Source organism: Amphiprion ocellaris, chromosome 22, assembly GCF_022539595.1.
Source record: "Amphiprion ocellaris isolate individual 3 ecotype Okinawa chromosome 22, ASM2253959v1, whole genome shotgun sequence".
Taxonomy (NCBI): Eukaryota; Metazoa; Chordata; class Actinopteri; family Pomacentridae; genus Amphiprion; species Amphiprion ocellaris.
The window spans coordinates 10,763,982-11,273,981 of record NC_072787.1 but is presented as its reverse complement, the minus strand read 5'-3'; the positions used below and the strand labels follow the sequence as shown (position 1 = coordinate 11,273,981).

Here is a 510,000-nt window from a genome sequence, read left to right as displayed (position 1 = left end):
TTCTGCAAAGGACGTGTAAGTTTGTATGGAAACAATGTGCAATTATTGCACGTACTGAATCTAACTCAGGGGCAAGCTGCAATGATTTATTGATCAGTCGATTAGTGGTCAATTATTAATTTAATGGCCAACTATTTTGATAACTGATGGGTTTGAGTAATTTTGAAGAAAAAACTAATCTTAATAGTCTGATTCCATCTTAAATATGAATTATTTGCAGGTTTCTTTACTCTTCTATGACAGCAAACTGAATATCTTTGGACAAAAAAAGACGTGAGGATTTCATCATGGTCTTTGGCAAACACTGACTGACAGTTTCACCGTTTTCTGACATCTTAGAGAGCAAACAACTAATCAATTTATCCAGAAAACAATCGACAGATTAATCAACAGCACTCCTACTTGTTATTGGGATTGGGCATTAAGACAGATAATAAATGTCTAGACAGACAGACAGGCAGGAGTGATGGCATAAGCCTGTCAGAGAGACAAGTATTTAACTCAAAAGTGCCGAGATACATAAACAAACAAAATGAGAGTGCAAGCTTTTCACCTGACTGGCTAAACACATAGATACTGTAAGGTCACAAGCTCCAGACAGACAAACACAAATGACAGGTTTTAGCCACGCTTGATAAACAGACAACAGACATTCAGTTTGAGACTTTTTAATCATGGATTAGCAAAAATTGCACTAAAACCCTGCTCTAAATACCACACAAAAGCATGATCCTTCAGATGATGCCACTGATACCCCCCCTCCCCAACTTATGGTTAAAAGGAAAGAGGGTAGACAGAGGGAGAGGCCAAACATCTCTCCTGTGGTTTTGTGCATCCAGGAGGAGTGAGGCTGTGTTTCTAGAGAGTCTGCAGGGGGCAGTAGAGAGCTGTACGGAATCCCAGAGAGGAGTCGCTTTGTGCCAGGAGATGGGTAGAGTTACAGGAAAGAAGGACAAAAAGAAAGGAAAACAGTGACGGAGAGAGAAAAAGCTAATTGTAACTAATAAATCAAATGGTGATGTGTACATTAACTCATCCGTGAGGTGTCTCCTTCCCTGTGCTCAGCTATAAAGCCACTAGCTACCACTACCCCACCCATCTCTCTGTGCTTCAGCAGAGCAGGAAGTTTGTTACCGTGGGCGAGGTGCTGGTTGCCATAGAAACTGATGCCTGTTGCCTGTCTCCCCTCCTCCACCTCCTCCTCCTTTCTCTCTTCGATCTCAACTTTTCACCACGAGCTGTCAGCTTACTGCACATTTCACCACGGTTCCTACGTATCAAGTGTGTGCATGCAGCGATTTAGTCAAGCATACACGCAGCACCACCCGCCTTTTTCTTTCTTTCTTTCTTTCTTTCCTCCAAGTCTCTGGGACATATCCACCTCTCACCAGAATATGTAGGAGAGGTAATAGTGCAGCCGACACAAAGCCTGCGATCACCTTGTGTGCATTTTTTTCTTTGCATTCAGCTGACAGTCTATCATCCAAACGATGTGGGAGCTATTCCTAAACTGTGTCTTTACTTTTAACAGGCGTTGTGCAACAATGAAACCGCACGCTCGCCTATTTATCTCTTTTGCTATATGTCTTTTCCTAATGCTTCCCTAACTCTTGTTTTCCACACAGATAAAGATACTCTACCTGGATCTTCAGCAGATTTGCTCCTGATGCATTTCAAAAACAGATTCACCTGACAGTTTGTGGGCAAAAAGCCTCTGCTGGGTCACCAGTTTTCTCTGGCTTATGTCTCCCTTCCTTCCTTGACTGTATCTCATTCTTTGCAACCCTCTATCCCTTACCTGTCCTTTTTCATATCTTCATATTGCCACTGCTTCCCTAATAATCCTCTCCTCCTCGCCATAATCCCAGCCACCTATCTCTCCCTCTCTCCCTCTCTCTTTGCCCCATCTGTCCATCTCGGCTAGATTGGGTACGGCAGGTGTTCCCCTGACTACAACGCTTCACTGGCTGCTACTAATGCGAAATTTACCCAGTAGCCACCTGCTAGACGTCCATCAGCGTGACACGGAGAGGGACGGACAGAGTGTGCGTGAGTGAGCGATTTTCACCGACTGTATTTACTGATGGAGCGCAGTTAGTCAGCCTCTCTCTGTGGATACGCTGAGCAGGTCATTTTTAGTTAAAAGATAAACATTTCACAGGGGGAAGGTAAAAGTGCGTTTACACAGCAAGGCCAAGAGAAGTTTATCAAGCCAAAGGCAGATTCAAAGTGGGTCTTCTCTGTGATTAAAATGCACTTTTTGTCTCATTTATTTACACAGCCCCGGTAATGATTCCTCTTTTTGGACTGCAACCTCTAAAAGGAAATATGTGGGAAGAAACTAAATGAAATAAATTCTATTGCAACTATTAAACCCTAGATGACCTGAATGAAGCAGTTTACACATAAAGAATTACAAGTTGTCTTTACCTGTGCCGCTTAAAACACATTATGTATTTCAGTAAGGCCATGACCAAGCAGATAGTACAAAAAGTAGAAGGTTTTATGTTATATTTATTTTCTGAATGTTAAATCACCAGGGTTCTGCCCTTTGCACCACTCTAATAACTGAAGGTTTGTTTTATCTATTAGAGTGTTAATGTAATTTACAGTTTGCTACAAGTTTGAAAGTTTACATTCTCTAGTTCCAGCATAACAAACTGGAAGAAAAGCTATGTTTCCCTGTTTATATCAGTGTTGACTCTATATATTTGGGTTTTGGACTCTAAAAATAAATGTCACATTTGACTCTAAGAACATGTGATGGGTATTTTGAACCATTTTCAGACATGAAACAATACACTGATTGTTTGAAACTTAAGTCAATGGAAATTATTGCTGCACTCGAGTTGTTTTTTTTAGGATATAAAATATGACTCCACATCCCCTGAAAAACACAAAATAAGGAAGTACATATCTGAAAGCCTGGAATAGAAGTCACACCCTGATCTGTGTCTTTTTATGTCTTTATTTGTCTTGAGTGTTCTTTCTTTCTGAAGCAGGACTTCATCCTTAAAAGTAAGAGCCAAGCCTGCATGGTATTTTTGTTGCTCTGTTATCTACTTGATCTCGCTTTTCACTGTTGTGTTCTGCCCATTACTACCACTCATTTTGATACCATGGAAAGGGGAACAAAAGGCAATGATTTATTGCCATAGACAGGCTTGATACTATTCCTGCTAACAGCAAAAAACTCCAAGAACAAGCATCTGAGATATAATTCAGCATCTGTTTAAAGCTGCGTGTGTAAAGTACATGCATAAAAAAAAACTTCCAACAGTTGGCGATGTTCTTCAACCCCGCTCACTGCTCTATACTGCATGTCACTTCCCATTTATCACCTCTCATTAACACACACACACAGAGACATACACAGAAACTGCTGGATCGTGTGAATATGCCACCTGTACTGATATGCACATAGCTGACGGGTCTTCATGAATATTGAGCAGACATACGAGGAAGCTGACACCACACACAAAATTACATTGAAAATAAGCAACAACGTGCGCCACCTCTGTCGTCGAACGGAGTGACCTCAGTACAAACAATGCATTCAAGCGACAAAAGCCGAACATGCTAATGTGGAAACAGAACAATTATTGTCGCCGGGAAACAGAGCCACTGTGATGTAAAACATGCAAACCAATGCTGTTTATAGCAAACAATAGTGACTGCTGAATAGGCTGTTCAAGTTAATGCTGTAATTATGCAGTAATTATGTTGTTTACTGAATTAGCTGGCGGAAGTACACAAAAAGTGTGCTGCAAAACTGCCTACAGTACGGCCTTACAGAAAAGTGAAAGCTGCTAAATTGCTTGGTTGGCAATTTGCAGGGTGTTTGCTCGTGATTACCAACTTACAAATGGCCACGGTTCTGTGTTGAACTGACAGTTTCTCCATCTAACTGTTATGTATTTACTTTAGTCTTGTAAAAAAAAAAGACAGTAGAGACTTGACAAGGCCCCATCTCTCCGACACCGGTACATCTTTATGTTGTTTTTCTATTCAGCTGAATTGTGCCTCGTTGCATTTATTTTGTCTCTCGTTGTTTTCATCTCTTTGTGTCCCTGTGGTCATTCTGAATCTATCTGCTGTCATTTATGTCTCTGTCTGTTGTTCAGAGTTTCTTTGTGGTTGGTTTTTTATCTCTTTGTGGTCTGTTGATTGACTTTCCAACCAGAAATGTTAACAGCTACTTCAAACAGAGGCTCAAACCGAGAGACGTCTTGACCAGTCCAGTCTCCACTAGGTTTGTACAGTAAACCCTTCCAGGAATCTGAGAGCGTTACCTGCTGCTGACGTACTCCTCGTCCTTGTCATCTTTCTGCGGCGGCTCTGGGACAGGAGCTGGCTGATGCTTCTGCACTATCCTCATACCTCCTGCCTTTACTGCAACACACACACAGGGACACACATGTAGTGATTAACACAGCAACTAAGGCAGTTTGTTCAAAGACCTCAGAAATTGGCAAAGTCAATATGGAAATTTTGAAAAAGCTAGAATATGCTAAAATCACAAAAATTGATATAAAGCAAAACACTTGAGCAATTTTTGGAGAGTTTGTAGAAAGACATTCCTTGCAGCCAAGGTTATAGTTTGGGACTTGAACTCAAGAAGCTCTTCTGCAGCTGCTGGGATTGTTACACTGAAAGATGTGCTGGATGGATGGTGCAGGGCGGACTCAGATCGAATACTGACGTGTCATGAACAAAACAGACAATTCTAAGTAGGAGGAAACATGTCTTCTACTTCACCTTAATTGGAATATTCTCAACCAAACAAATTTCTATATTTTGGCATAACATTTTCCCACATCTTGGCAACCATCATGCTTCGCAAGCAGACAATAAAATCAGGCATAGATAGCTTTTACTGGCATCATCTTGGTCAAGACAAATAAAAATTAGTAAAACACAGACTGTGCAGTATGCAGGGAGGATGATGGTAATTATTTGCTGTACACGTGCCCATTCTCCTCCCTTTTTGCTTTCCAAATCTGCGTCTTTTTGAAAGATTTCTTAAAAAGTACTTTTAAGCAGTAGATGGAAATGGTGCAGTTTTATTTATTTTTTTGCTTAGAAAAGAAAAATACCTGAATTGTAATTTGATGAATATTGACTTTAGCCAGACACATACCATCCTTGTCAAGGAGCTTTGCTCTGTGTGAGAATGAGATGGTGTATATGTGGAATTTGAAGGATAGTTTCCTTGCTGGTAGTGTATAAGATCTGAAGAAGGTGTTCACTGACAACGCCAAACTTATAAGTATTTATGACAAAAGAAGACTTCAAAAAAATGATTTTCCTTATGTCCCTTTCTGGCTTCCATTAATGCATGAAGCCTTTTTTGTACCAATACATGTATTTATTTCTGTATTTTTTGATAATAAAGAAAAAAAATGTATTTATTGATTTAAGAAGAAAATAAGACTTTCACATAAAAAAATACTGAAACAAAACCAGATCCTGGACTTGCAAAGTAGGTTGTCTGCCCATCAACTGAAAGGCCAAGGTTATGATGACGGTGTCAGCAGCTGCCCAGCCTAAATGTCCTTCAGTAAGACTTGCATTTCTTGGTAGCTGCAGGACAGCTGTAGTGTTGTGTTTAACTGCTGAGGGGCTGCTAAGGAAAGAAGCTCCTCTGCAGGAACATACCTGGATGTTTGCTACAGACCGTAGGCCTCCCACTGATTACAGGTTGGGTGCGAGGGCCATTTGTTATCTGACTGTGCTATCAGTCCAGCTGCTGCTGTGGCCCAGTTCCACACTGCTCATGTCCACGTACACTTTAGTGTTTTCTCCTCAGTCCACATCCACAGGACTGGAGCCTGTGACCTCCACGTCACCATTCAGCAGCCATCCACTGCCACACTGTTACTAAAAGCTTTACATTGGTCTGCGATCATTATTAAGGCTCACATTATGACCAGGTTTTATGATGTTGCAACATCTCACCCCAATCAGGAAGTAAGGAAATGTGCGAAACTGACAAATATGGCTGATTATACTACATGCAGTATGGATAGCGAAAACACGTTATAGTCGCTGGCATCTTCCAGGGTATGGGTTACATAAGTATTAATCATCATCATCATGTGATGTGTTCTTTTGCTATGAGACACTACAGAAAACAAAGGCCTCCAGGTTTACAAGGAGCTCCACAAAAGGCACAGCAGCTCAGTGAGCTTTACCTGCAGGAGGATGTCCGCCTTTGGTTTCCATTTTCTCCTTCGGCGGCGACGACATGTCGGCTCTGAGTTGGATTCTGCAGCGAGAAGGAACCGGAGCGTCTAACAAACAAAATCCTGCTATGTTGTGCCTCAAACTGTGGGCTACACTTCAGTCTGGATCGTCAACGTGGCTTTTTCCTGAGCATTGTTTGGAAACGGTGCGTGATGACGTCACGGGGAACCGTAAGAAGCGCGCTGACGTCAGTCGTATAGTTGAATTTAAAAAAAATAGTAATGTCATATTTCTAATTTAAAACCGCGTAAACACTGCAATATATAACTATATATCTTACATAAAATACATAAAGATTATTATATTTATTTAGAATACGTATAAAGATGTAATCAGAAGAACTAGTGTAATAATGCTAATAATGATTGTAAGAATGATATTAACACTAACAATAACAAAAATAATAATTTAGGATTTTTTTCTGAATTATCACAATCTATCTATCTATCTATCTATCTATCTATCTATCTATCTATCTATCTATCTATCTATCTATCTATCTATCTATCTATCTATCTATCTATCTATCTATCTATCCATCTATCATGTATGTAACCCACTGCAATATTAAAAAGTTAAGCGCCTTGTGACCACAAATGACAAATCTAAAGAGCTAACTGAGCTCATGGACTAATGTCTAACCTAATTATTGTTTTATATGCTAATTGTGTGAATAAACACTATAGCTTTCCAAATATCACTAAAAGCACAGATGACAAAAGCCAAACAGCACCAGATAAGTGCCTATAGTATCCATCCACCTACACAGCCTATAAAACACAAGCATTTATTAAGCGGAGATCTCTTCTAATGAAGCAGCCTGGTTCCATCTCTCATCACTGTTGTGCCAAAGAAACAGCAGCAGGGTGAGCAATAAAAGGCAAAAGAGACAATCCAACAGACAAAAAGAAAACTGCAGCAAGCGTTTGTGTGTGACAGCGATGACCTCAGTGACCGCCTACTTTCTGTTTTCACACCATAAGCCTGCAGTTGTTCATTAATTGGCTGACATGACAGTGTGGGTAGAGCTAAGATTTGCAGGCACAGCAAGTCTTCCAGGGAACAACTAAAAAATGAAATAAGAATGAAAATAAGGATTATTGTTTCAACTGATCTGTCTGCTTCTGATTCTATTCATGCACAACTGTGCTGCAAAATGTAAACTGAGAACAGCATCTGTGTAAGGTACTATGTGTGTGTTCAGCTGTTCATTTACAATTCAACAGGTTCCAGGTATGAAAGTTGAAAGTGAATTAGTTTTGCACTATTTTTCACACATTTTTTTCTGTTGTGTGCACTATATGTCTCTCTCTCTCTGTGTGTGTGTGCATGTGGCCACAGCGCTGCATGCAGGCCAGTTGTAAACTCTGTAATGGTATAATTGCTGTGTGAAGTGGCAGCTGCGTTCTTCAGAAAAGTGATGTTCACTGCACATTCGACACACATGAATTTTAATCATTTATTTAAAAATACACCACAGGAGAAAAAAAATAGAATACAGATGCAACCAAAAATTTGCAAGACATGTTACATATATTAGATGACAAATGATGTCACACTACACCCACTAGTTTTATTTTACACACACACACACACACACACACACACACACACACACACACACACACACACACACACACACACACACACACACACACACACACGCATATGTCTGATGAGGAATGGCTTTTGGCAGTGGAGAGGCGGTCAGCATCACATTTGTCCTCAAAGTGAAAGAATCTGTTGCCAGGACATGAGTCCCTGAGGAGGGTGCTGACAACCAATCAAAGGGCCAGGAGTTCACAGGCTGGTCAGGATGCAGCCTGCTTAAAATAAAAGATGAATTATGATTAAAATGTTTGGACTTCACTCTTATTTAACTAGACAAGTTGATTAATGTGTCATTCTGATTGACAGCAGCAGCCGAGGGAGTTTCTCTATATTCTCAAAATTGCGCTGACAGTAAGCTCTTGCTGTGGCATCACACCTGTCTCTGAAAGCCTGGATTGTCACCATTTTATGTAATCTTCCTGCTGTGTGTGATGTGTGCATTTGAACTGTCTGATTGAAGCCAAAGAAAGAAAGCATTTGATTTAGAGCTTAATGAAATATGCACAAGAAGAGAGTTCTGAGACTCACAGGACTCAACCTTACTTACCTGGTAGCAAACACTTTGCAAGAGGAACCGCTTTACTGTTGATTCTTCAGCAGTGATGATATGATATGATATAAAAAGACAAGTTAAAGCGAACTCCAGTGCACCTCTTTAAAGTCAAAGTATTTGTGATATACACAGATTAACAAAAGAAGAATGGCAAAAATCAAATCAACTCAGGCTAATGTGTTTGAGAGATTTAGCTTCGTAATGGGGTGATGATAAAGAGCTGACATTTCCTGTTTTTTATTCTGAAATCAAAAAGTATTCCTAATATTGTGATATTCATGTCCAAGTACAACCCAGTCCTGCATGTGTATGAGCATATGTGGTTCTGCTTGTCACTGCACTCAACCACGAATGCATGAGTGTGTGTACATATGTGGCCACTAGATGGAAGAATACAGCTTCACTACATTAGAGACGTGTCTCCAGTTGTGTATGTGGGAGTTTGTGTCCTGCAAGATTCAGCATCACTGTCACTCCAACAAAGCTCAGCCAGCGATGTCCCAGAAAAACGGAAGAGTCACTGATAGAAACTGAACAACTCTGAAGTAAAAAGCAAATAGAGAGCTCCACATGCAGCTCATTTTCCCCTCCCTATAACACTTTTGTGACACTCCTTCCACCCCTATTTCTTTTCCTTTGCGTTTTTCTCTCTCTGATATACATACATACGGAGACTGAGCATGAGGGATAGCATTCATTGCTTTGGGTGAAAATACATGGCGCACATTCAAACTGCCATAGGTGCAATCCTCTTCAGAAGTCAGTGATCTCAACACCTGCCCATGGCTGATATGACTGTGTGTGCATGTGTGTGTGGGTTTGTGTGTGTGCATGTGTGTGTGTGTGTGTGTGTGTGTGTGTGCGTGTTGCCCGGGCCTTAGAGAAGAGCACTCTCAGTGACGGCTTACAGAGAGACAGAATGAGGACGTCACAGGTGAGTGAATTTGTTCAAACTGACAGGTGTACATGCACACACACACACGCACGCACACACTCTCTCTTTCTCTCTAACACACACACACACACACACACACACACACACATTCTTGTATGGGCACCAAAGTGAGATCCGAGTATATTAACCTAGGAAGTGAGGACCACCCTTTCTGCTATACTTAGAGAGAAATGAATGTTACATTTCGACAGTAGGTGGCTCCCTGATTCCAGTTATCACCTCAGATTCCTCAAAAAACAAAGAATAAAAATCAGTATAGTCAATCACAGATTACCACTGAAGTGAGAACTTTTTTGTAGGGTGTGCTATGGGGTTCGCCCAGCAGGGGGTGCAGTTGGGGTCATTTCTTATTAGAGCATAGAACTACATTATGACTTTGGCTATCATAATCATACTTTGCTACTATTTAAATTTTACAGTGCAGACAAATAATTGAATAATATGTAAGTTTAAATGTTGTAGACAAGAGTTGTACAGTTTGAGGAGAATAGACAAGCAGAATACTAACTCTACATACTAATTTTGTCACCATAAACAGTGCACAAAGACACAATGTACTTGTGCCAATTCCAGTGACCAGCACCGTATTTATTTATTTCAGCCAGTTCAAACTCAGCTGCTGCTTTAATTCATCCCATGCCATTAAACTTTGACAAAATAAATCCAAAGATATCGCCTTGGAAATACTTTCTTCATTAAGCATTTGTTGTATAATATGTGTGAACATTTTGAAATTGCCTGACTAAATAAATGTTAATTGCACATTCAAGCACCTTAGTGCCATGAACTACAACAATGCAGAACAATCCAAACAGCATCAACAAGCATGAAAGTGCTAATTATTAAATTGATAACTAGAAGATGTATTGTACTGTACATTGAAGATCTTCAAAGTGCAAGTTGCTTCCGAGCAGACCTGCAGTTCAAAGCGACTATTGTGTTGTACACAAAGTTCTTTATGTCCTTCCAGGATCTTCCATCCAAGGCGCTCTCCTTTTTAAGACATTGTAGACAGGGCTCTTTCCCTGGAACTCGTCGCACTCCTTTCAGCGTCACTCCATGGTCTCTTCACCTTTAAAACAGGTTTCTCTATAAACAGCAAAGACAGAAAAGACAAAGAATGGCTTCAAAATTAGTCACAGAGAACACATAACTGTAGTTTTGAAGTACAGTGCAGTCACACAGTTATTGATGTATAGAAGCAGATAGATGGTCCTCTATTTTAATGTTTGCTGAATTTATATGTAGTCTGAGTGTTTTGAAAAGTGTCAGAAATAAAATGTATTATTATTATTATTATTATTATTATTATTATTATCAATAATGATAATAATAATGATAATAATAATAATAATAATAATAATAATAATAATAATAATAATAATAATAATAAACAGTATTATTCTTATTATTATTATTATTATTATTATTATTATTATTATTATTATTATTATTAATAATAATAATAATAATAATAATAATAATAATAATAATAATAATAATAAATTAATTAATTGTAGCTTGGCACTTAAAGAGTAGTAGTAGTAGTAACTGATGCTTCATTTCAAATTAAATGAGCACAGAGCATGGACACAAAAAAGCTAACTGCTCAATTCATTACACTCTGGACTGTTTATGTTTTTGAAGAACTTACTCAGCACACCCTCTTCCACAGTCTTATTCTGTTTCCCTCTCTTCTTCTTCTTCTGTGAGCGTTTCTGTCTTGTTCCTGGACTCTGATCTACTGCAACAACTGTAACAGACAAACATTAGCACCTGTTAATAAAATCTCAGGGACAATGTGTGTTCAGTTAACTGTTCACATGCTAAAATTCAGAGGCAGCAGCTCTTCACAGGGATATTACTTTAATAGACAGCTATTAAAAATGACAGAATATATTTTCTGTAATGGAACATTCATCTCATAATTATAATAAGCTGCATGGATAAACGGGAAGAAATTGTGTTTCCTAATTAATAAACTTGAGAGGAAAGTAGTGCTCTTCTTTTTATTAACAGAGAATCACAAGAAAATTGTTTGTGTATTTCATGATGAACACTATTTCACTCACCATCCAATTCTGATGAGAGGTCTGAGCCACCATCTGGAAAACAAGAGCAAAGATAAAGTGAGACCTCATCCTCCGCAGTGTATAAAAAGAAGACAGCTGAAGCATAAAACTGTGTAAAGAGGCCTACAATTTCAGATTCATGATACATCACAAGGCATGAGCTGATGTCACTTCCAGGTGACACCAAGCCCTTACAACCACAGAGTAGTCAGACAAACCTGCTATTCCTACAATGAATGTGCAGCTTTATTGATATATTTGATCTTTGCTGAAAGAGGAATAAAATAATTCAGTAACACATAAATCAACTTTCATGTCTGTGTACATACACAATCTGACTGAAGGGCAAACTCCAGAATTCCTCATATTAAAATTCTAAGGGACATGAATGCAATTTCTGTTGCAAGCCTTTTGCACATATAGTCACAGAAAGCTCTTAAGACAGCTTTGAAGGTTTAAAGAACTTACCTGTAGCTTCCACAGTCTTGGTCTGTTTTCCTCTCTTTTTCTTCCTCTTCTTCTTTTGTGGGGTTCTGTTAACCAGATGTGTTCCTGGACGCTGATCTACAACAGGTGACAGACAATAGCACCTATTAGAGAAGTCTCAGGTGTGGTGGATATTCAGGGTCCATGTGTAATCAGGTGCTGACTGTAAAATCTGATTACCACCACCTGACAGTTGGCTGTTAACATTTACTTTCTTTGGTCAAAACTGCAAGCAGCAGGACAGGATGATGATTTAACATTAAAAGGCATACTAGATAATTACTGTGATGGAACATCACTCACATAACTGTATATGAGTATCAAACTGTGCTGACAAAATGGATGAAATTTGTACTTCATACACTTGAGAAAACTAGTGCGATTCTTTTAACTGAAGTATAGAAACATCAAACAGGGTCCTTTGCCAAAGAAAATTGTTTTTTGTATACATCATAATGAAGCCATTTCACTCACCATCTAAAACTGAACTCCCGTCCTCACTGCAGGGCTCACATCTCATCTGAAGGGATGAGAGTTCTGAACCACCATCTGGAAAACAAGCAAAAAAATGTAACTATCTGTAGCATTTATGACCTCTATTTTAGTATTTATGACCTTTATCTGTCTTCATGGTGTTGACCTCTGTTAATTTTAACATCTTTTGTCAGCCTGCATGAACCCATTTAGTTTGCCTGCACTCACTAATCATCTACATTGTCATGCTCAGCTTAATGAAATGATTACTAGACAATAAAATGGTGGGCAGAGCTGTGATATAGACTACAGACTATAAACTCCATGTCACTCACCATCTGAATGTGAATTCCCATTCTCACTGCAGGGCTCATGTCTTTTTGGGGGATGAGAGGTCAGAAACTCCATCTGAAAAACAACAGAACACAAAGTGACCCCTCGTCCTCTGCAGTGAATGAAAGGTCAATAATGTATGTATGTTCTGTTGCTTAGTGACAGAACTGAGCTGTAGCTTGTCTTGCCAGGATATTAAATCTAGGCCTAAATGGTGTCAGGGCCATTCTCATGCACGTCTGGAGCCCATTGATGAAACTGGAACCATATTTAGTCTGAATTATGTTCGCGGCCTAACTTTCATGCAGTTGGTCTGTGTGTTTCCTGAGGGCTGAATTATGAAGTGAGATTAATAGGCTAGCAGGTATGTTTGAGCATTAAGTCTTCAGTGAAAGTGGCTCTGTTTAAACCTGCTAGATCTCCATGGTAACTGATGCTGTGGAGCTACATCTCCATGGTTACTGATGCCATGGAGCTAGATCTCCATGGTTACTGATGTGTTGGAACTAACCTGGTCCAGATCAGGTTATGTTCAGTTGTTAGTTTACTAAGTGTTTCCTGACAATTTTTTATGAGCGATACAAATTCTCAGCTGATGAAATAGGTCTTATCTGTAAACTTGCTAATCTGTACATTGCTAAAACCACTGAGTGAAGCTGTTGCAGTATGACACATTGGATGAATCACGTTGCCGTGGGAACTGACATGTATGCGGTTGGTAATGCAGAAAACGCATAAATGTGTTTCATTCTGATTTGTTGTCAAGTCTGTTTACTCTGCTGGTACTGCAGCGGATAGAACACTGGTTAGAACATTGATTATTTATCAGTATTCATTACAGAGAATATTAATCAGTAACTTCAGTTTCACTTTGATTTAGTTCAAATTAAAGTGATTTCCTTCATTATGATACAGTGTCCGATCTACATGCACTTCAGTACAATATCATGTTTAAATATCTGCTGCTGTCGGGTAGAAATATTTGGCTGCATTCATCAATAAAATAAATTCATTACACACATTTATCAGTTTTCTACCAGCATTCCTATCACATTTTCAATAGTATCTTTTTACCATCATAAATTAGGTATGTTCCTCATAGTTCTCCATTAAAACAACCTGTTGACTGAAGCATCTGAACAACATTGACTCATTTAGTGCAGAAAACAAGTCAAATGATGCCTTAAACTCTCCTATTTGTGTGACAAGTTCATAACCACCTTCATACCTGTTAACTGACAGGTTTTAGTTTTTGTCGAGCTGAATTCTACAAATAAAGCCTGACTGTGATAAACTGCCTTCATAGTTCAGTCCTCTGGCCTGCTAAATACTGTAAACAGTAGAAAAGCTGCACCAGTTAAAATAGAAGCATCTCGTCAAATTTAAAATCCCCTTCTACTATATTGATTATAGCTCTGGGTCAGTTCAATCTTGCTTAAAATTCACATTATTATACAAAAAAAATCTACATTACACTAGTAGTTATAAGTGACTACAACTTAACTGAAGTTAACAACCCTGTTTTACAATAAAAACTCAAATGTGATAAGTTTCTTTTTTGCACAATAGTTTAACATAAACAGCAGTAACAGACTAGAAAAAACAGAAATCTGAGGTTTCAGTCTTACCTTTACATGCTGTTTGCTAAAATCGCCTTCCACTGATGATTCAAAGTTTAAATCCCACAACTCTGCTCTTCAGCGTTAGTCCTGCTTGTTGCTGTTCAGCCTCGCCCTGCAGTGTGGAGGAGGGGAGCCTGACCCTGAAGGGAGGGGAGCCTGACCCTGAAGGGAGGGGAGCCTGGTCCTGAAGGTGGAGGAGGGGAGCCTCACCCTGAAACCAGCAGTGAAGGTGCAGGGGGGGGAGCCCCTCCCCTTGATGGGCCATCAGCCACCACTTAAGGAGCAGCAGAAACTGCTCACAATATTCACCCTAAACAGCAGCATTCACCTCAGCATGTATACACTGTTTACTGGCTGCAGAGCTGGAAACTCACTGAATTAACTGTCAAATCTGAATGTTAACAGTAAAGTCCCTCTCTTGAAGTTTAACAGTAGTTAACACCCATTATCACTGTTGGAAATTCTTTGGTGAAGTAACAGTAACAACACTGCAGAATAAACATACTTAGCAATGAGTTAAAGCTGTGCATTCAAAAGTTTTACTTTTTTAAACAAAAAAACTAAATCAAACATGTTAAACTGAAAGGTGGGGGAAGGGCAGGTTCCTGCAGAAAAGTGAAGAAGTGAAGACTGGAGAGGCAGCAGCAGTGAAGGTGCAGGGGGGGACCCCTCCCCATGATGGGCCATCAGTGAAGGCTGAGCTAGAGAAACACAAAACTCTCTGACCCACGGTATTCAGCCTAAACTATAGTATTCACCCTAAACTATAATATTCAGCCTAAACTACAGTATTCAGCCTAAACTACAGTATTCAGCCTAAACTATAATATTCAGCCTAAACTACAGTATTCAGCCTAAACTACAGTATTCAGCCTAAACTATAATATTCACCCTAAACTACAGTATTCACCCTAAACTACAGTATTCACCCTAACCTATAGTATTCAGCCTAAACTACAGCCTAAACTACAGTATTAACCCTAAACCACAGTATTCAGCCTAAACTATAGTATTCACCGTAAACTATAATATTCAGCCTAAACTACAGTATTCAGCCTAAACTACAGTATTCAGCCTAAACAACAATATTCACCCTAAACTATAATATTCAGCCTAAACTACAGTATTCAGCCTAAACAACAAAATTCACCCTAAACTATAATATTCAGCCTAAACTACAGTATTAAGCCTAACCTATAATATTCAGCCCTAAACTACAGTATTCAGCCTAAACTACAGTATTCACCCTAAACTATAATATTCAGCTTAAACTACAGTATTCAGCCTAAACTACAGTATTCAGCCTAAACTACAGTATTCAGCCTAAACAACAATATTCAGCCTAAACAACAATATTCAGCCTAAACTGCAATAATACAGCATTAACCTTGCTGCTGTCATACATACATACATACATACATACATACGTTCTTACATACACATACATAGTCATTTATAAATTCATTCATTCATTCATTCATTCACATGAAGGGTAATATTTTGATGACTCCATTTTTCACTATATTTGATAAAAAGCAAGCCTAAAAAATACTTTACATTCCAAAATGTACCGAAAGCTACTAAATAGCACTGGTGAATGTTTGATTATATTAACTTTATCAATGATACAAACATTGGGCAGAATTTTAGGAAAATGTTCCATAATTTCTGGAAGGCCAATAATTTTTGCTTCAACTGTACAGGTGGAGTTGCCACTCACTCCACTGATCCCTGAGCAACACACACTGAGACCATGTGCTATACATAGAACAGTGTTCCTGCCCTGTAGCTGCTGTACATTCTTTCAACATTCAATTCATATGTGTTTAATGATAAGCAGGCTAGTCTAAGGGAGAAAACTGGATTTTCAATATCGTAGCAACAAGCAGTCCAAGCACTGTTCTTCAGATGCATGTCAGTGTAAATAATCTGTAGGTAGAAAGCCTTATTATCTCTCAGTTCTGTCCAGCTGTGTTTGTGCTAGATTATGTGAGCAAAGCGGAAACAATTAGGAGGTTATGGGTTTAGACACAGATATAAATATGGATTTTACTGCTGATGGTAAAACATGTTTTGTTTGAAATGTTTTATAGCTTCATCTGCACAACCACAAAATATAACATTTCTCTAAAAATGCAGAAAAGCTAAGTGAAGGCACCAGGTTTTTACTCTGGATGCTATCAATGTCATTATCAGTATCTTGACATTGTTATTACTAAAATGCTGTGGTCTTCAGTTCTTTAAATGAATAAGAGTAATCACACTGTACTGTGGAGAAAATATAGGGCACTCTCTCCACAGTAGTTACAACAGAAGGGCCTTCCAGGTTTATAGACTTTCAATCTGCACTCAAATGATCATTAAACTTACTGTACTTCATCCTGAGTATTACCTGTATGTTTGTGATATGTTTTATGCCAATCCATCTAATAGGTGAAGATATTTCACTCTCAATAAAACCTCTGTATACAAGGCATCCTCTGAAGACCTTGCAACATTCAGAGCAATCCAGCAGATAGTTTTTGAAATGTATCTCAAATAGTGTCCATATATCTCAATAGTGACATAGAGAGAGAGAGAGAGAGAGAGAGAGATAAGAGATGCAGAGAACCCAACCTTTATTTTTAGTTTCCCTGTCAGGCATCAGGACAGCCAAAGTCAAGTTTGTCTTTTTTCCATGAGCAAAGTAAAGTTAATGAATGAAGCTCAACACTTCAAATGGTCACATTAAATGTGCAATTTTGCTCAAGAGTAGGAAAAAAACTGAAGTGACCAGTGAAGAACACAAAGATATTATTCTCATTAAGGAGATATAGCAGTCTGAACAGAGGTCATTGTACTGATGACATCATGCAACAAAATAGACACACTGAATTTACCATGGAAGCTGTTGTAGTTAGCATGGCTAGCATTTATGTTAGCCATGCTAACTACATTATCAAGTTTCATTATCTCTGAACAACCTTCTCAATAAAGAACTCTGAACCAACAGAGATGTCCATTGGGGTCTGATTAAAAAACTTGTTCCATATATACTGTGTAAGAGTTAATATTGTTGCAGTTTAAATCTCAGTAAGTCATGTATGAACACCTAAACATACATGTTTAGGTGCTCATTTGGAACTGATTCTGCAAGGCTTGACATATTAATGTTGACACATTTCTCATCTTCATTTTTATGGAAATCAGCTTCTAATGCATTCATAGCTGTCACATGTAAAGAACATACACCTAAAACTATACATCTTTAATATCTGTTATCTTTACCTCAGCATATGTAAAATCCTCTTTTAACACCTGTTTACTTGCTCAGCAGTTTAGACCACAATTACAGTTGTGCTCATAAGTTTACATACCCACAATTTATAAATATGTACTGTTCTTTAATGAAAACATGAATGATCAGAGCAAATACATTTTCATGATAGTAAATAACTTTTATCTGACCACTAACCCTAACTGAAAGAAATGTTTTTCCATGATCAAACATATTTTCTGAAAAAATGTACAATATTTCACAAATTTGCCAATGTATGCTAACTTATGAGCACAATTGTAATAGTACATGCTCATACTGTAAATAAATAATAGAAGTGCTGTGTAAATATTCTAAAAGGGAAAGCTACTTCAGGGTGCACCAGAGTCAGAAACACCAGCCACTTAGTGACAATGGTAGTGTAATGTGATCACAAATTATTTAAATTCCTTATATGTATTTCATACTGTCACACACTTTTAATTTCATGCTTAAATTCTGTAATTTATTTGAAAAATACCAGTAATAAGTACATTATATTGAGTATAGTGACAATAAACAGATTCTTTCTGAACTGTACACCCTTCTCTTGTGCACCGACTGTGCTGAGAAGTAAAAGAGAATGAAACCTCCTTAATATGCTGTCTGATAGGCCGTAAGGTCACAGACATTTCTCACAGGCAGCCTACACATGAAGAAGAAACACAAGTCGAACACAAGTCATGTGAGGTTTACACTGAAAGAGGTTTTAGGTTATGAGACTCATTATCATGAATGTAAGTCAATTAAATTCAAACTCTTTTTTTAATTATTTGTAAAGTGAGACATAAATATTAAACTACCATGCCATTCCATATAATGTACTTCATTGAACTCAATCCTCTGTCTCCTTCTATTGTTATGGTCGCATGGGTGCAGTAACTGCAATGACCAAAGAGGGAGCCAGAGAGCAAAACATATTTTTCTGGCTCAGGCCATTGCAGTAACTGCAATGACCAAAGAGGGAGCCAGAGAGCAAAATATATTTTTCTGGCTCAGGCCTTTAGAGGCCGCTAGAGAGTGGGAAAACGAGTTTTCTCACTTGGGTACAGTACAGTAGGGGGCAATAGAGAGTAAAAAGTGTGTGTACTCAGAATATATACACACACCAAAGTGTGTGTATTTTTTTAGGGTTTACTATTTTTGTGAGGACCAGTCTGAAACTTTGTCAGAAGCCTAGATATGACCTCTGGAAGCCATTGCAGTGAAAATAAAGTGAGGACCGGCCTAAATGTCCTCACTTTGTAGTTTGGTCCTCACTCCAAGGGTTAAAAATTCACACTGGTCCTCACCATGATAGCCGTACAAACACACACACACACACACACACACATGAAGCCATGTCTCTGACATACATATTCTCTCCCTCTCTGTCTCTCACACACACACACACACACACATGAAGCCATGTCTCTGACATACATATTCTCTCCCTCTCTGTCTCTCTCTCTCTGTCTCTCTCTCTCTCTCTCACTCACTCTCTCACACACACACACACACACACACACACACACACACACACACACACACACACACACACACACACACACACACACACACACACACACACACACACACACTGACGTAGCTCTGTGGGAGCCAGCTGGGTCTTCTGCAGCAGCACTATCACACATGAATAACCAAGGCTTCTGCTCTGCTCTGCAGCACTGACTATTCAATACCTGACAGGGTGCCTTATGGTGTGTGTGTGTGTGTGTGTGTGTGTGTGTGTGTGTGTGTGTGTGTGTGTGTGTGTGTGTGTGTGTGTGTGTGTGTGTGTGTGACTGAGAACCATCCATATGAGCATACAGTTAGTTGCATGTGTCTCTGTCAATCACTGTCAAACTGAAACAGGGTTTAAAAAAAGTGAGGAAAAGCAAAGCAAGAAGAACCAGTGTAACATGCAGATCGATTAGCGATCCTGTGATGCTCTATTGAACACCACAGCTTTACTCTTTTAGCTCTTGATCTCCTCTACATTAAAGCTGTGCTCAAGTTTTGTTAGGAACAAGCAAATCAGTTTTTCTCACAAAAGTCAGCTGCCTCATACCTGGATGTATCTAAAGCAGCTGTATTTTAATGGCAAATGAGTGTATGTTTTGACAGATTCTCTTCCACATAATAAAAGGTTGCAGTTTGTTGTGCATGCTGGAGTGAATTCAGGGACTGTAGAGTTAATAAAGTGAAAAACTACTTGTTTTTATGTGTTTTCCTGTGCACAGGTTTATGTTGAGACATGTTCAGTCGTGATTAGGAGTAGTTTGTTCAATGTGGAATGGCCACCTATCTCAGGTATTGATTTTTAGCCATGCCAACAGCGGTCTGCGGGCTGATCAGTCCACCACTTTGGACAAGACTGAAATATCTCAACAATTACTGGATGGACTGCGGTAAAATATGGTGCAAGTGCAAAGGCTGTTTCCAGAGGAAGGAACTTTATGTCTAGTGGCTTTTGTGAGTTTCTCATTCTTGTTTTTAATTAAATATCTCAAGGATCACATGTCATATAATCTAATTTAATAAATTTTTAAAAATTTTAAAAAATTTTTAAAAAATTTAATTTAATAATATAATTTAAAATTTACATTTAAAATTTAATTTAATAATATAATTAAGATGAAATCTATTTCTTTGGTCTTTTTGTGGCATCCAACTTTTCATCCAGTGCATCAGGTCAAATTTGACTGTGCAATACTTTGGTTAATGACAGAATTTTACGGATTTTTGCCCTTTAATGGTACAAATTTAAAATAGTAATATTTTTTTTAAACTCATTTTACAAAGTGAGATAACATATGTGATATAAAACTGCTACAACAAACAGCAGGACACATACAAGCTAAGATTTGTTTTTAGATTTCTTCAAACATGCAAGATGCCTCAGAGAGCTTCCGGCCTTTTCCTTTTCAGACTATATTTACTGGCCTGTTTATTTCATTTTTTTTAATAAGACTTTAAAGATCACATACCCAAAGTGTTTGCATGGGTTAGCGCACTATTAGAATTTTGTATGCATTTTTCTTACAGTCAGCCATTATTTATGCCCATTTCTATATGGTAGCTGTGAAAATCATTTGACAGACTCATAAATACTTTCATTATTTGTATATTCCATTGCTATGAACCAGTCTGCAGTACTTTCTCATCAGTGTAACATGAATGCAAATACATTTGAAAAGCATACTAACCACCAAACAGCTTGTGTCTCTACACTGCAATGCAGTAGCACTGCTTGTAATTCTCTGATGAAATGCAGAGGGTCATGTAGGTCTGTATTTAGAAGGAATATGCAGGCAATCAAAACAAACTCTGTGCCAAATTAGCTTGTGTGAATTGGTCCATAAGGCAATCTTCCACATAATAATAACAATAAGCAAAACAATTTAGCACAACTACACATCAACCACTGACCTCTTCATTCACTCCAAAGCACATTTTTTATTTATTTTTTTTTTAACTTAACTGTGATGTTTTGTTTGGCATTTTTATTCCCCACGGTTTTCCATCACTACTGATTTGTGGCTATCTTTAGCTGTATTAATCAGCACTGTTCAGCCCAAGTGCCCAGCAAATGAATTCTTGGCAAGGATAAAATTGCAACATCCCGTCACTTCTCACAGGTGTAAATGAACCATGATAACACCCATGTCAAGCGGAAGTGAACGTCTTGCTGTGGGGAGGGTTCCTGACATTTTTTTAAATTATTATTTCTGCTGCTCAGCTGGGCGATGCAGCAGAATTCATGACAGCAAGGAAAATGAAAAATGCGAGGTACACATACTTGATTCAAATAAGTGGGGATTTGGGAGAACTGCTCTTCAGACTTTTTTGTCTGCAAAAGCCTGTTTTTCTACCGTCTCCTCTCCTGTCCTGTACTCGTCTTAGTACCCTGTAATTTTGCCTCCATAATAACACTCCATTCTTCTCTTTACCACCGGTGCAGCTATTTGGTCATGTCTACCTAAAAAAGAAAGAAAGCCAGTATGCACTATTGACCAGTAAAATACAAACCCAGGATTTCAGCACGTCTTAGCCATTATTGTTTCACATATAATGTAGTATACAACAGGGTTTCTTTGAAAAACTGTTGTATAAATTTTGAATGATGTTAGATTCTGGATATTTGTACAGGTCAGGCTGTGCCTGCTGTGTTGCAAGGTGATATAGTGCATGATTTCAACTCTAAATGTTTATATAATCGTGGATGCTGCATTAAAAGAAATTGTGACTAACAAGCTCCTCCAAAATACAACCAAGCAAGGTTTTTCTAAAAGCCACTACAATTAATATTTTTAAAATAACTATGTATCAGATGAGTATTTGGTTAAAAGGGTCACTAGTAGCGATTATCATCTGACTCTGAAATTACCCATGGCTCTGTAGAGCTTCACAGAATCCTTTTGTTCGCTATTTTGGTTTTCCAGCCTGTAGCCTTTGTGTTTTAGTTCACTCTCACTCCTCTCCTCATTTACTGGAAAAGCAGTGAGCAACTAGTGAGTGAACATCCAGAATTTAGCAGGTGAAGAGCCAGTTATTTCCATTATGTGATGGTAGAGAGAAAAAAAAGCAAGCCGGATGACTAAATACTTGTCTTACAATTATTAGTTGGCCAGATACACTGCTCCAAATTAATGCTACTGTTTCTCCGTTATTTAAAAAAAAAATCCTTGTTGTGTTGACAGCCAGTTTCTGATGCCCCAATGTGCGAAAAAGTCATGTATTGTACGTTTAATGGGAGAGTACTCAATGTAAAGTTCTTTTCAAAGCAACAGAAATATTCTCATTTTAACAGTGACTGTTTAACTTGGAACTTTACTTATTTATTATTATGCTACACCAGAAGGTGTCTTAGGGTAAATGCAAATTGCCGATCCTTTGAGTTGTGACATATTCAGAGTTTTTTAAAAAAACTATTGAGCTGCCATAAGATTTGGACTTTAGCTTCTGAACAGAGCCCTCATTTGAACTGCCAGCTGTTGCAGCCACATTTGACAAGCTGCTCTTAGTAAATGGAAAGTTTAAGATTTACAGTTTTGTAGCTTTTCTAAGAAATAGTTTCAAGTCGTTCTACTGCTGCTGACACGACTTTACATTGTTGCTACTGTGGTATGCCTGAAATGAATCCATTATTTCCTTTCAATCATCTTGTCAAATGTCCATCCTACCATCTTGTTCTTATCCTTTGCTTTCATTTCTCCAGGTCTGCCTATGGAACACAGTGGATCTGTGTAGCCTCACTTCTCCTTAAACACAAATTGATTTCACGCTTAAATCCTCAAAGTATAAATCACAGCCTCTGCACGTGCTCCCCACTATGTCTGTTTCCTTCTTTTCCCCCTACATCTCATTTTGTGTCTAACCTTCTCCCCCCCACCTCCATGTCCACCCAGGCTCTCTGCTGACACGCACATGCATGTGCGCACACACACACACACACACACACACACACACACACACACACACACACACACACACACACACACACACACACACCTCTGAGACAGAGGTGTGTCACGACTGAATGGGCAGGGATGCTCTGAGAGAAGGGAGAGAGCGCTGGGAGAGAGAGGGAGTGAAACAGTGAAGGCCGGAGGCATCTGCAGGGTGGAACAGGGCAGTTTCTAGAAAGGCTGTGCGTAGGAAAATTGAGGAGCAATTTTCATGCCACATTAAGTTACACCAGCCTTCCACTATGGGACTATGCTCAGACAGAGGAGGCTTGCCTCTATTGCGAAGGCTAATAATCAACGCAATGGAGTTATTACCCAACACTGCATTTCACAGGCCTAACCTAGACAGCATCAAAGAACGGCAAGAGAGGGAAGGAGGGGGAGACATGAATTCCAATGGATTGTAACAATTGCGGCTACCTCCAGCTCAGCCTCATTCATGTTATATGCTTCAAGCTCAATTCAATCCAAATGCATATCTGGATTAATGGGATCAAAGTCGCGGGGGCAGCACAAGAAGTGAACGAAACAATTAGCCAAACATAAAAGTGGAATTCCATTACTGCATCTTTGATGTCTGTTCACTGTCAATAACATGACAATAGTGGCTGGTGTTTGTAAGCGCCTGAGCATCTCCCACTCTAGATCTTGCTGTTATTAACACCACTCTAACCGCTTCGCTGTATAAGTACATTAACTGTATGGCATCTGAAAAGGGTCATTATCAGTGGAAGTTTGAATAGGACTGATATCTGAAGACTTATCATAGAACATGTTCCCACATGCCTGTCAACCATGTCCCCAGAGAATATGTTTGTGTGAACAGACGACGGTATCAAGATGTTAACAGTGTCGCTTGTCAGAGACAACAGTGGGAAATGGTCTGTGTAATAGCAATTTGAATTTATTGACTGTATTGTGTTGTGTTGCTACTGTCTGTAGACTACTCACAATACTCCAAGTTTAATATGCCCTTAAAAGATACAGAATGATGCATACAATCAAGTATATTTTCTTCACTTCAGTAATGTTCATTCTTAATGTATGCAAATGTACAAATATGCAAACGTGAATGAATTTATGACTAAAACTTATTGTGAGTTTAGCAGCTGAAGTGTGGTTTGGATGAGTTAAGTGACTCCTATTATATCTCCGCCCAGATTAAGTTCAAAATGTCCCAATTATCGAATGCCTAAACACATGTAAGATAACTTTCACAAGGAAAATTAAAATGGTCAAAAATACAGTACTTCCAGAAGATGTTCAAACTAATGAAATTTTGCAAAATTGACAGTGATTGTCTCTGTACTGATTTTTCTTCTTCTAAATTTGTAATAAACTGGTGACAGAACTGCATTTTAGGTTCTTGTTAAGCTGAATTATTGGAAAAACATTTGGGAACAACATATAAATAGTTTCAGAGTATCCAGTCTGCACGGAGGCCGATGAAATACAACAACGGGTCTGGCTAACTGCCTCACATACTCAAACAAACTGTCATATGCAGGGTACTGAGTCAATTGGCAAAGCTGCCCTGGATGTAGATCCCGTTGTTATAATAAAAGGCTATATTCTGTGCTTACCTCTAGACTGAGATACAAGCAAATAAAATGATTCATCCATTTTATGTTTATTTGGAAAGGTGTTGAGGGCTTGGGCTGCTTGTCCCAATACATATTATTTTGAGTGAGTCTTCATTTTCTCAAACCTTGAGAAAAGTGCAAAGTTAGTACAACCCATAGAACCACAACAGACACATCTACTGGAAATGTGTCAGGTTGATTTCAGCTTGTATTATCCTTGTGCTGCCATAAAATTAATCAATATATTTTTAGTATACAGGTGTAGTGACAATGATATGAAAATCTATCAGTTATAGTACAATCCAGTGCAATGGCGCTGAAAATGCAACTTTTTGTGAAGCCTGAAATGTTAAGATTTGCTGAGGATTAAAGTTCATTATCAGAGCAGAGATGCAAGTTGCATCATTACATTTTGTGTCAGTTTGTGAAAGAAACTACTTCTGAAAGCAGTCATTTAAAGTTTTTCAATAAATCACAGACATTCATATTAATGTGTGCTGTCCCCATTTGTACAGTTGCAGTATTTACTCTCTTGGTTTTACCTGACTGGTTATGCAACCAACTTCTGTTCTTCTACAGAACTCTTCTTAAAAGTCTTCCTCAGAAACCAAAGTGGGGCTGTGGGAAGAAAAATTTCCTACATTATGCTGTTACCTCAGTGAGATCTTCAAAGGCACCTGAAGCCCTTTTGAGCAAGAGACAGACTGAAAGAAAGATCACAAACATGTGAATTAATCTAAAACACATCAAAGTGTGTCAGACTAACTCACACTGTACAGCACATAATCAATTTTGCCTTGTGAGAAAAACACAAAATGTGTGAGGGAAATATCTAACAGCGATTAATTCAAGAAAGAATTGGACGTGTGTGTAAAAATTCACCTGTTGTAATGATCAAGAGTAGTGGAGACCATAGCGTTTGATTGCAAAGAGTCTTTTTATTTTTCCTTGTGTTCAAGTACGGTCCTCTCTCAGCAGGGTCATCTAAGAAGCATGGACACACAATAACACACAACTCGCACCAGAGCCTGAGCATCTTCAGGTGGGGTTTCTCTTTTCTCTCGATTGGGGTAGGGTGGGGGGGTCCCGATCAGCAGTTTCCATGTTTAGGTCAAGTGAACAAGAGTCCTGTTGTACACCACATAATCATTTTTTCTCTGCGAACATTTGTTGCATTTAGTGACACTGACATCAGCACATAAAAATTATATATATATATATTTATATTTATATTCATATATTTATAGATTTGTCATTCTATATCAACAATTCATTCTAGTGATTTTTACCTTGGTTTTTCATGTAAAACTGGACAAACTGTCAGTAGGAATGCCTTGTTTGGACATTGATTTATACAGGAACGCTCACGCACATACACGCAACAGAGGCATACACACACTACTACACACATGCATGCATAGATACGCTCGCTCAAGTTTACGTGTACACACACAGGCCACACATTCAGTCACATACATGCACATCTACACAAACGCACGCACTCATACACACACACACTTGTGTCCACATACCCCCCCTCCCCCCCGGCACACACACACACACACACACACACACACACACACACACGCCCACACATGCTCAGCCAACACAGAGAGGCAGGTCTGTACATCTATGGGAGGGAGACGTTACCCATGATCGCCAGCAATAAGTACGGCTTCACCTGATCAAAACACAAGAAAATAAAAGTTGCAAACAGCAGAGGGAGTCATCCAGTCATTGTCTGTAAACTTCAACAAAATTTCCCTTTAAAGTCCTCTAGGACTGGTCCACGATGTGTCAAAGTTTGGCACAATGTCAAGTCTCTCTCTTTTTCTTTGTCTCTACTGTACACTGACATGTACAATATTCATGGTGGCTTTTGCTGAACAGACCAGTCTTTATGCACAAGTGATGATGAGAAACCACTGAAAGTTGACACTGTCAAACATATCAGAGTGAAAAGACAACCCTTTCCAAAGACAGAGAGAGTGCTTTAAACATACACATATTTCTTAGGCAGTGAAAAAGCACTTTTGTTGATGGGGAATCGGGAGCGATGCTGCTCTGCCAATCTGATGGCCCGGCAGCCTTGAACTGCTCTTCACGTTTGATCAAGTCCACAATGAAATTCACTTGATGGAGAGAGAAAAACACAAATATTGCAGGGCTTCCTCTCTGGCTGGAAAAGGGACAGAAACAAAAGTGTCCACTGACATTCATCCTGATGATGTCTGTCTTTTCTGATTCTTGTGTTTCACGTTTCACTTATTTTTGTTGCTTTTGTTGTTTCAGTCAGTAGTCAGTCATGGAAAATAAATCATGTTTTCATAAGTGGCCCATCAAAAACGTGTAATATACACACTATATCATCTTTGAACTGTACACAGAAAATAAAAATGCTTTTTTAAAAGTGAAAATTTAGAAAAGTACAAATAAAAAAAGATGTAAAAGAATGATGACAAAAAAGAAGTCTCTTGGAACATGACATTCCTTGAAAACAAATTCAGAAGCCTCTGGAGGCAGCAAGGCCATCGCAACAAAAAGGGGGGATAAAAGCAGTGCTACGTTTGTCACTTGGGTGAAATGGTAAACATCCACTTCTTGCCTTGTGCCTGATGTGCTTTCATCTTTCTCTGTGCTTTTATTCTTCCTGACCTCCTCAAGAACCTTCATGCCATCTTTGTCTCTCATCCCTTCCTCTCTTTGACGTTGACAGAAGGTCAGGTCACTTTCTGCTCCTACAGAGTAAAATCTCTCCCTCATATACTCCCCATTATCTCCCTCTCCTCCCCTATAGGTATCTGCATACTCTCTCCACCTGGTCATTTTCTCTCTTTTCATATTCCTTTTCCCACTCTTCGCTCACCCTGTCAAACACACTTCTTCATATCTACTTCAACTAGCTCCACTCAACGGTGAAATGGAGCTGACTTTAAAGAAATAAAGTGGTCTGGAAAAAAAGGAAAATGTTCGCATGCACATGCACAGTCTTTCTTTGTCATTCGACCTGACTTCATGTCTTTAATCCATCTAGCTCCATCTTCCTGCTTATTTTAGAGAACGCGTATTTCCTGCCACTGGCTACAAGGTCCCTTTTCAAAATGCCACTTATAGTTACCTTGTGTTAATCTGCTGTTGCAAAAATAATCCCTTTCACACAAGCACACACAGACTCTCTATTGCCCCCCCCCCCCATGATTATAGTCTAACTAGACCCAGGAGTCGGGTGAGGCCGGGTAGTGGCTGGTCTCGTAGTTCAGTTCGCTGTATGGCCGAGAGGCCGAGTAGAAGTCTACGTAGTTGCCAGTGGACTTCAGGCCCAGATGCATACGCAGATCTTCCCGCGGGTCCCGGGGTGGTCCAGTGGCGCTTGGAGGCTGCTGGGGTTGGGCCTGAGGCTGGGCCTGTGCCTGAACCTGAGGCTGTGGCTGGGATGGTGGAGGTGGTGGTCCCTGGTCCTCGTAGTAGGCCTCATCGAAGCTTCGACTCTGGCTGTGAGGCGGAGGCTGCGGTGGCTGAGGCTGAGGGAAGGAAGGAGGGGGAGGGTAGGGGTCGTAGTCTTTTAGCACGGCTGCTGATGGGCTGTCCTGCTGGGGCTGGGGGGGCACGACGCAGGGCTGGACCGGACCCTGGTGAGGGGGGAAGTGGTGGAGTGGTAGGTGGGGGTGAGGTGCAGCAAGCAAGAGAGTGGCACAGAAAATGAGAGTAGTGGGAGGAAAGTGGAAAAAAAGGGAAGGGAGATAAAAATGGAGAAATGGAAAGGAAAGTGGCAGGTAGAGAGTGAACACACGGGGCAAAAAGGGTTTGAAAAGCAGGCTAGTATGGGTAAAAAAAGCTCAGATAGGAATCAGTTGGGAAGGGGCTCATGCTGTGAATTCTCTATTACATGCAGGCATTGAAGGGGGCAATTCATCTCTAACACTATAACTCTCAGCTGTGTGTTTGTGTGTCTGTGTACAGGTGTGTGGTAAAATTGCAGCCATATGTGTAAAAATACTTTGCTCACACACTAAATATTGAGTGAAGCAAGTTTGAATTCATACAAATGATTTCTGCTCATTTATAAATGTAAAACAGATGAAAAAATGCAACCAAATTTTAATCTTCCAAGTCAAAGGCTGTGATGCTTCCTGCTATCCCTCCCTTTTTACCGGGCGAGTTATTAAACACAATCAACCGGGGAAATGATTTTAATTGCCATCGGGTGTGGTTTCAGGTTGCAGTGGTTTGACGCTGTCTGAGCTGAGGGTGTGCCGGCATCACACACTCTGCCAGAGCGTCTCTTATCACAGTGGAACACCTTTTGTGTGAATGTGTGCATGCCTTTCACTGTCTGCTGCTATCGCTCCTAATAACCAGCTTGTCATGACAGCATATGCCAATTTAAGAGAGCGCTGGTGACATGCATGCTACAGTGTTGGTCTGTGGCTGTGTGTACAAATAAGAAAGGTACATTCATACAGCACTATAAACTCACCTGATTTTGCTTAATATCATCGCTGGCAGTCAGGTAGGAGTTTCGAAACAACGTAGATGTCCCACAGGACACTTGGACTTGAAACAGAGGAGAAGGACAACATGTTTTTGTGAATGAAAGATAAAAATAACTACCTTCACTACTGCTAATAATACTAATTCAAAGATCAACAAAACTGCAGGAAACTCCACAATTGGCTTACTCAAAAATAAGCTAATTTAACACCAAAACTGTATGCAGTTTCTCAGATAGTCTGGTAATTAGTTTGTCCCACATGACCTCAAGAGAACATTGTAAGAGAAAGACAAGAAAGAATAGACAGAAATAAAAGTGCAGAAAGCAGACCAATAGACATAAAAGAGGAATACACACAATGGAAGAGAAAAAGCAGGAAAACAAAACTAACTCAGAGGAGAGATAATGGGAAGGCAAAGGTAGAGGGATACTAGAAAGAAAGACAGGCAAGAATAGAGAAAAATCATAGTGTGTGAATGAGAGGAAAAACAGTGTGAGGTCAAAAAGAAGACAGATAAGTGAAAGGAGAAATAGGGAATGAAATAGAGGAAAAAGAAAGATAAAAAGGGGGAATAATAGAATAATTTAACATTACTCTGTCTCTCCTTTACACATATAGACACGCACACACCTGCCATGCCATCTTTCCGGGATGTGTGCTCTCCTTTGTTGCTATGGAAACCAGCGTTGGTTGCCGTGGAATCATAGTCCATCTTGCGTTCCTTCAGACTCATCATCTCTCTGGGGGAGGCTGGAGCGCTCGCTACACACATGCACACACACACACACGCACACACACACACGCACACACACACACACACACACACACACACACACACACACACACACACACACACACACACACACACACACACACACACACACACACAGACACAAAATAATGAGCAATAAACCTAGAACAGCATGAGCCTTCACACTCTGCGTGCTTAAATTTGCGTGTCTGTGTGTCTTGGTTTCAAGGTGCACAGTCATTATTCATCATTTAACTTGTCAACAGAAAGGGTCACCTCCAGCATGTTAAAGGACTTTTGGGAATTCACACATACACATAGACATACATACACACCAGTTTTGGACACATTATTTGAATAGCAAGTTTCATATCTGGTATTTGTTGTCTCAATTTAAGCAGCACTTTCCTTTTTCTCCCCTCCTTTTTTATGTGTTTAAAGATCCTGTAACATAGCCAGGTCTGAAACTGGCAAGCTACACCTTAGGAAACACAGACTGAGCAGCAGCCAGCTCAGTTATTTTTGCAGTGATCTACACAACTGAACATTAGACATGATACCATCTTAACAAGTTAACCAATGTAATGACTAGTCAAACTGACAAATCATGGATACAATCTGACGGTGAGCGTATCCCAGCTGACTTGGGGCGAAGGCAGGGTTCACTCTGGACAGGGAACCAGTCTATCACAGGGCTACACACAGAGAGACAATCAAGCACTCACAAATTCACACCTATGGACAATTTAGAATCACCAGTTAACCTCAGCATGGTTTTGGACTGTGGGAGGAAGCCGGAGAACCTGGAGAAAATCCACGCATGCACAGGGAGAACATGTAAAAGTCAAGTCTGTCCAGTGTTTACTTCATGGTACGTTGTCATGTAGTTGATGAAAATGCTAAAAAGTATTAAACAATGTCCCTATCTTTTCCAGTCATGTCACTCTTTTGTATTGAACTGGCTTGCTCTATTACCTAGATAGCAAAGCATGCATCTACTTTCATAGCTTGTCATATGAGTGCAAGCTAATGTGTTAGCATCAAAACTCATTTTCCGGCTTTGTTATAACCTTAATAGAATAAAATTAACAACAGTTTGATAAAGCTTTCAAACCAAACAATTCCAGAAACTGCATTTACAAATGCTGAAACCATCTTTTTTTACAACATATGTAGAAAGTTTTCCCTGAACATTTATAGGAGAGGCGCTATTTGTGTCCTGACATGGCAGTCAGGAACCACGAGTTACTGTTTGTGACTGTTATAGATTAAAAGCAATATTTCAATTGAGATGACTTTTTTAAATTCAAGAAAAGTGTGTTATATTGCATTTTATTACAAATATATTGCATTACTTAAATATCTTGTTATGTCAAGTGTTTGTTAACCAAACTTGATGAATATATATAAAACTGGTTGATAGATTCATATCAGAACTTTTATTACCATCTAAAATAGGTATTGATGTCATCCCATAAATCCAGCATCAGTTGGGCTCTACAAATCAGTTACTGTGAAATTGGTAATATTTTCACTGCCTGCTTACTAAATAGTTTTCACACACTATCAATCTCAGCAGTGCTAAAATGCAAATTACAACTGAAGGGTGGAGGAGTGAACTGCTAGTTTACTGGTTATTGTGACAACAAATACACGTAAAAGTAGACTTAAGCTATTTTGCAGTCCAATGCAAAATGCAATAACAGACCTGGCACACATAATGTACATGTCCCAACCTCACCATCCCTCTTTCCACACACACTCAGCATATCACCATGTAATCCCTTATAGCATATTTTAAGTGCTTACTCAGTCCCTCTTATCTTGACACAGCGAATTGCCAGAATCCTGCCTACCTGTGTATCAGCCCCTTCAGTCTGCTTAGCTAAACATTCCTGAAACTAATCACCATACACACAGCATAGATATGCAGTATATATATAATCTATACCCTCAAAAGTGAAGGACATTCTGAGAGTAAGCTCTGGACCACTTTTTTTGCCACCACCCTCCTGGTGGATAAATATCTGGTACTCCCCACCAGGCTTTCAGAACTGAAGAAGCCTCTTGGATGAGAGGTGAAACGTTTTCGACTCACACGAGGTTAGTCCAGTTGCCATAACTTATGCTTGCTTGAGACTCTGGACCTATTCAACCCAACTTTGAGACTGATGGATAGCTCTAGGACCGTAGCTACTCCTCTATGTGTGAACACACAATACACAAACATAGTTAGTGGAGAGCGCCATTGTCCATTGCGTAAGCAGTAACATTTCCCATGAAGGCACTTTGAAAATGAGTAGAAAAACTCTTTGTTCTCTTTTTCTGTTTTTCTGAGCCCTGATAATAGACTATAGAAGAACAAACTGGGGCAAAAACACTTACAAATATGACTAGCTTAATAAAATGAAGGCTTTTAAAGTGTTTTTTTGAGAGCCTTGGAAAAGCAATTTATCTATTTGAATACTAAAGGACCACTCTTTTATTCAACCCTTCAATAATGCCATTAAAAGGAAAGCAGTATTGTAACCTCTTATCTGTTTCCCAGCCTGTTCTGCATTTTAACAAGACATTGTATTACACACACACACACACACACACAGGCACACAAATGGCAGTGGAAAAGGCACATACACATGATTAGTAACTATTTGGTTGTAGTGGGTAAGTCTTTTATAATGTTTTTTACATATTTGACATTTAATTTCATCAGTTGACACCTTTGCAGTAGATTCCATTAAAGTAGAAGCTCAAACCTGTCACAGACACCTCCAGAGGCAGTGCCATCACTACTGGTTACAGTTACCGTGGGGACCTGCCAGATATGACAGCCTGAGAGACTCATTCTATCAATGTGAAACACAGCAGGACCCTGTGGGGGCTTCCCTCTGTATTGCTCTCTGTCTTCTGTCTTGCAGCCTCTAACCTCCCCTTTGCTTTCGCGGCTTCACCATTCTCCCCTCACACCAACTCGTTCAGTCCTCCTCTCCCAATGTGCTTGCACGCCATCATTACTCCTTCTGCTTTGATCCATCTCTAAGGAGCTGGATTGCAGTCTGGAGCGTATGTAGAGAGGAGATACAGATGCATGTGGGTGTGTGCAAGAGTGTTTGTGTGCACTGAGGTGGCCTGTGAGGAGTGAGAGATCAGAAGGGAGAGGTGAGAAGAAAGTCGGATTACTGCAAAGAGGAGGAGGAGGAGAAGAAGAATGAAACGGATGAATGAGAAGGGGCGGGCATGTGCGAAGGCAAAGATAGAGACGTGGAGTGAGGAGAGGGGAGGAGCAGGGGAGAAGATGGGAGTCATTTCCAACCATTTCCCATTTTACCCCCGCACCCCTCCACTGTACTACAGGCATCCACAAATTTCTCTACGCTCTATGATCTCAAAACTCCCTATTTTCAATGTCGCTGGCCAAAGTCAAATCCTCAGCCTTCACTTTCTCCTCCCTGCATTAACCATCCCTCAATCCCTAATTCTTCTTGCCTCCTTGCTTTCTCTTTATCTTTCTCTCTGTTTATCTCATCCCTCACTCTTTCTCTGTCTACACACACGCACGCACACACGCACACACACACACACACACACACACACACACACACACACACACACACACACACACACACACACACACACACACACACACACACATTCTCCCTCTCTCTCTCTTAGCTGGGTCCTTGAAGACCTCTCTAAGCCAGGAGGAAGGAAAAGTACTTTTCTGCCTCATCAGCTTGCTAAGCCCGGTGTGGAGAAAGAACAGCTAAAGGCTCTTCTACTCCTGATGCTAACAGCTAATGCTAATGCGCCCTTTGCAAAGCATGAAGGCCAGTGGGCTCAGGCTAAAGGCTAACAATAATCATACTTTATAGCATGAAAGCCTGTGGGCGGCGAACAGTGATGCTAAGAGCTATTTAGCCCCGCCATAAAGACTGATCGACTGGTTAATGTTTATGCTACTAGCTAATGTCTAAATCATAGAATTAATGTGCCCTTTACCTTCTGGCTGTACATATGTCAGATATATATATCGAACATACATGTGCACATTGGTCCTCCTTGTGTGGGGTCAAGAATTTCTAACTGGATCCAAACTGGAATGAAATAAGTTTTAAAATAGAAGTAGGGAAGCCAATAGGAAATCATCCTTCCTCTTAAAGAAATAACTGAAAAATATGCTCATTGCTTTCTTACCAAGAGAGGCATGAGTTAAATATGAATCTAGAGTCAACAAGCTTAATTTAGCTGAAAGCAGGGGAAACAGCAAGCCTTTTAAAATACCCAAATTTAAAATTATTTGCTCTAACCTTAACCTTATTGATCTAGGCCTTCATCCATGCAGCTGATTTTCTGTGAGAAGATGCTCCAAGAATCGTCTATGAATACTTTCTTTGTTTGACAAGAAGGAGTTTTTTTCAGTTCAATCTTATATACTTAATTTGTGAGACATTTAGTATGATGGTAGTCCACCCGTGCTCTGTTTATAACCAACTTTTGCCACCTAACATCCATCCATCCATTATCTATACACCGCTTATTCCTCACTAGGGTCGCGGGGGGTGCTGGAGCCTATCCCAGCTGACTCGGGCGAAGGCAGGGGACACCCTAGACAGGTCGCCAGTCTGTCGCAGGGCTACATATATAGACAAACAAGCACTCTCACATTCACACCTACGGGCAATTTAGAGTAATCAATTAACCTCAGCATATTTTTGGACTGTGGGAGGAAGCCGGAGTACCCGGAGAAAACCCACGCATGCACAGGGAGAACATGCAAACTCCATGCAGAAAGATCCCGGGAAAGCCGGGACGCGAACCAGGGATCTTCTCGCTGCAAGGCGAAAGTGCTAACCACTACGCCACTGTGCAGCCCCGCCACCTAACATCTCAGTCTTAAATTAAAACTGGAAGAAACAGGGAAGAAAGAAGAAGAAACACATACATGCACATATTCACAGTAACATATGTACAGTATCTGTTCTGAAAGTACCATGTGTTCCTCACCTGAGCGGTTATTTGGTGAAGTCCTCACAGGAGAGACAGAGGGAGTTCGTGAGGAGGAGTATGGCCTCTGTCTGTCTCTTTCTATTGTTGAAGCAGAGCCAACAAAGTGATACTGGGAGTAACCATCCTGTAAGATGAACACAGAAACAAAGGAGAAACTGGTTACCATGCTGTGATAAGTAACTGCACAAACTCAGAATCCAACATTAACTAACCATCATTATAATAAAATATCCATCTATCCATTATCTATACACCACTTAATCCTCATTAGGATCGCAGGGGGTTGGAGCCTATCCTAGCTAACTTGGGGCGAAGGCAGGAGACACCCTGGACAGGTCGCCAGTCTGTCGCAGGGCTACATATACAGACAAACAATCACACTCACATTCTCACCTACGGGCAATTTAGAATAATCAGTTAACCTCAGCATATTTTTGGACTATGGGAGGAAGCCGGAATACCCAGAGAAAACCCACACATGCACAGGGAGAACATACAATCTCCATGAGAACATACAAACTCCATGCAGAAAGATCCTGGGAAGGCCGGGACGCGAACCGGTATCTTCTAGCTGCAAGGCGAAAGTGCTAACCACCAAGCCACTGTGCAGCCATAATAAAATATATCAACAAAAAAATACAACAAACAAAGAAAGCACTTATGACATCTGCATATTTACGAGAGCTATGGCATATTTGAAAGATATGACTTTGAATTTCACCAGTTATGCAAAAGCTCCTACTAAGTGATGTAAACATGTACATAGACATTTTAGTAATATGTATTTTTTTTTATTCTGCTCATGTATGATGACACTCAGCTGTGTAGATCTATAACTTCCAGTGGACAAAAAGGGAAACTAGAATAACTATGTCAAACATTCCAATGCTCGGAGCAATACAAGAGCACCAGCACGAGCACGCCACAGGAAGTGGCACTTCACACTGATTCACCATTGATGAATCACAGAATTATATTTATGGTGTAGTGGTTTGGAGATGAAGGCCTCCATGTACCCTTGCCGCTGCTCTTCAGAAACGCAGAACTGTTTAAGGTCACGAACTGTTCAGGAACCCTTGTTGGCCAAATCACACACAATTTTGTACATACAAAATGATAAATTAAATGGTTGGAATTTAGTGATCACAAACCAATTTCCAGCATATCATAAAAGGTCACGGTGACGGTGAAACATTCAAAGGGAGAAACTTTGTCCTTGCTCTTCTTGGTTTTCACATAAAAAATGTGTGTGAGAACTTCTGCAAATGCTTGACCTGAATCACTGAGAATTTTTCCATCAAAACACTTTTTTCATAAACTTTTTCAATATTGGATTCCTTGAGGTTGTCAACCTGTGGTAGATGATTTAAAAATGTATTCTTGACACTGCAGGACACTGACAAATATAGAACACTCATGTGCACATTCAAGTGTCCACACACCACAATTTAGCACACTTGCATCAAGTCTGAGCTTAGTAAATATCCCATTGTCCTTGTGGAAAAAATTAACAACTCCACAAGCATAATTACTGCCAAGCCGATGGCTTTGTATCTGCATTAGTTTAGCAGTGATTGGAGCAAAGCCTTTTCATAAAAATGGATTATGAGAGTCAACAACAATCACAGAGCTGGAACCAAATTCAATTTAGCATTAAGATAATTGGGTACCTCTGAAAGCAAAGCACAAGCAGATGATAAAAGATAATGGAGACATGTTCCATCATAGCTATACTGTCTGGGGGCCTCGGCGGAGCAGTGGGACACTGGTTGTTAAGAGGCTGAGCACATGGAGGAGGTGAATAACTTCAGTACAATGAGCACAGAAGAGGAGGACACAGAGGGGAGGAGAATGAGATGACTCCGAGACGAAGGAGATGAGGCAGAAAGAGAGAGAGATGGGACAGACAGAGTGGTAGACGAGAAAGACAAAAGATGACAGAAAGTAATGAGAGCAAGGGGGAGGAGGGAGATGGCAGGAGAGACTAATGACAGGAGGGTAAAGATAGCGAGAAGAGGAGAGAGGTAACAAGAGGGAGAGGTAGACACAACCAGAGAGAAGTAGGCTGGAGTGAGTTCAGCCCCATGTCCTCCCCTGACTCTTATTTCTGGGCACAGCACTGGGAACTAATAGAAAACTGGATCCTCTGACACACAGTAGTTCAAAGGTAGCTCACTTCTAGTCTCCACCATCCCTCTCTCTCTCATTTGCTCTTCATCTCACTCACCTTGTTTCATATACTGCTTCTCCGTCTACTCCCCTCCAACAAATCTCATTATAAACAATGTAACCTCCCTTATGGTACATTGGACTGCTGTGGAATTGGACACCGTCAAACTGTCATAGTGCTGAAGTGAACACAGTCTCAGAATGTTGAGAGATACAGTGGGTACGGAAAGTATTCAGACCCCTTTAAATTTTTCACTCTTTGTTTCATTGCAGCCATTTGCTAAAATCAAAAAAGTTCATTTTATTTCTCATTAATGTACACTCAGCACCCTATCTTGACAGAAAAAAACAGAAATGTAGATTTTTTTGCAAATTTATTAAAAAAGAAAAACTGAAATATTACACAGTCATAAGTATTCAGACCCTTTACTGTGACACTCATATTTAACTCACCTGTGGTCCATTTGTTTTGATCCTCCTTGAGATGGTTCTACTTCTTCATTGGAGTCCAGCTGTGTTCAATTAAACTGATTGGACTTGATTAGGAAAGGCACACACCTGTCTATATAAAACCTTACAGCTCACAGTGCATGTCAGAGCAAATGAGAATCATGAGGTCGAAGGAACTGCCCAAGGAGCTCAGAGACAGAATTGTGGCAAGGCACAGATCTGGCCAAGGTTACAAAAGAATTTCTGCAGCACTCAAGGTTCCTAAGAGCACAGTGGCCTCCATAATCCTTAAATGGAAGAAGTCTGGGATGACCAGAACTCTTCCTAGACCTGGCCGTCCAGCCAAACTGAGCAATTGTGGGAGAAGAGCCTTGGTGAGAGAGGTAAAGAAGAACCCAAAGATCACCGTGGCTGAGCTCCAGAGATGCAGCAGGGAGATGGGAGAAAGTTCCACAGTCAACTATCACTGTAGCCCTCCACCAGTCGGGCCTTTATGGCAGAGTGGCCTGACAGAAGCCTCTCCTCAGTGCAAGACATATGAAAGCCCACATAGAGTTTGCCAAAAAACACATGAAGGACTCCCAGACTATGAGAAATAAGATTCTCTGGTCTGATGAGACCAAGATTGAAGTTTTTGGCGTTAATTCTAAGTGGTATGTGTGGAGGAAACCAGGCACTGCTCATCACCTGCCCAATACCATGCCAAGAGTGAAACATGGTGGTGGCAGCATCATGCTATGGGGGTGTTTTTCAGCTGCAGGGACAGGACGACTGGTTGCAATTGAAGGAAAGATGAATGCGGTCAAGTACAGAGATATCCTGGAAGAAAACCTCTTCCAGAGTGCTCTGGACCTCAGACTGGGCCGAAGGTTCACCTTCCAACAAGACAATGACCCTAAGCACACAGCTAAAATAACAAAGGAGTGGCTTCGGAACAACTCTGTGACCATTCGTGACTGGCCCAGCCAGAGCCCTGACCTAAACCCAATTGAGCATCTCTGGAGAGATCTGAAAATGGCTGTCCACCAACGTTCACCATCCAACCTGACAGAACTGGAGAGGATCTGAAAGGAAGAATGGCAGAGGATCCCCAAATCCAGGTGTGGAAAACTTGTTGCATCATTCCCAAGAAGACTCATGGCTGTACTAGCTCAAAAGGGTGCTTCTACTCAATACTGAGCAAAGGGTCTGAATACTTATGACTGTGTGATATTTCAGTTTTTCTTTTTTAATAAATTTGCAAAAATTTCTACATTTCTGTTTTTTTCTGTCAAGATAGGGTGCTGAGTGTACATTAATGAGAAATAAAATGAACTTTTTTGATTTTAGCAAATGGCTGCAATGAAACAGAGTGAAAAATTTAAAGGGGTCTGAATACTTTCCGTACCCACTGTAAATGTATTCAACAGACTGGTATGTACAGTGTGCTGTCTATAGATGTAGCTCATAAATGGGGGCACACAGGAAGGATCCACAGGGGTCCTTGAGGGCTTTCCCAAGCAAAATGAGCAACAATTAAATTTAGCAATAATTGGATTCACAATGATGAGGAGGGTGTAAATGAGAATATATAAAAATGTATTAAAATGGCTGTCGCATTCACATTATAACATGAATTAATAAACTTTAATACATTTTATTCCCTGAAGGTTAAAGGATGGACAAGTCATTATATTCCACACTGACAATATTATATAGTGTGTATACTATACCAGCTTGCTACGGCATTTCATTGATTTTATGATGTTTACAGTGTAAAATATTCAAACCCACCATTCTCTATGATTTAGCCTGGCAAACTCTCCTCCTTGGAAACTTTTTGGGAGATCTGCTAGATTTCAAAAACATTTATGTGACTTTAATCACTGATTGCTGGCTGCACAGCATTAGTATGTGTGTGACCCACAATGGTTTAACTGGTTAAATAATGCATGGATCATGGATCTCACTGATGACTCCAGTACGTGAGGCTGCAGGACTGTGTGTCTGATATGGTGGTCTACAGCACAGGTGTCCCCCCAGGGTACAGTACTCTCCCCTTTCCTCTTCACTCTGTGCACATCAGATTTTAGGTACTTCACGGACAGTTGTCATCTCCAGAAGTTCTCCGATGACACTGCCATCATATGATGCAAGCTGGGGAGGACAACTGTGAGTACAGGAAGGTCATCATGGACTTTGTCGACTGGTATGAGCAGAACCACCTTCAAATGAACGCCAGCAAGACAAAGGAGATGGTGATCGATTTCCACAGGAAACCTTCAAACACTCCACCGCTGAACATCCAGTGACTTGACATCAAGAGAGTGAGGACATACAAGTACCTGGGTGTTCACCTAAATTACAAACTGGTCTGGACAGATAACACTGTCTCTCTTTATAAGAAGGGTCAGTATCGTTTATACCTTCTGAGGAGGTTTGCATCTTTTGGTGTGTTCAGGCCACTGCTGATGACCTTCTACAATACTGTGGTGGCATCTGTGGTCTCCAATGCAGTGGTGTGCTAGGGAAGGGGATGCTCTGAGCGGGATAAGAACAGACTTAACAGACTGAATAAAAAAGAGCTAGTTCAGTCTGTGGCTACCCTTTGAATTCCACTGAGGTGGTGGGAAAGAGGAGGGCTCTGGCCAAACTGTCCACTGTCATAGACCTCCCACCCTCTGAATCAGTCTGTGAACTCCTTAAGCAGTGCCTTCAGTGGCAGACTGTTACACCCTAAATGTAAGAAGGAGCATTTCTGCAAGTCCTTCATCCCTACATCAGTCACACTGTACAGTGTTGCATTATAACTTCACTGGTCTACCACATTTACTGCAGCACTTTTTTTCTTCTTCCATACACATTCTACTGACTAATGGTGCAATAATTTGTTACAACCTCACCCTTTCATATAGTGTTCTTGAAAATTTCACCTTGTGTATATAACGATTCTCTGCAATTTTTGCAATGTCTTTTTAATATATCCTTATACTGTCCTTACACCCCTGTCTTTTGAGCTGCTATAATGGTGAACCTTCCAAACTGTGGGATCAATAAAGTTCATCTTATCTTATAAATATCAAATCAACATCAAAAATGCATAAGGGACCATTTACACGTTGCTTTTGAGGTTTGAACCCCGTCTACTGTCATTTTTCAACCAATCTGCACTATAACCAAGGTTTTGTTTTGTTGTATCAGCGTGTACTGTGAAACCTTCCACTGTATTGGTAGCAGTGTAACGGTACCCAGCGTCTACAGACATTAGCCACGACAGCTCAGTTCAAAGGACCTGGGGCCTCATTTATAAAACATTGCGTAGGAGCCACACTAAAAGTTTGACTACGCCGAAAACCTGAATTAGGCGTACGCCAAAAAATATCCTGATTTATAAAACCCTGCGTACGCACAACTGCACGCAATTTCCCATTTATAAATCACACTCCAGCTGGAAGATTGCGCAGGTGGATCCACCTCACATCCCGCCCACGACACACCCACATTTTACCATGAATGGTCAATGCAAAGTAACTCATGAATGTATTTCCATATAAACAAGCTGCTGATCCACGGCATTTTACGCTCAGTCACGGCAGAAAAAAGAAAAGGAAATTTTTCGGAGACCAAGACAGAGGTGCTTGTGGATGAGATGGAGGCCAGGAAGAGTATCTTGTTTGGTGGTCATAGTAGTGGCATCACTAACAAAAGAAAAGGCACTGAGCGGCAGCACGTTGTCACCTCTGTCAACAGTGAGTGCCACAGAGAGAACTGTGGCAGAGGTGAAAAAGAAGTGGTCTGATTTGAAGGTGGAGGCCAAGAAGAGAGTGACATGCCATCGCCAAATCGTGTCTGCTACAGGTGGGGGTTGGGGCAAACCCGAGCCCACACCTCTGGACAGCAGGATAGCATCCATCCTCGGGACGGCCAGCGTGTGTGGAATCATGTCAGAGAAGGAAGGAGACACCAATTTGGCAGAGCCCACAGAGGAGACCGGTAAAGTACAGTTTTATCTGTTTATTAAATATTTAAATGGACTTGTAAAAAGGCAGTGGACTTATGCTTTTTGTCCTCCGTCACTCTAGAGTTGGAAATGCTGGCTGACGAGGAGGTTCCGACCACAGCGTGTCCTGTCAGCGTGGATGAAGCCTGGCTGTCCCCAGTACATTCCGAGACCATGGCACACCTAGAAGTGGTCGGATCCTGACAGAGTCCTACAATCACAAAGGGACACCATCGGTGCCATAAATGAAATACGGGATGAGCTCCAGCAAATACGCACCGTAATGAACAACATGTGTGAGGTCCTGTCTGACATTGCCGCCTCTATTAAAGAGCTTGTTAAAAAAAATGAAACGTACTTTCGGTCTTTTTGCAAACGCTGCATAACACCCCGGCTCTACAAGTGTAATATGTGATGACAATAAAGGTTTGGGATAAATCTGGCTTCAATTCACCACCTCACCGTCTGGCACTGCCGTTCCCTCTGTCTGCAAAATGTCCGTAAGCAAGCATCAATTTTGGCGCAGCGGTGCGCAAATTCTCACGCCAAGTTTATTTTTATAAATCACAACCTTTGCGTTGGAAGTGGCGTACGTAACTTTCTAGCCCCGTTTTGTGCGTACGCAAGCTTTATAAATGAGGCCCCAGGTCGTTCTGATTCTCACCTATTCTCCTCATCTTACCTGCTTTTTCTTCTCTGTCCACCCACCTCCTCTTTCTCTCTCACCCTCTCCTCTCCAAACACTCCCTACAGCTCCTACTGTAAGAATGAGAGGGAAAAAAAAACAGGTTGCTAGGCAACCAGTCTGCCTGTTGCTCTCATCATCAATAGATGGTTAGTTGAAGGTCGCAGGACTCCGAGGTAAAAAGCGATTACTGCCCCAACAAATGAGGTGTGTGTACGTGCAGGTCTGCTGGCACTCATGCCAGACAGCAATTATGGCAAAAATTGTAAAAGGTTACACATGATGAGTGGCGGGTCCCCTCTGGGTCTCACCGACCACTGTCATTTTTCAGTTCTTCAATCCATGTCTCTTTCTCACTCATTTCACGCTCAGATTTTGAGATTTACAGTCGTGAGCGCTTCACTCACACACAATCCATCAGTCTTCACAAGAATAATGTGCCTCTGACCTTTGCATCCTTTATCTTGGTGGCTTGAGGTTCTGCTGATTTAGACACTGACCTTTATGCTACCGTTGCATTTATTGTATACAGCCCAGAATACTGCAGGTGCATGCCGCAGTTCTGCCTATATGTCTTCCTTAAATACTGTTGTTAGCCTTTACCCCAAGACAGGCTAGCTCTACAAGACTCCATCTCCTCTCTTTCTATCTCTGCCTGGCTCATGCAGGTGAACATCAGAGAGAAACCAAGCAAAACCCAGAGGAAGCTTCTGAGGCCCGAGGTTGGTTTGATGTGTGCTGAAGTTTATCAAATACACTTCTCTTTCTCACTGTCTTTTCCAGTTTACGCTGTGTAGCAGTGGATGATGGATTTATTTTAGCTGTCTCAAAGAAAAATCATTTCATCATATTTTTTGCAGAAAACCTTTGAAAATTGAAGAAATAATAATGATCCAAGACTCTTACTTTAAACTGACACAATAATGCAAAAATTTAAAAATCCAAAAGGGTAAAATGTCATTAAAAAATGAAACATTCAAAAGTAACTCACTTGGTGTACCTTGGGTTAATGCTTGAGCCATACAGTCACATGGTTAAACTGTACTTTGACAGCAAATGATGGCACCTGTTGTGTAAATTTTATAGCACATTGTAAGTTATTCATTTATTTTTGCAGGAACATCCGACTCATGCTGGTTGCAATGATCCTGTGAATGACTAGGTTGCACAGTCAGTGACCTCACACACACTCATCACACTCATTTCTCCCTCCTTTTGCATCACACAAACACACCCACATAGTGAATTACACATCCCTGGAACATATTGTAAATCTGTCACATGTGTGACAAACACAGCATCTCTCTGACCCTGAACTCCATCTGTCATACGTGTGTGTATCTGTTTTGGTGATTTGTGTGTGCTGATGATGTATATGTGTGAGATATGTGTGTGTGTGCGTGTGTGTGTGTGTGTGTGTGTGTGCGGGAGAGAGAATGTGTCTGATTAAGTGCCCAAGACAGATCATTTATCAAGAAATGAGGCACGGCAGCCCAACAGAAGTTATGCACTGAACGGGGACATGACAAAGTGTATCTGTGTGTATATGAAATTCAGTGTTTAGCTTGGTGTGTGTGAGAAGAGAGAGTGCATATGTTTGTATGAGTAAGTCTGAGAATTTTCAGTCCTTCTGGTCCTATTAAGAATAGGTTTATTTACAAAGTGACCATGTTTCAGTTCCTCGTTTTCTATAGAAATCCCCTGTTGGAACAGTGTTGCACATTTGTTGTTTACTTAAAAGATGACCTGTGGTTACACTCCAAGGAGCTGTAGATGAAACACTACATACACTGCCTCACTAACACACACACACAGTGAATGAGGACACATCTTGTCAAATAATCCAAATAAACTCGGTAAAAGTAGAGTTTTACTGCACTCTAGAGACTATTATACATGATTTATCCTAAAGTCAGTGCTAGTGTTGGGTACAAACAGATTTTGGCTTTGGTTTATTAATGGCTACTGCATCACAGATCTTTCAAGTCATCTCAGATGCTATGTTCATACAGAGTTACTGTTTATTCATGGGCTTGCAAAGTTTCGTTTTGGTATGCTCAAAAACTGTTGGGCAGCCCTGCCCTCTGTTCTGTTGCAATTCTCTTTTCTTTCTCCCTCTCTCCCAGACTAGACTGCTCCCATGGCACTGCTGTAGGAAGTGATTAACTCTTCTTACCGCAGTTTGACAAAAACACGCATTTTCAAAGACACACCCTCACGCAGAAACAAACAAACATACATGTGTACCCACACCCATAACTTCTACACAGTTGGGAAGTGTGTTTCAAAATGCTCTCATTACTTCAAGACTTCAAAGCAAACAACTCTTTGCCAACACAGCTCAAACTGACTCATTATTGACCCTACATTTTTCTCTTCTTCCCAAAACTACAAGCACACAAACTCGAGCATGCTTATTTTTGAACTACAGAACTTTCACAAATTCACCTCACCTTCTTTCCTCACTTTACTCTTTCTTTCTTCTCTTATGCCACTGTGCCTTTTTTTCCCCCTTTGCTTTTGCTCACAAACACTTCGCAGTGACACCCTACTCCACTCTCGTCTAAATTGTATGCTAATCCATGTTTGGATTGGAGGCTAACAGGATTTTTGCAGCACCTAACACCCATGACCTAATATGTCATGCAGGGATACTGGCAGTAAAGTCACTTATTTTGAGCTCTGGACTTTGGTGATAAAGTCAAAGTGTGAATTCTCTAACGCAACAATTTCCACAGTTATAAAATTGGGCTGCTTTGTCACTAACCATGCAATTTAGAAAGTAAATAGTAAGGTAACTCTTTGAAAGTAATTTCTAGAGACTGCATATAGCATAAGACAGCAGCTTAACTAACTGAAGTGCAATTTAGAGAATTCAGACTGGTTGTGGTGCATTTAATCAAAGTCGTCCTGATAGTAGCAACATTTAAATTGTATTACAATATATTAATCACTCAAGTATTATGAGAGGTGGATGATTTAGTAGGAAACTGAGGATGTTACAACAGGACAAACTGCAAATAATGTCTTGTTTCAGTTTATTGATGACAAAAATAGAAATGCTTTATCTTTTTTTGTCTGTTGAATTAATGTTTACATGTAGAGTAAAATAAGACGGATGCAAAATCCATTTTGTTGTGTGCAGCATCAGTCCTGAGAAAACTGTCTCTTTGTCTTTATTTAATCAGAGTCAGGCAAAAAGAAGAAGGAAGGAAGAAAGAAAGAAAGAAAGAAACAAAGAAAGAAAGAAAGAAAGAAAGAAAGAAAGAAAGAAAGAAAGAAAGAAAGAAAGAAAGAAAGAAAGAAAGAAAGAAAGAAAGAAAGAAAAAGCCCAGTGAGGCAAAGATGGTTGGGGGAAAAAATGTACAAACAAATAATACGAAAAATGAAGCGACCTTTGTCGGGCCCGGCTGCCATGTAAGGGCAGCATCCTTCATGTCTCATCACTGGCCTGTTATGCCATCCAGTCAACTGTAATGCTATCCACTGGCAATGATTAGAGAAGTGTGAAGCAGATGAGGCTCCAATGGGCCACATGGGGATACTGCTCTGTGTAATACAGGGGAATGAGAGGATGACGGATGAAGAGAGCGACACAATCATCAGGATGAGGCAAGGACATACTGATGCCATGAGGCAGCCAGGCTTGAAGTGACTGACTTGGACAGAAATCCCATGACAAAACAATCATGCAAGGGAGTTATTGGGTTAGATACTTAGTCAAATACCTTTTGTTTTTCTTTTAAAAGCGATACAATAAAATGGGTAGTGAGGATTTTCAGTAGTTTCTAATGCAACTCCTTAAAAGATGTTCCTTCATATGCATTGCATTCAGAAAGTGTACAAACCCTCTTAAGCAAATTTTTAATAAATCAATTTCTTCAGCCTCATCAATCTACACTTACTACCCCATAATGACAAGCAAAAAAATTATTAAATCTATGAAGAAAGAAATACTGAAATATCATACCAACAAAAGCATTCAGATCCTCTTTGCTGTGCTTAGCTGAACCATCTTTGGCAGAGATTACAACCTGGAGATTTGCACACCTGAATTTGGCAATTTTCTACCATTGTTCCCTCAAGATCCTTTAAAGCTCTGTAAGGGTGGATGGAGCCCTTCTGGACAGCCATTTTCAGCTTTCTCCAGAGATATTCAATTAGGTTCAAGTCAGGGCTCTGGCTGAGCCATTCAAGGACTTATATGGAATTGTTCTTAAGTCTGTGTGAAAAAAAAAAGAGAAAAAAAAGGAAAAGAAAAAAAAAGTCTGTGTGCTTAGGATCATTGTCCTGGTGGAAGGTAAACCTTTGGCTCAGTCTAAGATCTGGAGCAGGTTTTCATTAAAGATATCACTGTACATTGCTCCTTTCAAATTTCCCTCCATCTTGACCTGTTTAACATCCTGGTGAAAAACACTGAAGCAGCATGATGCTGCCACCACCATGCTTGGGATGATATTGGACAGGTGATGAGGGGTCATGATCAAACAAGGCTAAATAGGTCAATCTTTGTTTCATCAGACCAGACAAATATGTGTCTTGCAGTTTGACAGTCCTCTAGGTTCATTTCTTGCTAATACCAAGTGGGTTGCTGTGTGTATTTCACTGAGGAGAGATTTCCATCTGGTCACCCTTTCACAAAGCCAAAATAGGTGGAGTGTTGTAGTGATGGTTGTCTTCCTGGATGGTTAACACAGGATTTCTGGACCATCAGTTTCTTGGTCACCTCTTTACCTTTTTTTGTTATTTCTTCCATTTACAGAGGCCACTATACACATGAGGAACCTTCAACACAGATTTTTTTTTGTAGTCTTCCCCAGATATGTGCCTCTACACAGTCCTGTCTGAGCTCTGAGGGTACTTCCTCCACTCTCATTGCTTGCTTTTCCCTTTAATTTGTACTGTCAGCTGTGAGATTTTACACACTTAGACAGACCTTTCCCAATTATCGCCAATCAACTGAATTTAGCATTGGTGGGCTCCCATCAAAGTATCAATCCAATTTCACGCAAAGGGCCTGAATACTGTGAATGTGAGATTCAAAATTTTCATTTTTATTAAGTTGTCTTTTTATTAAATTTGCAAACACTTCTTAAATCCTGTTTTTGCTTTGTCAGTTTGGGGTTAAGAGTGTACACAGCTTAAGATGGAAAAAGATGATTTTAACAGGTCTGAATACTTTCTGAATGCACTCTATGTTCCACTACTTTAAATAGCAATATCTTGCTATTGTTTCAGTTCTTTTGAAAGTCTGACAACATCTTTGAAAGTTTTTGCGGTTCAGGTACTTAAAATTCAAGTGCCACTACAGCTAATCATCAGAGAAATATAAGACAAGATGAAATGACTTTTAGAGGCGAATGATGTTGAAATGCCTAAATAATCTTTCTTGATGACCTGGAAAACTTCTTTCAACGAAGATTCCACATTAAACGCTGACGGTACTCAGTAAAAATATTTGCAGATAAGATGGAACAAATGAGATGAACTTTACTATGCTTCACATTGTGCTGAAATACAATAATCCTACATTACAGACATCATAAAAGTATGTTGTTGCAAGGTTGGTGGAGTGTAACACATTAGGATATATATGTGCTCTTGGTAATGTGCCCACACGTAGCACACACAATTGCGCATAAAATCAAACAGCTCAACTTAGCTTCGATTTTTTTCAGTATTCAAAGATGACAAAGATACTGTCAAAGCCAAGGACACCTTCTTGGAATGTGTGATTGAAAATTTCTAAAAGTGTACTGACACTCGATGATTACGCCTCTAAAGTTTTACTGCTCTGAATGGCAGATAACCTTGGTGGCAGATATTCACTCAACCACACTCGTTGCTGAGAAGTGAAAGGAATCGAACATCTGTTATTACTTTTAATCAAGTTGCAGGTTTGTGCACAAGTTTCTGATTTGAAAAGAAACAAACAAAAAATATAGAAAGAGAAAGATGTTTTTTACTAGTGTTTGTGTGTTTGCCTCAAACAAAAATGTCCGTCCTCTTGAGAGCAACACAAACAACAATCATCATTTCCCTAGACCCTATATGTTTTTTTTTTTTTTTTTTTTAAAGTTTTTGTTTGTTTGTGCCATTCTTTATGAGCCACTGTATTAATGAGGGACACAGTTTCCTGGCAAGCAGCAATAACACCACTCAGTCCTCATGATGGGCTAAATAACCATTAACATCGATGTTGCGTGTAAGTGAATGAGCGTGTGTGTGTGTGTGCATTGAAAAAAATAAAACAATAGGCTAGAGGCTAACACAAAGCTATTGATCCTCCTGCCTCTGTAAACACTGTTGCTCAGCTGTGATGGTGCCCAGCAGAACCCCATTATTCTTTTGTTTGGATGTGGTTATGACTAACCTCAAGGCGAACGCACATACACTCACACGCACAGATATGTGCAACACGCACACAAACAGTGTCTATCTACAGACTTGCACAACCCATACACACAAAAGCACTTAGTTAGACAAACATATGCACAGGATAAGCATTTATGAAGGCACATAAACAAAGTGTAACAACACAGATTACAGTGGACAGTCTCCAAGACCAGCATCTGTTGAATAATCTTAAGGTTGTTTAGAAAGAAATCATTTAATTCTCTGCCAGTCATTTTATGTTTCCCTATTTGTGAGCAACACAAGTGCTCATACAATGTCAAGCTTCTGAAGGCTCGATGAATTCAACCAGCACCTTGTTTATGGAGCTACAGCTGGTTTCAAATATCATGCTGCATCAAATTTTACATGAAATACATCTGAATCACCTATTAATCAAAATCATGAAATCAATATCAATAACCAAGAAAACTGCTGACTAATAGGGGTGGCCTTTAGGAAGTACCGACAATGTCTGGTTGTACACAGTGACCTAAGCTGAGCAGTGACACTGCCTGTGGAAGACAACAGCAAAGACTGACCAGCAGAAAAATCTCAAATCTCCCAGTGAGGTAACATCTAGTTATCCATAAACATGGATGGAAATCTTCAGCTGACCAAATATATAAAAAAGCAGAATGTATGTGCATCAAGTTTATTTTTTAATTGCTTCATTAGACTGTTCAAACAGAGAATCAATCTTACCACCTGCTTCAGTGAAAGTGAAATGCCCTCATCCTAACGCAGTTCCTCCACAGACATTTCAAGGCCAATTTGCCAAAGATAGAAAAGACTTTTTTTAATTACGGAGATGCTGTTTGAGAAAACCTAATACAATTAATACAAGTGCTGCTGCCACCTAATTAGATGCCTGACTCTTTTTTTTTAAACCAGAGCTTGATACTTTCTTCCTCCTTCACAGTTTTTTTTTTACCACTATTTTCGCAGTTGATTCACACCACATCATTTGCACTATATCACATCCCTTATAAGAGCAGATTTGCAAAACACAAAGGAATTAAGACATAGAGTAAATTTTTGGATTAAAATACATTTTTGCCAAGACATATGATATGTATATGAATGCCAATATGGGGGTAACTACAATGCTTTAAAATAATGTTTTAGCTTTATGTAAAATTATAATCACAGCTTTTGATTAAATATTTACTGGATGGCTTAACAGTGTAAAATCCGTTCCACAACAAACTAAATTGTGATTAATCAATTATGCAGAATGAACACAGTCCACCTATCACATACAGAGCATGTCCTTGCAGAGAGGTACTAAATCTAGGGCTTATATTTTCATCCAGCAGCCATAATTGATCATACACAACATTGGTACGTATCGTGCTGACTTTGGAGTTACTGTGTGTGGATGGCAATAGGCAGCAAAGTTAAAAATCCTTGAAAACTTTGAGGGAGTGTTGTATGGCATGCAAAAATAATTTCTTATGCACCAAATAGTACCGCATTCTGCAGAGAGTGACAGGAAATATGATCTGTAAACAGAGCACAAATACTGCAACATGAATAGAAATCATCTTCAAAAGTACCTGAACACGGTTTGTAATACACCTACCTTCTTGTAGAGGGAGCGCAGGTCTCTGTACTGCCACATACTGCTGAGGACTTGAGAGGCTGCCTTTACCACCTTTGCTGAGTGTCTGAAGATAGATAGTAAAAAAAGTGAGAGTTATTTCTCCTGGACCCCATTCCTTTAGATAATGTTTCTATGTTATTCTGTCCTCTGTCTTTACCAGCTGCACAAGACGTGTGCGGACGAGTGGCACTTGTGATGGCTTTAAGAATGAGGTGACCAAGCGCATTTCAACAGAGAATGATTTTCCTTGCAGAAACATGGAGAGTTTTCAGATGAGTTTCAAATGACCCACTCTGCCATGCTAATGTTGCCATCCTGGCTGAAAAATGGCTGTAATAGGAGTCAGTTGGTAATTCCTGCCCTTTAAACAGCTACAGAGGCAAGCAGAGATAGAAGCTCATTTTCCATTTGTTCATAACGAAAAATCTTCATGATAACAGGCTTCGCTCTCAGTTTAATTGTCTCCCACTGAAAAGATTAGAAGGAGTTTGTAAGATTGAACCATGCAACTATGGCACTTAACCACCACAAATACAATGTTCACTGTTACCTGTCGAAATTATTTAAACAGTGAGTGAAGTCAGTGTTTTTTTATATTGCAAACAGATCTTAATGGATACGGGAGGTGCCATTACTTCAAACAGCATTGTGAAATTGATTATATCCTTGCCAGATCATGTTTACAGACCTTTTTTACAGCAGACATTTTGACATGTTTTGGGATGAAAAACACAGGTGTACTATTGCTGTCTGCGTACTACTATTGTGCATGTTTCTTCAATGCCATGGCTTACTGGGACATCTAATAGAACTGAGTCATTAAGACCCAAGTTATTCATTCCACCTTTGCTTTTCTGCTGTTAAAAAGTCTCAATGTCTGTCTTTGACTGCAGCAATAAATTACACTGAGGGTGGAAAATATAAATCTTTGGAGAATTTAATTTCTGGAACTGTCAAATCATTTTGCTGTTCATATGACAAGTGCTTTTAGAATCTACTCTTTCAAAGCTGTAGGCTATTCAGTTTGAAAGAAAAAAAAGTATTTTCAGTTCTTGTTTAAACAGTGGTTATATGCTGTATAGTTGCACTGCAACAGGCATTTTCCTCATCCAGTAGTGTGTAATTGTGTGAATGTAGCATAGCACTGCTGCTAATAAGCATTTATCCTCTGTGTACCTATCCTAAGTAAATGAAGATGAGTGGGCTGTTAGCTGATAACTACACTCACTGTGAAATTTGCGTTTATGGAGGTTCCTTTCAGTACCTCATCTCTCTCTTTAATGGTGCCCTTGAGCACAGTTCCCTAAATAGACTGAGTCTCTCCATAACAATAAATCAACGTTTGACCTCCGTCTGATAACACTCTGGGTGTCATGGCAACCCCTGACCTGCTGGTTGCCATAGCAGCTGTGCAGAACACCCTGCTCGGTCTCCCATGGCGACAGGAGTTATATTTCGGCTGCATCTTCCTTGTTGTTCTCCAGCTGTCTTTATGCGGATGAATGGTCACAGGGAAGGCAGATGCAGTTATGAATGATGGATGTGTGACCATATTGAGGCGCTGGTCACTACTGACAGTATGAGATGGGCTGAATGATGCTGTGACAGGTATCACACTATACAGTAATAACTGATTTAATAATAATTAATTCATCATTCATGTCCTTTACAGTACATTTTAGGACTCAAGTTTCTGAGTTTCTGGTTATTAGGGGCTTATTAATTGTATTTGCTTAATGTGGGTGATAAAACATCATTGTCTTTCTGAGGCATATATTAAAATCTAACATCCTCTTCTACAGCAGGCGTATCTGTTTAGTGTTTTAAAATGTACATAGGACAATATTTCATAAACTGTCATAATGCATTATTAATCTCAGACTTTTAATAGCACCCTTTGAGGATTTCTGCTGAACCCAACTTGGGATTCATGGAATTGCATTTCAAGGAGATGTTAAGTAGAAGCATGAACTTTGTAGTGCTTCAGTAGTTCAGTAGAAGAATGCCAAAAACACTGCAAGTGTAACAGTTTTTATTCTCACTGGAATAACCCACGTAAAGAGACACTCCAAGTGCTGTGAGGCATTTTGGATTAAGGAACCTACCCAAATTTTTAGTAATGGCAGTATTTGTGGAAGATGTTTATTTCTTTTCAAACTAAATCTAACTTGAAAAATTCAGAACAAAGCTTTGACATGCTGTTTTTATGTTTGCTGTCTTGTGCTTCAGGAAAGAAACAAAAAAAAACCCAACAAAAAACATGTTTTGTCAGTGTCTAAGCCCTGAGCCAATATGCTATCTGCAAAAAAACATCATTCATCACTAAAGGTTGCTTTTCTACAGAGCATAAAGAGAAGCTAGTTTGAATGTGTGACACTAAAGCAACAGATTTGTAGAAATCCATTCTACAAATTAAATTTTGTGCCGAAAGAACCTTGGTAAGTAACACAAATAACTCATTTAGCAGTTAATATTTTTCATATTGCACATCTGCCTAGCTGCCTTTTGGAGAAATTGGTCTAAAATGATGCACAAAACAAACAGAATTTTCCCATTTCATGTGATGAAGCAGATACACAAAAAATGGCATTGTGAGTTTCAATATTTCAGTCAGTGAAAACAACACATTCAGCACAGTGATGAAGTAATATATTGCCTTGCAGCAATATATGTCCTCAAACTAAGATGAACATGTGGAATCTGGGGTTAACATCGCAAAGTTACAAATACTTAATACTCATTTTACTACTACAGACAAAATGAACACAGTTCCTGACTTAAGCTTACTCACTTGTCTCCTTTGCTGCGGGCGATGCCAATGAGTTTTTCGATGCCACCAGCATCACGTAGAGCTTTTGCATTCTCCATATTTTTGGTGATCACTTCATGCAGCGCGCAGCAGATGGCAGTTACCGTATCGTCTGACATGGCCTTGCTGGGAGGGCCTGTGGTCCCAGAGTTCCCACTGCTGGTGGCGTTATTGTTGCTGCTGCTACTACTGCCTGGTAACCGATGGATCAAATCTCTCATGGCATATTTACCTGGTGTGTGAAGAGAAAAGAACAAAAGGGACAAAAAATATTGGTTGAATTTTAGTTTGCACACTGTTTTGTTTGATACGAAGGAAGGAAAAGAGGTTCAAAGGATGGTCATTGGATGGAATTTTGAGAACAGAAGGGAAACAGCAAACAGAATTTGAGGCTACTGGACTGAGTCCTGGTAACATGAACACACGAGTCTGTGGGGGTTGATGGTTTATATTTTCTATGATGGTAATTATAGCCATGCTAAGGGATGATAATGAATAAGTATTTAGGTTAAGTGTAGCTGTGGATTACAGGTACGATGTAAATGTATGATCATACATCAATATCATATTTGGCAGATACAAGCCTCAGAAAATAAACTAACATCCTACTATTTTTATTGCAAACTTATTGTAAAGGTAAATGGTTTGAAAAATTAAGTGGCCAATCCTCTGATGTAGACACAATTACGTAGACATGCTGAGAATTCAATAAAAGAGTTGTCTCTTGATATTTTGGTGAAAAGGTTGGCATATAAAAAAAAAAATGACATTCAAAAAATGGGTTATTTGAGGGATCAAAGCATAGAGAGAGGGAGTAATTAAGAAGTACAGGAGACGGTGTCAGATATGAAGCCCACAAACCCAGACACAGATTGAAGTAATATATGAAGGGAAAGGGTGTGAGTATGTATTTCAAAGAGGCAATGATGGAAGCTATGGGATAAAATCTCCTACAAGACATGTAATGTGAGTTTACCCATGCAGTAAAGTAGTTAAAATCATGCTGGTGTTAAATAAATCCCACAGGTTTAGGAAAATACATAAACTAACCCACTGAGCACCAAGCTGTTTCTGGGTGTTTCTTTGCTCCTGCCACATTTTTACTCAGTCTGGGCACATTTTTCACTGCAATACAAAGTCCTGCCCCTCTATGGAAACAGCACAACCACGGCTGGAAGTAGAAATATCTCAAAAACGTCTTCCTTCTGTACAGTATGACATAGTGACAATGCTACAAAGCAAGAAAAAAAGTTGAATTTCTTTGTGTTCATTTGATTGTTAAAAAGTGAAATAAGCTGAAATCAACAGGTTCAGTATTTACCAAGTGCCCACCAAAATTGGCAACTCCACATACTACAAATATTTTAGTACTTCTACTTTGAATTTGTTTCCATACTTGTTCCTGTCTGCATTATATTAACACAGCCTGCAGTTCAATCTAGTTCAACCAAAAAAGTCCCTGAATTTTTATCATGCTTGCACAGAATAGCGCAAAATATTTTAGTTATATACAGATTCTAGTTCATTTTTTTGCAATTTTTAAAAATGAGACATGTAGAATAAGGATTGGATGAAATATCACCATTTGATTTGGATGACATATCACAATTTTAGCCTTAGATTGGGTCAGATTTTCAGATGGAAGGACACACCACCGATAAATAGTTCAAAGACCATCATAAAGTTGAATATGCAATGATTCTTTCTGTTTTTATAGTTTGTAGCTATGACAAACTGTATAATTCTGACATTTTTCTGAAGATAAAATGCCTTACAAACCAGCCAGTGGGTTCAGGGCGTTAATGATGTACCTTAAATCCAGATTGTTTTTGTTGACATGAGAGCAGTTTGCCATCATACATTTAGATGTCAACATTTGTGTATATGAAAATAATTTTCTCTTAAGTGTTACTGTCGTAACACTTTGAATCATCAGATTAGCAGGGACATATGGACCCTAATCAGGCGACAAGTGACTGTTTTCCAGAGATGTTTCTGAGTCATCTACTTAGAAACTTACTTGGGATTTTCCCACAGGAGTAAAAACATAAAGATGGCTGAGGAGAGAGGCCAGTAACAGAGAGATCAGATGGGCGACAGGCAGGAAATAAAAGAAGACAGTGGAGGAATTGAACAGCTGAGAGGAAAGAAGTGATTGGGCTGACTAAGGTGGTGTGTGGAAATGAATCAAACATGAGTGCTAGTCAAAGGGTAGGAAATGCTTTGACCATCATAAAACCTGTCAGTTAAACTTGAATCATCTTGAACTCCTGGATGCAGAACCCATGGGTCATGTTTCTGGTAAAGAACAATCAATTTGGACACTGAGGTGGATGTTGAATAATGAACCATGGCTGAAATGTGGTTAATTTTTTAACAAAGCCTAATCAGTGGAAAGACAAGGATGAGATTGTTGCTCTCATGCAGACACTTAAATCAACTGAGCATCTCCACAATCAGTTTACTCTCTCTGTAGCATGTGCTGCTGGGAGTGACAAAGCATGCCAGTTTTTGTGTATTAAGATCAGATGGACGAATGGATGCAGATCAGATGAAGAAAAAGACACTCCTGTAAATGGTTGCATCCACTGTTGTATCATCTTCAAATGGACCATTACATTCTGTCCGACAGCAGAGAATACTGATACCAAAATACTCAGTTTGCAATAAAATACTTTTCGATTTTACCACAGGTTTTTTCAGCAGTTGTGAAATAACATTTCTAAACAACTCTTTGGCGTAGCAGAGTACAGAAATATGTATACAACTGCCATTTTGTATCAGAGGTCCAAGCTTCTGCAGCCCACTACTCTGGATTTGTTCAGTTGCAGTGTAAAATAAAAGCAAGAATAAACCATCCTAGAAATGCAGTCAAAACCAAGTCTAAGCCTACAATCTTTCTTCTCACAGTTTTTCAAAAATCCCATATTATGCTGAATGGTTTTCCCCACAGTAAATCCCTCACTCTTATTAGTCTGAGTGATCTGGGAGGGGCTGAAAACAGCAAGGCAATACCCAGAACAGAAAAAATGACATTACATTACCAACCTTTATATAACAAGGGGGCACTCGAACACAAGAATAATGTGTGATTTTACACATGCTGTAGCACAGCAAAATGCTTTTGAATTCGCTAACGCACGCATGTGACACTCATGAGCACCGGCGCTTAAAACCCGCACTCACATACATGCCCAGTTACAGACACACTCACAAAGACACACCATCTATAAGCGTGAAGTTGTGAGTTAATTGGCCAAGTGTTATCACAGGCTGGCAGGCTGAACAGAGGTTAAGCGGTCATTGTCTTTTGGCTGAGAAGACAAAGTTAAGCTGCATCCTAAAGAGGAAGACTGATTATTTGACTGACTTGAATCAGACGGACTAATTTCCTGACTGATTTACTGGCTGATGGCTGATTAATTTACTTTGCTTTATTTAATGATCTGACAAATTTCTGAGTGAGTGACTGAGCTATTTACTGATTGACTGGATGACTTATTTACTGACTGGCTTATTTAGCGACTGACGGATAATTTAGTCTTTGAGTGACTGACTGGCTGATGAAGTGAGTGACTAATTTTTCAACCGACTGATTGCAGGTACTGACAGTAATAACAAAAAAGCAGTATACAGAAAAGGCACAATAAAATGACTAGAGGGATATTTGAGTGGGTTTGCCTAAATATTTTCTGCTTTTCTGCTATTTATGCTTGTGGAACTGTGTGCACGTGTGTGTACACTGGTGTTTCTCAATGTCTGTAACATAATCACATTTATGCCACAGGGAGCGAATGTAGACAGGAGAAGATGATATGGAAGAAAGGCTCTACAAGTAGGGAAACAGCACATAGTCACCTATGTTTGGAAGAGAGGAAAGAAGATAAGCAGGAATAACAACTAAAAAACAGATAAACTTGAGAAAGAAAAGAGGATGTTTAGTCTACATACACTTTATCTTATGTTGTATGAAAAATGCAATGTGAAATAACTTCGCTGCAGAGTCAGAAGAAGGTCTCGTTATTTCCAACACTTTTAATAACAATCTTGTTAGAGAAAGATGCTGCCTCCTAATAATCACTCCTTGGTGCTAAGAAGCATGACTGAAAGTCTCACACACACACACCTCACCTTGATGATACACACACATATAGTTATGCATGCACATCAACACGCATTTCACCTCAACATGACACGCTGCTCATTATCTGTCTTTCTGTTTGCTTTTGAATTATTTGTTCTCTTTTTGGGATGCTTCATACAAGGTTTTTGTTTTGATGTGAAATGTTTTCTTATCTTAACTTCATCATGTAATTCTTTGGTCTCTTTGTATATTTCATCAGCTCACAATATTTATCATACAATAAATGTTTAATATCAACATAAATACTAAAAACTAAACTAATCTAAAGCAAAGCTGTGCTCAGATGCCACTATAGCCAAAAAAAAGCTGGCCTCTTTCCTACATCCAAACACTATGGTACCCAGAGCCTGCAAGAATCTTATTGATGAATTATGGATTAATATAAATGAGAAGCAGTTGCTGCACTTTCCTAACATCAGTACAAAATTCAACACATTTTATAGCTTAATCTTTTGATATGCTGATTACTCTGCTGAGCCATTATTTCTTAAAATTTTGGGATTTGATTACTACTAAATATACAATCTATCTCCCAGAAGGCCTAGCTTTTTAGCTGACAAATGACAAATCTGAGTTAGATTAAGCAGAGATACAAACAAGTCTAATGACTCGCCATATTGCAGTGCATGCAACCAGAGTGTCTGAGCCATGAACTTCATTTAACAATTATTTCTGTAACCTCGCAGTGATTGTAAGTAGTTACACACAAGTAGAGCTGAGGCGCAAATTAAGAAGGATATTTTATGAGTGGGTGGTGACTCATTCCACTTTAAAGTCCTACTGTGACACAGACAGCACCTCTACATATTGGAGTGCAATCTACTCTTTACTCTTACATCTACTTATTCTGTCACTGAAATGTGAGCTACACCTGGAACATGTCCTCAAGGAGAGAAACAAGCCCTGTGCTGATCACGGCACAGTCTAATAAACCTGTATTACACAACTCCTCCAATATAGCTATCTTCACCTGAGAGGCAGAGCTGGTAATATATTCCTGTGCTGCATTCCCTCATGTGTCGCTAACTCCCGCTGAGGAGGGCGTGCTTCATCAGGGCCATAATGGCTGATTTGATTTAAAGAGATCCAATTACCCTCAACAATGGAGTGATTTGATTGTTTACTGACGAAGAAGGGAGAGTGTTATTGAAGCGAAATTGGAGGTAATTGTCTCAGGGAGATGTGGGGAAAGATGAAACGGCTTGATTGGTTGTGGCGTCCGACTGTCTGAGAATAAAGGACGGTTAATACACAGTTATCAGTGGATGGGTTGGGGTCCCTGAGGTGGGCTTCAGTATGCTCAGACACTTCTGGATATGTTACGTTTCTAAAGCTCTTCTAGATTCTCCGGGCTGAATAAAAGCTGGTAATACATTGGTTCAGTAGCTAAATATGAACAAATTAGTGTGACATCTGCTTTGATCTGTGATAACTACTGTCTTAAAATCATGTCAGGACTTTTAAACTACATAACAGATATATTCAGATGTATAATTGAAGAGTTTCATATATACATGGAAAGCTAAGCTGCCTAGAAAGAGCTTACATGAGATATTCATGCAACAGATAGTTTAATCTAAGCAGGAAATAGTAACCTCAAAAAGTACAACTATTCATGCTGTTATTCCAGTGTGTTGATTTAATAGTCGATAGCCAGTAAAATTCAAGCTAAATTTGAAAAATGGTCAGATCATTGGGAGCTATAGCTACTATTAAAATATATCACTAATGTGTCATTGCTCTACTGATGAGGGTGCCAGATTTATAGGTGTTGCTTGCTATTTAGGTTGAATATTACTTTGCTATAGGTAATCTCAAGCTAAATATACAACTACACAACAGCGCTACATCAACACATAAACCCTGGTACATTCTTGGATGTTAATTTTGTGATTCAAAGATGAGGGAGAGGCATTTTATGGACTTCAAATGTACTTGTTTTCCTATTTTTACATTAAAATAAAAAATATATATGCATGTCTAATGAATTCTGGAATATGGGATCATTTGGAAAACATATTTAGCTACTTTCTGTGTGAACGCATCCACACTGAAGTGAAAATAAAAATCACATACTATATGCACACAAACTCATCCTCCTGTCAACAAGTATCAACATCTTCATCAAACAGAAGTACATACGAATGACCTCCAAAGACAGTCTGATCCCCCACTGCAATGCTTTCAATGTATAAATAAATAAATAAGATGCACCGGAAACATGAAACATAGTAAGTGTAAAAGAGGTCAGAAATGGAGCCAAATTGGAAAGTTGCATGCCGTCAATTCCCGGTTTTCAAATATTCTGCCTTCTTGTGTTTGGTGCTTTTCACACCAGTTATACATCGCCCTCTGCATCTGTCTTTGATGTCTGTAGGTGACAGGTTTATGTAGTAAACTGCAGAAGACAGAGAGCGAGTGGGAAAGGGGGAGAGAGAGGAAAGACAGGGATGTTTTTAAGCTTGTGAGGAACCTGTGGCTTCATTAAAGACACTCTAGACACATAAAGAAGATGCCTGCTTAGGAGGAGATATAGATGTATGTGAACACACTGTATTCATGTACATTCACAGTGACTTAGACAAAGCTCAGTAGGGATAAGTAGGGTTCTTAGGAAATGTTTTCTTGAAACTATGCCATTTAAGGATGCTAAGTAAAACTGAATGCATCTTTTGCACCTCCAACGATGACCTGAACATGAGCCAAATCCTGCAGGAATAGCTGTAAAACCAAAAAAATCCCATAACCACACAATGGCACTTTCTTTCCCCCCTTTATTTGTCTTTATTGTTCTCCATTTCTATTTCTCTGTCTGTCATGCTCCCAGTCTGGCACAGTGGAGCAGAGGACAGGGAATGCCAGAGAGAACAAAGTGTGCTGATAAAAGACATGCCAGACCCTCACACACGAGAGATTTATCCCGAAGGCGACAGAGAAATTTCATAAAGTGCTGCTGCAACAGGGACAGAGAAGTGTGTGTCAACTTTGTGAGTCAGTGGACACAGCCACACTGTCTTTCAGCCTGCTAGCCTTGCAAAGTTGTTTATGCTTGCCGTTGTGCAGTCTGTTGACAGCAGGGATGGCAAAATATGTACAAATAAATAAATAAATAAAAAATTGGCGTGGGTGAGGAAAACACAAAATGGTCATTCTCTGGTGATCTAAAAATATTTGGTTTGGCTGGGAATGGACAAAGTGGAAGGAAGCATGTAATTAAATTTTTTTCCCCCTGCTTAGCGCAATCTTGTAATGTACTACAATGTGAGCGTATGCGTCTGAATAACATATTTAGATCAAAGGTTTGAAATCTGTGAGTTTTCTACAACCTTGCATTTGTGTATTAGTGGAGCTGACCCCTAACACACACACACACACATGCACATGCACACACGCACGCACACACACACGCAATCTTGCAATTAGTGACATCCCTGTGGCGCACTACTTTGGTTTCCACAGTAACACTCCCCGAACACTGATGTCATCAACGCGAGACACAAAGAGTGAGAAGCTGCAATAGAGGCAAGGTGAGGCGTTATGAGCTCATGTCTGAAACAACACGGAAAGGAGACGGCGGGGGAGGCGTGGGAGTGGGATAAACGAATGAGAGGAGAAGAAAGGGGAGGGAAGAGAAATAACGGAGCAGACTGAGATAGAGAATAAGGAGTGTAAGATTCATGTTAAAGACAAGAAGGAGGCCACAAAATTGTAAAGTGGAAATGAGTGGAACAGAGTGGGAGGTGAGGCTTAAACCAATAAAAGGCGTGGTGGGGCGAGAGAGGGAAGACAAAGAAACAGAAACAGAACTGGTGACAGGAGGATGAAGAGGAGAGATTAGGAAATTCAGACAAGGTGGAAATGAACAAGTTATTTTCTGTGACTGTTAAATTAAATCATTGTCACATATCTTAGGCAGTGACACAGTGCTGGATCTTGATATGCACAGAAGGTGGAAGTGAGCATGTAATTTGTTGTGACCATCACATTACATCAGTTCCATATTTCATACACTAATACAGTGCCGTTTAATGTCATTTTGCTTAAAATTTTGGTTTTCACAAAAAAAGTAATACATAATTTCAGAAAACAAGATTACAAATACTGATTGTGGTACCACAGTCAAAAGAATCAAAGGTCCAACAAGCAAAATTTTGAACATAAATACAGCAATACAGCAGCTAATTAAAGATATAGAGGAGCAAAGTAAAGTCCCACTCTGTGTTTGTCACAATCCAAGTTTCTCTGTTCTACTTTTCGGCATCTAGTTAGGCCTTGCTTGCATACTAGTACATGTTAGTGCAAGTGAGTCCCTCCCATTGAAACTGGTGGCCTTTCCTGTATTTCTAAGCCTCCCACACCGCATTTTAAAAGCAAATGTGCAGCTGAGAGCATTCAGCCAGTGCCTCGAAAACCAAAGTATTGAAAAACAAAGAATTCTATTATTATTTTTGTTGACCTAATTTATGTGCACTTGCTTTTCTTTTTCAACTCTGTTCTGCTACAACAACTCATTAGGGCCATTCATGAATTTTACAATACTTATGGCTGGATTGTTTTTTGTAGGCTTTGTTGGTTGGTACTCAACTTTTCTGCTTCCAAATAAAATGGGAAGGGAAGGAGGAAGTGTGAACTATGCATTAATTTGTTGTAGTAGGAGATGCTGGTACTCATGCAACATCCACTTGCTCTGAATGTCGCAGACAGAACATTTAAGTATAGGGTATCTTCTGCAACCATGAAGCAATCAGAAAAAAAGAATGTGCTATCAGTATTCTGAAAATGTTTTCAATGGATATGATTCAAACAGAGGTCAGGAGCTTCTACCCCAATCAGACAAGAAAACATCCTGATTAAAACCATGATGTGCACCCAAACAAGCACCCCCTGATTCACATGAAAGGGTTGGTCTTCAGCCACTTTCACGTGGAGGGCTTTGTTTGATGTTGGAGGTAAATTACTGGAGTCCAGATGCAGGTTAGCCAGCAAATCAAGCATTCAGAAGCTGACTAGTTTCCTTTTCTCTAGGTCTCTGTATCCAGCTAATGTCCTTTCTGTAAATTCTTCTTGAATGTATGTGCACATCATGAGTATCAGCCCCAAAAATGCCATAAAGTCTCAATGCATTTAAGTATCAACATTGTTTTAAAAGTATTATTTTTTAAAAGAAAAGTATTACATGAAAGTTTAAAATCCAACAATGTACTTTTTAAGTCGCAGATTTACTGCAATCCTCAATACAGGACATCACATTAGGAATTCATGTTTGGAATTAAATTGAATTAACCCTTACCAGACAATCTAGAGACTCAATTAGCTTTAGCAGTGGGAGCAAGTCACTTCGTACAAAAACACATTAATTCATCATCTTAAATTAATACAGATTTTTGAATTAATCACATTTTCATTAAACACCAATCTTGGTTTGAATTTGGTTGCAAGCACAGCATGTGTGTAAATGGTAGCTGTATTTGGAAACAAAAATACAGTGTGTTTTTGGCATTCAAGTACTGTTCCCAATTCATGTGTGTCAAATTACCATCTGTAAGTAAATGGGGAAGAATTGCACTGACAGACGGTGTAGCAGTGAATGGGACTCATTTATTGCTACACAGGCGTACAGTACATTATGCAAATCAAAAACTATGAAGGAGGTGAAATCAGGAGAGAGACAAAAACGTTGACAGATGAGAAGAATGATTCTCTACGACATCAATATGCCACTAAATCACATTACAGAGGGATTGGAATATAAGCATACATATGCGGTGAGGTCTTAGCTGTCACTGCTCTCTCTTTTTCTTTCTCTTCTATTTCATCTTCCATCCTCGTATACCCAGACTCCTTAGCCTGATTTGGCCTCTGTCTGCTTTTTGCTTCTATCCTTCTATAGTCTTGTGCCTCTCTTGCTCCTTCCGTCTTGCTTGTCTCACTGCTATCCAATCATGCAGTACTTTCCAGAGGATTTGACACTGAGGTTATTGTGTGCGAAAGATGATTCTCATCTCCGCTCACTCTACTGAACTCTCATGCAAACTACCGTTTCCCCACAGTGATGCTGCCAAACATGCCGGCACTAACAACTTATGACACACTATTGCATGAGTTTTAGGAGAGGAAGATTGGGTTTTTGCCTCTCAGAAAGAGTTGATTTTCTTTAGATTAACCATGCAAAATGATATCATAATAAGGTGTAACTTTGATCTTACAAAGACGCACAAACTTCTCTGTGTAATTGCTTTGTCGCTTTGGGTTAAACTTTCATCTGGCAGCAGTGCATGGTGTAAAGACAAAGGTGTTTGATTCAGAAGTCAGAGTCACTGTGGTGAATAAAGGATGGGAACATGGGCCAAATGGGGCTCGTCTCTTTGGAGTGCCTGGCCTCTGCCTCTTTTCCATTGATACGTATCAGCTCATACCTTGCCAAAAGCAAAGGCTCAACCCTCACTGATCCCTTTCACTTTTATCTTCCTCTCTCTCTATTTCTGAGAATTTTTGTTTTTCTGTGTCACTGAGTGCTATCGACACTCACTGTCACTTTTAACCTTATTTACCCTTTGATTGTTTAAAGTTTCTTTGTTTACAATTTTACAGAAAATTTAGATTATATTTATGTGACTACGTAATATTAGTTAGCAAAACAGAGCCAACTCACCATCACTGTCTTATTAGATGTAGACAGCCTTTCAGTATGAAAGAAATGAAATCATGTAGGACAATTCCACTGAAAATTAACATCCTGCAGCTCCATATAGTTTCCAGCACAATATAATCATTTGCCAGACAGTGTTAACTAGGTGACCATCAAAATTACAACAATCTTTCTTAAAATTTCAGTTTTCGTGCTGTTCATTTATTTTTATCTGCACACTGATAGTTTCATCTTTAATGGTTTTAGCCATGGCTAATACGAGAGAATAAGGATCTGCAATACCCTGAATTTATCTCTATTATACATCTTGATTTTCCTTTATCACCCTGTTTCTGCCTTATTGTCTGTCTCCTAAATCTCTAAAGATGACATGGAGAAAGCTAATCATATGCAAGACTTAATCCGTGTATTACTGCAGTTGAATAAGTCAAGCAAATTCTAAAATGCAAATGCAAAACAAATTAGAATTTATTTTCTCTATGAATTTCCAAATAACAGTATTATTGAATCAGCCTCTGTTTTGTCTTTCTCTCTATGCAGTGTGTTGCGTGTCTACCTCTCCTACTGAGACATTCCTGTTTAACTTTCTCTGCTTAGGAAGCTAATGGCTATAGAAAATTGAAGCCAAAATGGACCTATTACCAGTAATATTTATGAATCATAAAATGTTAATGAAATGAAGAGGAAAAACATAAACTGCTCTCGTTGTAAAAGCTCAATTGGATGAAACAGCATTTTCACTTTCCTTGACTAAGTTTATTCAAATGACGCAGTTTTTGATGATGTAAGAGCAGATTTAATGTAAAGGTAAAAGAAAACAGCAAGCCTGTTGACTTTTGTAATGTTTAAAATCGAGAATATTATACATTACACATTATTAAACCATACCTGTTTTTGAGAAACACTAACATGTACCAGAAACAAGAGATATGGGTCCATGCTAGAAATCTGATCAGTGTCTATTTAATAAGATAGTCCACTTAGATAATTACTGCTTCCATATTTCATCATCAAGTTCGCTTGCTGTATGTTGTTGCAGTCATTGTAGATTTCAAAGGTAAGCCCACAAATCTCAGATAGCTGAGCAGGTGAGCACCTACATTCTTATGCTGAAAAAAATAAATGTAAATATCCTTTATAAAGACTAAAACTTTTATTTTGCTGATAAGAGTTTATTTTTACTTTTTGCTGTTACTGTCTGATAATACTGCTATTATTGAACAACTGAAAGTGGAAAGTCACGTAAAGAATGACATGCAATGGCTCTCCTTTTTTGAAGGGAAAAAAATAACAGAAACAAATGTAACTGTAAGGATTTTATATCACTTAACCTTCTATCTAACTTGCTGATGCTGCACATTTGCAGGCATACTGAGGAAGAAAATATATAAAACAAAAAACCCTGTTGAAACAACTGCTGAAGCATCCCTGTGCAAAGATTTCAGTTATTCTGTAACTTGTTGCTGAGCGCCAATTCAGACCATCACAGTAGGGGGCGTGTTGAGCTTTGCCTGCAGCATTCCTTGTTGTTCTTACAACACTCTACATAAACCCCAAGAGACTCCAGAAGCCCTTTGCCTGAGACTGGGGGTAGTAGGGTTGCTATAGAAACCACATAGACCACCAGGAAGCTGAGATTATCAGAGAGACTAGAACGAAAGGGAGGTGATGTCACACATATACACACAAACATATGCATATATGAGGTGTCTGTTTATTCAGTCACAGAGGATAACAGTGCCACACATATACACACTTATGGACACAGAAAGAAAGCACTCTTACACAGTCACATTTATTACTCTTACTATGCATTACACTGGCGCCATTTACTTCCTGGAGACTTACTCTAACTTAACCATATTTGCCTAGCTCTAAATTTACCCTAACCTTAAACTATGTCTTTACCTTAAAATGTAATGATTTAGGCTATGTGGGATCGCTTTTGTCCCCATAAGGCAGAGACGTCGCCATGATGTGAATATGAAAGCAACTTTAGGTCCCCACAAGAAAAGGAATACCTGGATCTCTCTCTCTAACATACACAGACACACGCGCACAAATTATATATAAGTCTCTCTGTGTGTCAGGTTAACTAGTGACCCCTGGTCTCTAGATGTGTTGATGCTGCCAGACTGACTGAGGCTCACTCATTATCACAGTGTACTTTTCAAAGCTCAACGCAGACCTTTGATCTGATAGTCTCTTCTGCTACAGTGTTTCTCTTCAACTCTCCAGCTTTCCTCAGCCTTCCTTTATCAAAATAGATCAGACTGGTTTATTTTTTTAACTTCAACTCGGCATCAGACTTCATGACTGTAATTCTCTCACATGCCAACAAACATACCTTTGATTCAGTTGAATATATATAATTACTTTAAACAATTTACTCAGTAGTCCAAACAGAAAAACAAACCCAACTGTCTCTACAACTAACATACCTCCACATCATGCTACACCTAATTTATGATAGCTAGAGAGCACTTATAGTTTCAGATCACACAAGCCTGAGTTTAAATTGCAGCTCATTATATAGACTTGATCATGGTCGGTGATTACCAATTTACAGTCAATCAATAAAATTATGTAATGTGTCAAAATCACACAGCAGACTCAAAGTTCTCCATCTGGCTAACGTACGCCAAACCAGGTAAGCCAGAGGTGATTACAGATGGGTGGAAGTGGTAAATTATATATATTGACAGGAACAGGCCACAGTAGAGCAGCTATTAGAGAATGTAATTAGAGATGGAATGAATGAATGACTGGCTTTAGGTTGCCACAGAGACTTTAACTGATCATTGCAGTCCAGGTGGCCAAAATTCATGTGACTTGAAAGGGATTAAAAATGGCGGTGAACCATGTAAATATTTAACCTAAAATCATCTCTTGGAAAGTCTAAAAAGTTTTTTTTAAGTACTCACCAATGAGCTCCTTGTTCCTGATGTCCAAAGCCATATTTCTGAGAGCAGTGGCTACAGCACACACTACTTTGTCATTGTCTATCCTCAGTAACTCCACCAAGATGGGAAGGCCTTTCTCCTTACGGACAGCAGCTCGAATGTACACTGACCACTGACAGGGAGAAAATAGCGAGAAGATAGTAAAACAGATTTAACCTGAACTTATCACAGCGAGAGAAAGGTATATTTACAGGTTAAAATCTTACACTGGACATGTTAAATGAAAGTGATGCCAACATGTTTTGTACACAGTTTTATGTGACAATTGCAATTGTTTATATTTCAGCCTATTAGAAAGAAAAAGGAGACAGACAGAGCTCAATGGTAGAGTTCAGAAGGGAGATGCTATATATAAGGGCAATATGCTCAGGCATTACACTGGCTCACAACTGATATACTGTGAGAGGGAGAATTATATGAACCAGAGAAGAGTTTTGAACTTTGAGACCACTATATCCTCCCTCAATAACTATCAAGGTACGCTAAATGGACCACTCGACCCTGAGCAGCTCAAATGGTACTGCGTTATAGGTCAAGTGCCGAAGATTAGGAGGTGTGAAACAACACCCAAGAATGGGTATTAGGAGGCAAAGTTTCTGACAAATTAATAATTTATCTTCCCAGGATGTGTGAAAAGGTTAAAAGACAGTATTGTTTATCTTACAGACTAAAATTGACAAATTATGGCTCATAGCAGAAGGGCTCCCAGAATGCACATCATCTACACACATCAGCTTTAATGAAAGGGGTCTGAATCTGCACCAATATTTCATGGCTTCTTCCTGTGCCAGCGCTCCAACTCTCCACCCAGTTTTGTAAACTTTGTTGCATAGTCATACTGACTGAAAGACAAACAGCACAGATCCCATCCTGATCACATTAGCGCTGTTTATCATTTAAAGAAACCTCGGAGGGAAATAGTTATACACGTCTAGCCACAACATTAAAACCACCTGCCTAATATTATGTAGGTTCCTTGTGATGCTAAATCAGCACGGACTTGTCAAGGCATGAATTCCACAGACCTCTGAGGTGTTATCAGCAACCAGCAGGGTTAACCCTTTGATGCGCAACATGGATCAAAAGTGACCCAAATCCAATGGAAAATGGGTATCTCCTGACCCACACTGCACATCAAAGGGTTAACAGTAGATCCCTTTGAATCCTCTAAGTTCCGTGGTGGAGGTCAGCACCTTGGACATTGTGTCATGTTCCTCAAACAACACAATCAATTCTGCAGTGAGGCAAGCGCTGTCTTGCTAAAGGGGACCAGTGTAATTACGGAATACCATTGTCATCAAGGAGTATACATGGTCTGCAGCAGTGTTCAGGTAGGTGGTGGGTGTCAAAGTAGCATCCACATGAATGCCAGAACTCAAGGTTTCCCAGCAGAACATTGCCCAGAGCATAACTCTGCCTCCATCGGCTTAACATCTACCCATAGTGCATCCCGCTGCTATCTTTTCTCTATGCAGATCCTTACGCAGCCCATTTTTCCTGCTGTAAACACCTTCAAGAGCTAACTGTTCACTTACTCTCTCCCCTTAACAGGTGCCACTGTAACAATATAAGCTGTCAGTGTTTCTTTTTCTTGAAAGAAAACTTGATTCCAGCAATTTTTGGATACAAGCCACATTGGTATATGATTGCAATCTTGTTTTTCTATTCTACTTTCAATAACATGATTTTAGTGGCATAAAATAACCTAAAATTATAATTATTTGCTGGATTTTACACACTTTAATTAGAAAAGAAACTTAAAAGCAAGGCTAAAATTAGAAAATGAGCACAAAGCAAGAGAGCAAAAGCAGAGGAAGAAAAGTCTACAAAACAAATTTGTAAACATCTTTAGAACTGTTAAAGGACAACTGTCATTATTGCAGATCATTCTTCCCGCAGCTTCCCTCTCCTTCAGATCCATTAAAGGTCTCAACACTAGTCACCTTATCAAATACTCTGCTTTCATGTAGTCTGGAATCTATACTCCTCCAAATGGAAAATCTTGCCCAACTTTCTCAGTCACATCTCAAATGAAGACACAGCATCAGAATTCCACAATTACAGGATATTTATCATTTATCCCTACCCCCTGCCAGTGGTTGTAATGTTATGGCTGATCAGTGTATGTCTCAGCCAGGACTTAAGTAATTAAAGTAGTGTGCCACTAGTATGGCAACACTGTTTCTTCAGAAACTGTTAGAAACGCTATTCTCAAAGGAGAGGGAGTACACACACGCATGCAGTCAGACCCCGAAATAGAAAATGTGATTTCCTGAACACCACCTGCCCCCACCATTTCCTCCTTCCCCCTTAATTTTTCTAGAACCCCTCCTCCTAATCTCTCTCATGCTCTGACTCTCTCTCAGTCCACTGTCAGTGAAAATCCAAATTAGTTACAAACACATCCCACAGGCATCTACAGGACGACTGCAACAGACGGCGTGCTTCACCGCCTGTCACTCCCCCTTGAGTTTAAGTTTTGTCATTTAGCAAAAAACTAACAAATAAACGTAGATTTTTAAACACATTAACATTTTTATTAACTTCCCCAGATAGTCCATTTACAACCAACAATGTCTAATGCAGTTTTATTTTTAAGGCCATTCCAATGTTATACCCTCACATTTTCTACCTCTTACCCTTATACAAACCCCCCTCAGGGCTAAGGCTGCCCCCACCAGCACTCTCCAGTATGACACCATGACTCATACATTATTACCATCTAGCTGCTTCCACCAGTCTGCTGCTGTTGAACCCTAACTCTATTCCTTGGTGTGTTAAAGTTTGGAACCTTTACATTATTACACTAATTGTATTGCAACCAAGCAATTTTATATTCTATAAAACACATAAAAAAACATGATTGAGCTCAAAATATTTAGTCAGCAGAATGCCATACAGAGCAAAATAGAACTTTATTTTAGCAGACTGTCTTCTGAGTGAATGTGAAGTGTTTATCCTCTGCTCTGGGGAATATCCTGGAGCCAAATAAGTCTTTGAATTAAAAAAAAAAAAAGAATATATCCAACCTGCCCTACTGTCCTCGTTGATACTTAACCTCTTTTCAACAGATTCGCTACTCTGCAAGGCCGTTGTAATTCTGATTTCAAAATGGTAAAATTACCATCCCTCACTACTAATTTATCCACAACCCATTATATTTTAATAAACAGATATAAACCAGCATTATGTTGTTGACTAAATTCATTTTTGGAATTGCATGGCACCTATTAAGGGTACGAAAGCAAAAGACTTCACAAGTATTGCCACATTTAACAGCCTCGGTGTGGAGAGGTTATAGCTACAGACACACATAATCCCACACCTGCCTGCAAACATTAACGTACATACTTAAGTAGTTTGTATTGCATATAATGTGAATTAACACTGGTCCATCAGCACCAATCAATTCTGTGCACTGTGCCTTGGACTCTTACAATTTATATGTGACAGAGTTACAAAGTTTCAAGGAAACAAAAAAAAGTCAAACAGTTTGGGAATCATCTTAATCCTAGCCGTTACCTTCCAGCTGCCTGCAGCCAGGTTCTGCAAAGCCCCAGCTGCACCCTCCAGTGTGTCGGGATTCGAGCATTCAGACAGCAGAGTGAGGTAGGGCTTGACGATGGTGGGGTGCCACAGCATCTGAACCCCTTTGGGGGGCTCTGCTGTGTCTGGAAAGGGGCCCACGCCATCCCACTGTGGGAACAGGGTGGAAGAGATTTTTTAATCTAACTTTTATTCATAAACAGATCACCATTCATTCTTTTCCTGCATGTAATATATTTTTTGTACTTTACCTAAAGAACAAAGGAACACCAGCCAAAAACCAATGTGCCACTGGTCTCTTTAGTTTAAAGTTTTATGTGTGTAACCATATCAAGCAGCTCTGATTGATCTCTGTCATGTCAAAGGCTGCTGAAGTACAGCTGTGAATCACTGCCGCAAGGCGTGGAGATACTCCAATATGCCATTTGCTCTGTTTCCCTGCCCTTTAATGTACAGGGTACCACTGATCTACAGAGACCTGCATTTACTCTAACATTCATCAAAGAGAGAGAGAATCAGGGGCTCATCATGTATATTTTTGAGTGTGCAAGTGCATGTTTTGTGACAGAATGACTGAATGCATATCTGAAAACAAACCACATCTACACCTTGAACACTGGCCTATTAAATACGCCAAAGAGATACTGAGTAAATCACTCCCTGTCAACCTGTTATGCAGGAGAGAATAGCGATGAAGGGGAGAGGTGGGAAAGAGATGAATATGAAAAGCGATAGAGACAATGAGAGAATGTTTCACTCCTACTTTGCTTTGAGCAATAAACCTAAAGCTGCACACCTCTCTTTCACTTTACCTCCATCCTTTTCCACTACAATCGACTCTCTTGATGTTTGAACCTCTTTGTTGAGTGGCATGCCCACACCTCTTTCACATAGGCATAAATCCACAACTACATCTCTTCCTCTCTACCTTCTTTATTTATATTTCTTTTCTCTCCTGCTTGTCATTTATAGCTCGCTGTGATTCTGCTTTTCTATCCCTCCCTTGATTCCCCTCTCTCTTTCTTGACTCCCTCTTTCCCTATTTTCTCATTCTATTTCCATCCTTCTCTCTCCAGTTCTGTTTTTCCTCTCCCTATCGACCTTCTCTGTTTCGCTCTACTGCTTCCCCCCCTCCCCTTGTCTCAAGGTAAACTAGGCTAGTGTGTGTCTTGAGAGAGGTGCTTTGCATTGTGTGTGTGTGAGAGACTGAGCCTGCATGTTTTAATCTATACATAGATTCTCTGATCATGAAAATCAAAGGTTTCTTATAGTTTGAAGTGTATGGAGCCACAGCAACAAGAAGCATCAACTCATTCTCAGTACATTCTGTCGCCTGGAGACATTCTACATACTAAATATGAGTGTATAACATTAATTTATGCATCTGAAATCCTCTAAAATATACTATTGAGTATATTAAATAATTTTCACAAATGTTTGTTTCACTACAGGAGACTTCTTATGCAGCATTCAAATCTTATTATTTTACGGGTGAATTCCATCTTGCCTCTTTATAGTATATATACAAACATAGTTATATCTTATATCTGCATGGCAAAGAATCTTAAATTACTTAGGTTATCATATTTACTGCAGTTAAATCTTTACCTAGTCTGTTACAGAGCAACTGGCATACAAACAATGCCAGTTAACTAAAAAGTACATTCACATTTAAATAATCTGGTGTCAGGCCTGGCTCTGCAGGCTCTGGCTAGGGCCCCTCCTTCCCCTTGTGTGTGTTTCCTTTTTAGGGATGGGTGACGTTGAGACGGCTGCGGCAGGTGTGGGTGATCTCATCAGGGCAATCAGCAGAAGTAGGAGCAGATGTTGCAGAGCCAATCACTTCACTACGCCTTCACAATATAACCTGACCCTTCTCTTCAATCGATGCTGGATTGTAAAGAGCTACTAGTCATTGCATACTCAGTAGTTCTTACCTTTTGTTATTTTTGGTGAACTTCAGTAACATGTTTCTGATCTCCTCTCAGCTTGGACCGCCTTTGATTGTGCGCATCTGGCTTCTGGATTTGGACCCACCAACCTCACCTGCCTACCAGTTTTCCTCATCCCCTGGACAGGACATCTAGCTTATCTCCGACCATCCTTCCCCTCCGTCACTCACCAACGTATGCCGGCACCAGTCCTCACCTGCCGCCTCAGCCACAGATGCAAGTGCTAGCCACCGTTCCACCCTCGAGCCTCTGCCTCCCCTAGTTGCCAGCTGAGTGCCAGCCCAAGCGGGCTCCGTTTAGAGTTTATTGTTATAGCTCCTGTAGTGAGCCTCAGTTATAGAATTCCTTGTATTGTGATTGAATTCGCAGTTATTGCTATAATAACAGTAGTTTACTTAGTTCTAGTTTGTCGAAGATACTGACCTCGTATTTTGAAAATCGTAGTTTCGTATTAAGTTTTATTGTGGCTTGCAGAATTGAGCTTCTTAGTTTTAGAACACGAGAGTTGGTGTGTGCGAGTGTAAGGGCTCATTGTTGGCTTAATTGTAGTCCAAGTACTTATTTGTTCTTAGAGAAGACTTTCTTAGTTCCGAGTAACCTTCATTTCCTAGTATAGTTCTCCTGCCCAGGGATTACCTGCTGTGAGTTAGCTCTAGTTACTTCAGTTCTTGTTATCCACTAGCCACGACAGGTGCTGCAGGTTTGTAGTTAAAGTTACTGCCTTGTAGTTCTGATACTTCCAGGTTTAGAGTTCCATTGGGATTTGTAGTTTTGTAATTTTTCTTTGTTGTGAATAAATGATTATTGCTGCATCTATTTTGACTCGATCTCTTTCCCGCATCTGAGCTCCAGAGAAAATCCCAACATCTGGTCAGATAACTGGGTGAGAACAGTAGATGCTCCGCTCTTGAGGGCAACACACTGAAATGATAGTGATTGTACCTTTGAAAAGCACTGCAGCTGTATTGCTTGCAGAACATCTATGAAAATCAAATTCCATAGAATATCCATTATGGCAAGAAATAGGCACACTCGGGCGCTGGCCTGAGTGTGTTCAGGTAGTCCATTAGGAATGTTTAGGTCCAGTTCAGGCTCCTACACTGCTCTGGGGCTTTGCTATCTTAACCTCTAATAAGTGATTAAGGGGACTGCATTACAGTTTAACAGCCTGTGTCTGTCTAGAGCACTCTCTTTTTCTCTCTATCCATCTCTCTCCACCCTTGCCCGCTTTGTGTTCACATCATTGTATCTCTCCAAATTTCAGTGTTTTTCTGCCCGTCTCTTACTAACAACTACTCACTGTCACTTTTGTGGCAAAGTGTATATCTCTGGATTGTGCTCAGTTGGTGTTAGCCTATACCTGTCTCTGCATCCATCACTGTGCATTCCTCAATGTGTACCAAAGAAATTATACAGTAAATGCAAACACATATCGACAACAGAGTTTCATTATCTGACACCAATCAGACATATTCTGACAGGACCATATAGTTTGTAGCCAATGTGTAAGATTTGCGTGGAGAATAAAATTAAGCTAGAACACAGGGTTTCCAGTTTGGTTTTGTTCTCACCTATCAGCCCTGCCCTCCAGTCCAGCTGGGTTGGGTCTAAAAGACACATGTAGGGTCTGTGTTTGTGTCTAACTGTTGGACACAATTGTGCACAATTCTAACATGCTAACATCCAAGCTTAAATGTTCTAAAAGGAAAGCCAGATGGTCTTTTTTACTTCATAACAATATATTTGATTCATTTAAGGAAAGTCCTTTAACCTGAAAAAATGAAAGAACCAGCTAAGGAGGAATCTGTCTTCTGGGATGGACAGACATGAAATTAATGTTGAGAAGCAGAATAACAATATAGACAATTGAGAAGACAAAATTACAGAATAGAGCAGACAGTGCAGGGAGTGGGAGAAAACAGAGAATGATGAAGCTTTTGATGAGAAAAGTTTTCAATTATGTACAATATGATAAGAAACAGCAAAAACTGGCTTATGAGCCAATGCATTATAAAAGAGGCTAATGCGTTTCAACTCAGCTTGTAGAGTACTCTGTGATTTTTATTCCTGTTTTCCATTATTTACCACACATCCCTGTTCACCACTCACACAAAGTCCTTGCTTCATTATAAAAGCTGTCTTTTACTTTTTGCACCCATGTGTAAATATACATCTAAATTAAGACAGAAGGGTGGGGGGTTGGTGGGGTGAAGCGAATCACGTGACACGGCTAGCCAACAACCTAATCTCAACCCAGTTAAAGCATGTACACATTAGGGAGAACTATATACAACATTACAAGAGCTCTCTGATTCATTTGAATTAAAGTTGCTCAGTGACACATAAGATGAGCAAAGTTTTTCAAGTTTCCTCTATGAGGTGCTCATGCTTTCACAATTTTGGGCCAATGGGTGATGTGCATTAGCATCCCACTCAGTTCTCTGCCCATGGAGACCATAAGATTCCTGCTGGTTGAGTCAGCTGACCTTCCTTTGGATCCCTGTACAAATGAATGAGATGAAATAAATTTCCCATACGACTCAGTTAGACTTTTCAAATGTTATCGGATCAAATGGATGAAATTGTGATAATAAAAGGAGTCTTTTTGTTGATTTTGTAATGCTCAGAAAACCTCATTAACCACTTCACAGCAGCTCTCTTTCCAGCGATTGTGCAGGGAGAATGAATTTTGGTCACCCGATGAACGTAGAAGTTGTAGTAACATAGTTCGGCCACTAGTGCAAAATTCCTGGACAGTGCTGCCTCTGCAGCTTTAGATGTGGGCTGGTGTTTTTCAGCATTGTGCACCAGGGAAAATGAGAAAACATCTTTTTTGGAGTCCCTGCCAAGACGTAAAAGTATTTTATCCTCAATGGCAAGTGTTTATTTTTTTCCCGTTTTTTCCACTTTTCTCAACTTATCAATTCATCTCTTATTGTGTTTGCCCCTACCTGGTCCCCTCCCTTCTTTTTCTTCTTCTTCTTGCCCCAGCAGCCGGAGCTCTCTCCCTCACGTCCGTTGGCGTCACAAAGCAAGCCATCCAGCTCCTCCAACCCCCCCTGCTGGCCGTGGGACGTCTCAGCAGCCAGTCGGTATGACAGGTTCCTCAGGATGCAAACACAGTTCTCTACAGTCTGGAGATAAAGCAAGATGGGAGAGATAAAAGGTGAAGTGAGGTGGGAGGAAGAGAAGGTGGGGAGAAGGAAGATGAGATGGAAAAAAAAAGGAGACATATAAAGGGGAAAAAAAGTGAGAGAGCTGGGGTAGGAGATTTGCGTTTGATGCCATTTAATGAAACATCTCGCTTGAAAACACAGAGCAAACTCAAAGTCAAAGCACGCTAATAAAAACCGCCCACTCTCACACTTCTACACTATCGGCCTTCCGAGCCAGACTGATGGAGAGAGTGAGAGACAGAGAGAAAGGAAAAGAGCAACGATAATCTCACAGGTAATATGCTTCTGCTTTTTGTTTGTGCTGACTTTGAAATGAAATTAAAAGAAACTCGGGTAAATGAAGAAAAATGACAATCCCAATATATTGCATCGCACCCCATTAAACATCAAGTTTAGAGGCGAACCCAGCAGCAAGAGAACATGTGACTGTGTGTGTTTCAAAAGCAAACTATGTCTTGCATTGTATGTTGTCTATTCTTCAGTGTGTACTTTCACTGACTGTGTGTACTTGCATGTGTGTGTGTGTGAGTGTGTGTGTGTGTGTGTGTGTGTGTGTGTGTGTGTGTGTGTATGTGTGGATCACAGAGAAAGGGGAGACATCGAGTCAACAGAGTGGAAATTAACAAAGACAAATCATCAATCTTCTCTCAGTCTGACCGTTGGTTTACACAAAAACAACTAAGGAGTGTAATTGAACAGCCTCAAGAGATGCAACAAACAAAACAATGTCTCACTCCAGTGAGCTGCACTCATGTCTGAAATTCTATTCACATGCTATTATAGAATGATGTCGGAGAAGTTACATTTTATTTACAATTTACTGTGACATTTCTTACTTCGATCTGCTATTTCGCATTTATTCAGTACCCTTTTATTTCCGGCTGCATGGTTCGGAGAGTAAAAAGACTGTGTGATCTTGGTTTTAAATCATTATGTTTTACTTGTGGTCAGCACAGAAAGGTCAGAGGTCAGGGTCAGTTACAGATTTGTAGTCGTGCACCTCGGCGGGACTGCAGCGTTTCTTAGGAACTCAGAAATCCGACTCTTTAAAAAACTAATGCAAGACCATTGTTCTTATTTTGTCTGTGTGACCTTGTGCTGCTTGCCACTATGGGCTTTTAGAATCTGCTAGTCCAAGCACTCTTCTCGGATGCAACATTACATGGGCTTGTAGTAAACTGCTCCCTGCAGTAATAATAACCACACTCAAAGCAAGCTGCTAAATATCAATATCATATTATGTATTATTGGTTGTGTATGAAGAATGATGTACTCAGTCCTTTTGATCTTGCACCATCAATTTTAATGACTGTATCTGCTAAGTTAATTGAAAAAATAGTTAAGAGACCTCAGCTGTGCACTTCTTTACAGCTTTAATAGCAGCAATCTGTACATTATGCTTAATGTTTCGGATATGAAAATGTTACTTTGCATATAGTGACTGTTCCTCAGATCTTTGATGTAGCTTGCCTGCATTTATGAATATGAAAGGATTAGAGGGGAGAGACTGTCTTGATGATCAAAATGCACATCTTGAAAAATCCTGAGAATCTGACGGTCAGAGGGAAGTTTTGTGAGAGCACTAATAATGAGGGAACTGATTATACGAGTGCAGTATAAAGGCATATGAAGAGGCAGGTAATCAGTTGCAATGTAGCTTGGACAATCAGAGCTTCAGTTTTTCGACTATTTCCGGTGTTTAAGAAGATTGATGTGACAAATACATGTTTTCTAACTAATCTGCACAAGTGGTGAAGTGGTACAGCTACATGATAATTATATGTTTTAGACTCATTAAGAGCTATTGTTTAGTCAGCATTAACCCATATGAAATCCAGCAGTGAAACAGCGCGATGAGCAGATAGTCTGGGCATAGTAGGTGAGAAAAAAAGAAAAAAAGGGAGACCGAGTACAAAATGAGCACATGGCTAATGTGCATCGCTTTTGCAACAGTGACCACTTGGTGGTTTTTCTGCCAATCAGTCATTGTTACTGTAGCGACAACAGTCCTCCTCTGGTGACTGCAGGCAAACGGTGGAGAGGGGCGGGCGGTTAAACAGTGATTAAGGATGGCCATTTAGAAAAGCTGGGAGACTGGAAGACCTTGAGAAGTCAGCCATCCACAACACTGTTTACGTAGTATTGACCGGCCCACACATGCTGTGACATGAACGCCACATATCGACTGCACGCCGACGTTAACACATCTTCACACAGCAAAATGCAAAGTGAACATAAACCCACTCAACTTTGACTACTGCAGCTAATTTGGCAGAAAAATATACTGCAACACTTTAATTTGCCCTAAATAATATATGCTGATGATGAGCGCTCCTTGAAAACTAAAATTCCTCTTGTGGCTGCAGTTTTTCTTGTCTCCTCCTGTGTGCTAAAATGAGTTTGGATGTGATTAAGACAGGGTATGAGGCGCTACTTGATTTCGTTTGAAACTACACGTTTAAACAAACTCAGAGGTTTACAGTCACACACGTGCACGCACCTTGCTGTCGATCTCACTGCTGCCCAGAGAGGTCTGGATAACATACAGCAGAGCATCTGTCAGGCCGTCACACTCCCTCATCCTTCGTCTTGCCTCCTCACCTGCTGAGCTTACATTCCTGCAACACACATACAAAAAACACTGGTCGGAGAGTGTGCGTGTATGTGTATGTGTATGTGTTTATAGCTGCGTGTTTGCCAAACACAAAGACACAACAAATGGGGGAAAAAGGAGAGCTGGTTGGGGAGGAAAGATAAGACATGAAGACAGATGAAAGAAAAAGCTGTTAATAAGAGGTGTAGAGAGACAGAGGCAGAGGGAGAGAAAGTGAGAAACAGATACTGGAGAACCTGGCAGCTCTCCCTAAACTAAACAATTGAAAAGGGAGCATTAAAATTCTGGATACATCTCAATCTATGCCCCGAAGGCTCACTTCAATTTAAAGTACTTGACTTGAGTCCAAAAAAAGGAAAGGGGGGGAAAAAAGCCGCTTCAGTCAGACAGTTGGTGCCTGAACTTCACAGCCAATACTCACACCAACGCTGCTTTGATAATTTGACAATATTGTTCCATTTATTATTAGCAGCTTTGCCAATATGATGCACAGAAATAATGAACTGAATTTTTATTGAATTGGAGGTACAGGTGGGTGGCAATGGGTTGGATTTGTTTGGGTTTCACCAGGGAGCTGCCTGGGATATAGATACACTAAGTACCAGACAGTGACTCTTTTGCATGTGCCAATAAAATAAAAATGAAGCTGAGGTGTGTAACATGAGCTAGAATGCATATTATGAGGAGTTACCTAGAAATTTTGGCACTGTGCAGTAAACATTTCAATTTAAACTTGGCCACTTTGAAACAGTCTTCATGTGTAGTGATCACTGCTCCCAGTGCTCCTGCCACACTTCTAAGACTGTGAGGGAGTCTGATTCTGACTACTTGCGTTTTTAAATGTGCAAATTGATCATGGACATCGAACAGACAGCAAACTTAGAAAACCTTCATTTCGAGAATCATAACTGGTGATAAGAGTCTGTTGTAGTCAGAATTCCAAACAGCAGTGCAATCAAGAGCAAGCTCGTCAATAAGTTCACCCTTCACTGGGTTGTGCAGCATAAATCCATCCTTCAGAGTCCTACTGTCAATGCAAAGTTGTACAGTAACATCATGAGGTGTCAGAGAGAAAAACATTTGGCGACAACAACCTCAACCATTGCAAGTATCATCATGCTAAAGTTCTTCTGTTCTATCAAGTTCTTTGGCCACACCAACATAACAAAACAATTGTCATCTCATCTGGCCTGCACATAGGACATAGCTTCCTACAAATACTTCCCCTTCCCCAAAATAAGTGAAATACATTGAGGGGTTGTTTCCAGAGTTGTCTAGAGTGCTTTATTGCCTTTACAAAGACCTCAGTTTGATGCATTATGAACAACACAAGGCAAGAATGCAGAGACAGACGCATTTGAATGTTTGCATGACTTCATGAAATGCACTGACCAAAGCATAGCAATAAATACAATGCAGTGAGTAAATGAATTACAGCTGAATCAGTTATTCTGTATGATATTATATAAATGTATTACAATACATAGACACAAACTGGACATAGACACAATTAATACTATCCATACTCATAATCCAAAATCACAGTGCTAACGCAAAACAAATGCTAAAAATAGGCAAGTGCACTTTAAACTGATTAACAGCCTGGAGGGAAGCTGTGCCAGATATAGGGGAAGAGCTAATTTTGATGTACGGTATATTATATATTTTACAAAGTAACAGGCAGCTTTGTACTAACACCAAAGGCAACTTTTCCCGCAGCCTTTTTCTTAGAAATCCTGAAAATTCATTTTCCAAAGAAAGCTTCATGAATTCCCTCAGTCAATCTGTTGCTCAAAAATAGCATTCACAGAAATATGAAAGCAAGAAATGTGTCTAACTGAGTCTAGAGTGTGCCTGTTTGTGCATCATGCAGCAGACTGCCTTTAGGGAAATCAGTGTTAGGGCCATAACAAGCATAGTGTGGCATGTGTGAGAGTGCATGTGTTTAAACACCCAAGAAGCAAATGTCTAAGAGTAGTCTTAAAATCTCATTGTCACAACCAGTCAGTGTAGTTCTTTAGCGTAGTTGTATTCGGCAGAATCAATTCAATTAAGCTCAATAGTACCAATGGAAGGGGACAGTGTTGTCCTCTAAAATTAAAATCAGTGGGAAGATACAAAGCACTCAGGTGGACGAGTGTTTAGAAGTTTTGAGAGTATATACTTGAGTACATCCACTGGTAGCCAGATTGAAGGGCTACAAATGAGCATAACTACGAACAGCTGATAGCGTTTTTGTACTCAACTATCTGAGTATTCATTTCTGTGCTGCTTTCAACAAAGAATGGTTCACTTTATCACTGAGAGACTCAATCTGGCTGCATTTAGATAATGTCTACTACTACAGTGTAATGGCTACACATTAAGTGAAATTTGAAAAAAATGTCAGTGTCATCACACCATTACATTATGGCTTTTAGCTTTAGTAAGTGAATGTACAGTTCTAGCTTTTATGGCTTTTTATATCTCTATATTCATTGGCTGGTTGTGACAGACTGAACCTTTATTTGAGGACAATGCTGCAATGAACTTCCATTACGCTGCCTCACTGATAAGGGTTTTGAGGTGCAGACAACTGGCAAAACAGAGAGCAAGCACTGAAAAGTAAGAACAAACCAATTACTGAAGTTTGGTAACATGAGTTTAATTACCATTCTTTGAAGGTGAAATGTCAGAAAGCAGATGAGGAGACAATTGTGGTGCAAACAATGAGACAATGTGATGGTATGAGTGAATAAGTCCATCCATCACCCTGGCATGGCAAAGAGATCACAGCTGTTTCACCAGTCTATGAGATGAGGTCATTCATAAATTGTACTGATGAGAAAGAAAAGAGAGAAGAAGAAGACACGAGAACTCAATTAAAACTTCACGTTCACAGCTCCCTGCCTCCAAGAGAAGGTCAAGTCATTTTCACCCGCTTTGAATGCTAATGTGCAAACAAGTACACGGTGGAAATGCCGCTTAGCAGAGACACAATTCTCTGTCAAGTCGATATAAAGCAACAGAACAGTAAAAACACTTCACCTTGACTAATGTTTAAGCACCGAAGACAGGAGGTGGGTGGGTGAGAAAGCGAGAGGGTGAATTATTTACCGCTTTAACGCTCAGCCTTGAATATGCTGACTTCTACTGAGATTTCCATCAAGTTTTTTTTTTATCTGATAGCTTATCACAGATGGGGGTAGAAGGTACTTGGCTCTGCAACACAAATGTTTAACTGAGAGAAGTTGCACAAAGCTATGATCTTTGCCTCTATTGTTATCACGAGGACAGAATCGGCACCTTTGACTTAACAGGTAGGATTTTATGTCAAGATACAAAAAAAAAATAAAAAATAAAAAATCTGATTCAGTGATGAACCTTGTGGCAAATTGGGAAAACAATAATTTCACTTGTGGGATAAAATTTGGTATGCTTCTGTTTCTCCTTCTAAACCTTCGCTCTTGACAACGATCTCACAGACAGAACCTTGACTAAAGAGTGTATGACTTTATTGCGTTCTTGTTCAGGAGATAAAGATAAGACTATGGGGTAGGCGGAAGACTTCCAAAGATTTTTTTTTTTTTAATTATGTTATAGCTTACGAGCCAGATCACATCATGCAAGCTCAATTTTTCAAAGACTGTGACTGTAATGAAAATACCGCCATGACTCTTATCACCTCAAAAATAAAACAAACACTTCATGGATTGGTCGGTAAATTTATTCCATTGCAATGGGCAGTGAGACAATATCTGTCCAGCATCTCTCTCAAAGAGAAAAACAACAGTGACAGCTTATTTATAGCATGACAGCGAACATGAAACTCTTTTCTGCTGGCTTGTGGTAAACAGCTCTTATGATAAGGTTTCTATAATATGCAAGAAAGGTTGAGAACTGCTTTCCAAAGACAAGACGGATTTAAGATGAGAAATTAGCTTCCGTAGACTTTAACCCCATGCCTCATGAACAATTAAATCTCTATTTCTAACATTAGTCATACAACAACACCTGTCCCATCATTTAAAACACTGGTCAGCCTACAACCCTGGACACAGAAGCATGTTCTTTTTCTAAAAATGAGTAAATACATAAGCAGATGAATATGAGCAGCAAAATTAACAGATGACTAATTAGATATGTGTGTATGACTAAAGACAAAATAAATGATAACCTTAGAGCTAAAAATGTAGCTTTTTGCTTGGTTGCACATGACATACTGTACTAATTCTTCCCAGATGAATAGAAATTCTGTTCTTTATTCATCCTATTTCATCTACAACTAACCTAGCTTACCATTTTCACATACTTGTTAAATTCTGCTCTTAAGAAAAAAACCTCTCATCTCAACCTGATCTCACTTTAAAGACCTTAAATGCTCTTTTTTTCTCTTACTGCCCTGATCTTTCTCTGAAATGATCAGTTCTTAAGTTACCAGTAAGGCACAAAAGTAAACTTGACTGGCTTATAAGTGAGCCTACACAATATGAGAAATTTGTCACAGTGATCAAATTCTAATCTCAACTCTGTGTATTTTATCAGTTCTCAGAGTTGTCTCACTTCTGTGATATACATATGAGCTTCAGTTTTTAACTGAATTGTTGAAAATATATTTGAAGCTGAAGGGAAAGTCAGGGTAAAGTAAAATTGTCAGGTCTCATGCCAACATAAATGTCACAACTTGTAATAGTGAGCCAACAAAACTATATTTAGAAATACACTGCTTTGGACCTATAGCTGAGCACTGCAAAATCTCACAATTTTCCAGTAATAAACACAAATATTCAATATATTCTAATTGCATGATTTTTATTTAAAATTCTTAATGGCTTATACCCGTTTCTCCATTTTGGCATTTTGACAGGTACTGAGGATGAAAACTCAGGGCATGTTGATATGTTTAGCACATACTTTTATTTTTCTTTTCAGTGCACATCTGCTTGGATGGAAGCTTAATTTGTATTTATTTTAAATTTGCTATAAGATGTTGTGCATTATGGATTCATTGGCAGCACTGTGTAGCAGTGGTTTGTACTGTCGCCTCACAGTAAGAAGGGTCTCGGTTCATACTTGCTGGTCAGCTAGGGCCTTTCTGTGTGCATCACCTGTCCAGAGTGGACCCTGCAAATCAATCAGTGCTAGCTGAGATAGGCTCCCCCCATAATGATTTACAGAACAAAATCTGTACAGCTAATGGGGGAATGATTGTATCTTCTATATCTCTGCACATTTCCCTATGTGTTTCTTAAATTATTGCCTCTTAACGCCTAAGCAGACATACATGAAGAGTATCTGAATCCAAAATGACACAATACTGACATCAAAATCATGCAAGCCTTTTTCTCCCTTTTATTTACTTCTCTACATGGTTATTAAGAGAGAAAATTCTGAGAAGGCTACAAGCACAGCAAAATAACTCCTGCTTTTCCTAGATTTCCCCTGTTACTCTCAAACTGGACAGGATAATTTGTCTTAGATTGATTTATTCTTTTGCTCCTTGTTTCTCTTCAGGGGATGGTGGGGTTTAGGAGGAACAGGTCAGAATTCAGTAATCTCCAAATAAGAAGATGATTTATTTCTGATGAGACTATTGTGAGCTGCACAATAATTTTCCTCTGGGTGGACACAAGTGCTCAAGAAGTGGTTGTTGGTAATTTCAGAGCAGATCTCTCAGAAGCAAAATTCTGCAACTGCAAGTCTTTCATTTAATACAATAAATAAAAAAAGCAGAGTTCCAGCAAATAATTTTTAAAAAATAGAAGCACAGAGCAATGAAGGGAGTTTTCATCCAATTAGGATATGTTTGTTTTAATGAGTGATTTATTTATTCATTAATGCCAGGCTACAGAGAATGAAGCCAGGAGAATGTGGAATCCATTCTCTATGGTAACTTTGAAATAAATCTCTATACATCTTTTCAACATTAGAAACCACTGAGAGAATAGGAGAGGTGAAATAAACTACTGTTAATATCTCAATAACGCTAAAGTTGTTCGTAATAGCAGGGAAATTCTTGTGAAATGGAGATTATTTTGATGCTGGTTTAATACTATGTCATGCCCGTAACTACTGCAGTTACCTGTTATACACTTTAATAGCTTATGTGCGTGTGTGCTCTCTGAAGGCCTGTGTAAAGCCTCCCCATGGGCCCCAAAAAGAGGTTGCTACGTGTATGCGTTTGTGTATAAACTGTATTTGTGTGCGCTGGTGTCTGTGCACACATGCTTGTTAGTCTAGTAGTTCTGACATGAAGCATGACATATTGTGCTTTTCTGCAACACACCTTTCCTTCTGTGCTAGTTACTGAGGAACACCATGAGGGCAGAATTTCTTATGCAGAAAAAAGCCAGTTTTTTTTTGTTATTTATTTATTTACCTTTTTCTTTCTCAGGTGTAATGTGTCCTCAGGCGTTTCACATCTTGCCATGTTGCATCATGGAATATTTAGATAATGCAAGGCTGCTTGCTTGAGTCAGCTACCTCACATTAACAAAAGGGATTCCTAGACCCTGATAACATAGTCTGTGCACATGGTTATCGCTGTGAGAGAGCGCGTTAGATGGCATATTTTACTAAAAGATGGAGAATGAGTATAGAAGGGGAAATTTTAAAGACATCCTCGGGTGACGATCAGATTTTTCACCTTGTTAACATGTCCTTATGGCGTTTTTTTTTTTTTTTTTATATATGTTACAAGACAAACCATGAGAAAAACAAGCAGTCGGCTTCATGGCTGAATATTTGCACTATTTATTTATATATATTTAATGCAGTGTAACAAAGACAGTGTAAAAAACACAGATTCACAGATTCACAGTTCCATATACAACAAACCTAAAGAACCAATTACTTCTACTCCCAGGTTGAAGCTTTTAGTATCAGGATTCTTCTTCAGTTTCCTGTTTGAACATGTATGGTTGAAATACTCCGTCTTGCCATCATGCATTGCACAGTAGTGTTCCAGTGTTTGAGTCATAGGTGAGCTGGTGTGCTAGAGCTGCAGCGAGTGGGGGAGGATGCATGCAGACAGAAGCAGGGACTTTATAGTGCTGCACATCCTGAGGGAAGCAATAGTGCACAGTTATATGTAAGCTATTTTAAGGCAGTAAAGGATTCTTTTCAAGGAGGGCATAAATATGTAATGTTTACGTAAAACTGTAAGGGTTCAATCAGTGACTGGTAATGGCCTTTAAGCAATGTGCGTATGTATATGAACGGTTAAAAGTGGGCACATAAAGGTCTCAATTATTCAGTTACTTGTGTATGTGTGTGTGTGTGTGCGTGTGTGTGTGTGTGTGTGTGTAAATGATGGTGTCTGCACATCATCTTAAATTTAACTAGTAATCTCTACTATTTAACGAGTCCATTACAGACTTAAACTTTCTCCTATCTGATGTCACTCCTCATTAATTCAGTGTAACTCATTAACCTGCATCTTTAAATAATTACCTTCTGAGCAAAAAGACACAGAACTTGATTAAGCATCCCATTCAGAATTTAATAGTTGTTATTTTAGCTGCAGTTAAGTAACAGGGAAGTGCAATTGGTGCTGGTGGTAAAGAGCAAACCGTTTCCCGGCTATAGCTCAGAATTATTGAAAACAAAAATCATTATATTCTAGTGCTGGTGACGGTAGCACGTCCATTAAATGGTAATGTTAGTGTCTGCTCTGCTAAAGTGTAAAAAAAAAAACATTTGGCTTATTCTCGTTGGAAATTTAGAAAGGAATCATCGGAGAGAAATGTGGCAGTGTTGCAGCATGAACCTGCTTTCTGGGAAACAAATTAAAGAAGAAACATTTGATTGCTGCTGTGTCAACATCATTAAAGTAAAAGAAAAAAAACAGAGACATGTTTTTCTCAGCACCAATAACAACAAAAAATAGGGTAATTAATATACTGTATAAAATCCATGTTTATGACAACTCAGCTACAGTTAATCAAATATAAGGTGCATCAGAGGTTGCAAAGGTCAGCCTTGGTTCTTGAGGTGTGATTAAAACCCAGTACAGTAAAAGGCTTCAGTACGATTATATTCTAGCATTAAAACATAACACCTCAGCCAAATATACATTGTAATGTCCTAAGTTTGACTCCAGCTGTAGATCTTTGTTGTGCCTCCTTGTAGTTTCTCCCTACTCTAAATATACCTTTTTATAGTCAACAGTCAACAGTAGAATCTCTTCAAAAGAATACACACATTTTTACTTTAGAGCTGGCCAAGCCACTGCTTTATAGAAATCAACTTATGTACAAGGGTTAAAGGGCCACTATGCAGCACCCCCCACCTGCTTTATCTGATTATCATCCACTCTAACAACCTCTCACATTTTTTTCAACATTCTTTGCACTAAAATCATAAATAGGATATATCATTGCTTTGGTTTGTACAAAGTCTCTTCTCAAAGAAACTTATGAGGTTTTCTTTCTATTTTAAAATTAAGTTAGTTTACACAAACAATGCTATTGCTACCATCACTGTACATCAGTCCTGTACCTGGATTGCAAAAAGTACAGTTAACCAGCCTTGAAGGTATAATGACTTACAGCATATTTTCAACAATATTTTCTGAAGAGCAGCATCCACACAAAAGCAAGAAAAAGTTCACTAACAAGGTCCCTGGTATGTGCAGAAAACTGGCTTTTCAGTCATTAAAGTACTGCATAGTCCAACAAGTTTTTCACCAATTACACTGTTTAAAAGATACTACACAGGTTGTGCACTTTAGATTTTACCATTGATTTTCTTTTCCAGGGTGCAACAGTGTACATCAGGACGTGAGCTGCCAGTCCCAGAGCAAATCATGTCACTCACTGTCTGCAGTTGTTATAGGATTTGTGTTGCATTCATAGGAAAGATGTGAACATGAGAGAATCTCAGACAGATGGCTCTCTAATGTTGCTCAAGGAACAAATGACTACTGAGTGACTTTGTCTCAAACAGCTGGTGTGTGTGGTGGCTCTGCACAAGCGTCTGACCGTGTGTGTGAGTGTGAATGAGGACACAGGCAGCAGAGGGTCATCACCAGATGGCACACACATGCATATAAACCTATTAATATCAATGGAATAAATATGGAAACAACCACTTTCGTGACCACAGATTTCAGTCTTGATTCATCCAAAAACTAACCCTACTGGACACATACATCTGTGGATGTCTAAAAGAAAACAAGCTGAATGTATTTAAGGAATGTGTGATCCTGATAAGTAAAGAAACACACACATGTACTAAGAGTATGTACAGCTCTGAGACAGCGGGTAGCCTTTTTTTCCACCCTTGCTTGGCTGCAAACCAACAACCTGCAGGGAGTTAAACAGCCTCTGAATGGAGGATATGGAAACCCCTCAACAGAAGACCTTGTGTCTGGCCAGATAACACTGAACCAAGGCCAAAACTGTGCTGGGTTTTGAAGTGACTTTGGTATAGTGGACAACCAGGTGATTTCAATGTCCTTGTTCATTTTCTCGTTCGTCTTGTAAAGCACACTGACCAAAGAGGCCGTTTTTGCCATTGCCAATCAGGGAAAACGAGCAGCTGTAAAACAGTGAATAAAAGAGCTGCATGGTTATTTCAATTTATCATATTCAAGTCAGGAAGCATTCAAAGGGCATACTCTCAGTTGGACTCAGAAACAGAAGTGTTAAATATGGCGCTTTACAGAATATGTACCAAGTGAGCAGCTTGCACAAGAATGAATGGAGCACCACCTTTGAATGCTGTTTCTACCTTTACCAAATAAATCAGTGCACTGGTTGTCTGCATGTGTGCATGGTCATACGTGTGCAAAGGAAGGGGCAATACCCACAACTCAATTAGACACCATATGGGTCCATCAGCATCATTAACTGTTTGGCTCATATGCAATACATGCATGAATGAACACCCGAACAAACCAGAAAATACACATGAACACACATTCACACACTAGCGCACGCCCATTATAGAACCACCTGATGCCCTGACACCAGTTCATTCCCATTATCCGCGACTCACCCTCAGCAGGGCTGTGATTTCAGAGATTGATTTAACACCTTTGTTTCTCAGTGGGTACAAATGTGTGAGCTCACGTGTGGATACACAGACATATAGTTAGACATATATACATACATTTCCACAAGCTCACATGCAGAACACACAAAAACAAATACACACGGCCATAAAGGTGCACAGAAAGGCATATACACACTCGGGCATTACACAGCTGCACAAGGGATAATGAGAGAGGTTAGAGGTCTGAAATTGAGCTGAAGGTACACTGGGACCCGAACATTGTGGTCTCGTGTTACTTTAACCCCAAGAAAAAGATAGTGAGATCGAAAACAGCCCTGGAGAGCAGCAAAAACGCTTTCATTTGTCTGTGTTAGTTTCTCCTTCTTCATTGTTCACCACTTCTACAGTCACTGTTCTAATTTTTCTAACTTCTGCCCTTCTCTGCTCCCCTGCCTTCCCTCTCCTTTACCAGCTTTTACAATTAGATCTGTAACTTCACAGTGTGGAACAATGCAGTGACAGCATCATTTATCTTCTCCTGCATCTTTAGGTACCTACACACACATGCACTAAAGTCGTATAAACAGTTTAGTGAGTGGGGGGTGGGGGGGTGGGGGTAAACGACAAAAAAGTTTGAAATCTACAGATGTCGCTAGCGAAAACTGATAACTTAGCTGTAGGCAATACATCTTTATTAGGGACAAACAAGCAACTAAAAGAACACAGAGAACCACGGATAAACCAATTCCTACAGCTACACAACTTTTGAAAAATAACCGCTGAAAGAACTCAACAGCAACACTCCAGCTCACTCTTTTCAATCTGCATCAATAGACACCATGTCTACTGATGTAGACTCAAAACCTAAGAGGGATTTAATAGCAACCATTTGTAAGTTGGATGAAATAACCTGATTCACCTCTTTTCTGGTGTCACAATTTACACACAATGGACACTGAGACAATTCTCAAATACTTGCCAGATTTTTAGCTCTGCACTGTAGGGAAATGGCAGGCATGATATGTAATGAAGAACTGTTTCAGCTCATCTGGCCTTTAAAAAAAAAAACATCTAAAGAAATTTCAGTTAATGTGTTTATTTTAGATGTTTACAAAGTATAGCTCCCAGGATACATAGCCCATTAAATCTATCTAAATTATCTGTGGCGCACAAGCGGCTACATTTTCTAACTGCAAATTAGGATAAATTTAATAGAAATTACACCGAAGAATAACTTTATAATCACAACTACCTACTGTATATTCTGCACCCTTGCAAGTATGCAGTTATATATTCCCATATTTATTTATTTATTATTGCTTTCTTCCTTAACATCTTTATGTTCTTTCTGACTTTTAATTTGGTTTTGTCACCACCATCCACAAAAAGGTGGACAAAATATATTTTTTTCTTTTCAATTAACAGTGTAAGGTAAACATAGTTATGCAGAACATCCTAAAAAAATACCAAAGTTAAATCAGCACTGCTCTGACTCCTTCTACCCAAAAAACAACAGCATAATACTTTCACAGAGCTATTAGTGGGCTGAATTAGATTTGTTCAGGTGTTTGTGATATTGCGATATTGTGTGCAATCATCTTGTCCTGCAGACCAGCAGCAGAATACTAATGACAAAACGCAGAGAACCGAGAAAAAACAAAAAAAAACAACTAGGCAGGACTTTATCTCCCAAATGTTTATTCATGCTATACTGTGTCTAACTGAATCCAAGCAATGCACCTGACACCAAAATCTGAAGAACAGAAATCAAAGGCGGTTTACCTCAGAATACAGCAGATCCTTTGAGGTAAAGTAAAAAGTTTACCAAAAAGAAGCACATATGTGATATGGCCTCAGTGTTGTGCTATTGAAAGATATTCTCCTACTGAAGTCAATGACAACTCATATAGCATATTTCTTCTGTAAAACAAGTGTCCATGTTGGTATGCATATGTAAAGACAGCATCTGTACAGACCTAATACACAGAAGGGATTCGAGAGAATGCAGAGACCTTTGCCAGCACAGTGCAACATCACCCTTCATACAACTCTGGAAAGAATGATTAGGCCACCTGTTGTTTTCTTTTACAAAGTCTAGACATCCGGTCTACAGCCCTGATCATTTTGTTAGAATTGTTTCAAACTAGTTAAAAAAATTACAGCACTTTATAAAAGGTATTCAATAAGTCATGTAATAATTCAATAAAATTCAATAAATTTGGTTCAAGAACATGATGTATTAAAACTAAAAATTCCCACTAGACAGCTGAAAACATTTTGGACTCACAGATATTTTATGCATAAGCTGCACATGTAAAGTCAACAAATAATCAAAACTGAATTATCACTCAACAATGCCGAAAAGAAGAAAACTGCAGGATGACGAGAAGTTGAGGGATACAAGACAGCAAACGAGCGACTACAACCTTGAGGAGAAAACACTGTATGACTCCACCAAGAACAACAAAGGAAAAGGCAGAAAACAGTGGTCTAGTAATTATCTCCAAAGGTGTATATAAGGGTGGAGCTTTGTCTTGTTCCATGATAGTTACAGAATATGAAGATATACAGGACATACAATTAAGCTAAAAGTCCACGTTAATTTGTAGCATCACCCAATAAGCTATTTCCTAATTGTAATTTCTCATCTGATCTGTGAAAAGCCCTGCAATTGGCTAAAATCTTCTGTCACAGGTTAGATTTTCATAAGATTGAAAATAAAGCCAAGGGGAAGTGCAACAGTCTAATTTGCTCTTTAAATAATCATATACTGTATAGTAAGAATTGGATTTTTTGCAAAATGACACTGAAAGAAAAACTGCCTACCCTTACTTTATGCTATTATTTATATATTTTTTTAATGTATACATCACTGTAAAACTAAAATTTGTAAATTAAATATATTTATTAAGACAAAAGGGTCAGTGTTGGTTTGGTTTCTCGGCACTGACTGGCAGGAGATGTACATTTGTTTGCCAGCCAGCAATCACAGAACTCCGTCTGAAAAGCATTCATAACTAGATGTACTTAGTGAGTTAGTATTCATATGCTTGGGCGTTTTGCCTTAATTAGAGAGTGACAGTGGAGAGAGACAGGAAATGTGAGGAAAGAGAGCAGGGGAATGTCTGCATTAAGTGTCCAGCTGGCTGAGTATCGAACTGGGGACTCGCTGCTGACAGCATTTGCACCCATGTGTCATGCGTCCTAACCACTTGCTTTGCCCCTGTTAGTGTTCATATTTAAATGTTTAAATCCCTCCTAAGTGGAAGGATGACTGCAGGAACTGGAGTCTTTGCTTTCATATGAACCTGACACACGTGAATATGTACAAAAACCTGTTTGTAACATCTTACGGATGGCTTTGACATGCTTTGGAGAGACATTCGGCAGCTGGAGATAACTGTTGAAACAGCTTGAGAGGAGCTCTGCAAAGCAACTGGGGTGAGGTTTAATCCACAGGCAGCTGGAGGTTGATTGAGTACACAGCTCAAAGAGAGATGGCCAAGTGGACATGGAGTTTTTTTCTTTCTGTTTTCTTTTTTTTTTTTTTTTTTTGGGTTAGTTTCTTTGTTGTTTAGTTTTTTTTCTCAGCCCTCTGCAGAGTTGGAGTGAGTACACAGTGTGTGTACATAGATGAACAAATGTTGTTTATGGGATCAAGGACCAGAGCTCATTTTCTGTGCTAACAGCATACAATCCTCTAATAGTCATACATCAAATACAGATAGCTGAATTCAAAAAAATTATCTGAACTACAGGAGTGTGTTTGTGCCATGTACAAAGGTTTCAGCATTATCACTAACTTCAAGATCAGACCAAAGTCAAAATATCCAAGATGTTAACCAATAGTTTTTCTTTGATCATTTTCTGAAATTAACAATGTTTGTTCTATAATGAAGCTTATTTGCAAGAAAGACAAATTTGAAAATGTGTTAACTTTTCGTTTCGTGATATGCAGGGTTAGAACAATAATTTACTCAACCTTGATAAAAGTTATGGGAACTCAATTACACTTGCGAGCAAATATATGAATAAATAAATAAAAAACATTACATTAGTTACATGTCTGTTGCTTGCACTCAAATTTCTAGATTGATGAAATAAGCAAACAGAAAAATCTCATGTACAAGTTGGAATGAAGTATTTGCCTCCACAATTGAATGCTCAGTTTACTGTATGAAATTAAAACATGAACATAGGATGTAGTTTTAAATAACACAAAGAACTGTGTTATCATCAAAGACAAAACCGTATGGGCACAGTAAAACTTTTCCAAAATATATCATTGGCAATTGGTTAAACTAGCCTGGTAAATAGCCCTGGAGTACATTTTCAAGTTTGTATGCATCTGTATATGAATGAACACTGTAAAAAAAAAAAAAAAAATTTAACATTAACATATTTAAAAATCATAACATATTTCCATCATTTTTAGAACCTTGGTGACCATCTTGGTATTTTGGTTTGGTCAAATCAATAATATAGGTAAGCTCAAACACGTTCATTCAAATCAGTTAATTACATCAGACTTGACTGTACTGAGTGTGACTGAAGAGAAGATTCTGGAAAAAATTGCATTGCATCAACTGTAAAAGTCAATTTTGACCATCTTTTTGCTTATATATACCGAATCAAATATATAGCAAATAAATTGTCCACTGACAGAGCATTTAAACTTTTTTGTATTAGTGTAAGCACATGTTCTTACACGTTCAATTTCAAATACTGTGATATTTGGCAGTGTTTTTTGTGTTCAGAAAATGTAGCTTTTTTACATGGCAAATCCAGTTCAGTGTGTGCAAAACATTTGATAAGTCATGACTAACTTTCTCATAATGAAGTTCGAATAAACTCCGTGATCCTCAAGTTGGCCTTCAGTATTTCAAGCTTTTAAAAACTAAGAAACATCTTATCAGCACAATGCACCAAAAAGAAAGTCAACACACAAAGGACAAGTGGAGGAGTTGTTGCTATGGTGACGAGCACAAGTTAGTGAGAGAGAGCAAGAGTGAATGAGCAAGAAGGATAAAGAGAAACAACTATGAAGTATGTATGGTTTATAGTTGTGACTATATGCATCTGCTGTACAACCATACAGAGGTGAAGATTCAGCAAAGACAAGATTCATTCTCACACGTGAACTGTGACATGACATATTACATGACATTTATGACATTAAGCTCTATAGACATTATTAAATGAACCGTGCTTTTGCAAACACACAAACAAAGACACATCTACGCACTGCAGAGTTTAATAAAATCATGGTGAATTATGCATACCACTCGTATATAATGAACTTTCGAGAGAATGGCAAGTGGAAATGCACACAGTAAGTGTAAACAGCATGTTGTTGTAACCTCATGAATGTGAGTAAAATATGAGCGAAAATGAGGAAAAAGTGCCCACACCTTCATAGCACTGTTTGCAGATATATATGTGTGTGTTTCTGCTGCTTTTACCTGAGACAGCCTGTAGCGTTGCGCAGCACCTGGGAGGTATGAAGGTGGAGCTTGCGGTCATCATGGTGATTTGGGGAGGAATCCCAGTTAGAGTGGGGTATGATGACGCTATTGGTCAGAACGGCCAGAGCATCCTGGATGATTGGCATCTTCAGTGCATCACATGACGACAGGTTCCACAACACACCTGCACAAACACACATGCAGAAGGAAATAGACACTCAGAGATAAGTCTATATTTTATATTATTTAGTAAACAGTAATGGGTTGTTTTTCCAAATACTTCACTTTTTTTATGCGTGCTAGGAAGCTATAGCTATTAAGCATGTAAAATTCACACAAAAATACCCTAAAAACATCAAATTCCAATAAAAGCCCCAGAAAAAAACAAAAACAGCAGCTTTATTTAACATGATGACTGTAATTAGGTATTGTGCATTCTCACTCATTGGCGTGGCTTACTGAGAATGTAGCCCTTGTTAATGTAGTATTTATATCTGTGCTTTTACTGCTTATCAGTCAACATGCCTGAAGGAAGTCTATACTAATGCTAATAATGTTCATCAATCATAATGTGGCTTGATTTCAGGACAGCATCAAAGAATGTATACAATATAAATGATTATTCTAAACATTTAAATGGCTTGTGCTCTTTAATTAAAATTAGCTGGATTAAAACGCAAAATAAGTATCTCTCTTTGTAGCATTTCCCACAGTGCACAGTGTGATTCATGCATTTTTAAAAGTGTTTCTCTTAATGCTCCTGTCAAAGCCAGAGCACAAGCTTAGTGCTAAGCGAGGACAGAAAATACAGAACACAGAACTCAACAACACATCCAAAACACTATAAGAAGCAATGCACAAGGCACAAAATATGATACAATAAAAGCACCATAAAACTAGAAGAGCACTCAGCGAGTGCATCCTTGACCAAGGCCAATGGCCCATCTCGCAATTTTAATGAAAATAGTCCGATAATGCAGTAGGTTCTTCTTTGCCCGTGCCTGACCTCCAAACCAAGTTTCATCAACTTCCTCTAAAATGGATTTTGTATAGCCTCAGTGATAGACTAATAAATAACAAAAGATACACCAGATCACTGATGACTACATGACTGACATATTTACTCCGCCAAGGAATGCGGCAGAGGTATGTGACCATCGGCGTACGTTTGTCTGTTAATCTGTGAATCTGTCTGTCTGTTACTTAAAAACAGACAAACGGATTTGGATGAAATTTTCAGGAAAATGACATAAGGACCACCTCATTACATTTTGGCAGTGATGCGGCTTATAGTCTGGATCCACAGATTTGTTAAAGATTTCCGTATCATTGCGAGATAGCGGTACAGCGTCACTGTGACTATGACAACAATGATTGCGATCCTACGACAAATCCACCGCTGTGGACGTATTGGGACTTATCAGTCGGAAAATATACAATGACTGAGCAGCCTTGGTGGAGTACTGCGCTCTCTGACAGCTTTTCCTGTTTTTAGCTGTTTCAGTTTTAAGGTAAAATGAAGATTTCAGCACGGTCCCCTTACAATTGCTGTTGGACACATCTCATGTTACTCAACCAAAAAGTCTGCCTGGTCAATGAAAACTGGAGGAGCAGGTCACCTTCTATAAAGTTTAGGAGTGTAAGGTGAACAAAAATACTTAACATATTTAATTCCTTAAAGAGCATGGAAGTTGTATGCTCTCTTCAGCTTTCTGTCCTGGATTTTATGAGTATCATTTCGATCAGATACCATAATAGAAGTTTTGGCTGTTGCAGACATTGCTTGTGAACAGATATTTTAGGGTATGCAAAACCTGATATGTGAAAATATCCTATTATGTACAAAACTATTTCCCACATAGAATGGTAACAATCTCTAATTATCCTACATGTTTTCTTCTAAAGTTGAGACTTTTTTTCCTTTAGGAAACTTGTTCCATATGTTTTCCAACAAGCTTTTAATTTTACTACCCAGCTTCTGTCTAGGAGATGTGGGCTTCTCAAAGTTGCTAGTATGGCATCAGTTTTTAAACTACTGTTCTGTGGACTGTCTATTATCTGTATACAGCTGAAAAAACCTGCTCCAATACCTAACTGTGGTAAGACATTTATATAAAAACTGAGAAGTGGCAGACTAAGACCAGCACTCTGTGGAATTACAGTTTTAGACTTTAAAAATAAGAGGATTTCTCATTATTAATAACACGCTGTTCAGGGTTGGTGCGCTAAGTACGATCTGAACTACTGCAGAGTTTTAAGAGCGAAATAAAAATTTAAAGTTTAGACATAAGACTCTTGTGTAAAAAAGCAATTAGCAGTCTCTTCAGAGTGTTTCAGATGGAAGCCAAACTCTAATGGATGTAAATAATTATTTGATTCAACATACTTCATTACCTGCTGAGCTACAACTTCCATTATGTGTTTGGAGATGTCTATGGGAAACACAATTGGTTGTATTTTGGGAGTCGGTGCAGTTTATTTCTGTCCTTCTCGTTGGTGTTTCAATTAAAACGACCAAAATCCTGTCCAGCCTTTGTTTCCCCCACACATCACTGAAGTGGAGCATTGCCCTTCCTGGCTCATAATAGGGAATTCTAATAAAGAATGTCAGCTTAGCTTTCTGGGAGGGCTGGTGATGGTCACACACATGCACTAAATATTAAAATATTTGGCTGCAAGACTAAAATATGCATCAATCTCATAAAATGTTGACACCCCTTGTCTTCAGTTAAACAATGAGAATAAGTGCAGACAAATTAGAAAGAAGAAAAAAAACGACCAAATTTTATTTATTTATTTATTTTTTTAATCTACTGCGTAATGATGGTGATCTCAATTGGACCTTTCTACAGCACTGGAACATCACGAATGAAGTGCGGGGGTACTTCAGGACTGGCAATGTGTGATGAAAATGCTTCTCTATTTTTATCACTTTTAGATGCCACCCACTCTTTTATTCTGGAATGTATCCTGTGAAGAAGAGCTGACTGTCCAAGTAGAGCATCACTTATGTGTCGGCGAGAACACATACAGACACACACACACACACACACACACACACACACACACACATATACCCAAATACACTAAAGAAATGCAGAGATATGCAGTTGACGCGCAGAGACACAGGTTGGCACAAAAACTTGCAAGTTTGTATGTACACAAGGATACAACTGCAGCGACACACATATTTGCGCCTAGTTGAATTCATGCTACTGTAACACTTAATCACATACAATATGGGTACACAAATACATGCGCACACACACATGAACACAAACACACATTTTTTTTTCTTCTGCTTGTCAGATGGAATACCAAATGCCTCTTCACAGACGGGTGACACCACTAGCCTTGTTGGTCAGCTGTGACACATTCATGCACATGGGACACACACACACACACACACACACACACACAGGTTCTCATCGCATCCTAAATTTGTTAGTTAGTCCCTCATGATTCCACTGATCATCCCTGCTGAGACAGCCAGAGACAAACAAACAATAAGATAAAAATGTGTAAAAACAGAGAGTGACATGGATGAAAGACCAAAATAAAACAAATAATGAGAAAGTAAGAGCCCTGGAGGAGCTGAGTGATGGTTTTAAGAGATTGGATTAGATTGAGACAACAGAAGGCAAATCTAATACCTTTAAGTATGACAAACTATAAAAAGCTGCGGTGCTGAAGGTCACCATCTCTCAAGTGTTTGGTGTCAGACTCCAGATGTTGCAGGTTCCAGGTAACGGATGTCATTTATAGACAGAGCACACAAATAAAATATGGGCCACACTTATGCTGACATGCTTTACTTCATACATAATGGAATGTGTTCATAGATACTCAGGATGTGTTCATAGATACTCAGGATACACAATGCCATTTTTATTCAGGTTTTGTTAGATTGAATGTAAATGAAACCTAACGTTATAGGTGCTATCTGTTCTATAAAATGCCAGCAATACCGAAATCCTCCATGGAGGCTCCACTGTAGCGAAACCTGACCTTTGATCTCCATGTGTTAGGAGCCAATAAATGACAAAACAATGTGTATATAAAAGCAATAAAATCCAATGGTGTGCACTTATGTGAAGTATATATGAGAACGAAGAAAAAAGGAAACTTAGCTATACGAAAAAGATGAAAAATGGTGAAAAAGACCAGGACAAACTGTGTCAAAAGTAATGGATAGCAATTGAATATTGCAAAGGGTGGCAGTGAACTCAACTTCAAATCTCAAAAAAACATATTGGGTGCACGGTCGTGACTAGAAACAAAAGAAAAAATGTCGACACTTGATAATAAACAGGCAAACCGCTCTAAGCCACCATCAGCGACACTGAAATGCGTTCGTCGTTGTCCCAAAATAAACAAGATGAGTATTTATTAGTAAGCGCCAGCATTCTGTTTTTGATCTATGGCTGTGAATTAAGCCTCACTCCACCAAAACGCTGCACACAAATTGCGGCGGAGTGTTGACTAGCAGCCAGTTTTGCATTCCCAAAAGCAATGCCAGTCTTGATGTCTCACACTATACTGCACTGGTGTCAGCCATAATGACAATCTCAGACAAAGGGATGGGGAGAAAACGAGGCCAAGAATAAAAGCAGGGAGGAGAATAAGAGAAATAGAATAGAATTGAAGAATAACAGAAATCACAAAAGGAGGAACAAAAAAGCAATTTTCAGATTCAAGGAAAACAAAGCGAAGTAAACGAGCCGCTCTTAATTAAAATAGCTATAGCCAAATTCATTTACAAATATCAGAGACACCACTGCTTTTATAAAAGGCAAATCTGTGGAAACTAAACAATTACCAAAATTTAATTCAGGGAAAGAAACAGTAAAAGAAGAAGTCAGTGAATATTAATGAGTCAAAAAGGAGAGACGATCCAGATTAGAAAAAATACGTATAAAACTATGCAAATAAAAACACAGATAAAATAAATTTAAATATGAGAAAAGTTGAGAAGAAAAAATGAAGGCGAGGGAGAGGATGAAAGAGAATGAACATGTGTGTGTGTTTGACAGCTTGAGAGAACAAGAAGAGAAGAGTGATAATAACAAAATTACCTTGTATGCTGTTTGGCAGCAATCAAGTGCTTGCATTGAAGCTGTATATGTGTGTGCGAGTGTGGCAGCATTTCCTTTCACTTTCACCTACTAAGCCTCTTGTTTCACATCTCAAGTCTTTCCTTTCAGTGTGTCTCTATCTGCTCACACAGGCTCTATTTAAACTGGAGGAAAAGCTGAAACATGCACAAGCACACATGCAGATACACTCTGTGGCCCGTCAGCAAAGGATGAAGACATGTTGGGCAAAACACTTCACTTATAAACCTCAGTGCTTTCAAACATCTCTTTATTTTTGTCTTTCTCTCTGTGTCGGTCCATTTCTCAAGTGCTCGGTGTTGTCAGCGTATGACTGCAATCACGTTAAAACAGTGTTATCTCTGATGAGCTGACAAGAACCTGTCTGCCGCCTTGCAAAAAAAAAAGAAAGGAAAAAAAAAAAAAAGCATACCCAGCTGCCTTTCTTTGGCTTCTCTAGCCAAAATTTTGGAACAAATATAAACACACTAAGGATGCTACAGGGTGATGTTATGATGTACGTGTTCTTTTAGAAAGAAATAAGAGACAAAGAAGAAAAAAGAATATACACAAAGAGACAGTTTTTCTGGAGCAAGGACATTGTGTCAGCCATCGTCCAATTTTCAGCAAATTCAAGGCTGAGACACACCCACTCACACTCCTAACACACTCGCCTGCTCTAGAAACATAGATCGGCAATGCTTCGCTAAACCCAGTGTCCTGACGGGTATAACATCAGGTGGCCAGCAGACAATGACACCATACTGGAGGCCCATGCATGTTTTCTACTGTTCTCTCTCCTTGTCTTTATCTCTGTCGCTCCCTCCTCTGACTAATTCCCCACAGACGTTTGATGGACAGTTTCCTAGGAGCTGGGTGGTTTGGGGAAAAGGGGAGATGATTGCATGAATTCATGAATAAATGAGAGTGTGACTTGTAAGGGGAGAGTGAGACCTGATAGGCCTCAAGTGGCGATGTTTTATTAAACAGCCTTCATCTTTGCGGCTCAGTGTGAATTAGTTAGCCGCTGGGTCAGAACCCGGTGATGAGTAAAGCCGGAGATGACAAATTGCATAGCCAGTGTCTTCAAAAAACTGTGAATGAGAAAATAAGAGAGAAAAAAAGAGAATGATTTTGGAGCACATTTCGGGTGACAGCAGGTTAACAATTGCTGACTTGACCCCGGGGTCATACAACTTTCATTGCTGCAGTAGGTTTGTGGAAAACATCTGTCAGCACAAGGTAAAACCCTGTATTGTGGGTAAACTGCCCCTGCCAGTATTGGAAGTTTCATTTTCACCAGAGGCTCCCACAGCGAAAATACTGCAGTGAAATTTCTGCAGGACACTAACAATTTTACAACAACATATGGGGCATGAAGATTTGGACATCTACACTGGAAAGTGTTTCATGCCTTGAAGTAACAGAACAGAAAACAAGCCCATGAAAAAATAGCAGTATAACGTAGCGTGACTCTTTTATTGTACACATATGCAGTTTTCTTGTGTTAAGATTTGACACCCAGTCCTCTATTCTCACTGTAAAACCGACTAGGAGAAATGAGTGCTTGCTTGAGCAGTGCAATATAACACTGCAAATAGGGAAAGTTCTAAAGCAGCAAATATTGCTCAAGACTACTGCTATCATTTCTAACAGTATTTCAACAATGTAAATTTCTCATAAAGTAAAGACTAAGCAGCAAAAAATGCTTGAATCATACTATCAATCATAATATACTGAGGAGATTCATTGCACTTTGTTTTTGTTTAATGGTTATTTTCCCACACTTGCCTCTCAGCTAAACAACCATTTGAGAGCAGCAGCAACTGCAGCTGAGTAACGCCATGGTCCACTGCACCAAGGTGAGCCCATGAGTAAGGATAGCATCTCCTATTGACACCCAAAGCCTCTGCATCGACCGGACTTTGACTGACAGGCCCGGAAGCCTTGACTCCGTCCTATCTACCTCACGCTGAGACCCAGGAAGCCAATAAAGCTTGTCTAAATTTAAACTTCAGAACGTGGAGATAGGGTAAATTGTTGAGGGAAGGTTTTTCCGGTCACCGAGAGAACATATGCCCTGCCTCATTTCCTCGGCCCTGAACAGATTCCTCTGTCGCAGAGAAGAGGGAAGTGCTTTGATGAAGCTGACAACACAGATGCAGTAATGAGGAGGTTGATTTGTTATGACTCAACCACTGTTTTTGAGTCCAGCAATTGAGGACTGCGTCTGATGGTGTCCCGATAAACCTCTGCTAGTCACTGCCATCGCTTGCTTTCACATCATTTAGCCACCAAGTGAAGCTCAGATTTGCAGTAAAATATAATTTGGCAGAGAAATAAATCCAGTGCCTTCCTGCTTAAAAACAGCAGTGCTCATTTGCGCTTTTTTAAACATATTGCTATGTTGTTTGCAGCGCTGACCTCAGGAAGAGGTCTGTACACATTTACTCAGATTCATCTGGTAGCTGCCCATTACGACTGTAGTCCAAAGCAGGGAGAGGTTCTATCCAACAGCACTTGGACTAAAGATGATTGAAGACAACAACGTTACTTCAAGAAAGTCTGTTCAGTTTTCTGGCTTTGACACGAAACTCAGCCAATTATCTTCCAAGTTCAAATCTGTGCTTTTGCAACTTTTAAAATAAGCTGTCTGGAGACCTGTCTTTTGTCTGGCTTTTGTTTTCTCCTGTTTGCTACCTCTTGTCTGAAGCTGCAAACATTAATTTTGACAATGTTCTGAATGTTCTGTGCATCTTGTCTGGTCATGTTTATTTCCAAGGTTTATTCCTCAGTTAATTTTAGAACCTGTGCTTGAGACTTAAATAATTCACATCAGCATTATATCACTGTGTCAAACTGGACACAGTTATTTTCAAGTATTTCAAAAGAGTTGTGTCAAGGGTCAGTGCAGCATGAAACAACATTTACAGAATTAACTGATTGTGCTAATTCCCTCCTTTTGTGACAGAAAACACTTACAACACAAACCTAATCGAATTACTGAGTAATTACGCAACAGTTTCAAGTGGCGAATTACAGCACCAGCAGGGTGTTCCACGAGGCAAATGAAGATAGACTTCAAAATATGGTTGTGCTGGCATGAAAGTATTTAAAATGTGGAGTTACCGGAGTAAACAGACAACAGTGTAGAGTCATGCATGACACTGAATCACTCTGCCAGCAGCAGGATAGAGCCAGACAGAGAAGGGCAAAGACAGGAAGAGTCAGGGAAAGGGAGAGGGGAAGATAGAATTTCACACTGTGTCTGTTCGTGTGAGATGACTATTTATAAAAGTCAGAGCTCAAAATATGATCCAGTATGACTTGCGGTACATTTAATTCATTTGTTAATCTGCTTACAGACCGCCCCACAAATACACACATACTCCATCCTCAAGCTGTGTTTTTGATCTCCAGCAATTTTGTGATATTCTTCAAGGTGCCAGGCCATCCTATAGGGAGAGTGCACTGACTGTCACAATTGACCTGTATATCTTATCACAAAACAGGCTTTTTTTTACATTAAATATGGTGAGCATTCTTAGGTTTTTGTCTACAAAAAAGCAATCTTGTCATACAGAACACCAGAAGTGGACAGAGATGATGTTAACAATTTGGTAAACTAACATTTGCTGCTGAATTTCAGTCATCTAACCACTTATTTAAGAACCTATCCTTACCATTTGTCTTTCCTATCATAGTTTTTCCTCCCATCATTTAGTCAGTCCACCTTCCCTTTCTTTTCATACTAATGATCATTCTCCCATTTGTTGTTCACTGCTGTCCTCACTCCCTCTCTGCCAACTGTATTTCAACATACAGAATCAATAGTTTGCTTATGGAGAAGCGATAAAAGCCTGTATCTTTTAATCTTTTCTGTTTCTGCTCAACATTTCTTACTTCTCCCTGCACCTGCATATCTTTAATTGTCCCTCCCTGTCAAGCTGTATTTCCTGCCTCCATGCAACCAGTTACAGCGGCACTAATAGCAGTAAAAATGTTTGAAAAATATAACACTTCCTTCCTTCCTCTCCTACATCCTTAATTTTTTCCTCTCCAGCATTCTCCAGTGGGCTGTTATCGATATGTGTGAGGATTGTAAAGAGAGAGGGAAAACTCAGCGCTGGCTCACTGGCTGTCATTGTTGTGATCCTTCAGGTTCCCTTCCCTTCAGAGAGCAGGTGAGCTGCGAGGATGCATCTAAGGACGGATGCTTGTGCGTACGCTTGAAGATGAGGTTCGTGCCGCAGAGGAACAATGGGGTCAGAGGTTAAATTGAACATGAGGGGCCCCACCGACTTTATCTCAGTGAATGTGGGCAGGTGGTTTTGTGTGGTTTGTGTGCATTTGTGTGTCTGTCTGCGTGCATGAGTGAATGAGTGTGCTTGTACTTTATCTTTGGAAATGTCCAATCCTCTTGTATGAGCCTGAACATTTCTGTCTTATCTCAGGACTAACCTGGTATAACAAAGAGGGCAAAGACAGAGAAACAATGATGATACAAGCGCAGAAACACACAGCGATGTGAGACAGTGAATCACTGTCAACACCGGCATGCACACGGAGAAAGGAAAACAAAAAAGGAAAAAAAAGGTGTGAAAAGGAGTGGGAACAACATATAGGTGGAGGAGAGAAGAAACAAAAAAGGGACTATGAACCTGCCAGAGAGAACTGCTAACATTCAGGTCACCACCCATCACAGTTAACAGCTCCTCCACTTGGTAAAAAGCTCTTGTTTTAGCCTAGCTGCCAGCTGTGTGTGTCTTAGCAGTACATTATTAATTGCTGAATTTCATTAGTATCAGAGATGTTAACCTTTAGAGATTCAATCCTGTGGCACATAAGCGCAAACACATTTCACACACGGAGACACGCACACCGTGGTTCATCAGTATTACCTGTCCCGAGGCTTTAGAACCAATGTCATGCTGGAAAATAACTGCAGCTGCGCAGTGAGATTACATATTTACTTGACGTAGTGTATGTGTGTGAGTGTGAGCATCTGTGCGTCTTTGTTAAGCAAAGAGGGATGCGGTGCTGTGCTGGTCTTTTCGACTCCTCTTCAAGAATATTAAATTCTTAGTGGGAGGCATATTGCAAAAATATTTCAGGAGAAATGGAGATAAAATTATATCAGCTCATGTAATGTGTGTGGGTGTTAAAATTTAATCTATACATCTTTTGCCTACGCGTATTTGGAAGTGTGTTCACGTGAGTGTATATGCAGTTAGAAGTTTGTGTGTGTGGGTGTGTGCGCTGCTGCAGTGTGCGTGTGTTTCCACTGCAGAGGGTAACTTGTACTGCTTATGCCCTCAAGGTTAAAACTGAACTGACCAGCAACTGTAAAACACCACACTTATCAGTAGGGAATTGAATGTGAGGTGGACTCGCTCACACCAGCACAAAAATCACTTTTAAAAATGTATACTGCCTTACAATTTAACCATTGGAAAAAATAAGTGAAAACAAAAATCACATTAAAAAAATAAAACATGGAAGCAGAGGACATGTAACAAAAAAAATCCTCTAAGGATAAGTGATGTTCACAAACATCATTGGCTGCCTTGCTGCCTCCTCTGCAGTCTTTCTTGAAGTCATGCCTTTGAGTCCTATTAATCTGTTGAGGAGAACTGTGACTGAATATTCGGGTGAACACTGAATTGTTTGACATCTGAAGAAGCTCAAGATGAACAACCTTGGTTTCTGGTGTGTGAATAGTAACCTATTCTGAAGAATATTCGCTCAGTGAAAGTTGAATGTATTAATTCCCTGAGAAGTAAAATCGCCCAGCTGAAACAAGCACTGTCAAGGCCAAATGAGATTTGAAAACACTATTTCTGTGTAAGTGTGTGTTTATTTCTACAGTAGGATTGTGTGCATGAGACCTATATATGTGTGTGTGTGTACAAGAAAATTATATGTTCAGAATGGAACAAATCTACATAATTGAATGAGTCAGAAAAATAGTCACACTGTAGTCTGCCAAAACCACAAAATACAGAGTATAAAAACAATTACATTAAAAAATGAAACAAACAAAAGTAAAAGAGAGAAGGAAAGAATAATAATCTTATACAGAGTGATAAGAATTGTCTGAAACATTAAGCTGATTTGGAGTCCCTACGATGTAAAGCAACATCTCCACAATTTAATTCTATCCACACATTCATACACTTACTCCTATGACCTCTCCTGAGGCCATTTACATACAGTCATGCTGATATATGTGCTACAAGGTCAGGTATATGTTTATTGCACACAGCATACCTGTGACCAGCTCTCTGATTTCCACATCTCCAGTCTTCCTCAGCAGACGCACCAAGGCGGGAATCCCTCCACAGTTCTTCAGCGTCACTTTGTTCTCATCATTGGCTTTGCCATACACCAGGTTCCTCAAGGCACCACAGGCACTGCGGTGAACCTCAGTCATCCTGTGGTCAAGCAGGTCAACCAGCAGCTGGATGCCTCCCTGTCTACGGATCTGAAAATTAAAAAAATAAAAAAAAGAATCAATGAACATCACTTGTGCTTCCCTCCGAAATTAATAATATGTTATAAACAAACATAAACAAATCCTCTCATCAATAAGTAACAAGTAGTGCACACTCAAATCAATGAGCACTCATGCTTGGGTACTTTATAAAGTCACTATTATTCTCCAAAGCTGAAACAGAAATGATTGTGATTAGTGCTATGAAAGACAATGTTATTAGTCAACACTTGGCAAATTTCAAATTTGTCTGTGCGGGTATTACTCTGTGTGCTGTATATACTGTGTATTTGTGTGCGTGTGTGTAACCTTCAGTATCTGTCAGTCCTGCCAATCAGATTAACAACCCAAACATACTATGACACAGCTAATGACTCTGCTTTCGGAAAGATGACAATTAAACTGATGAGGCAAGGGAAAAAAAAGCATATAATCTAACAAAAATACAATATTTTTCTGCCTCTCTTGTGCATTTCAGCTGTAGTATCTGTCTCTTGCCCTGCTTCTCAACGTTTCCTATTTTCACATGTCCATTTCTTAGTTGTAAATTATCTGATTGCAGTTATCCTTCACAGCTGTTTGGTTTACATTTCCTTACATGATCATGCATATGCTTTTTTGGAATCTGCGAACGGAAAAGAAAAAAAAGATCTATGCAGAATGTTGAAAACTTTTATTGAAAAAAGTCTTTAATCTAACAAAGTGTTAATAAATCCCCAAGCAGAGCAAAGCACTAAATTTCAACTGTCTATATACAACTGTATTATACAGTACTAACATAAAGGTATTGTCAGTCAAAACTGGTGCCTTCATTTTGTCATGAAGACCAAAATACACCTTTTGTAGCACCGTTCAATCCTCTGCTCCTTTACTAATACAATTTAAAATCTGGCTAATATAATATTATTCAGTTTGAATAATTTCACACCATAACATCTCAGTATGTCATTTTAGCATATAATCAAATAATAATTATACACTGGCTTTGTAAAAGGGTTTCCATCAGTACAGGTACAAAATTTAAAAACTAGATTTCCGACTATGAAATAATGAAGTAAAACACAACATAGGCAATAGGGTTATTTTTAAACAAAACTAATATAAGAGGAAACAGTGAAACTTTATTAATATGTTGGGAAAAAAGCAGAGCTAGTATAACTACCCAGAAAAGTCAAGAAGTTTTGTCAAGGAAAGTGCCAACATTCTGTCATGGCAGATTCAGCAGGTTCAGTGACTATTCATTCCTGCACATAATGCATCTTCCTACGTGTTGTGTCTTCAGCTTTGACCTGTTTTGAGCTGTTTTTGAGCCTGCCACCAAAACAGCAAGCACAGGAGGAAAAAAGGAGGAATTTTGAACGGTGGCCACAGTTTTTGGTCAGTGGTAGAAAGGGGGTCTTTCTTTCTGATCCCAAAACTGCTCAGTATGCCTGTAGCCGGTTACTTAGTCATGTTGTGTGTGTCTATATTTACCTATTTATGTAAATACACAAAAAAAGGAACAGATACTTACACCAAATAAGTCAAATAAACAAGCCAATCAGTGTAGATTTATGATTATATCCTGATTTGTTAAGAGGGTGAAGCACTCAGGACTATTAGCCCAGTAGGCATCACAATGAGGGCATTGTGGCGTTACACATAATGCCTTCCCCCCATGGTGCTACACATATTGCCATCGCACTATGGTGCTATACATATTGCCATCGCACTATGGTGCTAAACATATTGTTACCTCCCTATGCTTGTGCTTTTTAAACCCTCCCACACCGCTCCTTCACTGCAGGGATCTTCATCGGCCCTTAGGGGGCCAAAGAGCTTAAATCAGGCTATGTTTGGTCCAGTCAAAAGGGTTGTAGCACTAATCACTAGAAACAGGCTGCTGTGATCATCAGGAGACCAGTAGGAACATGAACAGAGCAACTGGTGTGTCAGACAGAATTAGAGGGAGCATGTATTTCACGCATCCACTTTTATTTAATCTCTAAAGTACAGCAACGGGCAGACTTACTCAGCCAGATAACTCACAGTTTTTCACAGTTAACTGCACAATCAGATTTCTTGAAACCCTTTTATTTTTCTGCACATTTTCCTCCAAACTCGGCACATTAAGTATAGAAGACAATTCTCTGTTTCATTGTGCAGCCCCAGGTGGATGAACGTCACCATACAAAGTAACTGACAGGAACTATTAGGTTCCATCGATGGGCTTCAAGGACCATTTCTGTGATTATCTCTGGAAGTGAAACTTTTGACATGACTATGTGTGAAGTTGAACGTGTGAAGGTGAAGAGCAACTTAAGTTTGACTTCTTTATAGCAAAAACTCAAGTGTGAGAGAGAATGGAGTGAAAAGAGAAAAAGAAAGCATGGGAAAGTGATGGAGGGCAGGAAAGGATGGAGGTGTTTCATGACACAGCAGGAGTTTATCGAGCAAAATGACTTTGCTTATCTATTCAATTAAAATGGATTAAGAAATGCAATGAATGGCAAACTAACCTTGCTCAATTGGCCACACAATTTCCTCAGCCTGATTTGCTGCCCCTGTCATGCCCCACAGTCTTCACCTCTGCTCCTCTCCTCCCTCGGCTCCCCTTCCCTTCTCTAGTGCTGATCTCTGCACCTCTCCCCTCTCCCTCTTTATGTTTGTGTCACGGTTAATCTGTTATTCCATGAAAGCCATAGTGCTATTACTTTGTATTGCCTCTGAGCTACCTACAAGGCTTGCCAATACCTCTGCGCCTATTCCTCTATTCCATGTAAAGAAGATTAGAAGCGCAGATTGATTTGTCTTTGTCTCTCGCTGTTCCGTGGCGGCCACGGCTTTTGGTAACCCATAGCGACAGCATTTCCTTGGTAACAGTTAGCACTGGTGACAGCTGGGATTGTGGGAATCAGAAGTGCTGCCGGCGTAAAAGCTGGTAGCAGGACACACGTGTGACACACACCTGGGATGGTGGCATGTGACGCTTACCATGCGTGCATGAGTCCTCACATATGGAACATCAACAATAATCAGCAGCAGCATGCAGACAGTTTACTGCTTGCATGTGAGAGTGGTGATGGAGTGAAGATGCATCACACCTTTCAACCTTTCCTGCATGTCCACACACAGATACACAGCAGCATCTACAGATTCAAGGGTTTTTGTTTTTACCTGACACTTAGCCAAAGGCTAACTGCATTTTAGTCTTTCAACCTTGAGCTAATTGAGTTCCTGGCCCTAGGCTAACATTTCCCTCTGGAGTATTCTAAACTGGGCCAAACAAGGCATTAACCTCCGGTCACCTAATATTGTTCAGAGGCAGGGACATAGCTAATTCTTGCAGAATTATCAACAGTAAGAGTTACAGCTCCGAAAATCTTCCTTAATAATACACTGAGAAAGTTAAGCAACAAAGAAAACACGAACCCAACTTGTCTTCATAGCAGCTAATAAGTAAAGCCCTGAATGATTCCAATAGTCGTCGTAATCAAGTAGGTGGTCCCCAGAAATTGACTAGAGATCTATAATGATTCATACAGGTTCAGTTTAAAAGGTATTTGTAACCTTTTTTATCCTCAGTAATGGAGGGTAAGAGGTTGGAGAGTGGAAAGTGATGGGTAAGTAAGTAAAACTTTGCACTTTGTACTACACCACTAAACAAAAAGAACAACCCAAACACAGTTTCTAAAAGTTAAGTGGAGTATAGCAAAATCCTGAGTTTTAAGTGATCCTTGACTGAGGTCAGGTTAGGTTAAGCTAAAAAAAATATTTAAGGATAAATAAAGCATTTTCAATAAACACTCATAAATGAGCGTCACTTCAGTGGTGGTGCAATACTTGCATAACTGTCATATGAAAAAAATTTTACTGCTACAGCAGACAAAACATTACACAGTAATCAGATGGGAACATGTGCACACAGAGAACCCACAAAATAGAACCGGAGTCCTATTCCATTATTCCTAGCTGCGGTATTCAGGCGACTGTGTTTCAGTATCTTCTATGAATCACACGCTGTCTTTCACGCTGATGTCTGTTGAACATTGTTATTTGCCATATTGCTTGGCTTTTGTGTGAACAGTGAGAATGTACTTAATTCTAACAATGTTGACTACCTGTAAGATCAATGTATTTATACTGCACTGGAAAATCAAGCTGTACTGCTTTAAAAAAAAAAAAAAAAAGATATATTTTTGCTTCTTTTTATAAAGGAAAGAAAAAATCATGAAAAAGTGGGCAAAGGATAAATTAAGGTAACTGATATCAAAGCAAAGTGGGGGAGGCATATATGTGAAGTCTATGCAGAAAGAAACAATACTGATATGTTTAACAGAGATGGGGGAGGGGGTTTGAGGGAGACAAATGACACAGAGTCAGGGGGAACATTCCTCCCCCGACAACCGGTCTGTTGGATAAATGGATATCGACATGGCTGCTACCCAGAATGAATTACTGATGTAAGTGAACTTTAGTCTAACACTGTGTGTGCACGCTTTCTTCGTTTTGGTGCACATAAAGGGGGATACATGAGCTACGATGTTCACGGTTGTGTGTGTATTTACTGTTTGTGTGCAGTATGTTGCAGGGGATTCATGTGTGTGTGCTTTGACTGTACTATATGTGTGCAGAGCTGCTATAAATGATGCTGAAGACGAATTTGCCAAGCTGTCTCTGTGGTCTATGCTGTGGCCAGACTTCCATCAGCCCCGCCACACAAGCACACACTCTCTATTTTTCTTTCTTTTAGTACATCTGTTTAGACAAGAGTATATGTAACGGCATAAAACATCACATTTTGTCTTTTATGCTCAAGTGCACACACCTGTATTGAAACAGGAAAATGTACACGCAAATTTCATCCATCCAGAGACAAACTGCTGCGCTAATCATCCTTCCTGACTCTTTCCAACGCCACAGACTACATTCTTGTTACCTGATCGAAGATAACAGAAAGCAATATTTCTTTTTTTTTGACTCTTTTTGCTGTCCCTTTGTCTCTCCCTCATATATTTCTGTTCTCGTCTGAACGATGAATAGCAGGCATGCTGTGGCTGCATTTAGCTGATCAATGTGTCCCTTGTCATCTATGTCTGTCAGGCTGACTGCAAATAAGAGATCAGTGATCAGTGAAATTATCTCTGCTATAGCATCTGCATTCATAATGCATGTTAATCCTCAATCCCCTTGTATGCAGATTAAAGAACCAAGTACTTGGTTAAATAATAGCATTAAATAATTCTTTGATTTGCTGATTAAAAATGACAGTAGTTGCTGGAGCTTTTTATTGGTCTGTTTTATGAAGCAACAATCCAATTAAAGCTGTGATTTATACTTTCTTTTACAGAATAGCTAAGAGGGCTTAAAGTGCAGACGCTCTGGCATCACATGAAATTATCGCTTAATACAGGAAGATATCAGATTTGAAGAAAGATACATCTTAAGGCGACTGGTCGGTTTCCTAAAAATAGAGCGAGTCCTTTAGGATTGCCAAGTGATGTCCTAAATCACCTGCCGCGCTTCACCGAAATGATCATAATTTGGTTCGATTTTGTGGTAATTATTATTTTGTAAGAGCAGCTGTTACACTTTTAAATAGCATCTCTGATTTTGTAATGAAGAGGCATTGATTGGTAAATAATGAATGTAATGAATAACCATTAAAAGACGTGATTGCCTGACTGTTGAGCGGGTACCTAAAAACCAAGACATTTTCTTAACAACTGAAGACACAGCTGCGAAACTAAAATAAGATGGAGAAGTGATGCAGCCGGACATGTGACCTCTGGAAGGGAACCATTTTATGTGCACACATCTGTAATATGCCGTTTCATGTAGAAACTAAATCTAAGCTTAAAATTAATCGTGATATTTCTTCAAATTAATCGTTTTCGACACAATTACCAAAAATAAACCCTTTGCTCTGACCTGACTCTGTAAAAAAAGAAACTCTACGCTTCTCAATGCAATTGAGACAAGAGTAGAAACAAATTAAAAATGTTAGTAGTAAAATATTTATACTATGAAAAAAATCTGAACTTTAGTTTTTTTTCTTTTTTTGAATGTGTGATAAAACTGTGCAATGCTAGATAGAGGACACTTTTGAATTCTCTCTCCTACTAGCCATGGTTGGGCTGTTTCCATAGAAAAATTTACCCACAATGTGTAGAAACGTAATAGGAGCAACGGAAATGCCAGAAACTTTTTGGGGTTCTGAGGGTTAATACAAAAAAATGGACACTTTTCAAATCTTTGTATTCAATAGAAGCTCTGCCATCATTAAAGTGTTGCTGAAAGTAAGGCCAACTGCCACTGTGCTTCCTCTAGATGAACAGAAGAAAGAACTGCTTTTATAACTGAGTTGAAGTGAAGATAGTAAAGGTGTCGATAGTATAGGTTTGTATCTACACTACAAATGATTAATAAAAGATTTTTTTTTTTTGTCTTCTGATAGCAATTCGAGTCAACGCATAAATAGACTTTGTAGTGGAACAAAGATAACCCTATAGGCATTTGAAATCCCCTACCTCTGAAAAGAAAAAAAATCTGTCAAAACCTTGAAGGTGAGTCAAGTTCACTAAACAAAAGGGACAATTTGCATGTAAGCAGAGGAAGCATCAATAGCAGCTACAACTGAAAAGTTCTTTAAAATTTCTTTTGGGTGAAATTAAATGAATGCCATCAGCCTTAAAGAAGATAAGGGAAAAGAAAAACACAAAACAGATGACAGCAGATAAAATATTTTCATTCTTGAATATGACAAGAACAATGTAAAATTTAAACTCTGTGAAGATACTTTCATAACAAAGAAAATCAAAAAACATAAGCACATCAGTAACAGTTTGGGGCTAATTGCTTTGTTCGACGGTAAACAAGGCTTCAGAATAAATGATATTCTTATTTACCATAACAAAACTAATTAATTACTCTCCTCATCCTATAAGAGATTTACAACACGAACATGCGAATCAGGTCCCCACAGTTGGCTTTGTGATTGTCAGTCAACCTGGTTTTTCCTAAAAGACTGATTTAGAAATACAGCTGAAGGCACATTTCTATGTGTGCCTCGTTGCATCATAACACAGCTGTCGCACTGCTGTCATGCTCATTATTCACATGTGGCAATTTGTGCACGTATGCAGGGCAAATACTGTATGTGTATCTTTGCACCTTTATTTGATGTGATTTCAAGTGTTCAACTTGACCCGCTGATATCTCTTTTTGTGTAAATAGTGTTTATCAGTGTATTGCAGAAGGCAGGCCAAAGCATCTAATGTCAGCGCACAGTTATTTTCATTATTGTTGGACACCTCCATTCAGGCAATAATTACGCCCATTACAAAAGACACAAACTCTGTGGTTTCTTTCATAGCTGTGTGGATGACGGAGTGGGAGTGGAATGAAGTGTGATGTTTTTGTATGTAAGTGTGATTGCATTTTTGTATTTGTATATGTGTGTGTGTGTCTTTGTCTGGGTGGGTAAGTGGGTCGATGTGAATGAAAATTAGCCTTGTCGCCTTGTTTACATGTCTAATTGCCTTTCATTTGCAGATAGTTAATATTAATTTTTCTTTCTTTTTTTGCATATTGAATTTGTAGGATCGTGATTTATGTCCATCTGCATACGTGCACACACAATGCTGCTGCTTTTCTTGGCGTTTGTGTGTGAATGAGCATTTTTGCAATATGGAATCACTTTTCAATGAGGTTGTAGTGGCAGCTATTGACGGTCTCTGCTGAAATTAATTTCATATAGAAAAAAAAATGTCAATGCCCTCGCCCGCATGTACTAGTAAATTGATTCTGATTCTAATATAGGGTAGGGGGGGTATGTGAATGTGTGTGTATCACCAGGGGCAACTGAAGGAAGAGAAAAAGGGATCTATGGGTCTGAATGCAATTGCATCTGCGTGTGCCACTGCCATTGTCTTAGCGTGCCATTAGCTTTATTAAAGGGTTTATTAGACTGTTTCAAAGGGGCTTCCCTACAAAATTGCTTTTGAGAGACAAACTTGCTGCTTTGGGACTAATTGAACTTTATTGCCTCTATAGAGACAACTCGGTAGAAGGGAGAGCTTAAGGACGGAGATTACGGTGAACTTCATCATGCAGAACATCAGTGTGGAGCTGGTGAATTAATACATTATTACTCAAAAGCTTTTCTACGAATTGTTTTGACAGCAACTCATCGGAAAGCATTCACTCTGTTTCTCATACACACATTTTGATGGGTTTTATTATCCAAGTTACAATCATTCCCTTCTCTGCAACAGTGATTTTAATCAAAACTCACACAACATGAAGCACTCACGCACACACACAGATACAAACCTCAGCTTTGATCTTGTTGTCTCCGAAGCAGAGATGCTGTAGGTAAGCTGCAGCGTTGGACTGCACCGATGGGAACTGGTGCTGTAACATCTGGATCACCTCTGGCAGCTCCGGATCTCTCCACCCAAACTCTCTGCAGAGAGACAGACAAATAGAGACTCTTTGATTCCTTCAGCCTCGTTAACAAAGCAAGTAGCTGAAACTCAAGAGATTACCTGAAAGTAGTGCAATAAAATCACCGACTCTCTTCCCAACATACCCACATCTAAACAGATTCAACCATTAAGTTCCATGGATACAAAAGTAAACACTGAGAAAGACAAACCGACACATAAAAAGGCAACATATGAATGAAACAGAGAGATTTAAATGTCAAAATCCACTTTGTTCTGTTTTCCACCAAAAAAATAAATGAAAAATTCTCTTATGGGAGAGAGCTTTACAAGCTAAGCAACACAGTGGGGACAGAAATGATGCAAATCACTTGCTGAATGCCCAATTTGCCAAAACATTGTTATTTTCCATCCATCACAGGCACAGGGAATGACAGCAGGTAAAGATGAGGCCAGCAGGTTAAGCGGTTGGCATCTGTGAACATTTTTAGAAATAAATGGGGGAAATCCTGACACAAACAGCATGTGTATTGTAGTATAGTAGAAAATCGGTTGGATTTTCCTTGAATAACACAGTGATTCTTTGACATCAGCCAGATACTTCAACATATAGAGAGTTCACTTTACAGCTGTGTTTGTAAGTATGATAATAGTAGCAGCTGTGTCTGACAAAGACACTTCAAAAAGTGTCAAGATGTGGCTGGCATACAAGGATGCTAGATATATTGAAGGGCAAACTAAAGGGCATCTGTTTATTTGTAACTTTGTATTGACGTGGTGAAACACTGTGGGTCAACACAAATAAAGAGGATTTCAGTACAATGAGGACACAAACTGAGCAGGAAGCTTGGAAAAAGAGGCAAACAGTGTGAAGAATTGCACAGCACAGCATTACTACTGCCTGCATACTGTCTGCAGTGTGAGTGGTGTGAGTTATGTTCTATACTTTCTACCATTAGAAGTTTACACTCCTCTGAACACAGTGGACAAAGTGAAATAAATGTTTTGTCCCTTGGTAATACCCAGGAAATGATCTCCTTTATTGTATTATCCCCTGCTGATAATTGTTTTGCTATGGTTTTCCAAATGAGGAAATTATGAGTGTGCGAGAAAGCGTGGGCGACTGTGCACGAGTGTGTGTCGCCACAATCTACTATAATATTTTCTTCAATAACCACTGTGTAAACTGTTTCACTGCTATGTCCTCTCTCTCTCTTCTTCTCCTCGTGCTTTCTAAAAACTGTCAACTCTCCATGTGATCTGACGAAAACCCATGTTGAAATTTTGCGCCTCCCATCGATCCCTGTGTTTGTGGATTGATTTTGTTGTTTCTGCCTTCATGCTTCCTGTTCTGTGGCAAAATGTGGCTCACTGTAATCCCCATCAAGCTATCGTGAAAACCGAACTGATTTATTTTGCCTCCTAGCTCAGCCGGCCCAAACATGAAAATGTGGTAAATGTGGGATAATTGACCTGCCTGGCGAGTTAAAATTGACGGGTGTAAAGGATCGTGTGCATGTCTGCGCATCCAAACTTTTATTTTCATTGCGCAGCAGCAGAAAATGAAGCCTCGACACAGCACTCTCATCTTTGATGGATCAAGCGAATGCGGTCTATGAAACATCTGTGAAAAGCACAGCATTCACAGGGAGTAAACATGGCTCTCAAAGATAAAGCAAGCTCCAGTGTGGACGGCTCTTTATCTGCCGAATGATAAGTGTTCATTCAGCCAGAAAGCAGGACTGAAGGAGGAAAGTAGAGGAGAGACAGAGGGAGGGAGGAAGAGGGAGGGATTCCCAAGGCATTTAGGGGATTTAGGAGGAGAGACCCTCAAACAGCGTTCCTTAAATCACACAGCCAGATACCATCAGGGCAGTTTGTTTGTTTATGTGTGTGTACGGGTGTGTGGCGAGATTAAGATAGGATCATGATGTGTATTTATGCGGACACAATTGCCTCTGTGCCTGTTAGTACCTGTCTGCATGTGTGTATGTGCATGAGTGTGAGTGCATGTGCTCACAAGTGTATTCATATTCATGTGTGTCTGTACTTCAGCATAACTGACGATGTGCTGATGTGCATGCCCGAATGTGTGTGTGGCATCCATCCCCTGCAGCTCCCCCAGCTCTGTCAGTGTAGTTAATAGAAAGCAGAGTGATCTGCTGATAAGATAAGCATCATAGCTCGCCATTAATTAAAAACTCCTGGTAGGGAGAGAGAAAGAGTGAGAGAAACAGAGCAGAAGGAAGAAAGAGGGAGCCAGTGAGACATCGAGCGAGAATGAGAATAAGGAAGAAAAGTTACGGGGAGAAAAAAAAAAACAAAAACAGAGCATTCAGGGGCAACTGTGGGCACAACAGGCAAGAGGAGGCTGATAGGAGAGGGGGAAATAAAACTAAAAAACAACCTTCAAATGAGATGCCAGTCATGTCAACACGGGACTAATGAGAGCTATAGCCCCGGTAGACGTGCCACCAGGCGACATGCCAATGATGTGAAACAGCAGGATGCAAAGAGAGAGGAATACAGGGAGAACTGATCAAAGTGGCTGTGCCAACAAAACTGCAGGATTCACACTAAATACTCACGCAGCTTTTGAGGAACCAGCACCACAATGTGCTGCCGCTTGTGCCATATTCTTGATGCTACTTTATGATTTTGTTCCTTGTGTGGTAATAAACGCGCAACAATTTCTTGATTTGGCTTTTTCATACTTGAGCTTCGTGCACTTGATACGACACACCGGTGGGTATGAGAATAAATTAGGTGGTGCTGCTGTAGCACACACACCTTCATGATCCTGGTTACTTTGCCATTTCTTGAGGCAAGCGGAGGCGTGATGCAGCAAAATACTTTCAATGGAAACACTAGGTATGGCAGGCGAGCAGTTTGACATACTGAGAAAAAAGGCAGGTGGCAATGGGGTTGGTGGGGGGAGAGAAAGGGTGGAGGCAGAGGCAGAGGCAGAGTGATATAACTGGGACAGAGGAAAAGACTGCTGTGTGATGGTAGGGCTTTGATGCACACACACACATGGAGGGAGGCAAAATGTGATAGAAAAGTACAGCACATGAAAATGAAAATAGAATAACTATCAAAGATGTTTCTTTTTTACATAAAAGTTCTCTCTCATGTCCAGGCCTCATAAAACAGTTGAACCTCTACAGTAGGTGCAACCCCATCACAACTCCTCACAGCACACACACAATGATACATATATATGCATGCATACTGTGAGAAGACAAAGGTCATCTCATCTAAGAATGGATGCTCTCTCTCTCACACACACACACACACACACACACACACAGACACACACACACACGCAAAATACTGACATTCCGTATTTAATTATGCTGATTTTCACATAGATTGGTTGATGGATGCTATGAATAAATTCCATTCATTTTGGTAGACAAAGACTAAAGGTGTGGTGAAAAGCCATTTAAGTGCTCTCAACAGATCTACAATTTGCTCTATTCCTGCTGCTTACAATACTGAAATGCATTCATCAGATGTTGTAAATTCAACCTGGACTGAAAACGAAGATGGATTAACCAAATATCACAGTGAATAATTCAGTCCTACTTAACAACATTTACAATACACTGTAGTATTGTATCTGATCTCATTTTCCAGCTTCGCAACCTAACACAGCGATGGTACGCATAGTCATGAAAACTGAGCGATTTGGGTCTCCTAACCCAAATCGCATCCATCAGCAGTGCCCCACAATGCATCTGGAGTGACAGCTCCACACACGAAGCCTGTCCCACTGGCCTTAATCTGATTGGACAAGGCCTGTCATGTCTGTTAACTGATTGGAGGGTCAGCAATGGACAGAATGGCAGTGTGCATACCAAAGCAGATGCTAATTAAGACACGAGCATCAATCTTCATCACTGCGTTAAGACAGAGGGACAGAGCAGAGACAAAAGAGAAAAGGGCAATCTTAGAGGGGAGTATAGAGAGAAAAAAAGACAGAAGGACAGCATTTCTCCCATTATTCTGGAGCATGCAAATAAGAGCTTGACTTTAAGAATAGCTATCAAGATTGGTTATTAAACTATTTTAGCATCTTAGCCGTCCAGACCCACATTCGCCTCTTCCTTCTTTACTTTTTAACTCTTATGAAATGCATCTTCTCTTTCCCCTAATACAGTTTTTCTACCAAAACGTACCATTTAATTCTCATTTTTTTATATATCTTACCCCAATAACTGGTAATACCTTAAGGGAATGGTTAAAAAAATACACATGCTTTATATCAGTATTAAATCTCTCAGCATAATCTCTCTCAATCTCCTCAATGCCTAATTCTACTTTGAGTGTTCTGTTGTTTTCGCAAATCAGATTCTCTGTGCACCTGTTCACAGTGTATGCATGTGTGCATGCAAATGCTCCTCCTCTGTGCATCCTCAGGTAGAGTGCATTAGTGAAAGTAAAGTCAATAACAACAGACTTCAGCAATTTCACAGATAAACAGCAGTCGGAACAACATGCAGATGGAAAGGCACAAACAGTGACTCTACGTGTAATGCCAGGTGTCTTTTAATTAAAAGCACAACCGAATTAAGATGCTATCCAGGGCAAATAGCCAACCCAGTTGATGTGTCTTACTGACAAATGCTTGAAAGTTAAGTTTCTCCTTGGCACACAGCCATGGAGGCATAATTTGCCTCAAGTACATAAGGTGGAGAATTTAAGAATTTAAGAATTTAAGATTTAGATTAGAGAGTCAAATTTTTTATCAGATTAAAACAGAATGATATTTATTTTTCCATCTGGATCTAGCTAATAATATTGATCCTAATATACGTCAGCAGAATATTCATAATGCAACCACAGCAGGAATGCTACACCATGTCTCTGATGCTAATTGTATTTAAAGGTAGTTAATTAGCAACAGTGGTCAATATTTTAGTGGAAACATGATGTTGCCCAGGTTACTTTGCTGAGAAAGTGAAGATGATGTTGACACTTTCATACCTGGCTAGAAAGTTGCAGAGTAGTAGTAGTACATTTCTCATCTTCCAAGTCACTGAAAACAGAAGATTTAACCATGACTGTGATCTAACTGCTACATATAACCACACATACCCTATGCTCCCTTTAGAAGCAGAATTATTAATTGAAAAAACACTGCCTCCATTGCCGTTGAGATAGAAGACTTTGTAAGTTCAACATAAATGTTTCATGTGTTAGCATATATTAACCATTGCAAATTAAATATAAATGTGAAATACTATTGGGTTTATGCTATATATTTATCAATAAAAACACAGCATCCATGGGAGAGACAAGACAAGTCGGGCAAATGAGCAACAGAATACTTCAAGTTGATACACAGTGTTAATGCCAGTAGATATTAGCTTTAACTTGTGTAAAAAGAACCATACAATAAATCTATTGTGACTTTACAAGCTGTTGCATATTTGACAAAGAACTTGACAAATGACTTTACTATCTACGCTATGGGATTTTCTATATTGCCTTGGCCCTTTTGGCCTTTAGCAATATGGTGTGTTTTGCCTGTTCTCGTCTCCTCTGCTCTGCTGCTGCTGGGAGAAACTAACAACAAGAAGCCACAGCAAAGGTGATCAATGAGAAGTCGGGGAAGAGAAAGACGGTGATGCTCGTAATGGCCGGACAGACAAATTTGAAATATCGAGATAGCTGGATGGGGCCAGGGATGAAGCCCGTCCAGAAATAAACAGTGGAGAAAAATGTGTGGTGAGTCAGCTACAATGAAAACACCTCATCATCTGTCACCGCCCTCCTCCCTCTCACCTACAGCTCCTCGGTTACTGATGGGCGAATGGAAATGACTCTGGTAATCACAGATCTGCTCTGTCCATGGAAATAGAAAACTGAGCTGCTAATTCCACACTCAAGGTAAATCATAAAATAAAAAGAAAATCAGAGAAGAGAGAAAATGAAAGGCAGATAGCACATAGGGGAAAAATGATGAACGAAATGGAAAGAAGAGTAGATGGCCTCGCTTCCCCAGTTCTTCACTTCAGTATGAGAGCCCACATGTGACTTTCTCCTCCTTTCTTTCCTCCTGTTGTGCACATACCACCATTCCTGTTTCTCTCTCTGCGTCAGAGTTTTTTCACTGTTCCATGCAGCAACCACACAGAGGAAGAGAAAAAAAAAATCTATACACTTTCTCTATGACATCTTTCAGCTGGGAATAGGAGACTCAGGAGGTTGAATAAAAGTGAACAAAGTACTGAGTGAGAAGAATGAGAGGTGCTGAATGAGACTGACTAACACTGAATAGAACAGAGTGACAGATGATAGTGGGAAAAGACCCGGTGGTGAATGTACTGTTTGTCATTAGGAAACTCAAATAGAACTGACAAAATTCTAATATATTTGGATTCAAAAATATTATTAAATAATGTCATGTACTATTCTTGATGGCATACGAAGGATATTATCTTGCATTTTCTTGTCCATTTTAAGGGAAAAATAAGAGGGTAGATGCTAAAATACTGTCTTTTTGCACTAATCAGTGTGAGGACCAAGTGATGCTACAATCAGTAATGAAAAGCTATTCCAGCTGATAGCAAATAATTATGGTTCTTCACTGAGTATCAAAAAATAGCCCAAAATTCTTTTGATGAGGTCATAATTGTATTGTCCTTCATAGTTGTTAAATCAGTACAATATTTCTTAATGATTTTCAAAGTGCACTTCATCTATAAGTCCTGAGTTAGTAGGAGGAAAGCATGAAATTCTAAGGGGAATTAAAATACAGTAGGTACATATTACCTTTTATATTTCAGTGTTGCTTTGGATTTGCTCTATTATTTCACTGTAGCACTGCCCATTGAGCTGCTCTAATGGTCAAATAAGCCACCTATTTACAGCAGTATACGATGGCTGCTTTTCAACTCTGACCTTTGAAGAGCTTGGTCTGGATACGTGTGTCTACTTGGAAATTAAAATGCGGAAAATGCCATCTAAGAGAGCCTGAGTGTGCATGTGTAGTTATGCTTTTTTGTGAGGCTGGAATGGGTGGGGCTGGTGAAGGGGAACATTAATGTGCAGGGCCATGGACCGATTTGCCAGGGTAAGGAAAACACAAACGCCGGCACTAGTCCTTGCAATTAGCTGAACACACAGAATCGGAGGCCTAATCGAATAGGGCATTAAGCTGACAGACAGGTGTTCATTTATCTCCACGCCCAGAGAAGGCCGTGCACACGTGCACATACACAGCCTATTGAATTTATACACACACTGCATTGAAGCAAAGGTGCGAACTCACATGCACACAAACATTCAGTAATGCACATGAAGACATACCCACACATGCATCCAGCGTATGCATTGAAGGCACACAAACAGACGCCCTCATATCTACAAAGATGCAAAAATACACACATATTCACACAGCCATTATCCTGCATTTGCTGATCGGTAATTTTCAACCCGGTGGCACTATTCCCCCGTTGCACAGCGCAATTACTGGATGTTTACACAGCCAAACAATAGGCCATTGAAACACACTCTCAGTCAAACATTCATTAGATGGGCCAATAGAAGCTGAGGTGACCCAGACCATTACACTGTATCACACACCACGCTCATTAAGACTGAAATGTGTATTCCACTGTATCTAAAGGAGGAATGCGGTATAATCTGGAATCCTCGCAACATCTGTCCAATTGGAAAACAATGCGGTTGTTGTACGACATAAACAGTAGCACAATGCTGTTTGAAGTGGACTATAAAGCTGCTGTCTCACTGGAAGGAACTTTTGTACTCTACTGTGTTAAAAGTTGGTAGAAAACAATAGTTAGTATTATTATATATCACTACAAGGAGTCACTTTAATGCAATTCAGAGGAGAGATAATGCCTTATTTATAATGGTTTTCATCAGGAATATGTTTGGATCAACCATCCAAATTCATACAAGCATCAAGTAGAAAGGAAAACAAAAAAAATCCTGACAGTTAGAAGAGAACTGAATATATCGTCGCTAAGTCTGCACAATAAACTATTCTAACATCAACACTGTGATATGCATATGTGTAATAGTCACATTGCACAAAGTGCAATGGGAAGTAAGGCTAATTAACTCAAATTCAACCCCCAGCCTAGGGGTTACTGAACACAACATGAATCGCCATCCTGCACGGGTCTCAAGCAGCACACAAAACTGTTAACTTTTCTCAAGAAAGTTAACAGTTTATTTACAATAGATGTGTATTAATAAACAAAGGTTGGGTTTCACAAAAACAAATTGAGGGTAAGGTGTAAATTAAATTAGGAGTGTGCTCTATCCCAAAATAATACACAAAACCACACTAGTCTTCAAGAGGTTGACTTACCTATCAAAATAAAAGGACCAAATGCAAAATACAGATACAAAGTCTTTCCTCCATCTCCAACATAAAAAGGGGAAAATGAATGAAACAATAAGGAGCAGCTCACTCCCTCACCCAACTACTACCGAACTTGGGTTTACTATACAATGAACGAATCGTGCCGCTATGTGCCGGTTGGGATGCCGGGAAAGATGGCCCCCCCACCTGACCCTTTCCTACCCGGAAGCAACGTCATCCTTCCACCTTATATCTTGGATTTCGTCGGCAGACTGACCAATTTGCGCTAACCCGACCTTCCGCCGACTAATCCTGGTGGTGGTACGGCGCAGCTCTATTTGCATATTAGATGGGCAAACCAAAGGAGATACAGCACCGAAAAACACTACACTTACCTATACGACCACAGTCGTAACAGCATCATGCTACAGCTTTTTTTTTTTGCTGGTTGAAAAAGAAAATAAAATTTGCGCAGTTCTCATTTCTCATGATCAATTTACAAGAGAAGTCTGTCTGACAAAACATATCAAATGATACAATATAACATTTAACATGATTTAAGCTGTTATTTTTTATTCAAAAACTTTATTAAAGTGATATGAGATACCAGAAAGAGACAGGAGAAGAAACCTAAAAAAAAAAAATAAAAAAAATTGGCTGCAAAAAGAATTGTGATGTCAGTTGTATGGAAATCTTTTAACTACAGAAAGGACAGTATGGACCAAAAACAGGTGCTCTGTCGACATGACTACTGCTTATTTTGTCCATTTAAATCAACAACATAAAGTTCTGTATGCCGCAGAAAAACGTAAATGTCATGCTTTTCAATACTGTGCAAACCTTGCAGTTAAAATTAAACAGGTGACATTGAGACAGACACACATGCTTCAATTTAAAACACGCAATTTACAAGTAATACTCCTTTCTAGACACACAAGACCTCCTGAAAAAAAAAAAAAAAAAAAAAAAACTACTCAGGCTATATCCAGTAACAACATTCCAAAACCTGACAGACAGTGAATGACCCAGACACACATAAATACACAAATGCATATGATGTGCTTGGAAGATTATAAATTATCAATGTTAATGTGGTTTAATGTTGAAATTGCTGTTGCTGGGTACTATCCAAACATTTGGACATATTGCAATTTGAAGCTTTAGGAATATTGTTTTCTTGAAGCTTTTGTGTAAATTAAGCCATTTTGAACAGAATAAAAAACACAAAAAACAAGTGGAAACCACTGTCTTTTCAAAGACATATGGAGATAAGCTGGGATATAATATTACTATAGTATTTTTACTACCAGTGCTAATTCCTGTCCTGAACAGCATCACCATTAAACACTGCTGAAGCTGATCACAGATTCTGTGTGAGTAGTACATTTTTGTACCACATTTTTAAGGTTGGTAAATTAAGCTGTCTTTATAATGTGAGACTTATTTTCCCCCAGACAGATGAAATAATTGATCTTACTGAACAACCATGACAAAACTGACTGATCAAATCTCCATCTACGACACTCAAGTCAATCAAAGTGCAGGCACGAGATGAAGCTGGTAGACGAACAAGAGTCTGCAGGAAAATTACTACTCCATTGTCTCTTGATTTGCAAGCTGATGCAATCATGTCAATGAACCAGCTCTGGCCTCTGAGTGACAAACAAGAAAGGTGAGCTATTTTTACTGTGATGATGCTAACGAGAATGTTAGCCTTTGCAGATAGGTGTATATGTGTGTGTGTGTGTGTGTGTGTGCGTGCGTGCGTGCGTGCGTGCGTGCGTGCGTGCGTGCGTGCGTGTGTGTGTGTACATCTATCTAGGCGCCACAGTGTCAGTTTGTGTCCATGTGCATCACGGAACCACAAATTATCCACAATTATTTTGCCATGTGTATATCACACTGATAAGGTCAAGCAAGATATTAGCACTGTTTACTTGTGTGTGCTTGTGTGTGTGTGTGTGTGTTTACATATGTACATGATGATGTGTGTGTATGCAATGCATTAATCGGCTGCCAGGTTCACACACACAGAGGCACATTTACTGCAGAGGTCAGAGCCTTGCCCTGACATTTACAAGAGATATGACTTGTCTGACAACATGTACAAACTCTGAAGCACGTGCACGTAAACACATTTTTTTTTTTGTGCTGTCGTTGTCGTCGTCGCCTCCCCCCGTCTATACTTTCCCCTATTCTCTCCTTGACACAAACACACACTTGTACGTGCATGGCATCTGTCAAACCGCCCACACACACTCCAGGTAAAGTCACTTCAGCGCAAAAATACTTTCATCCCTCATTTTTATTTCTTTCTCTCTCAACATTTAGTCTTTTAATCTTTCTGTCTTTATGCCCTCCTTTAGATTCCCTCACTTTTTGAATACACTGGAGTAGAGTGGAAGTTAAACCAGAACAAAAATGCTGCAAAGGTAGATAAGTATGTAGAGGGCTTGCTGACAAGCTGCACAAGCAGAAATATGATTCAGCAACTCTAGTACTCCATTTATGTCGACATGGGATGCGTTCAGGCACTGTATTTCTTGGTCAGAGGAAAACACATGGTCTCTGTCATGATGTTAAGAAAATAAAATTCAGGCATAAAACTGACATCACTGATCTGCATTGTTGTTATTTCTAGAAGTAATACTTATGTATGTATAGTTTGGTTTATTTTTGCACTATATTCCTCAAATGTTTACACTATCCCCTTTGTTGCTATAATATTGAAAATTTCCCCACTGTGGGATTAATAACAGCTTATCCTATTTTATCTTATCTTAGACTAATAAATGCACTTTGTGTTACATTTATAAGCTTACTTAGAAGCATATTACTTCAATCTGATGCATCTAAGATTGACAACAGAACATTGCATTTTAAGTGCTATTTGTATGGACACTGGATAGAGATCTCTAAAATGCTTTTTAGTGCTACCAACAAATTATTTATGTGCATGCAAAACCACCAGGAACATACACAACCTATATAGAAATGATGCTTCTCCAGCATAAATCTTGAATTCTTTAACCTCTCACATATATTTTTTTTAAAGTTGGGTTTCTCATTAACGTGCATGATGTAAGATAGCAGCAAACTGTAGATAACAACGCTCAGTAAAGCAGTTTAAGTAGCCAGGAGCAGCATTTACCCTTGCTCTGACATTTTTACCTTGACATAATAACCATAAACTTGGTCTATTGTCAAATTCTCTGGTTCAAATTCTGCTGTTGCAGAAGTTTTTCCAAACGTGAGTCTCCCTTCCAAACAACTCTTGTAACGAGTAGGCAGCTCTTAAATATCCAATTCAAAATGGCATCATAATTCATTTTGATTTGCCTCTGCCCAAGCATTACGGGGTAATTCCAAACTTTGCTTACAGTTCACCTTGAGGTGACTAAACTCTCCTTGGGCAGTGTATGAGTTTGCATGTGAGCATATTAATATTTCAGTCTTGATTTGTGTGCGGCTTGTTTGTGTGTACGAGGAAGAGAAAGTGCAATCAGCAAAGAAAAACTAATAAACCAGTGATTAGCTTAGGCACCTGCTATTCTCATTAGCTCACAATGGAGCAATAACACAGCACAGAGTGGTAGCAGTTCAGTGTTGGCTAAAAAGCTTTTCAAGGCAACACAAGGAACATGCTGATAACGGAGCTCACTCTGGAGATGATAACATAAAGTGTAAGGAGATAGTAGCGATAAAATATGAGCAAGATGACAAAACATGATGTAAAATGAATAATTAAGGCAATAACAAACAAAATATGATCCTGGGATTGATAAAGTTGATTGTGCTGCATGGAAAATTTGTGGTTAGAATGACTGTGTTGCCTCGCTTGCATTTCAGGACAATAAAGAAGGATGCGATGATGATAAAATAGATTAGAATGATTGGAATGAAACTGCTGTGATTGTGATATTTACATTTGGAATATCTCTAGCACATAAAAACGTCACAGGGAATATGTCATCTCAAAAAAATGGCAAGCATTTAAAGATTTTGACATTTTCCATGTGAGATTGTGCATCATATAGCTACACAACTGCTTAAGCACTCACTCACACACACACACACCCATATACACACAACCTTTAAAAGCAGATTAAGTGAGACTAAAAGCAGTCATCCACTTCAAATAAAATGAGGATAGAGGCAAGAGGGGGAAAAGGAACAGAGCTATGCAATAGAAACATCACATAGCTGGAGCTCCAACATGGCAGGGGTCACACAATATGAGTGCATACTATATTCACACTGGGTCAGCTCAACACACAACACAATGACAGATTTCAGAGCAGTATGCATCCAACTATAGAAGGCCTCGCTCCTTCCCTGGAGGAATCTAGATGAAAGCTATGATATTTTATTTTCCACCTCTTTCACTCGTATGATCTGAGGTTTGGGTTTATTTGCTGCTTGATACTCGGTGAGCAACATTTCAATGACACAGATGACTGCATCCTCTGAAGTGGTATAATTTGGTAAGAAAACTTTTATTTTCTACATGTTCACCCATCCTTGCAAAATGATTGCTGGCATGAAAGTAAAACCCATGATGGAATAGAAGTGAAATTATTACCTAGCTCAAGAAAAGCTTGTTTGGCAGCTCTGACAGCTTGTTTGACACTTTTAAAACAATAAAGCAAAGTCTTGTGGGTGAAATTGCCGAAAATAATGCATTTTCACTGATCTGTTCTCCTGAATATAGGTTTTTAGACTGACTGCATATTTTATCAAATATGAGGTTAATACTCTACTTTTATGTTGCATTTACATTGGGAGCGTAGCTCTCTGACAGAATGAAAGGCAACACAAGTGATGGTAAAATAATATCAATCTTCACTGGCGCACATATGAGGGCACAGCTTCATGAGATTCAGGCTTTGACCTTGACAAATGGCATTTCAAGACTGTAAAATCATTTAAGTGATTCAGGAAAAAACACAAAAGGGACAAAATGCGCACTGGGGAAAAGCACAATCACGCATGAGTTGATGTGTTACTTATTGCTATGTGTGCCAATGCCATAGAGACACACGCATGTACTCAACACACATGCATGCACTTCACTAGGAGTAGTAAGACAACACCAGCCACATTGTGCAATGACTCATAAGAGGTCCTGGCCTGAATCTACTTCTCAATTCAAAATGCTTTCTTTTTCCTCCAAAATCTCTCTACTTTTGTCCTTCTCAATCTCATACTCTATTCCCTCTATCTATCTGCAAAGATTAGTGTTTGACTTGAGTCATGGTCAAGCTCTGTCTGGCTGACAGGACAGTCTTTATTGATATTATGAGCAGAAAGCACATTCACACACAGAGGCGCAGACAGAAATGTACACTCGGACGCAAACAAACACACAGGGCTATAGTCAGCATAGTGAGCAGACTCCAAGGAATCACTTCATACCCTGCAGTGAAAAAGTACGAGAAAAGATTAATAGAGACAAGGACTGGGAGAGAGGGGAAGGGATTTTAAAAAAATAAAAAAAGAAGAAGAAGAGGCTTGCCACTTTAATCGACACAAAGGACAACAGAAGGGAGTGTTGGGGAACTGTGTGTTTAGACTGAAAGCAAGAAGGGAGAAAACACTTTCTGGTGCTGGATGAATGCCTGCACCTTCCAAGCCATCATCAATGCCAGGCCGTCTCTACCTGCAGAGGTGTGATGCAGAGAGAGAGAAAGATGGAGTGATGGATGCATGATGGAGGAGTGTTTCTAAATTGAGTCAGCACCCTCAGGATCCATCAGTGTTATTTTATCATGACTCAGTGGAAAAAGAAAAATGGATTGACTCTGCAAAACACAAGCGAGGAGGGGGGCCGCGATGAAAACCTTTCAGGAATGAAAATAAAGAATCAAGCGAATAATGACACAGCCAAAACCACACACTTTCACATGGTAAAAATCCGTTATTCTCCACACAGTAAATAACTATTGTGGGGTTTCTTGACAATAGCTACCTTCTGATTTACTCAAGGGTTTTACTCAAGTGCACTTGGGTGCTGGGTGGGAAAGATCGAGGTTAAAATACTGCTGTTTTACTTCCCGATCCAAAGTCAGCCCGGCAGTGTGGGGATTGAAGCAATGACCTCCAAGTCACAATCCTGCTTCAGGGCATCCTACAAAACTGCTACAAATGGATGAAATTTATTTAGTTTAATGTTCTTGTAATCTTGAAAGTTTTAATATGTTTAATAAGTTTATCAAGCATCTTACCATCCTCACATAAGGTTGACAGTAAGTCTAGTTTTTTAATTGCTTCCCCGGAGGATCTAAGTGTTCCATGTGTCAAAATGTTATTTGACAGATTTTTCCGTCACCACCAAAGAAAAAATATGTGAAATCTCTAGGAGAAAAATGAAAGGCAATATCTCACAAGGAGGTAAAAAGGTCAAAAGTACAGTTTGTGTCTCTGAAAGTATGTTTAGCCTTAGATGTAGAAAATAGCCGGCTAATTAAAATGTATTTTCTGTAATTCCTCTTTCATCCAGTGAGTTTTGCTTCATCTTGTGAGTCAGTCTCCTTTAATTAGCATACTAAATAAAAATTTAGATTAAGAACAATATTGGTTTGGGTTTCTGTGAGCATATGTGTGCGACTGCGAGTGGGCATTTAAGTGTTTTATTTTCATGAGCACACTTCCACAGGAATGCATCATGCGATGATTCTAATAAACAGGTGCTTTTCTACCTCTACAGCTGGTGAACACAGACTAAATGTGATCATCACTAACAGGAAAGTACTGCAGTTATAATTTCAAATAAAGCAACAACCACAACAAAGTAGTTCCTTTCTCTACACCTCCTGCCAAGAGGATTTATTTCCTAAATTTGCTTCCTTCTTTCAATGCATCCAGCTGCTTTCTTATTTTTACCTCCTGTACCTTTGTTCTCCCAAATTCAGCTTTATTTTAGTTCTCTGGTCATTACCGACTCCCACTGGGTCCAATAACATGGACTCAATGCTTGATTTCCTGCAAGCAACTCAGCTGAAAGGTCAAGATCCCTCTCCTGCACAAGAGATATACAACTCGCTGACCTTAACATCTGCAGCCTCATGGAAGACTGAGTCTTGTGCAAAGATAACAGTGCCTGCCCGACAAAAAAGTGGCTGCAAAGTGGATTGTAATTAAAAAAAAAAACGTAATTAAAAACAAGATTTATTTCTCTGAGTGCGACTTTCATAGTGCTGAGTGAAAATAAAATCTTGGAATCACCTTCTCAGGAGAGTAGTTACAGTAAATGCAGCATATGATGAAATTGGAACTGCAACATACAGCTCTCTAGCTGTGGAACACATTTTGTCTGAAGCCAAAAAAAATTAAAAAACAGCTGTTATTGAAGATATTCGAGCACAAAAATCAACTGCCTCACCCACACCAGAATATTTTAAGTAGAAATTAATCTCATCCCAACTACATAAAAACCACCATTAAAGGAATAATTTGATCCGATTCTAACAGGTAAAAATTAAAGTGAATATATTTATGTATATTTCAAAACACATTAAGATAAAGATAATCAGTCCAACAATGTAAAATTGAAATGTCGTTTTCTATCTATGACTTATTTCTACCAGTGTGTGGAGGCTGAGTACAGTCGGGTGTTGCTCTCAAATATGAGCTACAGAATAGGAGAGGTGAAGTGAGGCGTGGTGAGGAGAGAAGATATACAGTAATTCCACTGGTGTGACATTTTCCCATAATCCCTCCCAAATGCCACCAGTTTCAGGAGACAGAGCGGCAGAGCGATGGAGGGAAGAGGAGAGATGGAAAGCATCTATTGCCACACTTTTGTTGAGCATGAAGCGGCTGAAAAATCACGTTAATTTTTTTCCCCGTCTCTGCAGAATATGGTGCATGTGTGTGCCTGTTGCTGCGTATATATGTAAAAGGTTTGATGGATGTTAATCGGAGAAACGTTAGCGGCAGTAATTACCATGAAAAACAATAAAGTGGTGACTGAATCAAAGGAACATGACAGATTCATTACCGACTGCACACATCACACACACAAAGAAAAAATGTCCTTCGACTGCTGAAACTGTGAAAACGGTGAACAGATTAATGCTTTCTATTCTGATTCCTCACTTGTTGACAGCCAAATATCATCTAAATGTAGCTTTAGCCTCTAATTACGTGTATGTCAATTTTTTTTCCCATTTATCTAAATGGTTTAATGTTAATGTGTGTGAGTGCGACACCAGTGGGGCCACCTCATTCACATTTATCAGCCGTTCTCTCTTTAGTCATCCTTCTATCTCCCAGGCTTCAGATTTAGGATGAAGCTTACTGTAGCAGGGATGAAGGCAGACACACAGGGTTGTGATCATCCCAAGGTCACACACACACACACACACACACACACACACACACACACACACACACACACACACACACACACACACACACACACACACACACACACACACACACACACACACAAACAGATAGGCCACCTCAGACTAGGAAAATAACTACAATGGGCAATTTACCCAGAACAGGCAGGGATGACGGCCAGGACACAGATGCATGCACACACACACACATAAACACGCACACATATACACACAGCTGTGCCTCAGGGCCAAGGTTCTGGCAATGCATCATTACCCTCCCTTGGAGGTGATTCCATATCCCAGCATGCATTTCTCATGTGGAGAGGAAATTACCCCTGGGCCGTGCTGAGAGCCAATAGAGTGTGTCCTCTCTCCTCTATCTGTCTCTCTCTCTTCTTTCCTTTCTCTTTCTTTAAATCCCTTGCTCACTCTCCCGCCCTCACTGCCCTCCCTCGCTTGCTCTCTCTCCCCGAGTCAGCCAGCCACCAACCTATTCTTTGATTTTTATTTATCTTTCTCTCACTGATACCTTATTTTGTCTCCATTTTCCTTAGATTTTTGATGTCTGACGTTGAAGACAGATTAATAACAAAGAGGCAAAAAAAGTACTCATGGCCTCTCTCATTTTTTGTCCTGCCTTATCTGTCTTTCAGTCAAGTAGCTGCTAATGGTGAGGTTAAACATTCAAGTTGCTCTTCTCTTATACCCTAAAGGTTTAGCCTTTCATTCTCTTGCCTGTGTAGATTCTCAGTCATCCAGGTCACTGTAATCCTGAAACACTTGGGATTTCCATTCTCTCCCTCTAGTGTGTCTCTCATTTATTTCCTTGTTTCATTAATGAAAGATGTATATATGTACAAGGGTCGTAAAAATAAAAATACTGATATTCACGAGTAACACATCATGTTAAATGGAGTATTTTTTCATGTTTAACTGCTGGTCGACGGTAACTTTGGCTGTTTGACTATTCTGCTAATAAATAGCAAATTAACTACTATGAAAACAACCAATAGTTGCAACTTGTTTTCTTTCATCCAAGTCTCCAAAATATGCTTCATGTAACATGTTAATAAGCAATATGCAATCCTAGGAGCCAGATAAATTAAAAAAACAAAAAACAGTGTGTCACTGCAAAGCTATTTATTTTTCATTTTTGGTAAAATGGTTGTTAGCATGATTCTGCATGGTTGCAGGAAAATATTATTGCACATACAGTAGAGTAGCCCCAGAGTTAGAACACATGACAGAAGCAGTAATACTGACATTTTTTTTGTCTCTGTCCATGGGCTGAAGTGTTCAAAACAAAGTACCTAACTTTCTCTGTCTGTGGTGCTGAAGTGTTCAAAACAAGGTGCCTAACTTTCTCTGTCTGTGGTGCTGAAGTGTTCAAAACAAGGTGCCTAACTTTCTCTGTTCATTGTGCTGAAGTAATGCAACCCAGTCTAACATCAGGCCTTTCGCTTTCTCTCTATTACAACTTTTTTTTTTTCTGGACAAATTTTGTCTTCTAATTTTTTAATCTTGTTTGTATGTATGCATAGAGTGCATCAAACTGAGCAGTTTCTTGTACACTACCAGTCAAAAGTTTGGACATACCTTCTTATTAAATGCTTTTTTAAAATTTGTATTATTTTCTACATTGTAGATTAATAGTGAAGATGAATGCTTTTTTTCTTTTTTGTCCAAATAATTCCTTATTTCTTCTTTTATAGTTCTGATGTCTTCAGTATTAATCTACAACGTACAAAATAGTTAATTAAAAACCACTGAATGAGAAGGTGTGTCCAAACTTTTGACTGGTAGTGTATATGACCAGGCAGTGCTCTTGTTTTAAGATATTTGAAACAATGTAATAGAATGTAATAGAATGCTAAAAACATGCTTTACTGACATCTTACACTTTTATTGTAAAATAAGCTTGACATGTATTCCAAACTTTAACTACCTTAATCCAAAGAAACTGTACCAAGAGCAAAGGCACAGGGGCTTTCAGTGTATTGGAGGCTTTGCTGTATTTCATGTACAAGCAGTGAAAAAAATATGGAGAAAGTAATCCAGTAAACAAACAAAAAGAAGGAAAAAGAGGAAAAGATTGGTAGTAGTGGATGGCAGTGTGCTTCACCTACCTACTGAAAATGGAGAACACTATATTAAATCCAAGAATCTACTCCACGACTCAGAGTAAACGGCAAGGAAAAATAATCTGTTTGCACAGCAGAAATCCCCAGGTGCATCATATGGTAAACTGGGGTACTGTGGATGTGAGTGGGCCTTACTTTCACTTAAGTGAATACGGGATCCCCTGAATAAAATTCTGTGGTCCAGACCAACCACACATACACACACACATGCACAGACACAGGCGACCAGTACCTCAATTTCCATCTATAGCAGATATCCCTTCTGTAGAGTCATGCATAAACCATATGTATCCAACATGGAGGAATGCACTAACACAAACAGACAATGGTCACAAGAAGGGAATTCTGGCAATCTGTTTCTCTCTGGCACACATATGCACATAAATAAGCCCCATAGTGCCTAAGTAACAACAAGAGCAATCGCTGCATAATAATTCTCCCTCTATGTTTCTTAAGCAACCACACACACATGCACACTCACCCACATACATGACACTGTCCTTTGTGTGACACATTGCACTGCACGAGGTCTATGTTATCATGTATGATGCCACACAAATACACACACACACACCGTCTTAAGACACAAATACAAACACACAAAACCCATTCAGGGACTAACACACACACACACACACACACACACAAACATGCACAGAGTCGCTGCTGACCATTGCAGATTTTCCATAAATACAGGGATATGTTCGGGCTAGGAGCCAACGAACGGCGACAATAAATAGCGAGCAGCGACAATGACATGTCACACCAGATCACATCACATCAAGGAACTGTAAATAGCAATTTCATGTCAGCAGGTCAATTATACCTCGCAAATAATGGGGGGTGGGGGGTGTATTTAGTTAAACTGTGTGCTTTACATGCATTGTTGCAGTGATGAGGCTCTAAACCTCAGTTTCGTACCTTTCCTGGTTATGTTTTTGTAGTGGGATTTAATGAGCTTGTTGAAAGTATCGCCTCAATACAAAAACTGGAAACAATCTTTATGCCATCATGATAAAAGAACATCATTTTCTGCATAATTGCTGGGTGAATATATTTGTATTGGTGAAGAGAATGTAAATGAGCAGAGTTTGATTCATCTTATCTTGAAGTGCTGCGTCTCTGTTTCAGACTGATTGAGTGTTTGATCAGATAAGTCAAGCACATTCCAGCAGTTGAAATAAAACTGTAGTCTTGTTTTTGATCGCAACGTTACAACTTTTTCCTTTTTTTCCCCTTTCTGTCAATCCTCATTTCTACAACAAAGTGAATTGCAGCTCTCCCTTTACGATTTTGTTTGCCCTATTACATGTCTCCTAAGCTCCCAAGTTTTAAAACAATAACCACCCATCTCCTTGCTCCCAAACTCCCATCCTCCCTGAGTTAATGTTTATCTCTCTCTCCCTCTACGCCTTGCACCGTTCCCTCCTTTCTTTTTTCCTCGTCTTTCTCGATCTCTCAAGGTATATCTTACTCCCCGAACAAATGTCTATCTGTGCTGTCTTCCCTTACTTAAGATTCTCCAAACCCCCTTTCTTTGTTCTTTTTTCCTCCTTCATTATTAGTTTTTGCCTTCCTTTCTTGCCACCCATTTGTTTATTGGTTCTGCAAGTCTGTGCACAACATTTTTCTCATCATCTCACTCCCTACATTGTTTTTAATATTCATTTCAAGGAGGAAACCCAGTGGGGGCGAGAATCCCTTTTCAGAGAGAGCGAGCTTAAAGGGAACACACAAACAAAACAATGAAGGGAGGCACTTAACCACATTACACCCTGCCCTGCTCTTCTTCTCTACCATTCTTCTATTTATTTACTTTTCTCTATTTTGATCATCATCTATCCACCATCCTCCACTTTTTTGTTTTCCAACCAAATTCTCCTCCTTTTTTTCCCCTTCCCACTGCCTTTCTTCATCTTCTGCACTGTGCATCTCCCCGCCTCCCTTTAGCTTCATCCTCACTAATTACTCCCCCCCTCACCTTACGTATCTTATCTCCTCCTCGTCTTCCTGTCCTCTCTTCACTCTCATCCATTAGCAGTTATTGAGTTTTCCCTTTGTGTCGCTGTCATCACCTCTGCCCTATCATGCTCACTCTACTGCAACTATAATGGCCCCTAACTGTGTTACTAGCTGCCATATGAGCACACACACACACACACACACACACACACACACACACACACACACACACACACACACACACACACACACACACACACACACACACACACACACACACACACACACACACGTGCACATAATACAGTGACGTATGCAAGCTAGGCAAGAAATATGCTGATGCCTTGCATGAAACACAGTCTCTTCTTAAATACTCATTCAATTTTCTCTTACTCATACATGTAGACACACACAGAGAGACAGACAGAGAGAGAGAGAGAGAGAGAGACAGAGAGAGAGATTCTCTGTGGCCATGTTTATTTTTAATTCTCTTCTCTTATTATGAATGTGCTTAATTTCAACTTTGAGTTGCAGTGAAGCACCTTTAAATTCCAATTGTTTAATTTCTTAAACTCCATGCTATGTTTATATACTGTACTTATGTCATTGAATTGGAGCTATATGTTACATTCCTCTTTGTCAGGAGGTTAAACGGCCACCTACTCAAACTTCACCCTCTCTCTTGCAGTAATTGGATCTAGTTGAGCTAACATGAAGTGCTAAATGAGTTAGCAGCTATTAGAGACAAGGAACACTGACTGAGGGCAGAGGTTATGTCTGTCTCTCTAGTGAAGCAGATGAAGAATAGCACATCGTTCATAGATAGATTTATTGGGAGTTTGTCTGAATATGCAGTTTAGCAAACACTTTAAGGAATAATGCCTTTATTTCTGACAGATTTAACTGCTGAACCTGTTAATCAATATTGGTAACAAACTACTAGATTGCTGTATTTAAATGGTCTGTACTGGGTTTTTGTAAGACTGACAATAATACAATTATAAGCATATGTGCATTGAAGTATATAATTATACAAGATTTATCCTATATCATAAGAAAACTGAAAAAAGGCAGTGAATATTTCCGATTCTGTTGTGTCTGTAAATTGTCTTTCTGCAGTTGCAGGAAGAACAGTGTAGTCATATTTTCAGAGATACAAATGTCAGAGAATCGGATACAAAAAAATTCTGTACCACCATGGAAATGCACTCAACACATTTTCTTTTCAAGTTTTATGCACTTTCACTACCTGTGGAGTTGGCTTAAATTAGTAAAAGCAAACAGCAGGCTGGGGGTAAGGAATTTTCACACCATCAGGCTCCAACTAGTGAACTCTAAATTTTAAAATACTCATGAATAACTATGTAACTCCTAATTAAATAAGGATTTATTGAACTCAGCAGGAGGGCATTCATCACAAAAATGAGCTCTTTTTGTCCCGAACTGGAAATGCATACAAAATGGTTGGATATCTCAAACTTTATCTCACATTGTCTTTAAATGAAAGAGGAAAGATAACATCTCTGTCTGGATCTGTGCATGAAGTGTACGAAGCCTGGAGCAGTAATGGAAACAAAGTGATCTCTCATGTGTACTTGTGGATACAAGTAAGTGAGTTTATGATTCTTTTGGGCCAACAATAAACACCTTCTTGCAAGTACAGTGAAAATAATAGTTTGCATTTGCCTGAGTATATGCAAACTAAATTTACTTACTAAACCAACTTCTATACTGCCTCAGTCAAGTTATAAAATACACAAAACGTACCGTGAAAATTATTTACTGTAAACTACATACACCTTGTTAAATTTTTTATACCCAGAGCTTCCTTCTATCTTCTATATTTTGCTGGTTTTCTTCAAGGTCTCAAATGCCTAAAAAAGGATGTAGGAAAAATGTCAGGTGGGTGTGATATGGATCCATATTTTCATGAAACAGAATCAAATAAAATGTTTCGAAAACTATGCAGAAGTTATATGCAGTGTTCAAACAAATCTAAATTACATTTTAAGAAGTTTTCATGGTCTTTGTTCAAGCAGATCAGACAGCAAAGACAACAAACTTTTACAGACTGACTTTTGTACTGCACAGTAATGAATAGCAGCAATGACTCAAAGCATGAAAAAGGCATCTACATCTATAAAAGAGCATATATACTCTGTTATGAACTACTTTGTTTTCTTTTTTCATCATCAGCTATCAGTAATTGGGTGTTATAATATATAATCAGTGAGACTGTTTCCTAGCTTGGTGAGCTGTGTTGCCTTGCTACTCTCTGTTGTCTCTGTGACATACTTATTTCTACTGATTTATTTCTTTAATGTTTATTTATACAGGGAGAAATGTGGAGGAAAACTGATGCGACACCACAGCATTTATAGCCAAAGTTAATTTGCAATGACTGTCCCTATGAGCTGGTAAAATGTGTAGAACTCAGCGATGAATACACACTTTAACACCAAAAAATTAAACAAAGAAGACAATACAACATCAGACTTAATGCACAAGACACAAATGGTGATGAAATAAAAGCACAATAAAACATGAATGCTCAGGTCAGTCACGACTACATGATTGATCCTTCTGTAAAACCTGTTTCAGTTTGAGTCCAAACAAGAAGCTCACAACTCCCACTGGATTCTCTGACTGAAACTCTGAGAGGAACCACAGGTCACCTGAACACCTGTGGAGTCAGATTGTTTAAGCGTTTGCTGAAGAGTTTGTTAGAAGCAAATTTTAAGAAATGATCAAAATAACATATTTAAGCTTAACAATCTACTACTGCAATGTTGTTGCTTTGTGATTTATATGCTTTTGTCACAAAACTGTCTGGTCTGGCTGACATATTTTACAGAAAACACAACATCCTGTATATTATTTCTTTGTCTCCTGCTGCATTCAGGGAGAATTTTCTGTGTACACAAACAAAAAAAAATGAAGCCCACAAAATTCAAAGTGCAAACAATATGAAAAAAAAGCATTTCCTTTTAGAAAGTGAAGGCGTTCTTGCAAGAGACAGAGTTGCTGTGTTTGTTTTACAAAGTCAATAACTCACCAAATAAACTATATGCCTTGAGAATTCTGTTTCATTTGCAAAATAAAATCCAACCCTTGCTGACTGGGAACATTAGAATATTTTTATCCAGCCAATCAGATGACATTAATAATAAAGCAAAATGATTTCATTATCATACATCTTCACAAGACTGATTCTTAAGGGGGATTTTATGATTTTTGTTTTATGACTGTGCACATGCCATTCCCTTTTTCCTTTCTCATTCTTTGCCATTGTTTTTGATTTTCTCCCACTCTCTCTCATTCCCCTCTTCTTTTTTCATCTCTTCAACTCTCTCTCTCCATTCTTTCTCCTGTCCTGTGATTGACAGCTACTGCTGAGACTTGATCCACATGTCTCAGTCCCTCTCACTCTGTAATTAAAGGAATTATACATCAAGAGTCCTGTGAAATACATATATATATAAATAAAGTGAGGCAAGTGAGCTTTGCTTAATTGCAAAGACAAGAGGATGAAAGTGATCACAGCCCGGTAGAACTCTTACACACAGCATGACACTAAGAGAGGTGAAAAAGAGCTTCTAAAGCAACCGGTGTGTGACTGGAGTAACTTCCTGTTTTACAAGTAGTTTTTTTCATTGCAAAAAATAAAAAGAATCCGGCTCAACTTTTGCTGGATAGCAATGTGATATCATTCAGGAAAATGAAATGAAGTTGCTGTTTACCTTGTTATTGAACAGACGGCGGATGAAAATTATTTTCAATGACATGAACTTCTGAGAGCTGTAAAGTCCTTAATCGTAGTACTATAAATCACACTGCAGTGTTTTGTATGAAAGGTCTTTCAAAATTTCATCCTCACACTGGTAACTGACAATGTAACCCATTACAGGATTTTAACACAGTGCTATAAGAGGTGCAGTATAGTGTGGCTGCATTAAAAGTTACTGTAGGTTGATACACAAATTTCCCCATTTAGTATGCGAGTGTAGTACAAAATGTTATGACATGTTGATGTGCTGGTACATGAGATGAAATAACAATTTAACATTGTGTCGGTTGTTTTAAACAACAAAAGTAAAATATAAATTGTGAATAAAATTTCATAGTGAGGAATAATTTGCAACTTTCTGAAAAATTCTAAATATGCTTGGAAGGTTTGAATATGTATAGGTGTGATTTTTAGCCTCTGATGGGTTTTACATGAGTCTAATCTTAAAGGAGGTCAGTGATAAGCCATACTTCATTTAGTGTATGTAATTAAGCCACACACCTAGCTGGCTACTATGATCATGACTGGGAATATTGAAGTGTGTCCAGTGTTGGGTTTAGGTGAAGTTTTTCTGTTAAGGTTAGGGTAGAGGTTAAGTAACTAATATTTATAGTAAGGCTAAGTCTACACAAAAGGCGTCTAAGTCAATGTAATGTCCTCTGAAGTGAGTCCCATTGTGTGTGTGTATGTGTGTGTGTGTGTGTGTGTTTGTCAAACTTATTAAGTCCTGTCACACACCAGGCCATGGGGTGATTGTCACACGTGTCCTCTCAAAATGCCTTTAAGCATCCTATCCTTCACGATCTTCTGCATATTGTGCTCCAATAAACTGCACAAAACACATATGCACTCATGCTCATGCACACAACACACACCCCACACCGCCCCTTTCATCCTACCTGGGGTCTTTCTGGATAGAGTCGATGGAAGGTGAACGCTGCAGGCTGCCTTCGGGTGGCAGGGCTGGTCCAGACTTGCTGTAGGGAGATTCCACCACCGAGGGGCAGTATTGCAGGGTACGGTAGGGGTCTGCCACATAGGGATCTGAGCCATATACATTTCCCCCTCCGCCACCTCCGCTTGAGGTGTAGCCTGGACCCACTGTGGCATAATTGTTGGTCCCGCCACGGCTGTAGTTTCCCGTCCCGGTGCCGTGGCTTCCTGTGCGCTGCAAAGGGGCGGAGTCGACACCAGGGGAGGAGGGAGCTATGGTGGGAAAGTAGGGACAGAGGACATAACTTAGGTCATGGACCTGGTCATGGACATGCATGGTCAGGTCTACAGAGGAGAGCAAAGGAGGGGTGAGAAGGAAAGGAGAAGAGAAGGGTGAGGGCACAAGCACAAGACAGGACAGGAAAGGCAGAAACGCAAACAGAGACAAACAGGTTGTCATAAATAAACAAATCCATATGGATAGATCAAAAAAATGGCCTAATGCCCATGATTGAAAGAAAGAAAAATCTAAATAACACTGTGGATTTAAATTTGAGATCATAATCTAAGCATATAAAATCCACTGAATAATCTACCATCGACTGCACTGATATTCGTAGATGATACTGACATTTAACAGATTTCTTGATAGCTGGAGTGCAGAAATTGTTGTCTGTGCAATGCAGGCATGGCAAAATAAATTCATGAGCCACAACATTAAAACTACTGACAGGTTTGGTGAATAACATTGATCATCTCATTTGAATACTATGTTCCGGTGGGAAACTCGTGGTCCTGGCGTCCATGTGGATGGTACTTTGACACGTTCCACCCACCTACATATTGCCGCAGACCAAACACACCCCTAAGGCAGCAGCACTTACTGACGGCTACAGCCTCCGCCAGTGGCACAACGCGCCCCACCACACCGCAAGACTACTCGGGAACGACACAAGGAATATAACCAAGAGCCTCAAGGTACTGACATGGCCTCCAACTCCCAAGACTCCAGTTCGATCTGATATCTATGGAACAAACCGGAACAGGTCCAGAAGGTTTCCATGCCCCCTCAGGTTAAAGGTCTTTTGGCAGCACAAGGGATGACCTCTATAATATTATGCAGGTGATTTTAATGTTGTGGCTGATTCTGGAAAAGTTTTACTTCAATGTGAAGTATCAGAAAAGCTCAGTTAGACAACAGTTTCCACAAAACTGACAGATTGCAAACAATGTGTGCTTTGTCATTCAAATGACTTATTAGCCTGCCATTCACATGCAATAAAAAAAAAAAAATAAAATGCAAACTTTGCTTGTAATTCTATTTGTGAGCAGCTAGAGGACAATTGTAGAAACTTTTTTCTGCACGATGAGGCATCTGCCAGGTCAGCAATAAAGACTAAGAAAAAACAAAAAAAAACAACAAAAAAACATAAATTACAAATAAATAATTAAAGCATCAAGCTATTTCTCTTCAGAGTGACTTGGAAATTGAATGGGGATTTGCTCGGGGATGTAAGCAGCCTGCAGAGGCACGGTAGCTGTCACCTCATCTCCCTGTTGTGCTGCAGCAGTGGATCGGTGATATATCAAGGTGTTAATGTGAGTCTGGGGGCCTCATTTCTCCGGTTGTAAAAACACTGTGAGAAACTGTGTGAAGGGGATCCATCTCGTCTGTCATTAGGACCGAGGTATATGAACACAGAAACACACACATGCAAAAACCCCATAAACGTGCTCTTCTGGGAGTAAGCGATAAATCACACAGCCTTGAAATCAATAGGTGCCCACGTGATTGACTAAGGCTTTAACACAGGCCAATGAGCCTCCTGTCACACAGAGAATTAGCCTTTAAAACATGTCTGGAGAGGAAAACGGCACACAAACTGCAATGCATACACACTGTCAACATATTCAACATCCTCATGCATTTCATATACACATATGAGAAACACATTTACACATTAGTATTACCACAGCACTGAGATGGTGCGATTGTGAGTGCTAGGGTTGAGTATCTCATCGTTATGTGACCAACAAACTTGCTCTTTAGCGCTGTCTTGAGTGCTGGCATTTACTTGACCTTCACAACCCTGTTATCGCTCTCTTTTCTCACCTCTGTCTCTCTCTCTCTCCCTCACACACATCTAATCTGGCCAACCTATTTGGCACATGACGCAGATTAAACCGCTGCTTAACAATCATTTTCAAAAGCTCTTATTTAAATTCTTCGCACCAAGTCCCAAAAAACCCTATTACATGCGCAGCACAAGAAACCTGTAGGATGATGTAACTGCATTAGCATATTTTTCCTGACTCTAAAATCAGGTTAACAAAAAATCCTTTGCCAGCCAGACAGCAAAAAAGTCAACTTTCAGACTGCCATGCAATGCCCATGAGGCTAAAGGCTGTGTGAGATCTTCTACTGATGCCCCAAACTTGACAACAATCCAAAGAAATAGGCAGGAAAAAAGAAACAGAAAGACTGAGAAATGAGGCAGAGAGGTTCATTTTAGGAAAAAAGAGGAAGCCAACAGAGGACAAAAGGGAAGAAACACGAGGCAGTGGAGGGGGTGACAGTAGAGCCGCATAGAACAGAGGGTATAGGAGGGTAATGAAGCACAGTTACTCCCATCAGAAGCAAATCCCAGTCTTTTCTGTAGTCTTTAAATGGCGTCTGTGGTGTGTCTGTCTTTCTGAACGTCTCATTAGTAGCCAGGGCTTTAGGCTAACACCACCAGTGTCAGTGTGCACTCACAGAGAGACATGACACCCAACCTCAGAGCAAAAAGAGGGGATGAGGACCAGGGAAAAGAAGAGAGGAGGAAAACACACACACATACACACAAAATAAAATGTCCTGTCAAATAATTTTTTTTTATAGCCTGTGCTGTGGCCACTGAATGGGAATGTCCTTGGTTACAAGTTGCAAAAGGAAAAGAAAGCAAGGCTCATATAGGGAGCTGGCAGGGACAGAGAAATCCCCTAAAAATGTCCTGCCAAATTATCATTTTAGCCCTTCCTTTTGTTTTCACATTCTGTTACTTTGTATTCAGTTTTCCCACACCCCTTTTTGCAATTCACTTTCCTCTTCACTCAATCTTTCTGTCTGCTCCCCCCTTCATCTTCTCCTACTTTAAGTAAATGGGGTGCTGCTGAATTTATCATTTGCTGTGGTAATGGTGTGCTCTGACTGATGGCTTGACCTTTGGGCCAATATTGCCTGGCAAATCAGGATGTGGGTGCCTGTTTATATGTGCCTCAGTGTCATTAAATTTGTTATATACCCCATTTCATTTCTTATTGTATTCTTATTCCTCATGAAAACAAACTGGGGTTTTAGACTTTTAGAGTATTGCAATTCTTGACCAGTTTTCAAGAGATATATGAACACAATTGGGATTTAAGATTAAGATTAGAAATACATCAGATCTAGGGTTAAAGTTAAACATGGAACTGACAGTTAAAGAACCCCACAGTTTTCTTTTCTTTTTTCCTTACCTTGTTAACATGTGTGCTGGTGTTTTTATATGTTCACACACACATTATGCGTAAAGTATGCAGTACATGCTGGCTTAATATTTCCACATTGAAACTGCAGTGACAACAATCTAAAAAACACAGATTCAGACAGTCAGGAGTTTATATGTAACAACACTGTCAACTTGCAGGCTGGAATTTTCCAGTTTGAACCTTTATTATCCAAACTGCCACTGTGTTGTGCAGAGTAGTTTTATAGTGTTTGGGCAGAGCCTCAGGTGAGCTGGTGTGCTTAAGCTGCAGTAAGAAGCAGTGGGCTTGGTGTAGACAGAGGTGGAGACATAATAGATCTGCACATTCTAGAAGAAGCAACAGTGTAGAACTACATTCATGCCCTTTTAAGGCATGGCAGGATTATTTTTCAAGGAGAGAAATTACTCAGAGATGAGTTTTTGTGAGTTTAAAGGCAGGGAGACCCAACAGTTTCAAAGGGAGGGACTCACATGCATTTCATTCTCTGCTAAGGGCCCCACTATATCTTTACATAACAGATAGTCGTTTCTGTTAGATTTATGCCGCATTTATGGTCAAAATCCCATATATACACCCCTTAAGGTTTAGGTTTGAGGCTACGGAATAAACACATACTCAAGTTCCTTACAAGTACAGCAAGACAAATATATCAGCACGCGAGGGTGCATCTTTCTTGAATTTGCTGAAGACTAGCACAAGGCAAACTCACTGCTGTTTCATGAAATATTAAACAAATCATGAAATGTGCCGTGCGTGTATGCCAATAGACACGGACATATAGACGCTGCACCTTCCACACCTAACGCTCTGCCAGCGTGAAATTGTGTTTGAGAGGAAATAAAAAGGTGTGTCTCTGTATTCGTTTGCTTCGGCGCAGAGTAAACAAATCGCGGCTGTGCTCCTGCTGGCAGATTAGCGACGGGAAGGGAAACTCTATTAGTCATTTGACACAGTGATACCTCTGCAATTAGCCAGTCGCCTAAGGGGCCACCTCGCTTAGAGCAGAGCTGACTTTTTCTTTGGGCTGCTGTGACTAGGAAGCCCTCTCTGAATGTACAAGCGATAGAGGGAACGGGGGAGGGAGGGAGAACGAGACTGAGAGAAAAAAATAACTAGAGGGGGATCAAACCAATCCTTCAAGCTTTCCATGTCCATCCGAACTTCTCAGTCTTTCATCTCTGCCTCTATTTCTTTCAGTCCTACTCCATCTCTGTCATTCTTTTTCTCCAACACTCCCTCTCTTGCCCTTTTCTCTTTCTTTGCTTCTATCTGCATTCCTCTACATCTAGCCCTCTCTGCCTGGACCTACACCCATCTTTTTTCTTCTTTGCATATCTCTTTTGAAACCTCCCCTTTGAATTACTGCCCTCCCTCTCTTACTGTAGCGTACTCCCTTCTCGGTCTCCATTTTTTTGTCTGCCATCGTCTCTCCATCATCCATTCATTTCATGTTTTTCCTCTCCCTTTCTTCCTTAACACCCTTCTGTCTCTCTATCGCTCTCGCTCTCTTCTCTCTATTGTGGTTGCAGTAGACTCTGTGATCAGAGCTGAGGACATGTCCTTCCTCTCGACACGCTTCAGTGCTCAGCACGATTACACAAAACCCCTCAGTACAGTCTCTATCTCGCTCACATACACACATTCCCACAGACCCCACCGCCATACAAACATGGATTTCTAAATATGCGAGTGATTGACGGAGACTAAACATGCTTGCCTGTAACACATCTTTTTGTAACATTTTAAGGTCATTCAGCTACATGTACATGCAACCTTGCCTACAGCAGCCATGAATGCAGCACATATGCAGTGAAACACACACACACACACACACACACACACACACACACACACACACACACACACACACACACACACACACACACACACACACACACACACACACACACACACACACACACTACTTGCATGTGGAGGAGAGTAAGGATTAGTTTCTCCCTCTGTTCATCCCTGGGAGAGCCTCCTGGCCAACACACAGCTCTTGATGTTCCTGAGCTGGAAGCATTGGAAACCCACATGCACAAACACACATGCACACACACACACACACAAATGCCCTCCCTTGCACTTTCAGTATCAAGTATACAACATTTTATAGCGTGGAAGCTGTAGGACACTTGTTTCTATGAGTCAAGGTGCCATGTCTGTCTCCAAGCATGCCACTTAGACACAGTGGGGACTGCTTGCTGCTAAATGCTCATGCTGTGGGGGGGACAAGAGTCAAAGTCATAAAAAGATGAGTTTATTTTCTTTCCACCTTAAGGGTTCTCCATTTACAGAAGCTATACACCCACTACACATGACAAACTTAACTTAAACGAAATCGTAGTTTACAGAAGTTGGCAGGTTGAATGTGGAGTTGCCTCCTAACATACTTCTCATCTTCCAAAATCTCAGTTTGGCAAATTTTCTGAATAAGTTAAACATAGTTTGTTTCAGTGCTTTTTGTATCTATTTCACAAACATTAATCTGCGTTGTTGTTAATAGATGCTGTTCAAGTAAACTTAGCTTGCCTTACATCCACATAATGTCTGCTCAATTTCCAGCATCTATAGCCTGTGTATCACATTTTTACTGTCACAGAATTGGGAAATATTTCTGACTTTATGGCATAAACTGCATCAGCTATATTTGTAGCACTCTAAATACACAAAATGAACTTGATCGTGACTTACTGATCTCTGCTCTCTTGACTTTCATCCGGTCTAAATAAGGTGGTTACAGTGAAGGAAGGCAAAAAGGAGGCATTTTAGATTTGAGACTCGCAGTGAATGCAGAGGTAATATGCAATGTATACAACAATAAACAGTGAATCAAGTAACAGCAGATATCAACGTTTCTTTAGATTTGATGCAGACAGCCAGCGGTGCTTTTGTGCCGGCTTCAAATCTGTGTGATCTCTGAGGACAAGAATAAATGAATGTTTCCTTCCGATGTTATGAATTCATTACTGCTGTTAAAACTGAGAATTGGGTAATCATGAAACTGAGATAGTACTGAACAGAAGCATGTGTTTCTGTCCTTGTGTTTGTGGTTACTGGAGTGTGTGTGTGTACTCATCAGAATTATTTTTTTATGTATAGACGTGTGGAGTATGTATCTGTTTGTGAGAGACTGGTGCGTTATGACAACCTTAAACATACAGGCTTATTTATTCAATGCCATTCCCAAGGGAAAGGAATGGAGCTGATCTGCCAAGTTAGTCAGATTCTTTGAGCCGGTAATTAAGGTTTCAGCAAAAAACCTCAATGTAAATACTATACAAGTATAAGCTACATTTATGTCAGCTTGATTCAGTTGCACTGAATGTCACAATTCTGTTAATATTTTGTTTAAAACAAGATTTCTTCTGATAGTGCAGAAGAGTAAATCAATTTTCACCTGCTTTCTTCCTCGTCTCCTTCCTCGTTCCTTTTTTTTGTTTCCTTCTTTAACTAAATTAAGATTAAACATTGTCTTTCAATGGGGAGTTGGCTGCAGCGTGACAATCTGGGCATTTATCCAGCACAATTGTTTTCACAATGGAGTAAACATCACATTACAAGTAAGTGCAAATTCACACCTTTTTCCTTCTTTACTGGTGTTTAAAAGACACTAGGTTCATTAATAGACTAGCAGGATCAGGGGCCAAGCTGAAATTGATTCTGGCCAAACAAACCTAATCTAACCTAGATACAGAGAGTCTGGTGAGTGACACCCTAAAGTGACTAGGGAGATGCTTTGGCCAAAAGGTCAAACAAAGCTGAAGTGCTTTAGTCTCCTGTATTTACTGGGCACTATTTGAAGAAAAAAAAAACAACTGATCCAGGTCAGGAGTGGTCCATCAGTGCTTTACAACTAAACTGTATTCTCAGTTATATTTGGAGGATAATGTTTTTTTTTTTTTTGTGGATTCCATTTGTGATGTATCACAAATAAATGTCAAATCAACATATCTTTGCCATTTAATTTACTGCTTTACTGTTGCTCCTTTGAACAAGAGGCTTCAAACATGTTGTGAAGGAGTTGAATTTTAAGCCACATCATGATCCTAAACAAATAGTCATACCTACATACTCTTAGGAATAGTAGGGATGTCCTGATTGAATTGTAGATCTGCGTCCTTAAATATTGAACAACCTTGATACAAGTCCCAACCAATTTACCTAAATGGTGATTAAATGTGCATTTGGTACACTGAAATAACAGCTGAAGCCTCGTAAATTTGACACATTATTGTCCACACGTACTTGACGAATACATTGGTTTGAAACTATTAAGCTGATAAAGTTAAAATGTTTCCGGGCAGACAGTGACACCTGAAAATGATGTAACACAACTAAAGGGACTACTAACTCTGCTGGAGGTGCTAGGACCACAGAAACATTTAGTCTACTCATGGATGCACAGCAGTGTTACAGAGTGATCTGTCTTTTACCTCACGAGCAATATTCAAAGTTGTATTTAACCTGTCATCATGCTAGTTGTAGAATTAACAGAAGACCTTAATTTTCAAATTTTTGTAAGTTTCTTTTAAACAGTGAAAGTGATGGTCAGCACTTCCTGGATGGCTTTTACCCTTTGTTCACTTAGTTTTTTGTTTTTTATAAATGATTCCCCTCTCACATGCATGTCTGCAATGTAGCCTGACTGTCATTGGGAAGAGCAGCGCAGCAACATTTGCAGGCTGAGCTGGAGTACAGTCGAGTACAGTGACGAACTGATTGAATTTTGATCAGCTTTATTTCAGCTGATTCAAATCCGTTATGCCTGGATTGGCCTGATCCTTAGGAATGGATCAGGGCGTCTCAGTGATTAGTAGTAGTGGCAGGAGAATGTAGAATCAAAGCATTTCATTCAGGTGTGCTCTCATTCAAATTGTAGGAATATTTTCAATCTGTCTTTCTCGCATCTTTCTTTCACATACACATTTACCAGTGGTATATTTACATGTAATTCACTATTTATTGCTTTTCTGAAAACTCATCTTGATCTGCACAGCATAAGTCAGGTGATAGATAATAGACAATTCCTTCTTCTACACCATGACACTCTGGAATAATCCAACCAGCTTTTTTCTAAAGAGTATTTAATAAATTCAAGGAGGTATCTACCTTATTTAATGTATCTCAATTGCTAAATTTTAGAAGTAAAAGTCCAATAATATTTGTGACTTAAGTAACATAGATTATATTACAAAAGAGATAATAATTACCAATGTTACGTAATATCAATTCTGACTTCTTTGTTGCTATATGTACCTAATTGTGATGTGTAAATGTGTAATATATACATGCATGTTTCTATACATAAAAACACAAAACTAGAATGTTTAAATCTTTACATCTCTATCAATTACAACTGCATGAAATTATACAGACAAATACACACTCCAAGTGGCTATGATTAGTATTATAAACCACATTTGGACACCGGTGAACATGTGCCAGATCAAAGCAAGCCTTTCCTTTCAGCTCCTTATTTTCAGGGATCTGTCAAATTCTCTGTTTAAGAAGAGCCCTGAACTTTCCCTGGCTTCTGGTAAGAAGACGTACGGTAACTGCAGCCCCTCACCAGCACTCTTTGTCTTTACCCGTTCTTCCCTCCTCATTTGGGCTTCTTTTTGTTCTCTCATCTCTCTTCTCAATCACTCTCTCTTTTCTGTCCCCCTCATTAGGATGTCAGATCTCATTACAGAAGGAAAACAGCCGATTTAAAGGGGAAAGCAGATTGGTTTAATGGTTTGATGCAAATCCCTCCTCATGTTTCTTCCTTTCCTTGTTACTGTGCATGTGCTCATTCACGCTGGTGAAACAAACCAGTGTCATAAATTCAAGTGAAAATAACTTAGCTTTGAGGAAATACACCCTTGCACTTGTGGTACAGAGTTGATCCCTTGTCCGGGAAACTGCCTAATGAGAAAATATAGGACATGGGTGATCAAATATTCTGTATTATTTAAAACTTAGCCTGTACAGAAAAAAAACAAACAGTGTCTATCATCCTTTAGGAGAGGAGTAAGAGGATGAGACAATGCTATAATGAGTGGCAGATGCATCAGTGCATCAAACCAAAAAGGTAAGCCCAAATCTTAAAAGCATAGTCTCAGAGTTTACACATTAAATAGAACAGGACGTCACAAAAATTTTACTTGCACAAATATAGTTTGGAGAGCTTCTTTAAAATGCATATTATCTATCTCACCTGTCAAAAATATTTGGTCATATACACTTAAGGATGGTTTACCTGTAGCAAAGTTTGGAATATCCAAGGATAAAACACTGCTGGTGCTTTCGATCAGCAACATGATGATGTATAAATGCAACAGAAGTGACTAAAGAAGACTTTCTGGGGTGAAAAGGTGATGTAAAATGTACGAATCACAAATTAAGTCAGACTTTTTTCCATTCAGCACAGCATGATTTGGTTATCCGGCTTTGTTAATGGTTGAGAAAATAGAACCTTGTTTTCACTGGGGCTCAGTGATTAGTGATTGTCCCGTAATCTGTATCTGTCTCCTCTAAAGATACAAAAGGGAGTGATGTTGAAATACATAGCGTCTCTTATCAACTGCAATAGCTCAACCTTGTTACTAGAAGCACTTGACAAATAGCGGTTCCACCGAAACTACCCATTCTCACTGTCGGTACCTGAGCTACGTGCAAGCCTAATGTTAAGCTATTAAAGAAAAAAAGAGCCACATCCATTCAGAGCGGCTGCTATTCCCAGCGGTCAGAGTCATTAATACAAGCCGGGAGAACTTTCATGATATAAGGCAGTGATGTACAAAGGGAAAAATTTACGAACAAAGGAAGGAGAAGGTAGAAAACAAGAGAGAGAGAAATGTAAGGAGAAGAGAGAATGGGAGCATAAAAGAAGAGTTAAAAAAAAAAATCTCACTGATATCCACTGTCCTCTAAATTGGTAGTGACTATGATAGATGAGACAGAGTGGAAAAAGAAAGACAAACAGTAGAAATATACAGTGGTGGAAAAAAGTTTTCAGACACCCCATGCATTTGTGAAATATTGCATTAAGAATCACTCTTAGGTCTTTAGTGTAATTTCTTTTAGTACAGTCACATCCAAAATACTAAACAAAACCTAAAAAATCATTAAAAAGTTAAAATTGATTGGTTCCGTAAAAATAGATAAGAAAATTTGAGCATTGGGTCATTTTGGTACCAGTGATCTACTAATGAAGGTAATGCTTTTTATTAGAAGACAGAATTTTTGTTTCCGTGCTTCATGTCTATATAAAGTCAGCACATTTGAAAGTTCTTCAGAGACAAAAATGACTAAAACAAGGAACCTAACGCAGGAAACATGCCTGAAGATACAGATTCTCAGCCAGAAAATGTACAGCTGCCGCCAGATAGCCAGAATGTGCAGATGCAGTCCTTCAGCAGTTGAATGTTCTCTGCAGAAATACAGACGAACCAACAGCTTGGAACACAAACCAAACGAAGATCAAGGTTTCCAAGGGTTTCTTCAGCAAGAAATGGCCGCATTCTGATCCACATGTGCAGGAAAACCGACATGACATCACAGGAACTTCAGCTAAAGTGGTCAAACCAAGCTGGTGTCCAGTGTTCCACCTGCATTGTACGTGGCAGACTTTTAGATCATGGCTTAAGGTCCTACAAGGTTGTCAAGAAGCCCCTGATCAATGAGACACAGAGGTTAGCCCGGCGTCGTTGGACCCAAGCACACAAGAACTGGACAGTCAGAAATTGGGAGAAGATTCTGTGGTCAGATGAGTCCAGTTTCCAGCTTGCTCTTCCTCCTGCTAATGTGAGGGTATGCAGTAGGCCAGGCAAAGCATGTACAGCACCTACTGTCAAGCATGGTAGAAGCAGTGTCATGGTTTGGGGAAATGTGCTGCTGGTGTTGGTCATCTCACTGTCAGTGATGGCACATTGAACTCTGCCACGTATTGTGCCATTCTCCAAACCCACATGCTCCCTTCTGCATGTGCTCTGTTCAATCAAGGTCCAGTAGAACTCGGCTGCAGGAGCACAGTATCCAGGTCTTAGCGTGGTCAGCTCAATCCTCAAACATGAGCCCCATTAAAAGTCTGTGGTGGATTATCAAAAGGTCTGTTTCAAATCGAAAACCAAAGAAGAATTAAAAGCAGTAATTCAGGAAGAATGGGACAAGATTACCCCTCAACAGTGTGAAAGGCTCTTGGGGAACATGTCAGCTAGAATTAGAGCTGTACTGCATGTTAATGGCAGGATGACTAAATATTAATTTGATGAAGTGATGGCTTATTTATTTTTTTGTTCAGTTTTGAAGACATACTCTGTTATTTGTTGACTGACATATTGAAACTGTCAACAGTTTAGCTTTGTTGTTTTTCTTCTAAACAATAAACAAAAAAAAAATTTGTATTTGTTTGTATCTGACAAATGCATCCAGACCTTTTGAAACACAAAAAAGATATTTCCACAAATATTTCATGATAATATTTGAAATTGTGAAAAATTTTAAGGGTGTCTGAAAATATTTTTCCACCACTGAATGTAAAAAGAGAAAAGAATTCATCAGAAGCAGTCAGAGATGATCATGAGCACATCAAGAGAATGATAGCAGTGAGACTGATGTTAGAAACAAGAATATTATAAAATAACTGAGGAAAAGATGGTGGCATAGCAAAGTGGAAGCTAATTTGAAAAATCTTATCTAATCTTATCTAAAAATTCATGCTCACACCAGAATGTATGTGTGTGCATGTGTGCATTAGAGAAACTGTGGCCAAGCAGGAATAAACGCTTAAAATAGGCCACATTAACCTGCAGTCCTCTGGGGCGCTGGCCTGGTTAAATCCAAGAATGAAACACCACGCGTCACTGCCTACACACAGGCAGGGTGCAAAAACACACAGATACACACTCATGCTTGCACAACAGTACTATGCTGTGGATAAACGTGTTTATGTGCTGTGAGACAGCAGCCATACTAACTAATAATGAAGGGTAGTGCATATAAGGAAGATTTTTGATCAGATCTATACATACAAAGGGATCAGGTGTTAAGTAGCCACTTCATTTTGCCCAAAGCTGTATTTAAATGCAGTGACAGCGCAATTAATGCAACACTCGCCCCAACAATTTATGGAGAAGTTAAATGAGCTGAAAAGAGTTGGGAGCCATGGAAGCTGAGCACACAGAAAAACCAAATACCAGCATTTGAAACAGAATCTGATTTAATCGTGAAAGTGTTGCTAAACTCCTGTCCAGAGTGCTGCAAAGAAAGTGCTTTCCTGAGACTGCAGGTCTGTTTATTTATTGGTGTTCTTGCTCGATGGAGAGGTTGAGAGTTGCAGTGAGAGTTCCTCATAAATCTTCACCTAAGAACGGTATTGTGGAAGAATAAACCAGTGTGATGAAAATGTGGCACAATGGGTACAATTTAGCTGCGACCCAAACACTTCGCCTCTGCAAAATCAAACTGGGGTACAGTCCTGACCCCAACATGTGTCTGCTTCACTTGCTTCCTCTTCAAATCCTGTTTGCTCCCTGTCCCTATTTCTTTCAACTTGTCTCTTAAACTGGGTCAGGAAACAACCACAACACAAAACTGTGCATACAATTAGAGTCACTTAGATTGCTTTTGTTATATCATACATCTCCTCTTCATAGTTAAGTGTCTAGTTAAGTAATGTGATGTCTTGTGCTGTCAATAAATACTACATGCTTCATTTGGCTGCCTTTTTTAAATTGGCCTTAAATTAAACTGACAACGTGCACCATATACAGACTCACCGACTACAACTCTGCAATTTTTTGAAGTATAATACCCACACAACCGTCTCCCTTCTCTTTCTAGCAAAGGAATGACTTATAGCATTAATTACATTGATCCATGCCAGCTTAATGAACCAATAATGTGAGCTTGCCATTGCAAAGAAAAGGCACTATGACATAATTAATGACTTACTGCTCACTATGTCAGCACAGCCCCTTATCAGTTCATTATGTGCCATCACTCTGTGCATTATGAATCCTTATTAGACAGCCTCCTATTCACCACACATGCTTTTCACATGACTTTTAAAACATGCTGTGTGAAGGCAAACCTCTAGTTCAACGGCCGAGCGAGTTCAAGGTCCTGTTAATCTTTGGTGTGTTGATTTACCGCCGGAGTTCCATGGACTGAGCACGGTGGAGGAAAAAACTGTCCATGAGGTGAAAAAAAGCTCATGCTGATATACTCCGATGGAGGATTTAGCTCCTACAATATGAGACAATCTATTAAAATACTGTATCACAGCAGCGCATTGTAAACCTCAAGCGTTGCAATTAAATGCACACGGTCTAATCCACAGTCTATTGATTTTTGTGGCTGCAGTGCAAATTTCCTTTGTGAGTTTTCTTATAGCCATCTATTGAAAGTACAAATACAAGGTGCAGTAAATTATAGATAACAGTAGATCCTCTCTGTACACTTCCGAAACACACTTATTTAATTAATTTCTGCTTGCAAAGACAATACTATCACTGTCTGAAGCATTCAGGGTTTCACTGACAGTAATCAAAGCAATATCCCACAAGAATATGAGCAAACCCAATGACCTAACTCTGAAATGTGCTTCAAAAGCTACACTCTACGCTTAAAGGCAATTCTCATTCCTTTCAAGTGAGTCAAACTGATCAACTCAAACGCTGGTCTAGGGTGGCATATTTATTGCCGTGATTCTGACCCAAATGCTAATGATAGCTATTAAGGCTAGGCTGGTTAATGACATCGAGGGAGCTGTGAACGTGGCGTGACCGACTTGGGTGTTTTCATGTGGGTATGATACCGTAATGGGATTAACATGGCGTACCTAAACCCACATTGAGATAAGCTCAATGAGGCCCTATTAAAAATACACTGCTGGCAACAATGGCGTTACGGAGGGAGCTGGTGACAATGACTGTGTCTGACTGTGTGAGTTTGATAGAAAATGTGCCCAACTGTGCTTCATTGTCAATTAAAAACTAATGTATTCACAATTTGGAAGTGACAAAAGATTTTTTGTATGTGTTCTGCAATATGCAATATCCAAAAGTGCAACGTCACTTACACTGCTGTTTTTATTGTTTGGAATACATCTAAGAATAAGCTATCCCACTGTTTTTTCTTGATATACTTGTACACAGGATTGTTCTACACGATTTTTTACCTTTCATATTTGTACACCTTCTGTACTTTTAAAATGTTGGATTTTGTGACACTGTGAAATGACAATAAAGGAATTTTATTCCTCTATTCTGTTCTATCCACACACAAGCTCCAGCTTTTTAAACTGCATTAAGGCAGATTTATGTAAGATATTCTCCAAAATTTTCACTCTTCTTCTATCTGCATTGTCTTCAGTAAACCAGAAATATGTCTTTGCCACAGTTAATGCAGAAAAACTCAACTGCAAGGTTTTAAATTTTTAAATATTGAGGTGTGGTAAGAAAAAAATACATATGTAGCTTATTGGTGTATAAACACTGTAGAATACAAAACACAAAGCATGTAAAGTGAAAAACAAAATGCTAATACTGCACTGGATAGCTGTAAGAACTCACAAGCGTACATTTTAGGCTTCAGTGGTCTTGCTCATTTGATGGATGAGCTGCTGAACTGAATTGTTGATCGCTGCTTGGTTTTGTTTGTGGTGGAAAGTCAGAAGAAGTAAAAACTTTTAGGTGTTGACCAATCAAATTGTGCTTATGAATATCCTGAGAAAGCAGACTAGGTGGTGGTGCAGACTGTCATTCAAGATCAAAACCAAGGAGAAGTAGATCATTGCGGTCTGTAATTCTTTGGAAAATTGAAGTGTATATACTTACCAGGATATAAATCCCAGAAACCAAGCATGGAGAGAGTTGGCAGAGGCCATTGGTGGGGGATTTATTTATTTCCCATATACTCCCTTTTAGTATTGCATGTACAATTAGCACAGGACATTATTGCATGTCCGCAAAGCCACCTTTTAAATATCAGGCAGACATGTTGTCTAGCTGATTAAACGAATGCAATGAGTGTCTTACCGGTGTTGTTGCGGTAGGGGCCTGTGTCCGGCCCCTGGCTCTGGCTGAGGCTCCTCATGGGGCCCTTGTTGTGGTAGACACGCTCTTCATAGATGGGATCTATGTGGTGTTCCGGGGACCCCAAGGGCCGCAGGGGCTCTTGACTGTGCTGACTACTGTAGGAGCCACGAGAGCCTGGAGAAAAGAAAGAGGAAGAAAAAAAAAGAGACGTGAGGAGGATAGTGAAACAAAGGATGAAAAATGAGACGAGGCACAGGAGGTAAGGGTGATACAGAGAAATGGAAGAAGTGGATTTTAAGGAGGAAAGGAAATATTTGAGGGAAAAAGATATGTTACAGATGCAGAGAGTAAAACAAGACATACTAAAGATGTGAAAGGAGGGAAAATAAAGAAATACCAGCAGATTGATGTAGTTGAGACACACAAGAAAAGAAAACGCGTTAGTGTGGAGATGTTGCGTAAAGGATGGTAATGACTGATGACAAAAAAAGAAAACTCCAAGAAAACAGTGCTCACTCAGCAACACCAGGCCCATGTGATTGCTTTGTTTTTAGACCTGTCCATTTTCATCCTGCACCTTTGTTTTCCTGCTGTAGAGTGGACAGTTAAGGTGTAGGTGGTGTGTCTGTGTGTGTGGTTGTATGATTGGTAACGAGAGGGATGAGTTAGTTGCACCAAATCAGAAGTAGAAAAAAAAGGACAGAAAAATAGAGACATACAGTGACAAATGAGATAGGAAGAACAGACAGAGATTGAGAGAGACAGAAAAAAAGAGAATGACGCCTCTGTATTTCATTTTTTTAATCTCCATGGAACACATTGCCTTTCGTCAGCTATAAAATAATGAGATGCGGTGTCCCCCCCACTTGCTCTGTGTTTGGCAGGAATCCCACAGACACAGGGCAAGGAAGACATTGACAGCAGGCATTTGTTCATTACACAGCAGAACAAATGTAAGGTTGGGGCCTCCCTCTGAAAACACAGGGACTAAAATTAAAATTAGGCTGGGGTAGAAAAGGAGGAGACTGGGCGAATATGAAGCCAAGTGGAGGGCTTAGGTGACATGGCAGAAGATAAAATAGGAAGACACACACATAATCATATAAACACAGACTTAGAAAGCTATGAGTGACTGGGAGAAAGCGAGATGGTTCAGTGGAGCTAGCGTCGTATCATATCGTATTAGTTCTCAGTGGATTTCAAGTCGTGTGCCAAGGATTTTCCAGGGGATAAAGGGGCAGCGCTTCAGGATCCAAACCTCTGTGTGTATCCACCATAAACGTAACACAGTGAAAATCCCTCAACCTGTCAGATAGTATCAGAAATCAATGCATATGTACCATTAGGATGGCATTTTGCCATCTTAGTAGGATCAAGTAGCTTGTAGCTGTGCTATTGTTACAGCTACAGTTGCAGCATCATATTTTTTTTATTTTAGCTGTCTGACAAAACAGACAATCCAAATAGAGCATTTTAAAGATGAATCACTGTGAACACTCAAACAGGAATACACAGCAGCGATTATACTAAATCTTTTTTACTAAATACAATAAAATGGTAGAAGCAGCCTGGAGTATGAACAAGAGAATTCCTACACTTTCTGCACTGTACTCTGGCAAATGATAAAGCATTTTTTGCCTCATTCTACCTGTCTTTAGTATCATTGTGGCCATGAGGCTACCAAGTTCTATGTATTTCAACAATGTGGTTAATTGACTGGCCTGTCAACCTCCCTAAGCCAACTAAAAGTAGACTGCATCCCTTCACACTCTAATAGCCAGCAGTAGCCAGATAGAGAACTCAAACAGAAAGGCAGAGATGAAGTCAGAATAAGGGAGCAGCAAATAAAGATAAAGGAGATGGAGAGAAATTGAAAAAATAAGTGAAATTGAGTAAGAGAGTGTCTGGACATCACAACACCCACTGACCTCAGCTGAAATTAAGTGAATTTAGAGACAGATATACAGAGGAGGGAAAAACAGCAGGAAGAGACAGAGATGGTCAGAATATGCATGAAAGAGTGCTAATTAGAGTCATGGACACACCCATTAACGGCATGACTCATCCTAGCTCTTCCTCTTCCCCCCCATGCCTTTCCTCTTTGAAGTCTTGGTGAGTCGGTTTTATTTCGTTATTCATTTATTTTTTTTTGCCTCACAAGGGCCCACTCGTGGAAGTACTGACCTCTTTCTTTCAAAGGGAAGGAGGACTTTAAGGAAAGAAGATAGAATGATACAAGGAAAGAGAAAGAGAAAGATTCCCTCCCATGATGTTTCATTCAGTAAAATATTTAAAAAGGATAACAACATGTAAAAACCAACTCTGGGCCCTTGATGCCTCAAAGTCCTGTTTGTGTAGTTAAAATGAAGGCAAACTAAATATTACCTAGTCTCACAGTCAGTGGATGAATAAAAAAAGAAGATGTTACCTTCTTTGCTCTTTTATAAGTGACTGTCATGGTATAGGTGTAAGATTTAAAATCAAAAATTGTCATATACTTACAACAACCGTCTGGGCCACATAATCCAAAATTGAAGACAGACATATGTTTAATATTTAATATGCCTCAAGCTCCAATGTTATCCACCAGTTTGCGTTAATGCCAATAAAGTTCAGTCTCTAAATAATATTTTTTTTTAACTGATAACTTGTAATTATCTGTGTTAAGTAAAAGATCTTAGTCATTCATTTCCTTCAGCTGCACGTCACGCTACTGGGCCACCGTGGCAATATTTACACACACTGAACTGTATCACTCAGGCCCTTGAAACAAGAAGCACAGACAGGAAATTTCTATTTTTAGGCAATTTCTGTGTTTTACACAGCTTAACTCCATTGTAGAGTAGGTGCTGTAGAGCTGTTAAGTACCTCTCCAAACATGCTACTCAGATGAACTCGTACTGTGCTTTTTCCTGAAGGATGTCACCCGGTGGGAACGAGCAATCCTCTGACTAACAGTATCTGCAAATAATTCTTGACTGGTAGGATTCTGGAATATGGTGATTAGCAGAAATTACAGGTCAAGGTAAATATGCCTCATTTCCAGGATTAGTTCCTTTTAAATTGTCCAGATACAATCAATCCCAGCATGGTGGCCCAAGCACATGAAATCAAATTTGGATAATCAAATGTCTCAGGTCTGCTAATTTCAGTGACAATCTCTTCCCCATTGGGACTCTTTCCTGCACAGCAGTTTCTTTTCTACTTCATTTAAAGTCTTCAGGAGAAATGAAACCCCCAGGCGTTGGTTCAAGATCACAGTAATGCCCTCGGGGTAAAGCATGAAGGTCATGTTCTCCATCAATACAGCTCCAAGTTTATAAGACTGATCAATTAACTTACTCGAGAGCTTCAAAACACTGCTGCCTGGTTTAATCAATAATAATCTAGTTTATATTTTACATTTCATCTCTGTTACATTTAAAAAAAAAACAAAAAAAACAGTGAAAACAGTCAATCTGCAATGGATGCTGCAACAAAGTCACCAACAAGGCCCATTCATGTGAACACAAAAATGATTGTGATCTTTATCAGACTAAATTCACAGCTGCAATTAACTCAGAGCCAAGAAGAAGATGGAGATGAAGAAGAAGTCGGGAATTTCTTCATTGATTTCCAAAATCTTTAAAACTTATGTGAGCACAAACACGCAACCTGTACATGACAATGCTCCTGAAGTCAATGCAACTTCAGGAGCAAATACAAGTCTCCGTTAGCCGTAGGGCTGTCAGTACTAAGGCCAGTGTCATTCTGCACCTGGGAATAGTTAATAGATCTTATTTGAAGACAGAATTATGAATGAGAATCCTTTTGATCTTCTTAAAGCCGATTCCTGTCTGGTAGTTAAAGCAGAACTGTTCATAAACAGTTCATAATTCACAGATCTAACTGCTGAAAAGCTAGTACATTCATTTGGAAGTACTTTGTAAAGGGCAGCCTCTAAGACCCTGACGCTGCTTTTGAAATATGTACAATTGCTGCAACATAGAGTAGACAACCCTAAGATGCCAACCACAATGCTTATACAAAGACTGGCTATTTCAATAGAGTTAAATGCAGCACGACATTTCTTAGAATGGCAGTAAGATGCAATGAAGCGTAACAACTAGACTACAAATTCTCCTTTGACACAATAGGCAACATCAACAACAGAAACAAACACACAGATATACTGGTATGGCGTAAAATTTCTTAATATCCCTTTTACTACTCACAGTGCAGTCGTTTAAAGAGGAGCTGCACATTTGTTTTTGGCTATATTTTTGTGCAAACACATGCAACTACACATAAAACTGCATGAATGCATGAACTCCCACCTGCCAGACTTCCAGGCCTCTGTAGTGTAGCAGTAGCGTACAGCTCGTGGGAGATCTTGTACTGGTCAGAAGCGTGGTGAGCTGCTAGTCGTTTGGGAGACAGTGTGGCATAGCTCCCTATGCCCGAACTCATCTGCAAAAAAAAAAAAACAAGAGTGTAGTTGTTTTGTTCTTCCAAATGCTGTAAATAAGCTCAGGGAATGAACACGGTGACGTTTATACACAACAGTTCTTGCTGTGTGCTGGCAGCCAAATATGACAAATATGGCTGATGTTTTGATTTGAGTGCTTCAGACACAAAGGGTCTGTACCTGCACCATTTGCCAAATTAGTTTTGTGACTATATCCAAATGAGAAATTTTGGAAATGAGCTTACAAATGGAAATTGGCACTATGTGTGAACCATGTCCAAATCACTTACAGTTGAGAATGTAATTTAAGCTAAGAACACCCAATCAAAAAAAGCAGTAAACAAAACCAAAATATTATAACTAAAAAATATCATGGTACAATATGTACTATTCAGTATCAGCATCCAACAAATTTGCCTTAGAAACCTGAGTTTGAATAAGGTGCAGAATAATTTAGAATCTCGAAAATGCAGCTTTTTTGAAGAACACTGATTTCTGTCAGTCTTTTCATCTGCACTTCACCAACTGTATTGTCATGATTAAAGAGCGAACAAAGTGTAAAGAACTATAATTCTTAATTTACATTCATGAACGCATGCAATGAATGTTACAACCATCAACTACACATCTGTTCATGAAATACATATACTCAGCATTACTACTGTAAATACTGCACTCTGAAATATAATCTGTGTTCTGTTGTGCCTCATAGTAAATGCTGTAAAACCACCCTCTAAATCTACTGTTCATACAAAAGCTTGCTCTGTAATGAAAATCACACTACAAAATGCATACTCTGTGTGTCATAATAATAATAATGTTCACTAAACATGCACAATAAACACACAATTAGACAATAAAAACATCAGGTCAGGACATGGGTGACAGAGACATTCCTATGGAAAAAACATGCACATTTGAAGAGGGGAGATAGTTCTTGCGCACTGGAATTGGACATTCAAATAAAATGTATTTACATGCATAAGTATGAGACATGATTCAGTTATTAAATAGCTTTTATACTGATTTCACTTTGAGGAACGGAGTTAATATTCCATTAACTCTAGCTCTGTAGTGGTGGCATTCATTAAAATGTTTTATAACCAGTACTATTTTTTAATGGAGTTTAAATGTATGCTTTGCATAAAAAGCTTCACATTTTCTGACTCTGTAATGACAGAATACATTTCTTTCCTACATAGATCCACATTGTAATATTCTGTACCTGGTGAAGAGGGGATGATGATGAATTGGCCCCTCCCCCAGCCGCTGTCGAGTTGGGTGGTGATGCCACCCTCAGGGGAGACCCGCCCCCTCCTGCTGTTGTCACAGCAACTGTGGTGCTGGAAGACAAATAGATGAAGTAACATTAAAGAAAAACAAATGACTCATTCCGCTTTATATGAAAATAGTCGTATGCTTGTTCTTTCATGTATGCTATATGGCTTTGGAAGTAATTATTTTTCTGCGTCATCCTTTAAAGTTCTTGGTGGAGTCATACTGAGTTTTCTTCTAAAGACTAACGGAGAGCTGGTTTCCCAAGATATCTGTCTTCCTGTCTTCTCACAGTTCTCTTCTTTTAGGCATTGTTGACTGATTTAGTTTGGATTATCTTGTCAATACATATGTGGCTTATGCATAAAACTATTTCTTGGCCTCTAGTGTCAATTTTAACATTTTTACAGTTTCAGTACATCATCTCTGGAAGCAGAATAGTTGCATGTAATGGAATATCATAAGATTTTTTTTTCCTGTCTTTTATAAGATGCTATAGTTACTTACTACTCATTATTGAACACCTGTTGTGTAGACTTTGTTAAGAAACAACAGGCGGTCTAATAATTATTTCTAAAAGAGCATATGCGGATTTTATATTCACTGCATGCTGGCATAGATTAGATGATATAAACCGGCAAGAACAAGGCAATTCTTTTCTATTGTTTTAAATTCTGCTGTAGCCAACCCTCAATTTTTTTTTTTCTCAATGCATCTGTAAAACCTGCAAATTAATCTAGATAAATCAGGATCAATATCAGCATCTCAGGTCTCTACCTGTATGATTTGGCCAGCCGATTAGCAGGAGACTGTTTGCTGGGAGAAGAGGAGGAGGAAGAGGAGGGCAGGCGCTGAGTGGTGGAGTACCCTGGTGTGTCGGAGGCTGATCCCAGGCGTTGGAGTTTACTGGGAGAGCCAGACCCTGAGCCTCCTCCAGACAAAGGAGAGCTGACACGCTGGGCGGGCAAGGTGGAGCTGGAATAGTAGATACCTACAGCAGAGGAGATTCAGTAAACACAGAGAAGCAGAGAAATGAATGAGAATGTGGTGAGACTGATCGAAGTGCAAAAGCATGAGAGGAACAGGCAAATATGTGCAAAGCAGGTTAAGAAAAACATACAAATTTGACAGGTACATCAAAATGCAAGGTTTGACTGAAATGATATTCAGAGGATAAATATGCTATAGATATCTATGTAAAATGTACACATTATATAGGAAAGACTTCGTCTGTGATAGACTGGAAACAGACAAAAACCTCAGAGAGCAAGCTGCATAAAACACATTAAACACACTAAATGCAGTACTATACATGTATAATCCACAACCTTGACACAAACCAATGATGCTCCAGAGACTAGAGGCAATGCAGCTTGTATATAAAAAATAATATAGCAGAGTGAGAAAATAATACATACTGCAGGCTGCAGGGAAACATTCTTCTAATCACACTGTTTTTTCAGTTGTCAGACATGTCTCCAAATGTCATCTCTGCACAGATGAACAGTGCTTCACGCTATGTCACATTAATGTATTATGAAGGAAATTGAGCTCCAAGAGGAAAAAGAATAAAAAGAGGAAGAGAAGGAGAGGTGAGAGCTTACCTGCCCCTGCCCCAGTTTGTGGTTGTTGCTGCTGGGCTGCACGACTAGATGTCACCTGAAGGGATATAGAGGAAGACAGAGCAAGTGAGAGAAGAACAGCCATGACAGGGAAGAATAGATTGGTAGAGCTGCTGATTAGTGGGGGAGGGAGAAGTAGGGATGATGGGGAAGAGAGAGAGCGAGACAGAGTAAAGAAAAATGCGATAAAAGAGAATAAAGAGTAGTGGCCATCAAAAACTTTTATGCACAATGAGTTCAGTCAAGCCTTTGAGGAGTCTCGAATGAACCTAGAGGAGCTGGTAATGAAATCCCCACAGAAAACAGAGGGGTGATTCAAACAGACTCATAGAAGCAGACCATGAAGTCCTCTGAGCTCAGCTGACTGAAATCATTTCTCATAAACCCTTGTTGCACCACCTCCTCAAAGTAGAGGAAAGAATTACATTCATGACCTAATATCTATCATCTGCACTCAAATAAACCCCAATATTCACAAATAATAGATAAAATAACTAAATCTGTCGTTAAAATCAGTTACATTTGAAGTGTAAGACAAAGCTGTTGGCTGGTACTCACACTGATTTGGTGTGGTGAAAAAATGTATGATACAGTGTAAGTCAGCAGTCTTGTCCTCATTTGAGTCATATTTGAACAAAAACAGTGGAAAGAAATGCAAATTTTAACTCACCCACAGCCTTGCTACCTACAGCTATGACTGCAATATGCAGCGAATTCCTTCCAGAAAAAAAAGTTGTGTGCCACTGTGTGAGTCAAAGGCAGAGCGTGAGAAGCCTTTCTAGCACATATCACATGCTAGTCTATCCAAATATATTCTCCCTATTCCATATTCTCCAGAGACAGTAGGGGGGAGCATATGTCAGAGCTCCGCTGAGCCTCATATCTCCTTATGGTGATGCTTGAGCTGTAAAGGTGATTCAAATACATTACTAGCCTGACATGGCTGCAGTTGTGGAAGGCCATATTATGCAAGCACACAGTCACTGAGTCACCTTGGAACTTTGTCATTACTGCATATACAGTAGTTAAACTTAGTAACACTCAAACTGTCTGTTTCATAGAATTAAGGAAGGTATGTTCATATATGTATACATTAATATGTCAGGAGAGGCCAAGAAAATATGTATTTTTATATTGTCTTCATTAAATCAGAATACATATTTGAATATTTATTACGACACGTGCACTCTGTGTCAATTATACTTTATTTTATGGCAAAACAAACTAAAACACGTGTATACAATTATGCAAACACAACACTGATTATTTGCAACTGTTTCCAGGTGTGAATATTTGCAGCTGTGCAATTGTGCAGAAGCACCTTGCTCAGCAAACCGTCCCAAGGTAAATATAGCAGCATGCACAGGCACCCAATCTCCCATTATGTTTCCAATGGCCGTCTGTGGGTATATTCCCTGCGTTGCGATGAGCCCGAGTGTGTCTGCTGAAGACAACAGGCCTGTGGTTCCAGCACTGCTTTGTTTGGAGAGGGGTCATGGAAACTGATTTATCTCTAGCTGAGTAGATTAGCAGTGTCTTTCGAAAAAATCCTGACATACAGTTTATGGAAGCAAACAGGCAGACAAGCACAGCGGGGACACTGATGAGGACTGAAGGAATGGAAAATGGGTAAAATAAGGAGATGGTGCTTACATACATCTTTTTTTGCGAGTCCTTGACTCAGCAATATTCTGAGACAGCGTGCCTTCCTACATTACATTATTGTGTATATGTGGAAGTCCTCACAAAAGAGTACAGTATAGCATTTGACCTTGAGTTTCTACCTTCATCCTGATCTCCACAAAGGAGAAGTAAATCCTGATGGAAGCAGAAACTTAACCTGACTCATCTACAAAGAACAGGAGGAATTTTACTTTCAAACCAACATGCAAATGCGTGATAAATTTACCGGGTGAATCATCTGTATATTCAAAATCTGGGAATGAAGAAAGAGGTCAAGAATACTAAGGTAACAGCAACTGGCTAAAATTGAGATCTTACAGCGGCACTGTCAAAGAAACAAACAACATTTCTGGTTCTGGTAACCTCAACTGGTCAAAATATCATGACAACTTCAATAAACAAGTCATTATTCATACGTCAACCCATCCCAAACAACCAAGAGTATTTATGTCTTCTATGGTAAAACGGCAGGAATCTTTTTCGTGTTTTCTCTGGAGGAAACCTGGTGCCATGAATACATAGTACCATACTCTGACCAAACATGTAACTCATGTTTTGATAATTGATCATTTGTATACTGTATGTATATATATAAATGGTATGGGCTCATGCATTTAACTGCAGCAGTATCCAGAATTATACCAAGGTGCCTTTTATACATCTTAAAAGACCTTACGGATAGCCAAAACTCCAGCTTACTGATCACTACTGCAATTAGCTGCAGGCTTTAAAAAGAAAGCTCGAGTTTTGAGGTGTTAAGGAAACCTACAGTAAGTGCATCTGAAAAAAATGTTTTATGTATACAAGATCACTTGATCTGTTTATTTGGATAGAGGGTTACTTGGGACCGGATTATTAAAAGTGTCTATAAACAGCCAGAGAGCCTGATCTTAATCAGGATATGAGCCAATATGCAGAGCACTGTAAAATCATCTCCATAAGTCCCGCGTGTTAATTTAGTGGGTTATGAAGCCAAGTGGGAGATCTAAGGCTGATGAGATGAAGGCCACTGAGCTGAGTTTAAGAATCCTGTTAATGTTACTTGTTTGGGTTTAATGCTGGATGTGCTACAATAACCAAAATGCAAATTTAGACACATAGACTATTGACTGAATGAATGAATGGATACATACGTAGCTGGGTGAGTAAATACATTAGTGAAATATGATTTGTTGGCTGAGTTTACTAACAGACACCAAGCTTGGCAAATTCTGCAAGGCAGGAGCATTTTTTTCTATCCGACTCTATCATCTTGCAGTGCTGCTTCTTTTTTCTTCCAGTAAAACACTGGAATGTTTGAGGTGCCATGTATCCATGCATTATTAAAGCATGGCCTCTCAGGGTTATAAATATCCTACAAAAGAGCAGCAACATGCTAGCCCCTTCACTTTCTCTTTCGCTCTCCTTGAGAAAGTCACTTATGCAAACTTTAAATGCATCCACATACACACATCGACGAGGGAGTGCATGTAAAAACTGCCCCCATGTGCATGTGCATATATGCACTCCCAACTGCACAAGTCTGCAAACACATGGACACACACACACATGCATGTACTGCACATGCATGCAAGCTGCACCTGCCTATCTCATGGCATGCATAAAGCTATTCATGAGCAACAAGCCCTGCTGACAGCACTAGCCCCATTACACTGACAAGCCAAAAACATCAGAGAGGAGAAGCACTCACACACACACACACACACACACACACACACACACACACACACACACACACACACACACACACACACACACACACACACTCACATGGACAGAGATGGTGAGCAGAGAGGACAGGGAAGGAAGATGGGAGGGAGTGGAAAGAGGACAGGAACACTGCAGAAAGAATGAACTTTTTTTTCCTTATCTGTCCATCCATCTATATCCCTGTCTATCAGTTTTTCTTCCTGTCTTTTCCTCCTGTATTTCTTATTTATTAAGGGAAGGCATCTACTAAGCTTTATCTGAAACCAGCTCTGAAATGCGTTTCGGTGTGACTGTGGGGGGATGAATAAATGTGTTTACAAAGACAGATACAACCTCCTTCACCTTTCTCTTCCAAAAGACACATGCACGAAAGCAAACAAAAGCCCAGATACGCATGTGCACACTTCTTCACACATGTCAAATGAGAAACTAGCACAAGAAAACAAACATCCTTTCACTCTACACATGAAAACTTCACTGGAGGTACACGTGCGAGTACGTGCACAGACACATGAAAGATATTCACAGTGAGGTGTGATCCTTGTTAAATAATTATCTGGTTTATAGTTATTGATCTAAAACATTTCCTCTCAGTTTCCATTCATAATCATCTATCACAAACGGAACATTTGTCCCAGACAGTGGCAATATCTTTTAATGAAGCACTGCAGCTGCTCACTGATTAAGCAGATGTGTGGGTGTCTGTTTGAAAGTACGGTACGTGTGTGTAGAAGCATGTGTGTTTGCAGTATGGGTATTACCAGTGATATGTCGAGGACATGAAAATTGGAAATAATTGGCTTCTGTGGGCTGTAAAGTAATTTGGTAGGTTTTCTACCTATCAGCACACTGCTGTGATTAATATGTGACTTTGTATCAAGCTTTATTTCTCAAGCTCTTACAAACGAGACGTGTGCTGAGATTCGTCTGTGTGTATTTGATTGTCTCTTCATTTTGGTGATGAGCATCTGATTAACTGTCTTCTTTTGGATTGCTTAAAAAGCCCGTTGTAGTGACTGGACTAAACCTCTTCAGCAGGACTAATGAAAAATTGGGATTCTATATAAATATGTTAATAAACGTGGATCAAATCAACTGGGACATCATATAAATCCACATTCGGTGAGAGCACTGAAAGTCAGAGTTACATGTAGCTGTAGAAGCACTATGCAAGATAGTGCATGGGAGAAAAAAAGGCAGGAGAGGAAAAAGAAGGGAGATGTTCGCTCAGTCTGTGAAAGAAAATGGAGCAACAAGGAATCTTGAAACCATCCTACACAGCATAATATAGTACCACAGGAGCCCTTACAAGTTTGCATGAGTAAATGCGTACAATGCTGCTCGACTTATAAACAGTGGAGAACTCACTTTAAGTCAATAACCTTTCTGGTCAAAAATCCTCTCATGCCAGTAACTAATATTTTCTGGCCATCAGCTAGCTACAAAGTGAAAGTTTCAAAGAACCCACGCTCAAGTTTATACAACTGGCCGGCGGCAGAATTTTTGTCTGATGCTTTAATCCTTATCAACACTCGCATCCTCATTATCATCTGCATGCAGCAGAATTTCCTACCTGGTTGTAGCTGTGCACAGCTCCTCCAACCTGCCCGCTACGCTGAGGAGTTGCTGCAGAGATGCTGTCGCTAAGGGCGAGGGTCTGGTTGCTATGGTAGCTGGCAGAGTACTGGAGCGAAGCCTCCGGGGTGGAGTTGAGCTGCAAGGAACTCTGGGAAAGAAGAGCCGGTCCTACCAATTGAGACAGGAGTGGTGTGTGGTTGGGTTGGAAGGGGAGGAGGGGGGAGGTTGAGTTGAGTTTGTGTGAGAGAGACAGAGTGAGAGTGAGAGAGATTAAGAGTGAGAAAGAGAGGGGGCGTGAAGGGGAGAGATTGAGAGGCGAAGAGTGAAATGGGGAACAGAGAGAGAGAGAGAACAGCAATTTAGAGCAGATAGTGCAGCAGTGCAGCACTCCGTGAGTTGGAGATGGCATACATAATTTATTAGCAGAGGAAGGGAGAAACAGAGGAACAGAGAGAATAGGAGGAGGAGGAGGAGCAGGGAGATAGAGAGGATGGGAGGAGGAGGGCTGGAAAGAAGAAAGTTGTAATGGATGGAACACCTAACCACTTAAACGTTACCTCCCCAAACATGTTAATTTCTACCTGGTACCGTTGGCTCAAACAAAACCTCACTTGACCCCTGCCTAAGATAAATAAGGACAGCCTACTCGGGATGAATTATTAAACATTATTTAATTCCTGTAGTAGTTCAGTGAGCTTTGTAGGACATATACCCATATGGTCTAATCCACTTTTTAATCCACTTTATTATCTAAAGCACCAGTAAAGTATGAGCATAGAGAACTATATGAGCTAAATCTGCAACACAAACACACACACACATATGACAATCTCACTCCGTTTCGGCAGCATCTCTTCTACCACCTGATGTAGTCGCTGCTGTGTCATCAAATAATATTCCCGTCTCTCTAAGTCTCATGCTGCACACATAAAGCTCATATCGATCACGAATAAGAACATCATAAGGCAGTTTTTAAGATGGACTATCTTCTAAACTGTGTATGGAGTGATGCGGTGAACCGAGGGGAACTGTTACAAACCACTCAGTAATCAGCGGCGTGTGTGTAAGTGATTATACGCATCTGTATGTGTGGTTGGGTTTTATTGAAGAATAGTTAGGTCTGTGACCTGTTCACAGACTGCTGTATGAATATTTTATTAATTTTCTATTTTTACTCTCTCCAGCTCTCTGAATACAAATTTCGGGTACATAACAAGTGTGGTATTACATTTCACAGATTAAATAGAATCTCTTTCTATTTCCTACTTTCTCAATTTCAAATGGCTAAATATCATGAATACGCCCTTACAAAGTCCGTGATAAGTGTCTCCCCCTGAGCTCACTGACATTTTTCACTCTAAAAAACAATGGCCCCTTATTATTCCTCTCCCATATCTATTTGCTTGCACTCTCTATCTCTCTCCTCGTCTTCCCCCAGAATCCTATCCTCCCTGTGAGTCTGTGTGCTGTGAACCAAGATCAACTCCTCTGCTTCTCGCCTTCACAAAAGACTTGTCTTTTCTCATCTCGATTCATCCCTTGCTTTTTATGAATTATTAAACAGCACTTTGTGTTACGCAGACTGAGTGGGAGCTCCCAAACTCATCATCGCTCTGCCTTGGTGTTTGTTACATTGTGTGTGCTGTGTGACAAAAAAATGGTTGTATGTTTATTTCTGTGTTCGTACACGCGATGTGAAGTGCGTCGGTGCTGGATAGTCTGAAGATTGCAAAGTTATCTGGTTGGTCGGTGGTGAAATAGTTAACATGTATGAATGAGCTCATGTGTTTGTCCTTGTGTGACAAAAAGTGTGCACATGTGCAATATGTGTGTACTAATTGTGTGAGTATGTGTGAGAAAAACACAGTCAATTGTAGGGCTTTAAGTTTATTCATGTCTTTACTGACTCCCAAAGAGTATCTGTTCTGGGATGGAAAATATGAATATTTCAGAATCTCAGTCAAATTATGAGCATTATATTCTAAGTCTATGAAATATGTACACTTGCACATCTGACATACAAAGAAAGGTTATAGATTTTTAAGAACACTGGCTTTCAGGTAGCAAGATACGTTAAATCTCAAAGGTTTGAAAGGTCCATTTAAAAAAAAAAACTTTTTTAGAGTCTGTATGTCTATGTACATTTATATATGTGTTATGCTGCTCTGCGTTGACATCTGAACAACTACTGTATTAGCTAAAAGCAAAAAGGCTGGTGCAGCCTCTCAGTGAAGACAGGGACATGTCACTATAGTATGTATTTACTGCTTAGGTATTTGCAGTGCTGCCTGCAAATACCTAACACGCACACCGACACACTGAAGGCTATCCTGAATTTATCTCGACCAACACATTGTGGAGCTTTTGTAGAAGCCCATTCGCAAAATGGGAAGAACAGCCGGGTGTGGAACAAGAGTGCTCACAATGAGAGTGCCATCTATTTGGACAGGAGTGACTCAGGCACTTCCTAGAAGCGAGATAAGAATCTAATTATCTGACATGTCTTCCACGCGGTTCAGCATGTGCTTGAAAAGGCAAGCTCTTTCTTATCCATGCAAACCAGCCGCAACAGCAATTGAGGTAAATATTCCAAGACCAGCTTTCTCTGGTTTGTCCTGTCCAGCTTTACGCTACCATACATAACTGTGTGCTTGTGCGTGCATGCGTAAAATTACATAGGTGCTCCACACCAGCTGGGTCCTTTTCTACTCATACCAGAAATTACATGCTTAGTGTTAAACATGTATGTCTTCATGTAGAAATGCTCTGAGCATCCAGCACAATATGAGTTCTTAAAATGCCATCCATTACAGCAATATCAACTATCAAAAAGGTCAGCAGACCATAAGCGAAATGGGAATGCAGTGTTCCAAAACCAATGACCTGCAAAGAAAATGCCAAGCACATTTAGCAAGACCTTATACACAGGCTGCCTCTCAATCACTGTTTGAATTGTTTATCTGAATCCAAGGCCCACGGGGTGGAAGTGCTACTTAAGGATGCTACTTGAGACAGTTGTTAGCAAAAACTCATGGGGCAGCATGGTGTGCTTGACTGTTATCTGTCTCCACATGAAAACAGTTGAGAGATGTTTATCTGCCCAGGAAAGAACACTTCTGGTATAAATTAGGATTTAAAGTTCTTGGTTTTGGATTGCTACTTAATTAACTATGATACCCTTTCAATGCCAAACTGCAACTTTATTTGTAGAAAATGCATTTCTAACTTAATACAATTAATATGTTTACTTTCCTTAATTAGTATATGCTTAGCTGTATTGGATACTTCTTGCCTAATCTGGAACAAAATCCTCCCTTGACTCAACTCGCTTACTGTAAGTAGAAATGAAATCTGAGTGAGAATTCAATATTAACAAAGGGAATTGCTGCACTTATGTGCCATATCTAATGGACTGAGGGACTAATAAGAGTACATTTCCTCCTTTTCTTTCAGCCAAAACTCCTCAATATGTAAACCAGCTGCAGTTGTAGTTTTTATTAAGACTGCCTGGATATTCTTTTCCCCACAGTCATTCTTTTTAATGAGTGGCTGTGCATAGAAATTAAAACTGAGGTGCATATTCCTTTTGAGGTAGAAACAAGTTAGTTTTACTTTGCCGTAGTGCCTGCAAAAGTGAAGCAGACCTTGATTTTGATTTACAGCCTGTTAAAATTCCTACAAGTAAATCAAATCCTTCAACAGCACATGTGAATAAACATACAAATTTGAATCTCAAATGACATTTGGTTCATGCTTTTATTCTCTCAGATTGAAATTGTATTTTGGTTGGGTTTTTAGTTCTGCTTCACTCTGATTGAACATGAACTGAAACAACTGGAATTTAAACACACTTCAGACATTATTAGATTGCATCTGGCTTGTCCTCCCCAAACACACACAAACACACATTTCTGCTGAAGCTTACGTTCTCCGCTGTCAAGTATTCCTGATTCCTGAAGGGAGCGAATGCAGGAATCCACCAACTCCAAGCCTGTGGTTAGCTCATCTTCAATATCCTTCTGTCCATCTGCTGCAGAGGAGACACAAAGACACAGAGTGAGACAGGGAAGGAAGAGGAAGAGGGAATGAGGCAGAGATGAATGATGTCTCTCTGGACTGTAACCTCAATCCTCTACTCTCACAAACCGTAAAGCCCTACACATTATGACCTGGTTATGAGCTGTAGGACATTTTTATTATATGCTGGAAAGGGCCCAGATAGGTTTGCCTTGGAAGCTGCCTGACTGGCCATGAAGTTGTTGTTAAAAAAGTGTAGTTGACTCTGTTAAGCAGATGAGCGAGGGGGGAAAAAAGGCAAAGAGTGCATGCTTGTGGTCTTTACACATGGAGATTAACACTGACTAGTGGCCTTGGTGTGACAAACTGATGAGTGTGTGACAAGGCTTTTGTGTTAGTGTGTCTGGTGGATGTGTGTGTGACTGTAGTCATCTGGCTATATGCTTGGGTGCTTCTCCTCATACATTACTAGACTGCAGGTATAAATTCCAAATGTCTCTTGACACACTCTCGTCCTGGGATGTCCATCAGACACAAATCGAAACACAATCTTGAAGGTGTTGGTGCCATAAATCTTATCCTTCAACTTAAGATGTGTATATATTGCATAACTGCCAGAGCTATCAGATCCAGCTAACATTCTAGCTAATATACATAATCAATCTAGGTTTTCTTTTAAAATTAATCAATCAATAAATAAATACATGAAATATGTGTATATGTATTTTTACAACCATTAATGGGAGAATTTTACCTTGAGAGTTCCAGCGAAATTGTTCATCTGCTGAACTGCAAGAAAAAGGATGTGGTTAATAACAGGAATAATATAAAGAACATTAACAAAAGCATACAAGTACAATTACAAATAGTTGCAGCATTTTAAAATCTATGACACATTACAGTACAGCTTCCCAATTGCTTTGCAAAATATAAGAAGTAAAAAGACATTGCTTCAGGTTCACACTTAGTTACCAGCTTGAACTCTTCATCCGCACCAAATCAAGACTGTCATTCCAAAATGCATTCACAATGTATAATGTCTTTTATGTCTGTGCTTGTAAAACATATAAAAGGTATTTACCCTACTGAAAGCAACTTCCACAATAAAGTGAAACTCTTAAAACTTCTAAATGTCATTTCAGTTGTAAGTCGTCCCAGGCCAGTTATTTTCAAATCTGAAACAGTTTACAGAGTACTGCACACTCACATAACTGGGATTTAATTCTCAAACGGATCATCTTGTAGATACAGAGACAAATACACATACAAACACACACATTCATGCAAATGTACAAACACAAGACTTTTTTTCCCCCGTCCTCTTGATGGCTGTCAATTGATCGGTGATTGATGGGAGCTTGAACGGAGAGAAAAAGACAAAGCAAGGTAGAAAGAAACAGACAGGCAGAAGGATAAAAGCTAGAGACAAATATTGAGCTGCCCGCTGTGTGATCAATGCAGACACGGACAGACTAACTGATACATATAGATTCTTTCATCTGACTTCATCTCCACCATTAGACTGGCTGTCTGGGGTAATTCTGCATTTGTCCCATTTAGACTGTTTGTTATTCCACATATCCAAACTTTGTAAATGAAGTGAGTGTGTCTGCAAGTGCACTTTGGGTGTCATTGTACACTTTGCGTCTAAAATATTTATGTGCTTCATGTGCATACGAGTTTGTTGAAGATTACGGTGAATAAATTTACTGTTGGTTGGCTGAGACAGTAATCGTCATCCAGAGATAGCTATTTCCTGAATAGCTTTCATAAACTGATTTGACTGGTTGAAGCAATTTTGATTTGGAACAAAGTAGCCTATTTCTGGAGCGCCATTGTATTATAGTGTATGCAGTGACTAATACTCTGCTATGGAACTCCGGAAAAAAAACAGAATCCTAGTTATGTGACGTTAAGATGGCTATAAACAGGAGCAAGAGGAGAAGCAATGCGGAGGTGTTAATTAACAGACGCTTGTAATTTTCTTATTACTATTTTAGCACAGTGAACTTCTGAAATCAGTTGGCCTGTTTTGCAGTTTGGCAGGCTGCTGTCCATGGAGCACCTCAGGAAATGTAATGCTGACAGGACACTCCTCATGCATGGTAACCACTGGAAGGTCAAAGCTGGTGTGGATGCTTCAGTAGTGCTTACAGGCCACCATCAATTTTTGAGTTGCAATGCCGACAACAGCACACCACAGCTATGTTCAAACCATACCATAATCAACTTTAACACCATTATATCTACGAGTTTAACTAGATTTGTTTTTGAAAGTTGGCAGAGCACAACAATCTTCCTCATTTATGCTTCACCAACACACAGCAGCAGCACTAAAATGACAGTTAATGCGAACAGTGAGGCTGTGACAGAGGAAGTTAGAGGATGTTTGCCAAACGTCTTTCTCTCTACTGAATATTGTCGAAACATTACAGCATTCAAGACCCAATCTTATGATGTACTCACAGGAATCAATATGAACTTTTAGTCTGTCTCGAAAGGTTTGTTTTTTGTTTTGTCTGTGTCAGCATGATTTGTGTTTGTCTTTCCCTGAGGTGCAGCTTGTCTTGCATTTTTGCTTTTCGGTTGACAGTAATTATTATATAACAGCTAATCGCTGTAATGCAATGGTGCAGTAATAAAGGAAGGGGTGGGCATGAATGCAGACAAAGTCTCATCAGTTTGACATTAGGAGAAATGTTATCACCTATGTTCAATGGGTAAATTCTCCTGAAATAAACAAACTTTTACTTCTTCATTTTCAGAACACTTTCTCGGATTTAAGTCTCATAATAACCGTGACATGCACTATTATTTCATCTTTTCAGCTGCCCACTCACATTCTCTAAACCCTGTTCCTTGTTTAGCACTGTCCATGTCTCCTTTTATTTCAATAATTTTGCAAACACATACTTTGTGGGAATAAATCAGAAGATTTTGTGTAATAAAAGCTCAATGGTCACAACTCCTGATTTGTTCACGCTCCATGTTTCTGTTGTGATAAATGATCAAATAAGTGGTTAAATTCTAATATCGCTTTTGAACAGTATGAGCTCTTGGCTATTTCCAGGGTAATTTCACTGCCTTTACTTTCACGCTCTTATCATGGTCGTCATGAGGACTAGTCATACATGCTGTAACTTGCGCTGTGGAGATATATTTTCATAACTGTATAGTAGAGATTGTCTGGACTCTGGCAACATCAGAACCATGACAATGAAACTCAGATTTAGACTTATGACTCTTATGACTGGGGAAAAAAATCAGTATTTTCTGCATAACTTAAATAAGTGTCATTATCTTACTCACTAAATGTGTATATAAAATAGCCGACTTGCAGAGGTTGTGAACCAGGCTAATGTCCCTACAACTAGTGCAAATGGAAAAAAACTAAGTTCTGCAGATTATTTCCATATATAATAAGGCTATGTTACTTTAAAATATAGAGACTTTGTGAACAATTCAACCAGGCATATTAAAATGGCTGAACAGATTAGTAAAGACATTACTTTGCAGAAGTTTGATCTGTCTTCATGTAGGTATTAATATGATAGGTAAATGGATAATTGTAATTTTGCTTCAATGATTCCACCTTTTCTTGTGAAATGATATTAGCATATAATTGCATAGATATTAACATGTCTAGATAATAAAATATCTGTGCAATGACAAGTCCATGAGTAATTCAAACAAGAGTAATAGGTGAGGAGATGGACTCACTGCTGTATGCAGGTTGTAATTAGGATTAAATTTGATGTACATTCAAAGTGATCTTTTCTCGCCAACGCTTCGTTGCACCAACAAGCAACATGCACTGTTGGAAATTGTACATCATGCAATTTCAATTGAAATGTGGTACAATTGCTGCAATAAATTCTTTGACAGCAATTCATTGGGGGGAAGTGATGTTAATTTGGATGCAAAGTGGCTTCATTGGGCTCTAAGACATCTTGTTTGCTGCCACCTTTGAGTGAAGGTCAACTGAAAAAAAACCTAAAGACTTTAAGAGTTTTCAGCTCACTAGGCTAATGAAACACTGCCATTATTTTCAGCTCCAGTTATTGATCAGCAGTTCACTTGTTATATGAAGAACAGGACCAAGATGCAAAGTATTCTGGTTCCTTATCTTCATGTAACATAGGCCACTACAGATGTCATTTGTTATTTTTCGCTTCATTTTAAATTAGTTAGAGCTGGTTACATGACAGTATTACTATGCCCGCAAAACTGGACTCTCTTCGTTTTTATAACATGCTGCCGAAAATGTCATTCTGCCAGATGAAGTCTGGATTTTCTGTATTAATAGTGCTTTTTGCCAGGTTTTCAAGCACCAACCACTGGCAATCATCTTCTGAACTGTGTATACATGTTGACTCATATGTGACCAACTCTTTTAAGTGGAATCAAAAATCATGTTTGTTAACAAATTCCCAGTTTTTACAAATTTGGAACCCGCTCTTGAAACCCAATCACACAGTAATTGCAGGTGTGATTGCGTTATACATGCAAAATCAAAATGTGATGGATGCAGATGGAGTGCTGCAGCACTTACAGTAAAGAATTATACATACACACAAACAAAAGCACTCAAAAAAGAGTGATAACCAGGAGGAAGGGAACTGTGCTTCCATGTGCTTGAAGGAAATACAACATGGTAACGGCAGTAAACATTGCGGCACTGTGTTAAATTGTAGTTGTTAACAGAGAAAGAGAGAGAGCCGAGAGAGGGAAAGAAAACTTTGTATGAGGCACTCAGAGAGCTGATAGACAGGAGGGAGAGATTTAATAAGCACAGCATTATTCCACAACATTGCACACTCTCGGCTGCAATGCCACAACACTACACCCAGCGAGGCAGCGCTTCTCTTTTAACAGCGAGCCTGCGAGACATTTTAAATTCACTACAACACTCTCAACTGCCACACGGCTTAAATCAACAGACAGCGTCATCTACCGTTCCCAGTGAAATCCACATGCATATCCACACTCTTCACTTCCACAATCACTGAAAGAAAAATATAGTTTGCTCCTATAGTACCAATTTGTGCAACAGTGCCATTGTTTTTGTCTCATGGGAGCATGGAAACTCTTCTAGTACAACTAATGAATTAAAAGAAACTAGCGGTGCAGTGGGTGCCTTGTGGTGACAGAAATACTTTGTTAATTTATACATAACAGTTTAATTTAAAGTTGTTACGATACAATAAAGGATCAAAATGTGTGTATACTTAATATTGCTCCGACTGGGGAGACCACTGGAGCAATTTTGCTTAAGTGAGGTACAAAACAACACAGATTAAAATCTAGTAAACATGTTATAAATGGCTTTATAGTAAACCTATGAAACTATCTAGACAGAATTCCTAGCAGCCTCATCCTTCATGAATCATTAGTCTTCAGCTTGCATTACTAAACAGCAACATTACTCTGAAAGAGTTTCACACTGCCACACAAGGTTCTGCTCAAATCCTCCAGCTGCCTCCCTTCACAGATAGTAGCACTTAAGAACACTTGCCCGTTGTGATAAGGCTGTCAGTGTGGATGTGTGGATGTAAGCTCAGCAAGCAAACACACACTCATAGTTTGCTTTCACATATACACACAAGCACACAACCTAGAGTTAAGGCATTTGGCTGCTTTTTCTACGCAGATCACATTTTAATTGCTTTTGGGTTACCTCCACACACTGACACATGTGCATACATTTACATACATGCACACCAACATGCATATGTACAGATAAAAACCAAATTACCTACACATACACAAGGTGTCAAATTCACGCCAACATTTAACTAAAAGCATTTTATGCCTTTGATAATTGATATCCTGTTGAGTTGGAGAGAGGAATAAATGGCAGGCTTGGCATGCAGTCCTGGGCTATTTCATTACTGCCAGCATTAAAACAGGAGCCTAATAGACCATAATGCCCTGTCTGACGTTTACTAATGCCACTGCAAGAAATAGCCCTAAACGCATCCCGACTTTCTGAAAACTCACAATTCTTAAAAGCAAAAATCCATATCATTATTCATATTTTTATTAGGGACCCAGAGATGTCAAGTAATTTCAATTTCTAACGATTTCCTCACAAGAATAAGATGGGTTGAAAGAAAATGTGGTCTTTTTCACAAAAAGTGACATTTGGCCTACAATAGCATGTCTAATTTAGCACAGCACACACAGCAACACCCTGCAGAGAGAGGGATAAAAGAGAATAAAACTGAATTCATCTAAAGGAGACAGACCTCTTTAATTTTCACATTTTTTAGTTTGAAATTTTACCAAACACTTAGAGGAAGGAAATAAAAAAGATACAGCCTGCCCCAACAGCCATTGTGATAGTCTAATTTGTATTCAAACTAACGTTATCACAATAATGATGTAATATAACTACATGAAAATGGCATGCAGAGTGATTTTATCATTGGACATGCTGTCAACATGAGTATCAGGAATAATTCTGAAGTCAGAGGTAGCGGCTGATGAATGTCAATGAATCATAACCTCCATGAGGGTATGCAAAGAGGTGAGATGTCAAGGTCAGCTGCAGCACAGCTGGGGGCTTGAAGGGAGTCAGTGTCAGGCTCAAGGACAGCTGAACAAGCAGGATGGATGGCTTCTTTAACATCTTGGTTTCCAACATTTGTAAAATGTCAGTTGTCTCAGTAACTGCTGTTCACTGGGGCTGAAATTAACCTGAATACTAAACTATTCAAGCCAAACAAGGTTCGGTCATTAGAAAGCAGTCAAGTCTATTTAATTAACCTTTTTCATTATGCTATAAATCTACTAAATAGCTTACAACAAGGTTCAGGATTGCACTTACCCCTTAAACACATACAGTATTTAACCAAGTGGCCTTTTGAGAAACAGAGAGAAAACTTACTATGGGCCTTGCTACAACAAATGATTAAAAGATTCCTTCACCCTCTGCAATGCCAACAAAACTAGTGTCCTTCCCTCTGTTGTACTGAGATAAATCATTTAAATTGCTAAAACAAAAAACAAAAAAAAATGTGTTCTCTTACACAAATCCAGTATAAAGTCCCTCTGCCTGTATTTGTAAAAGCCTGTTACAGTGGAGCACTTGCACAATTCCATGTGTGTTCAATAGATGCTGATAACTTGATTATGAACATAAGCTATGACGAACAGCATAAAATTACTGATGCAGTGTTTTAGTATCTTGACTATGCATCTACATTAGACATTCTAAATTCTACATGTTCTGTGACTGACAGTAAATGACGCACTGAGTAACTACACATGGGTTGAATAACTATTCAACATATCAGCATTTTAGTTTCTAGATTTCTGTATAAAAAAAAATATTAAAACTGATGTGTGTGTGGTCCATAATTGATTTGTAAAATCCTGAAGAAAAATCATTAACATTGATACTCAACATTCTATCGGAGCATTTCCCTCTCATTAATCACTCGTCCACACTACAAACATCTTGACTGATTGATCATTTCATTGCTGACAAACTGTGGCAAGTCCAAGAGGCTGTGCATACATTTTATATCAACTTTCATAACAATATATTGTTATATCTATTTACTACACAGAAGCTCATGACAAAGCACTATGTATGCATAATTAATGGCAAATTAATTCATCATTAGTAAAAAAAAAAACAAATGATGAAGTTCTTTAAAGCTCACCATAACTCTCAATGATCAATACACTGTTTTCTGAATTATGTTTTAGAAAAATTAATTCTTTGCTGTTCGACTGAAAGCACTGATAGACCATGTCTGTGATCAACTTCTCATCCAATTTGCACTTGCTTTGCACAACCCTTACTTGTGAAATCTTTCCTGTAGGGTTCAGTCAACTGTTCACAAGCAACCAATGAAAAAAAAAAAATGCTCTGAACATTTACACTTCAACACAATTTCACTCTGTTCTGTAGGGAATGCACAGACGTCCACCTACTAACTGCACTGTTTAGAATGTAAGTAACTTCAAATCTAGACTGGAGGGTGGTCTCAAGACAAATTCCTGACATGCTGTGTAATGCATATCCACGGCCCTACATACACTGACATGGTGTGAAACTTTCATAAGACGTAGCTGATTCCTTTGAGGGAGAAAAATGACAGCAAGTGCTATGCAAAATTTTGCCTTCTCACTTTTAGACGTGGAGTTTTTTGGGGAACCACTCTATCATTTTTGTAGATCTGTCTGTTGTATAGACACATATCTACCCACTGGTGGTTGTCATAACAACGTTGTTCTACTTCATCACCGTCACCATGACTGTGTGACACCACAACGGTAATCTGTCAGTCAAGGCAGAGGAGTGGGCTTTTTTGCTCTGTACAGGATGTGGGGGTGAGGAGTGTATAAGTGTACGTATACGTGCATGTATGTATGTCAGAGAGGCAGCGGTGTTTGAAAATGCCATTCTGTTTGAAGTGGGTGAAAGGACATCACACGCTATGTGCTGTATATGTGTCTATACATGCGTTTGTGTGCGTGCATGTACATATTCACATGCAACTTCTCTGACACTCTATTCAGAAAGCACTCTATTGTGCTCGCAACAAGGCTGAGGACAAACTTTTGTGGATATGACAGCTGAATGATGGTTCAACAGTGGGGCTGAAAGAGAATTGTCTAGTCAAAATGTTCTGAAACAATTTCTAATGGTTGACTACTGACAGCTGCAACAAAACCTCCATTTCTACAAAAAAAAAGAAAGAAAACAATGTACCATGGTATTGACAACTCCAATAAAGATATTTCAACTTTCGTCAGCTTTTCTCCTCTCCCACTCAGCCTTTTAAATCCTACACATTCACACGTAGATGTTTAGCCTACAAGCATACAGGTCTCAGTATCTCCATGTATTTAAGGTGTGTTTATGCATTGGTATTTCCACTGCCTATCTGTAGTTGCAGTTTACACCCAGCCTCTTCATCTGCTCTTGTTCTTTGGCATTGAATAATTGCCAGAAAAAGCATTTTTACAGAACAATAGAACAGTACAGTGTCACAGTTAAGTTGACCTATGTGACCTTACAGATAAAAAGATACATGTACGGTCATCAATTCATCATTTTATTCATCATTTTGTGGTGATTACCAAACAAATTCAGGAAAAATAGCCAAAAAAAAGCTTTGTGAAGCCACAACAACTTTGACCTCTGACCGCTGAACACCAAAATCTAATCAGTTCATCCTTAAATCCAAGTGGACATTTGTGCCAAATCTGAGAAATCCCATCATGGCGTTGAACAGATATTGCATTCATGAGAGTGGGATGGATAGACAGGTCAACAGACAACCTGAAAACATAATGTCTCTGCCTACTGCTGTCACTGGCACAGAGGCACACAAACACTAGAGATACTCTGTTGTTATCCAGCTTTAACCTCATCTTACTGTGCATGCAAGCGTACATGAAAGCAAACAGAAATATACACACAAAACATTCATGACTGCATTCAAAAGAAAGAAGAAGAAAAAGTTGCATGGGAAATAAAGATGCAATTGTACATTCCTGGGGCTGCACAGTGTCTCGGTGGTTAGCACTGTCACCTTGCAGCTAGAAGATCCCTGGTTCAATTGGGATCTTTGTGCATGGAGTTTGCATTGTCTCCCTGTGCATGCATGAGTTTTCTGCGGATACTCAAGCTTCCTCCCACAGTTCAAAAACTGGGGTTAACTAATAATTCAAAATTGTCCGTAGGTGTGAACGTGAGTGTGCTTGTTTACCTCTCTGTGTAGCCCTGTGATAGACTGGTGACCTATCCAAGGTGTCCTCTGGCTTCACCCCAAGTCATATATACGATTAAAGTTCAGTGTTTGTTAAATTCAGGAATTGAATTTTTAAACTACTGCCATCTCCTCCCTCCTCATCCTGTAATCATCTGCACTGCACATGCATGTGTTTCACGTTTCTATCACAGTGTCTGCCAACATGCTCTAACACACTTCCACATAGTTACACTTGTGTATCTGCACAAAATGTGGGTTTCCACATTGAGCAGCACCTGCTGGTTGCACTATTTCAGCTCAGGAACATCTGCTGTGTGTGTCTAAATCACCAAGCTATTATAGTTATTATGATAGGTGGGCTATCGCCGTTTTGCACCGGCACAGATAATGACAGAATACCTCCATGCATAATTCACCGGGGACGGGTGGCCTGACACTAGGTGTGCCCTGTATTATTGTGCTCCACACAGACAGGGGCTGTCTAATATTTATTCTCATCTAACAAGGCTCACTGCGGCAAGACTGTTAGGACATGTTATTGAACAAGAGATTAAAAGCTCTATGCTGCACATATTATGAAATAAAAGTTTAACTTTTGGGAGACTATTAAACAGTATAATAAAAGTTTGAACGTTCACTCATGATTGAGCTACGGACGCAGCTTAGGTGGAGAATTAACTCATTTCATTTCAACAAAGTCCTTAATAAATAATGAGATTTGCTGTATTCTTATTAATGAACTGGAGTATTATATAGTATATAAAAGGTGGTTTGTGGTGTTGGTTTATGCAAACTACTTTTCATATGCTGTGTTTATGCAGAGTCCCGGGAGACCTAAAAGGCAAATATGTGGCATGCATGTGCACATAAGATATTTAAGCACTAAGTAAATAAAGATAATGCAGGAAGGAAAGCAGCAGTTTACGAGCTGGAGCACACAAAGAGCCACCATGCACCAGGAACAATCTGGTGGTTTTCAGAATGCAACAGCTACAGTAAGGAATCAAAAAACTATAACAGTGACTCAGCCCCCTCTATACTGTGCTTTCTAATATTTAATATTTACTAGTATTGTTCACAAGGTCAATGTAAATTCACTTGGCCTGGTCTTACTCATACAAATGCAGACATAAACTGTAGATTTTTCTACTACAAGGCAGTTTTTTCTCCCATACTTTAACTTGCACTATGATCTGGACTTTCTATACCTTGCCTTGTTTAACAGATTTACACATTATGCACCTTATTCAACAGCTGCAACGTGACATGAAGCAAAAAGAACATTTTAACCAAACCATTAGGAATATTAATTGAAGACATGCGCTGTTGGCTCCATTAAGGCCTCCTTGACTAAAACATAATCATGTGTGGCAAAGTAACCAATAATATTAGCATAACAATACAAATTTACATGATCATAATAACACCATGGGGTGATAAGTATATCAGCAAATTAAAGCCAAAAGTGCAGATGATGCATCTGCACACAAAAACTCAACTAAATTCAGAAAACTGTCAGCTCCCAGACAACAACACAACAGTACTCCTTTATATATATCACAGGTTTACAGTGTATAGTGACGTTTTTCAGTAACTTCCACACAAAATGCATTTTCAAATGTTTCCAGCTTGAAATGAGAAAATGCATGAACAAATATTAAAATTCTAAGCGATGTCAACCACACAATAAACATGCTCCCACAACAATGGATTACTGATAGAGATGATTATTAGGGATTAACAATCAGTAAAAAAGGGAACAGGTGAAAACCTTTCGGGAAACCAGCAGGCATAATTTGTCATCCGTCTTGCTGGCTCAGAGTCAGAAACCGTTTGGCCTCATCCAGTCAGAGTCACTAATAATTGATTGTACATGTAAAACTGTCACTGGCACTAACTGAGATCTGGACAGTGTGCAGTCAATCATCAGAATGCCTTTAAAACTGGTTGTAACTAGAAGTGGAATGTGGTCTCTGAAATGAATTAGCATCTCCATTCCAATATCCTCCTTTAAATGTCCTGTAATGTCATGACCAACAATTCTTGTTGTTAAAATAAAGGGTCAGTTGGAGGAAAAATGCCTCTGTCACATCCATTTGACATTTTCATGGAGTAATGGAACAATTCTGTAATTTTTTTGAGCTTCCCAGTGAAACAGATTTTATGTTTTGGCAATTCCACACTTTACTCCTCCCTTTTACATCCACACAGTTGTGTTCTTTCAAATAAATGGAAGGAGTTGCAAGTTGCTCTTGAAGTGCATTCATTTCCACTTGTATACATATAATAGCCTGAGCCATATTTCTTTTAAACAATATCCAAAATTACCCCACGAGCTCTATATTGTCTGCTATATAAATTCATTTCCTGTAGCCCATCCGGCACTGTGAAACCCACACGCTAACAGCTGATATGACACAGACACACACATAGACACTCAAGGGCAGTAGTGTGATGTCATGACTGGATAGGACATCTCAGAGCTTTGGAGGATGAAACAGTTGACTGTCTAAATCACTCATCTCCCCCAAAGGATAATCCAACCAATGATTTAGTGGGAGTCACCGAGTCACTCTCAACAGCTTCCACTCTACTGGAGCGATATCTTAGTGTGTGTGTGTGTGTGTGTGTGTGTGTGTGTGTGTGTGTGTGTGTGTGTGTGTGTGTGTGTGTGTGTGTGTGTGTGTGTGTGTGTGTGTGTACACAATGTGTGTGACCATGTGAGGGGAGGAAGAGGTTATTCGCCTTACACTGTCTCTCTCTTTGAAACCCCCAAGAGACCAATTACCAATACTCTGTGGCTCCACACACACACACAGACACACACACATACACACTTGTAATCTTACACCACACGGGACCATCGCTGTTTGACTGTGTGATCAGCATGACGGCTCAACATGAACCTCGTATTGTCAATATTCATGATTCAGGGGAGATCACTTAAAGCGCGGGATAGTTATTTCATAAAAATACAAACATGCAGAGAAAATTAGAAGACTCAATTTGAACTGAGTTGGAACATTCAACATGTCAAATTAGCAGAAGACAGCACAAAAATGAGCCAAAACAAAGACTGATGGCAGTTAACATTGTTTAATCTTGTAATAGGTCAGTGTAATGAACAAACAAATCTTCTAAAATGATCTTCATTTTCACCCCTTGCCTAGTTATTTACATCAGAACATACTAATCTTGTAGCAGAGTAGACAAAGTTTGCTGCCAAGCTTGATCTAAATGTTTTTTTCTGGGAATTTAGCAACACAGAACATGTGCCACTTGTTTGAATATTAAGAGGCTGCAGGTTGACACATCACTTCTCACTAGTGATAGATTATTCAACTGGCAAATTAATCCAACAGTCAAATCAAACGGCATCAAAATTAATGGCTGGGCATCAAGGCTGGCAAACAAAAAATGTCTCTAATGTATGCAGAACTTATAAAGAACTGTACATTATGTGTAAAATTGGCAAGTAACATTAAAAACAGGTGGCTGAGTATAGCAAGAGCATGTTACAATTTAAAATTAGCTGCTGTACAGATTTTGAGAGATTCATTGCTATTAGGTGAGCTAAAATTTATGAACTAAGCAAAATCCATAAACAGCAGCACAGCGCATTGGCTACACAACGTGACACAATGTAATTGCCGCAACATCAGACTTAAACACATTCAGCAGACTGGTAGTAGAAGATGCTGCTATTGGCTGATAAATGCTGTTGTTAAGTGTTTATGAGTTGTAGATATTTATTTGAGCATTACATTTCCTTTTAATAGAAATAAGTACACTGCAGACATGCTGCAAATCACATACTCACGAATCTTCACGCGTTCGCTGTTTTTATTTATTTTTTTTGCTGTCTTTCTGTCTGTTTCTCTCTGCTACCCTTTTCTCTCTCTGCTCTATCCTCACCCCAACCAGTCGAGGCTGATAGTCGCCTGCCCTGAACCTGGTTCTGCTAGAGGTCTCTTCCTGTTAAAAGAGAGATTTTGCTCTCCTCTGTTGTAAGTTAGATGCTTTGAGGTAAACATTGAATTTGTTCAGTATTTATTTGGAACATTGTAGGGTCTTAGCGAGGGATGTCTGGAGTTGATCTCTGGGATCACAATCAGGGTTGATCACTGCAGTTTTTTATACAGTAGCATCAGCTCTTTTATAAGCTCAAACCTTGTATATCTGCTGTTACGCACATGATAGAAAAGTAGGGCATAATGTACATCTGGAGGCATTATAAATTAAGTTATTTAAATTATAAAAACATAACAACCCTGGTCAGAGGACATTAAGTGTCAGATGTCTCTGTCGTGGTGTCTGTTGCTAGGTAAATTTCCACAATGCTCTCTACTTGCCAACACAGAACTGCTCATAGCCTGAAGGACTTCCTAATAAGTTCACTACAATGTTAACTAATAAGAAGCTCCACTTAGTGGTACATCCAGATACTGCAACTAATGTACAATATATTTTCTGACATCCATGTGGAGATTACTGTTTTCCATCATCTTTTGGAGCTTGTGGAGCAGATGTAGAAATGCCATTTTTCTTCAAATGCATTGCAGAGCTATTCACCTGTCAAGCCTATGCACTGACAATTAATTTAACTGTACTTGAAGTGTTAATTGTGCAGGAAAATGATACCAACTTTATCGGTACATCCCTAATCCTAACTCCTATTATTTAAATTTGCCTGGTAAATTTGTAAGTGAATCTTACCTTTCTATTAGAGAGCATAGTGGGTCATCATCAGTTGTTTAACATATAATAGCAGTGTTAAATAAAGGCTCAATTAAGTTCACAAACTTTGTATTTTCTAAAAATTATGTGTATGTTACATTTCTATCTGTCATTATTTTCAAATTTTGGTGTTTTTTCAGAGGTAAAAAAATACAATATGATACTGGCATTACATATGAGCTTTCTGCTGCCTTGCTCTGGAATCAGCCTTTTGAAAAACTCATATCGGTCGATAATACTCCTGGTATGTACTTGATTATTTTTCTCGTATAATTCTGATTCGGCTCATTCCGAAACAGTCAGTCAAAGAGTGAAAACAATAATATGATAATTCATTCCATACTAATGCCTTGCCGGACCTATCATTCATCTGTTTCACATTTCTCTACTGTAATTAATACTATAGACAGCTAATGTACCACGGGAGAAGGGCTTGGCCTCTTTAAAGTGAAAATGAATGATGGTCATGCTCTATTACACAAAGAACAAGGTGTAGGTGTGTGTGTAGGTGTTTAAGATGACGAGGCTGTTCACATAGCCCACATGAATGCATACATACAATATGTGGGAAGGTATACACGCAAATATGTGATTGATGAGAATGATGTGATGTGACATGCAGTGGAGGCCTGGGGCTGAGGTTTTAATTAACTGGTAGGGGAAGAGCTGGCTGGTCCGGCTATCACAATATATCACCATGTCTGGTCCGCAATGACTCAACAGCATCTATCGAAGACCTAGAGCACGCACACAAACACGCACACACACATGCAAAAGCCATCTGGTTATAGCAAGCTGTGATGTTGAGCAGGGCGCAGCTAACTTGCAAGTGATTTTACTGTCTCTCTTTTTGCCTGCTAGTGCTACAAAGTTATTAATTCTTATCATTTTGCAGACTGTTGTCAATAAGCACCAAATGTGTTAAAGTCAGCATTTGCTAACATCTTGATAAAACAGACACAAAAAATATGCTAAGATTTGATTACTGACTGGGTAAAATATGAGGCCTGTGAAGGAAAATATGACAGTGTGCAGGTTATTTCTCAGTATTTACATTTCTGTTCTCTTTTTTTGTTTTTCCTGTTTTACCTGCAAACAAACATGCAGAAATACACACAGCATGACCTTTCTAAAATGATTAGCATTAAATGCAAGAACAGAGATACAGTATATATTCTGCCTGCATGAATGGAAACACAATCAGTTGTGTTAACAACGCAGACCTACAGGTTGTTATACTATATTATACTATAGGATACTGTATATTAAACGCAGAAAAAAGAATGTTTGGTTGGTTTACTGTGTGGGTTGTGATATGGAGTGGAGATTTATATTTAGTCCAAATCTCACTTTCATGGTGACAGTAAATGAACAAAAGAGACTAGTACATTTTTAAACAAGCAATAAAACACCTACACACTTATTACAGTCTATAATCCTCACCTTATAGTTATTTTTTTTCTCAATGCAAATTACTGATATTAAAAGAATAGAAGAAAATAATAGCAGGAGCATCTCAGGTGAAAAACTGTGTGAATTAATTTATATTCTTTTGCACCCTATGCACAGTAGTTGTACAGCGTAGAGGGTGACACGCTAACACTAAAATATCACTTTAAGTAGGAACGCCAAAGATAGGATCCCCCTGTCAAATATGTCCATGTTTTAAAGTTATTATGTGACCAAAACTTCTTCACTCCCCCTGTTTATTAAAATAAGCTTTGTCCATCTGTTCTGAAAACTTTTAGTATATCTGTACTAACTTACTTCTCAACAACTGGCAGAAAAAACAAAGCAAGCAAGAAAAAAGAAAGACCTGTAAAATAAGCTCAGCATTTTACACTACAGTCGTTCCCTTTTACCTCTTTCTACAGTGATTCATGTCATGTAGAAAGGACAGCACAGAAACAGGTTCTTTTTGTGTATAAAATAGCCAGCGGAGATACCTGAGGGCAAGAACGTCAGAGCGAATGCTTACCTTAGCACACTGAAAGCCATGAGACTGATGGTCTCAGAAAAATAATTAATAAAACGCCATGGGAGCTTCAGTTGAAGGTAGCTGGACTTCTCCTTTTAGTTCTCGAAGATGCTTCAACTCTCACCCAAGAGGCTTCTACAGTTTTTCTTCTTCTTCTGCAAAATTGAAGAAGTCACTTGGATGGGAGACAAAACATCTCCAGCAAGAAAGAAGTTCAGCTGCCTCCTACTGAAGCTCTAATAACAAACACTATAACCTGGATAACTGAGAATTTGCACAGGTAATTAAACATTATTTTCTTAATATAACCAGTACAGGCCAGTTGTGATGTTATACGTGGATGGGATATTGAGTTTGATTCAGTAAATGTGACCAATTTAGAAATGTGACTTTGAGGCTTATTCATGCAATTAAGTTTATGCTCATGAAACCTTTTGCCAAGTCTCAAAGCATGTAACATATGTTTTTTTAATAGAACAAAAAAGTCAGAAAATTCATTAAAGATTAAAATGATAAAATGCAAACTAACAGGTATTATTCCAATTTGTTGTTAAAAGACCACACATCTACATACAAATCATTTGCCAGTACAAATACAAAAAGTATGTGCACTTTGGACTTATTATGCTAGAGTTAATATATGAACAAAGTATATCCACATGGAATTTTTGCTTGCCCGTTGTCCAACTCTTAAGGTAAAACCTGAAAACTGTGACTCTCCACAAGCATTCATCTATATTATGTCAGCTTTATATCATCAAATGATTCTCACCACCCACGATACCGTCTGATTCATTGGGTTACAATGCAAACAAAAATCGATTTGGGAGCATCCAGAAGAGGTGATAAAAGTCACAATGAAAAGTGTAATCATGGCATTCAGTTATGGCTCTTGGGAGGACTCTGCCCCTAGATCCAACCCCTGGCCCAAAGGATATAAACTTGCGTGCTTTATTGTGTTCATCTAAATCCTCTGTGAAGCCTTTGTGGGAATATGATGCTTTGTGAGGCACAGCACAGTATAGTGCATGCACTGCTTTATGTTTCAATGAATGACTCCAATCAATCACTAGTTCTGTCTTTTTGTTTGCTCTCAAACTGCCGAAGGTTTTAGTATTCATGTAGGCATCAGGAGTAACGATGCAGAATAAAGGCGTGGAATCTAAACAGGCACTTTGTCTTTTGTTGTCAATTTTTGTCCTTTTCACATTGTCAGTGAATATTGATGCAAGTGTTGGTGAGGTTCAGCAAGTTAAAGTGAAGAACTTTTTGTAATTTGTATGAGAAAAATAAAAAAAAGAGGAGGTCAGGCACAGATGTGTGGACATAGACTGACAGCAGAACCACCTGTCCCCGGCACACATACTCACACAAACAAAAGCACATAACCTATTGCCCACATAGCCTCCACTCCACAAGTATAAAATCTTCTCCTTAAACTGCTCCAGGCATCGATTCCTTTGGCCTCAGGGTATGGAGCCTCCAGAGGACAAACCCACTCATATTCTTTCTCTTTCGCTTGTCCTCTCTGTCTCCCAGTTTTTTTCACTCTCACACACACACAGACATATACATGCAAGTCGAAGCTTTCTGAGGTTCTCCAGACTTATTAAGGACATCGCTCAGTGGAGGACAACTTGAAATTAGTCAGGTTTCTATATTCTGCATGGTTATAGACGTGCACATCCACTTGGATCGGCATCGGAATTTCTATCTATAACTATGACCTTTAATTTATCACTTTTTTCTTTAACAACTCTTCAAAAATGTCCCTGAGGCACATGCTTACATAATTTTTTTCCCATTCTTTGCCCTAATTTCACACCTTCCCTCCTTTATTCTCATATATCTGTCACCTGTTCTGTCTATATATTTCTCACTCCTATACTCTTTCATCACCTCTCATGTTGGATTTTCTTCATGTCTGTGAACATTATCATTAACAGTATCTACCGAATCTCTGGAAATCCTAAGACAGTCGATCAAATCCCATAATGGCTCTACTTCTGACAATATGTCTATTCCAAAAAACTCCGGAAATACTTCTTTAAATACTGCAGGAAGACATAATACTTATGAATAGTTTGTTTCAAATTAAGTAATATTTTGTTGACCTTCTAGAGGTACAATATTGGCTATATATTACACTAAACCCATTCATGTGTAATATTGCAAGTCATCACCTATTTTTCTGTAAGCCATCTCCACCGTGATCACTGTATTTGTTACCTTACAGTTGTGAATAACAGTTGGCATTTTTAGAAACCAGCTTACTTTAATCCTGTTAAATGGAAGCCATTTCTCCCCACCACTGAACACACTGTCATCACACACACAAACATAGAAAGATAAATACCTACAAGACAGCAGACAGGCAGGACATTGCATTGCAGGTGATCGTGTACACACAAACACACACCACAAAGGCTGGATATTAAATAGCACTGTAATAGCCTGTCTGGCTTTTTGAGTGTGTGGTCAACAAAACATCTCGGTATTATCTGTATGGATGAATGCGTACTCACGTTTTTTCAACTGTTCCTGTTGCACTGACAACAAAGCAGCAACCATAATCCCACACAAATACATACTAATAACCACTTTCATTGACACACACTTGAATAATAAGAACCAAAGTCGAACTGAATACTGTACAAAACCAAATGATGCAGACAAACAGTCAAATTTCACGAAATGAGTTCTGGGTGACCTAAAAACTGATCCGAAATAAACATGTCAATGCTGAAGACGTGGACTAGCAACAGAATGCTTCTTTTTTGGACTAACAACACATCAGTAAACACATCTCCAAACATGAATGACATATTATTCCTCACGGCCAATCACTGGCATATTTATCACCTTGTTTTGACCTGTAACTACAGCGCTCCCCTGGGTCAATCACTGCAATTTAGAAAATGGGAAAAGAAGCATATTTACATGTTGTGTTTAGATGTGAACAGAACTCACTAATGAATAAGTGATGGCAGAGTTTCATGGATAAACAGGAAGTACTATTGTGGCTATTGATATCAAAAAGAAAAAAAAACAGATAGGATGTGTTTAAACAGCCATCAGGAGTCTTAACTTCTGGGGTGACATTACCTTCCATAGAATTTGTTAATAAGCATTTTTTTTCTTTTTCTTCTCCTCTTTAACTCTGTTCTTTCTTCGCACTTTTTCTTTCTAGCTCTTTTTGTCTCTGTCTGTTTCTTTCCTTAACACACTCCCTGTTTTTCTCTCTGTCTGACTCTGGCATGGTTTGGTTGGTTCTTATCTATTCTCACCACTATCTGGTGTTGGGGGAAGATAAGCATGCATTTGCATGTTTAATGAACCAAACACCCCCGATTTCCCTCAGTACTAGGACACACACATACACGTGCACACACACCCACAAGCACACACACAAACACACACACACACACACACACACACACACACACACACACACACACACACACACACACACACACACACACACACACACACACACACACACACACTGCTGCTGCTGGCCCTGCAGGCCTCAGTCTCCTTGCTGTTGACATGGAGTCACCAGCTGCCGACTCCTTCAGGAATAAACACACATAATATAGAGAACAGCAAACAGAAGAGAGACATTATTTGGTCTATTATTTGGTCAAATCATTTATAAACTAAAATGAAACGAAACAGAATACTGGCAAGTAACAACTAAATCTCCTTGAATTTGGAATTCCACGCGATCCTTACACTCTACATAATAGCTGAATACATGATGACAACCAATGAGAGAAAGACAAATCAAAGCTAAGTCTTTGTCTGGGTATAAACTAACAGGATGTCACAGGTAAACATGGAAGGAAATTACACTGAAACCACTCTCTCCTTAGAATTATAAACAATCTCAAAGCAAAATACTGAAAAAGGCAGAAAATCTCACAGACTGAAACACAATCCTATACCTGAACCCTCAAATGTAAACACAATGTAATCGTTTTATTTCATGAACCTACCAAAACATAAAAACAGAGTTTAAAAAAAGTAATTGTGGCATGTGCAAAAGTTCAGACTAAGCCACGATTCACTCACAGTCTGGGTCAGTCTGCTTTTAGCTTCCAGCCAAGAGTCTACTTGTTCCTGACTTGAGAATTTTCACCCACTCTTCACTTTGCAGAGCCATTTTTAGTCTGTCTTGTACGTGTTTAGGATCTACCCACAGGTTTTCAATGAATTTCAAGTCTGGGCAGTGTGAGGACCAGTCCAAAAGCTTCAGCCTGCTTCTAGTTTCTTGAAGTGGTGGATTTTGAGGTATAGTTTGAAACAAGAGCTCAGTCAATTGAAACTTCACTTTCACTTGACTGAGCTCTTCTTTCCAAAACGACTCTGGCTCATCCGGTTGCTTTGCATACCTCAGCCACTGACTATTGTGATTAGATTGCATGTAAGGCTTCCATCTGATGGCTCTTCTATCATTGTGCACCAATGCTGCACACTGTAAGATAAACTGACATTCAGCTAAACATTCAGTCCTATTCCAGCTGTTGCAGGTCATCTAGTAAGAAAAATGAGTTAATGTGCAACCTAACATGTCTGCTGAATGTAATCTATCTTTGTACATATTTTGCTTATATTTCTGCTTTGGTTTCGTCTTTTCTGATTTAATAGTTTTAATCATGTAAACTTGAATCAATGAAAAGTGTTTATCTTGGTGTAAAAACACATGCTGTGTAGAGGAAGTGCATCATCCTGCACCTGTTTTGCAGTCTTTTGGCAGTTTTGCATTTCCGTTCTGTCCAGTAGACACAGTTTGATCCGAAAGCTTTCTTGGTTCTTTCAGATCTTGTCATGCCTTCCACTTTTTGCTTTAATTGCCATTTCCTAATGACATTTCATTGAATGGAAATTGCAAGCTTGATGTGCTTTGATATCTTTTTATATCCTTCCCTGCTTTGTAAGCATCAATTACCTTCATTTTCAGATCCCCAGTCAGTTGTCCTGACGAGCCTGCGATTATTGAATGTGACCATTAGGTATCAAGAGTAAGAGTTTTCATCAAGCTCTGAAATATTATTATTATTATTATTATTATTATTATTATTATTATTATTTGATTATTCCTAATAGCTCTTGATGTACCTTACAAGTCCTAACAAGTCAGTCAAAGCTTAATGAGTTAATTAAAGTCTGAGTGTTTTACAGGTATAAAGGGGGAAAATCTTTTGAGCTTGTCACAATGACATAAATCATGTATTCGCTGCAAATATATGGTGTATCTATTGTAGAATTTGAAGTTTTGGCAGTACAGTGTTTAGTATTGTTAGTGCCACATGCACAGAGAGCTAGATACAACTGAAAGCTAAGACGATTAGAAAGATGCACCAGAGCAAGTCAGATTCAATTTCCTCTGAGTTGTGTATTGAAAACCATTGAGGACCAAATTTATTCAGTTAGCCGAGACATTTTTGTCACACTCAATCTGTGTAGTTCTGTTACACACATTGTGAGCCAAAAAAAGGATAAATCTGACAGCTGTTCGGCAAGATATGATTTGTCCAATACAAGAAAGCAGTCCTTTACAAAACAAAAGTTCTATTGTAATGGTAGCAAAGAATAGTGACCTTTCCAATCACTCATCATAGTGAAAAATGTTGAGGTTGAGGTTAAGGATGGGCCTGGTCAAACGAATAACAAGAAAGAAGAAGCAGAACAATTGATTACATATACTTGCATGACAGGAAGACTGAGATGGGCAAAAACAAGTCATTTTGTGCTTTAGCTGTTTGTTTCCTAAAGCAAGAGGATTAGGAGTGGCAGAGCTCTGGCCACCGTTCAAGAGATCAGCCATTGACTGGACAAGCAAGATTTAAGCTCCTAGTATACTTTGTATACATTGGCTGTACTTAGGTGTCCAACAGCAACAATCGATTCTTAATCCTAAATCTCTGACTGTGGTTCTTCAGCTGACTGTGACCTCTGACTCCCTTGTTGAGTTCACTGAGATAAAGGTGCGCTTTTCAGTCGGCCGCACCCATAAAACATCAGTTCTCTAATTATATTAAGTTTTAGTGCCTTCAGCTGAACAGTTCACATTTAAACACCTGGCTGCTATGCAATTCAAGTCATTTTAGGGAAACACAAAAGGCAGGGTTTCTCCATGTGCAGTAAAATATGCCACGAAGAAAAAAAAATGCAAAAAAGCCAAGACAATTTAAGAGCAAAGACAGATAGACGGGGGGAGAGTTGAAACAACACACAAAGAGGCAGACAGAAAGATAGACAGTGGGGGCGACAGCACTGTGAGAGATGTCGCCACCTGCCACCATTTTTCTCCTCTCCTCTTGGAAATGCATCATCAGTCATTGGGGGGGGAGCATGACTTGCAGTATCATCATCACTCACGCAGACACACACGTACACACACAAGCCCAAACACAAGGCGTATTTTAAGGTATAATGCAGCACCCTATAATTTGAGTTCCCTCTATGCAGCATTTTGCTGAGCTTATAAAACCGCCTGCAGCTAATGGTGTGATGGATCCCTCTATTATCACCCAACGCAGGAGAAGAGAGTGGGGCATGGTGAGATAAAGGAATGTAATTGGATAATATTTTAGCCATGGCAAAAACAGGAGGGTGGTCAGGGACAGAGAGAGAGAATGGCAAAAAGCTGTAAAATGATAACCACATGAAGTCTGTCTGAATGTGATGGACCTGTCCAATAAATTAAATTCAACATAAAACAGAAATCTGTGTGGACCTACTGCACTGTGTCTGTAAACTTACTTCACATTAATGCAATGCAGTGATGAAGTGCAAAAATGACTGGAATACACTGAGCTCATACTGTATGACTTCATAAAATATTTAGCCACTAATCAAATCATACACTGACAGTCATTAAAAAGACACAGGGGCCAATGTTAAGCACAAAACAAACTTGACAGAAAAAGTGAGGAAACTATTTATGTTAATCTTTATTATGGGATAATAACCACACTACCAGTGACAAAGGCGACATCAATCGGTCGCTCTGTCCACCACGTTGGTACAGAAATATCTCAACCACTAATGAATTGCCATGACATTTTGTGCACACATTCATGAGGTTGATATTTTAGATTTTTCATCACCACAACCACTACTATAAAATCTAGTGTAAATTTCATGTTCCCACTGCAACGTGTTACTCTGACTTTTATCAAGCGCCATCATCAGCTTCTTTTAACTATCTTTGAATTAAACCAAATGAACACAAAATTTACAATGACGTTTCCATGCTTCGTAGCTGTGCTTTGTTTTTTAGAGCAAATTGCTATGCGAAAAATAAGAACAGAAAACAAGCATTGAACAACTGAGGGGTTTCAGTATGAACATGTATAATCTTTTCAAGCCTAGTTGCATGATTTTTTATGATTATTATCTTTAATTCAATGTGAATAATATTTGGCAAGCCCTGTATGTCAAAGAAATGTAACTTATTTTTTTCAGTTTTTCAGATATTTGCAGGCTAGCTATGAAAACACTGATGTAATCCCACCTAAAATTCCCAAACAGTGCAATATATGCTATAATGTCCTTCAAGCTGAACAGTGCAGGAGCAGTCTCAAATATATTCATGCTGATCTCAGAATTAAATTGCCCTTCGCTATTTGTTATTAAACCCTCATGGGAACAGGACCTCAATATGACAACCGATTAAAATATTTGGGATGCAATACTGAGTAGAGTCAATTTTTCTTCCTTGTGTGCCTGACACTCGCTTATCCAATTTAAAAGTGTACATCGCACCCATCTCTCTGAATCAAAACTGGCCAGATTTTAGTCACAGGTTAACCCTGCAAGATTATAGAGGTATCACTGATCTGAATTTTCTTTTTCTGCTTCAGCATTGTAGAGCTCTGGACGGGCATTTTAATGTCTTTTCCACAGTACTAATTAAAATCTGTCCAAACTCTCCTGTATCCATTTTTGTGATGGAAACCACCCACTGTTTCTCAGTATATAACGGACAAAGTCTTGAATATGAAAACTGAATGAAATTTGAAACACATTCTGGGGTTCCAAATAGAGTTTTCTAAGGTATTCTACATCCACATGGCTACAGGAAAAAAAAGTATAGAATTTCATGCCTGTTCTATATTGGCAGCTGTCTTGGTCCTTGGTACTGAGCTAAACAGTGTCTTTCTAAATGTTGTTCTATGTGTGAACCTGTGGCTTCTGCTTTGTTTTATCTTACCTTGTTTTTCTTTGTTTTAACATTCTATGCCAGAGGCCATGGATGTGGAATAGTATCGGTATCTACACTTGGTATATACATCATCATATGGTTTAGAGAAGAGAAGAGAAGAGAAGAGAAGAGAAGAGAAGAGAAGAGGCAAAGCAAATTAGACAAAAACTAATTCAATAACAAAAAAGCAGACATTTTTCAAAAATGTTTCTGCCGTTCCCCATGTGTCTGGGGTCTATTAGTCGCCGTGATCAACTCTAAAGTGTGTGAAGATTAAGCCCATACTGTGTGAATGTCTGTTCCTCAGGGTAGGACAACTTTATAGTCTAGTAAGTGTGTTTGCCCCTGAGAAAAGTCTTGGGAACAGGGTGAGGAAATGTGTGCGTATGTGTGGGTGTGATCGTACGTTCGTCACAAAGATTGGAGCAAGTCCCTGCTGGTGTGGAACTAAATGTCACAGCTTGGTCAGAATAAATAGTCCTATATCGGCTTTGGGACTCGGCACCAATGCACAGCAGGACAAGCATGTGTGTGTGGTGACTCATTGCTATTGTTCCATTTCTCTCTCTCCCTTCCTCACTCTCTCTCTCACTCCATCGCACACACACATGCACTCTCTTGGACGCTGGCTTTACCTTTCTTTGACCTACCCGATGGGTCTTTGGGCAGATGCGTAAGTCTGAACAACACAATCAGAAAGCTGTTATTGCCTCAGGACATGAACTTTACACCCCCCACACTCCCTCCCTCTTGTACTCTCACTCACATTCATACACACACATTTTTGTGTCTCTTACCTATATCTCCGCGTATAAGTTCAACATGTTGATTTGACATTAATGTTTGATACATATACTAGTTCCGCAACAATATTTTCAATGTGTAAACAGCTGAAAACAAAAAACATCAATTCGTTACCAAGGCTTTTTTCAAGACTTTCTGTACACACTCCCATAAAAGCTGGCATTTGATGGGTCATGTGGCTGCTGTTCTGCACAAAATAGACCAATTGCATGCTGCCTACTTTAATTGAGAGGAACACTTAGTTATAATAAAGAATGGGCATACATACAAGGATTTATTTCAATAAAATGCAATGCTGTTACTGTAAATTATGCAAGAAGGGAATCCTTGTAGAAAACTGTTCATCATATAAGTTAATATATTTATTTTTCCCATTCAGTGCAATCTCAATGCTTATTCTAATATGACAGCTGCACATTAGAGATCTTACACTTTAAATGTGACATAATTAAACATGAAACTTGGAACAGCATTTATGTTTAATATTGTTCCATAATGAAAATGAGGGCAAATCAGAGTAAAAAGAATGTTATTGATTGACTATGTTCTGTGATATACACCAATAGACTAACCAATTTTCTAATCTGTGTTCTATTATCTACAACACAAGGAGGGTAAAATTGACTTAACCGCATAATGTACGGCTTCATTCAGTGGCGTTGCTAATGCATGGCTCAACAGGTCTGCAGATATCACATATTCCCTCTGCTGAGAATCTGTATCGCTCATAGAAAATCATCAGGAAAAAGCATTGGTGAAATAATGGCATTTCTTACAGCCAATTCAAATCTGAAACTCTGAAAATGGCCTCCATAGCTGTTCACCAGTTACTATGGTGATCCATTCAAGTAAAAAGAGACCCACCTTCGTGACATTAAAAATTCTGACTTTAAGCTCAACATATTTCGCTAACCCACTAGTGAGTGGATCTTAGTGCTTCAATTACCATTTGTTTATTACACAGTATTATTTAAAAATTTGGCCTTTGTCTCACACACACCACCACCAATGTCATTCTGCCAGAAAGTACTCTACATATTACTACAAATCTTCTTTTAATGTCTGCATATATTTCATTTAGCGTGTGTGCAGATATATGAGCAGTTTTGTTCTCTGTCTTTTTCTCCGCCTCGTGATTCCAAGATACATACATAAGCCATCAACAGTAGTAGAAAATTCAGTGTCCGCCTGAAGCAAGGATCTGTCTGTTACAAAATGGACATAATCCACCTGCTCCAGCCCACGAATATCTTAAATACATGACTGCAGGACACATAAATGATATGGCCAAAGGGAATGTCTTGTCAACAGAGCTTATCAAAACTAGCACGGAATCATCACCATCCCACACGCAGCTACATATGTACAATCAAGACCTGATATCCAGTAATAGAAATAATGCACCTTAAACAGACAGAGTTCAGTTAATTGATAATACAGCGAAGGATACAAACTAGAAGACAGGGAAACAGATGTGTGAACTAAAAGAAAGACAAACATGAGAGAAAGTGAGACAATGACAACAAGCAACAGACACACAATGAGAGAACAGGAAAAATGAAAAATAATAAATCAATGATCCTATTCTATGGCTGCCACAGAGTAATGAAAGCTATTTATTAGCCACCTCTCTCTGTCTGTCTCTTCTCCCTCTGTCCTTCCTTTTTCTCCCTCTATCTCTCCCTCATTCTTTCTGGATTGCTTTCTCCCGCCCCAGCAGTGATACCCCCATCCCTCTTCACTAAACGCCAACAATTCCATTAAGCACAACAAAACACTCATTTAGAGGTCACATTTGTTTCGCTCAACTTCTCTTGTCATCTGCATACCAAACTGAAGGGCTGACTACCTCGGCTTTGATTCCTGTTATCTGACATGACCTTTTTTCTTTAAAATAATTGGTGAATTATAATGGACTTCTCCATGCTACTCCCTTTTTCTTCAATGACACTGTGGCTGCAAGAACTGCACTCTGTCTCGTTCGTACTGTGCAGTATTTGTTCTTGAGCTTATCTCATAGCTGCAACATCCAAAGCCCATCATCTATCATATTATATATACATAAATATTCCGTAATAATAGCCACGAGGCATCAAACTGGTACTATTTTTGCTTTTAGCCAGTGGAAAAAGACAGTAGAATAATTAAATTTAGCCAGTGATTCCATAAACTTATGTGACATCTCATATATGGCCTTGATAATCTACTGCCCCAAGTCACGATTAGCTTAGTGGCCGGCTTCACATTATTTCCTCAACAGTTCGTGGGCAGTGCTTTAATGAACCAATAATGTCTCCCAGAATGCCTAGCAAGGTCACTGTGAGGCAGACAAAGGCTGCGGGACCTTTAATGATCTGAATATGTCAAGGAATTTGTATGTTTATTTGCCTTATAGCTCAGTAAATTCTAAAAATACTGGTGAAGCAAATGATAACCAAGTAGTAGAGTTTTCTGGTCCTTGCAGCACTACGTGCACTAAAAAAATTTGTTTCTTGGATGACGACCGAAAGAAATCCACAATACTGCCAATCAGTTAAAAAGGTAATTAAGTTTCTTTGGCCTTGTCCAGTTGAGTTCAGCTTAATTTGGATAATATGACTATATGTTTTAAAAACATCCTGGAATTTTTTTGGGATAGCAATGTATTGTCATTGTGAATGTAAGTTTGCAATAGATGCAGTCAAAAACTAAAAATCCTGTGGTAATCTATGCATTGACTGAAATCATCTCCCTCTACATATACAGCCAGTTGATGAAATTATCTTCATTGGAGGGAAGCCATATGCCGCTAGATTACATATAAAATTAAATTTCACATCCTTAACATTATATCATTTGATAGAGCATCACTGTTTATCTTGACAGCTCATAATGGTGAAAAATGGCAGGATGCTAATTGAAATATATAAACCAGAAATTCAGTTGTGTGATTTAAAGGGGCACTGGAGGCTTGAGCTGCACAGCCAGTCAGGCAGAAAAGACAGCAGGAGCAAATGCTTCCCACTGGCTGCCACTTACCACTAATGTTAGAAAAATGATAAATTAGTCCCGGCATGCTATTTGGAGTCTATGGGTTTACATGTGGGTGTGTATGTGTGCCAGGGTGTGCTTCCTTCCTGTAAAGTGTTGTGTTGCATGCCAACAGTTCACAGTGTGAACAGATGTTAAGTCAGTAATGCCCTGGGTTTCTGCACCACAGTCAGGCATTTTTTAGGGTCCTCAGCTCTGAGAAGGTGTCCATGGAGATGCCTGAATTGCTTTATCGAGCGGAACACAACTAAGGACATGCAGGCTCACAGCAGCTGCCAAAAATACACACAGACACGCAAACATAAACACAGCACTTGCTCCAAGCATGTGCAATACAAACCCACAAACAGAAGGGATACAAATACTCTCGCATTTGAAATAATAATACAAACAGACACACACAAATCTACAGGGTAGCAAGTGCTCTTGAGTTCCCTTTCACCCTGACAGGCTTCTAACAGAGTAATGGACCAACTGCTGTGTGGCTATGGTGGCGACAGCACTAAGCCCACAGGAAACCTTCTCTGAAAGAATATAGACTGTCATGGAAGGAGAACTATAACGAGAAGAATGAGAGCAAGCTTTTCATGAAATGCCAAAAAAATGATATATATAATAACAGGCCTATTGTTTGTCTGTTTAACTACCTTCCTTCCTTCCTTTCTCTCAATCCAACTATTTCATCAGTTTTTTTCATTTTTACACTGTGCTTTAGGATACCTGTTATTTGTTCAAAGCCTGAAACTACACTCTATATTTAGCTGCTGCCTGTCACTGAGACCCTGATGAAGGAGAGGAAAATGAGTGCTGATGTTGGAGACCATGGGAAAGGTTAGCGCTGTCTCTCTGAATAGCATCAGGCTCTCTCTGATCATTCACAGTTATATTGGAGACACTAATATCTATACTTAAGCTTGCCCCCTCCTCAAATTCTGTTGGAGTTGGTATAAAAGATGATGCCAATCAAATTGGAAGAAAAAGAGATAAAAACGATCAAATTCAGAGTTCAGCTGTACATGTGTACAAAAAAGAAGGCAAATGCACATCACAAGTATGATTTGACATGTATTGACAAATTTGAGCAGACGCAGGGATGGAAGCTAAGCCACTCCCTGATGTGTTTATAATGCAACTTTTTATACAGCTGACAGGTGCAGACGCATGCACAAGCAGCAAACTGGCCATTTGAAAGTTTGGGAATTTTCCTCATGGGTTAGTCTTATTAGGGCCATTATTCTTTTTTTTTCTTACTTTGGTATTCATAGCCTATTTGCTTACATACAGATACTCAACAGATGATCTTAGCTGCAGCAATATGACTAGCAAAATTAGTAATCCCAGGTAGCAGATGCCATCCCAACCAAGGCATCTATCACTCTGGCATTTGTGAAGAGTTCAATTCTGTTTGATTTAATTAAATTAAATTAAATTTACTTATACAGCATTAATTAACAACATCTCAAGGCATGCCACAAAGTAAGGTGGGGACTTTACAAAATTATAGAGAGAAACCTGACAAATACAGAGTTCTTTTCTCGCAGCACTTGGCAACAGTAGGAAGAAAAACTGCCTATCTAATAGGAAGAAAACTCTGGCAGAACTGGTTCAGACAGAAGTGAGTAGAGGGCAGGTACTTTATCAGGCTTACATGCTCTGTGCTGTGAACTAGCTAAACAAACTAACTAAATGTTTTTGTTAACTTTGGCGCTCAACACAAGAGCCCTGCTGCAGCTTTGACCATTGCAAAGGTTTAACTGTAAGACTCAGAGCACAAACATTTCAATTTTTTCAGTGTTTTAAAAAAACATTGTCAACTGACTGTAATTACATGATAGATGATTAACATCTGAATTTAGTCATTTATTCTAGATTACTCATCAATTGTTTGTTGCTTTATTAATAATGACAGATAGATTATGAAAGATTAGATTAAATTAAATTAAATTAAATTAAATTAAATTAAATTAAATTAAATTAAATTAAATTAAATTAAAAAATACAATGATCTGTTATTTACTCTAAACAAACAAGTGAACATGGCTCTGACCAAGGAAGGACAGAAAACAGAAGAAGAAGGAGCAGGAACCATCTTCCCACATAAAGGAGCACTACAAAATGTTACTGTGTAACTGTAAAGTAAATTAGATCACAATAAATAATTATAAAATGAATGGCAGGTGTGTTGCAATGTTTTAAATAAATATGATAATGAAACATATTGAGTGATTATCAGTTAAATTTAAGTTGGAATTTTGCTTGCTGTACACAAATATCTGGAGAAAAACATAAAAAGAACAATTTCAGCATTTTATATTTTTGCTTAACACAAACAAGACAAATGAACAGATTGTGTGTGTGTGTGTGTGTGTGTGTGTGTGTGTGTGCGTGTGCGTGTGCGTGTGCGTGTGTGTCTGCATATGTGTGTGCGTGTGTCTGTGTTTTATTATTAAATTAAGGATTTGTTGTTACACAAACGTGTCAGTTCAAATTTGGTGTGTCAAATTGGGGCTGCTTGAGGGCAAATTCCCAGGCTGCTTTTCGTTGCCAGTCTGCTACTGACAAGCAGACATTCTCACAAGTATAATGTACCCAGACAGATGCACGAATTCAGAAACAAAAACAAAAAAAACATAGTAAATGTTGGAAAAAATACAATTTTTGCTGAATTGTAACATATGTTGTGAGCGGCTCTAGTAAAGAAAATTTAGACATACATTTATGTGTTGGGCTTAGGCAGGAGATAAAGTCCTTCTGTAAGGGAATCAAATTCATTTTGGTTAAAATGTGTCAAACTTTATTTTGAAATGTACTTCTTGTGTTGTATGTTGTCATTTCCTGTTATAAAAGAAGTTTTATTTTGAAAAGTCACTTAGCGCCGCAGCGAGCTACAAAAGTAAACGGTACACGGTAAAGACGGTAAGAAGCACAGAGAGAGTAACGAGTGATAAAAAAAAAGGCAACGATAAATGGGAGAGTAAGGTGTAACAAGTTATTTAGCTCCAGCTGATAGTGGCAACAATGTACGGTAATTAAATATTCTCAAGGTTATGGTTTAAAGGAAATACGGTGGTACTTTTGCAGCCAGCTAATGTGACATTTCTGTGTTTTATTTCCCTTTTAGCTCTTACATTGGTCCTGTGTTGAGCTACGTTAGTCTAAGTTGGACTTGCAAACTGCAGCCTGGTTTATGACCTGTAATAAAAGACATTTGACCATCAGTCCTGGCTTTCACTAATTTCGACTGGTACGCTACAGTAAGAACTTGACCATCCCCCACCGCCATGCTGCAAAACGTGCTCCCACGGTCTCTAGCTACAAACCCACAATGGACAGCAGGTCGCAGAAGTTGGTCAGGAAAATAAATAAAGAAAAAAGGAAGGCTACACTAAAAATGGAAGGAGCAGCGGCCTCTTCGGTGAGTCCAGAGGATGTCAATGAAGAAATCGCTATTCTGCATACTCCATTTATGGCTCTACGGCTGCACAGACAAATGCCACCAGCCATTGCCCATCTTCACACCTTGCATCCAAACGAGTCGAGGCAGCGGCAGAGTTGGCTGCAAAAGAGGCAGAATACTAGATATTGCAAGAGGAAAGAAAGCACAAGGAAATGATTAAAGCTCTAGAAGAGCAACACAAGAACTTGAAATGGAAAGATCTGAGCTGGAGCGTCTGCAGGCTGGAAAAGATATGGAAGCAGCTCGAGCCAGATTGGAAGCCTATGACAGAGAAATACAAATATATGATGTCCAATCAGTAAAAAGTGAGCAGGTGAGCCTAAATCCTGCATCTCAGCACCCTGCACCACATCCATCTAAAACAGTTATGTTGTCTGCGCCCATTGGTGTCGCTCAACTAGCACAGGCTGTGCAGGACAGCATTGCAATGAATAGACTTCCTATGCCAGAGCCAACAGTGTTCGATGGTGAACCAATTCAATTTATTGAATGGAAAGCTTCCTTCATGTCACTGATAGACCAAAAGGGCATTTCTGCTGCAGATAAACTGTATTATTTGAAGAAGTATGTCAGTGGTCCAGCTCGTAAATGCCTTGAAGGCACCTTTTTCAGAAATGATGAAGCCGCCTACCAAGACGCTTGGAAAAAACTCAATCAACGATACGGTCAGGCATTTGTTATTCAAAGAGCCTTTAGAGAAAAAACTATCAAGGTGGACAAAAATACAGTCTAAGGATGCTGAAAGACTAAGAAACTTTGCAGACTTCTCACATGCTTACCTGCTAGCGATGCCTCATGTAAAGGGGCTGAAAATATTAAATGATTGTGAGGAAAATCAAAAACTGACACAGAAGTTGTCTGACTGGGCAGCTGCCAGATGAAACCGCCAGGTAACAAAGGCCCTTATGGAAGGAAAAGATTTTCCTAGCTTTAAGGATTTTGCTGCATTTCTGATGCAGGCAGCAGAAGTGGCATGCAATCCAGTCACCTCCATCCATGCACTTCGTTCTTCTGAGGTACGCAGTGACAAAGAGAACCTTAAGGACTTTAAAAGGAATAAAGCATGAAAAGGCACACGACCTGTCTTCATGATGAGAACTACATCTAACATGAAAGGAGAAAGGCATGTGAGTATGGACAGTGCAACACAAAACAAGACAGTGGAAGCTGCTGCTGTTATGTCACTTAATGTTGCCAGAGGAGGACATTCTGCTAGTACTTCAATGATTCTTCCAGTATGTCATCTGTTGCAAACCCATATAAAGAAAAACTTGTCGATGCTTTGTTAGACACTCAAAGTGACACCACATTCATCAATCAAGAAGTGAGTCGTGAACTACAATTGGATAGCTGTCCAATGAAAATAAAACTAACTACCATGATGGGAGAAAATGCAGTTGTAAATAGTGAAAAGGTATCTGGTCTCCGTGTGAGGGGTTACAGCTCTGCAACACACATCCTCCTCCCTGCTGCATATACAAAAGACTATATACCTGCAAACATGTAACATATACCAACCTGTGAAACAGCTAAATGCTGGAGTCATCTGTCACCAATCAAAGATGAAGTCCCACCGCTCCTCAGTTGTGAAGTAGGTCTCTTCATTGGTTATAAGTGTTCCAGAGCTTTAGCACCTAGACAAGTGATCCTAGGCAAAGATGATGAGCCTTATGCTGTTCAAACAGAGTTAGGGTGGAGCATAGTTGGTAGTTCAGCACCTTGGCTCGAAACAAGTCTGACAGACAGCCTTTGCCATCGTGTCGCTGTAAAAGAGATCCCTCCAGCAATTCCCATGGATGTAATTCGGGCATTAGAAAGTGACTTCAAAGAAGTAAGCGAAAATGAAAAAATTGTCTCTAAAGGATCTCATCTTCCTTGGCAAACTTAAAGCAGGCATATGGAAAAATGAACAAGGACAGCATGAGATGCCACTGCCCTTTAAGGGAAGGTCCTACGTGCCTGATAACAGACAGCTTACAGAAGTCAGACTCAACCACCTGAAAAGGAAATTTTGCAGAAATGAAAGATACAAGGAAGATTATGTCAGATACATGAGTGACATCATCGAAAGAGGTGACGTAGAGGAAGTTCAGGATGATGGAGTTCCTGGTGAGAAATGGTGCATCCCACATCGCGGCATCTACCATCCAAAGAAACCAGAAAAACTGCGTGTAGTTTTTGACTGTTCAGCCAAGCATAAAGGAACCTTGAGCACCTTCTGTCAGGACCAGACATGATAAATAACCTAACTGGTGTCCTTGTACGCTTCCGACAACATCCAATGCTCTGATATGCGACATAGAAAAAATGTTTCATCAGTTTAAAGTCTAAAAGAGGGATCGTAACTATCTCTGCTTCTTATGGTGGAAAAATGGAGACTTAAGTGCACAACCATTAGAGTACAGGATGACAGTACATCTCTTTGGTACAGTGTCTTCCCCAGGATGTGCAAACTATGGATTAAAACATTCGGCTCAAGAGAACAGGCTTGCATATCCATTAGGTGCACACTTCATCACCAGAGACTTATGTGGATGATGGTGTCACCAGCACAGAGACAGTGGAAAAGGGCATACAACTGACACGAGAGGCACATGAACTGTGTGCTAAAGGTGGTCTGAGACTCCACAAGTTTGTATCAAATGTGTCATTTTAAACAACATACCAGCATCAGAGCATGCAACAGACAACACAACAAGGAACCTTGCTTTCTGTGAGAAGCAAATTGAGAGAGCACTAGGTTTTCACTGGAACATTAAAAGAGACTGTTTTACATTCAATATCACACCGAAAGACCAACCTCCCTCACGACATGGAATATTATCCACAGTTGCATCTATATACTACCCCCTTGGTTTTGTCGCCCCCTATCTTCTCAGTGGGAAAAGAATCCTACATGAAATGTGTCACCATGGTTGGGATGAGCCTCTGCCTGAGCATCTGAGGCCAAGGTGGGAGCATTGGAGAAAGGATCTCATCAATCTAGAGAAAATACAGATTGCCAGATGTTATTTGCCTGACAACTTTGGAAAAGTGGTATAAAAAGGAACTGCATCATTTCTCGGATGCGAGCACCACTGGATATGGACAGTGTACTTATCTGAGACTCATGAACAAAAATGGAGAAGTGCACTGTGTTTTCATCATGGGTAAATCCCACGTGGCTCCTACCAAAGTAACCACTATTCCAAGGCTAGAACTGACGGCGGCAGCAGTCTCAGTAACAGAGAGGAACATGCTCAAAGAAGAGCTAGTTTACGGTGATGTGGAAGAGTTCTTTTGGACAGACTCTAAAGTAGTTCCAGGATACCTAAACAATGAAGCAAGACATTTTCACACGTTTGTTGCAAACAGGGTACAGAAGATTCGCAACAGCACAAGGCCTGAGCAATGGTTTTATGTTTCCACCAATGAAAACCTTGCAGATAACTCATCCAGGGGAAAACAGTGGATGAACTGCTGTCATCTAATTGGCTCATCGGTCCTCAGTTCCTGTGGGAAAGAGAAATTCATCCTCCAGGAAGAGAAACCATGGAACTTCCAATCGGGGATCCAGAAGTTAAAAAGGTTCAAACACTGCAAACAGTGACTGGAAAGGTGAGCCTTACTGACCGCCTGGTAAAGTTTTCATCATGGTCTCAGGCTGTTAGTGCTGTGGCACGTCTCAGACGGAGACTGCTAAAGGACAAGTCAAACGCACACTCTACTGTGAGTGAAAGAGAAAATACAGGGCTCAGAATCATCAAAGATCTGCAAAAACAAGCATATCAGGAAGAAATAAAGACACTAAGCATAGAGAATCAGCTACCAAGGAACAACAAGCTATATCATCTTGATGTCTTTTTAGACAGAGATGGTGTGCTTAAGGTGGAAGGAAGACTACGTTGTTCAAATCTTCCCAGCTCATGCAAGCATCTAACAGTCATTCCCAGAGAGCATCATATCACAAAACTGATAACTGCACATTGCCATGAAAGGAGACCTGTAGAAGGACAGAAAATGAGTGATCTCCCAAGAGAAAGGATGGAAGCTTCTCCACCTTTTACATACGGTGGCATGGATTGTTTTGGTCCATTCCTGACTAAACAAGGACGAAAAGAACACAAGATATCGCCTGCTCTTTGCATGCTTTTATTCTCGTGCCATTCATGTTGAGATGTTAGAGGATCTGTCAACAGATGCCTTCATTAATGGTCTACGCTGCTTTATTGCATTAAGAGGCTCAGTTAGACAAATTAAATGTGATCAGGGTACCAATTTTGTCGGTGCCAAAAATGAACTGAATGCAGCACTCCAGGAAGTTGATGCTGAGAGACTGGCAACCTTCCTTGCAGAAAAACAATGTGATTTTGTCTTTAATGTACCTGATGCAAGTCATGCTGGTGGAGTATGGGAGCGACAAATAAGGACTGTAAGAAATGTTCTCAAGTCTACACTCTCACTTTCTCCTGGTAGACTCAACGACGCCTCCCTAAGGTTTATAATAATTGTATGAGGTTGCTGCAATCGTGAACAGTCGCCCTCTTACAACAGATAACTTAGATGATCCAAACAGTTTGGAACCACTCACTTCTAATCACCTCATCACCATGAAAGCCACCACTGCATTACCTGCCCCGGGCAAGTTTGTGAGAGAGGATCTATATGGACAAAAAAGATGGCGCCAAGTGCAATATCCAGCCGAACAGTTTTGGAGTCATTGGAGGAAGGAGTATCTCCATAACATCACAACCAGACAACGATGGCACACACCTAAGAGAAACATTCAAGCAGGTGACATCGTGATGGACACGGATGAAACACAGCCAAGATCTGTGTGGAGACTGGGAAGAGTCTCAGAGACAGTGATGGATAAAGATGGACTTGTCAGGAGAGCTACGATATTTCTTGGTGATAGAAATCTGAACAAAAGAGGTGAACGTATAAGCAAAGCATCTGTGGTAGAACGCCCAGTTCATAAGTTAGTTCTGCTACTAGAAGCCCCTTAAGTGTAAGTGTCATGTAAAAACTGAAGGCGCTAATGTACGTGTTCTACAAAAGTCTTTTTATGTTAAGAAATTATTTGTGTTTTAAGTTGACTCATAGGTAAAACACTTAATAATTTAGTGGGAGTGTAAAGGACCCAAATTCATTTTGGTTAAAATGTGTGGAACTTTATTTTGAAATGTACTTCTTGTGTTGTATGTTGTCATTTCCTGTTATAAAAGAAGTTTTATTTTGAAAGGTCACTTAGCCCGCGAAGCAAGCTACAAAAGTAAACGGTACACGGTAAAGACGGTAAGAAGCACACAGAGAGTAACCGGGAGAGTAAACGGGAGAGTAAGGTGTAACAAGGAATTTAGCTCCAGTTGAAAGTGGCAACAAGGTACGGTAATTAAATATTCTCAAGGTTATAGTTTAAAGGAAATACGGTGGTACTTTTGAAGCAAGCTAATGTGGGATTTCTGTGTTTTATTTCCGTTTTAGCTCTTACGTTCGTCCTATGTTGAGCTACGTTGGTCTAAGTTGGACTTGCAAACTGCAGCCTGGTTTATGACATGTAATAAAAGACGTTTGATCGTCAGTCCTGGCTTTCACTAATTTCGACTGGTACGCTACACCTTCTATAAGTAAAAACTTGCTGAAAAATATTCAGACAGGTCCAGACAGCTCATCTATACGACTGTATCAAGACTCTATCAAGGCTTGGTTCTTTGCTTTCCTGTCAGCCTCATTCAAATATATTGACTGACTACATATGATTGATAAATGGTTGGGGTGGCTTTTTCATTCAGGTTAGTACCCAAATAAATCAGAGAAGAACTGAAGCTTTAAATTAATGCAAATTTGTCAAAACATGGAAGGCGGAATGTAACTGATAATGCTGCCTTGAACATTAGACTTTTAAGTGTTATCTGGTTTGTTTAGAAGCCAACTAGTTTAACTAATAACACATGCATCTACATCTACAATAAGATAGACAAAATGTATAGTTTGGACTATTCCTTGGTTCTGGGATCACAGTTCATTTTCTTTACAGCTGAGAAATGAAAACTAATACATAAATGAACAATTTTGCCATTTATTCTAACAAAAAAAAACATTTTAAATGATGTTAAATTTCTCTGTAACAATAACTCAAGTGCAATCATTTATATGTGATTCATGCGTTGGAGAAATGATTGCACCAGGAACTGCAATCCCAGCCTTAATTTAACATATGAACCTACAATAATGAGAAATTATTGGCATTTGACCTAAATTGAAATTCACAAATGTTTCATCTGTATCTGAAACAGAATGCACGATCTCAGCAAGTTCATAGCATAACTCTAATATTTTTTTAATGAAGGCTTTTAAAATATTAAATAATGTATGTCTCACATAATAAAGTTTTTACAATACATATCTAAAACATAAAATATGTATTAGTTTCTTTTTATTTAAGTTATTCCAATACATGTGTAGGTATACTAATTTCAGACCATTGTTTGTCTAAGGATTAAGAATAACACTAAGATGCAGCTGTAAGCCCAAAACTAAACAAGCAGGTATAGATGTATTTGTTGTTATCTTACTGAGGTAAGTACTGTAAAGGTTAAAAAATTCAATTTCACTCTTTGATGTTGGCACTTAGCTTGTTTCTAAATGAATGTCAATGTATATTACCACATAATGACACTTCAGTAGAAACCCAGAAAGGAAGCCTCTAAATTTCCTCACCAAAAATCCCATCTGAGTCTCAACTGCAGCAAACAGAATGAATTTCGAAAAGTTCAAAAGTGTCTTCTTTTTCTGGTAATTGCCCCCCTTAGGTTTGTGCACTTATGCAATAAGCTGCCTGGGGGAGTCAGAGGGATTCTGAATTTATATGAACCTGACTCTTTGACATGACAGCAAAATTCATGCAAACAAAAACATACACACAAACAGGCACACCCATAGCCCAAAAGAGTAAATAATTTATCACAACTTTCCTGTTATTCATGATTTTTATTTACAGGGAATCACATCCTGAATGAAAGAGAATGTGTAGGGACAGTCATTTAGTTCGAAGAGAGGGACAGATACTGAGCATAAAATTAAAAATTTGCATCGAAGTTACACACTGTACATCTTCTCTCTGCCATCCAACCCTCCATCCTCATCTTTACCTCCTCTTTCTTTTAAGAACTCTCTTTCATTTAACTGAAAATGATTTTGGCAACACAAAGGTCAGGTGTATAATTGAAGTAGTGTTTTAAAGGGTTTCAAGGTTGTGCGTCAACCGCTCAATAATATGTGAAAAAGGTTCCAGGAAGTTATATATATACTTGTATGTGTGTGTGTGTGTGTGTGTGTGTGTGTGTGTGTGTGCGTGTGTTGCTGAAGATGTGTACTGTCACACCTTTAGCAACATTGCCATGGGTTGTGTCAAAGTGTTTGCGCTATCAAGCCTTCAGGACTGTCAAAGTGTGTTTGTGAGAGCGCAGTATGTGACAAGGTGCACAGTTGTGTGTTATACCGTTACACTGTTACACCATATCATGCATCTGTCTATAAGGTATATACAACACTCAAGATCAGTCTTATTTGTCACATGCAACTTCAGAAATGTGTCAACATTTGTGTGAAGGCATTATGCATGTCATTTTGGCAGCAACATCAGTGTTTTGTCAAAGCACCACACAGCAGGAGCAACACTGTCCTTGTCCAGTAACATCACATTACCATGTGAAGGGAAAAAGAGACTTGATATGTATTAGTGTGTGTATGTGTGCAAGGTGAAGCTATACAATGTTGCAGTCAACATTAACAAGTCAGTGTGATAGAGGTTTACACATACACTAGGTCCATATCCCAGAGGTTAAACCATCTAAACTATCCTCTGCTGTCAAATGCTTTATAAGGTTTTCCATATGGATTAACACATTTTATCTTTTCTTATAACAAAGTCAAACTAATAGTGACCTAAAGATGCACACTTATGCACACACACCAAGTCTGTATATTTGAAAACATCAGTGAAATTATGACCACCAAACTCCAACAAACACGTGCAATTTATGGACACACACACAGAGTAATTTTTCTATGACTTCAAAAGACAATACATTGCCTTACATAGAGTACGCTTAGGCTAACCTTAACCTTATCTACTAGTTGCCTAACCCCAACTGTTAGGTAAACCTAACTTAACCCTGACAATACAAAACACCTTTAAATTTAATATTTTGCATTATGGAGGAGTTTTTCTGTTTTGTCCCGATAAAAATTGCAAGGCCAAAAAAAGTGCCTGTGAATAGAGATTGAGGTCCCCACAGTATAGTAATATCTGCCCACACACGCACACGCACACACACACACACACACACACACACACACACACACACACACACACACACACACACAGGGCTTCAATGTTACCTGATGCTGCTCATGCTGCCTGCCTCTGATCCCAACTTGCATCTCTCCAACTGGGTGGCAACAATCTGACGTTCAGCCTCCAGTTCTCTGGTCAGACGTTCAAACTGAAGCTCCTGAAGAGATGGAGGAAAACAAAGTGTATTACACAGGAAAAGAGACAAGGTCAGAGAGAAAACTGTGGTTCAGCTGGGAACCTCACAGGTATGAAAGTTTAGAACTGAGAGCCAGCTAGCAGAATCATGACAGTATTTCTGTGTGAATAATAAAACTGTCGTAGGATAAGTGAGGTATTGTCAGCTTCAAGTCCTGGAAACACCTTAGGGCTGGAAGACAGCTGCGCAATAGTTAAAATGAAGTGCCATCATTAACACAGATATGATTGACAGGTGAGAAAAGGTGTTAGGCGGTGATTGGTTGAAAGCGTTCTAAATATGTGAGCAAAAAAGCCCCTTAATCCAATCCACTGTGTGGTGCTTGAGGGTTGTCACTGGAGAAGTTGAAGAGTACTGAAACTGGGTTACAAAGTATGATTCTGGCTAACAAAGATATTTGTGGAATTCCTTCATGAAACATATTCGCTATCCCCAGATGAGTTGTTTTCCTGTTTGGTTCGACAATGTTCCCATTTGAAAAGCGACACAATCTTAAAAAGCAGAAAGACAACAATTAAAACAAAAGTGCTTTTTTTCCTCCATTGGGTAGATATTAATGTTTTACTGGCTGAATTCTTTAATTCTGTAATTGTAATTGTATAACGACAAATCTATTTTAGGTCTTTATACTACTCAGATGACTTGTGATGCAAATGGTATAATTCTGTTCTGGATCTTGCAATCCAACAACCACTACTCACAGGCATGTTATTCACAAAGGACGTCGTCTGGGCAGACATGCTGTGCATACATTACTTTTTCATCTGCACTGCAAAACTTTACTGTATGTGTGGCTGAAACCTGGCAGGTTACATGTTTCTGTCAGGTTACACACATATATCTCCTTGTTTTAGGGCTGGTAGAACCTGGGGGAAGCTGACAACACATGAATGTACCTGGTTGTGCATCCATGCGTGCTGATGCATTAACTATTTAAGTTGCTTACTGGCTGTGATTCAGACAAATGGAGAATTCAAAGCAGAAACCACTATGTACAAGTATGTGCATGCATGCATGTGTGTGTTCGTTCACTTTCAAGTTAATCACAGCCACATGGAAGTGGATCAATAGAGCACTGAACGCCACCCCATTGAAGATATTTGGTATGATGACTGGGCGCATGTGTGCAAGACCAAGACAAAGAGCTCACGAGCAAGACGTAGAGAGAGTGCATGCTGGTTCGATTGGTTTTCTGCAAGCCATTTGAAGCTCTGAATAAGTTGATCCCCAGTCGCTATCGCAAGTCTCCAACCTCAATCCTGTCTCCTCCCCAGCACTACAGAGCACAATGCAATTCATCTTCCTCCCTCTCCCGCAACCGTTTTTCATGCATGCTTCCAGCAAAGGCTTACTCATAAATATACGCTCTTTTCTCTTTCCTTGTCTTCTTCTACACATAGCGACATTCTTGCATTCTCCCGCTTTTCTCTTTCTGCTCCTGTCTCTTCCACTCCAACAAATACACACAGTTTCACTCAAGTGCCAATAGCAACCCCCAGACACATGCATTGTATGTAGTACTAGTAGAAGTAGCTCACTGCCCTCATAGTTGGAACTTCCGTCATCTGTGAAGAATTATTATTAAATGGAATATTAATCCCGTTAGTACGTTCCTCATAACTGAAAGTGTTATTAAGAATATCTTATGCCATGAGAGCCCTTCTCATTCACAGTTTTCTCTGTTTTCTATCCATTCATTCAACTTCTCCAGGCTTTTCTCTGTCCATCTCCGTACTTCCTATCAACAACCCCTCTCTGGATTTTCCTAACTGCAACGATATAAATCCAGCACAACAAAGCAGCAGGTTCAGCCATCCCTGTGATTTGCAAAGCGAGGTAACGCTGGGAATTTGAGCAGGGTCTATTAAACCCTCTGGACCCGTAATTCTAAATTACAGCTTTGTTTTACAGCAGGGTGCTTCGCATCAAAGCTCTGCTCTGCTCCCCACAGCAGCCTTCTTTGTCACCTTGCTTGCCACAGATGCAACTGGTTTAAATCCTCAAGGTGTAAAAATGCAAATCCTTGCACCTTTAGTGGCACTATGCTAATTGATGATATATAATGCCTCAGTGCTAAAGTATCTTAAATACCTTCTAAGTTACCTATGCTAAAACAGATGGTAAACCAGGAAGGGCAAATTATCAGAGTGAAATTTGTCAAATTATGCACAACCCATTGTCACAAGTTTTATTCATTCAGATCCCTTTCCTCAGGAACTGGTATGTTATTGATATGTCATGATTAATGATGCCTTTAAGGATAAATTACCACTGAGAGAGACTTTCACATTTGTGACTTTGCCAGAGGGCATGTAAGTATTTCCACCTGACGAGTGAGTTTAACTGATTTGTCCAAATATGTGCCGCTGTGTATTCTGATTAGCTGAAAATACAAGGCACACATGAAGCTATTATAATTAATATAAAAACAGCAGGGTTCTTAGCTGCACTTTTAGTGTTTAAGGTATCATTATTAATGGTAAAAGATCCTCTAGAGGGCTTTTGTTCAATGCAAAAAAACTTTGATTTATGTCACTTGGAGACTTGTGCTTTGCTTTTTTGTAGTTTGTTGTAAATAAAATTGTACACCACTGTGTTGTGAACATGATTAAATTCAGATACCAACAAGTTGCTGCAAAACATTGTCAGTACAGACATACAAAAATTCTGACACTGCCGTAATTACTACACTTAAGAAGTCTTTAAAAAAAGATCAGAAACTTATCATCAAGAAGTGTCTGTAATGTTTTTGAGAATAATTTATTTTGTTGAATTATGTTTTTAGCACAGCACACATTTGCCAGCTCAATAACGTTTGACTCAATAAAAGCTTTCTCGCTCATCAGCCAAAAATGCAAAAATCATGACATGCAGTAAATTCAACCTGACATAAACATAAAATCTACAGATGGAGTGAAAGTAAAATTTCATTTAATGATGAAAAAAATTACAATAGCTGAAGTAAACTGGGCATTTTCTCCAACAGAGCAAGTCCTGCTCACATAATGTAAATGTAACTAGAATGAAAAATTAAGCATCTGCAAGTAATTCAATTTGGCACACAAATGAACTGTAAGACTAGGAGAGGTTGACTTTTAGGAAATATTAAAACACATGAAGACATAAATGGTATGTCTTACAGATATCTGTGCCACATAACAGTAAAAATCCTTGGTACTTGGACAATATCTTCAAGATGATACAGTGAATTTAGAGTTAAGTGCAACAGTTTTTTTCCTGTTATACATTACAAGACCAGTAAGCTGTCTCGTTAATGGAGAAAACTGATCATGTCATGGCTTTAAAATGTTACTTGAACATCATTCTCCTTACAATAGTCAATAATGCTGAGGCAGGATCATTGCATAGCTAGGATCACCATAAACTTCACCATGTGATCCTATCAATATTCAAATCAAAGGGTGAGACTTGCCTTACCAGCGATTTTCATTGTTGTGCAGGTGTGTTGAAAATCCCTGATGCTCTGCAGATTCCATAAGTAGTAAGCTAATTACCAAACACTCTGTTTTGCATGGAGGATAGATTACCTTGATACAAGCATGGACCACAGTTCAACAAATCCAAAAGTGATGAGTTGGGAATTTCAGGTTGCGCTTCATCGGAGGATTTCTGTTAAAATGCACAAGATGTAGCATTCCACAATGTTGTATATGTGTTGTATGTGTCTCCGGCTCTTTCTCAAGGATAAATAAAAGACAGAAAGCAGCAGCCGCAGTCAGCCACAAAAGGTCTCTATGGCAACTGTCGAACCACATTCACCCTCCCGGCTTTATAAATTAGGTCCCGACTCCTCCCACACACAGTCACTGGCCTTTCGCATACCTGACCTGCTGTCACAAAGTTGTCTACCTATGTAGTTATCACTTGCTCTCATACAAAAAAAAAGTGCTGCTGGAGGGCTGGGTGCAAGTCATAAGAGTTCTGGAGTGACAGAATGTACATTGTGTGAACCCTGTGATACTTCTGCAGAATGTTTGCTACTTATAACAATGTATGCACAAAATACATTTTTCCAGTGGTAAACTTCTCTGAATGAACAGTGAAAGTCACTATACAAACTCTGTTTCAAACAAGTTTCTTTCAGGTTACTGTAAGGTCAAAGAAAAAAAACCTCTGGGACAGTTTTGGGAACACGCTGGCACTATTTGACTTTGTTTTTTCCCATTAGTTTGGTCTGACAAAGTTTTGTGGTGCTCCCCAGGTGCCAAAGTCAACCTTGGACAGAGAACACAGTTTACTTATACCTGGAGAGAGACGACCAGATTTTGAGATTCTATGTGAGCAATATTTACTTGTCTGTCCCAATTTCAGCTTCACTTTCTAGAACATGTCAGTGGGTAATCACTGCTAACTGATAGATGCATAACAATTAAATCATTGTTTCAGCTTTGCAGCCTTTAAAATTTTGCATTTTGTATTACAACCAACACACAGCTGTGCTTGAAGTTTAAAATTTAAAAAAAGTCAAGGAAATAAGAATCAAAACACGTTTGGTCGCAAAACCGATCCCACATTTACATCCTGTGTTACCTTAGCACAAAAATGACTGTATATATATTGTCTCTGGTGCCCTTATTGCATATAAAAATCCATGTGCAGATACAATCTTGCACCTGTGTACATGAATACATATGCTCATATAAAATCCACTCCACTCCAAAGCATTAAATTCTAATAGCTCTGGAGGCACTATTCAGGGGTGATATCTGACCTCCCTGTGAAGAAGGATGGGAGAAAATGAAATTCGCCTGTAGGGATCCAGAGAGCTTCACGCAATCCAATAGCAAAACCTGTGTGCCAGCTTTTCTTCAAATAAAAACATAACCAAACCACAGAGAAGGAAAATAAAATAGCAAAATAAAGAGTCAACATCTTTTAACCCCACATTGCCTCTGTAACATTTCTATTAAGGGGCTTTCAGAATGTGGTCTTCTACATTAGCCAACATGATATACAGTGTTCTTTGTCATTTCCATTTGTGTTGTATATGTGAAATATGAGCTTCAAATCATAGTAAACACAATTTATATTCTCAATAGATTTTATTTAGAATCAGAACCACAGTACTGTTCTTTCGCAGTTTTAAGCTAAATTTTCCCACTTGCCACCATAAAGTCACTGCGTGTGACTGCCTCAAGATAGGGCCCAATCATTATAAAGTGGCCTATGGGCAGACATTAACAGTGCTGTTTTTGGATGGGAGACAAAAGGCAATCAAATAGAGCTATGACCTTCTAGTTGAGAAGTAGCTCTCTTTTTTTATCCTTTTACTGCCCGTCCTCAATCAGCAAAGAGGAGGGGGAAAAAAAAACTCTGATGAGATGAGTGGAATGAAGGAGTACGAAAGGAAAGTGTGAATGGGAGCTGGTAAAAAGGTCACTTTCTTCTCCTCTGCCACTCCTATGCATATTAATATTCCTCACACAGTAGCAATCACCCCTGTTCCTCCTCTCTAAACTTACATTTGCGGTTCATGTAGTCAAGGTATGGTTCAAATATAGCTGGGATTCATTTCAGCCTTGCTCTCCTTCCTCTGCTTGTCTTGTCTGTCACTTTAATGAGTGTGAAACACCACGAGTCAAGAGAAGAGCACCGAGGAGGGAGGGAAGACTGGAGGAGAGGAAAGAGATGACATGAGGAAGAAAGATGGAGGCGACGTCTCTGCTGATGAACACTACATGAGATGATGGCCAGGGGAGAGACACCTTATCTACTCCCTCTGAATGTATATGTGTGTGCAAAAGAAAAGACAAGAAAACGGATTAAAAGACTGGCAGGATGGTGTTAAACAGTTATTCTCAAACAATGTCAGTATTATATATCTGACTCTCTACAACGAGGTTTATCATTACCTGCCATGGGGCATACGTGTCTGTATGTTCTTGTATTTCTATCCATGTGGGTCCAAGCATTGGGTTGTACGCTTAGAAGTAAAGAAGAACTAAGTTTGTTGTGTGAGTGTATGTGTGTTAGTTCACTCAGTGGAGGATTTTCTTTAAAGGTAATTCCCATTCATCGCAGCTTGGATTACCTTTTTGAAGAGCTTCCAATTGACTGAGTACGGTGATACACTGTACTCAGCAAAGTAATTGGTGAGATCTGGGACCATGACAACACTGCAAAAACACTTTATTTCACTAGGAGATAAAACAGAAAATGATCGTATCCATAATGCTGTTCCAGGATACACTAGAAAACTGTCTGTGCACAAAGTGTTTCAAACAAGAGGGCAGTAAAAATGAAGATAGATAATCATAATGGACAGTTTGGGGGATTGTTTTACAGTTTAACTTGATTGACCAAAAAAAAAATATTCAAGTTGTAATAAGTATAAATTATTCTGTAATGTTACTATTAACTTTTGGGCTAAACTGAAAGAATATCAGCCTTCATATAGAGAGAAGAACAAGGATGGATGTGTGTGTGTTGCTGTCCATGTGTGCACATCTGCGTGTAGGTGTGTACGCAGGTGCTCCAGCCATCTGGAAAACATTGGTGATACTAGACAAAAAGAAAATTGCACAGCTCAGTGTGGCTTCATTCTGCATCGACTTTGCACATTAACACCTATCCTTTTCCATAACACATGATTCATCATTGTTGTACACTAGAGACACTACTCCTTCCTAGTGCTGTGATGACTGGCCTTTTCTCTATTAGCCTTTGTCAAACAAAATTCAGTTTACATTAGCAGCTATACCTAAGGGGTGCTCTTTAATGTGGTTATGGATATGAAAGCAATGCAATGGACGGCACATCAGTACTGATAATAGGAAGAATTTCCCTTGAAGGCATAATAGCTCATCAACACAAAGGCAGAAAAATAAAAGCACAACTTCTACAACAATGATTGTGAATGATAATAATGAAAATATTAATAGCAAAAAGAGAAGATGGAAATTAACACAAAGTAGTCCATTTAATCTAATCTAGTGGAAGCATGTAAATAATAAAATGTTTGCTATTAACTTCACAACACTAAATTCTATTAGATCAACTTATTTTAAAAAAGGAAATTAAAGTTAAAATCTGTTGAGTATTTCCACTAATGTCTCCCATGACATCTGTTTAAAATAAGCGACGACTGCTATATGATCCAAATTGTCGTTAATTCTCAGAAGACAACATGAGACTTTTTTGTTTGAACAGCTAAAATCGCATACCTGAATGAGACATGTACATGGAAATCCTGGGAATGCATAATTTTAAGAAATTTCACCAACATAAGGAATCATATGCTATCTGAAGAGTTAAAAAGCAGTCCAGTAAATACAACAAACATCCCTCTCTGAAACCAAGCTGCCATCTTATTGCTGCAATTTTAATAGTTGAACTCATTGAGAATGAGAGATAATATCTCACAAACACAGGGAACAGTGAGGACAGACTGAATGATATTAAGAAAGAAGTGCTAAAACTATTCCACAGGCAATAGCACAAGTTTTACTTTATGGATAAAGCCACTTTTACTCAAGAAAGACAATAAAACCAGCAGTGATATGAACAAATGAAGTGCTTTTCAATGTCATAGCTAAAATACACTCTCTCTAGATGCTTTCCAAGTAGTTTTGCTGTTAATGGGGTGACTTTGGGGTTTTCATACCGATAAGGTCTGCTTTCTGTTTTAAGGGGAAAGAGTCAGTAATGTATACAAATACTGCCTTGTCTCAAATAACAAAGGAAATTCCTGTGGATTCTGTTTTGGGGTGGGTTCTTCTTAATTGCTTCAGAAAACAGCTCTAGAAAACACATTTAACTGTACACGGTGCCATTTAAAAAGGTCCTTTGTCACATTCAGGGATGGCTGATTTTCCTTTTTTGTTTTTAATTTCTGATGCTCATTTATAAATTGTGTCTGGAGTGGACAGCTTTGGAGCCGATAATTACCATCTGAATATTGTGACTCATTATACTGGCAGCACCTTTTACTAAGAAGGCAGTTGACAGCAAGTTTTGGCAAACATTTGTTTCGTCCTCTACTTATCTGTAAGTAGCTTATAACTTTGCCAGTTTTTTGTATTTTATGTATTTTTCTGCCTCAAATTATGTAAATGTTTGGAGATACATCCTTTGAATGAGTGTATGTAATAAGGAAAAATATGACATCATTATTAATTCCATTGGAAGTTTTGAAGCGTTGTAAAACACTGATATTATTCCTTTACAAAGAAACACCACTGACCTTTGCTCAAAGTGGTAGAGAAAGCTTCACAAATAACTCATATGCTCTGTACTTAATTTGAAGTATTTTTAGTTCTACTCAAATTTTCTTTGCAAGTCCTCGGAGTGATTCAGAGTTGTTTGATAAATATGAGCCCAGTATTAAAATATCTCTGGTCCAGGCAAAGAGGAAATCAGGAAAACAGCTTCAAAGACAGTTAAATCAAAGAGCCACATGACTAAACAGTTGAAAATAAGCTATTCATGAGGCTAGGTCTGGGCTGATGGTTTGTCACTAGATGAAAAACTGAAAACATCATCCAAACCCTGGTCAAGGTGCTGAAAGAGTGAACAACTGTGGACCGGAGGAAGCAGCAGTAGGTGTTTGGATGTCATATTTTAACATCCCCTTAAAAAACACACACAGACCTGAGACGTATGACTGCCAACAGCTGGCCCATAACAGTTTTATATGCATTATAAATATTCAACGCACAAACACAGCACACTCTGACAGATCTCTCTCTCGTTAAATTATTTAAGGGCTCACTGGGCAAAATGAAATCATCTCTCTCTTAGTTTTCGGCTTCGCTCTCCCCCTAGCTGTCACTCTGTCACACCCTTTCTTCTTTGTTCCAGTGTGTCTGTCTCTTTATTCATGTGTGTGTGCACGTTTGTGACTTTGGACACGTGTGCTAGAAGTAGCCTGACAAGAATGGTTTGGATTTTAAGCAAAGTGTGAGGGATGTCAGCCTGATTAGCACATTCAACACAGAGCTCACTGTCTTCATTAAGGACATGTAATAGAATCACATTGGCCTTTCAAAGTTATGTAAGATCCTAACAAAATAAACACTACTACTGAAAAAGAAAACAACTGGACACATTTTAGATACAAAATGACAGGAAAATAGTATTGCTAAAAGATGCATATGTGTGTAGTCAGTTAAGGAGAGCAGAATCCTCCTCATTCAGAAGGATGATGCCGACACACTCAAGATTAAGTCCAATTCTTTAATTTACATGGCAGAAGATCAAAGACACAAACAATCCAGTGACTACATATGTGCAAGCTGAAAAGGGTTCTTATGAGTTGTGTGTTTCTTCAGATTTAGGGTACCCAAAAATCTGTCATATGTTCTTTAGTTTCATCCTATAGAAATACAAAATTACTCACCATATTTATCTGAGCATAGGCACATTTTGGCCATATTAAAAATAGTGCTTGAATTTGTTATTGCATAACTGCAAAATCAAGGCATGTGAAAAGAGTGTCAGTGTTTGTGTGCTTTAAAGTATCAGGTCAGGTTTAACCTAAGCTGTGTGGGGCTTTGATACCTATGCAATGCTTCCTCTTTGCTGTCCACATCATTTTTACCAACAGTTAATTTGTCACACTTTGCAAGACTCTTTCACTTGCAATATTAAATGTTTGTTTTTGATTCTCTTGAATATTATTCTCCTGTGTGTAACAGAAGCGGAAATGTACTTCTAATAGGTAGTTTGTTGAAAGATCACCTGTGTAGCAGCCTTGGTTAATGTCATTCTTAAGCTCATTCTGCCCAATGAGTGCATGAGTGACTGAATGTGTGTGAATATGATGGTAAATTTCTATAGTGATTGAAGGTAAAGTCGTTTTTTTAATCTTGCACAGTTGTTGTGAAATTCAGTGCACATCTTCCTGGTTCTGTAAATGGGAAACAAACAGAGCAGCTCAGACAGATCCACACAAAACTCTTCCACGCCTGTGCTTGTGCTGGGGGGAAAGGAAGAAGTGGCAGTGAGAGGGAAAGTAAATCTGGCACATGTAGACTATCTAAATGTGCTACCAATCAAGAATCTTTCTCCTGAAATAGGAGTAAGAGGTTGTTTAGTTTTCACATGTTGAACAGAAACTACTCTCTGACTGCCGTTTCACGTCTCTTTCTCAAAATGCAGCGTCAAAGTTTTAACTGGTGATGAATTGTCAATTTAGTGTGCATTATATTAGAAAGGTTATTCATTACAAGGTACACACTGTAACTGTTCATTCATCATTTTTGTCATTTTCACTCTACTCTCTGCTTAATGCTGATTTTAATAATACCCACAAAGGCAAGAAGACATGGACAGACACTGTACTTCAGCACCTTGATCAAATACCTTACATGCACCTTCACTTAGCATACACAAATGCAACATTGCTCAGCAATGGAGAAAAGCAGCAAATATCATTTAGTCTCCAGAGCGCTAAAACTAACAGCTAACAGTATTTTATACAAAACGATACAGCCTCAATGTGAAATTAAGCTGTGGTCTGTAACAGCATTACTGTACTTTCCCTGCCATCTATAGAACTGCTTAACGATTGAGATTTTTTTTTTGCGGGTGTCACTTGATAGATTGATGGTGTGGTAATATACATTGATTAAAAAATGAAGACACCGCTTCTTCCAGTTCTATGACATTTATTGAGACCACATTTTTACGTGGACTCAATAAATGTCACCAGGCACAAAACATGTTTCTTTTCTTTTTTTTTCAATTGGTAAGCTTTACTATCTAACGGCCCGATACACTGTAGATGGAAGTTACTCAAGGGGAGAAATCAATTTTCTTTCGTTTTTTTTCCTTTCAGGTTCTTCTTACCCAGTTTGGCTCCTCATTGATTTAAGTGACTGTTTTTTTTTCCTTAATAAGATTTTTTTTTCAATATCTTGACAAAGCTTAGCCCTTTATATATATATATATATATATATATATATATATATATATATATAGAGAGAGAGAGAGAGAGAGAGAGAGAGAGAGAGAGAGAGAGAGAGAGACTGTGCAGAAGCACTTTGCGAACAATGCATATTTGACATTTAAGTTGCAATTGGAAAAATCCACAGATAAACTCTCATTCATAAACTGTTTTTTTTTTCCTTTTTCAGTTATTACCTTAAGCATGGCATGAATCCATCTGTTCTTTTTCAAGTTGGTTAATCAGATATTTTCCACCATCTCACAATGTATAATATGGTTTGTTTAAAATAAAATAATGTACAACTAGTCAGTTAGTCATTTGACTCAAGCCATTTTTGTCTTCCTCAATCTTGTTTTTTTTTTTTTTTTACCTTGGTTGGTAAGCAAAAACTTTTCTTTTCATTATTGCTTTAGTTTCTGTTCACAAAATTGAATTCATGTATATAAATAGACAGTGACTAAAGAAAAGATGTTTTTACATGAGGCTAAATGAGAGGAAAACATGGCTTACAAATAAAAGGAAATTAGGATTATGACCGACAAAGTCTGCCAGTTACTTGTTTAGAAGATTTATCAAAGTCAATCACCTGCATGTGCACATGTGTGCAAGTTCACATGCATGTCTAACTGTTGGCTCCAAGTGTAGAACACGGCATGATTGGGTTCATGCTCAGTGAGTATGGGTTTGGTCCCAGACAAAATGTCACTTGGAAAATGTCACTGCCTAAATGCCATTGCAGCTCTCTGTGCCTGTGTGTGTGCGTGCAGTGGGTGGGTGGGTGCTCACATATACCCTCACAGTAAGCAGGTGTCTACAAGCTGTCTACAAACTTGGGAATGCTTAATTGGCAACATCACCTTGTCTGGCAATGCAGAGATGTACTAATGGTAAAGTGTTTTACAAATTCACTGATGAACCTGCACTGCTGTGTATGTTGGCGGAGAGAAACTAAATCTGGTCGACGTCTTGTTGAGCTCATGTACTGCATATTTTTGGCCTGCGTTTTAAATGAATGCTCAGAAAGACTTGGTAATTTGTTGTCCTTCTCTTCTGAGTGTTTTGATATGAGATAACCATTGTAGCACATGCTCTTTGGAACTCTTTAAGCTGAGAAATAGGCTAAATTAGTCACTGTAAGTATGTAATTATGAAAAAGACATCAGAAAAAGGACAGACTGAAAGTGTTCAAGTATGGAAAATGGAGATATTCCATTAGACATTCAAGAGGCAATTTATTCACTCTGCTATGGGTGGTGGTGGCCTAAAGATTAGAAAAGTGGCTTAAGACCAGAATGCTGCAATTTTGAATTTCTTAGACCAACTGGGAAATTCTGGGCAAGTAAAGTGAATGTGTAAACATTCTGCGTTCTCTCAACACTTACTGGCATTGTGCCCTTGAGCAGGGCACTTGCTGTCTTTTGACTCCATTGGAGCAGCTCATTGATATAAAGTATAGCAGTAGACTGTGGCTGAACTGGGCAGCTGCCAGGTGAGACTGTGTTCAAGTGCATGAATATGAAACAGGGTTATTCGGAAAAAGAGCAAGCACGCTCAGCAAAAGTCTTCCACCAACAGTGGATTAAAAAAAAAATGCAGTTATTCACCCAGCAAGAGTCTTCCCTGCCCTCTTTGTCAGCTCTTTCCCCTTGTGTCCTCTATCTCCACCTCATGATGTGACAGGGGACTCCAGAGAGGCCCCAAAGGTCATCCATCCACTGGCAATCACAAACACTTGTTTTGATAGATTAGCCCACGCAAGCACATGCAAACCTTTGCAAACCCTTGCATGCTCACACAGACCTGAACAGATTTATGCAGCAGACAGATGCAAGTGCTTACTCCAACAATACACACGCTCACACAAGCATGGATGCAAAGGAAGACTTTTAAAAGGATGTCTTTAAAAAGAGTTTTAAAGGACGGGAAGCCAAAATTATATTTATATATATATATATATATATATATATATATATATATATATATATATATATATATATATATATATATATATATATATATATATATATATATATATAACAAACATCCTAACTCCAAGTAAGCATGAAGTATACAAAGACCTGCTGACAGGCAATGTTGGAGACAAAAGTGCAGCTACAGCCGATGAACTTGAAGGCTCTATACAATCACTTCTTTCTTGTATAAAAGACAGCAGTTGACTACTTTTCCAGTTAAAGGACTTGAAAAAGAGAAACACAGGCTGTAGGCATTGACAACCCTTTTATCAGCACATAAAAGGAGCAAAACATGTTGGACCTAATGTGTGTTTCTACACAGGTTTCTTAAGAAGCTACAGATGTAGATCGCACACAGTGAAAAACTGCAACCCACTCTACTGGAATAGTAGAATAGTGAGCCTATCCTTAAGTAATGTAGTCTTGTTGACTTTGAAATGGAGAAATTGAACAGGTCACTGGATACTGAACATTGAATAGGGGCTTCAAGTGTGTTTGTGTATGTATGTAATAGGTGGGTAAATGCGTCTTTATGTGTTGTGCAGTCTGGCTAAATTGACAGTCTGGAATTGAAAGCATTTGTTTTTCTTCTGCAGTGTAATGTTCGCATGCACACACAGATGTGCACGTGTGCGCATGAGCATGTGTACAGCAAATGTGTGTGGAGGTACATGTGAGCACTTGAGCATGAGTGACTGTGTGTGCATGACAGATACAGTATGTAAGTCCTAAAGCCTAAACTGGAGCGACAAGCGTGACAATGATAAAATCACAGACAGGCCCTTCGGCGCAGTTTTCTATGATGGATAAAGGGCTTAACAAGCTTTTCTGCCAGCTCCTTCATTTGGAGTTCATTCACACCGTTAAAATCAAGCATTCACAATTCCAACAAAGCAGAAGTGTGTGGCTCATTTAATGTGAAGTGAATCAGCAGAGACACAATGCCACATGTAAACAGTGACAGCCAGTATGATGCAGGAAAAGAGCACATTAACTTGTCTGTGTTTGTGATAGAGACACAGCAAGTTCCTACAGTGAACTTTCCTTGCTTGGTTAAAGGCTTCTCCATCTACTCCCCAACCCATGTGTAGATAATGATGGTTGCAAGTGCGACTGATTGTCATAGTAAAATGTCAAGTGCTCATTTTCATCTAGAGGTAGCAGTCCAGTGAAGAGCGGTCATTTCTGTGTCAACAAAAATGTCACTTATATCAAGCATTAATCCTCTTGAGGCTCCATTTGACCGGTCATCTCATTGCCTCTACAATGACAATAATGTCAATTAGCCTTCTTACATGATCTGGCTTTGGTTTGTTTCTGAATTTGCTACATCTTGAACAGCTCATTCATCATTAGGCTTCAATTCAACTGCATCTAAAGCTGTATGGAAATATGTGATGATCATAATGTAACATTATCTTTTAGGCAATAATTCTCTAATAATACTAAGAATAAGCCAAATTTGTAGATAATCCACATGTACAGTACCAATAAAAGTATTCGGCCTCCTTAGAAGTTTTCTCTTTTTATTGCTATTCAGCATTGAGTCAATTAAAGTTACCTTTTTTGGTCAAGAATTTACAAATACATCTATCATGTCAAAGTTAAAACAGATTTCTACAAAGTAATTTGAAATCAATAAATCAAATAAAATGTAAAATAAGTAATTTTATAAGTAATCACTTAAGAGATGCACCTATAGCTTTAGAAGTAATTTACAGCATTGAGCATGTCAAAATAAATTAGCCTTGTACATCTGGACACTGCAATTTTACCCCATTCTTCTTTTCCAAACAGCTCAAGCTCTGTCAGGTTACACAGGGATCGTGAGTGTTGCTCTTTTCAAGTCCAGCCACAAATTCTCAATTGGACTGAAGTCTCGGCTCTGACTCAGCCACTCCCAACATTCAGCTTGTTGTTTTTAAACCATTTCTGTGTAGCCTCTGCTGTATGCTTCGGGTCATTGTCTTGCTAAAAAACAAATCTTCTCCCAAGTCACAGTTCTCTTCCAAACTGCATCAGGTTGTCCAGTACTTTCCAACACTTGGCTGCATTCATTTTATTCTCTACTTTTACAAGCCTTCCTGGGCCTGCTTCTGAGAAGTATCACTACATCATGATGCTGCCACCACCATGCTTAACGGTTGCGTATTTGTTGTGCAGTGTTTGGTGTCAAACATAGTGTTTAATCTGATGGTCCAAAAGCTCAACTTTGGTCTCATCAGACCAAAGTTTCTTCTTCCAGTTCACTTCAGAGTCTCACACTGAGCCACTGAAGCTTGTCATTATTGTCTTGGTGGCCACCCTCACAAGTCTCTTGTTTGCACAGTCACTCAGTTTTCAAGGCTAGCCTGCTCTAGGAAGTTTTACCCATGTACCATATTCCCTCCTTATCTCAGTGATGAACTCAACTGTATTCCAAGATATATTCACTAACGGGGAATGTTTTTGTCCCCTGACTTGTAGCCATGAGTACTGATTCACCAGCGACTGGATGTTCCAGCTACAGATGTGTTAATACGACAATCCCTTGAGACACATTCACTGCACTCATATGATCTACATTTTACTAACTGTGTGAATTCTAGCATCAGTTGGCTGCACCTGCATCAGGACATTTTACCAACATTTGAGCCCTCTCACTGTGCTGATCAACACTACCAGCACACTGCTCTGCTTGCGATATAGGCTCTAGTGCTGCTCCTATATTTCACAGCACTTTACATTTTATATTTTTAATTAATTGGAAATACTTTTTCAAAGTCGGTTTTCATTTTGACACAAAAGAGTCTTTTTTGGTAAATTCTTTTTTTTAAAAAAACAACTAACTATATTGACCACGATTCAAAGTTGTAAAGCAATAAAAAGGAAAACTTCCAAGAGGGTCAATACTTTCAGCAGGAACTGTATTTTTGAAATTGTGTATGTCTGCAGGTGTTGGAATTTCAACTTTTGCCAATCTTGTTCAAATAATGTCTCTGAAATGAAATACTCTATAGGAATAAGCCTTTTTTTTATCTCAAAGTGTGATCCTTGCACAGTGTCAATATTACTATCATACAGTTTTGTAGTTTCATAAAACTGAATGGAGAATCAGATTATCTGCTTGTTTTCAGTGAATCAGAAGCTGTGATGATTCAGTGCTATGACAGTCATTATTTCTCTGCCAGGACACAACACTGAACAGATTGCCATTTGCCACCACGTGAGCAGCCGCCCATAAATCTGTAACTGGCTGCTACTGCCCCAGCACATTTCTAAATCAAATAAATATAACATATCGAGAGATTTATTATGGTTTTTAAACAAACTTAGATGGACTTAATAGCAGGCATTGACAGGTGTGTTTGGGGGTTGGAGACACCCTGAGCAGATACAGAGCAGTGATCCGAGTCATTACTGAATCAATTATGCTTACTCAAACAGACTTCACTAGTTATAGAATTGTAACCTAACTCCAGTGATGCACAAAGGGCTAAGCCTGACAATTGTTCTTTTTTCACTGACTGTAAGGAATTTACATATACATACATGTAGAGGTCTAGCTCACAGTCTGCAAAAGTTATGATGGATCATTTGTAGCAGACTGAACCACAGCTGCTGTCCATGGTGCTGTTCATGGAAGAAGTAAGCACATTGTACAAGTGGGACCATTACTGAGTTTTTGTGTGGAATATTGCTATTTCCCCATTACTTGGTCCTCTCTGAAGCCTTACTGACATGTCTTTTTCAGGTGTACTTAACCATTTTAACAAGTATGATCAGTGTGCATGTTGACTACTGCACAATTTTCCCCAAGCCATGTTTTTAAAACTACTTCTATCTCCTCTTCTGTCATTTTCTCATGTTTTGATGTAAACACTATAATCAAGGTAGATGAGAGACTTCATTACAACCTTTAAATGTACCATCCACTTTAACAAACCCACTTCACAGAGGTCACACCCTGCACCCCACAGGACCCAAAGAATATTCTGATGAACAGAAGTGAAACACTGAAAAAGAAGAGTTGGTTGTAAAAATAAATGCAACTTAATTCGTGGCACTGCTCAATAAATGTAATGAAGATAATGATTTTGGCTTCTTACAAGAGAATGAATATGACTGACTATGACATGACACTTAAAATGTATGCTTCATTCACAGAAAACTCTAAGAAAATATCCCACGTAGATATAATCACTTGGTTTCAGCTTGGGTGAATATAAAATCAGAACACCCTAGCTAATTTCTGTGCACACACCTGTCTGAGTTGCAGTACTTGTACAGCCTACATATGAGACATTTCAGAAAGTGAGGTATTTTGAGTACAAATTCCTATTCTACTTTTAGGAGATGCATCTGAAATAAACTCAGTTAAGTTTTATTGCACTTCAGTACATTAGCAGGAATGTAGCGAAATAGTGCAGTGAAAGCAGCGCTCTGTGAAAAAATGAAAGTGCAATAAAAAAATATGTTGTCTCTAAAATCGGTGACTAATTGTGATAAACAGGCTAATCCTGATCTCAGTATCGATTGAAAAATAATTGTGATTATTTCTTTGAGCATATTTGTGCAGTGCTGGTTCGTTGTATGGAAGTATCTCTGCTAAAGCAAAGACAATGTTGTCCAAAAAATATACGTACTTGTTGCTACTACACAAGAAAATATGACTAATTTCTTTGACCATTTAAATCAGCACCACAAAATTCTATATGACAAGTGAAAGTCTGATCTGAATGCAATCCAAAGAAAAACATCCTGGATGCCTTTGCCAGTGTTACACCAAATGAGAAGGGTTCCAAATAGTACTAGATAGAAAGCAGTCTGTGTGTGTGTGTGTGTGTGTCTATATATATATATATATATATACAGTGACACACAGTGACAGTCACACCTATATCACAGTACACAGTCACAATACAGTCACATATATTACATTTGTTGACTAGATCTTTGGCCTTTGAGCGGACTGTCTCATTTGTGGGTTGTGTACACAAACAGAGATGTAATCTCTGAGTGCAACTGCACCACTAATTGGCAACAGAAAGGCTGTCACTGAGTGAAAGAAGAACACTGTAGCCATCCTATTAGAAAGAGAGAAAGAGAGAGAGGGAGAGAGAAGAAAGCTGAGGAAGGAGGAAAGGGTGAAGCAAACAAAAAGAGCAGGGTAAAGAGTGGGGGGAGGGGTGTGAATGTGGTGATGGTGGTGTAGGGGTTGAGCTAAGCTAAAATTAAAGCTGGGAAAATCTGCATGCAAATTAAAGGCACACAAACAATCACAAATGCATAAATGCATGCACACATATACATAAAAGCCTTGCGTATAAATACATAATTAGTCTGTAAATCAATGAGGGTATTTGCATGTGTTTGAGTCAATCAGAGTTTGAAATATAAGGCAACCACTATTGGCATGTGTTCTTCTATTCCTGCTCATCTATTCTCCTTTAATCCAAATCAGTTCACAGTGCCACATAAAATAAAGATCTCTCTGCTTCTCTTTCTTTGTATTGCTTTGATGATAAAACAAAAAAGCTTCCCAGCTAACAGTCATAAGAGGTTAAAAATTAAAAAAAAAAAACAATAAAATAGGCTATTATCCTTGATCATCTCTGCAGCTGTATGTTGGTACTGCGAAGAAAAACAGTTACACAACAAGTGAATGCATGCAAATCCAGACTTGTGGAGACAAAAAGAAATAGGGATAGAAAAAGTCCAATTTTCAGTCTGAATGTGATGGACGCAGAGATTCATATCGGACCAATTTTAATATCGCTAGATATTAGCAGAATGCGTGGAAATTCTTTGCGGGCTCAAAAATATCGTTCACATGGAGGCAGGCAGTGAAATCCCAAACTGTCAGGTATCCAAGGTAATAAAAATCGAGATTTTCAATTGGACTTACTTACAGTTCATGTTGCAGAATCCAATGGACAGCAGCTGTAGTTTATTGCCTGGCAGCAGGTGGAGTTTTTGCTTTGAATGGGGGGATTTCTGTGTGTCAAAACTCCCATTTGACACCTCTCTTGCTGTCTGTGTTCTTACGTACGGATGACTGAAGATGGAATTTTGTGCTACATTACACTAACCCATCACAATGCTAACCCATACCAGGCCTCTTTCACTGTCCGTGTGCACTGTATAATGTGGTATCTTGTTGTCTTGTCTTGTGCTAGTTCATTGTATGTAATAAGCCATACACAGCATGTGTGTCCATATCAAGACCTCTACGACAGTAAGCCTGAATATTATATGCCTGGCAATTAAATTTTGATATTTATAAAACTTTGAAGAAGAAGACATGGAATTCTGGGGGCGAATATTCGGATCTCAAAATTAATATCTGCATACCACCATCAGGACCGAATGTTCGGATATTCGGGTCCAGCCCTAGCAACAGGTTGAAGTTTCATGGAGAAAAGTAAGCAATGAAATTTTTGTCAAACTTTTCAGATAATAACTGAAACCATACTTTATTGTGGTATATTGTGATATATACTGTTATCGTGATATAAAATAATACATATCGTGATATATGATTTTTTCCATATCGCCCAGCACTATCTGACAGTAGCATGACATACTGAATAAAGATCACATGAAGAATTTCAACTGGTTTACAAAATTAAAGGAAATTCCACAGCAAAAACAATGAAGCAGATCAATACTTGTGCCTTTATCTTTCAGAGACCATATTTGATGAAGCAATGGTGGTTATTTCTTAGTTTAACTCTACCAATTTGTAAGTTTCAAAAACTTAAATGTTTGAAAAAAAAAAGAATTTAAGCAAGGGCAAAGGAGAATAATGTGGCTTTTTTCTGCAAGTTCAATCTAACTGCTTATTCTGTCTATATATACCACTATACACAATCATATAGTACAGAAGGAAAGTCATAATAAAGTTAATCTCTTTCTGATCTTTCAATGAGTAGCAAGTGTCCAACTTGCTCCCATGGCAACTTCCATCCATCCATCCATTATCTATACACTGCTTAATCCTCACTAGGGTCGTGGGGGGGCTGGAGCCTATCCCAGCTGACTAGGGCGAAGGCAGGGGACACCCTGGACAGATCGCCAGTCTGTCGCAGGGCCACATACAAAGACAAACAAGCACTCTCACATTCACACCTACGGGCAATTTAGAATAATCAATTAACCTCAGCATATTTTTGGACTGTGGGAGGAAGCCGGAGTACCCGGAGAGAACCCACGCATGCACAGGGAGAACATGCAAACTCCATGCAGAAAGATCCCGGGAAAGCCGGGACGCGAACCAGGGACCTTCTTGCTGCAAGGCGAAAGTGCTAACCACTACACCACTGTGCAGCCCCCCATGGCAACTTATTCCTATAAAATGGAAAAAGGAGAATTTTTGTATGTGCATGTGTCCTTGATGGGTACATGCAGTATGTGAAAGTGTGCTTACATGAGTGAGTATATATATTTATATTTGTACTTAAATCCCACAAGGTAAATTAATTATATCTGAAATGAGAAAATGTGAAAGATTGGAGAAATGAAACATCCTATCAAGTAGCTGGCTCAACATTGTTTCTATACAGTGGGACTCCAGTATATCCCTGCCTATATCTATACCTACCGTACAGAGAGAGGGAGAGGAGGTTGTTAACTGTCAGATTTTCTCTCCTCCTGGCAATGCATCATTAGGTAGAAACATGGCTCCCGGCCCCCCTCTGAGCAAAATGAAGGCTAGGAGGGACTGACGGGAGGAGAGAGGGAGAACGACAGGGAGAGAATGATTGAAAAAAGAGAAGAATAGAGGGGAGGAAAACTGCAGTGGATGACAGCAGGGGGGTTATGTACACAGATGAGATGCAAGGAGGCAAAAGACAAAGGAAAGCAGTATAGACGAGGGGCTAGAATGAGACAATGTGGGAGCGATGAAATGCAATGAAAGAAAAAACTTTAATAATGTATTTCATCTCTTTCCCAAGTTCTCAAAACAGTTTGCTAGAGCTGACACTTCGCTCTGCAGCACATGACTGAAGAAACTGAAAAAACTAAGAAAGTGTTTTTTCTAAATTGTTTCTATATGTTTATGTCAGAATATTCTTATTCACAATGTAAAGCCTTTTCTTCAGCTTGACTACAATCTAGTTTAAGTTCTCAGATTATTCACCATTATCTATAGCTGGAAATGTTTTTTCCACCAATGCCTTGTTCTCAGGTTCACATCAGTGACAACATCAAGCATGTTCCAAATGTGTGTTCATATTGCATGCATGTCTATGTAATCCCATGTACAGTATGTGTGTGACTGTGTACACGTGTGCGTTTGTGTGTAGCATCCTTCTGTAGTGCTGTCACCCACTGAGAGAGTTGCTCGTGGTGGAGGTAACCACAGTGCAATGCTCCATCAGTAATCATGGGGGGGTTGATGACTCACTTCATCTCTTTGATGCACAGCATCACATAGCTTCTGTCTTTCTATTACTCTGAGAAGAAGCAAAAGGATGAATAAACAAGGACAGAAGAGAAAAGAAACAGAACAGAAGTGCGCTATAAAAATGCCGTACATTTCAGCATGCACAAGAAATTACAGTGACATGGCGGGATTTGAGAGACGAAGACGGAGAGAAGGATGGTGGGAGAGAGTCTGAGGGGTGAAGGACGGACGATAAAGAATGTCTGCTTTAGATGCAGTTTGTCCCTTAGATTTGTCATCTGACACCATCCCTCATACTCAGCACTTTTAGCGGAGTGGGACTGCTGAGTGCTTCCTCCTGAGAGGTGGGGAGAGCACATACACACCCTCTCACACAAAGACAGCCGCATATAAATGCACAGGTAGCATCTTTGCAATGCAGGACAAAAGTTTCAAGTTAAGCTAGTTTAAAAAAAGACACAGAATTGCCACTGTATCACTGACTTTCCTCTTCTGAAATTCAGTCAGGAGCGACCCATTTATTAAATATTAAATAAAGCCACAAAACATTATATCTGGTCCATTACTAGGCTAACTCAATTGAGCATAGTGTATGTTCCTGAAAAGTGCACACACATCTTATTCCTGGTTAAAGAAGCACAGAAAAAGGTCAAGTAGGCTTTGGTTGTCTGCCAAACTGAAGCTAAAATCAAGACACAATGTGCTAATACAAAACATGGATTTTATGTATGTGAATGAGTAGTCATATCCTGCTCTCTGCCTAAATAATCCTCCCTGTGTGGAAACAAGAATCTTTAGAAGGAGCCCAAAAGACAAGAGGTTGCCAGCTGGCCAAAGATGACAGTGACACAATGTTGAGGAAATATATGTTAAAGGACACAGAAGACAAGAAACATACTTAAACATATGTATAAATAGAAAATACATACAAATCCCTGATTGTACATTTATGTTATTTGTATCCATTTTCTCAAGCAAATCCAGTGAACAGACAGAATGAGCTGCACAATCAAATTGTCATCTAATCATTTTGTTCTACTATGTCTTCTGACTGGGTGCTATTGATTACATTATTGATCAAAGTTGTCAAAAGCCTTAAAGGAAAATTAGTTTAAACACTCAACTGCCAAGTTCTTGTGGGAAGGAAAGCCGCAAAACCACTTCATATACTTCGGTTCTTTAGCAGTGTCTCTGCAATCTAGTTTGTTCAAACAGTCCAGACAGTGAGGAGAAGAAATATAATTTCATAAATCCTCTCTAAATTAAAACGTGAACGAGTGGGTATTGACAAAAAGCGAGTTAAGCCTGCTGTGAATAGAGAAAGGAGTGGAAAATATAAATAATAATTCAAAATTAAGACACAGTTCAATGTAGACGCAGTGAGCTAAAAGCAAACTGTGTACACGACCAGACATAGAAAAACACACCCACATGCACACACACCAATTAATACAGTTCAAATGCATATAAAATTTGCAAACTTAAATATGAATGTATGTTTATGCTGGCAGAGCCAAACCCACAGACGATAGCATTTGGGAAGCCACAAGCAAAAGAAAGCAAAACAGTAAGGCACAAGACTGCATAAACAGACACAGAGTTTATGAGCTGTGAATACACAGGCTAAACAGATACACTCACATTCACACGTGCACTGAAAACTCGAGGTGTAAGGCCATCTGGGGTGATTTTTTCTTATTCTTCTTTCGAAAGTGCAATTTCCTAAACCTTTATAAATGCTGTATAACATTCATGAGCCAATAAATGACCTTTAAGCATACTACAGCTCAAAAGGAAAGGAAAAAGAACAACAGAAAACAAAAGGCAATGCAATAAATCGGTTTTATTTTGAGTGGCTGCCTCTCTGTGCTGGGTTATTGCATTGCAAACCAATGCAGCTGATATATGGAATAGGTGGAGATAGTTGGAGGGAGGTCGTTGATAGGTTTATTGAAATGTCACTGTGAGTTGTGTGGATGTACACGCTCAAGCCAGAAGAGGGCTGTCAGATGACTCAGCTTTACTGTGTGCGTGCTTGTATGTACTATACACCTATTTTGTGTAAATGTCAGACCTGGGTGAAACAGAATTTGTGCATAATTCAAGCTAAATCTTATAACACAAGATGACAAGAATAAACCCTATAGGAGAGTATAATGTGTGCTAAGGTAACTGTATATTTGCTACACATTTGCAATCTGATCTACTCTTGCGTTAAAATATAACATAATTGTTTATGTTGGGCGAGGGAAAAGCATCCCCATTTCATCCATGAACTTTATATCTCATAACAACTGCATTACGCCTGTTGTGAAGAATGTGCTTGAACAATTCCATGAGGTCTCATGCCAACTGTACTCACACTTTAATTCGTACCATTACCTGTTCTGGTCTATTCTACTCTTCACCAATATTTCGTTGCTGGCAGTTCTTTGGGTTACAGTATTTTGTGAAGCTTTTTAATTTGTTTATCGTTGACTATGTATTTGTGATTTGTTATTTGAGGAGATAATACTGTTCAAGATGTATTGAATTTGTCTTGTCAAGTACCTTTAAATGCATGCAATAGTGCTACAAAGGGTAGAAAAGCAATAGTGTTTTTAAGCTACTTTGCTCTGTATGATGATTGTTCTGCTGTGCCACTCCATCCACCTCAGTGTGAACCAGGTTATTCCAAGCTACAAAATTACCAAACACTACTGTGTTATTATCTTCTGTCTAACTTTGCTGACTGTAGATGAAATCAGAACTCTCACAACCATTGCACAATGCCATTTACGATCTGACTTGCATTGCGGTGAATATATTCAAGTGAGCGCACTTCAAACTGTTTGGGTGTTTTTAATGTTATACAGCAAATGACCACACCGATGGGATACAATTATACTTCTTGGTCACAGCTGCAGATTAAAAGCTGCCAATAGAATTGGGGTCAAAGGTCAAAGCCACAGTTGCCAGACAGATATATGATGCCTGTTAAAGAGCAAAAACTGATTAAGGAGTTCACTAATGCAATTACCCACAATCACATCCCCTCTCCTTCCCCACTACGCTCCTAATTTCATGTTAGTTGGTGCTAGGTGCAAAGAGCGGCCTTTTATAGCCCCCATTATCAAATTGAGGATGGACAGAAAGCACTTTAGCTTTTAGCATTTGCTCTATAATAGGAGAGGACAAGTGAGAAGACAATAAGGGCTGGAGCCGCATCTGAACACAAGCACATATATGTGTATGTGCATGTTTTGCACCTAATACAGCTGTGGCCTGATGAAATTCATTCACAATCCCTTTCATCTATCTTGTGTTTTGTTCCTAAATCTGTTGGGATCCTGTTGCCTGATGCCTCTACATCTTGGTGTCCTAATTCTTTAAATTCCTTCCTTGTTTCTAGTTTTGCCTTCCATCCATTCACTGACCCACCCATCCTTCTCAGCATCCATCTGCATCACATTACCTGTCAAGCGCTCTTACCAACCCTGATTTATATCAGGTTGCCGCCTACTGCTACAATCTGCCAGGAAGAGCCCACCACAGTCATCAAGACACCGTTTGTATTTACAGTAGCTCCTTATTTTCTTTCTTGGCCTCCATTTTTTTCCCTTCTTTGCTTTTTTTGGTTCTATCTGCCCTTCTATACATATTCTAGCTGTCATTTGCTCTGAAATTTATCCCTCTACCAACCTTACATTCTATCCACCTCTGTCTTCAGATAGTTTTTTCTCTCCACAGCTGCTTTTCTATTTCTGTGACACCTTTTTCACCTCTCTTGCCATCTTAAATCCCAAGTCCCTTCCTGTGCTACTTCGTGCCACCTTTCCTTCTGACCACTCTTATTTTCTTCAGCTTGTACACTGATCCTTTCTTGATCTGTTTCTTTCAGGTTCACACCTCCAACTTTCCTCTCAACTTATTTGCTTTGCGCTTGTCTTTCCTCTGCAGCAATGGAAAATCCCTTTCCACTGTTAGTGTGTCTTCAAACGATATGCTACTACTGTTTTGTAAGGACAATTATAGTACGATTAAATGTGCTTGGGCCCACATGTTGCTTTCCTACACTCTCAGTCTCTGGAAGGGTTTCTTCCTGGCATTTACATTGAGGATTACCCATATGTAAACAATGGGGCTAAGCCTTGTAGACAGAGAGAGAAAATGTGTGTATAGGTGGGTGTGTGAGAGAGAAAAGAAAAGAGGGGAGAAAGACAGGGGAGAGCACTGGTAAGTGTGTGTGAGTGCATGTTAGGCTGGACTCTCAGGAGAGTATATAAGGCACAAAAGTTCCAGGCTTCGTTAGGATGTAAAAGAGAAGGAAAAAAGAAAAGATGACATGCAACATATTTCCTTTCTCACACACACACAGATGTCAGCATGATCCCTGCCGGACACAAAGACATGCATGCAATATTCTTACACAACAAATCCGACACTGAGGATTGAAAGACAGAAAGAAATGTCAACTTTGCCTTCTGGGAGATACAGATGTATTTCAACAGGGCATTGTGGAGAGCTGAGTGCAGCCATGCACTAACACACACAAGCACATGAAACTGAAAAAAATAAATAAATAAAAATAAGCTCAAGCTACTGTGGCTGAAGCTCCCATCCTCCAGAAATAACTTTCTATGCTGCTGACAAAATTTAGAGTGACACATTGTGCAGTCTGCTGGCTTACCTTCGCCCAGCCGGGCCCACAGGGCAACCATTCAGTCTGTACGTCCAACCCATCTTTCTGTCTTCCGTCTCGGTTTCTGAGTCACACCCTGTCATTCTTCTCCTGCTTCCTCCTCTTGAGTTTCTTCACTCCCTTCTTCTTCGTCCACTTACCTTGCCCTGCCATCTCCCCTTACATCAGAGCTCTCACAACATGCATTACTGTGTCTTTCTCTAAACTTTCATTAAATTACAGCCTCATTCCCCCTTTGTCTCTCTCTCTTCTATTCTGATGAGGATCTTTGCTTTTGTCTCTGTAACTGTGTCCCTGTATAACACTCTGTGTCAGTGTAATGATCTGGTTGTAATAAAAAAAAAAAGTTTTATGACCATGTCTGTATTCATGGTGTGTAACAGCATGGCATTCTTGTTGATGCATGAAAGGCAAGGAGAAGCTAACAAATACAGAGAAAGGCAGGAGAGGAAGGAAATCGCAAAGAGTAGAAGAAACCAGAGGCGGTAGTGTGGGAGCAAAAGTGAGGAAATGTAATGGGATGAGATTTGAGCAAAGGTGCGGAGAGGTGAGGAGGAGGCAAAGAGTGCTGACACTGAGCTTAGGTGTTACAGTACTGTTCTCACATAGTCACTGGGAAAAGACCTCAGCCCGTTTTAGGATCAACGGTATCTCTGTCAAGTTGGTCACGCAGCTAACAGTCCTCCACTCTTTTGTACATCTGGATCTGCGTATGCATGTGTGTTTGCATGTGTGTGTATATGTTGTCTTCAAATGTGCATGCTATTGACTGCTCTACGTTTTCAATTTGCAGTAATTGGCTGCGTAAATGAGCAAATTGTAAGGTGGTCATTACCTGATCATACCTCCAATCACAGCTGCTCCATTAGCAAAGTACGCCACCGGACTGAAAATGTTCCTTTCCATAATATGGCAACAAAATGTCAGAAAAAGTTTGAGATGTAGCCACTTGGACCTGAGAGTCAGGTGTATGATACTACAGTTGTAGTAACTTCTTGAAATCCGTCTACTAGATAAGTCTTTTAGAAGCAAATTAATTATTTTAAGACCACACAAGCAATGACCACAGTGCCTTATTTCCATTTTGCCTACAACTGCTGCTTTGTTTTTATACAAGTCCCTCCTGCTCTCTCTAATCCCTCATTCACTTGACTAATTTCTTGTAAATCAAGTTTCTATGATTGACTTTGCAGCAGGGGATACTGAGCTTCACTGGTTTAGCACAATGTTGTCTGTTAACACATTCTTACGTATTAGATTCGGTGCACTGGCCTACCGGTTTAAAGGAAGTGTTGTTTTTTTTCTTTCTTTTTTTTAAGGACAGAGCTTGGTCTTTATCCATGAAAGCAAGGGAACACTCTAGGACATGCTGCCTTGCAAAAATGACTTTATTCGCAACTAAACAGCATTGTCATTTACGTAATAAAATTAACATATTTTTTTTCCAAAAGGTAAGACTGTGATGTCGTAGGAAAGGCTTTCAGTTTGAAGAAGCCACAAAGCTGTAGAGGAGGATGATCTCATGAAACAGCAACACCCGGACTGGGGTTCATTTCTCATACTGGGCCATTATTTGTAGACTTAAATGTCATTTTCACTTGCAGTAGTCACCATAATAACTCAACTATGTTAAAACAAATATCAAGGTTCGGGTAAAATACAACCTTTCTCCTCCATTTTCTGGGATACCAGGGTGATGAGTCCGAACCTAATAGATGATTAAAGTAATAACAATGAATAATAAATGGCCAAGATATGTTGATTTGAAACATAATTGTTCTATGTCACAGACAAATACAATCAGGGGCGAAATACATTTCCATCAAAACATTGCTAACTATGCAGTTGTATAGTAATATAATTTTTCTGCAACACTTTGCACCTGGAAGAAGCGTCTTAGAATTTTGCTACTGAGATATTTCTGATCTTGCAAAAATGAAAACAAACGTACAATGCATGATCATCTGCTTGCATTGTGTTGGCTTGGCCCAGAGCAGCAGAAGAGGATATTTCCTCTGCTCTGTACACCTCTACTGAGTCTTATGTCTCACTATCAGTCTTTCTTTTCTTTCTCTCTCTCTTTATCAGTGTCCCTTGACAGTCTAGCTCTCGCTCCCCTTCTCTCTTTGCCGTGTCTACTTCCCTCTGTGGTTTCCATGCCCAGGACTGCTGGCTCCATTGCTATGCCTCAAGTGATCTACAGACCAAGTTTTAAATGTTTAATGCTGCGTTGACAGACCCTGTCCCCAGGCAGCCATCCGGGAGGGCCAAAGCAGGCTGGTGCGGGGTGAATGCTTCACCTCTCAGAGGCAGATTACAGATGCACACAGACCCTGATCAAGAGCTCCAAAAGGTGAGGGGAATAAATCTCCCTTGACAGGAAGGTTGTGTTAGCCTTTACACCCTGTATTGCAATGGAGGTGAAGGGGGCAAACTTGGTCTGAGCCCTGCCACCTGAGAGACGAAGTGCAAAGCAAATGGAGAAGTAAAAAAAAAAAATTTAAATGACAGAAAAGCATCCAGGTAGATAAAGAGAGTAGGAAAAGGAAAAAAAAGAATAAGACACTGAAAATGATGACAAAGGGAGCCTCAAGAAGACAACACACTGAGACAGATGAAAGGAGAATGGAAATGGTGTGTGTGGCAAAGAAGACACTGGAAAAGAAGTGAAAGAGAACGCAGTGGAGGGTTGGAAAGCAGGGTTCTGGTGAGGTCATGGAAGCAACAGAAACATTCAGAAACTCATTCTATAGCATGGGGAACAAACCAAGCAACTAAAGCAGAAGAAATAGAAATGAGGTTAAGTTAAAAGGGGAAAAAAAATCAACAAAACTGACAGATGACAGACAAGTTACTGGCAGCCCACTCAAGCAGGGTTGTACCACAGGGACAAGACAGATGGAGGAGAGGGATAAGAATGTGGGAGGTAGAAATGGGAGACGAAGGTAGAGATGTTTTAAAAGTTAAAGAAGAGGCTTGGAAGGGTGAGGATGCACAAAAGAGGGCAAGAAGGAAAAGTAGGGAAAGAGAAAAACAGATATGATACATGACAAATAGAAACTGTGGAGATTGATAGAGGTTGGATAGGTGAGGGGAATAGGACAGAGTTAAAACAAGGAGGAAGGGGGTAGAGATGGAGAGATGAACAAAATCGGCAGGTAGGGAAGAAAATTCGAGGAGATAGAAAATGAAGACAGAAAAGTGCATTTTTGGAAAATCTCTAGTGACATTTACATATAGGCCAGACTGGGTAGAACCGCTACCACGGGCATATCCCACTGATAATATGACATTTCCACCCCAAAGTGGTAGGAAAGAAGAGTAAAAAATAGCAATGAGGTTTCAACTCCTACCACCACTAAAATATTCAAGAACCAGTCCTGAGTTCAAAGGGAATTCCTGCATGATGACATGGCTTGTCAAAACTAGTTGATTATTCACAGAAGGGGGCGAGTGGGGAAATAAACCCACCTTTGGAAAATGCCCATCTTGGCAACTCCTTTAATTATTGCATATCTTCAAAACAACAGAGGACTTTGAAACAGAATCAGAGTTTAAAATATTTTATATACTAACAGAAATACCACAGACACCTAACACCCAGTTTCCTCATGAAGTTAATGAAAAAATGATATCAAATCCTATTAATCAAATTTTATTTGCCTGCCTGCCTCCGAGCTACTGGCAATGATGGATTTAAGCACAAAGTAATGATGGGCACATTTAGCAGAGAAAATTTCTATGGCAACCACAAATTACTTCACCGTAAACAACAACAGCTATGAACACAAGCGGCCTCATTAGAGATGGTTAGATGCACATCTCCAACTGCCGCAAAGCACCATGGGTGTGTGTGTTTGTGTGTGTGTGTGTGTGTGTGTGTGTGTGTGTGTGTGTGTGTGTGTGTGTGTGTGTGTGTGTGTGTGTGTGTGTGTGTGTGTGTGTGTGTGTGTGTGTGTGTAGGGGCATGATCCATTTGCAACACCAAAATCTCATTTATTCTGTGCACGCAGAACGCAATGAGAGAATGCAACACGGGGATGAATGATGGGAGGAGGTGCAATGGAGCAGTAAGGGAATACAGGAAGAAAGAGAGAGAAAACCACATGAAAGACTGAGAGAAAGGGAGAGAGAAGGAGAGATGGAGTGATCTGCCTTATTTCCAAGACAACTTCGGTGACAGACCCATTCTTCATTAACCAGTGTCTTTACAGTGTATATGTCAAGCCTGGCAGCAAGACAACTGCAGAAGAGTGTGATCATAATTTATCTATTTAGAATGCCGAGGGGAGATGGCTAAGGTGACGTGCAAAGCTGTTAGCTGAGCCTTCCTGCTGGGCTGTGCAGTGCAGTGCAGTGACATATTACACTGAATGTGACTGTGGAGATAACTGAACTCACAACTTCACAGAGCAGCATATGGAGATGTAATGCTACATACAGTACACACAAAGCCATAAGTCATGTGCTGGGGACATAATGCCATATAATATGCCAAGAGTGTGGGCCTGCGAATGCCTTGTAAAAGCAACCGCTACCAGTGCAAGAGAAATACTTTTGGAGTGAAAACAACTGCCATCCACCATTTCTGCCATGTTTTTAAACATCACACAGAAATAACAGTGCATTAATGTAGATGACACTATGTAACATTTAAAGTAGGGATCAGTAGTATAGATAAAATGCTACTATTTGAGATTGTCAGTGTCGTATTATGTTGATCAAACTGTTAATGTAAGACTCTCAAATAGGAAGTGTTAAAAAAAGCTAATAAAAATATAATTATGCATATAAATAAATTTAAAAAAAAACTTTTGCATGAATGTTTTGAAGTTATGACAACTACTGAATTCATGTTTTACCAACAAAGTATGTTGAGTTATGGAAATTAGCTTCTTCTCTAAAATTAAAGGTATTTTTAGTTAATAGTACTAAATATCTGAAAATATCGATAGGAAGTGAACTCGAAAGCCTAAACACAAAGTAAAAAAAAAAACATTTTATCGAACCAATTTCATTGTTACCTCAATGTGAATTTAGTTTTATTTCAACTAACACAGAAATTTGAGTTTAATTTATACACATTAAGTTGATGAATTTACTGACATTTATATGTCAACCAAATCCATCCATCCATCCATTATCTATACACCGCTTAATCCTCACTAGGGTCGCGGGGGTTGCTGGAGCCTATCCCAGCTGACTCAGGCGAAGGCAGGGGACACCCTAGACAGGTCGCCAGTCTGTCGCAGGGCTACATACAAAGACAAACAAGCACTCACACATTCACACCTACGGGCAATTTAGAATAATCAATTAACCTCAGCATATTTTTGGACTGTGGGAGGAAGCCGGAGTACCCGGAGAAAACCCACGCATGCACAGGGAGAACATGCAAACTCCATGCAGAAAGATCCCGGGAAAGCCGGGACGCGAACCAGGGACCTTCTCGCTGCAAGGCGAAAGTGCTAACCACTACGCCACTGTGCAGCCCTTCAACCAAATCCATCAAAATAATGTTTGATGCTTAAACACTTTATCTAAATCAATAAGATATTTTTTTTTAACTTGCACCCAGGAATTTAGTTAAGTGATGGGAATATGTCCCTTGAAATACTTTTTAATGTTTAGTTTAGCTCTTGAAAATTAGCGTATTGTGATGAATGAATACATTGTAAATTGTTCAGTTACTGTGAAAGATCAATTTGTTGAAAAAAAGTACTGTGCCTCTACCATTGAATGCGCATTGATATATTTTGTCATTACAAGATACAACATTAAACAGTCAACATATTGCAGCATGCTGCGCAGCAGTAATTGAATGAGCAGTGCACTGACAGTAGATTCTTCTACAAGCTGTGTTGTGAATTATATAGTAGGGTTACAGGACTCAATTAAAATGGCTAGTCAATAAAATATGACTGTAGATCCACAGGCAGGATCAAACACTCATTGAATATTACACTATAGTAAATAAAGGCTGCTCAAAGCCAGCACAGCAGTCAACAAAGGGTTAGCAAAAACAGGTCTGACACCTCATGCTCCCTCAATAATTATCACAGAAGTGCCTTTATGCAAGGGACTTGAACTCCATCTACCCAGCAGAGCTGCTCCATGTCCACCAGTAGAGGACTGTTTGTAGTGCACAGTTCCCAGGTGTGACTCTGTCTCCCAATTCAGAAGCTGGATTCTTTGAAGGACACGGTGCATTAACTCGGTCCTTCATAGGACCTAAAAGCCAGGCTGGACTGGCATTTCCTAATGTAATGAGATGGTCTATACTCACAGATAGCAGACGGTGCAATCACACACTCCTCGCCCCCTCATCAAGTCAGATGTAACAGACTTTATGTAACAATGTTGGCCTTGGTCAGCAAAGTGTAAATACCAGTGGGAAAGTGGGGCAAAATTAATGACACCCCAGAGTACAATATGAGTTATACTGTTTCATTTAAACAGGTGATTGGTGACAAACAGTATACAAGGTTAATGGTAAATATATCCATATAAATTCCATTACTCTGTACTGCCCCGTGATTAACAGCATGTCCTGGGTGTTAACAAGAAATGTGACATTTATGCCTGGCTGCCAGTATTTACACCCTGCAGTGGCTTTTTAATTGATCTATATTAAGCAATATATTTAACAGTTGCTCATAGCATTCTGACTGCAAATACCTGCTAAATATGACATAGCTGCCTACTCTTCAAGTTGGGAACTGACTGGTGCACGATGGTTTGTAACACACGACTGCAGAGGATGTAAGAGGCGATTCTTTCTAAAGTGAGGGAAAAGAGGGCCTCATCTCTCAGGCCTTGACAGCTCATTATGACATATTTGGCATGTAAAACTTCAAGCTTTGAATGATCCAGTCCCCGCATTAGACTATTTAGCACAGCTCTACTCAAAAAAGCATGCACAATGAGGCAGCATTCCCTGGGTAAACAAGGTTTAAAAAAGCCACCGAACTGATAAATACTTGAGCATTTTCTGAGCTCTTTGCCTCCCTAGCTCTTTAATGGCTCTTTCCATCACAGAGTAATCTTTCCATTTTCTCACTTTCCGATCGATAGGGACTCAGGGAGAATGAAAGGCCTTTTCCCTCTCAAATAGGGATAAAGCTTAACACACGGGGCCGTCTCATGTTTTCAAATCATGTCAACCAGACTACAGGATCAGATGAAGTGGCACCAGGAGTAAAGAACAAGTAAATCTCTGAACTAAAGAACACAGACAAAAGCTAAAATGATTCCAGTGTGCTTAAAAAAGAAGAGCTGTAGTTGTTTGAGGGTTATAAATACATAGTATCATTACCTCAGCGCAATTTTAAAAGGCCGAGCGAGAGAGACAGTCAACAGAGGGAGCAGCTTCATGAAAACAATGGAGCTTGCAAAGTGAAAGCAGTGTGAAGCCTGTATAGGAAAGGTACCTTTCAAACACCCACTTAACAGCAGCTATTGTGTCTACGATGGTTTTGTGTAATAGGAAGGGGCAAAAATGGACCAGGGATGTTTTTTAGTAGGGCAAGTGGCAGACTAATTTACTTGCACCACCAGGCAAGGTAAAAGTGATGAATAAAAATAGACGAAATACCATGTGTCTTCACATTATACCACTCATTATTCGACTATTTAGTTAAATGAATAACTGTAACACTGAATACCAATTTGTAATAAATAACTGGAAAAGTATCTAGGAGAAATAATGTTATAACTACACTATGTAAGTCAAAAACAGAAAATTAATTTGACTCGGTGCATTTAAAGGGAGGCATAATGTTCTGTGGCATCATTCCAGGAGCAACCAAACTTGTCTGATAGCTAATTACATTAGCAAACTAGCATTCGCAGCTGTGTCATTCAGTTTAACAGTATATATTTTACACTTCACTATGTACTATATCAATAACATTAGCTGAGCGCTAACCTAGAGAATTGTTAGCTGCTCTCACTGAGTCAGTCATGTTGACACAAAAATACATTTTGGGATTAGCTAAGCTAACATAGCTGACTGAAGAGGGGTGAGCCAGCGTGCTAGCCCCAATTGACATTATCTTACAATGTATCCATCATGTTGTTAGAGTTGAAAACACTACGGGACAGAGTAATGATAAAATAATAGCTATGTTAGACCATTGGTTCGCCAACGTGGAGCAGAAAAAAAATAAAAATAAAAAAGTAAACTCTTGTCATTTCTACCCTGACAAGTGACTTTTGTGTCTGGCCAAGTGAAAGGTAAATTTTCTTGTCCAAAGGATAAGTGCCCTAAAAGTTACTGTTGAGCCCTGATGGAGAAATTAAAGGGCTTAAGAGCAATGTTTCTCCATTCAGTCTAGCAGGATCTTCCCTGGTGTCTGACCCCAACACTTAGCTTTGCCTGTAAAGGGAGAGTCCTGGCAGACACATTCATTTAATCAATGCTTTTCTAACACATCATCGTGCAGTTTCCAAAGTCTCATAGCCCCAAAGTGCTAGCTCACTCCAGCAGTACTTCTATAGAACAGCTGAGCCCTGGAGAGCACCTCACGCTGTAGACAGCCAGAGTGATAACATGAGATGATTTGTAGTAAATCTTATACTGTCCGCTGCCTAACAGAATCATCCAGGAAAAGCCTTGGTTACTGCCTCATGCTGGCAGCCATCCAGCGCTTCATTATTGCTCAAGCAATGAGAGTTAACACAGGCTATCTGCAAAATGTTGTCATTAGCATTAAAGTTACAGTGCTACCTGTATTTCAGTTGAATTTATTATTAGCATTCAGGAACCACATTAGCCCTTTGGCTATTCCTATATTAGCATTCAAGATATTGCTAACAAGTTCATCAGCATGCAGGCAAATGCAAGCCTGAGTTAGATTTGAAACTCAGGTAGCATTCACATGCGGATGGTAGCGGGACTTTGTGGTAGGGATGCAGAGTGCAGGCTAAGTGATTAGCAGAAAGAGCTCTTACTTCACATGCAGGATCAGCACTGGGCTCTGTTGCAGCGTTAAAGGCTAATGAAGCAGGGCCCGGGTGAGGGAGAGGGAATGAGCATAAGAAGGGACGTAGAATGGGCGTGGGTCTTTGTGATCCTTACAGCACAGCCATGATCACACGTTTATAATCGGGGGTCTCACAGTCCCACTCACACTAAATTCATGCAAGAGATGTGCAAACACATGGCCTTGTTTTTGTTTCATGCAGGTGCGAGCATATGGACATGCATTTTAATTCAATTATGTAAAAAGTAATCACAGATACACAAAACAACCACACACACATCTCAGGGGTTGTGGTGTTTTGGCAGTAACCAGCCTGTTTACGAGTGGATATTCCAAGGTCCCTGTGATTAAAACAGCTCCAAAGCGCTCCTGACACTCCATTACCCAGCATGCCCCGGGTGAGGCAGGATCGTACATATTGATTTCACGCCTCATTAGACTTTCTGTCTAACAATGTCATTGTTCTTCCTGGTTCTACAGGATTGTGCATCGTTCAGAAATGACAACGTGTAACTCTGGGAGGGGACGGTGGACACATAACAAATGAACACATTAATATTGGGGTTGTTGGGAACATCATGGGAAAAACCTCACTAGCTGCAGACTTCTGACCCACTTTTCAGTTGAAGTTGCTTTTGAAAAACTGTTGCTCATTCACAGAACAGTTGGTCAGCAGAAAGTCCTCTGACTTTATTCAGCGTTAGTTTTATGACAAAAGTAATCATACCGCAGGAAAACGTCAATATCAACTGAGAAGTCTTGGTTTTACAAAAAACTTTTAATCTATTTTTGTTTCTATTTCTGTTTTCACACTATTCTTGATTTTTTTTTCTAGCTCCAAAACCTGATTTAAATTAAAAGTGTGTAGTGTAGCTTCAACGCAGATGGCAAGTGTCACCTTGGTGATCATACAGTGCACTCATGCGAAGATGAGCAGAACAATTTTATGTTTATTTGGGGTGGACTGCTTCATTTTGAAACAACAGCACTTTTTTTTTTTTTTAAGGCGTTTTATGGTGCATTGGTAGCAGTTTACAACAACAGCAGCCACCAAAAAAAAAAAAAAAACTGATGTATGCACTGGCAGAAAGCCTGGCTGTAGTTCTGACTGTGATCAGACAAGTATTTGAAATAAACACTATGTAACTGGACTGACTTTAAGGAGTTTCCAACAGGTGTGCTCATGGCAAGAGCTGTGCCTAAGTCCTGACAGGAAGCATCTGCAGCTGATCATGACAGAGGCAAAGAGCATTTCCTGCAACTTTTTTATATCATCAGCATTAGCAGTTAAGGGAACATCATTCCTTGAAAGGCAATATTGCTAGAATGCCCTGATCAGTTTTGATGAAAAAGTTTTCATTTTGTGGTTGTTTCTCCCAAGAATGTGGAATTTTTTTGCTTGTTTTTTGATTGTTTCTTGTTTTTTGGTGAGCTTCCAGCAATCTTGGAGTGTTTGTATTGGATCATTTATCCCCACCGCAAAGAGTGTACAAACAGCACTGTACTGTGATTCCACTTTCACTGATTGACCTTCAAACAGTAATTGGCAAGTCTGGTTTGGTTGTTGTGTCAGGGTGTTGGATATTGGATGGCTGCCACTGAAGCTCGGCTCTGTCTCTTTTCACGCTCTCCCATGTGCGCTCTTCCAAGCTTCTGCCCTTCTTTCTATCACCTAATAATCTCCAGATTTCTACCTGTGGTCTCAGTCATCACCTCTCTGTCTTGCAGCCCACATTTTAGCTCTCCTCACCCCACTTTATACATAAACTTTGCATGATTTCCATGTTTCGTGTCATATGTCTTCCTCATGTCTTTCTTTTTTCCTTTCTCTCTGGCCCAAAGCATAGCAGCTGCAGTTAGCATGTACCCTGCCAGATGCCAGTTATGATGATGGTGATGGTACAGTTGGGTTGCTGGCTGGGTGATGTTGACTAAGTGGAACACTGCAGCACCACTGGCAGACACAAGCTCATGCATGCACACACACACACACACACACACACACACACACACACACACACACACACACACACACACACACACACACACACACACACACACACACACACACACACACACACACACACACACACACACACACACACACACACACACACACACACAGCTACACACAAAATAACAGTGCCAAAGAGCACAACAGCCTCCAGGCCAACTAATAATTCTTCCCCAGTCAAAGTACTTCTGAGGCAAAGTGAGGCAGCTGAAAACCACCCTTTTTCTGCCCAAGAAGTCTCCCACAAATACTCCTTCAGGGAGTAAATGGCAAGGGGATACTGCTACTATGACATACCTCCCACTAAAGCTTGCATAAAAATCATTACAAGTCACCTTGGCAGCTTTTAGCTTCATTTAAAAGGTACAAGTCATCATCAGGAATTGGTCTCACACATTAAAAATGCACCTGGCATTTGTGAGTGAATCATGTGTACTGAAGAAAACACACTGTAGGACTGGATCACACACACACACACACACACACACACACACACACACACACACACACACACACACACGCACACACACACACACACACACAAAGTACTGCTCTCTACTGAATGAATGACTGAGTAGGCAACTACTGGAAAACTGCTTCACTACAGTTCACAGATAGGTTTGGCTCCACGGTGTAATCAGATATCGGCGTCTCTGTGTGTGCACATGCGTGTGTACAAAGCATCTGTGTCTCCCACTTTTTTTTTTCCCCTGCTGAGCGTGTTTACTGGCAAAACTGAAACTACCTAACAAACAACCATGCCTTGGATTACAATGTACTTAGCCGCATGATTTACACAATTTTACACACAGAGACAGAGGCAGGCAAGCAGATACAGGTCCATACACACTACTAGTGATTGCACAGATGAGCATGTGCTGTACATGCAATGCATATGTACAATTAGTCCATTCACTCACACAGTAAATACCCCCTGAGTGTGTGTCCACCAGCTAAATTATCTGTTCCCACATTGGCACAGTGAAAGAGACAAACGCTGAAGGACACTGAGGGCACACGCTAACCGAAAGTGGCACCAAACCCAATTTTCAGAATAAAAACGAATGGTGGATCGGTTCACAGCACAAAGCACATCCATTCCTTGAATCTGCTGTTTAAGTTTTAACTGTAAGGTGGAACGAGTTGCAATTACTCAGGTCAAATGCAAGCCTCACTCTATATTGTAACAGTAGCAAACAACCTTACAATGTATAAAAAAATCAATGAAACTGTTTATTACTGATAATTTTATAATGGCTGGCAACCGGTGAACATGATTTTTATCCTTTTTTGACATGTTCAGGAGACATTGGGGATTTCATCAGCTGCGGTATTTGATAGTTGTGGGTGTGGGAGAGGATTCATTTCTTTCCCATCATTCTGACCCAGAGACAGAGTTAATTTATACCAGCTGCAAAATACAGCTGTCAAATCCTGCAACAGACAGGGCATCAATAAGGGGAGAGAACAGGAGGGACAGAGATGGAGGGTGAGACAGAGAAGGCGAGAAGTCTATTAGGACACACAAATGACACACACACCTACACCTATTTACTTTCAAAGATGATTGTAAACGGTACACAGACACCTACACATAATCACTTTTAACGCAACTTCCATAAGTGTTGGAGAGTGTCAGTGTTAGAGAATATGCACAGTCAATAACCAGAGCTGTAGTCAAGCTTAGTGGGAGCACGTTAGCAAAAGGAAAGTTTTCAGCTCACTCTAAAGGCCAATGGAGTGCACTCAGAAAAGGAGTCTGGAGAATAACCAGCAGACTCGAGGATAGAATACATTACCCTCTCAGCTCAGAAAAAGACCTTGCTCCTTTCAAATACACAAACTGCTTCCATCAGCTGTGAACCCTTTATAACTTGAGTGGTTTATGGATGCTTCCAGCTCACATTCAACAAGCTCAAAGCAAGATGAACACATTGCTGTTCAACAACATCAAGGAACTGCAAGTGCTGATCTGAACGAGGAATAATATGACAAAGAAGACAATAATGGCAACAACCCTGAAGATATTTCTTTAGTTAATAATTAAATCTATTCCATATACATATAATTATTCTCAATTATGTAAAAAAAATTACTTTGTAGATAAATACAAAAACTATTTGTAAAAGAACTAACTCTAGAGTTAAGTTGAGAAGTCTAATACAACAACTATGACAATGCTGCTCTTCAGTATCTGATTAGATTTCATATGCTCTCCATTCTTTTATTAAATTCCTTGAAAAAAAAAACACAATCAATGATTTACGTCAACAACAAAAAAAAACTAAGCAAAAAGAAAGCTTATAATTGAACATGTAATGTAACATAAACAAATATTTAAATGGTGCTGGCATGTCAGGTTGGTATCTATCATTTTAAGATAAGAAAATTGGAGAACAATGTTAACGAGAAATAAAAACAGTCAGAGTCCTATATAGCAATGATAACTAAAGGCTGATAAAAGCACCACATTTATCAAATTTGTAAGACAGCATCCAGACACAGGGGTCTAACTGTATGCACGGCCTGTTAAAGTTGCTGTTGCATTTTTTGGGGGATTCTTTTTGCATTTCACATTTTATTGGATTATTGCTGGTGACTTTTTGGAACCATCTCTGGACATGCTGGTTGGGGGACTTCTGTTCTTTAATTTTTTGCCATGTTTTTGCCACTTTCATTCAGCTGTGCTGCTGTTGGATGGTGACCAGAACAACAGCAACAACTGACCAAAAGCCAAAAGTGCTAAAATATCACTTCTGTCTGTACACATGAATCAAATCAAAAAGCTGCTTTTAATGTCGATAACCATGCTGAAATCAGACAAGGACAGGTAGAGGAATAAAAAAGCAAAAAAAGTCAAATAAGATGGCTCCAGAAAACAGAGACTGATGTAGAAGAGATACAAACCAAATCTAACTTCCACCATCTTGGACAATGTCAGATGCTGAACAAACAGAAGAACAAGCTATAGCAACAGATAATGGAGGGTACATCCATGAGTGTACTGCTAGGTGTATCACAGAGACACGGAAGTAGGAGTTACTCCCAACTCAATTGTTACTATCGACGGTTATCAGATAGTTCGGGCAGACAGGAATAAATCTGAGAGCGGCAAAGAAAGAGGCAGAGGATTTGCCACTTTTATTGACAACAAATGGTGGCACCCTGATCACATTACAGTGAAGGATGGTTTCTGCAGCAGAGATATTGAATTGTTAGCCCTGAGGTTACATCCATACAACCAACCTCCAATAATCCAGCAACTGTGCTCTACCACAACACTCCAGATGATGCAGTCCAGTGTTTTCTTGTATTCTTGTATTGTACTGTATTCTTCTGAATGTTACAGTTGTCACATTTTTGAGCAACTGAAGCAATGTATCTTGGGGGTTATTAAAAAATTCTGCCTCCTGCTTTGGTCATGTTTTAAGTTTAGCAGCCAACAAGATAGAAAGGAACATTAAACACCCTCCAAAACAGCCTCCCAGTCAACAAAATGTGTTTCTCTATGACTGTTGAATCCGTGACTATCATTTTAACCCTCTGGCCTGTTTTCTCCCTTTTTCTAATGTTTTTCTGGCTCTAAAGAGTGCATAACTCCAAAAGGCAAAAATCTATCAATAATAGAATATCATTTGAAAACAATAAATTGGATAGATTCTAAAATATGGGCATGACAAATAGAAAGCATCATCTCTTTTAAGTCAGAGTATTTTCCCCAGAAAAGATTAATTGGCTGCTGCCGGCTATTTAGAACAGCAAATATCATCAAACTCATCATTGGTGGAATTATTAAATCAGGGTATCAATCAGGGAAACAGCAAAACATGAGAAAACATGCAGATTGTGATTTAGCAGGAAACAAGGTTAAATTGCCAGGGCTTATTCCAGAGCAGGACATTAACTCCAAGTAAATGAGAATATGCAGAAAACTGATAAATTGTGAAGCAAATCAGCACCGGTTAAATTGGTCTCTGTGAAGCTCTCCTGAGGCAGTTGGAACTCTCCTGAGGCGAGTTGAGACATGATGCAACACACTGCAAAGCATCTTGAGAAATCCAAATGGCTTCAACTGTAGCAGTATGGGAGTTGTTAAATCTGAAAAATTTAACAGGGGAGATAGCCAGCTGACATTCATTTGAGAATGCAGAGATTGTGCATGAAGCAGATTTCCTGTTGCGCTTCCCCACTTAAGGACATTAAATGTGACCTTTGATGTTTCACCATCTTAAAAAGAGTAACTCACAAAGAGTGGTCTACAAAAATGTAGAATTTTCCTATTCAGTTATTGAGTGCACAGTATAGAGTTTCATTTTGCAAAATGTGTGACAGTAAGCCACACATTTTGAAGTTGTTTCCAACTGATTTCATTACATTTCAAGAAACCATTTAAATTCCTTAAGTCATACCTGGAGAAATACTATGAACTTCCTTTTGCACAGGAATAAAATATATCTGAGGACTTCATGTGCTTTCAAGAACACGGAGGACACATGGCACACTTTCAGTAACTCCAGGCTGAAGGAGTGACTTAGCGGTGATGATGAGTGCAGTACAATGAGTTACAGATCTTGACTACAGGTCGGCCCCAAAGAAAAAACAAAGGTGACAGGAAGATAGGTGATAAACTTTTCAGTGGCATGTGTGTAGATAAACCTCAGGGATCTCTGTTGAATAACAGTGTAGCTGCTATTTAAGTTGCACCTCCTTTTCTCTATGGCCAACTTCGACCAGGCACAACTGAGCCAGTGACCACAGGATGCAAGCTAACAGACCACAAAATCATAAAATCAGCCACCTTAGAGAAGATAATGGATTTCGGCCGTCCTGTAAGTTACACCAACCTCTCACTGTAGTAGTTTTAAAATCCTAATAGAATTTGACATGTGGTTGCATCATGCACATTAGGAGAAACTTCAGTTATTCCCCTCTATAATCTCACAGACATGCACACACTACATGATCTGAAAATCATGTTGCATCACAAGTGCTCCACCTCACCTGATCTCAGGGGGAAACAGATGCAAACAAAATGGAGACTGTGATGCAACAACCTGCTGTAACACTAATAATACTTTGCAGTGACCTTTAACTGTTAGTAGCTTCCAGTTCGAGAAAGCTTAGCATGTTTATCAATTTTAATTCCTAGGTATCATGCTGGATGTCATCAGGGCAGCCCTGATGAATTTCTGGATATTTAAGAGTGGATCTGTAAACCACTCACATAACCAAATAATCTGAGCAGATCACTGGATCAGGCCAAGATCCAAGACCAGATTTCTCCTTTGATTGTAGGGAGAGGTGGCACTAAGACCTTTTCCTAATCCAGATGGTTTTAAGACACTTACTTGTCACTGAAATTGTAAGGCAAAGTGTTCATTTTTCAAACTGGTTTGCATGAAGATTGAACTAGGAACTGAGATTAAATGTTCAGATCTTCATTGGATTTTACAGAATACATTGGGTATTTTTTTCTCAAACCTCCTGGTTTAAGTCAAGACCGCCGAGTGTGTGTTTTATGGTTACTGCTGGTCAAGTTGTTTTTGCTGATACCATAAGAGTGTTAGAATGGCTAATTTTACAGGCAGTATCGCTCTAACTCAAGACTGTTAGTGCAGCCTACTCATGTGTAAAGCTTTGCACACATATCTGCAAGTGCAACTATGTAATTTCACTAATCTACACATATCGTGGTATTTTCTTGTTGTTTTTGGCTGCATTGTGCTTCATGAAAATGTAGCTTAATGGTCACAGTAGCAACAGTTGTTATGTGAATATAAAGGCGGGAGATCAGAAGCTGATTCAGCTAGGTTCCTCTGGCAATGTTCAGAGGAAAGGGAGAGAAAAGATATACACATGCAATATTCACGAGCAGCAGCATACTTTTATTACCTCAGCTAGAACTCAGAACCATTGTGTTTCATGAAAAAAAAAATGTTAAGCTATCACCAAGAGCACCTGACAAAAAGTACTACAATGTTCTGTCTTACCACCATTTTCCAGTGCATTCATTCATTGTCGAACTCCTCCTCTCTCAAATCATTTAGTAACCCCCAGTGCCAACAGTAGTAGTAGATAAGTTCACTAACATGGAAATACTACATGCCACATATTCTTTAGCATTTCCCCAGCAATGAACACGAAAGCACAAACACATACGCGCACACACACACACACACACACACACACACACACACACACACACACACACACACACACACACACACACACACAAGCAAACAGATGGTGTCTTGTAAATGGAATCTAAGCCATGTATTCCTCACGTGTGGATCCTCACAGGGATACCACAGTGAGAGAGGTGTGTGTTAGGCATCATGATGTGCCACAATGGGAGCAGGACTGCTGGGTTACTGGAGCATTAAGTATGCAGGGAACACACACGCAGACATACACACCTGGACAGAGAACGTCAGTGTAAGGCAGAGAGAGAGAGTATGTCAGCTATATTTAGAGTTACCCTTTTATCATCCATTTACATCATGCTTCTGTTACACACTTGCAAATGCAAGCAAATACAAGTAACAAAGACAAAAAAGGCAACAAATTATAGACAATGTAGAAGTAAATTGTAAAAACTGATGTATGTTTAAGATGTGCTGATAAAATGACATGTTAAAGCTATCACATGATGCAACATTTTGGTGTTGTCAGCACCATCAGTTATTATGGGCAAACGTTGTGTGTCCGATGTATGAAATGCATTATTCATGAAATATCATGGTTTTGTGCAAATACGCCTGCTGAAGACAACTATATCATATACATACAGTTCAATCTAAGAGCAGCAGCGTATAGCTACATATCAGTCCATAACCATGGAACAACTACAGAGGGAAAAAAGGGAGATTTAGTGAAGAAAACTGCAACTACTGATCTGGCATAAAATTCTAGAAATAAAATCTATGCTGTGCATTTACCTGGTAAGGCAGATTTAGCAACAATATGACAACATCACTTGATATACAGTCCCATTGTAAGTGCAAATACTACACTGTTTGTGGCCATAAAAAAGGTTTGTCTGCCTTCCTGAACTGTTAAATTGATAGACTTTGAATTTGTTGTTTCTAAAGAATGACTTATATGGAGATTTTTTTTTTTGCAATTGATTGTTGCTGAGTAGATACTATAGATCCATTCAGCTCCAATGGATTACCTGACTGAAAATACATTTCTCAATAATAAATCAATTTGAATGTCTTATTTCTTTACTCAGAAATCCTCATATTTCTGTCAGACATCAGGGAGAGCTGTTCAGCGACAGATTCATACATTCTCCTCTTGTTGCTAAATGTGCACTATATTTACCTTCATCTGAGAATGGACTGTCCAGTGCATTTGGTAAAAATGTCTGTAAAAATGTTTGGCTTAAGGAAAAGAATGAACACTCCCACGGAACAGTAAATAGTATGGTATTATTATTTTTCAACCCACTACCTTGTAACAGTATTGCATTAGTGTGGTGTGAATCAGTAGAGCTGAATGGATCTGATTAAATCAGGTATGCTGCAATGAATCAGCATTGTGAGAGTACTGAGATATTTTCTGATGTGAAAAAATACATTCCAGCAGCCACTGCAGCCGTTCTGTCCAATGCACTGCTATGTAGAGCTGATTAGAGTTGTTGTAAGATAAAACTCCTTGTTTCCTGTTCGGCAATTAACTTTGAATTTCCAAAACATTTCTTTTCTCAGGGGAAGAGTCTTTAGAGCTGTCGCACTGCAGAAGAAAATAAGACTTCAACAATGGCTACATGTCTGTGATGTATTCCTATCTGAGTAACTTCTACTACATTTGCTCTCCCAGCGGGAGCAGGGAAATGTGGGTTCAAATCTGGTCTAGTGCATGGATCTGACTAAACACGGCATGCTTCAGTGATTCAGTAATGTGAGAGCACTGAGAGGTTCTCTGGTCTGGGAAAAAACACAAATGAATGCCATTTGTGAGGGGGAAAAAAAGCTTAAATTGCCATCAGCACTTGTCCTTCACTCGGTAAGGGTAAATGGAATATTTTATGGTATTAAATTAAGGAGAACTTCAGACTCAATGTAGATAGGCAAAATGATAAATCTATGGTGTATTGTACTAGCTGATGAGCTAAATCCAAATGAAACAGCATTCCATTACACAACGGAATAAGTCCAAGGATAAGCACAAATCACCAAATGCAATTAGTGTGAACTTGAAGGATTTTTTTTCAGGAACGTTTTCTCATTGCTAAAGCAAAGAGTTTGAGCCAGGCTGTTTTATACGTCAGCCTAACACCTCTAATCTAACATGTTAATTCAATAAGTAAGAAACATAGTCTGCTGCTTCCTTCACATCAAACCAACCCACTGTGATTTCCATCCTTCGATCTGCTTCGTCTTCCCACCCTTCTTCATATTGTCCTTTTCTGTTCTTCCTGCTAACAGAAACTAGGGAGCATCATGGCCTGTCCTGTTGCAGTTAAACAGTTGCCTTCCAACGCACCCCATCAAATAACTGCCTTCATTTTAATGACTTCTTCAATTATGCCTACACCAGCTAGAGCTCTCGGCCCCTAATCTCCATCATTCCCATCCATTACACTCACGCATTCCCTTGGCACCAATCAATCTTTGGTTTCTTTTAATCACTTTAAAGCAGCAGACCGGCTTTTTCCCCTGAATAGCAGCAACAACCTCCTGACCTGCCTCATAGCAAGCTGTTCGTCGACTATGAGGCGACATAAGAGGACTAAAAGCAAAAATTTGCCTATTATCAAAGTTTACCACAATGCGGATTTGGCATATTTTCAACACACACATATACATGGGAGAGTTCCTACCTGCTCTTTGACAGAGGCAAGGATGGAGGAGGTCGTCTCTGTCTCAGATCTCTCTCCATTGGAGGCTGGCATCACAGGGGGGACCATGGCCCCCTTCTCCTGCTCTGCAGGCTGCTCTGGCACCGGCATTGCTAATATTAACACACACACATAAAGAAAAAAGAAAAAAAAAAGGATTTTTTAATGGATGAGGACCTCTGTCACCTTTTATCTTTGCATAATCATCCAATCAACTCCACATTGATTTGGAGAAGTATGGCAGCAGAGATGTAGGACTTGTGACTTCTCTCTCTGGAACTACTGAGATACAATGCTGATAAACTTAAGAATCTAAAAAGTCAGCCTTTTAGAGTATTTTGTAGATGACAATTGCTCAATTAAGATATTAATCAACATTATGACTTTCTGATAGAAATGTTACTTGGGGTCCGAAACCCTGATTTTCTGTTTATTGCATCTTGTTCATAATCTTAAAATGTCAACTTTGGGGGCAAAAATTTTGTCTCTCTACATCACCCTATCAGATAAAGTGAAAAGTCCAGCAAATAAATGGAAAAAAATCCTCTTTGAAGATAGATTTTGTGCACAATTGTATTTAAAAAAAAATATTACCAAATTAATCGTGACAGAGTTTACAGAGCATGCCACATAACTCATATTTCTCCTCTCACCCCATGTCTTTGTTTGCCTCTTCACCGCTCATTATCTACGAAATCCAAAAATTCACTCAAAATAGATTAAAAATTGTCAATACTGCAAAAACAAAAAAATTAAAATAACAGTAAAAATCTTGCATAATATGAAAAAATCTGTGAACAATTATTCATTACAATTATTCAAAATAGAATTATTAAAAAGTTTTAGCCGATTTAAATGCAGGGGCTTACACAGTGGCTTGGTGGTTAGCATCATCACCTCGCAGCATGGAGTTTGCATGTTCTCCTTGTGCATGTGTGGGTTTTCTCCAGGTTCTCCAGCTTCCTCCCACAGTCCAAAAACATGCTGAGGTTAACTGGTGTTTTTAAATTGTCCGTAGGTGTGAATGTGAGTGTGACTGTTTGTCTCTATGTGTAGCCCTGTGGTGTGACTGTTTGTCTCTATGTGTAGCCCTGTGATAGACTGGTGACCTGTCCATGCCCTGCTATCGCCCCAAGTCAGATGGGATAGTCTCCAGCCCCCACACAACCCTAATGAGGATTAAGCGGTGTACAGATAATGGATGGATGGATTTAAATATAGTAGAACAGTGTAATTTTATTTACACTATTATTTTGTTTCATGATATGATGCTATATGATTGCACTGCTCCTTAAAAGGATGTGATGAACAGCTTCTCTCCATTTGCAAAACTATTTGTTCTCCATTTACAATAAAGTTCTGGTATGCTGCCTTTCTATGTGATGAGAAATAACACTAGTCTCAATAAAGCAGCCACTGACATGAGTTGAAAATAATAGGTAGCAAATATCAAGAGAAATACTTTAAGCATGACAGTCAGGCAATCAGTGTGGCCCAGTGTGGATACAGTGAGTGCTAGTGGCATGTAAATAAAGAACAAAAACTGGACTCTTTTGACAAACACTAATTAGTCTACAACCAACACACACACACAGTTACATTTGTCAACTGTGTCTTCCAGTATGTTACTTCACAAACAGAGGTCCTTGTAGACTTGTTAAAATGTGATGCCCCACTGATCCCAACTTTAATTGCTTTATTCAGAATACAGAAAAGTGATGAATGTCTCTGACAGTTCACTTCAAAGAGATGAGTTTCTGTCATGATTACAGTCTGAGCATTTGGGTCACTGACCTTCATCACCACCTCACCAAATTAGCACCAGTCAAGCATGGACAAATATGCACTTCATGATAAGGTCTGGATAGGCAGGCAGTGATAATCCATGCATCATTTGACACTTCTAACATGAAACATCTACAATATGGTTCACTATAGCAATATTTTTAATATAAACACTATAATCATTGACATCATACCATATTTAGAATTTCTGTACCATGTCTTCATTCCTTGTATTTCAAAAAATACAGGCAAAAAACAAGCTACAGACTTCAAGTTAAATCTTTAACATTGTTCCGCTACTTTCTACCATCGTTAATGAAATTATTTTTGTGCCATTAGTCCGGTCCAGGAGGGGACAGAAAAAGAAAATACACAAACTCGTCTTTCAGCCTAAAATACACAGTACTACAGGTCGGTGGTCACACAACGGCTTGTCCAGCCATTGTTGCACTTTGGAAGCAGGCAGAATAGATTGTTTTGGAATACAACAAGAAGCACTAGTTGAAAACAAATGGCAAAAAAAAGTCTGGCAATGAAACTTACCCTATTTCTAATTAACTGAATCGTTTTAGTTCATCAATTAAATATCTCTACTTCTTTCCTGTCGGAGCTCAGAGCTCAGAGCTCAGAGAGCGATCGAGAGAGAGAAGGAGAAGGCAAGATAAAGAGTCAGAGAAATCAGGAAAATGGTTTGCAAGTTTTACAGAGAACAGACCATAGGGACAGGATTTTGTCAATACAGACGGCCTGACTTCAGTAGGAGATTAAATAATGAACCAAGTGAGTGTGGGATTTGATCGTAGAGTCTCTTACTTTACAATTTGCTGCTAGTCTCAGCCCTTCACTTTTACCATTTGATGTGGAGATCCGAATCCGTGCTGCCAGATTCGGTTGGATGCACATTCTTCTGGTGCACGTACACGTCTGGAGTGTAGATCCTGCCGTAGATTTTAATAGCGTTTTATTATTTTATACAGGACTTTTTAAGAGCAAATATTTATTCATAGTAATGTCATTTAGAGAGCTAATCACACATGCGATGACAGCAAGTGAGCCATTAGTGTCAAGCAAGTCAGTTACCTTACACAGACAGTAAGTCAGTAAGGATCCAGACAGTCTGCAAATCAAACATCCAGTCACTTCGTCAGCCAGTCAGCTAGCCAGTAGACTGACAGCAGGCTAGACAGGGTGGTGTCGGTAAATAAAACATGCTAGTGAGATGGCCTGCAGATGGTAATTTTCACTCTCACTGACAAACACCACTTCTGTGTCTGGCATCTCCCCTCCTGAGTGGAGATGAGTCAGCAGACTTTGGCTCCTGAGCAAAACTAGAACCCCAGCGAAGACCATATTACATGCACTGGCTCATTGCCGCAGTTCTCTTGAATGAGACTGCCAAATGTGCAAGGCAGTGGGCAGAGGAGGGATTCACCTTGCCTTCTTTGTGGACTCCTGCAGAAGTTTTCAACAGTAAACACCTTCAGCAATGAACCAGAGCCCTCAAATGCCACAACAGAATGAACCTGCATGAACATGCATCCCATTGATAATTGGATATGTGGCTCCTTGGCAGCAGTTTTGTGCTCCAGTGGTTCGAGTTTTCATTCCGCACAATATATAGTTACATCTGTGACACTAAAATCTACTGTATTTTGCAATAGGCACATTAGTCCTTTCTCATGGCAGGGAAATCACAGGTGTGACTAATGACATTAATGAAGGCTTCATTCCATTTAGCTGTGCCAGTAAGCCATGCCAGTGCGCCTGCCTGCATAATACTAGAGCCCTGGCACTGGCACACCTAAATTAAATGCAACTGTTATTAGTTACACCTGTTTTGAAAGTAATAATCTCTTTACCCACTAATGTGTGCTTTATTGCCTTTTTAGTAAAACATGCAAATCGACACAGCCAAAGTCTGAAGAAATGTAGAGGAAAGGGCTGATTCATTGTTTTTGCATTTACTGACAGAGATGAACAGTGCTTTGTGGCATTAGCTTATGAGATAATCCCTATTATTCCACTGCTTTTTGACACAATGCTCACAATATTCAGAAAACTGACAAATGCAAGCAAGTGCAGTTGCGTTAAGTAAGCAAAGACAAGTTTGAGTGACTTTGATAAGGGCTTTTTGTAAGACTGAATCACCTGAATCAGTAAAAGCAAAAAGGAAGAAACTCCTAGCGCAGCAGCAAAGCAATTTTTGAGATATTGCATACAACAGTACACATCATTGTGAGCCTTTTACCGTCAGAGGAAACCAGTGATCGTGTATAGAGCCGGCACAAACTCTCAGTGTCCAGCAGGTGCTATGTTGAGAAAATTGCAAAGTTGACTCCCTGTATATGGCTGCTGCCGAGATAATCCCAGTGCCAACGCATTTGCCATCAAATGTCACAATACTCCACCACCCCAATATTCTTCCGAGGCTATTGTCGGGAAGCACAGTTGAGCTGCTATTGAATAGATGTGTTACATCCTGCAGGGTACAATGTAACAGGAACCTCGGCTTAGAAGGGGCTTTTGTAGCTCTGGGGACATATTTAATTGCAGCGCATTCTGACTGATTTGACTTGTGTGCGGCTTCCCATTGAACTGAGGAGGAAAGATGGTCTGACATTTCATTTGGCTCAGCCTTAGATAAGACATGAAAAGCTCAGACAAAGCCTCCTGTTTTTGACAGCATGGTAGAAGACCGAGCTTTTAGCAGCATTCCTTGGAGAACAAAGTGTAAACAAACAAAAGAAAAACTCCAACAGGAAAAAAAAAATCAGAGTTTGAAGTTTTACTACTACTAATTTCTTTACAAGTTTACAGTCTGCGAACGAGACAAGCAGTCACCGAACTACAGTATATCTCTCTCAGACAGACACAGGAACACGAGTTATGAGGTGTGCAAGTGTTATTAGCAGCCCCATGCCTTGCTGGCTGCAGTAGTAGCTCATAAGCTGCAAAATACATGAATCTAAAGTAGCACTGTCGATTGTACATGTCATGTTTGATACAAAACGTTAAAACATACCAGGGTTAGACTCACATCTTACATCCGACAGCCCGATGTGAAAGGGTTCAAGGGTCCATGGTGGTATTTTGTATATATAATCCTATTATTATGTGCTAGGGACACACAGTTTTGGTTTTGCAAATGTCATTGTGGATACATGCACATATGTTTTTTCCGCCTAAGTGCAGAGAGCAAAATAAGAAAAAGACAAAAATACACTGTATGTATTTTAGTGTAAAATTTCAAACTAAATTGTTAACTTCATCTACTTCCAAAGAATTTGGACTACAGCCACAACCAGAGTGAAGCTGACCTATTTCACAAGTTGCAAAAAAGTAAATACAAGTAATATTTATCCATATGTGCACCCTCGCACCAGGAGCACAGCATCAGGGATTAGTCTGTGGGAAGCTATCTGCCTGTCAGTTTCATTTGAAATCCTTTATCAGCCAAAAAGAACATTTTGTAAATCATGAGTTAAATCATTAGTTAAATCGATTCGATAAACAAATTCAGACTATTGGCTATATTAAATACATTATTAGTAGATGGGTTTTGGAATTGAACACAAATTGTCAAAAGGTTTGGCAAGTGAAGACAAATGACAGACACTCAAGATCCAGATCCAAGTTTTAAATCTGGTCACTCATTGCCAGCAATGATGGCATGGTTGCTGTTGTTCTTTATTGAGAAGTTTTATTGCATTGTATGTACTACTAAGCCATAATAAATTGCACCGTGCACACACTTATCAGAGTATTTCAACAAGAAAGAATTCACATTACCGTCTGTGGACAGAGTTTGCCAACAAGACAGCGTCGCAACAAGATGCAGTCATGAAACGTTACAGGTGTTTATCTATGATCAAAATGGAGGTTGAGTTCAAAAATGGGTGCCGTCACACCCATAAGTGCTGCAAACTCAAGCAATAATTACCAATGACTACACTGACTGCCCATGTGCTTGAAGGTCCCTCCACAAGATTCTCTCTAGCCTATATTAAATCTGGTCATTCAGTCTATTTGGCCTGCATCTGTCATATGTGCTCCCTCAAAAAAAAAAAAAAAAATGCCTGCATAGAACGCAGAGGTTGCTAACACCCTGACTCAGGGGATGTTGCAGGATGGGCACCTCTGACCCACATCTGCTCCTTCACACTGTACATGAACATGTCCATGCTTGCACACATGGACCTACACATTCATTATTCGCTGACACCTTCCTCTGAGGTTCAGTGAAGTGCCTTTCCACTTCACCCTGTGACCCATCGGCTCTTTCATTCCCTGATTCCATGACTTGTTGGTCTGCCTTAATTGCCGCGCTCACCCTCTGACCTTATCTCCTCTCTTATCCCCTGAGCAAACCTATTTTCTCTTCGAACTTTTTCATTTTAAAATCTAATTAGTTTGTTCCTTGCAGCAAGCCGTCCCACTTGATTACAGTAGGCAATGCAAATGCTAACAACATAAGTTCTAACCTTCAACTGAAGGGAAACTGCAGGATAAATACTAATGTTTTGAATGTCTCGTGAAAAAAGTAGTAACCAGTTCATCTGGGTCAATATTCTTGTTTTAAGAGACTGCATCGTTTCAGAGTTTTTTAAAAATTGTATTAGAATTTCAGTCTTTACAAAATACTGAGTCTTGTGCTATTGAGGGTTCCACAGCATCTCTGTATCTAAATTCATCAAAGATTTTGAAAGTTTTGACAACTATTTAGCAATTTGCTTCTAACAACAATATGAACAGGGGTCGTAAGACTTTCTTTACATTTTTCTCGATTCAATTCAGTCTGCTTTTGCATCCCCCAGCCAGGTCCCAAGTATTGTGTGATCTGGAAGCCACTGTGGTCATAGCTCCCATAAGGAACACAATCAAAAACGTGCTTCCTCCACTCACATTAAAAAGACACTGTTGAAATATTAACAAAGCTCTGAAATGCAGTGTATGTTAGAAAAGAATGTGTGTAAGGCTACAGAAAAAGATGGTGGTTCCTTGATAATTTCAAACACAGTATGTAGAGCTTGAATCCTCCTGCAGATCTACAATGCCAGATTAATGTGAATAAAGTCAAATGCTGTCTGAATTCTGTTTTCCTGCTTTAGTTTCATGTCCTGGCTCACTGTCAAACTATTGTGGCTCACTTGAATTGAAGGAGTCTTTTTAAGTGTTATTAGTAAGACCTGTACTTTATCCCACTATGACAAGTCTAAATGTCAGTACAGGAAATGGCCTGTGTCAAAAAGGTCTTCTTACCTTCTCCAAATCAGGCCAAGGGGAAATCTTGACCGACAGCACACAGGCTAGACAGCACTGTGAATCAATAAAGAATGTGAAAAGAGTTAGTGTGTTGGTCAAGCCAGTCCTCCTCAATTATGGCTGGCTGATCAGGATATTTATATTTGTTTCCATTTTGTTAATCTGTCTTTCCTTACTTTTAGACCTGCTTTTTAAACCTTTACATGCTGTACAGAAATGTTGTCAAGTAAACCCAATAAACACCTTGATATCGAATCACTACTGTAAATGAAACACCTGTAATGCATACAAACACTTGTTCATCATGACCTGAAAACACATCAATCATTCTTTTGACATTCACAGATATTCACACACCTGCAGGCAAGTGCAATATCCTGCACTGCGACTATATTTATAACATGACAAATAAATGAAACTTTGAAACCTGCATTCCAATGAACATAACAGTTATACAGTTTTCTTTCTTTTTATGACACTCAAATTTGTTAAATCTGGTGATTTAAAGCTATGCCTCATGTGTCAGACATCCAAACATTCAAGAACCCATCAAACAGCAGCTCAAATATAAATTGTGCACTACCTGTAGAGGAGTGACAGCTGTCAGATGTTACTGTCTTAGCCCAAGCCAGCTAATTTATTGCTGCATGGTGAGTGCTTTCGACCCGATTGATCTGTAAAAGCTACTGACTCAGTGTAATAGACCTTTTCCACAGTGGCTTGTATTAGCAGGAAAAGCACAGGTGTATTTGATAACATTAGAAATGATTGTCTTCCATTTAGGTGAGCTCAGGATTACAAAGACAAAAACTAAAATCAAATCAGCAACTTCCGAAATCAATTGGTGCCCTGGTATACCACGAGCCTACGCACATTTGAGACACCCAAACAAACCAGCCCTTTCAGACAAAGGATACATAACATTGTTGGCTAAATCTGTTAAAGGGATGGCATCCTGTCATTTAGACATGTATAAATTAATGCTCCACAGGGCAGTATTCACACATACCAATAAAATGACTAAATAAGCTAAAATATGCATGCAATACCTGTTATACTAATATAATGCATAGAAAATTCGGAGGAAAGACTCCTACAAACAGCTGGAACCAACACACTAAACTTCAGCTCCTGTTTTGTCAAAACGTGGATTACATTAATTATTGGAGAGTCTTATTAATCTGATTTGTCACTACTCTGTCTTCATCACAGTGAAGTTTTATGACTTTCTGTTTGTAATTTAAGTGTGATTTTGGTACATAGATAGTGTCTTTGAGTTGTCTGTGAAGTTATGGACCAATATTGTTGCTAAAATGCTGAAAAAAACTTCCCAAAATCACTTCACACAACTCAATGTTTGTGAATATCCACTACACTTTAGATTTGCTTCATATTGAAGATCGTACAGAAATGTTAGTTGAAATTGCAACTAACATGGAAAATCGACTAGGGTGCTCATTCTGGCACAAGCCGACACATTCAGATGCCATCAGATTTACAGAATTGACTACAAATCTGAAAGTTGCTTATGATTAGGTGGCAAAGCAAATATAATGGGAAATACAAATAAATGAAGAAAAGCTAATGTTTCTGATGATTTGTGACCAAATATGGCACTGATTGTTGAACAGCATCACAGATACAGTCTGTACAGTCAGAACATAAATCAAATTTTTCTGTTTCTTACCAGATTATTTCAGTATCTAGAGTTAAATACTGCTTTCAACAGTGATATTTTTCAGTCAAAACTTGTGTGGAGTCCAAGACTGATGAATTACTTTACTACTTTATTATCATCAACATGTTGACCCTAAATGTTATTTTAAACATAATAAATCCAAAATGAGTTGCACTAAAACCCTCCATATACTTCCAGTTTGAAACAAGCCTCAATAGCACACATAATAACATTTAATGTATAAGGTTAAGGTTAGGCTGGCAGGCTTGTGTAGTTTATGCTTTAGAGAGTTCCAAACTTTAAATTGAAATAAGTGCATAAATTGCATCATTAAATTTGGCTCCTAGCAAAAAAAAACAAAAAACAAATAGAGGCCTGTATTTTACAGTATCTCAAGAGACTGTTTTGACAATGACATACCTGCTAAGCAATCTTGTGTGAGAGAACAGCTTGAAGCATCACGCTACCATTAGTTTTATACTAAACACTCTAACATCATGTTCTGGGAGAGATCACCTGTGTTCATTATTTGTGCAACGCAGGATCAGTGCAATAAATTCTGTGACTTCTTCTCACTCAAAGTGGACAACATTCGTGGACCTCTTGCCCGAACTACCCGCATGCCCTTAGCATCTGTTACTCCTGACACAGTTACCACAGCTTTGCTGACTTTGTGGAGGTGGAGGTGCAGGAGATTGAAGCAATGCTTCGTCAAATCAAACCATCAACCTGTGCTCTAGACCCACTCCCTTCCTTTCTGATAAAATGCAACACTTCAGCTCTCAGCTCCCTCATTACCACAATTATAAACTGTTCACTCCGCTCTGGTCATGTTCCATCCACTCTCAAAACAGCGCTAATCAAACCACATCTCAAAAAACACAACCTTAATCCTCAAGACCTGGCCAGCTACAGACCTATCTCAAACCTTCCATTCCTTTCGAAGGTTCTGGAGAAGGTTGTAGCTGGCCAGCTCCACGATCATTTATCCAGATATTCACTATACGAGAAATTCCAGTCTGGTTTCCGTTTAGCCCACAGTACAGAGACAGCCCTGGTCAGGGTCACCAATGACCTTTTGGTGGCCTCTGACCAGGGCTCTCCATCACGTCTCATTCTTCTGGACTTAACAGCTGCCTCTGATACAGTTGATCACAACATCCTTCTCCACCGACTGCAATACAATATTGGTCTGTCTGGTACTGTGCTAGACTGGTTCAAATCATTCCTGGCAGGTAGAACTGAGTATGTGGTCCTGGGGGATGCCAAGTCAAGACCCCACTTTGTCACCTGTGGGGTCCCTCAGGGGTCTGTCCTTGGCCCCACCCTCTTCAACATCTACATGCTCCCCGTGGGCCACATCATCGGCAAGCATGGAATGTCCTTTCACTGCTACGCCAATGATACTCAGCTCTACCTGCACACTGACCCCAATTCCACATCGGCACCATCAGCCCTGATAGCCTGCCTGGAGGAGACAAGAGCATGGTTAGCAGAAAACTTCCTTCAACTGAATGCTTCTAAAACTGAAGCCATTCTCATAGGGACCCCTCACCAGCTCTAATCCTCTCCCATCTCTGCTATCTCACTGTCTGATTTCTCCATTCCTCTTTCTTCCTCTGTCAGAAATTTGGGAGTCATCTTTGACCCACATTTGTCATTTGAACACCACATACAAAATCTCTGTAAAATCTCATTTTTTCATTTAAAAAACATCTCAAAACTTCGTCCCACTCTCTCCCCCTCCGACGCTGAGAAGCTGGTTCATGCCTTTGTCTCCTCCAGGCTGGACAACTGCAATGCCCTCCTCGTCGGGATCCCAGCAAAAAGCCTCCAAAAGCTTCAACACGTGCAAAACACCACCGCCAGGATCCTGACAAGGACGCCCAAACACGCTCACATCACACCTGTCCTCTGTAACCGCCACTGGCTTCCAATCGCAAAACGCATCCAGTACAAAATCTGTCTGCTTGCCTACCAGTGTATACATGGACATGCCCCGGACTACCTTTCAGAACTCTTAACCCTTCGCTCCATCTCCAGACAACTTCGATCCACTAATACCAACCTTCTGTGCACTCCAAGATCCAACCTGAGAACAATGGGCGACAGAGCGTTCCAGACAGCTGCTCCTAAACTGTGGAACACACCACCACCACCCCTGAGGGCCCCACAGTCCCCGGAGTCATTTAAGAAAGGGCTAAAGACATTCTTATTTAAGCTCTAAACATATTACTACTGTTTCTAAAATGTTTCTTTTAAATGTATTGTAGCACTTTGAAATTTTATATGTAAAGTGCATTATAAATTAAAGGTATTATTATTATTATTATTATTATTATTATTATTATTATTATTATTATTATTATTATTATTATTATTATTATTATTATTATTATTAGTCTTTTAATCTTGTGCACAACAATATGTTCTCTATATTTTATGTAGACTGAAGGAGGAATGAAAGTCAGAGCATAGAGGGAGATTTTGTGTCCAAAAATACGCCAGTCAGTCTTTTCATTTGTAATATAACAGGCCTCGAGGCTGCATTAAACTGTTGTGCAAGGAGGACCTGCCACCTATCTGTCTTTTGCAATGGATTACTCCTGAGAGGCTGTCACCAAAATTTGAAGTTTACTGCTGGTATTTTAGAAAGCTGGGTTTTTTTTCTCTTCTATCAAATACAATTCTGCTCTGCTGGATATATGAGGTGTGCCATTTCAATCAGCCATTGTTCAACTGTGTCTGGAAGCAACAACTGTACTAGGTACCAGAGATGCTAGGTACATTGCCAAGAGTTTTCCCAGTGTTGTGTAAATTCAGATGGAATCACATCTGCCCGTTACTGCAAAAACAAGGAAATTTCACCACAAGTTTGGAGAGAAGAGACAAAGAATAAAATTTTAAACAATAATTTTTCAAAAATGACTGCTACTTTGCGGTCATCTCTGATAAAAGGCTATCAGTGATTGTTTTTTATATCATGTCCTACACAAGTTGTATTCTTGATTGTTAACTCACAGCACAGTAATTACAGACTGCTTCTGCTTCTAAATCATAGCAATAAATATCTGTGTATGCACATACGAGCTGCATGAAGTGCCCTAGAACATCAATCAGTGAGCAACAAAAATCCATTTTTGCACTAATTTGCACTAATTCAAGACTATTTTTTCTTAGTGGATGGCAACAGCTTTATTAAGAAAAACAAAGAAAACGTCCTATTGTGAATTGGATACAGTCAGCATAAAAGGAGCTAATACTCTGTCACATTTCAAAGACAATGTTTCTGAAATAGCTCAGTGCAACATGGCAATTCATTCATGTTACGCCACATTTCTGATGACGCAAAGTCACTCTCTGAGTGAAATTGTGCTTTCAGGGAGTCCTGTCCTGCAAGCATTCAAGGATGCAAAGAAACACACACATTTGATCTCTCTCTCTCTCTCTCTCTCTCTCTCTCTCTCTCTCTCTCTCTCTCTCTCTCTCTCTCACACACACTCACACACACATACACACAAACCCACACACACACACACACACACACAGAGCTGCTAATGACAAATTCCAGAGTCTACGTGTCGTATATTGCTGTGAACCATGCATGCATTATTAAAACTGACTTATGCCAATCTGTTCGTTTAATTGGAATTTTAAATACAACTTTATGGCAATCAGACCTGTATTGCCGAATAAAGTGGTTACCCATATTTAATGTTCTCCTGTTTTTTAAAACCCTGAAGGAGGAAAGTGTAAACAGACTTGACAGAAATGTCTGACTCTGGGAATTTTGAATATATTGTGACTCATTAGCTGTGTGCACCTTGCCAGCATCCTCAACAGCTCAAATAATCATCATCCGTAGCATATGGCTAATAATGCTAATGTCATCAGAATGAGGCAAAGCTTGGAAAATGAAGAAATAATAATTAGAATTTCCATGCCCAATTTCCCCAGCCAATCACTCCTGATTTCCACAGGCTGCTTTGCCTTTCAAAAATGATTCCCAAAGTCTAGCACATCTGAATATCTTGGATGATTGATGGCTCTAATTTACCTCCATGTAACATCTAATATTAAACTCTGAATAATGCATAATCCAGTTAGCAGCACTGAAAGACAAAGAGGGCGCACGTTATGACCATGAGACAAATGCACACACTCACTGACATCATGGCAGCAGCATCACATCTCAGCGCATTCATGGTTTTAAATATGCAGACACACCCATTGCTAAAAATAGGTACAGCATTCTCTTGTGGAGAATTTTATGAACTGAAAGATGCACGTCAAACAAACACAGACACGTTTTACTTCTCAATCTGATAAACCCCGTGCATCAAATGCAAATGAAGTGTTAGTAGTATGCTATGTTTGTACGTTTTAAATTCCAAAGCCAAATAATGTCAAGTGGTCAGGATTCAGAGATTTTACAGAACAGGTCACAAAAACATAAAGTGTTAGGATTCTCTCAGTCCTCTCGGTTATTGTGCGGTAAAAGTACTTCATGTGTTATCCTACTTTTTTTTTCTTAGACACACATTCATACAGCCATCTCCTGGTTTCAATTGTATACTTAACTGTTCATTTAACTTTCAAAAAAACAAAGACAGAAAAAAATGCCGTAACACAATGTTTGTTACTACATGATGCAGATAACTGAGAGGATGACATTAATAAAACACTGAAATATTATAATTTCAGTAATATACTGTGTTACGGCTGTGGCCGTATTTTGTGATATTGTGTTTGTGTGATATTGTGATATTGTGTCTGGGAGTGGGTGGTCTGTCTTTGTGTGGATCTTTGTCTCGTCCTTGTTCTCTGTGAGTCGCCTGTTCGTCTTGTTAGTTCGTAGTGTGTGGTCTGTCTGTATGTCTATCTTCGTTCTGTGAAAAAGCTGTAATTGGTGACCAGGCGGACCCAGTTGCTGATTGGCTGTTCCCCATTTTAAAACTTCGGCGGCCGGCAGTGGAGAGAGGAGCCACTTTGACAGCAGCACCCCTTTTGCGTGTTTTTTTCCCAGCCTCCAAACTTTTGACTTGAGAACTGTGACCGTTGTTAGATTAGGCTAGTTTTGTTTCTGGTGTTAGATTTAGTTAGGATTCTGTTTCTGGTAACTGTGTTTAGGATTGGACAAGTTTTTTTGTTTGGGTGCAGAAATGCCTCTTTAGTTTGAGTCCAGTTTTTTGTTATTTTTTGTTCAAAATATATAGGTCCATATAGTGGTTTGTTTTATTTTAAAATATTGTAAATAAATATTTCTTTTTGTAATTTTCTTAGACCCTGTTGCTTGTTTTGGGGACTGGGGAAATCTTCCACCTTTTTGTTAAAAACAAACATTATGCTGTGCATCTTCCCCCTAGACGGGTGCGTAACATACTGTATATAATAAAACAAGTTTCTAAGATTCAGTGGAGGACAATACATACTAAGGTGTTTCTTGTATTTAGTCTAATTAATATAAATGGCATGAACAATATATTGGAAACATCAGTGTAACAGAACGCAATACAACAGCACAACAAACTATAACCTCTAGATTTCCAGCAAAAACTTAATTTACATTCAGCTTTTGCCGTCATGAAGGTAGGATTTATACCAAGGCTTTTGTACAGCCTGGCAAATCAGTTTTACTTCCCATGGCTTTAGCTTTCTCTACCAAGAATTCAGAAACCCGCAGTAAGTTACAAATATCATGTAATTAATTAGTGGCGTGTTAAAAAAGAATTTTGTTCAAACTATCCTAAGTTGTCTCATCACATATCATTCCCATCGTTGTGTGGACACTGAACGGAACTGTATAAACTGATGTACATGAGTGAAATTTTGTGCAAATCTGCATAAAATATATTTAGATCACTTTAGATCACAACTCCAAGAATCCCAATGCTTATAAATGTGCTAAAAGGAGTAAGTGTGAACCCTCAAATGCACATTTTCGAATTGTGCACTGGTGGTTTGTCAAAGTTGTGTTCCTGCCAGAGGAATGAACACGCTCAGATAACCCCGGACGAGGTGATAGCGGGTGCGGCTCATGGCTCCAGTAGCCTCAGTGATTCAGGAGGCTGGTCACAGACAACTGTGATCTGATGCCCGAGGCCTGTTTTGCTTGCTCTCAAAAGCCCCAGTGCAAGCAGTCAACAGAGACGGCAACATTGATTATTCCAATCAATATCCCCAACTATTGCTATTTTACCATTTCTATAATACACTGCACTGTTATACCATAAGTACACCATTTATTTAGAAACCCTCTATAGCAAAATTAATATGTAATGGATTTCTCTTAAAGGAGAATAATATAAAAAACATATTTTCAGTTTTTGTTGTTATAGCCTGGAGCGCTAAACATGCACACACACATATATATGCACTGAGCTCAGTCAGGCAGCTGGGAAGCAGTGAGATGGTTGACCTAGATTGGGTGCTGGGTTTGAAGACATGCAGGAGAAACCATCTGCATACAAAGTCAGAAATCTCTAGACCAACAGTCAGAAAAACCAGAGAAGTAGAAATAATTCCAACTTTTTCCCTGCTACAGAATATGTCAACTTTCCTCCCTGTAGTCTGTTTTTCTGTTCTTTATTTTGACATGAAGGCCACAGGAAACAGAAACAGAGATATGGACGGGCACAGAGGAGATCACTGTGGTGTCATCTGACACTGCAGTGCAGAACCACTATATTGTCTTGTCTATATGAACAGGAGTGCAACTTTTGAATGGCAGTCACGAGTTATTTAATGACAGGCACAACTTACAGCCTTCAAGTAAAAAGTACAGCTTGCCAGTTTGCTCATTTGATAATTAGGTGAATCTTGAAGGTGCTGCTAATTAGCCAGATTGTTGTGAAGCATGCCGTTCCTCATGAATGCAGCCAGATCTTGGGCCAGCATCAAAATGTATCATCTAGCTTCATCACACTTGAACAAATACAATCCAAGACATTATATTTGGCATACAAAAGTCAATCTTAAATTACGGCACCCTTATTAGTCTGCTGGGATCGCTGCCCTTGACTTGAAAGTCATTTCAATCCTAACACTGAAGAGTGGATTATATATCAGTAAAGAGTCAAAGATGCAGACAGAAGAGAAAAACAGAAAAGCTAATATGACATTTAATGATTATAAATGCTATATTGTGCATAGTAGTTTCTAAACAAGGACTCTTACGCAGGTTTCATCATCTTGAGTTGCAGACTATAGATACTGTGGATCATTAACACATTTAAAATATTAGTGTTGCCTTCCAAAGCTAGAGCTGTCAGCAGCAAACCTCTGAAACCGATGATGAGAGGTGTACAAGAGGATCAACTGATCAACAGGGTTTGGCCAAATAAGGGATGGGAGGAAAGCACCAACACAAAGTCTAATACATAAAGTGATGTACATGTATGCATGTAGGAGAAAAGGTGAGAAGAAAATGGATGTTCTATTTTTTACTGAGTTTCAATTCTGTCCTTTGTTTCACTCCTCTCTCTCTCATTTCCTTCACACCTGTAAGAGCAATGTGCACCTGATAATCTCTTTAAAATCAGCACACTGCCAGCTACACACATGGATACAGCCAGTCTGATGCTAACCAAACGGATTTTCTCAACCAAGTGGAAAATCTTGCGAAAAAGGGTCAAAAGCGGTAACAAAACTGTGTATGTGACAACAAGCAAGACAGTGCAGAGGAAATGTGGTCTTATTTATGTGAATTGAACACACAATACATGCGGCGCTACCCATTTTTTCAACCATTTGGACTTGTCACAGTTAAGTGACTGAATGATCTGTGAGACATGGCTCAGTGATTGTGTACAGTGCTTGTGGATTAGCTCAGAGTCCTGCCATCAGCAAGGATCATTTGTCTCAACATCAGTGAGTCACTCAGCCAGTCAGACATTAGTCCACTCTGACTTTCTTTTTACATCTCACTGTTGAAAATGTGCTCCATACCCTTTACCTTTTAAATATGAAACGGCAATGCATATAGTCCAATTCACAGACATATTCACGCTTTCCCCTCACCATTGCATACTGAAAGTACACAAAATAATATCCGGGATTCCCTGCCCACTCATTCTTGGACTTTAGATCAGGAATATACTACATATGTTCATGTAGGGCATGCCAGCTGTTATCTGGATTATATAAGCATTATGACAGTGCAGAATTTACAGTATTTGCAATGACATATTGCATGAGCAAAAATGTATTTCATATTATAAGAATAGCCTATGCATTCCCTGAAGCATGCAAACGCATGCACGTAATGATGTACAATATGCCCAAACCCATTTATAGCAATTAAAATATATTGTCAAGAGTCTTGTAAGACAGAGAGGGATAAAGGCTAACAGCTAACAGCTCCCTGAGGGAAGGCCACTCAAGGCTCCCACTGTTTCTTTACAATCACTGAAAGCTTCCTTTAATTCTCTGAGGCATTGTCCTTGACTTACAATCCTGCAAGGGAACACAATCCAATATGAATTTCAAACTGTCTGCAAACCTTTAAACATTTTTCAGTGCATGGAACCTGCTGTAACTGCCTTTTATTTGCAAGAAGACAGAACAATGTGTGATTTTCATTGAAGCCCCCAAGGTCAGACTGCTCAACTTTTTTTTTTTTTAAATAGTTAATACTGTTTTCATATTTATTTTATTTCTAAATCAACTAAAATAATACAAACTAAAATTTTCACCAACTAAACTCAAATAGTTAAATTTCATGCCTCTGTATTTAAAATTCTATCAAAGTTAATGTCAATGACTCATTCATTCATTCATTCATTTATTTTTAAAATGGGACAGTTCGTATTAATGTACATTTCCATGTAAAGACGAGAGATTGTGGCCAAACGGCTTATTTCCATCTCAAGTCCCATTGGCAGATCAAAAATAGGGAACAACCTAAAACCATAACTGAACAAAGATATATAGATAAAAAAAAAATAAAAAAAAACAACAACAAACGATAACACTTAGTGGACATAACAGACAAAAGCTGAGATATCACGATGGTGACCATATAACTTAACTACAAGGCTTGTTAAGGGTGTTGACAAACCATAGAGAGCACAGCTAACAACCCTGGTGGACTTTACAACATCCTAATTATATAGTGGTCATTGTGACACTAAAGAGTTTTTTGGGTTTTTTTTAAAGAAAATTATTTGCATTTCCAGTTTCTCTTTGCAACACAGATGCACAATAGATAAGAACTTTGAAGTAATGCAACAGTGCTTTTGTCTTCTTTTTCTGCCTTAGGTCCAGCATCATTCAGCTGGCCTTGCCGGGGAAATGAAGCATCATTACCAATTTGCCCAAAAGCAAAGCCAAATGTGGTTTGTTCAGGCTTAGGCCACCCCGAGCAGTTCAAAAACCCTCATTAATGTAATTGAAAGGAGAGTTTGGCTTTACTGCTGTGGGCAACTAGTTCCAAAACGAACCTTGGTAATTTGGCTATTTGGAAAATTGATCAACATTAATAATGAGTAGGCTTTGGCCAGCACTTTGAGACCCTGTAGAGGAAATCAGGCTGGTAATAGCTGGTGCTGGACATAAAAGCTCCAAATATAACTGCTGTCACCAGCTATTTGCTATAAATGCACATCCAGGAGCTGTCCATGGTGCTGAAAAATACAGTATTTCTCTCCCAAAGCTCATGAAACAGAGATAATCAGAGATATGTCACAATTAAATGGCGCTTCAGTCATTGATACAGCGGATAAACAATGTATATAAACATGATTAACAGCTGGGAGTGCAAAAAATCCACAGTATTTTTTTTTTGTTTCTTTATTCTATCCCTCCCTGCCTAATACAACACAACAAGTTGAAAGAGAACCATTTTTGAAATTCCACTTATGTAAACCTACACTCCTGGTTGTACATTCAAATACACTGTATGAGCACACTGAACACTGAAGTGCTTGGAAATGAAGTGAAATGTCAGCACACATCTCTCTTAAGTCATCACTCACCTATGTCTGCACAATTACCATCTGAGCCGGTGACTTCTGTAGAGCACTAACCTGTTAACGCTGGAGACGGCACGCATTCCCAGTACCTCTGACAAGTGGAGGGATAGTGTGACTGAACAGGAAAAAGTGCCTCTGAAAGCACCACAGCCATATCCCATCTTCAACACTCGGAGACACAGTGAGAAAGACTTAGGAAGTGAGGGGACAGTGGGAAAAAAAGGCCGACAGAGAGCAATGAGCATATGGTGGGTTCAGCTGATAACCTTGACCGAGACTGTCATCCTGCCGCTGTCTTGTATGAGTAGATATGATTGGCATTCAAAGAGGATAGGAGCCACCATTTACCTGGGTGTTATCTCTAAGACAGCAGGCCTGAGTCGCTCTGTGATCTAATGAAATAGTGCATTCCTCCGTGACAGGACCAAAAGGGAAAATGAGATTTGGCTCCAAAGAAAAATGGGTGGTCATTTCATATCTGACGGTGTTTTATTAGTTTCACAGAATGTTGTAAACATGAGAATGGTCAGATGCAAGCATGGGCTTTTGGAAACCCACCCCTCTTCGCTAATTTCTGCCTCCTTTTCAGATAGCTTCCGGCTGCTTTTTCATTTTATTTTCTTTACTATTTGTTCTTGTTGCATTCAACTCTCCAATCACCACTGTACTGTCACCCCCACCCCCACTAAATAAGTAGGGCAGCTACTTGGAGAGTGGGAGATCAAAACTGACAGGTCAGTATTAGTAAGAGGTTGGATAGATGCAGAGGAAAAGATGGGACAATATGAAAAGAAAACGACAGACTGAAAGGAATAAACAAAAAGTGGAGAGAGAAAAGAGAGCAAGGAAGACTTCACAGATACCCCGCTGCAGTCTGATAATCATGTGAACTTCTGTGAGTTTCAGACACAATCTGTTTGCACATGCACACAAAGTGCACATTGTGTATTTAAACTGGTTACATAACTAGCTGTTTTACAACCTAAATAGATGCATACAGTATGAATACACTCTCTCAGTAGTTTGAATCCAGCAACCAGCCAGGGAAATCTAGATCCATCCATCCATCCATTATCTATACACCGCTTAATCCTCATTAGGGTTGTGGGGGGCTGGAGCAGACTTAGGGCGAGGGCAGGTGACACCCTGGACAGGTCAACAGTGTGGCGACACTGATAACCACCGACCACTGTGTAGTCAGGAAAATCTAGATGGGAAAGTAAAACCCTACTTCTACTACCTCTTGAGCACGGCACCAATGCCACAGCGACACTTTCTAGTGACTAACAAGATTTTTCCTTGAAAAACCTATAAAATGACATTCATTTTTTTATCAAATGAAATGACTGCCAGGAAAAAATGTTTACACATTTCAGGTTACTCTTGCAGGCAGAATTTAATTAGTGAAAAAAATTGCATTTTTCAAGGAAAATATCATCAGTGGTATTTTAATGCTAACTGATTAATTCCAATATGCAAAGAACACATTAAACCCTTCTCATAAAGGAAGCGTGCAGCAGATTCGACTGTGACTCACAAGATGCACATATTGCTACTCTGCTCTATCCACTGCCGCAGATTCCCATTTACAATGTCACCACAGCTTACCACAATATAAAGTTTTATTATATCCATCCACAGCAGAGGCTTCTGTTGGCTGTAGGCTAGAGCTCACCACAGTATGAAACCTATAAAGCCACAGTGCATTGGCTGTGCTCTGGCATGACAAGAAGAGTATACCCCTGAGAGCTGGATAAGAGAGACTGAGAGTATTGACACCTACACATCCTATCTCTCACAGCCTTGACATTTCATACATATATAATTTACATGAGATGACAGCGCGGGAACACACCCATATACCCGCACATGTTGGATGACATCAACACTGAATGTTGAAAAAGTTTTCCTGCGCATCAAAAATAAACACTTTTAGGAAAAATCTGACTGCATCGACATCCACGAGACTTTGCTCATAATTTTATAGACTGTCCAAATGGATACATACAGTATGAATACACTCAGTATGAATACAGTATGAATATATTATCGCACAAATTCAGCTGACCATCAAAAGCAGCAAAAAGTTCTATACACATGGATGAGTACTGGGGAACTGTCTTCATTTCTGAATATGATTCTGTATGTTGTGGACAAATGTTTAAAATACTATTAACATTCTAAAATCATACCATTTAGCCCATTTAGTTTCCTGTGCGGCTCACAACTGCAAGTCATTACAGCTCATATGGCTGAGTCTTTTATTCCCACTGTGGCCTGGTGTCATAACAGATAACACTATGCAGTAGAAGCAATTTGTTAGTGGTATTAGGGATTTGAAACTTTTCGATGGAAGATTACTTTTTGTTATATCTCAGTCATCAGTAAATCAGTTCATAAAAAGCCACTCTGGCTTTACAGCTTTGGAAGTAATTATTAGACCACTGTGACCACTGTTTGCTGCCTCTTTCTTTGCTCTTCTTAATGGAGCCATACTGTGTTTTCTTCCTAAGTTTGTAATGGACAGCTGTTTGGCTGAGTGCAAGTGGCTCTCTCGCAGTTCTCTCCTGTTAAACGTTGTGAGATTTAGTTTGGATTATCTATTGACTTTACCTATACTGCTAATGCACAAAATAATAGTTACTCAAAAAAAAGTCTTTAGCCATCTAATGTGATTTTCAAAATGTACACATTTTCTCTCAAGACATCGTATTGGTTAACAGAATTCATTGCATGTATTGGATTATATTTTTTCGTGGTTTTTAGAAGAGGCTGTAAATATTGTACTACAATAAAATGAAAACATAATTATCAAAGTTTTGTGTTAATCAACAGGTGGTCTAATTATTTCCAAAGTTGAGAATACAGACTTCAGTCAAATTTGACAGCATGTGAAGAAGACGTGGGAAAAAAAGGAAACTACAAAGAGACATGTTGCAAAGCAATTTTAAACAGAAAAAACAACATACCGTAGCATCTGATGTGTGATGCATGCATGGAAAGAGGTGTCACCCATGTGCACATGCACACGCATGGAGGTGAGAACACACAAGAAAGGCAGGGATGTTATTTTCATGCTCCTCCTGCTGCTCCGAGCTGAAAGTCTGCCTGTCGGTTGTGTTTGATCCCACTGAGCTGCCGTACTTCTGTCAGAGGCAGGGATATCCCACTGGGACCCTGCTGCTTCAGTCCTATCAGCATGATGTCATCCTCTTGCTCACTCACCTCTCCCTCTTCCTTTGCTTCCTTTCTCGTCGTCACTTCCACCAAATTTCTCTACATCTACCAGCCAGCCTTCTCCCTCTCTTTCATGAGAGGGAGAAGGCTGTTGTCATGTGTTCACTTCGGAGACAATCATCGTCAGCAAAGAGTTCTGGTGCAAATGCGTCATTCGAGTGCCTTTTGTAATATAAACTAATTGGCATCAGAGCTCTAATTTGTTTTGTAGCTTTATAACATCTTTGTGTTTGCTGCCACACCCCGTCACGAAGAGTCTGTCATGTCATTAGCAGTAACACAACAAGACTACGTACGTCTGACATGTGAATGCATCTGTGTGTGTGGTGTAGTGTTCAGATGTGTGTTGCAGGTGTGTGATTGGGTAAGAATTGTTGCTGTGCTTGCATTTCTGTTGTTGTTGTCCTATTCTCCTCCTTATCAGCTGCCGAACACATTCCTCCAGACCAATACATAAGCAGTGAGTGTGTGTGTGCCATGTTTAGCCATAATTGTTACCGTTTGTTTGGCACTGTCTGAATAAGTGCGTAACATTATGCATGAGTATGTGTGTGTATGTCAGTGAAATACAGGGAGAGAGGGCAAGGGAGAGAGAGAGAAAGAGATTGAGAGAGGCAGAAAGATAAAGGCATTCACTGCTCGCTCTCTCTGGGTCCAAAGCCCTTGGGTGGCACAGAAGAGTTTCACTGTGTTAATCTCTGTGTAATAACTGAATCACAGAGAAAACAATAGAGCTCTCGGTCCCTTTTCACAAGCCAAAAGGCCTTGGGGCAGCTGGTTAGTCTGTCTAGCTGTGTGAGCATTGAAAGTGTGTGCATGTGGATGTGTGCATAAACACATGTATGCCTGAAAATTTAAAACTACACAGAGAGCGGTCTGTCTGATCCGAATAAAGCGAGTGAGGTTAAGAGATGTTTCTAGCCGATTCCTGACTCATGCCTTCCAAACAAGCTTCTACAAAAACAAAAGGCGCGAGCACACACACACAGTCGGGACAGAACATTCAATTCATTATAAATCCAATGCATTGTGCTGGAATACAAAACAGAGAAATGATCCAAGTTTGTTGTTTGCTTTGTGACTTTTCCTAGATGCCGTGTCGAGTTCAATCTCCGCTATTCCACCATCACTCATTAGGAGCATTCACTCTTTCACTGTCTTTCCTGTCATTCCTCGGAGACTCTTAGTATCAGCTGTTACTACAGGAGACATATAGGACATCAGAGAGTTACCCTCCGGGTTCTGTAACAGTGTATGTGTGTGGGTGATAGATGGACAGAGACAGACAAAAAGAAATATTTCTTGATATGGAGAGAGAATGAGAGAGATGAATGTTTACCTAGAAGCTATTCTACTACCTGGTCTCCTGCCTATATAAGAGAACCAGGCTATGAAGGATATTTGAGGGTTAGTTCAGTCCAATACACTGAGTCTCCTCAAGTGCTTTTGTTAGAAGGACAGCATCCGGAGTTTAGCACAAGGCCTGATAAATCATGCCGCCCCCATGCGATAGCCTCAATATACTGCAGATGATAAGCACAGTGTGTCTAGTCGCATTTGGTGAACAACAGTTGTCAAGGAAATGGACAACAAATTAGGAGTAAATAGAAATGAAGGAAGCCAGATAAGCTGGATGCTGGAACTATAAAGCACCAACAATCAAATAAGCAATGACTCACAACTCAAGACTCAAGTACGAAATTAGAAAATACATTAACTTTAGCTGTTGCTATGGCTGCCATTATAGACTTGATACTGGATGTAGGGTCACTATTATTAAATGTATGATCAGGCTGCATTTGATTAGCAAATGTAGTCACACAATATAAATCAACAATGAAATGAACATTTGATTATGTACAAGAAGGAAGCTCATTTGTCCAGCTGTTTGCTATTCTCCAAAAAGAAGATCAACACTTTTTTTTAAAAATCACTGAGCACCAACAGTAAGTCAGTCTGCCACATGAACTAAAATAGTCAGACTGTGAGGATGAGAATTGGCTAGAAACCATTAGAAAGCTGTTTGGTTGATTAGAGAGATTTGAATTCAGGGATCCAGACTGCCAAAGTGGTCTTCAGCCATTTGTCCTTGTTTTTGCAATTTTTCTTGTCAATGGGACTAAACTGCACCTTTGCACAAAAGAAAGATGAAAAAGTGTAGGCAGTGTTCTGTAAATCTTTAGAAAGTCACACCACTCTCTCCTCCGTGTTTGAATGCATGAACATCTCACACAAGCGTACAACAACAATGCACTGACTAACACACTGCTGGCAAAAAAAAAAATCTATAGCAGAAATGAACAGCATGGTGAATTTGACACACGTTAATTGAATTTTCAAAACAACCTCTGCCATGTGTAGTTTATGCTAATTTATTCTGTGATAAATATCTTAACATTCTCTTTGGTCTGGGTCTGGGATTGACTGTGACTGGCCACAGGTTGTTCATTAGGTCTGTTAAGTATCAAGTTAAACTAGACACCTTTGAATGAATGCATTTGCTATACTCACATCAACAGGCAGATGGATTTTTTTTGTCTGCCTAGTCTTCCTACACAGCACACAACTATAAATGCCCCTCTGATTAACTTTCTGTACACCGGTAGCTTGCCATTTAATGACATTATTGATTTTGCTTTCGACCACAGGGTTGCCTCAGAGATTATTTGCAATCAGAGGTCACGGTTATATTTTAAGGCTTCTACTATTCCCTTCCCAGTACGTTGACAGGCTGCCACTATAAAAATCTGAATTTCAAATTCATAGTTCCCCTCCAACGGGCCATAATGATCCCACCTTAATGATAGATCAGTTCCCTCCTCACCAGGCTACAGTTAATGAGGCCTTACCTATCTAGGTATTCCTACACATACCTTGATAACATGAAAGAATACGTGAAAAAAAAATTAAATGGATTGATATTAAGCCTAGAAATCACGCACAGTCATGAGAATGATATACAATACATTCAGATTACAAGAAAGATGACAAAAAACGTGTTTGTATTGTCTGAATGACAGCATGCTCTGGGAAATCTAGTCTAAAGCCACTTTACCACAACTGCACTGCCACTACATACAGGATCTACAGTCAGACGAGTCTATTATTGATCAAACAGAATGAGTACGCCTTCTTGCTGTACTTTGATGTACACCTCACACAGTCTAATCCCCTCCCTCTACTGACCCATTATATTACTTCATCCCTGCAGTGGGTTGGTGATATTTGTGCTGTCATAGCAACCAAAGCAACCGGTCTAATAGTTACCATGGCATCTCTACAATGGGACCTCGATGGCACCATGGACCCTTGCTGGTAACCTGCTCACCCTCAATTTACCCTGCAGTGTATGTGACAAAGGCAGGAAAACAAGACAGTGGGTGTAAGTCTTCTCAAATGATTACAGTGGGATGCATTCACTCTTCACGTGTTTGTGTGTGTCACTGTATGTACACCTACAGTATGTGCATGAGCCAGACACAGCATGGATCCATCTCCAATCAGCCCCCACTAGTCAGCCAACAAAGCCTGTCCACTGCTGGGCATGAGGCTGAGGGCAGCGGGCCTCCGCTGGAGAAGCTGGCGGAGACCTCTGTATTCTCTCCGACCTCCCGCTCTCTCAGTGAATGTGCCATAATGGGAGAAAGAGTAACACTGCCTGACTAACCATGAGAGAATGGAAATTCAATTCGCTGCACAGTATGAGAGCAGAACATCCTACGCTATATACAAAACAGAAAAAGTGTGTGTTTGCGTGCCCTACCCCGTGTGTGGTCACGTCGTACACGCAAGTGTGTGTCTCCTGCACGAAATATACTTCAGTGACCCATCAAAATCACACTATATGGGGGGAAAAAGGAATTGACTCCACTTAAAACGGGGTTTGTTGCAATACTCTCCTGGTAGAAGACATGGAAATGATGTAACACTTTGAAACACTTGACGAGATCTAAAAACTTCCACTCCTGGCTCCCCCCCTTTACTCCCCGACGTCATAACAGTTTAAAGCTTGGTGTGCTGGCGGGCTAAGAACCTCCAAAAGATCAAAGCCAAACACCTCACGGTTCCTTTGGTTTCATTAGACCTTGTGATCCCAGATTATTCAACAGTTCAACAAACTTGTCACACATCAGTGAAGAAGAGGTTGAATTCAGCGCTTCATTTTTGGACCTTAACAGGGTAAAATTAAGGATAACGACTATTTCTTATTTTGGACAGAAGACAAATTTTCCTATAAATATACACTTAAAAGGCTACGTTAGACAACGTAAAAGACAAAGGGATACAAGGTGAACTCTGAGACAGTACAGTATTTCAACAGAGCAGAAGTGGTGTGTTTAACCAAGACACTAAATCCCTTTCAGCTCATGGGACACTGTTCTGTGGCTAAGTCTGACTTCTGACCTTATTGAGGGGTAGTACAGTAAAATGCTGGTGAAAAAATTATCATTTTAGAGCTACTGGGATTCATAAATGGTAACTGCCACAGTAAAAATCACAACTATCATTTGACCTTTTGATTCTGGAGACATTAATATTGACCATCTACAAAGAGTTACAGTGCAGATGAGGTAGCCAGCCTTCTTGCTGCATATGTGAAATCAATATAATTTTATTTTATCTATTGGAGAGGAATACATAGCTCATTTCAGCATAAAAAAAGCCAAAGGCTCCACTGAGAAAACATCTTCCATGTCTGCAGTGCAGGTCAAATTATCAGAATTAATAACAAAGGCCAACTGGCAGCAGGGAGTTACTAACTCAATTCTCCCACTTCCACAGTTCTCTGCCAGTGGCTCCGTCTTTCCTGCAGTCTGTGTGTCTGTGCACACAAATGCATGTGTGTGTCTGAATAATTTGCCGGCCGCAAAGTGGATTTTTGTTGCAACTACAGTGTATATAATCAATTGTTTATCTCTCACCTTTGGAATATGTGTCATCTTGTCTATCTGTAGTCCATGGAGAAAAAGTGACGGGAGAAAAGAGAAACGATGGCGACAGGAATGGTGCATGTGTGATTGTGTGTGAGCTTTGCAGTTTCTGTGTATTTCTGGGAATCAGCAAGTCTTCTTTTCTCAATCCCTTTCAAAAGCCTCTCTCTGACACATAAAGTCTTTCCCTTCAAATCTCTGGCACAAGCCCAAACCTAGCAGATTTTGAGCCTAATTGGCCTAAAGAACAGCGAGGGGTATCTTGTCTTTGCAAATGACTGTGGTTTTTTTTCCTTCCACAAAGAATATGCAAGTGAATTTGTTTGGTTTGTTTAAAACACTCCCAAAATACAACTGAGTCTCCAACCCAGCAAAGTAACACATGCAGACATTATACCATAAAAGCCAACAAAAATTAACTGTAATTCTACAGTTTCAGATAGAACAAGTTAAGGACCAGATGGCATTTTAAAATACCAAGTCACCATTACTTTGTTGCATGTTTCAAATGAAAGTTGTCAGTAACCCACGCATGACCGTTTTTTTTTTTTTTTTTTTTTTTTTTAATCAATCTCCCGTTCTGAGTATGAAGCCAGTCGTTAGTTAAGGCGATCAAACCTCCTCCGCATTTCTGTTCTTCTTTGGATCGATGTAGCTTCTGTCAAGTCTGTACCATCAAACAATAATGACACAGACACGCCCAGGCAAACCTATTCTGCTTTCGGTGCCGCTACCAAGAAACTGGCACCCGACAAATCTCCAAAACACGCCCAGCAGATTCCAGCCATAATTGGTACGTTCAGCAGCGAGGGGTGGCTCTGCTTCATGGGCATTTCACGGAAAGCCTATGGGCCACTTTTTCATTCTTTACCCATTTCATGATTGAAATCATTCCAAAACACAAAATGTTTTTCACCTCATTTCTCGCAAGCAAGAAACAGCCGAGCTGATGTACTACTGTGGTGCCACTGTGTACACACATCGTTAGAAATTCATGAGCTGCACAATATCTAAGTTAATTTATATGCGGATATCAACAGAGAGTTACTTGATGAATTATACATAGCAGATGCAACCCACACAAGACAGATGAGTGAAATTAATGTGCACTTGCAGTTCTAGAGCTTGGCTGTAGTTAGGATCTGCAGAGGATACCCACATATCACAGAGAATGAAGAAGTAACATCAAATGCTATTTATTGGGCAGTTTTATTCCAAATGAGTAACCACGGCATTCCTTTTGCTATGGTATTCGATGTCAAGAGTTCTACCCCACTACTAAATGCTATAAATTTTGAAGGAAATTCGGCAAAACAAGGTTTCACAGTAAATTTGAATGCAGTCTGGTGTAGTGATTATGTAGAAGCCTGAGCCTCCAATCAACTTGAGCGTCCTTGAGCAAAACAAGGGCTTAGGAATATCACTCAACCGTTTGCTTCTGAACATTTTATCCGATCCTACTGCACACCAGAGAAAAATACATGGTGTTGAGGAATAATAATTACTCAATATTAGTAATTCACCCCTCTATTGACAAATCATAGCCTCAGATTACTAATCAGTATTCTCAATGCAGTTATTGTTGTTTTAATTCATTAGCACACAGTCCTCAAATTACTTGATTTTAAATCTATATTTTCTAGCCTCAAATTAATGCCCTCATCTCCTCGACAATCACGTAGCTATAAACTGTTTGAATCCACCGGTTTTATTTTGATCTTGAACTGAGACACATTGGTTATACTTTGGTTGTTAGCACAACATTGTGTTATGTTTGGCACTGCTTAGAGAATCTTTTTTATGCAATAAAAGGCAAATTAAGACATCTGAGAAGACATTTCTCTGATCTCAAAAATGCAAAATATCTAAGCTGAGGGAACAAAATAAGTACACAGAGCTCATGATTAGTGATTTAAAGCAATGATTTGGAATTTGAGAGGATTTTCTCTGAGTTTTCTACAGTGACACCTTGCAAGCTCTGCAAAAATATAGTAGGAGTAAAATGATGAAAAAATTGTTTATTCCAACATCTTCCCGCTTGTTGAATTTTAACAAATTGCCGAGTACCTTCAGCGTCCACTTGTTTGCTTGGGGATCTTAAGGTGACGTATTCCTCTTCCTGATGTCTGTGATATATAATGTATGGACCACCACCAGCAACACAACAGAACATGCACCTTTAGCTTCATCATTCCTTATTCCTACATAACTTCATGTTTTGATGGTCTCTGTAGTTCATGGGAGACTCACTTGTATTTAATCTAAAAACACCTAAAAGAAGAAACCTGTGCTGTTAAGTTAAGATGAAGCATTTTGTTGTCAGGCGTGCTGTATAACAAAGGATACCCGTGGAGGAACTGGGCATAAGTAAAAATGCTGAATATCTCTATAAAGTATATGCAGCTTACACTGACACGAGCTTTACTCAGAACAAGTGCAATGTGTAGCTAGACAGAAAACCTGCCTTTGTTTGCTCAGGGACTGTGAAATGAAATCGAATAATGTGGACAGCAGGAGCTGAGGCTCGACTGTGGATATAGCTCTCCAGTGTCAACACACATCAATAAACAACCTAATAAAATGCCCCGTGGTCAAAACATTATTTCGGCTGCTGTTCTTCTTTCAGACATGCTGAAACACTCACAGTTAAATCCTCACTCAACTTCTTCCTTATAAATCATACTACGTGGTCTACAGGTGGTTGCTGCTGCTGCCATTTTTTTTTCCAAAGCACCTCTCTCCTTCCCTGCCTTCCTCTCACGTCAACCCTTTCCTTTTGCTGTCTCTGGTCTCTGGTCTCTGATGTCCCTCTCTTTCCGTCTCCATACCTTCTTTTTTTCCCTCCATTGATCCAAGCACACACAAATCCACAGACGCATACACACCAGCAAGCCAGAGCAATAAACTGAGGTGGCTCGATCTATAAACGGGCCATAGTGGTGTGATCCCTATCTCTTTCTGTCTCTGTCTTTCCCATCATTTCCATCACATCGTTTTCTACAGATGTGAGAAAAAGTTTGATTGGCAGATGGAAGTAGCCACAGCAATACACAGCTGATAAGGATCCGTGTGTGCTGCTGATGGGCTGTCTGCTGATCCAACCACAGGCATTGGGTATGGCATTTATACCACTTGGCTAGCCTCAAGCTTTTAAGATAGATACACCACTCTCTGTGTACGTGTACGTGTGCGTGTGCGTGTGTGTGTGAGATTAACCAAGATTAAGTGAATGAGTAAGTAAGGGGAAAAGCAACAGGATTTTTTTTTGCAAAGGACAGTACAGATTTTGTTTGAAGCAAGTACCCGTTTATTTTGAAGAATAATGATGCCCGGTTTCACAAAATTCATGGTATACTACAATCTTCTCGTCATGCCAGGTCACCGCTGCAGTGCAGATACAAAAATAATTGACTGATATTTACCATTTTCAGTGTGCAACTGAAAACCGCAATGATTAAAGACGTTAGCCCATCAAGCAATTAAAAGCAGTTTGTATAACATAAAGTTTAAACTAACAGATTGTTGTTGGAGCTACAGTTCTCAGTTGGAGCATGAAGTGAAGAAAAGTCATTTGCAAGACTTCAAACTAGCATAAATGTTATTTCCTGTTTCTCACACTTCTGAAATAAAGTTTAATTAGTTATCATTACTGCTCTGCTATCGACTAGCAGCAGGACTCTGAAAATATTTTTTCAACTTTTTAATACATAAACAGCTTGATTCATCTACTTGTTTACCATGATAAAAAAAAATAAAATTTAAGTTCAGCACCAAATATTTCATGTTCAGTCAACTGTTTCAGCAGTACAGCATGTGGTTCTTTACTAGACTTTGCACTAGGCGTGTGCTTTAATTCAAAGTCATTTTGTGCAAATGTGCACCTAGACTAGAAAGATTTTTATAAAATGTTTTACTCTTCAGGGGTTTCAAATTTTTAGAGACCCTTTGATTAGTGATCATGGATGATCAAAAGCTGCAAGTGCCTCAAATGGCTACAGTTAAAAAATATGTATATATGCTTTCCTTAACTACTAGTTATTCTGCCTCATTAGTGAGACAATAAGAATCAGAAAAGCATCTGTATTTGTAAATGAATGCATGTCATAGCAGAAGTTTAAATATTCCAATTAATTTTGCGTGCTGAAAAAACACATAATTTGTTAAATCTGTAGATTTTGACAGCATTCAGCAGATTATATAATATAACTGTTAACTACTGTGCAGTTTTCCATAACTAGATAAAAGGACATTTATTTCCACTGCCAGTATATTTAAACGCTAAAATTTGCAGAGGTGGAGGCAGGTATACATGACTACTTACAGAAAGTGGCACACAAACGGACTGAAAATCAATCTTCTCTCAAAAGTACCATAAATATGCCACCTGAACATGTTTTGTGAAAACTAAAGTTTACAATTAAAGGAAAAGTGCTGGCAAAAAATCTTTGTCACTTAAACCAATATTGCTGTTTGATGGTAGTGTGTTTCTGCTCACTTCTTTTTCTTGAACAAATGTTTTATTTTTTTTGCTGTGCAGTTGCCATGTCACACACAGATTTACTGTGTCTGGCACTAAAGTGATATTGGACTTCTGCAACAATCTAAAATATATCATTTTTAAAATTCATTTATCATTTCCTGCAGGTGTCACAAGCTCAGCCCTGCAGCAGCTTCTACTTTTGCCGTAGGTGGCTGCAGGTTTGGAGCCACAGGTCAGATTGCTCGCTGTGTCCATACTGGCCGGACCGAATTTCAGGTGTTTCACATCAATATCATTCTGTGTCCTTATTTAGGCAAAGAAAGCAGAGATCTAACGGAACAGCCAAGAAATATACACAAAGAAACACACTCGCCCACATCCTCACATACATTCAGGCGCAGGTGTTCATATCCCATCAAACATGTTATTTCCCACTTGACCAGCCAGCAAGATAATACTATGTTGCTGTGCAAAGAGTCTATAGATGAAGCCAACATTATATCTCCCTGCTTCCTGCCACGTAACATGTCATTATGCAAAATCTTTTTTTTCCCTCTCACACAGTTTCGCTTCAGCTCTAACATTTCCTCAAGTTAGTCACAATAAGATCCATACAACTGCAGTCGTTGTTTTAATCAGCTTTTTTAGCATCTTTGAAAATCCGACCAATTGTCCATGCTGCGGAAATTGTCTACCAACGGATCAGAGTGCACGTCAATTCAAGAACATATAATCCAGTGTTTTAGTCTATTTTAGTACAACAGAAATTGACAGATAGGTGGAAAATCAGTAATCTAGACAGGTCTATTAACAGAATGTCGAAGGGCTTGATGCAAAGAAAATACATGCATATCAACGGAAGCAGCCACACACACTCCTGTGCATGCACCAAAGGACAACACTCACCAACCTTTGGACATGTATTAATCCTGATGACGAACCCTCATACATGCAATAAAGGTCAGACTGCAGCAGACGAACAAAAGCAGTTCCACTCCAGTCTTATGTACACCCACAAACCAACTCTAGGTTATATGTTGCCCAGGGAAATCAAGGGAATATGTGCTCGAGCTACACATCTCTTTGATGCTCAATTAACTGGCAGCCCTGGCTAGCTGAGCCAATTATTAATTCCACTTAGCCCGTACAGTGTGGCAGGTACAAACGTGATGCCATGGCTAGGCAACCGCAGACAGTACTGCTTTCACTGCAGGGCTTCTCTTAAACACATATCATTAGGTTTTAATATGCAGCATTTTTATTTTTTTTTACACTGTAGCATGGTGCAGCTCGGTGGTTTTCCTCGTCACATTCTGTTGCCGCTGTTTTTTTCTTCACATTTTTCCATCACTTTTTGCATTTGTTGATTCCTAGTCTCTCACTCAGCCTCGTCTCGCTGCTCATAAGCCCCTTTCACTCCTCAACAGGCTCAGTCACTAGCTCTCCATTTCCCACCACTCCGTCTTCACACCCCACCTCCCCTATCTTTTTTAACTGTTTACCATCTCCCGCGAATCCTCCTCTCTTCTTCCACCTGTGTCCTTAACCCCCGCCGTCTCCGTGCTTTTTTGTCATTTCTTTCATCTTCCCTTTGCCTCTCTCATTTCTTTATTTCATCTCTTTGCATCTTTCTTTGTTTTTCTCGCACTAAAGACGGAAGAGATGAAGGGGAGGATAATGGAGCGGAGGGAGAGGAGGAGAGCAGTGGGCTGACAGAGGGAGTCCCATCTGCAGCAAGCTCATTAGAAGATGGGAGGAGAGACAGCAGCAGAGACCCACTAGAAGGCATCAACACAGCCTCGTCTCGCTGTCTGTGTCTCTCTCACACATATTGCTGCCTCGCTGGACTCAGTCCAACACTGACACATCACTACCTCCCCTCTCTCCTTGTCTTCTTCCTGCTGCGCTCCTCAAAGTCCTGCTCTCATTAATCACCACAATATACAATATACAGCAATTGGTGAATGGTTTTACCTTTTACCACCTTTCAGCACTATGAGGCTATATATTTTTACTACATGTGGCATCAGTGGAAATCGAGCCATAAATCCAAAGCATCGTTAACAGTGGACAACTTTTCTTCCTCTCTTTCTTTTACAGTGAAACAAAAAGAAGTGTGTGATATATTACTGATAGGAGAAGGAAATGCTCATGGACACTGGAGAAGACTGCACACCGACCTGCTGCCTGAGCTTCATACAGCTTCTGTAGGTAAAGCCATTTAGTGATTTAATAAATGATTGAGGAAACTTTAAATTTTAACATTTGTTTCCCAAAGTGCATACACTGGAAAACATGTAAGTTTGTCCAACTGGACACACAAGCTCCACTGTTGCCTTAAAAATGATCTGAACTTATATTGATTAGTTTAACATAATTTTATGAGTTTTGAAATGGTAAAACTAGCTAACTGAACTTGAGTATACATGTTAATATTAAGTTGAGTTAATAGCTACAGACTTGCTTTATGTTTTACAGTTTTTAATTTTACAGAGAGTGTTCTGTTAAAAAGATAAACGTAACTGCAGCAGTTGAAACCATTTTACATAAGAGTAAGACGACAGATTAGATGCACCCATTGACTTTTACAAATTATAAATATATGGGGATAGAGACTGAATTGAATATTTTGTCATCGTTAGAAATGATTATGGTAACAACCATGACTTCATTTAACATTCATTAGGACACACAGAAAGTTAGCATGATTACTGTTTTAGTCAACCTAGAAGCAAGATGAGTCTCTAACAATGCATTCTAGGAAATCTGCTAATTCACTAGTTTTGTTACGAATAAACTTAGTTTAGTGAATTATCTGGGGTTTATTTATTCAACTTGTGTCAAATCCAAAGGGATTAAGTTAGATGAACGCATGGTAATAGGTTATCAAGCTGACATTTTAAACCAAATTAACTTTAAATCAACAAAATTTATATTTGTACATTAGTAAACTAAACATTATGAGTTGATTTTGCAAAATTCATATGATGCTTTACAGTGCACAAGAACCAACTTCATGTAGTCTTTGTACATTCACTTTATTCATCAAATTATACCCTGCCATATGGAGCCACTGAAATGTAAAGTGGCAAAGTGCAGATGTAAATAGGCAGATTATGCCAGCTGCATGGTCTGGTGTAGGCTACAGTAATGTAATGACACTGTCCACTCCATTCACCTCTAAACTACAAATAATTTTCCCTATTTATTCCGGTTTTAATGTGAAGGTCAGCAGATGGCGAGGATACATTAATGGTGCAGGGAAGCATGAAAAAAGGAGGTCATGTCATATCAGGAGAATGCCTGGCTATACTACCTCAAAAGGTTATTTGTGCAGCATTTCAAGTACTATTCCCATAGCAGCCATTGATTTGCTAGGCTATGTGTTTAGCAGTGGGTTTTTTTCTCAACTAATCCCCCAATCGGAAGTTTTGTCATTGCTTTACAGTGTCTAACTGACATGCTTTGAGCTGTGAGGGATTCAATGCCCTCCTCAAGGACAGCCATGTGATATAAATGGGGCCTTGAACTCGGAACTTTTTGGTTGAAAAATGTGTTCCCCTGATGACCACGCCCACTGTACACAACATGCAATCATTTGTCTAGCGGATCTCAACCAGAATGATGACAAAAGGAGTCGTGAGTCGTGTTCAGTTAGGTTTAAAGACCAATGGTGAAAAGGTTGTTTTATGTTCACATGCACGTAATTTATATGCATTAAGATCAGCTGGTTATACCGAGCATCAGACTGTTAAGCCTCACCATTGGAGCAGTGCAGGGCAGTAACAAATTACTTAAGTTACAAATTACAGCAATGCGATTATTTTTCCTGTAACAATTAATGACAGTTTACAAGTTATAAATACTGGATAGGCTGCTTGTAACACCACAATATCTTGTTTTTTTTTTTCAAATACAGATGTGATATGTTGCAAGCTGTTACACATTTAGTGAAATAAACATTACACTCTTGAAGAAATTTCTTGCCAGTTGACAGTTTTCTCCAAAAAGCTGCTGGACTAAATTTTGTAAAAAATTTAGAGGCAGACTCATAGACCAGCATTATCAGAGACATAAGTATACTATATTATATTCTTGGAGCAAGCTGCTTGTGCATTTTATTCTCCCTAATACAGAAGAAATGATATTTTCATGACAGACTCACATGGTCAAAGTATAGTATATACAATATTACATGGACCTAGAGATGGGTGACAAATTAAACGAAAAACCTTTGATCTCTATGGAAAGATGTCTCTGTAATACTGTGGGGGCTGTTTTGCGGGCATGGTTTGGCTCTACTTGTCCCTTTAGAGGGAGGAATCACTGCAAATCAATACAAAGCTGTTCTAAAGCATCACCTTTGTCCTATGATGGAACATTTCTATCCTGATGGGAGTTGTTTCTTCCAAGATGACAATCCCCTCTCCATAGAGTACGATGGGTCACTGAATGGTTTGATGAGTAAGAAAATGATGTCAATCATATGCTGTGGCCTTCACAGTCACCAGATCTCAAGCCAGTTCTACACTTATGGGAAATCTTAGCTCGAAGTCAATCAAATGGATCATCAAATGAACGAATAATGTTCTGAAGAAAGCTGTTCCATCCCTCCAGTACAGTTCTAGTAAATTTTAGAATTTTAGAATAGTCAGGCAGCACCAAAGTTGTCCTTGTGGCAAAAGCTGGTCCAACATCTTACCAGGTCACTTGATGTTTTTTTTTCCTTTCATTTATCACCCTTCTAAATATCTATCAAATAGTCATGCTGAATGCACCGTACAGCAACCTTGAGGGACAGAGGTGTGGATATTAAAAATTTAATGACGTGGAACATGATGAGATCTTGTCACAATTCCATTGTAATGGCAATATTGTAAAACTGCCCATTAACACAGACACATCAGTGTTTCTTATGTTACTAAAGGAGCTCATAAGCATCCAAGCACCAACATGAGCATCAAGTTAACTGATTGACGAGCACATTATGGCTGCCAATTAGCACCTACCCTACTCCCATGAATATGCAATCGATTCAATCAGCAAGTGTGGGTCAGCAATCAGCTAGTTGCCTGATGCTGTTTGGCAGTGCTTTCAAGTAAGCGTATGGAAGAAAACATGAACATATAGCAGATGACAGGGCATCAAAATGATAAATCAAAGCATTTGCTTTTTTCTGATTTTTCATTTGTCTTCATGTTTTACAGTTGTCTCTTGTCTGTTTTTAGTCTTTTATCAATGAAGAAATTAGAAGTGTATACACCTAAATATGGATACTTCTCCATTAAAGGCCTGTTTTTTGTGTTCAAGGAGAAAGGGTCATAAGTGGGGCTTAATGTCAGATCACCAATAACAAGGCTCTGGGCTTGTATCACACCTCAAAAAGGTGCCAAAATTCCCATCAAGCTTCATAACTCATCACGAACAAAGCCATTTGTGTATTTTCAAGTCTTTTAATCCGTTCAGTTTCTTAACAACAAATGAAAACAGGTTGCTATTGAGGAAATATACACTTCGTACTAGTTTCAGGGACATTTTTAAATCAAATAACGTTGTGGAATTTTGGAGTGTATCATTTGTCTGTTCTAAAATTATTATACACTGTGGAAACTCTACTACTTTAATGCAGAGATCAAAGGACAGTTTCAGTAGTAGAAAAGACCCGGACCTGATAGGGATTCATTGTCTTGCTCTATGTACTATAAGGAGTAGGACAGTCTCAGCGCTCACTACGCTGTCTCACTGCACATGATGTTACACAAATCATGACAATTTCTGAAACAAGTTTTAAAAAAATGTAAATTCTCATCCCTTTCAAAGGTCTGTGTTTTAAATTTTACGACTTGCATAAAAATTTTACTGTGTGAAGTCAACAGATTTGCCGTAATTTCTTACTGCCTCTCCTAATGTCGGTCTTCGTTCCTTTCATGTGTTAAGAATTAGAATCAGGTACACTGTGTTTGCAAAAAATAACTGATGTGATTTACAATAAGCTGTTTGCTGTGCCTGGTGTATTCCTGTCCTGTCACACATGAATGACAAATTCTGACAGTCGCAGAATAACATTTGATCTGTTAACCTGAGAATGTGCTGCACCACAACCAACCTGCACTTTCTAATGATAAAAAGAAATCTAATTTATAACAGTTACAGCATTTTCAAATCCTCCCTGACCCTGCTCTGCCACGGGGAGGATAGCTGTAATTCAAACTCTTCCCTTCACATCAGCACTACTCTTCATATAAGGCAACTCTGGGCCAGCTCATCCTGGCAGCTTGTTGGACTGTCGTCAGCACTCCATCCTGTGGATGCCTGCCAGTAGCCCCTCCGTCCGATCAATAGGCACCGGCGGCTAGCTTTCTCCCTCTGCTCTCTCTCTCTCTCCCCCTCTCTCCCTGTCTTTCTCTGCCTCTCTCAGCTACCACACTATAATGACTGTTCTGTTCTGCCAGCGCAGCAAGGCATTAGGCCTGCGCTGCTGTGTGAATTAGCTTAATCTGTGTCCGCGATGAAGGACAAGGCTTTTCATGCCCACTGGAGACATTCACTGAACATAAAAGAAGCTAATCTTTAGGAAACTTAGAGAGAGGATGGAGTGTGTGTGCGTGTGTGTGTGTGTGTGTGTGTGTGTGTGTGTGTGTGTGTGTGTGTGTGTGTGTGTGTGTGTGTGTGTGAAGGAGGAGATTGCACAAGTATTTGAGACAGTTCCCACAGTGATAGGTCTTTTGTAACGCTGCTTATCCTTAAACAATAAAAAAAAAATCTACAGAAGTTCTTAGAGCTATGTGGCTCATGGGCAAAAAGAGTGTTATACTGTCATGTCTTAAACTACTGGAAAAGTGGATAACGTGCTGGCTAAAACAGACTGAGCGGCTGTTGTATGTGCAGGACATGGGAGAGAGAGAAAAAATCATCTGTCCCTATATCCCTCCTCAAGAGGTCAGTTTGAAGGGAATTAGAGGGGGGTTGTAGTCTCCTAGTCACACAGCTGCTTACTGGCCACAAACGGGGCTGCCTCACCTGCAAATCTCAATCTAAAGTTTTGTACTTTCGAAGCAACACAGACTAAAAAAACAAAGGGTTTGATGTGATACGGCACGGCGCCCCTTCACTCGTTGTAGATCTGTTCCTCAGCTGTCCATCATACACCTGTACAGGAGCTGACATGCAGCAGGCTGAATATGTTCCCACAGCATGCCTAACAGCAGCCCCATCCTCCTCCTCCTCTGCTCCACATCATCTTCTGGATAAATTGTATGCCCTTGACAAACTGCCAGCGCCCAATCCCCCTCCTGCAAACGTCTATTGATCAAAGCACAAGTATGGCTCTGAGAAAGGTATGGGGTCTTACCCATGCTGTTATCCTTGTATCACCTTTCATGATCCAGAAACTTACAAAGGGCAGTTCCATAAAACCTGATGGGTGTCAGCAGTCAATGAAACTTACAAGCCATATACTCTACTATAACACCTGAGGCACAGAATTTGGTCCAGTAGTTGACTAAATCATATACTATACCTGGTATTGTATAGCAGTATGGTGTCCAGATGTTTAAAAGAATATAACAACTTGAGTCTTGATTGTAAATGTGGTTTGAGAAAATATATGCGGGAGTGCGACCTCTCTATCTTTTGTTTACAAGGTGCCTTTTGCACCTTTACAGCACTTTTACACACAACCAACGGTGAATTTAGGTCAGTAGTCAGCTGGAGCAAAATATCTGTTGTGTATTGGGTGATCTGAGCACAGTTGGACGCTTGTTTCTGACAGGAGCTCCACAGCAAGCTTGTTATCAAAAGCAGGGCATCATGTTTAAACCAGCAGTTTTCCAAACCCATGCACCATGAATGATCCAGAAGTAATGACCAAATTTCCTGCCCAACTGCCTAAAAACACTGGCGTTTGTGGTCCTGATACCTTCTCCCTCTCTGCCCGACCATGTTAAGTGTAGCCCAGCAGTGAAAATAACGCGATGACTTACCGAAATGAGATCCTGGCCACTGTCAGGCTTCTCCTCGTTTCCCTACTGTCCCTGGTCCGCCCCTCTTTCAAGTCAGTCCGCAGTGTGTGCTCAGATCAGATCAGAAACGGAGCTGTGCGCTTTTTCGCTGCGTCCTGCGTCCAGAGTTGCCGGGGATGGATCGACCATTTGCCGGGATGCTGGGGCGGGGGTGCGAGGCTGAGGCATCCGCAGGGAGGAGGAGAGAGATGTGGGAGAGACGGGTGAGAAAGAGGAAGAAGCGAGGCGCTTGGTACGAAAGCAAGAAAAGAAAGAAAGAAAGAAAGAGAGAGAGAGAGGAGAGCAGCAAAGCTACTGCAGCGACAGGGAGGCAACACCGCCGGAGAGGAGACAGACAGCAGCTCTCCGTCTCGCTCTCGCACTCGCTCACGCACGCGCACGCGCACCCTGGCCGAATCATAGGAGGATATGGCGCGCCATCTTCAGGTGCTGTATGGTAGGAGGAGGTTGGGAGTCGTCTGAATCATTTAGCGTCTCCCATATGTGCATGTACACATTGCATTGCTTTTTAACCACCAGGGAGTCCCTTTACTTGCACAGGTAATATGCTAACAAACTGTGCCTCAGTTTTCCCAGTGAAGCATGTATTTGTCAGCGGAACAGGTTAAGGTTCACTGCTGTGTCTTAAACATATGTGCATGTCATTTAACTGTCTTGCCAGGTCATCCTTGACAATCCCTTGCAACCCTCTTCCACTAAATTTATTCCCAGACCTACCCAGAGTATGACCCACTTCCCTGCCCAACCCAGCCTCTTAGTCTAAACCAACCCTTCATTACCAAATCCAAGTCCTAAAATTCACCAAAGATGTGATCTTGACAAGAATAATCTCCATCATCACCACCGCCTCCACCTATTCTGTTTCACACCCCCATCCCCCAACCCACTCCTGCACACATACAAACTCCATGGCAACCAGATGCCTTTGGGGTTATGGTGATGACAATATCACCTGACCTGCACTCCATCATCCCTCTCACGTTCACCTTTCACCTACACACCTAGTTTTCTAAGGCCCTGAATTGCTGAGTGTTTCAAAAATAAGTGGCTGTACAATGTGGTCCACACAGTCACTTTTGCTGTATTAAGAAAGGTTAACGACTGAACCCTTTATTCTTGCTTTACTGTATTTTCTGGATCTACATTACAGGCTTTCTTTTTCCTTCCTTTTCCACTTAAATGTGTGCGCGCGCGTGTGTGTATGTGTGTGTTTCTCGCTTGTGTATATTTTACTACGCACATGTACCACAACTGCACCATTAATAACCCATGTAACTATATGAAATTATCCAATATGATCATAATGATAATACTTTAACTACAACGGTCCGATAAATCACTCGTGCGTCTTTTGAATATTTCCCCCCTCTTGTCAGCAGACACCGTGAATAGTACAATAATAATAATTTAAAATAAAAATAAAAGATACACAGAAAAGTTTTCAGATACACGTTGTTCAATTGCTTGAAAGGTTTTCCAAGAAAGCCTCTCTTATTATATGGACTGAAGCAGTAAGTCTGTCAAGCTAGTCTCAGTTAATAGACGGGTACAAATATGTTAGCTCGCAAACAGCAAATGCATCAAACCGTCCACATGAAGGCACTTCGACAAACAAACACAAATAAAAGTTCAAATTTACAAATACCGTGTGCGCGTCTCCTACGGTGCAGAAAATGGTTATTCTGGGGTCCGTTTGGTTTCCCTCTATAGCCTTCTTTTGTCTGACCAATAATCCCACAGTGTGCCTCTGAACTCACCTGTGGTCATGTGACCGGTTACATTCTGCGTCACTAAAACTCATATATATATATATATATATATATATATATATATATATATATATATATATATATATATATATATATATATATATATATATATATATATATATATATATATATATATATATTTGTGTGTGTATTGCACATACCAAATATTACTTTAGTCAGATTTTCAGTTACCTTTTTTTTTAACATTTTGTTTATTATATTATTGTACTTTTGATCAGTTTTAATATGCCTTCAAACAGTGTTGAAATTGTGACAGAAGATATAAGACCAAAGTTATAGCGGAAATCACTCACACTCCCACCAAATTACTATGATTTATGATAACCTTTATGCAAACATTTGAATAAATCTAGTCATTTCCACAAGTAAAAATAAATAAAAAATGCTATCTCATATCTCTCAGGTCAAACTGATACTTTAAACTTTCCATACAGGTAAGTGGTTTGAGATTGGTTCCTGGTTTGAGATTTAACACAATTTAATGGTTTTCTATAAGCACAACTCATTTATGAATAGGACTTTCAAGGGTGGATGAACTAGTGAGTTGTTGACTATTTTGTCAAAGCTTTTTGGTTTCCATTTGTTGCTTTTTGCAACAGTCCATCTTTTCAAACATCTAATCTTCTTGTCTGAGGGTGATGTGTGGTAGATACTACTTCCTCCATCTACTCCAGAATTGCTCTGTCAGTTACGGCACCCTGCTCCACCGTTTACTGATTTATACATAGTAGAAATCTCAAAAAGAACTTTCTTTTGGACAGTTACACTTACACTGGTATGCTTAACATACTGCAAACATATAGTAGGGAAATATATAATGTAGTGCTTGCCCTTCTTACAGTACTACTTATGAGAGCCCCTTGATCAAGGCACATGACCAGTGCACATTATGGAAAAACTGCAGATTTTTCTCATTTAAACTTACCTGTATAAATACAGATTAAAGAAAAGACGATCAGACATGTTTGTTTTGCCAGTTTATTTTTACTCATGTCAGTATCAGCTGCCATGCCTATTGACGTTGTTGGTTTTGGAGCTATACTGTCCATCCTCTATCACCAGAGTAGCGGATACTATTGCAAACTATGTCAATGGCCTGAAATCAAGATTCTCATTATCACAATTCATCTGCATTTCAAGAGGTTTTGCATTCCACTTCCACTACCTGTTTGCATCATTTTCCTTTTTCCTTTCATTTTTTTTCTGCACCATAATGTCATATGGAAATGTTTGTGTTTGTTACTTTCAGCTATGGCCCAAACAGATATTATTTTATTTGAGTGCTCCACCATCCCATCCTGTAATAGTGTTAGGTCTAAAGGGGAATTTAAAAGATAAGTACTAAAATCTAACACATATTGCCAGTGATGTCAGTTTATGCTTGTGCATATTTCTGCCTGCTGTTTACCAGTCTGTTTATAGACTGGACACTGTTTTTGCAAGCTTGATAAAAGTCAGGGAAAATTAAAAAGTAAAATGAGGTCTAGTTTGGTTTGTGTTTTGTAATTCTATTTTTGTTAGTTTCCCCTATTATCACAGTGGAATCATTGATTTTTTCAGTCTCCATTCTGTCGTTTCTGTTACTTTCTGTACATGTGATGTATGGAGAGGTGTGCACACATGCATGTTTGAAGAATTACCACTAGATGGTGGCAGTTAGCAGAGATATGTTTTGTTATCCAAAGTTGAAGAGCTTCCAGATGTAGGGAAGTTTGCATTATCCTTCAGCACTTTTTAGCAAAGACACTTAGTCATTTTAAACACAGACTCGTATTTTCCAGGAGATGCCTGTGTGTTTTCAGTTACAATACATTTTCCTCTCAGTGTCAAGTTGGGAATTGAATATGCTATTGCAATACATCTCTGATAGATTAAGGTTTTCTTGAATGTGTATGTAGTGTATGCACAGTTGTGACTATGAATGCACTGAAGCTCTGAAAACTGGGTTGGGAAAGGGGTTTATAAAAAGCTTTCATAAATATTTGTTCCATGCTGTAATAAATGAAACACAGTTTTTGAAAAAGTCTGTCCCTTGAGATGTTTTATATAAAGCATTATATAATTTCTTTCACTTTGGCCTGCCACATTGCACAGTCATGTCACTGGCATGCCTGTGGTAATCTCTGTTTTTCAAGTGTGAATAAGTCCACTTGTCAATGGGCAAAGGGCGGTTCTGTTCATGTGTTTATGGGATATGTGTTTTCCCGTAACATTTTGGAAAAAAAGACTCGCTCCACACTTATTCCCAAATACACTCACACCCACAAAATGAAATTTTGCGATGCAGTGCTACACGCCATTAACCAATGGGTTTGTGAAATCAGACAAAACAACAGCATGGTATATTACTGTCTTTTATTTACTCAAAAATGTAGCAAAAGATAATGTTACAGTGCCTGGTGGAAGAAAGCAAAGTCATATTTTAGAGATGGCTGCTTTTAGTTATGGCTCATAGACTCGCGGGTTTTTATCAAATAGATTGCGAGGTATAAAAAATGCTTTATACAGCTGAAACAAGGCAGTATGTGTCACTACGTACTTACCTTGAAAGAGAATTGAAAACACATGTAGTCTGAGGGAAAAATACTCCTCACTGAATGTTGTGTAAAGACAGATAAAGTCCTTGAGACCTTGACCGTTGCAGTTGCAAACTGGAATGTGTTCTGTGTTGTCAACTCTGCATCTACTCTAGCCAAAGGATGTTCCAAAATTGCCTCTGTGTATAAAGGAGCATTAGACTGAGAGAAGCTGCTCTTCTCTTTAATAACCTCTCTTGCTGTAAGATTGAGCCCGGAATGTGCATTCTGCTATAATCTAGATCTTACTACTCTGAACTGATCTCTTATAGAATTTTTCTTACATAACTTGGGGGGTCATCTGGAATCCCAGTATCCTCGTGTCTTCCCACCCAGACATGGACTTCTCCTGAGAAAAGACCTCGACCACAGTTTCCTTAAGAAATTGGTTTTGGATTGTGAGGTCAGGATATCAGCCTGGTGGGAAGAACGGAGGTGATGGAATGAACAGACTGGTATGAGAAAGATCAGTATTTTCTTCTGAATTGACGTGTCACTGAGGAAACTATAATACATTTTAAGTGGTGTTCTGAGAACCTACATTTTGAAACTAAACTTAAACTAAAAATTGAAATAAATTTGATAATTAAAAATATATCTAAAATATGGTTGCTGTTGTAGTTAGTGGAGTGAATCATCCTTATTTAAGAGGTGATGTGGAATAAATTGTAAAGATTTAGACAATATAGTTAAGGTGGAAGGTTGGCAGAGGTGATATGGTTTCAAGTGTAAAACTGCAAGTGGATGATTGTGCAAATCTGGTCATTCAAATTAAAAGGACTTTGGAAATAATAAGAAGAAATTAAAGAAAAGAGAGAAAAAGAAGGAAGAAAGAGAGGAAAACGACAGAGGAGACAAAACTGACAGAAAGGCTGATAATATTCTTTCTCTCAAGTATTCTCAAGCATTCTGAAGATGATATAGTTAAAGCAGGTTGACCGAGACTAAGACAGTTGCCGGATGATGATGATCCTGTTGGTTCTCCACCTCTCCTCGCTTACTTGGCTGTTCTGGCTGCTCCGTCGGACTCCGCTCCCATTCCCTCCACGGCTCTCTGCCCTGCACTGGCCAGCACAACTAATGCCCTGATGTCCATTCTACAGTCATTGTCACCTGTGGGGTGGATCACATCAGGTAAAATTTATAATCCATATCACCTTCCAGGAGAAACATAAGGGGAAGAATTTCAAGTTCCAGTGACAGAGTTACTAAATCCCAGAGCTGGTGAACAAAATCAGCAGCCGACACCCTGGGTATATAGAGCCCATATGCACAGCTGCCTTTTTAGATGCCTCATGTCACCCTTTTCTGTGTATGTAAAGAAACATTGTGTTGGGAAGAGGATGAAGCCTTCACAAGACATCAAAGACTATGCTATGCATGCAGAGAGAGAGAAATTACACAAGGTAAAAAAGAAGCCTCAAAATCCAAAAGACAGTATGTTTATGTCTGGTGAATCGAATGCTGATGTCTTTTTTCAAGTTCATGTCAATGGAAGAGGCCGTGGAAGGGGTGTAGGAGAGACAAAGGTTATTATGCCTCTGACTGTCCTCACCTCCACATACAAGATTAGGGACCACACACTGATACACATTTGCACATCTTCAGCAACACTAGATGCACAAAATGAGACAGAGATTTCAGAGCATGTTAGATGACGGTCCTTTCATTACATTTTTATTTACTGGCACTCCAGTTATGTTCCTTGTGACTCTGGTGCATACAGAACTGTCCAGACAAGTCTAGATTGTCCAAAAGGCGCTAGCATGTCACATGAGAAGGTTTCCGTAAGATAAGCTACAGGAAATGTTGTGCAGGAGAAACTCACACACCCAGTGATTACACTAGATCATTCCCACGATTTTGATTGACATGATGCAATTTCCAGACTTGGACTTGGCATGATACAGATGCAGGAGGGCTTAAGGTAACTCGATGTGAAGGACTGATGGTGGTAGAAGGTGAACAAACCTCAAACTATTATTATATGGGTCATTCCAGAATTGAAGGACATTTATGTCCCACCCATCAAATTTCAAATAACCCATGTACAAAATACTAAAACATGCAGTTGTTGGGTAAATTTACTTGTCCTGAGACCAAACCTAAAAAGACTAGGAGAAAAGAATGTTTGAAAATATTTTTAAAAATACCAAATAAGTCTGGAGTTCCCTCTAAAATGCCATTTTTCTCTGTTTTGGTATTATTTTTTTCATTGTTGTCTCTTGTAATAGTGGGGACATTTTTTTTTTTATCAACATAATATTTTAAATAATTATCATGCATGGAACATGTGTCCCACAACAACCCTGTTAGCATAACCTTTTTAGCTGGTAGAACAAAGGAAAACAGTGAATCACATGAAACGCTGGAATTGACATCATCAAACAGTTTTCCAAAAGAATGGGTAGAGCAAAAGTATGTCCTCTCTTCTATTTTTAATATTTTCATAACATTGTCAGCCTTGATTGAATGTCTCACTCAACCTAATGAAACGCTGTTCTGCACATTATCAGGACAAGGCAAATTCTTTTTGTTATTTTCTCTACTTTTTTACATAAGTTTGTACACTTGATCAGCAGTAACAGCTAGCTAAATATCTAGCTTCTACTCCTGAGAAAAAACTAACGTTAGCATGGATTTGTAACCCTGTTACTTTGATTAGAGTGGGGTTAGCAACCAACAAATAAAACATGGAATGAAAATTTTACCATTGATGTGTAAGCTGACGCAGTCAAGCCTTTGACAGTTTATAACCTATTATTGATGAATATGGAGCAAAAAACTGTTTAAGAGAGGGTTTATTTTTCAAAAATTTTGAAGCCCAAATGGCCTCCAATTCTGGAATGACCCATATATTAGACATCAGGTTCCACATCTGTTATACAGATCATATGACCACACCAAAGAAGCTACACTTCCTCATGTGGACATCCAGAACCTAAAGGATATGCTCTGCACAGTGTAGAACAAACAAAAGGTTGCCCCACCTTCAGATCACTTTCTTGGCCCAAAAGGAAGGACCAGTGTTGGGTGCCAACAGACCATATCCTTACTCAAATTGCGGACTTGACGACAGCAACGGGTCGTCAGTATAAACTTAGCCAGGATGCAGAAAAGAAGGTTTCTGAACTGTTTAAAAAATTTCTGAAAAGACATAACTGAACCAACTTTGCAAACTATTCTTGAAAATTTGTAAGTACTTAACATCTTCTTTACTCTGCAATACATACATTTGAACACTTGAAAATCACAAAATTGTCTGTTATATATGGCTAAAATATGGGGTGAAAACGTGCACATTTAATTTGAACATTTAGCATAGAAGGATTTATAGAGGCAAGTTGTGCTTGGTGTCAAAATTTAGGGCAATTCCTGTACTTTCACATGGTGTCTTTTATTTTGTGATACTACCTATCCCACATGCTGATATTGACCTTTGAATCCGAAGGTCGGACAAATTTTTTTGATTTTTAGCTGTTCATATATCATACATAACATAACATAGGACCCTTATTTTACAGAGATCCATTCCCTAGGTAGCCAAGATACAGCACATAAAATTTCTAATGAATAGGATGATTAGTTTTTGTTTAACAGGTGGCCAAAAGTAGCATTTTAGAAGTTCGCGATGGATAAAATCTCAACTTTGTCATTCTCTGTAACATGCAATTATAAATTTTAAGTAAATATTTTCACATTTCTTAGGAATATGGATTCCTATGAAATGGTCCTGAAAATTTCAGACCTCTAGCTCTTTTTGTTCAGAAGTTATAGAAGCCTGAATATAGCCAAAAATTTCAAGTCTTAATTTTGGTCGCAATTTTAGGGTACCCCCTACCTACTTCAAATGGTCATAACTTTGGAACTCTTTCCAATAACGATATTGTTTTACTGATGGTAATCATATATTTTCTTGTTTATGAACATATCAGGATTTATAAATGGGGTCAGAGTTCAGTTAAACTTTTTGTCAGGAGAAATAATTTCCCCTTTATGAATGTCAGCTGTTATGGACATGAGAACGACTTAATGGGGTTAGCTAATAGCTAGCTAGCATACTAGTTCTTTGTTTACATTCAAATTTCTGGCCCAAAACACATTTCTAAGTGGGGTAATAAACATGTCGAATGTATTGTCTATGTAAAGTAATTAATATAATAAATAAATAGTTGTATATAACTATGTTTCGTGCAACCTCTTACATTTTACACTATTGTTATTTAGTTTAGTTTCTTAAAGTTTCATTAGAAAATGGACTGACATTCTTGTTTTCTTGATTTCGAAGCGAAACTCGTGTTGTCCACTAGAGTGGACATGTTGTATAATCTAAAATAAAAATATTTTTGGTAAAATTCTAAATTGTGAACTGTTGTTTTAGCTCAAAAAAGGCAGCAAATCGCAAAAAAAGTTAAATTGAAAGGTATTTTTTTCCCTCAGTTCTCAGGATATATACTGTATATAAATGTAATATACACTCCCTGGTAATTCATAACATGTTGATCATAAAGGTTAAAATCAAATCCATGCACGAGGTATTCTGTTCTTACATGCTCTCCAAGGTTTCAATGGAGAACAACTAGAAGCACAAAAGCAAAAGAGATGCTCCGTTAACTGGAAGTACGATTATGCAACAACTTCCCTAAATTTTTTTTTTTTTAAATTCACACCCCAGACATTTGTCAAATCTTTCCCATTCATAAAATGTGTTGCAACACAGATTACGGGAGATGGTTCCACAAATTAAGAATATTAAGCAACAGTGTATTCCAGGATGTGCTTTAAAGTCACACCCTTTTGTCTGTCTGTTACTGAAAAGCTGCACAAAGCATTCGGCGTGTACATGAAATAAAATCTGATTGCAAGAGCAAAATTTAAGGATTTGACTAAATGTCTGGTTTCCTACTTAGTCAAACTGCTGAGATTGTAGCTGTACTGCTGATGGGAGACCGCAAAATTTCATCAGAGAGTTTTCACGAGGGAGAGAGTTTTGTAACTTTCTACTACAATTATTCACAAAATGTTGTGGTCACGAATAGCAGAATTGTTCCACCGAACTCAAAAAAAAAAGAAAACATCATCACCAAATGATGATTTATAAAACTGTGTGTAACGTATCACATAATATTTAAGGCCATATGTGTTATCAGCTTTATACATTTTGTGCAGCTGTATTATATTTTAAATCAAATAAGCCGTATGTTAGGATTAAGAATGGAGGGAGACACACCCAACTGTCAAAAATGAACTTGAATTTACGAAAGACATTAATAATAAAAATGTAGTTAGAGTTTTCCTGCTTCTTCTTCTTTCAGTAAAGGCAACTTGGCATAAAGAATAATGAAGGATTAGAGGTTATCTCAGTCTTAATGTTAATTCAGTGGAAATAATACACAAACTTGAAAATAAATTCCAAAATTATTATTTGCTTGAAGATGTCAATTAATCTTAACGTGCTGCGTTTTGTGCTGTATCCATTCATGACACTGAATAAAAATGTCCATACTTTCCTGTGCATGACCATGCCGAGGAAAACGAAGGGAAGCAAAAGCACAGAGAGAGATTCTGATTGCAAAATTAATTGCCATATTGGACTTAGCCCAGCTAATAAGCAAAAAATCTGGGTGTGGGTTGAGGTTTATGTTAGATTTGTCTCTAAATCTGCCTTTTATCACCTCAAAAACATCATCAATCACTGAGTGACACAGACACTGAAGCATGCGTTTATATCGAGCAGGTTAACACTTTGCTTTCTGATCCAACCAAAAATGCTAGAAATCATCTCCTGCTGATTCAGAACTCTGCTGCCAAAGTGTTTACCGGGACCAGAGGGAGAGAAAACATTATACCTGTCTGAAAGTCCTCACATTGGTTGCCTTCCAGTTTCTGCCAGTATTGATTTTAATTTTCTTTAACTTGTTTTTAGAGCTCCTCGTGGTCTTGCGCTGGCATATATGTCTCACACGCCTACAGTGTATGAACCAGCAAGGCCCCACAGGCCCTCTGGCACGAGTCTGTCAGTGTTCAGTAGTGCAGAAGTAAAATCTTCATTGCTATCTAGTTTCTTAATTTAATTTTTATTATTTTATTTCTACATAGATTTTGAAAATTTTATAAAATATATTAAAGACATCAAACAGTAGTAAAATATAATGTAGCATAAGTTCCACGAATACAAACAATCTTTTTCTGATTTTTTTAGTTTTGTCTTTTAAATCTTTTATCATGTAGTGTTTTTTGTTAAAATGTAGTTTTACTATTTTATTCCTATGTTTGGTTTTTCAGTATATTTTAACATTGTTTTTAACCTAGTTTTTCAATGCATTTTTAGTTCACTTTACTTAAGCTATTTATTTAATTTTTAGTATTTCTATTTTATTTGTGTGTACCCCCTTTTTAATCTATTTTATCTAGTTTCTTCACTGACATTTTCATTTTATGTTTTGTCTTTTAATCTATTTTATCTAGTTTTGTAATCTACTTTTCCTTCACTCCATTACGCTCTGCACTTGTTCCGTCTTATTATCGGCTGCTCAGTCACCTGTAAAGCACTTTGAACTGCACTAACCTGTGTGAAAGGTATTATATAAATCCAGCTTGATTGATTGATTGAAAAACAAATGTGACAGAGGGACCACTGTGATGTATGAGCTATCTCATACAACTTTATACTGCAATGATGTGAAGTAAAACCAGTGACTGAATGGCTAGTAGAACAAAACACACACATCATGGTCAACATTGTTATAGCAAGTACAAATGCTTTGTAGTGGTTTGGACACTTGAATACAGAAAATTACAACAGAAACCAAAATTAACCAACAAATCTGGCAAATGTGGAAATATAAAAGAAATTTGATCAGTTGCTGAATGTCCTCTAACCTGCTCCTTAAACAATTGACAGTTTTCTGTTCTAAAGCCTCCATTCCCACAGAAACTTCCCTGACAACACTGGAAAACTAGTTTGACATCAACAGCTGTCATCAACACCACTGGCATCTTTTCGTCTGGTTTTAGAAACCACAACACCAGGTCCGACTTTTAGAATAACTAATAATAATACTTTTCTATTTCAGGCATTTTCCAGCACGATTGCTCTGCTTAAAATGACAAACAATGGCAGTCATTTCTTATTTTTTTCCATTGTCGTGGGTAAATTTATTAAACTATTCTTAAATCCACATAGTGGACAGAAATATTGTCCGATTTAGAGATGCAGATTTCAATTTACCCACTTATGTCATTTCCAGTAAGCACCCGAGTCAAATATTACAGTCTATCTGACGTGCAGAAATGTGCAGTGCAGTTTAAAATACAGCACAAAGGACAATGAAGAAATGCTTGACAACATTTCTCTCAGCACACAGCAAACCTGACGCGTCTAGAATGTCACGGTGGACACGCCAAACATTAATGATCATTTGCAGTGCTTGGAACACCTGCACAGTATTCGATCTTGACACTGCAGATGCATTCACCGAACGTAACAAATAGTAATAGCAATAAAAAGTGAACAAAAGAGTAATTCGGCATAAGCACAACAATTAACTAAAGCCCAACAAAGGGAAAGAAATGTAACAGTTTACACACCTTTAGTTTTTCTGTGTGTCACTACATCGCACACATAGTTTGAAAGTGACTCACAACGCACCGGGAAACAAGACGAATCTTGCTATGGAATATCATCTGTGTGTTTGATTGCTGTCTCGGTTACCCTGGTCACGTTTTGAGTCCCACGATGCAACACTTCCCGGCAACACTGTCATAATCTGATGGATGTGTTTAATTACTGTCACACACACACACACACACACACACACACACACACACACACACACACACACACACACACACACACACACACACACACACACAGACACTCTTTAATACTTTTGGAAGCTGATAAAAATGCTGAGCTGCATCACTTTCACCAAATACAGACATGAAGCGTTACTGTGCATGCCCTTTTTTAAGTATCCCTACATGCATCCTCCAAACATTTCAAACAACATTAGCTTTCTGTAAAAGTCAGTGCTGCAAAAACAGAGCAAAGAGGACCAAGTGAATGCAGATAGACTGCACTTCTCTACTACATCTTGAAGACTTTCATCACGGTTTGCTATATACATTTTTGGTTTGCGTAGCAGCTATTCAGAACATGTAGGGCATGTGATTTCACAGCTGGCAGGTTACAGGGACACACTTTAATCTGGGTGCATCATTAAAAGGAAAACATCTCATATCTGATTGCAAACAAAGGAGCACAAAGAATATTATATCCCCTCTAAATTTAAAGTAGTCCTGCATTAAAACCCTATTTCCATGGTGACTCCACTATCATCCTCGGTACCTCAGCTGCACGTTACTTCCTGCTTGGAATCGTAGATAATATCTCAGATGGATAATACACTGGAGGGCCAGAGCCAAATTTTTTTTTTATTATTTAGCTCAATCAACACTGCACAATTTAAATCAGCTGTCGGTGAAAGGTTGAGATTTGAGACAATGAAACCAACTGCAAAGCTTTTCATTTTATCTACATCGGTAGGGGCAAATCATCAGTCAGCTCATTCAGAGTTCTAATTGCTTTGACTTTTCAAATGTGATCACGTCCTTTAAAGGCTGTGAATGGTCTCACTCCTTAATGAATAGCAGCCTTATTGATGAGGTATGTGTCCTCCAAAATGGAGCCCTTGTGGTTACTCCCAGGTCACCAGTTTCCCATGCTTGGGAATTCTCAGTGTACTGACCTCAGACACACTAAGTCACTCCCTAAAACATTTCTCTTTGACAAAGCTTATGGAATTGTATGACACTTGCTGTTATTTATTCAGTTTTATTCATATTTATATGATCTAATTCATTTTACTGTTTATACTTACAGTTGCTTTATTCTCATCTTATCTGCCCTGTCTTGTTTATCTTTATCTTATTATAATTTTTGTGAAGCACTTTGCAACAATGTTAAGAAAAGTGCTATAGTGTTATTCTTAATATTATCTAACTGAATTTTATTTTATTCTATTTTGTTAACTTACTTTTTAGTAGTCTGTTATGTTAAGCCTATGTACAAAATAATAGTAATAATAATAATAATAATAATAATAAGAAGAAGAAGAAGAAGAAGAAGAAGAAGAAGAAGAAGAAACAGACGGACAGGATCATTAGAATTTATAAATCGGAATGTGAAGATGGTACACTTTGCTCATATAACAGTTAAAGCCAAATGCTCTTACTGGCACTAACATGACATTGCCAGATTTTTTATCTGTTCAACTGACCTTTGTCACAGTCACTATGCTGTATAACATACACGATATGATATGCACTCACAATTCATAAAAGCCAAGTTTCAGGAATGTTAGAAAATTGTTTTGTCTTGCGACATAATTTCAACAAAGTTGAATCTCATGAATATTTTAGTATATTATGATAACTTTTGGACCAGCGCCCTGTAGCTTGTTATTAATAGTTCTCTGATTAATTCAAGACATCGTTGATGGTCCACTGGTCACTGGCTCTAGTCCTGAAAATGTTCAGCATAGTTAAAGACCTCATGGACAGCCCACTGTCTGTCCTCTTTGAAACCCTTAGAATCATTTTTTTCAGACAGTGAAGCACTCATGAACTGAGCCCTGCTTGATCAATTACCATCATACTCCCGTTTTAATGAGTGCACAGGTGCAGTTGCTACTAAATCCTAATCATGCCAGTAGCCTACAGCCCAGTGTCTTATACAGGCTTACATCACACATTGGTTATTGGTATTTATTGCTTTAGCTTGGAGTTGCTAGGTGTAGCCCTTATGCAACGCTGTTAATGTGACAAATTGTGTGTTGTCTTGTAGCTCAGCAGTTTCCCAATATTCATATAACAACTAACTTAATCAGTGCACTAAATTCCAGCACACTGACTCACTGAGTTGAGAAGCAGCTTGAGATATTACACTGTGAATGAATGAATGAATGAATGAATGAATGAATGAATGAATGAATGAAAGGCGAAAAGGTTTTAAAGATGAACTTCTACCAAACTCTTCAGCACCAGAAAAGAACTCTGGGTGGAGAAGGGGATGACTAGCAACATATTGTACTCTCAGGGAATGAACAAGGCATTGGATTACTGACTGTACTGTCTGGTTTGAACGAGCAGCGTACAACACGCGTGAGCGGAAGGGATTTGCTCAAATTTAACTCGCAGTCCACCAGCCTGGAACTATGCCCTGCAGCCGCAGTGACATGTGGAAAAAGCCTGCTCACCACACGCTGTTACTCCGAGGGTCAATCTTAACTTGCTCATTCGGTGAGGTTTCACTTTACTGACAGATGTGAGGACGGAAGTCAGGTCACATGCCGTGGTTGCAGAGCTGCATAACGAGAGGACGTGGGAAAGAACTCCTGGAATCAAAGTTGCCAGATCCGCAGGGTTGGTAAGGAGGACGACTGTTTTTTACACACACACAAACATCCGAGCATCTGAGAAAGCAAGTTGAAGGCGCACTCCATGGTGTCCGTTTCCAGCGGTGAACATGAACGAGGAATGACCAATGGTGAGTACATTTTTTTTAAAAAACAGCACCGCATCGGCGCAAAGTGGCCTAAAGCGGGTGACGCACCGACATTAAATCGCAATTACAACACCAAATCCGCGCTGAATTAGAGCAGAAGTCAGGTCAGGGTTGCTGCTGGGATAAAATATAAATGTGTAAAGTGTGACGTGTGTAGCAGCGGTGTGGAGTTCAGTCGAAGCTTACCGGCAGCTGAGTACGAGCGCATCCGTCTCTGCGCGTCCTCCGCCGAGCGACTGGTTGGCTGACTGTATGTTAGAGAGTTAAAGGGCTTTCCAGGCATAGGGGAATTCCGTGCGAATAACTTCCCATCAACCAGTCATAAGGAAACTGAAATAGGATTTAGGATTTACGGGAATTTGCTTCTGGGTTTACAGGAATTGGTAGAGGACTGTTTCAAGTTGAAGTTTGCGTCCTGACAGATTTCCAGGTGATCATTTGGTAACAGAACCAATACAGATAAACAAAATGTAACACAAAAAGCACCTTGTTGCAAGTCATGTATTCAACTCTGCGTAATAGGATAGGTGAATAAATAAAGGCGCTCATGACCTACTTTAGTCCCTTTCAGATTGTGGATGTTTTTTTTTTTTTGCTTATGTATGAGCTCCATTTTTTAACCCTGTTATCGATGGAGGTGTGTCCATTTCCAGTGTTTGATACACTAACCTATAACCATACATGTGTTTTCTGCATGTATTTTCAAAAATAAATGTAGTGGAATAAATGTCGCACCATTTCCCTTTTGAAGCGTAGTGATCTGAGGTGGCTGTGAGTGAGAAGCACAAGCAGTCACTCAGGACTGCATTTTCATGAATGTTGTGACATACTGGGTTTACATGTGACATTGCAGCATTCCTCGAGATGATCGTTGTGCCTCTGGGAGAGTCTTTTTTCTAGTGAAATTATTATAGTAGCAGGAAACTATTGCTCTGTAGTGATATTTGGACAGTATTTGCGGTGGTCATATCAGAACTGTGTAGAGAAAAAATATTTAGACTTGTTTGATCATGTGTGGATGTGGAGCACAGGAACAATGCTGTATGTAGTGTCGGGGTTCCTCCTTCCATAAAAAGTGTCAGCCAAGCTCACCTATAAAGGTATTAAAATACTATTTAAGGTTTGGAAATTCTGTTTACACTTTAGGCCCCTATTCTTGACAGATAAAATGGATCCAATATCTGACTTTTATTGGTAAATCCATTAGTGGAGGGAGCTTTGACTGGAATTCATTTCTCAAGACTTCTTCGGCATCTTCCTGGATGTGATGCACTATGGATCACCAATGTGGGGGTGGAGGCTGCAACAGCTTTTACAACATCCCAACCTTGGGACTGATGACCCTGTGTGATCCTTCACTCCCAGATTCTTAGCAGAGTTTGGAACTCAGCAAATGAATTTGTCCATCACTTTTTCTCTGGAGCATAACAGTATTTCATTTAGGATCAGCTGTATGTTTGATATTGAAATCTATTTTAAAAAACTGACAAATCATTTTCTGCTTTTCATCCGTAATCAAAAACTTGCCCTATACCCAGTTTCTCAGACGAGATGCATATGTAATACCCAGGAGTACTCTGACATTCCTGCAAATCGTTTATATAAAGTTTAGGGAGAAGAAATAATGCTAAAGCTAACCAAATGTAAAGAACCCTGTTTACAAATCCGCCATTGTTGTTGCTGGTGCATGCTCATTCCACAAAGCAAAATGGGCATGCGCGAACTGTGGACGTAAACTAAAACTTTTAAAAACCTGCACTTGAGAAAGTATTTGAAAAATCCTAACTGACTAATTGCCTAAGTCATGGTGTGTTGACATTCCAGTTTGTTTTGCAAATCGATTTTTGCGTTTCATAGATGGAGGAGACAGTAGAGCGTGCTTCCTTCTATTTGTTTTTTTTTGACACTGTCCTGAATTTTTGGGCTGACCACTCTCCCTCCTACCCTGTGTCCCTCACCCTGTGATCTTCAACTCTCAGCCTCTTCTTTGCATCAGTCTCCTTGCTCTCCTGCTTCTACCTCCATCTCTGTCCTGCAACAGCACAAAGTCTGCTGGAGAAATAATAAAGGATTACGACGGAATCGTGCAAGTTGATCTGAACAACACAGTAAGAAAGACACAAATTCTTTATATATTTGTCAACATGCTGCATATAAAGGAAATAGAATTGTATTGCGATCAAATAATAAACAAGCATTTCAGCTCAAGGGATCCGTCCCATCTAATACAGAATGTATGCATCGCAGTTGTTGAGCACATGTTTTCAAATCCAACGCCAGTACCATCTTTCAACATTTAATGATTTTTCTTGGGAAATCTGGTCACCAAAAGAGGAGATAGAAATACTGTAAAGGGAACCAAACAAGTTTGAGCAAAAGCACCAAGATACTGGAGATGTGAATAGTGCAAAAGCAACTGCAACCTAATATTAGGTGTTAGATGTTAAGCATTTGTCAGGTTGAGCTTTCCCCACTTTCTTTTTTTTTCTTTTAGTTTCTGAACTCCCCATTATGGAATGAGCAGCCAGTCACACACGGAAACTAAAGCAAAACCAGGAAACAAGCTGGTTTGCATTATAACAACAGTAATAACTTCATTTTTTACAGCACCTTTAAAAAACTGAGTTACAAAGTACTTTGACAGCTGAAGCCAATTCAAAATACTCAGGGCAATATTATACCACGAGGGGAAACAGCAAGACCAGACAAAATCGAAAGTATGTAGAAAGAAGAAGAAAAATGATGTACAAATGAAAAAATGATCATATAAATAAACAAAAGAATAAAAGCAATGAAAAAACATTGCAAATGTATAAAAATGAGATTTAACAAGCAATTGTTAAAAAGTTTAGTGATCGTTCAACTTGGAAATGAAGCCAAATTCTCAGCACAGCAATTGTTTTTGGTGGGTTTGTCAGAGTGCAGAGCCACTGCTTCAAAATGCCTCTGAAGTGGCTCCTAGTTAACGTGACATCTGAATGGGCTGCATTTCAATCACTCCGTTGTCTCACAACAGGAACAGAAAATGCGTAAATGAGAACATCTGTATTGGGTATTTAGGATTGGAATTTAAAAAATATAGTATATGTGAGCACAGGGAGCAAAAGAGAAGCAAACAGATGTAAACACCAGCTGATCAAAGGCTGAAGCAAAACAGAGACCCACACTGTTCTTCTTTATTGCTTTCAAATCACTCTCAAAGCTAATGGTAACATTAGCCAAAACGGTTAGCTAATCAAGCTAAACAGTGAGCCAGTGGCGAAAACCCCGCACTGGGGTGGTGTGTTGTCATCTGTTAAAAGCAGGAAGATGTCTGGCAGTTGCATTTGCATAATTGCAGGAGAAGACACACTTACTGGCAGTTTCAGATTTAATTCACAGCTGTCTGCCCATGTTTCCTGTTGTTTCAGAAACTGAATAAGTGGTGTTTGGAGACTGGCTATCATGTACTGTCCCTAGCTGCTTCAAATATTACAGTGGCATCATGTAGATTGGATAAATACATATTTATTTTGTCTGCACTTACCTGGCGTTCATGCACTGAAGTCTTTTTTCATTTTTGTCTATACTGACTTTTAAAATCTAATCATGGTGTTTATCAATTTTAGATCCAACCAAAAAGACAATCTTCAAAATAACATCAAAAATGACCTAAAACATAAGCTGAAAACTCCCCAAAAATGTTTCAAATGTTTCTGTCAGACATATTCTCACTAATATTGACCGCCTTGTTCTCATTCATTCTAGAGAAGAGATATCACAACATTACTACAAAACAGCCGAACAGCCTGCCGAACACAAGATTACCATCTTCCTAACTGCATGGCACAAGGCATAGTGAGTAATAACTGGCTTTTAGTTGTCAAATAAAATGCTCATTGTTGGTACAAACTTTCAATTTGTATTTGGTGATTTGCTCAGTGAATGATTTACTGTTTGTATTTCTGATGTTGAAATATTATCAAAAATGTACACTACCAGTCAAAAGTTTGGACACACTTTCTCATTCATTTGAATGACAAAGTGTGTCCAAACTTTTGACTGGTAGTGTACATTGTGACCATAAATGCAGAGATCCTGACCCTGGTTTTTTTGTATCTACAAAAATGTTGCAAAGGACTTACTATTATTATCTATTCCGCAGAATCTTGTGAGCACCTTATCCACGCTAACCTGCAAAATGAGGCATTTAGGTCTTCCCCTCACAGACAGACTGACCGAGTTTGTCCTGTACTCAATATGTTGCTCTTGTCGTGAGAAACCAGTAAGTTTTTTGCAAATTAACTGCTTTATTATAGTCCATTCCTGAAGCTCCCAATCATCACTATATGCTTTCACCATGGACTTTGTTGCTATCTATACCATTTTACCTGATCTGAGTGACTCCCTGTGATTGGCTAAAATCTCCTGTCATGGGCTAGATTTTCTATAATCTGAAAGCAGAGCAAGGAGGAGGTGCAGAAGTCTAATTTCCTCAGAACAGTTGAGTTCCAATGTGCTGAAAGCTTAGTGTGGAACTTTCACCAGTGGTGCAACAAATACCGCCTACCCCAGCTTTAATAAATTCTTTAAAACTTAAGAAAACCATAGATAGATAGATAGATAGATAGATAGATAGATAGATAGATAGATAGATAGATAGATAGATAGATAGATAGATAGATAGATAGATAGATAGATAGATAGATAGATAGATAGATAGATAGATAGATAGATAGATAGATAGATAGATAGATAGACTTTTTCTCTTATTGTCTATCCAAAATGATGACAGAAGTTCTTCTTTGACAGGCTCCAACAATAAAAATACAACACATGAAAACACACTGAAAACTCAAGCTCTCAAAGTAGATGTCTAAAAGAAATGTTAAAAAGAAACAGCAGCCACTAAAAGATAAATAAATAAATAAATAAGTAATTCTTTCAGTGTCTCTGCAGACGTGGCAAATTAAGTGACAAAGACAGTGGAATGTTGGCAGGCTGTAGTGTTTCCCTCTGCCAGCCAGGGGGTGACTCACTGATTTGTTACATAGCCGGTCAGCTGGGAGAGTGTATCCAAACATAAGCCTATTTGTCTCTTAAGCTACTGTGCTTGATGCTAGACAGAGGCAGACTACACTAGAAAATGTACTTGCAGTAGGTAATATTAAGAGAGAAGCAGTGACTAGAAATGAGTGTACTGATTTGGGCACTTGTCGGTCATTCTGGTTGTATTTGCAGTTTGAGAATTTACAGCATCTTTTCTCCTCACACTGAATAGTCCATTTTGTTCCCACTGCTGTTTACCTACACATCATTTTTCACAGCCTCGATTCAGGATCAGATTTGATGATTCAGGCTCATTGCTGAAGCCTGAGTCATACAGCAGTGAGAACCACAGTCTCTTTAGAGCCTCAAGCCTGAGCAGACCAGCACAGGTTTAAAACACTGGCTCACTTTAATCCCTTTTTAACAACATGGAACAGGTTTTTGCTCTAGTACACTTTCCTAATTTTGACTAGATATACATCAGTTTGGAATCAGAAAAGTTTGGTTCTATAGCATGTCAGGTTTTACTTGACCTTAATTAAAAATGGCATGTAGAAGGGAGGAAGAAGGCAATGGCATCATTAGTAGTTGGCCCAATCTTGGTTTTTGGATAAAAACAAATATCTTAGAACAAAGGGCTTGTTCACTAGTTCCAAGAAATCTGAATGGAACTAATTCAAGAACCAGAGCTAATTAGTTGGAAAACGAATTACATGATTGGCTTATGAACTTTGTTAAGGCCGTCCCTAGATCAAGGAAATGAGTACTGTACTTTGATCAAACCCTGTACACATTAGAAGTGGTATTCTATGATTGCAGTCAGGGTTTTCAGAAATCAAACTTTGATTTGTTTTAGATCGGCTATGAAGTGAGCCTTGTTTCGATTGACAGTTTGAAGGGATTAATATATATACCAGTAAAATGTATGTTGCTGGGACAGTGTGCACTGCTATGAAGCACTTAATAATTTATCACAGGGGTTTTCAAAGTCTGACTATGGGACCCCACTCCGAAAAACCTTTTAAAAAATGTACCCCTCCTCTCCGCTTAGTTTACTGGGCTGTCAGTGGGCATAGAAAGTATTAGTACTAATATTTAAGTCTGATATAACTTTAGACTGTACAGAGTACATAAAAAAACACTTAGTTTCTGAATCTGGGAAAACAAGAAAAAACATTAAAATTCCCTCAAAACTGTCGTCGAACCATCTTTTTAATCAAATATTATACACTAATGTGGAACTATGCCACATAAAGAGTAAAGGGACGGTGCAAGACACAAACACTATATGAACTTTGGGTGTACAGGATGTAAGAAATAAGATGGGACCTCCGCTTAACTAATGTAACTAATAACTAATGTAGTATTTTTTCCACTTCCATTCACTGAGGCTCATCTGAAACTGCTTTAACACCACTGAAAAGGCCTGCCTCTCTCTTTGAAAACCTCTGATTTATCATTACCTACCTGGTATCTACCTGATGTGACTCAAAACTAACAAGCACATGTTGACTTTCGTTGATTAGACTAAAGAACCCAAAGTGAAGTTGAAGAAGAGGACAGCAACAGGACAAAGGAGGAACGAGCAGAGAAGAATCAAGAAGGAGAATAGAAAACTTTGCAGAGCCAACGCAATGCTCTCTAACATGACTGAATGCTATCAGATTCTCAAAGCTCAATCACCAGAAACGTGAGACCCAACTCAAGCACAGTGTGAAGCAAAAAACTTGCACATGCTGCCAGTTCCTCACTACTACGCAGTCCTTCATGGGATTATGCAAGAAGCTTTCACTTCATTTAAGCTTTCCTGTAAAGTACCAGTATATCTCTCTTGCAGCTGTTTTGGGTGTTATATGACTACTGACTCTTAAGATAAGTTTCCAAGCTACACAAAAACAAGCTATTAAACCAAGTGGAAAAGAAACTTCCAGACCCACCCAACATACCGGACTCTGCCCCACTGTGCTTCGGAGCAGCTGTGGACTAAACATACCACTTGCTACCATGCAGAATTCACATACATGTCTCATGGACCCTGTATAATGTGCATGAACCACAGCACAATGAAGCTCTTACATGGTTGAAGGTGTGTTCAAAAAAGAGAGTATTTTGTAAGATTAATTTAAAGGTGCCAGTGTGCAGCTAATCAGATATCTGTATGCAATTAGATTGTAAAGAATATGCTATGATATTGACTTGCACTTTGCGATAAGTGCTGAAGCCTGACCAGGAAACATTAAGGTGCTTAAATACAGTTTTGCTTTCACTTTGGATTTGAATGACTAACCCTGTCATGCCTTTGTTATCTTAAGGTCTTTTTTTTTTGTTTCCTGTAAGGGCAGTTGTTTTAGGCTGTGTGTCAAGTCAGGTTCTTTTAAGAGGACATTGTGTTGCTTAATAACTGAATAATGATTGATGTATTAAAAGCACATTCTGCCACAGATGGCTGAGTTCAGCTCATACACATTATTCTTTGGAATACATCTTGTCACATTAGGTTGATGCTTTGATTAATGCTAACTGCCACATAGAAAAAATATCTCAAGAATGTAGCGCAGCATGAGAAGTCAGAACAATGACTTTAAAATACGCCATTAGTTGTTTTGTGCACAAGAAATGCATAAGCATGCGGCCTGCTCCTAGTTCCAGCTAGCACGTTCAGTAGAGCAGCTATTTTCTCTTGTCAGGTCGCATTTATTACATGTTAACACGCAACTATTTTCTGTCCATTAAATGTCTATATTTTTAAGCAGATAAAGCAACTATTAATGTACAAAACATGGTACATGTATTCCAAATATATTCATATTCAAAACAAAGCTATGGTGTCTGTGTTACTTTGTACAGCACAGCACTGCTACTACTGCTTCACCAGATATTCACAACTGGATCACAGCTGTCTTCATAGAAGTTTATTGATGGTGGATATACATGGCATTAGTGCACAACCATACCCAGGCAACAACCACTGTAATCAGTACAGGAAAATATAGCCATCCAGTCAACATTTCTTGTCATGTAACATAAATACAGTATAGTTTATTTACTGGAACAAATGCCTTATTTGCTAAAGGAGTGTCATTCCTGGAGTATCGTAGTTAATTGCAGTTAAATGGTTTAAATTACCAATGCACCTCAGGGAGAGGAGTTTCTCTCTCAGTGCCCCACCTGTGAATGAACTCTGTGGGGTTATAGTGTGTTGGACTAAGCAGAGACATAAACCAAAGGCCTACAAGTCATTTAAATCGGCAGTAGTGTTACTGTACTTTTGATCCTAAGTGCCTTAGTGCACTGAATACTGACTCAGGAGAAACACTGTAAAGAATAAAGCAACTGCAACACATCCAGGTGCCTTTAAATCTCATACAAATCCAAATAAAAACATATTTTTGTTGAGCATTAAACAAAAGATGCAGTCATTGTTCATTCAGTAAAAACAAAAGGGAATAAGAAAATAAATAACTGTATAAAACGAGAGGAAATAAAAGAGACTGAGCAAATGCTACATGTGTCTGTATTGGTATCATTATAAGAAGTTCTGCTGCAAAGTGACCTTAAAGGGAGCAAAGACCTTGAACAGCTAATGACTTTTTTTGGAAAGGTCTGTATCAAAACAAGGTGAAAAGACAAAAATTTGAATACATTTTCTTTAGAAAACCACATTGCTTTCTTCAGTAGTCAATCATATTGCACTTTAAAAGGAACATAGTCTGCTTGAGAGGAAGCGGAGGCAGAGTGGATTAAGGAATGCATTTCAGTTCAAGGTTGACCGGGGACTGAGATACAGGGGCAATCAAAATCACCTCTAATGAGTAACCCAACACTTTTCCTTTACCTCCTATTTCACATTTAACAATCCACTTCTTAGTCTTTATCTACTCATCTGCCCTCTACTCTCTTCTAAAAATGCACCAATATCTGCTAAATGCTGATACCGAGTCTCCTCCATAAGTATTGATTATTGTTCAGACTGCATCATCCCCTGCTTCATTCTGTCATTAGAAATTCTCAAACCCTCTACGGCCTCTAGTTTCACGGCAGTAATGTTCATGTATAGAAGGTGTCGGAAAAAGCAGCGATGTTGAGAGAAAATCCAGCATTGAGAGGAAAGCTAATCAAAACTGCATGGATTGTTTATTAATCAGTCAATAAAAAGCACTGATATCATGAACCTTTACATTTTCAGTTAAATTTTAGACCACATCAGTTCACCACTGAGATTGTTCAGTGTTTAGTAGCCAAATGCACCATATTTTAGGTTATGGTAATTATATTTGTATGTTTGCATTATTAAGAATTCTTCATCAGCACTGTATGAAAATATGATAATACTCATCAGTGCTTACCCCTATCCTGAATAAAGACTAATCTCCAATTATAAAAGGAAACTCAGTACCTTATGGTTGTCGGATAAATAAACCACTTTACTACCAGGAAACTAGTCCCACGTGAAAATTAAGACAGACATGGTTTTTTAAAAAATTCTTCTTAGCTTTGGTGAAACTCTGAAGCTAGCTTGAGTACCGGTGCATCCCTATGCTCCTCTACTTTGTTGTTTTCCGGACTTCGGTCAGATACACATCCTCCTGACCCCACACTCGCAGCAGAATTTGGCGGATTCAATGGGGTACTTGGTCCCACAAGCGTGACAGAATTTGCTTTTCATTCCACCATTGCCAACTTCATTCCCGCCATCAACATCATTCCTGGGAAATTCGACAAAGATGGCAAAGCAGAAGGTTTACAGTGTGTGTACGCAAAGTTGTTAGCAGGGATATTTCAATTATTTAAGGAGTTTAAAATATGATAAAAAATTTCTGAATATAATTTAGGTTGACATGAGGTAAACAATGAAAAAACACACAAACCAAATATAACCTTGAAGTGCATGAAGTAGTAGTACTGGTGTAGCAATACACACACCAGATAATAAATTATAATATTAAATCCTTTGCCTTAATTTGATTAAATAGGCTTTTTTTGCCCTTTTTGAAGTTGTGTGGCTAACAAAATCATTATAATTATACAAGCTATAAAGTTGTATCAGTGAATTTAACTTCATGTACTTGATTGAATTTGAACTTCAAAAACTACACTAAAATCATATTCAATTTAAATTGTACAGTAGAGGTGAATTTTCTGTGTGCAATACACCACCAACCCACAAGAGGTCAGGACAGGATAGAAAGTTATTCAAGCAGGGCTTTCTTTGGAGCTACTGAGTTAATTTACCTTGATATGTAGGTGTCTACTTTCTTCTTGTTGAATCCTACTCCAGACTGAGCGTTTCTCACTGAGCCATAGCCAGAGCTCACTGCTCGGGCCTTACTTCCCACACTAATAGAGGGATCAGAAAAATAACCAGAGAGGACAGAGATAAAGGTGTGTTAAACAAGAACCACTTCCATGACTGGGTTTGTAAAAAGAGACCTCAATTTCAACACCTTTGTGCTGGGACTCATCTAATGACATTTTTACTGACCTGGCTTATGAGGCCATCAATACATGTTGACAATAAAAGTAATGGCCTAGGGATATTACACAAACAAAGTGTAGACTTTTAAAGAAATATGTACAATGTAATATGAAATTCAGTCTTTCTTCAATAACAGTCACATGGAGCAAAGTGAAATCCCGAAATGTCGATCAACTTTTCATGTTGAAGTTATTGTGAATAAATCTTCTAGACACAGTGTAAACATAATGTCTTGTGTACCAAGCTGAAGACATGGACTTACTAAACCAAAAGGTGCTTGAACAGACATGACAGCATGCACAGTAAAAGGTGAAATGGCTCAAGTACCACTGGTACATTAATATCAATTGAACAAAGCCTTTTGTATGTTTGGGTTAACTGCCAGTATTGAAGACACATGTATGCGTGCACTAACCCTGATGGTGGGCTGGTGAGGCCAGAGGGATTACTCCTCACTGAACCTGCGGAGGAGACCTTACTAGAAGGGATTCCTTGAGTTGGGAAGAAAGTGAGAGAACTAATGATGAGGATTACAGGACAATATGTTCATTGTATTTGAAAATCTGACACAAATATACACGGTATATATATATATATATATATATATATATATATATATATATATATATATATATATATATATATATATATATACCAGTGGGCTGTCCAATGCCTGATCTCTGGGGTAAACGAGAGGAGGCTGAAGGGATGGTTGACACAGCGGGAGAGTTGGCCTTCTTTACAGGACCAGGAGGCTTATACTGACGACAGAGAGAAGGAAACAAAGAAAAAATACATACATAGTATAGAACACGAGCTATGACTGTTACAGCTGCGAAGCATTAAACAGCATTATTCTACCTCAAGACACCAAAAACACATTGATCATGTATCATGATGTTGTAATCTTGTTAACCAAGCACAGACCAGAGCAAAGATGAAGGTACACATGAAGAATGGTTAACAGTTGTATGTGTGTGTTAAGATTTATTAGGCACTCTGAACCCTTGGATATGCGGTTTGTGTGATAGCTTGGCTCCATGAACAACATGTTTTAAACTGTTGTCTCAGACAGCTATAAACCAGGAAAAAGTAGGCTTCACACATTCATAACAATTAAAACTAGCATTATCACCTCCTAATCATGTGCATTCATCAACCAGTCAACTTGCAGTGTACAGTCATGTCTGTCTGGACTTGATGTTTTGGACAGAGAATGTCAGCACTCCATCATTTCATCCAGTCTGGGAGAAATGTTGTCATTTTTACTGTTAAATTATGGCCAAAAATGGTGTTTTATGAGGTGAGAGTGACATTTGACCTTTGGCTACCAAATTATAATGACTTCATTCTTGATTCCGAGTGAACAAATGTGCCAAATTTGAAGAAATTCCCTCAAGGTGTTCAAGAGACACCACATTAATGACAATAGTATGCATAGATGTACCACACGTATGGACGAATGGACAACCCAAAAACATTACGTCTCTGCTCACACCTGTTGTTGGTGCAGAAGCATCAAAACATGCCACACTGCGAGACTTTAGCGGCATAATCATTAATGGTGGAGGGTTTCTCTCATCAAGCAGAGCTCTTAACCAAAATGGTTTAGACTGCTGTGTTTTTATTGGTTACCAAACCAATTCCCCAGTCATGGGCCATAGCTGTTGCCAAGTGACTAGTGAGTCTACATCTGCTGCAAAGTGGGAGTCTCACCATGTCTATAAAAGACACAGATTTGTTAGGGATTTACAAAGAACATTTCTTAATTATACATAATTGGCAATAACACAGAACTGAGACTTGCCTGGCCAAGTATTTGGGCAAGAGTGGTAGCATAGCTATTCACACAAACACAATAATTCCACTCATTATGATTATTATTGTTCCGATAAACCCACTTGTGTGTGTCCCTGTGTGCAGATATTTACTTACTTTAAAACAATGTAACCCTTGTAAAACTGGACATGTGTGTTATTCCCCAACAAAAAGACCTGTGCCGTCGATGCATGCACGTACCTGTGTGCGACCAGGAGGCTTCTTGGCATCTCCTAACTTGCCTTTGTTGGGCATGCGGGCAGCCTGCTCCTGGCAGAACTTGATGTGTCTGTCAGCTGCACTCTCATTGAACCTCCGCTGACAGTAAGGACACTGGATGTAGTCTAAAGACAAACCAAGAAAAACTGTATCTTTAGTAAATCAGCTACAGAAACACAAATTCTGTATACAGAGACAGTTATAAGTACTGCTGTGTGAGAAGATGTGACTTGTACTTTTCTCTTCTTTTACAAATTTAAGTTGCAACCGTCTTCAGGCAATATCTACAGTTTTGCCAGGAATGTTTTCTACTTTCACCTTCGTTACATTTTCAAAAAATAATTGTGACAAACATATTAGGAGTCAAGAAACATATCATGAACCCTGGTAAGCAGCTGTTCATGCTTCTAGAGAGCGTCTAAAAAGTAACTGCTGTTGTTTTGCTTCGTGCTTAATTCAACTCAGAAAAGAACGATGCACTACCCGGGTCATAAGTAGGAGGAGGAGGTGGGGGTAACGGTCCCCCATCCTTCATGACCTGAGTGAGGGACTTGGCAGCCCGGATGGTAGCAATGAAGTCCTCATGTTTCTTGCGCCAGTTGGATGGCTTTTTCGGGGGTTCTGCCTGGCAGGACAACAACACCACAGAAGAGATTCTCTGTTAGACCAGTTTGTTGTTACAGTAAAAGTTTATAGTTCTACTTTAAACAATCTAGTGTTAGCAAAATATATTCATTCACCAGGAAGCTGAAAATTCAGTTGTAATCTGAAATGTTCATGGGTAAACTTTAATGATTAGGTTCTCCTATCTCAGCCTGGAAACAGTCTATTAATGGTTTTACTGAATGTGTTTTTCATGCGTTAGTATGTTATCTAAAGCTGACGATTACTGACAGAAGTAGTTCACTGAGCGCCCTCTGAGCTGCTTCTGTGGCAACATGATAGCCCAACTGACTTCCTCCTATTCAGTTACAGTCTTCCATGTTCATTAAGCATGTTTGTCTGACAAACGCAGGCGATTTTGAGAAAAAAAAGAGGCCAATTGTTTCATGATTCCCTGCAACTTTCACAAAATAATCCTCATTTCTCAAAGCCAAGGTACAGAGAGAATAATTTAACAAGTATAGGTTTGTTCTATTCATATCACATAGATGGCACTATTGTTATTCCAGTGGGAGGACAGAGTGAACGTAAAGCAGTTTGTTGAAGCCAGAAAAGATAGAATTAAGACAGTTATGGTGAAACAAAATATATATAATCCGACATATCTGAATATTGTCAGTTGAAGAATGGAGACAGAAAGGAAAGCGCTAGTGATATATTTTTTCGAAGTTAACACCAGCTTTATGAGTTAAACCTCTTCCAGACTATTCAAGTTTCAAAGCTAGGAAATCAGCATTTATGAAGCCAGAAACAGTGAGTGAATGCCTCCTAGGCTTCACTAGATTATCTGTGTTCCTAAAAATTGTGTAAATAGAAGGACAAATGAAAAAATAACAAATCAACTTACTTTCTCAGCAGCTGCTGAACTTTGTGACTGAAATACAATTAAAAGTGGTTTACATGTGAAATTAAACTGTCGACACAAAACACTGAATGTCCTACAGGGAAAAGCAGATACACAAATATGTGTTGTTCACCACAGTGTGTGGTCTCAATCTCTATACCCTCTTTACTCTTGATATAGAATTTTAGTCTCAACTATGACTGTTTAAAACATGAATTTGCATCAAATATATCTATTGTGGACAGATGATTAAATAAACAACCTGAGATAATCATTATTGAATTCTGATGAACTGAACAATAGACTGAGAAATGAATTAAATTATTAATCTATTTGCAGACAATTTAATCTGAAAAATGTTTTAAACAAAATGCAAAATAAATGAGGTGTTCTTAAGATGTACAACTTTGAGGATGTTTTCTTCTCATTAATAATGTCACTGCGCACTCTTGGGAATTATTCTGTGTTGGATATCCATCGCTCTCATTAGGTGAAGGCTTACCTTTGGTTTGATAGGTTTCAGTGTGGGGATGTCTGTTCCCTCAGCTCTCTGCCTGCTGGAGTCAAAAACCTTTCTCCTTTTAGATGCTGACTTTTGGCAGATTTTAGCATGCTTCTCCTGTGGAGAGTGAAGAACATACACAATGGAGACACCATAAGTGAGTCTGTTGTTGTCAAGTGTTTCCAGAAAGCAAAACAGACATGAATTCTGTGACTAAACTTGTGACTAAAAATGCAAACATTTCTTTTTTCTCGAAGAAAACTACACAGTACAAAGTTGTTTGTGTAACTGAAAGCTGCATCCAATTCTTCAAACCCCCTAATGTTTTCCTGATGTAGATGCAAGCTTACATCCCTGCACAGTTATAGGATAATAATGCATCATGCACTGATGCAGCTATTATTGACTGGTGGGGCTGAGTGCTATTATAAGTGTACAGTTTTGTGTATTTGCATTACCAGATGGAATATGTTCAGATAACATACCGAAATCATTGTAGCTTTAATGAAGTCAATGCCTGGATGTTTTGGTTATGTTACCATGGTCAAGTAATACCAGAAAATACAGCAATGCTAATCAGATATGCATATCATAATTTTCTTCATCTACGTGCGTAACTGCAATAAAGATGATCGTATGATGAAAATGCTTTACATATTAGCAAGTCAGTCACAACAAAAAAAAATTGTATTCTGAAGAATGGAGAAATCTCATTGTTAAGAGGTTAGTTTCAAATGTACAAATTAGCATTTGTTTGTCTTCTTGATTCCTTGTCAATGAATTCCACGACAACTGATACTGAAGATCTGCATTTTCCCTAGATATTCATATGATAATAACACAGCAAGTTGTGGGTTTTCACTCATGCAGTCTTAAGTTTCACACTTTTACTTGAATACATAGCCTTACTGTTGTATTGAAAACCCTCATCCTCTGTTTAAACAGCTCCTCACAGGGCCCTGCTGGCTGTTTGGATCATAGCCAGTGACATATTATTATCCAAACAGCTGATATCCTATCAGCTGACAACAGCTGTGGAAAATACTGTCATCCAGGCGACCCGAGGCTGTCTCAGAGCATGAAAATCCTTTGATTTAAGCAAAACATATGGATGACTCAAAGTTTTACTGAACTGAATCAATTGCATCATCTTCAAAAAGTGTCTCCCCTTACAGCACAGAACTTTTCTTGAATGTTAGAGATGACCAAGGAGTGTTTGTTTTTACCAGGACTTTAGGGAAGAAACATCTTTTGCAGGTGTTACATTGAACGAGATCCTCAGCAGGAAGAGCTTCACCATCTGCAAGAACAACACATTAAAAACTGATTGTAGTAAAAAAAAAAAAAAAGAAAGTTTAAAATGTCATGGAAACAGTCTTATAGCTGTTTGATAAAAATGAGCACGTATAGAAAATCACCGGGAGTCGACATTTGATGCATGGTTAATACTGACAGTACTTCTGCGCTCACAAATTGTATTTTAGGGATTGTTTTTAGCACAATTATCCAGTTGCAATTTCTCACTGATGCGTTCGTTATTGGTTAATTCCATACGGATTCACCAGTCTTTTCCAAATCCTGGAAAATGGCTAAAAGTAACGACGGTACCGATTCAAAAAGGTCATTGCAGTATTTTTTTTTCCCTAAATTCAAAATCTCTGACGGCTTCTTGCTAAATGTAGCTCAGTTCATTCAGCTGATTGTTAATTATTTAGCAGCATGCTAACACTGGATAGCTCCTGTAGCTAGGGATCACACCCATTCAGATAGACAGCAGCTAGCTTCATCTTTGGCCCTGACGTTACCTAGCATTACTTGGGCTAAATCCCAAACAAAAAAAGAGGTCGCTATCAAAGAGGGCTACGCTTAAGCAGCAAGGTTAACTCGGAAGTGTAAAAACGGAGAGGTTGCGAGCTCGACTTTGGACCCAAACAGCCAAAATAAACACTCAGACGGCAATATTGCTCACCTTCAAATTCTTCCATCATTAGGTTATGCCTTGTCTGATGCTGCTGCCGTTGTTACAATCGGCCAAACGCAAACAGACGAAACAAGAGGACTCCCTCCTGCTCACTTTTCACTTCGTTAAAACAGCGGAAACCGTCTCAAATTACTGCTTTTATTGACTTATTCCTTCAGAAAATTCCTTTAAATTACAAATAAAATAACATATGGGGTCTTTGTATATGAGTGAGTGTTTTGCTGTATCGACTAATCATACATTATATTTTTTATACGTTCGTAGGTTTTTTTTTTCTTGGACAACGAAGAGTGGGCTGTATCAGGTGAAGTATTAAATAAATGCTACCTTTATTGTTTTATCATTTAAACCTTATTCTATTAATATTTCATGTGTGCTGCCTCCTCTACCCACGAAACAGACAATAATGGATTCGCAGGCTGTGATTGAATGTGAATTATCTTGACTTTACTGATCTTTGGCTACCAATAGCAACTGGACTGTCCGATGCCGCTCGACGTGCTAACATCCGAGTATTTCATTGGTTGTTACTGCATGTTTTGAGTTCATGCAGTGTGTATTTTGGACAGCAGGTGGTGCGTGGGAGGCAACCTCCTCCATCAACTTCCCAGAAAATTCCCAAATATGGAATTAAAGTAGCCCGTTTTTTTTAGTCTTTTTTTTTTCTTCCCACTTCGTTTTGGGTGCATAACAATAGCCACAGGCAAGGTTTTAAATCAAATCAAATTTATCCGTAATATACACCCTTGTACATTGTACAGTGCTTAGTTAAATGTTTTAATTAAAAAAAAAAAATGACTAGTCTATGCTGATATTTAAAAGTGTGTCTCTGTATCTGTATCTTTCAAATTAAATAAATAGTACAAAAGGGCATACAAGAAAGTGCTATAAGCTACATTAAAACAGCAGGAGTAAGGAATCAATACAATTACAAAAGTCATAAATACATTTAAAATATTGTTTAAGCGAGGCATCTGTGCAGATAATGCAGGAATGTGCAAGTTATTTGTCGGGGAATGTGCAAAATCTCACAATATGTAATGTCTCATTCACTGCTATTTATGTCTCATTCACTGCTATTTATATTCACTCCGTTATTTATCTCCGTTATTTATACTGTATATATGTAAATAGACTGTTTTTGCACTACTTTAAGATTTCCTTGCACTGTAAAGGAGAAGCTCTGCAATCTCGTTATACATTGTATAATGACAATAAAGAATATTCTATTCTATTCTATTCTATTCTATTCTATTCTATTCTATTCTATTCTATTCTATTCTATTCTAAACAATTTAAAATTTGCAAAAGACAAAAAATAATCCTATTTATAAGCTGAGTATTAATATAATGCATTGATTCGGTGTTGATGGTGCAGTTTGCGACCAATTTAAGATATGAATGTATAATTTTACAAAGCCATGAATATCCTAGCCAAATTCAAGACATATATGGTTGTATGGTTTTATGTATAAAACTATACCGAAATGTATGATTTTACGAATATCCTAATTATCTTTCAATATTTAGTCTGTGTCTATGCTTCGTTTTCATTTTCAAAATACAAACTTAGGTCAGTCTAAAAATTTGGTGGCCTTATTTTGCTTTACACCCTTGACAGACCTCATTTAAAGACGGCTGTTATTATAACAACCAAACTAGTGTGCTCTCTGTTGGCTCAACCACAAGGCCAGAGCAACCATTCGGAGCTTCTCAGTTTCCCATATTGAGAACACGTGTCATCTGAATGGAGTATTCATAGACGGATGCTATGAGACCATAGCAAACACATTATTGAACGTCTGCATCTGCCTTCATCACAACAAGATCGCTGTTCTCACACTAACTCTCCTCTCTGTGGTCCCTCTGTCTCTCACACACATACAGTTGTGATTCCGTCACTTCTGAGGACAATATATTGACTCAATTTGAGGGCTAACCCTAATACTACCTATCCATAATGGGGACTTAACCCAACCTTAACCATAACCATCACTGGCCTAACCTTGACCCTTATCTAACCTTAAAGACACCTCCAGAGAATCCAGTTTTTCTTTTACTTTGTTAACATGTACATATGATGTTTATAGATGCTGGAAGACACATGGAGTCAAGCCGCCTTGAACCTGCAGAAATTCTTCAGAATCAGTTTGTGGTTTGAATATGAATGGCTGAATTACTCCAGTATTACAACTTGGCATTGTGCTGTGCAGAGGAGCTGGTGAGCAGGTGTGCTAGAGCTGCAGTGAGTGAGAGGTGTGAGAAAATATAGAGATGGGAACTTGATAGATTTTAATGAAAGAAGAAAAATAAAACTCTTGGGGAGTTTAATCAATAACCAGAAAGGGACCTAAACCTAAACTCTAGCATTAAATTTTGTAGTATGTACCATAAAAAGTAATGATTTTCATTATGGAAACTTGCTTTTTGCCTCCAAATGGGAGCAATGTCCCAACAATCGGACTGTGTTTACAGATTTACAATGCTGTGAAAATGTATTTGCCCCCTTCTCAAATTCTTATTTTTTTTAATAATTCCCCCACTTAAATGTTTAAGGCCATCACAGAAATTTAAATATTAGACAATGATAACCAAAGTAAACACAAAAGGCAGTTTTTCAATGATGATTTAATGTTTAAAGGGAAAAAAGCTATTCAAACCCTATGTGAAAAAGTAATTGCCCCGCTTGTTAAATCATGAATTAACTGCGGCTAATCTTTTGGAAAGTGAATTCAATTTCACTGACCACACCCAAGCTTGATTACCTCCAGACCTATTCAATCAAGAAATCACTTAAATAGAACCTGTCTGACAAAATGAAGTCGAACAAAAGATCTCAAAAAGCTGCAACAAAATGCTGCAATCCAAATAAATTCAAGAACAGATGAGAAATAAAGTAATTGACATTTATCAGTCTGGAAAGGGTTACAAAGCCATTTCTAAAGTTTTAGAACTCCAGCGAACCACAGTGAGAGCCATTATCCACAAATGGAGAAAACATGGAGTAGTGATGAACCTTCCCAGGAGTGGCCAGCCTACCAAAAGTACCCCAGAGCACAGCAATGGCTCATCCAAGAGATCACAAAGGAACCCTGGACAACATCTAAAGAACTGCAGACCTCCCTTGCCTCCTTTGACCTTAAGAAGGCCATTCATGCTTGAAAACCCTGCAGTTTTGCTGAATTAAAACAATTCTGCACAGAAGAGTGGGCCAAAATATCTCCACAGAGATGTGAAAGAGTCATTGCCAGTTATAGAAAACGCCTGATTTCACTTGTTGCTGCTGAGAGTGGCCCAAGCAGTTATTAGGTTTAGGGGGAAATTACTTTTTCCACACAGGGCTAGGTAGCTTTGGATATTTTTTTTCCCTTAATAAATAAAATCATCAGTTAAAAACTGCATTTTGGGGGGCTTCCGGTGTCATGGCATAGCGGACAGGACAAGCTCGTGCCAACTCTCCAAAGTTTTGACAGATTAGCCACCAAAAACTCGATTTTGGATAATTCTTTTTGATAGTAAAGATGCAGTTGGTGGTTTAAAAAAAGAAAGGAAGCATAAAAGACTCGAAAATGTATAAAACACGGAATAAGAATGCCTCGCCGTCGAAAGCCAGCATCGCAATGGAACAGGCTAATGCTAATCCTAGCATAGCCACTGCAATCGCAAACGACCTGCTCGCAGCTATCGAGTCTCTCAAAACCGAGATGAAACAGGACAATAACAATGTGAGAAGAGACATCTCCCTACAGCGAGAGCTGAGTGGCAAATTGGATAACATGGCTGAGGACATGAGAGGCCTCACAGATACAATGGTTGAGGCGGAGGCCCGGGTCGGACATGTTGAATACATGGCATTGGAACTGACTCAAGCGCTGACCGAGTGTTTGAAGCGACAGAGGTTAATACAAAACAAACTCACTGCTCTGGAATCTAGATCCCGAAGAAATAGTATAAGGATTTTTGGAGTGGCTGAACGAAAAACCTGCAATCTATGGTGCAATACATTGCAGATTTTCTTCGCCGTGAGTTGAACTTACCAGCTGATTTGGATCTTCATGTGCAGCGTGCCCACCGGATCCCCATAGCCAAGCAGCCTGATACAGGTACACCACCGAGACTCAACTTCCAGGAGTTTACAACTAAAGAGATGATCCTCAAAGAAGCTTGGAAAAAAAGGTCCGATCCAGTTAAGCGGCAAAACCATCTATTTTGACCACGACTTCGCAATGGAGGTTGTCCAAAAGCGTAAACAGTACCAAAAGATTTAAAAAGCGCTGAAGGAGAGAGGCATACGCTTTCAAACGCCCTACACAATCATCCGAATTCACTGGGAGGACGGATCTCGCGTGTACAGGACCGTGCACGAAGCCAGGCTCGAGCCCCGTAAATGGGGATTCGAGGTGGAGGTGCCAGCAGCGAGTACCGAAGACGACGTGAAGATGCGGTTGCAGAGGTTGCTGGGATGGCAGCAGCAGGAAGAGCAGCCCTCGAGAGAGCATGTATTATCTACGGTGCTAAGAGCAAAAGAGAGGCTGAGGGAGTTTCAAAGACCCGACGAAACATGATTCTAACAACAGACATTCCCATCAATGGTATTCTCACTCATATGGCTTCCTCAATTTATTGATACGGAGGGGTGGCACCAGAAGAAGGAAGAGCAACATTGGACATCAGGGATGGAGGCGTCTTCTAAGCCTTCTAAACCTGTTTTCTGATGAACAATGATGACAGGCATCAGGTCATAGACTGCAGCATAGGAATAGCTGATATTTCTGATCACAATGGTATACATCTAACCATTCACTTAGATAACCCAAACAAGAGATCATTGTGGAGAATGAATGCCGGTATTCTTAATAATGAAAAGAATGTCAAAGAAATAAAAAAAAAAAAAGAAATTAAAGATTGCATTGCCAATAACAAAGTTGACCAAATAGAGCCAATAATTTTGTGGGACACTATTAAAGCAGTAATGCGAGGAAATTTGATATCAAGAACTGCCCATATTAAAAAAATGAAAAAAATGACACAGGCTAAATTAGAAGACCAACTGAAGGAACTAGAGAAAAAAACAACACCTAGACAAAATTGAAGCCTTGACGGGAAGTATAAAAGAAATAAGAATTCAACTGACAGATTTGGCTACTGGAGAGATCGAAAAGAAATTAAGGTTTACAAAACAGACCTTTTATGAAGCAGGCCCAAAAGCAACTAAATTATTGGCAAGGCATCTAAGATCACAACAAATGAGAAACTCAATTAACAGAATTAGGGCTCTATCTACCAGAGAATTTAACTTTAAAATAGGAACAATTAAAGATATCTTCCAATCGTATTATAAAACCTTGTATGAGCAGTCAGCACAAGTAGACGAAAAGCAAATGGAGGATTATCTGGCTAAATTGGACCTCCCCTCTATTGGGACTACACAGAACGAGATGCTATCTAAACCGATAACTAAAGAAGAACTTGATAAGGCAATTAGTAGATTAAAAAGTAATAAAAGTCCAGGGAGCGATGGTTATCCCAACGAGTGGTATAAGGTTTTTTTTTTTGGCCTTTTTTTTTTTTGTCGGCTTTTTTTATTGGATAGGCACAGTGAGAGAGAGACAGGAAACAGGGGAGAAGAGTCAGGGGAAGACATGCAGCAAAGGGCCGCGAGCGGGAATCGAACCCGGGCCAGCTGCGTCGGGGACCAACCCTGTACATGGGTCGCCCGCTCAACGCGTTGAGCTATACGGGCGCCCGGTATAAGGTTTTTAAAGAAGAGCTAACTCCCCTGCTGTTAGATTCATTCAACTGGACACTTAAACAGGCAAAAAGCCATTCTTCTTGGAAGGAGGCTGTTATTTCTGTTGTACTAACAGAAGGGAAAAATAAGGAGTATTGTGAGTCACATCGTATAATATCCATCTTAAATGTTGATTATAAATTGTTCACCTCCATAATCACAAGAAGACTAGAGCTTCCTCTTCCTGATTTAATAGACAAGGACCAGACAGGATTTATAAAGGGACATCAAACACAGGACAATATACGATGGACTTTACACATAATTCATGAAGCCAAAAAACAAAACATTGCAACAGCTTTAGTAAGCCTAGATGCTGAAAAGGCTTTTGATCGGGTCTGCTGGACCTATCTCTTTGCAGTTTTGAAGAGAATGGGATTTAATGAAACTTTAATTCAGTGCATAAAAGCCTTGTATTACAAGCCAGAGGCAAGAATCTAAATAAATGGTGATCTGACTGATAGTTTTGAGCTCTTCAGAGGAAGTAGGCAGGGCTGCTGTTTAAGCCCCGCCCTCTTTGCCTTGTTTATAGAGCCTTCGGCCCAGCACGTAAGACAAACGATTGCGCTGAAAGGAGTAACAGTCGCCAAAGAAGAACAAAGGATAGGCCTCTTTGCAGATGACATTATAGTATACCTCGAAAACCCTGATCAGTCATTTCCTAAACTTTTAAAAATTTTAAGAGTTTGGAAAATTATCTGGATATAAATTAAATATCACAAAAACTCAAATACTCTGTATTAACTATAGACTAGCCGAATTAATCAGACAAAAATATAAACTTGCATGGGATTCCGAACAAATAAAATATTTAGGGGCTAATCTGACTAAAGAATTAAGCACATTATATGAAGTTAAATATGGTAAAATAAATACAGAAATTCAAAAAGACTTGACAAAATGGACAAATTTAGTTTTAGATCTCAGCTCAGGAATAGAGGTGATAAAAATGAATGTTGTTCGGCGGCTGATGTATTTATTCAACTCTTTACCGGTTCATATACCAGACACTCAGTTTGCTAAATGGGATAAACAAGTGAGTAGGTTTATTTGGAAAGGAGCAAAATCAAGAGTAAGTTTTGAAACGCTTCAGCTTGAGAAAAAGAAAGGAGGTCTCGCTGTCCCAAATTCAAAGGAATACTTCTTAGCTGCTCAGCTGAAATATGTGATTAACTGGTGCGCAACAGAATACTATTCCAAATGGAAGCATATTGAACTTAACTGTGATACATGCCAACCCCAGTCGAGACTTGGAGACAAAGGTATTTCACGGCCTAAAGAAGTGAACCCTATACTTGAAACAACCCTAAAGATTTGGTGAGACATAGTGAATAAATTCAAGTTGGAAGGAGACTGTAAATTGTTGGTATGGCCCTCGCATTCCCCTAAATTCACAAGTGATCTGCTTGATAATACCTTTCTAAGATGGGTGGATAAGGGAATCACAGCTGTTTGTACTTTAACTGAAGGGACAGTGTTTAAATCTTTCGAGAAAGTAAAAATTGAATTTAACTTGGATAACTCAGACCTGTTTAGGTACTTCCAACTAAGACATTTTTTTAATTCCGATATCAGGCTTCATTTATCACAAGAGGGCAGTGAACTAGTTGAAATGTTGAGAGGGGCATACAGAAAACTGCCATCAAAAGTTGTATCCAGACTATATAAATGTCTACATAACTGTAATAGGACAAACTCACTGTACGTAAAACAAAAGTGGGAAATTGAATTACAACTTAAAGTGTCAGAGGAAGATTGGCATTCTATTTGCCTTTTACAACATGCTTCAACCAGCTCCAGACAATGGAGGGAATATGGCTGGAAAAACATAATTAAGTATTTTATAACACCACACATCAAAAGTAAGCAGCTTAAAATTTTACAACCGTGTTGGAGACTATGTGGTAATTTGGATGCCAGTCATTCTCATGTATTTTGGAACTGTGCAAATGTTAGACCTTTTTGGGAGAATATTGCAAAGTTAATCTAGGAAATCTTTGGCTACAAGATATCAAACGATCCACGGACTATGTACTTGGGTCTACCATCTAAAGAGGAGGTACGTGTGGAGGATATCTACCTCTACAGAGTGATCTTGTTGGCCTGCAAGAAAACCATAACAAGGAACTGGATGAAAAGTGCGATTTTAACCGTGACACAATGGAGAGAAATTATGGACGAAATCTACCTGATGGAAAGGGTGACTCATTATTGAAGACTGACAATGGGCAAATTTGAGAAGAGATGGGAGAAATGGACACACTACATAACGCAGTTGTAAAATTTGTAAAATGTATATTTTTACAACAGTAGCACCCCAGTTTGTTTGAGGTTCTTATTTGTTGCAAAATAAAATATGTAAATAAAAAGTTAAAAAAAAAACTGCATTTTGTGTTTACTTGGGTCATCTTTGATACATTTATTTGACGATCTTAGTACACAAATCATACATGTACAAGCAGCGTCTACCATTGAACCTTTAAAGTGTCATTTAGACTCTTGTTTAGTCATATAGTGATGGCATGTTATGTTATTTTCTACTCATACTGTATGCAAATTTACAATTTAATGATGTCACTAAGTAACATATTTGCTAATAAATGTTAAAAGAGTGCAACTACTAGAAATTTTATTTGTACTGTAATATATTTACTTTGTATAAATAAATCAGTGGGAATTCTCAGCGCCAGCAATATAGCAAGTTACTTTAGGGTGATTTCACAAATAATAGCTTTATTTTGAAATGGCTTCCCTGAAGTAGTTTTGTACTGTTGCTGACTTGACGTTGGTAAATCCTCTTTCATGAGCGCAATGGGGAATACCGAAGTGGCAAGATTCAAGCTGATGTGACTGACCCCTGCGAGTATTCGGAAGCTCTTTAGCCCGGACAGGTACCTCACTGATCATAATAATAATAGCTGCACCTGCGCGGCGTGTTTGAATCTTTATTGCATGCGTTTCTTTAATATCATGCAGGCTGCGTTTACTGGCACAGAATGAGCTCTGTGGTGGTCTTTGTCTTCAGAGAAATGACATATGGCTGTTGATTTGTTATGATCACTTTGAGCATGGTGGTTCCCCTGCATCATATGGCACGTCTATGTGTAAAGGTTTTACTTTTTAAAAAAAATGTTTTATTTTGTAGGATCCCAATGCGCACAACTATGATGCTGCAGCGCCTCCACTTAGTCCATAGTGGGTGATACGTTTTGGAAGACAAATTTTATTTAGGATCTACTTTTTAAAAGGTTTACATGGCACTGATGACAGCTCCTACAAAATAATGACAGATGCATGTAACAAAGGATTCATTAAGGCCCTCCATAATTATATATCTGCTACAGAAATAGCACAACTGTTGAAAGGGTACTGTTGATTTTCTTGCTTTTCTGCATGGCAGTGTAGGAGTATATGTTTGTGTGGCTCACAGTAAAAGAGAGTTAGAGTGCTGGGCGTCAGTCCCAGTAATACTCATGCCACCTAGAATAACTCTGGTATAAGTTTCTGAGACTCCATTCCTCATCACTACAACACTCACTGCTAATTTCCTTTTGGCAACATAACTAATCTAATAGCTGCAAAGAAGGAGCTGCCATTTTTTTCTTCCTAGTCAGTGACAGAGAAAGCAGAACACACTGGCCTGTTGTATAATTCGGTAATTTGATCATTTGTTTGGAGTCTGTTCGAGATATATTGGTGTCCAGGCCAGCTGAGCTCTCGTCCCATATGGGAGTAAAGCGCGCGCGCGCGCCCACACACACACACACACACACACACACACACGCACGCACGCACGCACGCACGCACGCACGCACACACGCACGCACGCACACACACAAAGCTGGACAAGCTGATGTTCTTCTTCATGGGTGCAACGGTGTGGCTAAATTATGTAAACTGTCGATTAATTTTTCATAGAATACGAGCATAGGCAACACATGCCAAGAGAATTCTGTCACTTTCAGCTACAAATAAAAACAAACTTTCAGTTTCAAATATCTACACTCAGCTGCAGTAGCATTTAGTAACATTATAATAATGTTAAATAATGTGTTGATTAGGTGACTGAACTGCAAGAAATAGTTTAGGCTTTGTGTTCCATATAAAAGATGTGGACAACTAAGTTTTATCTCATTCAACTGCGTAAATCTGAAATGTCATTTCATTTAAAAAAAGAAAAAAAAATGTTCACAATGTAAAATTTATGCTGAATATGCTCTGCTTTCTCCATCTCAGTTTTGTACAACACTGCTGACATCCATTTATTTTCTAACCAGCAATATTTATTTCAACAAGAGATGTTCTGCTTTTGTACAGTTGTTATCATGCAGATCTCATACTAAAACCTGCACTACACTATCATCACTGACTCAGCATCTGAGTCTGACTCGAAGCACTCTATACAGGGCACTAATCATCTCTGTTTATGTTGCAGAATAGTTGTTTTATGTCTCTTGCTGCCCCATATTCAGTCTGGGGGATTGTACATTGACAACATCTGTTGGGTCTTGCCCATCTTGACACCATTTGGAGAATGACAGCTGAGTAGGCGTGTGCTCAAATGATGACAGAAGAGGCATCCAAAAATAGCCATGGTCAATCACAGCTTCTGCAGCTCTGCAAATAGCCACAAATGGATGTGATCACCGGGGTCATTTTTGTAATTTTCTTATGAGTTAAAAACCCAGGAATTAGGTTGGAGTAAAACCAGATGACTCTTTGTGTGTCGGAGGGTATATGATGCCTCAAAAAAGCTTGATTTTTGTTGTTGGAGTCCAAGTCTTGGAAGTGTTCAAATGCAGATATTAGAAATTGATGTAGTAAATTAAAAAAAATACTGTCAGAATGACAGATTGTAATAGTGGAAATAGGACAATAAAGCCTGAACCTGCTCACTGTTCAAGGGCAGACTTCCCCAGGCAGACTGATACAGTGTTAACATGTCAACAGAGGGGTTTAACCTAAATCTCCGTGCCAACGCATCTCCCAGTGTGCTCTGTGCTTACTTCAAGTGAGATTACAGTACTTTCCTCCTTTGTGCCAATATTACCCCCTTGAGTGTGCTTTTTTTCTTGCTGTTTTGGCTCAGTCTCATTTTTATCTCTTCAGTATTCCTTCTAGAATTTCTAGAATTTGTCTCCCCCATGTCACCGGTACCCTAGACTGAGATTAAAATAGATTAATCAGGAATTAGGTCATAAGATAAGAGGAGGGAGGCATGTATTGAATGAGTGCATGGGGAGCCCACTGTGTCTTTTTCTTCTTGTCAACTGCTGATGCATCCATTGTGTAGAACTACTTGGAACAAGCTGCACAAATCCTCAGAATTTCAAGAATCTTTCTTTAAACGTAGTGTATGCCCATTTATGTTAGTGTGCGGGTCTGTGTGCACCTGTGCTTGTGGTAAGTGTGTGCTGCTGTGTGTGCCAGGTCATGCTATGGTGAGGTGTGTCAGCAATGACGGATGTGGAGGCGACCTTTGAGGACTTCATCGCTTCTCGACGATCTGGCCGCAGGAATGCCATCCATGAAATCCCAGCAGCCCCTGGAGTGCAGGGACCCACTGATCTGTCACAAAGCCTGGCACAGCTCAACATCAATAAGTCAGGTTAGAAACATTATAGATCATATGACACATTTTTTTGATGGTGGACATGATCAATGATTAAGTCGGGACTGATATCAACAATTTGGAATAACTTCATGTGATTAAGAAGGGTGGTTAATATTGTAATTGCTGAAAACCATCAGATCATAGAGCTTGTATCGACATTTGACAGTGCAGTGTATATATACACACATATATATATATGTGTGTGTGTGTGTGTGTGTGTGTGTGTGTGTACATTTTGGATAATGGAATGAGACATGATGTCCTTTTAAGACTCAAGTTTTAAACATATTTTTTCTATGTCTACTGCAAGGGATTTGTATTAAGTATATGGCGTAGTTCTTCTCAGCTTTATATTTTTCTACTAAAAACTGCAAAAATCAGTGTCTTCTCGAAATTTCCATAGAAACCCTCAGTTCAGCTTACATACAGATTGTGAAGTACAATCGTGTAATAGTGTTAAAGAGATGTATAGGGTAATTATGTGTAATGAAGACAGAGATATCTGCAATAGTGATTAATAGAAATGTGCAATGTTATTATGTGCAATAGTGACAATGGGAAATGTGCAATACAACTATGTGTAATTGTGTCAGAGGGATATATGTAGTGGAATCTTGTGTTATAGTGACAGAGGGCTAAGTGTTGTATAACAATGTGCAATAGTGATAGAGGGATATGTGCAATAGCAACAAAGGGATATTTGCAAAATAATCATGTGTGAATATTAATGAATTACTGCTTGGTAGCTTGCCTTGGTCCCGCAGCTTTTGTCGGTTTGTGTGCACAATGTGTTACTGCTTGTTGCTTATTTTTCTTTTTTGTGTGTCTTTGTTCAGTTATGGTATTATGTTATTTGTATTTTTTTATTTTTAACTTGCTAATGGGGCTCAAGATGGATTTACATGTAAATGTTCATTAATACAAACTGCCCCATTTAAAAAAAACAAATTAAACATACATATGTTTCTTCCTTTGCTCTACTCCACACATCCTGAGCTGTTAAGAGTTGAGTTGAGTCTCAGCAACTTTCTTGCTGATTCAACCTCATTTGCATCACTGACTTAACAAGCAGTAACTTATGCATGAATCTGTCTCTCTCTCTCTCTCTCTCTCTCTCTCTCTCTCTCTCTCTCTCCCTGTCGCTGTTTCTCACTGTCTGCCAGGCGATGAGGGAGAAGACGCTGAGAAAAGCCAGGACTCTCCTGCTAAAGAAGAGGAGACTCAAGCTGAGGGTAGCTAGCTGCCATCAGATATTTATGGACTCGGTCGCTTCTGTTTTTTTTTTTTATTTGATCCCTGAATGCTAAGCCTCTGACTGGCCAGTTGCATCTAATGACTATGAACAGATACAGCAAAATCCTCTACTGCCACCCTCCTGCCATCAGGAAGTCATCACCATGGCAACCACAGTGCAGTCTCCCTTCTGTACTTGGATGTGTTTTAACCTCTTTTAAAAAAAAGCCTTGCTGCCTTTCCTTTGTGGCTGCTGATGTGAAATTGGATGTGATGTATGGTGAACGCAGCTGACGTCAACAACCAAAACCAGCCCCGTTTGACTGTCAGCGGTCCTGAGTGGAAAGGAGTGTAGGATAAGAGAAAGCAGGCCATTCTAGATTTTGGGGGCAGGCTTACGTATTGCCACAGAATTAAAATTTTGTCTTCCCTCCCCCTTGTCGCCTTGAATCATTCATCACTTATGTGGCTGAAATACTTCCAGGGAACCGAGGACAGTGACTGGACACCTACTCTTCCTCTGCTCTTCTTGCATCAGTTTTTGCACACGTGCTCGCATCTATCTGTGCAAACTGTTGACTATGTTCAGACTCCATCACCATTTTTTCTCTAGCTTTGTCCTTCTGTATATTTTGGGAGGCTTGATGGACATTATCACAAAACTGCATTTCAACACTTTCAGCATTAAACTGAGGCCTAAACCGGTGTGATACTGTATTTCTCCATGTCAGGTGTAGTAAGAAATGTGGTGAATGATGTGTGCAGTCTTGAGTTTGTAATAATTCATTGATTCGTCAAATGGCGGTCAGTACAAATCAGGTCAAATCATGCTAAGATAGAAGCATTTGATTTGCTCCTGGCTGTCACAGTAACAGGCGAAAAGTTAGTGAAGAGAGCAACTGTTGGTGACTTTCCTCTGACCCATAACTTTCTCAGAGTTGTAGTGACTTTTCACTGTGTCCACCGTAACACATGCAGCCAGTGTGGATGTCTACTAGATAATGCATGTGTCCTTCCTGGAATGCAGCATTATAAACTTTGCTGCCACGGCAATCTGGTAGCTTGACTGACATTTATGTTTCATCTCTGGCCTTCGTCTATTCATAATATTGTAAAGTTTTATTCTAGATCTTTACATGTACATGAGGAACTATTTTAATTAACCAATTTATCATTTTTCTCGCAAAACACCATTAATTTGAAATATTCATTGTGAGACTGACTTTTATTTTTGCAGTTTTTGCATTCACATAGTTTTTCCTATTACATTTTTGAAAACCCTTTCTATACATCATATAGAGTTGAACAGAGTTTAGTTCTACTTCTAAGTATAGATGACCTTTTGTAATCATCCCTTTCCGTGTTTGTGACTGACCTATGGCATTGCCTTCAGGCAAATATTTGGCAGCAAAAGACGCAGGAGTTTCCTTTTTAAGTACAGGGAGTCCTGACAAATACGTGTCCACATTAAACTGTTTCCTGGATATCCTCCGTATGCGTGTGTGTGTGTGGTGTGTGTGTGTGTGTGTATGCGGTTTATGGTGGGTGTATGTGGCTATACTGTGACGAAAAAATGATTTGCTACTGGAGATTAGACAAACTGCACTACTTCTAGCACCCACTAATGTATTATTTTTAGCATTAGTATTGTTGTATATTAAAGCTGCGTATTATATGTGTGTATTCCCATACACAGGATTTGTATTAGAATTGTCATTGCTGGGATTGTACACACTGCCTATGAATTTTCCAATTCCCCCATTATTTGTCAGTGAACCTTTTAATGGTAAATGTGAATGGACACCCCTTTTAATACTCTAACTGTACACTGCCTCGTTTTGCTATACCAATCAAATGTGTGGATATGCACTCTAAACATGTCTTTATGCAATATGCTGTATTACACTTGCATATTTTATGTAATTATTTTCTTGAATCTAATCACTTCAGCTGATCATTTTGTTCCATCTGTCTTGTTGAAGGGGTTTGGGGATTTTTCTTACAGTGTATTTACAGCTAAAGAATAACGTGTATTTTGAGTCAGGTGTATTTAATGACCAGTACTGTTGTAGTGTAGGTGACCAAGTGCACCTGTGCTCATGTTGTTTTCACCATGTTGATATTTTTAGCAATTTAGGAAATTCATTAATGAAATTCTCTCACTGTGTTGTCAGAGACTTTACTGCACAACACACTAATGTCCAATTAAATTTCACTGGTGAAACATGACATTGTCAAGGCAAGCCTGTGTTGCAAGGGCCACTGTCTCCACCTAGTGGTCAAATGAAGACGTAGTATTCAACAACAGAAAGGCCACATGGAACTGTGCCATAGGTCATGTCAGGGTAAGTCATTGTGATGCATTGTGCTATGAGTTTCGATCTGTGTAATGAAATTCACAATTATAAACCCTATGTTTTACTAAATATTGTGACGATGTCCGTATCGGTGATTAGATTGTGTCCCATTCAAAGATGGTGGTAAATAAGATTCATTTTTAACTTGCACTTTTCACATAAAGAATTTTACAAATACACATTAATGTTACAGCAATATGAGTGGTAAGGACTTCTTTTTTTCACTTGAGGAAAAAGTTGGAAAATTACAAAAGAGGTGCTGATTAGGATACATTACAATTATGCAATAAGTTATTATGTCCTGCTATTTTTATAATATGATTTTCATATTATCTAATTATTTATATGCATTTAAAGTTCAAAATCAAGACTGAAAAATGTACTGACTAGTGTTAAACCTGTGCCATTTGGATGACACTACAATTATGCTGAAGGTCTACATGATACAATAGATCTTCTGACAAAGGAATCTGTGAAGCAATGCATAAAACATGGCGACTTACGGGTTAAGCTCAATGAACTTCCTTTTTTACATGAGAAAGCAGTTTTGTTGTTTAAATAAAACCCAATAGCCAAGTGAATGGACTTTGTTCCTTAGTTAACATATCTTAGATTACTTAGAAGTCAAAAGTACTAAGTGATTGAGTTCTGCATACTGAGTACTAAGTGACCTGTTCAAGGGCCAACAGGTGATAAAATGTATCGACAGTGTCTGTAAAAGGTATTCACTCTTCTTGGAAGTTTTTCATTTTTATTGCTATTAGTACTGAATCACAGTCAATTTAAACATTCCTTGAGTTGCAGTTCTCTTCCAAACTGCATCGGGTTGTCCTCCACTATTTCCCAATACTTTGCTAATTAATTTTATCATCTACTTTTACAAGTCTTCCAGGGCCTGCCGCTGAGAAGCAGCACTACATCATGATGCTGCCACCACCATGCTTATTGGTGGGGATGGTGTGTTTGTGACGATATGCTGGGTTTGGTGTCTGCCACATACAGACACCGCTGTTTTGTGGTCTTATCACAAAACAAAGCAGAATGTTCTTATAACTGACTTCATAAACTCACACATGCCTTCTGGCAAAGTCTAGTCGAGATTTAGTACAACCTGGGCGCTGTCTCTGTGCCCCTCCCTTATAATGTTGTTAAATGCACATTTTCTCCCATCTCAGCTGCTGAAGCTTATAACTCATTCATAGGAGTCATAGGTGTGTGGCAACCTCGCTTAATTACTATCTAATCTTTTTCTTGCTCGGTCAATCAGTTTTTGAGGACCTTCTGCTCTTTATGCATGCGCCATAGTCCTTCCATTTATCAATGATGAATTTAGCAGTACTTCAAGGAGTATTCAGTGACTTGGATTTTTTTTGTATAGATCCCCTGATTCATTTTATTTTCAATAAGCTTTTCTGTGAGCTGCTTTTGTCTGTATGCTGTAGGTATAGTGACTGGAACTTTCAGTTACAGGTGTCACTTGAGACACATTCACTGCAGTCAGATAACCTCCATGTTATTCAGTTGTGTAAATTAGACATGAGAGAGTCTTTATTTTTCATAAAGACAAGTTAAAAAAGCCAAATTAAAGTATATTGACCATCATCAAAAAGGAAAAACTTCCAAGGAGGGTCAGAACTTCTTATAGATACTACATGTGTATCTTATGGATTATAAAACAATGAAAGCTTGAATTGGTTAGATTTACTTTTATAAACCTGTCAAGCTAGACAGTGAAAATGCAACTCAGAATTTGTTTAGTTTATTTTTTTTTAAAAGAATGAGCGTAAGTGAAAATAACAGTGATAATGAATTAACAAATAGTTACCGCTACTTAGGTGACATTTTCATACACATGAAATCAAAATCAAAATCTGTCTTAATAACAACATTTAAATATTTTTTGAAACAATCCCTATAAATTTACACAGACATGCTAGTCCATAGAACAACATAAATCCTCATTATGCTTTTATTTAAAACTTGTTATTCAAAGGTGCATTTTTTTAAAGCTCAGCTAAATACTTGTGCTAAATGTACAAAATGGCTATAGTATTTGAAAGGAGTTCTCCAAAGGCATTTTACATATAAGCAACTGATTAACTTTCATGTGGGATGAAGACTCCGTGCACATCCTTGTGGAGCTCGCCATTCACATTTGCTCGAGCGACTTCCTTGAATGTTTTGGCGTCAAGAATCAGCATGAAACTAGACTGGCCTGGGTTGCGGTTGACTACTGCTACCAGGACCACACCTATAAATGAAGAGAAAACAATTACTTTCACTTCAAAATACAATTAAAAGTTTGACCTACGCAGATTTCAGACACAGACAATAACTGAGAGATTTTAAGCATATAAGTATAGCAGCATATACACATCTCTCATATGTCATATACTATACACGCACACCACACAGTGTCATGGGCCTAGCCCAGCACCGCCCCCTTCTGGCCATATGTTCCCCTGCTGGTGTGTCGCTGGTCCGTGAGGCTCTCTGCAGCTGCTGATTACAGGTTTAGATGCAGCTGTGAGAGCCTCACACCTGCAGCTGATTCCATCTGCTGCTATATAGACCGGCTTCATACGGCGGGGGATGTGGAACCGTACTGACTGCCTCGAGCCGAGACAAGGAGCAGCCTGTGTTTTCCTCCCTGCCCTCCTTAGTGGAAGGTCGGGAACCCCTGCCGCCTTCTGGAGAAGGGATAGTGAGTTTTTAGCCTGAGTGGCATTATAGTTTATTTTTTTGTGAATAAAACCTGTTTGACCGTGACCTGCCTCCCGCCTGCTCTGTGTACACTCACCTTGGGTTCACAATCCCCCCAATCTGTAACACACGGTATTCTTACCATCGTCCTCTGACTCTCCATTTGGTCTGGGGATGAACACTGCCTCTGACGGCAAGCAGTTTTCTTCACTCCAGTAAACCATGTTCTTGGTTTCGGTGTCAAACTTGGCAACCTGCAATAAATTAACAGATTAGAACAAGTGATTAAAAGTTTATTTCAGCCTGCGCAAGAAACACACACACACACACACACACACACACACACACACACACACACACACACACACACACACACACACACACACACACACACACACACACACAGGATTTCTTATAGCTCACAACAAAGTATACAAAACTAGCCTTCATAGTCGTCTTAGCTGTGTCCACAAGCAGGGGTAACACTTGGAAGAAGTGATCTGTAATCATTACCTGACGTATGCATAATTATACTCAGCTTAGCAAAAATAGCTTATCAGTGCCTGTGCAGAACTTTGTTCTGACTGTAAACAATATACTTGGAATAGAGCTATAAAATTGTTAAACAGACTTAAAGTTATCAGTAGGCTTATCCTGGAGTCATATGTGCTTGACATGTCACGTGCATCCAGTATTAGTGAATCAAGCAATTACTTTCTGTAATATGCAAAAACAGCTCTTCTTTATTTAGATTATTGCATTTTCAGCACATTGGAGCATGTGATGTTCCTGTTCCTCACTGTTGCAGTAAAAAGGGAAGTGAAATAAATCACAGTCTATTTCATTTATTTAAGTATATGGGTGTAATAAAGTCAGATCAATATTCATTATTATTGCAGCATTATTTTTATGGCTCAAAACAAGGTAACAGTAACCAGGATCTGTTGAAACGTGATTCATTCATCTTTCGTTAAAAAAGTAAGTCAATAAGTGACAGGACTCGTGCCCATGTTCCTCAAAGGAAACCTCAGTAATGATGTAATCTGGACTCATGACTGACTAAATTATATCATTTTCAGGATGTTGAAATGCCACTACATCAGCACATTTGTACAGTCCATTTCAGTCCAAAAAAAAAAAAGAAAACTGCAACAAATCCGATAATATTTCCATGCAATAACCCCAAATAAACAGTCTGGGGGAATACAAATGCACATGGCAGTGATACAGATTTTGACTAAAGCTGGCATAGTCATGTCTTTTTTGATACAATAAAAATTTCAGGTGGCCTTAATACTTCCATATGCAATGTGTTTTTTCAATAAGGTATGAAGGGAATTGAAGTATTTCAGTTAGAAAAAAATGTTTCTTTGTTGATTTAAAATTGAATAACTAAAACATTTACTTAAAGTTATTTCATTTCCGTGTCCTTTTTTTTTTATTATTAAATTGTTTTGGAGTATGTAAAAGCCTTATTCAAAAACAATTAAACTTCAGGGAAAAGACTCTCTTTGTTTTTGAAATTATAGGTCAAGTGAGGATTAATAAAAACAAACAAATCTAACTGTCGAAACCACATTGTTTCCTGTTGTATCTTCCTCTTCGCAGATATTGTGCCTCTGGGCTGTGGCTGACCCTTGTGGTTCAGTACATTGATGCTTTCTTTCTATTGTTCTTGTTACCCAGATGAACCCAACTGGGTCATGTTAGAACAATAGGAAATTGACACTTCAAAAATGGCTGTTCCATAAGCCTGCTGACGTATGGAACTGTGCTATAGTCCATTTCCTATCTCTGTAAAACAATACTGCCTTTAACAACCTATTTCCCAAGGATCCTGCATTTAAATCTCAAAGACGGATGTTCCCACCACCTACTTTCCCCAAGAGCAAAATTAAAGACAATAGGGAATGTCACCTGTTTTGCCACTGCAGATTCCTCCACACAGTTCCCGTAAACAAACCGGTGCCTCTTGCCATTGACATCATAATTGATTCTGGGTAGTTCCAAACCTGATGGAAGGACAGTTACATTCGTTATGCTTCGAGGAGACTTCATGAAAGCAATAGGACTTGAAAACATTTCACTTTGTATCCAAGAGACTTCTTCAGTTCAAGTCTCTTGGAAAGAGAGGCAAAACAAAAAACAGTTTTTGTGCTTGCATGAATAAAGCAATTACTCCTAAAGACATAACACAAGAAATGCTAATCAAAGAATAGTTACTTAATTTGAAGTGTCTAATTGAGTGGTATTGGTTTTACCATCACAGAGAACCTCTGCTTGACACACAAGTTTGCCTTCTTTCTCCTTCACAGCACTGGCTGTTGTGTATTTGAGTTTCACCAAGTTCTGTCCAACTGCAACACCCTGTAAAACCCAGTCAAAACATAAAGCTCAAGTCTTGGAGGAGTGTCTTCTTTAAGTTACCTGATGAAATTAATTTGAATTGTTTTCAACCCCACCTTGTCAGACAGGATGGGAAGGACAAATCTTCTGTAACTTGGTGTAGAGTAGCCAGTGTCCTTGACCCCGGTGTTGTCCTTTAGATTGCGCACATAGAACATTTCATAAAGGCTGGTATCATTGTAGGCGATGACATCAATGATGACATGACCGTCGTCCTCAAAAGCATTGACGTGATGGTAGACAACCATTGCTCCGGTGTAGTACTTTATTTCAGTTGACTTGCCAGTCTTTCTGTCTATCAGGTGGATCAGAGTCTGATGAAGGAACAAACATTTAGAAGTACAATATACGTCAAAGATTTGTTATCAACCCCCCATCCCAGGTTTTCTGCTAGAACACTGGCACACTCAGGCACAGACATTTTCTCTCGTCTGCATTGACATGCAACAACTTGAGTGACTTCTTACATTTTCTTCAGGGCAGAACTTGAGGCAGCTCGCCCAGTTGACTCCCCTCATGTAGGCAGTGGCCATCTTGAGGATGTCCAGCTTGAAAGGCTGCTCGATAAAGATGATGTAGTTGTCAGTCAGGCCAAAGCTGTGGCAGTAGCTTGGTGTGAGGAGGGAGCGGCAGGGAAGTGAGCAGATCGTCTCCACGCTCTTCAGCGCAAGAGCATCCTTGGATTTGCCTAAAAGTTGAAATGAAGAAACAATAATAAATACAGGTGCTAGCATGTATGTGCCTTTTAATAAATTTAAACAAGGTTCCCGTGCTACTTTACAGTTTCAGGGCAAGATGCAGCAATGATGTATATGACATATTGTGTGCTAAGAATTCAGTGTGGAAATATATTCTTACTAGACTTTCTATTGTCTGATAATCCGATGATATTGGGCTGTAAAAATATGAACTGCACTGCATTTAGATTCAAAAAAGCAGACACATTTTTGCCGTAACTGTTCATCACCTGCTTCTCCTGTCCCAACTTGAATTTGCTTCTTTCGTTGTATTTTAATACTCTATATCAAAGTGGAGCATGATATGAGGACAATATACCTACCTTTCTGAGGAACAGCAGGGACTTTGAACAGCACGTATTTAGTCTTGCCCTTCTCTGCTATTGTAGTTCCAATGTTGTAAGTATTGCCCTCCTTGTCATAGTGTGGATGGGATGTAACCATGTTTACTGGTAGGTACTTTGTGTAGTCCACCTGTGTGAAACAGTTCACAGAAAAGCTGAAATAAGCTCTCAAACAAACTTGGCTGAGTGATAAATATTAGCAGACAGTGTTACCTTCTCCTGACTTTCCAGGGTCACTGGATCAATCTTGCGGATGTAGTTGGTTTCAGAAGTGGCAAAATAGTCGCTTCCATATCTGATGAAATTGCTTGCACCGTTGTCAGTAAAGTCAGGTATTGTGTGATTTAAAAGGGTAATCGCCCTGAAAAGTAAAGTTTTTTTGATGTTATAAATGATATATACTATTAAGAGACCTAATTTCTTCATCCATATAAGTGAGTGCATCATTTGCACCCTAATGACAAATCCACAGCAGAACAGCAGTAGGGCCGTTCCAACACAATAGTCAGATTTTTCTCATGCCACAGATTCTAAAGATTTTAGTGTCTTTTCCATCTTAGTCATTTTGCAAAACTGTAAGACTACACTTGATGTTACAGGGGATACATTTTCTTTTTTTGCAATATTACAGCAAAGAAACAAGGAAAAGTAGAGAACCATAAAAGCAGTTGATGCCAAAATAAAATAAGACAACTATGGATGCTTTATGAAGGAGAAACAACAATAAAAGGAGTAGCATTTGGTGTGAATAAAACTTACTTGAATATGAAATTCTTGCTTGGGTCTGGATAGGCCATTGTCCCCATTTCAGACACAACTATTCTTTCTGCCTCCATATTAGCTTTATAGGTGTCACTTCTAAGGAATCTGCTTCGGTGGGTCATTTCACCTGTATAGAAGAATTGTTAAAAAGCCAACTTATTTTCATTTATTTGACATTTCCTGCATTTTGTAGCTTAAACGTGGGTTAAAATTGAAAGACCGACCATTTTTGAAGGTGAAGCTGTTCATTAGGGACATCCCATCAAACCAGTGTTCGTAGCTGGTTTCCCCCACAGAGAATATGCCAGGGCCATTGCGCAAAAGCGTGCCTTGCAGCCAGCTGGGAATATTCCCTATTTATAAAGAGAACACACACACACACACACACACACACACACACACACACACACACACACACACACACACACACACACACACACACACACACACACACACACACACACAAAAAAAAAAAACTTCAGCAAAGTTATATAAGGTGCATTTGTTGGTAATTTCATAGAATAAAACTCGACTTACCTTTGACTTCTGCCTTGACAGGCTCCGGCCTCTCCTGTGCGTTCTTACAGAAGTCTGCGGACATACTTTGTGCCAGATTAGAAAACCACGTACACGCGAAGTCAGCGGAGTGAACAGTGCTGTCCGCTTGCTTTGCAAAGCACTCCCTTTAAAGCTGTCCTCTTGCTTGGGGAGGGCAGGCACGGATGTGGGTTGGCGCGGAAGAATTATCTTATCTTTTTGCGCAACAATTATTGTTACCTCGAGATTTCAGTGAAATCCTGCGTGTCAGCAAAAACACCCTCAAGCATAAAAAATCCAATTTGACGGCTTAAACTGGAGTCAGCCACTGAACTGTTACTTTATTTTATGTATTCAAACAAAACAGTGGAGTATAATATACGTGAATCACACAAGTGATTCACTTTAGTTCTCATCTGTCATTGCCATTTCTATTGAGCATCCATGAGTATGATTGATTGTGAGACAGACAGTTAGGTAGTCTATTATTCGGTGAGTTCAGTGAGTTCATAACTATATATTATTATCCGTTTCATTGACCCAGATAGTGAAATTGTTTCAAGGCCTTATTTGACTACTCAGTATTATCAAACACTCACACATCACTTTCTAGGAAACATTCTTTCTTGGAAGATGTGTAGCAAACTCCAAATAGATAATGAATTATTGTTGATTATAAAAGGCAACTGACCTTTCATTGGATATCTTTCTTATTACTATCAAATTTGAGGGTTAGAACTTAAGTTAAAGGTTAAAGATAAGCTCAAGGTTAAATGCCGTCTCAGGCCGCCATATCCCTCTTCACAATCAAAAATAATAACAGTGGAGTTGTATATGATGCTCCTTCGACAACTTTCCTGAAAACACACACACACACACTCGTCTAGCCATCACAGTTTGGCCCTTGTCAGATTTGCTCAAATGTTTTTTCCACAGGTAGAAAAGCTGGCCTTGAGGATAAAGATGTCCTTTAGCCAGAAAACATTTTCTGTAGAAAGTAAGCATCAGCCCTGATAGTGATCCTGCACTTTCAACACTGTGAAGCCAAGTGAGCAAAGTGAATAAAAACACTGAGTTAGCTGCCAAATCTGAATCCAAAGTCCTCTGATACAGTTAAAATCAATAATGACATCAATGTCAAGTCTTTCTTCCTGCATATGGAGTTAAAGGTGTTGCAAATATCAAATTAAAACCTTAATTTGAAAAAAAAATGTCAGAACACACAATGCCTCACAGATTGTTGAACAATTGAAGACCAGTCAAAGTCTGTGCTGACCCCTGTCCTCCACCAAAAGTACCAACAATGGACATCAGAACTGGATCATGCAGCAGTGAAAAAAGAGGGCCTGATCTGATGAATCCTGTCTTCTATTTTTGCATCACGTGGACACTTGGGTTCATGTGTGTTATTTGACTGGAGAAGGGATGATAGTCAGTGGAGGCAGTGTGATGCTCTGAGCAATGTTCTACTAGGAAACTGAGTCCCATGATTCATGTCAATGCCACTTGGACACATACAACTAACTTAAATACTGTTGCAGATCATGATCACCCTTTCATGGCAACAGTATTCCCTGATGGCAGCGGCCTCTTCAAATAGGAAAATGCTCCTTGCCACACTACAAAAATTGTTCAGGGAAGGTTTAAGGAACATGACCAAAAGTTTAACGTTTTAACTTGGCCTCCAAATTTCCCAGATTTCAATCTGATCACTAATGTATGGGATGTGTTGGAATAACAAGTCCAATCCATTGAGGCTCCACCTCAATGTTTGCAGAACTTAACTGATTTAATGCTTGTTCCCTGGTACCACAGGACATCTTATCTCTTATCTCTTATCCAGGACACCACAAAAGAACCAAGATGAACATGTGAGCATGCCTCACTTGCCTCAATTAACCTGTCTACAAGATTCCACAGTCAGGAAGACAGGGTGGAAATGGTGTCATGGGAGAGTTGCAAATTACAAACCACTCCTGAACATAAAGAACATAAAGGTCTGTCTGACATATAGATGAGCCCCAAGACTTTTAGATAACATCTTGTGGACTGAAGAATCAAAGGTGGAACTTTTTGGAAAACATGGGTCCGTTACATCTGGTGTAAAACTAATACTGCATTCCACAACAAGAACATCACACCAACAGTTAAACATCGTGGTAGTATAATGGTTTTGGCCAACTTTGCTTCCATAGGACCTTGATGACTTGTCATGCTTGATGGAGCCATGAATTCTGCTCTCTATCGGAAAATCCTGCTGGAGAATATGTGCCCATCTGTTCATGACCTAAAGCTCAACACAAATGGGTTATGCAGCATGACAATTACCCTAAGCACAGAAGCAAGTCAACAAGTCAACAGCAAACTTTAATAACAACAAAAACAGAGCTACAAAGTGCATTACGAGACCAAAAAAAAAGCTATTTAAAATCAGTTCAAAGAAACACTGAGCAAAAAAAGGCTGTATATGAGGACTAAAATAGGCAAAGCAAAAGATGAACTAACATCTCCCCAGTGTGGATGGCCCCAATGGAGACATTTTCCACAATCGTCAGTGCCATTTCATGTCTCCCTACAGTCAGTGGAGAGAGTGTGTGTGCATGTGTGTCTGTGTATGTGTGGGTGTGCGTATGTGTGTGTGTGTGCTTGTGCAGTTGTGTGCATATATGTATATATGGAGGGAGGGAGGGAGGGAGGGATGGGTTTTCTTGTTTTCAATGTTTTTAAAAGTTCTACAGCACTTTGTGTTGCATTTTTAACTGTATAAAAATTGGTCTATAAATAAAGTTTGATTTGATTTGATTTGAACGTAACCAGCAACATGAAATAACAGTTAAGAGATTTCCTCCAAGAATAGGTTTCCAATAAATTTTAAGACTTAAGTTAGTGGAAGCCACTGCAAAGAGACTGAAATGAGAATACTGTGCTCTCTCTTTCAGTTTTGTTAAGGAGTCTGCTACAGTCTTTTAGATAATTAATTTTAAATCTGATGACTCAAAAATGCACAAAAAAGTCAAAACAGGCTAACTGAGATAGAATGAAACCAGTCTCAAGATTTCTAATTGATTAAATAGAACTGTTCTTGGCAATTCTCCTGAGCTGCAGAAAACAAGACTGGACAACTGAGCTAATGGGCTTGCTCAAGTCCAGGCTTTCATTAAAGATGATTTTAAAGTTGCTGCAATTTTGCACTACGTTTTGTAACAGAGAGGGTTCTATTTGTGTAAAAAAGCATTAACTGTCCCGGGGCCAAAAACAATCACTTCAGTCTTCTTAATATTTAGCTAGAGGGGATTCTGAGAACTGAAATCAGATTTTGAGCATATTAATGGTGTGTCCCAAAGGCAACATGTAGAGGCAGAAGAAGAGTAATTAACAAATTTAACTGAGTTTAATAGAAAGGTCCCAATGAATTAATTTTCTCTAGGTGGACAGAATTATTGCTGATTTTAGCCCAGTTTCCACCCAAAAGGTTCCCAGTGTCAGACCCTTCCATCAGAAATGTGAATGGAAAAACAAACCATTGGGTTCCCCGTTGCCTCAACACCGTGCCTCATAGTTGTAACCATCAGTACTGAGTCTGTGGCAGCCAGTTTGCTGGTAACAAAAGTGGTAACACTCATCGTCTTTGAATCAAAATCTACTCCCTGAAAATGAGCCAATTTCTCAGTGGCCTCACAAGACTCTAACAGCGTATAGTAATGACTAATCTAAACAAGCTTAACCAAATGTGATACCAGTGTGACTAAACATCACAGGATGAACACTGCATGACTCCAGTGAGGCCATAGAGAAGTGAAATAGCAGCAGCACAACACTGTCATCTAGTGGCTAATATCAGCAATTATGTGTTAAACTTGCAGCATCTCATGGACCCTTTTATTTGATGACAATATGCTGTAGGCGACCACAATGTGAGCAAACTTTGATACAATAGGAACCCTACTGCATAAATGTACAGAACACTTTCACTGACAAAAATAGAATGACTGATGTTGCATTGCTTTTTCCTGCTTTCAGCAGCAGGGGGCTGAAATGCATTTTGAGTCCTGCATGCATCATTCTGTGCCAAATGTTTTGTAACCTAAAGCATTTCTGGGACAATAATTTCCAGGACATTTTCAGGACGTTTTGTGAAAATAAACTTTGTGAATGCATGAAGTCTGTACATTTCCATGTTGGCTATATTACACAGTAGTGTCCAAAAATGTAGAAATTGTATTGTATTGATAGACTTAGAGATGCTTTGGATGTTTAATTTCCTTCAAATATAACTTCAAGAAACTGTATTGTGAGCAAAATCATGACAATCATGTCTTCAGATAATTATAATCCTGATATATCAACTCGCAATAATAATGACAATGATTTTGATCATGTTCTTGGTGCCCGTATTTTGGACATTAAAAGGTCAATAATTTTGTCCTCAACGGTGCCAAAAGCGTATTTACTAAATGAGACACTTCACAGCAGTTAATTTGGTATTTATTGTCAAGAATAAATGAAAATGTAAATGACAAATATTTTCTCATCTCCAGTACATTCATAGAATGTCACTAAACACTCCACCTACTCATATCTCCTCCAAACAACAGTAGGAACAGAAACACCAGTTTAACAAGCCGATAGCAGCACCAGGCCCTCCGTTACCATGGCACCTGCTTTGTTTTATGTCAGCTTCTCTTGGATTAATAAATTAAAAAACAATGGTACACATGTAATGCAAGATCCTCATAAGATTAATGTTTACTTGCACTGCCCAGATTGTTATAAACTGTGCTGATTAGTATTCAAGTATTCCCTTACGGATTATTTCTGTGCTGGATATTATGCTAAATATCTGCTTCATGATGTTACCGTCACATCATTGTTATCATCTGTGGGTTACATTATGTGGCACAGTACAAGAATAACATTTAAGTAAACATTATGTACATGTACTAAGAAAAAGAAAACAAAGAATGAAATTTGTCTTGCAAATGTATATGCTATTTTGTTTACAGTGCAATCCCCATGCAATACCACATGCAGTTATAGAAGGTGCATGAAAAAGACCATATTCATCATGCATGAGCTTCCTACCCTGATTCTACCTGAAGTGGTCTGCTGTCCTGACACGGACGCACGATTTCCACTTGGTTGCAGTGAAATATTGACGCATCTCGCCTCCTTTTCCTAGAATGTGAGATGGTGATATTCACCTGCAGCGTACATGGCATCCACACATGATCAGCTGTCAAATCCCTCTTGCTTCTTTGCCGGCCGCCAATCAATGTTATAGCTGAAATGACTTGCTCACACTGTTCTAACACCCATCACTAAACTGAGTCTTGTGACACTGTGACTAGCCACAGCATGCAGATACGGTAATGTGAACAGAATCCATCAGAACCACTGAATCATGGCTGCAAGTTGGCACAGCTGTATAAAAACTATTCTTTGAGGGGAGAAAAAAAAAAACAAACAACAGCAACAAATATAAAATAGAATCAACCCATGGCAACACTGTGTGCATTTACCACGGTGTAGTAATGGCTTAAGCACTGGCATAAATACATAAAAGTTTAGAAATTTTTTTAAAAGCATAACAAAACTAAAATCACTGAAGCAACCAGCGTTACCGAGCCTCTCAGTTTTACATTTGAAACTATATTACAAAGGCCAAACAATCACATTAAACAGGCATCAGACATAGAAAACACACACGTAAATCACTGAAAAAAACAACTTTCAGTGCTGTGAGGAGTAGGTGTAACAAAATATTCACTGTGCAATCATATGTTGTTTGAAAAAGGCAATAAAATCAAATGCTGAGCATAGCAAGGCATACTTTACAACAATCCCTGTTCGTGTCACAAAACATTTGACAGAAGTGTTTGATGTACAGCTCATGTAAAAGATACATCTACAATGAATATTCAAGTATGTATCATAAATCATCTGTGAAATAAAGCGCTAAATTCCGACAAATGACACATTTTTCCTTATTGTGTTGTATGGTGATGTATGTGTAACTGCTTTGTAAGTAAAACCATGGCAACCAAAACAGCTGGAACATGTGAATTCTGACAAATTTTCCATATATTCATGTTGGCTAAAAGGAACAACACAGTCTTTGTGTTAGCCCACCGTATAAATATGAAAGAACACAAATCATATATAACTTGAGGCAATAAACTTTTTGAATCACAACCTTCAAAGATAATTACAAAGTATTACAGTGTTTTCACCATCTGAAACACTGATTACCCCTGGTTATTCATATTAAGCCAAAATCTGCAGAAACAACTTCTTAGATCTTATGCCGAATTGAATTTACTAGCTAAAAATTTCCACTTCCTTCATGTAAAATACACACCATAGCATGCAGCTTCTTGGCAAATGTTGCCAAGGGCTAAAAATGAACAGCTGGTGCCTCAAAAGATATCGTAAATAGAAAGTATGAAAACTATTTAAATTTCCGGTCAGTGACTGATGAGAAGAGTGTCAGAATCCTGCTAACATCTCCTACCAAACCTCTTTAAAATGAATTTTAAACTACATACTCACTGAAGTTTAACAATTTCTGTTTTGACACCGATTCAACATAAATATAATGATGACCAAACAGCGTCAACAACATACTTTAGTTTATGCGACATTATACCTTTGTCCATTTTGTGAAATATCAGGCTGCATACACAAACCAAGTGACTGAACAAATCAGATGCTGCCTCAATGTTTCAAAATTGCATTCTTGAACTGCTTAATGTCAGTGAACAAACACAATTGTTGACATTCTGTTTCCCTTTTTACATTTCCAAGGTACTCTGTAAATTCATCTCCTTTTGATTAAAAACAGTTATCTCATTGTTTGCGTATTAAAAAACTAATTTGCCTCGACCCCAGCAAGACAAAAGAAATAAACTACATACTGATGCCTGTTCAACCCTACATTATTTAAAATAACCATGCAGATGCAACCAAGATTTGTGCTACTCCAATAAGCATGTTTTTTTCCCGAAATGAACCTCTTAACTGAATGACAGCAGGTGAGTGATACAATTCATACTTCGTCTTCTCTGTGTTTGCAACTGATGTGGTCTGATTCCATCAACTCTCCCTCAACAGGCATCTGACATTGATTTTGTGGCACTGACCATCATTGTGGAATCACTGAGTGTTTTGGAGGTTTCCCTCAAATCTTTGCTTCATCAGCAACACAAATTTTAATTTTCATCATTTTTTTTGAAATTCTGCAACTCAGGCAGCAGAATTGATACAAAAAGAAAGTCTTCTGTTGAGCAGTAAGTATGTAAAGAACGGTAAACTTTTTGACAATTTGTGGTTGGGCTAACAGTCCGGTTGTCCCAGGATGACCTCTTTTGTAGTGGTAAATTGTTCAAGAGAAAACTAATTGGCCATGCACACAGAGTATTGCTGAGAGGTCATTATTTCATGGCTTCGGGATGGCCACTCAAAAGGTCCATCAGTACATCTCAGTGACTGTGCCTGCTTTCCAAAAACAAAAAATAAAAAATTTCCCTCATTACATTCAGTCCTTTAATGTCAAGTCCTTGGTATGCTGCTACCGAAGCAGCCTGACATGCAGGGTCCAAACTGCTACTCATCAATGCACTGAGATTGTTGTCGTTTTGTCTCAGTTGTGGCATTTTGACACCACCAACCCCCTGGTTCCCTTAATCCGTCTTCCCGTTCTCCTGAGGTGTGCCAGCTTTGCTGTGGCGTGCTGAGCGCAGCACCCTGTAGCAACCACGGGCAATCTTATGCATCCACATAATGTTCATGATGTCCAAGCAAATACTGGCGCAAATCCAGGCTACGCGGCCACCCCAGGGCACCACGTAGAAGGCCTCGGTGCCGTAGACTGCATACATGCGACTGTAGTAGACTGGCATGACGGCGATGCGGACCATGAAAAAGACTACTGCCATGGCAACGCCGTTCGCCATGTTGGGCCGGGACGACTTGGGATAACCTAGTACCTCAAAGAACCAGCTGAAAAAGAGCACATTTTAAAGAAAACTGTGTCTATCAGGATGAAGATGTACATATTTACTCTTTTAACATATGTTAAAAATGACGATCTTTTTCCAAATAAGCAGTTTAAAGAAAGATTTGAAGAAAACTCAGATAATCTTAAAAATCTAGGTGAAAACAAAGAAAAACTGAGCAGCAGTGAACTACCTTCAAGTTATTAAAATTTGTAGTCATTAAATTGACTTACACTGTAACTATTTTTGACAATTTTTACACTTTTTTTGTTCTTCTGGCTCTGTGGTTCAGCACGTCCCATTTGAAATATAATAGAAAACACAACATTTTCCGGTGACAAGTCTCAGTTTTACATTGCATAGATTTACATTGATATATTAAAAAAAAAAAACACACACATGGAAGATGCAGTGTTTCTAACAGGCACTGTTCAGTTGGTAAAAGCTAGTATCATTTTACTCAGAGATTCAGAGTTCAGATGATGACGTCAAAGAAAACCCAAAAAATCTATTCAAGAAATATCAAAAGAAGTTGTAGGAGCTTCAGTGGAAATCAACTGGACTTCTCTTATAGGTTCTTGAAGACGTTTCACCTCTCATCCAAGAGCTTCTTCAGATCTAACTGACTAATGGAGAGTTACAGTATTTAAGGTCACTCCAGGTCACATGGCTAATGGCCCATTAACGATCCAGGACTCACATGCCAGCAGGTGTGAATTGTTTGGAAATCAGGTGGTCCACCAACAACGACAGCAATCATGGTGATGGGACATGGCAGTTTACATAACAAAGGATATGAATCTCCCAAGTCAGGAGTGGCTCAAGATGTTACCAATGCCGAAACTTTCTGGGGAGAGCCCTTAACGATACATTATAGGTGCTCGATAATTGATGTCGCAAACCCCCTCTTCTGTTTAAAGATGGCCCTTCTAAATTGACACAGATGGCTTCCTTCACTCCTCTCTCAAACTATCTGCCCTCTCTCCAAAATGTGGACATCACTGTCCTCAAAGGAGTCAGTAAGTCAGGTAGAACTAACAAACTCTCTTGGATGAGAGGTGAAACATCTTCAAGAACCTACAAGAGAAGTCCAGTTGTTTCTACTGAAGCTCCAACAATTATCATGACCTGGATGACTGAGAATCTTCACAGACATCAAAGGTAGTTGATTTTCTAATTCAGAACATGCACAACACCAATGCTGGCCAAAGAAAGCAACAACCTTTCTCAGGTGAAGAGGTGGAATATCCTTGACCAGGACTGAATCAATCACCCGATTTTGAGACTAAAAGCCAGAAGCTAAATTTATTTCCAAAGTAATAGTCATCTATAATGACGGAAACCCAGTCACATAAATGCTGAGACTTAGCACTTGAATGTAGTGCCAATTATTTGCGTTCAAATTTAATGTGCTGCAGCACAGAGCTTGAAAAACCAAACCAAAAGAAGTCCTAATACAAAGATTGCACAATCCAGAAATTTCACCTCATGAATTGATAAACAAAATATCTGAGAACCTGGGTCATTAGTAAGCAAGTACATACCGCTGGTTCACACATGGTGTAGAAAACTCAGCAAGCAGACGGAAGTTAGCAAAATAAGGCAACGTTCCTTGGCCCTGGAAAAACAAGGCAAGAACAGGAAGAAAACAAAACATGAAAGGGACAAAAACAAGACATCGAGTCACTTGGATCGGCAGGCTGATGCACCACCTGCTTCACACAAACACCATTTCTCATCAGTAGCACAGGAGCAGTCACACCCACAAAAAGATCCAAAAAACTCATCACATCACAACCATATTACATTTTATAATGCAGTTCAAAATTCAAAGAAGTAACTGTCGGGTATGGGAAACTCAGGTCTAAAATTATATGAAGCCCTCACTAATTTAAGATCCAAATGGCAGATCTAACAAAAAGAGTCTGATCACCCAGGGGACAAGATTAGACCTTCAGTTTTACAGGCCAAAATTAGACTGTCAGCTCTAATTCCTCTTCAGAAATGACTTCATTTATTGTGACCAGAAACTCCTCACTCTGAAGGCAGCAAAAAGAATTTGTGATGTGCAAAGTCTCAGATTAATTACCTAAAAACTTTAGATTTTTGTCTGCAACAGTTCTGTAGATCCAAGTCATTCATGCACCACAAAACTTCGATTTGTACTTCAATCAAGGAGGTGAAATGAAGAAAAATGAATGTGCTCAGCACATTTTATGGCATCTTTTTGAGGAGTACATATCTGGTGTTTAAATTTGACATTTTTGCAAGACAATGGAGTATTGTTCAACATGGAAAATGATTCACTCTCTTGGAAGCACAAGACAATAATCAAGCTTTAGTCTTTTTTTGAGACAACTTGTTATGGAATAGAGTGTCACAATAAATCCTAATCTAGAAAATATCACTATAAAATTTAAGGCTAATTTGGTCAGTAGCTGTAATTCAATAAACAGACAGATTCACCAGTCAACACTGGCATTGCTGCTCGTGAGGGAACAAAGGGTTTTTTCTCACACAGTTTCTCAATGTCAGTTTTTTAAGCATCTGACACATTTACCCCTTAAAGACTCTAAAATTCAAGACGCAACATGCAAAAATGTAGACCTAATATGAGACACTTTTGCTTTGAATAAAAGCATCTGCTAAATGCAATTGCAGAATTGTTTGCATTTACTGAGATAACAATCACCAAATCATCCTCACAACAAACTATACACGAGTTATTGCTTGCTCACATTTTGTCTTTTCATCCAAAAAGCGGAGAGCATTGTTGCAACATACAAATTCATCTGAATAACATTTTGACATTGAAACACATTGAGAAAATATTATCACAGCACATGATCCATATACTTTACAACCATACAACATTCAGCCAGCCACTGGTTGAAGGAGCAATCAAAAGCCATGCAGAGTAAAAAGCAATATGTTTAACTGCCAAACATGTCATTGTTTACAAGATCAGGTCCTGAATTACAGTTTGTCTCACGAATGGGATCATCTTTAGCACATTTTACACACCTTGTGCTGAGCAAAAACCAGAATTATGGGTGTCGGAAACTGAAAATAAACTAGCAATATTTGTAATAACACTCGATCTGAATTCTAAAATGTAGAAACAAGCGACAGTAGTTTCTGACCTGCACAAAAGTCAGTTAGAATCCCTTGAATGATCCTATTATACAATAAGCTTCCATGGCTGTATTTACATTGTGGTTTATGTAGCATTTAGCTGCTGCTAAATAGAATGGAGGACCTTAAAACCAAGATGTTTTCAGGACACCCAATCTTAAACACTGCTGACCTTTCCACCCTCATTAAATCAGCTGTAATTTCTTCTAAAAATAAACATGATGGTGTTAAAATGTAAATTATGAGTTCTGATTGAAAAGTGCATTAGTGAGATCAAGCACTGGGATTTGAGTTCTGATTAGATACAGTTCAAGTCTGACTCGGCTCTTCCAAAATCAGATGCTCTTGACTGTATACAATTTCACTAAAACACCCACAAAGAACACATAATTCAAATTATTTGGTGAAAAGCCGGACTTTTGACAGTATGCGCAAGAATACTTACCATCAATCCTGAAACAAAAGCTGGTCATTGAAACATACTTACTATGTGATACAAACATTGCACATCTGCAGTTTATGTACCATTTGATGTGAACTCTCCACCTAGCATGAGGATGCTAGTACCTCTAGGAACTGGTAAGTCCATACTGTGACTGGGCATCATATTTGCTCAGTACAACACAACAGCAATAACAGCAGACAAGACAGGAATAAAGAAGTCCCCATCTAGATCAAGACCTGCTCTGGGTTTCTAAATGACACACAACCCTTTTGGTAGTTTTTGCATGAACGGGGATGACACAACCCAACTCGATCCTTGGTAGTTTTTGCATGTAGAGTTTGAAGAGGGGGCTATTTATGTTAAAGTCAGCAAAGGACACAAAGACAAACAGATATATTAGAAGAAAATGAAAAACAACAAAAAAAGATGCGACGACATTTGGAAGCAAGTAAGAAGCGACACTTAAAACACTGAGAAAAAAGCATGCATCTAATATTTACACAATGTTTTTAATCTTTTGGATTATTTGGCTGTTAAGACAGACACAGAAGACAAATTATTCTGCCATTTAAATAAATAAATAAATAACGTGGCTAATCAATAATAAAAACACAGTGATAAGATTGTGAAATTACGCTAATTTGCATTTTTGTGTGATACAGATTTTCCAGCTCCAGAGTAAAATTAATTAGTCCTTAGGTTGGCTGTGTGCTGCAAGGTTTAATATTCCTATTTATAGGTACAATTTGAGTATTTGACATGAACACTTCCACATAAACACACTCAACACATTAACTAATAAGACTTTGACAACATATGACAAATCTGACTGGGTACAAAACAAAATAAAATGAAAACGACATCAAGGGTTTGCCAATTTTATTGTGGTTTTACAGCAAAATATAAGACAGCGAGGGTAAGATGGCTCGCAATGTGTGGTTGTTTTTTGTTTTGTTTTTTTTCCCCACCACAGTTCACTAATGTGGAACATTCATTCTGTTATCCCACATGAATATCAGATCTAATCTGAGGAAACAGTCATGAGTGTCCAGTAACAGTATGGCCTACTTCCTCTCATTTAACTAGCTGGTGTAGATACAAGTGCTTGCTCTGTTTCTACAAATGAAAGGCTGGATTTAGAGTCAGCTGTAACTCAGAATCTTAATTCAAACACGTGACACTTACATTATTATTATTATTATTATTATTATTATTATTATTATTATTATTATTATTATTATTATTATTATTATTATTATTATTATTATTATTAAGAATGCACTGAAGACAGACAAAAATAATAATAACTGAAGAAATTATAATGTGTCACATAAAAAGAAGAAAACAAATCTGCAAATCCAGCCAGTAAGGGGAAAGTAGACAGAAGATGGAAATCTGAACAGTATGGTTCCCACTAAACATGTGGTTGACATCAAATGCCCATAATGCTGTTTTTTTTTTTTTTTAAACCAAGATTTTGGTACCAAGCAATGTGAACCATATATATTTTTACATTTTTAAAAAAAAAAAAATTAAGTTGAGGGGCTCAGAGGCAGAGCAATGCACACTGTATGTCCCTTGCATTTAGTGTAAGGGAACAATCTGAATCAGTGTGCTTACCTAAAATAAAAATTGATATGAAGGATAAGACTATCTTTAGAAAGAGCATTAACAACAGTATCTCTTTAACTGTTTCAAACTAACAGAGTAGACCTGCGGAATACACTCAACATGATATTGGAAAAAGGGCCTAGCTACCTTGTGAAGAACTCTGAGTGGAGTGTGAAGAGAAAGAGAAGGCAGACCTAGGCTCAAACAAAACAGACAGGCGGAGCGTACTGTAGATAGGCAGGTGAGTAATTAGGAGAGTTAAATATGTTTGTTGGCATGCACAGTAACAAGAAAGGAATCCTGAGTGCGTACAACGCTTTAGAGCTACCAGCATGCACACAGTGGTTACAGTTGGGGTCAGTAAAACAAACAGAAAGCACAGAGAATTTAAGGGCAAGGTGAGAGGGGAGGGGGAGGGAGGGGGAGGGAGGGGGGTCATCAGCCAGTACCATCACTGAGCATTCCATGCAAAAAATACCATAGTCATTCATTTCCTGGAATTATGCGACAGATCCTGGCGACCTAGAGGGTTTCAGATTGAACCAAGAGTGAACAGTAACGCCCATGAATGCTGAATGCATTCAACTATTGCCACATCTAGATTACAACCAACTGTAAGCTAGTGACTGAGCAAAAACCAGTGATGTAGTAATCACTACCTCAGATGCAAATACCCATAGTTGATAAAAATGCTATGGGAATGACATTAACAGATTTTGTATCAAATAGCAGATCTGGTGTATTATATAGGTCAACCATCATGTTCCTTTACAATAGTGTTTTTACAGTGTGGCATTAATAATTGCTCAACCAGAATGAAAGAAATGGAAACATCTCAAGATTATCAGTGTTTTTCCTGCAACACCATTTAAAGTGCTAATTTTTACCACCTAATAAGCAATAAATATGTTACACACCTTCATCTGCCAACAAGGCCTGTGTCATATGGACAAACGTACAACAATTGATACTGAAACTCACCAACTAGTAGGGGTTCTCTACTTTCTGTAACATTTCTTTTATTTACTAAAAGCAAGTAAGCCAAAAGATGAACTTTAACTATCCATAAGGTTTCCTTATCAGATTTGTTTGCACAGTTTGGGGTTCATTCCTTTTACAGATACTGACGGCGTTGAACTTGCCTTGTGCATATTTAACTAACCTATATAAGATCCATGGTTGCATGGGAGCAGCCATAGACTGAGTGAATGGTGGCGAAATGAGTTAAAACATCTAGCTTAGCAGGACACAACTGTTCACTCTTGGCTGTCTCCTTCCCATCTTGCCTGCATGTTCTGCTATTGGACAATAGGGCACTCACCAGTACATAGTAGTAAGCATACAATGCTGCCAGATGGTGAACTACAAAAAACTTGTCGCCTATCGCCTTCCAATAGTAAAATATTAGCAGCAGATCTGGAAAAGAGAAGCAGAAGGGTACAAGAGAGAAGAGAAAAGATGTTATTGATGTAAACAAAGCAATGAAAGTGCATACAATTGATGAAGTCATGCTGCACAAAAATATGCTTCAAAACTGCCTATGTGTCTGTTAGTTATTTCTAAAGTGCAGCTGACAGTCAAGTGAGTCATCTCAGCATCACATCTATTTCCACTTACTGTGTATTTTATTTTTGTCACACTTTCTCAAACATTACCGGGATAAGCTGCATGTTTCTCTTACCAGATATGAGGTAGCCTGTTGTGATGGCAACATTAGTCTTCACCAGTGTAGGATCTCCCCTATTGAAAAAATAAAACATATTTGGTTGGACTACAGGTGTGTGACCACATCTTATAGTCTCTATGTGTAAGCGTTGAACATTTCTGATTTTAGTGGCACAAACCTTTCTGTCAGTCTTTCCATCAAACACAGGCCAGACTACAAACAAAATCTGAATTAATAAAAAAAAAAATTGACAAAATTCTCCCTTTGTCAAGCCTTTCTACACTTAATCTACTACAACATATCAAGCTTTCTAATTTAGGACCAGCACATTTACATTGAGAACATAAAAAGTACTCAGGGAGTGTCAAGGCTGCTCAGTCGTCAGTTTGTGGCAGAAATCACAGCACCACAGAATGTGGGCATTTAATGTAGATGTATCCACAAACAAAATGACCTTGAGCTGAGCACAGGCATGTGTTATGCATGTGTACGTTATGTATGGATACTGAAACATGTGATCTAAATATGTAGCGGGCGGCAGGAATTGATGGGAATCAGAAACACCCCCACAATTTAATCAATTGCTCCTTGTATCATTTCTAAGGGATAAGTCCGCAATGGTTGATTTGTAGTAGGATCATAATCATGTGATCATCAGCAGGCAGCTGACGTAGTGTTCACTTGTCATAGTTACAGTGACACCGTGCTGCTATCTCGCAATGATACAGAAATCTTTAACAAATCCATGGATCCAAACTATAAGCTGCATCACTGCCAAAATCTGATCAGATGGTCCTTGTATCATTTCTGACCTTCCCTGAAAATTTCATCCAAATCCGTTGGTCCGTTTTTGAGTAATGTTGCTACCAGACAGACAAATAGACAGACAGACCAACTTCGATCATCACATAACTCGGCCGAGGCTCCACCTCCTTGGCGAGGTAACAATGGAGGATTTACCAATCAAAATTCTTGGTACGTATGAGTTGGAAATAAACGCATGGCTGTAAACAACTAAACAAAACCACATGTTCAGAAATAAGAGCTATTTAAAAATATCTTCAATATGCCAATATATGCCCTTCATGGTTTCATATGTTGTATAATACGAAGAGACTATAACTAAAGGTACACGTTCTAAATGTGTCCAAGTTGAATCTTTTAGAAGAAGTGGAAATAAACAGCATCATTGCTCTTGTGTAAGAGGATAGCTTATCAGCTCTAGTTTTAAAGTAGTGTTCCAAACAACTAAGTAATTAAAATGTTGCTTCAAAGATTACTCAACTACATTTATGTTCAGTTTCACAAGGGAACAAACTCTGAAGATGAGAAAGAACACGTGATATCTTAACAATTCTTGGGTAATGTACACACGTGGGTGATGGTGTTGGATCATAGAGTTCACCAGGCCTACATACACTACAGGTCAAAAGTTTCGAAGCAAGGCCAATACAGGTCAAACATTTAGAAGCAACTTCAAGTGTCTGTTCACAATGTCTTTCTTAAAAACCAGTATGAATTCTTGGAATTTTGGGATGTATTTGTTGCATGATCAGACTTTGCTTTCATTGATATGCAATGCACCGTTTTCCTCAATTTACCTTTAGGTGTACATTAATGTTACCAGTCAAGTGCTGAATAAATGTCAACAAAGAAAAGAAGGGCTTAGTTTTAGAGTTGAGAAGATTTACAAGAGTCACAACTTCAGTGCAAAAGTAAAAAAATAACAGATCACAGTTTTCATTATTCACTTTACCTCTTTTGCTTTTGAGAGTCAGCATGCAAAAATTCCAATAAATCTCAACTACCACAGAAATGACTGGAAATAAGAGTAAAGAAACAAGAGTACAGATACAAATACATGACAATTATAGCAAAAATCTATTCTGAGTGACTCTTTATATAATAATCATATATTTTTGTTGTTAAGTACACCAATGAAATTATGATTTTGTTTGTATAAATTTGATCTTGTTTCCAAACTTTTGGCCTGTAATGTAGATCAGGATGGGACTGCTAGCGTTATTCCCAACTACTATGATACAGCTAAATGCTCGGAAGTTATTATTGCTACAGTAAGTTCTTAGATAATTAGCTGGACATGCTAACCTTAATACAAAAAACTTTGAGCAGTCACCATTTAATCCATTTATTAGCATTTTGTGCCTATGTTTTCAGATTTGGACAGAATAAAAATGAATAATGAATAAAAAAAAATTACAAACTGCCAAACTCTTTATGAAGCTAGAACCCTCCATTCATACCTCTTTGCCATTTAGACAGCAAGTTTAAAGCCTTACGGTTACTAAACTAGGGCTTTCCCTGGTGTACCTACCTTTTGCCCTTGTATCCACAAGTTTTCATTGTGAACAATATATTTTTAGGACTGTCATTTTGTCTCACACATGCATATCATTGCGTGGACATGTTTCTTGGTGACATTGAACATTTTTCAGAATTTTTCTATTCAGAATATCAATGCTTTGATAGCAAAAGCACTGTTCCTAGCAATGCTTTGGGTGATCTCTTTGCAATAACTGCAATGTGTAACGTTGGCCGTTTCAACATGACTCAATATTTCCCACAGGAGGACCGTTTACTTGTGGCGGTTGGTGGCATGACATGCCTAATATGCATACAGAGACACACACAATTTAGAGAGGGATGGTGTGACCCAGGTAGTTTTCTGAAGCCACAATTTACAAACATGCCCTAGACACCTCACATGCAGATTATTCGTAGACATTACAATTTTCTGATGCTGCTTTAAATGCCTCACATGCATCAGAAGAAGTGTTAATTTACTGATGTACCCTAAATGCTCCACATGCATTGGCAGATGCTACAAGTCAGCTGAGCAGAGAAGCTTGCAGTCGCCACTCAGTTACGGCAATGCAAACAGCGCAAACAAGTCTGCAGCCAACAATGTGTTTATTTGAAAAGAGTGAAATAAGATGTTTTAATGTACATTTGACCTCAGCGGAAACCGGGCTAAATGTCAGGTGTACTAATGTCACCAAAGAAAATGTGTTGTCCCATCTGACGGATTTTTATTTGCATTCTAGATCCCTCTATAGTATGACTGCTCTGTGTAGAATTAAACAAACGTTTACAAAGTAAAGGTTGAACACATGAGATTCATAGTGAAAACTCACCAGACTGGGTCTTCGTTGACGGCATCATCAAAGAACAAGATGTAGAGACAGAATATTCCCACCAACAGTGCATGAAATGTTGAAACCGTCCTGAAATTTTTTTTTTTTAAAAAGAAGCAAAATACACATGGCCGTGATTAGTTACTCTTGTGTGACAAAAGCAGATGCTGACATATGTCAAATATTTTCTGACATTTTTATCTTTATTCGTGAGAGGAAGTGCCCCTCGGAGCTGCTCTGTGGTTTAGAGAGCGGAATTTTTGGTACTCACAGTGGATCAACTGATTGCCTGTCAGGGCTGCACACAGATTCAGACCAATTAGACTGAGAGATTAAATACTGCTGAAGGGTCAGGCAGAGCGGCGCACAGTCCCAGTCAGTCATTCAAGCAGTGAGAGAGTCCAACAGTTCTCAGCAATCAGTCAGTGAGACAGAATGACTGACTGCGAGACTCTTTGAATTGAATCTGTCCAGTCATGGACGTCAACAGGGATCCCCATAGCCTGGATCCATCTTCATTAATCGTTCATTTTCATTTGCTCCTCAACTATGTGCCCATTTCAATTTCACAAGCGCTCTCGTGAGTCATAAACGTAGTATGAGAGGAAATGAAAATGACAGAATCATGCAAGCTAGGCCAGGCTGGATCACTCTGAACATTCTTCCTCCCTGGACATCCACTGGCCTTCAGTCTATAGCTTTCACACTTGTCACAGTGTTTAAAGATCACAGCAGCTCGTCGGTCTCGCTAAAACACAATCTTTCAAACAGTCTAGTTGTTCTAGCCAGAAACTGCAACATCCCCATAACATGAAACAGCGGCATGGCATTCGATTTATTATCTGATTGAATTGCTAAATTTAAGCCAAGGATGATATGAATGTTAGAGGAAGATGAAAGATTATTTAGATCCCCAGATAAGGTTGATGGACCAAAGACCCTGGAAGAATCTGTACACAATGTAGTAGATGTTTACAGTGGGTGGTTTGGCTAAAAAATGTAATATTTCCTTTTGTTTTTACTTATAAATGCATACTTAATATCCTGTGAGTTCTGTATATAAGCTGTGAACATGAGCATATGAGAAGGCTGAATTTGGAGAGTAAAATGTTTGCCATGCCAAATATAAATGATAGGCATGAAACAGGGATGTAAAAAGCAACTTTTTTTGACAAAGAACACAAAGACAGAGGAAATGTGTTGAAACAGTTTGGAGAAAAACACATTAAAAACTATTCCAGCGAGTTTCCACTAGACTGCCGGCATGAAGAGCAAACATTGCGAAACACACAATGCATCATACGTGTGAGTCAGATGTTAGTGTCGCAGGAAATATGTGGGTTGAATGTCAGTGCATGTCTTTGAACCCGGCTAAAACGATCCCCCCTCTGGCCAGCATCTGAGCTGAAAAGCAGCATCCCACTCTCTGCTGTAAACACTCAAGACTTGTCATGAGTTAACGTCAGGTCACCTCGAGTTCCATTCCACCTTCTGCTTGTCACTGAGGCCAAAGAAGCCCGGGCTGATGCGCATGGACATCCATGGGCTGACTTTGTGGAAGAGCCACTGGAAGGTGAGGAAGCTGGTCACCGAGATGGTGAGGATAAGCTGGCTGAATGGGTCCATGGCCACCCAACCCCACTGTGGGAGGACAGAGAGAATGAGGGGAAAGGTTAGAGAAGAGATAACAATCTGACAACACGCAAGAATGCCAAGAAAATACGTAGGTATCAGACAAACCATAGCGGCTCCTGTGTTTGGTATTTGTTGATCATTGACAACAACTACAGCGTGCCCGAAAAATCACACCTGCCAGTACAAGAGTTCCTACTGGCCTTAAACAGAAATGAAGGATTAAAGGTTGAGTAACTCATTCTAATCCAGTACATTTTCTGTTAAATTCAGTGTATCTATTCATAGTCCACTAGCTGTCTGTTATGTGTGTGTGCACTGAAAACAAAAACAAAAATCTGGGTTTTGTACACAGTACTGGCTCTGAAAAGGAGGGGAAAAAAGTGGCTCGGACCATTCACATGAGGCTATCTTAGCTAATCAGGAGCAGAGGGTATTCATGCTGATGCAAGGGCTCTACCAGACACAGTCTGGACAGTCATATGATCCCCTACACATTATCTAGAGGAGGGTGGTTTTACCCCTCTTCTTTTTTGCAGTGGAGGCTTTTTGTATAGCAGCTTGTAGAGCAGGTGTGAGAGATAGTGACAACCGCTTCTCTCCTTCCTATTTCCACGGACTCCCATTCTCCACTGATATGACAAGTGGATTGCATCCCAGGTTCATACATGCAGCAACCACAGCAGCAGGTACTGTGTCCAGCTCCAAAAGGGAAAGGATGGTGTCCAGAGCTGGCACTATGGACTGTCCTGGCTGGTAAAAATGAGCCCAACAACTAACTCTAATTAGTTTTTACTCCTTTGCATTTTTGATGCTATGCCTACAGATTGTTCATTGGATTACACTTTACACTGTTACATTCGTTTTGCTTCAGGTATGACAAATGGAACAACTTCCAGATTAGGATAATTATCAAGGTACAAAGGTAATTATTTTATTGTTAACACAGTAATAAAAACACACATAAACTGGGCTAAAGGAAAGATCTCTCCTTCATGCATATTAAATAAATACAGCAAGTAAAACCCGGTGGTTAAAGTTCCGAGTGGCTGGCCTGTGACCTGGTGGAGGGCTGCAGGTCAACAGAACCTCCTCCAGGAGTGATCCAGGGGAAAGATGGAGGCCACAGGCTTTCATGGACTAAGGCACCTCAAGACACCTGCACGACAGCCAGCAACAGAGGGCCAAGAGGCTCTAAGCTGTTTATGAGCCAGTTTATGGGTCATGCAGCTGAACTGCGAGTTTACTTTTTTGTGCATTTTAGCGTTTTGCATCTAATGCATTTTGGGGAAATTATTAAACACTCTACTGTCCAATTTTCTTACTGTTATTGATGAATCAACAGTATATATTGCAATTTTTTTATAACCCAGGCCTACTTGCGAATGGACTTTTATTGTTTACCTGAAGACACACTGACATGACCTATCATCACAATAAATTTTTGATTGTGTCTTACTTTACAGCTTAAGGTCAAAGATATGTGATGTAACTACATGCTGAGTAACACAAAATCCAGTGCCTACCTGGTGCATTACAGGAGTAACAGTCATGTGGACACTTCCTCTAGAACTAAGTTGTTTATGTAATGACCTTTCGAAGTATCTTTAACATAATACACATAACATAAAAACCTAATGAATGGTTAATTAATCATTGTCATTTCAATTTTTTTTTTTTTTTTACGGTAGATTTGTCCATATAAGGTGATAAGGTGGAGTATTTGAGTACGAGGAGCTTCATTTTCTGGAGCTCTGTGTGGTTTGAGCTCAATGGGGTGCAGTGGAAACTTCACTTTGAGGAAACATTTTGACACTTCAGCCTTCTGCTGTGACAAAATGCTCTCTAGCAGTTTCCAGTTTCCACAACAAGCCCCATTTCTGCACTTGTGTGCCACTTGGATCTATTAATTCATTGAGGATTTCATACTGGAATATCTATCATTTATGAAACGGTGAGGATGACTGTGACGAGACTGTGACAGTGGCTACAGATGGCTTGATGTAGTGGAAGGGAGAGGACTGTATGTACTGAACACACAACAGACACAGCCTGTTGTGTGTTCACACGTGCTGTACACAAGTGATGAAAAAAATGTTGTGATTAGAGTCTGGCCGATACAGGATATTTGTGGCCAACGCTGATTCTGATATTGATATATCTGCTAATATTCTTATGTATGTATAGAAACACACAACACACACACACGCGCACACACAGTAGGTTACAGCTATATTGGAAAGGGAAAATGTTGAGGTTATTGTTTAACTCTCCAGCAATGTATTTCACAAACTAGTTAGCAACTTAACACAAAAGCGCTGCTGGATTTTGCACCAGCTGTGATATGTGCTCTGCTACATGTGCTGCAAGCTGTGCTGAGAGGACTATCAACAGCTGAGCCCCTCTGCAGGACAACTATGTGGAGACATAATTTCTTCATGAACCCAAGGATCTTTTTCTACATTATGCTATTAAAAAAAGAAACAAGAAAAGCACTCAGAGAGCACAGTACTCTGCCAAGGCTGTTCATCCCCCCATATGGCATTGTCAGAAATGCAGCCTTTGTTTATTAGTTATTGATGATCAGAAATCATGGGAACCTAGAATGTGGCCATTTAATATAGATGTGCCCCACAAACAAAATTACCTTGCGCTGAGCACAGTGCACAATGCATTCCAACAAGTATCGTTCTCCTGGCAACCGCCAAACCCAGACTCGTCCATCAGATTGTCAGATTGTCATATCTCTGATATAATAAATAATAAAATATAAACTAACCAATATATTGGTCTGACTCTGACAGCTGCATAGTTGGAACTGCGATTGAATATTCTTCTCCTGAATCTCGCTTCACTCACTGTCAGAGTCTGTGAATGTAACTGAGTCACTCATGGACACTCACATAATGGGTAATCACCCCAACACACAGAGAAGACAGGACAGGACAGGTCTAGAGGCAAATGTTTGTGTGGATGCAGGTCTCAAAAGCAGTTTCAAATATATTCAATCAAATTGAATTCCTGCCATTGGACAAATATAGAACGACCATCCTCAATTTTGCAACATTATTGTTTTGTAACACGTTTCAACTGGCCATTAAATGCGGCACAATGTACTCATAGAATGCTCCATACCGTCAACTGTTAATTTGATGGCATTTATTAATCCTCAAAGAGGAAATCAAGATGTTGCAGAGACTCAAGAACAGAAATGGATGTACCTAAATAGAAAAGGAAAAGAAAAATAATATTCAAAACATAAATTATTGGTAAGTCAGCAACAGTACCAACAGTGCCTAAGTCAAGTAGAATACAGTCTGTTAGTTTTGTAGTAATTAGCACAAACTACAAATGTACAGCTGAGGCTGATAGACGTATTTTGCCAAAGTAATGGATGAGTTGGAATTTAGACCTGAAGATCCTGATGATGATAGATATAGTTTCTCCTCGGGGGGGGGGACAAGAATATGTCGGTGTAATTTCATGGCAATCCATTCTACAGTTACACCACCACTAAAATCACTGTACTCCTATTCATTGTCATCTGAAGTTAAGTGTATATCTTGTCCATGTGATATTCAAAAGTAAATTTTACAGAAATAAAATGAAATGTCATCCTATGATTAAATATTCAGACAATTAATTGTAACATGACGGTATTGCTGAAACACCTACTGGTAGTATAAAAACCACTGATATAACCACACAAGTAGAAATCCATCACATCAACATAAAAGGCACCATGTGTAGGTGTGTCAAATGGTTTACACTAATTAATTGTTTACTCATTGTCAATGTGCGAACAGATTGAATCACAACTCTAGAAATGTGACCTTCCCTGATTTTCCTGTTTGGCTCCAGCAGCCTGAAGACTGACTTTCTGTGAAAATCCAAAGGATGTGACGTTCATGTTTGCCTCCAGAAACCTTGCCTCAAAACCTCTCTTCCACTCCCCTACAGCACCAATGGTGAGCAACAACACTACCCAATGTCCACTTAGAAATGGAGTCTGCTAACATCAACAAACGACCAGCTCCCAGCACAATGCAGACTACAACACCAACTTCTCATAAGCACAACCAGGAATGTGACCGATGAAGGGGGGAAACTAGGGTCTGCATCAACTGAGTATTCCATTCATGGAGGGATAAAAGAGGGAAAACATAACACAGGTCAAACTATACACTCATAATCATACAGTATCTTCACACTTTATTTTAGTGCTGTGCCACGGCTGGACAATCAAATACAGCCTACATTCTCAAATATAATTTATAGTCAGACTATAGTAGCAGTAGTGTTTGCTTTCACCTACTTAGGGAGTGCAAGCATGTGCATAAACTGATGCTGACTGCAATTCCCTTAATAGTTGCTGGTGTTATTAATAAGAAGTGTTTTTTTTTTCTGAATGACATATAGAGAACATTTGAAAGACAGTTTTGCTTTGGTATATTTTAAGTCTGCCTTAAAACAACACTGATGTGCCCGTATGAACATATGTATTTGTCACTGTAACAGCTCTGAAGTTTTTCTACCAGAATGCAACAACACTATAAGCACCTGATTACCCTAAATCATAAACATATTATTTAAAATGAATAGTGCACAGCTGTATTACAAGCATGTATTGTACTTTCTCTACTTGAGGCAATTCAGGGTGCCACATTTCTGTGCATGGTACATGGTGTAAAGGGATATCAGCACAGGATGGTTCAATACAACCTATTTCATATTTCTGTAGAACCCTGTTCAGAATCTAGGCCTTGTAATAACATGCCGTGTCATAGAAGCTTGCACTATGGCCTAAAGCCACAGTTAGACCCCAAAATCTATTTGTCACATCTATACTTGGATTAAAAGTGAGTGCTCTCTATAAGACAACACAGATCCAAAATTAGCAGCTCTACATGCACTCTGGCTGGAGGCCAGGAAATGTATGTCAGTGACAGGAGTCCACAGAAACCACCACGAGTTCAAAAAACTGAAGTGTTTTATCAGTGCTGCATCACCTTCTTTGCATTTGGTTTGTGTTGACTGGAAGAGCCTTTGTAAGAAGCCAAACCAGTTAACCTTAATTACATATTTACATCTCCCAGCAGAGATGCACTAAAACACATATCTCAGTCCCTGGAGCACTAGCCTTGGTGATGTTATATCTGCCTTTGTTTTTGTGTTACACCAAAGGAATGCTGAAGTGTACTTCAATGAAGCACTGTAGTCAAGAAAAAGTCAGAAACGAGCTGGAAGGTCAATTTAACAGCCCTCTCCTTTTGTTTGCCTGTAATGCAATAGTGGGCTGTGAACGTCAGTCCTTTGACATAACATTGCTGCTAGGCAGAGTGACTTTTTGGTACTGAAGGGACACTCTGAGAACATACAGTGGCTCTAGAGATATCTGATCAAGATAGAGGAGGAAGAGGGAGGGGGAGGATTGTTTTACATGCACACATGCATGTTTGCGTCCTTACACTGCCATGTGGGGCCGTGTTGCCAAGGGCGAATGGTTACAAAGGTCGACTTAAGGATACAGACGGGAAACAGCTGAAGAACCAAGCCAACATGTGCAAGAGGCCTCAATGAGTCGCAAATGAAAGCCGAACACAAGATTGTGGTCATGCAAGTGAGTGGAATCACTAAAATGACTTTTTGAAATCGAAGAGAGCAGCTTACACATGACCTACTTCCTGTCAACACATGTTAAAGCCTGTCTTTTAAAGAGCTTGAAATAAATAAAATAAATTAATAAATGCATGCAACTATACCCACCAGATGAGGATCACACAAGACATAATAATTCAAAAAGAGTCACATTTTTCAACTGTTTCCACAGCACAGTGTAGTCACAACACAAAAAACAGCTGTGCACACGAGATCCTGGGAATGTAGATTGAATTAATTTGGAGGAATTGACCCTAAACTACCTCCAAAGCTTATGAGCAGTGTTATTCAGATCCCTGCTGATTTATTATTGTCTCAACCACGAGAATAAAGAGCAGCATGGTGGGGCCCGCCTTAAACATAGGCCTGGTGTAAAACAAAAACACAATTCTGGGAAATTAATATGCATTTGCACTTGTGCAAAAACGGCCACCTTCCCGGAATATTGTGGTGTCAGCTCTGGCACGAAGGGTTAAAATGCGCTTGCGTAACACGGGTGGACCTCGTTTTAACGAGGAAACGATAGCCCCACGAAAATAACTTGGGTATGGGCATCACCGGATCGCATGCTAGACATGCTGGCAAAATCGAAACACACAAAAAAGCAGCTCGTGGAGCTATTCGGATTTCCTGTCAAACAACAAAACAGCACATATGCGATCATATATGTGTATATAACAGCGCACACAAGGCCAGTTCACGCCGCATTGCCTGGCCAGCTGCTGTACTGTGTTGAAGAGAAACAACACTGGCCTGGTCGTGTCTCCGCGAGGCAGCTACGCACAGATATACATGGAAACATGTTTAAAACAAACGATCCCGCGTTGACTCACCTTACGACTTTCATTAAGATGATTTTCGTCTCGCTCTCTCAGCTGCTCATACTTCCCAGCGTCGCTCGCAGAACCGTACGGTGAAGGCTACAGCCATGTCGAGTCATTTTTGGTAAACAACAAGCGAGTCCGCCTGCTGCTCCACACACGCTACTAACAACCTGTGAGGAATGCCGAGGGGCTGGAGCTGTGTGACGGTGCCACGGTCTGCTGCTGCTGCTGCTGTGTTTACCGAGAATCCACACCGACTAGAAACGTGCATAATTGCAGAGGTGCGGATCGTGCAGCTCGACGCTCGATTACAGGAATGAGGAGGAGGGGGACGAGGGGGGAGGAGGGGTGATGGAGGTAACTCTCTCTCTCTCTCTCTCTCTCTCTCTCTCTCTCTCTCTCTCTCTCTCTCTCTCTCTCTCTCTCTCTCTCTCTCTCTCTCTCTCTCTCTCTCTCTCTCTCTCTCTCTCTCTCTCTCTCCTACAGGGATCAAATCACATCTGAATTCTTAAAGAAACAAACGCGCACATGCACACTGCCACCAGCACAGTGGTCTGCCCAAGAACACTCACTGGGTCTATTTATAGCCATGGCTTGTTGAACTGATCCAAGGTGAATCAGGCAAAATAACCAGCAAACAAACGGTATCTATGGCCCACTGCTCCTAATATCGTTTCTAGCCTTTTTTATTTACAATGTGAATATCTGACATACAGTTAATGTGAGAAGGCCCAGTGACTGGGAATATTCAGGATTGCTCAGCTGCAAATTATGACAAATCATTCATCAGCGTTTCCAGCTCCCAGTGTCTAAATAAGTGACTTATGTCTCCTGTTCATTTCAGATGTCATCCATGCTGTAGAGTCCACCCAAATGCATAGCCAAAGGGCAGATTTAAAGTGGACGCAGTCTTCTATAAGCTGAATTTATAAAGGCAGAGTATTTGCAGCGCAGAGACATGGTTCAGGCCCAAATCATTGTCAGCTGATGTGCAGCTGTGCAGACCAATGGTTTCATTGTTCTATGTGTGGTGTGATTCCACCAGGCCGGCCGTAATTATAAAACATTCGCCCCAGTATTCATGTATGCTCAGAATGCCCTCTTCCCACCCCAAAAATATATATTGATATAAGGAATAGAATTTTAAAAAATGTTCTACAACAACAGGCAATCATTATTTGCAGATATAATCATAATTTAACTAAGCAAATTATCGTTATTATCACTACCCCTTCAGGTGTCATGATGCAGTTGTGTATGTGGCGTTGCTCAGCTGCTGTGTGCACAGAAACACAGACTATATGTAAATGTATACACACACACACACACACACACACACACACACACACACACACACACACACACACACACACACACACACACACACACACATATATATATATGGCACATGCCGTTTAGGAAATTTTATATATATATATGTAAAATTCTGAATATATATAATGAAAGTCAGAATACAGGTCAGCTGGTAATTCATGTGATACTGAACCATAGCTTTTGATGTGCACAGTGCCCTCGAGTTCTCAGTCAGATTTAATCTTCACTTATGTTTCAAAAGAGCATGATTGCAATGGGCAAAATGCAAACTGAAGGCTTCATAACAGTAGTCCACAAACCAGGGGGCAACATTACAGTGGCTGTGACTGCTTCATATACATTCTACAGGTACAATTAATGTGAAACACTGTACTGTCTCTCAGTTTTATTACTTTCAAATGAATTTAAAATTAGGAAACTATACTTTAATGTGAATGCTACGTAGGCTACACCACTGTCAACTTGACTACAGGGATCAAATCACATCTGAATTCTTAAAGAAACAAACGCGCACATGCACACTGCCACCAGCACAGTGGTCTGCCCAAGAACACTCACTGGGTCTATTTATAGCCATGGCTTGTTGAACTGATCCAAGGTGAATCAGGCAAAATAACCAGCAAACAAACGGTATCTATGGCCCACTGCTCCTAATATCGTTTCTAGCCTTTTTTATTTACAATGTGAATATCTGACATACAGTTAATGTGAGAAGGCCCAGTGACTGGGAATATTCAGGATTGCTCAGCTGCAAATTATGACAAATCATTCATCAGCGTTTCCAGCTCCCAGTGTCTAAATAAGTGACTTATGTCTCCTGTTCATTTCAGATGTCATCCATGCTGTAGAGTCCACCCAAATGCATAGCCAAAGGGCAGATTAAAGTGGACGCAGTCTTCTATAAGCTGAATTTATAAAGGCAGAGTATTTGCAGCGCAGAGACATGGTTCAGGCCCAAATCATTGTCAGCTGATGTGCAGCTGTGCAGACCAATGGTTTCATTGTTCTATGTGTGGTGTGATTCCACCAGGCCGGCCGTAATTATAAAACATTCGCCCCAGTATTCATGTATGCTCAGAATGCCCTCTTCCCACCCCAAAAATATATATTGATATAAGGAATAGAATTTTAAAAAATGTTCTACAACAACAGGCAATCATTATTTGCAGATATAATCATAATTTAACTAAGCAAATTATCGTTATTATCACTACCCCTTCAGGTGTCATGATGCAGTTGTGTATGTGGCGTTGCTCAGCTGCTGTGTGCACAGAAACACAGACTATATGTAAATGTATACACACACACACACACACACACACACACACACACACACACACACACACACACACACACACACACACACACACACACACACACACACACACACACATATATATATGGCACATGCCGTTTAGGAAATTTTATATATATATATGTAAAATTCTGAATATATATAATGAAAGTCAGAATACAGGTCAGCTGGTAATTCATGTGATACTGAACCATAGCTTTTGATGTGCACAGTGCCCTCGAGTTCTCAGTCAGATTTAATCTTCACTTATGTTTCAAAAGAGCATGATTGCAATGGGCAAAATGCAAACTGAAGGCTTCATAACAGTAGTCCACAAACCAGGGGGCAACATTACAGTGGCTGTGACTGCTTCATATACATTCTACAGGTACAATTAATGTGAAACACTGTACTGTCTCTCAGTTTTATTACTTTCAAATGAATTTAAAATTAGGAAACTATACTTTAATGTGAATGCTACGTAGGCTACACCACTGTCAACTTGAATAGTTTTTGTAAACTGTCACGCAAATTTGAATTTTGTGAATGATTTTCATTTTATGTTTAGTATGCTGTCAAACATCTGTAAACTAGTTTGCATACTTATCATACATTACCTAGCTAACCCTAACCCCCATATTATAGCCACATCCTACTCACTACCTTAAAGTTAGAATCTGTTAATGTTTCAAAGAGATGTTGATGGCAAACTTATTGTAACACTGGAGCAATACTAACATTTTGCCTCAGGAAGGATGTGCATGGAAAAGTCATTTTAACATCATCACTTTATTTTGTGCTGGAAATGTAATTGTGTAAACAAGTAACAGTTTGCTAAAAAGTTTAAGACTTTCATTATACAGCAAGGCACAGAGTTCTGTTTATGATTGTAGAATGGTGTACTTCCTTAATCTTTACATGAAGCTGTTAGAGCCTGTTTAACAAGATTAACAAACATCTATGAGTGTGTGTGTGTGAAGATAACCCAAATACATATTTGTTTGTAGTAGGCAGGTTTGTCAGGTCTTCTGGTTGTGGTGAGCCAACGTCCTGAGATAAATGTGAATTTATGTGAATTTATGTGTAATTATTATAGTTAAATGGTTGAAACTACAAAAAATTACATTAAAACTAATTAACCCAGCTTTCAGTGTGAGCAAGAGACAAAAATAACAGTACAAAATGAACAAGTGAACAAGCAAACAGTATATTTTTATAGTTAAGGTCCACATTTAGTATTATGGAGAATATTACAATATTTTTCAGAGAAAAGAAATTGTCTTTTGCTATCTACTTTTTGAATTCTGTTGACTTTAATCTTAACAATATCATCCTCAATAATGTTATTTTTTTTTTTAAATTGTAAAGTTATTTGGGATCAGTAATCAGATTTCAAATAGTCGCTTTTGCCATTTATTTTTTTACTCGAGTTTAATCTTTGAAATGCAGTCCTCAATAATTTTATTGTTTTGAAGTTGTTGTTTTTTTAAAATTATTTTGGATCTTTAATCACATTTCAGATTGTCCCTTTTGCTATGTTTTTTTATTCTGTTGTCTTTAATAATTAAGATACAGTCCTCAATAATGTTATTTTTTAAAAAGTTTTTATGATATGTTGTAGCATTAATCACATTTCAAATAGTCTCTTTTGTTGTCTGATTTTGTTTATTGTGTTGAATTTAATCTTTATAATAGAGTCCTTAAAAATATTGTTTTTTAAAGTTGTTTAAGTTATTTTATAGAATTAATCACATTTCAAATGGTCTCTTTTGCTATGTTGTTTTATTCTGTTGTCTTGACCCAACAGAGGATTGAGTGGTTTATAGATTATGCATAGATGGATGGAATTCTTAATTATTTCAAGATAAATGCAAAAGTTTTTGCTGACTATTAAATAAATTTAAATAGTTAAACATGGAATGCATTGCTATTTAAAGTGAATATTTGGATTAGATTTAATAATGTAAAAGATTTATAGAACATCTTTTTCATTTTAATCTAATACATCTAATGTGTATTTTTTTTGACAAGCAAACCTTTTTGTGCTTAAAATGAAATGACAAATTTCTTCCAATTTCTCCCTTTCGTCCTCTCTCAACTCTCTAACTAGCGAAAGCGAGACGACAGCCCAGCAGCCCAGCAGCCCACCAGGAGCGTCTGGCCAAGCGGCCCTGCACCACCTCTGGCTCTCAAGCGTGGAGGTGAGGAACCATCCCAGCCGGAGGTCAGTCGTCCTAAACACTGTGCTCAAATGTATTTTGACAGACAGCTGCTTCCTGTGAGAGTAGCTTACTGTAATTCTAATAAATACAACAAATGACTAAATGAAAAACACCAGTCAGTCAGCATTTTGAGGGAACAGTGTTGGACCATAAGTTATCTGTTACAGGTACATGCTGCCCAGGCAGAAAGGAGCACCAGCCTCCAGCCGTCCACCTCTGGCTCTCAGCATTACCCTCTAGAGCCACAGATAAGTAACATCCCCCCGCTGTCCACCTCAGACTCAGATTCAGAATATGATTCAGACTATGATTCAGATTCTGATGTAGAGGTAGATTTAGATGTGGATTCAGATTCTGACTGATTTCCAGGATGAGAGGAGCTCCAGCCCCCCGGTGTCCAACTCTGCTGTGCAGGTGTACCAGCGAGCGAGGGCTTCCCAGCGATTCTCCACCCCAGGGGAGGTCAGTAGCACACTGAAATGTCTACTTTGTGAGAAGTGAATTTTGTCAAGTTAGTCTGTAGCCAGTTTTAAAAATACAGGAAATGACTATTTGAAGAGTGCAATAAGGCTTTTTGAGAGCACAGTGTGTTACAGTCAGGACTTGATGATGTCACTGACGTTTGCAAGTAATCATAAATCTGTGTGAAATGTAAAATTTATTCAGGGGCACATGTGTAAATAAGAAGCACTACAAAATTCAGACCAAGCTGCCTGAATTACAATGTTGTGTTCACTGAGCTGAACCAGTGTTCCCCCAAAACTGCCCCAAGAATTCAGGTCAAAACCTTTCCATCTTATACACACTCTGCATCCGTTCGCCAGTTTGCATGGAGGATCTGACTGAGTGTCGTTTGAAACAACCAACCTTAAGTGGGGGTGGATTATAAAGCCCTCCAGCACTCAGTCTGTATTGACGCAGGTTTTCTGACCACACTCCTCACAAATACAGTGTCTGTTGTTTCCTACAATAGGGGTCTGGCTTTTAATGATTTCTGTGTGGTTATGTCAGAAGAACTGCAAGACAAGCTGAGATGAAAAGTGTGTTACATGAGTTAAAATTTGATTTACTGCTGCCTCAGTAACAAATAACATTAAATAACAAAATGTCTTGTGTTTGAAAGCAGCATCTATGGAGTAATGTTTTGTTAGAATCGGTCAAATGACAGCAGGGTTATTTGGATACTTAAAGAGCCTGTAAGTCTTTCCATGTATCTAACACAGCAGCCAGAGACAGAGAAAAAATTGTCACCTAAAAATACTCTTCTCAAAATGATGAATTTACAAACAATTTACAAGTTGGCCTACAGTAAAATAATGTTACCTTATTTGGTCTCTGTATTGTTTTATCTTAATTTACCACCAGTTTGAAGCAGAAATAATTAAACAACATAGTGTAGCATTTGTATTTAAATAGATTTTGCTTGCACATTATTTGATACATTTTCAGTGTGCTCCTAAAGGTTTTTGCTTATGTGTACATCTTTTAACTTGGTACAACTTGTGCTCATTGAGAAAAAAATCTCTGACAACAAACTGTCCCTCACAGGTAGCCCAAGGCCAGCCAGGGACGAGCTCCGGACCTGAGCCCTCCCCCCGCCCGGCATGCGGAATGCCAGGCAGCTAGAGCTAGTGGTCAGTATTCCACGCTGAACACTCTTCTGAAAATGTTTCTGCACAGTGAACTGATTTCTGTGAAGGTTTTTAAAATGCAGGAAACAACAGGTTAAAGCACAGCGGTTAACAGCAAGCTACGTGGATGTTTTTAATTTCTCAAGAAAATATGACCTGATTTAAAAAGGGTCATGATTGTTTCTGCTGGAAAAGCAACACCTCGACCTCCCTCCGCACAAATGATACATTTTTTGGAGTGAAGCATCTGGACCTGTTTCTTCCTTTGACCCCTCTGCTCATCTCTCTACAGGAGCCAATCAGTCTGTTCAGCTACGGAGGTGTTCGGGTCGAGGAAACAGGGAGTCTACCCATCGTGCACGTCCCGTCTTGATTTTCACTCTCCGATGCTGTGGAGGTACTGTGATTGGTTTGGGCGCTTTGGGCTGCTTCTCCTTACAAACCTGAGATGTAACCTTCCTCTCAGTGTCTAGCTGACTCTATAAGTCAAGGATTTCTGAATCTTTCTGTACAGCTCTTTATTTTCCTCCTTTCAAAAAACAAAAAAAGAACGAAAAAAACTTTACTATATAGAAACAGTAGTGGTAAGGTTAGGACTCTATAAGTTAAGGATTTCTAAATATTTCTGTACAGCTCTTTATTTTCCTCCTTTCAAAAAAACAAAAGACCCAAAAAAAAACCTTTACCTTGTAGAAATAGTAGTGGTTAGGTTAGGACTCTGTAAGTTAAGGATTTCTAAATCTTTCTGTACAGCTCTTCATTTTCCTCCTTTCAAAAAACAAAAAAAGGCCAAAAAAAAACCAACAACATTCTATGTAGATACACTTAAGATATGTTTAGGATTCTTGAGTATTCTGCTTGTAGTTTAAGTATTTCTAAAGCTTTTGTACCGCTACTTGTTTTCTTGCTTTCAAAAAAACAGATGTTTTTGTAAAGTTTGAAAACAGATGGAAAGGGCCTTGAAGAGGGTCTTCAGAAATGTTCCATTAAAGCTGTGTTTAATTGTATTATATTGACTGATGCACAGAAAGAGAAATTCTTCCATAATCCTCTTTTACAATATCTATTTTATTGTTTCTGTCTCCATTTATGATATAAAGGGACATTAAATTTAAAAATAACAATTCATAGACCAGTTTATGCTGTTGTTATATTTGCATGGAACATTTCCAAAGGGTCAGGGATCCTCTGCTGCTGCACTGAACACGTAACATATGGCGGATTGTTTGCTTTTTTCATGTGTGTGGCTACACATGTAGCACATTTAGGGATTGCTGTGTTTTTAGTTTCTGGACCCAGCACAGCTCTGTGAAATTTGAAGTTGTTGACTGAAATATCTGTTTGATGCAAACAGATATTTCCCCTATTCATGAGCCATTTTGGTATAAATTTTGTATAAAATGTGTTTGCACACCTTATGCAAAAAAAATCTGCATATGTTTCAGGTTCAGTGCAGCAACAGAGACAGGGTAGGGTGGACCCTCTTCAAGCCCTTCACCTCTGTTGTCATTGTAACTGTTGGGTATTCAGCAAAAGAATTAAAGTACATATCTGAGGAGATTGTAAAAGAAGGAGATGACTTTAGGAGGGCCTTCGGGAAATGCTCCATCCAAATAATTGTTATTATTATTATTATTATTATTATTATTATTATTATTATTATTATTATTATTATTATTATTATTATTATTATTGTTGTTGTTGTTGTTGTTGTTGTTGTTGTTGTTGTTGTTATTGTAATTCTTCCAGTGACATTCACAACATCATATTGACTTGTTACATCTCACTGTATTAACTGGTGAGATCTTGAAACTATTCTAAAACTACAGTCCAGTGTTTGAACACAATTTACTGCCTAATCAAAAAGATCAGACAGTCATATTATTATGGAGCATTTCCAAAGGGTCGAGGTTAGGGAGGGTCAGACCCTCCTAGAGTCTTTATCCTCTTTTACAAATGTTTCTGTTTGATGTCATTATTGTTAACAAGTCTTTTCTTTAGTTGATTGCAATTTTTGTCATAAAATCTACCATAAAAATGTCTAAATTCTTCCGACAAGAACAAACAAATCGTTTCATCCATCAACTCAAAAAAGTCATTTTAAAAGTATTTTGAAAAATAACTGGAAAGAGCTTTAAGAGGGTCTTCAGAAATGTTCCTTTCAAATCTGTTTACATCTTTGTAAAACTTAATATGATGACTCAAAAACAGCAGAAGAAATTCTTCTGTAACTTTAATATACAATGTCTATTTTTAATTTTACTTCTTGATTTATGACATTTTTAGAAAAATGACCTGAATTTATTGAGCAGTTTTCGGTCATTATTGTTTGTGATACTTGAATGGAACATTTCCAAAGGGTGGAGGTTAGGGAGGGTCAGACCCTCCTGAAGCTCTTTACCTCTGATACTCATGTCAGTATTACATATCATCACTATTAATGGTGACTTTTCCTTCTGTTGTTTTAATATCTTCAAGGAAAATTCATTCAGATCCTAGAAAACAGAGCAAAGTTTAAAATGTTCCTCAGTAATTGTAACAATTTGTTTCTGTGAATATTCAGCAAGGGAATTAAAGTACATATTTGAAGAGATTGTAAAAGCAGGAGATGACTTTGGGAGGGTCTTCAGGAAGTGCTCCATCCAAATTATTATTATTATTATTATTGTCATTATTATTGTAATTCTTTCAGTCACGTTCATAATATCATGTTGACTTGTTACATCTCAGCACATTAACTGGTGAGATCTTGAAACTGTTCTCAAACTACAGTCCAGTGTTTGAACACAATTTACTGCCTAATCAAAAAGATCAGACAGTCATATTATTATGGAGCATTTCCAAAGGGTCGAGGTTAGGGAGGGTCAGACCCTCCTGGAGTCTTTTTCCTCTTTTACAAATGTTTCTGTTTGAAGTCATTATTGTTGATAAGTCTTTTCTTGTAATTGATCATAACTTTTGTTGGAAATCCTCAAAGAAAAAAGATCTAAATTCTTCACAAAAAAACAAAAGCAAAAACAAAAAAACGAACAAATGAACAGATTGTTCTTGTGCGTTTGATAAAACTGCACCTCTCCTGCTTCTCCAGTCATTCAGTTGAGTATTCTTCTTCTAGTGACTTAGAGATTCCTATTTTCCTGACTGTTTGTGTTCTCCTGTGTAGAAACTGTGTTCCTCGCAACTAACTCTGTCCTCCTGAGCTCCAGTGTTTCATGTGCTCAGCCTTCAGCTCTACCTTGGTCACTCCAGCTGTCCACCACCAAACCAGCCAGTCGTCAACCTCCACTGAACTTTCTGACTTTTGTTCAAATAAATCACTCTTTTTACTTTACACCCCTCTATGTTCTCTTGTCCAACTAAACTAATGTACATATTTTGATAACAAGACTGTTGAAGCAAGAGATGGAAGTGCTCAACTAAATGTTTTCATTGTTGAGTGTGTCAGTGCAAAAGCATTGAAACACACTGATTAGATTGATTACTGCTCCTCAAGATTATTCTTACAGATTGTTCTGACATGATTTTCAGCAGGGATCTCATCCCACAGTGTTGAGAAAGCTCATACAAATTAAATATCAATGGTATATGGTGCTTTTCCTTCAGTTAGGGTTTGTGAAATATGCTGGTTTTTCAAAATAAAATGTACTTATTTAAATTATACCTTCTGTGTAATTATTAGCAGAACATATCAACCGTCAGAAGATGCATTGGCACACTCAAACTTCCTTCAGAAATATTCCAGTTTAACTTGCTCTTCTGCTCAAAGGTGCTAGCACTACTTTAGAGTAAACAAATGGAGTAAATTTTAAAAAGGGACTCTGGCAATGTGGTCCTCCAGTTGTCTGCCTCTTTCTCAAAAAACTTTAATCGAGCTGTGTTTTGCATGTGGATTCACCTCTTTAGCTTTTCAAAGAAATCTTTTTGTATTTTATGTTTTTTACATTGAAAAGCATGATGCATGACTAATTGCTAGTAGGTGTCATTCACGAAAAATAAACATTCTAATGGGTTTCCTTATGCTGCTGCTTCACTCTAACACTTTGAACATCTCTCTGAAGTACATTGTACCACTGACTTCTGCCACACAGTGGTGATCAGTGTCCATGTTGCTAAACCTGAAGTACTCAGATTAGATCAAAAATAAGTCAAGATGTAATGTAGAAGGGCTGCACAGTGGTGTAGTGGTTAGCACTTTCGCCTTGCAGCGAGAAGATCCCTGGTTCGCATCCTGGCTTTCCCGGGATCTTTCTGCATGGAGTTTGCATGTTCTCCCTGTGCATGCGTGGGTTCTCTCCGGGTACTCCGGCTTCCTCCCACAGTCCAAAAATATGCTGAGGTTAATTGATCATTCTAAATTGCCCGTAGGTGTGAATGTGAGAGTGATTGTTTGTCTCTGTCTGTAGCCCTGCGACAGACTGGCGACTTGTCTAGGGTGTCGCCTGCCTTCGCCCGAGTCAGCTGGGATAGACTCCAGCCCCCCCGCGACCCTAGTGAGGATTAAGCGGTGTATAGGTAAAGGATGGATGGATGGATGTAATGTAGAAAATACAAAGTTCTTACAAGATTGTTCTAGATATAACACACACACTTTGTTTCCCTTTTCTGCAACAGTTGGTGATGTTGCATTCAACTTTATGCAAAAAAAAAACCTACTATTAAAGAAATGGCTGCACACTTTAGAAACTACTTCAAATTGAAAAGTCTTAGAAAATGTAAAAGTCCTCAACAAGTTTTTTCTAAATGTGTTCTAAATCTACCTGTCATTTCCAAAAATTTGAAATGAGTAATTAGCATTTTAAGCCTGATGTCAAAGTCCCAGTCATAGAGACATTTTTTGGAAGGGATGCCTTTTTTTTTTTTTTACCATTGAGTGTCTCACAAATTGACTTATTTAAAATATATTTAATTATTCATATAGAAATACAAAATTAAGATACATGCATTGGTAATGGCATAAATACAGTAGGATCAACATAAAAAATATTATAAAAACAAAATGATGTAATGAAAGAAACTCATAGAAGCTTGCACTGTAACTTGGTATGTCATGTTGAAACAGACTATATATATATATATATATATATATATATATATATATATATATATATATATATATATATATATATATATATATATATATATATATATATATATATATATATATATATATACACTTTTGATCTTACTGTATTTAAAGAAAGCAAAGAAACCACATATACATCATATCACTTAAACATAAACTTTGGTAAAAAAAAAAACAAAAAACAAAAAAAAACATAAAAGCAAAAAGGCAAGATGATACATGCACATATCAGTGGCCTGAAATGGTCTAATGCAGCATGGAGTATGATACAAAATATGAAAGCAGCTTTAGTGATCAAGGTGGAATAGTCATTTAAACAAACACATTAAATTAGTGGTAATAAATGCAATGTAGTGACACAATAATCAGTCAGTCTAGATGACTAGTGAATGCGTGTACCATTGATTTTTGTCTGCTTGGCATCTTTGTGTGAGACTTTTTCCACACAAAACAACCCACATGTTTTCTCCCCACAGACATTTTGGCATTCAGTATATAGATATATAGAGCTCAGAAAAATATTGATAATATGCACATAAAAACACTGTCACGTGAAATATGATCGGAAAAAGGCACAAATAGGACTCGTGTTGATAATCATAGGCTTAGTGTCAAAACTACTTTCGAACTAACTACAACTTAGAAACAAAATATACAACTACTTTAAGTCTTATTGAAAGTCATATTTCCTGGTACTGATAAAACTCCTTATACTGGAAAACAAGTCTCCTGACTCTAAGTTTTGAGTTTGTTTCAGAGTCTCTGGTGATACTATTGTAACCCAGCACATGAATCCATTTAAAAAAGGACTGGTAATAACTTATGTTGACTAGTATAGTATTAAGTCTTGGAATAGTAGTGTCATTTTGCTATATAAGAATAGCACCATGGAGCCTCATTAGAGGCCCACAGAAAGTACATGTGTACATATAGTACACACACAAAACAGGCACTTATTTTAATCATATGAATATTGATTAGAACACCATCATATGATGCATCCATGCACCTACTTCAGACCTGAGAATGACACAGTAGCAACGTAAAATAAAATTTTGATTAAAAAGAAAATTTAAATACATTTGCTAAACAATAACTACATTTATATGCTTTGTTCCTCCTGGGAGATGGTGTTAAAATCAATTAAAACACTGGAAATAGTCTAAAATTGATTCAACCCATTGGCAAATGAGCTCTTCCGTGTCATGGTAAAATTGTTCAGACTTTGTATAAGATGTTGAAGATGTCAGGAGCTGAAACTGGTTAAGCCAGCATTGACTTTTCCAATTTATCCACCTTAAAACCCTTTGTAAAAAGATGGCTAAAACAAGCTACTCTTCTCTGAAAAACACATTTTAACAAAGCTTGTAGAAAAGTTCAGTCAGGTAAACATTTTACTAAGTATATTTTATATTTGAACAATACTTTGAGGTACACCTGAGTTTACTCTGAGGCAGAGTGGTGCACCGTATCAGAAACATCTCCAAAATAGAATAAAAATGTAAAAATCATCTTGTATCTGCCCACATCTTCACATGGATGCTCCCCGCTATCATTTTAAATGCTGCTGTGTTGTAAATAATGCCGATAAAATCATTCAACACTGCTGTCTCAACTCAACACAAACTACATTATTCAGCATAGATGACATTAACATCCATCCAGACACTTAAAAAGTCCAAGGATAAAAAAGGAATTGAAATGTTTGTCTTTAAAGCCAGCATGTAGCCGCCACCAGCCCTTCACTACACCATGAACTGGGTGTATCCCTCTGCACCTGTGACGATCACATCCATCCAGATCCTCATGGCTTCAGGAGAGGGAGCCACCATGTAGTAGACTCTATCATGAGTCTTCACGCTGAAGGTTAGGGAGGGGTTTGGGCTCTGAAGGAAGGAAAAAAAAAGGAGAGGACAGACATAAAGAAGGAAGGGAGAAACAAAAAAAGCCAGGAAGAAAACAGGTAGGGAATGAAGAATGAGTGATTTACAAGTATTGGATGATTAAATCATACTTTTCACGTTATCCACATGCATCAATTTTGTATAAAATATATATGTGGGCATGAATCACATACCTTATGTGCATTCTTCAAGTGATCGTAATATACTTCTTCAATAGCTTGAAAGTAAATGACTCCTTTCAGCTTGGCTTCGTGCTTGTCTGCAGGAGATATAACAGTAGATAAATATAATATGTGAATATAAATGTATGTAAATGTACTGTAACAAGTTCCATTTCATATTGCATTTACAGTTCCCCTTAAGTGTGTCCTACCTGCATAGTAGGAGAGCGTACGTCGGTTGCGGTCAAAGACGAACCAGCGTTTCTTCCAGGTTTTGATCTTTCCTCCCATCTTGACCAGGTAGCCTCGGCACGTCTTTTCAGAGATGGACAAGTGGAAGCACGTGTCTGTGCTGTGGCCCGCCGACTCGATGTGAGCCCGCAAGTCAAAGTCGTCCTTTCTCACCGGCAGATACCGGGTTAGCGGCCGGGACTGGAGGTAAAGCAGTGGATTTGAAAAGGAGTGGAAATACGTTTAAAGAATAACATGATGTCTCTATGATTCTATTGTGTTTATAGAATTCATACAAATCAAGCTAATGCGTATCATATGTTAGGAAACATTCAAATGTACGGTTCTTTCTTCTGCTGCCAACTGTTGATGGTCCACAGAAAAGAACTGAAGATGATAGATGAAGCTTATAATGAGAGCTGTCAGCAGAGACATGATTGAAGCCACAGAAAAGCCACAGGGAAATATGCAGGAAACGTTAGCTACAGGTGGAACACGGAAAAAAGCAAAAGGTTAATTCACTATAAGTTCAAAATTATCTTTTAGGAAAGCTTATTATGCTTCTCCAAAAACCTTTACAGATGTGAGCCAACAGGTGGTTAAGAAACATACTATATCAAAGAATAATCACAGTTTTGTGAGTGGACAGTTAGTCTTGTGTGTAGTTTTTCTTTCTTACCTGCGCCCTCTGTTTTTCTCGCAGTTTCACCTCTCGGTCGATGAGTTTCTGCCGTCTGCTCGTCTCCTCCTGCAGCCTTTTCTCCAGTTCCTCCCTTCTTTTCCTCTCCTCGTCCAGAGCCTGCTTTCGCATTTCCATTTCTCGCTCCTGAAGAAGAATTTTTAACACACCCACACACACAGGTAAGTCAGAGTGGTACCTCTTGTGGTAAATTTATTAGAGGCAAATTGAGCGACATCATTTTGCAAGAAAAAGATCCCCAGCCAACTGATATTGGCTGTCCCTGCCATCAACAAGCTGCAGTGAAATTATCTCACAGTGACCTTGTGTTCGAGGAGGCGGTTCTTCTCGACCTGTGCCTCTCTCAGCAGGCGCTCCATCTCCTCCAGTTTGGCCACATTTGACGTACTGGCACTGCAGCACACAAACACACACCACGAAACAACTTTTTTTCTTTGCCGCTTGGCATGCAGTCACGTAAAAACAAACACTGAAATTGACTTTTATGTTGCTAAACATGAAATACAGTGTAAATGTCATCCATGTCAATCCAGTCACTCCCAAAATAATCAGTTAAACCTGCTACACTTCCAGCAAGCATGACAGCATGAATCAGTTCAGTTTTTTCCATGTGTTTTCTCAAGGGTTTCATTTTCTGACTTTGCACTAAATTACTAAGCCTCACTTTCAGGATTAGAATAATCCAGTTTGTGTGAAAACTGCTGCATAATATTGCACATAGACACATAAAAGCGCAGTTCCGTTCAGCATTCCAGCCCAAAGGCTACACTCTCCCGAGAATAGCTCTGATTAGTCACTGTTTATGCATGTATGTGCATTGAATCAAAGAGGAAATCCATTAGGACAAGAAGGCAGGATGTCAAGGCAATCTAAGGACCAAGCTCTTTATATTCTCTCTGTCTGACACTCTGCTGTGTCACCATCTATCTTCAGTTTTGCAAAAGCAGGCCTGAAGCAGGCCTGGTCTGGCTTAGAGACTCTCATGACACGCAATTTTGTCTGACATCACAGGGACTTGTGTATATGTTTGTCTGTGTAAAGCTTTGTTGTGTTAAACAATAGGTCTGTCTCACTCTTTCTAACTTTCTGTCTCTTTTATATACAAATACCCACACTCACACAGTGTGTTTCCATTACTTCTGGGGACATCACAATCACTTATAATGATTTCATGAAGATGTACACGAACCAAAACACAATCACTAACTCTAAGTGTAATATTAAACCAAGCCTCAACCCTGAAATGTAACGATTTGCATCACAGGGACGTGCTTTTTGTCCTCAAAAGGAAGGTGAGATCTGTAGATTTATGTCCCCATAATATAAGTAATACACACACACACACACACACACACACACACACACACACACCACACACACACACACACACACACACACACACACACACAGACAGACACACACACTGCTCTCTTATCTGCAGCCAAAAGGAAATGGATACCTAGCGCTGATGCTTAATGATGTCACAGCCTTGTTAAGATGAATGGTACACATCAGACTCAAGCACAAACAAATCAGGAAGAAAGACGGGGGAGAAAAGTAGGGCACCCCAAGAAACAGAAAACAGAAAAAAAGGATTGGGAGGGAAGGTATGACAAGATGCAGGAAAAAATGCAGCAAGTAGAGAATATAAAATGCTTTTTCCTGCTCTGGTATCTTTTCATAGTTGGTTTTATTAGCTTGTAGTTTGATATGAAGACACAGCTTTTACTCAATATTCTTCCAAAGTTAACTGAATGATTTTAAAACACTTCTGTGGAAGTTTGCTCAGATGCCATCGAAATGAAATAGTTTTTTCCTGATCTTTCCCATCCACATTTTCTTACCTTAATCGATGAGAGGGAATTGTACTCATGGTCATTGTAGAACAGTCCAGTTCAAATTTATTCCATCGAGTACCTGGATTACTTCAGAAGAGCTTTATTTATCTCAATCTGACACTTATATCTCCAAAAATCGGACACATCACTGGTAAGATGGCAAAAAATTCCAGTTTTTTCATCAAACTATTTTTTTGTTCAACACTGATCCAAGTTCCATAAAGAGCCGTCCAATCCATCCTAAACTGGTACAACCCAATCCAGATGGAGCCATACTGCGGCTCACACACGCAGCCGTTCCAGGAAAATTTACTATGCAGAGAGGTCAATCTGCAAATGGTTTCAAATCTGCTGCAACCAGACCATACCATTCAGAGAAACAAGAGGAGGGGAGACAAAAGATAGATGCAACCACTGTAGAAAAGAAAAGAGGGAAGCAAGCACACATGGTTTGAGTCCAGACGGGGGGCTGAACCCCCGACTGTACCTCCACACTCACACTGGTTCGCTCAGTTCATCGAAACCTGAGGGGACTGACTGTGAACATACAAACACACATGCATACACCTTCCGTTTTGTGTAACCTGAGCCCTGCGAACACCAATCAAGAGTACCCCTTAACTCATACAACACACACACTTCTACACATCCTATTCTCCATGGAGAGACCATGAAAGGCGGGAAACCTCTCCACACACTTTTTACATTAACTCACTTTCTACTCTTTCTTTGTTCTCAAAGTAAAATGTTTCACATTATAAACACAGACATTTTTGAGTTTCCTATTTTCTGCCTCTGCTCACATTTCACCCTTTCTGCCATTTAGTCTGTCACTTTTCTTCTAACCTTTTTCTTAAAATATTCTCAATTCTAAATCAAGAGAGCAGCTGTGAGGTATTGTTTAACAGCACATACGTGGCATTAAAACACACGACACTGACAGGTTTCATGTTGCTTCTGTCATTAACCACAGTCATGCAAATGTGTACAAGCAAAAACAACACATGCCAGCGACACCTACCTGGAGACGTTGTCGGGTGAGCAAGCAGAGATGCTGGTTTCAATGGAGTCACTGCTATCTACACTCATCGTGTCGAAGGCCTGGTTGTCACGGTACCCGAAGGCATCGAGGTAGATGTTGGTCTGCGAGGCTGCCCGGGAGCTTGGCTGACCTGGATACACAAACAAACGCATGGAAAGACAAGACAAGCTTTAGAAGCAGCTTACGTTACTTGTTCTTCTCATGTATGCATCCATGAGTTGTACCTGTCTGTGTCCCTTCTTCTGGGACAGATTGCCCAGATGGCTTCAGTTTTTCATCACAATGCCCCGCCACTGTGACACGTGCTCTTACAAGTCCAAAGAAAAATAAATCTACGCTGTAATGGTACAACTAGTTTAGATGAAATTGTGCCCAAATAGTAGGACACAAAAGCATACAAACAAAGTAATAAAAAAAAACTATCTGAAAAACAAGTTAAGGAATTAAAGAAGCCCAAAGATGTCTGGAAAGAAAGTGAGATACCCTCAGAAGTAGACACAGGAATGATGATAAAATAACAGTCCGGATACTTTGAAGAGAGAGGGACTAACTGAGCTTTTGGGTACAGGAAGAAACACACAAGAAACTGATAGCATCTGCCCCATGCAGCAGACCCACCCATCTGATGAGCCAGATCAAGGGACCAAAGGGACTCAGGGACCCAGTACACGTGCCAGTTCCCAGACAAGAAAACAGCAGCACTATTAGAACATGATGCACATGGAACTCCAAAAATACTTTTAAATCCCTGTTTGTTATTTCAATATCTGTCTTGAGAAAGGCAGTGAAATCTATCTAGGAAAAATCCAAACTGGTTGATGCTTGTGGCTACTGTGCAAATGAGTAAGCATATGTGAGAAAACTGCAGAAGAAGAAGAAAAGGTAAGGTGTCCTCAAGGTGACAGACCAGCCTTTGTCTTTCTGCAGTTAAATATCAGTTATGTCAGTAGATGTCCAAACAGAGGAAAACAATTGTATACTCCGCGGTGAGTAAACAGCAAGTATTCTTAATGATGGGAAGTGGCTACTTAAAGAGGAAGTGGACAACAGAGACATAAAAAATATCAACTACTCCGTCTATCTTCAAATGCTCATGAAATATTGACTGTTCATACACACCCGTACACAATTCTCTACCACTTGGAAGAGCAGCCCTCTTCCACTGACATTCCTCCACTATCTCCACCAACAGATAAACAAATGAGAAACTGTGTAATTTATGGGAACGCAATGAGGTGCACACCCAAAACAAAACCTCTAGCAGGGATATGTCTCCATATAAGGTGCATTTTTAAATTGCAATGCGAAAATGAGTGTTACACAAGACAGAAAAATAAGAATTTACAAGTGAGGTTCTGTGCATTCCCTTGTATTCATGTGCTCACTTTCTCAGCAAGTTAGTTCGCGGTTGTGTGTGTCTGTGTACCTTTATGCAGACGTCGAGATTCAGTTTCCTTGCTGGATAAGGAGAGAATTCTTGGAAGTATGCTGCCACAACTTGCACTCTGCACCAGAGGCTGGTGGGACTATAAAGGACCAAGAATAGGCAGAGTGTTACTTCAGAAGCAATACATACAAATGGATGTGTCATTTTAACATACATGTCGGTCTATGTGCGCATGTACCTTGCTGGGGAAGCTGCGTCCAAGTGTTGCACATGTGAACTGAGGGTTCATGGTGGGTGCAGTTTTCTTCCTGGGTAATGTATCACTTAAATGTGACCCACCGTCTTTCTCAGATCGCCTCCTCTCCTCCAGCAAACGGAAATGCTAAATAAACACACACAGAAGGAATGGATGCACACAATTATCAATTACTCATCATTTAATTCTACCTCAATCAAAAATTAAGATGATTAATTTCACTCTTTTGATCATATGACAAAACAAGAGAATGACCTAAAAGCTGCTGCATGTAAGATTTTTTTAAAATCATTTTTTACTTTGGTGCCATCTTGTGGTACATTAAAAAAGACACAATGGCAGCAATGCATGTTGCAATTCTTAATGCTCTATGAATTAATTAGCCTTTTCATATAGATTGATCAACCGTATGGATAAATATTCATTTCTTCACATGGCTGATCAACATTTAAAATTGTGCACCATAATTACCAATTATTTTTATAATCAATATCAGTCAAAGCAATAAGTAATGTGCTGTCATACAAATACATATCCACACACACATTACCTGCCTGTGTCGTTGGTGATTCTTTTTGATAGGAAGGGGAGGTGGGGGAGAGTCAGGGAGGGGTGAGGGGTCTCGATATGTCACCATGTTCTCTGGCCAATGCACAGAGGGTGTTTTGGGGAGGGAACGGGGATTTAGATGGGAGGAAGAAGAAGAGGAGGAAGAGGAGTGACAGTCGGCAGGTGAGGAAGAATGACAGAGCTTTGAAAAAAGAAAGAAACATTGTCAGGAAACTGAAAGAGTGGAAAAGAAGGAGTTAAAGAGGAGGAAAAAATACAAGCACAGACTTTCCATCATCTGCTTGTGTGTAATAAACTACACATGAAAACCCTTTACACCTCTACACACACACCTCATCCTCCGCTGGTTTGGGGGAGTTGTCGTCAGGGGAGGGGTTTACCTCGGACTCAGGGGAGGCTTTGGCAGGGGCAGGTTTTGGGTCCTGCCCAAGCTGTGAGTAAAGCTCATTGATTTCACTGACTGTGACATAGCCCTGGAAGGTATCGTGGAGAAATGGGGGAGAGAGAAGGGGTGAGGCAAAGCATGAGGGGAATCAGCCATATTAAGATGTCAAACTTAAGAATTAGTTGTTAGAATGATGCAAAATTTCACTTACATGGTGTACTATTAAAATACCCAAGACAACTTACACACTGATAAAGTTACAGCAGTATTAAGAAACAGATTGTGGGTGTAAGCTAGGCATACAATTAATGAAATAAGTCTCAAATTCTTAGCGGTTACAACAACAAACCAACATGGGCAAGCAGCAGAAGAAGAGAAATTAGGTGCGGTGAGGAAGAATGAGATGGATTTGAACAGTTTGCAGTGAGAGGACAACAGATAGGGATGTATTAGTTCTACAAGACGAAAGTACCTCAGCGTTCTTGTGAAAAATAGAGGAAAGGAGGGATTGACACACATCAGCCAAAGAGGCTGTACCCTAGCAAGCAGAGAAGGAAATCCCAACGATTAAAAACTTGAGGATTCTGCCCACTTTTGGAGTTGAAAGAGGAGAACTGCTCTCATTTTCCTGTCAATCAACCTTACCTCTCTCAGAGTGAAACTCCGGCCACCAGTGAGCTCAGCGTATCTTCTTTCCAGCGAGGCAAGGCTTTCTTTCTCCTTACAGACAGAAGAAGACCAAATGCAAATGAAAACAATGTTAAAAACAAAACTGAAGTCTTGGTTGGTTTTTCTTCTTCTTGTTCATACATAGTGGTAACATGCAAACATGAATATCCTCGTACTCTTTGCAGCATTGATTCGAGGTTGCTCCTTTCCTTCAAGAAACTCTCCTTTTCTCGCTGAGCTTGCTGGGTAATCTGTGTTGCTTGTTTCTTCAGAGTTAACAGTCGCTCCTGAAATAAGAGGAAAACAAGCGTATTAAGTACTTCATGTTGACTTAAAGAGTTTTACTGAAGCTTAAAAGTGAGCAGTTAGGAGTATTACTGATTTGAAGCTGTTCTCAATCTTAGATAAAATAGCAACATTGTGGTAATGCACTGTATACAGGTTTTTGCCCACATTTGACTCTCACAAAAATAGAGTGGTTACCTTGCGAGTGACAGTGCTGCGCTGGTAGTCTGCGATCTCCCGGAGAAGCTGCTGTGTATGTGTCTCCTTCTCCTCGTCCTGCCTACTCTCTTTCTCAAGCTGCTGAAACTCCAGGTCCTCAAATCGTTTTGTCTCTGCCTCAAGTACCTCGCAGTCCTGATACACACAGTGACAAAACATAATGCACAGGTAAAAACTGGCAATGCAAAGAAATGCACTCATACAGGACAGATGTAACCACACATGCTTTTACAGTGCATACATATGAGAGAGAGAACACCAAGAGTGCATGCAAGCATACATAAACAACCACACATCGGAACCTCCACCTATGTATCTTAACCTAAAATGGCCAACGGAAAGTCTGACTGATGAGAATTTGCTCTCAAGGTGATATATGTATTAATGCCATTTATATTTATTGTGCAAACTCTCTGAGATGAAACTGCTTTGAGACAATCAGAAAAAAGCAAGCAGTTACATATCAAAAAGCACTTCTCATCCCACAACACGCCGACACAGACAAAGATATCTGGTATGTCATTAACACAGTCATGCAAAAACCAATGCAAAACCAAAGTTTAGGTAAACATGCAACAGCATTCCCCTGAAATATGGATGATTTCAAAGCACTGTCTCCTCAAGAAGTCTCTTTAAATCACACTGCTGAAGTCTTAGACACTATGCCCAAATTTCAGCATAATACTATGAGTACCAAGCAGGTCTTAAAGCCCAACCCTTAAGACACTTTGAAACAAAGAGATTTGGAAACAATAAAACCTAAGAAAGTTAGATGGCAAGAAGAGGGGACCATAAATCCGAACAAAAAACAAAGATGGATGTAGGGTATTTGAGGAGAAGGTTTTCTCACAAAATGTGAGCATGTTCACATGCAAGTTCAAGTCAAGAATTGTGTGCTCTGTTTTATATACGTATGGTGTAAACACTGTCCACATATACTATATATTTTGAGCGTGGATAGCATATGTGCACTAGGGCTGTAATGTTCAGGTCAGCTGGTCGATTAGTTGGTCAATGTGCTCTAATCAGATCTCATTGGTTGGACAAATCGTTAGTGTTACGTCCGTAAGGAGAAAAATCCTACATCAGTAGTATTCCTGGATGAATCCTATATTTTAGGTGGCAGGAGGAATAGGCTACCTGACAAAACTGCCACAGTTACACAACTTTGAACTCACCCAACTTAATGGTGACTGCTAGGTCTAACTTCGTTAACATTTACATTTACTTTGAGCCGGATCCAAACTATTTGTCATGAAAGAAGTTGTCAGTGAGGCTATATTTTGTTAAAATGGAGGGCCAAAAAGTTGAGGGTAAACTTTGCAACCAGCAGTTTGCATGTTACGGCTTAACGATCAACACTGTGTAGCATCTAACTTTTCTGCATTACATTCCTGAAATTTTTTTGTGCCAGTATTAGCAATTGATATAATTTTGTTAGCGGAAATCATTTCAATATGGGCAAGTGCATGCTGGTCTGCTTTGTGGGAGTATATATTATAAAGATGTATACAAAGATATATATAAAGATATTTTTGGTTGACTATAGTTTTAATGTGCACATACAGTACATCTGGTTTTCTTCACTCAGTGTATATACAGTTGTTGCATTTCCTCCTCATGCTGAATACTGTCTATTACAGTATTTTTGTTGTGTTATAGTTACATGGATCCAAAGGTTTTAACTATAGATTTTAGTGTCAGTGTGTGTGCGTGCAGCATGTGTGTGTGTGTGTGAGTGTGTGTGTGTGTGTGTGCGTGTGTGTGTGTGTGTGTGTGTGTGTGTGTGTGTGTGTGTGTGTGTGTGTGTGTGTGTGTGTGTGTGTGTTACTGACCCTGGCTAGCTGCTCCTGCAGGGGCTCCTTGGTAGCTTCAGGGCAGCTGTCCAGCTGGGAGCGCTGCTCACACACAATCTGAGCCAACCTCTCTACTCTGCACCTTTCTGCCTGCAGCAACTCACACGCCTAGCACACACACATACACGTGTGCATACACACAGACGTACACACATTCCCACACAAGGACATGTACACCATGTACACATTTGTTTATGTATACATGTGAATACAGAGACATGCACGCACACACACAGGACAAAGAGAGGATGGCAGAGTTAGTGGGGACTGGGGAGCCACAGTTAGTTACTACGGCGACCGGGTCAGTAAGGCTAGCCTAGAGGGAGGGGAAGGAGAAGCAGAAATGGAGGCATGGAGGTGCAAATAGTGTCATGAGTTTTGTCTCCTGTCTGTTTCTTGTTTGTCTGAATGGAAATGATTGAGGGAATGGGTGAGAAGAGAGTGGCGGGATACATGGAATGACTCAGCAGAGGGTTACGATTGCATTAATGGTGCTTTCTATAAATACCACAACATACACAGGCATCCATAAGCTGTACAAGCACTCAGTTTCACCTAGTCTTCAAGTCGCCATTTTGAAAACTCAGTGCAACACTTAACTGTTTGACTGTTCTGTCTCTCTTTCCCTGTCTCCGTCAGTTTCATGATGACATTTTATCATCTACACTATCTACCGACTGTTTGTGCGTGGAAATTTCAGAGTCAGGCCAGGACTCAGGCCAACGCAGGAGAACGTTTCAGTGCCAAACCGAAGGGTATGCACAAACGCACCCACACACAACAAATTCCATCCATTTAACTACACACACTTTCCACCCTGTCACTGATACCATATTGCGGTAGAAACGCAGAAAGACACAGATATGCAGCTTGCATACACCCCTGGTTGTCATGGAGTAGTGTGTGGCAGATCGGATCACTTGGTGACCGCTATACCCTGGGCAGTATTAGCAGATATATATTTGGAGCAGAGACAGCATGAGAAGGATTAACACCTACCAGTTAGTCACATGACCCCTAGATGTATGAGAGTCTCTCAGTTGCTTATGTATTTTCAATACCATGGAAATGCATGTTGCTGGTAATATATATATATATATATGTGTGTGTGTGTGTGTTTATATGTATATTATGTATATGTGTGTATATATATATATATATATATATATATATATATATATATATATATATATATACACTATATTGCCAAAAGTATTCGCTCACCCATCCAAATAATCAGAATCAGGTGTTCCAATCACTTCCATGGCCACAGGTGTATAAAATCAAGCACCTAGGCATGCAGACTGCTTTTACAAACATTTGTGAAAGAATGGGTCGCTCTCAGGAGCTCAGTGAATTCCAGCGTGGAACTGTGATAGGATGCCACCTGTGCAATTCAGTCCAGTCGTGACATTTCCTCTCTCCTAAATATTCCACAGTCAACTGTCAGCTGTATTATAAGAAAGTGGAAGTGTGTGGGAACGACAGCATCTCAGCCACCAAGTGGTAGGCCACGTAAACTGACGGAGCGGGGTCAGTGGATGCTGAGGCACATAGTGCGAAGAGGTCGCCAACTTTCTGCAGAATCAATCGCTACAGACCTTCAAACTTCATGTGGCCTTCAGATTAGCTCAAGAACAGTGCTTCAGCAGAGAACTTCATGGAATGGGGTTCCATGGCCGAGCAGCTGCATCCAAGCCATACATCACCAAGTGCAATGCAAAGCGCCGGATGCAGTGGTGTAAAGCACGCCGCCACTGGACTCTAGAGCAGTGGAGATGCATTCTCTGGAGTGACAAATCGCGCTTCTCCATCTGGCAATCTGATGGACGAGTCTGGGTTTGGCGGTTGCCAGGAGAACGATACTTGTTGGAATGCATTGTGCCAAGTGTAATGTTTGGTGGAGGGGGGATTATGGTGTGGGGTTGTTTTTCAGGAGCTGGGCTTGGCCTCTTAGTTCCAGTGAAAGGAACTATGAATGCTTCAGCATACCAAGACATTTTGGACAATTCCATGCTCCCAACTTTGTGGGAACAGTTAGGAGCTGGCCCCTTCCTCTTCCAACATGACTGTGCACCAGTGCACAAAGCAAGGTCCATAAAGACATGGATGAAAGAGTCTGGTGTGGATGAACTTGACTGGCCTGCACAGAGTCCTGACCTCAACCTGATAGAACACCTTTGGGATGAATTAGAGCGGAGACTGAGAGCCAGGCCTTCTCGTCCAACATCAGTGTGTGACCTCACAAATGCGCTTCTGGAAGAATGGTCAAAATTTCCCATAAACACACGCCTAAACCTTGTGGACAGCCTTCCCAGAACAGTTGAAGCTGTTCTAGCTGCAAAGGGTGGACCGACGTCATATTGAACCCTATGGATTAGGAATGGGATGTCACTTACGTTCATATGCGAGTCAAGGCGAGCGAATACTTTTGGCAATATAGTGCATATATATATATATATATATATATATATATATGTATGTATGTATGTATGTATGTATGTATGTATGTATATATATATATATATATATATATATATATATATATATATATATATATATATATATATATATATATACACACATATATATATATATATAAAGAACATGAACATGTTTGGAGATGTTTTGCATTAATTTCAGTCTTTCGCCCCTTTGCATGACTACAAATATCACTTACCATCATGTCAGGAGATAAACTTTAATAATGTGCAGCTTCATGCGCCTGATTCTCCAGATGCACAGTCAGTATCTCGTCTCTTCCTTTAACCTCACTAGCTCTTGTTCCCAGTCAGCCATTATGAAAAATGCTCTTCACTCTCATTGTATTACACCCAAGCATGGCCTGCTACATACCTTGTCTTTTTCTTGCTGGGACTTGGTCTCCAGGTCAGCCATCTTGTTGTGAAGTGCCTCCAAAGCATCTTTTTCCTGCTGGAGGGCAGCTACCTCAGACTCCTGCTCAGCCTCAACCAGAGCTCGCTCCACCTCCACCTTTAAGAAATACACAACATAGTAGTAGTAATTGAGACTGGAGCTCATTTTAAATCTTTGGTTCATCGTTACTTTTATATAAAATTTAGCAATGCAACGAATTAATGGACACACAAACCTAAAAAGAGGTCACTAAATTCCAGGAATTTTTTATTACTCTTTAAAAAGAAGTCTTCTAGACTCATCGGGTTAACTGTTAAAATAGATACTGTCATTCATTCTGTCCTTTTTCCATACCTCTCGGGCAGATTCGTTCATTTGGTTATCCAGCTCTTTGATTTTTTGTTCCAGCTCCTCCATGTTGTTTAGCACCTGGATCCTCTCCTCTTCCACATGCCTCACTTCCTCCTCTGAAGGCATCATGTTCTGTCCACGGCGGCGAGCTGTATCATTTAGAGCCTGGTAACAACATCATCAATACAGTCCTAAATTTGCCCACTGTTAAAATGCAGTTACAATACCAACCAATGCAATATCGAAGAAGGATTTATTGTAATTAGCCAACTGACAGCATTTTTTGATTACTGTAGTTTACAAAAGACTTCCACTTTTGTTACTTGTTCATTGCTAACAATGTTTAAACAAAAATCAATATCTTGTATAATAGATGAATAATATTTGCCTGTGCAGTGCCAGAAAGCTTTCTTTTTTTCTGTTTTTTGTGATGAAGCAGTACTTCTTCAGGGCATTGAAAATTTCTGTTCTACAAACAAATGTGGGTCAACACAAGCACTCATACACCCACACATACAAACACCAGCTGTCAATTCTAAATGGTAACACTTGGTCTGCTCTAATCTAATAAATGGGCTGTAAATATCTTCCATGTGTGTATGTGAAGGATGTTTATGTCAATACTTTCCAAGTATTAAGAGCAGTGATCCTTGTCACTCTCAAGTTTAAAGAAAGCATATGGTGCATAAACACTTTCAGCATTAATCCTGATTAATATTTTAAGAAGCTGACCAAAGTCAAAGGTGCTACTTTAGCAGGTTTGTACCTTTGACGCAGGGGATGAACAGACATTTATCATTCCACCAACTCAAGAGAAGTTGGTGCTCAAGAATAATCCCCTTTGATCAGTCTATACAGTGACTCCAGTCTGTAGTTCCATTCAAATTACTACTGGCATTTCAATTAATTTTATTTCATAGGTAAAATCTCAGTCATGCCAGTGTTATTTCTTGCCCTGAGTCAGGGTCAATCAGTTTCAAGACGCTGGTCTAAAAGAGTTATTTACACGTCACTTCACAATAACCCTGGATGAATAGTAGCGGATTGTATACATCTATGTGAGTCTGAAAATAGTAAACCTATTTGCAGATGAATGAAGTCCCTAATGCTTGACAACCATTCAAAAATGTGATATTAATAGGGGTACTCCATACTAGCATCTGGGGTGCTTCTGTATTTGCATTGAAAAGAGATGCGCTTTTTCAATCCAAATAAGTGTCCTTCGTGTAATACCTCATTTATCCTCGATCCACGTGGAGACGGCGAGGGGGCAAAGCTTCGCAGACTGACAGCAGGTGATTCTGCCCTGTTGTCTCTTTGACCACTACTGCGCCTCCGTCGTACGTGGAGATCATCATCGTAGTAACCATTTTCTGATCCAGGTGAGGTCAAGTGTCCATTTCCCGTTGTTCCATTAACAGCTGAAGAGTCCGAAAAGACAGACGGTGTGTCGTCATCGTCATCGTTCAGTTGGAGCTTCTCAAGTTCTTGGTTGATCTTTTGGAGGTCGGCCACAGTAGAAGCAGGACTTGTAGCTGCGCCACCTCCATCCCTTTCAGTCCGGCCCAGCTCAGAACAAAGAGACAAGATGGTCTCTAGCCGCTGACGCTCCTGAGATGACAACAAACATATAGACACGAGTTGCAGCACATGCTCATACAGCTATGTCAAAAAAATCTACCTTAATATGTTATTAGCATTCTGATGTTGTTGCACAGGAAAGGTTTTTAAGAAGGTGGAACTATAACTCTAATTTCTGTTACTGCCTAAAAGGCAGTAACAGAGAGTGGGAGTGTTACACAAACACAGTGCAGCCCCCTGATTTCAAACCTTAGTTAAATTTAAGTTACATTTTTATCTGAGTTAGATGTTAAACATTCAAAATGAAAGAGTCTCAGGAGCTCAGCTGGAGTATTAATTCGTTCCATTCCATAAAATCAAGTTTCCGGAGCTCAGATTACCTGGGGAAGCATTGCAGATGTCAATCCCTCTCGTTAAAACGTTCTTGTTAAGTCCAAAATAAAGTAGGTTTACTTAGTACTCAGTACCATCCTTTCTTCTATGTTACTGAAACACTCTAGTTTAGTATATCATTTGCATATTTTGGAAAGAATAAGAGAATCTCTGGAGCAAGAGTTCTTTTTTCTGCACTTCTGCCTGCCCGAACACAGCTATATGTGGGGAGCTACGGAGGCTGCAGAGAGTCAAACTGTCCCCTTGTACGTTCAGCAGTAACTTTTCTGGAGGGGGACGTATACGAGCTACACAGCAAGCCTGTGTAAGTAATATTAGATACAGAGAGAGTAAAAAAGGAAACAGAGGTGTGTGTGTGTGTGTGTGTGTGTGTGTGTGTGTGTGTGTGTGTGTGTGTGTGTGTGTGTGTGTGTGTGTGAGTGCAGAGAGAGGAAGAGTGAGCTAATCAGAAGGTGGACAGCTGTCAACTATGATCGGAAGTGTGCATGAGAACAGGCCATGACACCAAACACAGGAATGCGTCTGTGTGTACCGCCAGTAAGGAAACAAGACATTTTCCAGGGAATTGTGCTCTAGGAAGGAATCTGAACCAGGTGAAATTTGGACTATGAAAGTCTTGAGACTGTCATCTGCCTGTTTAGAAAGGAAAGAGATATCCTCCTTATGAAAAGTATGAATCACTACACATACTTTATGGTGCCTCCTTTTTAAGTGTTGCAGATGCAAAATATAGAAAATAATTGTATTCAAATCAGGATACGTAACATGAATCATTAACAGAAATACAAATTGCTTAATAATGGCATAATCTATTTTTTTAGAAATGCGTGAAAGCATACAAACAGACATACACCCCATAGTTCTAATGTGTAATGTGAACCAGGAGCTGATTCAAAACAAGCCTGTGTCAGTTTGTCACCTTGTTCTATTCTAATAGACACAAGCCTCTGTGGAGCTCCTATAGTAATCACCTTTCAACTAGAGAGGGAGAGAAAGAGACACACTGAAATATCAAGGGCAGCACAGAAAGAAAAGTTGACAGAAAGACACAAAAGAGGGTGAAAAAATAGAAAAAAGTTATAACTGGGCAAATATGAGCTGGTTGTTTGGCTTAACACAGCGTGCAAAACGAGAGAGAGACTGGAATTAATGTATTCTGTGCTTCCTATACTGCTCTAATTTTCAGGTGAAAAAGCAGAAAGTCTTTTCTAATGGTAACTGTCCACAGAAAGATTAAACATTTGCTTGCTGTCAGTTAAAATAGACATTAATTTTCACTCAACTTCACTTTCATCCTCTCTCCCCTTTCTCATTTATTCCTCATTATTACTGTTCGTGTTCTCTTATCAGTAGCAAATATCCCTTATTTAATTCTATGAATTTGAAAATATTTACACAAACTAAACAATTTACATATGTTTTGTTGCAAATAACATCCTTTATAGTTACTGAAGCTCACAAGCAAATAACACATTAGTATGTGTAGAATGAAGTTTCCAAAACTACCACAAGAGGGCAGACAACGTTAAGGCAAAAAGAGGTATTTTTCTTAGTTTGAGCATTAAGTTTCAACTGTCCTGCTTCCAAAGACTGATCAGAACAACTAAAAGCAGATACAGTAAATTTCATTGTCCATAATTCAGAACCTATCATTCAGAACATATTCAGAAATTGTAATTTTGATATACAATTATGAAAATTAAAATCATAATCTGAATGAAAAATGTAATAACGTACAAACTAATTTCTAAATATTTTAAAATAAATCAAAATATTGGACAAAGTGCAAATTGTCTCTCTAATCAGAACACAAGAGGCAGGTTTTTATGATCATAACTCCATTGAAAATATTTGGAGGTTAGCTGAAAGCCTCAGTTTTCCTTGTACGCGATCCAGAAAACCATTTCTCACAGTTACAGAGATGCTTAGCAGAGTATGGCTGTGTGAAACGGAGGCATGTAATGAGAGTAGGGTAGTGGTATTATGCGTCCAGTTGTCATTATATGCTGAGCATCTGTGTGTTTGTCCACCTGCTACACTATAACTCTGTAATCTCGTTGGTTTCTCTAGCCCACATCTGACTGATGTGTTCTGTGGCTCCTCAGCAGCACAAACCACTCTGGGCATACCTCCAGCTGACTGACATAAACATGAACCCAACATACACACACAGACACACACAATCCAAGCACAGGGTTAAGAATAGTCCTGTTAGTATGGGCTAACTGTCATAAGCATCTGTCGAGTGGTGAACCTCACTGTGTGTGTGTGTGTGTGTGCATTAAGTTCCCTGGGAGAATGTATTTGAGAGGCCAAGAAGTATGTTACTCTGAAGGGAGGCATTCCTATACTCATTCCTATTCTTGTTTGTGTTTGTATGTGCAAAATAATATTGCACTCTTCTTTTGCAACTATTAACCTGCAGCACTGTTTTTTTTAATTATATTTAGAGCAACACACTCTTTACCTGTCAACCGTTGATTTATCCATCTGTAAGTTTAGCCGATGTGCACGTTTGATATAAACAAAAACGGTCTACTTTGAATCAGATACTCACCAGTCTCTCCACCTCCTGCTCGCGGAGTCTCTCTTCTTTTTGCCGTTGGTGGTAATCGGTCAATTCTTCCTTCCCACTCAATGAGCTGATACTCCCCCGTCTTTCCCTGAAACCCCCTGGTGGGGTCACCCCTGCCTTTCCAAATGACTGCCTCCTCTCCCCCAGACCAATCCCAGGTTCTAGTCCTGCCTTCCCAAAAGAAGCCCTCCTCTCTCCGAGTCCCAGGCCCAGGGTACCAGTGTGTTCAAGGCCTCCTACCCGTTTGTCCCTCTCCCCCAAAGACACCTCTATTCCTGGTGAAACTCCATGGCTAGCTAGCCGCTCTGGGTCAGGAGGGCTGGAACCTGCGGTGCTGACAGAGCCCAATGAGCTAGTTGAGGTCAGGCTGAGTTTTTTAGCAACACGAGGAGAAGAGGAGCCCCCTGCCCTGGATGGGATTGTCACATCTGGTGGGGCAGTTGTGGCAGAAATGGTGTGGGTGGTGGAGGGTGAACTCTTAGGGGAGGAAAGAGAGATAGACACAACACCTTCACCCTGAGCTGCAGTCTGGATTTGGTTCCTGTTGAAGGCTTGCTGGTTGGAGTTACTGGAATTATGGTTGAGGTCAGGGCTGGCATTCTGGCTGCTGTTATAAGGATCTCTGCTATATTTGTAACCCCCTACAACATCAGACCGTCGTGGAGGCAGCGTTGACAAAGTCAGCCCTCCATTGTTGTCGCGTGGAGATGGAGAGGGACAGAGACGTGGTAGCGAGCGACTATGCCCTCCGACCATCATCCCACTCAGTGAGCCTGCTGAGTATTTCCTGGTTCGAGTGCTGGCCAATGGTTCTTGGTTCCCAAAGGTACGGCGGCCTAGACGGGGGCTTGATGGCATGCTGACTGCGCCCCCTGTCGATGGTGAGCGGGATGAGGAAGAGGAAGGAGGAAGAGTGAGGAGGAAGCTATCGCTAGCAGCAACAGAACTGGAAGAGCCTCCGCCACTCCACGTGGACAGTAATGGAGAGGAGCCTTGGCTGTGCAGTCGCCGGCTATCGCTAATGCCAAAGTTGTCCTGATTGCGGCCAACAGATGTGCGGGAAGTCAGAGAATAAGAAGGGTCAGATCGTCGTCCAGGGGAAAGAGGCGAAGCAGACTTAGGCGGACGATCTGTGCCGTAGAAACGCCTTGTCTGGTCCTGATAGGCTGACGAGGATGTGGATGGAGTTGAGACAGGTGTGGTGGGTGGAGACTGAGGGGCAAAAAAGCGAAAAACATACTGGAATTAACATACTGTGGAAATACCTCAAAATTTTGTCTCACTGTACTATCTAACTACACATAACGCATAAAATTATATCAATATGACAGAAGTAGCTAAGGAGACAGTAACACACAGATAAGTGATGAGGCCTTAATAGTAAATATTAATGTAAACCTCTCCACTTAAAAACTTTACTTAAACCGAAGATAAAGGGTAAACCCTACTTAGCCATGGTTGATATTGTAGGTGATGAAAAAAACCTTTGTTGACCCTGTTTAGCCCAAGAGAGACCTCTAGGCTGACCACGCAGACTTCACAAGTCCTGCTAAAGTGTGCTGTAAGAGATAATAAACCTTGAAGTTGGGCTAAAGGATGCCTGACCTGTGTGACACTGAAGTATGAGGGGTTAGCATTCCCGTTGGCTCTCAGGCTGTTTTCCAGGGCAATTTTCTTGCGTTGCAGGGTGTCCATCAAGTCTCGAAGCTCAGAGGCTGATCGCATGCCCCTCGCACTACTGGTGCCCCCCACCACCGCATGGCTATAGTCACTACTAAATTTCAGGTAATCTGGAGGATGAGACAGATTCATTGGAACATAAAATAAACAGATAACATGGAAATGTGTTGATAAGGAGGGCTAAACAATTAATCGATTTTAAATCAAATTGGAATTTTAAACAGTGCAGAAAAGCTGTATTTTAACATATGAAGCAGCATGTCTGATGCAGAGTTTAAACTGTTGTAAACTGTGTTGGCTTTATGAATTCATGCTATCCTCTTTTCCTCATGTGACTGTCACACTTTGGTGGTATTTCATGTTGCAATGCTCCACCATATGTTTTAAATCTAATACTCAGTAAATACTGAGCTCAATCTTGACTTTAACAAATTATATCGCAAATCAAATTGCTATTGTAATATCTGTTTGAAAAATTGCCTAAATCGTTTAGCCCCAGTAGATACATAAATAGAGGTGAGCATTCATGGATGACATGTACAAGGGGTGATGGGAAACCGGAGAGGGGCAAATGGGTAAATTATGACAAAAGAGAAAGAAAAACAGTACAGCAAATTCAAAGCAGGTGTATAACGTGGTGGATGGGCATTTTCTGGTTAAATAGGAGAAAAGATGGAAAAAAAGGGAGGAGTATGTGGTCATAAACAGGGAAAGAAGAAAGGAAGAGAGAGAGAGGTTGTATGTGTACCTGAAGCTGTAGTTATTCATAAATGGGGCTCTTGGCAGAACAAACCCAACCAAACAATCCACAACTGGCAGCGGATCCCCGAGAACAGGACGCAGCTCACACACACACACACACTGCATGCAAATGCACACTCACACGAAACCATCTATTAGATCCAAGACAAACAGTTTCACTCAAGTTCAGTTCCTTAGTATAGGACTTTGGTAAATGAAAAGACCACAAAAAATTCTGGAATACCCTCAAGAGACCCCCGCCCTTCCTAAAGCCCTTTATTTAAAGCAGTCTCAGCTGTGTGGGGGTCTTTTTCCAAACCTCAACAGAGTCAGTTTTTTTACTTCCTTCCTGTTAAGTTTAACTAAGAAATATGAGTTAAAAGAGGTTGCTGAAATTAGTAGTTTAATTGATAGTTCCATTTTCTATGCAGAATTCCAAAAAGTCACACATCCTGTCATTAGAACTGTAGGTGAAAATTATTTGGGGTAACGCAACATGTGAGAAACCTGCCCATTTTTCAGATTCATCCGTGGCTTTATGTGGAAAAAGAGCTATTACAATGCTCAAACCTGGACCACCCAGTGTTTAACTGCCACACACACAAAAGCTTTCCTCCGTCTAACAACTGTGGCTCCGCCTGAGAGAAATACAAATGTGTGCGTTCCATGTGTACAAATGCCATTAATGTACAGACATGTTTACAAATTAATGCATGTGTTACTGTTCAGTCACTTAGGCTTAGTTGAGTAATTTTGGAAGGCACACGTCATAGCTGAATATAAGCCTGTGTGAGAAAATGTCAAACCTTACAAGGAGGAGAGAAATAGGGCAGAAAGTGAAAGACATCATAAGATCTAGAAACACGCACACACGCACGCACGCATGCACGCACACACACACACACACACACACACACACACACACACACACACACACACACACACACACACACACACACACACACACACACACACACACACACACACGGGGTGTTTGTGTCCATACATGGCCAGATTTATACTGGAGGCCTGGTGTGCATCAACTCTCTTCTATTGTGATCATTCTCTTCTATGCCCAGCTATTCTTGCTTTGTGGGAGTCCCTCCTTTAGGTGCACATGTCAGAGTGTGAGTCTTGGCAGTTAGAAGGATAACGGTAAAGATTCTGGCTGCGGGTAATAATAATTTTGCTGTGTGTGCATGCGTGTGTGTGTCTGTGCATGTGTGTGTTTATGTGAAAGAGACATATGAAAACATCAAACAGACAAGCTCGGGGGAGAGAGGAGTACATACTTTGAGTGTGGGGGTTTAAAAGAGCAAGAATTCCACTGAATATGGCACAAGCACACACACACACACACACACACACACCTTGCTCACAGCCCGATCAATCACGAGTCCAGCTGTATCACCATGGCAACGGAGGGATACCAGATGATACAAACATTCAAATATGCTTTGAATTTTAAGTTGAGATGTGTGACAGTGAGTTTGTGTTTTTAGGAAGAGCTGAAAGAAGTACCTTCCATCATCCTCATAGTGCCTTTCTCATCCCATTGTCAGACAGCAGACATGCATATAATTGATTCCTCATTTTTGATCAGCCACCTGTACACATTTTCTACATCTCTGTCCATCACTTTTTTAAGCCAGTCAGTCAGACAACGTTGAACCTTTAGTATCTGATTTTTTGTTTACATTCTTGACAAAAATGTCAGGTTATCCAAACGGGTCAGTGTCTGACTCACAGTCAAACATGGTTGAAAAGAAGGTCGTGAAGAAGGGTGAGCTAATGCACGCTTACTCTGTGTCACTGTAATTGTCTGAATGAAGTGTAATATGCACACTCAAGATTAACACCTGTGTGGGTCATGTCTACCTGTAACTCTAACCTGTCATCAGTGTCACTGAATAGGAGAGAAGCTATCTGTTGCAACAGATGTTGCATAAGGAGAAGAATCTGATGGAAAAACTGAAGATGGCAAAGAACATGAAAAGTGGTTAAGAAAGAATAAGAACAGAAAAGGTGGACTAGGACATGGTGATGTGACAAAATAAAGGAAAACAGGAGCAGTGAAGAAAGAAAGAACAACAAAGAAGTACAGGGTCAGCGAGGAGGTTTACCGCTACCCCACCACTCCCTGATATGCATACCTGTGTTGTAGGCTAGGGTGGACACATGGCTCTTTTGTGGAAGCATGCTCTTCATTCTGCTAGCCTCTTCAGGATGGTTGAAGCGGAAGAAATAGGATTTACCCAAACACAGGGAATAACCTGGAGAGAAACAGTCAAATTTAATATGCAATTCAAAAGTACACACACAAAAGATGAGGAATCTATAACAAATGAGAGTATCTGTAGACAGTAGATAATAGATTCAGAACTGGGCCCAAAACGAAATGTAATCAAGCAAATCTTGGCTGTTGATTTAGTGTGACAGAAAGACAGAATCTTACATCACTATGAAATCTATATTATATTACATATTCCTTTAACATATAGTATATGACAATGCCGTATGAAGAGATAGTCGTAAGCCCAGCTTTAAAGTAGTGTAAGCCTGAAATATTTATTCACAGCAAGACACACACTCGCACATGCTCGCACACAGCGACTCCAGGCCACAGTGTTTGCTCTGGCCATCAATTAGGCTCAGAGGGCCAGGTATTAAACAAGATGTCAGGGTCACAACCTCTGTAATACACACAGCCAGCCACAGCTGTCCAAATACCTCAAACTGCAAGAGAGAGGACAGCAGTGCTGACACATATATAGGAGGTTGTGGTTGTCTTTTTATGTGTTTTCTTATAATAAATTGTATACTGCTTTTATCTTTAACTTTATGTTTCATGTTGTTTTTGGTTTATCATGATACATGTTTCACATATCTGTGATTTAAATTAGTACTCTTTAGGCATGTATAATTGTTTTGTGAATCTTTAGTAGCTCCTGTTTTAAATAATTAAATAGAAAAGGAAAGTTGGCTTTACTCAACTTATACAGGAGAAACTCAAAGAAATAGCAAAACAAACAAAGAAAGAAATGAAAACAGCTAGGCAGAGAGAAATTCACAAGACCTGCTGATAAACAAACTATTATATATATGTCGGCAATCTCTGCTCTTTCTTGTTTCATTCAATCTCCATTGATGACGATAGAAAGCTTACATATTACATTAGCCCTCCTACAATGTTAGCAGATGTGTAAAGGGCTAAAAAAGCACCTCTTGAACAGCTCCATTACAATTACATCAGATTCCTTAGACCTGAAGTCAGGCACAACCACTGAGGCAAGAGAGGGGATAACGAGAGAGCGCATGGAAAAAGACTGAATGGAAAAATGTCCAAATTGTTTTTCTTTCTTTTCCTTTCTCTCATTCTCATCATTTTTTCCCCCTTTCTTTCTCAGTTTCAACCCCACGTCCAGTTTCATGAATATCTCAAGCAAAAATAGCCTATTTTAGGATTATTGTCCAAATAAAAGAGGTTGTATCTGTCTACACACTGCCTTGAGAGCCTTTTTGCTTCGTCTTCAAAGCTGTAATTCTCGGCACAGGGGGGAACCTGATTGCAGCGGTGAGGTGGAGCGAACACCACACATGCATGAAAACAGTGCAAAAAAAGTGTTTAGTCTACACAGCTGGACTGTGAACTTCTCAAATCCATACTCGTGTAAACACAGTTTTGCAGGTTTGGGCAGAAACTGCGAGGAAGTGGCATCGTGACAGAAAGATCAAAAGTTGCGTCTCTCTGTGAGGAAAAGGGGAGAAGCACACTTAGGCAGAGGCACAAGTCACCAGCGTCAACAAGTGTGAGTAACAGCTAATAATATGTGTTTCTCATCACCAGACATGAGTACTGAAAGTGTACATCTTCAAAATGTTATGTTTGCTTCGTGGGTCTGTGTGTGGGAACATGTCTTGTAACAGCGTCTGCCTAATGAATCACAGTTCCTCTCAGTATTTAGCATCACACAGGCTCACACACAGGCATGCAAACACACACACACACACACACACACACACACACACACACACACACACACACACACACACACACACACACACACACACACACACACACATTTAGCCAGCAGTCAGCTCTTGTAAAAATCTAATTTCCTACCCTCAATAGTCTCACCATGTGACACCTTTAAAGTGGAAGTGTGATGCTTTGATTTGTTCACAGCCCCCAACCCTCCCGTCTTTGTAATTTCCCCTCAACTCCTTAGCTAACAAATAACTACAAGCTAATCCTTTCCTCCTTTCTACTCTCAGCATAAATTAATAGCAGTATGTGTGACACAGGCTAAGAAAAACAGATAAAGCAACTCAGAAGCAAACTATAAAACTTGATCGTTAAACTTTATTAATTCTTCTCTTTCAGGCAAACACACCAGAAATGACCTTTACCTAATTTTTACTCCTACAAACCATCTGTGATACTAAAAGTAGGCAACAAACAACAACCCCCTACATTCAATCAAAAAAAAAACCCCTTCTAATCTTAACTGTTTCCACACAAACTAAAATTAAGTCTGCTGTCCTAAATAAGTTCGATAAACACACCCACTACCTTCTACACACACACATGGACACTATCTACTACCAAACACATTTAATCTCATTCACGTGTTCACTTGTTTACTAGCAAATTGAGTTTGCCTCCCATGGCAAAGCGTGCACATACGCACACACAGACACATATGCACAGACCCCGTCCAACAACAACAAAACTTGAAATTAGTCTGTATATACATTTATAGGATAATTTAAAGTTTGCAATCTACAAAGTCAGACCTCAGAGCCTTTGAGGACACAGATGTAGGAGCTGCATTAGGTCTGGAGCCAATTTCTGTCCCTGTGTAGATCTAGACTGTCACCACAATGTTACGGGAGGAGAAACTCAGAACTGTTTCTCTGTTTGGTTAACATAAGTGGAGGAATTGCCAAATTGAGACCATTAGGCTAGAATGAAAAATAAACCAATTACAAAGATCCCATGTCAAACATGTGCCCAGAAGAAGCCCAGTTACCTGCCACTTGGTGAGGTTTGACATGTTAAATAATCATACGCCAACATTTGACAGTGGAGAAAAATGCTCAACCATTCTTATCAAAATGTACAAAAAAAATCAAAACTATTGTCCTCAAAATGCTGGTATGATCTCTAAAACCATCGTGGTACTGACACTGAAGCTAAAACTGGATTTATTCATTCATGAAATTATGCATACACATACAGGTCCCAATGGGAGTGTAAATTGGCCTCAAAACCACAAAGCTGCCCTCTCTGGGGCACAAGGGTCCAGCAGGAACATCATAAAAAAACAGACTGGTCTCCTCAGGGGAGTCGGTGTACATTAGTTCAGTCATTCTCTCTCTCTCTCACACACACAGACACATTCATATGCATAATCTGGCCACCAGCTCAGCAGCTATTTTCTCTTGCCTAAACTGTAAATCTTATCCAAAAAGCATCGGCACACCCCACTTCCCTCAGGCAAAGGATGCAGGCCTGTACATAACCTATCAACAACCTGTAATCTATCTATCATCAGAAATAAATAATGTCAGAATGATAAGTAAAAGTTAAATACAAACAGAAGAGAAACTCATCAAAAAGGAGAGATTTCTCTTTCATCTGTTTTAATGTAAAAGCCCAAATGTGCTGGGGGCAGACAGAAGAAAGACTTGTGAAGACAATAAGCTCTGAGACAATGAAGCAGGTTTTGTTTTCAGGTGTCAGGTATCCTGACCACTGAGCCAGTCCTTATAACCACAGGCTACTTCTCTTTGTCATGTGCACTCACACCAGTCTGTGAACTTGCCTGCTAATGTGTAACCCCAAGGCACGCACACAAAGGCTATTACCATTAAGAGGTGCAGGAAATATGCTACAATCAACAGGTTTTGATGGAACGTTGTCAGAATTTGGCTGAATTTAAGAAATTTAACTTCAACCACAACGTGGCTTTGGTTGTATTGAATAGCAATGGTGATTCACACCTACAATCCTGCTGTAACAATGAGGCACGTGAAGCACCGCTTTGCCGTTTTACCAGTCAACAAGCCACAAGCACAGTTTAAAAAAGTGCTTTAAGTTTAAAAAAAAAAAGAGATATCAGCTAATGCATTATTTTTTGCAATGATGTACAGACCAGTGAAACGTAACTGATATTTAGAGTGGCTTTCATTGCTGACAATGAGAAGGCTGGTAAAAGTATCCTACTCTGCTTATTTGAGAGTTTATTAGGACAATAAAAAGATTAACTGGTGATAAATGAGAACACTGGACACTGATCAACTGCTGCAAAGACCACGATCGATTGAAAATGTGTTCACAGAAAACAAATAAGTGATATTTCTATGAAGGTGAATAAGAGTGAGAGTGATATATATATATATGGTTAACAAGCTATTTACATACAGATTTACCTTAGCATACACACAAAGAAGCAGATGTCCTAAAGCTTCAAGTGAGTACATGGAGCACATGAAGCTTTTTAATAAAATACAAAGACAGATACTAGTTTATAGATAAGCTAGGTGCTAGTTATAAGCTAGCTATTTGTTAATTTCATGCTTAAGTATCTCAACAGTGATGTGTAAAGCGTCGTAAAACAGCCCTGTTTAATTCTGAAAAACTGTGTTAAAGTGCAAAGTAGCATAAATGGAGAGAGTTAAATAAAGTAGAGGAGACTTGAGTAAATATAACGGCAATTTGTAAAAGCTGAAACAAATCCGTTACAAACCTTTTCAGTCCCATTCAGTGAGCACTTATCACGACAGGAAAATGTATTTCTCTCTCTTCTAACGTCTAGAAAAATAGCATGGTAAGACTTCAAAGGGAGTTCTTTGCTGGAAGATGAAACTAACAAACAAATAAATTAAAAGTACACTACAGTCCGACTCCGTGTTGTTGTCTGCCTCCCTCCTCCTCTGCGAAACGCCTCCTCAGCCGCCTTGACTCCGTGTGGAAGAAAGTTCACTGATTTACATCCACCAGGCTGACTCCAGGACTCTACCAAATCTACTCAAAATGGGGGTGTCGAATCACGGGGTTACAGTAAATGAATGATTTAAACACTGCCGATATCACAATAGAATGTGTATTCCACCTAAGTTGCACTGAAAAAAGAAAACTCGTATACAAGTAATAGAAAAAAAAACGTATGTAAAGCAATAGTGTAACACGTCAACACCCCTATTTGTAGTTGCTAGGTTCAAAGACGGTTCGACAGTGAAGTATTTGGTGGACGCCCCCTCAGCTTTCTTTGTCTATCTACCTATTTGTCTTTGTCTACCTACCTATTTTCCTCCTCTTTGCTGTTAAAATACATTGGACCAGTGTAATTCAAGAGATTAACTAGTACCTTTGGAGGGTTGATTCTGCTATGGCGACAAACAAGTTAATTTAATAAGTGATTCATTTGATTTCTGAGATTAAACAACAATGGACAAGGGTTAAGAAAGAGGGTAAGGAGCATGCATCACAGACAGCTTGGCTGCACTAAAGTGGAGAATTTGAGTGAGAAAGATAACAATGAAAAGAAAATAAAGATTTTTTTAGGGAAAACTTTGAGCTCCAGATTGGTTAAAGGGTGCAACAGATGCTTTGCTGTCTGCAAGCATTTCCAACATAACATGAACTCTTGGACTTCTGCTCTTGTCCTAACAGCTCTTGTCTTTGATCATGTGAGCACACTGCATACACGAGACCCAGAGAGGAAGAGACTGAGTGTATTTGTACAGCAGCCTAGATTTGCATTTGTTTCAGGCCAGTGTAAATGCTGGGAGACTGAGTTATATGCAAAAAAAAAAAAAACTATGAAAAATGACACAAAACAATGGACACAGTATGCAGAAATAACTGTTTTCCTATTAACAGCTTCTTATAAATGCTTATTGACTGTTATGCAGTGTCTTTCTTGCCATATAATGATTTTTAATGTCTTAATTTCTGTTATTATCCCAAACTACAATTCTACAAGTGTCTTCCAGCTGTTCCAGTGAGTTAGCAGTGAAGCTGATGTGATTCCAGGTCAAGCTCTGAATTCCCAAATACAGAACAGATCATTTCCTAAACATAGCGCTAATCATCTCCAGACTGCCCTACAGTGTGTGTGTGTGTGTGTGTGTGTGTGTGTGTGTGTGTGTGTGTGTGTGTGTGTGTGTGTGGTTAGACTAATTCAATCCAGAGCATCTCAGGCCAAAGGATATTCCTGAAAGATGCTCTCTCTTTCTCCATAATTTTCCTAGCCATGCCCTTTTGACTTTTCTAGCCTCCTTTTTTTTCTTTTTCGGTCCTTTCTCCACCCCTGCTTCTTCACAATGGCCTGGCCTCATGTGTGTGGACAGACCATAATGATGTAAATATTTGAATCAGCCAGGCACAGCAGGAAGATAAATACGGCTGTCAATATTTAACTTAAAATGGCTGGCCACACAGGGCACAATGAAAAAGGACAAAACTGGACATAGATAGGATAGACAAGTCAGTGTGGTGCATGCTTTCTGAAACAGGAGAGTGAAAGGAAAAGGAAGGAAAACAGAGTGGAAAGTGTTACAGAAGGCATGAACAGTAAAACAGGGAGAGCACTGTGACTGATAAAATCCTGGGAAATTGGGAGAAGTGAAAAGAAGGGAGAAGTTAAACTGTCAGCAGATAAACAGATTGAGATAAGGTCAGACAAAAAACAGACACAGACACGTGGGCATGGATGAACAGCGAGATAAGTGAACTAATACATTGGAATGAGTATGTTACTATGCTAGTGTGTTTTTAGAGTTTCCCTGCAGTTTGCAGTGACAGAATCTGGAGGGTTTGAGAATGATCTGCAGTTGCTGGAAGCTGTGACTCATTGTAGCAGCTAGATGTTCCAAACCACTACGAATTACACCAAACCAGAGGTGCACACTCACACACATCATTAAAAACACATACACGTAAGTGCACGCTCACATACACACACACACACACACACACACACACACACACACACACACACACACACACACACACACACACACACACACACACACACACACACACACACACACACACACACAGGCTGTATGTAAAATTACACACATACAAACATACTGTACACCCCATCATTTCCATGCAGAACGTCAGCAGAATATTAACTGTACCCATATGACTCAGGGATAGGAATGCAAGTTAACCAAACCGCAAATTAACCACTCACCCTCTTTCACATACACACACAAGAGTTATGAAATACTTCAAGTATGTACACTGTGAGCAATGAAATCAACTTTCATTCAACCTCTGTACTACTAGCAACCAGTAGGTGGCAATATCTCAAAGCATGTAAGTGTTTGTGAATAAAGGAGAAACACCTGATGTGCGGTTTACTGACCATTTCTGAAAGCACACTGTGTTATGTATAACATGTGTGTGTGTGTGTGTGTGTGTGTGTGTGTGTGTGTGTGTGTGTGTGTGTGTGTGTGTAGATCTTACCCTGTGTGAGTGGTGTTGGCACAGTGACCTGGACTCCATCCAGACTGCAGAGGTGACCACAGGGGTCCAGGGTCACCACCCCTCCTGTTGTATTGATAATGAGGAGAGTGTCAGGGTTAAGCATACTTTCGGTTCATTCTGTGAGCTGTTTAAGGTTTAAACTGTAATTCACTACAATATCAAACAGTCCAATGTGTTTCCATGTTGAAAGATGACTCCGTAATCCGCCTTCATCATAACATCTACATGAATCCATGCGATTTCCATTGTCACTAAAAGGCTTTTGGGCTGAAAGCTTTGAGTAATAATTATACAAAATGTGCCACACAAGAACAGCAACAACATTAAAAGTGCAATCAGTCACTCAGTTCCTATATGAGTCTTTACGTTCAACCACCCAGAACAGACTGATATCCCGCTCAATAGTTTATTCTTTTTTTTAGATTACACTCTTAAGACAGTGTATTATGGTAATTACATTTGATTCTGGAGCAGTTTTGTCACAATAATCATCATCAAACAAGAATAAAGACATATTTATTTACTGACTGAGATAGCATTTGTTTTCTGTGGATTCGGTGGTTTTACGAAAAGTAACAATTGCACACTTATCTGAGATTAAAAGCTTGTTTAATAAAGTTGGAGCTATTGGCACATGTAAACACACTTAGCAGTTCATTAAAGATAACTGTGTTCATTGAGGAAGTCGGTTTGCAGAAAGTGACCTGACACCAACCTTCATTGAAAATAAGACAATGCTCCGCCTCGATACCAGGACCCTCTATTGTAATATCTTGAGGAACTGGAGCATCTTCTCTGCCTATACGTGTCACCCCTGAAACATAAAGAAATGCACTTTAATAATGAGTAGAAATATAGACAATATAGATTTAAAAATTGTGTTGACAGTGTATTTGTTCATCATGTCTCTACATGTCTCTGTAGAACTGGTTTCTCTTAGAGAGCATTTTTACAAGTGAAATTAAAAACTGATGCCCAAGTATGTATCATATGGGTAGCCTGCTTTTCATACTTTTAAGGAGTATTATGAATTTTAACAGACTGGTTATTCTTAAATCGGCACATTGTGGAGAAAAATAGACCCTCAGTCTTCCATAAATGTTTTGTTCACATTGTTGGCAATTCCTCACTGACATGGAAGAGCATGCTGAGCCAAGAGAAAGTGAGTACAAGTTGAAATTTAAAATGTCACAATGCTGACTCCACTTTTACAATTAGCCTTTGTACTGTATTTGTAATCTTCACACTAATTTAATGCTATTCACACAGCTAAATGTACTGTGGTCAACATCACCCTTATCCTTACCGAGCAAGCAGTTGTTTCTGCTTTTGCTTGTGTGGAAATATGACTTTTGGCCACAGTTAATTCTTCCTCGCCACAGATGCACTTTCAAAACATATAAATCCTTCCATATAGGAAGCATAGTACACTGTTCTAACAGAGAAGTGTCTCTGTCTCTCTGCATCAGGAATATAATGAGAGCTTTGTGATCTATCTGTATGAGAGTCACCACTTTTATCCATCTAAGGACAGATATTCACTACCGTTCAATGCTTTAAATCTCATCTCTGTCAGTTTGTATTCTGTGTGCAATCTGCAGGCTCCTGAATAATAATCAGCAGTACAAGCGTATCTGTCTTTATCATGTTGTAGATCTGTGCTTGGATCGCTTCTCTATCGCGTGTTTGGCCAACCAGCTAGAATAATAATGAGGCTGTGGCACCTGTGGCTCACTGAGCTGATGAGTGTGTAGGAGAGTGAATAAAGAAGAAGGAGCACAAGACACCTGTGGACGACCGATGATAGAGAAACTATAAATATCTATAAATACAACCTCATTATGTAGGAAACTTTATCCTCCTGTGAGTCTGTATGAGTGCACACATACCGTACATCCTGTATGCCAGTAACTGCAGATTCCAGTTTGTTATGAATAAAAAACTGATCAAGCTGATTTAAATTGTACATTCCAAAGGCACACTGTGGAGTTCAGTGTTTCAGCTTAATGAAGTGGGTGCTTTCACTCCAATGCATAAAACACAGTCATGAAACCAGGCAGTGTGTGTCATCTGTGTCACTGCTGTTTGGGTTGGCATCTGTCAGCAAAATGTTGTCATCATATTTATATGATTAACTGTGGGTTCAGTGGGATCATTTTCATGCTAAGTGACAATAAACAGAAACAACCAGGGATCTGGATGGAGTAGCTAGTTTAAATACTTGTTTTAAGGCTGAGCAAATCCATGCAAAGAACCAGTGTTGATTCCCTGTTGTGGCTTCAATGCAGCCCAGCACTGAGTATTGCTTTCCTCCTGCCTTACCCCCACCCCAACTCTCTAGTAACCATAGAAATAAAGCATTTGGTGCACAGAGAGAGGGCAAAAAAGAAGGGAGAATTAGAGCAGGGAAATACTGGGCAGCAAAGCAAAGAGGGAGGGATAAGGAGGGGACTGTAAAGATCTGGTTTCACTACAGGTCAGAGCTTTACGTGACTGGTGAGAAATTACATTTGAAGATTTAATGATCCGCGGACATTGGGGTTGTAAAGGTGAAGATGGATGGCTACTGCATGACCTGGTAATCCGACCCCATGGAGTATGTTTCTATCCTGAGTGTGAGTGTGTGTGTCACCTTCTTTCAGTGGGAGCAGGGTGATAGCCACACTCAGCCTTCCACTGCCTAGGCTAACCAGATGTGGGGTAGCCGTCTGGACCTTTAGCCCCTTCCCTGTGTCGATCAGGTCCAGGGGTGGAGACTACAAACATCAGTCATAGTAGAAAGGTCATTTTGACAGATTAGTTGTTTATTTAGTACATTCTTCAATTTGTAAGACTAAAATTTGAGAAATTTTTAAAAGCATCAGAATTCATGACAAAATGTGCACTAGTATGTGTGTGTTCTCTCACCTTGGGCTCAACTGGAGACATCTGATCTGACTCTGGTTGGAACATCATCTCCGATTCCTGTACACATACACATTCAAACATATAAATATTCTATAAATGTAAGCACAAATAAGGCAGGCATACAGGAGTAAGGCCACACAAGCACACAAAAGTTGTACACTTTTGCACCAAATGACCATATGCAGATACATTCAAATGCAGTGCACATATACATACAAAAAGGAAGAAAAAATGTTCATGGCATACCCAGCTGCCACATGAGAGGAACTTTCAGTCTGAAAGTGTTCCAAGGAGAAAGTACCACTTGAGAGCAAGAATACACACACACACACACACACACACGTGCACAAAAGCTTCTCTTTTTTGCAGTGGGAAGAACTGGTGGAAATGTTCCATGAAAACAGACTTCCCACGAATTGCTGGTCACAGCCTGCAATCACACCGCTTTGTTGCTTTGTGCTTTGAATGTGTCTTTGTGTGAGAGACAGACAGAGCAACATATGATGTGTATGAGGTAAGAGTGTGTCTTAAGGCACATGAGTTACATAAAGTATCTACTTTCAGTTTTGATCCAACTTGTAGTGGGACCACATGATAGCAAACAACATAGCTGTTAACTCTTTCCAGAGCAAGGAGTCTCGTGACAACGACTCACCAGATTACCATGAAATTGGGTAGACATTCATGATCACCAGAGGGTGGTTCCTGCTGATTTAATGACCTTTTGAGAATGCTGAAGCCAAAATAGCAGCTAGCAATATCAGACCCTGTTTCTTGAAGAATGTCTTTTTACAACTTTGGACACCCTATTAGCTTTCTCCTTATGCCACAGGTCAAATGTCAAAGTACGTCACAATGAAAACATGTCCTAATCTAACAGTCAGGTCATGTTGATCCATTCAGGCTCCCAGTGAGATAAACCTTTACTTTGCTCAAGCATCCATCTGTGAGACAAGTGTAGTTTAACTCTTCTTATTTTGTATTAATATAGTCTTAAATGAAGATGGCATCAAGTTAGAATGTTTTATGAAGGGTGGGAATATGTGGGGAACCAATAAAAAAACTACACTGACATAAAGTAAGATTGATAAACTATGTAAAGGAATGGAGACAGAGCAAGATGAAAGGAAACAAAATCAAAAATGCCTCAAAAATGCATGAGTACTGTATGTACGTGTTTGAGTAAACACACTCAGATCCTTTGCCAAGGACAACCCCTGCAGTACCCTGCAATTCAATAGAGTGCAAACACTCTTGCTATACTATTTGTGTGTCCACACACAAAGACAAACTGATGCACACACACCCACATGGATGAGTGAAATGCTTCTCACCAAAGCAGAGATGATTACAGCGTATAGGAAACCACAGCTACCACATCTTGTTTTCCACCTCCTGTCGTCTCTTCCTCCTTTTCCTCCATATGATCCTGCAATAATCCTTTAATGATCAAAATTAGACACCTCACGCAAGTTGTCACAATTTCCACAAGTTTTTCCTTCCTCCTCCTTTGCTTCACTTGAGTGCTCTTTCATATTCCTTCATTTGTTTTTCAACCTACTTGTGTCCATGTCTTCTCCTCTTCACTCTGTCTTTTCTTTGCTTCTCCTTTCCATGTCCTGTCTTCCTTAATCTCACTCTCCTCTTTTTCCTTTCTGTACTCCAATCACCAGCAAAGGAAATACAAATCAAACTCTGCAGCTCTGTACAGCGTCCTGTAATTCAGCACCAGTTTCCTTTCTGAAGTCACATCCGCTTGCTGCTTTGACACCCTCATTGCCTTCAACACACACGCACACTTGCAACTCAGCCGCCCTTATAACCCCTATCCGCACACAAAAATCCACAAATAAGGTCCACATCAGCTTTTTAATGCTATCGCACAAAGATATGGGTTCCGCATTCCACTGATTTTTTTTTCAACAGTGGTGTAGACAAAGCAAACACACTGCATATGATGGCAACAAAATGCTACAGAGACACGCAGAAAAACAGAGGTCAAGCCAATTTTTAGGAAGACTGTTTTGTCCCCCTGCCTCTCTCCTGTTAGCCCTTCCTCACCTCCTTGACTCTCCCCACTGATTTTCTCTCACAAAGAACTTCTCTTTACTCTGTTCCATCATTCCTCCTTATTGTCTTTCTGTTGCTCATTTATTTTCTTTCACCAGGTGAGCTCCAGTCTAGGCAGGTCAAGACAAGTCTGTGGCCTTGTTTGCTTTGGTTAAAGCAGGAGCAGTGAAGTGTGTCAACCCCCTTCTAGATCTCCAGATGCACAATCTCACAACCTCAGATTCAAACGCCAAACTGAGTACTATCAGGGCATCTGGTTTGGAAAGCTAAAGGAAGAGATTACTGAATGGTTGAAGTAATTGTCTGGATGTACATTGATTAGCCACAACATTAAAACCACCTGCTTAATATTGTGGAAGACGCCAAAACAGTCCCGACCCATCAGAATGCTTTCTTCTGAGGGTGTTCTGTGGTGTTTGGCACCAGGATGTTAGAAGAAGCTTCTTTGGGTTTGGTAGGTTTGCAGAGTGATTGGGCTTGTTCTGGCACATCCCTTGGATGTACAATCGGATTGGGATCTGGGGAGTTTGGAGGAGAGTCAATGCTTTGGGCTTTTTGCACTGTTCCTTGAACCATTCCTAAGCAGTTTTAGCGGCATGGCAGAGCGCGGTCTGGGATTGTTATTGTCTGTGGTCAGCCTCAGCATTTAATTAGCTGGTACGTGTCAATGTGACATCCATATGAATAACAGGACCAAAGGTTTCCCAGTAGAACTTCGCACTGTAACAACATGGTCAGTTGCTAGCTGTCAGTGGTTTTAATGTTGTGGCTGATTGTCTGAAAAATAGAAACCTGTAAACACACAAATAATGTGATGAATTGGCCTTTATTGTTGCTTCTGTAGCCTTCAAAAGTGCTTTAGTCAATGATTATCTTCAATGTGAAAGAGCAAACCCAGAGTTATCCCCCGACTCTGCAGTGCCCCTCAGCGTTAGCTTTCTAGCTTCTTTCAACTTATTTTTATGGTTTTAAGGTAAGCTTACTGTTATGATTTAATCTGACCACTCTCATCAACCTTATTTTCAACAGCAGCAGGTCTTTAAGTTCCCTGTCCAGCACCAAACAGTTGACAGTTATTATTTACCAAACTGGTCAACATTATTGAGCATTTACCAACTTAGGAACCATATATTTTCTGTCACACATGGTGGAGGCCAAAGTTGAGCTAAAAGGAGTATGATTAATGGACTACCATTAAATGGGTGGCCAGGAACAAGAATCTAAATTAATTGTGCAGGATTTTTAAATACAGTCTAAAACTTGTGCTGTAACAATTGCACTAGGTGATAACACCTCACTGATGTGTTTACAGTGTTTTATGCCTTCCCCAAGTGGCCAAATGAGATGTGATCCATTGCGAGCAAGGAAAGCTAATGTCCTCACATCAGAGCCAATTAAGTGCAGGAAACAGGTAAATCATTTACTGCTGTTAAGATTTTAGCATACGTTGTTTTATTACGTGACCATATGAAATTTATTTGATCAAAGTCAATAATCAGGTAGTAATGCCGTCAATGATAGTATTAATTTGGATCTTTTAAGATAAGGCTCAACATTGCACAAAGGTGTTAACAAGATAAGAACACAAATCATGAAATACATATAATAGACAACAGATGGTACAAAACCCTCAGTCAGCAATGTTTAGTAACATTTCAGAGAAACAGATGATGTGTAAATTTAATGAGTTTAAATAGTTCAAATAATGACATTTAAAGTGTTTTCTGTTTGTTCCACTTTTTTTCCAGTGTATTCTGATCCAACAGTAGCTTAAAAGGATGCCACATTTCCACTACAGCTACAACAGAGTTTAATGACAGAATATATTTTAGTCCATGTGTAACATTTGATTCAGGATTTGCTGTCAGGCTACAATTCAAACAAAGAGGACTAAATTCAACTTATTGTTTTAAACTAAGATATATCTGTCAAACTAAGACAAAGCACAGAGTTGAGATAGATACCAAGGTCTTTGTTCAATAAACCAGAGTGAAATGCTGCCATGTTGTGCTAGAAAGTACACACACAGATACAGCTTCTAACTGAATGGAAAAAGGTCTTTTGTGCTCTTGTGCCAGGGCGTCTTCTGTCATAATGCAAGAGGGAAAATATACACATTCTTGGGAATACAGCTACTCAGTAAGTCATATACCCAGGCAGGCTGACTTGAAGAAAGTCCAGTACAGTAAACGTCAGCACTTCATCACAAACTGGCTCCTGGAATGGAATGTGAAATGCTGGGAAACTTTTCAAAGGTAAACGTTTCTTCTTATGGGAAAGCTGATGAATGGGAAAATATCTACACATGGCTCTGACCTACTTTAAACACTAACTGTAATCCCAAACTTAAAATACACCCAAACTTTCAATATGTGAAGACTGCCTGAAGCAAGTTCATAAATACACAATGCCTGTATAATCACAAGGACAAAAGTACAAGAAAGTGCATACACACACAATCTTGCTTTGATCCCATCTGTGGAACAGCTGAGTCTCCCCAAAATGCTCTAGTCACCCTTGCACCTGGAGACAGAGATGAGGACAGACAGAAGGAGACAGAAATGTGGGGTGATGGAAAAGAGAAAGTGATGGAGGATAGAGAGAGGAGTCATACAAGCATAAGGAAAGATTCAGCTTTCTCAGACTGTTTCATCTCATTCCTTTATTTCCTTCATCCTTCTGTTGTGTTTCTCTTCTTTCTGTACTTCCCTTACATCTGTTTTGTCTTTCCGTCTGCTTCTATTACCTTCTGCATCATTTTTCTGCCTGTTTCTGTTGCAGGCTGCATTCTCAAAATCATATCACGGGACAAATCCAATTGTTGTAAATGTTTGTCATTCGGAACAGATTGTTCTAGAGCACTAGTTGGAACAGGTCAGCATCTTACATGTGTGAGAATGTCTTTTTATTCAACAAAATAACGGTTAGCTGCATGATGCCATTTTACTGTTGGCTTCTGGGTTCAATTTTCAATTTGGCAGTTTTTTGATGGAAATTAAGACAGGATTTTCCCTTTTTTTGTCTGTATCTGAATTTGAATACCAAATAACTGAAACTGTGGAAATGATTTCAGAAAGTTGGTGAATTGTGTTTAGCTTTGAAGATAAAACTACCACTGCAGGTAGCATGATAAGAATATCAGAAAACAGAGAACACAGAACTGTGCAATATGTAAGAGACAAAGCACTGGGGCTACTCCTCTCTACTTTTAATGCAGATATTTGATGTTTGCCGTCTGCTTTCACTGACCATATGGCTGGTTTATTGATGTACTTTACACTGACCTTAGGCTAGAAGGAGGCAGCTCCTCAAGATGATGGCTACGGGCTGGTATAAAGTCATGAAGATAGGAGGAGTAGGAATAATGATTAGCTTTCAGTCCTATTTCATTTATTTTTCTTATTACCCATATCTTATTTGTTTAAAATGCTTCTTTCTGAGCTTTTCCTAGACTTGCATTTCTCTCCTTGGTCTTTATCTTGCTTTTTCTCCATCTTTCTGTCTCTCACTGACATCCCCTCCCCTTACATTCCAGCGTTACCCTCTCCTCCTCCTACCTGACAAAGCCAGCATTGTATCACAGATGCTGTTTAATATGGAGTCCCTCTCTCAGTGTCCCTCATATGGGGCAACTCATAAGGCTAAATAGGGTTATCGTCCTCCCTGCTCTTCAACACACAGGGCGTGCGTGTGTGTGTGTGTGTGTGTGTGTGTGTGTGTGTGTGTGTGTGTGTGTGTGTGTGTGTGAGTGGGTGCGCGCAATGTCTTCAACAAGATTTTAATTAGAATGATGTGTCCTTTATGCTTGTATACACACACAACCTACTGTATATCTCTGTTATTGGATTATATAAGAATCTTTGAAATGTCTTTGAGTGTGTCCAAGCATGTGACTCTAGTCTCTGTGTGTGCATACTTTAGTAAAAATTCTTAAAGCTGATTAACACAACTTGACCTTCAACCCCTGCTAAAACACAACAATATCCCACCACACTAAAACTCTCTCATAGTCCTTTAAGCAGTTTTTTCCCCTCTGTCTTCCAACAAAGTGCAAGATCCTCACAGGAAAGAAAGTCCATTGTTATTGCAGCTGACTCAAAGGTGGAGGAAATCTAACTTGAATTTCTATTGAGGGTGTGTGTGTCTGTGGAAAAGCCCAGATTACTTTAACTGCCATATGCAGGAGATCAACTGATGTTTGGGTTTCCAAGGGGCCGGATATGACAGAGAGACACAGAGGGACAGTGGCTTGGTGGAGGAACATAACATAGTAATATAGCTCATGTGGAGAACTGAACTGTGACTGCTGGATAGAAAAGATAACAGAAGAAAGAAGCCGACTGTGTGGGTGAGACCAGGAGACAAAAAAAAATTGAAGTGGATTGAAACACATATCTGGATATGAGGGAAAAGAGATTAATGGTAGACTGGAAAAAAAATCCCAGAGTTCCACTGCTGGCCTCCAAACATAATACGATACTGCACTAATGAAAATACAGGCAGTTACCTTCATAAATCAACAGTACATGCAGTATTCCAAATATTCAGCTATTGGACTATATCTCCTCAAGAGCCAAACAGCCCTTCTAAACATCTGGAGCAACTTCCAGCTTTCTTATCTTTTAAAAACACATAAACATTATATCATCTACACAATTGAAAATGTATCATGTACAAGATGTTCTGATAAGTCTGATACCAGTATTTGTGTCTTTCTTCCTTGTGACAATCCTGGTTTCCACAACAGGAGCAGCTTGACAGGTATACTGCTTTCAGCATTGGCTCAGTATTCTGATGGCAGCATCGCTGTTATGAAACTACACATGGAAATTTAAACTTGGAGCAAGTTTGAATTTGACCAAAATTTCTCATGTGACATTGTCTGTGGTAGGTTTTTGTGCGTTTTTTAAAGACATAGATACTTAGCTATGTGGTTTGAGTATTGCGGTTGGATGCACCAAAGATGAATCCACTAAATAAGGATCTATAACGATAAAGCAGCATACAACTTGTTTCCAGATACTGACAGGACCACCTTCACACAAGCTATGCGAAGCGTTGCAGATTCTTTCACTCACTGGGAAATCAAAAGTACATGTCAAGCCAATTTAGATACACATGGACTGATTGAATGCTCTTCTACACACACCACAGACAAACATAGGCCTACATTTTGTCCATACCAATAAATCTGAGCTGCAAAGAAGTGCCAACATTTCTGATGCTGCCCCTTCTTCTTTCTTTAATGTGATTTCCAAGTTCGGCCGAGGTCTAGCAAGAATTATTTGTGCTCAGTGAACCCATAAAACAGATGTGGAGTTCTTATCTGAGTCATATATCAAACAATCTCTTTCAAATTCCAGCCTACAATATCCTACATATACCATTTATAATCAGTCAGAGCAAACACACTCTGATTTGTTCTCTTGTAGGCCTCATAGCAGGTCTTTGCAATCTATGCTCTTTTTTATGGTATTTTGAAATTGTGAGCAATAGTAAATAAAATTCTAAGTAGTCATGTCTATTTTTTTTATTTTTATCCTCAATAGAATCACGCACAATACACAAATATTTCCCTGATTTAAAAAAAAAAAAAAAAAATCTGTTGCCCAGAAACAAACAAAACTTCCCCTGTATTTAATTCTCTGTGGACAAAATCTGTAATTAAAGCCGGATTAGATTACAGCTCACTTAAGAAGCAAACACTGCAGCTCGCTGCGCTCTGGATTAGACAGAGTGGACATAGAAAAGAATTTAAGTGAACTTCTAAATTTGGAAACATACATTTGGATTAAAAAAAAAATCTCAGTTTCCTATATAGGTTCAAACTTGCTTACCATTAATGAAACGGGAATGGCCACTTCTGTCATCGTGCAGAAAAGGACGCAATTACGCAGCGGCTCCAAAATCGAGACTTCTGTCCTCTGACCAAACTCCACCAAAATATTGTGCTACTTCTGCCTTTGTTGTGATCACAGTCTCCGTCTTGACAGCGGATACATTCCCCGTGCACCATGGGCAACCTGTGGATGTCTAGGAAAGACTCGTAATCCTGTGTCACATTTACGCACACCGGCGCACACTCCAAACATACACAAGCGTACAAAAGCCGGCGGCTCTAGCCAATCGCGACGTGTAGAGGAATGCAGCAACAGCTGGAAGTAGAACTGGAGAGAGAACAAGGGGAGGGAGTCTCTCTCTCTCTCTATGTGTGTGTCTCCCTCTCCTCCTTCTCTCTCGCCTACTCACACACAGAGCATAATGTGCAGGTGTTAGCAGACCTACACTTGACCTCTCATCATAAAAGGTTCAAAGAGAAAAGCCTTCAAACTGACAAAGAGAGAGACAATTGGAGAGAAAGAGAGGAGAGAGAGAAAGAAAGAGAGAGATGGACAGACACAGAGGGCATTCTTTCAGACCAACTTGGCAGCTGATGATAAGAAACAACCATGAGAAGCATGTTTAACTAATGACATTACAACAGGGTTGCAGTCTAACCTCCCTTCAGAGGACACAATCCAGTCCTGGTATGCGGTTTTCGATTAGCGAAAGATCCAGAATAGTGTACAAACAGAATTAAATCATGCAGCAGGAAAAAGGAATGTTAAAACGGTCATAAAATTAATGAATGGAGGCCAGCTTTCCTTTGGAACATAAGACTATAATCCCATGCAGACAATAACAGGCCTATTACAATATATGAAGTCATACCAACAGTAGTTGTCACTCCAAAGCCAACTATATAGAGCCACAATTTAACTGATGCATCTTATTACCATTTTGAAGTGAACTTCAGTGGATTAATCACATTTAGAAAATGTAAAAAGAACAAGCTTAATTAGGAAATAACTGGGATACAGCAGTAAATTTGAAGGGGGCATATTCTACAGCCAAGTGAAAAAGATGTGGCTTTGAATGCCATCATAAATTGCCTCAGGAGGCGTATTATTTTGTGTGCAACCAAAACCCCTGGCATACCTCAGGGGCGCAGGTGCAAGACAGATTCAATCTGAATGCCCCTCATGACAAGAACACGCCACATTGACATTTTAACAAGAATATGTTTGTTTCCTCCCTGATAACACATGTTGCAGTGCTTCATGTAAAATCTATATGAATGTGGATTATTCTTTGGTTATTAGATCTGTGTAATAGTGCCAGGCTGCGCTTTGGATAAGTTATGTGCAACCTTTTAAAAATCTTTGCTACATGTTGAGTCATGCTTCAGTCTGAGGCATGAGTAGATGTCATCAGGTCTGTGTCAGAAGCAGGCGATTTTATTTGGCAGAGTTTTCAGCATTCTTCACTGTTCACAACAGAAATTATACAAACAACATGATCTATGCAAAACTATAATACAACTGAAGCAATGCAGAGCTTTGTTTGGGCTGTGCACATGAACCAGCTGTGGCGTAATGCATGAAGTGCTTTTATGGCCAGAAAATGATTAATGTAGATCTGAAAATGGTCCTCAGGTTAGAACTGAGGTCAAGGGTTTGCCCGCAAACACAAATACAAACGTTCAAAAAAGTGCATGCCGACATATGCATATCCATGGAGGCAAAGTTATCTTATCTCTGTGTGCACTGAGCGGATCCCTTTATGGATAAACAGGAAGAGAGTTTGCACCCAGCCCTGCCGCACTTTCTCCACTGCTCCTTTGCACTCCATGACACCTGGTATGTGTAGACATCCTAAAGAAAAGTATGTAAACACACTGAATCATAAATATCTGGATAACTAATCCTCTTAAGTGTGAATCTTAAACTTGCACAAAGTTTACCAACCCACTCCAAACACTCAAGCTTGTCTGGAAGCAGATGAGACAACTGAAATGGAATATATATATTGTAAAAAAAAAAATAATGTCGTCTTTATGAATGCTATAAATTAATGCAACCAACAAATTCTCATCTTGGAGAATATCTGAAATTTGCTTCCCTGTCACTCATGACCACATGGTTTGCTCATTTTTACTCTTGACTCCATATTTACTGTGGCATCTCTGCAAAGGCTTTAAAGGGAGAACCGCTAAATGTTATCAGGATAATACTGACTGAAAATTGTCTCGCAGTTCCTTTTAACTTTCTTGTCAAGTGTTTCCAGAGGCTATTAAGCGATTATGTCTCCATGGTTGCTTGCTAGCAATGAGAGCTGCAGCGCTTTCCCAGTGACATCATCCCAGAGCCAGTGGGTTTAAGAGGGTCGGCGAATGTTTGACAGCATTCCCAAATGAATTCCACAATTCCCATGTGACTCCAGGAGGCTGAGTAGGAACTCTGGAGTACTTTGGAAAGGGATTCCATTTGGTATTGGGATAACCTGCCTCCAGAGACCAGCTTCATTCAGACAAATCCTCCAAGCTTACATCTCTAATAGCTTTTTAATAGCCATTGCAAATGTGCCCGAATTTCTCTTCTTTGGAGCTTGTTTTTCCAGTCTACTGTACAAAAAGAATTTTGTAGAATCCTTACCAGCAACGTTTTGAATTGAAACCACTACAAAGGGAGTTATTTTCGATTATCTGACAGCTAATTTAATCACAGTGGAATCTCCAGTATCATCACTGCTTTGAGGATTTCAGCGGGTACAACTATTCAAACCACATGCTTTTAATCACACCTTAACGACAGATAATTGCATGAAACTGAGTCGTTGTTTGTGGCTTGAGGGTGAAGTTAAGTTTCACCAGTTTGCAGTGGTCTGCTGCACAGTCTCTGCACAAGTTTAGTCATGTCTTTCTCCTTCATTACTCACCTCGCACTCAGTCGGAGGTACGATAGTCATAAGATACAGTGTCAGTTGTTTTTACAGCTGTTTCAGTCCCCTAGTCATCATGGTCTAAAAGAGAGCACTAACAAATCTGTGTGTAATAGATGTTAGTGGCCTGGTCAGCTCTGATAACTGACATCACTTCACACCACGGACATAGCAGAGATTTAATGAACTTTACTAATCAGTTTAGTGTTAAACCGCTACTTTAGGCAGCGATAAATGGTTTTCTTTAAATAGCTGCATGTCTTTATTTCAGACAAACAAACCATGTGGCCAAAATTTAAGTGCACCAGTATTTCTGGGGATGAAATGCCAACATATCTTGTGATGACAGACTGGAAACTACACCATGTTTGACCACGATGAAGTCTGCTACTGACTCATGTGGCAAAGGGTTTCTACTGGACTGTTTGTTATAACTTGTGGTGCCAATTGGGAGGGGACTGAAGTGTTGAATTTGGTAAGAGGGAAATGACATAATGACATATTATGGGATAGAAATATTAAAGGAACCAATGTCCAGTGTTTTGTAGTTTCAGATGAACTACTTTCATGTCTGATAAACAAATGTACACAGAAACGGAACCACTTCAATTGCTTTAGGACATTATTACCATCTGTAAGATCACGCTTGACTTGTAATCTTCTCCTCTGAAACCTGGGAAGCCAGCGGGGATACAGTGAAAAAGAGAGGACCAATCCAAACAACAGAGGAATGCTCTCAGTCCGAGCTGCTGTTCTCTGCTCTCCCACTTGCCTGCCATGGTATGTGTAATTACTGCACAATTAAAGTGCCTGTGCTTGTGTATGTGTGTGGACACACACTCAACCTTGTCAACAGTGTGGCCTGGACAGAACTGGCGGTTTCACACATGTGAGTCAGGGAGTGAAAAAAAGAAGGGCAAAGCTAATGTGATGAAAAAAAACAACTTTTATTTCCCTTTTAGATGACACTGCTGCTCCGTCTGCTTATCACAGTACAAGTGTAGCTTTCTGACTGAATTCTTCCCTTTTTGTCTGACACTTGGTCCTCGTCGGAGTCTGTAATCTTTCTTACTCTTCCTTCTAAGTCTAGATTCTGTTTTTCACTCTTTCTTTCTGTCTCAGCTGTGTAAATCACTTCTCCTCTGCTATCTCGCTCTCCTCTGCTTTCCCCACTGTGACCACAAGAATGCAGGGTGGCTGTCACTGCACTACACTCTATGTCATGCGTAGTAATCAGTGGGCCCGCAAGGCACACACACAGAGTGATGCAAACTCATGCAGACACACATGCAAAACTTTTCAGACAACAATACTTGGGTCATTTTTTCCATTGCTCGTCTGCTTTAAGTATATATGTTGTGTTTTATGACTCCACATACACTATGCGTGGTCATATACTCTGACTTGTCTTTGCATTTTGCCAACATACCTTTAACTGGAGTTCCTATTTCTGCATCTCTAAACAGTGGAAGTGAAAAATACCAAGCAAACATACTACAAACATAAACATTTATAGCTGTGTGTTCATATCGGTGCATGTGTTTTATGGGAATTGTGGCACCGACTCCCTGCATTTTTGGCTTCTCTCCCTATATAATCCCCCTAAAGATGCCACTGTCTGCATCTCTTGTAAAATGTTGTACGTGTTTAGACAGCGTTGGTACAGTGGGCTCCTACTTCACAATAAATTGCTTTAGAAACAAAAATATCCAGAAAAGTGCAGCCAGTACTTTTCCCTTAAGTTCATTTCATTACTAGAAAAACACCAAGTGTGCTGTTAAAAAGCCAACTTTAGCTCACATACCAAGTGTTAACAGTTATTAGTGTGCTTGAAATGCATTGTAAACAAAGTACCTTGCCAGCATGTTGAGCATTTTCTTTCAAAAATTCTAAACTAAATATACTGCTAGCTTCTAAACACAAAATTTGGCCAAATCCCTTTATCCCAGTATATTTATCTGTGCATATGTAGTGCTGCCAAAAATACTTAGAATACATATAGCATTTCAACAAGTGATCCTTGTCATAATTGCAAAAACTAAATAATGGAATCAAAACATTTCAAAATAAAGGTAACAAATGCAACAGCTGTTATATCAGTAGCAAAACTTGGAAATAAAAGTCCAAAACTGCCACTGAAGGACCTGAGATGTAAAACCTTACTCAAATAGTCATAAAATTAGTCATATAATCATGCAGGTAACAGGTACAGCAACTGTCAATCTAACAATTAGATTATTAATAGAATAATTTTTCCGAAAAGGGAATATAGGGACAGGAATATGGAACCAGAGCCATGGTATGACATGGTCAGCATCATGAAGATGGAAAAAAAAATCCTGTTTTGGACTTTGTTTATAGTATCTGGGCTGAGAGACTCCACTACAACCAAAACTCTGGAAATTAGCTGATGACTTGCTGAAACTTTAAAAGGCTTTGTTTCAGAGGTTTGTTGGTATCCCTGCCTATGCTTAATGTTGAGCATCCTTCAGTAAGACAGTGAAACCCTAAAAAAAATATAATTCAAGTCATTATTAGAATAGAATATATAATCTATAGACTTCCAACCATCACAACATTGTGGATCAGCACACCTTGGTCCAGTTGTCAAAACATGTGTCATCTTGCTTTGCGGTCCTGTTCGGACAGCAGCAGGTTGTTCAGTTTGATGACAATGTTGGCAAAGTCAGTGAGCTCCACAAAGTCAGAGGTGATGATGTTGACCCCGTCCACTCCTGGTCTCTGAGCTGCAACCCAGGACATGATGGTTGGCAGGTTTCTAGAGGGACAAAAAAAAAAAAAAAAGGTTTATATATAAACGCAGCTTACACCAAATTTTGTTATGCTTCTTGCCATTTGAATTTTAATCCAAACTGATTCCGTGACCTTAATAACATACTCAAAATACCTAGTGCCAAGTTTCTGTCTCTGCAAGTTTTATTGTTGTGGCTATTACATTGCCAAAGTTTAATCAGTGGCTCCTTGGCTGAACGTCTGTTGCAAAGCTGTTGATGGGGTTTTGAGATATATGTCACAATGTGGGAGAAAATAGGCCTAATGGAAGAAAGTAAAAGGGGGCGATGTTTGTGTCTGTCTGTCAGTGAGAGACTACTTTGCCACTTTTGTCTCAGAACCACTGCTTTGCTTTCGGATTTTCTGTTTTCGTTCGTTGCAAACTCACAGGGATGCTGTGGCTGTATCACTTCTAACACTGTTAACTTCTCTGTCATATTTCAGCCACCAGCAGAACAAAACCAGGAAACCAGAATGTTTATCCAGTGGTGATAAACAATCCCCATTTCCTCGGAAGTGCAAAATTAGGTCACCGCCTGTCTCGCCACAGTGTCCGTTCAGGAGTTTTATACCCCAACGCTGCTGGCTGGTTCCCGCAGATCTAAAGGCGTGGAGAGTATGTACTCTAAGTCAGGATTTCCACTGTCATTTCCACTGAAATCTCAGGCTCAACAGGCTGCATGACTGCAAAGGTTTGTAGCAATCATTCAGTTCTTGCCTGGGTAAAATAAGATCTCTTATCTGAGTTAGGAAATGTGCCGTCCTTTGATACTCTGCAGTTTGGATTACAATTATAGATGAATAAACCAATAGACAAGCCAAAGATACAGAGACATTATGTACTTATAGAAAGCATAGATTATATAGATATAATGATACAGTCATACAATACTAATCCCACTAATGTTCTTACTACTTAACATTGCTTTATAAGATGTGGCTTAAGTTTAAAGAAATGTTAGTGGTGATGTAATTACAGCATTTGCTGCACTGTGGTGTATTTTCAGAATTTCTTCATTTTCTCTTTGTCAAGGGCATGTGCAGAGCCGGCAATCCTCTTTGTTCCACCCATAACATCAGTAAAATGTACTGTATTGCCCTTTACAAACCACAAACCACAAACCACAGTAAGTAAATTAAGCTGTCCAGTAAAGAAGAGGAAAAGATTCTTGAACCTAGAAACAAAAGATTCCCTTAGGTGTTTCAAATCAGGTTACGTGGTAAAACCAACAAATGTGTTTTTTCCTTTCAAACCACTCCACCTCATCTCTCATTCACCTGCCCAAACCCAGTCACTGACCTCTCTACCAGGTAGTTGCGTAGCCCCCAGACCAAGCCCTTGGCCACAGTGTTGACTCTGGGTGTAAGGATGGCCTGGGACACATGGAAGGATCCCTGCTTGGCTCTTTCCTTCAGTGTAGTTTCCAGAAACTAAACAGGAGAATGCAGAATAGAAGAAATCCAAGTAATCCTTTTAATCTGAGAATTTTGGGTAAGTAGCTTATGTTAGAATACTGAGGCTGCACAGTGGCTCAGTGATTAGCACTGACGCCTCACAGCTAGAAGAACCCTGGTTTGTGTGCCAGCCTTGCATTTTTCTGCATAGAGTTTGCATGTTCTCCCTGTGCATGCATGGGTTGTCACCAAGTCCTCCAGCTTCTTCCCACACTCCAAAAACATGTTGAGGTTAACTGGTGATTCTAAATTGTCCACAAGTGTGAATATAAGTGTGTTTGTCTGTCTCTCTGTATAGCCCTGTGATAGACTGGTGACTTGTCCAGGGTGTCACCTGCCTTCACCCTAAGTCAGCTTGGATAGGCTCCAAGCCCCCACGACCCTAATGAGGATTAAGCAGTGTATAGATAATGGATGGATGGATCTAAGAGGGAAACATTTGTTGCTGAGGTTAGTACAGTAGGAAACTAAAGGATAAATGGCCACAAAAATGGAGAGATAGGGTAGTTGTGGATGATGACAAGTTAGAGAAGAAAATGAAATGCTATTTTTTTCAGCTTGAACCTACAAAGTAACAGTAAATCACAGGTTTCTATGGCCTTGTTCACATTTGGTATTAACATGTGTCCTGGGTGATCTGATCATATGTAGACAGCTCAGTTCACTCCTAACATTACAATGCATCTAAAATGACCAGTTGTGATTGGATCTCACATATCGCAGTTGGGGTCAGAGCACAGGGTCAGCCATGGTACAGCACCCCTGGAGCAGGAAGCGTTGAGGGAATTGCTCAAGGGCCCAACAATGGCAGCATTGGGGCTTGATCCTCTGACCTTATGATGATTAGCCCAGAGACTTAACTGTTGAGCCACCACTGCCAATATATGCCAATAAGATATAATTGATGGAAGGTATCAATGCACTTCCTGTGTCTAGTCTACTGTAAATTAAAAGAAGAAATCACTTTTTTGTCTCTTGTTTTTCTAATGCATAGGGTGTTGAGTCGGCAGTCCTATAGTGCAGCCCAGGACACATTTGCTTGCAAACTGCTAACAGCATACAGCCATACACCCAGACCTTCAAATATACTCTGAGCAATCGGATCTCAATGCATCCACAATGTGTCTTGAATGCACTCACACCTGCTGTCCACTTGTTACCGGATAACCCATGACACTTAATGGCAAGTGTGAACAGGGTCTTTAATTTGTTTTTACCCTGAAGCATTTGAAATAAAACATGCATGTGGAAACACAGACAGGGTTGGTCATTTTCTGACCTGTATGAGCTTGTTGGGTTCGGTGGTGTTCGCCCAGGGAGCGGGGATCTTGTTGCCAGGCCACATGACTGGGTTGCCCTGGCCTGACGGATGATGGTAGAACACGATGACCTGCAGAGAGAAGAAAATGAAAGATTGTGTGGAGTTCAAAAGACTACAGATAGTTTTTGTGACAAAATTTGCAGTATTAAACATAAAATATCAAAAATGTATAGTAAAACCAAGGAACATACCATGGTGTAACATCTGACCCCATCTTACTGTATTATCCAACCTAATATTTACAGTAACATCCTCACACATTGATCATATAAACCTACATGTAACCAGACTATTCTCCATCCACAGTAAGTTAGCAGAGACACAATATGACAACAGGTAGGTTACAGTGTCAAAGCAAACAGAACAAGGAGGAAAGCTGCCCTCTGCAGCTGCTAACTGTGCACTTCTACTTCCTCTCTGTCGGCTCTGTACTCTCTCTCTCCTTCTCATTTGCCAGGTAAGCCAGTCACAGATTAGGGTCATGGGAACAGGAATGATAGCATCTGAATGAGACACAGATAAACATACTGTAGTAATCTAAAGCATTCACACCTAAAACAGGCACACACACTGTAAATAAGCAGACACAGACGTGTGTGTACACAGCTAGCTGTTGAGCTCTCATCTTTGTATATTTGTGTAGTATGTGTTCATTAAAAATAAACTAAAAGTATTACAAAGAAAGGTTTAAATTCAGAGTGTGAGATGACAAAATTATGGAATGATAAGAATTGTGAAATATGGTATAGAATGGGAGGTCAGTGGAAGAAAGACAGAAAACTGTTGGAAAGATCAGAAGACAAAGAGAGATGTTAAGGCTAAAAGCTAAATGCACTGAGAGGAGAATGGCTGGTTGATGGTGGAACAAGAGTTAATGGGATGATGGTCAGCACTAATTCCTGCCCGGGAGAGTCACAGGTGGCTGGGATTACCTGAGCACAAAGGTTAAAGTAAGTGAGCCGTCCACTACACGCACACCACTTTTACTTCCATCCATCATCTATACACTGCTTAATCCTCATGAGGGTCGTCAGGGGCTGGAGCCTATCCCAGGTGACTTAGGGTGAAGGCAGAGGACATTCACACCTATGGACAATTTAGAGTCACCAATTAACCTGAGCATGTTTTTGGACTGTGGGAGGAAGCCGGAGTACACGGAGAAAACCAACACATGCACAGGGAGAACATGCAAACTCCATGCAGAAAGATCCAGGGAAGGCCAGGACGCGAACTGGGGATCTTCTAGCTGCAAGGTGAAAGTGCTAACCACCAAGCCACTGTGCAGCCCCAACTTTTACTTGCAATGTATATTTTCATGCATTCACTGACACATTCAGGGGCATGTAAAAGCACAGTCAATAGAGAACTCCCTTGCAGTCACTCGACTTTAAATTGTGTTCGATTATTGCAGTCCCATTATCCACATACAAACACGTTTGTTGAAGTGTTTCACTGCTTCACTCTGGTCTCACCTGGTACTTCTTGTCCCAGAGGTAGTCCAGAGTGATGCTCTCCACAGCACAGTTGTTGCACAGCTTGCTGCCAAACACTTCCTGGAGCATACCGAGGAGGTACACATGGTGCTCTGCCTCCATTGCATAGTAATGGTTAAAGTCCAGAAACACCACCTGAATCAATCAAACATCAAATTTAATCTGTTCATAGTCTACATGTGGCTATCTACAGCATATGTAATGTGTTTTACATGCTGTTTTGTAAACAAAAAAAAAAAACTACAAGCAAATGTGCTTCTCTCACCTCTTTCTTGTGTTTGCTTAGGAAAGAATTGATTTCTAACAGGCCGTCCCTCACCTTTGGAGCAAAGCAGGGTGAAATATTGGAGATTAGTGGTTGTATCAAACATTATGGTCCATCAGTCATGCATAAATTGTTTTGGTCACAATTATAGAGCTCTAAAACTCCCCTGAAATACTTTATTGACTATGGAATGCAAAATACCACCACACTAAATTAACATACAGCGTAATGGAAGTTAATGGAGTCAAATATCAACAATACACCCTCTCCAGTCTTTGATTTAGCCCCTAAAAACTCTTCTATGTCTATCAAAATTACATATTTAGAAGCTTTTTGGTAAAAATGAGTCCATCCAGCTTTAAAATGCCTCTGATGTGACTCTAGACTGCTTGAAGAATATGCAGCTCTGTGAAGTCCCTGTCTCTCCGTCTGTGTACCCCTCCCCATTCACTGCAGCTCGTGCACACCAACTCACCTGTGACTCTGCTCAAACACTGTGAAACCAGTCTAAACACACAATGGCAAGCTGTTATGTTGGAGTAATTGAGTATATGCATGTTTGAACTGACTCTGATGAAGAACAATGATATACAAGGCCTCACCCTATAACCTGACAGGATTGGTTCCTTTGGTTTGTTACATATGACGCACCAGAAATCTGAATGTTTTTGAGGCTGTCATTGTTAAACTGCAGTTTCACGGTGCAAATGCTTAGCAATGGCATTGACTGATGATCTTCCAGCATATAAAAAACAACAACATATGGACATGTTACCAAGGTAAAAAAAAAATTTAAAAAGATTTTACCTGGAGAGGGTTATCAACAGTGCATAATGTCGCTGTCCCCTCCATCAGCCAAGCATGTATATGTTTTTGTGTAATATCTTACAGCTACAAGACCATCTGATGACAGTCTTTGTAACAAAGCAGTGTGACACATCAGGCAGAGGCACATGTTAGAATGACCCATTTCAACAGATGGATGATTACAACTAAACGCACAACCTTTGATCCCTGAGCTCATCCTCATCTACACTACACAACATCAATACTCAAAAGGCAACATTTATTCTTCATACAGGGACAAATTTAGCACCTAAAATACCTGAAAGATCTAAAGCAGCAGTCATTTCTGTAACATTTCTGGAGTGACGTCATCTGGTCTGGAAAAACACTCAGCATTTAGGCACATACCACACCACACAAATTAAGATGAAAAAAATACAATCAGTGGACCACAGAATGGTAAAGACGGTCACCATGACAACCATTTAAATGCCCATAAACGTTGACTTCTCCACTCACCTTGTGTCCAAAAAGGCCGTGAATAAAGTAGATCTCATTTCCAGGCTCCCCTGGTTTAGAGGACACCCTGAGATCAAAGTAGCGAATTCCTGCATCCAGCTGCTCCATAAAAGTCAAGTTCTGGGAATTCACACCATACCACATTATACGTTAGAACTGGCTGTAAAACACAGACTTTCAAATTCTGCCCAAAATATGTCATCTTATACATCATCTAGTTCCCCGCATGGCTGGGTTTCCAGATTGAAGTAATTTGAGAGCTGTACCTGTGTCATGGACCACTTCACCATGACCTTCTTGGCTAAGACACTGAACATGGTGGCCAGGTACTTCACATAAACCTTCTGATCAGGTCCCACAGGAGCCTGCACATCCACCCAGTAGGTGAAGGAATCGTGGGACCCTGGAAGAAAGAGGCAGAAGATGCAGCTGATGATGGCGTGGAAATAAGGAGGTGAGACAAAGGACCAAACGTTGAAGTCAGAGTAAAGATTTCTGAAGTTTGCTGTAAAAATGTATGCCAGACCATTATGGACAATTATTGGTCCAGTTTCCCTAACATCAACTTTATAAAGACTTACTCCTGCAGATATTTTGGCAAACATCAACTGTTCTCCTTTGTCCATTGTAACCTATTTTTATCTTAAACAATATGACTTTATTAAAATCTATCACAATTCTATCAGTCTTCCATAGTTGGAAACCAGACATCTTGACACACGACTGGCTCACCTGGCACGGCGAGGTGTTTGAGGGGCATGGCACTGAGTTTGGAGGGAAGCAAACCCATCCAGTCGGCATTGACATTGCCGATCCCCGCCGGTCTCGTTTTCATGTCAGGAACAACTACCCGCCGACAAGTCCCTCAGGAAACCACTTTCTGGCACAAACGCACTCGGTGACGGATTCCCGTGCGCTTCCAACAAGTCAAAACTACCATGGGTCATCTTGGAACGTCACGATTGATGCAATATAAGTTCTACATCTACAAAACGCTCCAAAGCCACCAGTTCAAGCGTGAGCCCCTTTTTGTTACCCGGTTTTGGAAGGCTGTTGCGGTGCGCACTTGTGCTCTATTCCAACCGGCAAACGAGACATCCGGTGACAAGTCGGCGAGGTAGAGACGGTGATAATCCTCTTAGAGTGAAATTCCACTTGCTGCCCCCCCTCCCGCTTCTTGGCTTAACCTGAGTTAAGCGAAGACCACCCCCTGGACACACAAACACATTAACGCACTTAAAGAAAAGCGAGAGATTGGAGTGTAGGTTTGAACAGGATAAATGTCCATATAGCGGTAATCAGCTCATATGGACCATCTTGTCGCATGGAACAACGTCAAAACCACAGTGTATGTTTGGGTGTACATATCCCTACCTGGTCAATCACCAATCAACATTTTAAACTACCTGAGATGTGACTTCGCAGGTGTTCTCTGACAGGTGTTGTGCCAAAAAAGTTGCGCGCTTCATGTTTCTTTTATCTGGACTAAACAGTCCTAACGTAAAAACACAAACAAGTTAATATCTGCGGTGACTACAAAAGTGTGTGTCTGTGAAACTAAGGTTTTTTGTAGCTTAATAATTATGGTCATTTATTTATTTTAGCAGTTTAAAGAGTAAAGTGTCATTTAGGAGGATTTGCGGTAGTAATATAGTATTTTTTAAATGCTTTGGCTATAAATAAGTTTGTATAATATCTTTATTCAGATACTATTTACAGATATGGTTTTAAATATGAAATAAAGAAACTACATATTTAACAACTGTCATATAAAAATAACTTTGTTTAGATTGCATCTTTCAAAAACAAAGTTTACAAACAGCTTTGACAGACAATCCAAGAAGAGGATCCTCAGGAAGACCATCTTACAACAGTAAGTCAGTAACTGGAGAAACGGAGTTTATCATGGCAAAAGACAATGCAAAACTTAAATGTTGATAAATTCATGCATAAAACACCAACTGATATAAGTAAAATTAATGAAGGCACAAAAAAACCCACAAATAGCACAGTGAAATAGAGTAAAAGAGACAACATCACATAAAAGCAAGTCTACAACAATAGGCTTTAAGGAGTGATTTAAAAGAAGATTCTGAAGCCTTATCTTCTCAGGTAGGTCATTCCAAATCTGAAGGGCCCCACCTATGCGAACAGGCTCATCTGGAGACAGCATTTTTAATTTGGGGACCAGAACCTGGTGAGCATTATATGTCATGATAGGGCCAATGTGATGTTGTCAGTTATAACCAGTAAGAAGTCTGTAATTCTAAAAACATAAACCTCATTGTGTGAAGTCAAGTCATTTAATAATATTTCAGTCACAATGATGGGGCTTCAGTCACTTTTGGACAAGTTAAAAACTACAACTTACTATAAAGCTACTTTACAAAAAGAGCTGGATTAGTTATGATGTAGGGCACAGAGCAAACAAAATAATATAGACAGAAGAGATGATTTCTTCATGGCTGTTTGATACAAATAAAGGCAGTTGTACATGTAGCCTATATAAAGTAGATAATCAGCTTTTTGGTAAAGGTGCACTTTTTGGCTCAACAGTTGTGTGAATAAACACGATCATGCAGCTCCATCTGTTGGTCCAGAACTTCAATTACAACTGTGTGCAGACATGGTAATAGAAGAGCTCCAACTCTGTTATTTTATCCTGATCAAGAACGGTCGTTTTGTGAATATTCCTGAGAAGTTGGAGCTGTTTAGGTCGGAAATTTGCTATATACACTACCAGTCAAATGTTTGGACACACCTTCTCATTCAGTGGTTTTTATTTAATTATTTTATACATTGTAGATTAATACTGAAGACATCGAAACTATATGTATAAAAAGATACGTATGGAATTATGTTGTAAGCAAAAAAAAATGTTAATCGTAAGTATTAATCAACAATGTAGAAAATAATAGAAATAAACAACAAACATTAAATTAGAAGCTGTGTCCAAACTTTTGACTAGTAATGTAAAAAAATAAAGAGAAAAAAAATAACGCGAAAAATAACTATCATCTTTGGTATTATTAAATAAATGAATAAATAAGTCCAACTATCATGTTTTGGGCTGTAAAGAGTTGAAATATTGTAGGAATCAAAACATTTTGGAACATAAAATCCATATCATTTCAAACTTTACAATAATTCAACCTCAATTCCCGCCGTGACACTCGCCGCCTCCAAGGACAACAAACCCCACAAGGCATTGCGGCCGCTCGTCACCTGGCAGCTCAGCCGGCGTTGCGTTTGTGTGTACGTTTCCATGGGGAGAAGTTACGCACACACACACACACACACACACACACACACACACACACACAAACACACACTTTATCGTTGGCGCTGGGTTTAGATAGTACGTAAATTTTATCTGGAGCTGTCAGCAGGCTGAGACAACGGCCGAGGAGAGGAACAACACCCTAAACTAACCGGTGAGTGTCCAACAGAGACAAAGAAGGAGGAAAAGAAGAAGAAGAGCCACACACGGGTTCAGGCCTGCTGTGTACAATGGCTGAGGAGCTGAGCTGACAGAGCTGACATGTCAACAACAAATGTCAACTCTGTTTCTGATAAACTGCTCTGTTCGTGATGCCTATATTCTCCTGTAAAACCGTGTGAGCTTCAGGCTGCCGTGTTTGTTTCATATTGTGGCTAACAGCTTGAGTGAGTTGTTCTACTGAAAGCTGAGTTAGAAATAATTTAATCTAGGGATCATATTTGGAAGTCTTGATTCAATTTGCTGTTTGTTTTCCACCGTCAGGTCAGTGTCCACGTGTGTTTTCACCATAACTGACCTTGAATAGCTTCCTAATGTCATGCGGCCTGGGCACATCTTAATTCCCTTTAAATCCCTCCACAACAGATTGCCATATGTGAGAGCTGAGTGCAGGCCTGCAGTCCTCTGGCTGGCCTCTCCACGCCTCTTATTGTCTTTTTGTATTTGTTTAGAGAACCCATTTCTAATTTGCTGTGGAAGTAAAATTATAAATGTGAATGCAGTGCGCAGAAAGAATGGCAGATCTTTAAACATTTACATAACACCACATTTCTGCTGATGATTCACTCATTAAATGATTATCAGGAGTCACAGAGCTAAACCTGTTTTTGGGTATTCTTCTTGGACATGTTCCCGGGCCCATCCAGTATAATAAACACTAATCTCATTTTGTTTGGCTGCCCTTGGCTTGCCTGCAACTGCATTTCCTCTAACCTAAACACAGCAGGTCAGCACTGAAGCAGGCAAGTTTTTTTCGCTCGTGCCACTTTGCTGAAGTTACATGAAAATAGCTCACAGATGGAATTCAAATCCCAGCTCTGTAATGCTTCAAATGTTTGTGTGCATTTCATTATTATTTGAAACCAATACAACCATTAACGCTTGTTTATCCAAGAAATACCAGATATTCCCTGACATATTTTACTCTTATTATGCCAGTGTACATGCAGCTTGTCAATCAAACCTTTATATTGCACGCTTATTGACCATTTGCTGCTTGTTTCTCTGGGAAATTGCAGTTTTCCAACAATATTTCGGTCTGACTTTTGTAATGCCTCACTAAAATCTTTTAATAATCAACAACTTATACTTAACATGTACAGCGGATATACTAGTATATATTCCATGAGGTAAAACCTCAAATGGCAAAGCGATTATTTTCCTGTAAAACTGATTTAGGTGGCACTTCTTAGATTAACATGCCTATCCCATAGCTTATACTGAATATTTTAGCCTAATTTATACCCAGTTTCTGGGTATACCTAGTTTCCTCCCAAAATTTATACTCACTGTTTGAGGGCACCCAAGCATGAATTATCCATGCAAAAGGATAAACTAGGCTTAGAGGGTTTCAGGGAAGCTCCTCAGTCTACCTCATTCTCTGTAAGCTACTAGCTATGAGACATGTGGCTGCTGTCAGACTACCTGTGTGGATAAAGTCCAACTGCATCAAAGAAAAGAACACACAGTAGCTGTGCGCTTGTTCCAGGAAGAAAATACACCATGTCAATGTCATCTAAGTATGACAACTGTTTATTTGGTTTTTGTCTGTATAATTGAGAAACAGTCCTCCGGGAGGTTTACTTGGCATATAATCTAACGTAACAGTGGGATCGCTGCAGCCTGTGGCGTCAATCAAATCCACTTGCCAGGCTAGGTGCCTGGGGAAGGTAGTAAGCATGATGGTGATGTAACATCCTATTTACATCCCTCTTGGCCTAATCTGCCTATGGCTGGCTCTGACATCTCCCTTGGGTGGTCATATTGGAGCCTCCTTGAGTCGTAGTGTGACACACACCTAATCCTGCTCAGTGAGGGAAAAACAAGAAGTGGTCCTAGCATTTCCTTCTACTTGTAGAATTTTTATGAGTGAGTAAAAGACTGGGTGTTAATCTAGTGACTCTTTGTGTTTGTAATTGACATGTATCTGTACTGCTACTGATTTTATTTTTTTTACATTTCTTCACTGTCTCTTCTTGTTGGCTTAACTACACCACCAAGACCCCACCTTTCTAACAATGGATCAGTTCTTGCAAGATGAGCTCTGAACTCCCAGAATCGGCGAAGATTGTCCAACTGGAGATCCTTCCTTCTGGAAAAGAACAACTGAACTCTACTTGAGAAGAGGCTGGTGAAACAAAGACTGAGCATACTTCAGCTGAAGAGAACAGGGAGGACATCAATGAATCAGCACCGTGTTTCCACCTCTCGTCTCACACGTAAGGAAAGTTAGAGGCTGATGAAACCGTTGTGAGAGATGATGAATCGCTACACCACCCTGAAGCAGCTGGGTGATGGCACCTACGGCAGTGTGCTGATGGGGAGAAGCAACGAGTCTGGAGAGCTAGTAGCTATCAAGAGGTGAGGATGGTGATTATATTTTGAATATTTTTGACAGAAATGTAAATATCGCCTTTCCATGTTTGACACTTAAAATATATTGCTGCAGTATCAATGTTGTGGTCTTAGAGTAGCTACAGTTATTTTAATACTGTGATAAATGTAAGGTTGTGATGCCAAGCAGCCCTATTTCACATTAAACACTTTTAGTAGTCATAAACTGTAATAACTCCCCAAACAGCATTACATTATTGAATGCAAGAAGTCTGACTACAATGTCAAGGTATTTGAATTTAACATTACCTACTAGCTCTACTACTTTCAAGTCACAAAACACTGTTTCAGATCTTCTGTATATGATGTATTCATGTATCTAAGTTTCTATTTACACATTTAAATAGGACTCTGATAATGATAAAACCAAATACAACTTCAATTTTAAATGTAAACGGCCAAATTATTGCATTAACTCCCACATGTAAATATTTGCAGCCACACTAAACAGTTTTACTAGTAGATACAATACAAAGCTAGATGCTTACACCCTGGATGATTTGTCTACTTCAAGTTTCCTTCCATCACCAGGGCAAGGAAACTAGCTTGCATGCCTTTGTTTCAGCAGCATGGTAGCACACTTTAATAATAGATGAGAAACCAGGGAGATGCGTCCACTGCTTGATCATTTGGTTACCATGCAAGACAATACATGTGGTGACGGTGAAAGGCAGTGAAAGTAGAGGGGGTGTGTCAGGTTGCTGACATTGTGGAAGAGACGACTGAAACTGGCAGGAGCCCAGAGGAGGAGAAAAAGATATCTACACATTCTGTAGCTCTTATGTAATTCCAGAGGGATGGAGAGGTAGTGTGGATCAGAGGCGATAAGCGTATACCAGCTGATGTGTTGTCTTAATATACAACACATACTGCGATAAGCCTGACAGATTAATACGTCGGCTGAGTCGAGATGTGTTCCTAGATGTGGGTCAAATAGAGAAAAATCAATGATGAAACTAGTAAAATAACAGTCAATATCACTTCAATCTACAGCTTTTGCAGCTTTTTCCTTGGGTAATAATATGAGCTGAAACTGGAGACACGTCAAAAGAGCTGAATTATTGATGGAGACACACAAAGAAATTTTGTAGACAATGACACAACAGTATATTGGAGGAAATATATGTGGCCTGTCTTCTTTTTCTTCAGACTATGAGCATAATTTCCTTTAATGGCTTTCTTTCAATGCCTTTTATAGGATGAAGAGGAAGTTTTATTCATGGGAAGAGTGTATGAACCTAAGAGAAGTGAAGGTAAGCATTGTGATATCCTTACACTGACAGGTAGTACCTTATAGCAGCAGTAAGAGCCATTGTGAGTTAGGCAAAAATGCATGCCATTGACACACACTTGTCCAAAAAGTGGCTTTCAATGCTTTCAAATGTCTATCATGAAGAGACATTTATGTTGTACTTGTGTACCCAACAATGTGAAGTTAATCACGTGAAGGTTCTACATATGTAACTTTTACTCCATGAACTACTTTGATATTTGTGTTCTAAATTAAATGTCCATAAGTGTCTTGTTACGTTACATGTTTTTCTTACTTTCCCATTCATGTGTCTCTCCAGTCACTGAAGAAGCTGAACCACGCAAATGTGGTGAAACTAAAAGAGGTTATCAGAGAGAACGATCACCTCTACTTTGTCTTTGAGTACATGAAGGAGAACTTATATCAGCTTATGAAGGACAGGTACGAAGATAAAACACATATTTCTGCACACATTTAAAGCAGTGGCTAGTTTCATATCATTATCACAACAAGAGCACATTTAAAAGCTCCTGTGCTAGATCACAACAAAAGGTTTTCATGAAAATTTGTAAGTTTATGTAGATTCTCAGTTATTCAGATCTGTGTAATCTTAGGAGCTTCAGTAAAAAGCAGCTGGGTCAATATATAATTAACTTTTTGTAACATAGTTGACATTTTTGCAGTTTTCAGGCCTAAAATCAACATGGCCACCTATAACCAAACACCACATGGCATTTTTAGAGAAAGATTCTTCTACATATTATATATACAATTGAGTAAAATTGAAATTGCAACTTATTTATAAAGATATTGTAGTAAATCTGTTGACATACAATAAATCCACACTTGACTCACACACTACTTTATATTAAATAACTCAGAAAGCCTTGGAGTCTGGCCAGTCTTTTCTTCAGGAGGAAATGACATCATGTGGAGCAGGCCATGTGATCTGGAATTAACACACTTCCTTAAGAGGTGTTTTTGGAATGGGTAACTTAGTTGAAAGTGACTTCTCGGACACAGATACAATTCGTTATTTTCCATATCAAATTTGATATATTGCCAAAAAGAAGATCTGATAATAAGAGTTAGGTTAATAAGAAGAACACAACCATTTTTTTTGAATAAGTTCATTTTATTCTTGTTTAGCTAAATAGAAGGTGGTTGTTATTAAATTTGGACGGTTATTTAGTTGACATTTTAGTGTCATTTTTTATTAATAAGTGATCGTTTCGATCATAATTATGGAATTTGTAAAGACATGATCATAATGAACATAAAAAACAGTTTTTTTCACTTTTAATAAAAATATATGCAAGATATATCCCATGGACTTCAAAAGTCCCTTAATTATATATTGACCCAGCTGGAGTTTTCTTTTAATTTCATAAAGACATTTCACTTCTCATCCAAGAAAGAGAAACAGAAGTCCAGCTGTATTTTTACTGAAGCAAATTTCTGAGGAAAACTAGTCAGGGTTTGTGATATGTTTTGAACAATCTGATGGGATCCAATGGTATCCAATGAAATATTTAAAATTTCAGTCATCGCACCGTGCTACTCCCTGCCTGCATTCGGCTCGGTCTTGCAAACAGCTGCCACCAGACTTTCACTTTCTCTCAGGGAGGCTCTGATGTTTTCGCTAGTTTAGAAATCCCTTATGTGTACATGTGCAGAACACACCTGGGGTTTGTTGTCAAAGGCAAAAAAGCAGGCAAATTAAGAAAGCTGCCATTGTTTCAACACTGATCAGATTAGTGGTTGAATATATTTTCATGTATGCATTGTTTTCTATGTGTACAAAGACAAACAGAATGCTGTTCCTGTAATGATGCTTTCATTAGCTCACTCATGAGAATTATGTCAATTTTATGTTTACAGAAAAAAACTGTTCCCTGAATCAGTGATAAGAAACATAAGCTTTCAGATTTTACAAGGCCTGTCGTTTATTCATAAACATGGTAGGTGTACCGCGTTTCCTTCATGAACTGCAAGTCTACGAGAGTGGTTTCATACTGCAAGATTCACTGCGCTGTATCAAAAATATTGCCTTTATTTAAGATCTGAATTCTACAAGGAGACTGTAAAAGCCAAGATACATGAAAATTAGTCAGAGATCAGAATAGCTGGGATTGCATATACATTAACCAAATTCTTGCAGGATGTGAACCTTCCATAAATGCCTTGTTTTTACTCTTGTCTACCTCTCTGCTCTGCATTCCGACTATCTAACTACTGGATGTGTGGATGCCTCATATTTGTACATGTTAGCCTAACAAACAAACACTGAAAACGTCTGAGTCCGAGTTACTTTAATCCTGGTTATGAATATGTTCAGTCAGAAAACTACAAACTTGTGCATGTGCAAATGCAAACACACATACATGCTCCCATGTTTCCACACATCCACACTGGATGCATGTATACGGACTTCTTTCTTTTAACACTTCTCTTTGATTTCTCTTTTTTCCCAACTTTCTCTTCCACCTTTTCCATCTCTTTGGTGTGCTGTTAGAGAGAATAAGATGTTCTCAGAGAATGAAATTAGGAACATCATGTTTCAAGTGCTGTCTGGGTTGGCTTTTGTACATAAGCATGGTAAGAGGCTTTACTCTGTCTTTCTGTGCTTGTTCAAGAAGTAGCAGAATCTTTAGATGGTTAGTTTGGATGTATTTGCTATTGTAAAAAGTCACTGTGACTCTAAAGTAGACAACCAGTAATGTACTGCATATGCATTTATGCTTGTCTTATTGTTTCTAGGTATTATCATCTATTTACTTAGATATATTCTGTAGCTATATAGAATTTGGATTATATAGCATTGCTGCAACTACATTTACAGTTTTCTGTCATGTGCAGCTATTTTACATCAGCAAAATGCATTTTTGTATGATTTGACCTGAACTACCTTTTTCTTCAACATGTCACATGAAATGTTAATATTTAATGAAACTGCAAATTGCAATGTCGTTGTGTAACAGCTGAAGTACTGTACACTCAAGGACTCCAGCCCTGGTTACCGTAAATAATGAAAATGTTGACGTGAATTACTTTGGCCTTGGATACACTGGCCTGTCACTATTACAGGGGCTGTTGCAAATATATACCCATCCACAAGCAGTTCTATCTGAATTATGCAGAGCATTTAAGATAGTAGTGCAAAGCGGTTGTGTATGGTTACAATGTGAGTCCAGTCCATTGCAAGTTAGCTAAAATCTTGATATAAATCTTTGTAAAAGGTTTCTTCCATCGAGACATGAAGCCAGAGAATTTGCTGTGCATGGGTCCAGAACTGGTGAAAATAGCAGATTTTGGACTGGCCAGAGAGATCCGCTCCAAGCCTCCCTACACAGACTATGTATCAACGAGATGGTGAGAGGTCTTTCCAAACATTGTGTACATTTAAAAAGAAAAAGAATGTCTAAGCATCTCTTGCCATGTACTAAATTAAATGCTTAATGTTCTCTCTGAAGGTACCGAGCTCCAGAGGTCCTGCTCAGGTCATCAACCTACAGCTCTCCTATTGACCTGTGGGCTGTTGGCTGCATCATGGCTGAACTCTACACACTCAGACCTCTTTTTCCAGGGAACAGTGAAGTTGATGAGATCTTTAAGATTTGCCAAGTCCTGGGCACTGTCAAAAAGGTGAGAAGAACCTGAATGGGGAGAGGTGGATATTTTTGACCTCAGTTTAGGTGTTTAATCATTAATGCCCCGAACTTATCATGTGCTGATATTCTTAATGACAAGCAGTAAAATATTAAAATAAGTGAGTAAATAGCATCTAAATATTGGGAGAAGTGGTTTTGCTTCTGAGTGAAGTGTGCTTCAGGTGGACCAGGTGGCCACTTCATTGTAAAGGCTTTTCAAATCCATCACTATTAAAGAGTGTAGTTAAAATTCTTTGCTTTTACTGAGAGATTCCTCACTTAAAGAGCATAATGTGTCTATGTAACCTTGTAAATGACATATGTGCTAGTGACATGGATTAATTTTAGGTAGATTTAATCATGCAAAAAAACCTAATGTCTGTATATAATCGTTTGTCTCCTCCTTTAGACGGACTGGCCAGAGGGCTATCAACTAGCATCTGCTATGAACTTTCGCTTCCCCCAGTGTGTGCCGACCCACTTGAAGACCCTTATCCCAAATGCCAGCAATGAGGCTATTGCCCTGATGAGGGATATGCTGCAGTGGGACCCCAAGAAAAGGCCAACTGCTGTACAGGTACGCAACATCAGTGTCGAAGTAAACTCTCAGAACTCAAGGCTTTTTTAGCAGCTCCGTACAATTTCCATGCAAATTGTTGGGAATGAAAGAATAGTCATAGCTGACGAGGAATCGAGGTATGCACTCTATCTGCTAGGCTATCAGGTTGCCCAAGAATTAAATATTTTGAATAAGTTAGTGAAACATTGAATGTATAGAAACATTCTGTGCATCCATAGATAATAAAATGTGCATAAATGGGCACTGAAGACTGCTCCTGTTTTTTCAATTTGTGCATCATGAATAGTACTTTAGCTTTGCTTAGCCAGACTGTCCCCGCCCCCCCCCAAGGCCTGTTTGAACATGTGTGTAGTAAGAGGACATGCCTGTCCTCAGAGAAGCAATTTCCATTACAGCACAATACTTAGCCCTGCTCCCCTCCTACGTGAAGATTATCTGTATTTCCAATACAGAGATTGTAGCAACATCCTAATCCAAGTCATTTGAAGTAGTCCCTAAGCCATACTTCATTCTCTCTGTGACTACAGTATGTTTTACCTGTGCATGTGTGCTCTGCATCACATAGACATGTCATGCACTATACATGGCCATTATACCCCTTAGCATGATTTATACTCCAGTGAGACAGTTGAATTACTCTGTGGGCCTTGAGTAGGAAACACCTTTCTGGAAAGAGTGACAAAGCTTCTCCATTTTCTGCCTACAAAGCTCCCAGGTGTTTAGGTTCTGTTGGGAACCACATTTATTTTCACCCATCTTAAGAAAACAGTTTGGATTCAGACAGCAAACAACTGTAATTATTGAACAGAAGAAAGTCTATGCTACATATCTGTTGGTCTAAAATTGTGTGTTGAGTGCGGTGTACTTATTTGCTGATAAATTTATCAGGAAATCTTGTGTATCAAGTACATCACTTAAAGTTTGATTGAGTCAAGATACAAAATGATCAGATTTATCTTGTTTTTATATACATGTTGCATAAAAGTCTTAGTTCCTGATGGTGGACATCTTGATTGTACTTGAAAACAGTGCCCGCAGAATATTCTGAATAACAACTGTGTATTAATTCTTCTCTCTGGTTAGGCCCTGCGGTATCCTTACTTCCAGGTAGGCCAGATCTTAGGGCCTCGTCCTCAAAGCCAGGAGGTGAAGAAGGTCCAGACCAGGCCGCAAGCCCAGAAACAGGCCTCTGAGTCCAAGGCCGATCCTCAGCAGTTTTCCTCCGAGTCCAAAGCCTCCACATCCTCTTCCAGAAACCACCAGCAGCATCAGCCTCTTAAGCAGATCCCTCTGCCCCAAGCTGAGGGTAAACCTGGCGTGAGTGGCTTTATGAAATCACTGCCGTATTTCTGTTTAATCTTAAATGAAATGAAACAGTGAAAGACCGAGCTGAGCTAAGTGGCCAGAATATAGCAGAACTTCCAGATTAACTGTGTCCTCTTCTAAGGAGTAGAACTTGTAGAATGAAGACAGTAGCAGAGAGCAGAAGTTAACTTAGTAAGACAGAGTTCATCAGTCCAAATATGACAGTATGATCTTGATCAGAAGGTGACACGGCTGGGCAGTGAGGACAATATTGGCATGGGGGTGCTGAAGAGTGGCCGTCGTCGCTGGGGCCAGATGGTTGCCAAGACCTCAGACAGCTGGGAGGAATCCGACCCATCGGAAACTTCCGCCTCCAACTCCAAGAAACCCAGCTTGGGAAATGCAGAGGAGAGGAGCCCGAAGGAGCACTGCCCACAGTAAGTGCTAGAAAGTCTCAACACAAGCTGCATATGTATGTGCGTATACAATTTTATTTTCTGCCAAAAACATTTTAGACATTTATAAATGCATTACACTCACAGGAGCAGTGCTCAAATTCAAGCCTTAAGTGATGCACTTAAAAATTTGGTGTTTTGGTTCAACAGACGTTTTCTAGTATGTGTTTGGATTCTATTTTCAGGCCTAAGGAGCAGAAACCTCTATATTCCTTCAGCACAGTTACCAAGCTACCTAATAATGTTAAAGTTGGCCAAATGGATTCTAATCTCCCAGGATCTGCGGCACGACAGCACTATCTCAGCCAGTCTCGATACTTGCCAGGTAAGACTAACAGGCAGTCGCAAATGTATTGTTACCAATAGATCATCGCAACCTAGATAATATAAACAATGTAAAATCTCTCTTTTACTCAAGAACTAAAGAAATGCTCATTGATTTTAGAAAGAAGCTTCCACCTGTTCCCCCTGTTTTAATTCATGGTCAGAGTGTTGACATTGTCCAGCAATATAAGTACCTAGGAACTATAATCAACAGCCAGCTAACCTTTGAGTCAAACACTGAGGTTGTTTGCAGAGAAGGCTCAATGTCGACACCTCTTGTTCTATTGTTCTATTGATGTTCTATTCTTGTTTTATTTCATCTGTTTTAACGTTTACTTTTATCTGCTGGTTTGGGTCTCTAACCCTGAAAAACAAGAACACGTTGGAGGGAATTGTTAAAGTAAGCCGAAAAGTCACAGGGACCGATCTGAGAAACCTCTCAGAACTTTCAGAAAGACCCTTCAAAAAGAACCAGTCAGTCCTATCACACAGAAGCTGGTCACAGATACCATCTGTGTAGGTGCAGGACCAACAGATATAAAAAATAATAATTTGTCCCTGCTACCACTGTGTTTTAAAACAGGAATATGTGATTTTATATTATTTTATTTATTTCAATTTATTTGACTCTTATTTTGTTTCACTTTATCATCATTTATCATTTATTTTGTCCTAAATTCATGATGATTTAATTAACTTTAATCTACTTTCTTTTTATCGTCATTTTTTTTTGTCTATTGTGTGGTTTAAGTGTGGTAAAATTATGTACCACTGTGGTGTACTGCTGACAAATTGCCCCTCTGTGTTATAAAGATTACCCTTATTTTTGCGTCATTATCCCTCTTAAAGTGTATTTCAAGGCTTGTTTTACCTTTGTAAGTAGAATTATTGCGAAGTCTGACTGCTGGTATTTTAGTCATTTTGTTGTCTCTGTTTTTAACCTCAGTTTCTGTCACTTTAAGGGTTGATCGGCAAAAATCAGACTTCCTCCGGTGATAAGGAGTTGGGTGGTATGACGCTGAGGGACCTGTGGGAGAACTCCTCAAACAGTGTAAATAAACCACTGGGTCCCATTGGAGGAGGATTATCTGTTACCAGAGCCAATGCAGGTAAGGACTGCTGATGTCTAATGCAGATGTGTTAAAAGGTTTGACATAGTGTACAGTGGAGGGGACTCAGGTTTCCAGATTTCACTGACATGTTAAGGAAATTACATGGAACAAGCTGCTCAACAGCTTGTAGATCTGATAAAGTAGAGAGGAACTGAGTGAAGACTTGCAACTTCAAATAAAAAATAGGTCTTCCAGGAAACAATTCAGGTATCAGTAACTGAGCTAACACAGTAGGGTTTGGCAACCAAATTAGCCAATAAACCTGTTCATCCGGTTGATTGAATAACAACTACACCATAACTCACCTCATTTTGCCGTGCAGTGGAAACCTAGTGTCACCTAGAGTTACATAATGCGACACAAAGGCTCTAAATGCTAATGGTGCAGCTGATCAGTAGTTAGGGAGTAAACCTCTGTGATGCGACTTTAGAGATATGAGACATCTATAAATCATTTGTTGTTTAGAGAGACATACAATCTGGTTCCTCCCTGTGATCGCTTCTTGTCTCTGTCTTTCACCTTGCCTCTCTCCATTGCTTATTGATGAGATTAAGACTGTCGCTGTAAGATCAAGTGTTTCTTAAATCATTGCAACTGCACCCCTGTCTGTAGAAGTGTTGTCTTTAACACTACTCATCAATATAAAGTCTCATTAAGTTGTGAAAAGTGCTTTCTATTTTCTCTATTTCTGTTGTGTTATTTAATATTTCTTTTCCTTCTTTTTATAATTTTTTCTCCTTTCTCTTTGATTGCTTGCACATCTCCTCCAACTCTGCTTTCTTTACTTTGAAATTAGAAGAGAATGCCACTAAATCTGAGGATAGCCCACCAGAGAAAACTATCATGAAAGAAAGAGTACTGGAGAAAATTGATCTCTCCAAAGGTATTTAAGTGAACTGTTTTGCTGTATTTTACAGTTGGCAGCAAAAGATGTAGTTGTAGTACACAGAATAGCTTGAGGGTATAATGAAATAAAGCAGTGTGGCGGCTGATGCAACAAGCTTCAGGTATTCAAACAGCACTTTAACATGTGAAAGAAGCTCCCTGCTTAAAGCTCTGCAGGAGATAAGGGTGCAAATACACAGTTTAACCTGATAACTAAGACCTCCAGTTGCTAAACAGAGGGTAAATGACACTAAAACCACAACATCTTCATAAGGGAACAATGAAGCTTTTCAATGATAACCACCTGTGGCTGCTGGTGAAGCAGCTCGATTGAAAAGCTCAATGACAACGATCCCTCTGCCTTATTCATCTGTTTTGGTCCTCTGAAGCTTTTGCATATGCAGCAGTTACTTCACACGCGTTCACAGCAGTAGTTAGTGTCAGTAAAGTCATGTGTGTCTTTGTTTACTATCCTATTCTTCATTTATTTGTTGTCTGGAAACCCATGCTGATTGGATACCTGGAGAGTGTAATAAGAAAGCACACAAAAAAATGCAAAGCCTTGAGCTATGTTTCCTTTCTTAAAGGGAATTTTATAAGCACCAAGTACAACCTCTCTGGCGGTTACATCCCTTCATTCCAGAAGAAGGAGGTTGGCTCAGTGGGACAGAGAATCCAGCTTGCCCCTTTGGCTGGACAACACGCAAGTAAGAACTTAATTCATTTATATACAAGGCAACAAAATTAGTTTTGATACTGTTTGCCAGGCAACTTTGAACATTTATTCTATTCAGAGAGGAAAACAATACTCTAACCCTGTTTATCTGATTTAGCTGCTACTCAAATCCTTTTCTTCAGTAAATACTGTCTCTATAGTCTGTAGCATGACTGTGCTCTTGTATGATCATCCTGCACTCTTTCCTCTCTTCTGTTTCCACTGTCTTACTCAAAATATTTCCATTCAGACTTACTGGGACTATGCTTCTCCTCTCTTTTCACTTTTTCAGTCAATCTTTCTTCCTCTTCTCCTGAAAATAAAAAAGAAAAGCCAAAATCTGCAAAGCTCAAGCCCATATCCAACTCATCAATGAGTGAAACTGGTGAAGGTATTGTCTTTTTCTAAGGGTTCCTGTAGTTTTTTAAAAAGTTATTTATTGCCCTTCTGTTTTATTGCTTTCCTCATCCATTTTCCACTTTTTACGTTATTTCAAAAGCAGTTCTTATAAATTTTCATCTGTAAAAGCACCATCTATTGCATATAAAGAGGCTGCTAATAAAGACAGACAAATGGCTCACTGTGTGGCTATATATTGGAGGTAGAAAGATTAACTGACTGGCATGTTCCATGTTCCTTTAGACTACGAGAGCTGGAAGAGGAGGACAGACAGGACTCAGATGAAGGGAAGCAGCTATTCAGCACTGGGGAAAACCTCTGGAAACCTCCTGACCAGAGCTCCTGCTGTGCAGCCTGTCCATGGCCGGGTGGACTGGACATCCAAGTATGGTGGAAATCGATAATTCAGGGAAGCAGATGCTGCTACATCCATTACATGCTGGGCTGGTGCATCTCCGGCTGAGAGAATTAATCCCGAGAAGAATTTTAACCATATTGAAACTGAATGTATTTTTCCTGACGATTACATAAACATTTTTCATGCACATTTAGGATCAACTGTATGTGAATAAAATCTGTGTTTTGGAGATGATGGTTGCCATGATGCTGAACCAAGACTGGTAAAGTCTGCAAGACAATCCCACTGTATTCCTCGAGGATCCAGTGTGAGCCAATTTCTACTGTTAGTGCTTGGATATTTTGAATAGGACTTAAATGTAGCATAGCTTTTCATTTTTTTTTACTTTAGTTTTTATTGTCAAGTATTGTTTCACTCCAGTTTCACACTATAAACGGTTCCTATGACGATGCTGTATTCTCTCTGCTTCACTTCACCAAACAGTAGGTGACACATGGAAAAAATATTCATTGTATTTGCTGTAAGGATGATTACAATTAACTCTGCAAACCTCCTTGTATTATGCAATGAATAAACTGAACATTTTGTAATTGTTTTATACAAATAAATATATGTAAAGTCTAATGTGGATTCATTCAAAAAAAAAAAAAGACAAGACAGCTTTTCCTATATATAAACAATATATTTCATCCTCAAATATACATTTTTTAAAAACAAAATGGCATGATTTTCAACAGTGAATGACAAATGCAGAGAGGCTTCTTCAAGAGATCCACGAGTGAACGTTTTATCATCTTGACTTCTTCAAGACTCCGCAGGCTTCTGGAGCAGCGCCAAACTCAGCTTCCCCACCATCAGAATACTAGAACAAGATGATGACATTAGGCTTCATTCACAGAGCATTAGGTTACATTACCTCTGTTGGCAGAATTGTTTTATAGACAACAGAAACATAAATATATGTCACTGGAGTTAATAAAAAAAAATCCCCAGATATAAACATTAGTTCTGTACTTTTAGCTCAGGAGAAAATTAAAGTTTTTTTTAGATAAGAATGATCATCCAGAATGAGTTTTTAAGGTTTACTTAATGCAAACACCAGAGCTGCTTTTAAAACTAGACACATAATTTATAGTCAGATTTGGCCATCTTGATTAGATTACACAAATACATTTAAGACTTTACACATTTCCTCCTGAAATATAAATGAGGTTGATACCGTACCTTGCTCCAGCCATCAAACCAGCTGGCATGAACTTCCTCGAACCATAGAACCTCTTTCCCATGACGGCAGACAGAGCTCCAGATGTAGCTGACAGATAGCATAAATTTTTGTGAAGGAAGCCACTTTGGAGACACCTTACTAATTCACAAAGTCTTAACCAAATTTACCCAAGAAGAACATATGGGTGCAATCAAAATTGTAGTACACGAGGGTTTATGCATTAAATGATTTTTTATCATCTACAATTTTTACAGATTACTTTTGAAGGGTTTGTTCTGCATAGGAGAATTGTTAGAACATCCAAAGACATTGTAGTCAGCACAGAAATGGCAGAAATTGAGATTGTTTTAAACCATGTTCTTGTCAAATATTGTAACATGGAATTATTGCCTTTGCTGCACATGGACTGATAATGTTTAATGTCATGTGTAGCCACCCAGCAAAGGCCTGTTTTGACCCAAGTAAAACCATGAATTGTATGACTTGAATGACATTATCTGATAAAATGTGCAATATAATATATCAGAGTAGCAGGATTTTTTTGCAGTACAGTCATGTCCTAAATACTCATACCTTATCAAACATCACTGTTTTTTAATGACTTACTAGAATGCAAGGCTACTAGACTGAACTAAACATGTCTAAAACAATCAGTTTGCTTCAGTAATCATTCCTGAGATATCCTCAAGTGGCTTTCATTTGGGATAATGTCATGTATTATTAGTGCTATTCCTAAGCTCAAACATTATACCCTCCAAAACACACAGATGAGTTTTTAACTCTCTAAATGAAGGACAAAATGTTGCTGGTTGACGCAGCTCAATTAATTCCACTGCAACTGTGCACACCAAATTATTTAAAGTTTACTGACCTAGTGACACCCAAATATTATTTGGGTCATTGGAGATCTGGTAGGCACCAAAACCTGCGAGGCCCCCAAACAGAAGACCAGCAGCCAGGGAGGGGACACTGCCTGAAAGAAAAAATAGTAATAATACAGAGGGTGAACACCTGCACCTGGCACCCACAAGACTTTAAGAGCATGTGGAGTAGGAAGCAGACTGATCTATTTTAGGAATAACATGTTTCAGCTTTATTAATTATGAGAACAACTGAATGTACAGTTGGATAAAGTCCATCTGCAAAGGATTTTAATGTCATTATAACTAGCAGAGATGCAGATGTGATAGAGCACACACCTGCTTTCACATATCCAATGACTCCTCCTGATGCCACAAGAGTTGCATATCCATATCCTACCCAATCCACCGACATGTTGGACACCTGCTCAGTAAAACAACAAACAAATACACGTTAAAAAACTTGTGCACAGTGACAACTCAACTCACACGACCTCCTGTTGTGAATGTAAGATTACTTACAGCTGTAAAAACATTAAAAAGACTGTCTGAGTCCTGCAACACAGCGCTGCTGCTGAAAACTAGCTGAACCAAGAGAATATGTGCAAACATTTCCCGCTGTCACACACTGGTGCTCGGCTGCTTTTGATCAGAAATCGTTGCGCAGAGATGTCCATGAGTGTGTCTGGTTTAGTAGATAAGATAAAACCACTGTACGGAGCATTAGCATGAACTAGCATCCCTGTTACAACACACACGCTGAACAGACACGAAGAAGTACAGAACATATAGAAAACCACGAATATTATCACTTTCTAAAACAGTAGTTCTAATCTGAATTTGTCTTTTAAATGTCTTTAAATGTCGAGTACAAACCCCAAAACCAAGCTAAAATAGCAACTTACAGCTTTAATCCTTCAGTTTGTCCTCTGTCACCAACAACGGCAGCCTGTTTCCCACCGAGCACTAATTACTGGTACACATTCCACATGGAAAGGGGGCTGATGGGAAATGTAGGAATTTCAAGTCAATGAGGCAAAAATATATTGCCTCGTATATTTAAGGTACTAGTATGGGCAAAACTTGTAATTACTTAGCACGTGAACTATTAAAATTCCTACAGTCCCTGAATGCATCAGCAAATTCACGCAGATCTTGTTAAACTCATAAATTAACTTTAATATAATAATGTAGAAATAATGGATTGGGAGCAGTTATTCTTATATCATATCATTTAATTGACTGTTTTGACGTGCAAAAAGATAAATGGCATTATTTTATGTCTGTGCAGACATAAAATAAGAGAAATAAGTTTCCAAGTTTGTGATGTACACTGTAAAAAAAAAGTCAGTAGATTTTACAGTGAAAATCTGCCAAACCATGACGGTAAAAATCTGTAAACTCTAGAAACAGTCTGATGCTGTTAATACAACACTGAATCACGTAAATGAGCCAGTTGGGGTACTCTTGCACAGTTTTTAATGGAAAAATGCTGTATTATGTAAAACATTAAATATTGTAATTTTTGCATTTATTTCTCCAAAAGAATAGTTTTTCCATGCGTAAATGTACGTTCTGTTGTAAAATTTAAAAGTAGCATTGCGATTTTTGCATTTATTTGATGTAAAAAATATAATTTGTTCCTGTCTGATTAATGTACTTTTGTGTTAATAATGGACATATGCTTTAATATTTATGACAGCTGTAACTTCAATTTTTGCATATATGTCATTCTAAAAATACACATATTAAATGTTAAATAGACTAACTGTTGTGCTGATAATGAGAAAAATACTGTAATATTTATATTTATATTAGGTCACACTGCAGTTTTCACATTAATTTACAGTTTGTAACAACTATTGCAGTATTAACTACTATTGTATTTGCCTACTATAGTGTGTGTGTATATATATGTGTGTGTGTCTGTGTGTGTGTGTGTATGATATATAGTTAATTAAAATACATTGAAAACTATTGCAGTATTAACTAACTACTACTGTATTTGCCTACTATATATATATATATATATATATATATATATAGATAGATAGATAGATAGATAGATAGATAGATAGATAGATAGATAGATAGATAGATAGATAGATAGATAGATAGATAGATAGATAGATAGATAGATAGATAGATAGATAGATAGATAGAGAGAGAGAGAGAGAGAGAGTTCATTAAAATACGTTGTTTGACAGCACCTAAAATTCACATTGGCCAACCAATGCATCGCATCTGAATTCATCCGTTACACACACCGTCACAGCACAGCACACTTGTTGTATAGAACTGCATAGGTCATTTAAAAAAGTTGAAATCTCAATTTAGCTAAGTGTAACTTTCAAATCACAAATAACTGTAGTGGTGTACTCGACTGTAAATCCTGATTTTCAAATGAAACATTTAACAAGAAATGTTATGATTTTTAAGCGTATTTTCAGTGCATATGTGATGCAAAAAGGAGCATTTTTAGCAATTTTGATAAAATTGTCCTCCAAATTATTTACAAATGAAAACTGTGTAATACTGAAATTGCTGCAACATGTTTTAGATGCTGGCAGAGCTTTGTACTAACATTTCCATTCAGGAGTACAGGCATTCACCGCATTTACTGAAATTTTATGACTTTTTTCACAAAGTATTCCAACTTTTTCTTTGAAAATAAGATAAGATAGATAAGTCCTTTATTTCTCCCCACACCAGGGGAAATTCACATTGTTACAGCAGCTTATGTAGCAAAATAGATGACATTTTCATGAAATGCACGTCTGTTCATCTTTGCATTGACTTTTGTATGTAATTTTCACACTAACATTTCAAGAACGTCTACAAATTTTGTCAACATTTTTATATATATATATATATATATATATATATATATATACATATATATATATATATATATAAATTAAAAAATGGTAATATTTCTTGAAAAAAAAAGTCTGAAAATTTGAAAAAAAATATTTTGTCAAAGTTGGAATATTTCATTAAAAAATTTATTTAAAGAAAAAGCATTAAAATGTCGCAAAATTTAAAGGAAAAAGGGTGTGAAATACTGAGAAAAAGTCACAATATTTCGCAAAACAAACAAAAAAATTCATAAAGTCAGTATATCGGGCCGGGTGTGGGCCACAATTTTTGAGATTTTCAAGTGGGCCATGAGTTGGAAAAGTTTGTGAACCACTGAGGCAGAAATTTATCAATACGTTACATTCTGTTGCAGAGTAGAAAAACATTCAGTGTTTAATGCTTTCAAATCTCTTTTGTTGTACTTTTACAGACTCATCCACTCCAACTCCAGCCCGACATGTTCCTCTCCGGTTTGTCTCCTTTCCTCTTCCTCTCTGACCTCAGTCACTCCGTCACCAACATCATCCACAGCTACATCATCACCCTCAGGAAGCTGGTATCTACTTGCATCAAACTGGGTTGACAATATTCAGATACCATGGCAGAAGTTCCCTGAAGAGTTAGTACAGAGTTTTGAAAGACAAAAACAGGCCAAATGCACGACTATGACGAGAAATGGTCAGGATTGTGGTCTCTGAGATGATGATTTGTAAGAATCCAACCAAACACAACACCACAGAGATAGCAAAAAGGATGATGGCCAGGTATCCAATGTCTCTTCAAGATGTGATTGATGGTGATGTTATTGGACTTGGATATCATTCCCTGGTAAAGCAGCTCAAAATGTCAAACGACCTGATACACCAAAGATAAAGAAACGCAATGTAACATCAGATGATGACACCGATGAAATACCTGCCAAACAAAGAGCAAGTGTTCGAGATATGTATCACTGTCAACTGGGAGCTGAAACATTTGCCACTCTGAGACTGTGGCGAGTCAGCTAGAAAAAACACAGAACAAATGAAGATGTTTCATCCCTTTCTACAACACCTGGAATCACCTGGCACCTTTGCATCCATCCTGTTCATTGACTTCAGTTCAGCTTTCAACACAATACAATGACACCAGTTGATCAAAAAACTCCAACTCCTCAACCTGTCCCCTCTTCTCATCCGCTGGATCCATAACTTCCTCAGCAACAGACCACAGGCCATCAGAGTGGGCTCAGTAATCTCATCCACCTTTAATCACCAACACCGGCGCCCCCCCAGGGGTGTGTGCTCAGCCCCTTCCTCTACACCCTCTATACAAATGATTGCACCAGCACCTCACCCATCACCACATATTTCAAATACTCCGATATCACTGCCATTCTCACACTGCTCACAGTTAATAATTCCATCACTGCCTACCAACAGTCTGTCACCCACTTCACCAGGTGGTGCTCAGAGAACTACCTGGAACTGAATGCGGCCAAAACAAAGGAGCTACTCATCCACACCGGACCTGGCTCCTACCACCATTCATGGCAAAACAGTCCAACGTGTTCATCACTTAAAATACCTGGGACTCACACTCGACAATAAACTTACCTTTGAACAACATGTTTCTGACATCCATAAATGCTCCCAACAAAGACTCCATGTCCTCCGTAAGCTCCGTGCCCTCTCTATCTCCACACCTCCTGTTACTATTGTACACCAGCATCATACAACCCATCCTCTTATACTGCTTTCCCTGCTACTTCAACATGCTCTCCATCTCCAACAGAAATAGACTCACTAAAATAACATTATAGCATCCAAAATTATTAATCTGCACACCAAGGACCTCTCCCATCTCAACAACAGAGCTGTGACACGTATGGCTCGGACAGTAAGCAGGGACCCGGACCATCCCCTCCACACCCACTTCTCCCTACTGCCCTCTGGCCAGAGATACAGGACTCTTAGGTGGAAACGGGCACGCTTTAGCAAAAGCTTTGTCCCCTCTGCCATTGCTGCTCTTAATCACCGGTAGTGTGTCTCCCACCCATTCCTCACCAGCATGTGTGTTGTCCTATTGTCCTATGCTCAATTGTCCATGATATATGTATTTTTTATGTACCTGACAGTACCTGTGACAACAAATATCCCCTTGGGGACAATAAAGCTCTATCTATCCATCTAGAAGAAATGAACTAAAATTCAGATTGTTACGGGTTAGTAGGAGCTCAGGTGCAGGAAACGAGCAGACACGCAGAAGCGGTTTAACAGAGTTTATTCACAAGACTGTGATTTTATTACAAGCCAAAACAAAGATCGAAACTAATCAACACTATTACTCGAGAAGAGCACTCTAACACAACTAGTGGTGAGGACAAACAACAAACTATGACGCTGTCTCATGGTGGGTAATACCCAGGCAAGAAAGGATAAGCGAAGCTTTACAAAAACTGCGAAGCTCTAAACCCTAGCACAAACAGTAGGCTCAAATGCAAACTTCTAGAAACTCAAGCTAGACTTTAACTATAGGGCACAGAAATACCATCCAAAGTTACTTCAATAAACAATCACAAAATGAATCTAAGGCTGATGCTCGGACTGGGCTCACGCTGGAGGACCTAAGGTGGATGAAATCCATAGAGAACTTGAGACGGCAGGTAGGTATGGAGAGGACGCCAAGGAACGGCTGTGATGGATGAACCCCGAATGGAGGAGACGGCAAATAATCCAGGTGACACCGGGCAGGAGCAGGCAGGTCCGAAACTACGACGGAGGAAGACAAACTATGTTACTACAGGTACGTGCAATAGAGAACTTCAAACTATAATGTGTGAGAAAACCAGTACAGGCTGTATCACGATCTGGCACTGAGAGGTGAGTAGCGTCTGGTTATATGCTGAGAGAGTGAGGTCTGATTGGCAGCGTTCCACCTACTCCTGAACCGGCTGATGAGGGTGATGTGAAACACCTATCGCAGCAATTACTCCAAGGAACACCTAAAAAGGAAAAAGAGGAGAGAGAGGGGGAGAGAGCACTATCTAGATCTGGCAGCTGCCAGCCTGACACAGATGTTGTGAAAGAATTAATCATGTCCACCTATTTCACGCAGCATAAAGAGATCAAGAAAGGTGCAAACATCCAGAAATTCTGCCAGGAATGGTCATTTTTGTTTAAGGAAGTTGGTATGGCAGCACATTTCCAGGAACTGACTGGCATTGAGTCCTTCCTTCCCAATATAGGCAAAAAGGGGGCAAGTCTCTTAAACTTCTTCAAAAGTGTTGATGCACATAAACACAAACAAGTTCTGGATACTCTTCTCCAGCAGCAAACCGAAAGAGGTCAGTCAACTGGTTGCTCAGAAGAAGTCATACAGATGGTGCTTCTTTTACTGGCTTATTTTGACGAGAAGGAAGAGCAGCTATTCCATTTTGTTGAGAAGACAAAAGCCTTGCTGAGGAGGTTTAGATGGAGAATGTGCCACCAACACCATGCCTTATTGTGTGTGGTAAGTAAACTGAAACAAACCTGCAAGCTTTCTCTAATGTAGTACCAACACCAACTTGCACTCTTGTCTTGTTTACTTTCATGTTGCAGCCAACTTTGAGACACTGGCTAACAATCCTCTTGATAAGTTCTGCCAACAGTAGATAGTGTGAGGCTCATCCTATATTGAAATAAGTGCCATTGAATTACTATTTATGGCTGATATTGACGCCTATGTCTTTAAAGTTTATTTTTTATTAATTTTATTCAATCTTGGGGTAATCCTACTTTGCCACTGAGACATTTATGTTGAGCATCGACCAAGAGGTTTTCAACAACATCACTTTCTTCACATCTGCCATTTGCCAGATGTTTGGCAGTTACTACTACTTCGACATACGTTACCCAATGAAACTATGATCAACACTGGAGTTCCTCCAACTGTAAAATTTCTTCCTATTTATAATATTAGAAAATAGAAAGCATTTGACAACACACCTGAGGTTGTTTTTTTTCTTTCTTTCTTAAAGGCGTTTCTTTTCAATACATCCTGAGAAAGGTTCCAAAGTCGAGTAGAAGAAGAAAAAATTGTTCAGTCAATCCCAGGGTTCTCACTCTGATCTCAGACCTTGCTGACCATGAGTGGACCTACTAGTGATGCTGAGGGATGATATGATAAAAGGTACACTGGGTGTTATATACCCTGCAGGTATTTTGTTGTTAGAGTTAAATTTCTTAAAGTTTTACTAAATGTATAGTTGTACTAGATATATTGTCTGGTACAATTGCTATATGTTCAGCTTTACTGCACTGGTGTTGTACTTTCATCGAGTTGAGTTAAACTTGCTAGTTCCATGTCTTAAATGCTAACAGTTAACTGGAGGTAAACAGTTCATGTACTTAAAGGAGTAGTTCACTTTAAAGTTAAATTCAGTCATTTTCTACCCACCCTCATGCTGATGAGATGTCCGATGTAGTTTTTTCATCCACAAAACATTGCTGGAGTTATATAGCAAAACAGCTTTCAGGATTTTTTCCAAAACAATAGAAGTATATACAGGTCAGTGATAAAACATACTAAAACAACCCCCCTCTATAGACCTGAATTGTTTTGAAAAAATTCTGAAAGCTTCATGTTTTGTGTATTAAAAAAACTACTCTGGGCTTGTTATCAGTACGACGGTGAGTCGATCATGAATGAATTCTCTTTTAAAATGAACTATTCCTTTAAGCCATAGTTAAATAATACATAATTCATAATGAATGGCTAATGATGGATGCGTGATTCCTGTCCTGCCAAAGTTTGTTCACACTTAGTAGATCATCAATCAAGGATTGTTTGTTCAGTTACTTCATATGTAAATTGCTATTTGACAAGATTAGCGTAATTTTTTTTGTTGTTGTTGTTTAAAAGTTTACGGGCAACACCTTAATTTCCATTAACTTTTAAGGGAATACAGGGGGTCCTTGGTTTACGACGTCCTCGGCCTACGACGTTTTGTCGTTACATCAGAACTGGTTACGTGGAACTAGTTAGCGAGCAGATGAATACATCGTCACGCAGTGCAGTAAGAGGGCTTTGTTTACATTCACCGGTTTTACGCCACTTTGAATTGTGCTACGTTTGCCAGCTTTTTGCCCTTCATTATGGCTCCCAAGCGGAAGTCAGAATCTTCTGATGGCAGTGCTTTGAAAAAAAGGAAAGCCATTTCCATAGAAGTGAAATTAGATATAATAAAATGCTTGGGACATGACTTTTCCGAAGAACTGATGATATCGTGATGCATGTAATTTCTTTGTTTGCATTTTCACCAGAGTTCCGACTTAGGCCCCATGCGACTCTGATGGTATTTTTGGAGATTTACAACACAGTAGGTGGATTATGATGCGATCAGATATTTCTAAGCTCAGCGCTGTGCCGCAGGCTATGCCAACAAATGGTCAATTACATGTAAAGAACACTTACTTGCTAACAAAGTAATACCATCAGGTGTCCAACAAATTCTATTAGGTCTAATGCCATAAAGACTTAGGTGTTGTGCATCAACTTTTATACTCAGGAAATCAAGCTGACCTCGTAAAATATCAATTAACATATGAAGCAGCTGTGAATGAATTATCCTTCAATTGATGATCTATTAAGTGTGAACTAATACCAAAGTCATAGTGGCTTTATAATCTGTTAACTGAGCAACATATCCATCTTTTGTTAGTGCATGTAATTCATCATGAATTATGCATTTCTTAAGGATATGACTTGTACCCCTCAAGTCAAGTGTTAACTCTAACAATTCCTTGCAGTCATAGAGTATATAGTATATTCTTTAGATTTATGATGCAAGATTTGAAACTTTTCCTCCCATTAATGGATGATTTTATTTTGATAATGTGAAAATGATATGCTGTATTTACACTGATATCACCTTGTGGATAGATTTGTACCAAAAAGTGCACTTGAATGTTCTCAAATTAAGTGTAAAGGTTTCTTGGCAAATTGTCACAAATAAAAAATGTGTTCAGCTTACTACACTGGTTTCAACATTGGAACTTTCAAAGTGAACTTGTGAACATTTCTTGCATGATGTTCTTCTCAGTCACAGGTATTTTGTGATATGTAAAACTTCAAGCATTTGATGCTTGCAACCTCACAAATATCAAATAAAGAGTTAATATATTTGAACATTTTATGGTGAACATTTTTTGTCGCTGTTTTGATGCATGAAGTAATTTTACAATATTAATTCATGTTTTGTTTGTTAAATTGACAGAACAGAATGGATGACACAGAATACACTCTTACAGTAACATATGGAATTGAACACAATTTTAAACTATAAAAACAGTATCACTAGCACCCATTGTTGTTACTAGTAGAAACTGATGTACTGTAATTTTTACAGTGAACTTCTGCCTGGACCTTAATTTTGCAGTAATTTCTGGGGATTATTACAGAATAAATTAGTAGTTTATAATTTAGACCATTAATTGTCAAGTAAAAAACCTCCATATAAGCATGAACTCTATGAAGTATTTTCATTTTCATTTTTTAAAGTTAAAACTTCTTTTTAACAGTAAAATATGGAATGAAGCACATTTTAAAACTGCAAAATCACAGTATCAATGCATTTCTTGACTGTAAATGAAGAAAATGTTGCACTGTAATTTTATGGCAGTGTTCTGGCAACCACATTGTACTGTAAAAACTTTTTTACAGTGTACTGTGCAGGGTAATGCTTTATGTAATGCTTATTGTTTTAAATATAATAGTCTTTTTTTACATTGTAAGAAAGCATTGTGGAAATGACGGGCCCAATTTACACAAAAAATACAAATGACCCTATTATATAATCTGCTAACTCCAGAGTCACTTTCCTGCAGGCCTGTAGCTCCACCTCAAGGACCCTTGATCCTCAGACTCCAATCCAGCTGGTTTTATTCTGACAACCACAAGATGGCACCACAGGATTAGATTATGTTGTGTTTTAAGGCAGAACCCACCATTCGCAAGTTTAAGGTACCTAGACCTTTTTTTTTCTTTCTCACAGCTTTATCTCAGTATATTTTGATTTGCAGCCTGGAAATAATGTGCAAAGAGGCAGAAGAGGCAGGATAAAACACAATCTCACCTCTAATAACATGGCAATGTCTTTTTCAGTTTTAATTCAGTGATGTCCATGAAAGTGGGCAGGTTTAGTCTTGAAAGTTTGATTAAAGTTTATGAAGAAGGACAGGTGGAATAAACTAAACAAGGGCGCTTATTCATGCTCTATGAGTGGCGGGTATTGATTCAGTGATTAAAATTTCTTACATTGGCCAACATTTTGACCCTAAACATTCACTTCATTTAAACTGCACATGTTCATTTTGACCACCTGTATTTTTTATTTTATTTTTTTTTAAAACTGGCATTACCTTGGCAGCTTCACTTACTGGAATTCTCCCTGCACACACATTCTCATTTGGTTTCAATTACCTGCAGTGTTGTTTTAAATCCACCAACTCTCCTCCCGAAGCAAGGTGGCGCTAGAACACAAGTTATCCTCATTGGAGCACAGCGTGTCTTTTTTTCCCAGTCAAAGACCACCAATTTTTATTTTATTTTGTTACGAATATCACCAAAGCGACGTGGTGGCTTTTGCACCGTCAGAGCTGGTGATGGCACACTGGTGCGTAAAGCTGGAGCAGGTCTGTAGGCGGAAATCTTTGTTGTGATCTGAACGTTTTGTCTGAGATTTTTTTTTAACCAACTCTTTCACAACAGAGGGCCTGATGAGATATTACCTATCACTGATCAGTATTTATGAAGCAACGAGAAATAAGCTTCACATCTGGTTGTCTCTCAGCAATTTTTATATTTTGAATAAGACACTGACCAACCACGCATATGCACACAAATACCACCATCAACAGCTACAATTTACACTACAGATGTCACAATAATAATAATTAGTTTGAATTTGATTGGCTCTGCAAAGTGCCTGAGGAGCAGCCGTTGCCGACGCCTATTAAACACAGCTCGCGGTTTTCTAACTTTGCCGGAGGCCCGGTGCTCTGGTGGAAGTGGTTGAAACCAAGCCCTAGACAAACAGGCTGGATATTCAAAAGGGACCCCGCTCCAGTCTGAGAGTTCTCTACTCTCAGACAGCTCTGCTTTAAAACTTACTCCTCCCTTGCGTAGAGCCCCAAACAATATTTTTGATCCCCCTCCACCACCAGCACCAGCAGCACCTCCCTTCCCTTTGTCCAGGCCCTGGTAAGGTCTATATAGCTGCAGGTATTGTGTGCGCAGTTAAAATGCGTTCGCCTTTGAAGTCAAACATGAAGGCTTGTTTTAAATATTAACAGCACAAAAAATCTATACACCCCGTGTGGAATTATGCAATTGGAGAAAAAAAAGTCTATTACTTGGGAAAAGCAAAAAAAAAAAAAAAAAAAAAAAAAGAAGAGTATTTTTTTCGTTAAAAGTTTGCCCAATATTGACAATGCAGGCGCTAAATATGTTTAATGTATGTGTGTGATGTAGTGACAGAAGCGTCGGTGATGCCGTTTACGCGCAACCCTGGGCGCCCGTTTGCATCCAGACTTAACTTCAAAGAGGAGGAGAGAGAGGAAAAAAGGAACGTTTTGGACTAAAGCTTTGACCATTATCACCTATGTGAGCGCACGTGTTGCTCTATGTGTGTGCGTGTGTGTGTGTGTGTGTGTGTGTGTGTGTGTGTGTGTGTGTGTGTGTGTGTGTGTGTGTGTGTGTGTGTGTGTGTGTGTGTGACGGAGAGAGGCAGAGCTCATTCGCTCTTGGCCCGAGGGGTCTACATAAGTATGTATTAGAAATAAACAGTGGATAAATAAATAATGACCCCCTCACAATAGCGGGGTATGGCTTTCTGTGCAGAAGTAATGATGTTGGCAGTTAACCTTCAAGTTTTTTAACTTGACACAGTTTCATTTGCACTGAGAATTCGTGTTTGCTACCAAGACAAATCAAGAGAAGACAAAACAACGAAAAGGTTAATTGACTGCCGAAACTAACAGACATGTCCTTTGTTAGTTAGGACAAATATATATACATAATTTAACATATATTTCCACTGCACCATGCTCCATTTTCCCTCATAAATAATATTTATTAATAGATTTTACCTGCAATTAAGAAATACGCACGTGGCTGGTTACTTCAATTCATGTGCATAATAAATAAAATTAATCTTGTATGAAAATTCACTTCCCAATTTATTTTGGAAAAACAGAAATAGACGCATCCATGTAAATGCATTTAATTATAGGTGTATTTTTTGCGTTTACAGTGCAACGGCAGTGTATGTCAGAGTGTTCTTCAATAGACGGTGTGATTTCCTTGGCTTTTAACCGTTATTGTTTAAAAAACTAATTTATTTATGAATGAAAACCAGCTCAAATCTAACCATTACTCGTCTATTTCGCTTTTCCTCCCAGGTACTTCACGCTTTCCTCGTCCACACCCGCAGCAATGCGCATGCGTCACCAGGTGGCCCCGCACCGTTTTTTACGGCCAGGTGAGGCGATCCAGTCCAGGTAAAAAAAAAAGAAGCAAAGGTTTACTTTGGGACCGGAGGCTCAATGAGATAGACACGGCCGGACCGGAGCAGCTTAAAAAACAGACCTCCAAAGGCAGCGGAGGACAAAGAATGTCAATTATGGGCAAAATGGGGGAATGGCAGGTATGTGCTGCTTACTTTAAGACAAAGAAACTGCTCCGAAAAATCCACGAAGAACTGTCAAAGTGTCGACTTGTTGTAGGACGAGGCTGCATGAGGATTGTAGAATCTTTCGTGTAAAAACAAGAGATGGCGGAGTTCTCTTAGACTAGAAGCTTATAGATTTTGTCAGACAGGGGATCATACATAGAAGATATTTTAGTTGGATTTTTTTTCTGCGGTGAGGAAGCCTTACACGTCAAATTGTTCATCTCATTTTTTTGATCGTGTGCTGTAGGCTGTAAGGACTCCGTGTGTGTTTCACAGATTTTTTTTTTTTTTTTTTTTTAATCAGGAATTAGAAATTTGTGGAAACAGTCATGAGCTGGAGTGGACAGTCCTTTTTTTCCAAACCGTCTTTGAAGTAAAAAAGAAAAAACTTTTAATAAAGATACTGATCCATAGATTACCAAATCGGATTGAATTAGTTACAAAACATCAAATAATCGTCTTTCCCTACAGATTGTCTTGGCTTCACTGCAAATTTGGCCTTTGCTTTGAGAGGTGTGTTTAAGAGACGACCAGAAACAAACAAACAAAAAAATAGTTCAGCTAAAACCGATCAGTGCGACAGACAAGCAGGCCAGATCTGTGGAAAAGACGCTCTCTCGCATGCATTTTGCTGTCATTGTCAGCCACTTTCATCGCTCCACATTCATTAATAACAACTGCATGTAGAAAGGCACTCCACCAAAAATGGTAATCCAAGGGTTTTAAGCGAGAAGGGGCCAACGCCTTAAAGGGCTGGCGACCTGTCTGCTGACCCACGACCTGCTGAGGTGAAGGCCCGGCCGGCGACAGGGCAGAGCCAGGCTCCCCTAGCCGCTCATTCAAATGAAACAAGGCCATGTTGTTGTGTTAATTATTTACATTCTCCTCCTCCTCCCCCATCCAAAAAAACCCTGCTCCCTCACAGGTAGTCAATTGACCTGTAGAGCCGTTTTGGAATAGCTCACCCTTTTAACATAACATTGAAAGAATGGCCTCTCAAGGTCTCCACTCTCAATGGGATTAAAATAACACTTTAAAAAAATCAAGGTGGGCAGTAAAGTGTGTGACATGCTGATATTTGCATAGACGTGATCAATAAGGCAGAACAGAGCAGAACACAAAAAAATAGAAAAGAAGTTGTCACAGCAAACATGAGATAATTTTAAAAAATCATATTAATTTAAAATATGATTTTAAATGAGTGTTTGTTTTTTTCTCTGTACAAGTGAAATTCTAGTAGAAAGCGTCCCAGGTGCATGCAGGTCCCCATGCATGACTATACACCCTCCCTTCCTCTCCACAAACACACACACACACCTCGCTGAACAGTGGAAATAATAAGAATGTGTAACGTCTTGCCGCTTTAGTTTTTACCTGTGCGCTGTCCATTGGTGTTGTGTGAGCAGATGGGGGGGAATCAAACGGCTGTTGATATGCTAATGAGGCCCTGTGCCAGTGTTATTACAGAGCTGCTCCAGCCCTCCACTTCCACCATTAGAGGGAGACCTCAGAGCGCAAGACAGACAGCAGCCCACAGCTTCAATAAAAGTAGTTTTTCTGAGCGGGGGAACACAATTCACTGACTGAAAACAAGGCTAAGGCGATACCTATACTCAATATCCACTTCACCAACCCATGAAAATGCTTTGGAAATTAACTGATAACATTAAATATGAAGACTGCGAGGTAAGAGGCTCAATTTTTCAATTTTTTTGGTTAATTTATTATTATTTTTTTTTTTACATTAGATTTAAAGAGGTGAATAATTATTTGAGGGATGTATTGTATTGTTTTGATCTAGACATGACAGTCTTGACAGCTGAACACATTTAACTGTGGGATGAATTGGTAACATTTTATGGCTTGTAATATTTCAATTGGCACGCGTATTAACGCATAATAATGATAATAATAATAATAATAATAATAATAATAATAATAATAATAATAATAATAATAATAATAATAATAATAATAATAATAATAATAATAATAATAATAATAATATAATTTATTGTGGCAGTATAAGCTGTATTTAATTTAATTCATGGAGAAAATCACACCAGTCATTTATTTTTCCCTTTTTAAATTCACATTTTAAATATGTCCAAATATGAGCTGACACTTGGGGACATAAAAATAATAATTTGCACTTACCACGCATTTAATTAAAATCAATATTTTGACCAAATGGTGGACATGAGCGCAAACAGCCTGTTTTATTTAGTGTTAAAATGACATGCACATGTACCCTTCACTTTAAAATTTCTGCCGTTAAATTTTTGCTCAGTCTGCGTGCATCTGTGTGTGTGTGGAGTGCATACACTGAGTGATTGCTGTTTTGGACAAACTTTGGCAGTAATATCGGTGGCTTGTTCAGGAGTGGAGAAGCCAGTCAGACGTGTTTTCAAGCGCGTCCTGCTAGGATAGGGACGGACGGCAGCAGGAAAACCAAAACTGGGCACCTCCGCGTTGGTGTTACGGTGATTCTTTTAATTTACAGGCGAACGTTTTTCTCTCCTCCGTTGTTATCGATTCAAAGAAACAAACATCTAATTTGCATTCGAAGTCCGGTCAAGGCCCAGCGTTATGCAATTAAAAAAAAAAAAAAAAAAGCATGATTAAGCAGGAAGGGGAGTGGAGCTGTTTTTGAGCCGCGCGTAAAAGTTAGTTCAGAGCGCCGGATCCAGCGGCCCTATCTTTGACTGTGGGAATTTATTTTTTCCCTCCCTCATCTTTCAAGTTAAAGTTAAAGCCGGCGTGGCTCTTGGTTTGGAGTCGAGGAAGAATCGGTGGATTAATTCGGCGAGGACAGCCATGGAGGACAGATCGCCTTTGGATTCTGAGGTGGAAAACAAAGGGACAAGCGGTAGAAATGAGCCGGTCGGAATGCCCATAGCGTCGTCTGGTGGATTTTCACCCAGTTCAGAGGTGCACATTGTTTCCTTCCCTGGCTTCTTGATCCCCTGTCTGCGGTCCACCTCCCTTCATTCCTATGTCTTTCTTTCACTTTTGCGCTTTGGCCCTGGGACGCTTTTAAAATGCCCCCCCTCCTCCCTCTCTCTCTGATTCGTCAGACGAGAGTGAATGTCCCTCTTTTTGTCTCTCTCGCTCTACACTCCCTCCACACTCTCTCACTCCCTCTTTCTCTCTCACTCCCCCTTCTCTCTCTCTCCCCATCTCTGATTAGATATACTGATTCCTCCTTTCAATGGACGTCATTTAAGCGCAGACTCCTGCCTTGAGTTGCGTCCTCCGCTTTACGCCAGATTTCCGACTATTCTTTCCTTATTATTAAGTATTCCTGTAATATTAATAGTCATGAATGCGCTCTATTAGGAGACCAAGAGGGAGACGAAGAAGCGGCTCTTTTGCTAATATGAGCTCAAGCGAAGGGACGGTAGCACTGTGATAGAAGCCCGGAGAAGAGGGAGAAAGAGGGTTTTTTTACCAAGAGAAACTTTCCAGCCCTGATCCGCCAGCACCGCCGAATATCTGCGTTTTTAGACCCAAATGAAGGGCGGCCGGGATCTAACCGTTTATTTCTGATGGATTATCGTCCTGCTGTTGAGGCACATATCTGATCGCCGGGGCCATCGTGATCTTCCAGGAGACTGTTTTCGGGGGCCTGTTATTCTTTTTTTGTTTTTTTGCTGGTTAATTCCTCTTTTCTTTGCTCGCCCCCCTTCCCCAAAAACACTCCCGGTGTTTTCTGAACTGATTATTATTCTCTTGAGTCGCACCAAAAATCTTACAGATGTTAGTGCACAGTTTTTCCGCGATGGTAAGTTGCTGGAGTCTCACTCACCGTGTCAGATACTTTTTTTGTACTTTGCTTGTTTGCATAACAGAACATTTTTTGTCCCCTTCTTTTTTTCGCTAAATAGTGTTTTGCGGAGCTTAAAAATCAATATTGCATGCTGCAAGAAAAATATTCAAAAAAGGCTCGGCTATGTATTTCAAAGCTCTGGAATTTAGATGTTTATTTATTTTTTGGATTTTTTTCAATTTATTATTGTGTTTTATTTTTTTAACCTTTATTGTCACGTGGTTTGTGTTTTGAAAGGATTTGTTTGTTGTCTAAAATCAGATTTAAGGGGAATAATTGTGCACAGATTCCACACGGTGTAATTCCTGTCATCCACTCAGGCCATATTTGATGCGCCCGCAAAGCGTTCAGCACACTCAGAGTAAAGAGGATAATTCCACTGATTCATAACTGAGGCTGTTTTGGATTTTACTTAATCTTAAACATGCTTGTCTCTGTGTCCTTCCCTGCCAGGATCGCCACGACGGCACCAGCAATGGGACAGCCAGGTTACCTCAGCTGGGCGGCGTGGGCCAGAGTCCCTACACGAGCGCCCCTCCGCTCTCCCACACGCCGAACTCGGACTTCCAGCCCCCGTACTTCCCCCCGCCCTACCAGCCCATCTACCCGCAGTCTCAGGACCCTTACTCGCACGTCAACGACCCGTACTCCCTCAACTCCCTGCACGCCCAGCCGCAGCCGCAGCACCCGGGTTGGCCGGGCCAGAGGCAGGGTCAGGAGAGCGGCCTGCTGCACCAGCACCGCAGCCTGCCCCACCAGTTGTGCCGGGAGTATCGCAGGGAAGTGCTCCTACCGTCCGGCCATGGCATCGATACGGGACTGTCGGACTCTATCCCTATCCATGGAATACCTCACTCTTTAGAAGACGTTCAGGTGAGGCAGCGTTTACCTGGCTTTCTCTTCTTTTTTTTAACCCCCCTCTTTTTTTCTGGGATTCCTCGGTTTAACAATAAAAGATTATGTAAAACAGCGGGTGAACTTGGGTGCCAGTGCTGTTTTTAAATTAATAAGATCATTAATAATAGAGAGGGTGCTGTTATTTTTATTTTTGCACAGTGATAATTGCAATTTGTCAATCATTCTAATTGCTATTTCTATTATTATTATTATTAGTGTATTAGTGCACGTGTTTTTGTTATTACTGATATTTAATTAAGGCGAGAAGGATGACACGCATTGAATAAGGTTGTAGCTGTTCAAATATCCCCTTTTTAAAAATTGGGAAAAAAACATGAAAATCATTTTCCTCATTGTCACAATTAGTGTCACATTTTGCTTTATCTATTTTGTGAAAAATATTTTTTAAATTAATATTTTGATAATGCCGTTAGTCTCCAAATTCGATGTATTTTTATTTCAATATTATAAATGAATTAACGAGGTAAAAACTGTACGCCGTGTTTCCACTCGTATCCTCTCTCATGTCTTTTGACTTTTATTTGATTTCTGTGTTGTTTTTTTTAAATCCAGCTCACGGTTTCTGTGCGAACAATAACATCCTAATACAGTGCATTCAGTAAAAGATGAGAATTGAGTTTCGTGTGTTGAGTTTAGGTGGCTGCATGATTACTAAAGATGCATGATGAATGAGCTCTAAAATTGTCAATAACCCCTTCATTCTTACTGGGAGCGTTCTTCCCAGTTTTTCATCAGAAATAAACACCAATAATCCTCTAATTAGTTCATAGGCCTTTAATAGGCTGTGCCGCCGTAATTACTATCCAATCTAGATTAGAAGTTTCCTTGTGAGTAGAGCCAATCTGAGGGCGAAATTGGGTCAGGATTATGGGGCGACATAGCTTCGTTATTTAAGTCTGAGTTGGTGATCTAATGCAAACGCGTCCATCAGTGCAACCCGCTGAAAACACACATAGACAATAATAACAGGTATGGGCCTCGAGAGCCTCCATGTTGGGCGATTGTGGCTGCTAATTGTGCCAGGCTTTGTTCGTGCGCAGCATCCTGAGGTACTATCACAGGACTGAGGCTGACATTTTGGTGCCTTTTTCTTGATTCTTTTTTGCTAATTTTTTGGTGTGTTGTTGTTTGTGTCACAGCCTGTTGAGGATCAAGGAATTCACATCCCCGACCAGACTGTAATTAAAAAAGGTAAGCAATTTCCTCCGAGATATCATGCATGTTTCTTCACTAGGCTGCGCGCACACACACACACACACACACACACACACACACACACACACACACACACACACACACACACACACACACACACACACACACACACACCATTCACCATTCACCATTCTGCTCGAGAGAACTCGATGCAATGCGGTAATGCCTGACTGATCCTAATACGCAGTAGCCTATTTTTCATTACATGGTTTCCAAGTGCATCAAACTGGCTGCACCTTTTTTCCCTCGCCCCCCCTCTCACTCTCTCTCGCTGATGGAATTCACTGTCAGCGTTTCAGCGCAGCGGGGAGATGAGTGGAGCTGCTGGGGCTTTGTAGGGCCCGAGCTATTGATGGTCAAAGATGCAGGCCTTATAGACGATCCTGGCACTTACAGTGGTAGAAGCTGCGATTTACGCGGCGTGGTCAGATCTAAAATGGATGTTGGTACCACTGGATGTGAGCACAGGCCCGCAGTGTGTGTAGCCAGATAATCCGTCATTTAGGGAGGGAATCAAAAGTGGGTTTGGAGAAAAAAAACTCACTGGCTGCGTTTTGATGTCGCGAAATGTAATTTTCAGATTTACTTCGGTGAAGGTTGTTGGATGCGACCTGCTTCGTTATTTATTTTTTAAAATATTATTTACTGTCAAAAAATTCAGTGATTTGTACCGTGGAGGCCTTTTTTTCGTGGCCATGTTTAAAAACGTTTTGTCGGGTCGAATTAGACCTCGCTAGATAAGATATGGAGCGATTTGGCTTCCTCCCTTTCTTTCATTTTACGTCTTTTAGTCCCACCATTCTCTCTCCTTTTTTGAGTCTGTCTATCTGCACATCAACATGATAATTGGCTTCTTATATTAGTAATCTCAAGAGTTCGTTTAACTCCTATTGTCTCTATTAGGCTCCCTTGAGCCATTAATGTCACAAGTGATCTATCCAAAGGCGCACAGTCCCCTTTGTCTCCGGTTACTGCACACCAGTGTAAAGCCCAGCAGTGGCTGAGGTTCCCCCAACCCTCCTCTTCCTCCTAACCCCCCATCACAAACACGCACACACCCGGTGTGAAATCACACACGGGCGACGGTGGGGTTTTTTTCTTTCTTTTTTTTCTTGCTAGATACCGAGGATATGTCAAAATAGGTTGACTTTACCAAAAATCTCTCGGCTGGTGTAGTTTGCTTTGTGCGCTAAGTCGATCCCGGGGAAAATGCTCAAAAAGATCCGCTGTTGGTTCTCATTGTCTGCTGCGATGATGGGCGGTGTGGAGAGAAATATTGAATAAAGGACAAATGGATGGGGAAAAAAATCCTGGAGTCTGTAGGCCTGCACGTGTAGTTAAACGAGAATTATGCCTCTTAGTAGTGGTGGGAACGGGCACACATAGGAACATTATTATTATTATTATTATTATTATTATTATTATTATTATTATTATTATTATTATTATTATTATTATTATTATTATTGTTATTATTATTATTGTTATAGGCATGTATTTGTCATTTTCCCTGCATGTCTTCGTTGCTGAACGTGTACACATGTGGTGCTAAACTCTAAATCCGGGGCCTAAATCCCCCCTTCTCATTTAGTTAAGGCTCTGCATTGCATGAAATTCACTGAGCACGCTCTCTTTCTGTCTCGCCCCTCATCTCCCCCCTTCCTCCCTCCATCCTTCTCTTTCTCTCACCCCACTCCTTCCCTTTCTTTCTTTCTTTCTTTCTTTCTTTCTTTCTTTCTTTCTTTCTTTCTTTCTTTCTTTCTTTCTTTCTTTCTTTCTTTCTTTCTTTCTCCCCTGGCTATAGGTCCAGTGTCTTTATCCAAGAACAACAACGTCTCCATCCCCGTAAATAAGGACGGTCTTTTCGGTGGGGTGGTTAACCCCAACGAGGTGTTCTGCTCGGTTCCGGGTCGCCTGTCCCTGCTCAGCTCCACATCAAAGTACAAGGTCACGGTGGCGGAGGTGCAGAGACGCCTCTCGCCGCCCGAGTGCCTCAACGCCTCTCTGCTGGGCGGGGTGCTGAGGAGGTGAGTTTGACTGAAAAAGCTGGAAAAAAATAGATCTCCTCTTGTATACCTGTGTGTGTGCTTTCACTCTACTCCAATCATTTCTCTCTGGAAGCGTGCATCTCTCTCTCCCTCTCTCTCTCTCCCTCTCCCCCCCCCCTCTCCCTCTCTCTCTCCCTCTCTCTCCTCTGTACCAAGAATAATTAAAATCGACCAACCATGACACCTAGCTCCTGCATTTAAAGCAGGAGGGGTCTGTTAAATTCCATATTAACTTCCCTTACGCACTGGAGCTCTCTCTCTCTTCCCTCTCTTTCTCTCTCTCTCAAATTAATGTAGGCCTAGTCTGTTTCAACCCCAGCTCTATAGGCCCAGTGAAGGCATTACACATGAAAACATTGGTCTCCAGTGAACTGTCTACTGAAGTGCTGCAGACACACAGTCAGTAATAGCGCTGCCTATTAAGTAGGACTTTATTTATTCAGTTTGTACAGTATTTGTCTGCTGCTGGAATAAAAAAGAAGAAGAGCTCTTTCAGTGTTATTTATTGTTCGTGTCAGAGATGTGGAGGAGGGTGAAGTTTACCTCCAAATTTAAATCCAGCCCACTCATCTTCTAATCAGCAAAAAAAGAGCTGAACCATCTTTCAACATAAATTACTTTTTTTTCTTTGTCTATTGCACACAAACCACAGTTTGGCTTTTAAATTCACCACTACTCTATTATAAATTTCAGATACTAGCATGTTTATTCAAAAGAAAAGTATTCCTCTTCACAGATTGCAGAAAAATTCCTCCACATGAGCATCCCTACAGTAAATTTCTGCCTTTGTTTTACTGTCACAGGGCCAAATCTAAGAACGGAGGCAGATCCTTAAGGGAGAAGTTGGATAAAATCGGCTTGAATCTACCTGCAGGCAGACGCAAGGCAGCCAACGTCACCTTGCTGACGTCACTAGTCGAAGGTAAGTCGTTCGCCGTAAATCACGTTCCCACTCTTGTTGCTCCCGCGATATGTGCTTGCAAACTGGATCCCCCCCCCCCCTTCTTCTTCTTTTCTCTCTCTCTGTCTCTCTCTCTTTCTTTCGCTGTGTTGGAAATCAGCATATGCGCTCATCCGTGTAATGTGGACCGACTTTGCCTCGCAAGTAATAAAGCATGAAGGATGTGTGTGTGTCTGTGTGAGTGTGTGTGTGTGGAAAGAGACACACATACAGAGAGAGAAAGAGAGAGAGAGAGAATGGTGCTGGTAATTCTAGTGGCTTTGCAGCGTTGGCCTTCGCTTTCAGGAGCACACTTGCAGGTCCACGGCTGGCCTAGTTTATACACTGGATTAATTTGTGTTGAAGTCCAGTTAATTATTGAGTGCTGCTTGTTTATTGGGCACCGCTGAGCTGTTTCACCTCATGGATGAGAAGTCGATTGATTTATTAACCCTATATTGTTTCAGATACAGTCGCCATGTAGCAGTGCAGGGCTGATTTTATTTTTATTTATTTTTTTTTTTAATGGCGACTTAATTCTTTTGCTAATAGCTTCTCGTGCTTTTGGTTCTCACTGAAGATTTTTTATTGCATGCAAATGGCGTGGTGCTGACCTATTGGGAGCTATATGTTTTGGGCCCATTAAAGAATAAATTAGTCAATTATTGCGCGCAGAAAAGATGCCGTTTACGCGACTGGATAAATCCATTTTGCTTGCAGAGTTGAACCTTATTATTCAGTGCAGTGGTATTTGGTGTGCTGCTGGTTTCCAAAGGTGAAAGCTTGCGATGGTTCATTGGTCCCCGTTAATCATTATTGCAGACGAGGGGGCCGAATGCAATATTCATTGTGTTTCGTAGAAATTTGGTCATGTATTGTAATGAGCCTGGAGAAATGTTTGATTGTGGGTAATAAGGGGGTGGTGGCACGTGGTAGAGGAGGGGGGGTGGATTAAAGAAGGAAGGGGGTACCGAGGCACCCGGTTATTTAGTGAAGGGACAGTGCGTTTTGTGTGCTGTCATTGTTTATGATCCGCTCCATTTTATGGAAAATAGTTTACTGGACTCGAGCTTTGATGCTAATTGGCGCATGCGTTCTTCCGGAGCAGAGGCTTATGGGCAGGAAGCCCCGCAGTAAAAAACTCAACTGCTTCAGGAAATTAAAACCAAAGACTTGGAGAGGAAGAAAGAAAAATCAACCAACAAGAGAGGCGAGCTTAGACTCGGACGGCTTGAAACCTGTAATTCTCATAGCTGAAGTATGTAAAGGCAAAGTGAGATTTAGGTATAGCCCTTTAAAATTGCTTCTCCATACCTGTGTGATCTGCTGGACTTTCAATAATGTGCAGGCATTGGTAACCAATGACATGGTGTTAAGCATGACGCTCGGTCTATATTTCATATCCACTTATAGTTTCTCCTCCATATTTAAGCGTTCTCACGGTATGAAGGGAAGAAGGGATGTATTGGCATGGCGGTTTTATTGTCATTTCCAGGCTATTATTGTTGTATCATCACCATTAATGTTGTGGGGAATGTACAGGTGCCATAACCATGCTGCCTGAGCGTATAAACAGAGTGGACGCAGATCAGATGGATCAGGAGTTAGTCCAGGCAGGGGGAGTGTGAACCTCTCTGTATTTGATAGAACCATATTTAATAAGCAAACATATTCAACCTCGTTTCCCCCCTCCTTCCTTTCTTTCTCAGGCGAAGCGGTGCATCTTGCCAGGGATTTTGGTTATGTATGCGAGACCGAGTTTCCAGCCAAGGCAGTAGCTGAATATGTAAACCGTCAGCATTCCGACCCAAACGAACAAGTCCAAAGAAAAAACATGCTATTGGCCACGAAGTAAGTGCTATTATCACATTTCACTGTCACACCACATGCATCCCAGTCTATGCCAATATGTGTGTGTATATGTGTGTGTGTGTGTGTGTATTTATCAGTTTGCACACGCTCAGATAGCTTTATTAAAATGCAGCTTTTGCGCTTTGCACGAGTTGGATATCTTCAGATTTTTTTTAATTTAAAAAAAAAAAATTCTGTTTCACATCAGTCATAAAATATCTTGTCTCCACTGCTCCATGTCCACATCAGTCTAATAACATTACTGGCTAATAATAATAATGAATTAACAACAAAAGTTTTTTTAGTCCTTGTTAATTATGAATTTCATCATTTCATTTCAGACGCTCATTTTCCTTTTTTATTAAAACAGGTGCTTCGATATGATATTGTAAATTATAATTACAAAGCTTACTGTGCAGTGAAACGGTGGTTCATTGGGCCTCTCCCTCGTCCACTGGCACAGCAGCGTCTTTTTTTTTTTTGTTTACAGGATGATTTCAGTGACACTGACATATGGCTAGTTCTCATCCAGCGCTACCATTGCTGTTTACTATGCATTAACTAAATCATGGGCATTCCTTACCAGGCATAGAGGCCAGCCTTTAATATTGATGTTGGGCTGGTATAATCAAACAGCTGTCAGCCATAACCGCTTATTACAGCCTTTGTAGCGTTAAGATACCAACACCAAGAGATGCAGAGGAAGCTCGGGTTAACTCACATTTTAATGCTTTTTTAAAAAAATATTGAATTAATGTTTAGATTTTCAGATGTGAGTTATGAAGATAAACTAATAAAAGCATGGAGTCATGGTTCCTTTTTTAAATAGGGTAGTTGACAGTGCAAACGTGTATTTTACAGTCGTGTTTGAATCATTGTTTTTCTTATTTATTTAAGAAAAAGTAAACAAAAAAGTAAAAAAAAAATAAAACGTGGCGAGAGCTAAGAGTAATTAATTTCCACCTGTTAGTAGCTGCAGCTGTTTGTTTTGGAACAAAGACAGTAAGGTTTTGAGGTTTGTAATATATATATATATATATATATATATATATATATATATATATATATATATATATATATATATATATATATATATATATATATATATATATATGGTGGAAACGTATGTGTCACCTGGTCACTACTTTTTCGTTGCTTTAAGCAAAACCCAAATTTACAAGCTGCCCTCCCGCAGGGCTGGTTATTTTTGCAGCATGTCCACTTTGATTTATTTTGATCAGAACGTTAAAATTCATGCAAGGATTTTCTGACTTGGCCATTAACACCCGCTCTCTCTCTCTGTTTTCAGGCAAGTCTGCAAAGAGTTCACAGACCTGCTGTCCCAGGACCGCTCGCCGCTGGGAAACTCACGGCCACAGCCCATTCTTGAACCGGGAATCCAGAGCTGTTTGACCCACTTCAGTCTAATCTCGCACGGTTTCGGGACCCCGGCACTGTGCGCGGCCGTCACGGCCCTGCAGAACTATCTGACCGAGGCTATCAAAGCCATGGACAAAATGTACCTCAACAACAACCCCAACAGTCACTCAGATAACGGCACTAAAGGCGGAGACAAAGACGAGAAGCACAGAAAGTGATGTTTCCATCCCACCTTCACCGAGGGCCAGACCCCAGGGCCTCCTTCTGCACCCACCCACAGCCCTCCGCCTCGCCCCGGCTCCCACCCATCCAATATAAATATTATAAATACCTTATAAATATTATTGATAAAGTTAAACGTGCCACTTCCCGATCTTGCGCGGTTTTACATGTTTTGTTTCTACATCCCACTTTGGATTCAAGTGGAAAACGACGCAAGAATCTTCTTCTTCTTCCAAACACCTGAACCATATGAAATGTTATTTAAAAAAGAAAAAAAGAAAGAAAAGAGAAAAAAAGCTGCAGAGGAACAGCTCCAGGGTGAGGAAAAAGGTGTATTGCCTCACCCAGAGGACTTTTTATGTACTCCCCTTATTTTTTATGAGCTGCAACGAATGGACTGAAATCCAGCGACCCCTCTATATCTCAATTTTACGATTGTGACAAAAACGAAGCTTAAAAAAGGATGAATTCTTATCAGTATTGTGAATAATAAACTTGAAAAACAAAGAGAAACCCCACAGATCTCCATGTCATGACTTCAGTTGTAGACTCTCACTCTTCTCCAAGCGACCAACTTGAACTTTTTGAATTTCAACACGATTCACGGTTATATAAGGGAATCAGTGTTCATGTATGTATATATTTATTTATGTGTAATTTAATGGGAATTGTAAATATGGTGCGTCTGTTGAAACTTCTTTTTTTATTTATCTGGTGCCTCCTGTTTTAGTGGGTTTGAATATTCGGTTAGTTCTTCATGTGATTTTATGGTTCTTAGAAAACAGAAGTTTGGGGTATTTTATTTCTCTGGGATATTTCAATTCAGCCCTCTTGTAGCATGTTGAGGCGACATTGAAGCAAGTGAACAAATTTAATAGAAATAAACTTCCATTTCTCTCTATAAATATCATCCTTATTCAGTTTTTTTATTTGAGACAGAGCATAAGTGAGACCCCGAGGAGAAATGTTTTTTTTTTTGTTGTTGTGTTTCTATTTTCGTTTTTATACAAGCTTTTATGTGTTGTGCCAATCAGAATACGTTTCACCTCTTGTTCTCTCCTTAAAGCACCATAAAAGCAATAAATGGAATATTGTCTTTTTTTTCAATGTTCGAAGACATTCAAAAACCTTTTTTTTGGGACCACCTGATATCTTGTTATGTCCGATAATGTCCAAAATTGGAGGCGGTTTTAGCTGTATTGTATAGACATGTGCTGGCAATAGTTCCTATGCCTGTCAATGTATTATAGTCCTTTGTTGCCCAGAAAAAAATAAATATTTGATACGCTTCATCTCGATTTTATTCATATCTTTTAATTTTTTTATTCACTGCTTGATACACCCGGGTGTTTTTTCTTTTTCTGTGTTTTTTCTTTTTTTTTTGTCTTTGGTATTTTTTCCCATTCTGAACGGCTACAGTAATTGAGTTTAAGTCTCCCCTGACGATTGCTCCTTGCAATAAGCAGCTGAACTCATTGTTTCCCTCAAGTATATAAAAAAAAAAATCTTACTTTAAACTCCCTAGTTCAGAGCACAGGATCTTATGCAGGCCAAATGGCTCACAACAATGGATAGATTCGCGTTTGAAGTGTGCAGCGCCACCCCTCCAGCTAAAACCCTCTGAGATGTATATAGGCCTAGTGTGCAATGTTTAGTTGTTATAGGCTATATTTGGCTCTTCCCCCCCGTTTATTCTGCGCTGGAGTCTTATTCAAAGACATGCATCAAATATTTGTTATGTTGTTTGCCTCTCAGTGTAATCAATGAACAATCACAGCTCAGTGTGCAGGATTTTTTTTTCCTTTTTAAAATGTATATTCCATGATCTAATAACACTTTCATAACGAATCTCCTTCTCCCCATCTAGTCGTTTATGTTTTTTTTCCTGCTTTTCGTTGTGTTTGGCTGACTGGCTCTATAAATGTGGCCATCAAGGCTGTCTGTAACAGCAAATCTGACGCTGGCCTTTGCTTTTTATTTCGAGAGCCAGGCCGTTGCATAACATTTGAGTTGAGTTTGATTGTATATTGATGGCGTATGCACCTATACAGCTCGTCTGGTGATATATGCATCTTGGTATTGTTTCTTGCTTTCCCCTATTTCACTGTCTGGTAACCATGCAGTTTAAAATATTGTAACACTGAGAGAAACAAGTCGACCCCCTCTCTTCTTCCTCCCTCTTCTTTTTTCCCCCTCCAATCTCCTCAGCAGCCGTATTTATTATCTGCATGATTTTTTCGGGCCCCTTGGTTTAATTCTGAGGCAGTTTGTTGTTGCAGGAGGGTGAATGAAGCCTAACTGTACATGTCCTTGGCATAATTGCGATGCACAGTGCTGGAGCAGGTGAAGCGAGGCATTGTCTGTCAGGCCCTGTTTTTGTTGGCTCAGTCCTCAGATTGTGTGTGGGATCCTGTCCTCAGGCACAATAGCTCACTCATAAAGGGGAGAGACTACCCGGCTGCTCCTGCTATGGTGGATGTGAGGTGGGAATAGCATAAATAGTCACTTTAAGGGGGAAAACAATCGTATTAAAACAGGCATTCATTGGTATTAGCGCAGGAAAAAAAGGAAGCCCCTCGCGTGTGTCATTAATGCTAATGTCGTTTAATAAATTTATCGGGGTTTGCTTGAATGAAAACAGGTTTTGGAGGGTGAAACAAACGCATTAGAAATAGTTGTACGTGGGACAATGGTGGATATTTTTGCGCTTTATTAGTGTAAGATGAGGAGGATGTAAAAGGCCTGTAATTATGTCATTCTGTGTAATGGAATTGTGAGTGTTAGAGAAACTCCCATTGTTTGGTCGTTTGTTTGCACTGATAGCAGCATACGATTTGCATACTTTTTTTTTAAAACACAAAAATTGTGTTTTTTTTAAACCCCCTCTCTTAATATGATCTTAAAACGGTAGAGCTAGTTTCTCAAAACGCCTCATGGCAAAAGTCATTTGCGCAAAAAAAAGGTCTGAAATTTGAAGAGCCAGTAAGCAATACCCAGCTGAATTTGGATAATTCAATCCACAACTGCTGCTTGTCTCAACTAAAGCAATTACAGCTGATTCCCGTATAGTAATTAATAAGTGTGAGGCCTGTTGTTATCAAATAGTCCGGAGAATATGTGAAACTAAATATGTGCACAGACAAATGTGTGTTGGTATATCTATTTATTTCATACAGTATCTGTCTGCTGTTGAAGACAGGTTCAGTGGGCTGGCGCTGTGCTGATATTTATAGCTGGCAGCAGAGATGTAATGAAGGACAAACACAGACAGACTCAGTTTAACCACCTCTGTGGCTACAACTTTAGCCACACAAGAAGCTAAATCTGCAGCAACGAATTGAATAACACAAAGAAAATCAAATATGGGAGATTAATCGGGAGTATAAACTGACTGCCTGTGTGCTCATACTCGTAACATATTTATTTATTTCATGCTGTTGATCTCTGTCGGATATGTAACTTTTCATTTGCTCTCCTGTACAAACGTCCACCTCACACGTTTTGGAGTCTTTTTTTCTGGTCAGGAAGTATTTAGTTGATACTGCTGAGATCACTGCTTGGTGGAGGGACTGTCTGCATGGCCTAATTACCCTGTGGCAGCATCACTACAACAGTCTGCGCTGTAACGCTCGGAGGCAATGCTTTGGAGCTGCTTTGCCTGCATGGGGAGATATAGGGCAGCAACCTATAAGGCCCAGATTTGTTCACTGTACTGTCAGAAAAGCTATATTGGTATGAGTGGAATTTGATTCAAGCGCAGCTGTCTTCCTGACATTTAAACAGAAGGGTTTGAGTCTGATGGAGATTGAAGTGATTGCTGAATGATTTTTAGTGCGCGCTACTTTGCGGGGGGAATGATGTCCTCCTTTGCACAGGATTAGTGTCCACACAGTGCTGGAAAGTTTGCCCTCATTGATGGAAAGGAGTTGTTTTGATAGAAGCTTTTGAAAGGCTGAGAAATATTAAGATGTGGGAAAGTCTAGCAATAGCATGTGGGTAGAATTTCTGCTAGAGCAGCGCTTTTAAGCTACTTGTATTATATTTTTACGATGGGCGCATTTGAAACTGGCGGTTTAATAGTAAGTGGCTTGGATACGACGCAGGGTCCCTCTAAATGACATTTGATATGGTTATTGGTGCAATCGAATTATGTGACTTTAAAGTTTGCAATGAAGCGCAAAATGGCTAATTGTCCTCAACTCTGACATCAGCCGTCATTTGGGGCTCGCCGCCACCCCCCTCCTCCTCCTCCGGCCTGGCGCTGACCCCCCATGGGCCCCTTGCCCATTCTGCGAGCCAGGGCTCTGAAGCCAAGAGAGGTCAATGACTTCACCAAATCGCCCCTGATTACTTGAGACATTAGGTAATCGATTAGAAAACATTAAGTGACTTTGAATAAACAAAGGGACTCATGATAGGCTTTTGGAGCTCAATAATTCGACCGCAATATGGCTCATTCAAAAAAAAATTAGAGGTGCTCCATCTTTGCGTAAAATTACGGACGGACCCACAGACAATTCTTCACACACCTACACTAATATATACATATTTTTGGGTTTATTTTAGTTTCTTTTTGCCACTTTGAATCCGATAAACAATATTTGTGCGCTCTGAGCACTTATCAGCAACCATCAAGGGCCGAATCTGAGAGAAAAAACGGCTTGTGTATCCTCCAAATATATGAAAAATGAGCGGATTAAAATTGTGTTAATGTTTCCCCACTCGGTTAATGCAGTTTATATTCTAGCTTTTGTCATTCTCTCCGTCTCTCTCCCTCTCTCTGCCCCTCTCTCTGTGTCTCTCCCTGCATCCTCTGCAGTCAGCCAGGGGGGGAGTGTCGCCCCGGGCCAAACATATGCTTCTTTCCATTGCACTAATCCAAATGCAGCGTGGAGGAATAATTGCTCGAGTGGCCGTGGCTTCGCAGAGGCTTTGTCCCTCACTGGCTCCCGTCAGCCAGGCACACGCCATTTCAATCAAGTCTCTCTCTCTCTCTCTCTCTCTCTCTCTCTCTCTCTCTCTCTCTCTCTCTCTCTCTCTCTCTCTCTCTCTCTCTCTCTCTCTCTCTCTCTCTCTCTCTCTCTCTCTGTATCAACCCCCAGACCTTTTATCAAACCAGGCCCCTCACGCTTCTTAAGCACAGAGCCACATCCTCTAAAAATGCGTTCCGCTCCCCTCATGTTGTTGCTGCTGTCAGGTCATCATATTTGGAGCATCATCTTCATTAATATTGACAGTGCGCCACGTTGGCAGGCTTTACTGGCAGAACGGTCGCATGAGCAATGACTACAAATGATGATGACTTTTTGGTGACTTTTGTCGGCGCCTCATACTATTTTTGGCATATGTATATATTTAAAAAACGAAACAAAACCAAAAACAAACAGATTCCAATCACCAAACAATATTCAGTCAGTAAGAGAAAATCATCTTGGCCATTTAAGCAGAAAGCTGACATAGCTGATTATAAGTTTTTATGATTTCTGCATACCAATAACTGTAATAAGTTGCTAAAAAAAAAAAAAAAAAGACTAAGTGACATGATCCAAAGAGTTTGGGAGTCTAAAATGCTGAGGGGCAATTGCTTTAGTCACTTATAATAATAATATTAATAATAATAATAATAATAATAATAATAATAATAATAATAATAATAATAATAATAATAATAATAATAATAATAATAATAATAATAATAGCATGCATTTTAGACGTAAAATAATATTATTTAAATTGATATCAGGGGGATTAAAATAAATAAATGTAAGACCACGACATCAGGCGGACAGACAACCCGAACCAACCCTTTGCTATTGGATTAATCCAAAACGTGATTCAACGAGGAAACGAAAATATATATTTTTCCCTGTTCTGACTTTACAAACACACTCGTTTTCCCTCTAAGTACAGAAAGTAAATCAAACTACACACCGTTGTGTCCTCTACACACACTTGCTCTCTCTCACACACAAACCATGTCATCGTTTGCCTTATTTTCTGTGAATCAACGATGAAAAATCACTCTAGTAAAATGGAGCATTTGCTAGGAAATCACATATTTCCACGGATAAGGAATGGAATAAGACAGAGGGAGAGAGGTGGGGCGGGGGGTAGCAACGGAGAGCCGTGGATGTCTGACTGAATTAATAGACATGATAATTTCACACTATTTCATAGTGAGCTATCTGTTCCATCACAGCAAAATAAAAGGGTCACTGCGCAGCTGTGGCAAACCCCAAGCGCTATTATGAAGTTTGATGATAGACCCCCCTCCCCTCCTTTCTTTTTTCTCCTCTCTCTCTTTTTTCCTTCTCTCTGGTACTTTGCTTCAGGCCAGCAATAGCTCGGGGCCACGTCGGTGCCTCCCCATGATAAAGGACTTATACTCTGTCTGTGCGTAAAGAAAGCCGCAGCAGCTTCTCTCTCTCCCGAACCTAATCAACTCACTGACTTGGCCCTTTAACGATTGGTATACACCCTCAGCCTCTGTCTCTCTTTCACTCCATCCCTCTCTTTTGCCCCCATCCCTCTCTTTTTCTGTCACTCTTTCCCTCTGCGCATTTTGTTGAACATTTGTTTCGGCCTGCCCTATTATTATTATTATCATCATCATTATTATTTTTACACCAAAACACCTCTATCATCCTGGGAATAATAATAATAATAATAATAATAATAATAATAATAATAATAATAATAATAATAATAATAATAATAATAATAATAATAATAATAATAATAATAATAATAATGACAACAATAAGTATATAACACAACTTAAATATATCTATAGGCCTGTATATAAGCCCCACTTAAATAAAAAGAGCAATATAATACTTAACTATATAGAGCTACATTTATAGAGGGAGCAACTTTTCTCTTTTTTTGTTTTTCATAAACTTGCTCACTTATTGGTCTCATAGTTGTTGGATATGGACTTTTTACACATCTGGTCATAAAGTACACAGAATTTAAAGTGGTTTTTTTTTGCATCCAAACCCCTGCTGGTGAGTTATTTACTAATTCCCTGAAAGAATGAAAATATATGTTTTTTGTTTTTGTAAATTTGTATATATTGATTTCCCCAAATTTACCACCTAAATTTACTGACAAATGACATTTTACCCCTTGAAGTGCCGCAGGTTGATAGGGACATAAACCTCTGATAATAAAGGGCCCATTCTGTCCATACGGGGTTGCTTTGGCCTCCAGGTCATCCAGTTTAAACGTCATCCAAAACTCTCATGCACTGACTTCAATATTTATTTTAAAATCTTAAGAGAGAGTAGGTTGATGCTTGGTGGCAAATTCCCATGAATGCCATTAATCTTTTTTTTTTTTTAAAAGAATGTTTTTGCTTCTTGTTCCATGGGTATAGCGAGGAATTATTTAGATAAAAATGAACATATTGAGCCAAACATAGATGTCTGCTCAACTCTCAGTGGAATACAACTCATGGTGATTCCAAGACTTTTGTTGTGTGTTAATGTAGGGACATACAGTGTCCAGTATTTCATTCATTCAATCATTCTTTCATCATCATCATCATCATCATCATCATCATCATCATCATCATCATCATCATCATCATCATCATCATCATCAAATAAGAGAAAAAATTTAATTGGAATGCATTTCTTTCTTTTCATAAATTAATATTTTGTACAGTGAAAAATGACAACCAGAGAAGTAGAAAGTGATCTGCGACAAACGTCAATAGTCAGTTTTAAACCACAACTCTTGGCCCGTGTGGGTCTTGAAGCTCACAAGAGGTTGCGGTGAGTCTTATCTACTTATTTGTATAATAAAAGTTTGGATATCTATGCAGAAACGTGGACTGTAAGGACTGAACCAGGCCTAACTATGATCAAATTATTAGCCTAATAAAATAAACATGCACTATCTCTCCAAGGCTGAAACTCCTAAACTGAAATAAAAAAAAAAGAATTTACCAAAGTCAGAAAGGTTGTGAAAGCTGTCTAATGTATTGATCACAGTAATTTTGCCGCTGAGCTATATTTCTCCTGTCTCTATTCAACATTATTCTACCTTCTGCTATGTCAAAGAATCACAAGGTTTCACTGTTTAGTAAGAAATTTCACACATAAAGGAATGAAAAACCCGGCAAAAAAGCATTTAGGCTATTGTTAAAAGTAAAAGTCTCTACTGAAACCAAAACTAATGCAACGCTTAGTTCTCTTAGTTTAACAGCACCTTAAGGCACACTCACCTTTGTGCACATATTCAGTATCAGAGGAAACCTTTCATTAATTTAGAACAAGCCAGCATTAAAAAAAAAAAGATGGAATGAGTGAACAAAATGTTTAAAAATGGGACAACTGTAGGCTGTATATGGCTATTTATGCCACTGTAATTTTCATGATTGTGTTATTGAATGATATGCTACTAAGACTGTCTTTTTTTAAGTTATATTCCTATTTCTTGAATGCAAAAATGACACAATATCTATTTGGTTATACGTTGGCCCATTGTTTGGGCCAATCAAGGCAACAAAAACTTGAAACATAATAATTTCTAACATAAAATAATATACATCAAATAACATGAGTGAATTTCTGATTATTTAATCCTTTTTCTTTCTATGTTTTCATTGCTGTTCTGGTTTGCTTTGTTAAGCTACCTCACATGATGCCAATAACTACACAGTATACACACCAGAAACACTCATGTAATTGTATATTTTTAGCAATAATTTGGGAATTATTTGCAAAACCAACAAAAACAAAGCTGATTGTTGTCTTAATAATGAATAAATTATCTTACTTCCTCAACTTCTCCTTGTCCTGCTGAAAGGTTACTTTGTTGTCGTGATCATCTTCCTTGACTTTTTCAACTTTACTGATCTCATAGACATGAAAAAAAAACTACTTAAAAATTATTCATGACAGGGGAGAAGCACAATTAAGTTTCTCTGTCATTTGCAGTAGATCCTGTGAGCAGCTGATAATAACGTAATAACTTTACGATAAACAGCCATATTAGCTTAAAGGAGAGTCTTGTATGGTTGAGAGAGTTAGAGAGCTCGGTCTGGCCTCTTGGAGCCTATGAAGAAATGGTTTTGATCTTACCACAGGCTAAACACTGCCAACAGGACTTGACATTGCAGAACAATTTCCCAATTACCTTTTGACATGCATATTGACACAAACGCACAAAACTGTAATTTTCTCTCTGAATTTGTTAGCTTGAGGGGCTCACTTTCATGCCAGTGGATTGTCAGATGTGCTGCTCTCTCTCCCCTTCTCTCACTAAGTCTCTCTCCCTCTCTTCCATTATGCTTATATGTGAGTGTCCAGAAAAAGGATTCCCTCTTGACAGCTGCAAAATGTAAAAGACCATATTCAAAATGGAGGAAAAAAATGTGTACTTGTACACGAGGCTTCATTCATAACAAATACATTTTCTGCCAATAATGAATCCACTTGTGTTGTATATTTATTTGTTGTAAAAAAGAATATATCTGTAAAAAAAAAAAAGTGTATTTTTCGGAAGCTTCACGGATACAAATGTGATCTGATAGTTTGCTTCCACAAACACTTTTATCTAATACTGTTGAACACTTGTGTGCCAAAAACCTCAACCTTTCCCACTAAACTTTGCAAAGCTCACAAACATGTTGTCTCTCCATTGTCAATCTCAAGGTTCTGGCCAAACTCAACATGCCAGTTGACACTGAAATGCCATAATCAGTGGGATGTTTTCTTGCTTTTGAGATGTCCAGGCAGCAAAGAGAGGAGAGCGGACGATGGCCATGTCATCATGAGCTTGTCATCGTGGTCGGCTTGATTGGCAGATGCTAGGCCGGATTACGGGAGCTGGTGTTGATGGAAGGTTACCCTGAGACTCCTGGCCGCCTGCTATCAGGAACCCCCCGAAAACTGGGTCAGACTTGGGCTTGGCTCTGCCTCGAGCCCCTTTGCCCCAGCGCTGGTCCCAACGTGGAAGTGAAGGATCGAGCCTCAGGCCTCGGGTGAAGGCCAAAACCAATCCCTCTCACACTTGCTTCCAAAATCAGAATCACAGAGCATTCATAACCTTCTCAAATCTGACCAAGATGAAGTATTTAAGTGAAAATTCATGACCCTTTTAGCTATAAGTGGTGATATGTTTGTCTTTGTCAACATAGGCGACAACTAGTGTAGACTGCCTTTTTTTTCATATAAAATGCATTTATTGATTTTTTTATAACAAACAAAGCAAGAAACTGCAATTGTGATTATTGGTGAAATCCCTATTTCCTGTAATTTGGTGACAGAAAACAGACCACATGACCAAAAAAAAGAAGATGTTTTATGTAGGATAAATGTAAAACTAAAAGAGACCTCAATAAACTGAGGATGTTCATTTGCTTTGAACTCATTATTCAAAGTACATAGCAAGTCTGGCAACATGTTGAGCCCTCAGGAGAACCAGCCAAAATGTTTATAGACCACATATTTAAACAGAAAAGAAGAAAAAAACACATTTTGACACTGCGGGGTAAATGAATAGGTCAAATATAGAATAGAGAGGAGTTTGTTTGGTGAAGAAATCAAGCAACATATCATATAAAGTTCGCACTGGTCTTACTGGAAACCACATTACTGACTGTGGTGACAGCTGGTGGAGTTTGACATTAGGGTGACATTCAACCGCAAGTCATTTAAAACAGTGTGGCTCCATTGCTGTGGTTTAAAAGTTTAAAATAAGGAAGTACTTAGATTTGTAGTGCTCTGTTTTCTTTCATACAAAAGTATAGTTAAGGGTAGACTATTATTAACCTCTTAGATGCAACCCGAATAAATGAATAATTTCCTAAAGAAGTGGCAAAGCAGATGCAAATGAGAAAACGTAGGAGCAGCATGTATGAATTCACTATGGGCATCTTCTTTATCTCCTTCCATGGCCCTGATACACACTTTCAAAGTGTGTAACCCAAATGAGCTCTGTCTTCTTTCAGTAGTCACCTAAATTAAAGCAGCCACAACTAAGGGCTGGGGCTGAACGCCAAAGCTTTGCAGTGGCAGCACCGTGTTTAACACAAGTTCCATTAAAAAGAGCCCATTACTACTACTGAAGGAAACGATGCCCGGGGCCTCTCTAAAGTGTTGCGAAAACCTCATTGATAATTAAATGTTGGTTACCCCCGGTATGCATCGCTCCCGCACTTTGCTTACCAATCAAACCTCCGCCCACCACTGCTGCCAGTGCAGCTCTCTCTCCTCAGTGTTTATCAAGAAATCATACAGCCCCCTAATAGGTGCCAATTAGAGCCAATGGGGGCTCTAGGGTTAATTATTCCGAACACATTATTTGATTGAGCGTATTGAGAGCAGTACAGTGCTAAGGGAAGAATGGCGACAGGGGTAGTGGTAGATATCGCCTTAGTCTTTGTTGTTTGTTGTACATTCACAGCACCATGCAGACACATACATGCACATGTAGCTCCATCACTTGGAGGACATTACACTGACTTACATTCATTTCCTGGACAATTACACAAACCCTAACTACAGCTAGGACTTGTCAAACCCAAACAGTTACTAACCAAAACCTGAATTTAGTTTAACTTTAAACAAGAGATTCATACTAAAAGTTCATAATATTTGATGATTTACATTATAGCCTCCATTGAGGGAACTTTCGTCCACTTCCTACAGCAATGTTCTTAATTTAAATCTGAAAGAAATGGTCTCATTTTGCACTGCTCTTGTTGCCAATCGATTTGATCAGAATCCTCACATCATAGTATTCAAAGGCCTTGCTTTGCCCGCTCGCCGATAACGCGTTGATCTCTCAAGGTAGCATGAGAGTACAGACTGGGTGATAAGAGGCAACTTGTTAATAATTTGTACTGCTGAAAGTCTCACTCTCGCAAATCACAAATGCCCCAAATGTATTAGATGAAGCAAAATGCTGACTTGAAACAAACAAACAAAAACAACAACCAGTGAAAAAAATTGTTATCTCTTTTGCAGGTTCTTTCAAGTGCAACATAGAGAGTACTGCCATCAATAATACAATAATATGTGAAGAGGGAGGAACAAATGTAGATTCAAGCAGTTCTCCTTGAACAGTAAACACTGGCAGAAGAAGAAAGTAAAGAACGAGTGAGACAAAAAAAAAACATATACACAATGAGCAGTAGGTATCTGATTTATGCTGGGCAAATAGATAATAATCATTATGCCCAAATAGTGCCTCTCCTCAGACACACTGCAAAGAAGCAAAGACATAAAAGTAAGTTGAGAATGAAGCTTTTGACAGGTTGCTAATGGATCGCTTTAGGCCCATCTGTTTCACTGCAAATAGAGAAATGGTGGGGTTTTGATTTCGGTGTTGAAACTGTTACCACTGTCACTGTAAACAATAATTGTCAAACATATTTACCCCGCAATCGCTTTAGCAGATGTTCCGCTTTTTGTTTCAAGCAGCTTTTTTGTGTGTTGTATCTCCCCTCTGCAGACACACCACATGCCCCACCACCACCACCACCACTGCTGCACCCCCAACTAGAATATTGAGCAGGTATTTGCAAAAGGTGCTCCAGGGCACAGAGTGCGAGGGGATTGGGTGGGGTGGCTGGGAGAGGGGAGATGAAGTGAGAGGGGAAGGTGGAGGGAAAGGGAGAGAGAGAGAGAGAGAGAGAGGAGGGGGGAGAACGAAGGAGGGAGGAAGAGATTATCTGGGCCCCTCATCAGCGGTTCAGCCTCCCTCCTCCTGCCCATTGTGGAGCCCTGAGGGCCCGGGGAGGCGGCCCCGTGCCTCGCAGCCATGCAACCTCTTTATCACTCTAATCTGTTAATTGTAGGCGCTCAATTGGCACATGGTGGCTTTTTATTAGAGCCTCCCAACATTTACTAGACCGAGAATGTAGAAAAGCTGGTGTGGCCCTTATCTCGTCTGTTTTACTCCTTCTGCCTCTCATTTAAAACACAAGTAGACAAGGCTTACTGAGGAGGACTCGCGCTCAAACTCTTCATTCGTAATTGCAAATCAACATCTGATTTGCAATTAATAAAATTAACATTTAAATAAACTTCCAAGTGTTTATGAAGACAATTTCGGTTTATAACTAACTAAGACGTATTCAAAAACCTCTTCCAAATGCCTCTTCTTTTTAACCCCTTGATGTCTCTCGCTCACAATAGAAGCTTGGCTCTTTAAAAGGAGGATGAATGAATGCTGAGATGACCATTTACTACAGGCAAGTGATCAGCAGATCTGATCTCAGGTGTTCGGCCCTCCTCCCTCTGCTCCTTCTGCTGTCTTTGTGCAGCTTGTTACAGTGAGCTGATCCTCTTCTCTGAGCACTCAGAGGGATGGCTGGTAGAAGGCCGAAGGTCTCCCACCTGTCCCGTCCAGACTTGTCTGCAGCGACTGCTCTTTTTTTTGTTGTTTACCCTCCCCTCAAAAGCAATTTCTCTGCCTCCTCCTTTATTTGTCAGACTTGTGGTTTGTATCAATGAAACGGCAGAGACATCCAGGGGTCTTTTTTTTTTAAAGAATAAAAGAGGTGGGGGATTCACAGGCTGTCCAGGTGACATAGAAACAGAGATGAATGGACTATTCACACACATTCACAACACCTTCAATGCTTTCTGTGGCCCAAACAGCTTGTGTTTGTTGTCAAAAGACTGATTAGGAAAAAGAACCCTCTCAGCTGGCTCTCCGGAGCCCTCACAAAAGGTCAACAGCAGCTAAATTCTGATAAGTTAGTGTGTTTTTTCTGCAAACATTAATCTCAATATCAGCAGTCCACCAAAAAGCGTCTGTTAAATGGCCGTGACTAATTTACAGTATTGTCAAATTGTGCGCTACAAAAGAAGACAGCAATTTTTTAATTCAAATTTGTGAAATGTTTTTATGTAGATTATTAGAAGAGAGTCAAATGACTTGCAAATAAGTTGAAATTCAAAGGGCAATTTGCATGTTTGTGTAGGGTCACAGCTCAGAAATTCATTTTCTAGTTTCACAGGTTCACATGGAGTGCCTGGCGATTGATGCTTTAAAAATGTTTGATGCCAAAGTACCAAACGAAAGGGGAGTGTTATACTTTCAACAAAGTTTTACCTCATGAATCCCACAGAGAAATGCAGGCCTGCAACTTGGTGACAGAACAATGGAGTGAGCGATTTATGACTGGCTATTAACAACTCCTGCTTTCAGGCCCCATACTGCAAACAGGTGTTTTATGAGTCCGCCCCACACTGACACAAGTCCTGCTGTTTATTTCAGCCAACTTCCAGAGTTTCCATTTCAACCCCTGGCTAAGGGTTAAAAAAATTAAACAGCTCATTGGATGACAGGTTCAAATCACATGGTTTATACTTTGTTTCCTGTTTGGTCTCGTATTTATCAGAGTTACAGAAAAGGAAAGGCTTGAGACGAAACACTAGCCCCTTTGCAGTTAAATAATGAGCATTTGCCATCTTATGACTGATCGCTTCTTAGTGGTTCTTTACCACAGCAGGTACAAAAAAACCCAGGAATTAGCTCATCGAGGTCATTAACGCTGCAATAAGGGGCATAAAAGGCTTGAAAATGCCTCAATTGCAACAGTATAAATTGATTTAAGTGTAAACATGTCAGGCTCACAATCATCAGTGCACCAGTTATGCCACCAACAAAGCCACCCAATGTCCTAGGCTGCTTTTTTCTCTTGTGTTATCATTCGTGTCAGATTTACCAATTCACTCATGGCAAGAAACGAGAAATCAAAAGCACCATGATAACAAATTGAATTTGGACTGACAGAGATTTAATTTGCTTAACATGTTTAATTTTTCACAGGCAGGAGAGACTTTTGAATGCTGGCTCAATGGAGTCTTTGTATTTACAGGGACTGTGCTAAAAAGAAGAACTTCTGAGAAAACAGATCTGTGTCTGAGCATGTGTCAGTGTTGAATGTGGATGATATTGCTTGAAACTTTAAATATTTGTTCTAATTCGCAAATTTTCAGTGTGTCTGGGTTTGAATTTATGCTTCTCAAAGTGGAACGATTTTTGTCTTTCAGCCGCTTGTGTCTGGACTCTGTGGCCTGGTCACAAGGACTTCATGTGGCAGAGAACACTGGCTATGATACAGAACTAAACACACCATGAATCTGTCTATTTTGGTTCAATAGCGCCACAGAGTGCAGCTGAAGAAACGTTTCGGGCCCTTCAGTCACACTTGTTCATACTCTGAACAGTTCAGAGTCTTGCCGTTAATTTGGGGATTTACTTCAAGATTCAAGGTTCATTTATATTTTAGGCACAAAAGTTATGGTTGAGCGACTCCAGTGACCAAATGAAGCAGAGTTATCTCAAAAATCTACAGTCAGTTTCAGTCAGCTGATAACGAGGGGAACAAGTATAAAAACACGCAGTTTACAGAATATATGAAAGAGGAATTCCTGTATCCACAACTTGATTATGTACTTTTAAACACAGAAGTTTTTGTCAAAGTACTTTTTTTTTTTAAATGGAGAAGAATCTGTGGGAACGGAGAGGGAGGATGTGAAGCGTTTCCTGAATGGATACTTTTTCAGGTTACGGCAGAAGACAGAGAGTAACTCTGCCATCCTGCATGGAGTGAAACTAATCTAATTCACTTTGAGGAATGTACGTGGGCCAATGCATACAAGGTGTGAGGCGACGGCCTGTAAACAAAACTCTTCAAGGGTTTAATTAGAAACTGACACACATACAATATACCTTTTGAAAAGCTAAATATAACCTAAAATTGCTGACTTCAGCAAATTGCTGAGGTTTTACTGTAATGTCTATGTTGGCCTGAAGACAGATCTTAAGAATAAAATATACCCAGAAATCCCTACCAAGTCTCGTTAAACGATCAACGGAGACAAGAGAGGACAATTTTGCTCTGTGTTAAATTACCTCTGAAATGCCTGTGTTTGTTCTCACATTAGTAATGTACATAATCCTGACAGTTTACGATGAGAAGTAACAGAAAAAAATGCTTGTAGTAAAGATTCTGTTGAGTCTCTAAAAAATAAAAATATATGCTAAAGTTGTAAGCAGTACAGACAAATGGGATTTTAATGTGGGATTTTCTTGTTGATCCTGCTTTGTGGAGGACAAACAGCATTGTAGCGTTTTCAAAAGTGCAAAGTGGGACTTGTAATGTCAATGCATATGTGTGACTTGAACTGTGGCTTAAACTAATTGTCTGTGTAGTGAAGCATTAGCTGATCCCTGGTCTGCTGACAGCTTTGTCATTGACGGTCAAACTTTGCAGTGGGCTAAGCATGCCACGCTCCAGACTGCACTCCAGTTAAATAGCTTTTATTGGGTGACTTTTCGCCAGGCTAAATGGGGAAACATTTTATTCGTAGTGTTTGGGGAGAGCCCGAGGTGTGTACGGCCAACATAAGTGGAAAGGCTTTGCAACTTAAAGGAGCCCTTAGCTTCCGGCACTTTTTTATTACAACTACTGTTTACATCTCCCAATACATCCTAAGTATTTCCATTATTAAGTTTGGACAAATCATTTGCCTGGGGTTCAAGGTAGTATGCCATTGAAACATGATCCTACTGTTGATCTTATTACTGCCAAACAAAACAAGCAGAAATCAATTTCAGCAGGAAAGGTAAAGGAAGAAGAAAAAAAAGAGGAAATTAGATCAAAACGATTGGGGGTGGTGGTGGTTGCAGCTGTGGGTGCAGGAGAGAGGTGGAGCTAGGAGTTATATATGCCACGAGTGTTTGCTCACTGCCCAAACAAGTCGAAAAACAGTGAGTGGTAATTTTTAAGGCATTAAAATAGGGTACCTTTCTGCAGAACTGCTCACCCCCACCCCCTGCCCTGGAGGTGAAATCAGACACCTTGGATTACAGTTTTTTTTCATATTCATCACATACTGTGCTTGGATTTAAAGACTCACTCCACACTGTGAGAAAGTATGCTCTAGCTGCTTTGGTACTAACAACGCCTCAAGTCTGATTACTTGACAGTTTAAAGGTTTTTATACACCGGTTTTTCATTTCATCGGTCAGCTTAATAGAGTGTTACTGAAAAGCAGATGCTTTTGCTCTACACTGGACATTTATTATTTACTGCTGGGAAGAACTTTCAGAGAGATTACCAGAGTTAATTAAACACACAATTGATGCCTTTATAAGCAAATATTGCAGATTAAAATGTCAGAATTGAGTCCAGCTTTTAAACGAGGTAATATTGAAGCTTTACATCTTTCTTTTCCTACCTTTATTCATAAATCTGCCTAAAGACAGGGTACAGTGCAGTGACACATTAGTACATGCCCACAGTGGCATAGTCCAAGAAAACTTGTAACCTTGAAGAAGAATAAATGAGAAAAGGGTGTGATAAATTAGCCAGGGGAGGAAACGCAAAGCAGAGGTTCTGGCAGCAGCCACTTTCAACCCCTATGAAGCAGCAACATGCATAGTCTTTCTGTTGTAGTCCTCTCATTTTGGGTGGCACTGGAGAGGAGAGCAAAGCAGGACGATATGTTAATACTGTTAATACCAGATGAGTGATATCATGGAAAAGTTGCCATGTTTGGCAGCTTTTACCACCACCTTCTCCGCCACTGTCTCTCCCCCTTCCTAACATTCTCCACCTCCTTGTTTGTCCACAAAGGGGCTGACAGTTCACAAATACACCTACTAATTGCACACACAATGTGTATGTGTGCAAATATGTACAAGTGCAAATGCAAACAAGCATGTGTGCTCAAATGCAAATGTACAAATATGCATAAAAACCGAAAAGATTTGCACATATCTGTCCCGAAATAGTCTGATCAACTTATCTTTTAAAGAAAGTTGACAGTGCTTGCAGCATACAACATTTTATTTAGAATATATGTGTGTGTCTGTATGTGTGTGTGCCGATTTTGGCAGTAGATATTGCTCTGAATATAATTTTCCGATGATGAACATGAACAGACGTCTATGTGAGAATTCTATTGCAAACATATTCTTATTTCATTAAATATTACAAAAACAAAAGGGGTCATATGCTTTCTGCTTTCACATGGTTAAACCCATGGTGCAGAGCGTACTGGTAACATATGGTGTATTCCTTAAAGATCATACATATTTCAGATATGTTAATATAGCACAGAATATATGCAGAGTGGAGTAACAAAATGCATATTAGAAAGCCATGAATTAATCTCATGAAAAATGCAAACTTGTCTAATTACTCGCAGGGACAATCATCAGTTGCAAAACAGCTCCTTGCATTTAAAAAGAGAGAACAAACAGTCATGTGGGAAATGCTCGCTCCACTTTGGCATTAGTATTTTTGCGTTAAGCACTGCAGCATTTCTAGCACCGGTCAGTCATGCAGGCCGATTGAAATCAAGCAGAATTCCCAGGGACTTTTGCCCTCTTACATCATGTAGCAGAGACAGTAATGAGTGAAGACGCTCTTTTCTGTGTGTGTGCAAATCCTTAGGTATGTGCAGGGGCCCTTCATGTTAACACAGTTGATTTTCCAGCTTTGCTGCTTTAAATAGCTTTGTGAGTGTGGCGAGGAGCATGCTACTGAAACATGCACATACAGAATCGCAAGGCAGAGTGCAAAAACATACACCCAAGGTTACTAGAGAGCATGAGTGGCATGCAATGGCTGCGCTTCTTTCTGTCTGATTTGCATAAAAGGTCCACTGAAAACATGTCAACACATAAGACAGACAGGGAACAGGTGACACAACAGTTACGGATAAATTTAGTTGAAAAGCAAGCAGTTTTAGTACAACGCTAACGACTCAAATGTTGTAGTTCAGATCTAACGATAAATGAATTGTGCCAATCAAAAAATAGAAAGTGAAACTGCGGTTGTGGCAACACTAATTGCTTGATGTCTTGGTAGAGAGTTAAGGTCTTGCTTTGATTATATACACTGTGGAATTGTCAAGGCAACCAACCTCTTGGTTTAAATATGTCATTCACCACAGTTGATAAAGATAAAGATAAGGATACGTACCGCCTTAGCAACACATGCTATAGCAGAAAAAAACCAACATAAAACCCTCTCTTGTATTCACACTAGACACAATCATATAGCAAGAAGGTATCTTTAATTTCTGACAGCACACAACTTTCCAGCATGAAGACACTGTTTATTACACCGAAAGCTAAATAAAACATAGCACCAACTTGTCAAGCTAATATATCTCTCTACACTCAAGTCAAAACATATTTATCTTTAAACTTTAAAGAACAGCTACATTTCATCAAAAGGGAGCTTGGCCTTAAAACAGCACTCTTACCACTCCTTTACGACTCACAAATCTAAGAGAAGACAGCATATCTTTGATGCCAGACAACCCAAACGGCAAACATAATACTGTCTGCAAAGTGTGAATATTTGTATCTTTTTTTCCCTTCGTCTACTCTTTTTTTCCCTGCCATGCCCTGCTGTCTGCCTGTGTTGTTTTGAAGCGGTGAATAGATTTAAAAGATGCAGGATGACAAGACAAAGAGCTGGGGAATAGCCCCTGGGCACTTGTGCTTTAAGTCATGCCATTTCCTTGCATGGCAGGCAGCCCTAAATAAGTTACTTATAAGCATTTATTGATGCACAAGTGTGGCATCTGTTCCTAGGCTGTGGTTCTGGATGTAATTAGCTCAGAACCTTACGCACTTCAATCAAGCGACACATTTAGAGATACAACCCCCCCCCCCAAAAAAAAAAAAACAAAACACACACACACACACACACACACACACACACACACACACACACACACACACACACACACACACCCTCCCCATCAACGCTGCTTCCTCATTCCCTCTTTCAATCTCTCTCGCTTGGGTGTTTTACTTATTCGCACTGCGTGGAATCTTCCATGCACAGTAATTACTCCACGATAACCTCCATCATCATTATCGTTATCCTCTCCAGTGTTCAGCCGGTGTAGTGGGGATTGCTTAAACTGGAAAGCCAGTGAGGTGCTGCTCGAGTGTGGGGCCCTCACTTTGATGACATCACCACAGATAAAGGGACACTAAACAATCAAATAGGCACATGAAATCAGTCACTGGTTCAGGCGTGAGCTATTTCACAGAGCCAGATTCGAAACGACCCCTGAAATTCTTTTAATAGGGTTTGTTTCACTGTGTGCGGATGGCATTGTTGCCTCATGCGCGCATTCACAGACACACTGCGGTGTGTGTTTGCCTCTGTGTGTCCGTGTGCATGTACTTAGGCACGGCGCAAAGAGGAATTAAATTTGATTAATTTCAGACGGATTTTGAAAATATAAACTATTCATTTTGTTACGTAGAACACAAGAGAAGGTTTAAACCTAGCCCAGGGGTAGAGTCTTTGTGTTGAGTCTCCTTTGATATTACTGAGGGCTTTTTATTGAGCGCTTGACATGATAGATAAACCATACAGTGGATTGAATGGCCTTCCTCTGCAGCAGCCAGTAAATGCCATTTGCCATTAACAATGCTGCAGTGGGGTACATAAACCATTAATATAACCTTTATGACCATGCAGTCTAACTGAGCATGTCTCCTATACACAGCTCTTCTTCTGATGGACGTGTTAGCTGAGGCCTCCTTGCAATACTACTAAAAGAAGAATTTAATTGCACCAAACAGATGAGATGACAGACATTAGCTTTTTAAAGGCTGTCGTAAAATGGAGACGGGATGAAAAACATAAGAACTGGTACACCTATCTCCTGCAATCTCCAAGCCAATAAAAACTCTACCTCACCATGGAGGTAAAAAAAAAAAAAAAAAAAGGATGCAGCTTGATGTTTCTATGTGGTCTGACAAAGCCACCAGCAACCGGTAGCAAGGAGTCTCTGACCTGCTGTGTGGGTTTAATTGAAGGGACAAGACGAGTGCCTCTTGCAGGCCAGGGGTGTGGAGAGGGTGGAGAGTGACAGGTGATCAGTCACAAGATGAGTGGGCCCAGCACTGAGACCTGTGGGGTGCCGCAGACCCTCGGCCACACCAGCAGGGCCCGGCCATTGATCATCACTAGGGGCCTATCGAGGAAGGATTGTGACTAAAGCAGGCATGCATGGAACAATGGCCCATAGTTTGGCCGACGTGCTTAAGCAGCTGGGTGTCAGTGCCTTTAATAGAAGTGGTAGACTCCCTCTGTATGGTCCACAAAGCATTGTCTGTTTCCCCCCTCAGACGGAAAAGGTGGTTTTCTGTGAGGGGCTGGACCCGCTATCATGTGGTGGCTTTTCCCCCCCTTCAGCCAGAAGTCTCCATCAGCTGAATGGACAATGTGGCTGACATGGTCTATATGTTTGTGTGTCAGTGTAGGGGGAAGCTGCAGAGGAAGAAAGCAACCCATTGAGTTGCATAGCAAGGGGGGAACACACACAGCATATCACAAGGGAGCATCTGGTAGGAGGAATGTGTACATGATGTCAAATGATAGTCCAAAGATAGGCCTCCCTTCACAAAAACTGGAGAGGGTGATAAAGGGCAGCCCTGACAAGAAAAGTCAAGAGGAAGAGAATCTTGTTTGTGTTGCCTTGTTGGAGAGTTTTCTTAATGGGGTTCATTTGCAATGCAGCACAAGATTGGGGAGGTCTTGCCATCTCGTGACACGAGTCGGAATGTTTCCATGACCAAGTAAGCTCTCTGACTCAAATTGTGCGGTTAGCTGGAAGAACAGGCAACACAATAGTTTCTTCCCCTCCCACTCCCTTCAACATCCACACCAAGTATGACTGTCTGGAAAGATAATAAAAAAAAAAGTTTTGACGAGCATGCGTGCAAATCCACCTTGATCTATCTCCCGAATGCACACTTACTGTCAGTGTAGGCCAAGGCGTGTTCAGACACATGGGAGCTATTAAGAATCCTGCAAACACCTGTTGTAATGCGCTGCAGTTTTAGTATGGTTATCAAATCACCACCTGTCTACGCTCAGGTATTAGGGAAGAAAAGCCTTATTTCATTAATGTCTTTAGGTGTACTAAGAATGTAGCAAGATGTCTATGGAGAGGCCTTCAGGTTCCAACCCATACAAGGGTTTGTGGCAGCACAACATTAATAGGCTTGATGAAGCTCAGTGCAAATGCAGGAAGTACACTGGTCCATATGTAACAGGGCAGAATTGGAGTGGTGGGTCAGTCTGCAGGACGTAATGCAGAAAGATCCTTAACCATAGTTTATTACTTGCAATCTTTACCTAACCATAATCACACCACTGGTAGTCATGTTTACATATTGCATAATGTTATACAAGTCACTGTGATTCATCAATCACCCAATATTGATTTGTGGAAAATATATATTGGTATGGGCAGCTGTTGTCATGAAAGAGATTAGAAGCACTCAGCATTGTTACCTCTATTCTATACATTTTACTTCAACAAAATAACTTCAGTGTGCAATGGACATTAAAGAAAAAAATAATTATCCAAAGATTAATCTTGAAAATGATCAGATATAAAGTAAAGCCTGGAACATGTGTACCATTAAATTTGCCATGATTATAATCTTTCCTGGCTGCAAGACTTGATGGGACTCATGAGACCGACCTGGTCTAGTTCGTAAACAGCAGCAACTGGCCACAACCAGAATGACCCAGAGAGGAAGTTTGATCTGGTTGCATGGTTGCCACACTGTGTTAGTGTTCACTGTGCACATCACTGCTTTTTATTAAATATGTCATCATAGAATTAAACATGGTCATGTACCCGAATGCTTCAACAAATGACTGTGGTTTCAGCGTCATAGAGATTCATGGAGACCAAGTAGAAATAGGAAATAAAGGGTCAAGCAGCTATTTATCATGCACTTGTCAGCTTCCTTACCACTAGCAGGCAAATGTCACCCGTTGTTCACATGTACTCTGTATTTAAATAATCCTAAAAAATGGATTTATAGTACATTTTGATGCACACTTAAATATTTGAGTGTCATGGGGACAGAGCCTGGGCAGGCCAGAGTGAATGATGGTTGTAGGCAAGTCACGGGGCAACACTCACCACAGTTCTGAAACCCCTCGCTGGTTGACCTATCCACCTACCTCTGAGCCTCTGTCTCTGTTGCTCTCTCTCTCTCTGTCCCCTGGGCTCTGGTGGACTGGGATCATCCCAAGGGGGTTTCTCTTTTCAGCCACCTGACTATTACCTGTGGACTGAGCTGTCACAGTTAGCTACCTGCGCGGGAGAGATACAGCACACACACACACATCCACAAACTCACACAGCCAACACACACTCTGGTGGTGACACCCTCGGGGAGCTTTGTGGCGATGGGGGGAATGAGACTACCAGGGGACCCGGCAGCTCTGGGGAATGAGAGCATGCCATCAGTCACGAGCTAGCTATGCGCTGGCTGTGACATGAGCAAGATGGCTGTATGGGTAGCAAAAAAACTAAATCTTAAGGTGATACATGGGAGAATACTTTGCCAGCAATGAGCGATGAGTATGAGCCACAAGGGCAACAGCAGCGATAAGCAAAGATGTATTTAGGAACAATTTAAAGGCAGAAACGTCAAGAATTTTTAAAAAGAGGTCAGCGGTCAGCTGAAAATTGTCAAATAGCATACGTTTAAGTAAGCAGTAATCTGCTAATCACTAACAATGGAAAAGTATTTAAAATTATTAAATCATTAAATGTAACAAATATCTAAGTAGTCTATAAATATTGTGAAAAATAATGACAGTGACATCGTTGCATAGGTAAGAATTGCAGCATTATGACAAAAACACACAATTCAGGACACTTAAGTAAATAGACTAAGGATGCTTACTCATGTGTGGAGGTTCTGTGCATAAAAGTAACCAAGGTTTTTGGTAAGTGACCCATAGGTAGGTCTTGAAGCAATCTGCCCACCCTAACCTCCATCCTATCCATCAGTGTCACTGCACCACACATCACTGCCCTTTCCTCTTTTGTCCTATTGACAAGGGTAATGAACAACAGCTTGGCAGCTAATTTAATAATGCAACGCATTTGTGGCTCCACTCTTACATTTAGCCTCTTCTACTTTGTTTAGTTTTACTACTGGGAGCGCTACACCCCCTCCACTCCCACTCCCACCCACTCAACCAGCACCCTAAAAAGATATGACAGGGGGTGCATGAGGACTCTAGGGTCATCAGAGATCCAAAGTGAATCATTAGCTTGGTTTGGTGCCAACCAGGGCTAACTCATTAGCTATGTCAATGATCTGCCCTCCAGACAGAATCTCCTTTATTTTAAATACATCAGAGGTCTGCCAAGCAGCTAGGTTTTCAAATGATAATTGCATTTCAAGGCAGGATATAACCTGTCTAGGTAGATCTGTTCTTCGCTGTCCTGCTGA

At 39.4% G+C, this 510,000-nt stretch overlaps 11 protein-coding genes and 2 long non-coding RNA genes across 39 annotated transcripts in view; 4 read left to right on the top strand and 9 right to left on the bottom strand.

Annotated features, from left to right (window-relative positions):
• Positions 1-6,392, bottom strand: part of dap (death-associated protein) — a 14,100-nt gene extending 7,708 nt beyond the window's left edge. Inside the window, exons 1-2 of the mRNA XM_023299886.3 lie at positions 6,195-6,392; positions 4,293-4,392 (exon numbers count right to left, since the gene is read on the bottom strand). Of these exons, the coding sequence (XP_023155654.1) occupies positions 4,293-4,392; positions 6,195-6,249 (155 nt within the window). The 5' untranslated portion in view covers positions 6,250-6,392. The remainder of the gene's footprint in view (positions 1-4,292; positions 4,393-6,194) is intronic.
• Positions 6,393-25,591: 19,199 nt separating this feature from the next.
• ctnnd2a (catenin (cadherin-associated protein), delta 2a) lies at positions 25,592-296,891 on the bottom strand. 5 transcript variants are annotated; one of them, XM_035943707.2, is made up of 26 exons: positions 296,506-296,891; positions 264,224-264,280; positions 257,162-257,292; positions 211,233-211,345; positions 171,653-171,687; positions 170,807-170,911; positions 166,877-167,049; positions 161,893-161,947; positions 161,066-161,279; positions 160,239-160,356; positions 158,883-159,015; positions 154,567-154,740; positions 138,994-139,372; positions 113,406-113,538; positions 104,870-105,083; positions 93,504-93,690; positions 77,953-78,070; positions 75,228-75,410; positions 70,301-70,474; positions 66,740-66,890; positions 53,005-53,254; positions 50,193-50,277; positions 34,929-35,055; positions 29,804-29,935; positions 29,158-29,234; positions 25,592-28,309 (listed from the first exon to the last, which is right to left on the bottom strand). In XM_035943707.2, the coding sequence occupies exons 3-26, from the start codon at positions 257,288-257,290 to the stop codon at positions 27,890-27,892; spliced, it is 3,879 nt and encodes a 1,292-aa protein (XP_035799600.1). In that variant the 5' UTR covers positions 257,291-257,292; positions 264,224-264,280; positions 296,506-296,891; the 3' UTR covers positions 25,592-27,889. The 5 variants fall into 5 exon arrangements, with proteins under 5 accessions (XP_035799600.1, XP_035799599.1, XP_035799604.1 ...); XM_035943706.2 differs by lacking the exon at positions 264,224-264,280 and having other exon boundaries at positions 296,506-296,890; XM_035943711.2 differs by lacking the exons at positions 264,224-264,280; positions 296,506-296,891 and adding an exon at positions 278,845-278,991 and having other exon boundaries at positions 25,592-28,201.
• A 3,781-nt stretch (positions 296,892-300,672) lies between these two features.
• Positions 300,673-313,462, bottom strand: LOC118469649 (uncharacterized). Its single transcript, XR_004846583.2, has 2 exons — positions 311,664-313,462; positions 300,673-302,023 (listed from the first exon to the last, which is right to left on the bottom strand). It is a non-coding gene; the product is annotated as an uncharacterized LOC118469649 (long non-coding RNA).
• Positions 313,463-319,402: 5,940 nt separating this feature from the next.
• Positions 319,403-328,082, bottom strand: zc2hc1a (zinc finger, C2HC-type containing 1A). Of its 2 annotated transcripts, XM_023299901.3 has the most exons (10): positions 327,997-328,082; positions 327,254-327,327; positions 326,028-326,144; positions 325,529-325,555; positions 324,502-324,643; positions 324,001-324,143; positions 322,637-322,742; positions 322,397-322,472; positions 321,738-321,842; positions 319,403-321,211 (listed from the first exon to the last, which is right to left on the bottom strand). In XM_023299901.3, the coding sequence occupies exons 1-10, from the start codon at positions 328,013-328,015 to the stop codon at positions 321,076-321,078; spliced, it is 945 nt and encodes a 314-aa protein (XP_023155669.1). In that variant the 5' UTR covers positions 328,016-328,082; the 3' UTR covers positions 319,403-321,075. The 2 variants fall into 2 exon arrangements, with proteins under 2 accessions (XP_023155669.1, XP_035799607.1); XM_035943714.2 differs by lacking the exon at positions 325,529-325,555.
• An 8,490-nt stretch (positions 328,083-336,572) lies between these two features.
• pkia (cAMP-dependent protein kinase inhibitor alpha) lies at positions 336,573-341,347 on the top strand. Its single transcript, XM_023299900.3, has 3 exons — positions 336,573-336,690; positions 339,230-339,407; positions 340,577-341,347. Exons 2-3 carry the CDS (start codon positions 339,257-339,259, stop codon positions 340,651-340,653), a joined length of 228 nt encoding a protein of 75 aa, XP_023155668.1. The 5' UTR covers positions 336,573-336,690; positions 339,230-339,256; the 3' UTR covers positions 340,654-341,347.
• A 3,399-nt stretch (positions 341,348-344,746) lies between these two features.
• Positions 344,747-350,652, bottom strand: bco1 (beta-carotene oxygenase 1). The gene is made up of 11 exons (XM_023299893.3): positions 350,493-350,652; positions 350,180-350,308; positions 349,953-350,082; positions 349,407-349,554; positions 349,173-349,323; positions 348,580-348,800; positions 348,169-348,426; positions 347,968-348,073; positions 347,624-347,718; positions 345,849-345,960; positions 344,747-345,254 (listed from the first exon to the last, which is right to left on the bottom strand). The coding sequence occupies exons 1-11, from the start codon at positions 350,554-350,556 to the stop codon at positions 345,100-345,102; spliced, it is 1,569 nt and encodes a 522-aa protein (XP_023155661.1). The 5' UTR covers positions 350,557-350,652; the 3' UTR covers positions 344,747-345,099.
• A 4,308-nt stretch (positions 350,653-354,960) lies between these two features.
• Positions 354,961-376,943, bottom strand: LOC111589147 (TLC domain-containing protein 4-B-like). Its single transcript, XM_023299888.3, has 7 exons — positions 376,622-376,943; positions 369,970-370,139; positions 368,499-368,588; positions 365,359-365,417; positions 364,999-365,093; positions 360,031-360,104; positions 354,961-358,490 (listed from the first exon to the last, which is right to left on the bottom strand). The coding sequence occupies exons 2-7, from the start codon at positions 370,122-370,124 to the stop codon at positions 358,172-358,174; spliced, it is 792 nt and encodes a 263-aa protein (XP_023155656.1). The 5' UTR covers positions 370,125-370,139; positions 376,622-376,943; the 3' UTR covers positions 354,961-358,171.
• On the top strand, positions 375,546-386,754 carry LOC118469650 (uncharacterized). Its single transcript, XR_004846585.2, has 5 exons — positions 375,546-375,750; positions 381,352-381,465; positions 381,631-381,925; positions 383,012-383,097; positions 383,387-386,754. It is a non-coding gene; the product is annotated as an uncharacterized LOC118469650 (long non-coding RNA).
• Positions 386,755-388,262: 1,508 nt separating this feature from the next.
• Positions 388,263-430,500, bottom strand: phldb2b (pleckstrin homology-like domain, family B, member 2b). Of its 8 annotated transcripts, none has more exons than XM_035943717.2 (26): positions 430,198-430,500; positions 422,291-422,347; positions 422,016-422,139; positions 420,099-420,197; positions 419,363-419,446; positions 412,032-412,151; positions 409,063-409,247; positions 407,440-408,669; positions 404,142-404,519; positions 402,912-403,073; positions 402,537-402,674; positions 399,660-399,788; positions 397,804-397,959; positions 397,497-397,607; positions 397,297-397,371; positions 397,124-397,189; positions 396,599-396,739; positions 396,247-396,447; positions 395,679-395,822; positions 395,480-395,579; positions 394,033-394,183; positions 391,476-391,566; positions 391,153-391,299; positions 390,455-390,674; positions 390,255-390,340; positions 388,263-390,063 (listed from the first exon to the last, which is right to left on the bottom strand). In XM_035943717.2, the coding sequence occupies exons 1-26, from the start codon at positions 430,228-430,230 to the stop codon at positions 389,923-389,925; spliced, it is 4,569 nt and encodes a 1,522-aa protein (XP_035799610.2). In that variant the 5' UTR covers positions 430,231-430,500; the 3' UTR covers positions 388,263-389,922. The 8 variants fall into 8 exon arrangements, with proteins under 8 accessions (XP_035799610.2, XP_054863167.1, XP_035799612.2 ...); XM_055007192.1 differs by lacking the exon at positions 430,198-430,500 and adding an exon at positions 423,625-423,855; XM_035943719.2 differs by lacking the exon at positions 397,124-397,189.
• Positions 430,501-434,048: 3,548 nt separating this feature from the next.
• Positions 434,049-442,870, bottom strand: plcxd2 (phosphatidylinositol-specific phospholipase C, X domain containing 2). Its single transcript, XM_023299898.3, has 8 exons — positions 442,485-442,870; positions 442,019-442,155; positions 441,753-441,872; positions 440,448-440,501; positions 440,162-440,317; positions 438,648-438,758; positions 437,214-437,344; positions 434,049-435,899 (listed from the first exon to the last, which is right to left on the bottom strand). Exons 1-8 carry the CDS (start codon positions 442,585-442,587, stop codon positions 435,740-435,742), a joined length of 972 nt encoding a protein of 323 aa, XP_023155666.1. The 5' UTR covers positions 442,588-442,870; the 3' UTR covers positions 434,049-435,739.
• Positions 442,871-445,028: 2,158 nt separating this feature from the next.
• On the top strand, positions 445,029-459,304 carry mak (male germ cell-associated kinase). Of its 11 annotated transcripts, none has more exons than XM_035943725.2 (16): positions 445,029-445,186; positions 447,253-447,612; positions 448,844-448,898; positions 449,217-449,338; positions 451,413-451,495; positions 452,137-452,269; positions 452,371-452,542; positions 452,957-453,124; positions 454,211-454,444; positions 454,676-454,869; positions 455,073-455,212; positions 456,174-456,320; positions 457,120-457,206; positions 457,796-457,915; positions 458,216-458,314; positions 458,566-459,304. In XM_035943725.2, the coding sequence occupies exons 2-16, from the start codon at positions 447,509-447,511 to the stop codon at positions 458,724-458,726; spliced, it is 2,019 nt and encodes a 672-aa protein (XP_035799618.1). In that variant the 5' UTR covers positions 445,029-445,186; positions 447,253-447,508; the 3' UTR covers positions 458,727-459,304. The 11 variants fall into 11 exon arrangements, with proteins under 11 accessions (XP_035799618.1, XP_035799620.1, XP_035799616.1 ...); XM_035943727.2 differs by having other exon boundaries at positions 454,673-454,869; positions 457,123-457,206; XM_035943723.2 differs by having other exon boundaries at positions 454,673-454,869.
• Positions 459,305-459,341: 37 nt separating this feature from the next.
• tmem14ca (transmembrane protein 14Ca) lies at positions 459,342-461,746 on the bottom strand. Of its 2 annotated transcripts, none has more exons than XM_023299883.2 (5): positions 461,671-461,746; positions 461,105-461,189; positions 460,777-460,878; positions 459,905-459,992; positions 459,342-459,542 (listed from the first exon to the last, which is right to left on the bottom strand). In XM_023299883.2, the coding sequence occupies exons 2-5, from the start codon at positions 461,178-461,180 to the stop codon at positions 459,485-459,487; spliced, it is 324 nt and encodes a 107-aa protein (XP_023155651.1). In that variant the 5' UTR covers positions 461,181-461,189; positions 461,671-461,746; the 3' UTR covers positions 459,342-459,484. The 2 variants fall into 2 exon arrangements, with proteins under 2 accessions (XP_023155651.1, XP_023155649.1); XM_023299881.3 differs by lacking the exon at positions 461,671-461,746 and adding an exon at positions 461,288-461,438.
• An 11,389-nt stretch (positions 461,747-473,135) lies between these two features.
• Positions 473,136-487,013, top strand: tfap2a (transcription factor AP-2 alpha). Of its 4 annotated transcripts, none has more exons than XM_023299871.3 (7): positions 473,136-473,291; positions 477,601-478,020; positions 479,205-479,256; positions 481,085-481,307; positions 482,132-482,250; positions 483,978-484,119; positions 485,429-487,013. In XM_023299871.3, the coding sequence occupies exons 1-7, from the start codon at positions 473,259-473,261 to the stop codon at positions 485,715-485,717; spliced, it is 1,278 nt and encodes a 425-aa protein (XP_023155639.1). In that variant the 5' UTR covers positions 473,136-473,258; the 3' UTR covers positions 485,718-487,013. The 4 variants fall into 4 exon arrangements, with proteins under 4 accessions (XP_023155639.1, XP_023155638.1, XP_023155637.1 ...); XM_023299870.3 differs by lacking the exon at positions 473,136-473,291 and adding an exon at positions 474,830-475,004; XM_023299869.3 differs by lacking the exon at positions 473,136-473,291 and adding an exon at positions 475,808-476,249.
• Positions 487,014-510,000: the final 22,987 nt, after the last annotated feature.

What these genes read in the sequence shown, in the direction of transcription:
- ctnnd2a (XM_035943705.2), bottom strand. Translation starts at nt 278,899, where the DNA reads ATGTGCACATGGGTGACACCTCTTTCCATGCATGCATCACACATCAGA. An exon ending in ATCACACATCAGATGCTACG is followed by an intron (nt 257,293 to 278,844) that starts GTATGTTGTTTT and finishes TGTTAATATTAG; the next exon opens with CAATGCCGGTGCCAGAGCAG. An exon ending in CATCATCCCCTCTTCACCAG is followed by an intron (nt 159,016 to 160,238) that starts GTACAGAATATT and finishes TTTTTTTTGCAG; the next exon opens with ATGAGTTCGGGCATAGGGAG.
- zc2hc1a (XM_023299901.3), bottom strand. An exon ending in TCCTCCTACTTATGACCCGG is followed by an intron (nt 324,144 to 324,501) that starts GTAGTGCATCGT and finishes GTTTGTCTTTAG; the next exon opens with ACTACATCCAGTGTCCTTAC. An exon ending in GTAGACACCTACATATCAAG is followed by an intron (nt 321,212 to 321,737) that starts GTAAATTAACTC and finishes CGAATTTCCCAG; the next exon opens with GAATGATGTTGATGGCGGGA.
- pkia (XM_023299900.3), top strand. Translation starts at nt 339,257, where the DNA reads ATGACGGATGTGGAGGCGACCTTTGAGGACTTCATCGCTTCTCGACGA. An exon ending in GCTCAACATCAATAAGTCAG is followed by an intron (nt 339,408 to 340,576) that starts GTTAGAAACATT and finishes ACTGTCTGCCAG; the next exon opens with GCGATGAGGGAGAAGACGCT.
- bco1 (XM_023299893.3), bottom strand. Translation starts at nt 350,556, where the DNA reads ATGTCCGCAGACTTCTGTAAGAACGCACAGGAGAGGCCGGAGCCTGTC. An exon ending in CAGCTTCACCTTCAAAAATG is followed by an intron (nt 350,083 to 350,179) that starts GTCGGTCTTTCA and finishes TCTTCTATACAG; the next exon opens with GTGAAATGACCCACCGAAGC. An exon ending in AGTTCTGCCCTGAAGAAAAT is followed by an intron (nt 348,427 to 348,579) that starts GTAAGAAGTCAC and finishes TTCCTTCATCAG; the next exon opens with ACTCTGATCCACCTGATAGA.
- LOC111589147 (XM_023299888.3), bottom strand. Translation starts at nt 370,124, where the DNA reads ATGGACCCATTCAGCCAGCTTATCCTCACCATCTCGGTGACCAGCTTC. An exon ending in AAGGTGGAATGGAACTCGAG is followed by an intron (nt 368,589 to 369,969) that starts GTGACCTGACGT and finishes AAAAAATTTCAG; the next exon opens with GACGGTTTCAACATTTCATG. An exon ending in GTCAACGAAGACCCAGTCTG is followed by an intron (nt 365,418 to 368,498) that starts GTGAGTTTTCAC and finishes TTTTTTCAATAG; the next exon opens with GGGAGATCCTACACTGGTGA.
- phldb2b (XM_035943717.2), bottom strand. Translation starts at nt 430,230, where the DNA reads ATGACAGAAGTGGCCATTCCCGTTTCATTAATG. An exon ending in CATACTTCAGTGTCACACAG is followed by an intron (nt 408,670 to 409,062) that starts GTCAGGCATCCT and finishes TTTGCCCCTCAG; the next exon opens with TCTCCACCCACCACACCTGT. An exon ending in TCACCCGACAACGTCTCCAG is followed by an intron (nt 391,567 to 394,032) that starts GTAGGTGTCGCT and finishes TGTGTGCTGCAG; the next exon opens with TGCCAGTACGTCAAATGTGG.
- plcxd2 (XM_023299898.3), bottom strand. Translation starts at nt 442,587, where the DNA reads ATGAAAACGAGACCGGCGGGGATCGGCAATGTCAATGCCGACTGGATG. An exon ending in TGAAGTGGTCCATGACACAG is followed by an intron (nt 441,873 to 442,018) that starts GTACAGCTCTCA and finishes GTGAATTCCCAG; the next exon opens with AACTTGACTTTTATGGAGCA. An exon ending in CGCAACTACCTGGTAGAGAG is followed by an intron (nt 435,900 to 437,213) that starts GTCAGTGACTGG and finishes TTGTCCCTCTAG; the next exon opens with AAACCTGCCAACCATCATGT.
- mak (XM_035943723.2), top strand. Translation starts at nt 447,509, where the DNA reads ATGATGAATCGCTACACCACCCTGAAGCAGCTGGGTGATGGCACCTAC. An exon ending in CCGAAGGAGCACTGCCCACA is followed by an intron (nt 454,870 to 455,072) that starts GTAAGTGCTAGA and finishes TTCTATTTTCAG; the next exon opens with GCCTAAGGAGCAGAAACCTC. An exon ending in TTTGGCTGGACAACACGCAA is followed by an intron (nt 457,916 to 458,215) that starts GTAAGAACTTAA and finishes TCACTTTTTCAG; the next exon opens with TCAATCTTTCTTCCTCTTCT.
- tmem14ca (XM_023299881.3), bottom strand. Translation starts at nt 461,377, where the DNA reads ATGTTTGCACATATTCTCTTGGTTCAGCTAGTTTTCAGCAGCAGCGCT. An exon ending in TTTTTAATGTTTTTACAGCT is followed by an intron (nt 461,190 to 461,287) that starts GTAAGTAATCTT and finishes TTTACTGAGCAG; the next exon opens with GTGTCCAACATGTCGGTGGA. An exon ending in GGTTTGATGGCTGGAGCAAG is followed by an intron (nt 459,543 to 459,904) that starts GTACGGTATCAA and finishes ATCTTGTTCTAG; the next exon opens with TATTCTGATGGTGGGGAAGC.
- tfap2a (XM_023299869.3), top strand. Translation starts at nt 476,136, where the DNA reads ATGGAGGACAGATCGCCTTTGGATTCTGAGGTGGAAAACAAAGGGACA. An exon ending in ACTCTTTAGAAGACGTTCAG is followed by an intron (nt 478,021 to 479,204) that starts GTGAGGCAGCGT and finishes TTTGTGTCACAG; the next exon opens with CCTGTTGAGGATCAAGGAAT. An exon ending in GCTGACGTCACTAGTCGAAG is followed by an intron (nt 482,251 to 483,977) that starts GTAAGTCGTTCG and finishes TTTCTTTCTCAG; the next exon opens with GCGAAGCGGTGCATCTTGCC.